The sequence below is a fragment of the Panthera onca genome, chromosome F2 (assembly GCF_046562875.1).
Source record: "Panthera onca isolate mPanOnc1 chromosome F2, mPanOnc1 haplotype 2, whole genome shotgun sequence".
Taxonomy (NCBI): domain Eukaryota; kingdom Metazoa; phylum Chordata; class Mammalia; order Carnivora; family Felidae; genus Panthera; species Panthera onca.
In genome coordinates, this window is record NC_138356.1 from 44756534 (window position 1) to 45313938 (window position 557405).

Genomic DNA, 557405 nt, shown 5'->3' on the forward strand with positions numbered 1-557405 from the left:
TCTGTGCCCCAGGGGCTGACAGCGAGGTGAGCAGACAGGTAAACAGGTAACTTTAGGGTGAGAGCTGGGAGACAAGAAAAAAGTTGTTCGCAGCTCAGCTTGGGAAGGTAAGTGGTACCTGAGAGGGTCATCTAGAAGGGGGTGATGAGTGTTCTGAATCCTGAAGGATGAGTTAGCCAGTGTAGAAGAGGGGTGGGGGTGAGCAGGGCTGACAGCAGGAACAGGCATAAACCGAGGCCAGAGGCCAGAGACAGCATAGTGTGCATATTTCCTCATTAGTCTTGGGTGAGAGGAGATCTACCCTAGAATAGGGACAGGAGGACCAGCAGGGCCAGGAAATTTAGGTTTCGTGTGCTGGGGTATCAAGGTTGGACTTGACTCCTAATGGGAGCCACTGAGTAAGTTTACAACAGGTCAGGATTGGTGCTTTAAAAGATTCCCTGCCGGAAGGGCAGGGATGGTTTAGGTGGAAAACACCAGAGACAGAGAGACAAGTTAAGAGGCTGTAATGACTCAAGTGAGGATACATGACGACGGCTGGAGAGTGGAGAGATTTCAGAAATGTTTCCAAGCAAAACCAGCACAACCTGTTGATGGGGCAGGGGAGGGAGAGAGAAGAAGGGAATGAGGGGGAGGACATGGGAAGTAGGGGGACGAGAGAGAAGAGAGAGTCTACGATGTGTTCTAGTTTGGGCTACTGGCTGCTAAGGCAGCACAACTTGCCCACACTGGGGACTAGGAAAGAGGATTCTGTTTAGGGGGAGAGGGTGAGCTCAGCTGGAGTTGAAGGCTCCTTGAATTTGAGGAGCTTGTGGAGCATCTGAGCAGAAAACGATGTGCACCATTATCCTAAGATGCAGGGGTGAGGTCTGGGGCCAGAGAGATTTGGGAGTCACCAGTGTGCAGGTGGATGAGACTGGCCAGGGAAACCACATGGCCTCCATCTTTTGGAGTAGGACCAGGCAAACTTTTTCTATAAAGGGCCAAATAGTAAATAGGTTTTGTGGACCATATGGTCTCTTACCATAACTATCCAACTCTCCCGGTGCAGTGCAGAAACAGCTACAGGCAGTATGTAAATTAATGTGCATGGCTGTGTTCCAATAAAGCTTTGTTTACAAAAAACAGGTGGCTGGCACAAACCAGAGTTTGCTGACTCCTTCCTTTTCTAGAGAGAGAGGAGCCGAGTGCAGAACACAAGGCCAACAAGGACCAGTTGAGAGGTAAGAGAAGAAACTTGCCGGTCCTCTTGGTGAGTGAGTGACAGAATCCCAAACCAAAGGGAAATTCAATAACTGATAACTAAAACCCGGGACGGCAGGGATGGAGCCGGACCACTAGATCCAGGAACTGATTTTTGGGCAAGGGCTTCATCCTCCGGCCAGCCCCACATGGTGGGGGCATGGCCAGAGCAACTCCTAATGTCCATCCTTAGAGCCTGGGTTCAGAAAGGTAAAGGGAGTGTGACAGGTTGGTTACTGTTCCTGGTTCTTCGTGCCCCACTCCCAAGCAGGGATATTTGTATTATCCACTCCCACTCCTCCCCACCTCTCTCCCCAACAATTACCAAGTGACTGCAATTCCTCCCACTTACAGGCAGCTTCTCAGTGATGCTGGGTTTGGCCACACGGTCTGCTTTGGAAATGTGGATAGTGACAATGTGACAGTTCTGGGTCAAGGTCATCCGAGGCATCCTGTGTTTCATCTTCCTGGGCTCTCTTCTGAGAAGAGTAGGCCCTAAGTAGCCACTGGTCCAGAGAGAATGAAGCCTGGGAAGCACACCTGAGGCCAATCCTGGCCACATCGGGCCTACAGACTCATGGATGAGAAAATAAATATTGGTTGTTATAAGCCACTGAGATTTTGGGGGTATTTGTTATACAGCAACACAGATCTATTAAAGGTGTGCCCCAACCAGCTTCATTTAGAAAGTCCTGGTGGAAAACTGGCCTGATTTGAGACGTGTGACCCATCTCTGGCTCAATTACTGAGGGCAGAGAGATTTGGTTTTATGCTTGGCCCACAGGGATTGTTGCTCACTCTCTTCAGGGAGGTGGGGGCAGTTACCAAGGTGAGGAGAGGGAGGCTGAGTGGACAAAGGCTACAGCCAGTGCCGTGAAGAAGTGGCATAGAGTCATGCCAGGGAGACGGGCAGGGGAGAGTAACAAAAATGAAGGTATGTTGAATTATGCCACAGGTGGCAAAGAGAAGGGCAAAACAATAAATGAAAAGTATTCATTGGCTTTGGCAATAATGACCAATAGAAGCCTGAGTGGTCTTTGCCTGGGTGGTTTCAGTGTTGGGGGTGCCAGCCAGGTTATAGTTGATGGCAATATTTCCATAAACTGTAATTCACTATACGAGTGTTAGCTATTCCTAAAAAGGACCTTAGGTAGGGAGCAGGTTAGGAGTCCGTTAAGGGAGAGTCAGGAGTTTCACTTACTAGCGCATGTCTTTGAAGCCACAGGTGGCCCCGGGGAGAAGGGAGTGTTGGGATCACCCACATGAGAGGGAGGTGATTTTCGAAGTGGAAGATATATCCCGCAAGGATGGAACCAGGATGAAGGGTGGAGCACAGTCCTGATGTGACCCTCAGGGCCGACAGCAGCAGAATTGTATCTGGGAACCAGACATGAAGGCAGGATCCAAGCGACATGGAATTGAAAACAGCAGGATTTAGTGAGAGATCACGAGGGAGGTGAGAGAGGCCAAGGGAGGAGAGAGCTGATAAGAGTATCTGGGCTCAGGCCTGGAGAAACGGTACCAGAGCCAGTCCTAACACAAGTGTCCAACTGGCAAAATATTAGTCTAGTGCCCTCCCCCTTTTGGGACTCTGACCTTCTCTTGACTTCTTTCCAGGCCTCTTTCCTTAGCCCCTGTCCTCCTTCTGCATCCTCTCTTGCCTTTACTGACATCTGACTGTGTGGGACTTCCCAAGGCTGTGTCCCACCCAAGCTGGTCCTCCCCAGCCAGTCCCCCAACATCTTTCCCTCTGCCTCGTCTGAAACTGTACTGTGTTGTGTCTCATTCCTTTGGTCTCCACTCTCAAGGTGGCATCTAGGAATGGGTGCATGCCAAGATACTAACATTAATAGGTCTTCTTCCATGGCTATTTGCATTCTAAACGGACTCTCCTGGTAACATGACATCTTAACCCAAAGGATTTTTTCTGTCAAAGGAATAAGAATTGGGCAGATGGAGGTGGGGCATGCAAAGTTGCCTCTCAGCTCTTACCATATAATAGGTTTGTCACTGATGAGGCTTGTCGTGAACTGGAGAAGACATTAAGAGAAAAATAAGAACCTTAGTTTTAGGTGACAACACAACAGATTTTAGATGTAATTGCCAAATGAAGACGCCTTGATGTGGGAAATATAGGGCTAGACAAATGGCCACAAATCCGAGGTCAAGATGTAGTTACCCATATCTTGGTATTACCCTTTTCTTCCAGTTTATATCTTCCATGCTGTGGCAGAGTCCGGACTTCTGCTGCTCAGTTAAGAAGGCCAGCTAGGTGGGCGAATTAGTGAAGGTTCTCCAGAGAGAAAGAATCAATAGGAGATGCAGATATAAATATAAAGATATGGATACAGATCTCATGTGATTATGGAGACTGAGAAGTCCCAAGATCTGCAGTGAGCAAGCTGGAGATCCAGGAGAGCTGATGGTGTCAGTTCTAGTCTAAACAGAAGGCTTGAGACCCAAGAAGAGTCAAATTTTCAGTTCAATAATGAAGGCTGGAAAAGACTGATGTTCCAGCTCATCAATCAGGCAGAAGGAGCTCCGTCTTACTCAATCTTTCTTTTTTTAATTCAGGGCTTCAACTGATTGGAGGAGGCCCACCCACATCAGGGAGGGCAATCTGTTTACCAGTCTACTGACACAAATCCTAATCTCATCCAGAAACACCCTCACATTACACCTAGAATAATGTTTGACCCAACGTCTGTGTGCCCTGTGGCCCAGTCAAGTTGACATTTAAAATTAACCATGACAGGGGCGCCTGGGTGGCGCAGTCGGTTAAGCGTCCGACTTCAGCCAGGTCACGATCTCGCGGTCCGTGAGTTCGAGCCCCGCGTCAGGCTCTGGGCTGATGGCTCGGAGCCTGGAGCCTGTTTCCGATTCTGTGTCTCCCTCTCTCTCTGCCCCTCCCCGGTTCATGCTCTGTCTCTCTCTGTCCCAAAAATAAATTAAAAAAAAAAAGTTGAAAAAAAATAAAATTAACCATGACAGTGAGCTCCTCAAGGAGGGAATAAGATGATCTTTTTTTTTTTTTTTTTTAATTTATTTTTGGGACAGAGAGAGACAGAGCATGAACGGGGGAGGGGCAGAGAGAGAGGGAGACACAGAATCGGAAACAGGCTCCAGGCTCCGAGCCATCAGCCCAGAGCCTGACGCGGGGCTCGAACTCACGGACCGCGAGATCGTGACCTGGCTGAAGTCGGACGCTTAACCGACTGCGCCACCCAGGCGCCCCGGGAATAAGATGATCTTGTGTTGTATTGAATACCAATGAAATGGCCTGTGGAACCAGGTGTGACAAATGTGGCAGGCACAGGTCTCACAGACATAAATTTGATCATTTGTACCACTTTTCTTTGGCCTGGAGCTTGGTTTCTGTAGTAATCCAATTTGTCCTGTAGGTTTTCTATGACCGTTTTACTTGAACAGGATTTACTTTCTTTCTCCGCCTCTCCTTTTCCTTCTCCTGCATCGACATTATCATCATACTGTCATCAGCAGTAGCCGAGGTTTATTGAATGCCTGCTGCTCTCATAGCTCTGTGCCAGGAAGAAATCTGGGATTCATGGGGGAACTAGATCTTTCCCTTGCTTTGAGTGGCTTCATTACAGTTCAGGAGACAGACCATACACGTAAAGAGATAGGTAAATGCAAACCAACTATGAACTCGTTAACTAGGTGCTAAGTGCAGTGGGACCTTCGACTTAAGACTGCAGAAAAGGAGTGATTAGCAGCTGAAAGTGGTCTGGAAAAGCTTCAAGACATTTCTGACCTTTGAGCAGGGCCTGAGGGAAGAGTGCGTCCAAAATAAGTGTCAGGAAGGAGAGAGACGGCAGGAAGGGAGAACGCCCTGGACAAAAGTGAAAAGTGTCAGTGTGTTCAGGGACAGACAGCAAGTCCAGGTTTGGTGGGCTCCTGAGCCATCGAACAGCTTGATGCCTGGAGAGTAGCATCCAGGAACAGCTTTAGGTCCAGGTTGCTAATTAAAATTTTTTCACTGTGTGTGAAATTTTCCAGGATCAGCACGGAGAGTCATCTGCGTCTCATGGAGGCGTCTTCTCCCCAACACAACTTCCTAAACCTGTCCAGCCAGTCAAGAATCACTGCTGCTCTACCCAGTGACACACACTCCCTCTGAAAAAGCCTGGAATTGCACATGATTAAAAGAAAAAAAAAAAAAAAAAGCAACAAAAGAAAAAGCCTCTGTTTTCACGTGCACAGTTAATGCTGTTTTTCTATGGTTTGTCCTGTTTGCCTGTCACAGCAATGGTGTGCTGTGGATTTTAAAGCAAGCGTGGACTGGTCTAGTGGTTCTCCCGCAGGACCCCGCTCAGTGCTGTGCTCAATTTGCTTTGGGGACGGCATAGAAACTGTGCGTGCGACGAGACAGTGTTAGCTTGGCTTCCTGTCAGCCAATAGGGCAGCTCACTTCCTCCCTCCAATTTCCCCAGACCTCCTCGGTCCTCGGGAGGCTGTGTAGGTTATGGAGAGAGTCAAACACTGTGAGAAACTACACATGCTCCAGTCCTGCTCTGCTACAAACCAGTTGTGTGGCCTCAGGCAAGTCCCTTTATCTCTCATTTGCTCATCTGTGAAATGAGAGGTTTGGACTGATGACCATGCAGAATGTTTCCAACTCTGAAGGATGAGTTTAGGAGGATTTGTACCTTCTTTGAATTGCATCAGACTGTTTTTCTCCTCTGGCTGCTTAAGGGAGGAGAGAGTAGCTCTGGAAGGTCCTCATTCCTCTCTCTAAAATGGCTTGAGATATTAGTCCCTAATCAAAGAGAGTTGGCTTTTACCTACCAAACACATTTTTTTAATGCTTATTTATTTTTGAGAGAGAGAGAGAGAGAGAGAGAGAGAGCGTACGCATGAGTGGGGGAGGAGCAGAGAGAGGGAGACACAGAGTTGGAAGCAGGCTCCAGGCTCTGAGCTGCCAGCACAGAGCCCCAAGCGGGGTTCGAACTGGAGAACAATGAGATCATGCCCTGAGCCAAAGTCAGACACTTAACCGACTGAGCCACCCACGCACCCCCTACCAGATACATTAAAAAAATATCTTTTATGGGTATTTTCAAAAGATGGAACATTTAGAGAACTCTAAATGTAGGAGGACTAACATTCAAATAATGCCACAATTTAGTAGCTGGATGATCTTGAACCTGTTCCTTCAATTTCTGGGACTCAGTTTCCTCATTTGTATAATAATAATAACAATGACAAGAACCACAGTCCTGAAGGGAATTGTGAGGATTAACTATGTAAGCATCAAGCCCTTAGGACAGTGCCTACACTGAGTAAATATCCATGAACTGGAGCCATTAGTATGAGTGTCGCCGGTGTATTGGGGAGGAAATGAAGTGTAGGGTTATAGCAGTTGCCAGCGGGAACGGGATTAAGGCAGATCTGAGTTTCAATCTGGGCTTTGTCTCCAACCAGCTGTGTGGCTTGGGCAAGTCATTTTACTTCTTCATGCCTCAGTTTCTTGCCCTTTATGGGAATAATAATAATTCCTGCTTTGTAGAATTATGAACGAACTTTCAGTGAGACAAGGCATCCCCTGAGCCTGAAGAAGACAGAGCAAGCATTCCACAAATTTCATCACAATTGCAAACAAACAAAAGTAATAACAAGTGCTGTGCTTCCTTCCCCCACTGGCTTTCCTCCAAGGGTGGCAGTAGTGAAAGGAAAATGTCCTGAGGAGAGGGATTGAATCACGCTTCGTAAGGGCAAGACCATCTCCACTTGGTTTATCCTATAGCTTCAGTATCTTCCAGGGTGCCCAGCACATGCGGAAAGCCCTTACTGATAGTGGAAACGAGAAAGAGACGCTCAGAAGTCATTCTTCTTTGACAAGACCTGGCTTAGTTTTCAGGCTTTCAGGCTTATGTCGTCTTCTGCCTAAACAATTCCACCCAGGAGGACATTCAGAGATGTCGAGACCCCCGCTTTACTCCAGACTAGTCCTGTCCAAAAGAAATATGATGTGAGCCACATATGGAATTTTATTTTTATTTTTAAGTTTATTTATTTATCTCTTTAGGGAGGGGAGAGGAGCAGAGGGGGAGAGAGAGACAGATTCTTAAGCAGGTTCCATGCTCAGCGTGAAGCCCAATGTGGGGCTCAATCTCATGATTGCGAGATCATGACCTGAGCCAAAATCCGGAGTAAGACATTTAGCTAACTGAGCCACCCAGGCACCCCCCACATATGGAATTTCAAAACTCTTAGTAGCTTTGGTAAAGTAAACAAAAATAAGTGAAATTCATTTTAATAATGTACTTTATTTAACCCGCTATATCCAAAATATTATCATTTCAACAAATAATCAAAATTAAAATCAAAATCAAAATTATTTAATATTTTTTGTATTAAGTTTGAAATCTGGTATGTATTGAATTTGCTGCAGATCTCAATTCAGGCAGCATATTTCTTTAAAAAAAATTTTTTTAATGTTTATTTTTGAGAGGCAGAGAGACAGAGAGACAGAGCAAGAGCAGTGGAGGGACAGAGAGAAAGAGAGAGAGAGAGAGAGAGAGAGAGAGAGAGAGAGACACAGAATCCAAAGCAGGCCCTGGGCTCTGAGCTGTCAGAACAGAGCCGGATGCGGGGCTGGAACTCACAAGCTGTGAGATTGTGATGTGAGCCGAAGTCAGCCGCTTATCCCACTGAGCCACCCAGGCTCCCCGAAAGAGCATATTTCACGTGCTCAACAGCTTCATGTGTCTAGTGGCCCCTATATTGGAAGGCATAGCTACAGACTAAGAAAGCAAGATCAAGCCTCTTCTTCCATGCACCCTCAAACCCACCATTCAGTTTCACTTCCTGTCTGAGGACCCACTTATTTCCCAGGTGGCCGCCCTAGAGAAAGGCTTCAGGCTTCTTAGAAGATACACCCACCACCCACATGGCTGTGCTCTGCCCTTACATGTCTCCCTAGAAAAACCATACGAGAACACAACACCGTAGCCTCAACGCCCATTCCACAGGATATACACGTACAACAGGGAATTAATTTTTCAAGGCATTTCCAAGCTTGCTACTTGAAATATCAATGATCTAATAGTGTCAACTACCATCCTCTTTTTTCAGTCATGCCTTTGGAGATCTTTTCCCACTGTGATCTGGCCTTTATTCAACCCTTTCTGGTAATTCACTTATTGAGGGCCTGCTATGTGCAGCGGAGTTAGGAGCATGGTAACGAGCAGGAAGAATGCAGTCAGTGCCTGCCCTTGGGAATGTTAAACTTGGGTTGGACAGGAGGATGAGTAAGCAGGATCCTTTTTTTTTTTTTTTTTTAATGTTTATTTATTTTTGAGAGGGGGACGGGAGGGGCAGAGAGAGAGGTGAGACACAGAATCCGGAACAGACTCCAGGCTCTGAGCTGCCAGCACAGGGCCCAACCTGGGGCTTGAACTGACAGGCCATGAAATCATGACCTGAGCCGAAGTCAGATGCTTAACCGACTGAGCCACCCAGGTGCCCCAGCAGCTTATAACATGGTATAATGGGGGGAATAAATACTAAGTACTCTGGAAACTCATAGGAAGGCAACTAACCTAACACAGGAGTGTGTGTGTGTACGTGTGTGTGTGTGGGGGGGGGGGGGGGTAAGGGGGCAATCAGGGAAGCAGCATCTAAAGTAAAACCTGAAGTTTGAGTTAAAATTGGAGTGTGGGGTTGTTGGGTGTGGGGCTGGAGAAAGAAAGAGAACATTCCAGGTGAGAAGAGAACAATCACATGTTCCAGAGGGTTCAAAGTAGGGGGTCTGCAAATCATCCCATCCAGCTGGAGTCTGGGAAGGCTAAATTTGTGACTTGGGTAGGCATAGAGGAGGCAAGGAATAACTGTGGTTAATAGGTAGGGTCTTATTTAAATTCCATTGTAAAGATCCTAGGAACTCCAGCTCTGGTTCTGATTTCTTGCCTGCTGTTTACAGGGTATCTCCATGTTTCACTTACATTCAGCATGTTCCAAATCACTCATCACCTTCACTCCTCTGCTAAATATTCCATACCGGTTCTCTATCCTAATTTCTCTGTCTCTCATAATGAGATCAGCATAATTTCAGTCCCCCCTGCAGCTAAGACATCTTTCATCTCTTTTATATCTTCACCCCTGTACCCAAGCCATCACTAAATCTCACTGATTTTTTGACTGAGTATCTGAAGGCTTTGGTTCAAGCACTTTCTGGCTTCCTTGAAGATAATTCATCACTCATTTTTCTATAATAGCTTTAAATTTTCACCAAGGCTATCCAAACTCCGAGTGGTATAACTTGTACTCCTTTGAGATATCATTTTGGAACAAACCAGCAGTTTTAAAAATCACATCAGATTATAAAGTAGGAAAATAATTCCAGCAGTCCAGAAAAGCCCCAAGTAATTTTTGTTGGAAAAACATTTTATTTATTTTTTGATTCTAATGTCTTCTTATGTCTTAAAAAAAACATCTACCTTCCTCTTGAAATTGTAAGGTCATATTACCAACATAGAGAATCCATAAATAGGGATTTTTATTTGTCTAATTGTGCCCCTCCCTTTCTACACAAGCCCTTTCCTGGATGTATTACCTGCATGTTTACTCACTCTAAAAAAATGTTCAGCACTGTTTAAACTTGCCCTTGATTACCAAGTATCTTACTTCACATTGGCTCGGCAATTCATTATAACCACACCCTGTACTGGACATGGAAAATTTAAAACATAAGAACCAGACTGCATTTTGTGTCTCATGAATAAATGAGAGGAGAAACGATGATCTCCTCTGGTTGTATTTTGTCAAATTGTAAGCAAAATGTCCATGGGCTGAAATTTCCATTTTAATCAGCAAGTATTTAGTGAGATTTAAGGACTGTGTTCAGCATGAAACTACTTGTTAGAGGTATGGTAACCACGTTTTCTACAAATTAAAAATGAGGACACATGGTGTGACAAGTACTGAAATCAGTACTACCCTGGAGAATTTGGGTTAAACTATTTGATTGCTTTAGGAAATGCAAGATAAATATTGTCCCTCAAGTTTATAATTTTATTGGAAACACAAGTCCAACACACATTTATTTACTCGGCCACCGAAGAGTGAACACTTAGTATAGGAGGTACTTTGTTAGCTGGTAAAGTTACAAAGATGGAAAATGTAGACGGTTGCCTTAAATGCTTTCTGAAACAAGGTAGGACCTTGTGAGGCTAATTTCATGTGTCAACCTGGCGAGGCTACGGTGCCCAGTTGTTTGGTCAAAACTACCCTCGATGTTGCCGTGAAGGTATGCATGTTTTAGTTGCAATTCACATTTACGTTGGTAGACTTTGTACATCTACATCAGTAGACATCCACAATGTGAATGGTCCTCATCCAAACAGTTGAAGACCTTACGAGCAAAGATTGAAATTCCCTTCAAGATGGGAAAATTCTGCCTTTAGACTCAAGACAATATCGACTCTCGCTAGAATTTTCAGCCTATCCGCCTACCCTGCAGATTTTGAATGTACTGCTTTCCACAGTCGTGTGAGCCAATTCCTTAAATAAATCTATCTCTCCTCTCTGTACACACGCACACACACGCACGTGTGCGCACACACACATACATCCTGTTGGTTCTGTTTTGTTGGGGAACCCTAATATAGTTCTCATAAGAACTGTTATTTATTTCCCATTCCTGAGATAATCTATGCATTTTTAGGCAGAATTGTATAATACCCTCCCCCCCGCCCACAAATGGTAACATCCCACTTCACAATATGTCTTCTAGCAATGTTTTTAAACATATGGCATTCACTTTCAAGGCCCAACTTGCTGCTAAAGAGAAAATTTAGAAGCCGAAGTGGAATTATCAGAACAAAGTTGCCTAGTTTCAAGTGGGATGAGAAGTGAAAGAATTATGCAGAGAGCTTGAGGAACTCCCAAAAGTGTTCAAGTCAAGGAGGCGACAGAAACGAAAGCACAGAGAAGGCAGCTTTGGCCTTCTGCTGACAAAATTTGGAGGAAAGTAAGTGCACGGCAATTGGGTCTGTGTCTGTGAGTATCTTTACAGTGGAAAAAGATAGTGTGGGAAGAAAGGACAATAGAGCAAAACTGGTCAGAGAAATTGGGATAATGATCAAAATTGCCCTGGGGGAAAGAAAGGAGCAAAGAATTATCATTTAAGATCTAGAACTGTGAGTTCAGCACTAGATTAATGTTTGGGGGTAGGGGGGGCGTTGGGGTCTCTATGAACTGTTCCATTGGAAAATGGTACAGGATGATCTGTTCTAAAAGGAAATGTGGGCACTCTGTAGCAAGAGAATTCTGGATGGAATAAGTGATAGTTGATTTCCACATCTGATTTAAGCACGTAGCAGGCCTGTTTCTCTGAACTGGCAATAAAAAACACTTGGAAGGGAGAAATCTTATGAATAATTAGACATAATTAGGTTGTCAGCTCATATATCATTATGCCTTGCCTCTCAGGGATGTTTTGCAGATTAATTAGTTAATGTTTGTAAAATAAGCTCCAAGTGCCATGTATCATTGGCACAGAATTTGATTTTCAGTATGATGAATGTAATTAAGTCATGTTGATTTCATACAAACTTTCATTGCAGGCTAACGTCTTTTCTGGAGTGTTCTGGAGACATTGGGGCATGGGTTCTTGTACTGACATTTCATCAAGAAAAGCTCTTGATGTGGGGAACACTGTGACAGGCATTTTGCATCGCGTGTGATGCACAGCTAGGGTGAGATGAAGAATTTAAAGTGTCAGATTAGAATTGTGACTTCTACTGATCAATAGAGGTTATGTTTTACATGATCCCCAGCTTGACAATATAGTAATTAAAAGCAAACACTTTAAAAATCAAGATCAGCAGGAGAGAGAATATTAAGGGTTTTATATGGGCCCCTATGTGAACTTTACCTGTTATATGATGTGTACATTAAACATTCTTCAGTTAGGAAATTTATTTTAAAAAAATTTTAATGTTTATTTATTCTTGAGAGAGAAAGACAGAGCACGAGCAGGAGAGGGACAGAGAGAGGGAGACACAGAATCCGAAGCAGGCTCCAGGCTTTGAGCTGTCAGCGTGGAGCCTGATTGTGGGGCTGCTCGAACTCACGAACCGCAAGATCATGACCTGAGCCAAAGTCGGACCCTCAACCGACTGAGTCACCCAGGCGCCCCGGGAAATTTATTTTTTAAATCTAGAAATGGCCTTAAATATCCCCAATTCATACCTGTTAGCAAGCTTGTCTTAAACAGTACAGTTGATTGGTGGCTCGGAAGCTCAAATATACATTCCTATTTTTGGATGTGGTGATTTTTAAAAGAAGAATCAAATAAGATCCAGGACAGTGGTTTTCAAATATTTTGGTCTCAGGGTCATTTCTACTCTTAAAAATAAATCATTGAGGACTCCAGAGAGCCTTGTTTACGCGTGTTTTATTTACCAGTGCTTATTGTATTAGAAATTAGAGCCGTGAAAAAAAAATTAATTTATTTTATCCGTTAAAAATAATAAGCCCGTTACATAATAACATAAATAAGGGGCCTTAAATGAGAAAAAGTGAGAAGAGTGGCATTGTTTTACATTTTTATAAGTCTCTTTAATGTCTAGCTTAATAGAAAACAGCTGTAGTCCCAGATCAGCTTCTGCGTCCGATCTCACGCGATGCATCATTTGGGTTGAAGTGGGTGAAGAAAAGTTGGCCTTGTGCAAATATGTAGCTGGAAGAGGGAGAAGTATTTTAAGAACCCTTCTAGATAACTGGATGTTCCCTTGTGACGTGACACCAGAACTCAGCAAGTGCTAGTGTCTTAAAGGTTGGTTTCTGAAAACTTGGTGGATTCTGAAACCGTGTCAGTGACTTTTTGTACCCCATCCCTGCAAAACCCAACGGTCTATCTTGTACTAGTACCGTGCAGTGGTCGTTCGGAAAGTATTGGTTCGCTGAGTTATGCAGATCTTCCAAATGTTCCAAACGTTTCATTCCACAGTATCGAACAGTCACTTCTGTCAATATCACCACTGATTTCACCCTACGGTTCGTTAAGTGTTGCCACACTGTCAAGTTTTCTAAAATATTCATCTTTCTGTAAAGCTGAAATTTTATTTTTGGCAATAAATACTTTCAGTTGTTCTCCTTGAAGTGATGGTCTCACTTTGTTCATTTTAGAGACGATGTCTGCCAAATACCAACATCTGAATAAGCATAGCTTCTTCAAGTAAAAATGCTCTTTCACTGAAAAGCGGCTAGCTCGCTCACCACACAAAGGATTCTCCTTAAGACACGACCATCACAACTGGGATGCGTCCAGGTCCTTATGACAACTTCTTACTTCCTGACACGGAATATTAGAACGATATGTGCTCAAGGGTAAACATTTAATAAAACTAATACTTTTTTAAATGTTCTATTTCATTTTTGAGACAGAGAGAGAGACAGAACACGAGTGGGGGAGGTGCAGAGAGAGAGGGAGACACAGAATCCCAAGCAGGCTCCAGGCTCCGAGCTGTCAGCACAGAACCCCACACGGGGCTCCATCACATGAACCGGGAGATCATGACCTGAGCCAAAGTTGGACGCTTAGCCGACTGAGCCACCCAGGCGCCCCAATAAAAGTAATACTTCTTACTGCTGCATCAGGGTCACTGTTAAGCGAAATTGGCATTTTAAGAAAAATCCGCGAATGTATGCGTGGCAATGCCACACACACTGACTGCTACGATTTGGTGCCACTGCCTCGGCTGGTGCTTGGGGCCCCAGAAGTTTTAGCTGTTGTGTTGTGCCTTTGTTCCACCAATGCAAATAGAAGCACACTGAAAATGCAAATAATGTCCTGGTGTCACAACGAAGTATTTTCGAACTTGCAGACTCTCGGAAAGGGTCTCAGGGACCTGCACGGTTTCGTGGACAGCACTTTGAGAATCACAGGCATAAGAATGCACTGAAGGTACTGCTGAGGAGAGAGGAAGGGTGTCTTTTTAATGCAGCTTCTCTAGAAAGAGCTAGGATAATGGAAGGCAGTATAATCTGATGGAATTTGCTGCTGTTATTTTTTTTCGAAGCAGCAGGAAGCATATTATACTGCCCTAAATTTTTCAAACTTTTTTGACCACAACACACAAGAAGATATATCTTTTACGGTGTAGTGCACACATATACACAAATATACTTACTGAAATAAAAAGTTTCCTGAAATAATAGTCTTACAATTTTTGATGCATTCTAACAATTTTGTTTTATTGTATTTCATGGTTTTAAAAAAATGTTGATCAAGCCCCACTAAATTGTTCTCACAACTCACTAATGGGTTGGAAACCACAGTTGGCAAAAATCTGTTCTAAATAAAGATGCATGTGAATTTTATAACTCTATAAACCCTCCTCAGGGCTGATTACCTTTGGTTGGAGCCTAAATGTACCCAGGAGTTTTTAATGGTTAGTTATTCTGTCCTGTCTTGATTCAGTTGCAAATGGTAAAGTGTGGTCAAATGAGAAACACTTCGTTTCAAGGATGCAATGTGTTTGATTCTGTTTTTTTGTTTTTTGTTTTTTCTGTTAAGTCTAAATGTTTACCTGGGGTAAACCTAACACTTTTTCTTCAGCATTGGTGGATACATGTATACAATACAACCTTATAAAGGAGATTGTGTTGAGACTGATACAGCAGAAATAATTGCTCCCACAAAAAGAACACTTTGGCACACTCCCAGGATCTAGGTTTATATCTTGTTTAATACTGCTCTGACTTCCTACTTGACAAATCTTTTGAGACTCATTAATCTGACAGGTGCAATTAATTGTAAAAACTAAAATGAACTGGCCATCAATTTTTTATTTTGCTTTAATGTAAATATGATTTCTTGTTGGTGATATGATAAGAAAATAGATGTAAGGAAGTAGAATGCATCAGAGATAAAGAAATATCTTTGACCTCTTTGGTATTTGGCTCTTCCCTACTTGGCTATCATGATACCCCTTCAGGGTGTCTCTCTCTCCCTCTCTCTTTCTCTTTCCACCTATATTTTCCAATAGTTTAAAAATATTGATGTATTGATTTATCCCGCCTTGATCTTTAAATCTTGGTTTTCCATCTATTTAGGGTCAAGGTACTTGCCTAGACTTGCCTCCTCTGCTTTGGCATCATTTATTCCCTGGCTTCAAGTGACGTGTAGGAAGGGCTGGAGCAGGGAGATAGGAAGTGAGAAAAAGAGGTAACTATTGTACTTGTTCATGAAGCAGGATGAAGAGGCCCTGAATTAAGGAGATGCCACTAGGAATGGAAAAGAAGGACAGACTTCTACGATTTGCTTAGCATTTGGAGTGAGGATGCAGGAGAAAGAAATGATAACTTTGCAATTCTCTCTGGGGAGAACTTGGTAGGGTACGAGAAAGAGCTGATACAGGAAAACTGGTGAAATCATTACACACACACACACACACACACACACACACACACACACACACTCTGCAGGTGTTAAACAGATACCAGAAAATATAATAGTGGAACTTGAGAGACTATAGGGCTAGAGACTTGAGCTAAGTAATCTACACTTGAGCAGTCTCTGAACTCATGGGTATAAATGAAGTCACCGATGTAGAGAACACAAAAGGAGAAGGTGACTGAAGATAAACTTTGGGGAACTTCAAAACTGCAAAGAGTGATAAGAGGATGAGGAACCCCTGAAGGACCGAGGGAGAAATCCAAGGAGTAGAGAACCAGTTGGAAGAATGTAACTTCGGGAGACAAAGTAGCTGGAAAGCACATGAAATACTAAGTTATAGTCCTTTGGGGAAAGAAAAACCTTTTCCTTCTTCTGAGTAAAGAGTGACAGACAGCAGTGCTCAAGGAGATTCATCAATTCATGATGTGGAGAGGAAGATTCTAGAACTTGGTGTGGCAGCCATGGTGTTTCATTTCTTCATAGGAGCTTACTGGTTATGTGACTTGGGCAAGCCCCAAAGCACAGGTATGAAATCACGAAGGCTAGTCTATGGCCACTATACCGTCAGAAACAGATTAAATCAGAATGAGTATAGTTGCCTGGTTGCAGCAGGTTAGAGGACACTACTGAGGGTGTAGAACTTGGGTCAAGTGTCAGAATGAACAGGATTTCAGCCGATACAATAGTGGAGGGAGAATACTTGACTTCAAAAATGGTGGATCATCATCTAGAGAAGAGAGAATTGAAGACACAAATTTCCCCAGAAGAGTATCTTTGTGTTGGCTTTTTCTTGTTTGGGAACTGTGGAGCCTTATTTATTTGAGATGTTGATATAGTACAGTTGGATACTTGATAGAAGAAGAAAAAGAAGGGAAAAAGTATATATCTGTAAGCAAAGTCTTCCTTTAGTATGGATGAGTCATTCTTTATTTTTCTTTATCCACTTTGCTTTTAGAAATATACCCTAAAAGTTTTCAACAAAATGTTCCTTATGTTGTTCTTAAGGAGGCTAGTAGCACGTTATGTAGAAAGTTAAGAAACCACTCAAAGATCTCTCACTTTACAAGTAGGAAGTGTGAGTAAGCAAATCACTGTTTAACTTCAAGATCAAAAGTGAAAGTCATACAGTGGAGGTCTGGGAGATGTATATTAGATGTGATACGAATATACATCTTCTTGGATCACAATATGAGAGAAGTACAGGGGTTGATTTCAAATTGAAGAGAGAGACAGGAGGAATACAATCCAGAGGAATAAATTAAGAGTATTGTGACTTTAAGATAAAATATCATTTTGGTAGTAAACCAACATTCTTGGGCCATGATGCTGGTTCTTTGGGGGAAAATTAAATCAAGCAAACATAAAGACATTTTATTTCACTATCTTGGGGAAAATACAGTTACAAGTTTGACCTCTAAGAATCAGTTCCAGAATACTATGGGTTTTATTGACCATCCACTGGAAAAGGATCAGCATGTGTGGTGTGTGGGCAGACAATCGTTCATTGCTGAGAGCCGTTTGTTAGGCATTACCAGAGGCTTCAGAAAGGGTTTCAGTGTGGTTCACCTTGCTTTGAACGAAACCAATGAGATCACCAGTGTTCGCTTTAGTGAGGACAAGCTGAGGATTAGCAGCTTTTCAAAATAAAAACCAGAGAGTACTAAATGTGTCATCATTGGGAGGGGGTGCTTTGGGTTTAAGAGGATTTGGACACATACAGAGATCATTACTATGTTACTAAGCATTTATAAGTTAGTTTATATTTGCCAAATGCAAATATAAAAATCATTTCTTAATTATACAGGCATTAAAGTCTTGCATCATTAACCACATATTTGAAACAGCTTTGTATCACTTAATAAAAACAACTTCAAATATCAGATTATTGAACTTCCTCTGTTCTAATACCCAACTGCCTTACAGCAAGATTAACCTGTTTATTGTCTTAGTAAATACATTAAAAAGTGTAATTTCCTCATTTATCAAAATTGCAGTGCAAGGAAATGAGGCAATTTGTGCATATATGTTCATCGATCCGGTGTTAAAATTCGAGAATTGAACTCTGATGTTTTTTTTTTTTAAACCCTGCCAGTATTTGTACAGTATGTCAGGAGGGCAGCATACTGTAAAGAAAAAAAGAAGGAAAATAGTAAGATAATAAAAATTATTCATTTTGGGTTGAATAACAAAAGAGCGCCAAATGGAAACTCATCCACTCGCCAAGAAGGGCTCTCGTTCACTCCCCCATCCATCACCACCAGCTGGCAGATGGGCTCAAGGCAAACTTCCACAGATGCCAAGTTTTCTGCTTACTCAGTAGTCTTTGTCGTTGCCATTCTGGGAGGGAGGACAGGGAGTGGCCAGAGCCTACAGTTCCACGTAGCCGTTCATCCCACTGTGAAGGAAACTCTTGGGCTTAGCCAACAAAAATGGAATTCAAATTTGGAACCAGACCTCACCTGATATATTTTAATTGATTGTCATGTGATTGGCCATCTGTTTATAATTTGAGTGTCTTTTCTTTGTATGAGAAATGCTTTTGCACAGGGTGGGACCCATGCTCCTCTCAATTTCTATATGGAAAAAAATATTTTCTATCTTTTCATTGCTTTGCTGAGTAGCTTTCAACAAGCTTTTGGAAAAAGTCTGGATCCAGATTTATAAAGTATCAACTGATGCTATGCTAAAACAATGGGGATATTTTATGGGCTGTAAAGCTCTTATTATTAAATAATTTTTGGGCTGCGATAATTTTAATAATAGTAGTAGTAAACTATTTTAGAGGCTGGAAGGCTGATGAACCTTTTAAAATCAGTTGAAATTCTTTAAATTCAATTTACACCCTAAGGACTACATCCAAAATATTATTTGGCTATGGCTATAGTTCTATAACTTATTTGAATGCCACAATTTAGATGATTTATGAAAACTGATGCTAGCTAGAATTACGGGTCGAAATTATTGGTCCCTAAAACTTCTAGAAATGTAGAAGTTGTTCTATTTTTTCAATTTAAAATGTGTTAATTGTCAGAGGGCCAACTTTGATTCTCTTGTCTAAACCTCCCTTCTATGAGTCCCTTATGAGTCTCTTATCAAAATTTTGGTAGATAACATTTTAGAGCTGCATTTCTTAAGGAGAAAGAGCAGAGGTTCCCAAACTCTGGTATATCAGAATAACCTTGGGACCCCGAGCCTCAGCCTGAATCCATGGAATCAGAATCTGGGGTCTCGGCATCTTTTCTGGTCACAAGTCACTCAGGTCATCCTGGTGCACGTGGAAATTTGAGAACAAATTAATCAGACCACCTCAAAGGCCAAACCTGCCCACTGCCCACTCTTGTAAATAACACATTATTAGAATACAGCCACACCCACCATTTTTGTATTGGCCATGGCTGCTTTCACGCTACAATGGCAGAACTGAGTAGTTGTGACAAAGACCACGAGGCCCACAAACCTGAAAATATTTTTTTAATATGAAATTTATTGTCAAATTGGCTTCCATACAACACCCAGTGCTCATCCCAACAGGTGCCCTCCTCAGTGCCCATCACCCACTTTGCCCTCCTTCCCATCCCCCATCAACTCTCATTTTATTCGCAGTTTTTAAGAGTCTCTTATGGTTTGGCTCCCTCCCTAACTTTTTTGCTTTTTCTTCCCCTCCCCCATGGTCTTCTGTTAAGTTTCTCAGGATCCACATAAGAGTAAACCTAAAAATATTTACTGACTGGCCCGTTATGGGAAACATTTGCTAAAGGAACTGAAGTGATACATAAATAAACATATTTTTCTAGATCTAATTATTTCAACTCATTCATTCATTCATTCATTCATTCATTCATGCATTCATTCACCTAGTCATTTACCTAGACAGGTAAGAACTAAAAATCACAGAAACACACAAAAGGAGTTAGTTAAAAAGGACTTTAGAGATTGTCCTTTAATTTTCTTCAAACCTCTCAGTTGTTTCAAACAAAGAAAGGAAAATCTAAGTTGGATAATATGCTTTTTAAAATTAGCTGTATTTGATATCTTGGAAACTTAATACTTTTCTAATTTGTTGCTGAAAAATGACTCATCCCTAAGTTAAACTCTGTTATATCATAAATTTTAGTAGTGATTAAAGTGATATTCAAATGCAAGAAAGAGTAAACCTATTCCTCCCCAAAGGTGGGTAATATTAAAAAAGATTTAGGAGCTTAGAAGTGTGTTTGGATTTAGCAAGGCAGAGAAATGGGGAAAAGAGCTAATGATCTTTAGAGCTGCCTAGCCAGAGACAGCACATCATAAAACAAGGATGCTTTTTGGTGATACAGATACAAGAATGCTCTGTACACAGTCTGAGGCATCTTGAAATGTGAATAAATTGGATGACGTTCCAAATACAATAGATATGCTCAAGTGAACAGGAAGGCTCAGGGGCAGCAAGGCCTTTGATTTACATGGCATGATTGTTTCAAGGCGTGCACAGCCCTTCCCAAGAGCTGGGCTGGATTTCCCTCCCAGCACCTGCAGGAGATGTTGAATAGACATCACAGAAAATTGTCAGCAGAGAAGAGAGACTGATTGCCCGGCTGTAGGAGGGACTTGAAGAAGGAATTAGGTTCCTCACATCTTGTTTGTCATGTCACTCATCCCCTTCTTCAAAGATGTCCGATGGCTTCTTATTACTTAAAGGATTAGAGTCAAGCCCGGCTGGCATTTCAGGCATTCTCTAATCTGTCCCTTATGCTGGTATCACCAAGCATTCTCATGTGTATTACCTCATTTGCTCTTTACAAGTACCCTTCACGTGTGTCAGAGGAGGAAGCAGTATTCCCAGTTTTCAGAGAAATAGGCGCAGGGACAGCTGGCTTCATAGACGGGCTGAAGGTGACCCAGCAGTGAGGGGCTGAGTTAGGGCTGGAACCTGGGGCTCCTGCCCCATGAGGTATATTTTTGATTCCTTTCCTCTAAGTTAGACTTGTTCCCGGAAGCATGCCCTGTGCTTGCCTACCTCATCTTTGCTCCTGGCTCATGGAACGCCTCCCCCTTCTCCACGTGGAATGCTGCCTTTGAGTTCGAGCTCCTTTTCTGTCTCTGCTAGCAAACCTTTCCAGAGCTCTGGGATTTCGTGTTCTGTTTCTCCTCCTTCAAACCCACACACATTTTTGCTGATACCATTCCTTTTCCTCAGAACCCTACCAGGCTTTGTGGCACCTCTCGCCTTATTAGATATTTTCATTGGATAGGGAGATTCTTGAAGAGCTCTTTAACTCTGCACAAGTGAGTGCCCCATGTCTCCAGCGGTGCTACACGTTTTTTGAGGGGGCATCTACGCAGCGTGTATTTTTTTGTTCCTCTGCTTACCATAGTGTGTAAAGAAGGCAGGGGCCCAGTAGATATTTGCTGGACAAACAAATGACTTCATTCTCATGCTATCTCTGAATATGATTAAGAGAAAGGAGATGAAACTAAAAAAAGAAGACTGGGTCGAATATCGCAAATATGTTTTTAATAGCAAATTCTTTTCTATCGAATGAAAGTATTCCAAGGACAGCCACCGATGCTACATGTTTAGCCGAGCCCAGAGTTATCAGGGCTGACTGATCTTAAACTGGGCATAACATAAACCAGCCCATAGGGAATTAAGACTTGGAATATACACGGATAAGACAACCCTTTTGTACCTTTTACTTCCTTGGGCCAGCAACTCACAGGCAGTTGGCGTAATAGGAAGAAAGAGAAAGACGGTATTTTCCTCCCCAGATGCTGACCTTGCCATATCTCTACCTTCCTGAGGCCAAGCTCTCCAGTTTCCTGGCCTGGGCCCCGGGATGCAGCTGCAACAAAGCAAACCTTCCTTGGAGCTTTGCCAGAGTCTTCTCAGGTCTCCGTGGTTGTTGGACTAAGAACTAATCATCGTTGTCTTTTGGTAAGCTGATAAATGGGAAATACAATTCATGAAAGTATCACCTCGCCAGTTTGTGAGGCTTGACTAAGCCTTCATGATGCCCACTCTCTGCCATCCTCACTCATAGGCGGTGCTCCTTCCTCGTGTGTCTGTGTTGTGTGTTTCCTGCCTAGCTGCACTGGCCGCCCACCTCCCCCTACCCGCCTCCCCACCCCAGAATCAGTGCACAAAATGATCTCCCGTCCTGTGATCCGCTTTCTCTGGGTTCAGAGCCCCGGCGAGCTAGGTAGGGCTGTGTGGTCTAGGCCACGTCTCCCCTGTTTCTGGATGAGTACACTGACCAAGTAAAACTAAATGTGACGTTATACCTATTTACACTGATGACTTCCTCTCAATTTACCAGGTCCTTCTATCACAGAAAGTGATTAATCTGAGTGCTACCTGGGAAGTTGAAAACTTATGTGGTTTTTATTACTTCTGCAAGAGTCTCTAAATTATATTCTACACACATATTTCTTCACTTAAGAGTAAAACAGAGCTGTGTAAAGTGAGCAGCGTGTTTACAGTAGATCCCTATGGCTTGCTATCAAATTAGTGGCGAATCAGTATTCTAGTAAACAGAGGTCAAAGATCAAACCCACGATTTCACATAAAATTCAAAACACGAGACACAAAATACAAAATAGAAGGCTCATGTCATGAGACCATCAACTACTCTTAAAAAATAATCAAAACCAGGAAAAGATGAGAGGAAACACAATTTAAACATGATTTGAGTCCAGAATCTGATGCAAAAGCCAGACCTCACAGAGCTCTTTTAAAAACCATGACAACCGACTATAGGTCACTCATCCTAAACGGAAACACACGTCGAAAGGTGGCAAGAAGCAAGACTTAGCAACTCCCGGATTCTATTCATGGACTTGTCACTGACTTTGGACAAGTCAAAATCTGTCTTCAGTTTTTACTCTGAAAAGCAGGGTGGAAACTATTGTTTTACTTCTTTTGATGGACAACTCTGGAGAGAGTCATGCTAATAAGAAGACAGTGGTAATTCTCTCCTAGATTTGATTAGATGTATTTTTGAAAGGTCAAATGATTTAGGAGCATGAAATTGTACACACCACACCCCAGTTTTACTGTGGGCAGCTCTCCATTCTTGGCTTCTAAGGAGGAAACTAGAGGGATCACATTTATTCCATGTTAAAGTATTCCTTCAAGCCAAATAACCCCATAAAAATTGATTACAGTTTAGATCTCATTATTAAAATTGAAGTCCTAAATTAGTCAACAGTTCACACTTATCATTATTAATCTAGGGTTAATTAACCTTGAGTTAAAACATAACTTTTTACTGAAGGCTTCAATGAATGGACTAGGCCAGATGATAAATGGCATAGGAGGAAAAGAAAAGCCTTTGAAAACAGTGTTTGGAAAAGCTCCGAAGGAGTTCTGAGTATTTAAAAGCAATTTGGTCAATAATTTTAATCACAGCCCTCCTTCTTAATTCATAAGTATTTGCTTAATCGATGCCACCAGATGTCAGTATATCCTGTACGATTACCACTGGGTTCTCAAAACCATCCAGAGTTTTCATTCCAGTTAATGAAAGTGAGGTAGTGGCCAAATAATTAAGGCTCTCTAGAGGATTATAAATCCTACTCCTCAACATTAGTTATGTTATGGTAGAGGCCCTTCAGTTTAGATGCAAATTCCCAAGCTCCCAATAAATCTCAGCACTGCAGATCTTAAAAGTAGAAATGCCCTCCTCTGAAAGTGTTGTGTGGTCAGAGAGTTCTTCATGTTGAAGTACAGCTTCAGACAGTCCAGCCCTGGACCTCTACTGAGGTTTTCCTAGCCTATTTGACCTAACTTTTCCATTAAGGAAATGTCTTATTGACATTTATGTTTACACTAAAGTCGTCATCAGTGAGATAAAAGGAATTTTTATTAATGGAGAAGATAACTAATTTTTACTGTAGATAAGTGCTAGGACTTTTACCTGTATTACCTTATAGAAACATTAGGAAGTTGGAAAGACAGTTAAAAATGGTCTGTAAGTTTCACATGCATGTCTTTTTTTTGACACTATGAAGAACCTAAACTGAGTTCTCGAGGCTTTCAGAGATTTTGTTTCAGTTGACAAACGTGATGTCATGGTCAAAAATGTAAAGGTTCAGTAAACTGGCAAAAATTTTAATTTTCTGGTTATTATTCAATATCAACTGGCCTGTTCTTTAACAGGATACATCTGGGAGGATTTTTGATAAGCAGTAAGGATAACATTTGAAATGATATTTAACAGGATATCTTTAATTGTGAAATACATGTGCAGTTTGATAACTGTAAGCTCTAGAAATCTTTGAAGTCCTTGGCACTTTGCTATGTTTTCAGGAAAGACTGAACTTTGTATAAAGGAGATCCTTGTTGAAACTTCACATTATAAAGTGTCACTGTGGGATCATCCAGGGCATAATCCCTGGGGACAGCATTGCAAGACAGCTGCAGGCTTCCTGCTGCATAATGAAGAATACACGTTTTATCTTAGGAATGAAAGTACCCTCCTTTATCCTAGAAGTTGATATTGCTGTAGGCTTTGCCCTTGGAAAGAAATCCTTTGAAATATGAATGTTCAGTGCGAGAGAAATTATTATAGTCTTGTTTATGACAGGAGGAAGGAAAGTCTGACAAAAATTTTTGGACTCCACTTATAAAAGCATTAATACACCTGTAATTTTGTTTGTGAAAAGATAACTGAATTTTTTCAGAGCTTATCTCCTCTGATGTTAAAATGTGAAATTCACTACAAACAAAGCTCCCTCCCCCCCCACCCCAGGCACATGCACATGCACATGTATTATTTCCTGGTTCATGGAAATTACTGAAACAAATAGCTAAGGACTCTCTATTGGATTACGTAAAATAGGGAATTTTAACTTGGCAAAATATGTTTCATGGATCAAAGCACCAAATGCATTGCATTTGAATACCTGCCTTCATGTACCATCATAAAGCCTGAGAAATCAGAAAATTTTATCTAATCACAGAAAGAAGATGCCACAAAAGTCACTCTTAGACAAACCCTTACTTGTCCTTGAATGTTTTCCTATGGAAATACATTTTACAAACTGCAAGGTTATTCATTGACTGAATCAAAGATCGTGATACCTGGGGAGGATTTTAGTGTTCATCCAAGGACAGTACAATCTGCTGCTCCACCCAGAACAACTTTGCTCCGGGGGGACACTGACAGCTCAGAGGAGTAACTTGCCTAGGGGCTCATTGGCCAGAATTGGTTTGTGAATCCCACCCACTCCTGAGGCCCCTGGGCAATTACACTACCTAATTCTTAATAATAATGGTTTTATTGTAAACTAATTTATTTTACTCATTAAAATTGTTTTCTAGGCATTAATTAATTTTAACTGATTCTCCAAAAAAAAAAAAAAATCATTAGAGAAATAGGTACAGGTAAAATTCATCTTTTAAAGCTGGAAAAAAAAAAAAAAAAACAACCCAAGAGGAAGTGAAAGTTATCTTACACACATATTTCATTTATTCTTCATAAAACATAAAATAGTGTGAGGTAAGGATCACCCTCTCCATCTGACTGATGAGGAAAGTGGCTCGGAGAACTTAATTAATGTGCCCAAGATCACTAATTATTTAAGTAGCAGAGCCAGGATTTAAACCCAGATCTGTCTGATTCCAGAAACCATGTCCTGTCCAGTTCAAGACATTTCTCTTTAAGTTACTTATCCAAAATTACATGATGAGGGCTAATAGAATTGAACACAAATCTTAGTGCCAGTGCCCTGGGTTATGTTTGAAAAGAATCCTCGCAATAAAGTCCAACAGTACAACTCCTAGCACTAACCAAGAATGTCCTAACTTTTCTCTCTCTTTTAATCCTGATTGTTTTACGTACTCAATATCTTAACTAAGTTACAGGTTTCCTTTCTCTTGAAACCTGTAAACCACTCTGAAAAGGTCGGCCCATAAATTATCAAGGAAATAGGGGAGCCTGGGCGGCTCAGTCAGTTAAGCATCTGACTCTTGATTTCAGCTGAGGCCATGATCTCATGGTTTGTGAGATAAAGCCCTGCGTCAGGCTCCAGGCTGACAGCTCTCTCTTTCGCTCTCTCAAAATAAATAACTAAACTTTTAAAAAATGTATCAAGGAAATAAAATATATTAAGAACTCTCAGCAAGGACTACCATTGAAAGTGGTTTAAGCCCAGTTACCTACCACAGGTATGGTCAGCAGGCTTCTGTGTGCTCCTGAGTTAGTTTGAATCGTGCATGAAGAATCCTCGTACTGGCTGAGTTCTCCAAATGTCCTGTTCTCACTCTGTAGCTCATCTTACCCCCATTTCTCCTCTCTAATTTAAAACAGGATTTCAAAAACAGAAGAGAAAGAGAAGGAAAACAAGAGTGCCTATCTTGATGATTTTACTATCAAGATATATGAGGCTGATATTGCATCGACAAGTTTAGGCTAAAAAAATTTATGTATTTTAAAATTCCAGGGGTGCCCGGGTGGCTCAGTTGGTTGAGAGTCCGACTTCGGCTCAGGTCATGATCTCGCGGTGTGTGAGTTCGAGCCCCGTGTCGGGCTCTGTGCTGACAGCTCGGAGCCTGGAGCCCGCTTCAGATTCTGTGTCTCCCTCTCTCTCTGCCCCTCCCCTGCCCATGCTCTGTCTCTCTCTGTCTCAAAAATAAATAAAAACATTAAAAATAAAATTAAAAATAAATAAATAAATAAATAAAATTCTGTCTTGTTTATTCAACATGTGTCTTAACAGACTTAGGTGGTACCAAGTTCTTAAACAGACCTCCATACAGAGGGAGCAATGGGAAATAAACCACTTTTCTGACCAGATAGCTCTGTTTTTAAGTAGATGATTCTACTCTGATGTCTAAACGATGATCCCTATCATTACTTTGGAAAACTAATAAGATCCTTTGTGGGGCCAGTTTGGAGCCAGCCCTCAAAAGATCAAATAGAGTGTTGGGCCAGAGATGTTCCTGAGAACACCAGCACTTGCTGAGTAAACACGAATGAACTAATGGCCACCATTTTTTCTTGGGTGCCTGGAGAACGTGTGTAAGCAGGAGGAGCTGAAGGAAAATAATTTCACAGGATTGCACAAGTATTACTTATTCCTTCCCACTGGGGAGGTTCATAGAGTTTAGAGTACCATCTTGGGCAGCATTCACTCACCAATTGGTCCTGTGAGGAATATTTAATACTTCATCCAGACATAACCTCACGAGGCATCTCCTAAAAATTCCTGCTGTCCTGACACAATGGAAGAGAAACTCTAATTCTTTCGTGTTTGCACATGCTGTTCAAGAAATGCGACTTTATTCTGGCGCATCCTGCTACAGGTCCTTTGGTTATGAATGACCCAAAGCCCAGGTCACACTCCTAGTGTGGTCCTAGACTTCCATTGCAAGGAGGCTGCTCCCAACATTGGCCACAGAGCTGCTGTCAGAGGGCACCCTGAGCAGAGCCGGAAATGTCAAATACTACACATCTTCTGCTTGGTTTTCTTTTTAGGGTAAACTCACTTCTGTGTACAGGTAAAGGAAAAAATAACCAATTGACATTTCACTGACCCAAAAAGGGCAAACTCTGAAATCTCCATGTAACAGAAATGACTGACTAGAAAGAAATGACTAACTGTTGCAAAGATCTGCACTGACAATATAGCCTACATATGAAAAAAACAAAAAAATTGAGAATACTCAATATAGGAATTTGAAGAGTTTGAAATCTATCAAAGCATTCTCACCATATGCCTGTTTCTTCTTAATAATATAATATTTCAAAGTAAATGGCTGGCTTTCTTACCTCCAACTATTCAGATACAATGAAAAAAGAACATTTCTTTCTCTCTTTTATTTTTGGAAAGTGTTGTTTTTTTTTTTTTTTTTTTTTTTTAATCAAAGTGTATATTCAGCATGACATTGGTGACATGATTCCCTCCTCTGGCTCTCTGCTGTCACAGCCCTAGTTCATGCTTTCCACATTAATAATGAAATAACAAAACTAACAGTAATAGCTATTATTTCTTTATGAATTTGTATGGACCATTGCTTTGCTGAGAATTTTATACACATTATTTAATTTAATCTTTACAACAGTATGTAAGCAAATAGGTTAACACAAGTGCTTACTATGAACGATGGTCAATTTTATGTGTCAACTTGACTGGGCCATGGGAGGTGACTTCTAGGTGTATCTGTAAGAGTTTCTGGAAGAGATTAACATTTGAATTGGTGGACAGAGTAAAGCAGATGGCCCTCCCCGGTGTAGGTGAGCATCTTTCAATTCTTTGAGGGCCTGAATAGAACAAAGAGAGGAAAGTCGAATTTGCCAAAGTCAGTCATTTCTTTTGGGCCTAGATTCTTTTTGTTACATGCAACTTTCAAACTCCTCAAACTCCTAAATTTTGCATCTGGACTATTAACTTCCAAGGTGGTGACAGTTTTTTCTCTTGCCAATCCATCCTTCAGAGATGTTAGAGTTATAATCTTCTTTTCCTTCAATCCTTCAATGGTTTACTGCTGCCTGTAGAGTGAATTCCAAACTTAGCATGGCATTGGAGGTCCCCCAACATTTGTGTGGCCTCAATTCCCGTCAATTTCTACCACTCACTCTAGGCTATAACTACCTTATGGGCGTCTCTCAGCTCCACTGTGTTCTCTGGTGCCTACAGGCATGTGCATGTGCTATTTGGGTCACTTCTTTTCATCCCTACCTGCCATTAGCACTCATTTCTAGGCTTCTAGCCCTCATTTGAATTACTGCAGCCACCTTCCAACTGTTTTTCTTGCTTCGATCTCTTTCTCCCATCCAATTCATTTTCTACTTGGTACCCAGAGTAATCTTTCTAAAATTCAGAGCTGAGCATGGCATGCCCCTGCTTAAGGCCTCTGAATAATTTCCCATTGCCAAAGGAATCAAGTCCAAATTCCTTCAAAGGGCCCTTCATGACCTTGTCCCAGCTTACCTCTCCAGTCTTTATCTCTCACTAACCTCCTCAACAGGCCATGTCACCCCTAGGCCTTTGCACAGAAAGGCCTCTTTGCCCAGAATATTCTGCCTCAGTCCTCACTTGGCTAATGCCTTCTTAACCTTCAGGTCTCAGCTGGGATGTCATCTCCTCTTGAACGTTATCCTAGACCCTTGTCCCTACCAATATCTTCCAGGCTTGGAAGCATATTGTGCCATCCAATGTGCCCTAGGACAATGTGCTAATTACTCCCTTTGTCTTTATCCCACTGTCAGGTCACAGCCTGGTTCTTGTCAGCTTGTAGCACTGGCCTTTGCATACCCTGACTGGCAAGTTTCTCCTCTTATTCACTATTGTTCCCCAATGCGTGTCACATAATAGGGATTCAGTAAATATCCAGCAAAGGAAGTGAAAAAATAAACAAATGAATGAATATCTGGAATGCCTTCCCTGTCTTCACTTCTTGATGAAATCTCTGCTTTGCTTCAAATATTGGCTCCAGCTTCAGCTCTCCTCTAATGCTGAGCTTGCCCTGTCCCCTCTGTGAAATTAGCACACCCTTCTCTGGGCTCTCCTGGAAATGTGCTCTAATACACATAATATATTTAGCAAGACTACAAATATGGCCTTGCTAAATTGTAAGCTCCCTGGGGGTAGGGATGATATTTTTGCCCCCCAATGGGGCCTGATACTTAGTCCATTCACATCAGTTGAGAATTTTCATCAGGAGCGCATCATCACAAATAGGGAAAAAATAGAAAATACAAAAAAAAAAAATTAAGGAAAGATGTAGCCTTGTGATGAAACAATGTGCCCCCAGCTCCCCAAATAAAACCCCAGTGCTCTGCCCCTGGAGCTTTTTTACTTCCTCCACCCCGGGCATCTGGAGCAAGAGGGCATCTGGGTCATCTTCCTTCCCTCACTTCTCTTTACTGACCCCTCCACAATAGACCTGCACGCAGCCCAGCACATGGTTAGCCATTTAGAAACCAAATTGTGTTTTTTTTCCACCATGTTAGCATTCATGCCAAGCAGAAACTATACACAAGCAGGTGGCAAGTGCTCAGAGGGCTGAACTTCGACGTCACGTGACCCATCACTCTGGGGCTCAACCATTCAAGAAGGTGTCTCCTGAAAAGGAGCCGGGTCACCTCTTCACTTTGACTCTGTGTCCAGTCCAGTCTACACCTTCCATACAGCTTGAAATCCTCTTTCCTTGGCCATCCAAAAGCCAGTGTGGATTCTATCCCACCCTAGGGGTCGCCTTCCACTTATTTATCAAACCACTCTGCTTGGAAAATTCCCCTCAATCAATGCATTTTTTTTATTGCTACTTCTGGAAGCTATTAAATCACCATTAATTCATCTGTTCTTTCCTCACAACTCAGTTTCTTTCAGTCACTTCCTTTTCCACTTCCTTTCTGTACTCACTGATCCAGCCTTCTAGGCCTTCTGCAGGTGGTCCTTCAGGCCTTGTAGACTGTTCACTCCAACAAACATTTACAGGGGGTCCAGCATTTAGTAGGCACTGGGGATAAGATAAATAACAGAGTTCTTGCCCTTGAAGGAATTGTGCAAGACATACAGAGAGAAAGAAATATAATACAGACCAGTTACACAACAGAAGTTTGTACGGGACTATCTTAGTTTGCTTCTCCAAGAAGTAGACTTTGTGAGGTGCTTGGGTGGCTCAATCGGTTAAGCATCCAACTTTGGCTTGGGTCATGATCGGGTATGTGAGTTCGAGCCCTGCTTCAGGCTCTAGACTGACAGTTCAGAGCCTGGAGCCTGCTTCAGATTCTGTGTTTCCCTCTCTCTCTACCCCTCCCCTGCTTATGCTCTGTCTCTGTCTCTGTCTCTGTCTCTCTCTCTCTCTCTCTCTCTCAAAAATAAACATTAAAAAAAAAAAAGCAGAGCTTGTGATAAAGATTTGAGTGCCATGCATTACTTTGAGAGGTGATCCAAGGAAGCACAATGAGAGAATAAGAGAGTGAAACAGAGAAGGAGAAAAAAACCAATCAAGAGTATATTAAAAAGTAGGTCAAGACTGGGGGCAATAAGGGCTTGGATCTCCTAGGAACCCTCTGAGACATGGTGGAGAGCACCCTTCAGAATGTGCTGTTGTAAAGTGAGGAAGCTGGGGTGTTTATCCGTGAATTCTTGCCTCTCAGTGGTTAAGGGTTGCTTCTGGGACATTAACTTCCTGGCACTTTTGCCTACTCCATGCGGGGATGGTGAGCTCCTGTGGTCAGAGAAAGCCCTCAAGTCAAGAGAAACAGATGCTTGAGAAACAAGACCATAGACACATACAGGAATTATCTGCGGAATCTCCAAGGGCTTCTAGGGTAGTCCCAGGAGATATGAGTGAGGCACCCACAACACCTGCTACCTGGACACAGAAATATGAGTGTGGGGAGAGAATATTGTAGATCAGCAAAATTTCCACAGAGGTGCCATCTTAGCAAGGTTTGAAGGGGAAAAGTTCTCCAGGTGGACAAGTAGGGAAAGTGTTTCAGACCAAGAAGATATTACACACCAGGGCTTGTAGATGTGAATTAGCATGCTAATGTGGGACACCTGGGTCCAGATGAGGTAGGGGGTGGTGCTGAGGCAACCAGGGGCAAGGTGAGATTGGAGGGATTTGATAAGCATTTGCATCACATCTTTTCAATGCCAAGAGACAAAAACCTACAACAAAATGGTGAAATTTTTTTGTTAGCGTTGGCCATATGACATTGTTGTATATTGTGGGGATAATTGGGTGGACGGCAAAGAGGTCCAACCATAGATCTAGGCTATCTTCCAGATCTATGGAACATATTTTAAAAACTTTACCCATTTTAGCTTCTGGCATCCTGTTTTCCTTTGGTTTGTTTACTCACTTTGATGGAGGGAGAGATTTCCTTTTCCTGAACTTCTCAATTTTACCCTAGTCATTAGCAAAGTCATGTGGAATAAAGATCTCAAGGAAAATGTGACATTTTCATCTCTTACGAGGAAGTGTAATTTGGGGCTCAAGGAGATCCAAGCTTGTGTTATTGACAGAGGAAATATGACCCTTGCAGGGGAAAACAGAACAATATGGATTGAGATATTCTTACTTCAAACATATACCACAGTGTTTAAATAAATAAATAACCCAGAAATATCTACCATGGGCAAAGCACAATTAACAAATTATGACGATCATATTCCACCTATGCATTTCATCTCCGTTTGAGGTGTTTGCCTCTCTGAGCAGTTCACATAAGCAAGGCTTTTGCTGTGCTCTGTGAGCTACCACTAAGCCCTAGCAGAAGCCTTTGATGATATTCTTTCTCCGTTATATTGTGTTTTACTTCATCAGCAAGGAAAAAAGAGAAAAAGCCAGTGACATAAACAGCGGGTATTTTGGGGGTTGTTCTTGTTTATTTAATTTCCTTTTTTTAAAAAAAGGCAGCTGGGGGCAGGGAAAGGAAAGGAGGACGAGAGTGTTTAAAAACTAATTACGGCATAAAAATAATCCAAGAGCTCTGCTTTGGCCTGTCAAAGTCCCGGCTTTACCCTTATGCATGAGTCAGAGACACCCAGGGGTCAAGCTTGTGACTACCAAGGGCCATTACTACATTTGGTTGTTTTCTGTGGAATTTTGGAATGCAGTTAGTGTTAATCCCACCCTATAACATAGGGCAGGGTTTCTCAATCTCAGTACTATTGACATTTTGGGCCGGATCATTCTTCATTATGGGTTTTGGATTATAGGATGTTTATCAACATCCCTGGCCTTCATCCAACACACAGATGCTAGTACACTACCCCTACCCGAAGATGTGACAACCAAAAAATGTACGAAGACATTGCCAAATGTCCCCTGGGGTGCAACACTGCCCCTGTTTGAGAACCACTGACCTAGGGCCACAGGATCATTGTTATGGAACAAAACTATTCCAAAAAATCTCTCTAAGTGGGTCGTTCTGATTTTTTTTTCCCAAAAGAAAAAGAAACAGGTCTTCACCTTTTCTCCTTTTAGTCTTTAGTTGCTTTTCTAACATCCAGAGTCTTTTTATTGCCCGAAAATACACATTCCCCTATAATAGTTTATTTGATTTTCCCAGTCCTCTCGGGCAGACCAGGGCTGCCAAACAAAAGCCCTGTGGCTTGGGAACGTTAGGGGAACTGATAATCAAACATTTTCAGACACTGAAAGGGAAAAGAGAATTTTTAAGTGTCCTTTGTATTAAAAATATTCCGTCATAAACGATGTTATTTTTAATTTCCAGAAAAACCATCTCCTTGAAGGCAGGGACTGTGTTTTGTTCCTTTGAGTATGGTTGTATAATTGTCCACAAAACCTGGCACACAGCACATGCTCAATAAATCTGTAATTAACTGCTTAATTAATTAAGATTGATCATCTACTAGCTAGACTTCTGGCAGCCTTAGTCCTAGTTAGCCCAGAAGCAAGTGAACAGAACTCTAGGTAGGTATCTATATTTGAGTGAGTCACTAGTGCAGAAATAAGTATCACAAAAACCCACATACTCTTCTCAGTTCGGATCTGTTCAGCGAACAATTATTGAGTGCTCAGTGCAGTGGGGCTGGGACACAGAGGTGAAAAAGATGCAGTCCCTACTTTAGAGGTACTTCAAGTCACTTAAAGGCCCAGCAGTGGATCATTTCAATGCAATGTGATACATTCTAAGATAAAGGGACTTTACCAGTCCTGTGCGAGGCCAGCAGAGGGCCACCAACCTGGCCTTTGCTAGGAGATAGAAGCAAGGTTGGAAGGTATGATACCTGGACTGGGTGCAAAGGGACAACCAGATGTGAAGGGGGGTGGGCAGTGAAGGGGTAGGAGGATAGCAGCGGTCGTCCAGACAGAGGAGCGGCATAAACCGAGCTACAGAAGCAAGTTCTGGCAAGATGTGGGAGAGGAATTACATATGATATGATGCTGCTGGGGCTGGGATGGATCAGAGGTGAGTCTGGGGAGATGGAAAGGTCAGGTCATGGAGGGCCTGGCGCCCTGACCAAGGAGTGGGAGACCTCTTCTGCATGGAAAGTGTAATGTCTCAAGCACGGGGGTAAGACAACCTGATTTTTGTCTTGTTGGAGCATCAAGCATGGATTTAAAGAACAGAGGCCATTTCATAATGGGTAAAAATATTGAATCTCTATGATGTACACCTGAACTAACAGGATACTGTATGTCTGTTATACTTCAATTAAAAAAAAATAAAATTAGGAATATTTTTAAAAAAAGAACAGAGGCCAGATGAGAGACTAACATGATGCAAGGAAGAGGTGCTCTAGGTGATGAAAGGAGGGAAGTACAGAGTCAAGAAATGGAACAGGATGTCCCAGAAGACACTGAACTACAGGTAGCAACCTTCTGAGCCAGGGAGAGCCCATGGATGTCTGGGTGCCCTTTGAGAGATGTGTCTGATCTGTTGAGATGTGAAAAGTATTTCTCTCTCACCTCTGTGCTGCTCTCTCTCTCAGAGTTTTGTGGGTTTATTTTATTTTTTTGGTAGAGAAGATAATCTGCCTTGTAAATATTCCTTATAGAGGACTTTGTGTTTTAAAAATTCTCTAGGCTCATCAAAGAAATAAAATTGGATATCAAAGAAGGAACAGCAAAGGGTAGAACTACAGGAATGGTAAGGAAAGGGAATCCAGATTTTGAAAGGAATGGAGGACTGAGTTTTCTAGGTTCAGTGCCTCTAAGGCGGCAGAGGCTAGGAGGGGAATAGCCTGAGTCAGCAAATTACATTTGGTGTGCTTTAGTACCAGCAACTTTGGGAGTACTCATGAAGTTCAGGGCAATGCTAAGATCTGAAGTGCAGATGAAGGTGCTTGGAGTTGAGGGAGCCAAGAACCCAAAAAACTAGAACTGTCTTAGATGGGCCATCCACAAAGCCATTGGAAAGTCTTAGAATCAAGCAGGGATGGAGTTCACCCCTAAGATTTGTGCAGATTCAGCAGGAGTACAAACTCAGGTGCCACTCTTTTTTCTCAACCCCAGCCCTGTTCCATTCCAAGTTGGGTGGGGGCTTACCCTTAAACCTGTACAACCTCAGCTTGCACATCCAAGTTCACCTCTTCAATCACAAGTGACTTGGCTAACCCTAAGAGTGCACATGTAACACTGTCTACCCTCTAGAGGACAGATAAATGAAAGAGGCCCTAAAAGAGGGCAAAGGGTCATTTGGGCAAGGACACCCATGGTCCTTGGTACCCAGAACATGGCTCTGAAAGAGGAGGCATATGCTCCCTATGGGACTCTAGCTTTGGCTCCTGGGACTCCTTGTTCCTTGCTGGAGCATCTTGCTGGAGCATCAAGCATGCTATCCCATAGCAGGGTCCTCTAAAAGATGGGCCAGATGAGAGACTGAAAGAGCTAGGCCTAAAGGCAGTAATGGCAGGGATTGGGATGAGTCAGGGCCTTTATGATCAATGATGTGTGTATGTGTGTGTGTGTGTGTGTGTGTGTGTTCTGTATGTTTTAGGCAGGTGGGTGGCAGTGATGATATATAGAGGGTGAAGAAGAAGAACTACCCTTAACACAACTCTATTGCCTTAGAATCAAATGAAATTGATGGATATTGCTCTACCATATTGATCTTCTTGTTTTCCCTGGTAACCTTCTCTTTCTGCAGAGTTCAAAGACAAGCAAGTAGAGTGGGACATGTTGGGAGATGACACACTGAGAAGTGGTAGCTGGCAGCAAAAAAGAGACAAGAGACTCCAAATAGAAAAACACATTAGTTGGGGGTCATTTAGTGCCAGGGCAAATAGCCCTACATGCCTCAAAAGCTCCTTGGGACACAACTCCATTACAGCATGGAACAATGATGAATGTGCTTTTAGAAGTTTCCATTTTTGGGAAAAAGTATTTGCTTTCAGTTTGTCTAAAAAATGCATTAATTTGAGTTCCTTCTTCTCCAGCAATTTGGGATAATTCGGGTATTGCTGCAGTTCCCATTTAATCTGAGACTTTTTGTTGCCTCTCCTCTGGCACAGAGCGGCCTGATCAAGTTTTGTTGTTGTCCCTCCTCTTCTTCTCCATCCTGGAGAATTCTGCCTGTCCCTGCACAGAGCTGCATCGCAGGGCTCATTTACTGGTCAGACAGCATAAAGTCAGCTCAACTAAACTAAGTCCAAAAATGAAATGACAATTCTGCTGCTATGCCCTAATTCACAGCCACATCATTAAATTGTTCATCATGGCCTTATATGGGACTTTTAATTCTTTTACAACAGCTGGCACATGGCAGGAACAGATGTGCCCACTCACTGGAGCTACTTCAGCAGGAGCAGGAGAGATGAATGAGGATAATGAATAATAGCAAAGGTCCATCATCCCCCTTCTCCCTAGCTCTCAAACCTGGAACATCTGGGCTGCCATTCTAGGGGGATTGGGGCAACCCCTGGGTCATAGCACGGCTCTAAGAGGAACATGAATCTCTGGGAGAGGCTTCATGTGGCTCTTATGAGCTCATCTCATCTCAAGTGGATTCCCACTACTTCTCTGCTGTCAAGTCCTCTCCTTTGAAGGTCAGCCCTCAAAGGTGAGTGAATGTGGTGGCCTCACCTTATGCTGTCTCAATGCTTTGCTTCTGTCTCATGAACAAAAAGGCAGGGGTGGGCTAGCCTGGAAACCCAACCATTGTTTACGGTATAGCTTTTACAGACAGGGGTTCTAAGTGGCAAACAACTGATTTACAAACAAGCTTGAGTAAGTTGGGGCCATCTTATTTGTGTGTGTGCATCTTGTGCCTACATCTTCCCAACACTCATCTGCAGAATCAGCAGCCCAGGCTCAGGGGCCAGTCCAGTTCTGAATGGGTGGGTAAGATACAGTGATGGTGGTGATGATGGTGGTGGTAGGAGGAGAAGAAGAGCTAACATGTTTTATAACCCTACTCGGTAGTACCAGTGTTTGACAGTGATTGTGCCATACAATGTCTATGACTATTCTGTGAGGTAGGAATTACTACCCCCCTTTTAGAGATAGGAAACTGGGCTGGCATTTAACTTTCCAAGGTCACAAAAATGGGAGGTCACAGAACCAGGATTCTAACCCAACTCATGCTCTTGATGGATATCGGGCAGCATGTCTTACATGGCACTTGGTACTTACTTACACTTTGTACTTTGGGGGGCTCAGACTCACTAAGTTTTCCTAGGACTCCTCTCTGATATTTTCTCTGAATTCTAAAACCTAGGTTCTGCCTTACTCCCTGTGACCAGTCTCCTTGTTGTAGGCCTATTTCTGGTCACTGCCTCCTTATCGAATTCTCCTGCATTGAGTACCTGTCATACCCAGGATCTCTACTTTCCCAGGACAAAAATATTTGCCTTGATCTTTCTAGCACTGCCAATGAGTCTGAGCCTTGGGTTCCCCAATACCTTCTAGATTTATAGATAATTGTTACTTTCTTGTTGCTCCTGATGGACCATCCTGTTGCTAACCACCTGCTTAATTGAGCCACATCACCTCTCTCTGACTTCCAAATGTTCCTATATTTTAGGCCCACTTGTAAGCTTTTGATCACCCTTGGTCACTGCATAACACCTCCTCAACTTTTGCCGTCTATTCCCCACGTTTAAACCACCCCCAGGTAACATTGAAGCATTTGTAAGAGGACTATAAGCAAACCTGAATTTTCCCAAAGGGGTGTTAGGGAGCCTGGACCATACACTCAGCTTCTGCAATAACACTCATTCCCCAATATTTCCTCAGAGGTCTGTCTTTTGGAAGCTCTGCTCACCCACTGGGTTGGCTAGTAATAATTTTGTCCAGCCTCTTAGGCCCCTTCTCACCACTGACCACAGGGGCTCATATGGAAGCTTTATCAAATATATTTTCCGCTATTGATTAAATATATAAGGGGGGTATTTACCCATTAATAATTCTCTCCTGGTATTACTTTGCAAAAAAGCAGAGCAAGCAAGGAATATAATTCCCAGTGATCCTGCCAGCTTCCCTCTGTGGGCAGCAAAAGAAGACCAAGGAATATGGAGCTGGAGGCTCTCCTGCCTTTTCTGGAGCAGCCTGGTGGGTATAATAATCCCTGTGGCAACTTCTGGTGAGGCCTCAGGGCAGAGAATAATGATAGTGAAAAGCATCATGTATTAAGACCCTTTGGATGAATGTCAGGGACAGTTTTGGAGAACATTGTGAGTTAGATGCTGCAGAGTATCTCTGAAGTGAAAGAACTGGAGGTAAGTGAAAAATTGATCGGACATTGTGTTGTCTAGGATTAGAAACTGGATCCCCATCTTAGAGATGTACAGTAAATACTAGTGTGCCTCAAAAATTGCTTTTAGTTTCTGAAGTGCATTTTCTTTGAATCTGATTTTGAAAAGATACTGACCTCTGTGGGACGCTAGAACCATGAACAACCTGTTTGGACATTGTTCCAAACCACTGAAGAAAATACAGTCATTTTGCAAATCATCTGACATCTTAGAAAGGCACGGTTTCCATCTGGAGATGAAGTTTACCCTAATTCCACCTTGTTCTCCAATGTCATAGTTCTTCATATCTGGGAATCCATCCCATTTTCTTCCTTGGCTTCCTATATCTCTGGTTCAAATGAAACATGGAACAGTTACCTATAGCAAATATTCTGAGCATCTCCACGAAGTCAGATTGCCAGGCAAGTCCAACAGCTCAAAAGGAGAAAAATAGGGAAATATGCTCAGTATAATTTAGGCATACTGATTGCCTAGTGCCTTTTTGTCCCCTTGACAAATGACCTGAGTTTATTTTCAAGAGTGGGATAGACAAACTCAGTTGGGAATGCAACATGGCTAAAGCAGGAAAGCATGAGTAGGAAGTCTGGGACCCTTACCAATTTCTCACCCTGCGATGCTAATTCCATCACCAATATTAGTGAAATATAGGGCAGCTGAAATTGCTCTATCCGTAATTGGAATACTGAATTGCATCTCCAAAGGTCAGTAAAAGAGCCATACATAAAATATCTGTGAAATATTTTGAGATCCTTAGAAGCACAGAATGTTAGAGCTGAAAGTCATAGGTATCAGCAAGAATGTGGAAATAGACCATTTTCATTAAAAAACAAAAGACAAAGTACTACAAGTTACTGAGCCTGAAGCAGTTTGAGCTCTATGAATACTAGATCAAACAATGCATGCCCAAACTATCACAGGTCCTCTTGACTCTCACAGTGAAAAAATTAGCTCATACTTACTCAGTAGAAGTAAACAAAGCAGCTTTCTAAATACCAACACCATCCCTTTACACTCAGCACCTAAACTGAAGGCTTCGGATAACCATTTAATGCTTTTCTCTGTTTTCTCTTAGTAGGAAACCTATCTCTCACTTCCCTTCCCTGGTTTTGGTCTGTCTAGGGCTTTGCCAATGAGCAAGAAGCTAGCTCTTTCAAAATACTGGACACTAATACAGAATTTTCAAAAATGGGTGATGATGGCAGCAGAGTTTTCAATCTGTCTGAATCCCCTCATGAAAACAGACAATGAAACTGGATAGTGGAACTGAAAAACCCATGCATAACATTTAAACAAAACTAGGTAACAAGGTATCCTCACCAACCCCCAAATACAAACAGATGAAGACAAGGCGTTCATAGCCACAAATCTGCATGGTAGCAGTATCAGTATGGGACAAAGGAGAGAGAAGCAAGTGTACAGGGTTTGGTAAACCTGAGAACAAACAGACAACAGGTACACACTGGAAAGCAGAGTGGGCCAATTGGAGAAGGGCAGTTGAAACTGGGAGGATGCTGATGTTTCCAAACCCAGGTGAATAACACGGCCCATGACAAAAATGACTGAAGAGGCTGGATCCGTCTAGCTCTTTGAATTCTCAACCCCAACCCAGAGCTCTCTTGCACGACAGAGTCCCACAGTTAGGAGAAACTTATGGGAATGGAATAAAAATTGATCAGGACATAGCGGATAAAAAGATGGGGAAAAAAGTCCAGTCCAATATCAAGGGAAAGAACAGAGTCCCAAAGTGTCAGAAAACAGGCTCATGTATTTATTAACACTGCACAACAACAGATGAGGGAGCTCAGAGTGGTTAGAAAAGCTTTCCTGGACCTCATTTCCTGCCTCAATCTAAATGCTTAGGAAAACTAATGTCACATAAAAATAAGCAACACTCAAAGCCCATACAAAGTTACTATTTAAAAACAAGACAATGAGAATACTATCCCTACAAATAATAAAAACATTGGAAAGATGCATCTGCAAAACAGATCAAAATTGTAACTTATTACCTCAAATAAAGCAAAAGACATTAAGGAAGTAATTGACAACTTGAAAGAACAACACAGGTCAGAAATAGGAAAAATCCCGGGGCACCTGGCTGACTCAGTCAAGATATGTGACTCATTGGATATGTGACTCTTGATCTTGGGGGGTTGTGAGTTCAAGCCCCATGTTGGTGTAGAGATTGCTTAAAAACAAAATCTTAAAAAAAATAAAGAAATATGAAAAACTCAGAAATGAGCTGACAGAACTCAGGAAAGATGTAAAAATAAAAGAAAAAATATTTCAAAAACAAAGACTGAACTATAAGGAACAGTGAGAGCAAAATGCACAATAATTAATGCCTTAAAGTAAAAGTTTAAAATAAAAAAATGAAGAATGAGTTAAAAGAAATTGAGAAAAAAAGAATAAATATTGAAGATAGGCAAAGAAAGTCCAATATACAGATAATAGAAATCACTGAAGGTGAAAATTAAAGAGAATAGAAAAAAATTACTAACATATATAATTCAAGAAAACATTCCTGAAAAAAGATTGAAATCATAATATTGAAAAGGCACATTGCTCATCTACTCAGGCCAAAATGGAGTAACAGGGACTGGATTTACTCTCCAATATGAAACAACTCAAAAAAACTGGACAAAATATATGAAACAATTGGTTTCAAGACACTGCTCATCAAGGAATGAAGGACAGTGATTCCCAAGATATGGGAAACAGTTGAGGTAAGCCCCATGATTATCCCAACTTGCTGCCTTGTGAGCGTTTCCAAGGTGTGGTACAGGCGGAGAAATCCAGCAGGAACTTGGCGGATTCTTCAAGTTGAGGAGACGAAGTTATGAGGCCAGTTAAGACCAAAAGGAGAGAGAGTCATCAGGAAAGAATACTGAGAAAGAACTCCAGAGATCTGATCAGAGTCATATAGGGCATTCAGTCAAGTATTGATCAGTACTATCCAAAGCTGGGAAAGAACCATGTGAGAAGATTGGAAGAAACATACCTGACACTCTATACAGCCCTAAAAATAATGCCTGCAAAGAGGCAGGAAAACATAACCACAAGAGAAGAATGATCAGTCAGTAGAAATCAATCCAGAATTGACACAGATGTTAGAATTAACAGACAAGGACATTAAAACAATTTTTATAACTGTGTTCTATATGTTCAAAAATTTAATAGAAACATGGAAAATATGAGAGATCCAAGTTGAACTTCTAGAGATTAAAAACTACAATGTCTAAGATTGAGAATACACTGGATGAGATGACTGGCATTGCAGAAAAAAGAAGAATAGTTGAACTTGAAGATGTAACTATAGAAACTATCTAAAATGAAAAAGAGAGAAGAAACCAATTTTTTAAAAGTTGGCAGAGCATCAGCGAGCTCTGGGACAACTTCAGTAGCCTAATAGACATGTAATTGGAGTCCCTGAAGGAGAGGAAGGAGACAGGAGCTGAAAAGTTATTGAAGAAATAATGTTCAAAATGTTTCCAAACTTGATGAAAACTAGAATTCAAAGATTCAAGAAGCTTAATGAATCCCAAGTACAAGAAACATGAAGAAAACTATATGAAAGCACATCACAATCAAATTGCTCAATACCACAGATAAAGAGAAAATCAAAATCATCCAGAGATAAAAGACATTTAACATACAAAGGAACAAGATAATGAGGACAAATTTCTTTTTGGGAGCAATGCAAGTAAGAAGGTCACATCAATCTAGACTTCTATATCCACCAAAAATATCTTTTAAAAAAAAGTGTGAAATAAAGACTTTTTCAAATATAAAAAGCTGAGAGAATTCATCACTAGCAGACCTGCATTGTTAGAAATGTTGCACTACATCCTAGGCAGAAGAAAAATGATACTAGATAGAAGTATGGTTCTACACAAAGGAACGAAGAACACCAAAAATGGTAAGTACATGTGTATAATGTATATTTTTTTTATTATTTGAATTTCTTTAAAAAATAATTATCTGTTTAGAAAAAAATAATAGCAGTGTATTTTAGGATTTATAGTGTATGTAAAAGTAAATGTATGTCAACAATAGCAGAAAGTCCAGAAAGGGAGAGATGGAAGTAAAGCTTTTATAATATGCATTAAATGCTATAATGTTATTTGAAGGTAGACTATGATATGTTAAAGATGTAAATTATAAACCCTAAAAGCAATGACTAAATAATAGTTATAGCTAATAAACCAACAAAGGAGATAAAATAAAATCATAGAAAATATTCAATTAATCCAAAAACAAGGCAGAAATAGAGAAGAATGCAACAAAATTCAGATGAGATGAATAGAAAAAAATAAAATGATAGATTTAAACCTACTCATATCCATAATCACAATAAATTTAAATGGTCTTAACACCCTCAATTAAAAGGCAGAGGTTATTGGAATGGATTACAAAGGCAAATAGATTAAAGTAAAAGAATGAAAGAAGATAAAACATACTCATAGCAATCGTAAGAAAACTTTACTTCTGTGCATCAAAGAACACAACCAACAGAGTAAAAAGGAAACCTACATAATAGGAGAAAATATTTGTAATCATATATCTGATAAGGGGTTAGTGTACAGAATACATAAAGACCTCCTATAACTGAACAACAACAAAACATGATTAAAAATGAGGGAAGAACTTGAGTAGACATTTCTCCAGAGAACATATATGAAATGGCCAATAAACACATGAAAAGATGTTCAACATCACTAATCATTAGTGAAGTGTAAATCAAAATCACAATGAGATAGTAACTTACACCCATTAGGATGGCTAATATCAAACAAACAAAAACCCAGGGAAATAATAAGTTTTAGTGAAGATGTAGAGAAATTGGAATCCTTCCTCGTACACCGCTGGTGCAAATGTAAAATGGGACAGCTACTATGGAAAACAGAATAGTGGTTTCTCAAAAAATTAAACATAAAATAATCATATGACCCAACAGCTCCACTTAATAGCTCTCAAAGAGGTATTTGTACACCCATGTTGAGAGCAGCATTATTGACAATAGCCAAAAGATGGAAGCAACCCACGTGCCCATTGACAGATGATTGTATTAACAAAATATCATACCTATAAAGATGACTGGGCATACAAATCTATATACATACAATGGAATATTAGCCTTAAAAAGTAAGGACATTATGACACATGCTATGACATGGATGAACCTTGAAGACATTATGATAGGTGAAATAAGCCAGTCACAAAAAGACAATTACTGTATGATTTCTCTTACATGAGGTACCTAGAGCAATCGAATTAAGAGAGAGTAGAAAGGTAATTGGCCAGGTGCTAGGGGGAAGGGAGAATGGGGAGTTTGTTTAACAGGAATGAAGTTTCAGTTTTGCAAGATGAAGAGTTTTGGAGATTAGTTGCACAACAATGTGCATGTACTTAACAATACTGAACTATATACTTTAAAATAGTATGTTAAATTTCATACTATGTATATTTTATCACAATTAAAAATAATAAAAAGGAAGGGAGAGTTGGTATATTAATAGTACACAAAATGGATTTCAGAGCAAATAATATTACCAGAAAGAAACAAGGCTATCTTACAACATCAAAGTGGTCAATTCATAAGAAGGAAAAAGCACACCATGTTCCTGGAAATACTAGCTTGAATGACCAATTCCATGATATATTTTAATAAAAATCACAGGACTTTAATGAACAAGAAAAAATATTTGGGGCAATAGAAGTAAAAAATAGAAAAAGAACATGTGGCATAAAATAGAAAAAAATAATCATCAGACGTTGACAGTACTACTTTATGTCAGAAGAAAATGGAGTGACATGTGCAAGACAATGAAGAACAGAAAATGTGAGCCAAGATTTTGCATTCAGCAAACCTGCCTCTCAATTGCAAAGGGTACAGACTATCAACATGTGACAATTTAGGAAAACTGGTCTCACAGACCTCCCTGAAAAAGTCTACTAGAGAACCAACAATGAACAAAGCAACCAGAGAGATATTTGTGGGGAGCGTTACATATATACATTAAATATATACCCCCCTTATCCATGGGGGATATGTTCCAAAACCCCCAGTGATGCCTGAAACTGGATGGTACCAAACCCTCATGTGCTATGTATTTTCCCATACATACCTATGATAAAATTTTATTTATAAATAAGGCAAAGTAGAAGATTAACAACCAGAATAATAAAATAGAACAATGATAACAATATACTAGAATAAAAGTTATGTGAATATGATCTCTGTCTCAAAATATCTTATTGTACCGTTCTCACCCTTCTTCTTGTGATGTGAGGTGATAAAATGTCTACGTGATGAGATGAAGTGAGGTGAAAGATGTAGGCACTGTGACTATAGTGTTGAGTTACTACTGACTTTCTGACAATATATTCATCAGGAGGAGGATTGTCTGCTTCCAGATGGAGGTTAACCACAGGTAACCGAAACTGTGGAAAGCAAAACTGTGGATAAAAGGGGATTACTGTAGGGGCACCTGCGTGGCTCGGTCAGTGAAGCGTCCAATTCTTGATTTTGGCTTAGGTCATGATCTCTTGGTTCATGGGATCAAGCCCTGCATTGGGCTCCATGCTGACAGCACAGAGCCTGCTTGGGATTCTCTCTCTCCCTCTCTGTATGCCCCTCTCCCTCTTGCTCTGTCTCTAAATAAACAAATAAATAAACAAACGAACAAAAAATTTTTTTGAAAAGGGGGCTACTGTAATTACTTGTCACACTAAGACTACATGAAGGCTTAGAGGGAGAGTAAAGTATCTAATAGCTCTATGCTCTGACAATGTAGATACAGTACAACTATTTCTTAATGGTGGGGGGAATGGAGAGATCATATAGAAAACATTTAAAAGTGGTTTTGGTCATCATAATGATGGCAGGATTGGTATTGTTATTCTGAGACTGCTGTGTACGAAATATGGGATAAAATAAATGAGTAATTGTGGAATATTCTCATCTATCATTCCCTGTGTCCTTGAGAACCAGGGCACTTGGCATGAAAGAGAAGAAATACAGATTTAAGAGGTTAATAAAAGCTCTATAATCCAATGTTCTCTCTCTCTCTTTCCTCTCCTCCCCCATATATTTGATAATTGTATATATATATATATATATGTAATTATATATATAATTATATAATTATATATATATAATTGATAATTGTGTATATATAATTATACATATATAATTATATAATTATATATATAATTATATATATAATTATATATATATATATACATAAATATAAATATATGTTTGGATCCTGACATGAATATAATATATATATCTTTTTGACTAATCCTGGGCTCTTTTCCCTAAGGACATCACCAAATGGCTACCTAACTCACTAAATGTATCCACCATAAAGTAGCTATGACTGGTAATGATGTCAAGTGTTATTTTGTCCAAGACTGTCAGTATTTTAACAGGAATGATTCAGATACTCAGTGCCCTTGATCTAAGTAATCTCCTTCTGTGGTGGGTATTCGTATTGTCCTGTACATCATTCACACTTCCTTGTCAACCAGGTGCTGATTTTATGCTAGACTCAAGTGGCTATATGCCCGGCACACAAGCTATAATTCTCCCTCCCTTACCCTCTATTCTGGCTCTCACACACTCTCTCTCTCTTCATGGGCTTTCTTGTGTTCACTTCTTCCTGTATGTCTGAATTGTTCTTTTTGTTCTGCAGTTTAATTTCGTTAGTTTTTTTCCATGCATATGGCAGAAAATGCCTTACCAGAGCTCCCAAATTTACATGTGCCATACAGACTAGCTGTTTCTTAAAGCCTTTTTTTTTTTTTTTTTAATTTGAGAGACACACAGAGAGAGAGAATATTAAGTAGACTCTACACTCAGCCTGGAGCCCAGTGTGGAGCTTGATTCCATGACCCTGGGATCATGATCTGAGCCGAAATCAAATGTCAGACACCCAACCGACTAAACCACCCAGGGGCCCCAGACTAGCTGTTTCTGAACTACAATTCTAAATTTCTGGGACAGAGAATCCTAGTGGCTCAGTTTTGGTTAGGGGCATTCTTCTGATCTAATCAGCTGTGTCTAGGGAGGGCTGTGTAGTACCAACATGACAGCAACTCTAAGAGCCACCCCTCTGAGTAGATAGGCTGGATGTAGCAGTCAGAGGTGTACATGGGTAAGGCAGACACCCCAAGAGGGTATTCACTACAAGCCTGACTATAGTTGACCCATTCTGGATTCCCACAGCTATACTCCCAGGGCTATGATCTTCTTAAAATTTTTTTAATGTTTATTCATTTTTGAGAGATAGAGACAGGGTGTTAGCAAGGGAGGGGTAGACAGAGAGGGAGATACAGAAACTGAAGCAGGCTCCACGCTCTGAGCTATCAACACAGAGCTCGATGTGGAGCTTGAACTCATGAACCGCGAGATCATGAGTCAGATGCTTAACCAGCTGAGCCACCCATGCGCCCCCCTCCCCAGAGCTATGATCTTCTTAAGGCCAGGGCCTTAAAGTGTTGCTGACTAATATAGATATCACAGAAGGACCTCCACATTTAGGTGGACGTGTTGGATATAATATCTGTCAGTGCCACATTCCAAGTCTTTCCAGCTGTCTGTCTTCTGGGCAGGTAGGATTTTATATTCTGGCATACCCTGAGGTTGGATCACACCATGTGATCAGTTCTGGCCAATAGGCTGTGAGCATTTAATGACTTATGAAAGGCCTTCCAAGATGGCCTTTTCCCTTTGCCATGAACATTGACAGTGTTTCAGACAGTGGATGTTTGGATCCTGACATGAATATTACAGTGCAATGGCCCTGCAATGGGCATGTAATATAAGTAGAAATAAGTCACTGAGATTCAGGGCTGTTTGTTAGCCTACCTTATTGACTGATACCATGTAAACAGGATTGGGATCAGCATCATCTCTGGAAAAAAGTCACTTAAAGTCTAATTCGTAGTACTAAGTCGGTCACACAGACTCCTCTCCCCTCCTCTGTTCTGAGCCTCCCATGAATTTTTTATCCTTACCTCAGAAAGAAAAGTGCTATTTCTTAGTAGTGATACCACCAAGAAATAATGGAGTTGAGAGCTTCTTTCTTGCTTGGATGGGGCTGGTGCCTAGTGGGGTGCATACATGGACCTTTTGGTTAAGGGTGTTTGGTGTTCAATCCAGCTCAAAAAGAGCTGTCCTTTGTTGAGACTCAGCCTGGTTTTTAGAAGGACAGGGCCTCAGGCAGGGAATGCAGCTTAACCAGATAAGGCTCCTGAAGCTGTCCCTCTTCCTGCAAAAGTCATAGAAGAGAGGTTTAGGAGTCTGGAAAGCCAAGCTGAAAGCATGGGTGCTCCAGCCCACATGCAGATCCCAAATGTGGGAATGTGATGTGATGATTTTATGAAATATAAAAGTCAAATGAATTTTTCATGAAGAAGTTATCTTCCCAAGATGCAATAATGGAAAATTCCTTTCAAGAACTGGTGTTTAGACCTCACAAAAATGCGCAGCAAATTGCATTGTGATTTATTTGTCAATGTTTTTATAGGTTAGGCGTTACTTTCTACCCCACAGCTGGAGTCAATTTTTAATATTTAAAAGTGGAAAGAAAGCAAAACCTAAACACGTCCAGAGCTGTCTGTTTTAGATTGAGCTTTTCCCAAACAGTGCTGTTTAGAACTGAACCCTGAGCATGGTCGGTCAGCGGCCAGCTGGCACTTACCTCCCTGCAACATAGAATTAAAATATCTGGGACTGGGCAGATTACATAGAAGACCTCCTAAATTGTAGTTGGTGGGCCTGGTGTTTATAACCACTTTCGAATGCATGTAGCCTGTCTGCCCTCCTGACTGAGGAAGGAAAGAGTCTTTGTGCTTTTTATTCTGGGTTTCCTTCTTGCTCAGAGCTCAAGGTGCTGTGAACGTAATTTTCAAGTTCAGTGGTTTCTGGCCCCCTTTGATGGCTGGGTTAGCAGGGATCCCACAAGACAGTCTCCTTCGTGATTTCCAGGACACCAATCAACTACAGAGAAGCAGCTTGTCCTCTCTAGACTTTTGACTTCCACGGGGTCTACTCTGGGAACTACTCAGGGCCTATCTTCCTGGGCCTGCAGATAAAATCATGAGGCCAGCCTTGAAGGTGGGTTCTTACAGAAAGGATTCAAATCACAAGAGAACAAGCCATCAGGCCGTAAAGCTTAACCCCATTACACATTCCCTTGGGCCCCGTCTCCAGGCTCAAACAGGGGCCTCATTATAACTGGTGATAAAGAATTCACAAAGCAAAACTGGGTCTGTGCTTTTGGGAACAGCACAGAATGGTGTCCCTAGAGCACAGCATTCATACCCCAGTGCATGGCACATCACACTTTGTGCTCAATTGCAGCCCCCATTGTTGAGGCCTCCAGGCTGGCACTGGCTGCTGCTAAGGCTGCCATGTGTGTGCCTACCAAAAAAGGATTCTGTAACATACAACATCTGGAAGGAGGAAAAACAGCCCTAATTGTGACAGGCACAATCCCTTTGGGTAGGAGTTGATACCCTTCTGATGGAGGGGGTGTTTCTCTTTGCCCTCTCTCTTTCTGCTCCCTCCTGATCATTCTATAGCCAAGGCCCACAGGAGGAGTTGACCCATTTCCAAATGTGTGCTTTGGTCCAGCTAAATCAGCCAGTGGAGGACTTTTGGGGCTGCTGACAACATCCCCCAGTCAGGCTTTGAGAAGCACCAACAATCCATAGAAACAAGCTTTGGGTTACAAGGAGCCTCAGCAAACCATGGAAATGTAATATGTGCCAGCATTTTAGGCTCAGCTTCAACTACCATGGCCTTTTCCCAGGAACCATGCTCAAGGTCTTCAACAGGAACACCAGCATCAAGAGAACCCCTTCAATAAATCCCCCAATTCATAGCATCAACAAATGAAGGGCTGGGGAAGAGCAATGATTATTCCCCATCACAAAAGGATTTCTTGACTCACAAAAGGATTTACCATGGATTTCCTTTTAAAAGTGCACACTCCAAGAGCACCTGTCACATGATTCAACTTAATGCACAAATCTCCAAGAACACACGCCATGCAGAGTAGAGTATATGGGCAATTGGAGCTAATGTGCAACAGAGCTGCCCGCCAGCAGGGGGAGCTCTTCCCCTGGTTCACAGATTACCCAATAGAAACTCCCTAAGGCTTAAAGAGCAGGGAGTCACTGTCCAAAAGAACACAGATACCCAGTGGATTGGTCATTTTTCCTGAGGGCAGTGGGGAGCCACTGAAGGATTCACGGACATCTATGGAATCGTACTGGGTCATCCTGCCTCTTTTGCTCAATATCTCTGACATCTTTGGGGAACACGTTTGCAAAAATGGTGTTCCCTCCATTTTCAACGTAAATGCATTAAAATGCATTACAGTGATGACCCGTGAATCTTTTTTAGGGACCAAGGGTAGGTTCTGGTTTAGGGGTGTTTCTCAGGAAGTGTAAAGCTTTGTTTTATTTTGTTGGGGGCGAGGAGAAAGATGGGCAAGAATGGGAGGGAGATGGAGGCAGAAATGCTATTGTTTTATGCTCCAGTGGTGCTCCAAACCTTGCAGCAGGCAGTTTGGCACTGAAAATGGTGCTGTTTGAAAGTTAATGGGCAAGACATTCTGAGAAATGGGTTGTGGAGATAAGCATCAGGAGGAAACTGCACTGTTTGAAGTTTGCCTGCATCCAGGAAACCAAGAAAAGCAGAGCCACCCATTAGCTGGATTGCAACTCACACACGCACACACTCATGGAATCCAAACACTGTCCAAAGACAAACATCTCCCAGAAGCAAATGAAGAATGACTTTCCCCCCACCCCTAAAAAGAGCTGGGGAAATGGTATTTCCTTCCTGTGCTGGGGAAAAAAGTCACGATATTCTCGGAGAGAGATGTGAGTGAGCTCCGGAGGGCGAGAACTGGGCACCGTCCCTTTATTCCTGCTGAATGTTGATAATAAAAACAAATGTCTTGACTTCAGAGAGTTCCGAAAAGCATAGGAACCCAAGGGGAAGTGATGAAAATAAGAAATGAGTGTTGTCTTGAATACTTTATGCCAGGATTAGGCCACTGTGATCTCCCTCCAGAGTGACTGCAATGGCTTTCCCACCTCTGGTCTTGATTACCTCCCCAATTTACCCTCCATAGTGCTGCCAGGAGGATCTTTCCCAATCAGAATCTGCTTAGAATCCTTCAGTGGTTCCCCACTGCTTACAGGATAAAGGCCCACCTCAGGCATAAGTGATGAGGCCCTCCATACTCCCCTCTCTGAGGTTACCTCTGAATCTCATGTCTTGCCCTTTCAGGAGGTCTTGTAGCTCCCTGAATGGACCGTGTTTTCAGTGGCATAGGAAAGGTAAACATTTCTGGGGGCATTGAAATGTACCCTGGGTCCTTTCTCCTTACATAGGCTAGAATTTGTCCAGATTCCCGTCTCTGCGGGATCCCCACAGACTGGGCACGTGTTCTCTTCTGCTCCCCTTTGCTCTGCCCCCTATAGTTTCCACACTCACTCTGGATCTTTGCACACACCCAAGGCTCTCTTTTCACATCCCTGCTTCTGTTCTACCCTTCGGACATTGAATTAGACATTATTTCATCAAGGAAGGCTTTTCTGACTACCCAAGACTCATAGGGACACCCCCGATATCGCCTTCCTTTGTCACCCTGTGCGTATCCCTACTGTACCTTTTGCATGCTGTGCATAATTACCTGATGATCTGTCCCTTGTCCCCTCTAGACTGCCAGCTCCACAGAAATGCAACTTTTCCCCTGCTATGTCCCCATTCCCAGTCTGTCATACTCTAGGAGCTCAATATTTTCTCAGTGAAAATATTCCTTTCCCCCAGACTATCAAAAGACTGCCTTGGCTTTTGGGGATAACTTTTTCTGGTCCAATAAAATATACTATTAATGATGCCACAGTTTGGCCTGTGCGTGGTGCATCCGTTGACAGATGGATCTGACTGCTTTATTTTGCTATAAGGAATATCCCTCCTTCTTCAAGAGCTCTCTCTCACAGGCACTTCCATTACCTTAATATTTTATTATGCAGCCATTTTTCAGGGTGTAAGGGCATTGTCTCTGTTAATCAAATGTCAGAGTAGAGTAGTCAAGGCTAGTGATTCACCTGGGATTCCAGGAATTAGAAAGCTTTGTTAACAGGTCATTTGAGCTGAGGCTATGTGATTACAGGTATTCAGTTCTACTTTTACGCAAAAGACTGTAAACAAATAGAGATCAGGGATTGCTAAAACATTTTCCAGGGGTGTCAGAGGGTCACAAAATTGAACATTCCGTTCACTTTCTTACATCCTATACATCTATAGGACCTAAGCTCTGCAGAATATTGAATCACCAGGTCAACGTTTGATCTCATCAGTCTGATAATTTACTACTGTCCAACTCCTGTAGATAGAGAAGCCTGCAGGATGCATACAAGCAGAGTATTAGATTACATCAAATACCCCATCCCCAACCACAGCGGACGCCAGAGAGATTATATGTTTGGCTCTAATGAATGCTCAGGGATGGACAAGGCCCTTGGAAGCTGAAGAGCTGCTTACTGGGAGTTTAAGGCCCACACGTCCTGCAGCCTGTCTACACATACAATGTGGCTGCCTGCCACTTACTGACTTTGTGGACCTTGGGAAAGTTACTTAAGCTCTCCATGCTCCATTTTCCTTACTTGTTCAAAGGGGGCAGTGACAATACCTATCTATCTCTCAGAGTTGTTGAGAGGATTAAATTAGCTGATGAGTTGCATAGAACGGTGCCTGACACTAGGTAAGCATCACAATAGATGTGAGCTATAGTTGTGACCATAACAAGAAGGGTAAACAGACTTTATCTCTGTTTGAGTTAACCCTGCTGTGGCGACCACGATAAACAACAGAGCAACATATCTTGTGTAAATGGTGTATATTTCATCAGGACATTGGCTGTTTGACCCCCTGGTTTGCTGGCTTTAGAAAGGATCTAGAAATGAAGGGGTTTCACCGGTCTGATCAGGCCAGAGTGAGCTGCGGGAACAGGCTTTCAGAATGTGGCCCTGTGGTTTCAGGACAAGGGAGCCACAGGCGAGTTCTTTTGCTTCTCAGATCAAGCAGTAGAGCATTCTGAACTCCAGCCAGTCCCAAGGGCTTCGTGATCTCAGCTCAGTCCTTGCTGCCAGCTTGAGTCCTCTGCAAACTGGAGCTGGCGTTGCAGATGCCACACAAGCTCCTTAGTGGAGCCAGTGAGACTGGATTCTGGGTGGCAAAGATTCCCTCTGGGGAGACTTGTGCAAAAGTATTTCTTCCCACAGGGTGTTTGAAGGCAGGTTGGCCCAGGAAGAGATGTAGTTAGAGAGAGCAAAGGAGGATGGTTGGGGAGGAATTCAAAGCCCCCCTCACACCAAAATGAGCTCAGATGAAGATAGCTCAGTGGGAAGATGGGAGGAGACACACAGGTTTGGGAATTAGCACTGACAGGACTTGTGATGGATTCGATGGGGTAAGGGAGAGAGTGAGAATGGCTCTAAGGCTTTTTCTTGGAGCATCTGGATGGCTGCACACCCCCTTTCCAGTCTGAGTAAGCTAGGGTGTCTGTGACAGCCCCATTGGACCCTCCACCATCACCCTGCTCATCAAACTCCCCTTCCCTCAGGACTGTCCCACTGTGCTTTAGAGGAACCAGGGTGACAGACACTTTGGGGTACCTTTCCTAGATGAAGTCTACTTCCATCCAGCAAAATCTCTAGCTGACTCCCCAGGGGAAGGTGCTGGAATGACGTCCATCCCTTCCCAGATGTAGGGTAGATGCCTACAGGAGAGGGGGCATCAGCTCCTTCTGCCTCCCACAGAGCGTCCTGCAGTGCAGTTTTAGAAACTAGGGTAAAGAAGACAAAGAGTGTGTTGCTTCTGCCTGAACAGCTATCACAGAATTGTGGCTTAGCCCAGGCTATGCAAGAGAGGCTGCTCCCTTCACTTAGCCACATCTCTTCCCTGTGTCTGCTCCCTCAGCCAGCACAACATCAGCAAACCAAAAAGGATAGTCTGAAGGTCTAATCTGCAGAAAATCCTTTCAGATCTGGAAGGAGTTAGTTATGTTTCTAGAAAGCTTCTACATAATCATCTTTCTCTTTCTCCCCCCACCCATACACACACACGCGCACACACACACACACACACACACACACACACACATTTTATTTACAGTCCAGGAAAGACCCATACATTCTGAATATATACTCCACCCTCCCCACAAATTACTGTAAAATTCTAAAAAACCTACACATGCTTGTAAATAGATCACCCTTAAATGGAGCAAGGATCTCTGAATATCCCATGAGTCATGCAGCTAAAATGTCCCCCGGGAGCCCGAGTCGGCAGCACACATTTTCCCATAAAAAATTGAGTTCAGAGCTTTGCATGGCACCCAGCTCTATGCCAGGAAGAGCCCATCTGTGCGTAGTGGGGAAGCCATCAGTCAGGAAACCTGTGAGACCAGATGCTACGCCCTTCACCTGGTGGAAAGTCTCCCCCAGGAAGTCACTTAGGACAGCGAGGAGAGTCACGCTGCCAGAGTAGAAAGAGCAAACAGTCAAGGAATGCAGGCTCAGGTTCTAGTATAGGCTTTGTCCTGTGTTCCCCCAGGAAATATGCCTCCCTTCACTGGGCCTTTGTCACCTTATCTCTGAAGGGATGGGGCTAGACCAGATGAAATTCAACAGTGCCTGAGCTGCATATGTGCTGTACAAATGAAAAATATTTTTTAAAGCCCAGATTCAGCTCCGTTCCTCAAAGAGCATGCAGTCTTGTGCATGGATAACTATGGCACTTCATAGTTAGGGCCTGGGGCCCCCACGAAGACTGAGAGCCACCCTTTCACATTTAAGAGGCTGAGATGCTGTGTCTTCCTGACTACAGCAGCCTCAGGTTGGGGTGAGTGGAAGTCATAACACCACAGAAATGTCACAGCCAAGGGAGGGACCTGTGGGCTCTTCTCCTTTCACTATTGGCCATTGCTAAACTGTGGAGCTTCTAAATTCACACACGCCACCAGACACTGGGAACGTCCTGATGGGCATAGAAGAGGAGTACAAAAACACTCAGATGTGGCCCTGGCCTGAGCTGTCCCCCGCTGCTCTTCTCTCTGTGTCTCAGTCAAGCCAAGCAGACCTCAGCAGGGGAGCAAGAAGCTGAGAGAAATCTCCTTAATGAGTTGGTGAGTGTCAGTCTGTCTGCTGAAGGGGTACTGGGGGTTCCCGAAGGAATCTCTAGCCCTCCTGGAGCCTGGTTAGTGGGATAATTGCTGTTTTCTATGGGGCCCCGGGCAGCCTCAGGCTGAAGGGTGGTCTGGGTGGTTCCTACCTGCAGGTGCTAGGTCTCACACAAGGCCCTTTTTCCTCCTACTCACCTGCTTTCCATCAGCTGCCTGCATCTTCCACATCCGTGCACTCAGCAATCATGGCTATCTACTAATTCCCACTTGGAGGAAACAGATGGGGCTTTATAGCCACTGCCTGCCAGCTCCTTCTGGTCCCACCTTAAAGCCTCTGCACCCCTCCTCCCGTCCCTCACTCTGGGCCTCATGAGGTCTGCCAGCCTCTTTTCCCAGAGGTGCAGCAAGAGCCCAAATCCCAAGCCGTATTCCTTTCTCCTCTCTGGTTTCCACTTCCTTAACTGACCTTTCTCCAAAGGCAGCTGGCCTGAGTCTCTTTTTTTCTTGTTCTTCCAAACTAAAATGTGTGATTATCACTCACTAACTCCATGACTGAGATTTTTCTAGCTCTTAGGCTGGTTAGCCACCAGGTGCTCGCACCCCCAAACCAGCTCACCCCTACTCTGAGCCCCCGGGGACTGACCTCCTGTGGACTACATCTCCCAGAATCCCCTGTAACTCGTTCCAATCGGGTTCAGTCATTGGGAGGCACCTGGAAGGGGGTGGGGGCTGGGAGGAAAGATAACTCAGGGTACTTCTCACCTATTCCATACCCTCTTTCTGCTTTGGGGGCATCTGGGGCTTTTGTTGAGGCCCTCCATGACTCTGGCTTCCACTAGGCAGTGTCTCCTCCGTAGTTTCACTTTTCTCTGGAGCAAAGTCACACCGTGACTTCTCCTCCTCCCTTTAGCCCTAGGGTGGTAATGACTCCCCACGTTGCTGATCTCTGCGTGCTCCACCGCCTGTTCCCATAACCCTGCCCACGCTTCTGTAATAGTCTCAGAGCCCTCTGGGGGCGAATCCTGTTTCCTGTTGTGACCATACGGATGCAATAGTCCTCCACTTTTAATTTCAGAGTTTGACTCACTGCCCTTTTAAAATTATATGATTTTTCCACTAAGATCACAAGAATGGATGCTTTGGTGTCCATATTATGCCCACTAGAAGTTCTAGAGGAACTCAAGAGAAGCTAAATTCCTTGATAAAGCTGGGCATCATGGGAAGAAAGGACACTCTCTGAGAGACAAGATGAGAAGGTCTGCCAACAAGTTTCTCCCGTGATTGGCGGGAGACCCTGACTCCCTGATGAAAAGAAGTGAGGGAGAGCCCAGCCTTGGAAGAAGAGAGTGAGGCACAGTGATCCCAGATCTGTTTATTTTTAAGGAAACAAGACAAAATAAAACAAAACCCCTGAAAGAATCTATGTGCCTGCCACCCAAAATGAACAAATGCTTACATTTTTAAATTTACTTCAGATCTTTTTAAAAAAGAAACAAAACATTACAGAGTTAAAATACCCTATGTCCTCACACCAGAGACCTGCTCCCTTTCCTTCCTTCCCAAAGTCACCACTGTGATGAATTCTACGTGTTCCCAGTCCTTCTGTTTACAACTTCACTGTACATCCCTGTATTGATAAACAGTATATAACAATGTTCCATGCTTTGAAACTTGTGTGAAACATGGTATCATTTTCTACATATATTCTGCACCTTGCTTTTATTACTCAGCATTGTGTTGTCTGCATCAGGCTTCTTTGCTACATAGAGATTGGATCCATGCTTTCTGGTTGCTGTGTAATATTCCATCATATGGACGCTCCATAACTTACTCGTTTTACCCAAATTCCCACTGGTGGGCATTTTGTGGTTTCAGGCTTTTTTGGTTTCTGGAAGCAGTGTTTCTAAAACAAATACACAAGTTTCCCTAAGAAGGGAAGTGTTTCCCAGAAATGGAATGTTCAGTTCAGTTGGATATGTGTATTTGCAGTTTTATTAGAGTTTGCCAAAATTATTCTCCAAAATGATTTTACCTACCTGGTGAATTCCCATTCCCCTGCATTTGTATCAATACTTGGTATTGTCATAAGTTTTCATTTTTACCAAGCTAAAAACACGAAATTGAATTGTACTGTTTAAATGGAATATTCCCATTTACTGGTGAGGCTCAGACATCTTTTCACAACTTTCACATGTATGTTTGATGCTCAGGGTTCTTCTGTAAATTGTTGGTTTAAAGTCTTTAATCATTTTTTTGTTGTTGTTGGGCTTTTTGTCCTTTTTAGAAATTGACTTAAAGAATTCTTTATATATTTCTAATATTAATCCTTTATGACCTGACTTTTACCTTTTTTTCAGAAGTTTTAAAATTTGACATTTTCCTTTTTGATTTCTGATTCTCGTGTCTTATAAAATAAACCCTTCCCTACCTCCCTGTCATAAAAACATTCTCACAAGTGTTTAGGTCTTTAAGCCATCTGGAATTTATTTTTGGGTGTGGTGTGAGGTAGGAATCTAATGTAATTTTTTTCCACATAGGAATCCAGTTGTCTTAACATATTTATTGAATGGCTCATAATTTCCCCACTAATTTATAATGCCTCCTCTCTCATACACCAAAGTCCAATTTATGTTGGACCTATTTCTGGGTTTTCTATTCTGTTTTATTGATAGATTTGTCCATCCCTGTTCCATACCCTCCCACTCACTTTGTTAAACACATTAGACAAAACCCATAGCCTTTTATCTCCAATCCCCATTTCCACATTTCCCTCCTTAATTTTGTCCTGCACTCATCTATGAGCCCTATCTTCCCAAGAATCATCATCACCTAATTTATTTTATGCCTACTGTGTGCTAGACAGTGCTAACTACACACATATTATGTAGTTATTCCTCACGGCCCTGTAAGGTGATCTATGTTTGCCAATCAAGACACTGAGGCTCAGAGGTTGAGAAACTTGCCAATGTCATACAGCCAGTAAAAGACAAAGCTACAACTGGAACCCAGGTTTGTTTGATGGCACCCCATTTCCACTTTCTAGCCCTTCAAGACTTCCATAATCTGGTCCTCACCTGATCTCAGAATCTTTATGTCTTTAAAATGGGTATAATAATCCTTCCTTGCAGAGTTGTTACAAGGATTATGTGAAATTATAGTTGTGAAAGCACTTAACACAGTGCCTACCACATAATGGGTACTCAATAAATGCCAGTTAAAGTTGAATAAAAAGTAGACAATAATTGCCAAAGTTAAAAAAAGAAAGAAAGAAAGAAAGAAAGAAAGAAAGAAAGAAAGAAAGTTTACCCCAGCCCATTATCCCTGCTTTAGAATCCCAGGGAAGGAGGAGGGCTGGGCAAGAGTGGGTGGAGTGAGTAGGGGTAGAAGTCTTTGGATAGTTCCACCTTCCACTCTGCTTCCTCTGGTTAGGGTCTCCCGGGAGCAACTGGAAGACTGGTGAGGGGAAGCTGACAAGGAAGGTAAACCCTCAGAAATCTTATTTCTTCCTGCTGAACCTCAGGGCTGAGGATCAACAGCTGCTCTGTAGCTCTGGACCTACACAGCAAGCTTGGCTATTGAGTGGCTGTCATGAGGTTTCAGCCTTCCAGGCATTCAGAGCTGGAGCGGACATCTTCCCTCTCTGGGCTGCCTGAGGAAGGACTGGGGCCAGTCATCCCTTAGTGATTCCCATGGCAACAAGGCAACTGTAGGCCTCCCTCAGAGGAAGCAGGTGAAACAAGACAGCCCTTCCGGGCAGCTCTCTGACTAATGGGAACCACATTGACAAAGGAAGCTGATTGACTTGAGAAATCCAGCACAGCGCGCGGGCTCCCTTTAATGCTGGAGGATTATGGTCACTTGCAATTTTCTTGCTAATTGAAGTTTTTGTAGGAAAAGCAAACACACATATACACATGTACGCATGTATTTCCACGCTGATTCTATTTCAGAAGCAGTGGGTTGTACACATCGGTTACAGGCTTTCTTTGACTCCACCCCTCACATCTGCACCGTATCAATGACAGCTCCAGCTATGGCCCCAGGACACTCCACAGGGGTCAGAATAACAGGAAAACAGGAGTGGAGAGGACAGTGCCCTCTCTCCCTTGTTTAACTTGGAAACCCTGCCCGAGTCTTAAGAGAGGCAATATGTTGGGTCCTAAAAGAGGTGAAAATTACACCCAGTTACTCAGAGAGAAACCCAAAAGGGCTACAGCCGATTTTCCTTTGCTGGTGGTCTGGCTTGGGGTGTTGGGGCAGCAGCTTAGGGCCATGGATTCCTCTGCATACGACAATTTGGAAAGAGCAGGACTTTTTCCTTAAGCCATCCCACCTTGCTCCCCTAAATTAAGTGAGGACCCTGAGTCCCCATAACCTTTTTTATACGGGAGTAAAGAAGAACACTCAATCTGTGTTTAAAATTAGAGGTTTCAAGGAGAAGCTGTTCCTTAGAGGGGGACAAAGGGCCCCCCTTCCTTGATATGTTGACATGGCGGCATGCATGGTGGCACTCTGTATCTGCTGTCACCCACACTCCCAAACACACGGCAGTGTTTATATGCACACCACACTTCCATGGACATGACCAGGGCTAGGCCAATTCTGGGGTGCGGCCATCCCATTTCTTCTGCGTTCGTGTAAGTGCCATCAGAATACAAGTGCCAGTTATGTATTAGGAAAGGACTCCACGCACAAGGACCATTCTTGATTGTTTGTAACAGATTAATTGTGATGCATTTCAATACTGATGGTGCCATTTTAGAGGCAGGAGATCTGATTTCTAGCTCTAGTATTCGACCCTTAGTGTCCTTGGATAGAGCACTTCTCTGAATGCTGGTTTCCTCATCTGTGAAAGTGTGAGGTCAGACTGGTGGCCTCTAGGGCCAGTGTTAGTGGCAGCACTAACACTCTTGAGGCCAAACTTCTTTTGTACTTTGTGTCTCTAGGCACGTCTAAGATCCCTGGAAATCAGGACTTACCAGAATTTCCAGGACTCTGACCATTCTTGCTGGGCCCTGTAACCTTTCCCCCATGGAAGTTTCTGTTTAGTTCCTGCCCCCTTGGATTAACAAGCAAGCGCTTGGTCTCCATCCCTACAATTCTGCCCTCAGGAAAGGACATGATAATAGTGTGTACACTAAGGGGGGAGAAGGAGTTGCCTTTGGAAAGAAGTATGATGCTTGGAACCAAAGGAGTGAAACCCTAATTGTGAAATTTTTAGCTGGAGAGTTGAAGGAGAAGATGTTTGAGATTGAGGATCCTAACTACACAGAGGCTTACCCTGTTGTCGATGCCTAAAATTTCATCATCAGCAAGTGAGTCCTTTGCTGAAACTATTGAGGGTCGCCTCCCACAAAAGAAACGTATTTAAGTTCAGAAGTCATTCAGGCCTTGGTGGGAAGGAGTTATTCAGATCCTTTTTTCAGTGCCTTTTTAAATAAAGAAATGGAGGTGAGGCAGAAAGCTAAGGGACTTAGCAGCTAGGGATGTGAGAGGAATGTCCTCAAAGGAAAACATGACAGGGCAGGCTTGGGACCCCAGAAAATAAACTGCAAGTCCCACACAGTTTTGGTGAAGGCCTGTCCTATACTGGGAACTCCCTGTAGGGAGGAGGAGGGGCCCAGTGAAGGAATCAGAAGTAATTCCAGACCAGCACAGGCCTTAGAGATAAAACAAAAGAGGCTCCATTGAGTCATGCGATAGAGACAGGATGTACCCTTACCCAAAACTTGGTTCAGATGTTGAGACTGATGACACCATACACGCACCAAGGGGGTTATTAAAAAGATTATTACTCACATAAAGAAGCTTTCTAGATAGAGCAGGCCAGGCTCCCAAGGAGATCTGAAAAGGCTTGGGATTTCATGGTGGTTAGGGAGTGGGGCTGGAATGAGGGCTCCTGTCCCCAAGGGCTCATGTAGCTTGAACTTCCCACTGGTGCTAAAGGAACAGGCACCTGTGCACCTGGCCATTCTCAAGAACTTGCACCAACACAGAACAGAAAAGAGGGTGATGGGGCTTGAAAGCTGTCAACAGTCAAAAATCAAAAATGGGATTCTGATTTTTTTACAGGCCAGGGAGAAGCAATAGATTCTGTTTGTTTCCATGGCCTATCAAGGCGGTCCCTATTACCACTAGCTCCCAGGAACCCCAAGTCTCCCAGGTCTTCAGTGTTGGGCAAGACCAGAGTCACTTCAGCATTTTCATGTTATTAGACCAGGAACTTTTGTTCTTCCAGGAAGTAGGGAAGCCTGTTAAAATATATTCTGAGACCACAGACCTCCTGGCCTACAGTGTGTGTGTGTGTGTGTGTGTGTGTGTGTGTGTGTGACTTTAAAGAACACTGGCTTTATCACTGACCCCAAGTTTCAGAGTCTTATACAATGAAATGGAACTCAGAACTAGTTTCTTTTGTGCCTGAGAAATTGAAATATGCTAAAGAGAACAGGATGGCAGCTTACTATATTTGTACTTGGTTGTGTGCTCCTAAGAGTTGATATTATTTGTTGTAGAACATGACCCAGCACAAAGCCAGATATATAGTAGGTGCTCAATAAACATTTATTGAACTAGTGAAGTGGTAACTGATATATCCATTCTTCTGATCCCATCTACTAAGGACAGGGTTGGGAAGGAAACGAACACTCCCCTAAACACTTACTACAGACACTTCTCATGCGTTATGCCATTTCATTGTCACTACAATTCCGAGTAAGCATTGAAGTTCCCATTCTGACAGATGAGGAAAAGAGAGGCCCCAGGAGGTGAAATAAGTCTAAATAACTAGTGCGTGATGGGACCAGGCTTTCCCTTGAAGGCCAGCAGACCATGGTGCGGTCGGAGGCAGGGTAAGAGCAGTGCCTCAGAAGGGAGCCACCAGGCAGGAATGTCATTCTGTTCTTTTCTTCAGATGTTCAACTCTCCTCAACAAAAAACACTTCCCAGATGTTTCCAGGACCTGGCAAGTCTTCAGTCACAAAGTGAGGGATGATCTCACACCTGCAGGAGAACGGAACTATATAGCCTGACCTCTCTGGATTATGCTTTTCAAGTTGTTCAAGGGCCACCTGGAATAACCCTTGTCTCAGCTGCGCTGAAGGCTCACAGGCAGTACTTATTGTGAGGCAATATGTTTACCCCACCCAAGTCATAGGTCATGGCAAATGTGATGGGTTGAATTGTGTCCCCCCCCCCCCCAAAAGACTCGCTGAAGTCCTAATGCCCAGTACCTATGAATGTGACCTTATTTGGAACAAGCGTCTCGTGTTAAGATGAGGGTGTATTGAGTGAGTGTAGGCCCTTAATCCAATGTGACTGGTGTCCTTATAGGAGGAGGGCAGTTTGGACACAGACACCAACAAAGGGTAGAACACCGTGTGAAGTCAGAGCAGAGCAGACTGGAAAGATACAGCTGCAAGCCAAGGAACAGCAAGGATTGCCAGCTGCCATCAGAAGCTAGGAAGCAGCAAGGAATGATTCTACCCCATCTCAGTGAGAGCATGGCCCTACTGACTCCTTGACTTCAGACTTCTGCCTGGAGGAATCATTAAGAGAATAAATTCCTGATGTTTTAAACCCAGTCTTTACTCCTTTGTTAAGGCAGTCCTAGGAAACTAATGTAGAAAGTTCTTATGGGCAGCCTCCAAGCTCCTGATCCTGGCATCTTGGCCATCAGCTGGGTAGGCTCACAGAGTCCATCATCGGGATGCCAGAGCCCCGGAGCCCTTCCCCAATCCTATGAGACAAGACAGACCTCATCTCATGGGGCCCACATCTCCCAGGTGGGCATTTCATTCAACTCTTAGCTTAGAACATCCTTCACAAATCTGAGAAATACAACTTCCTGTTAATGTAAGCACCAATATCCTTGCTGTATTTATGCACTCCCCCAGTGTAGGTGGAGGGTCTAGGACATTTGCTCTGCTCTAGGTCTGGAGAACATTGGCTCTTGAGACTTTGAATGGTGCATGGGGAAGAGGAAGAGTAGGAAAATGAAAAGAAAGATTTCAGATTCAGAGTCCAAATTCTAGCTCTGCTCCCCACCAGCTACATGACTTTGGGAAAGTCACTTGGTCTGAAAGCCTTGGTGTCCTCATCTACAATATGAGAAAGAGAATATCTGCACCATGAAGTTATTATGAGGACTAAATGAGATAATATACCTGAAGTGCCTGACATAGAAACAAACCAATAAATATTATTACTATTACTTTTACATCATTGTTGTTATTATTTCTCTTTATGTCCCTGAAATGGAACAGCCCACACCATGAATTACAGCATTATATGAGGGGAGAGACTGTCAGAAATGAGTTGTCTGCCAAGCTCATGTTCCAATTTCATGAGCATGGGCCCTCCCACTTGAGTTGGAGCTCCATAAATGGCAGGAGTTATTATTACCTTTTTATTATTGCTGTTTGAAGTCATGTGTCTGAACCAGATCAGGGCCATTAATAGCCAGGGTCAAAGTCCCAGACACCTGTGGTCAATTGCTCCCAATCTTTCCTCCCTGTATTCGGATTATATATCTACACCCTTTTCTGTGCAAGGTGCACTTCCTCCCACTGTGAGCAGAGTATGCCTTCTGCATGGCTTGTTTTGGCCAGTAGGTGGTTGGCAGATATGACATCAACAGAGGCTCCTGGTCTGGCTCATTCTCTTGCATTCTTGATAGTATCTATTAAACACTTTGTATGCGTTGGGCACTACTCTTCATTATCTTACTGAATTGTCACACCTCTGGAAAGTGCGTACTATTTTCATGTTGATTTTCACAGATAAGAAAACTGAGACCAAGAAAGATTAAGTGTCTTGCTCAAATGTACACCATTATGGACTCACAGTGAACCCAGGCAGTCTGGCATGCTTGACCATTACACTCCACCATACCACCTCATAGCCTGAAGAACTTGGTAGAAATTCCTCTGTCTAAAGACACAAAAAATGGGGCACCTGGGTGGCTCAGTCATTTAAGTGTCTGACTTCGATTCAGGTCATGATCTCATGGTTTGTGGGTTTGAGCCCCACACTGGGCTCTGTGCAGATGGTTCAGAGCCTGGAGCCTGCTTCAGATTCTGTCTCTCTCTTTCTCTCTCTGCTCCTCCCCCACTCATGTGTGCGCGCGCTCTCTCTCTCTCTCAAAAATAAATAAACGTAAAAAAAAATTTAAAGACACAAAAAGCTAATATCTACATTTTTTTTTTTTGGAACACCTGCAATGTGCCAGGTATCACTCCATGTGTTCTATATATCTTGTCCCTCCAGCCCTATAACCACCTCTTGGGTTTTACAGATGAGGAAGGAAACTGAATCTCAGAAAACCTAAGTGGCTTGTCACAGTCACACAGTTAGAAAGTACAAGAGCTAGCATTTGACCTCAGATCTTAACTATCTGACCCTGAAACCTATAGTCTTTCCACCTTCTCACTCTGCTACACTGTGTCCTCTCTAAGCATATACTAAATTATGGGGGCCTCTGTTTTTCTCTGTCTAAAACAAAAAATAAATCAGTCTAGAATTGATTTAATAATTTAATAAATTTTTAATGTTTATTTTTCAGTGAGAGAGAGAGAGAGAGAGAGAGAGACAGAACATGAGCAGGGGAGGGGCAGAGAGAGAGGGAGACACAGAATCTGAAGCAGGCTCCAGGCTCTGAACTGTCAGCACAGAGCCTGACATGGAGCGGAGTTCAAACTCATGAGCTGTGAGATCATGACCTGAGCTAAAGTAGGATGTTTAACCAACTGAGCCACCCAGGTGCCCTGAGAATTAAGAATTTAGAGCCTTCGCCCACATTGGAGGAGTGTGCTGAGAAGAGTAGTGATCGGGTCTAGGTTTGATCAAGAGTTCATGTTAACCAAAAACCTGTCTTAGTTTTCAAATATCTGGTAACTTTCTGAGAAGTGTGATGAGAGAAATGTATTACAAGCCCTAGCAAGAGAAGGTTGAGAATCAGTGAAGGTCAAACACTGGGATTAAAAAGCATCCTGGGAGAAGTATGTTGGGGAGATGTGGGTCATCTGGTATGACTGACTGTGGGGCAAATGTTAGGGGGCCCAGGTAGGCTGACCATGGGAATTGTCAATTTGTCTGAGTTGGTGTTCCAGGCACCAGCCTCAGAGTAGAAGATTCCCCTTCCTCAGAGTTTTGAGTCTCTTGGGTTCTGGTAGATTGCTATTGGCCGCTGCCAACAGATTGCAGGGTGTGTGGGGACATAAGAGAAGAGAAATGAGAGAAAATACACTGGGATATTTCCATCCTCTCTGGAGCATTAGAAGTTCCTTTGCCCAGTTCTTGAGCAGGAGCTACAGGGCTTCTCCTGAGGTGCTCTCTGCTCAGCTTCTGGGTTTCTGGATGCTTTGAGTTCATGTCATAAGCTACCAGTGGGAAAAAATGTGGTAAACTTGGCACTGGTGAGATTCTGTGGTATTCTGAATTCTGGTGTTCTTCCTCCATCTGCCTGCTGCTATTTAATTTTCTCAGACTTCAAATCATCCTCCATGCAGTCTATTCAGGCTTTATAGCTGCAGTCAGTGGGGGAGAAAGAGTGAAGCATACTTACTCTATCTCACATGGAACCCAACATGTATATATACCATATGTTATGGTATGGTATATACACACCATATGTATTACCTATTCGAAGTTTAAATCTTAAAAAAATGCTCAAATCATTTTAAAAAGAAAAATTACTTTCTACACAATTTATGTTTGCCATTATATCAGCAGGCACTGTGAGCCCTGGAAAAAGGTGATTTGTGGCACCTGCCTCATGTGGGCCAAGAGCTTAAAGGCCTACAGTCAACCCTACTGTCCTGAGACAGCTTCGTCTTCCTTTCACAAATGGAAAGAAGTTCCAGGGGCGCCTGGGTGGCTCTGTCGTTTAAGCATACGACTTCAGCTCAGGTCATGATCTCACAGTTCTTGAGTTTAAGCCCCGTGTCGGGCTCTGGGCTGACCACTCAGAACCTGGAGCCTGCTTTGGATTCTGTGTCTCCCTTTCTCTATGCCCCTCCCCACCACTCACACTCTGTCTCTGTGTCTCTCTCTCTCTCAAAAATAAATAGACATTGAAATTTTTTTTTTAAAAGAAAGAAGTTCCAGTCTCTTGACTATGAGTAATCAGTCAGTAGGGACATTGGTTAGGTTTGGGCCTCAGGATACTCGTAGCCTCTGCCACATCACCCCAGTTGAGTCTTGGCAGAATGTAGACGATGCAGGTCTCAGGGAGGGAAATGTGTTTCTTGAAGCATCTGATAAGATTCAAGTTGCACCGATTCTCTCGTAGCCTCCAGTGGGGACGTTGTTCAGGGATATAGGTGTCAAGCCAGTGAACACATCTGCCAGGTGCCCAGCTTACTTCCTAAGGGGAATCTTCCATAGCAGGGCTGCCTAAAGTCACACAGTCCTTCAGATCCAGAGGGAAGGTGGGGAGAAGAAGTAGGACTACTCCAGAGAAGCCACAGATTCAAGAATGAGCTGCGCTTCACTGATTGAAGGTAGTCCAGAAAATGAAAAGGAATGTGGTAGGACTGATGAGCCAACTTCCCAACCCTTAATCACATCCAGCCGTGACATCCATCCTTTGGCTTGTAAAAGGGCTCACCTTTTTCTTCAGTCAGGAGCTAAATGAAGATCTCCATCACTTGGCTTCCTGAAGAGTTACTTGGTCGTGTGTGTGTGTGTGTGTGTGTGTGTGAAAAAGATAGAGAAAAATGAGAGACAGAGAGCAAGAGCATTTGGCTTGTCCACGTGTAGTGGTGAGTAACACACAGAGAGTCGGTACACTGAGGTTTTTTCTTTCCAGGAAGCAGCTTTTTTCATGTCAGCTTGGGCTCGGGGTGCTAAGACCCAAAAGGCTGAACCCTGACAGCAGCGGGGGGTGGGGGTGCCTTTTGTACCATTTTGCTCCTTTGTCTCCCATATATGGTAACATACAATCTGAATGGGTGGTCTATGTTACAGAGTCGTGAGGAAGGTCATATATGTGCACATAGCCAGGTTGCCTTCCCTTGTCTTGAGGTTTCGCCACATTCCCCCCCCCTTTGATGCTCAGACCCCCTATTTTGGGTCATAGAGCATCATCTTGGTTTAGGGGTTTATATTTCCATAGCATCATCACATGCATGGCCATTTTCCTTTCGACCATTACCTCAATGAGGTTGGAGACAGACTGCACGACCAGGGGAGCTAGGCAAGGTAGGATCAAGCCAGCTCCCCAAATCAAGAGGATAATACCTATGAGGGTTTTGAATCCTCCAAGAGTTGAAAACCGTCCTCCAAATAACTCCCCAGGATTCTAACCTTCTCAGGTCTGGACTGGGACATGAGCAACCTTTTTCATTTGATGATCTCCTCTATGACTTTTCCTTCATCACCGATCTGTAGGCAGCAGCTGCTCAGTTTAAACTTTCCACAAGCTCCTCCTTCAGAAACAAGCAAGTAACCTAAGGCCAAGTGATTTTGATAGATAGCATTGTGCATTTTGGTTTGCGGCTTGACTAGTAAGTTAAGAGCTCTAGCAGTTTGATTATAATTATAATTGATTATAATTTCTACAACTGCTTGCAGTCTGATTATGCGGTTTAGCATGTAAATGGGAGTGCGGTAGCCCCAGGGCCCATCTTCTGCTCAGGTGGCAGGGCCATAATATTGGACTATATGCTCAGGAGGCCATTCATCATCTTTCCAATTGTCAATTTGTAGGGCATATCATTTCCTTTGAGTCTCCCTGTCTATACACTTGGACTCCCAAAGGTTCCCTTCTGGCAAGTGGGAGCAGGAAGAAAGATGGACGAATAGTCCCTAGCACACGTGACCCTGAGCAGGCTGGGGAAAGTACTGTATAGGCTGTCCTTCGACACATCCAGTATAGTCCACCTGGGCCCGCCATTCAATGGCTGCATCGACATTGTCCCAGGCCTCTCAGAGATGAAAGAAGTTAGACAAGGGGTGGGGATTGGCTCAAGGTGATCTGGGGATCTCCACCGTTGGGTTTCCCAGGTGGTTGAGTTATAAAATCTTTGGCCTAGGCACGTTAAACTTCCAGCGGCAATGCTGAACTTTCTTCCCCATCGGGCAAGGCAGTTTTTCCAAATACTTGAGGTTTTGAAGAGCCACACCCGAGTAGTAGGACTGGGGTATTCTGTTACATTATAAGGTTCTTGGGGATCTAATTCTCTAGCCTCCCATGGCCTTTGATCTCCCCGTTTTGGTTCCCCCGCATACACAGCAGGAAGAAATCTTCAGAGTCTGGCTATAGTCTCTGCTAGAGCTAGAAACAAGTTCCTTGCTGTGACTGAAATAGAGGGGGGGCTACTTCTCATTTCTTCGTAGGAGTGGAAGACTTGATGGGATATGGTTGGATGGGCAGTAGTGACTCTCTTGAAATATAGCACAGTCCCTGGGTCTCTGCCTCGCTTATGGATCCGGAGCCAATTCAGGTGCCCCATTGTCATTTAGAATCTCCTGGGTTAATTAACAGGGTTACAGGCCTTTGATGGACAACTTGATATAGCAGCCCCCTTATGAAGGAGCGCTGCTGTGTTTTCTTTTTCCCAAGTAGTCCATGAAACACAGCTCCAACTGGGGCATAAAACTTAGGTGTATAGGCACATAAACTGTTTTCCTCACACATGTATTTGTCATTGAGTCAGTATTCCTGCTCCCAATCTAAGCCTCCCCATGGCATATCAAGAGTCCTTGGGCCCTCTATGACAAGTACCCACTTTTTTCTTCTGACAGATGCTTCTGGACCAATACTTATAACCTCATATACGTCAAACAGCATTGACACCGGTCGTTTGGGGTTAGTACTTTGTGTCCGGCTGACAAAGCTCCCCCACCCACATTCTCGGTAGGATTGGACTTCTAACCAATTTTCACTGGGGAGTATTATGGGTCAAAACGAGTGTATTGATTCTCCCATTGGCAGATAGAGTAGGTGATCTTATTGTGTGCAGGTCCCCAGGATTGTCCTTGGCACGAGAAGTGGGTATGGTATAGTAAGGTCCAAGTGACTCCCTGGCCTGACCTGGCTATGTGAATACATTGGTCACATGATGAGGAATCTAGGTCTACGGAAAAGGTCCAGATTAGAAGCAACCGATACCAACAAAGCATCCTATCCATAAAAGGAAGGTAAGTGCTAACAGAAATCTCTCACCACACTCCCAGCCAGCTGGGGAGTCCTCTGCCAATCCTATGGTGAAAAGTAGAACAAGAAACACAATAACAGCGAGACACAGGGGGTGGCAGTGCATCACAGTAAGGAAAACAGGTCTAGAAAATAAGGACAGGTTATTTGTTCCACAGGACCGTCGACTTCTCAAGCTTCTGCCGTGTGTAGATTACTCAGCTTCTGGAGCGACTAAAGGAGGGCTGTGGTCTCCCACAGCCTCTGGAGTCGCAGATTGCTTCTTTTGTATGGTCACTTGGCAGGGCATTGATGGATCAGTCTGCTGTGGTGAATCCAGGGACCCACCTCGGCTACGTTTTCTGCAGTAGGTGTGGACAATATGACAGTGAATGGGCCCCTCCGGAGGGGGTATAGGGTTTGGACATTCCATTCCTTCACCCATACAGCATCTCCTTGTTTAAAGGGGTGAGCATCTGTGGTCAGACTCACAGGTAACCAGTCCCTAACCCAGTGGTATAAGGTGGTCAGGTGAGAGCCAAGGGTCTCATCTGTTACCTTAGGGTTAGATTGCCTATCTCATTTAGATCCCGTCTTATGCCCTTGATAACAGGGGGAGGGTGCCCATAAAGGATTTCATAAGGGGAGAACCCCGTCTGCTTAGTGGGGCTATACCTGATTCTTACAAGGTGATCGGCAATACCTGGTCCCAGTGTAGGTGGGTTTCCTGACACAGTTTGCTTAACAGGAGTATCAGGGTTAGTTTTTTCCACCTTCCGGGAGCTCTGGGGTCTGTATGCCGTGTGCAACTTCCAGGCGATCTTTAACCCCTTCGCCACCAGCCGCACCACCTCAGCCACGAATGCAGGACTGTTATCTGATCCAATAGTGATAAGGATCCCAAATTGAGGAACGATTTATTTTAGAAGAAGTTGGGCCAGTTCATGTGTCTTTTCTGTGAGAGTAGGGAAGGCTTCCACCCAGCCCGAGAAAGTGCACACAAGGACCAACAGATATTTACAGCTTCAGACCCAGGGAAGCTCAGTGAAGTCCACAATCACATTTTCAAACGGGGGTCCCCTGACACTCTGCACCCCAGGGGTGGCCTTGGGTCCCTGACGTGGGTTACTCCCAGCACACGTTTCACATTGCTTGCATATTCCCCGGGCTGTGCTGGAGAGTCGAGGGATGTAGAAATAAATGTTGGCTCAACATAGTCTCAAGAGCTCTCCGGCCAGTATGGGTTTCCTGATGGAACTGTTTGACAAAAGCTGGAGCCAGGGCCTCAGGAATTGCTACTTGCAAATCTCTACCATCCACCTGGGAGGTAGCTTCCATTTTCAGTCTTAAATCAGGTACTCTCATGTTGTGAGTAATTGGGGTGCCATTCTCCAGTGGACTAGGGAACAGTGCGGCCCTTAAAGCTGCTGATTCCACTATTTCTTCAGAAGCCACAAGCTTTGCCTCTCAGTCTGCCTTATGGTTTCCTGTCCAGTCCTGGTGTCTCCCCTTTGATGTCCCCGACATGCATGACTGCCACTCTTTTAGGGGCCCTGCTGAGAATTTCCCAGCCACAGAGGGCACTCATTTTCCCAGTGGCCCTCCTGACAACAGTGAGAACATGGTTCCATCCTAACTTTCGTCCTGGGTGGGATGATCCTCCTTGTTGTTCCCCTTTTTGGCCTCAGCCCTACCCCTGCGGGACACATTTCCAGGAACGTTCCAACCATTCCATCAAGGCGGCAGCTAACAAGTCTGCGCTTTTCTGCATCTTCCGGTGTTCCCGCCATGCTGCCTGGTCACGGTTGACAAACACCTTAGTTGCTACTTCCAGCAACTGACTGGCATTCAGACCAGCAAAACCCTCTAGCCTTTGCAGCTTGTGACAGATGTCCCCTTGGACCTGACCCACGAAAGCCACATTGGCCGTCCACTGGTTAACCGGTGGATCAAAAGGGGTGTAGAGATGAAATGTCCCACATAGCCTCTCCTAGAACTGGCTTGGGCTTTCGGGAGCACGTCTGATGTTTTACTCATATTTATGGCCTTTTTCTCCCCTTCCTTCATGCCATTTAGGAGAGCTTCTTGATACCTTTCAGTCCTTCTGAGCCCTCCATCTACACTTGAGTTGTTTGGTTCCTAATTGGGGTCCTCCCCAGGGAAGTGAGCCTGCGCATAAGCCTGGGTGTCTAGCATCCCAGCCGGGGCATTCTCCTCTAACCATTTTAGGGCCACCTGGGTAATTCGGTGATGTTCTTCCGTGTTGAAGAGGGTCAGGAGGAGTTGGCGGCAGTCCATCCAAGTAGGTTAAGGGGTTTGAATTATGGACTGCATTAGTTCAATCATAGCCTGGGTCTTCTCCATATAGAGGGGGTATGGTGCTTCCAATTTAGGTCTGTAGTGCAAAGAGTTGGTACACAAAACATGCTGGCCTCCTCAGATCTGGCCTTCCTGCTCATAATAGATGGGTCTCCTAGTTTCCCCCAGTGGCATCTGTAGGGCTCTGCAGTGTGGGTGCAGAGAGGGACTGTCTCCGCTGGCCTGATCTTCTAGTCACCTTCCAGGAGGGGTGTATGGGGTTTGGACCGGTGGTCCAAGTGAGCTGGTCATGTCCGGAGAGGCCGGTGGTGAGGCCTTCGGACTAGGGGCAGGCTCAGGTGGGGTTTCAGCAGCCGAGGCAGCTGGAGGCACAGGTGGCAGTGAGGGGTACAGTGGGGCATATGGCAGTAGGGTCCCCTCAGTCTCTCCTGACAGTATGGGTTTTTCAATTTTTGGCCGGCATATGGAGGTCACTGTGACATAAGCCATCATAACTTTACAGCTTTCTTCAATACAGACTATCAGCCAAAGCAGCCAGGATAGGACCAGGTCTTGCCAACAGTCAATAGAGGGAAATTGGTTGGGGTGGCCTGGATCCCCCATGCTGACCCTGAACACTCGGCCAACTAGTTCCTCATCAAGTGAGCCCTCAGAGGGCCAGCCCACCCTGAACGATGGCCAATCAATTTCACAGAATGTCCAGAGCTTTCCAGGAGTTAATTTCACACCATAATTTTCTGAATATCCCTTCTTGAAATTCCTCAACATACACTATAGGGGAGTCGGTTTACTCTGCTTTCCACCCATTTCTGCCCCCCTCAATGTATAACTTTCATACACAAGAGAGGAAACAGGGAGAAGGGAGGGACTAATTTGGAGAAGATGCACACTCACTTCTTCCATTTCTGGCCGCTGTCCCTTGGAGATATTTCAGGCGCGTTTTAACGTTGGTGGGTTTGGTATCAAGCCTTGATCCAGATCAGACTCCTGAGGAAGTCTAAGGCTGCCCTAAGCCATATGAGGTTGCCACAGAACTGTAGATCGGGACTCAACACTCATTTCTGCCCATTGGTCAGTTCGGAACCTTTCCACTGTACATCTCATTCACACAAAGTCACGCAGGGACCCCAACCCACTGCCCAGTACCCAGTGCCTTAGAGTTGTGGTTTCATCTCTTATGGAACTACTCAGGCAACCTCGGGAGGTGATCAGGCTCCCCTTCTGCCTCTTAGAGGCAGGTCTACCAAGACGAACCCAGGTTCTCACCAGTCTGATGGGCAGAGCTCCCTGAGCTGGTTCCTAGGCCATACCAGGTTCCTTTGTGCATCCAGGGCCCTTGCCTCAGTACACCAGGAGGGGCTAGTCTCCTACAGATCAAGCAGTCTGCTAGCACCAGGTGAGATCGCCTCTCCTGGTACACTGAGGTTTGAACCCCAGTGACAAGGGAAGTGAAACACCGTCTCCACATCCCGGACAAGCTCCCATGTAATGTAATGGTGAGTCAGACATAGAGAGTCAGGACACTGAGGCTTTTCTTTCCAAGAAGCAGCTTTATTCTTGCGGCACAGGCTCAGCGGGCTAAGACGCAAAAGCACAGTGGGGGGTTGCCTTTTGTACAATTTTTGCTCCTTTGTTTCCCATATATGGTAACATACAGTCTGAATGGGTGGTCTATGTTACAGAGTCGTGAGGAAAGTCACGCAGGTGCACATAGCCAGGTTGCCTTCCCTTGTCTTGAAGTTCTCACCACATTCCTTAGGGAGGGACTCTACCACACCCTCTTCCCTACTGGTTTTTTCCTGCATGTTTAAGATCAATACCATGGATAGTTAAGAGCTTGGATCCTGAGTTAGACAGATCTGGATCCATATTTTAACTCTACCATTTACTAGCTGTGCCTCAGGCAAGTTTTTTACATGTCTTAAACTTTGGTTCCCTCATCCCTAAGGTGGACACAAGAATAGTGCTCAGATTGCGAGAATAATATGAGGTAATATGTATAAGGCCCCTAACCTACTGCCTGACACATAGTGTGAGTTTATGCTCAATGAGTGATAGTTATCTTTATCAACATCCTCCTCCTCCTCATCATGAATCATCATGATCATGATTATGATAATGATCAGGAAGGCTCTACTTCCTTCTCTGGCCTATTTAGTATTGGGAGGGCCAAGGTTGGAAAACACACTAACTGAGCATCACCAGCCAACAGGTAGCCTGCCCTCAAAATCGGGAGGATGGGATATCTCTTAATCAGGTGGGCTTTGGCCTCCTCGACTACATTGGTCTTTTGCAATCCTGTCAGAGCTCAGATATTGGCATGAAAACCCCACTGAGAGCCCTGTGGAGTTTTGGGGTGAGGTAGACATGAAGAAGAAGCTGGGGCATAACCACATCTAGAGAGGCTCCAAGCCCTGGCTTCTGGAGACATCACTGAGCCCAGGTTTGTGGGTTTACTGGGTATTAGTCTCTGCTGGTCTGCTCTTCACCTCGCTCCGGTATGGGTATTATAGGGGAAATCATGGTTTAAGTAAGTCAAAGTAGCTCAGGGGTTAATATCTGAGAGGCCTCCAGAACAATTAGAGTCTGGATTCCCAGCTGCTAAAAAAATTCCTACAAGGAAAAATGGCCTTCATAAATATGTTAAACTTTGATATTCCCCCAGCAATGGGCTGATCTGTTGGCATAACTTCGCTAAATGCAGCCACTGAGATACATAAGCACTATTTGACCATTAGGGAATAATTAGCTTAGAATGGTTTTTAGCAGGTTTCCTCTCAGGCCCTGGAGTATTAGACAATGCCATTATTCTACTCAAAAACTTTGTTCTTTGCTAGTTTCACTTCAAGTGGAGCAAATGCTGCAGAAACCTGCATCAGGCCTCCTGAATTCCTCCCACACTGTTCTGGCCACCTTGGTTAGCAATGACCTGGGGTTCAGCTGGGAATTTGCCTCCACCCTCATTCCTCCGTCAAGCGCCCCGGGACTGGAGAACTGGACACAACAGCTCCAAAAGTCACAGGTGCAGGGTCACCCACACCACACTCTCCTACCCCTCAGTATAATCAGATTTTCAATTTCTTTCATTCTTAAGACAAAATTATTATACAAGGTAACACATGTTTACTACAGAAAACTTTTAAATATACAGAAAAGCAAAAAGCAGAAAATACAACTCATAATCTTATCTCCCAGTGATAACCACCACTAATATTTCGATATCATCTGCCCATCTTTCTATATATTTAAAAAATAATAATAATCCCCTATTGTTAAACACAGGTTATTTTCAGTGTCCTGCTAAACAATTCCTGCTACCATTTTTGTTCACATCTACTATTATTACCTCGGGATGGACGTTATTTCAAGGAGCGTCATTACTGAGTTTGCACAGTTTTAAAGCTTTTTATTCAAGCTGACCTCCAGAAAAATCATATCTATATACTCTCATTTCAGCAATGTATGAGATTGCTTGTTTCCTCCAACTCTTCCAAGTACCAGGAATTGTAATTTTTTTTTTCAAAAGTTGTAGTTTGATACGTGAAAATGTTGCATTCCTTTGATTATTGGTTAAGTTGAACGTGCTTTCATGGGATTCTTGGTCCCTTGAATTTCTTCATCATGAGTGGCCTATCAATATCTGTTATTCATTTTCCCACTGGGTTTTCTTCATCTTTTTCTTGTAAATTTGTAAAAGCACACATATAACAAGGAAATCAATCTTCTGTCTATCATGAGAGTTGGAAATTCTTCCCTCAGATTGTTGTATGTATTTTTAATTTTACTATTTGGGGGGAGGGCCCACATTTCTACTCCAGGGGCCCTGAAAAGTGTATTCTGGCCTCTGAACTCCTGCCACTTCTCCCCAGTCCCACCTACTTTACTGATTACTTCATTAATAGTTTTGAATATATTTGCTTTCCATACTCAATCTGGGTATTCAACAAACATATTTGGCTCCTCTGCTGCGTGCAGACACTTGGACTGGGTGCTCAAGTGAATTGCTACCAGTTTATAATGTCTCCGGAAAAACCTGATGGGCAACTATGAGGGTGAGAGCCAGTATTTAGTTATTACCTCCTGTGTGCCAGTTCTGTGCTGGGCATTGTGTACTCCTCCCGATTTAACCCTTAGAACAACTTTTGAGGTAGGTATTTGGGACAGGGAATTTGATACGTCAACTTGACTTGGCTAGGGGATGCCCATATATTTGGTTAAACATTATTTCTTGTGTGTTTGTGAGGATGTTTCTGGATAAGAGTAACATTTGAGTCAGTAGACTGAGTGAAGCACATTGCTTTCCCCAATGTGGATGGGCTTTATTGAACGTGTTGAAGGTCTGAATAAAATAAAAGGCTGAGTAAGAAAGAATTATCTCTCTGCTGAACTGTCTTGGAGATGGGACATTGATCTCCTGCCTTCAGACTTGGATTCAGACTGAAACTTATACCATTGTCTTTCCTGGTTCTCAGACCTTTGGATTTTGATGGGAACTATATACCATTGGCTCTCCTGGGTCTGGACGGCTCAGCCTCCATAGTCACATAAAGCAATTCCTTATCATAAACATCTTTAGTTATATGTACATATATGTATGTTTATACTTGGAAAGTTTTATATATATAAAATTTATATATGTGAAATCTACACTTACATGACATAAATCATATATACATAAACGTCTATAAATTGTATTATATATACATGTACAGATATATATTTACATGTGTGAAAATTTGAATATATGAAGACATATCTATAATTATATAGCGTATAATATACCCCCATACACATCCTGTTGTTTCTGTTTCTCTGGAGAACACTAATTGCCCCCATTTAAAAAAACTTTTTAAGTTTATTTATTTATTTTGAGAGAGAAAGTATGTGAACAAGAGAGGAGTAGAGAGAGAGAGAGAGAGAGAGAGAGAATCCCAAGCAGGCTCCACACTTTCAGCATGGAGTCCAATACGGGCTTGAACTGATGAACCATGAGATCACGACCTGAGCCGAAACCAAGAGTCGGATGTTTAACCAACTGAGCCACCCAGGCATCCCTAATCGCCCCCATTTTAAAGATGAGGATATGGAGGCCCAAAGAGTTTCAGTCACTTAGCCTAAAGTCACCCAGCTGGTAAACAGCAGAATGGAATACTTGTCTGGTGCCAAAGCCCATGCTTCTTGTGTTCCACATGGGTTCTGGGGACGATGTACTTTAGCGGGGCTGGGACCAGAGGAGGCAAATTAGGTGGGTTATGCAAGTGCAGAGTCAGATCTTGCCTTTACTTAGAAATTTGATGATTTTTGCAACATGGATTTTTTTGACATTAATTTTTATTTAATAAATATATTGCATTAGGGGCACCTGGGTGGCTCCGTTGGTTAAGCAGCTCACTCTTGATTTCAGCTCAGGTCATGAGCTCATGAGAGACTCTCAGGTTGTGAGACTGAGCCCTGTGTCAGGCTCTGTGCTGAGTGTGGAGCCTGCTTAAGATTCTCTCCCTCTTCTTCTGCCCCTCCCCTGCTCAGGTGTATTCTCTGTCTTTCTCTCTCCTTCTCTCTCTCTTTCTCAAAAATACACACACACACACACATTGCATTAAAATATAATTTATCATCAGTGTTAAATTTTTTGCCCCTCCCCTTTAAATTTTGTGCTCAAGTGAGTATCTCGCTGACCTCACCCTAAAGGGAAAGAACATCCATCCTTTTCAAAGAAATTAAAGTGTGTACTGGGGGAGAGGGAGGTTGGTCAGCTGAGTGCAGAACGGGGCAGGAGGCCTGGGATCACACCCAGTTCCCACAGTGACTCTTGTGTATGGCTCTGAGCAGCATGTTGGCCTTCCTGTGCCTCTTGCCCTGTCAGTAGCAGATCTGCTTCCTCCTGCCTCAGAAACAGGCCTGGAAAACGAACACGGTGCTCAGTATGCCCCTTGTACATAAGAAAGATGTTCCACATAAATGCACACGATTTTGACATTTGGTGATGAGCAGCCTTCTGAACTACCACAGTCTGTATGTCATTTTGTTTAAAAGGCACAGCCCCTTCCCAGCCCAGGCCCCCAGAAGGCAGGGGAGGCAGGAGGCAGGGGAGGCAGGGGAGGCAAGAACTTCCCAAGCACAGGATGATGGGAGAAGAAGCCTCAGGATCCAGGCTGCCTCCTCCAGCCCAGAAACAGGCCTTCCCAGGAGGGTCTGTGTTTCTAGGATGGGTGAGAGAGGGGTCTGGCTTGGGGACCCAAGGGGAGGCCACTTTTCAGCACTCTGACCTGTGAGACCTGCTCAGGCAGCTCACTGAGGTGGGGTCTGCCCAGTTTCTCTCAGGGCTCCCACATTCCCCATCCACATTCTAACCCTGCTCCAATCTGAGCCACATTCCCACTCCCCCTGCCTGGAAGGCAGCCTGATAGCTAATCGCATTCCCTCCCACTTTGTCCACTCCAGCGGCCACATGACTGAGGGGAAATGGCAAGAAACAACTCCTGAAACGGGGCCCAACTGATAGGGCCCAGTTCCTGGAATCACAGCAGAGAGCCGGCCTGCTAGGGTGGGGGCCAGCCTTCCCCGGGTTTGGGCTCTGTCCTGCATGGCGGGGTTTCAAAGTCCATGCAGGCCCCAGCTGGGCTGCCTGCCTCCCACAGAAGACAAAGAAATCCAGGCCCCAAAGCCTCCTCCTCACCCAGGAAGCCTTCCCTATACCACAGACTGAGGCTCTCTGCCGGCTCCCGACCTCCCCAGCACAGACCCTCTCCTCCCTCAAGGCACATTCTGCCTTTTTTAAAAAAAATCAGACAATTTATAAAATCTGTTCATATTTCACCTTTTAAAAGTCAGAACACAACAAATTTCACTTTCTGGAAAGTCATCTTATTGGAAATACACGAAGTGCACTTCATACAAGGAAATGGGTATCTTGGTACCACCAGTGAGAGGGACACACCCTCACCAGTGCCCTCAAATGAAGCCTTTGTGAAATTTCCCTTCAAACTTAGACCTCTCAATTCAGGGAGGTCTGAGTGAACTTTTCTTTCTTTCTCTTTTTTTCTTTCTTTCTTTTTTTTTATATATAGAGAGAAAGAGAGTGTGAGTGGAGAGAGGGCAGAGAGAGAGGGAGACAGAGGATCCGAAGCAGGTTCTGTGCTGACAGCAGTAAGCCCAGAGCTGGGCTTGGACCCACAAACTGTGAGATCATGACCTGAGCTAAAGTCCAGATGCGTCACCAAATGAGCCACCCAGGCTCCCCTGAGTGAGCTTTTTCCAGAAATTACAATGAAGACGCTGGCCTTAACATTTGGGCCCTCCTAAGCAGCATAACCTTAGAAAAAATTGTATGGCTGCCAAAGGGCCCTGTCTTTGCTGGTTCCCAGATATCTGCAGCCCCTACTGGCAGGTAGGGGGAGGCCCACACCTGCCGTGCACACAGGCCCAAAGCTCTCTGTCACTTACAACCTCAGCCACTGGGCAGAAAAACTTTCCACGTTCAGAGAAGAGAGGTCTGACGTGAAAAAATGAACCTAAATCCACATGCCTTTCAGTCAATCAGAGGTTCTGTTCCTACAGATTAGACTGACAGCTCTTAGCCTTGTATTTATTAATATTCGCGAAACATGGTGAACGTCAAGATTCTGACCAGGCAGAATATGGTCAGCAGGGAATTTGTCTCAGCCATCTCTCATGGTGATAGCGGCCACTTGCTAAGCAATTTCTGCATATGCATTATTTTATTTGCTTGAGCCCTGGGAGGTAGGCACTATTAACATTACCGTTCTGAAGAAGGGGAGACTGATTCTTCGGGGAGTAAAGTAACTTGCCCAAGGTCACTGGTATGTGGCTGAAGTAAGACTAGAGCGTATGTCAGTTGATGAGCAAACCCCATGGGTTGAAGCAACAAGCCAGAAGTGTCAGACGCCAAGGACCACAGGAATTAGGCCAGAAGTCTAAATGAGAAAGGATGAACAGGTAGGATCTATGGTGAGTAGGAGAGGTATGTCTGTCTGAGAGAGCTGGCACCCCACCCCTCTCGCTGATTTTGCCGGGTGGGAATGCAGGCCCACAGCTGTCAAATAGATTTTTTAGAAGAGCTTGAAACTCACATTTTTAGGTAAAAATGCCTTGGGGCGCCTGGGTGGCTCAGTCGGTTAAGCGTCCAACTTCTGCTCGGGTCATGATCTCACGGTCCGTGAGTTCGAGCCCTGCGTCGGGCTCTGTGCTGACCGCTCAGAGCCTGCAGCCTGTTTCAGATTCTGTGTCTCCCTCTCTCTCTAACCCCCTCCCTGTTCATGCTCTGTCTCTCTCTGTCTCAAAAATAAATAAACGTTAAAAAAAATGCCTTGATATCTATAGTTTGGCAGCTAGTTAAAAATAAAAGGAAAACAAACAAACAACAGCATTATGCATGCTAAACAACAGAAGTCTTCTCTTTGGGTCAGATATAGCCTGTGAGCTAGCAGTTTGCAACTCCTTTTCCATGCGGTTGCATGACACTGTGCTCTGTGTATGTTAGGTACACATTGAATGTTTGTTACATTAACTAGAAAGTAAACCCCAGCCCTACTTCTAGGGACAGTTGTATCTGCGGGGGGCGGGGGGGGGGGGGAGGTACGATTTCATATATTCTTCAGGATGTACAATGGTAAATGACATGGCTCCGGTTGCCCGTTGGGACAGCAGATGGACAGTCAGATACTCATATAGACCAGGCTGGTATATTTATCAGATGCTCTGAAATGAATCCTCCTGTCAAGTGTCAGGGTGAGATCATGTGCTGGGATGAAAGGCATGTTTACATGATGCTTGGCCCCACAAAGACTTGGCCTCTCTGAGCTGTACTCATAATGTCCTCACCCCTTACCTGTGGAAAGCAGCCCAAGACTCAGTCCTGGACCTTGGCAACTCTCTCTCTCTCTCTGTCTTGTCCTCCAGAAAGCATGGATCTCAACCCCTCTCTTGGATTTAAATGTCACCTCTACATCTCACCCAAGTCTGAAGGCAAGTTCACTATCCTTCTCCCAGAATCAGTGTGCCCACCCTCCAGCTGGCCTCATTTCAGTCACTTGCACTATCACTCTTCTGTGCAGGCAGCTCCAAATCCCAGCCTCATTCTTGAATCTTTCTCCTTCCCTCCATCAATCAGCCCCCAAACTCCAGCCAATATCTCATTCCACCTCTCAACACGTCATACCTGGCCGTTGCTATATGCTCTTAACTGATGTAACTGGGATAATATTTGGAGATATTAACTGAGGCTCCCCCCACCCATTCCTTTCTTTTCCCCCCTGTGGCCCTCTACCATTCAAACAAGATTGTGAGGCATCCACCCATTGTTTCAAGAAAGCAATGTTTCAAGAAAGCATTGTTAGAACTTAATGGAACTGTCAAATTCTTGGCTTTTGAATTGCAAAAGCCAGTCATCAGTCTCGAGGATGGGGTGGGGGTGGGGGCTCACTCAGAGGTAGTTCCCCATCACACCCTCTTCTCTCCCAGAAGATAGAATCCTATGCTGGTCCTTGGGGAAGGCTCAGAAGAGGAGAAACTGGAAGGTTTCTGAGAAAATTTGTGCCTTTATCCCACACCCAAGCTGAGCCCTAGAGAGATTTGGGAGGCATTTTAGAGGAGACAAATATATGTCTCATTTTCCAGGAGGGGGCCCAGCATAGCCCAGGTGCTGAGTAGAAATTGCTACATAGGGTCTCTGGAAGATAAGACCTCAGTTGTCCTCCCAGTATCTTGTGAACCCCAAGATGGAAGAACAGCCAGATTTCCTTAGGTTCCCAAAAGAGGGATGAAAGAGCTAGACGCCAACGAAAAAAAGGCCCTCTGGATGAAAGTGCAAGAGGCTATACACAGCTGCAACCTCCTTGGTTCCTTGACTGGGGACTTGCCAGGAGGAGGGGTGGGGGTGCATCTCAGCCAGTGGTCAGATGGCATATGACCACCAAGAACCTGATTCTCCTTCTCAACTCTCCTTCCCCCTTCCTCCCCCAGTTCCCTATTGTAGCACTGACATAAGACCCTAGAATTCAGACATAATCTTGGGGGTGTGGGAATAGGCAAAATCTGAATTGATAGAGATTATTAAATCAATGCTCTCACCCCCCAAGAAGACAAAATGTAATATGGGCATTGTAGAAAAGTAAAGTTGTATTTCTTAACTTGATCTTGTGTCCTGAAATTTATGATCGCTCCTTGCCTCTGTTCTCTCCATATTCTAAACTATTCTGTATTCTGCAGCTAGATCAGTCTTCCTAAAATACCACTTTATACTTTTATGGATTCAAAGAATAATTATTGAACAGCTACTATGAGCCAGGAGCTGTGTTAGGGGATTAAAAACCTTAAATGGAGTGTCATAAGAAAGATGTAAAATACAATTAAATCAAGATGCCATTTTTCAAGCAAAAATCCAAAAATTTAACAACATACCGTTAGGGAGTCTATGAAGATAGAAGCGCTCAATACATTGCTATTAGACATGCAAAATGGTACAACCCTATGGAAGCAAATTTGGCGATATCTAGCAAAATTACATATGCACTTGCCCTTTGAAAAACCTATCCCTCTTGTAAGAATCTATACCAAAGAAACTTTGCAAAAGTAGAAGGGATGTGTACACAAGACTATTAATTGCAACACTATTTATATTAACAAAGAACTGGAAGCCACTCAAATGCCTGTCAATAGGAGACTGGTTAAGTAAATTACAGAGTTTATCATTATTAAAATATACAATAGATGACCATGTAGGTATGAAAAGGAATGAGAAATATTTTCTAAATTCTACTGTGGAGTGATCTGCAAAGCATATTATTGATGGAGAAAAAAGGTGCAGAATACTATGTATAGAATGTTACATTTTCTTTGAGAAAGGGGAGTTTATTTGATTATTTGTATATATTCCTTACATATTTTTAAATGCAAGATAACAAAAATTAATAATGGTTTCTTATAGATGACAGAGGAAATAAAATGGAGAAGAAAGGACTAAAGCAAGACTTCTCTGAAAATATCTTATCTTATAGATTTTTTACCTTGGAACAATGGAAATGCTTTACATAATTATTAAAAAATTAATCAAATAGAAAAATGTAATCCTTAAGAATTGAAAGTAAATACAACAGTTAAGCCTGTGTATAAATTTGGTGGCTTATCACATAGGGAATAATTATTTCTAATGACCTTAAAACACAGTAATTTGATTAATAACTCTAGTGAAATATAGCATTAGCATTTCAAAAACACCAAACTTTAAATAGAAAGGTTAAACTGTTTTTGCAGTAATTACATTGTTAATTCTGAAATATACACATAACAGGATAAAGCAAATAAGTAATTCACTTTAGGATTCAAGATTTTCAGAACAAGAGAAATGAGATTTTTAACTATAAAATTAAAATTAAGTAAACAAACATGTGGTTTTAATTTGAATTGTAAATCTCAGCATGAATACATGATGTATTTTCTCTTCAAAAAAGCAAACAAACAAAAAAAACCACTTCTTTCCCTTCTCTGTCTGTTTAAAAGACCTATATACAATGACCTACCTAGGAATAATGAGCACCCCTAGGGCACAGATTGTTGCCTCTAAATACCACTTGCCATGAAAAGAAATTAGAGCTCTTTGTGGAATGGCTGATTTCAGATCTGGACCAGGAAATGTACAAGATGAGACTGGAAAGTAAGGAAAATATCAAAGATTTTTGAAATCATACATAAAGGACCCAGGAGCCAAGTTGAAAGGGCTCCCATTGACCAAAGATGAGACAATCTGAGCATCAAAATGAATAGTAATTGCAAGGGATTTAACATCAAAAATATTAAAATCCATGAGTTCATAATAATAATAAACTAATCAGTCATCTTTGGAGTATGCTAGGGAACTAACTCATTATTCTGAAAATGTATAAATAAAGAGAAAAAAATTAAACATTTATTCTTCCTTTTTAGGTAGTCAAAAAGTTGATGGAGAAAAGGTCTTTATAGAATAATTATAACCTATAACTGAAGAAGGAATTATAGAATCATACTATCACCATTTTATGGTTCCCAGTGTTACCATGGGATAGGCAATACCATTGGCTGCTATACCAACATGCTATATCAATGGCTGCTAAAATCATTAGATGAAAAACTGAGGGATGCTTCTTAATGACTCATACTGATAATTCCTAAACCCAATGATCAAACTTAAGATGACAAAAAGAGAAATGATCAAACATTGCATGCCACCTGATATGACACATTTAGAAGCATACACTACTGATGGAACATTCCTCAAAAAACAAACTAGACTCTAATCAAGATTCAAGTTCTAACCAGTTTCCAGGGTAAAAAGGAACAAAGGAACATGTCAACTGACACCGATAGGACGAAGTCTGCCAAATCTAGAATGTTACAAATAAATTGCAAGGAAAACACTGAGAAGGAAACCTATAAATTTTAAGAGACTTACAAGACCTATCACTAAATTCAATTTGGGAACCTTGTTTGGATTTTGATTCAGACACATCAAAAGATTTTGAAAAGACAACTGAGAAAATTTATTACTTAACAATATAGGAAATTGTTAAATATTAGGTGATGTCTTTTGCCATTATGACAAAAATTCACTCTGACCTGGTATTATTAAGTGCCTTACACTTGAATCAAAAGATTTGGCCTAAGTTCTCGATGTGCCACATACTAGGCGATACATCCTTAAGGAAATCATTGAATGGCTCAGAACCACCTTACTGGATTCTTGTGAAATTATGACATAATGAATGTGAGAGCACTTTACAAACCATTTAAGCCATTTTTCCATAACTAACCTACAGGATTCCTTCAAGCATACCGGAGCCTTTGCCTTTGTTCATGTAATTTGCCCCTATCCAGAGTATTGTCTTCCATCTTGTGTGTTAATGGATGTTTCACCTTCCCTTCTATGCCCTAGCCCAAGTTTCACCTTTTCCATAAAACCTTTTCTCACCACTTCAGCTCACAGTGGTTTTTCCCTTCTCATGGACCTTATTGTGTGTAATGCTCACTTGGCACTTTGAAATGGCATTTTGTGGTATGACTGTCTTCCCATTTAGACTGAAGGACTCTTGACAACATGGACTCTGTCTCATTTATCCATTCTTCCCTCCACCACAGACCCTAGAACATATTTACATACAATAATGTATTTGCTGCTAATGATAGTTGCAGCTTCAAATAAACTGTATTGTTCAGAACTCTTTTTGCAGTGACAGAAACCCAACTCAATGTAGCTTGAGCAAAAACAAATTAACTGGCTCACACAGCCAGATTTCAGGAAGGGCATGGGTGGCATGGGCCTGAAGAATGACTACTACCAGGGACTGGATGGGTAGGACTCACTGTTTCTCATTCTCTACTACTGCACACAGTCTTTTCCACGTGACAGAGACACAGCTTCCTCCCCGATGTCTTCCTGCCTAATTCTGATTCAAGAGTCTGGGAAAGGACTCTGATTGGTCTGGCTTGGTCTATACCCACACCCACAGCCAGGGAGTGTGATGGAACTCATGTTGGACCAAATATTAGCGATGGGGACAGGAAAGTTGTCCCTCAAAATGGGCCAACTACCATCAGAAGGAAAAAGAAGAGCTGAACATATAAACCATGAAACGTCCACTATATGTGTCAATAATACGTTCACTCTGTGAGCCACTTGAAACCATAGATTGTAAACTTTTGTTAAGTCAAAGGGAACTGACATTGAATCTATCTTCCATGTGCTAGGCCCTGTGCCAGGCATAAAGCAGTAAATAGAAAGACAAAAAAACCCTATCTTCATCAAAGTGGGACATGAGAGACAATAAATAAATAAATAAATAAATACATACATACATACATACATAAATACATAAATAAATAAACAAATAAGAAATTAGATGGTATGATAATGTTGATAGGTGCTATGGAGAAAGACAAAATAGGAAATAAAGTAACAGAACAGCAGGGTAGATAGAGGAGTTTTCAGTTTTTAATAGAATAGTCAGGGAAATTTGAGCAAAGACCTGAAGGAGATGGCAGAGCCAGCCATGCAGACATCTGAGGAAAAAAGATCCAGACAGAGGAAGCAACAAGTGCAAAGGCCCTGAGGTAGAAACAAGAGATCCAGTTTGTCTGCAGAGGAGCATGAGAGTGGGGAAACAGTAGGAGAAGACATCAAAGAGGTAATGAGGGGCCACATCACACAGGGCCTGTGTGTTAGAGTAAGGACTGGGACATATTCTGAGATGACACACTACTGAACTAAGGAGTGACATGATTTGACATGATCTGATATTCTGCATGACCTCCACTTCCCCCACAGCATTGATTTTTAGAACTGCAGGTTAATGCATGCCCTTGGAGTACCCTCAGGGTTGATGTCAGAAATAGCCAAAATTGGAACACCTCTGCACTTTCAGTAAAACTGTTTTTGGTTACTTACCATTTCTTTTGCTCTCTCTTCACTCTTGATGTTCTGAGTTCCCATCTGGTATCACTTTTCATCCGCTTGGAGAACTTCCTTAGCAATTCTCTTTGAGCAAGTCCATTGGCAACCAGTTCTTTTAGTTTTGCTTACTCTGAGAATGTCTTTATTTCACTTTCATTCCTGAAACATATTTTCACTAGATATAGAAATTCTGGGATGACACTTCTTTTCTTTCGGCACTCCAAAAATGTCATGCCACCTCCTTCTGGCCTGCATGATTTCTGATAAGAAGTCCTCAGTCATTTGAACTGTAGTTCTACTGAAAGCACTGTGTTGTCTTCCCCTGAATTTGAGACTTTCTCTCGTCTTTAGTTTTTAGTAGTTTGATCGTGGAGTGGCTGAGCATAGATTTCTCTGGGTTTGTCCTGTTTCGGGGTCACTCGGCTTCTTGAATATATAGGTTTACGTCTCTCACCAAATTTTGGAAGTTTTCAGACATTTTTTTTAAATGTTCTTATTTCTTTATTTTGAGAGAGGGAGAGTGAGAGTGAGCACAAGCTGGGGATGGGCAGAAAGAGAGGGAGAGATAATCCCAAGCAGGCTCCACACTGTGGGTGCAGAGGTTGAATTGGGGGCTTCATCTCGCAAACTGTGAGCTGAAATCAAGAGTTGGATGCTTAGCTGACTGAGCCACCTGGCACCCCTTTTTAGGAATTTTTTCAGCACTGCACTACTTCCCCTCTCCTTCTGGGACTTTCATGACATAAATATTGGACTTTTTGCTATTGTCTGACAGATTCCTGATCTCTGTTCACTTTCCCAACATTTTTTATTTCTGTTGTTCAGATTACATAATTTCTGTTAATCTGTCTTTTAAGTTCACTCACTCTTTCCTCTATCACCCTCATTCTGCTGTTGAGCTCATCCAGTGAGTTTTTATTTCAGTTAATATTATATTTTTCAGTTTTAAAATTTCCATTTGGTTCTTCTTCGTATCTTCTATTTCCCTGCTGAGGCCTTCTACTTTTCCATTCCTGGCAAGAGAAATTGCCCCTCTACTTTAAAAGTTTAACATAATGCCAGCGGACAAAAGAAAAAAATATTTATATCCCATATCCATTATCACAGAGGAGGAAAAAAGAGTGAATCTGGAGCTGAGAGGCAAGAAACTGATAAGCTAGCAAAGGCGTGTTTAGCAGGCATGTTTTCTGGTTTCCTATAGTCCATGAATCATCACAGCCCCTATGTCAACAATAACTGTGTAAATTACATGTCCACCATCAGCTTTCTTCAGAAATGCAAAGTCAGTGCTTAATTATTCATTTTTGAATGAATATTGAACCTTCATTTGAACCTTCGATGTTTAGGCTGATGCTAATACTTTTTAATTAAAAATTATGACTAAATAATAAAATAAATTAAATATTATTGTAGTAAGAACAAAAGAGTGAGGGAGAGAAAGGGAAAGGGAGAGAGAGACAGAGAATTTGTCCTTACTTTTGGATCAGTTTTATAATAACTGCTCTAAAGTCTTTGTTAGTAATTCCAACATCTGTGCCATCTAAACATTGACCTCCATGGGTTGTCTTTTCCTATGCAAATTGACATTTGTCTGGTTCTTTATGTGCCAAAGAACTCTTAACTGTATCCTGGACATTTTGATAATTATGTTATGAGACTTTGGGTCTTGTTTAAATCCTATGAGGAATGTTGCTATTTTTGTCATAGGAGGTGATGAACCTGATTAACTCAGGCCTTAAGTTCCAACCTGTCTTCATGTGGGCTGCGACTACAATGTCAGTTCAGTTGTCAAATTCTTTGTAGTGTTGTCAGACCTATCCATATATAGGTACCCTCTACCTGCTACTCTGGGATGCAGGCAGTGGTCTGGCTGGCAGGTTGGGATCAGATCCACACATGTGAAGCTTGGCACGAGCCCTTCAGGTCACAAACACCTTTATGTGGTCACTTTCTCTACTATCTTTCTGGTACTTTCCAATTCTCTGGGGTTCCCGTTTTCAGTTCCTTGGTCAGAAATCTGGGGCTTTGCTTACCCCACCTTGTTGTGTACCTCCCACATAGACACTCATCTTTAAGTCTAAGCTGTGAGGGGATTGGAGGGGAAAAGTGGTAAAGTCATTGACAGCTTGATGGTTCATCAAATTCTGGTCTTCTTCCCCAGTTTGCCTACTACCATTTGCTTTTGACTCCTCAAATAGTGTCCCATGAATTCTCTCCAGATTTCATAACCGCATTTCCCTGGGGGAGATAAGGTGGCATGTGTTTACTCCGTCTTACCTGGAGCCTGAACACAATACACTCATTTAGAAGATGTTCTGCCATATGTTCCTTGATGTGTCTTATACAAAGACTCATCTCAGAACTCAAGCTCAGAAAAAAGCAAGTGATAAATTTATGTAGATTTCTTTTCTTCCACTGTTAATTCCTTTCTTTTACCCTGGTTACTGAAGAGCTCAGAAAAAAATTATTTGGCTCATGCAATTGAACTGCAGTGTCTGGCACACAGGAGGTGCTTAGTAAACATTAGTGATCTCTATATTTATCTGTCTATCCTGTTATCCTTCAAGAGCTAAATTTTATGCTCATTTGAAGAAACCTTTCTTGGTGTGGTTTTCGGATATAATTTTCCTTATTCCCATTCCTTTTATCACTTGGCTTTTCTCATGGTTCTGTGATGGTAGTTTGGGGACCTATTTTCACCATATTAATCCTGGGAACTGTCTCAATCCCGTTTGAAAAGAGTCAAGCCGTAAATGAACAAATACATGAAAAAAATGTATTGATAGAATGTCTCATATTTCTAAAGCTGCTTTCACACCTGTTTCCATATTTAACCCTAAAAAATATCCCAGATGACTGAAAGAGAAAAGGTAGCATGAGCCTCTTCTACAGAAGATGAAGCTGGCACCCAGCCAAAACAGGCCATCTCGAAGATTCTTTGGGTACCCCTCCCCCTCAGCAGCGATGAACCATTTTTGTCTTCTGTTGAATGTTGCACCAAGGCTACAAGCCATTTGGAAACCATCCTAGAGAGTTCTGGGTGTCCTCTGGGACCCCACACTCTAAGAACCCCAAGCCTAAGACCACCCCCACCAAGTCTTCTTTTCTCAGACTGCCTTGTGATTGGTTTAATTATCCCCCTGGGATCCAGGGACCCCTAGAGATGCTAAGGTTTGATGTCTCTTGAAGGGGCACAATAAAATTTCTACCCCTTCCAATCTTAGACTAGGAACTCATCCCAGAACAGAGTAGGCCTGTCTACTCAGTGGGTTCTCCACTCCTATTCCTGTCCATGAAACCAAGTATCTCCTCCTGGGTTGGCACTGAGAGGTGAGACAAAGAATTGTCCTGCAGGCATATGCGAAGGATGACTGTCACAACTCTTTCCTATTATTACTCTACACCCTGAAACTTCCCTTGTTAGTTCAAAAGGAGGGGCAGAATGTGGCCTTGATCACAGAAAAGCCAGTCTGAACCCAGCATGTAGATTAGCCTCTCTCATTCCTTCTCTCCCTCCCTTAGTCACACTGAGGGGGCACAGATTGCAGCCACCTTCCTCTGAGGTGTCCACCCAAGAGTTACTTGCTGACTTTGGCTTTCCTAGGGAAGTGATATCAGCAAGCAGGAGGCCAAAAAAGAGAGAGCTACTCAGGAGACTTCTTGAACAGTCCCTTCCCCCAGTTCTTGGTAAGCTTTAGCAGCCAGAGCCAGACCCCTGTCACACTCCTTGGGCTGAGTTTGAACTTAGGTTGTGCCTACTACCATGGTATCGACATGTGTGAACATGGTCAAAGTCAAAAGATCAACAGTGGGAGCAGGGGTTATTCTGAGTGAGTCTGGGCTCACATAATACAGCAGCTGGGCTGAGAACATATTCATATATTCTCTAGCCCAAACCCCATGGACTCCCACCTTACTTCTAAGGGGAGGATGTTAGGTGTTATATGGCAGCCGCCTTTTATTCCTCCCTGTACCCACAGCCCTTGTGATGTAACCTTGTAGCTCTCCCATCAAGAGGTGGAGTCTATTTCCCATTTCCTTGATTCTGGGCTGATCCTTTGGCCAACAGAATCTGCTAGAGGAGACATTTTCCAGTTCTGAGTCTAGGCTTTAAGAGGTCTTCCACACTTCTTTCCCTTCCCTTGGGACTCCTCCTCATCCATGTGAGCTAGCCCATCGGAGAATAAGAGGCCATGTGAACCAGAGTTAGTCAGCCCAGTTATTCTAACAGAGACCCCAGACATGTGGAAGAGTCCAGTCAAGATCAGCACAGACACAAGAGGAAGCCCAGCTAAGACCAGAGGAGTTGTCAATTTAATGCCAGCCTAAACTTTCAACCTATAGAATCAGAAGCTAAAAAAAACCAAAAAAAAAAAAAAACAAAACAAAAAAACGGTTGTTGTTTTATAGGCCACTGTATTTGGAGGTAGTTTATTGTATAGCTCTAGCTAACCAATGCAGAGGCTGAGCACTAAAAGAGCTATTTCTTTACCATTTCTTAAAATATTGGGAGCACAAGGTTTTCATAATACCAGTCAGCCAATAGACCGAGACAGAAAGTATGTGTATAGTGGTTGGTAGCAGTGAGGGTTGTGTCTTTGAGGACGTTGATACAGTTTTAGCATTTAGCTAAATGCTAATATGGCTAAATGCTAAGCCATATTAGCATTATGGAGTAATGCCAGAGCAGGAAGTAGCCAGAGCAGGAAGTAGCCAGAGTAGCCAGAGCAGGAGTAGCCAGAGCAGGAAGAAAATGAAATATGAACAGAAGCCCACAGGATCAGCTGGAGAAGCACCCTTAAAACTATATCCAGGGGCTCCCAGAAATCTTTAGAAGATCTATAAAGGGGCTGGAGGACTTACAGAGTGGATGTAGTTAAAGACAGGGAGACCACATAATTTGCATATTATGGATGAGGATACACTTGTTGAACTTTTTTTTTAACCTCAAATAAAAACTTTAACTTCCCAAAAGACATTAGAAATAGGAAGTTTTCATAAACTTCTTAGGCATGAGTTCTTCCAAAAGTCCCTAATCATGGCTACTTTATTCTTCCTCAAAGGATTCTATATTTTTCTCTACATTGCTAATTCTTTGGGGATAGTTAAAAACAAAATACGAGGAATGGGTGCAAAGGCTGGCAGCATTTATCACATATTCTTTGTAAAAATGAACGAAATAAAGTGCTCGTGAACGCATGTTAAGATACTGTGGCACAAAAGTCAGATGCTTACTCCTATTTGGTTCTCTTCTCCTCCCAGGCAAGTGTGAGGATTTCACATCTCTGCTCCCCTGGCAGTCAGGAGAGCCTCCATGACCAGGTCTGGCCAATGGGTAGTGAACAGTCGTGATCCTGTGATTTCCAAACTGAAGCGTTTGATTGTTGGTCTCAGATCCTCCATCATCCTCGCCTGCCATACTGACCGAGGAGGCCACACGTTCCAGTGGAAAGCATAAGGGTGGTGGCATCTCTGTCCACCTGGATCACTGGGTCGCCCCACAGGAAGGCACCTGTCCTAGAAGCCACTCTGTCCTGCAGTGGGTATTGCACGAACGTGAATCAACCTTGGTTGTGTCAAGCCATGAAGTCTTGGTGTTGCCTGCTCCCAAAGCATTCCTTGACCTAGTCCGACGAATAGTATTGGAAAGCTGAAATTTAAAAAATCTGATTAAAAGAAAAAACTATCAATGCTGCAAATAAATTACAAAAGTGAGGAAGAAAAATTTGTGCTGTTGTCAAATGCAGATTATACATGGTTTAATTTTTGGCAGGCAAGGTCTAGTGTGCCGAGGAGCATCCAAGAAACTTTATGAGCATGAACATGATAATGGGAATTTTATCCATTTGGCAGAAGTCAGAGCAAAAATTTGATAATATTATGGCAGAGCATTTATGCATAATATAAATATTTACACCAAATAATATTGCACCTATTTAGGGGATGAAATACAAAACTAAAGAATTAAAATTGTAGCAGATGCAATGAATAAAACCGGTCTGAATAAGGTAAGAAGAGTTAAATATTATTCATTATTTTGGCTACAAACTTTGATGTTGTATTTGAGACACAACCCCTGATGAATATACTATAGATTGCAATTTTTGTTAGACTGTGGATTCCCAAGATGCAAATATTTCTATATGTAAACACGGTTTGGGATTTTTTTTTTCCAGTAGATGACACAACTGGAAAAGGATTATAAGCAGTGTTGGTAGAGGAACTACAAAAACAATCAAGAATAAGATAATTTGAGGGGCCATGGCTATCACAATACTGCAGATATTCATGGAAAACATGACAGATTGAAATAGATGATTCAAAAAAAAAATGATTCTATGGAATTTTCTGTTCCTTGACTGGATATTTTCATCTCGGTAGTGAATGGTGCAGCAAAAATCTCTCCTGACACCACTGAATTTTATTTAAACCATCCATGATCTATACAACTGCCTTTTGGCTTCAATACACAATGTTTCCTTGAAGCCGAAAGGCAGTTAGTTGTATAGGTTTGTGTATTAAAAACACATTTACCAAACTTAAATTTGAAACATTGTCAAATGCATGATGGGAAAGTTGAGTTTATGCCATTATGGCACTAAAAACTCAATTAGATACTCTAGGCTATTCTTTTTTAGAAAATGGTGTATTAATGAAGACAAAGATTGTAGAATTCAAGCCAAAGGTAGGCTTTCAAAAACATCCACTACTAAATTTATTTGCTCAGGGCTAATTTGGCAAAATGTTTTAAGTAAAATTAGTGCTATATCCAAAATAATACAGGAGCTGAAATGCAACATATTGCCCTAAGAAGCGTCCAGAGAGGGTTGTGTGTCTGCAGAGGCTTGTTGCATGGACTGGGAGTTGGGGTGAAAGCACACGAGCTTCCTCCTGCTGGAGTCTGGACTCTGTGAGAAGGTGTTGTCAAATCATCCTCTGAGAGGAGGCAAGCCTGCCCTGCAGGGTGGGAGGTCAGAGATCGACCAGGAGGGATTCCTGGGGAAGGGCCTTTGCCATTGACATCGCGGAATTTTTATGTCTGCCAGCCTGTGGTCAATGATCTTTTCTGCAGTTGAGGTCCCTGTTCAAAGCAAGAAGCTCAGCCTGTCCACCCCAGCCTGGGAGGCAGTGACCAGGCAGCAAGAGAGAATGGGGGATGCGGTGAGAACAGCCAGCAGAGGTGAAAAGCCACCATGGGTCCTAAGTACAGAGCTTTCACTGGTGTGCAATTCTGACGACAGCTGAGACAACTTCGTATACCACCATACAAGGTGACTGAGTATGTTTGACTCAGCCATCTCATTCCGGGTCCATAGATTTTTTTTTTTTTTTTCGAGCAATTACTATGTGCTAGGCCCCATTCTAAATTCTTTGTATGTATTAATTTAATCCTCACAGCCACTGTATCAGTGTGCCCATTTTATAGATTAGAAAACTGAGGTCCAGAGAGGTTATATTACTTGCCCGAGGTCAAATTAAATGGCAGCCAGGACCTTAACCCAAGTGGTGTGGCTCCAGTGAGGCTCTACACTGTTAATCAGGGTATTATAGGATTTCAGTGTACAATTCCAGAGGTACCCTTATAACCAAAAGGCCCACCATAGTGGTCTGAGTTTTCAGCCCTAAAATGGAAAACAAAAAACAAAAAAACAAAAAAACAAAACAACCATATTTCTTCCCCAAGACATAAATCCAAACCTGCTGCCAGGTTGAAACTGCTTCAGCCCATCAGGGTTTCAGCAATGTTGACATCCACCCTCAGAATCTGCCACTTCAGCAGGGTCACACCCTCTTCCTAATGACAGCTGCTTCTGCTCATCTGCCTCCCCACACAGACTGTGGACTTTTCCGTCTTTTAAGGTAGGTTCAGAGATTGTCAATGCCCCACCATAGGCAGGAAAGCCTGCCGCGGCCTCCCAGCAGAGGGAAAAGGCAACCTAATACCTGGAAACTAGGCAGGACTCGACTTTACATTTTCATCCTTTAAAGCCATGGGGGATCTGTCTTTCTAGAGCCTGAGGCCCTATAGCAGCTGCTTGGGAAGGAAAAATACCCTTCTATCCCAACCGAAGCCTGGCTTCATCTTAAGGCCTGACTTCCAAAGTCAAAAGACATCAAAGTTAGGGTGACCAACTTGTCCCAGTTTGCCCAGAACTTTCTTTGTACTGAAAGTCCCACATCCTGGAAATCCCCTCGGTCTCCAGCAAACCCAACAGTTGGTACCCCTATCAAAGTAGAAATTAAGGAAACTCTTACCATTGTAGCCTCAAGCCTAGAAGGCTCAGACCCCACATTTCTCCTGATCCATGGAAGCCAGGATCTCCCCAAACTGTCACAATCAGGCTATAGATCAGTCCTCACTGCTCTCCATACAAAGGGATAGGACATCCCCTTGGAGCATGGAGAAAAAAGCATTAAGGACACAGGGCCCAAATTCCGTCCACATGTTCCCATCTCCCCGGAGGCTTAAAAAAATTGGACACCAGGAGATGGAGATGCTTGATGGCTGGAGTCACTCCCAGCCTCGGGCAAATTTTCCAGACTTTTACATCTTTGGATGCGATGGCAATATTCCCCCTTCTTTCCAGATCCACATGGCTCGGGGTCAGAGGCATGGGGAATTGGCCAACATGGCTTTCTCTATGATAAAGAGAGCACAGAGTTAAATCCTGTGAGTTAACGTACAGGTGACAAAACATCTGGCGTGACTGGGCCAGGACTGACAAGAAGCCATGACCACTTCCAAGGCGCTTGCCGTCCCTAGTGGATTCCCCAGAGAGGTCTTAGTCCTCAGCCCGGCTACAGATATTCACTGTATATAATCCAGACCCCATCTAATGATATAAGTAAATAAACTCTGGACATTCAGAGAAAACAAATCACCAGTCCATCAAAATCCTTGGGGTAAATTAGTTCAGCAGACTGGACTAGAGACTTACTCTGTGAGTCACCCTCACCCAGAGTAAATAAGGGAAGATTAAGCACAACTTGATTGAATCATGCTGAAGCTTGGCATCGCTCAACAAACAGATCAGCCTGAAATCTCACATTAGGAACACATAATCTCATAAAATTTATGACTGTTATTGCTCACCACATATGTTTCTGGGTTACTATGTGCTGGGCCGAGCAAGCTGCATTGCTGGGGTCTTGAGGGGCCTGCCTGCTGATCCACGATGTATTCCAAGAAAGAAGACACGTTCCTGGTTGACACTCTTTGGCATGGTCTTCGGCATTGCCTGGCCACCGCAAGGAAGGAAATGGAGAGGGATATTGGCAGTGGGGAAGGAGGCTTGCACCATGCCTTAAGAGGGCCCTTTGCAAGCTCTTGTTGGGATGTTGGTGGGGAGGTGGGCAAGAAAATCTTCTTTCTCCTCTCTAGGCCTCAGTTTCCTCACTTGTAAAAGAAGGCCATAGAACTAGATGATCTCCAGGGTCTTTTCAACACTTACTAAGGTCTATGAAGAAGATCAAAGAGACAGCTTATTTGAAGAGGAATCAGAACCAGGGTGCCCGGGTGGCTCAGTCAGTTAAGTGTCGGACTTCAGCTCAGGTCATGATCTCACAGTTCGTGAGTTCAAGCCCCGCGTGGGGCTCTGTGCTGACAGCGTGGACCCTGCTTCAGATTCTGTGTCTCCATGTCTCTCTGCCCCTCCCCTGTTCACACTCTGTCTCTGTCTCTCTCAAAAATAAATAAACATTTTTAAAAAACTTAAAAAAAAAAGAGGAATCAGAATAAAAATGTGATCGACTGAGGTCAGCAGAGAATAGGGTACAGAAAGTGTGGGTGTGGCCTAAGAAGGTAGGGGTGGGTACAGGAGGCTATGGAAGGCTAGCCCTGAAAATATGGGAGGAACATTTAGATGGTCAACTGCTTTGAGAAGTATGTTGCTGCCCAACACTGAAACAATCTGGAGCTGTTTTCAGAACACTTTCTGCTGACCATTCATGTAGGCCTTCTTCTCCTCTGAGTGCAAATGCAACCTCAGAATCCTTTTCAACACAAAAGCCGATGCTCACCCATCAGATCTGAAGGTGAGAGAGAGCTGCTCTCCAACCCAAATGACCTTGAGGCTCCTCCAGGGCCAGGATCAGATATTCCAGGTCTGACTATGGGCGCTCAGAACACAGAGTCAGCGGGAAGCAGAGCAGGACAGAGAGAATGATGTCCCTGCCGTGAAGGGCCCCCACTTACAGGAGATGGTCACTGAGGTGGGAGTCTGGGGACACCAGCAATGAACAGAGGCAAACTCCATAAGCCCTTGATTCACCTGCAGGAGTCCAAAATGGAACAGGAGATCCTGGGCCTCCAAGGCCATGCCCCCCCCCAAGTGTCCCCACCAAGGGGGTGCATGTGTAGAAGCAGGTGCCTGTTGTGCTCACGTTGGTGTCCCTCAACTCCCTCCTCCACGTACCCACCACAGGCTCTGTCCCGAACATTTCATCTCAGTAATCTGTCACTCATCCATGAAATCCTGCTAACAGCCAAGATCTGACCCTCCTGACCCTCAGGCCCTCTCAGGATGTTCCTGTTCCATTTTCCAGCACACTAGCTCCATCCAGAAAGAGTTTTGAACAAGAGAGTAACATTTTCTCTTTCTGGCTCGTTCATTTTCATGATGATTTTCACAGCCAATTCCAGCAAATCTGCTACACTCAAAGTCCCTATTCATCATCCATGTTCTTTTAAATAATCTCAGATTGGAGTGGAAGTCTACTTTGTTAATATTTGGTCTTTAAAAAGAAAGAAAGAAAGAAAGAAAGAAAGAAAGAAAGAAAGAAAGAAAGAAAGAAAGAAAAGAGTTTTATTTTTCCCTGATTGTAACTCAGATATTAGCTGGGGACTGCCATGCCCCCTCAAAATCTATCAAATGTCTTGTGGCAGATTGTGTTTTCCAAAAATGGCCACAACAATATTGTCTTTAAAAAAAATTTTTTTTTAATGTTTATTTATTTTTGAAGAAGAGAGAGACAGAGTTGGGGGGGGGGTGCGGCAGAGAGAGAGGGAGACACAGAATCTGAAGCAGGCTCCAGGTTCTGAGCTGTCAGCACAGAGCCCGATGTGGGGCTCAAACCCACAAACCGCGAGATGATGACCTGAACTGAAGTCAGGCACTCAACCGACTGAGCCACCCAGACACCCTTCACAACAATATTTTCAATCCCACATGCTCACTCCAAAACCTTGTGATTCCTCCATCAAGAAATGGGGTCTGTGTCATCTCCCCTTGAGCCTGGGTGGGCCTTTTGAATGCTTTGACCGATAGAAGGCAGTAGAAGTGACTGTGTGAGTCCCAAAGCTGGATCAGAAAGGCAGTACAGCTTCTACCTCGTTCCCTCTTTCTCAGTACATGTGCCTTTGGAGCCACGAACGGCCATGTAAGAAGTCCAGGCCCGGTGAAGATGCCCAGCTGGAGACACCATGTGGAGACATCACATGGGGACAGAAAGAAATCCTTGAGGAGCTCCAGCTGCGCTGGCCCCAGCAGCGTGAGCCTATCTAGCCCAGGCGCCATACACACGAGTGCGGAAGACTTTCGCACGCCTCCATCTGCAATGCCATCTGAATACAACCACAGGAGGGACTCCACCTTGCTGAGCTCACTCAATCCCCAGAACTATGTGAGAGAATAATAAATGACTGTCAGTGCTTTAAGCCACCAAGTGTGGGATGGTTTGTTATGCAGCAACAGAGAACCAGGACAACTGGGTTCAAGCTTGAGCAAGTCTATGCTCCAGGGAGCTCAAGAGGCCTCCCAAGATTACTGCTGATTCTGGAGGAATCAAATGGGTTGTTCACTGTGAGTCATGTGTCCTCGGATGCTGCCTCTGTCCTACCCCACGTTAACTCTTATGTGAAGTTGGGCCCCAATTTTAGTGCCCCCCGGTGAAAATTACTCATGCCAACCATCTGAGTGTGTGGAAAATTTAGATACATGCTGCTGACCACATGGGCTCCTGTTAACTAGCTGCCTCTTTCCCCCCCATCCTCTTACACTCTCCCTTGGGCTTCAGGTTGTTCTGGGAGCCCAAATCCTTCTCCTGCTATGAAGAGTAATACAACTTCCCCCACGCTCCTAATCCAGAACTTTCACATTCAAGTGCATCAAGAATCCAACCTTTACTGGAACCCATTGAGGTTATAGATGGGCAATTTTTCTTATGTGGACATGCATTATAAAGATATTCAAGGGACACACAGATAAATAAAAGAAAGTAAAAATGGCCCCTAAATCCCGTTGCCCAGAGATAATTACTATTCATGGCTTGATAAACCTCCTGTCAGTATAACACAACTTCACACAAATAGATCACACTCTCCTTCCTGTCCTGTTTTCCCCTAGGCATCATTAACGATATTAACAGTATTAACGATAGCTTTACCATTTATTCAGCACCTAGTATGTATTTAGCAGCTGCATAAATGTGACATCCACAACCCTGAGGTGCAGGCTCATTACCATCATCTTCTTTTTCCTAAGGGATCTTGGTGAGAGGCAGAGCTGGGATGTGAGCCCAGGCCCACCTAACCCTAAAGCCTGTGTTCTTTCCGCTGAATCATAGGCTCCTGACTCCTTTTCCCAAGCCTGTAAAGGGACTATTGTGGCTCTGCATAACTCAAGCCAGACCTAGTGCCCCGACCAACTCCTGTCCCCTCTTTCAGAAAGCCAAAGGATTCAGAGCTCCGTGGGGTCTGGCTCATTTACCTAATGGGACTGAGTCTCTGAGAGGAGGAGAAGGTCTGTGCCCAGTGGGAGGGGCAGGGCAGAGCCACACAGGAGACCCTCTACCTCTGTGTCTGCTGGATCAAGAGGGCCCTGCTATCCTAAGTCTGGGGGTGGCCTCTACTGAGTTCAGCATGTGTCATCTGCTTCCCCCGGTCCAGAGTCGTGATGGCTGTATCTGTGCAGGGCCAGCTGGGTGAGAAGGACATGCCCGGGAGGCAGTTTGTGACTGTTCCTTCAGCCCTAGAAGAGACACTGCCAGGAGGGATTTGCTCTTCCCAGGGAAGGAACATGCAGCTCGTTCTCTGTAAACCTTCCCTGATGAGCACATTTTCCAAGCAGAGCCCCAGGAGGCCAGCATCTGCTGTTTCCCCTCCAGAGGGACCCTGGGTGGGAGGCTGAAGGAGGAGACCTCACGCATGCATTGTAGCCCCAGAAAAGGAGGAAAGCCTCCAGGGAGGTCCTGACCTTTCTTTGACAGCTTTCATGGCCTTGAGCTAATTGCGAAGGAGAATTCAAAACTGAGTGATCAGCCTGTCCCCCAGCTGTTGCCACAGCTGCTGACACTTGGGGGAAGCCAAGGGCAGCCAAATGCTTCCCCAGCTCCACCCACACTCACAGTCCCCCCCCCCCTCCCCCCCCCCCCCGCCCCAAGGTAGGCCCTGTCTGGCTACAGTTCCCCCTTGACACCAGGGGCCTTCAGACACTCACAGTTCAGGATAGGAGTTAAGAAGTCAGCCTTTGAATCTGTACGTTCTGGATCTGAATCCTGGATACCTACTTATTGGCAACCCTGGACAATCTGCTTAAGTTCCCTGATCGTGGGGTTCCCCATCACCTTAGTTTGGTTTCCCCTGCAAAAGCAGACCCTGAGAGGATGATTCTAGTGCAAGTAGTTTAATTGGGAGACAGGAGGCCAGTGCCAGGAAGGAAAGGGAGGCAAGGAGAGATGTAATATTAAGCAAAACTGAAGCTTAATCCCCCTCTGGGCACTCTTGGAGACAGTGCAGAATAAAGACGTTTTAGAATCACCACCCCCATGGGGGCAAAGGAGCTGGGGTATTGACCTGCCAGTACCTACCAGTTATCGATTGGCTGACAGCTGCCCCTAGGGAGAGGGTCAGGGCCGGTCAGGTGTCCCCTTGACCTGTTCCGTGCTCAGGCGAGCAGGCTCCGACAGACAGAGAAGCCTTCTGGCAGACTCACAGCATAGGCCAATGAGATTAAGGAGAAGTTTGTTACTAATGTCCCGTCCTCTTTCCTTCTTCCTGGCTGATATGTGGACACATGCTGGGAGGTACAACCATCTTCTTGAGGCCCTCAGGTAACAGCATAAGGAAGAGACAAAAACGATCACTCAGAAGCCAGCGCCGGTGAACAGCGAACTGGGGCCTCCAGACAGCTTCCTGCAGGTTGTTTGTGAAAATGGCTCCAGCTGAGTCTTCTGTTACTTGCACCTGAATGTGGTTCCTCACTGAAACCAGGTGGGGGAACTCTGACCCCCGAAGAGGTAAGTAAGGCATGGTGTATATAGTTGTCCTGCCACAAATGAATGCAAACGCCTCCCGCGTAGCTGAGGTCCAGAATTCAGTGTAGAACTCCCCTTCCGTAAAAGAAGGGGTTGGACCACTGATAGCAAAGTTTGGTTCCAGCCCTGGAGTCCGGCATGGAAGAGGAGGCCACACATTTGCACGTGTATGTGTGCGTGCATGCTGTGTGGTATGATTGCTAGCCCCTTAGCCTCCAGGCTGGTAGAAAGGTAAATTTTATGCCCTCACATCTCAGCCCTGGTGGATGCAGGACCTCCAGACGGCAATCCCCGCAATCCCTTGGAGGTGGAAGGAGAACGGGGGCAACCAACTACTCACCTATGTCAGGCCCCACACACCCATCACCCACAGTGAGCCTGCAAGGCTCAAACCCCTTAACGGGGTTTGATGATCAAACCCCTTAACGGACTTTGAAGACAGGACTCGAAGAGACCCGAGCTCAGCACTGGCCGAGCCACTCACGCTGGGTTCTCTTCCTGCTTCCACAGTTTCTATCCTTGTGGCCGTGGGCAAGTCACCTAACCATTAAGAACTTCACTGTACCATCTGGAAGAGAGGAGCAGTTTGGAGCTGGAGGTGCATTTGATAAGTCCTACTCTGCTTACTCCTCCGTGTTAGAGGATGGAATTAAGTAACATTTGTGAATATTTTTTTAAATTGTCAAGTGCCTTGACAATTAACGGATTATAATTATTTTCCACAACAATAATAATGAGCTAGATTTGATTCTGGCATAAAAATGCAAATAGCTGAAATTCAGTGATGTAGAACAGATCAATTTAGGGAAAACGATACTCCATCTGCATTTCGCAGAGATAGAAGAAATGCACATCGCCGCAGCCATGAAAAGGACCAGAAGAAGAGAAGGGTCCATTAATTCAGTAAGTCTGCCCAATTCCTGTTGACTCAAAGGCACAACAATTTATTCATGAATAACTTTGCTGGGCTTAGGGGCAGATTCAATGATTAAAATATATTCTTAAAGCCTTTAAGAGAGTTTGAGCAATCATTTGTATTCTAAATAGGTCTCACTGACACAACCCTTTTCAAAAGTTAGATCACACACACACACACACACACACACACACGCATCTAGAGCCAGAGGCTGGCTGGCAATGCTACTTCTGGTTTTATAAAGTTGACCGTGGGTTCCCTTTCTGCTGAAACAATAGTCTGGATAAATAAGCGCATGTAACCAGAGGTTAGGGATATAATCAAATGAAACCCTCAATCAAGTCAATCTGATACTGCTTTGGCAATTTTTCCAGACCAGTCCCAAATTCAGATTCTTTATCTTATTATCCAACTATGTCTCCCACTATATGACCCAATATTGAGTTCGAAAGAAAATGTCCCCTGGTCTGTGGTCTTCAACTTTTTTCTATAATGTTAGCAGCTTTCTTTAAGCCTCATAATCAGTGACCTAGAATCCCTCCACTCGCCTTGTCTTCTCTCTCAGGACCTCTCATCCCTAAATTGTCTATGAAGCCTCATGTTTTCATTCACTCACCTGAAGCTTTCTGGGAATCCACTGCTAATGGTGCCCCTGGGAAAATCTTATTTTGGGTGAGAGGGAGGCACCATCTCTTGGGGCATCTAGAATCACCATCCCGCAAGATGCAAGGGCAGTGCTGGGCTCCATGCACGTGAGAAAAACAGCGTCTCTCATGTTTTGTGAGTGAGCCCCAAAGCAGTTTGGTTTGTACCCAGACTGTCCTCAACTTCCTCATGAAAACAGCCCCTCTGGCTTTCTTTCTAAGCCCCCTGTCTGCATGTTCTATGACACTCTGCCATTCCTTCCAACCAGTCTCTCCCTCTCCCTTCTGAAGGCAATGGCCACCCTTCCCGCCATGCTCTCCAGCCAACAAAGGCCCTGTGCATGTCACTTCATGTAAGCAGATGCCGGGGGTTTGACATACGGATCATCAGGTCAACCTACGGCAAACCTCCCAATCCCACTTTGGACTCAGTAATACCACCCTGCAATGTGAATTTTCTAATTCCAGATTTTCTGTCCTATTGTAACTCATGTGTCAAACCATGTGTTTCAATTTTAAGGCTTGAAAAATATGGTCAACATGGCTCTGGGGCCTTGTACTGACCTGAAGTCCCTTCTGACTCATTCACAGCTGTCTTCAAGCTCAGGACAATCCCCTACACCTTCTCTGCCAAATGCCTTCTAGGCTGGGCTGGGTGATGGAGGGAAAGCCTGTGTCTCTCAAACACCCTCAGTGGTCCCTTCCTTGGCCAGAGAGTGCCACACATCCAGAAGGAAAGAACTGACCCAAGTCAGAGGCCCAAGAATCAGATTTTGTTGGGATAGAAGGCCACTGAATCAGCCTCATTATCTCTGCACTTGTGTTTCCTAAGTTTTTCCACATTATTTCTGATCTGGGCTGTTAGAAAAGGGGGGAAATTAAAAACCACTGATTTAGAGAATAATGGAATATCTCAGTGGTTATTGCATTAAAACCCGGCTGGCAAAAATGGCTTTGGAAGATCTTAGAAGGCCATCTCTGACTCAAGCTCTGTATAAGTCAGAGCTGGGAGTGAGCACAGGCCAAGGAGTGGCTGAAATCCCAAGGATCTGTCTCCCTTCCCTGTGAAAACACATGTGGAGACATGTGAGCTGTGTCCTCTCACTTCTCCCTCCTTCTAGAAATAATGGGACAGAGGGATAGGGATTGCCTTTTGGATCAGGAATTCCCCAGGTGTCCCTAACATGTGGACCTCATCTACAATGTGGTCTTATTGCCCTTGACTCCTTTACTCATCTGTCTTGCTCAGGAGTCTTAATGAGTATTTGTTGAATAAATGAAGGAAAGAGAACTGGGATAGGACATATTTTGGCTACTCTGAATGCCTTTCTTTCTTCCTTCCTTCCTTCCTTTCTTTCTTTCTTTCTTTCTCTCTTTTGAGAATTAGGTATGCAGGTGTGAACGAGTGGATAGATAAATAATCAAATTGTTGCTCATTGAATGATGTGGTTGATGTAAACACCTGCACCATTTATATTTCTCTCTCTGCTGACAGTGTATAACTTAATTAGTAATCTTAAATGTGTCCATATGATCCCACGGTGTTCTTTTCTACCAGCCCTCTGATAAGTTCTTTCTCCATATACACAACATATTCACATGTTTACTAAGACAAAGCCATTCATAAATGGTACAGGCACTAGGAGGAAGTAAAAAGGTAGGGAGCAGATTCTAAGTGCTTCTTCTCATGTAATCATTTACCCTTAGATCAATCAGAGCTTTGGTACATCTGAAGGTCCTATGACAGAAAACATAATGTCCAGGGGCACCTGGGTGGCTCAGTTGGTTAAGCATCTGACTTTGGCTCAGGTCATGATCTCATGGCTTGTGAGATGGAGCCCCACATCGGGCTCTGCGCTGATAGCTCAGACCCTGGAGCCTGCTTCAGATTCTATTCTCCCTCTCTCTCTGCCCCTGCCCCACTTATTCTCTCTCTCTCTCAAAAATAAATAAACATTGGGGCACCTGGGTGGCTCAGTCGGTTAAGTGGCCGACTTTGGCTCAGGTCATGATCTCGCGGTCCATGAGTTCGAGCCCCGCGTCAGGCTCTGTGCTGACAGCTCAGAGCCTGGAGCCCGTTTCAGATTCTGTGTCTCCCTCTCTCTGACCCTCCCCTATTCATGCTCTCTCTCTCTCTGTCTCAAAATAAATAGACATTAAAAAATTTTTAAAAAATAAAAATAAAAATAAATAAACATTAAAAAAAAAAAAAAAGAAAACCTAATATCCAGTGGTATACTCTTTACAACGGCAATTCATTATTACAATGAATTATGTACCAACAAATATCCACCACCACCCTCCCCAAAAGTTTGGCCAATTGGTGTTAATACTTAGATGAGGCTTATTTTCAATCAGTCACATTCATTTTTATGTGCCTTTTTAAGTATTACCCACATAAATTTAAGGGTCCTCATGGCCTTTTCAGGTCTTTCACGGTCAAAAGAAACAGACATTCAACTCTTAAATCTTTGAGGAATAATGGAGATTTGGGGACGGGTTTTCTAAATAAGGTGGCACAAGGATTTTGCATTACTCTAGCTGCTCTTTGTATGAGAAGCCACCAACCTATGCTCCACTCCCTCTCAAGGCCATGAAATAAAATCCTCCAACTTTTCCAGAACCAACAAACCAATTGCATAACTCCCTTCCAGAAGTACACAGTCACAGTCAAAATGTCATATTAACTTGTGACCAGTGAGTGCTCTCTCCATGTTCAACATATCCCCTCATTCAATCTAGATTCTCTTTTCTTCTCTTTCCGCAGGCAGTGTGGAGACACAGAGATGCAAGGTGGTGGGCTTGTCACCCCTGCAGCATGCCTCCACTGCTTCCTGTTGCACCATTAACATCTGAACCCACCCAGCCTTTTCCACCAGAGTCCCTGCCCCTTGGCAATCCCCACCGACCATGTTTCCTCGGAGTTACAAGCTGCGATGTTGTTCCTTGCTGCAAATAAAATGCACATGTCACTTATTCAGATGTTCAGGGCAGCCTAAGGGTGACACTGTCTCACTCATTCTGGGGCCTGAGAAATGGCTTCTATGTGACCAACGTTACCCCTCTGGGAGCACAGTCAGGGATACTGTCTTCAACTTAAGTCCTGGGCTGGATCTGGGTGTCTCTTGAGTGGGACTAGGGAAGCTGCTCTCCCGTCCATCTTGCTTCTCAAATTGAGGCACACTGGTCCCCCAAATTATCCCGACCGCCCCAGTTAGAATTCCATTATTTCATCTTGCTCCCAGAGAGCGCCATATTGCCTTTCTTTGTTCCTCAGGCTCAATTAGGCATCTCAAACAGAGGGAATTCAGGAAGTCTCTCCAAGTTTAAGACCAGATCTCAAATTGCTCAGCCACTTTTTACTAAAAGTTGCTGATCGTTCTCCCACAAGGATTGATCCAAGTGCTTCTCATTATCCAAGCCAGCTTCCACAGCTCCCCTGGGGATGCAGCATCGGAAACATTTGCACTGCTGGTAGGTTCCTAATTATGAACTCAACATATAAATCCTAGCTTCCCTCCACTCTACCCTTGACTTGCATTGGGGCAGTGAGGTGGTCGGCCACTAAATCAGACGCCTGGTGGCTGGAGAGCTGCGAACAATCTCTGCTGTTTCGTACTTCGTCTAACAGTGTCTTCTCTCTGCCTTCAGTGCTTGCCGTCCTTGAAACCTTCCGAGAAGCACTAACACAGCTCAAGGCCCTTTTCTCTGGTTCCTTGCACAGAACATTTTGCAAACTTCTTATGTTGCTAGTAGCAGTCAGCTTGTATAAACAGTTCAAAGCCAACTTGACTGCAAGCCTCGTGGTAGCAGTCGTGCTCCAGGGGAGCTGACCCCAGCTAGAGCAGGGCAACAACTTTGAACTAGTCTAACTGTGTTTAGCATTAACTTCTCCACTCCTTATGCAAGAGTCTCTTATGTCTTAAGACACTTGGAAGTCTATGAGGGTTGGATTAAACGCTGATGTCCAACTTGCAATTGGCAGAGAGAGCTCTCGTAGGCATCCTCCATTTAACCAATTGCCAGGGCCCTGCATTCATTTAATTCTTGAAAATGGCAATTTTAATGTCAGAGTATGTGCCACCATTTCTTTCAGGCTTTCCTGCGTTGTCACTGCTTGTATCTGACTCACCTACACTTGTGTATTCAAATTTCAACAATTTGGGAATCCCAGAAGGTATATCTGTGGCTCAGGTCTATGACTATTATTTTAATCTAAGAAGCAGAATATTGTCCTTTAGGGCCTGCTTAGGGCCCCCAAGTGGAACCTGCACACAGTTTGGTCCATTTACGGTTCTTTGTACATAGAATTGCATTCTCGAAGCATACTCAAATCCAACTTTGAAAGAATTAAGATCTTTTGTGACATAAACCAGTCAAGTCTTCATAAGCCTGATTCCTCTTCCTCCAGGCTGCACAGCTAGAGAATATTTCCCAGCCTCCTTTGCGATGAGGAGGGGTCACGTGACTGGGTTCTGACCAACGAAACACCAGTGGCTATGATGTGCACCACCTCTAGGTCTAGGCTGTAAAAACATCCCACATTCATCCTCACCCTCCTCCTTTGCCTTGTGGCTGAATGCAGATGAGCTCTGCACCATTGGAAGGTGGTGTTGACTATGGGAAGGTGCCCAGTTCCCCGACTCACCACTTGGAGGGCAACGATCCACCAATTAGAACAAGTGTTTTGGGCTTTATGTAAGAATTAAACTTCTATCACACTTGAGACATAATACATGTATTTATTATACTTGTTGGCATTACCTTCACTAATATAGCTTAACAGGGGTTTTCTTGGTCGGGCAGCACATCACGGAAAAACTTCTTAAAATTCTTCTTCAGACATCTTCTCAGGACTTCTCAACCACTCAGTTACTGTTCCCTTCTATAAGTCAATGTTTTCACTCATGGACCTGCCCGCACGCATAATTCTCTGAGAAATGAATATGCCTCCCATTCTGACTACTTTTATTCTGAGGGACTGCTTTTAACCTTACCCTGGACTTTTGGTAAATTTGAAAGCCTCCTGTTGACACATACGTTTTATTTAAATAAACTAAATATGTTCTCCAGCAATCTTATTCAGATCTGGCAAAAGTAAACTTTAGCCCAGACTATGGGCTATTCCAGACTATGTAGGACCAACGATTTTTTAAGTTCCAAAATAGTCTCATATAAAATAATTAAAATAATGGGGTGCTATTGTACAATGATTATTAGAAAAAAAATGTATTAATCAGGATGGAAGAGATTCTGCTGTGGGAAACAGCCAACTCTCCTCAAAGCTCAGGAATATAGCCCAACTAAAATGTATCCCCCAAACACACAAGAGTCTGCTTCAAATCCAGGAGCATCCAGGGCGGCTGTGCTCTATGTAGGTGCTCAAGGATCCAGGCTGCTTTGATCTTGAGGCATCGTCATCACAATATGTACTTTCACAGCAAGGGAAGAAATAGCTGCAGCCTCTCACACCGGCAGTCAAGTGCTCTGGCCCACATAGGACGCAATACCTCCAGACACAGCTCATTGGCCAGAACAAGTCACGTGGTTCCTTCAAACTTGGAGAGGATGGGGAAATGCCATCTTTCTATATGCCCAAGAGAGAGGAACACTGGATGTGGGTGAGCAGTATGCACTAGAAGACTCTACCTTAGAAACTTTTGGTTTCTTCATATTTATGCCATCAACTTCAGAAAAGTCCAAACGTTTTCTCAAAAATAACTCTGTAATTTATAAACTTTTTCCCCCCAAATCATTTGGATTTTTCTACTCCAGTTAGTTAGAAAGAGCGTGGTGTAAAGAAACTAGTTTCTGTTTAAAACAAAAAAAAAAAAGAGCAAAGGAAACCAGAATTTCAAGAAGACTGCACCTTTTCTCAGGAGCTGTGCTTAATGGGGTGGGCCTGGAAGGTCAGTCCGGGATGGGAGACGGGCAAGGGAGGTGTTTCCAGCATCATGTTCCCCACCTCTTCCCAATCACATTGCTTCCTACCATGATAAAAATATCCAGACCCTCTGTCATCTTAGCAAGATTTAATTAAAACTGCCCTAAATTAAGAAAATCTAGTCATTGTTTGCATTCTTAGATGCCTATGTTTAGTTGAGTTGCACGTAAGCAGAGAAGTGAAAAATTAGCTTAATTTTTTGGCTGCAGGAAAGAGTGTGAATTGGTTTTTTGTCACTCGTGGGGAACATCTTGTGTCTTCCCTCAGCTGGGTTTCTCTGATGGGATTGCATCTTCCCATCCTCCTGAAGGCCTCTGAGGACAAGCTGCCACTTGGCTATGACCTGAGGAAATCTCTAGAGCCCACAGACAGACAAGCTGAGGGTGGGGAGGGTCAGAGAGTTCCTCATGAGAACAGCTGTGGCCCACCCAGTCTTCTGAGCAATGGAAAACTGCTGTCGAGTGGGTCTAGGGTGGAAAGTGGGGGTGGGGAGTTCTTGCATATGGGCATTCGTTGCCCTCAGAGCAGAGCTGAGTAGTGGGGAGGTGTTCGAAACCTACTTCCTATCTTGAAAAAAAATGAATCAGGGAAGCTTCCAGAATCCAGGAGTAGGAAGGAAAGGCCATAGAGAAGTCATGAATGCAGTGTGTAAGAAGAAATCTCTAGAGTCAGACTGTCTTGCTCCAAATCGCAGCTCTGTTGCCGGTTAGCTCTATAACCTTGAACATGCTACTCAATATTTCTGTGCCTGTTTCCTCTCAGATAATGATAATACGTGCCCCACAGAGTCGTTGTGAGAATTGACCTAGTTCATGGACGTGAAATCCTTAGAACAGTGCCTGGCTTATAGTAAGTGCCCAGTAAATGTTAGCTTTTGTTACTATCGCAAAGGGGCCCTACCTATCTCTGGGAACTTCCACTTGTTTTCCTGTGGCAGCCTCCCAGACATTGTATTTCCAGATCACCTCTCTGTTCAAATACTAGAAAGCTGTTATTTTAAATCTAGGAAGCTGATCACCCTGATGGACCGATGTGCAAGCAGTGTGTGATCCACAGGTAGGCAGAGCTGTAAGAAGCAGGACAACCTACCAGCAATCAAGGGTTTGAGTCTGGCAGTAAGGCTGCTTTGGGAACAGTCTAGAAAGGAGAATCTTTCAGCAAACCCAAAGCAAACTAAGGCCCTGGAGTAACCATAGAAACAGGAGCCCACAGAGGCATCCAGGGTGTGGGATGGGAAGTGGGTGGATGGATGGATCAATCGATGGGTGATAGATGGATAGTTGGGTGGCTGTCACTTTCACGGAAGAGGGAGGGCCTGAGAGCAGCAGCTCTGATCACCTCTGAGCTGAGGGAGGTGTGGGAAGCGGGGAATGTGTCCCAGGGTAGATGGGTGGGCATGATAAATGAAAATCAGGCCAGGGCAGAAAGGGACTCTTTCCCTGAGTAATTTCTCCCAAGTTCCCAGCCTAGGGAAGGAGTGAAGATCAAAGCAGGAGGAAGGGGGTGGGGTTTTAGCCTCTGCAGCTTCCAAGTCTCATTTCTCTCCTAGAAGTTTGTGACCTCCTTTATTACACACTTTTTCTGCCTAATTATCTGCTGATTCCAACCAAGAACTGGGACTGACACCTTTCTTCAAATATGTGGTGTGGAAAAGTTCTGAAAAAAGGGGAATAAGGCCTTATCTGAGACAAAACCATTGCTCAGTGCCGGCTCAGGACTCCTAGAGAGACAGGGCATCCTGGGCCTGCGTCCTGGAGGAAAGCCCTTCCAGCTGGGACACCTTCAGCCACCTCATGGTAAACAGCCAGGGGGCATCTTCCTGTGTTCTCTCTTCCTATCTCCGGAGAATGGCTTCTACACATGCATTGGCAACAGAGAATGCTAATTTCTCTTCTACAACCTCCTCTCCCCCTCTCTCCAGTTACATGGGGCCATGTGATTAAGTCCTATCAAAGGAATATGGGCAGAAACGCAGTCGGCCACTTCCAGACCTGGCCCTGGAAACATTTCGTGCCATCCTCCACGTTCTCTTCGCTCGTGTGCCATCTTGATGCAGAGGATCCCAAGGAAGGGGCCCAAAGTCCTGGAAGCTGCTCTAGGGAGGAGACTGGGATCACTTAAGTCCTGGAAGGCTGCTCCCTAACACCCAGTTGGAGTATAACCGAAGCAAGAAATGGTCCTTTTATCATGTTAAACTATTGGCATCTGGGGGGTATTCATTATAGCAATTAGCCTACCCTGACTAATTCTGCACCTACCTGAGATGGTTAAGAGGGCATATCTGGGACCAGAAAGCCATGTTTGAGTCTAAACCCCCCACTTAACACAAGGCAGATCACATCACAAGCGCTCAGCCATCAGTACTGGTCACGGTTCACATTTGAAGCACTCGCTATGTGCCGGCCGTGCTATAGCTCTTTAATGCTCCTTTTCTTCTCTAGATAACTTTGTGAGTTTGGGACTGTCACAGGTTTTCAAGATGAAGACCTCAAAGCATGGAGGGGGCAAATGTTTCGCCAGGCATATGGAGAAAGAAGAGCTGGACTGGGACACAAGCAGCCTGCCTCCAGGGCACATCCCCCAGCCGCCAGGCTTCCCTCTGCTGCTGCCCTCATTGTCTTCACCCTCAGCCTCATTTTCTCTGCCATCTTATCTTCATCAGCCACCTGCCGGGCTGAGATGCCACTCCCACAAGTGAGGGCCTTAAGGCAGATTGTCCTGATCTAGTGTCTTGATAGGCCCAGAGATTAGGGCCAGGCTGAGAACTGGAGGCTTCAGTCCAGCTGACAGTCACCCAGAGAAGGGTCAGTAGAGGAGGGACAACAGAAATGACATGTCTGAGGCAGAGAGAGGGGGATCTCCTGGGTCTCTGTGGCTCAAACTCCACACCGTGAGCTTTCAGGAAGGCCTGGGGTAGGGAAGAGACAGAGCCCAAGAGGCAGGTGAAGGTGAGACTGGGAGGGCTGCTACCTGGGTGACATGTTGTCCTCTGAGTAATTTCCCTTGCGGTGACCTTAAGTCTGCATTTAATCAGTTTTATCTTAATTATTTCAGCCTCTTCCCAGGATATTCTGGGAGATCCATGGAAGGGCCCGCATGGAGCAGTAGCCAGCAGGGCTCCTAGGGAGGGCCTCCCAAGGAGAAGACTCTCAGAGAGAGACACTAGAGTCAGGACCTTGAGGCCCCAACTCCTATGCCTGCCAGCTGTGGGACCTCTGGACATCTCTTTTTACTAAGGAACTCAAAGAGGAGCCCTTCAGAAACAACCTTCCCTCCCTTGTCGACTTCCAAGGGGTGCCTAGGGATGGAGGGCTGTAGGAGGAGGGGAGGGTGGTCTCTGGGGATAAAAGCAAACAGCCTAGGCAAGGACCCACCTATAATATATTCAGTCCTGCAACCAAAAACAATACAAAAGTGATAGAAATATTTACTGTTGCCTCTTGAGAAAACACTTAATGAGGAATTGCATTCATAATGCAGCAAAACTTAAAACCTTTGTCCCCCATTTTGTCTCTTAATCTCCCACACATCTCGTCTCATTCCTTCCCTCCCCAGTGCCCTCCTTCCCAAGGCTCAGGCCGATTGCCCAGCTCAGGACCTGCCCCCTCCCCCTCCTGCTTCCCTCTTCTCTTTGGTCTGCCTCCACCCCTAGCCACTTCTCAGTGCCCTTTCTACCCTAAATCCACCTAGACAGGCTTGCTGGCTCCCTGGTTCCCCGTCCCCATCACCGCTGTTCACATAATAAAGGCTCACTCACGAATGCATCCTCTTCCGAGGTAGGGAAGAAACCTTGACTATTCCTAATCACAAATTATCATTAAAGTAAGTGATTCTGAGAGGCACACCTATACCAGCATTTATGGTACCCACTGGGGCAGGCACAACTTAACAGTTGGGGTGGGTGTGAGTGTTTACTAAGCTGAGCAAGATACAGCCCCTGCCTTTGGTGCTGACCATTGAGCTGCGTGTAGGCATACAGTTCTGTGTTCACGCTGTGTTTACATTCATAAAGACATGCAGCTCAAGCTTTCAATCTTGGCTCCATATTGCGATCACTTAGGCTCTTTAAGGAAACACTGATTCCCTGGCCCTACATCAGGGATTCTGATTTAATTGGTCTAGGGTGAGACCCCAGGCTTCCAGGGGCATTGACTATTTCAAAAGCTCCTGAGTGATTCTAATGTGCAGCCAGGGATGAGACCCATTAGTCTAACCAATTACTTGGGAGAGCACCCCAGAGTCTGGGGTCCCCAAGCCATAGCCCCAGGCACAGCAACTCCTCATCTTCCAACTGCCTTCTTGAGGAAGAGGAAGGTGGGGTCAAGGCTCAGGCTAGCACAGAGCGACATTAGCATAGGAGTTGGAGCCCCATTCGCTCATCATTCAATCACATGTTCAATAACTACTATAAGTTCTGTATGAGAAATAATAGAAACTGCGGGATCCAGTTTAAAATTTATTTTGATGTTTATTTTTGAGAAGAGAGAGAGACAGAGTGTGAGCAGGGGCGGGGGAGGGGCAGAGAGAGAAGGAGATACAGAACCCTAAACGGCTCCAGGCTCTGCGTTGTTAGCACAGAGCTTGACTCAGAGCTCGAACTTTATGTACCGCAAGATCATGACCTGAGCCGAAGTCGGAAGCTTAACCAACTGAACGATCCAGGTGCCCCATGCGGGATCCAGTTTAAATTGAGCAGTTGGGCCCCTTTGAGGAGGTGACATTTAACGCAAGACCTGAGCTACAAGAAACCTGCCTTGTCGAGCTGCCATGATGAGCAGAGAATAGTACGTGCAAAGGCCCTGTGGATGGAGCAAAGGGGCATGTAGCTAGAGCATAATTGGCAGAGAAGAGACAGGTGGGATGAACTCTGTGAGCTGGGCAGGGGTGCATCGTGGAGGGTCTTGGAACTGTAATAAGGAAGTGGCTTTTGTTTTCAGTTTGTTAGGGAGCCTCTGGAAGGTTTTCAGAAAAGAAAGACATGACCTGGTTTGTGTCTTTAAGAGACACTGGGAAAGGTGGCTGGCAGGGGGCAGGATGGACACAGGTGAATAGTCCACTCCAGTGGGATGGCAGGCATGAGCGCTCAGCTCTCTGCAGTGGGGAATGTAGGTCAGGCAGCCCAGCCCCCTCAGCCAAGCCGCCAGAGCAGCCCCCTCGCCTGTCAGAGAAAAAAGCCGACTCTGAGATGTGTGGGCTCACTGAGAGATCAGTGCTGCTGGCAGGGGAGGCAGCGATAATAGTCACCCAGGTGCAGGGATCTGGGCCACTGCCTGGGGGTGCCTTTGTCCCCCTTCCCAGGGTGCCTTTCCCACCCTCCCCCACCCCACCCCTTCAGGATCTCCCTGGCAGGGCCAGCAGGGGGGGGGGGGGGCGGGGGGGAGGGGGGGGTGTAGGCCTTGATGTGTGCCTGGAGCAGGCGGCTGTATTTTAAGATCAGGGCTCAGACCTCTAAATAAACCATAAACACAGCCAGCTTCCCCGGTACAGAAGGAGTGAGATGGCTCCATTTCTCTTCAGCACAGTGACTGGGAAATAAACAAGTGGCTCTGCCTGTCACATACACTTAACCCTCTGCAAAGGCATCTGTCACACACAGAGCTTCTGCCTCAGCCTTTCCAAGAAATAACTGAGATGCCCCAAACTTGGGCTTCTCTTTGCAGCCCTTAAGTTCATTTTCCCTTCAAGGAAAGGTGGGCGGGGGGGCTTGTCCTTGACTCCAGGCAAAGCTTACAAAGGGCAAGTAGGAACGGTGGGCTGCCAAGTAACTGGGGCATGTTGGCATAGCTCCGTGGGCTGCGGAAGTGGACAAGGGAGTGGCAGAGAGGGAGGAAGGGAAGGTGAATGGAAAAGAGGAAGGAGGAGGGGGGCTGGCGGGAGCAGGGTGCAGAGCTGAGATGGGTGAGAGCCCAGTGGGCCTGAGCAGAGCACAGGCCGGGTGGTCGCGGGTGTGGGAGAAACAAAGAGAAACAGAAGGCAGAGGGGGCTCTGTCTTTATGGGCCCGTGGAGCAAAATCTCCCACGACCATAAAGGAAGAAGGAATGAGCAAGAACAAAAACAGACAGGAACAGAAGGAGGCAGGCAGATACACAAAGCAGGGGAGGGAGGAGAACCCCAGAGTTATCAAACCCAAGCATTTTTTTGGTGGGGGGAGGGGGCCCTCCAAATTCTGCAGGAGAAGGTGATTTATACACTGAGCCAAACCAGAAGAGTCAGGAGCGAGGCCAAGGGAATGGGAGTGGCTGGGGATGGTGGCCATGCAGCAGAAGCCATACAGACATGTGCTGGTGAAGCAGAAGGGGGGCTGAAAGCTTTGGGGCAGCCAGCAGCCAGGCAGCACACGGCGACGATGACAGCGAAGGGCAAGACAGAAAGTCACTGGGCCCACAAAGCCAGCCCCACAGGTGCTGCTGCAAAGGGCACCTGCAGCAGGGAGATCTCACAGCCGCCACCCCCAAGGTGTGGGAGGGGGTTGAAGAAGAGTGAAAGAGGCAGCAACACAGCGATTACGCCTGTCCTTACAGACACACACACACCCTCAGCAAGGGCTGGCACACTCTCAGCAGCACTCCCATGGGGATAAAGGACACCCAGGGGCCTCCAGACTGCAACCCAGCCAGGTGCGGAGGGAGCCACAGACTTCAAATGGTGGATCCAACAGAACTAGGTAGGAGATGAAGTGCACGTACTCCAAATGCAGACCTGACAGAAACAGGGACGGAGACAAAGACGACAAATGCCAGATTCCGTCACCTCTCTCTCTCTCTCTCACACACACACACGCACACACACACACACACCCCTCTCTAAAAACATCAGACACAAGAGAAGGGATGCTCATGTGGCCCTCGCCACCCTGTTCATCCCCCTCCCACACGTGCCTGCTTCCCTGGAATCCCCTGCACTTGCAGGTGCTTGCAGTGACATGGGGGTGGGGGTGGAGCCCTCTCAGCAGACAACACACCTGCACACACCCACCTCCCCACATATCCTGAGGCAAATGGCTGGCACAGGCATGATCTCCTCTAAGTGAAGCCAGGCTTGGATCCAAGAACCCCCGCACAGAGCCAGTTCAAGGGTCTTTCCCAGGCCCTCCAGGGAGCCCCAAAGCACTGGAGCTCCACAGAGCACCTGTCTAACTGGGACAGCATTGCCAGACCCACAGAAAGAAGGGATGTGCTTTCCACTGTGGCTGTGCTGGCTGCCCCGTGAGTCCAGAGCCACACCGCAGGGGCTTTCCCCAGGACTTCGGACCAAGACCTGTAGCCCGCTAGCTCCCTGCTAAGCTCACAAGGTGCTCCAGTCTTTGCAAATGGGGACTATGAAAGGGCTGAAAGACCAAGGGGTGGGGGCTCCCCAGAGATTGTGGGTCTATTTCTCAACTCAGGCCCAACAGGCGATGACTTAAGGAACAATCTTGGGAGACCGAGAGCTCAGATTTGGGCCACAAGTCTCCTGGGGAATGGGGACAGAGACACTGAGCACATCTGCACTGGACTCACAGACCTGCACAGTCCCCACTGAGCCCGTAGGCACACAGTTCTTATTTTATTACACACAGACCCTGTCACAGTCGCATTGAATACTACACTGTGTACAGCACACAGTACACAGAGCTAACAGTCACCCGTTGTGACACGCTACACTGACATGCCCTAGGTTCCCCTGTTCTGGCATACTGTGCACATCTCCTCACCCTTCAGAGGTTCCATTTTTATCAACACTGCACACACAGATACTGAAAAGTCGTACTGTCCTCAGACTACACACACACACACACACACACACACACACACACAAACACAGAGCTCCTTACTCTCCTATAAAGCCTGCACACCCCGCTGGCACTGGCCTGTACACACATGGCACCCACACAGAATTCCCCCAAAGAACCCCTTGACTCCCTCCCAAGAGGTGGGGCCTGCGCTCCCACCCCTGGCAAGCTAAGGTGAGCTGACCTCAGGCTTCCCTGCCCCTTTTCTTCCCTCCTGTTGCCTTTCGCTAACCCCCACCCCCAGCTTCAGGAAACTTTTCATCAGGTCCCTAAAAGGGGAAACCTGGGGTCCCTGGAGCCCTGCCCTTCCCCCAGACTCGCGCAAGCCACCCCTCCTTCCTCGGCCGGGCTCTTGCCCAGCACCCAGTGGGGAAAGGTCACCGTAGGCAGTCCCCTGCCTGCGCCCTGGGAGGAGGGATCGTGGCAGTAATAGCTGTCATCAAGGGATAGGAAAGGTGTCGGCCCTGCGTCGAGCCGCGGGCTCAAAAGGGTCGCGGTGACGCGCCGGAGGAGAGCCGAGAAGCTCAGGCGGCGGCGGCAGCTCCATCTCCGGAGTCTGGGGCGGCGGCCGCGCCCCGGAGTGGGGCGCGTGGAGCTGTCCGTTCAGCACCACCGCTCTGCGCCCCAGCGCAGGGCCAAGCCGAGGCGCACCGGCTCCGCTCCCGCTCCCGCTCCCGCCGGCGCCTGCGGCGCGGGCTGCTGTCTCTCTCGGGCGCTGAGGGGCATGCGGATCGAGAGAGGGGGGCTCTGCAAGCGTCGGGGCCACGCAGCCACCTGTGAGCCTCCCGCAACTGCGGGCGGCGGCAGCATCTCCAGCCGGAGACAGGAGGAGACGCTTGGCGGACCCCGCCCGCCGGCCCGCCGGGCGCACACACAGGCGCACACACACTCGCACCCGCGCGCACACGCACAGCCAGCCGGCAGCGGCGGCCGCAGAGATGCTAACAAGCAGGTCGGGGAAGTTTCCCGCCGGCCTCGGCCGCGGGCCCCGGTGCTTGCAGGTAAGCGCTTCCAGAACGCGCAGGGCGAGCCTGGGCAGCTCCGCTGGGTAAGGCGCGGCGCACGCGGCTCCCGGGCACCGCGCCAGGCGGGCGGGGAGGCCCGGGGCGGGGGGCTAGGGGGCTCCAGTCGTGAGGGCTGGACGCAGGGGACGCCAGGCTGGCCCCCTACCCACAGCCCGGGTTTACAGACTCGAGCGGTGAATTTCTCCGCCCCCCTGCCGAAGCTGCGCGTCCCCCACCCTCGGCCCAGCCCTGCCCGTGCGCATCCCAGGTACAGTCCCGCCTGTCTGCGGCGAGCGGGCGGGGGTGTCTCCTCGGCCTGCCCACGGGCAAGGTCAGCTTTCAGCCCCCCTGGGCTCTCTGAGCCGCGGGGGCGCGACCCCCACAAGCGTAAAGCGACCGACAGGACCCCCGGGGTGAGGATGGAGGCGCAGCCATGCTACTGAAAACATACCTTCTCCTCCCAAACCTTTCCTTGGGAGGGGGCCAAACCCCACGGAACCTTCCCCCTATCCCAGTGCCCTTCAGCCCCCAGAGGCCCGCCTGGGGAGGACTGGGCTCGCCAGAGAGGGGTGGGGAGAAAGGAGAGGGGAGCCGTGGTCTTGGGCACCCCGCGCTCACAGGACGCCGTTTCCTCCGCCTTCAGGTGTAGCGCCCCCGCGTGGCACGGGCGGCCGGGCGTCTCCAGAATGACCCGCCGGAGCCTGTGGGACGTGTCGGAGGCCAACGTCGAAGATGGAGAGATCCGCATCAACGTAGGAGGCTTCAAGAGGCGGCTGCGCTCGCACACCCTGCTGCGCTTTCCTGAGACGCGTCTGGGCCGCCTGCTGCTCTGCCACTCGCGCGAGGCCATTCTGGAGCTCTGTGATGACTACGACGATGTCCAGCGTGAGTTCTACTTTGACCGCAACCCCGAGCTCTTCCCCTATGTGCTGCATTTCTACCACACTGGCAAGCTTCACGTCATGGCCGAGCTGTGCGTCTTCTCCTTCAGCCAGGAGATAGAGTACTGGGGCATTAACGAGTTCTTCATCGATTCCTGCTGCAGCTACAGCTACCATGGCCGCAAAGTGGAGCCCGAACAGGAGAAGTGGGATGAGCAGAGCGACCAGGAGAGCACCACATCCTCCTTCGATGAGATCCTGGCCTTCTACAACGATGCCTCCAAGTTTGATGGGCAGCCCCTGGGCAACTTCCGCAGGCAGCTGTGGCTGGCGCTGGACAACCCTGGCTACTCGGTCTTGAGCAGGGTCTTCAGCATCTTGTCCATCCTGGTGGTGTTGGGGTCCATCATCACCATGTGCCTGAATAGCCTGCCGGACTTCCAAATACCTGACAGCCAGGGCAACCCTGGAGAGGACCCCAGGTTCGAAATTGTGGAGCACTTTGGTATCGCCTGGTTCACGTTTGAGCTGGTGGCCAGGTTTGCTGTGGCCCCTGACTTCCTCAAATTTTTCAAGAATGCCCTAAACCTTATTGACCTCATGTCCATTGTACCCTTTTACATCACTCTGGTGGTGAATCTGGTGGTAGAGAGCACACCTACCCTGGCCAACTTGGGCAGGGTGGCCCAGGTCCTGAGGCTGATGCGGATTTTCCGCATCTTAAAGCTGGCTAGACACTCCACTGGCCTCCGCTCCCTGGGCGCCACCCTGAAATACAGCTACAAAGAAGTAGGGCTGCTTTTGCTCTATCTCTCTGTGGGGATTTCCATCTTCTCTGTAGTGGCCTACACCATTGAAAAGGAGGAGAATGAGGGCCTGACCACCATCCCTGCCTGCTGGTGGTGGGCCACCGTCAGTATGACCACTGTGGGGTACGGGGATGTGGTCCCGGGAACCACCGCAGGGAAGCTGACCGCCTCTGCCTGCATCTTGGCGGGTATCCTGGTGGTGGTACTGCCCATCACCTTGATCTTCAACAAGTTCTCCCACTTTTATCGGCGCCAAAAGCAACTTGAGAGTGCCATGCGCAGCTGTGACTTCGGAGATGGAATGAAGGAGGTTCCCTCTGTCAATTTAAGGGACTACTATGCACATAAAGTTAAATCCCTCATGGCAAGCCTGACGAACATGAGCAGGAGCTCACCAAGTGAACTAAGTTTAAATGATTCCCTACATTAGCCGAGAGGACTTGTCATCCTCAAACCTACGTTGCTGAGCTGCCTCTGGTGCCTCTGGCACAGTCCAGGCACCTTAGAGTTATGGCGTAAGGAGTATGCCCAGCCCCAAAGGGGAGAGATGCATGGGTTGTGCACCCCAGGTTGCTTTTACAGTATTTAGAATCCTTTTTAGAGGGTGTTGTGTCAGACACCATGCCTTTGCACCCTTCAGTGAAATGACACTCACTGGTCTTTGCATCGTGGGCGTAAAATGTTCACCTTTCTGCCAGATGAGTACCACCCAGAATGCTAATTTTTTCTGTTTATTGTGTACTCTCTTCTAGTGCTCGTGGCCCAGTACTGTCTGTGAGTTGTTTGTGCTCTTGTTTCTGAGGTTGTCATGTGAGTTCTGTACAAAAAGCCCCCACAACTCTGTCCCGTGGAAACACATTGGTGAGGTCAGCAAGGATGTGATGAGATTTTGCCCAGTCAGCTGAAAACAAAATCTCAGTTCTCTATCCATTGCTTTCATTTAGTTTTGATACCAAAACAAAGAACGTGAAGTTAAGCGCATACGACCGATGCAAGGCTGTGAGTTGTTTTTACAAACCATCTGTAACTCTGTGGCTTGCATGGGTACACTGGTCACCTTTAGAATGACGTACACTGATGTTCATCTCGTAAATGTCACTTTTAGAGAATGTTACTTAGTTAAACATGTAGTGAAGGTTGAATATTTTTTTCCCAAAAGAGAAGCATTAGGGACAGGGCTTCAGCTAAATGGAGGCTAAATTGCGGGATACCTGAAGACCTTCAAAATCAGGCCTTCATTTTCCTATGGTGGCCGTGGAGACATTTATTTCTGGCTGAGGTTCCTGGTCTAGGCCATTGACCAAACTTTGCCGTGTCTTAGATCAAAGCATGTTTTTGAAATATTTATTTTTTAAGATGTTTAGAAATAAGGTCGTGTTGTCTTTCTCAACTAAAAAGAGGTTTACTGTTGTATTATCTCCCTGAGGCAAACATTATTGGGTTGCTAGCAAGGGCAGTAGCTTAGAAACTTTGTTGCCTGCTCTGGTAGCTCATAAAATGAGAGCCCTTTTATTTCCAAGCAGAACTTAGGTAATTTTGCTTCCAGGATACAGTATGTTATATAGGATTCTCTAATTGCCCTGGAGTTCCTGGTTTGACATGGAAACCGGGCGGTGTGCAAGTGTGTACTCAGAATATAGCCATGCATGAATGAAGGCTGTGTGGCTTACCCAGGATGGAAATACTGTAGTGATTATTTCCATTTCAACAGCCTTTGGACGGGAGAGGGTGGGGAGGGGCCAGGAGCAAGGAAAGAGCTGTAAAACAAAACATTGTTACTTCATAAAATGTCACATATAATGGCAAACTTCTTGCAAAGCTTGCTGCTACTTAAAAGACCTTTAAATTTCTCCGCTTGTGCTGAAGGTTGAGAACGCTTTCCTTCTCCACAATGCCCTCTCTCCTCTTCTTCAGTCAACTAGCACACAACATGGTGAAGGGAATCTGGGCCTCTTTGTAATGTAGTTCTCTGTTATCTTCCAGGTAGTCAGGTGGTTCGTCGGTTGGTTTTTGTTACTGTTCGGTCTTTGAAAAGGCTGCCGAATCCCGGGGTCTCAGCGAGGAGAAAGGCTGGCTTTTTATGCAAGTTTGGGGCCTTCTGCTGGTTGAAGAAAACACGTACCTCAGGATCTTGTCAGAAGGCTTTGCTACTTAGAGTTGCCATGGCTTCTACAGAGTGAGCAATCTGTTGGATGAATGCACCAGTCCCTTACACCCCTGAGTTCCAAGTTCAAATCCTTCCATCGTACTGGAGCCTCATGGGGGAAGGGCGAGGAGGTGGCCACTTCCTAATGCCAGCCAATTTACTGTCTTCGTCTCTTGGTCAGAAGTATCAGGAGAGATGCGATGACTTAGGGGCAACTGGCCACCAGGTCAGAAGAGCAGGTTGTTTTTTAGCATTTGCACTAGGCTCATGTTTCCAGCACTGGATGGCAGAGAATTTATGAAACGATTCCCAGCTGCACTGAGGGCAGGGGAGGGTACAAATCTGTCAGGACCATTCAGTTTGGCAAGGATGATGGTACCAGGTCACTGAGCATGGTGTCCGTGGTCACGGGCCACAAAGGTCATGAAAAAGTTGAAACAAGGAAGGAGGCAGAATAACTCAGTCACTCTCGTGAGTATTTTTCTCAACAGGCAGGTTTTACCACCAAAAAAGAGATATCCCTAGTGGTTGCTCTTCGCAGATGCGAACGCTAGAAAACTTGACTTTTCATTTTAGTAATGACTTGCATTTTTTTGGTGCCTTTCATTGGGGGAATCCCAAAGTGCTTTAGAGACTGTCTTTTTAACATCTCTTGTATATATTTATACACTTGTATAAAATATTGTTGTGCCCATCCCGGAACGGCAGTCACTTCTGAGCATGAGAGTGTCCTAATAGCATCGACTTCTCCAAGTGGTGGTTTCAGATAAGAGGGAGAGAGAACAACCCAGCTGGCTTGAACCCTGGAGTTAATTCCCACAAAGGATGGCACCTGACTGTGGCCCAGGAGAAAGAGCCTTCCTCTCCTCCAGAGTACCACCGAGGGACAGAGTTCACAAGTGCTCTCAATTGGGCTCTGACGGATACTAGATAACATCTTTATGTAGCAGTTTCTTCTGGCCTCTGAAACTAATCAGGGAGGATCAGGTTAATTTTGTGCTCTGTTTCTGGAGTTAAGACTATAATTATGAGGTGATGTCTTCGGCCACCAAGCTGTCAGACTGACCCATATACCTCCTCTAGGGGGACCCGATAGAAGCTTCAGGTTGCTTATTTCCAGCTGTGGCTCAAGAGCAGCTCCCTCTCAGCATTTCCAATGCCGTTGGGACAAATATATGGACCAGGCTCTTCTCACTACGTATGTGAAGAGCACTTCAAAAGTGCCAGTTGGGAAGCGACACTGTGTCTTGACCGCATGGATATTGGTTATAGGTTTTTGTTTTCTGCCAAAGGCCCTCATTTCCTGGGTTTGCTCCCGAGGAGGGACATGTTGCAATGCCGAGCCGATTTGTAGCTCCTAAGGTAGTAATTGGTGTTTAATATTCGGATTTGTTATTTCTACTTCTCTTAGTACTCGAATAACTGAACTACCTGCTAATTCTTGCCTCATTTCAAAGGAAATGATTTGTTCTGCACTTTGGGATAGCAGTGATCTGTACAGGCTGCGTGTTGTCTACTTGAAGGCTTAACTGGTATTTCCTGTATGTTTTAACAGCATGACTTGTTACAGAGTTGTAATTTTCAAAATTGAGAACGCTGTATTTGCGATGTCAGTTTTAACACTCATTAACACACTACTGTGCAAGCATTAACACAGGCCCTGCTGAACCATTATGTCTGGTGGCTGCACTCGAGTCTCCGTGCCTGGACTCGGGAGTGAGGAGGGACGCTGACGCACTCAGGACTCCAGCCCCGAAGATTAAATAGAAAAAGATTATTTACGCTTCCTTAAGGCACTTCAGTTATGTATGGAGTGGCAAACCCCGCAAGGGTGTTCGGCACGGGAGACCAGGTTTCCTAGGAAAGGCTAGGCTTTTTGAGCATTTGTTGGGAAGGAAGAGTTGTTACTTCTTCTTTGTAGGCATATAGAGGTGGTACCCTTGTCACCAGGATCTGGAGCCTCCAGACTGCTTTGTGGAAGGGATGGTCATTTATTCTTGGAGCCCTCATGAAACAGACAGCTCTCGCAGGATGATCCCCTTCTACGCTGTCTTGCTCAGCACCACTGTTGGGGGGCCTGCCCATGCCAACCCTCTGCCCCCCGGGTGCCATTGTCTCTGCTGCTGCAGTACCTCCCCGACAGTAACTTGGGTCCTGGGTAACCTGAGTGCCCTGGCTGGTTTGGTGTGAGTATTGCTGGGCGATACATAGAACCAGCCCTCAGCACCCATTTACCCTGGTAGTGCCTTAGACCACGAGCTATCGCAAAGGCCACTGCGAGTCTGTGGGAAGGTCCCTGAGCTTTACTCCCAGTTTTGCCTTCAATTCTGTGATCTTACACACATCATTTGGCCTGAGCCTTACACCCCACTGCTGCAAAGTGAGAGGGTTGGATTAGATCATCCTTAAAGCTCTGGCCAATTCTCCATCACAATAGAGAAACAATTTCTACAGGCCCCTCTACGTCCACATAGTAACAGTGAGCCGGTCCTGATATCCTAAACTTATTTCTAACCAGAGCAGAGGGACTGTTCATGAACCTGTTTTCTCTCATTTCTCTCTTCAGTAGCCAGCCACGATAGATGGCAGTTTCAGGGATCGTGATACCAGAGGAATGTTGGGACTGGGGTCTCTGCCAGGTGAATAGAGTTTTAACATAACCTACAGGTGTCGCCTTTGGGCTTTATACTATTTACACCTAATCTAATTCCTGCTATTAAATCAAAGGACAGAGAAGAAAATCACATTGATCCCATGTGGCTTCGGGGCTCTTTGCCATTTATGTTTGTTCCCTTTGTAAAGCAGGGTGGATCGCCCACCCTGTTTCTAAGAGGTCCCGGGGCCCCTGAGTGGAGCCAGAGCAGACGGATCACCCCCCACCGCACTTAATTCTCAGGAGCGGTGGTGCCTGCACGTGTCTTCTGCATAATGGGTGCAAGGGCATGCCACAGGCTGTGTCAGCCTGCCTCCAGGCTCACAGCAATGGCCGAGGAAGGGTGCTGAGGGACCCACACGCGGCACTGAGAAGGCACTTGCGATCGCCACAGAAGGGCATAGTGGTAGAAAATGGATGTTCAGGAATATTCTGAGGCCAGGATGCCTTGTGTCTTAAAAGGAAAACGAACACCTCTGTGGGGAAGAACTTACATACTGTGCTCGCATGGTTATTATCTCCTCTTATTTTTAGGAGAACTTCTAACTAGCATCTCTGCCCAAGGACCTTATCTGGGCGTTATACCCAGTTGATACTGTAGGTCTGAAAATCTGCAACATTTTCCTCATTCTGTGACCTCATTTGTCAATCTTATCATCCTTCTGGCTAAATTCTCCAAAGCAAATGATTGTGTCTGCAAGTGACAAGCGGATGCTTTTAGTAGAAGGTAGATACAAATGAGGCCTCAAAGACATGGTGAAGGGGAAAGAGATACAACAGGGAAAAGGGGGCAGGCGTGCCTAGGAGCTGGTGCAAGCTCCCACAGAAGGAAGAAGGGATAGAAAGAAGCCAGGGAAAAGAGGAAACTCACAAGAGGGGACAGAGGAGAGGGTGAAGGAAAGAAAAGGCATAGGAGACTGAAGGGAAAGAGCAGACGGAAAATTAGGGAGAATAGGAAAGGCTAAGTTTGACGCGGTCACTTTAGGCCTGAATTCATTTTATTCCCAGTCAGCGTCGCCTGCTCGGAGTCCACCAGTGGCCTCCTGGGAGGTGACCGGTTCTGGAGTCCACTGCCACCATCTACCTGGCGCCTCCATTGCCCACCTCCACCAAAGGGGTGCGCGGTCCGGCAGAATAGACGTGGAAGCTACAAAACGCGTTTTGGATGAAGAGGGCAGTGAGGACGCAAGGAAAGGAGCAGCAAACGTTTCCTTCTGAAGATGGGACTTCTGGGGTACAGATAGAAATAGCCAGGTGTTGGCCAGACACAGGTGGCCGAGGGAGTCTGAAATGGGGACACAGGGGGGAAGGGAAGGGAAGAAACCTCCGTGAACAGGGACCTACACAAGCACAGACAAGGAGGCCCACACAGGCCAGCGCGTGGGAGTCAGAGCAGCTGAGAAGAAGCACGGTGCAAACCAGTCCAGAGAAAAGGCTGAAGGGGCTCGAGCTTCATTCTTTGGTCACTGGGGTGGGACATCTGACCAAGTCAGTGCTGTCAGAACTCGACTCTGGCAGCAGCGGGGAGGTGTGCAGGGGCCAGAAGACCTATTTGAGGTCAGATGCGAAGGGAGTGGGCTGGACAGGAAGGGGCAGAGCGGGTTGCCAGGGTGGTTGGCTCTACAGGATTCAGTCAATGACTGGATGTGGAGAGGGAGGCTGGGATGGCTGGAGGTCTGGCTTGGTTGGTGATGGGGTAGATGGTGGTGCCACCAAGAGAGACAGGGAATCCCTGGACCTGTCCCTGAGGTTCGGTGGTGTTGCCTGAGTGCCTGGGAGCGTGCGGATGGAGGTGTGCAGCGGGGAGACTGGGACAGGACCCCTCACCTGCGAGGTGGACGTTGAGGCCACGGGTGAGATAGCCCAGGAAGGGTACAGAGAGGAACAGAAGAAAGGAAGGTCTCTGAAGCAGGCCACCACATCTGACAGACAGCCACAGGGATGAGCGAGGCCCAGGGCTTTGTCTTCCTCTGCTGGCCCCTGATAGCTGTCATCTTATCTCCTTCTTTTCCCCTGAGAAACTCCGGGTGGGTGATCTCTACTGGCAGCCTCAGCTGTCCTCTTCATCCATTTCCTTGTTTTATCTCTGCAATTGGCGTCTGTTCCTCCCACTCTCTTCCAACTGCTCTTTTGAAGATCACCAGTGCTTTTCTGATAGCTAAATTTGGTGCCCCTTCCTCGGTTCTCAGGCTCCCCAAAATTTCACCCACTTAGGCCAACCTCTAAGTTCTTTGCACTCCCTCCTCTCTTACTTTTTGGACACTGCACATTGCTGGTTCTCCCGAGGGCTCTGCTTCTCTCTTTCACATTCCTATTGGGTCTTTGTCCTCCTTCTGACCCTCTTGATCATGCATTTCCCCCCAACTTTTGTCTGTAGCAGCCTGCAATGCACTTTACCCAAGCAGCAGCCTCAACTAGTGTGCACACGACTTGCATGTCTCCTTGCCTGACCCCACGTCACTTCTGAGCCCCATGCTCATGTATGTTGCCCATGCGTTCGAGGGTCACCATATCTAAAACTGGACTTTTCACCTTTAGCGCAAGCCTGCTCTTCCTCCTGCCTTCTCCCCCACTTCTGGCAATGGAAACACAGTGCTCTCAGCCACCCAGGAATTTTAGTCATCCTTGAATCCTCTCCATTTAGTTAGACATCTACTCACCACAGCAATCATTTCTTGACAGCTAATTGCCAAGCACCATATTGATGTAAGGGAAGCAAATGTAAAGGGTATTGCTCATAGCCCTTAAGCAGTATAGGCTTTAAGCCATTTTATTGTGCATTGAAATCATCTGGGGAGCTTTCAACAAAGTAGATTTCTGGGCATCACTCCATCTACAAAATCAGACCCTTGGGAGTAGGTCTCCGGGAATCTGTATTCTTAAAATGCTGCTGGGTGATTTTGATGCAAGTGGTGTTCAAACCCTTCACGGAGAAATAGTGGCTCAGGGATCCCCCTTACAGAACTCACCCTCTCCTTCAATTCCCCTGCCCAGTGGACACCAGGTTTTATCACTCCTCTCTTGACTGCATCTTGCACGTAAGCACCATGGACATGAAGGGTCACAGCTAAGGAAGTGAAAAATCGGCATACAGGCTCAAGGACAGAGAAAAGTTGCCATTACGTGGGGCAATGAGGGGCAGGTGATGGGGACATAGAGATTGGTAACAAGGGACACAAAAGTTGGCAGCATGGAGGGATTGAATGTTGGATGACCAGGCTCACCACCTGTCCGGGATGGCCAATCCTGACTCCTAGGCTCATGGTCTCTCAAAGAGTGTGTGGGTCTGTCCAGCACTGAGTCATTCCTGGACACCCAGTGATGTGGTATGAGGCAGGCAGACTGGGGGATATGGTAGAAACAGAGTTGGGGTTCTCCAGGAGGTGTTTTTCCACTCAAAACTCTTTCCGTCGCCTACATCTCCAGACATTTAAAGAATTCTGAGCTATTTTCAGACCTACTATGAAAAGAACTGAGGTGTTATCAGTCAGACACCCATCTAACCATTTCCTAAGAGGCGAGCTGGCATGACTCACTTTTGATCTGTCAGCTTCGTATTGATTTTTCTGGCAAACTTTGTGGGTCTGCCAGGGCTGACTCTACTGGGAGCAGCTGAATTGTGACCCACCGTGCTCAGGGGCAGTTATTACAAAGGCCACCATCACAGGGTTGTAGCCTGTGTTTCTTTGGTGGAACACGCGGGAGGAGAGGTGGGAAACCGCAGTGCACAAAACCAAGGATGTCCCTGGGCTTTCCCACCGTTCGCTAAAAGAGAAGCCAGACAGCTTTCCTTATGCCTCTCCCAGATTCGAGATTTGAGTGCTGTTTGTGGATGAGGTGCTGGCAGGAACTGATGGGGCCCCCGAAGTAATTCTGGGCTCTTTCTCATGGCAGGTGAAGTCACTAGCTTCCACTGTGCTGTGAAGCTGGGCAGCCAACGACTGGAGGCGTTTAAGTATACTACTATGTAATCTGCCAATTTTAAAACATGAGATCACTGATTATTCAGTAGTCTCGTTTTTTTAAAAAGCCCTCTCATGTTAAAAAGTAAACGATAAAAATCCCAGTCAAGTCGAAATGTCCTAGTGACCTTCACATTTACCTGAACCCTCCCCCACCCACCATGGGAATATGTAAATGGGTGTCAAAGCGTCAGAATTAACAGACGCTCCGAGTCCTGATGTTAAAGGACTCATCTGAGCTGATGTTTCAGGGACGAGCTGATGCCTGGAAACTGGAATGTGCAGATGTCACATATTCAGAGAGACTGGAGTGCTGGCCTCAGCAAATGATGCCAAGAGAGGAACCGAGAAGCAGAGTTAAATCAACCAAGAGCCATCATCTGGCGGAGTGCTAAGCCATTTGCCAAGCAGTGCTGAGTGAAATGGAAACAGCTTCTTCACGTGCCCTCAGTCCCGAATACTTTCATATGTGTGACATTGGGTGAAAAGACGCCTCACATGGCCTTTCAGGAGCAGCTCTGACATGTCACACAGGGATGTGCACCTGTGTATGCCCTGCGTATATGTGTGTGCATGTGTCTGTGTGTGTGTGCGGGTCTCTCTGTGAATCTGTGTGTGTGCGGGTCTCTCTGTGAATCTGTGTCTATGTGACTGTGTGTATGTATGTGGGTGTGTTTGTGCCACTGTGTGTCTGTGAATGTGGGGGTGAAATGAGAGGGGAAAGCAGTGGAGATAGCCGCTCTCCAGGACTCTCATCGACACTATCTTCATAGAGAGGCTTTCCCTGCATTCCCCCCAATTTAATTGAAGTTCTTCAGCCACGGATGCCTCTGTTTTATGTCTCAAAGCAGCCAGTACCTTTTCATCTTAGCTCCCATTGCAATTTGTCATTTTGTTTATTGGGTGGGGTCTGTCACCTCTGCTAATTGGAAGCTCCGTGAGTGCAGGGTTATTTATCTCCAGTGCTCAACACGGTGCCTGGCACAGAGTAAATGCTGACAAATGATAAATAAGCCAAGGCCAGAGGGGCCGGCATGAAGTGTAGAGTTCAGGTCTCTTACTGGGGGGCGGGGGGCCGGTAGACAAATCACAGGTTGCCAGGGAGTCCGTCTGACCTGCCGCGTGACTGAAGCAGGGTTGGGAGGCCTCATAAAGGGTTTTCATTGAATGAACATCCCTTACCAAAGCCTCCCAGGCTGGACACGTGTGACATGTTGGTCAGTGCCACCAGTAAGACTGGAAGGGACAGACTCCCTGTGATGCACGTTTCTGAATGAGCTCCAGGACCGAGGAAGGGCTGCCGGGACATTCCTACTGGCTAATGACTAATGCCTGAGCCAGTGTGCTGGTGAGTAATGTCAAAATGGATCAATGTATAAGCACCCCATCCCTCTGGGGCAGGGTCCAACAGAGATCACCACACCGTCAGGCTTTGGAGCAGAGGGCGTTAGATGTCCCCTCTATGGAATGGCAGGCATCGCTTTGTACTGGTCAGAGGGGCAGTCTTGACATTAATATTTCATTGCTGATCTTCTAGCGAAAACCCAAACCCAAAAACTCTATCTGAGCCCTTCAATGACATGCGTCTTCATCGTGGCTAGCTAAGCACATCGCAGTCTGCATACTGAGTGGCCTCTGCGGGTCACTGGCTGGCACACTCACGAAGCCGGTGGGGCCTGTGCCCCTGTGAACGGGTCGCCTGCCGTGCGCTGGCTGAGGTGTTGGGCACAACGCGGCACCTCTGCTGCCTTCAGCAAACAGGTGACATCTGCGCTAGGCCTTACTGTGAGGAGGGGCATCGGAGAGAAAAGCAGGTCCCCAGGTTCCTGGAGGCAGGATCTGGGAGGAAGAGCTGCGGCTACCATACAACCTGCTCCTCTGGACCAGGACAGAACCAAGAGGGCTGAGCAGAGGGATGGGAGCTGCTCTGGGGATCTACACAGACATGGATGCTGGGCGAGGAGTTAGGAGGAATTCAGATCAGGTGTGGGGAAGGCCATGGCCGGAGGCTCTGAGAGCCCCAAGCATATGAAGGGCCTTTATATCTCCTAGGCTGGCAATCTTAAGGCAAATTTATTCTATACTTAGCTTTATTTATTTATTTATTTATTTATTTATTTATTTATTTATTTTCTATCTATCTCTATTATCTCTCTCTGTCTCTCTATTATCTCTATCTATCTATCCATCCATCTTTCTATCTCTGTTATCTATCATCTATGTATCTATCTATCTCTTTATCTGTCTCTATCTCTCTCTATTATCTCTATCTATCTATCTATCTATCCATCCATCTTTCTATCTCTATTATCTATCATCTATGTATCTATCTATCTCTTTATCTGTCTCTATCTCTCTCTCTATTATCTCTATCTATCTATCTATCTATCCATCCATCTATCTATTTCCCAACACCCTATAAAACAGGTTCTGTTATTATTCTCATTTTGTAGATGAGGATGCTAAAGCAGAGGGGGGTTAAATAACTAAGTAGCCCAAGGCCACACAAAGCATCTACCTTCTAGAATATGTCGTGTAAAGAAAGTGCCAGGCAGAGTCAGTGCTCAGAAATATTGTTTCCTGTTGCCTTTTCCAGTACAGTGAATATAGTCTGTGTAACAAGAGCTTCTTTGTGCCAGGAAACAAATTTTATAGTCATTGTCTCGTTGAAGTCTTCACTACAACACTGGAGGGTGAATAATTTTTAAATGTATTTTTCAAGTGAATCAATTTGTAATTATACAGGCAATAGCCAAATACGTCTGTCATACAAAATATTAAACTTTATAGGAAGCACTCAAACCCACATGACCCTCCAACCTCAGTCCCAGCCCCCAGAGTCACTGCTATTTTTGTATTGGTGTATATCCTCCAGAACTTCCTATTGATGTATATAGACAGATCGTTATACCTGGCGTATTGAAGAGTGGTTTTGTAAACTGCTCATTCTGAAAATGCCTCAGTTTCACTCGGGGAATTTTTTCCATGTCAGTTCATAAAAACCAACTCTATTCTTGTTATCTGCTCCTAGCAGCCGTTGTCCCAGAGTTTATTTAGTCATCCCCCTCTGATACTCAATTAATGAGGTGAGTAATATTATCTTCATTTGAGGGCTGAGTACCTTGTCCAAGGCCATCCAACTGGAAAGTGGCAGAGCTGGGCTCCAGCCCACTTCCATTTGGTTCTAAAGCCAACAGTCGTAACCACTAGAGTATGAATGAACACAAACATAAATTTTGTTTTAAAGTCAAATGAGGGGCACCTTGTGGCTCAGTTGGTTGAGCGTCTGACTCTTGGTTTTGACTCAGGTCATGATCTTATGGGTTCTTGAGTTCAAGTGCAGTGTCGAACTCTGCTCTGCAAGAGCCTGCTTGGGATTTCTCTCTCTCTCTCTCTCTGTCTCTCTCTCTGTCTGTCTGTCTCTCTCTCCCCCTCTCCCCCCACTCATGTGGGTGGACTCTCTTCCCCCCCCAAATACATAAATAAACATTAAAAAAATAAAGTCAAATGGAAACTCAGTAGTTACCATATTTATTTGTTCAATACACGTTTATTGAATGTCTACTATGTGTCACAACAAGTGGTGAGGAATCTCTTCCCTGAAGTTTCTCCTCTCTTGACTTCCAGCTCTCCCTCATACCTCCTTGCCTACTATAAAAATCCGTTGGCTCTTCTTCTTGTCCTGCCAATCCCCCCAGGGCTTTATCCTTTGTCATTTCCCCTTTTCCTTCACTTGGCTCAGTCTCCAATTGTTCTTTCTGTCCACTCTTCTACTTGACAACAAAAGTCTTCATTTCCAGCACTACTCCCTCACCCAGCTCCAGATTCATGCTTCCACCTGCCTCCAGGATGCCTGCTGGGGGGTATCTCATAGGCATGTAAAATCAACATGTCTAAATCTTAACTCATTATCCTACCCCTCAAATCCACTCCTATTCTGATTAACAGTATCATAGTTTAGGGTGGCCCAAGTTGGGGTCCTCAGTGCTATCCTTGACCTCTTACTCTTTTGTAGCCCCCAATCCCACTTAGTCGACCGACCCCACTGGTTCAATCTCCCAAATAGTCCTTGGATTTGCCCTCTCCTCCCTGTCACCAGTCCCCTGTCATAATTCAAGCCTTCAGTGACTTCTCCTGGACTAGGTCAAACACCTCTCCTCCCCAGTTCGTCAAGCTCCCAAAAGCACAAGACCTGTTCTTCTGTTAGCCCTCAACTGAGCTCTGGGATTTCGGGTGTGTTTCTAGTGGAGGCATGTTCCAATCACCTGAATGTCTGGTGTCTAAATGCCTAGAGCTCATTTAGTTTCCCGAAGCACTTTTTTGCTAGCTCCTGTGCATGAATGTGTCATTAAGCTGAGAATTTCTTACCATTAAACTAATTTCTCAGCTTTGTGCTTTAGAAGCATTACAAATACTATCTTTTTCACTACCTTTTGTGTGGTGATGATTGCAGGTCTGTCATCAGTGCTTGGATCTTTCATATTAATCACACAGTTAGCAAATGTATAGACTAAGAACTAGAACTGGTAGTAAAATATATAGCCTTTCTCTAACTGTACTGCACGCAAGGACATTTTTATTTCCTTACCACATCAACTGAATGTTTCATTTTATAAAGCACTTTTTAATGCTGTGGTTGGTGCCTCATGATGCAGGAAGCCCTGAGACTGTTCTGAGAAACATGGATACCCTTCACTCTTCGTACAGAATCATAGAAACAAAAATTACACTGTCTCAGAGGTAAATAAAAGAAAGATTCTGCTCCCCTTTTCGTATTTCTGTGACACATCAGTCTGTTTTGTATGAATCAAAGGGTCTAGAACTCCAGAGATGTGACCATTTTCAGTACATAATGGCACTAAAGCAGTTCACGTCTTCCCTTTTAGAACCTGGGGTATATTCATTCAGGCCTTAGAATATAGCTGGATGCAAAAATACAGCGATATTTGTCACATGAATTTTCACATTCAATCAAATAATTATTTGCTCAAGGGAAAAATAAATGCTTCCCGAGGCTCCAAAGTGTTAGATACTGAGTAATCTTGGTTTGGGAGATGACAGAGATATAATTTTGTGAACGTCAGCCCTATTCTCATGAAAGCCATTTGTTTTCAGTTCACCTCTCTGCCTGTACCTTTGTTCATTCGTTGATTTATCTTCCTATCCACATGTTCAGCAAATACCAAATGACACTGGAGACACAGTGTGTTCTAATGGGAACAGATAAGGGTAGTTAGTACGTCAAAGTTGGGTTTCTAAGATTTCTTGGCTGTTTGCATAGACCCAAAATTTAAATCATACTTCTTTTATCTGTGATCATCCCTTATTCAACAAGCAGTTATTAAACATTGCTATGTCAGGGCCTGTGCTGGTGTTACAGAGATTAGGAACACATGGGCACAGTGCTGGCTCTTGGGCAGCTTAGGTGATAGGAAAGAAAGAAGAATGAGTAGATACTATAATAATGCAATATGGAAAGCTCAGTGATGGTGATCCATGTCTGGGCTCACAGAGGAGGCATCCCTAAGTTGAGTTGACAGGATGAGTTGCAACTGGCCACTTCAGGTTCAGGAGGGGTGGGCAGCAGAAGACATAGGCCATTTGAAGGAGTGTTCGGAGCTGAGAAGAGAGAGGGGGACAGGGCCCTGGTCTTAGAGAGCCATATTTGCTTTAATGAACTTTATCCTGCAGGTGATAAGAATCCATTGTGCTCTGGATTGATGTGGCAGCAAATGATGGAGGGGACGACTTGAAGGGAACAACTGGAGCGGAGACCAGTTAAGGGGCTGCTGCATTCTTCCAGGACGCAGATGATGAACGCTTGAGGGGCAGTGGAGAGAGGATGGAGATGAGAACACAGATTCGAGAACTACTGGAAAGCCTGAATCGGCAGAGGGAGGGTGTGGGTGGAAAGACAATGAAAATGCAAGGAATCCCAGGTTTCTGGCATTGGTGAAGGGACGGTAGATGGTAGCACCAACTGGGTAGAAAATACAGGGGGGATGGTGTTTGGTCACGTTGAACGTGAAGTATGCGTGTGACATTAAGAATGCCTGGGTATGGAGTTTTAAGGGGAAGACCTGGGCTGAAGGCAGGAATTTGAGTGCCGTTAGCATGCAGGTGTTTGCCAAACAGAGTATGACGCCACTGACAAAAATTGAAAACACCATGCAAGACCGATCTGCAAAAGTCATCCCTGTGTCTGCTCTGAGAATATTGGTAATGAATATTGATGTTAAATTAAATAGGGATGGTATGCTTTCCAATGGGTGCCCTTAGAGAGATACATCTTAACCCGGTGCTAAGAAGAGTCGAGTTTCTTCTGAGCAAGCGAGTATGCTTTTATTCCACACCGTACCCCCACCCCCGACCCGATAAAGTTCAATAGCTTCTGTTTTATTACTATAACATAGCTAAGTACATTGTATTCATTTTTTTAAAACAAAATTTTTTATTTATTTATTTTTTTAACGTTTATTTATTTTTGAGACAGAGAGAGACAGAGCACGAACGGGGGAGGGTCAGAGAGAGAGGGAGACACAGAATCTGAAACAGGCTCCAGGCTCTGAGCAGTCAGCACAGAGCCCGACGCGGGGCTTGAACTCACATACCGCGAGATCGTGACCTGAGCTGAAGTCGGACGCCCAACCGACTGAGCCACCCAGGCGCCCCCATTGTATTCATATTTTAAGGTTTACAGTTCAGTGGTTTGTAATATATTCAGAGTTATGCCGCCTTTACCACAATTTTGAAACATGGCTATCACCCCCAAAAGAAACCCTGTACCCATTATTTCATTCTTTTTGATTGTTGAACCATCTTCCCTGGCATGAATATACCACACTTTATCCATTCATCAGTTGATGAATGCTTTTATCTTATAGACCAGCACTGTCTAATAGATTCACGATGAGAACCACAAACGTGAGCTGTAAATTTAAATTTTCTAGTAGTTGTATTTTTTTAAAAGAGGAATAGATAAAACTAATTTTATTAAGATATTTTAACCCAATATATCTAAAATACTATTTCAACATGTAATCAACATTAAAAAGTACGAATGATATATTCTACATTTTCTTTTATACTAAGTTTATACTAAGTTTATGTATGTAAGTTTAAACTTAGTTTATGTTTTTATACTAAGTTTATACTAAGTTTAAGTTTTCTTTTATACTAAGTTTATACTAAGTTTATCTTTGAAATATGATGTGTATCTTTCTACCCAGGATTCATCTCAACTTGGACTAGCTTCTTTTCCAGTGCTAGTGGCTGCCATATTGAACAGCTGAGTTCGATGGTATCTAAACTGTGTCTGGTTTCCTTCTTCACTTGGGCTCCTTAGGAAGCTTTGAACCAAATTCATGGTAAGCAGTTTTTTGTTAATGTGATTCATGGCTCCAGACTGCTGCTCTACGATCGTCTCCCTTTTGTTTTATCTTGTTACATTTGTTTTTAATTTATGCTACTTTGTTAGCCTTTATGTTCCTGCCCTCTCCTTTGGTAATTGCCTTGATGGGAGGTGGAAAATGCTGAAGGTCTTGAGAGGAAAACCACTGACAAAAAGGAGATCAATGTTTCAGTCGAGGCAAACAGCCAGTGAAGCGATTTGAGGAACTGAGCATAAGCCTATTCCTTTAGATGTGGCTGCTGACCCTCTCTCCACCTTTCTCTGGCTCCTTTGCCCCAACAGTCAACCTCAGCGAGCCACCACAGACAACATTTCTTCCATATACTATCAAAGAATGGAAATGAGTGCAGCTGAGTGTGACTGGTAGACATGGGCACCAGGAAATAGGCCAGATATTACTTGGAATTAATTGATTTCGAAAACATTCAGTGACTTGGCAATACAAAACAAAACAAAACAAAACAAAACAAAACAAAACAAAACCCCAAACGGGCCACCTCCTAAATTGCAGGGTAGAGAGAGCAAGCAAAGCAAATGATCCTTGATGCTTTTCCACTATACACATTATTATGCAATAAACTTTCTTAGACACTGAAAGATATACCGTATATTCTTTCTCATCTCTCTGCCTTCCTATCTGTTCTTCCTATATGTTCTGCCCTCCCCATAGTGCCCTTCTCCCTCTCTTGCCTTCCCAAGCTTCAAAACCCGGTTCAAATATCGCTTCAGTGAAGACTTCCTCAATTCCTGCGGCCACAGGGATTTGTGGTATCCTTTTTACTACACTCACCACACTCGTGTATCTATGCCCTGCACCCGGCGATATGCACCGGCTCTTGGGCAGACAGGAACCATGTCGCCTTCATTTCTGTGTTCCCACACTTAGCTGGGAAGCTGGCATGTAGTTGGTGCTCAATGGATGTTTGTTGGTGAGTAAAGAGAGCAAGTCACTGGAGCCTTCTAGGTGCTGGGCAGCGTGCTCTCCGTGTGTGTCTCATCCACCTTTCACAACCCCGAAGCTCTTCTCTGATAAAGAAGGTGGGACTTATGCAAGGTCAAACAACTCACCTAAGGTCATGCAGCAAGTTAGTGGCAGAGCTTCAAAAACACCTACTTTTGAGGGGTACCAATCTGTAAGAGACAAGCTTTTTTGTCGTTTCATAATGGCCTCAAGGACTAAAGCACTGAATTTGTTTCAAATTGGACACAGTAGGGCCCCTTTCTACCAGAAGAAGCTATTGCTTCCTTTCAGCCAAGCTAGAAATGGTTACTATAGACAAATAGCATATATATCTCTATACACGATACATATATGGGGTCATTGCTTTGAACACATGTCAGGGTACTCGGCAAGACAATAGAAGTCACTGACCTAAAAACACTAGCAACTCATTATATTTGTGTGAAATTGAAATAATTTTGCATTAAGAACTTTAAAAACATTGTGTTTGAATTTCTGTGATTGCCTGCCACACTCAGATTCTGGAATCATATCCCGAATTACAACTTGCTTGTTAAAGCAATTAATTTACTTTCAAAATTGAAATCCTTGCTGAAACTTGTTAAGGCCCAGGTCCATTAGTCTATTGATATCAGAAATAATTTCCAAAGTCCACATTCTAAGCACATTAACTGATGTACAGTCATCAGCTGGTAAACCTTTAAAAAAACTATATACTTTGTGAAAGGTCAACAGAAAATGAATTCATGAATCCACAAAATTATTCCTTAATGAGGGAACAGTTCTATGTTTCAGATTTTTCCAAGCATCTTGTTTCTTAACATCAAAGACTTTAGTTTCAAGTGCTATTATGCCTTCTCATTGGAATATTTTTGCTAAGAATTTTCTTTTTAAATAGGAAAGCAAGCTGTCATGGAATAAATGGGGAGGCTGAATAAATGCACAGCTGGAGGCCTGCCCCCATCTCTCATGCTCTGTACACACTGGAACATTAGGAGAAGTATGTACAGGAGCCTGGCTGGCTCAATGGGTTCGACGTCCTACTCTTGATTTTGGCTCAGGTAAGGATCTCATGGTTCGTGAGATCGAGCCCCACGTCATCCTCAGGCTCTGTGCTGACATTGCGGAGACTGCTTGGGATTCTCTCTCCCTCTCTCTCTGCCCCTCCCCACTTGCACACACCCTTTCTCTCCCTCTCTCTCAAAACAAATGAAACTTGAAAGAAAAAAGAAAATATGTAAAAACTGAGAGCTTTAGTATCAGGTGCTGTTTAACTTCCACTCAACCAATTATAGTTCGCCTTGGAAAATTCTTTATATATGTAATTTATTGTCAGGTTAGCTAACATACAGTGTATACGGTGTGCTCTTGGTTTTGGAGGTAGATCCCCATGATTCATCGCTTACATACAACATCTAGTGCTCATCCCAACAAGTGCCCTCCTCAATGCCCATCACCCATTTCCCCCCTGCCCTACCCCTCTCCCCTTGGAAAATTCTATAAAAATGTAAAAGACAAAACTGGTTGTCTGGTTTCAACATGGACAGGCACTGAGTTTTCTCCTAGAAAAATTTTAGAACATGTTAGCTTTGAGTGCTTTCCACTGAAATGGAATAGACTTGTTTCTCTATCAAAGAAATGTGGGGTATGACACTACTTGTAACTTGGGGCTACAACTGTCATTTTAATATCAGGCAAAATCTATTTCCCTTTGCTTTCCTCTATTTTTTGGTTCATATCCTTCTCTTTTCGTTGTGAATATGAAGTGGCATATGAATAGAGGAATAGGAATGGAAAAATCCTGAGAAGTAGATAAGCTTCTTTAGCAATTCTGATCTGTTGGCTGACCCGGGGCTGGAAGCTAGGGTGCTTGCCTGGTCATCCTGAATCAGGTTTTGTGTAAATGTGATTTGAACAGGTTGCCAAGGGCACAGGTGCAGGAGCCAAGGGCATTATGGTGTTCTCTAGCTTGTCTTCTTTCCAAAGAGGAAGGATAGGGGTTATCTCAGTATCTAGGAGTCTCATACCCCTTTGGGCGGTAAGACTCACATGTAGAAGATTCCAGCTGAGTTCTAGGTGCAGGACCTCAAGAACAAACCCCCTCGACACTCATTACCATATCTGACACCCACAAGAACTCTGTCAGAAGACATAAAAATTACATGTAATAGGGAACCAGATCCTTCTAAGTATAGCAGAAGGACCAAAACCTCCACAGATATTTTCTTTTTCTTTTAAAAAATATTTTCAGGTTTTATAAGTATAGGATCATGGAAATGGAAGTATGCAGATCATAGAATACCATAGGCTTTTAACTGTCAGTTTGATTTTGAGCTTCCTGGGATCAAAGCAAGTTGGGAAACCATCAGTTGCATGACTCATATTTTTAAGGACCAAGAATGCTAAAACTTCAGTGAAACAAAACTTTAAGGGCATAAACTTGAAATTTCCAGATGGGTCTTCATAAATGTTGGTCCTAACAATATCCCTAAAATAGAAAGGAGAGTCTTAGGCAGGGGTGAGGGGAATGTTTAGCTTACTATTTACTTTGTTTTAGATAGAAAAGAAAACACTCTTAAAAATTGAATATGCTTTTCCTCAGTGCAAATCACTACCTGAGAGTAGGCCAGGCCCTTAATGGAACACACATCTGGGTTCTAGGAGACTCTAATGCACTTTAGAAGTTATAATAAATTTGCTCATCAATGGAGAACAGAGCCATTTTCTTCATTCTTTTTTTTTTTTTTTTTTTTTAATGCTTATTTATTTTGAGAGAGGGGGCAGAGGGGGCAGAAAGAGAGGGAGAAAAGAGGATCCCAAGCAGGCTCCATGCTTAGCATGGAGATTGATTCAGGGCTTGATCCCAAGACCCTGGGATCATGAGCTGAGTCGAAATCAAGAGTTGGATGCTTAACCAACTGAGCCACCCAGGCACCCCTAAAAGTTTATTTTTTAATCTATGTCTATGTGCCATATGCCAAGAACTTTGTTAAATATTTTACATGTACTAGAACATTTGATCTTCACAATTGCTTCATTATGACAGATGAAGAAATGGAAACACAGATTAGCTGAATGGTTGTTCTTGCCCAGGGCAATAAAAGTGTAAAGGAAGAGCTGGGATTTGAACCCAGGTAATTTAGCTTCTGAGGCCATGTATGTTGCACGTACATGTACTAACTTTCCATGTCCATGTCCCTGTACTAACCATGCTGGTTAGTGTTTCTCTAAAGTACTCATTAACCAAGGCAGGCTTTTGTAAGGGAGTGAAATGGACACATTTCAGTTTACAAAATACATAGATTTTCAAGGCATAAGAACTCCAAATATACCCTAATAACGAAGTAAAAAAAAAATCTTTGTGTAAGTCATCTTGGAAACTTAATGCATTCTGCTTTTTTTCTTTCCCCCACATGTAGGAAGGATGCCATTTCAGAAAATGTAGGTCCCATTTGAAATGGAGAACAGGATCACATCAGCTAACAATGGTCCTCTTCTAAGTTTTAACTGAAAAGCTTCTCTTTCTAAGATCAGCAAGCAGGCTTAGCAATCCCGTCCAACATTCTAAAGCCAGACCTCCTGTGTTTATTAGGCAATGTGGTCTAGTGGAAAAAGCAAAGATTTTGGAGACAGACGCTGGCATTGACTAGCTTTGTGACCTCATTTAATCTCTCCAATCCTTTCTTTTCTGAGAAAAAGACTGTATCTTGTTATGAAGGTTTGAGATAATAAATCGAAAGTGCATGGCTTAGGAGGTGCTCAAAACCTGGTTGAAGCTAGTATTATTGTTGTCAACGTGATTACCTGGGTGAAAGGAGAGAGATTAGCCTTTATAATTAGTGATGACAATTTTGTTGTTTGGTCTAATACTATTCAATGAAACTTTATTTGCTACCGATTTCATTTAACATCCGAGAAAGCATTGTGGGGAAACAAGATGGATAAACACCAAGTCTCTGCTCCCAGGAACCTTATAATCCAATAATAAATCACATCATTATAATAGAGTTTGAAAGCAGTTCGGTTTGGTGGAAGAAAGGGCTCAAATAAAGCAATTATGTAAGATGAGGTCATGTCCATTGGGGCATGATGCAGGTCTTGAGTGCCAGGAGGCAGAGTTCATTCGTAATTTGGTAGGCAAAGTCTTGTGGGCAGAAGAGTAACCCCTAAAATCAGCACTTTAATTTAAAGAGCTTAATCAAGTGAAAAAAATGGTGGCAGGGAGTCTGACTACTGATATGATCCAGTGCGAGAAGAGCACGTCCTTGAATCTGGTTTTCCAAGATTGGTGGAAGAACGGAACTGGTCACTTGCTTTCTCTTCTGGGGTCTTTTCATGGCTCAGGGAAGTGTTTGGCTGAGGTTCAGGTATTTCGTGTGGACATGGAACAGGGAGAAACTGACTGACTTCCTGGAGGATAAGTCACCATTCGGTGGCACCAAACTACCCAGCTAAGGTATATGCACCCTTGAGTCCACATCTCATCAGATTGCTCAAAAAGCAAAGTAGTTCTCTCTTTAGACCCCCAATTCTTAAGCTTTGGGACCAAATGTCTAGGATTCCAAAATAACATTTTGATGAAACACCTAATTAAGTGCCTATGCCTGGTAACAGTTTACTAATGCAATGTAACTCCAATTTTTTTTAAATGATTTTTTTTTAAACATTTATTTATTTTTGAGACAGAGAGAGAGAGCATAGATTTGTATGACCCTCAGGGGAGGGTCAGAGAAAGAGGGAGACACAGAATCTGAAACAGGCTCCAGGCTCTGAGCTGTCAGCACAGGGCCCAACACGGGGCTTGAACCCACGGATCATGAGATCATGACCTGAGCTGAAGTCGGACGCCCAACCGACTGGGCCACCCAGGTGCCCCTAAAAAATGATGTTCTATTTAGAGTGTTGTATCATTAGTATTTTCAGGATTTATTTTAATCATTAATCTTTGACACAGAATAGGAAACAAAAATAGCATTCCTATTGAATGCTAATGTGTCAGTAATTTGAAAAGATTTCCTGTGACTAAGTTAAAAACATTTTTTTGATGTATTGTAGAATTTCCGCTAGAGAAGCTAAATATCCTGCAGTGAGTAGAGAGTGATTTTAAACCTTGGGGATGTGATTCAATAAATAAGCAGAGGAAAGAAACACAAAAGCACGTAAGTCATGTATGTAAGGTTGTTTAGCATAGTGTCTGACAAATATTAAATGTCCCAAATAATAGATGGTATTATTTTGAAATCCATTTAAATAAAAACATTTTCTTCCCCAATTTTTTTTTTTTTAATTTTTTTTTAACGTTTTATTTATTTTTGAGACAGGGAGAGACAGAGCATGAACAGGGGAGGGTCATAGAGAGGAAGACACAGAATCTGAAACAGGCTCCAGGCTCCGAGCTGTCAGCACAGAGCCCGATGCGGGGCTCGAACTCACGGACCGCGAGATCATGACCTGAGCCGAAGTCGGCCGCTTAACCGACTGAGCCACCCAGGCACCCCTCTTCCCCAATTTATATTGACCAAATTAGCTCATATTATGAACATAAAACTATTACTGCTAAAATAAGCTAAGTGTATTGTAAGTCTGTAGAAATGAGTCATCTAGGATCAGAAAAAACCTTCTCATCTACAGAACAACATATACAATGATGCTGGATTTTAGGCAAGACAAAATCCTCACTCATTAGCTACAATCACACTTACAATTCTGCGTTTATGAAAGGACGGGGGTGTGCAGAAAGTACACTTACCTATTTTTGGAATGTTCTCAGAAGCCAAGGTTAAGATAATAAGAGGCTTCTTCTTAAACTCATTAAAATAACCAGAAAACTCTTGCCTCAGCATCACGATTAATCAAGGCTTACCTAGACTTGAAGCTTTCTTTCATGGCTTTTGGTTCTTCAAAACTTATCATAAGTTCCTTTTTTTGATTGGTGGGGGGCAGAGACTGAGAAGATTGGAAGAATTTTAAAAGATTATCCTAAAATATTCTAGAGCTTCCTAAGTCTCTAAAATAAAAATATGCTCACTGCTCTTAATTCTCTTGTGTGTGTGTATGTGTGTGTGTATAAAGAATAAAAATAACAACAGGATATAAAACCTATTTATATACAAATTACAATGTGATTGGAACATTCAATGTTTACTATTAAAAGGAGGATTCTTGTTGAGACTGAATTAGAAAGAGTGGTTAACAGGCCTCATCGAATTAATTTGCATACATTTTCTAATTTAGCAAACTGGAGAGAAATCCTCTTCATAGGTTTCTTGACATTTCATGTGGGCGGTTTTACTTGGATGGTAGCAAGTCAGTCATTTGATTCCACCCAATTAGGCAGGGTATTAGGTTACTGAAAAGAAAAACAATTAAGGAAGGGGTAAAAAAGGCAGGGTGCTTGAGGGGACTGACTCATCTGACTGTCCCAAGTAGACTCCGTAAGTATGCAGCTGAAGCATATATTGTAGATTTAGTCTTCATTCTGAATTACCTTTAGAAATTTTTCAATACTTCCCACTATTTTAACAATCTTGTAATTCCTATGTGACTTATAACGACTCAACAGAGCAGAGATAAATGTTACTTCAAGGCACTACCCGGGACGCATCTGCCATATTTATTTATTTATTATTATTATTTTTTTTAACGTTTATTTTTGAGACACAGAGAGACACAGAATGAACGGGGGAGGGGCAGAGAGAGAGGGAGACACAGAATCGGAAGCAAGCTTCAGGCTCTGAGCCATCAGCCCAGAGCCCGACGCGGGGCTCAAACTCGCGGACCGCGAGATCGTGACCTGAGCTGAAGTCGGACGCTTAACCGACTGAGCCACCCAGGCGCCCCATGCATCTGCCATTTTAAAATGGAATAAAAGCTCTCTGGAGATGATATACCTTCTCTGGTGGTCATCAGTGAACCTGCCGGCATCTCCCTTCTCTCCCCTCCAGGCACATGGTAAGGTTGCATCTCCTTGCTCCCTTGAAATGAGGAGTGGCCACGTGACTGGTTCTGAACACAGGGTGTGGCCAACCTGACACGTGTCACAGTGGAGCTTGTGTGACTTGTCAGTGCTCCTTCCCTTGCCAGGGTGACCACTAATGTTACAGAGGGTGAAGGCACCATCGGTGGGGCCCCTGGGTGAGAGCGACAGGAGCAGGGTATCTTGCCAAGCGGGGGTGGGCACGGAGCATCAGAAAGAAATGAGCTGTGTTACTACGCTGAGCCACTGAGGTTTCACGGTTGTTATCCCTCATCCAGCCCGTCCTCACTAATATACCTGCCTCGCCAGGAAAAGATAGAATCCAGGTGGTGAGTTTTTTGCAAAGACAGAGAGACGCAATACGCTGGGTGGCACAGTAAAATTTATTTGTCTTTATGATTTACACACAGTAATTAAACACACAAAAGACCAAACACGGTCAAGATGGCCATATGTAGCTTCGGAAATGACTGGTCCCAGATCAATCACGCAAACCTTCATTCAGCTTAGAAATGAGTTTCTTTTTAATGGTTTTAATCTTTTTATTCAGTCCCCAAGGCTGGTACAGTTCAGTACAAATGTTTCTGCTATTTTGTTATCGTCAGGCACATGATGTTTACCAATTCCCAGGAAATAAGTGAAATCAACAAAAAAGTCCTGTGACAATTGAGCATGTTTTCACAGGAATAAATTTGATGAGCTTATTACAGTTTGATACAGTTTAGCTATCAGACCTACATATGAAACATGAAACAAACTGCATTTGTTTTAAGGATTTATTTCTTTTAAAATATTTACCACACTTTTTTGTGCAAGAGTTCCATTGATTTCTTTGGTTTTAAACATTATAGCTCCGTGTGATCTAAATATAGTTTTATTTGTACCAAACATCAGGAATAAAAACATTAAACAAAATTTCAGAAGGTAAAAATGGAATTATTGCTTCAGTATAAAAAAATGTCTGGCCCATTTGGGTACTATTTCTATTATTGCTTTGCTTCTATTGGAAAACTATCCTGGAAATCAAGGAATGTACCCCCATAGCTCCCTGCTGAAAGTACAATTTGGTTGTACGTTATCATCTATTATTAATGCGCCCTACCTTCACCAAAGCTATCCTGATCTCGTCCTTAAAAACAAAACAAAGTGAAACAGCATAAATAAATAAGCTTACGTAGGGGATACAATAAATAAGCTACCAGAAATAAGAATAAAGAATATTGTAACATAAAGCCCTATGGTGCTGTACAATTAAACAATGGCTTCAGATTTTCAAGGTCTCTAAACACAGCTTTTGTTTTATAACACAGTTTTAGTGCTGGTATGCAGCTGACAGATCTAGAGAAGAATACCTTTCTGTTGTTTTCATTACCTAAGAATGAAAACATAGTGGCTATAGTTGTAAATTCTGCCCTGTGGAAATTTACTAGATAGGTACCATTGTCAATTTTGGACTGTTGCCTAGTTGTAGAGCACAAATCTTAGGGATGAAAAAAAACCCAATAATAATATTTCTTCAATTCTTAGTGGTTTCTTGGTCTCCAGAATAGTTATAGAAACAAACAGGGAAGAAATCAGACTCAAAAGTTTTGCTGCCTTCTTTTCTTCGCATCCATTGCATCCAGAATGGGTTGTCTTTTCGCCGTGTATCGTTGACGAAGCTCTTCTATTTCTCGTTCCATCATAGGGTCCAGTGCTTTTAACCGCATCTGTAGTTCTTCTAGACTTAGATTTTTTAACTAGAAACAGAAAAAAGTGAAGATATCAATACAGGATAAAATTATCTACAATAGGTTAAAATCTAATGGGGTTTAGCATGAATATTTCAGCGAACTCTCTACAACGTCTTTGAAATATGGTTCAATAACTAAAACAGGAATTCCTTCACTAAAGAACCAAAAAGTCACGCCTTATAAGAATCTTAATTCTGCAACAAAAGCAATAAAAAAAAACCTCTGCTTTTAGGAAAGAACAAATGAGAAAAATAAGCAGATGAAAAGTATTAGTTTTTTAAAGAAGGGCAGAAAAACAAATCCACCATTGCCAACACACGGACTTTCAGGATATGCTCCGGATATATTCACTCTAACCTCTCACATCCTTGCCAGCTCTGGAGCACTGTCATAATTGTGAACACTTGAAGAGATCACCCAAGAATGTGACAAGATTGAATGCAGGTTAAATTACCCATTCTATCCTGCATTTTACCAATTGCTTCAATTTTAAGTACTTGTTTAATCAAAAAATTAAATTACCTAGAATACTTCTATCCCAAACATTTTGATACAATAAGGTTTTTAATTTATGCCTCAAAATATCCCAAGCCTGATATATTAGTGCCGAGTAAATTCTGACCTGCTGGTCAATTTGAGAATAAACTATCAGCTTTTCACCACATACATTATAGTTTGACAATAATGATGTGATTTGACTAAATGATCTAGTTTGACCACAGTGATTCAGTTCAATTACTCTGGCTTCCAGAGACAACACTAGCAATCCTTTACTGGTTTTCTGTATAACAGGAGGTGAGAGGCCTCAGGTCAGGGGGATGAAATCCATTCTACATAACAGGATCTGTGGCATGCTGAGCTTTACTGTAATTATTTATATGTGAAAAAAGCAGGGCCCCTGGATGGCCCAGTTGGTTAAGGGTCCAACCTTGGCTCTCAGGTCATAATATTGCGGTTTGTGGGTTTGAGCCCTGTGTCAGGCTCTGTCCTGATAGCTCAGAGCTCGGAGCCTGCTTTGGATTCTGTGTCTCGTTCTCTCTCTGACCCACCCCACTCATGCTCTGTCTCTCTTTCAAAAATAAATACACATTAAAATTTTTTTTGTATGTGAAAACAGCAAGATATGGATTATCTCCTGAGAAACATATTTTAAGATGCCCTGAAATATATAACCTAACACTTGGGCTTTATCTTACTAACATTTAAAAAAAGTCTAAAACTTTGTCTCATTCCGAAACTATTAAAGCAATGGTGGCAGGTAAGTGGTTTTAAAAAATCTGTTAAACCACAGTGATTTACAGAATGCTATTACATATTCAGCATCTTGGTAGGTACTGTAAGGAAAGCAAAGAAGCACTGAACTATTTCCTTGCCTTAAGAAACTTGCAAATTGGGGCACCTGGGTGGCTCAGTCTGTTAAGCGTCTGACTTTGGCTCAGATCATGATTTCATGGTTCATGGGTTGGGGCCCACATCAGGCTCTCCGCTGGTGGTGCAGAGCCTGCTTGGGATTCTCTCTCTCTCTCTCTCTCTCTCTCTCTCTCTCTCTTTCTCTCTCTCTCTCCCTCTGTCTCCCTCCCTCCCTCCCTGCCCCTCCCCTACTTGCACTCTCTCCCTCTCTCCCTCTCTCTTAAAAAAAATAAATAAAGGAAACCTGCATATTAGTCAGAAGGGTGAGATCAGCAACTAGAAATATGTGGGACTGACACAAGACCCTACTGCATATAGTACAGATTGACTGCAGTGAGAGGTTCTTAAGTCCATGAATAAGCTTCTCATGTACCCAATTTCGCAGGTTCAGTGTACATTTTCCTGGGGACAACATCTATTGCTTCTTGGTCTTTTTTTTTTTTTTTTTTTTTAAACAGATTCCCAACAAAAAGAGAGAAGCGTCACTAAGCTGATCCCTTTTAGGGGAGCAGGGACCATGCTGGTCCTTGAAAAGGGGGTTGTCTCAGAGATGAGCAGGGCCCTGAGGAGGAAGCTCCACCATGTTGAGGAAGGACTATGGTTGCTGCAGAACCAGGGGCTGGTGGGGTCCCAAGCTAGGCAAAGCAGGGTTTGGACTTTAGGGAATCATGATCTGCTCCACAGCAGGAGAATTCCATGAGAGTAATTCAGACTTGGTCTTAATATGATAACACTTGCAGCAATTTTTTGTTTTAATAAGAGAACTGTCTTCGGTTATTTTATGAGCCAAATCAGAAAGTGCTCTCAGTACTTTATAGTCAACATGTCAATTTTAACCAAAAATAGCATTTTTCAGCTTGATCCTTCCACTTTCCTCACCTTACCTGGCCCTAAATTACTCTTGGTTCTAAAAAATCCATTCTCACTGAAAAAGGTTTGTCACCACTGAGGATACTGAAAAGAATGAGTCACAGACTCTGAAGTAAATTCAAAAGAGGCGTTCCAAAAATATAGGCATGACAGTGTTACGGGAAAGAGTATGTGGGCTCCCAGGATGATGATTCTGAAGGTGAGTACCACTTGCCTTGGTGTATGAAAAGTTCTGGTGTATACATATATATAATAATATATATATACAATATGCCCTGTCATAAAAAGAAGCTACTTTACTATATCACACCATTATAGGCATTTATATTATCATGCATTGTATTTTATCATATTCTTCACTAATTTTTAACCCAAGTACTAATCATGCCACTATTAATATGGCTAAATATGTTCAAATCTCTGGGAGGATAAAGAATAAGCCAATAGGGGACTTCAGAACTTTCTGAACTGGACGAACAGGTGATGGCGGGGGGGGGGGGGGAGGGGATGAAGAACCAATTAGACACCACATAGGGCCTTGTTTCCCTGAGAAAGACGGGGCACTTGGGTGGCTCAGTCGGTTGAGCGTCCGACTTCAGCTCAAGTCATGATCTCGCGGTTTGTGAGTTCGAGTGCCGTGTCAGGCCCTGTGCTGACAGCTCAGAGCCTGGAGCCTGCTTCAGATTCTGTGTCTCCCTCTCTCTCTGCCCCTCCCCTGCACGCGCGCTCTCTGTCTCTGTCTCTGTCTCTCAGAAATAAATAAATGTAAAAAAAAAAAAAAAAAAATGAAAGAAAGACACGTCCGGGTGCTGTCTACATGCGATCCCATTTCACTTTTGTCTCTTTTTCAGTCCACACTAATCTTCCCATCTTTGAATTTCAATATAACATTCATAATTTAAACAACACAATTTAGTATTTGATTCTAAATTTATTTATTATTATTTTGTAATTGACTTTTATGAATGAGTTTCAGGTCCCCCTGTCAGATATTCTAAAAAATACTTAAACTTTAGATACTGTAAACATGGTTAGAAACGATCAAACTGTACTGCTAAATACCATGGCATGAGGATGGGTAAATAGAAATACAGAAAAAAATGATTCAAAGGAATGGGTTACTCTAAGATTAGGAGAAATAGCATCAAAGCAAAGGAAAACAATTTTTGCATTAACATATTCCTGTAAATATTTTATACTACCTTACTGGGGCAAATTACCAACAGTTTATAAATATTATATTACAGTAATGGATGAAATTCAGAGAAAGAAGCTACTTAGAAGAAAGTTTTCCCCCTCTAATAGACTTGTATATTTTCAATATGTAAAATGTGTGACGAACAGGTCTGTGATGTTGGAGAATCATCCAGGACTGTTAGGGAATTAGATGTTCCATATAAGAAAATTTATGAAGTACCTAAATCTTAGTTTTTTAGGTGGTAAAAACTTTGTTTCAACCGTTTTGAAGAGAAAAATCTTTATGAAGTACTTTACAGAATATGCCGGCTTCTAAAGGAGAGGACACAGGACCTAAAGCAATCTTTCCTTAATGATGAATCCCCATTATTAATTTCTACTACTAATCTATGCCATGTATTAATTTCCTCTCTCCTTTTTGGCTTTTTATCTTCATTTGAGAGAAAGCTATCAGCTCCTTTTCATGACATAAAGAGAGAAAGATATCATTCTCTCTTTACATAGTTTGTTCATCTATTGGGAACCAGAAAAGTGATTGAACGGTCCTAGAAAGCATTACACTAAATAAAAATAAATACGTTAATGAAGGCCTGAGGCTGTTTTAGGAAAGACAGAGCATGGTTTTAGTGCTGAAGCTTGTACCACCTGTTTCTAGTGTTTTTGTTTTTTAAAAAATTTGATTTCAGATTTGTGGCTCTGTAAGGTTGAAGTTACAGGAAATCTGACATCTATGTAAGAAACATACATAGTTACATTTTCAGGTGAGCTGTCAGAGAACTCCAGAGTACTCGTTTATTAAAATATTTATTGGTAATTTCTATGGACCAAGCACGTGGATACAGAGATGAATAGAACACTCTACCTCCCACAGAGAACTTGCAATCTAGCTGGCAAGACAGGTCCACACACAGCTAATTGACTGAAGGATGGGTAAGCTGAGAAGATGGCAAATAGGACAGGGCAGAAGGGAAGCAGCATGAATAGAAATGTATAAGGTACCCAAATGCTCCATACTTTTGGAGACCTCAGCTGGCTGCTGGGATGTGGGGCGGATCCATGGGGGGAGGGGTCAGGAGAGGAGACAGAAGGAGACAGGAGACCTTTAAGCATGTTGCTACAAACTTTCTGTAGCGAAGAAGGAAATGCTAGATAATTGTGAACATAACTGGTGACATGTTCATATATGAGATAGAAAAATGTACCTACTAGCAGGTATAGAAAATGGAATACCATGGGTGAAAATGGAGGCAGGAAGGCCTGTCAGCAGGTTACTGCACAGTCTGGTGAGAGGATGAGGCTTGGACTAGGAAAAAGGAAGTGGAGACTCAGAAGAAGGGAGGGATCTGAGAGACTTGGAAGTAGAACTGATAGGGCTTTCTTTGTTGACTGGTTGATTACGAAGGGTCAGGAAGAAGGAAGGGCTAGGATGATTCTGGCTTCAAGCTAGGGTAATGGGGTAGAGTTATCATTAATAAGGTACGGGAGTAGATCACATGACATTTTAGTCCTGCTGAGTTTGAGATATGAACAAGGCATCAAGGTGGAGACATTAGATATGGATTATAATTTGGAGTTTTGGAGTTCAGCAGAGAAATTAAAGCTACCGATTTAGGGAATCATCAGCATTTAGGCTATAACCGAAGCTCCTGATGAGGATCAGATTATCCAGGACAAGGTCTTCTCCTTGATCTTACGATCTATGGTATCCAACAAAAAATAATCCCCAAACTGTAGCCTTTGTTGCCAGAGGCTCTTCTCGTTTTGTTAATAGAAGAGAAATATCAGTAGATTTCTAAATAACTGGATCATGGTGTCATCTAGACAAAAAAAATGTGAATCTAACTGGTAGAAGTTTTCACTTTTTATACAGTGGGTATGATTTTAGACATGCACTTCTGGCTGAGTTCTGACTTATGATAAATCCTAATAACATATATTTAGCATTCTGCATTTCTGTAGCTACCAAGCCTCACAGGCATGAAAATGATTGCGGGGTTGGGAGAAATGGGGCAGGAGCAGCTTTTCCAAGCTCTTGGAAAGCACTACTGCTCAACGGCTTAGTAGTAAATAGGGTCACAAACCAGATAAAATTTTATGGAGACTCATAATGACAAACATGGTCCTGTAATATTAAACAATTCCACTATCATCCTTTTAAAATGCTAATCCAAATGAAAACAATTTTGGGGGCTAATGAGGATAATACAAGAAGGAAAAGTTGAGCTTCCTGAATTAGTATCAATATTACTGTGACAGAAGTTTCAGTCACTAAAATTAGCTTTCTTGAAAATCTTCACAAAAAGGAAAGGAAATCACTTCAGAATTCTTATGTTTATGGATCAACAGAGCTTGTGGTAAATTGACTTGAATTTATATATTTTTAAATATAGCAAAGAAATGTTACTTATGAACCATCTTTCTACAATACAAGGAACACAAAGTAGCTATATTACCATAGCCATCTGCCAGATGACTAATTCCAAAATAAATGCAGAGTAAACCATAGTTGTCAGTTTAGAGTTCTGTAAGTGAAGTCAGTGAAGAGAATTTTAGGTTATGCGTACATTGTGGTTATGGCTGTATGTGAACAAATGTATAAAAATGAATAACTCATCTCGAGATGGCTTTTATATGTTGTAGGCTAATTCTACTTAATAACATTTGATTTTGAATTTAATGGTAACACAGAACTTGCGCAATGAACGATGATTCTTAGATTTTCAGATCTTAACATTCTGAGAGAAAACTGTAGTTTGACAACTGTGACGAACATCAAGGATATATAACTTCATTAAGTGACTAAATGAGTGGACGTGCGGTAACAGGAAGGTCTTATCAGCAAAGACAGAACTTCTTCAAATTCACAGCCACAGAAAAGGAGATGAGTTTCAGGACAATACAGTTTTATTACCCGAGGCATGTTTTTCTATTCACAAGAATGTTTGCTTCTCTTGAACATTTGAAATGACAAGTATCAGGGGGCAAGACATATTAAGGACAGAGAAGAAAATCAATTGCCATAAAAAGAGTTTAAACTGAGGTCAGGTAAATTGAATCATATGAGCCTCAGAGAAACACTTTGTGAATCTGGGATTATTAAACACCACTGCATATGAACAAACCATTGTTTAACAGGAGCATAAACTATAAGGTTGGGTTATGAGTTAAACCTCACACAATCTTACTGCAAATGAAAACCTCAGAAATGATCTATTTTAGCTTCCTTATTTTGAGTGAGAAAATGGGAGCCAGCTTGCTCAAAGTTACAATGTTGGTTGATGGCAGAGATACAATCTGACCTCGAGGCCAATGCATTTTTTCATTATAACAACTTTGATGCATATGTTTTTTAACGTTTACTTATTTTTGAGAGAGAGAGAGAGGTAGGGAGGGAGAGAGCGTATGAGTTGGGGAGGGGCAGAGAGAGAGGGAGACACAGAATCCGAAGCAGACTCCAGGCTCTGAGCTGTCAGCATGGAGTCCGATGCAGAGTTCGAACTCACGAGCTGTGACATCATGACCTGAGCCGAAATCGGTTGCTTAACCGACTGAGCCACCCAGGCGCCCCAAGTTCGATACTTTTAGTTAGCACTGCCAGAGTGTTCAAAATGTTACGACACCATGAATGGGAAGGGTGTGGTGCCAAGAAATTTCCAGGGTCTTCAACCTGAGCTGAAAGGGAAAATAGCTGAAAGGGAAAATATTCAACTAGGAAGATCACAGTGAAGAGAAAACATTGCATACGATATTTTTATAAAGCAGTTTTTTTTTTTACAATGAAATAAACTGCAGAAAGTCAGCACAAGGTAGAAATACCATTTTCTTTAAGTTTCAGGACACTCGGTAGACTAGGACTTCCCACCTCTTATAGAAAGGCTGTTTAAAACAAGTGAAAGAGTTTAAATATAAACACTAACTTTTAAACAATAATTAGAAGAGTAGATGGATTGCTTGTAAGTTAAAAAAGTCAAAACCACTTTTCAATAGAGGTCAGCATTTGTTTGAAAATTGGTATAGTTTGGGACATAAGTGACAGCTTGACCACACAGCCCATTTTGTTAATAACTGTCCTGGATTGTCACATCCAGGAGGTTGGGAGGATTACAGATCACTACCCAGCAAAACCATATTTCTTAGTAGCCCTTAAAAAAGAAAAAGCAAGTCCAAATAAATGATATGCAAATGAACAGCTCCCTTACTTACTAGCTCTTGCCTGACGCAGGGGCACAGACAACACAGTGGTGTGAGAAGATAGAAGGTAAGATTAAATCTTAAAACTGATCGTTTTGATAGCTCACTCTTTTAATCATTAGAATTACTTCTGAACTCTACGAGAACCAGAAAAGCTTCTAGTTACTGACCAAGAAGAGTTGTCAGTAATGTCAGAACTTTCTGCAAGTTTATGTATCCAACCTACTATAAAAACCTAATGGGGGCGCCGGGGTGGCTCAGTCAGTTGAGCGTCCGACTTCGGCTCAGGTCATGATCTCGCAGTTCGTGGGTTCGAGCCCCGTGTCGGGCTCTGTGCTGACAGCTCAGAACCTGGAGCCTGCTTCGGATTCTGTGTCTCCTTCTCTCTCTGTTCCTCCCCTGCTCACGCTCTGTCTCTCTCTCTCTCAAAAATAAATAAAGATTAAACAAAAAATTAAAAAAAAATGTAAAAACCTAATGTATTGTATTCAAGTGATAAGAGTGAATTACTTCCTAAAATAGTATCTTAAGAGCTCTCTGAGGAAAACACTTAGATTTTTATATTATTTTGTCAAAAACAGTCCCAATTACATGAGAGGTTTTTTTCAAAAGTCTTACTCTCTAAAAACAGCAGAAATAAGATTATGAAGTTTTAAAATGCATAAATGTGATAACATTCAAGACTCAACGGGTCCATGAGTTGCTGGTATAATCAGTCTGTCAAAATAAACACGACACCATCACAATGAAGCAAATGGTCTTATATGTTAATGTTAACACATTTAGTCAAATAGTCAATCAAGAAAATCCTGTACAAGGTTTGCTGTGTTTACTGGGAAAACAAACTCTTCCTAGCAACTGTTTAAATCTCACAGATGCTACAGACCTTATTAGTGGCTTGTGATTAAAAAAATATGGATTGTTAATACCGTATCCTGACTCATCTATTCTCCCATCTGCTAGCAATTCTAACAATATGAACTATCAACAGAATGGCTAACAACAATAATTTTCTATGGCAATTTTGATGCTGAATTGCCTATAGCATTTTGTAAGATTTACCAGTGCATGCCTCAGACTGTTTTGAGTTGTTTGTGGCCTGGAGCAGTATACTCCTTTTCCCCCTAATATTCCATTGTAGCTCAAATTTTTACTGTGTTGAATGGAATCTGGTTCGGTTTTACAAAACACTGTTCATAGAGGCTGCCACACTCATTTTGCTAACAGTGAGAGTGGGAAATGCACCAAAATACTAGCAAAAATCCAGTCAAATCTGCCAATTAGTTTAGATATATATAAACAGGTAAGGGGCCTTCTTCCCTAAGACTGAACAACAGAGATCATGGGTATGACACTTGTTCAAAAACCATTGAAATACCAATGTATTAAGGCATTTCCTGATTTCATTTCCAGACTGAGAAGAATACACAAACTCTCAAGTCAATCCAAACTAGTATGAAGCCTGCTAAAGAAAGACATACAGATACATTTAAAATATGGAGTAATAAGGAGTTATAAAAATAACGAAGACTGTGATAATTTCACACTTGACACACTAAAGAGTAAAAATGGAATTCTTCACTGTAAAACATGCCCTTAAAAGCTACATTCACATTAATCTACTAGCAGAACCTTCTTCCCAAAACAGACACTATTTGGAGAGAGAATTACATGCAACCTTGTTTGAGCTGAGTGGCCCCTGTCTACAGCTGACTGACTAAATGACTATAAATATTTCAGGACTCTAAAGAGAAACTGCCATGAAGCATTTGTTTAACCTCAGGGCATCTAAAGTAAATTTAAGACACTGGGATTTTATTTTCATTCCCAAAGAAAAGGGAGAAAACCACTTCTTGTGGATATCAGTGGAGGAGAAGAGAAAAGTGCTGACTACTAATCATTTACAATGTGTTAGACACTGTCCTACGCTCTGGGCATGAAGTCATTTAATCCTACCAATTACCTTATGGGGTAGATATTATCAGCCCTATTTTAGAGGTCAGGACACCAGGAGAGCCCAAGTGACCCACCACAGGTCTCCCAGCTAGACGTGTTCATGCAGGCACTCACAGCCCACATCAAACCCACTAATAGAAGTTGGGATTGGAGTCTACTAAGAGCTGTTTCCTAGGTCTCCCAAGATCTACAAGCACTTCAAAATCCAGATATCACATAAAACAGTTCCTGACAGATTGTTCAGAGATTAAAAGTAGGGAAGCACTGCTTTTAAAAATCCCAGCTTTCCTCTCAATGGAGTATTTTATTTATAAGTTATTGTTGTATTTTAGCTATAATCGGCCTTATGAAGTCAGTGATATGTTTAAGCATTTTTAATTTTATCAGCTCTCTAGCAAAATAAATACATTCCTACATAGTGATTTGGGATAGACACCATCATTTATCAATAAGAGAAATGCCAAGACAAAACCAACAAGACATGTCCCCTTGATACAGAAGCAAGACTTGGCTTGTGCCCATTCGGACTGTCCGCTCGCTGCTTTGGTGTTGTGTTCAGCTGGGATCTCCCCATGAGCTGCAAGCTGGTAAGCATCCCTATCATCACCCTGATCTGGAGAAACTTGAGCCACCCATGTGAAAAAGGAATGATGACATTTCAGTTGCATTCCTTAATGGCAGCTGAATACCCATTCCTTCTATGCTTTTCAGTTTCTAGTAGTTTTGTCTGCTAAAAATATCAGGGAGGAGTTCATTCCCGTACAGCCCTGTTATACTGTAAGCTGCTCTAAAATTCTAGGCCCAATACAACAAAATCTGAGTAACTTAAAACCAAATTACTAATTAAATCTTTCCAGATCTATTAAGGGCCAGATGAAGAAGTTCTATTAGCTTTGATGCCTTCTCTTAGCGATTCCGATGAATACTTTGAATATCTTAAAACACTGATTAAGCCATAAATGAGATTAACAAATTGAGTGATTAACTTTGCTTATATATTTTATTTCTTTAAAAATTAACTTTATGACTAGTATGGAAGATAATAAACATTTCCAAAAACAGTCCTTGGGGAGGCTGGGTGGTGCAGTCAGTTAAGCGGCTGACTCTTCATCTGGGCTTGGGTCATGGTCTCGCGGTTCATGGGGTCGAGCCCCACGTCGGGCTCTGCGCTGATGGCACGGGGCCTGCTTGGGATTCTGTCTCTCTTTCTCTCTGCCCCTCCCCAACTTGTGCTCTCTCTCTTTCTCTCAAAAATAAATAAACATAAAAATCTTATTTTAAATTACAATTTTTTTTACAAAGTCCTTAAAATATATCTGTAACTAGTTTATTGGGCAGTCAAATCTTTGTGTAACCATTATATAAACTTAAAAGAGTTTCATTTTTCTCCACTCATACTTTTTCAGCTGTGCTAGGCCAAATTTCCCTGACACATCCCTTAAGGAATCTTGGACAGATCTCACTGATTTCTGGTCACTTTTAGTTATTAAAAGTCCAGACTAATTATAAACTTCAATGTCATATTAATGATAAACTTTGTTCCTTCCCTCAGTATGGGCTTGCACAGACCAAGAGGCTTACAGTGGAAAGAGAGGCTGCCTGCATCTAGAACCTTCTTCCCATCTCTTTTCAAGGTCTAGCTCCTCTGGTGCTGGGAGCTGGGAAGAAAACCGGGATCCTGTGATGGGAATGGTTACTTGTTGGTGGAAGGAGGTTTCAGTCCTGCTCTGGTTTGGTTGATTACTGGTGGTTTGTGACTAAGGAGTGTGTGTGGATTTCCTGACAGGGTGGGCAGTACTATCATGGTGCTCACCCCTCTTGAGAGCAGCTCTCTGGGTGAGGTATTGTCTCCTCTGGGCTGGAAGCCCCCTTGGCAGCATTATGATGTCTGACCTCCGTGTTTAGAGCCACAGAGATTGCAGAGGTTGTTCTCCATACTTTCCAGGGGCCACCAGGACCCAAGGAAAGGGAGAGGTACCCTAGTCTCTTCTTTCCTAGAATACGCCAACATGACCCCGGTTACCCTGCAGGCCTTGGCTCCACCTACAGAAGTCTGCTACCTACAGAACTCTTTGCGAGAGACATGGACATCGCTCTCTTATTCCAGGCATCTTTTCCTTATGTCTATGTTAATATGCCCCCCAGACTCCCAGAACTTCCCCACTGAGTTCTGCTCTAGTGGCACGTCAGTGGGTTTCCTGGTTCAACCAGCTTAGCGAGCAGCTGGCTGCCAGTCTCCCTTTCCTGCAGGCACCACCAATTTGTGACTGGCTCTCTGGAAGACATCCCTCCACCCCTGACTTTAATCGAAGCAAGAAGAGAGCTACTTTCTTCTTCTACTAGACCACTGGATTGTGAATTCCATAAGGGTAGAACTTTCTCAATGGCTGCACCCCCAGTGCCTAGAACACTACCTGGAACAGGTACCTAATAAATATTTACTGAATGAAAGAAGGATGGTAGGGCTTTTAGTAAACCCTGGAGAGAGATGTCTGGCCTCAATTGTTGGTGGCTCTCCTCAAAATATGGGGTACTGCAGTCTTCAGCTACGGTCTCTAGTGCTAATGTGTGGCAACAGGAAAAGTCCCCTTCAACACTATGGCACATATCTGTTAACTCCAAAAAAGTAAAATAAAATAAAAAAGTGTGTGTGTGTGTGTGTGTGTGTGTGTGTGTGTGTGCGCGCGCGCGCGCATGCGCTCACGCTATCAAGTAGGAGCACTTACAACTTAAGTAAAGGAAAAGGAGTATCTGGGAAAATCAGGGTATTATCCAGCATATTTTGTTTATTCCACTACAGGATGGTCTCATGCTCCATTACATGTTTATTCTGCAAGCCGGATAATACATTTATTTTGATTCCGACTCATTCTTTTCCAGAAAAATGGCTTCTGTAAAAAAAATTCTTCAAAATGATAATAAACACCACAGTTTACTCTTTTGACAAACATGCATTGAATGAAGTGCCCTGGGAGGATAGAGTTCTTACCAATATCACCAAGAACAACCATTTGTAGCTTTCTACTGCAGCAGTTTCACAAAACTTACTCTGACAATTTAAATTCCTATCTTAAAGATGCAAAATTTACTTCGACAAATCTCTAAAAAGTTTAAAAATAGAGGTCAGCTGAAAACCACAAATCATGAAACTCAGATTGCAATGATTTTTTTAAGTAGTGAAACAACACCTACAAATAAGCAGGTACCTCTGACTCTAGTTTTGAGGCATCAATCTACCACAGAAGAGGAATCACGGTCTGACGCAAATATGGCAAAATATTTTTTTAAAACTTAGCAAAGACAAATTTTGATCAAAGTTATTCATCCTTACTTGCCACATGGGCCTCAGAAAATAAAATTTACCAAAAATATAACATTTAACATAAATATTACTTTTAGATTGGCATGATTGGTGGCTGAAACAGTATTTTAAATTTCCCAGATATTAACATACAAATTCACGAATTCAGTCAAAACTCCGGGAAGATATTCAAGGATTTAAAAGAATACACATCAGAGAGCTCCTACGAAACGTTAAAAGAAAAAAAAAATTCCTGCCTACTTTAATAACAATCAGTCTTATGCAAACTTCAAAGCAAAACCACTAACTGAGTAAAACTGAAGATGACAGCTTCTGCCCTTGTCCTTTCGTTAATAACTTTTAAGATATGTTCATAAATGTTATTAATCTAAGATAAAACAGAAAATGAGACTAAGTGAACATAAAACTGGCTAAATTAAATGTGTCTTACGGGGGGGGCATCAACTTGCAAACGTAATGTTTCAAACTTTCGACTTTCTGGTTTAGGGAGAGGACAGTAGTGTTTATGAGGTATGTCGTCATCTTAGACTCACAACTATTATGCATAAGTCACTGAAAATTAAGATGACAGTAATATGCCAGTGTCATTTGCAAGCAAAATAGCTTAAGGGTAAAAATTTATAGCAAACTAAAATTTTTACACTTAGGGGACTACAGTAAAATGAATTTTTCATGAAGGCTTTTTTTTTTTTTTTTTTTTTTTTTGGTCTGAGAATGGCACTAAATTAGATTTTTAAAAATTGTTTTTGGTACCAACTAATTTAATAGAGAACATGGCATCAAACTCGTATTTGTAATACCACCTTGTAAAATGAGCACATTCCCAACGTTCCCAGAACTTTCCAGCGTGGGCTTGGAACAAGCTATCGCTATCACCTCTCACAGAGGCAAGCACTTTTGGTGAGATCTTCCCTTGAATCAAACACCTGCTTGCTGAGTGCGCCACCACCAATGCGGACACGGGAGCGGAAGCAAGAACTGGACATTGAGGGATTCACCTTAACTGGCCAATCTCACTTTGCATCTCCTGGGAAGCCAGGAGGTTGTGGTCTCTTGTGGAAACTTGGGGATCAGAATGTGAGCTCTGGCTTGAATACTATACATTAATATGAAGTAGTTTTGCTAGCAAATCTTAACATTTTATTTTTCAGGATGAAATTTCACCTCAGCCTTAAATGGTCCAATTTTAATAAGGATAAAAAGAAAAATGCATCTTTAATTACTTATCAAATGAAAGACATACTATTGGTTTACCTCCTGTGGAAAAGTAACAAAAAAGCATATGGCTGTTAAATTCAATGTGCTCTTGAGGAACTTTCCGTAAAATGTTTTTAGCAAGTGACTGGCACATGCTGTTATTCAGAGGAGCTAATCCACTGGATGATTATCCTGAAATTATTTTGTATTAGTATACAATATCACGTAACTTCCAATCCTTAAGAAATGACCCAACAGACCTAGTACCAACAAATGTCAGAATTCTCCAAAGCATTCTTAGACAAAAATATTGTGAGAGAAATTTCCTTTGCCTCATTAGATTCAGAGCAGGAGGAAGTCATTTTGAAAGATACTGCATGCAGAGGAATTACCTTCAAACTGACTTAAATATTGCAAATATTGTAATCTGGTCTACACAACACTGTCCGTTTTTCGGTTCCCATGACACCCACCCCATTTTTAGTTAGGAAGATCCAGGTGAATGAACCTCTTCCTGCTCTAAATTCTTTTAACCAAAATGCATAATCTTCTGTCAGGCAGGCCCACTCCAGTCCTGGGGTCACCAATCCACACATCTCTCCTGCTCACCCAGAGGGAAGAAACAGGCACTGGCCCCTCCTCAGAGATAAGCTCAAGGCCTCCTCTCAACCCTACTCATTCCAGAGTCTTCTACGTAGACCACCCTCACTCTCTTAGCCCATCTGACAGAAAAGCTGACTGTGCTCGACCATGCTGTCCAAGGAAGGAGAGAGGACTCTAAAATACTGAGGCAGTGGCAGATTTTGTCAGCTATCTCCTAGTTTTCTATAGTTTTTCAATCACTAGAAATTTTGTTTTTTATTGACCTTTAATGAATGTCATCCTGAATTATACCAACTAAAAATGAAGAGGGCAGATTTCCTACTAGGTAGTTTTGCTAGGTCAACAGCAGTGGAAGTTTCCCCATCCCCTGCCAAATCTCTGCTCTGAGTATAAAAATGAAGGCACTGTTTATTGATTTTTAAGTAGTGGGTTTTTAACTTTGCAGAATGATGAAGTACTGAATAATTGGTAACTATTTTGTAAAATCTCTTAAATCTCATTAAGAAATTAACTTATAGGATAACTGAGAGCAGCAAAAGTGGAAGCAGTAGGATAGAATACAATTAAATCCTCCTAAATCAACTGAATTGTGACCACCGTGATTTCTGAATGGGTGAGCCTCTTTGAAAAGGGCAGGGGTAACATGAAAAGCTCAATTGGCTCAGCGTTAACAGGTTTACAAAGGAGGGGAATAGGTTTCCAGCTCAATCCCTGGTCCCTGAGAAGGCAGATGGGCCAATATCAGATCAATGGTGATTGGAACCGAGAAAGCATGACACCACTGAGTTCTACAGATCATGATTAGTGGCAGTTCCTGAACCCCTCTCACAAGGGCAAGCTCTCAGTCTCTAAGGAAGGGCTAGGTCGCTGGCTATCGGCACCCTCTAGTGGCCAGATTTGGCACCACATGTTGTCTGCCTTCTCAGAGCAGAGACCTGCTTCCATTTTTTTTTTTTTTTTTTTTTTTAAAGCATAGTATACAGTATTTCAGAATCTTTTTTGGTTAGAGAAAGAATCACCACTACCATTTCTGGGCTACAGGTATGTGGCCAACTACTTACTAGGTGTAAATCTGGAACCCCCAAAAGTAAGCTATTGTAATGATTCAAAGAGAGAAAATGTTCTTCCAAAGGTATTTAAAATCTCGTGGGTGAAGCTACTTAAATGAAAAGATCTGGTCAGAACTTGGCTATTTATAATTTAATCTTCTGAAGGTACTTATTTTATAAGCAATATTATTTTATATATTGATTCATATCACTATAAATTTCATACACATCACAGCTCACATCTATTGAGCACATGGCACTGGCAGACACTATGCTGTTAAATGACTCTGCTGTCATCTGAAGGGCAACTGTTCTGTGAAACAGTACTGTTAACACCACCATTTTTCTGAGTTAAAATTGTCAGGGGCACCAAGAATTTAAACTTACCCAAGACACTTAGCTGCTAAAAGGCATGGCCAGGATTCGAATCCAAGGCAGCCTAATTTCAGAGCTGGCACTTTGAAACATTACCCTATACAGAGATACATAGTTTATCAGCTGCAGTAATTTTCCCCCCAAAAGAGATGGTTTCTTAGAGATTTTTAAATTAGATGTAGATTAGCACAGAAACTTACGAGTCAGTGATGCTTAAGTGGTAAGTGAAAGCCCTGTGCTAGCTGTGTTCATTTCTTATCACGCTTATTCAAGTGTGCTTTCGAGTCAAAGGGGAGCTTGTAATTGGCCAGGAGAGCCTGGGGTCTAATATTTTTCACATCATAATACATTTTAAAATATTTTACACTTTACATGTTTACAGACATATCAGATGGACCTCATAGTAATTCTGTGAAATGGGACAGGTAACTTGGAAATAGGCATTATTCTGACTTTATAGATAAGATTAATGAGGTTTAGGGGCGCCTGGGTGGCTCAGTCGGTTGGGCCTCCGACTTCGGCTCAGGTTATGATCTCACGGTCTGTGAGTTTGAGCCCCGTGTTGGGCTCTGTGCCAACAGCTCAGAGCCTGGAGCCTGCTTCAGATTCTCTGTCTCTGTCTCTCTCTGACCCTCCCCCGTTCATGCTCTGTCTCTCTCTGTCTCAAAAATAAACATTAAAAAAAAAAATTAATGAGGTATAGAATGATTTAGTGGCTTCCTTAAATAACACAATTTCCTCAAAATCTAAGATCTCAAATGACTGAATGTACAAGGTATTATGCTAAGTCTACAATCTTTATCTTCTGTTACACGGAAGATAAAAATGAGAATTTTCACAGTAAACCGAAAGATGTTTTATTTATGCCAAAAATCTGGTTTCATATTATTTCTGATTTGTTTACAAGAAATAATTTAATACTAATTACTATACCTGAACTAGCAAAAATCCACAGAAGAAGGTAAATGAAAATCAGTAGGTAAAAAGCAATAGAAAAAAAAAATAACAGCTCTGGATCATAAAATCCATACTAAATTGGGAGCAAAATGGCCCCCAAATTATGAGGTTAAGATGAATGATTATGCAAGCACTTAGCATTTTAAAATTCTTTAATTTTGTAAAGTACCTTCAAAAATGTGTTACTTTTTGATAACCCCTGAGAGATCATTAGGAGGCATAATAGCCTTTATTTATATGGCAGATAAAGAACAGATCAAAAGTACTATGAAAGGAAGCTATTACTTTTGATTAAAAGAAAGTAGCTTGTGATTCTCATAACAAGACAAAGCTCCAAGTTCTTTCTGAATAGAAAGCAATGCAGTGTAGAAACATTCCTGCCCATCCATCTTCCATACACTCTGCTTTAAGGGAGGATTCATACCTCCCCTCTGATCCAAGGCCAGATTGCCAGGGGTGGTCTTAGAAACCTAACTATATGGTTCTCTTTCTTTGTGCACCATCAAACTCTTTACGCATCAAAACTGAGATACTTTCCAAATACATCCTGTCTTAAACACAGCAAACCACCCCTCTAGTTGCCATACTTCTCTTTTCTCCTCTTGAAAGTCAAACGTCTCAGATGTGTGGAGAAAAAGTGTCTACTTTCTAAAATGGTAACCACACTTCAACTCACCTCACACTGTTTCTGCCCCCTCATGTTCTCCACACCACTCTTCTTAAGTCACTAAAATCAAATGAATTTTTATAGTTTTTATCTTGTTTGACCCCCCCCCCCCCCCCCACACACACACACCGCCCGCCAAGCTGCACTTTACACTACTGTTCACTCCCTCCTTCTCCTCCTTCAGGTCCTAACCTAGCAATTAGCAGGTGCCTAATAAATTCTTGTTCAATAAGCTAAAAGAACTAAGCATAAATATATCCCCATAGTCCAAGAGTTTTCCTAGTCTTGTAAATATCTTTTCAGGGTCTGCAGTTTCTCTTGATTCTGTTGAATTTTGAGGTGGAATTTTGCCTTGACCAGACACTGAAAAGCTTGAATTCTTACTAATCAATGTGTAATTTGTCTAAAGAGCGGCCTATCACAGACAAAAGAGTAGATGCTACTATTTTAGTAATATCTGCTAATAGTAGATAGTAACAAGGGATGATGCATCATCACCCTGGCTGTGACTCATAAATAATACATTAATAATGAGTGCCATTTTACATTTCAAAAACCACTGTGGAAGATTCTGTGTATCAATTTATCAATGTTTATCATCACTATGGCACATTTAAAGGTATGCGGAACAATTCAATATTAATCATTAAAGATGTTACTGTGATGGTGTTTCGTGAAATCAGAATTCATCCGTATACCCACATTCAACAAACTAAAATGTCTTGATCAATATATTACCACAATTTTCATATTAGGAGCCTCAATTCAAATCGTTGACATCTTACTGTTGGGTAGAGGCCAGAGGTTGGTAGACTCTCAGGTTCGAGTGCCTGAAAGGCTTCTGCTTAACATGTGAATATCAACTTGGTCAGAGAGACCAAGAACAGTGGCCAGAAGAGGAGGCAGAATGTAGAATACCTATCTACATAAAAAATAATGAGGGAAAAGACCATGATGACAGAGATGGTTTCCCTTAGCTTACCTCAAAAGCCTTTCATTTCTCAAGCCCAATGAAGCAGTGTTAGAGTTGACTGCAATAGGTTTTTTACTAGATTGTTCTGAAGGCTGCTATGTTTTGGAAAGTAAAAAATCATAGTATCAGAAACATTAATCCATAATAAGATTAAATACTGTCTGAAGAAACTACCTCCAGGTCATATAACAAAAATGAGGTCTGAGCAGAAAAAGCATGCATCTGAAATATTTAAAAATAAAGACAAATCTTTTTTTTAAGTTTTTTTTTTTTAATGTTTATTTCTTTTTGAGAGACAGAATGTGAGCAGGGGAGGAGCAGAGAGAGAGGGAGACACAGAATCCAAAGCAGGCTCCATCCAGGCTCTGAGCTGTCAGCACAGAGCCTGATGTGGGGCTTGAACTCATGAACTGTGAGATCATGACCTGAGCCAAGTCAGACGCTGCCCAAGACAATTAAATCTTTTAAGGGCTTTTAAAGCAACATCTGACAGCTATACTGTAATAAAACTAAACATCAAGCTTAAAGAAGTGAAACAAAACACTGCCACCATGTCCCTGTGGGCTAAAACTTTGAGAATCTTGTAAACAGCAGGTTTAACAATAATAATTTCCCCCCAAATTTGGAACAATGCTCCCCTAGAATTTCTTGTTCTATGTGTCAATGACCTTTTTTTTTAATTTTAAAAAAAATTTTTGAATACTTATTTTTGAGAGAGAGAGAGAGAGAGACAGAGTATGAGCGGGGAAGGGGCAGAGAGAGAGGGAGACACAGAACTGGAAGCAGGCTCCGGGCTCTGAGCCATGAGCACAGAGCCCGATGCGGGGCTCAAACTCATGACCGGTGAGATCATGACCTGAGCCAAAGTCGGACGGACGCTCAACCGACTGGACCACCCAGGCGCCCCTCAGTGACCTTTCTTAGCTTACTCCCAAGTGGGACCATTTGAGCTGCTGATTAAATTCTTATTTAATCCTAACAGCTAATCATGACATACTGGTCATGACATAATCATGACAGTTGGTCATGACTAAGTATAGGAGACAGAGTAGCGTGATGTTCAAATTTATTTTAAAGTTAGGGGCGCCTGGGTGACTTAGTCAGTTAAGTGTCCAACTTCGGCTTAGGTCATGATCTCGTGGTTCATGAGTTTGAACCCTGCCATCGGGCTCCCTGCTGTCAGCTCGGAGCCTGGAGCCTGCTTGGGATTCTGTGTCTCCCTCTCTCTCTGCCCCTCCCCTGCTCATGCTGGGTCTCTCTCTCTCTCTCTCAAAAATAAATAAAAACATTAAAAAATTTTTTTAAAAAGAAAGTGAACTATGTAGCACCATAAGTACTATCTATACCTCAGATACACTTCAAGGCAAAGGTAGATACATTTCAAGGCAAAGGTAGATACATTGGGCAGAGAAAACGTCAACATTTGACACTTGACATTTAATCCAATGCACTTAATGTAAGTTACAAGTTTTTATTCAAACTCTTGGGGGAGAAAAGTTTCATGTTCTAAGTGTATGCAACGTAATAATGTCCTCTGTTTTCTCCAGATAATTTGTCAAAACCAAAGGTGTAGAGGGAAGGTGAGAGTCATGCAGTGATTTTCTTGCAGATGTGAAGACTTGGGAGCACCTCTGTCTAGTGCTCAGAGCTTTACTGCCCCACAAACTCTAACACGGGGCAGAGACTTGGGAGAGGTGATGAAAGGTCCAAAATAATTACTGGGACTAATCAGAATTGCAAAGGACACTGACATGAGGTCACTGTAACAGAGTTATACTTTATACTTATCAGCAGTCTTAAATGGCTATGGGTAAATGTTCTGGTTGTGTGGGCCCCTTGTAACTAGGATATTCATTCCAACAGAAAAGGGGGAAAATTGATTCCAGGTGAGAACAATGTCTCTTTCTCTCTCTCTCTCTCTTTTTTAAGTTGAGAACTGACAATCTTGTTACTGGCAAATGAAAAAGGCAAATACAGGAACAGATTTTAGAGGTGCAATAAAACACAGCTTACCAAAAAAAATCAACGTGGTACTTCTAATGACATAAATAATAGATACTGAGCAAGTGACAATTATTCATAATTTATTTCATTTCAAAAATAACCATAGCCAAAACCATTTTTAGATTCAACCCCCAAATTTTTCAAGTTCTCTAAGATTTATAAATTATATCACTGTTGATGATTTCCTCTCCCATCACATACATGTCCATTGAAAGACAAGTCCTAACTCCAGCTCCATAGCAGCCAAGATACATCCACGATGGCCATGGCTGAGGACTGATGGTTCCTGTACTACTCTTATCCACAAATCCCACTCATGGGTTCTTTCCCAAGAGTCCCTTAGCAGTTCATTCCGTAACTTCCCATTCCACCAGATGCCTTCCACCAGAAATGGTCACCCCTGCAGCTCTGACTGCTGGACAGGCATGGAAAAGCTTCAGTGATGAGGTATAAAGTTGCAATGCTGGCCTAGCATAATATTAGACCAGGAGGAATGGCCCTAATGAAGGAAAGGGACAAGGAAAGAAAAGGACACAGAGAAAGGCTCTAGAAGTCTGTTGCAGGGTTTCTCAACCTGGACAATATTGACATTTTGGGTTGCCCAGCTCTTTGTTTTGGAGGGCTATCCTGTGCACCGTAGAGGGTTTAGCAGCAACCCTGGCTTCTACTAACTAGATGCTCCTAGCATTCCCCCCAGATATCTCCAGACTACGAAACGGTCCTGGAGTACAAAATCATCCATAGTTAGAACCAGTGAACTTCTCTGAGCATCCTAGACACAGAGAGGTGTAGGAAAAAAACTGAAGAGAGAGAGGGACCTGAATTCAGACTCTTGAGCTATGTGTGGAAGAAGGTAATGCCTCTTGGAATGTGCTTTTCTCTCTGAACATTACTCAATGGAATGGAAATTTTAGAGTGAGCACAAGGACAAGGGCACTAGAGGTCAGAGAAGTGAGAGAAATCTGTAAATAAGAATTTCAACTTCAAGTAATCTGCCTCTGACAAAGTGATCCCTGTGTATCTTCCTAAGAGTACTGAAACTCTTTTTGTTAAGGATCTGGCTTATTACAAAGCCCATCAAGAAGCACACTGAGACAGATCTGAGCGTGGGGTGGGGAAAGGGAAGGGTTGTTGAGAAGTGGGGAAGGGCTTACCATAGCTAAACTAAACTTAAGGCAGATCAAGTTTGCCTTCTGAGCAGAGAGTAAAGACCTGAAACATAGAAGAGGGTCACAGTGCAGCTTCTTAGCCAACTTTTCGAGGTCAGATGCCTGGGCTTCTCACTGAGGAAGGTGGCAGAACCTAGAAAGACCCTTCCCATTCCCCAGGGTTTCCAGAGGGACTTCATATGAGTAAAACCAACCTTAGGAAAGCAAAATGACATTTTATTTTCTGCCTCCTCATTTATTAAGTTGTGTGACTTGAAGAAAATCATGTGAGTTCTTTCAGTTTCTGAGCCTCTCAAATAAAATACAAATACTATAACTCATTTCACAGGGTTGTTCTGAAGATTACATGAAACCACACGGTAAAGGCCAAGCACAAGTGTGGGCACAGCTGGCTCCTGGCCCTTCTGTCTCCCCTTCTTTTTAAAATCTCTTTCCCTTTCAGGGACGCCTGGGTGGCTCAGTCGGTTGAGCGACCGACTTTGGCTCAGGTCATGATCTCACGGTTTGTGAGTTCGAGCCCCGTGTCGGGCTCTGTGCTGACAGCTCAGAGCCTGGAGCCTGCTTCCGATTCTGTGTCTCCCTGTCTCTCTGCCCCTCTTCCACTCATGCTCTGTCTCAGAAATAAATAAACATAAAAAAAAAAAAATAAAAAATAAACTCTCTTTCCCTTTCAGCTCACGTATACATGCCCACATCCATGCCAGCCTGTACTGACAGAGCTTTCTGCCATCCACTCTTATATACTACATTTCCTGGCTTCTGTCATCACCTTGTTCTGGGATTTTCCTGTCTCCCCACACCCCTGATGGGGCAGTGGTACCTGTTGCTAGGTACATCAAAATTCTTTCACCTCTGGTGACGAAAGTGTGTGTGTCAGGGTGGCAAGGAGGAGGATGCAAGAAACAAGAATGTTAGTTGTGAGAACGATAAACTTTATCTTTATGACTGTATTACCCTTGGCAGTCCTGATCGACTCCACCTGATGGAGACATAAAGAATCTGTCTGTGTGATGGTGTGGGCATGTAGTTTAGCAGGAAGCCTGAGAGGCAGTTAAAGGGTCAGAAAGCATGTAAGGAGTTCAGTTTTTGGTATGTTTGGTATGTCAGAGTAAGCTCCTAGTAGACTAACTCTTTCACAGATAACAACCTTCAATTGTGGACAAAATACAAAAAGCAACTACTAATCTGGGCAGTTAACAAAAACACTTTCCCTTCCACAACAAAACATCTACCATGTTTGGGATATAACCCAAAATCACTTGACATTTCAACGTCAGGAAAATATGATCCACTCTCAAAGGAAAAGATAATCAACAGAGATCTACCTTGACATGACCCTCATAGAGAAACTGACAGGACTTTAAAGCAGCTATAATTAAACTCAGTAAGGGAAAATATGCTCATAATGAATGAAGAAATGGGAAACCTCAGCAGAGAAATAGGAAACATAACAAAGACCCACATGGAAATTTTAGAGAAACGAAACACTGAATATGTATCTGGAATGAAAGTTTACTGGATATGCTTAATAGCAGGATGGAGATGACAAAAGATCTGCTGGAAAAAGATCAATAGAAATTATCCAATTTGAAGAAGAGGGAGAAGAGACTGAAAGAGAAAAAAAGAGTTCAGGGACTTCTGGGATAATGTCAAGAGATTTAACAGATACACTGGAGTCCCAGAGGTTAGATAATGAGTGAATGGGGTGGGGGTGGGGGGATATATATACATAAAATAAAATAAAATAAAATAAAATAAAATAAAATAAAATAAAATAAAATAAAATAAAATAATAATAATAAATAAAATAAAATAAAAATAAATCTGAAGAAATAATAACCAAATACATTCTCTGAAGTTTTAGCAACAGATGCAAATTTTACAGATTTAGGAAGTTCATCAACTGTAAAGAGGATTGAAAACAACAGCAATGACAAATATTTATGCCTAGGTTTGCTGAAAAACAAAACAAAAAAATCTTAAAAGAATTTTTTTTTAACATTTATTTATTTTTGACAGAGGGAGACAGAGTGTAAGTGGGGGAGGAGCAAAGAGAGGGAAACACAGAATCTGAAGCAGGCTCCAGGCTCCGATCTGTCAGCACAGAGCCCGATGCGGGACTCGAACTCACGAAACGTGAGATCATGACCTGAGGCAAAGTCGGATGCTTAACTGACTAAGCCACCCAGGCACCCAAGAAAAAAATCTTGAAAGTAGACAGAGAAAAGTGACATGTACAGGTGATGTATTAATCCCTTGTATATAACAATTTAAATCATCATAAACTTCTCTTTGAAAATATGGAGACCAGAAGACAAGTGGAACATTTTAAACATTCTGGGGGAAAAACATACTTCACTTTAAATATAAAGGCACAGATAGGTTAAAGTTAATGGACATAAATGGGGCACCTGGATGGCTCAGTCAGTTGAACATCTGACTTCAGCTCAGGTCATGATCTTACAGTTCATGGATTCAAGCCCTGCATCGAGCCTTGTGCTGACAGCTCAGAGCCTGGAGCCTGCTTCAGATTCTGTGTTTCCCTCTCTCTCTGCCCCTTCCCTGCTTGCTCTCTCTCTCTCTCTCTCTCTCTCTCTCTCTCTCAAAATAAATAAACATTAAAAATTAAAAAAAAAAAGAAAAAAGTTAATGGACATAAAAAGAAATAGCATGCAAACAGGAAACACAACAAGGCTGGAGTGATTGTGTTAATATTAGGAAAAAACTGTATCACCTGCCTAGCTGATACAATGTAATTAAAAAAAAAAAAAAAGAAAATTCAACAGGGAACAAAAAAAGCCTCTCCAAATGTACCATGGCAATGAATTCAGCCTGTATCAGACAATTCAGATGACAATGTCTCTCTATTACCATCTTGACCGGCATATATCATAATTACTACAGAGGCCGCCCAGGCATATCCAACCTTAGTATGCTTCTCACTACTGTCTCTCCACCTGGACAATGAAACTCAACAGAAATAATTATAACCACTGAGTCAGAGATTTTCCATTTGGGGGAAAGATTCAGGGTATGCTCTTGTGTCACAACTTGCTGGGGAACACAAACACATACACACACATACATAATAAAGCAAATATGGAGAATATCTGTTGAAATCTAGGTGGCTAATGTGTGTTCACTGTATTTCAGCTTTAAAAAAAAGTTCGACAATAAGAAAATATTGAAGGAAAATTACTTTCAAGAACTTTACTCAAGATACATTCTCCTGTCTTTCCTTCATATTTTGATATATTGTTTTTGGGGAGAGGGGGAAGTCAGGGTACTGGCTATATATTGTGGAAAAAAAAAACAAAAAACCATCACATGAATTTGGTATACTTCAACCATGGCTAGAAAATCCACATGGATAAGTACTGTCAGAATTTATGTTAAAAGTTTTCGGGACTCCTGGGTGGCTCAGTCGGTTAAGTGTCCGACTTCGGCTCAGGTCATGATCTCACGGTCCGTGAGTTTGAGCCCCGCGTCGGGCTCTGTGCTGACAGCTCAGAGCCTGGAGCCTGCTTCAGATTCTGTGTCTCCCTCTCTCTCTGCCCCTCCCCTGCTCATGCTCTCTCTCTGTCTCAAAAATAAATAAAAAACATTAAAAAAAAATTAAAAAAAAATTTCTGTCTCAAGGTTATAAAGTCTAAGAGTCTTACACCAAGTTCTTAAACATCCAAGATAGTTATCAGGCATTCATTAAACAAATATTCCTTGAAACCTACTATGTGATAGATCAAGGAAGAGACAATAACCAAACATATGTAAGATGTTGCTGGGTAGTGTTAAGTGCCAATAGGGTAAGGGAACAGAAAGACTGGAAAAGTGACCTAAATGAAGTGAGAGAATATCAGTGAGAAGAAGAGTACTCCAGGCAGCATCAGCCAAAGCACAGGCCTCAGAGAAGTACACTTGACTTTACTTGAAGTTCAGCAAGAAGACCAGCACAGATGAAGCAAAGTGAGCAAAAAGAGTGGGCGGAAATGAGGCCAGAGAAGTGGCTGGGTGCCAGAACATGAATGGAACCAATAGGCCATAATAAAGACCTCATATTTTACTCTGTGATGGAGAGGTTCTGGTGTGTTTTAAGCGAAAGGGTGACATAATTTAATCTATATTTAAAATGAATCAATCTGGTTCCAGAATGAAGGACAAAATGTGGGGAGTTAGGAATGGAAGCAGAGAGAAAAATCCGGAGATCAATTGGCTGTTGCCAAATATAACCCACAATGAGTGAAAAATGCATAAAGAATTTCTCTTAACTAACCCCTCCTTCAAAGGCAGGAAAATACATAAGGGCAGGGAGTAAATATTGTATACTTATCAATTACTAACTAAGGCTCAATTACCAGTCTGTATTGGTTTGACTAAGGAAGGGGGAACCATCTGGGAGAATTATTGGCCAGAATACATTTGATATTTTTTAAACAATGGAATGAAGATTTGAAAATCAGTCTTCTCCTGTATTTGTCAGCTAGTCCTTCCATACTAAAAAATTAAAAAGTCACTGAAGTATAATATTTATTCAACTGAAGCCACACATTTCTCATACCTCCCTTGAGCTAGCATCAAAGATTATCTTAAAAGGTCATGAAGGAATTCGAATTCAAGGTTTTTCCTGCCTGCCCCATCCCAACACTTTAAATAAATGTAAACCTATCCTAACATCCCTTCATCTATAGCATTCATCTTCTCAAGGAGCTCTAAAACAAAACACTCTGCAGGTGGATTTCTGACATGCAAATCTTACAGATAATATATACAGCATTCTTTCACATCAGTTATGTACTTTTAAAACATTATTTTTCTCCCTGAACAGAAATAAAACAAAGGGTTTTATTTATTTTTATTTATTTATTTTAACATTTATTTATTTTTGAGACAGAGAGAGACAGAGCATGAATGGGGGAGGGTCAGAGAGAGGGAGACACAGAATCTGAAACAGGCTCCAGGCTCTGAGCTGTCAGCACAGTGCCCGACGCGGGGCTTGAACTCACGGACTGCGAGATCATGACCTGAGCTGAAGCCGGCCGCTTAACCGACTGAGCCACCCAGGCGCCCCAAAACAAAGGGTTTTAAATCCTAACAGCAATTAAGGTCAAATCTAAATGTTTTCAAGACAATTTTACATTGCTTTTTAAAAATGTTCTTCATTTAAATTTTATTTTTATTAAAAACTTTTTTTTTTTTTTTTTAATTTGAGAGAAAGCGACTGTGCACGTACATGGGAGGGGCAGAGGAAGAGAGAGAATTTCAAGCTCCACACTCAGTGCAGAGCCCGACTTGCAGCTCATTCCCACAACTCTGGGATCATGACCTGAGCTGAAATCAAGAGTGGGACGCTCAACCAACTGAGCCACCCAGGGGCCCCTCTTCATTTAAAATTTAAATCAGGGGGATCCTGGGTGGCTCAGTGGGTTAAGCATCCGACTTCGGCTCAGATCATGATCTCATGGCTCATGAGTTCCAGCCCCGCGTCGGGCTCTGTGCTGACAGCTCAGAGCCTGGAGCCTGCTTCAGATTCTGTGTCTCCCTCTTTCTCTGCCCCTCCCCTGCTTGCACTCTCTATCTCAAAAAATAAATAAAAACATTTAAAAACTTAAAAAAAAAATTTAAATCAGAATGCCAAATAAGAGACAGTTCAGATGTTTTCATAAATGCTGTGAGGAAATTATATAAAGATCAAGGTGAAATATATAATAAAATGTAACAATCTGTAGTTGAGGGCAGTTGACTGCCAATGCCTAGAATGGGTAGATCACTGCATCCCCTTATGAGATGGCTCTCAGGAGTTAAGTCTCAACATTTGCTGAGCAGTGATTCAAGAACCAATACTCAAACAGCACCGCCTTAGATTATTCTGTGCGTGACCTCTCTCTAACTGCTTAGTGCCTAACTCTCCACACATGCCAAACAGAGAAGAATAATTGTTAGCCACCTCTCAGCAATTCTAAAAGATTTAACGAGACAAGGGAGCCAGACCTCCGTGGTGAGTCAATTATTCCCTGGGTGGAAGTCATGTTATTTGTGAGGTGCTGTAACTCTACGGATAATAGACTGTTGTACAAGCATTACAAATAGCTATTCTTGATTCCCAAGTGTTTACATTAAAGCTTTCAGATTAATGCACTCACCAAGTAACAAATGGTCCAATGTTTTATAAAAAAGTTGAGTTTGACGGAATGAAATCATCAAAAAGATTTTATAATGTTGTTTCTCTTCTGACTCTTAATAAGAGAGAGTACACCAATCTTTTAGGACAAATGGGTTTAAAGGAATAGACAGATAAGGAGGAATGGAAGGTTTCTAACTGAATCCAGACCTGTTAAAATAGCCTGGTACCATGAACTACAGTATTTAATTGAGCCAAGTCCGGAGTCCACTAATTTCAGCTTGCCCAAGGCAAGGTTAGGGTACTGCTCTGGAAAGAAAAGATGTGGGTCTGCTAACAACATATGCTTCGACTCTTAAAAAGAAATGTGGCCCAATATTAATTGACAGTGATTAATACAACACACATAAATAAAGGCAATAACAAACACTTAAATTTGGATTAGAGAAGTCACAGGCTCTTTAAATAGTTCACACAGGATGGTCATGCTCTCATAAGTTAAAATGGATAAAATTGATTTTTTACACCAGATTAGCCACACAATATTAATCATATGAAATATTTCCCTGAAAGTCTTGGCACGAAAATGGGCCAATGTGTTCTGTTGTGCATATTTTTTCCAAAGTAAATTTAGATGGGGGAAAAACTTTAGAAAGTAATCACAAATTTCAAAATCAATAAATTCAAATTGTTTTTAAGGCGGTGAATGCACTGGCCTGCCAAATGCTGCAGGAAATTGATGTACAATCTGTCTGGCAACTGGACCATGTGAAAAAATTTTAGGAACGACCTTAAAATAACCAAGCCTCTGAAGCCTCAACAAAACTTGTTTTAGTAAGACCATTTTCCTGGTTCATAAAAAAGATAAGGAAGCAAGGGGTGGGATAACCAATTTAATTTAGGGTGTGGTGAATTATCTTATCTTTAATTGGTACTTTCAATTTGGGCCTGGGCTCAGAAGAAAGGTTTACCATTGTCATTAAGACCAGCTACTCCGTGGCATGAAAATTAAATTATCCATTAGAACCCAGGAGTGTGTTTGAAAATAAAGGCCAAGGAAGCTCCAAAAAAATGAAGATTGCTATCTCTGTTCAGTGAAAATTAGTTAGTTTCTTACTACCTTTTAAAACTGCCTCTACTGTTCTGGCCTTGAGTGGTTCAGACTGAATGGGAAGAGTTAGTTTCCCAACACAGGAGCCACTATGCCTTAAATATTTAATGCAGCCCACTTTATCCTAAGTCCTACAAGTTTTCAAAAGCACCAGGAAATACTTATTGAAAGAAAATAATTTCCTTCTACAAAAACTGGGAGGGAATGTCAAATTTTCTCTTTAAAAACAGTTTCAGTTTGATACGAAAAGTATCATTTAATACTATGAGCAGAGCCACTAACATTTTACTTTACCGTTCACTCAAAAATTACAAAGACAGTACAAATTTAATGAAAATATTCAAATAATACCAATGCAAAATGCACTAAACAGTGAAAGTCCACTTCTCACGCTCCACTCTCAACCTCTTAACTCATAACGAAAGCTGATGTATTGTATAACTTCCAGACCTTTTCCCAACATACACACACAAATATTTTTACAAAAGCAGAATCATTTTTCTGTCCTACAACTTGTTTTTATTGCACTAGAGAGTGTACCATGAACAGTCTTCTGTATCTGTACACATAAATCTGCCACTTTGCTTTTAGTGGAGGTAGACACATACACACGCGCACACGCATTTATTGCGAAGTTCTTACAACTGTTCATTTGTTCACTCTACAAACCTTTACTGAATGCCTAACCATGCTTCAGGCACGGTGCTATGCTGGGCATGATAACTACTGGGGGCGGGGGGAAAGCAACTGCAGGTGCTACTAATATAAATTGGGGTGCGGGGGGGCTCTCTTAGAGGAAGTACACCTAAGATTGGTTTGAAAGAGTAGATAACAGCTAGGTAAAGAAGTGAACAGTCCACATTAAATTAGAACCAAAAAAATGTAACTTCATGGACTTTTTACACCAATATATGTACTTCCATGTGAATCAACTATTTCACCATACTTTAGTGTCTCTTTCAAAGTAAATATAAAGAAAATAACACTGAAACTAGATTTTCAATAGCGCAATTAATGATTTATTTAAATGATTTATTTAAAATATATTATGGAAAATATAAGCTTTAAAAATTTAAGACCCTGTTTTTATATACACGTGTAATATATACATACATATGCACACACACACATACACAAACTATAATTATAGCATACTAAATACTGAAGAATAAAATAAATTTGATTTTTTTTTCATTCTTAACAAAAGCAAACCTAGTCATTTTATTTACCTGGAAGAATTTTATTTATAAATCCAATACTTTAGTGTTAGGTCAAGAAACAATCCATATTCAATTAGTCAATTTGAATTTTACATAGAACCATTATTATTGCCCTGGAAGTCAGACTCATTTTAGCCACCCAAGATTTTATGGAGTGTATTTTATGGACAAATTATTGTATGAAACTGTGGAATATAGTCAACTGAAGTTATAGTCCTTACTCTCGAAGGGCTTCTAATGCATTATTGGGGACATACATAGTCACAAATAAGTATAATACAAAGGCAGCACACACTGAGATTAATTCCAACTAGGAGAACTGTATAAAGTTTAATGGAAGGCATAGGTTTAAGATGGGTGGAATTTCAACTAGCAAAACAGGGATGAAAAGGGTGTTCCTTAATTGCACAGACGAGCACAGGTAAAGACAAAGAAGCTGGATGTTGCCACGTGCATGGTCGGGGATAGTGAGGTTGTGGGGGAGGCTGGAATTTAGGAGCACAGAGGAAGCAGGAGTGGGAAATAAAGCTGGAGAGGTAATGGGGGCAGATCATGGAGCAGATTCATGACATATCAACAAGTTCGGCCTTTATCTTATAGGAAGTGAGGAGCCATCACAGGTATCTCAAAGGAAATGATACGATCAAAAGAATGCTGCATAAGCAGGAATGGGAAAGAAGACACAAATGGGGAGACAAAATAGGGGACCAGAGCAAAGCTCTAAGGAAGAGGTAATGAAGAGCTAAGGATGGCAGTGGTGGAAAGTGGAAGAAAGGAACACAGTGAAAGACACATTTTGGAAGCAAGGAGAAAAAGGCGAAGAACTGGGGCTCCAGGAAGCCCTAGATTTGAATGTGGGCTCCTCAAGTTACTTGCTTTCTGGCGTTAGGCAAGTCGGATTCTTAAGTCATAGTTTCCTCATCTATAAAATAGGAATAATGTGCCTGCCTGTGTGAAAAAACTCTCAGAAAACCACAGGAAATTGTCTGGATAAATCACGCCCACACACTTATTTTTTCAACACCATATAATAACAAAGAATGAAATGTAGCCCATATCTGGTTGGGGAAACATATGTAAACACAGAGGAGAGGGACTGTGTAAAGGCATTAAAGACCGGGTAAAAAAGGTGAAGGGATTCAAGGAAGTTCTCATAGAGGGACATCTGAGGCAGGCTAGTCACAACTTTGAGGTGTTTTATTTTTCCTATGAATTACGAGGTTCCCCCACTTTCCCACCTGGTTCTCCGCCTCACCGTATATACTATAGTTCAACCCCCTGGGTTTTATTTGAATTTTAAAGAGTGAAAGAAAGGCAAGCCAGGAGAAAGGAGCAGAAAAAAAGGTGGAGCTAGGGGCGGAAGGGGAAAGGGAGAAAGATTAGAGGAATATGAATGAATCTTAGGCAAATATCTTCTCAGGAAACAACACTTGAAAGAAGGCCAAACAATATTCAGATTCCCAGTGTGATACAATGTCAAGGCAGCAAAACGCAAATGAAAATATCTAACGAGTTCCAGGTGGCAGTTTAGTAGGTTTTTTTTTTTTTCTTTTCAGTACGTGACACTGGGTTGAGGTGGCTGTCAGTGTCAGTGTCCTATCTCAGCAAGTTTTAAGTTCACTTCAAACAGCAAATATACAGACTTCTCTTCAGACTGTTGGCATGCATTTGTCTACTGCTGATAAAAGCCTAAATGACTTTTTCTCAAGAAAGTAAGAGAAAAACATGGTTGCAAAGCTGCTGTCCTTAATTCTTTCATGTCTCAGGTAAATATTTACCAATGCCTACTCTGTGTAAGGAACAGGGATACAGGAGTGGGTATGATACTGATCTTGCCACTAACAGTCTCACAAAGAAATTCACTACAAAGTAGAAAGTGATAAACTTAATGAGAGGTACAGATAAACAAAATCCCAGCATAAAGGAGGGAGAGAGCACTCTGAGCTGAGAAGATCAAGGATGTGGCATTGGCAGTGGGAGAGGAGACGATGCTGTGACACTCACTTGACAAACATTTAATGAGCACACATAACATGTAAGCCACTCACTTAAAAGGCAATGGGAATGTGAGGTGATTTAGTCTAGCTCCTTCCCTGAATGCACTAGGAAATGAAAGTTTGGAGACCCAAACAGACAATTCAATTCAAACACATCATAAACACGGGTAAAATCAGAATTGATGTTTCCAGGCTGCAAGTCCAGTACTTTCTACTACTTTACTCTGTCTCCTTCAAAACCCTAAGTATTTTGTGATGGACAGTGGTTACTTCAAAAAATATCCCCATTCCATTTCTGCATTAAGCCTAATTTGTTGTAAAATGCCTCTTCTAACACATAGTTAAAATTTACCTTCATTTCTAACCCGTGGCCCCCTCTGAAACTACATAGAACATACACAGTTCCATGGCCATATGACCACCACTCACATATGTGAAGACATATGTGAAGAATTCAGCTGATAATTATCATGGATTCAGTATATCACTACGTCTGAGAAGCAGGCATTGAAATTAGGAAGATCAGGATATGTAATCCAGCTTCAACATTTACTAGATGTATGATCATGAGCAAAGTTACTTAACTTTTATAATCTGTGTCCTCACGTGCAAAATAGGATGTCTACTGTCCTTCATGTCTCCCACAGAATTTAATAGCTAATAGCTATGATACAGAATTGGTACAACTTTGGGTGTAACTAAGAACACTAGAGTTTCTCTATATACATTAAGCTAGCACAGAATCATCTGAGGTGAAAAGTTACAAAACTAAGAAAAGATGGCAGTGTTCCCCTCTCTCTGTCTCCCCTCCCTGTCTCCCTCTCTCCCCCTCTCCCATTTCTCTCCTCTCTGACACAGGCCAGTTAACGAGTAACAGCTCTGAAATACTAAAGAAAAGCTAGGTAACAGTCATGGCTTCACCATAGGATGTATGCAAATAGAGTTGCTGGCAAGAGAGAAGTTTTGTTGAGATAAAATATTGAAAAATATTTCCCTATCATTTAAGGCACAAATATGCTTCTTTCCTGTTTAAATCAGAAAGAAAGATCATCAAGGGTTGGGATTCAGATACAAACATACACAGTATCTCCGATGTATCAAAGGACAGAAAACGGTACAAGGATTGCTCCCTCTATATTCATAACTTCCAAACAATGCAGTGCAAAGCTGACCGTGTTTCCTGGTTACTTACGTAGGGTATGGAGGGAGTAGAAAGGAAGAACAGGAGATTTAGAGTTGGTTCTTTTCCTACATCCAAATGTTATAAACCAGCTGGTAATGTTTCATAGCAATAACCTCACGTGCTAGGCACTGCAAGTAATTCCCCATATTTGGATAGGAAGAATGCATCAAGTCTCAAGGAATAACATACTGCTGGGGAATTTAGTGATAGACCCCAAAGAGAGACATGCAGCTCCCAGATAGGAGAAAGGAGTCAAGGACTCACCTAGATGATCTGCAGACTAGACATATAGTTTGGGTCCTCAAAATAGGGCTAAGCTAAGAAATGGAAGACGAAAATGCAGAGGAGAGGTAGCTGTCCCTCAATATCTGTTCTTTCTTCCGCAGAATAACATTTTTAGCTGAACCCATGGCCATTCCAAATAAAGACAACATTTTCCAGTCTCTCTTGCAGCTATGTACATGTGGCCCTAAGACTTAATACTGGCTAGTATTACAGGGCATCTTCCGGGTACCTTCCTCGAAAGATGGTGGGGCATGCCCTTTTTCATCCTTTTCTCCATTCTGCTGCCTGGAATGGAGATGCCTCGACCTTCGACCATGAAAATGAGAGCAGCACCCTAGAAATGGCGAGTGGTGACTTTCAAGAAGTGGGTCTCTAGACATATACATTGATTTCAATTTTTATTAAGCAATGCTGTCAAAATCCCCTTAAAACTATCTTTTACACATCTCAATTTCATCAGATTACACTCCTAGAAGTGGGTAAAAGGATATAACAACATTCTAAAGTTTTTGATACATATAGCCATACTGCTTTTCTGAAAGTTTAAGTTTACATGTGCTTCCCTCCTTTCCAGCACAATGAGTTAATCTTTTTATGATAATCTTTTCATATTAAGTTATGGGCACCATATTATAAATGCTTGTTTCTAACTTACTTGACTTTCAGTTAGTTGGTTGTTATTGTACAGAAACTTTAAATCTTCATGTAGTCAAATAAAGCCCTTTTTTAAAAGTGGTTTCTGCCTTTACTATGATACATTTAAAAAGCCTTTCCCACATCAAGATTACATACATATTCACCTACATTTCCCTATTATTTACTTTCACTGAATCTTTAATCCATATGGAATTTACTTTTTCCACAAATTTAGATAATTGTACCAACACCAGATTCAACACACTGAATAATTAATATTAGTGTATCTCTCCTCCTAATAATGAAAATTTCCACTTTTATTACATTCTGATTTTTTAAATTAGTACTAGATTATTTTAATTATTCATGTAAGTACTCACTTTTTTTTTTTTTTTCTCCAGAAGTCTGTTTGGTTTATTCTTCAGGTAAACATTAGAAATACATTGTCAGGTTTGGCCAAACAAAAACAAATAAACAAAAAACCCTGAAATTTTAATTGGAATTGTATTAAATGACAGAGAAATTTGGAGCGGGTGAGGAGAATATATAAATTTATTTATTTTTAAAAAATATTTATTTTTATTTATTTTTGATAAAGAGCAGGGAGGGGCAGCAAGGGGGGGGTAGTGAGGGTGGGGAGGGAGGGAGGGAGAGGGAGAGGGAGAAGGAGAGAGAGAGAGGGAGAGAGAGAGAGGGAGAGAGAGAGAGGGAGAGAGCAAGCGAATGAATGAATATATCCCAAGCAGGCTCCACGCTGTCAGTGCAGAACCCAGCATGGGGCTCAAACTCATGAACTGTGAGATCATGATCTGAGCTGAAACCAAGACACTTAACTGACTGAGTCACCCAGGAACCCCGAGAATATATAACTTTAAAACATTAATTCTTCCCATTCACAAATATGAAATATTTCTCCACTTATTAAATTGTTCTCAGGTCCTGTAGGTTCTATAGTTTGGATAGTTCTATATTTACTTAAGTTCTAGAGTTTACTTCATTATACAAATTTCTAAGTATGATTGTAGATTTTTCTGCATATTGTTACAAGTAGGATCTTTGAAAACATGCTTCTTTGTGCTGGTTTGGAAGAAACCATTTTTAAAATTTATTTGGTAACTGACCTTCTTACTGATCAGTTCTCAGCTTTTATTTATTTATTTATTTTTAAATTTTTATTTATTTTTGAGACAGAAAAAGACAGAGCATAAACAGGGGAGGGTCAGAGAGAGGGAGACACAGAATCTGAAGCAGGCTCCAGGCTCCGAGCTGTCAGCACAGAGCCTGATGCGGGGCTCAAACTCACGGAGTGTGAGATCATGACCTGAGCTGAAGTCGGACGCTCAACCGACTAAGCCACCCAGGTGCCCCATCTCAGCTTTTAATAATGCTCATAAATGTTAGTTGATTATCTAGTTTTCTAGTTAGGCAAGAATATTTTCCATTTCCTAAAGATGGGATTTCTCACTTCCTTTGCAATATTTATACCTCACTTCATTATCTTGTCTTACGGTATTAGAACTTTCAAAACAATATTAATAGAGTTAATAAAGGTAATAGCTGACACTCTTACCTTTTTTCCCCGACTTTACATTTTTTTAAAAAAAATTTTAAATGTTTATTTATAAGAGACAGAGACAGTGCAAATGGGGAAGGGGCAGAGAGAGAGAGAGATAGAGAATCTGAAGCAGGCTCCACGCTCTGAGCTGTCAGCACAGAGCCCGACGCGGGGCTCAAACCCACCAGCCATGATGAGATCATGACCTGAGCCGAAGTTGGACAATATACTGACTGAGCCACCCAGGTGCCCCCCACCAACTTTACATCATAGGGCACTTTGCTCTTTTGAGAAATACATATAGTTGCTATGTATTAGTTTTTCCCACCCCTTTTTACACTGTTCCCAATGCCGAACTATACTGTAAATTCCTTGAAGACAAAAACTGTTTTAGTAATCTTTACAATAATTGTAGCATCCAGTACAGTGTCTTGCACAGAGAAGATAAATCATTAAATCAGCGGTTCTCAAACCTAATGGATCACTGGAATCACATGGGAGCTTTACAAAAAACTTAAAGTTCCATAAACCATTTATAGACTACAAATTCTTTGTTCTCTGTCAATGGCAGAGGAAATCTAGATGTTTTAAAAGGTGGTTCTGATGATCTACCAGGTTTGAGAACCAATAGTCTAATACTTTTATCACCCCTGGAGATTCTGTTTCAGAGTCAGGGATCTGATTTTTAACAAATCTTCCTAGATCCATATAGAGGCAGGATTAGAAATTACTTAGAGAGTAATTCAGAGAAGGGATCAGAGTTGGTTTTTTTTCTCTTTATGCTTTCTACATTTTATATATATATATTTTTAAATTTTTTTTTAACGTTTATTTATTTTTGAGACAGAGAGAGACAGAGAATGAACGGGGAAGGGGCAAAGAGAGAGGGAGACACAGAATCGGAGGCAGGCTCCAGGCTCCGAGCCATCAGCCCAGAGCCCGACATGGGGCTCAAACTCATGGACCGTGAGACTGTGACCTGAGTTGAAGTCGGACGCTTAACCGACTGAGCCACCCAGGCACCCCCTGCATTTTATATTTAATACACTAAAGTAGAAAAAGGAGAAAGACCTATAGAGAAAAAGATAATCTCCCATCTCTACATCCTTGAAACAACCACTTACAAAACTGCCAGTGGTATCCTTCCACATCTATTTCCTCGCATATATAAGATAAACACAAAAATGTTTGTGTGTGTGTATGTGTGTGCCTAGTATTCTTTTTATTTGTTTTTACCCTAACAAAATAATAGTAAGCCCATCACTTTGTAATTTGATATAGTATATTTAAAATATGTTACTGCAAATATATGACAATGAATGGTCTCAAGACCATTTGGCATACTTACATGAAAACAAATATCTGTTTTCTCAACCGACTACAGGCTTAAAAGTAGCAATTAGTACAAAAATATTTTAATCTCATTTTTAACTCTTTTAAAAAATTTTTAATTCTTTAGCAAGTATGGAAAATTTTAGAAAATTCAGCTAGGCAGTTCAAAAATAAAAACTAAAGTTAATATACCAAAAGATACGGGTTCATAAATCAAAATAGCATCTTAAAACCATGAGGATAGTATTGACACAGGAAGGCTAAAAATGGCATATTAAGCTTTCTTTTCTACACAGATAATAAAATAATTAAAAAACACAAAAAACAAATCCTGTTACAGATGTTATTTATACTTAGTTACTACTCACCCTTTAGACAAAGGCTATTTTTTTAAATGTTTATTTATTTATTTTGAGAGAGAGAGAATGTGAGCAGGAGAGGAGCAGAGAGAAAATCCCAAGCAGGCTCTGCAGTGTCAGCTTAGAGCCTGACATGGGGCTTGATCCCATGAACCGTGAAATCATGACCTGAGCCGAAATCAAGAGTTGGACGCTTAACTGACTGAACCACTCAGGTGCCCCAACAAAGGCTATTTTTTAAAAATTTTATTATTTTTTAAAATTTACATCCACATTAGTTAGCATATAGTGCAACAATGATTCCAGAAGTAGATTCCTTAATCCCCCTTACCCATTTAGCCCATCCCCCCTCCCACACCCCCTCTAGTAACCCTCTGTTTGTTCTCCATATTTATGAGTCTCTTATGTTTTGATCCCCTCCTTGTTTTTATATTACTTTTGTTTCCCTTCCCTTATGTTTATCTACTTTGTCTCTTAAAGTCCTCATATGAGTGAAGTCAGATGATAAAGGCTATTTTTAATATGCAAGCAAAATTCAGCCTCAAACTGACCTCTACTTAATATGCTTTTAACAAAACATAAAAGGTAACATTCAAATGTATGCCTGAAATAAAATTTTCTAAAATAGAACTGCTAATAAGAGGAAAGAATATAAATTACTGGCTAAGACAAAAAGATCATATTCTAAAAGACTAAGTCATGACTTTGGTGAAATCACTGCATTATTCATTTGTTATTACTAAATTTTCATAAAGTTTCTTCTCCAAGAAGCTCAATGAAATGCCTTAATGATTATTAAATGATGCAAATGAGTATCCCTAAATTCTCCAATACTGAAAATTAGAAGACAGGGTGGCAGTGGTAGAGAAGAAGAGAGATAAAAGTAAAATAAAAGCAACAAGCAAAAGACCTTAGATATCTTCCTCTATCAAAAGTGAACTAAACTGCAACTTCTGGTTCTTTCCACAAGGATCTTTCTGTAAGAGCAGAATTTAAAGACATGATGTCTTCCTGACTCTCAGGACTTTGTTAGAAGTCTATTTGATTGTTAACTTGGAATTTGGAATGGGAGAAAGAAACGGTACCAAATTAATCTAGAAGAGGCATGAAGTTGGAGAAAGACCTAAAACTCAAGTGCCAATATGTTGAGAATAAAGACAGTTTACAAAGGAAATAGTTTTGAGAAAGGGAACAACATTCAGTGTGGTGGTTGAAGGAAGTGATCCTAAAAATGGTGTTTTGCTTTTTGGCAGGAATGAAATGGATTTTGTGGGTAGGGAAATCAGAGAAACCCACAATGGTAGTTCAAGTTTGAAATTACAAGATATTTGATAGGAGAATTGATAAAGGAAAGGGGACTAAATGGTTAGGTGGCATCTCCAACTGCTACTCCCATCCTCGTCCCCAAGCCAGCGCCCACCCTTTCTCCCTGATTGCTCTGACCCAGAGTAACACCTCTCTCTTCCCATCAGATGTGGTTTCTCTACCAATGCTCTGGGCCCCTTCCTCTCTTTCCTTAGGGGCTTCACTCCATTGATTATCTTCAGTCAATCCTCAAACTCTTGCCATTAGCTCTTCTCTTTCAGCATATAAAAATCCTCAAGCTTTTCATATCTAAACCCAAACCAAAAGTTTCTTTAAACCTATGTACTCTTTTTTTTAATGTTTATTTATTTATTTTGAGAGAGAGAGGAGAGAGAGAGAGAGAGAGAGAGAGAGACGAGACAGATAAAGAGTGAGCCGGGAGGGGTAAGAGAGAGAGGGAGACAGAGAATCCCAAACAGGCTCCGTGCCGTCAGCACAGAGCCCAATGTGGGGCCGGAACACATGGACCATGAGATCATGACCTGAGCCAAAACCAGGAGTCAGAGGCTTAACCAACTCAGTCACCCAGGCACCCCAACCCTATGTATTCTTTCAAGATCATCTGATCTCTCTTCACAAGCCACTCCTAGAAAGACATATACTTCCTGATTCACTCTTCACCCTGAAGCAATCCAGCTTTAGGTTTTACTATCCCACTGAGGCTGTTCCACATAAAAGCAACACTGACCTTCTAAGTATCAAATCTAATCTCTAGTTTTTGGCCCTCATATAAATGAATCCTACTGAAACTTTTTACACATTCACCTTCTCTTTCTTGAAAAGGTCTCCTCCCTCAGTATCTAAGATATCATATTCCTTCTGTGAATGCTCCACAGGGACTCATCTCATTCTGCCTATTATTACTCTCCCTCCATATTCATGACCTCAACGATGCCAGTTCAAAAATTACGTGGAATTCTGAATCTCTAGCCCAGATAGATATCTCTGTGGAGCTCTGATACTGAAAGTTGGACACTACTATGTCCAAAACGGATTCATCATGTTCCTCCTTTAAAAAGTCACTTGTTACTTCTTAACTTAGTTGAACGGAGCCATCACTCACCCAATTGTTCAAGTAAAACATCTGGGAATCATCTGAGATTCTTCCCCCTTCCTAACTTCCCAGGTCAAATCACTATGGACTACAGATTCTCTCAAACCTGTTCCTTTGCATTTATTCCATTGCCTTTGTTTGTTTCTCATTTGGACCATGTTGCATTCCAACAGTCTCCTTAGTGATTTCTCTATCTCTAATTTCAATCCTTGCAACCTAGTTTCTAGAGGAAACGTGTTCTAATTGTTCAGTGGCTCTCTGTTATCTATAAGCTACCTTCTCAACTTTGTATGGCATAAATGTACCTGCCCACTCTCCTTCCTCATTCTTACCACTTCCAGCTCAACTTTATGGTCCAGCAACACTGAACATGCTTTCCTGTGCCCAGTTCCTCTGTACGTGCTGTGGCACCATTTCCCCACTTGTCTGCCTGGTATATTTTTACCTATTTTTAGCTACTTGTTTAAATGCTAATTTCTCTATCAGGTAGACTTTGGTGTTCTTTATACATTCTCAACTGCAGTTTTGAAGATTCTTCCATTAAACAATGACTTTACTGCATTGTAATTGTTTGCATGGGCATCTTAAGTACTTAACTGGCTTACATTAGGGTATTAAAATAGATCTTGTATCCTAAAACAGTAGTTATCAAACTATTCCCCTAACTTAAAAAGCTTTATAACAAATGCCCAGAAAGGTCTTTTAATTTTAAGCTATTGAGATTAAGGAATAAGAGACCACTTATTTTCGTTTTACCAGTACAGTATCTAACACAGTGTAGTAAAGATCTGCAGTATTTACCCAATGAGTAGTTCATTGCACAAACATTGTTTGAGCAACTAGTAGTAGTCAGAAACCATTCTTGGTGCTGGGATACGGTGCTGAGTCTAACAATCATGATCTCTATCCTAGGAGAATTTAAAACGCCAAGGGGAAGACAGATCTTCAGTATTTCCGGGGCGCCTAGGTGGCCCAGTCGGTTGGGCATTCGACTTCAGCTCAGGTCATGATCTCATGGTTTGTGAGTTCGAGCCCCACGTCAGGCTCTGTGCTGACAGCTCGGAACCTGGAGCCTACTTCGGATTCTGTGTCTCCCTCTTTCTCTCTGCCTCTTCCCCACTCACACTCTGTCTGTGTCTCAAAAATAAGTAAATGTTAAAAAAAATTAAAAAGTAATTCCTAAAGTATATAATGAGAGCTTGACAAGAGACTACAGAAACATTTACTGGGAGACCTAACCGATCTTTTTTCCTGAGTAAATCAACTTTAAACAGTGCCTAAAAAGACAGGCAAAAGACATGTAGGTAAAGTCAGAGGTGATGATGCTCGAGAAGTCTGGGCAAACTGAAGCACAAATACTACAGAGGAGAAAACAGCAAGGAAAAGCCGAGAGGCACGGGGAGTCGAACGGTGAAGGCATTTCTAAGAGAAGTTTAAGCTGTGTACTTCCAGTAACGAATTCTTATTTCTCCATGAATCAAATCACTAAATTAAACACCTGTTTTCTAAAAGCATCACATTCTTGAACCATAAAAAGAAAAAAATATTGCAAATAAAATCCTTCCCGTGGCATCCTGTGTGATGAAGCACTGAGGAAAGAGATTAAACCTGAGGTGTTTTACTTGCACATCTCCAGGGTCTGCGAACACGAAAGCAACTGAGACTCAGAACTCTCCAAAGTTATCAGAGCTCTAACCATGAGCTCCATGTGCCAACATACTAAATGTTCACTTTTGAAATAGGAAAAGTATGTTTTACCTCTTTAATTTGGGATGGAAAATGAGATTCTAATCTTTTTTGATTTTCCATTCAGTTGAACACAGTAACTGGGATCATCCTTCTATAATACAGGTACATTTTTCTAGGAAAGTCTGTGAATACTTTAATTTAAAAGCCATGGACAGCAACCTAGAGGAGCTCTGACCATGCAAAATGTTTTATAAATAGTTCCATGTGCACTGTTCATCTGGAGTCTCACTAGAGATGGATAATGACCTTGTATTTTGTACTCATTTACTCTGAATTAGCCAAACCTCTGTTTTTAATTACGTACTTAATTCACCTAGCATGGTCTAATTACAGAAAACAAAACATCATTTAAACAAAAGGTGGCCTTGAACTTAATCTATCAAAACACCAGTTAGTTTTAAAAGTTTTCAGTTCTTAATAAACTGCCAAGACATGCAATAGCAATTTTCCAAATGTGATCATATGCTTTTATAGCAACAGATTTACTACATAATCAAACATCTGTATATACTTTGAAAACTTGATGTGTTGTCTCACTATTAATGCAAATCTGCTTAAATTTTGATAGACCTAAACAATCTTAAAGCTGAAGTACTACAGAATAATTCTTACATACTCAAGGTCATTTTGGCCTTGAAATGACAAGTTATAATCATGGCTACTTATTTGTGAAATGGTCCAGAACTCGATATAAACTCATTTGTGGAATTTTCCCTAACTCCCCCAGTGTAATAGACCTTCTCCTCAGTGCTACCACGGCACCTTATGTATCTCTCAACCACAGTGTTTACGATGCTGAATTGCGGTTACTGGTGGGTACTGTTGCCTAAATTAAGATCGCAAACTTCATGAAAGCAGAGTTCATGCCTTTTATCTCTATGCTTCCAACACGGCGCACAGTGCCTGACACCAGAGAAAGTCCTCAATACATGTTTGTTGAATTAATGTATTTAAACACAATACTATAAAACTATCTCAATTTGCGGATGACATGATCTTGTATATAGAAAATCCTAAGGAATCCACCAAAAAACTATTAGAACCCATAAATGAGTTCTGCAAGGTTGCAGGATACAAGATCAATATATAAAAATCAACTGTATTTCTATACAATAGCAATGAGCAAACCCAAAATAAACTTAAGAAAAAACAATTCTGTTGAGAAGCATAAATATTTAGGAATAAATTTAACAAAAGAAGTGCAAAACTTATACTATGAAAAAACATTGCTGAAAGAAATTAATAAAGACAAGTAAATGAAAAGACATCCCATGTTCACCGGCTAGAAGACTTATAGTTGTTTGAGGGAAATACTCCCCAAATCAATCTACAGAACCGAGAGATTCCAAACAGTACTTCTCAAATCTCAGCTGGCTTTTGTGTAGAGACTGACAAGCAAAACCTAAAATTCAGAAATTCAAGGTATTTAAAATAGCCAAAGCATATATGGAATACTATTCAGTCTTAGAAAGAAAGGAAATCCTACCATGCTATAACACGGGGTGAACCTTGGGGACCTCATGCTAGTGAAATAAGCCAGTCACTAAAAGGCAAATGCTGTATGAGTCCACTTATACAAGGTATCTAAAATAGTCAAATTCATAAAAACACAGAGTAAAATAGTGGTTACCAGGGGCTAGGGGAGGGGGAAATAGGGAGACAGTTAAATGGGTACAGTTTCACTTTTGCAAGATGAAAAGCATTCTGGAGATGGACTGCACAACAATATGTATGAATGTACTTAACGATACTGAACTGTACAATTAAAAATAGTTGAGATGATAACTTTTATGTTGTGTTTTTTACCAAAAATTTTTTTACAACAGCCAAAACAATCTTTGAAAAGAACAACAAAGTTGGAGAAAACACATTTCCTGGTTTCAAAACTGACTACAGAGCTACAATGATCAAGACAGTGTGGAACTGGCAGGACACACATATAGCAAAGGAATAGAACTCAGAGTCCAAAACTAGATCCTCACATTTATGGCCAATTGATTTCCTATAAGAGTTCCAAGATAATTCAATGGGGGAAAAAATAGTCTTTTCAACATATGGTGCTGGGACAACTGGAGAGCAACATGTAATAGAATGAAATTGGACTCCTACCTCACACCATATACAAAAACTAACTCAAAATGGATCAGAAACCTAAATGTAAGAGCTGAAACTATAAGACTCTTAGAATAAAATCTAAGTGTAAATCTTTACGACCTTGGATTAGGCAAAAGTTTCTTAAGATATGACACCAAAGCACAAGCAAAAAACCAACCAACCAACCAAGTGGACTTCACCAATATTAAAAACTTTTGTGCTTCAGAGGACTCCATCACGACAGTAAAAAGACAACTCACAGAATGGGAGAAAATGACTGCAAATCATAAATCTAATAAACAACTTGATGTGGAATACATAAAGAACTCTTACAACTCAATAATAAAATACTAACCCAATTAAAAATGGGCAAAGGATTTGAATAGACATTTCTCCAAAGAACATATGCAAATGGAAAATAAGCATATGAAAAGATACTAATAACATCATTAGCCATTAGGGAAAAGCAAATCAAAACCACAATAAGATGCCACTTGATAACCACAAGGATGGTCATAATCAAAATATAGGTAATAACAAGTGTTGGCAAGGATGTGAAAAAACTGGAACTTATGTAAACTGCTGGTGGGAATGGAAAATGGTGCAGCCTAGAAAACAGTCTGGCAGTTCCTCAAACAGATAAAACCTGACACTATCATATGATTTGCAATTCCATTCCTAGATATATATGCAAGAGAAATGAAAAATCCACACAAAAGTCCACACAAAAACTTGTGCAATATTGTTCATAACAGCATTATTTGTAATAACTAAAAGGTGGAAACAATCTAAATGCCCATCAATTCTTAAGCGGATAAACAAAATGTGGTATATTCATACAATGAAACAGTATTCAGCCATAAACAGGAATGAAATGCTGATATATGGTATAACATGGTTCAACCTTGAAAACATTATGCTAAGGGAAAGAAACCAGACACAAAAGTCTCATATTACATGATTACATCTTGATAAAATGTCTAGAATAGCCAAATGTCCAGGCTGAGATGGAAAGTAAATTAGTGATTGCCTAGGGCTGTGGGTGGAGGAGGGTGGGGGTGATGGCTGGGAGTGCTGGTTTCTTTTTGGGATAATGAAAATGTTCTAAAATTGAATGAGGTGACGGATGCCCAACTCTGTGAATATACTGAATATCACTGAGTTGTATACTTTAAATGAGTGAATTGTGAATTATATATCAATAAAGCTGTTATACACACAGTGCTTACAATATTAACGACTGAAGTAGGTTTCTGGAAAAGCAGCAAACGATGATGTGAAAGTACAGGGTTGCAAATGAGTGAAGCAACATCTTTTACCTAAACTTCTCCTGATTCCTGACAGAAGTATTACTAGAAATACAAGCAATTTATTTACACTTTAGGTCTATTACAACATGGACACCTAAATGCTGTCCTTCCCAGAAAAGAATGTAGGGTTAGCACAGTGATAATTAATAACCTAGTTAGGGAAGCAGTGGTTAAAATTCCAGAGTAAATTTTTCTAAGAAAGCAATTAGGCAAAATCAGAAGGTCAAAAAGTCACAACACAGTATTGGAAATTTCATATAGAAAATGGTAGCAGCAACCAAGAAAAACAGTTGTTGATTAAGAGAAGCCACAAGACTGTCATGAAAGGTGAAGGGGTTTTAAACCAGGTGAAATGAAAAGTTGGATGTGGATCCAGTACAGTGAGGGCTGGGAAACTAAGAGAATCACAAAAGAGTGAGCCTAGAAGTATGCAAAAGATGGGAAGGAACAGTAATTCAAGCTAAGGCTCTAACAGAACAGGAAGGGAGAGCTGTGGCTTAGAATGGAATTTTTAAAATACATGAAAAAAAAAAATCCCCCAAACCTTTCTGTTTTTAAATCCACATGTGAAGGTGTTGACTGACTGAAGGGTAGAGAAAATGCCTATTATCAAGTTCTTCCAGCAGTGCTGGGGCAGGAGGGGAGGGAGCTCTAAGAAAGCTGCTGATGAAAAGAGGTCCCAGGGGTTCCAGAAACTAGTTCCTGTGCTCCATTCTGGAGCAACGTGGGTCTCTCCACTGTGCGTGACAGAACAGGAGAGGTGGAAACTCTCATTGTGGTGGATACTACACAAAGCAGGGCATGGCCCTGCCCTTCAAGACACTTTGTTCATAAAATAAATCATTATTTCACCTTACTGTAATAATTTTTCTTTGTCCTGATCTGGAGCCTTAGGGAGCACCTTTTACACTGAAAGAATTTATGAACCCAAACTGGTCATCAAGATCACCAATGACCTTGTTGCTAACTACCCAAGAGTAAATTATCAGTCCCCATGTTTCTTGAGCTTAAGTAGAATGTGAACTATTTGAGAGCACTCTCCTTTTAGAACACTGTCCTCACATGATTGCCAGGATGCCACACTTTCCTGGCTATCTTTCTACCTCCATGACTGTCCCTTGTTAGTCTTTTTTGCTGGTTCCCCCTCCTCTTCATCTTTTCAGAAACAACATAAAGTCACACTTTCATCTACACATTTTTTTTATAATACATAGTGTTTATATTTTCTTAGCAAAAATTTAACATTTAAAAACTCAATGTAAAAACTACTTTGGAAAATGATTAACTTTTTACTTAAAAGAGAAGCTAGAAAAGGGGACACCTGGGTGGCTCAGTCGGTTAAGCGTCTGACTTCAGCTCAGGTCATGATCTCGTGGCTCCTGGGTTTGAGCCCTGCATCGGGCTCTGTGCTGACAGCTCAGAGCCTGGAGCCTGCTTGGGATTCTGTGTCTCCCTCTCTCTCTGCCCCTCCCCACTCTCACTCTGTCTCTCTCTCTCTCTCAAAAATAAATCAACATTTAAAAAAATTTTTAAAAGAAAAAACTCCAAATAAAGTGATATACTATGTGTATGAAATGGAAGATTCAAAACTCATAAATATGTCAATCCTCCCTAAATTGACCTAAAGGTTTAATAGAGTCCAATCAAAATCTCACAGGAGTTTTTGTGCAACTTGATTTCCTGATTCTAAAATTTACATGGGAGTGCAATGGGTCAAGAATAAGCAAGCACTCCGGAAGTAATTGATCATGGTGGGGGAACTTGCCCTACCACAAAGCAAGACTTCTAATAAAGCTGTAAAATTTAACACAGTATGGTATTTGTTTAATTAAACAAATAGACTGAAAACACAACACAGAGCCTCAAACAGAATCTTTCATATATAGACACTTAACCTGTGACAGAGATAGAACCTCATAAAGTGAAGAAAGGATGGATTTTTCAATTCTTTCAGTATATGATACTGGGACTGGTTAGGCAATTGGACGGACCCCTTTCTGACTGAAAAACCGAAATGATTGAAACTTATCTCCACACAAAAATGTGCACATATTTATAGCAGCTTTATTCATATTTCCCCAAACTGGAAACAACCAAGATAACCTCCAAGACGTAAATGAATAAACAAACTGTGGTGCATCCATACAGTGGAATATTATCCAGCAATAAACATAAATGAGCTATCGAGCCATGAAAAGACACTGAGGAACCTACGTGCATAATGCTAAGTAAAAGAAGCCATCGGTAAAGGCTATACAGTGCACATGATTCCAATTATGTGATATTTTGGAAAATAAAAACTACAGAGACAGTATAAAAGATCAATGACTGCCAGGGGTTTGAGGGAAGAGCTGGAGGAATGAATAGGTGGAGTGCAGCGGAGTTTTTTAGGGCAGTGAAGCGATTCTGTATGAAACTTAATGGTGGATACATGGCATTATGTATCTGTCAAAATCCATAGAATAGTACAACACAAAGAGTAAACACTAATGTAAACTGTAGACTTTAGTTAATGATGATGTACCACTATTGGCTTATCAATTGTAACAAATATAACACACTAACACGACTTATTAATAAGAGAAACGGGGGGGTGTGTGCTCATGGAAGACAGGGAGAGGGAATATTTGGAAACTGTACTTCCTGCTCAGTTTTTCTGTAAACCTAAAACTTCTCTAAAAAATAAAGTCTATTAATTAAAACAAAACAACGTGGAAGGTAAAACTATAACATTTGAGGAGTCAGCAAATAACATATATTTATGTTCTCTTAAATATGATGCAGAAAGTGTATACCTTAACAAAGACTAATGAATTCAATTATATCAAAACTAATAAATTCTGTCATTAAAAAACACTACAGAGAGTGAAAAGACAAGCCATATAATGGGAGACTACATATGTAGCACATATAACTGAAAAAAAAAATCCAGAATGTATGAATAGCTCCTACAATCAATGAGAAGAGACAACCCTAATGGAAAACGAAAAGACTTGAACAGGCATTTCACAGAAAAGGAAATTAGAATGGCCAACCCCATGAGAAACACATAAAATTATATTCAATCCTGTTAGTGATTAAGGGAAACATGAACTGTAACTGTAACAGAAGGCCATTTGATAGCCACTACATTGGTAAAAATTCAAAAATCTGGCAATAGCAAGGGTTAGTACTAAGCAATGGGAAACATACAAAAATTTTCATAGCAGCACTGTTTGTGACGGCAAAAAAAATGATATATGCTTCACATATTAGTCAACAGAGAATGGATACATAAAAATATGGAATAATCGTCTAATGGAATATTATATAACTTGGAAAATGTATGAACTAGAGTTTCATGCATCAACATGGATGATCCTCAAAAATATACTGTTTAAGAATCCATACCTGGTTGGTAAAACTACAAAGAAAAGAACAGAAATAATTACCACAAAGCAAGGACAGTGGATACCTCTATGGGGTAGGGGAGGAGGATACACAAGGGCTTCTAAGGAACTTGAATTTCTATCACTTGACCTACGTGGTGGATATTTGGGCAGATGTATAATTATTGTTTAACCTGTAAATACAATGTTTGGTGCACAAAATTTAAGTGATACAAATTTAAGTATTACAAAAAGGCAAAGGTAGAAACAAATACAAATAAAAGCATCTTTAGAAATATAATTTATGTATGTTGTCTTGGGTCAAATATTTTAAAATGCTATATACCTGGGGCACCTGGGTGGCTCAGTTGGCTAAGTGTCCAACTCTTGGTTTCGGCTCAGGTCACAATCTCACGGTTTGTGGGTTTGAACCCCATGTCAGGCTCCACACTGGCAACCCAGAGCCTGCTTGGGATTCTTTCTCTCTCCCTCTCTCTTTGCCCCTCCCCTGCTCTCTCTCTCTCCATCTCTCTCATAATAAATAAATAAACTTAAAAAAATGCTATATACCTTGACAAAAGGAGCACACATTTACAGAAAAGGAAAGGGAGTGTATGTATTTTCCCTTAATCCCTTATGGATTTCAAATATCCCCAGAAAAATTAAAATAATAGTACAATGAACACACTCATATACCCTCTGTTTTGCTTCAACAATTGTTAACATTTTACTATATTTGCTTGCTTGCTTTACACACACACCCACACACTTTTATTTTGAACCACTGGAAAGTATATGCAGAACATCCTGGTATTCTGCACCTAAATACTTCAGCACACATCTTCTGAGAATAAGTACATTTTCCTACATTACTACTTATTACAACTGTGTCCAAGAAAATGGTTGTAAGTCTATAAAATCACCTAATCTTCAGGGACTACATATCATTTTAAAGACCAGAAAGCTTGGGAAACATATATAATAATAAAGCTAATTGAAAGGTTACCCACAAGAAGTTCACTGAATATTCTGAGGGAATATTTATTTTAAAAACCATTGAATTTATTACCTATGAATTAAGTTTAACTAGGCCAAAATGGGCGGAGCTAAATTTCCCAACAATGTATACAGGTATCAAATTTTTGAAAGAAAAAATCACAACATGTGGTTTGACACTGGAATGGAATATGTGAAATTAGAAACTGTCCAGGAAAACCCAAGCTGTGTGGTCACTGCAAACAGGCTACAAAGAGATCAGGGCAGTTCTGTTGCAACATAGGTTACCAGAGACTATATAAGGAAGTTATCAACCTAAGCCAGACCCACGGGAAAAAAAACTGTGTGAAAATCAAAACTCCCATGCAGGACGAGCTAGGCTCTTGGGGCATAACTATGTATGCATTACAACTGATGCGCAATATAGAGAAAATAAATTTCACTACTCTAGTATTTAAGGTCCTGAGAGTCCACTTAAAAATATTTTATTTGACTTCAGGTTACATCTATGCTACTTTAAGAAATACTTTATATCATATATTATTATTCTAATAGTTGGCAAATTCCTAAGTAAAAAAGATATTCTAGTTATCCTATTATAATCTCCTATCTAGTAAACAGGAAGAAAAAATAGTCATGGCTCATTCTGTATGATTCCATTTATGTGAAACGTCAAGAAAGGCAAATCCAAAGAGATAGAAAGGAGATTATGGTTGCCTAGGACTAGGGGGAGAAGGATGTTGGGGGGGGAGGGAAATGAGTGGCTGCTAATGGGTAGAGGGTTACTTTGGGGGGCAATGAAAATGTTCTAAAATTAATTGTGGTGATAGCTACACAACTGTGTATATATACTACCTCCCCCCCCCATTGAATTGTGTACCTTAAATGAGAATTATATGACATATGAATTATTTTTCAATAAAGTTGTTGTAAAAAATTTTTTAAAATAGTTATGGCTGATGATTAATTCAAAACACGACATAATTTAAGAAAACATTACAGGAAAATCTTAACAACTGGGGACTAAGAATTACTATCACAATCTGACAGATATTAATGTAGACAAAATTATTGGTGCACATATTCTAAAAAGCTTTCCAGTAAATATTTTAAACATATGGTCTTGATCTTTTTTAAGATGCAAAAGAATTAGGAAAGGTCAAGTTAAAAACTAATGATGTATTCTTACATCCCTTATAAAATGAGTAAACAAAAGCTCAGGGAAATTGGTCTAAAAAAAATAAAAAGCTTTCTAAAACTCATCCCAAATTTGCCCAATCAAGTCTTTTCCTAATCATCTACCTTTGAATTTTTTTAATCTAAGAAGTTTGTCTAATGATCTAACCTGATAGAGATTCAGCATATGATGAAAGAGAATTTGCAGAAAGTAAAATAATTATAGGAAAAAAATACCTTTCCTTCTCTTCACTTGGACAAAATATGTTTAGACAGGATTAAATAGCAATTTCTTAGGGTGGTTCTCTAAGGTTCTGCTAAACACTCTTATGGTTGGCCCGTCAATATAAATTTTATTTTACTTTCAAACCTCTTAAAAATTGCACATGTAATTCATGCTCATAACAATTTCGAACAGAGGGCTGCGTGTATATGTATGTGTGTGTAAAATGTATTCGTCGTTTAAAAATCTAGATTCATAGCATTAAAATACTTAGGCCGTTTTATACAAGCTACCCTGTGAACCTTGTGTTCAGTTAGATGACCATTATGCAGATTATTAATAGGTTGGTGAATTTAGTGAAAATATCTTAAGAGAATTATTTCATTAAGGAAAAATGACATACTTTAAATTTTGATTTGATTTGATTACCCTTACCTAGTAATCAAACAGCTCTTTTAGCAACAATGGCATAAAATAAACAATCTCATAAACCTAAGCCTAGAGTTTATTATAGATTAAAACTTTCAAACTTTCAACTGACCATAAATCAAAGTATATAGTGGGGAATAAAACAAACATAAAATGAGAACAGTCAGACTAACAAATGTCTTTTAGAAAGACTGTAAGTAAACCTAAAATGTATCAATATTAAATAATTCGTCTATATATTAAAATTTGTATCTCATATTCTATCAAAAATTCTATTTTTCTACTCATAGAAGTTACTTACAGAATAGAATTCAATAAGAAAAATGTATTTGTAAACTAATCTAATATTTTCTAACACTAGCTAAGATTTTACTTGAAATATATCTATTCCTCATTAACATTTATTCAAGTCACTTATTTAATAAAAATAAGTTCTCTACTTTGAAATTTTATAGGGTTCAATATCAAGGTATTTTATTAAATGGTAACCTAGAATAAATTCAAAAGAAGAATTTAAAAGAGAAAAGCACTAGGCTTTAAAATGAATACTATCAATATTGGTGTCCAGATTGCACACAAATATAAAAAGAAAAATTAGAGAAAAAGCTGGCATAATGAAAGAATAATTTCAAAACTTACCATTTTAATACATAATAAATTTCCATAATGAAGAAAGGATTACTAGTGACACCAGACACGATTTCTTATGCTGCTAGTAAGTATTATCTAACAGTCAAATTCAATTTAATGCCTAATCCAGAGCCACACCACAAATGTGCAAGCCCTATTTTTGTCTGTCAAAAGACAGTTATGGATGCTAGGTTTCTCCTCGCAATTTCTTAGTTTTGCAAACAATTATAAAATTTTTACCAGGCCAAATGGCCCCATGTTCCCTAACCCCACCCACAGATTTTCCTTCTTTTTTAGCCCCTGTAACATCAGAAGAACTTTTTTTTTAACTGTAAATAAATCCTAGTAACTAGTTATAAGATTTATTCATAGATGCTCTCAATGATACTATGAACTAGTATCCTCATGAACTGTTAATTTATGGAAGACATCTAAATCCAGTTTTTTACAGCCAGAATTCACATTTGAACAAGTAAGAAAACACCAGACTGAAGGTAAATCTAAAGATGTACAATTAGTTTTACAAGTAACTAATCCTTTAAGTTTAATAAAGTCTTTGGCAGTTGTTGTTTGCTTCAATTCTGTGAGCATATGATGCGCCGGGGGGGGGGTGGTTAGGATCTAAAATTTAACGGCTACACAAAGTAGGATGCCCTCTATTCTGAGTAGGAAGAACAGATCACAATACAGGGATATTTTGCAAGTGGTTCCTTTGACTGAGTTAGTTTCTAAACGGAAATAAAAAGGCACAGAGAGGGTGCTTACAATATTTTTGCTGAATAAACTAAACATTGAAAACTAAAAAGGGGGTTTAATTGTTGGTAGGTTACTCTAAAAATAATAACTAACCTATGTTACTCTAAAAATGTTAACTAAAAAGTAGACCATTATATATTAACTTATATTTAAACCAAGTAATCCCAACCAAGTAAGTCTCAAAAAATATTAACAATAACATGTTCTAACAATAATATGTTAACCTTATTAATATTTTCCCATGGTCTGGAAACACTAATTAAAAAACTGGGTCCTATTAAATAAATGAATAAAATCTAGTGAGACAAGTGCTTATTCACATATGTTGAATTTGAATCACTTCAAAAATTTTTTTAATGTGTATTTATTTTTGAGAGACAGAGAGAGACAGAGTGTGAGCAGGGGAGGGGCAGAGAGAGAGGGAGACACAGAATCTGAAGCAGGCTTCAGGCTCTGAGCTGTCAGCACAAAGCCTGACGCAGGGCTCGAACTCACAGACTGCGAGTTCATGACCTGAGCCAAAGTTGGACGCTTAACCGATGAGCCACCTAGGCACCCCTTGAATCACTTCAGATACAATATATAGTAATTTAATATTTATGTATCTAACAAAATTTAAAATATGACAATGTAAGAAACTTAATTTAAAAATATGAAGTAGCTACCTGTGATATACCTGTATATAATACTTGTGATTATTTTTAATAGAGATACAAAAAATTAAACGAAATTTCTTTCTGTTAAAAATCAAAGAGAATGTATAGTCACACTTAAGTATTTTAAAACATTTTCCCTAAAAAAAGCTAACTTATGCTACCCTAAATATAAGAAGCCAAATATACTGTTAAGTACATTAATATGAAATTGAGTAAACATATGAACTGTTACGTTTCTCGAATGCCTATTCTTATACTGTTATCATTTCCTTTTAGAATTTATCATGAATTTAAATAATAGCTTTCTAACAGTGATTCAGGGAAGCATATGGGCACATAAATATAATCCATTTTCCCCTGAAAATATATTATGTATTTGAATAGAACACAAAGCCTGAATAGAAAAGTTCCAATGTTTTAGAAGTACTTCCTCTGCCATTAGAAGCTGGTTTTATTTTTTGATATTAATTTTTTTTAATGTTTATTTATTTTTGAGACAGAGAGAGACAGAGCAATAGCATGGGAGGGGCAGAGAGAGAGGGAGACACAGAATCTGAAGCAGGCTCCCCGCTCCGAGCTGTTAGCACAGAGCCCAATGTGGGGCTCGAACTCACCAACCGCGAGATCATGACCTGAGCCGAAGTCGGACACTTAATCAACTGCGCCACCCAGGTGCCCCTACATGATACTGTTTTTTAATGTTTTAGTTATGAAAAAGAAACTGGGATGAAAAATTTCACATATGTATCACATTTAAAAATAGCCTTTGCTTTTAAATGGATGTGATTTTCTTTTAATCTTTCAAAATAATAATGTAAATGAAGATAATGATGTTTGGCCTGAATTTGTCTAAGCTCCTTTGCACAAATTCTGTTTATTTTCAGTTAAACTCTCAGACTCAACTTTTATAGGGTAAACAAATTATAAAACATTGCCTTGGAGATACAAAATGAATATAATTTTTTAAGTCTTATTATAGAATCCTAGATGACACAAATATGTGACACATGTGTGCAAGTACCCACTTAATATTAGCATGAAGCTAAAAATTTCTTAGCAAAAAGCAGGTAAAAAGAGACATAATCTTATTATCTTATTTAAATTTAAAGAAATGCAAAGCTAAATCTTTTATTTTTTAATGTTTATTTTTGAAAGAAAGAGAGAAAGATGCAGAGTGCAAGCAGGGGAGGAGAAGCAGGCTCCAGGCTCTGAGCTGTCAGCACAGAGCCTGACACGGGGCTTGAACTCACTGGAACCATGAGCTCATGACCTGAGCTGAAGTCGGATGCTTAACCGACTGAGCCACTCAGGGGTCCCAAAGCTAAATCTTTAAATAAATAATCTAGAAGAATTATCAGTCTGGTTCATGTGATTGCATGGTCTTATGTATCCAAGGACACCAGAATTTCTGTAATCTTACACAGCATCAATTCTGAATGTCAAATATTAATGTTCAGTCAAAAATAATTTCAATTACAATTTTGCACGTTTTCACCTTTTTCAGTTTTTGAGCCTACTGATTCCACTACAATCATATTTTTCAGATTAGGGGGTCTGGCCAAATTATCTATGGGTGAAATTAAATGCTTAGATATCTAGTCCCATCAGTGGCCTGGGGGCTTCTCCTGGGCAGCAACGTGTTCGAATTATGAGTCTATAGAGTTTTGCATTGAAGTAAGGACTAAAAAATGTTCACTGGATAATTGATGCATGAAGGGACAAACTAAAATATTTCTATAGAGATAGAAACATGAAATACTCCGAAATGTATTTATCAAGTCAGCAATGTTTATTCTTCTAAAAGAATATGGAGTGAGAGTTTCTGGCTCTCCCTGATGACTAAAGCTCAGAGCAAAGAGGAAGATGGGGCACAAGTATTACCGATCTTGAAGAGAGCCACTGAATAAATGTATTTTTGTTTTTTGTATAAATTCTTTACATATTTTGGATATTAAGACCTTATCGAATATATCATTTGCAAATATCTTCTCCCGTTTAGTAGGCTGCCTTGTTGTTTTGCTGAGGGCTTCCTTTGCTGTGAAAACACTTCTTATTTTAATTTTGCTTTTGTTTCCCTTGCCGAAGGAGACATATCTAGAAAAATGTTTCTATAACCAATGTCAGAGAAATTACTGCCTACAATTTCTTCTAGTTTTATAGCTTCAGGTCTCACATTTAGGTCTTTAAACCATTTTGAGTTTATTTTTTCACATGGTGTAAGAAAGTGATCCAATTGCATTCCTGTGCATGTGAGCGTCCAGTCTTCTCAGCACCATTTATTGAAGAGATTGCCTTTTCCCTATTGCATATTCTTGCCTCCTTTGTTGTAGATTAATTGATCACATAAGCGTGGGTTTATTTCTAGGCTTTCTATTCTGTTCCATTGATCTATGTTGTCTATACTGTGCCGGTATCACACTGTTTTGATTACTACAACTTTGTAGCATATCTTGAAATCTGGATATGTGATATTTCTAGCTTTGTTCTTTCTCAAGATTGGTTTGGTTATTCAGGGTTTTGGGTGGTTCTATACACATGTGTACGGAACCATAAAAAACAAATTTAATCAGAATTACTTTCCTGACATCAATCTGTACTGGCTCTCCACTGCTCATAGGTTTAAGGTTAAATACATGTTAGAAGCTTCAGCTTGCCATTAAGGTCTTTATAACCTAGGTCACTCCTGCATCGTATCCAAAATTACTCTGTATAGTAGGCATTATCTCCACTAAGACCTGTTTTCTGGCCCAGCTGAAGTGTATAGAAATCCTTCTGTTTGGTTAGCAGAGCCAACTCATTCTGGGCCCTGCACCTCTGCCCGCCCGACGTCCGAACACCTACTTTATTGTAATGGTCTTTAGTTGTGCTTCTACCTAGTTTGGGTTTGGTGCCATGATTAACCTATCTTCTCCTTTCCTTGATTAATGACTTTCTCTTATGACTCAAGCTAACCTCTTCATAAAGGCTTAGTAATACTATAATTGTTAAGTAGTACAGGGAAAACTCTAAAGTCCTATTTCGCGGCTTCAAATTTTGGCTCCGCCATCTAGAAGCTATGTGACTTTGGCCACTGAACACGTAAATATGTCCCTTTGTTTCCTCAATTGTAAAAAAAAAAAAAAAAAAAAAAAAAGGTATGGAGGGGATAACAACAATACCTTCTGCAAAGGATTAGTGTCAAGAAAGTACTTTGAAATGTACTCAGCACACAGTTAAACTCTCAACATATACTGGTTATTATTTTTACTAATACCTAGTTTATTACCTAGAAGCAATAGGACAGAAAAATTCTAAGCAGTTAAATTATACATGCAAACAAGCTGCACACACTACTCTGAACTTAAATAACTTGTAGTTAGAAAAACAATGTCACATGCTGAAGTTTAATGCAGCTTCCTATCATGAGTTACAGCAAAAATGTGGCATAGTACCCAAATGAATGGAAGCTTGATAGTTTTAATGTGGAGTCAAGAGAAAAAAAGCATAAATTACTCTAAGCAAGGAAGAAATGCTCACAGATGAGGGCAACTCATAAAATACAGAAGGGAGCTCACAGGTTGACTAAGTTTGGAAAATGTTTTTAAAAAATGACAACAAAAGACAGGGATATCCACTCTCACCACCATTATTTAACATAGTACTGAAAGTCGTAGCCACAGCAATCAGACCACAAAAGAAATAAAACACATCCAAGTTGGCAGGGAGGAAGTAAAACTTTCACTATTTGCAGATGCCATGATACTACATACAGAAAACCCGAAAGACTCCACCAAAAGAATTGTTAGAACTGGTAAACAAATTCAGTCAAGTCACAAGATACAAAATCAATCTACAGAAGTCCATTGCATTTCTATACACCAATAATGAAGTGCAGAAAGCAAAATTTAAAAACTCAATCCCATTGACGATTGCACCCAAAACAATCAGATACCTAGGAATAAGCTTAATCAAAGAGGTAAAGACCTGAAAACTATAAAACTCTCATGAAGGAAACTGAAGATGACACAAAGAAATTTAAAGACATTCTATGCTCCCAGACTGGAAGAACAGATATTGTTAAAATGTCTATACTACCCCAAGAATCTGCATGTTTAATGCAATCTCTATCAAAATACCAATAACATTTTCCACAAAGGTAGAACAAACAATTGTATAATTTGTATGGAACCACAAAAGACCATAAATCGCCAGAGCAATCTTGAAAAAAAAAAAAAAAAGCAAAGCTGGAGACATCACAATTCTGGACTTCAAGTTACATTACAAAGTTATATCACAAAACAGTATGGTTCTGGCACAAAAACAGACATATAGATCAACAGCACAGAAAACCCAGAATGAACTCACAACTATATGGTCAATTAATCTTCAACAAAGCAAGAAAGAATATCCAATGGGAAAAAGACAATCTCTTCAACAAATGGTGTTGGGGAAACTGGACAGCAACATGCAAAAGAATGAAACTGGACCACTTTCTTACACCATACATAAAAACAAATTCAAAATGGACGAAACACCATTGGCCAGAAGATGGCCATAGCAACTTCTCTCTAGATAGGTCTCCAGAGGCCAGGAAAACAAAGCAAAAATAAACTGCTAGGGCTTCATCAAAATAGAAAACTTCTGCACAGTGAAGGAGACAACCAAAAAAACTAAAAAGCAACCTACAGAATGGGAGAAGATGTTTGCGAATGACATATCTGATAAAGGATTAATATCCAAAATATATAAAGAACTTATAAAACTCAACACCTAGAAAACAAATAATCCAATTTAAAAATGGGCAGAAGAGATGAATAGACATTTTTCCAAAGAAAACATACAGATGGCCAACATACACATGAAAAGATGCTCGACATCATTCATCATCAGGGAAACGGAAATCAAAACTACAATGAGGTATCACCTCATACCGGTCAGAATGGCTAAAATCAACACCACAAGAAACAACAAGTGTTGGCAGGGATGTGGAGAAAGGAGAACCCTTTTGCACTGTTGGTGGGAATGCAAACTGGTGCAGCCACTGCAGAAAACAGTATGGAGTTTCCTCAAAAAGTTAGAAAGAGAACTACCCTATGATCCAGCAATTGCTCTACTAAGTATTCACCCAAAGAATATAAAAATACCAATTCAAAGGGATACAGTGCACCCCAATGTTTATAGCAGTGTCATCTACAATTGTCAAGTTATGGAAACACCCCAGTGTCTGTTGACTGATGAATGGATAAAGATGTGGTATACAGACACAACGGAATATTACTCAGAAAAAAAAGAATGAAACCTTGCCATTTGCAACAATATGGTTGGAGCTAGAAGGTTTAATGCTCAGCGAAATAAGTCAGTCACAGAAAGACAAATACCATATGTGGAACTTAAGAAACAAAAGAAATGAGCAAAGGGGAAAGAGAGAGGCAAACTAAGACATAGACTCGTAACTATGGAGAACAAACTGACGGTTACCAAAGGGGAGGTGGCAGGGCTGGGGGTGGGGGGACAGGTGAAATAGGTGATGGGGGTTAAGGAGTGCTTCTGTGTTGTATGGAAGTGCTGAATCACTATACTGTACACCTGAAATTAGTATTACACTGTATGTTAACTAATGGGAATTTACATAAAAACTTTTAAAAAACGACAACAAAAAGGTAACCTGGTAGCATATCTAAACAGCCGCTGTTAAATGCTGACTGCTAGACTGCTAAGGGTTGCACAATGACTTAATTTCCTTAACTCAGTTGTTTAAAGAATATTTTTCTATAAGGCTATACCTATAAGATTATCATAAAGGAAAATGGCAAAATAGAATTTGCTTGCAGATACTAGCTGTAATTAACTAATTTCTGCAATTCAAGGTGGGGACTTAACTGCATCTTGTTTCTATTGTACTTTATATAGATACACTAAGGGAAAGCTTTCAGTGTTCAGAGTCAGGGCAAGAATCATTAAATGTTTCAGATCAAAAGTAAGGCAATTCCAGGAATTTTGTACCATTACTGAAGTTCTAATGAATTAAAGACAGTACATTTCTTTTCATCAAAGTATACAATCACTAAAATGACTAGCTTTTTTAGGTCTTTCTTCCATTAGCAACAATAATTCACAACTGACTATTCATTTGACTAGTTACTAAAAGAGCATGGTTGATTATTAGCTTTTTATATATTTATAAATTTGTAACTCTATCATATAACTTCATTGCATTCTCAGATTAATATAGAAAGTTAAAAACTGACTACTGAAGGCCTGTAGAATTACAACTGGATATTCTAAGCCAGGTTACTGAGGCTTCCGTAAGATACTTTACTAATTAACACCAGCTTTAATTATACTTTATACTGCATATCAAGCTAAACACACACTACTACTTAATTCATACAGAAAAATCAGTTCCTTTATTAAGAACCATGAAAAATATACCTTTTGAAATTAAGATATTTGTTTTCTACAATCCTTTTATCTGTTACTATATACTACTTTGATACCCTCTTTCATTTATCTCCTTAAGATCTGTCTATATTTATGGGAAGAAGATTTTTCCACTACTGACAGACAAAATTATGAACCCAAACTAGTTTGGTTTTGAACCAAGACAACTACATTTTGAGTTTACAAAAAAAAGGTTATTTACTGGAAAGCCTCCCAATACGATGAATCCAACCTAATGAAACTATTTTATTGAGTGAGAAGTTCTGTGGGACAAAGTTGCCAACCTAATGTCAGGATGGGAGAGAATGTGGAGTCACTATTAGGTTGACCAGGCTAACAAATCTAACAGTCCCAAAAAGAACAATATACTTCTAACTGTAAAAGATGTATATCGGGGAGTATGATGGAAGCTTCTTATGTAAAGGGTTTTGACACTAAACTACCACGTATATCCTGAAAATCTGAATTAAGTATGAAAGTACAAAAATAATTTCAGACTTAAAGAAATTTCATTTATGACAGTTAAAGTAAAACACAACTCTTTTATTACCAACACAACCTGATATATGTATTACTAGTAACCTCAGTTGATCCTAACAACTTATTTTGAAATCTAATGGATTATTTAAGAAGTAAGCACTGCGGGGCATCAGTCTTATATTAAAAGGTGATAAATTATATTGTCCACTCTTTGATCCTAAATGCCACAATTGGTTCCTAACATCTCTTTTGATGTAATTATCCCAACAGTCCCCACTGCTTATTAGCCAAACATTCAAAATGAGGTTATGAACAGAAAGCCCACACAGTCAAAATAACTTCCTCAGACATCAACATCAGCCATAACATATGCTTGGAGTATAATACCTTTGTTTTAAAATGTAAAGTAGCCAATTTTTCATCACAATCTTCTAAATAAATGACATTTTGAAAAGAACAAGTTACTACGAGGAAAGTTTATGCTTGTTAGAACTCTTCTTGGTAAGCCATTTTTCTTTTTGCCATGTGCTTTAAACATCTTAATAAATTCCACCATGATGACAAGAAACCACACAGTGCACCTGTGCTCTCTGTCTTAATGAATCCAATAAGTACAGGCCTGCTCACTTTAATTTGTAAAGGAAACGATGATACAGTCAGTTTTAACTTAAGGTATTAATTATCCAAATAAGCAGAATTAGCTTAATGTTCCAGTAGACCTTGCCCAGATACAACCACTAAGTAACATTTTCTGAAATTAGGGCAGTTTTAAAAACAGCAAGTTTGGAGGAATAAGGAAGCAGAATGCTCCATCCAAATGGATTAAATTATACTGAGGAACCGATGTAGCAGTTCAGAGACACTCAAGTTTTTGTTGACTTTAACTACTACAGAATCAATTAAATGCAGTTTAAATGCCCAGTGGGTAATTAACCGTCGCCGTTTTATGCCTACCTGTATATAAACACATTATCTTTCAAGAAGGCCACTCTCCTTTCAAAACAAAGGTTATAACTGTCCTAAACACTGCAGCATACCGATGGTCAAAATCTTATAGAAACTCCACATGGACCCAGACAATCACATGATATAACTGTGCACATGCCACACGCCATCTGTTGGATATGACAGCCAGCGCAGATTTCGTGAGCTGGCAAAGGACTGAAATAGTCAAGAATTCTGCAAGTATTTCAAAGTGCAGGCTTCTCATTAATTTTAATTTCCTGTTGGCTCTACAAGGAAGGAGTGCGTAGCGAAAGCACAATGTGCCACATACACTCAAGTTCATGCCACATGTACACCTGTAATCATAAACTCTTATCCAGGGCTATCCACTAAAAACACTTGAGATTCTGTGTTTATTTCTTCTTTACCCCAGAAGAAATAAATCTGCCATATCTACATTATCTTTTCATACTTTGTTAATACTTTTGCAAACATCTGGAAATACTTGACAATAATCACTTAATGCAAAGCTAATCGATGACAATATGCTTAAATACTTCACTCGACTGAAGTGGTTTCCTCGGTCCACACAACTAGGGAATGACGAGAACAAGAAGCGCTTTGACAAAGGAGTACACTACAAGGGAAACTCTTAGCCAACATCTCTTTAAAAGATGAAGCAGATGATACCGTACTGCTACTCTGCTAAAAACTGGTAGATGCTGCTGGCTTTGGTTTGCCCCTCCGGGCTCTCCACAGGGCCTGTGTCACGGACGGCTTTCCAAAGGGCTGGCATTGCTACAAGCGTCTGCATGGGCTCTTGTATTCCATCACTGTCTCCACAACATTACCCTCCAGAACTGCTGGCCGCCGTAGGACAGCGAAAAGATCCTGAGAAAGAAATATTTCTCCAGAACGAGGGACGATTCCTAAGATGCGCACGGTGGCTCCAGGAGCACTTTCTCTGGGCTTGCTGCTTGCTGTGTTTTGTGGCAGTGAGGTGTCAGTTTGCTCATCTGTTTGTTTCCCTAGAACCATACAGACTTGCCAATCCAGGAATCAGAAGTAGACGGGAAAACCACTTAGGAAAGTCGGAGGCAAATTTGCACTTGGAGGGGAGGACTTTATATTTCCTCTGCTACCATTATTGAAACTTTTTTCTCCAGTGCTGCTCTGGAGGAGTCTTGTGCCCATTAGCTCAAAAGGCAATGCAAATTGAATAAATATTTTAAAATCATAGCAATCAAGAAAGGTTAACTTACATTTCAGTTTGAGTCAAAGACAAAAACATGGCTGATTTACCTAATCCCTCTCATACTAGTAATTATTGTCAATCCAATTTTTTTTTTTTATTTTTTAAAGATTGGAACCAATATAGCAGGTTAACAGATGGCTTTTAAAGTTTTTGTTCTTGTTCCAAAATCTTTACGTTACCCAAAATATATCTATTTAAGTATAATACTGTAATTTCTGCAAAACATGATCTACAAGCTCTCTATTTAACGCTAAACAATCTGGATGCTAGGGCTGTTTGGAAATAATTCTAACAAAAACTGAAACATTAGTCTAGTGCTATAATAAACAGATTTGCCTTTTATATTTGTTTTTAGGAATCTTCATAGGCACACCCTAAACAGAACATGTTTTGTGGAGTTAAAATAACCGGTTCAATTAGCCCAAATATATTTTATGCTATCTTTATTTTACCCCCAAATTGGTGAAATCATAAATTAATACTCCTCTCATCTCATTACAACCAGGAACATTAGCATAAAACAACAGTTCACAGAAAATCCAAAAGACAAATGCTAAAAGAAAATACACAAATTATGTTGCATACAGGCTTTTGGGTAAAGAACGCTTCCTACTCTGCACATCTGTCTAGCAAGTGCCTCTCTGAATGTTTTGTCCTTTAGGAATCTGCTCTGAATACCACAAAAGACAATTAAGTCTTTCACTTTTCTTGAAATCTATTTTCCTCAATGCAAAAGGATAAGCCTTCTATGCATTGGAAATATGGTCAAAACAACTTTGGGTTGTTTTAAGGAACTTCTACATAATAGACGTAGGAATCACGTAAAAATCTAGTTCTTTTGGAAGGTAGCCTTAAGACACGTCATAAAGACAGAAGATAAACACATAAACCTTAACATACTTTATATTTTGATGAGTCACTTTTTTTTTTTTTAACATTCTATGTATCTAATGTATGATGGGATTAATAAGACCAGATTTCCCTTATCATTACCAGCTGGTGTTTTATGTGGAAATCTGTCTTTGCTTTTAGTCCATTTCCTTACTTTGCAAGCAAAGTATCCCATCAAACCCCTTCCACTCTGTCGCACCCATACTGCCTCTTTTCCTACTCCTTTAGCCCCTCTCGCACTCTCCTTTTTTTTTTTTTTTTTACCATACTCACCAGACTCTTGGCAATTCTTTATTCATCCCCTGCTAATCCTTCCTTTATCCATCTCCTCTTTATTCTCATTTACATTCCCCTCAGTGGCTATTACAACATTTTCCACTTTCCTCAAAGTGATGAGAGGGTTGAGCAGTAGTTCCAGCTGACAGGTGTGAAAATGTTGGGGTAGAAAGAACTCTGGTAACTCTGTACCACCGCCCCCCCCCCATACCTTTTTAAGGCTACATGCCTTGTATACATCAAAAAAGAAATTATTCTGAAAAAACTGGATCCAGTCATGACCTCTTAAAGCCTCTTTCTTAACTGTGAGGACATTTTCCCTTCCTTTTTTTTTTTTAAATTACTTTCACTTTCACTACCTAAGGTTCGTCACCTTAACCAAAATTATATTCCTTTAAGTTTATTTATTTATTTATTTATTTATTTATTTATTTATTTAGAGACAGAGAGGGAGAGAAAGGGAGGGGGAGGGAGAGAGAGAGAGAGAGAGGGAGGGAGAGAGGGAGGGAGGGAGAGAGAGAGGGAGGGAGAGAGAAAGAGAGAGAGGGAGGGAGGGAGAGGGGCAGAGAGAGAGGGAGAGAGAGAATCCCAAGCAGGCTCCACGCTGTCAGTGTAGAGCCCAATGTGGGGCTCAATCCCACAAACTGTGAGATCATGACCTGAGCTGAAACCAAGAGTCGGACGCTCCACCCCCAAAACTGTATTCTTTAATCTAGTAAGTCAGCTATTTCAGTGTTTTTAATCTTTTCTAATGTCTCCTATACTTACTTCTGTTTTTGTTGCTTCTTTTCTACTTTATTACTATATTATTTCAAGCCCGTTTCACATAACTGATATCCCTTACCTCTAGTCTTTTCCTTTCAATCAACACTGCATACTACCATCGAGATTAATATTCTAGGGGCACCTGGGTGGCTCAGTCGGTTAAGATTCTTGATTTCAGCTCAGGTCATGATCTCACAGTTTGTGAGCTCTAGCCCTGCATCGGGCTTTGCACTGACAGTGTGGAGCCTGCTTGGGATTCTGTCCCCAGCCTGCGCTCGCTCTCTCTCTCTCAAAAAAAAAAGATTAATATTCTAAAACACTTTCATCATGTCATTCTCCAACTTAAAAACCTTCAATGGTTTTCTACTGTCCAGGAAATAAGAATTCAGACTTTGCAATCTTTCATTCAAGTCTTCGACCATCTGAGCCAGACCTACCTTTCCACTATCATATTGTTCCAAATGAACTTGAAAGTCTCTACTTCATTTTCATCCAATACACCTCGTGGTTTCCTACCTCTAAGATTTTTACTACACACATCATCCTGTGGTGCCTGCCTTCCCTCCTTCTGTTATCCATCTTTCAAAGCTAAGATAAAGTCCCCCTCCACAGTATAATTTCACAAACTACTCCAGCCTTTGCTCAGTCCCTGCTTATGCAAAACCACATGACGTTTGCATTATTGCTCTAGCTTAGAATTTAATTAATTTATATCTTGTCTTAATTTTATAAACTTATTTCTCTATAGAGCTGAGCACAATCCAAGCAGAGAGTAGAGCATTTGTTAAATTAGTTTAATGGTTTATAACAAATTTTGTAATTTCCAGATAGAAGGACTCCAAAATACATGATAGGCTGACAATTTTACCAGAGGTTTAGAGGAGCCGGCCACTGGAAATTCAATGCTTTAATTTACAAAACTAGAAGGAGCCTAAAAGGGACAGTGGAAAGCTACATGTCAAAAGTTGTGTGTGAAAATTTAAAAAGCAGGGTACTGAAACGACCCTTACCAAAATCACAAATGACCTCCAATTTCCTAAATTCAAGATTCTAATTTTAGTTGAATTTTAATTATGACAATTTCTAGTGGAACATTTGCAAAGATGATCACAACAAATCCTTTCATTTTGCAGAGCTCTCTGCAATGGGACTCTGCTCTTTTCCCCATCATGAGATAAAATCAATTTCTAAATCCCTTGAATCTGGACTGGCCTTGTGACATATTTAAACTTAACAGAATATGGTAGAAATGACACTGTGAGAATTCTCCCCTCCTCTTATTTATTTATTTTTATTGTGGTAAAAAATACAGAACGTCAAATTTAGCCTTTTGATGATTTTTAAGTTTACAGTTCAGTGTATGAGATACATTCACACCGTTATGCAAACATCACCATTATCCAACCCCAGAACTTTTTTCAACTTGCAAAACTGAAACTCTGTGCCCATTAAACAAGAACTCTCTCCTTTCCCCTCTCCCCACAGCCCCTGGCAGCCACCATTCAACTTTCTCCCTCTGTAAATCTGACTATTCTGGGTGTCTCATATAAGTGAAATCACACAGTATTTGTTCTTCCGTGATTGACTATTTCACTTAGCATGATATCTTCAAAGTTTATTCATGTTATAGTGAGGTTACAGCATGTGTCAGAATTTCCTTCCTTTGTAGGCTGAAAAATATTCTCTTGAATGTATATACCACATTTTGTTTATCTATTCATCTATCAATGGACACTTGGCTTGCTTCCACCTTTTGCCTATCATGAATAATGTCACTTGTATATCTTCTTTGGAAAAATATTTATTTGAGTCCCTCACTCATTTTTTAACCGGGTTGTTTGTTTTTTTTGCTGTTGAGTTGTAGTTCTTTATATATCCTAGATGTTAACCCCTTATCAGATATGTGATTTGCAAATGTTTTCTCCCATTCCATGGGGTGCCTTTTCACTCTATTGACAGTGTCCTTAGATGCACAAAAAAATTGATTTTAATGTACCCTAATTTATCTATTTTTTGTTGTTCCCTGTGTTTTTGGTGTCATATCTAAGAAATCATTGCCAAATCCAATATTAGGAAGATTCTCTTATGTTTTCTTCTAAGAGTTTTATAGTTTTAGTTCTTATGTTTAGATCTTTCATTTTGAGTTAATTTTTGTACATAGTGTAGAGTAAGGGCCCAACCTCATTCTTTTGCACATGGCTGTCCAATTTCCCCAGTATCATTTGTTGACAAGACTGTTCTTTCCCCATTGAATGGTCTCAGTATCTCTGCCAAAAATCACCTGATTATATATGGGACGGTTTATTTCTGGTGTCTTTATTCTACTCAACTGGTCTATATGTCTGTCTTGTTTTGATTACTAAAGCTTTGTATGAGTTCTGAAATTGGTTAAGATGAGATCTCCAACTTCATTTCTCTTTTTCAAGACTGTTTTGACTATTTGAGTCCTTTCAAATTCCATATGAATTTTAGGATGGATTTTTGTATTTCTGCAACAAAAATGTCATTGGGATTTTGACAGAGATCACACTGAATCTACAGATTGCTTTGGCCCATACTGACATCTTAACAACAGTAAATCTTATAACCCATGAACAAGAAATATCTTTCTTTATATTGGTATCTTTAATTTTTTTCAGCAACGCTTTATAGTTTTCAGTGTATAGGTCTTTCACCTCCTTTAAGATTATTCCTAAGGATTCATTCTTTTCGATGCTATTATAAATGGACACTGTGCAGATTCTAGGCGTAGGTCTGAAGAGGCCTTACAACTTCTCTGTCACCCTCTTGGTAGGCTGCTACAACCACATAAAAATGCCAGGCTTGCCTGATAGCATCATATGACCTAGGCTACTGTGGGCACCACTGCCACACACACGAGTGAGGTAATTTTAGGGGTGCCTGGGTGGCTTAGTCGGTTAAGCGTCCAACTCAGCTCAGGTCATGATCTCACAGTTCATGAATTTGAGCCCGGCATCAGGCTCTCTGCTGTCAGCACAGAGCCTGCTTTGGATCCTCTGTCCCCTTTTCTTTCTGCCACTCCCCTGCTTGCCTTCTGTCTCTCTCGCCCTCTCTCAATAATTAACTTTTTTTTTTAAGAGTGAGGTAATTTTAGAGAGATCATTCAGATCCCGTCAAGCTGCCAGATGATTACAGCCACTTGACAGACCCCAGGTAAGACCAGGAGAAGAACCACTCCACCGAACCTAGTCAAAATGCTTACCAACAAAATTGTGAACAAATAAAATAGTTGTTATTTTAAGCCATTAAGTTGGGGGGGGGGGTATAGCAAAGACTAACTGAAACAGAAATAGAATTAAATCATTTTATTTGCTATTTCTTAACCATGATAATTTATTCATTACTTTGTAGCTCATTTCAAACTGTTTCTCAGAGGCTATTAAGATTTATTCCAACTGAGACAAGACAAAGTTCTTTGATGCTAAATACTCTACATAATTCATCATGTTCATGAATGATTTAAAGCTTGAATGTCAGCATTCTAAATAATTTATGATTTTTTAAAAAGTAGACAGCTTAAAATGAAATCTTCCCAGAACTACTATAGAAATATAGATTTTATTTTTGAATATCTAACTTCAAAATTGAAAAGACAAAAATAAGTAGATATTACAATTAATGTTTTCAGTCAAACTTGCGCCCTTGCTGAAATTTGCTAGCTATCTGTACTAACTATATTGGGAATAGATTTTGAAACTTTAGTATCTGATTATTTCAAAACACAATCACAATATTTAGGAGAAAAGTACTAAACATTAAAAATACTTATAATCCCAAAGCATTTAGAGGCATGTTGACTAAGCAAAATGGCTATTATTTAAAAACATTAAAGATATACATATACCTAAAATTCTATTTACTTATAAAAAAATGCATTTATTTATATTTATAGCTGTAACTATAACTATAGGATTATAGTTATTTTATGTGGAAAAAAATCTTACAGAACAATATGCAAAACTAACATATTATTTAAAACATGCTAAAGCAAAAATTTACTCCATAAAAATTTCTACTCCATTAAAGAACTCATTTTGAGAATTTACTTCAAGATGTGGAAATAGTTGCTTTAGAATTGTTCACCTATATTATACGCAGTCTTTAAAAGAAATGAATAACAAGGAGCAGGGCAGAAGAAATAAAGAGAAAATATAACAAAGAAGCAATGAGGCACAGTTTTATACTGAAATTTATATGCTAACTAGATATACAACAGGACTATTATTTCTGACAAACCAAGTGGAATTAACACTTACCAAGTAGAAACTAATTCAATTAACTATCAAAGTTGAGGCAAATTTCTCAAAGTCTATGTCATAAATACCTTTGTACCATTTACTTTGGAAAGTAAAGTATTACTGTCTTATAATACTTATAAGACAGTTATAAGTTATAAGACAGTTATAAGATATTACTTATAAGATATACTTATAAGACAGTTATAAGATATTACTGTCAGAAATATCTGGTATTTGCACTATTAAAAAATGTTTTTAAGTTTATTTACTTTGAGAGAAAGCACACACAAGCAGGGGTTAGGACGGGTGGGGGGAGGGAGGGAGAGAGAGGGGAAGAGAGAGAGAGAGAAAGAGAGAGAGAGAGAATCATAAGCAGATCCCGTGCTGTCAGCACGGAGTCTGACACAGGGCTCAATCCCATGAACTGTGAGACCATGACCTGAGCTGAAATCAAGAGTCAGACGCTTAACCAACTGAGGCACCCAGGCGTCCCTAAAAACATTTTTTGACATAGTTGTTATTTTAGTTTTAAAGAGTCCTAAACATTTCTCTAAATTTGGTCTCTGATTTATTTAGCTATAAGCAATTATTTACATTTCTCTGCAAATACCTGTCTACAAGCAAACAATAATTTTACCACTCTCTTATCTACATATATAGCTATACACTGAATATTAATACACTCATTGTCTAAGTTTTATACACACGCACACACACACACACACACACACAAACTGTGCTTCTCAATGTGATGATAAAATGAAGAAGGATAAAACATAAATGGAAGAATTAAAATGTACTTACAAAGTCAAAGTCTCCATCCTGAGGAACTTTCCAGTTGTCAGGAAAAACATTTTTGGACATAGGAAAGGGTTCATGCATGTTCTGATTACAGTTTTCATGACTTTTATTCTTGAAGTCCTGTTTATCAAAGTAGTCCATAAAAGACGGTCTTTGTACTTGTGGTGAAGTTGCGTTTCCTTAGGTAAACAAAGAACACAGAAACGGCATAAGTTCTTACATTTAAAGAAGTGTGGTTTTTATCGAAGTACGATTTTTTTATTGAGCAAATAATAAATTTGCACTGGTCAGATTCAAGGCCAACATTGTCAATTTAATGAAGAACAAAGTAAAATGAAACAATGAAAAAACAAAAATATCCAGGCCACATAAAAATTTGACTAATGATTAGGCAAAGACCCACAATATTCTTAGATTGTAGAAAACATTTGAGAATTTTGGCAAGAATCTTTATTATAGTTTACTAAAAATCGTTTCAAGTATATTGAAGTCTGTCAAATGAAGTAAAATTTTAAAACACACTTATTTTTAAACACCTAAGCCTCCATTGTTATTGTCATTGCACACCACAAGCTAAAGAAGTTATAAGGACTTACCCAGGTTTCTCTTATGTCTTTGTTTCCTTACAGTCTTTCTAGCTGATTCCACCTCATCCTGGACTCCCATAGTTTCGCCTATCATATTTATATGTGACTCCTAACTGTCACTTCACCAGCCTAGATCTTGCTTCTGAGTTCTATTTCTAAAACTTTGCCATATTTAAGTCAGAAAACCAATTTTTTATTTCTAAAGCTCACTTCTAAGTTCTATATCTTGACTTTCCTACTGCTTACTTTTGGACTACTCCATCTGAGGTGAGTCAGAGTTACCTCAAACTTACCAGTTCTAAAACTAAAGCTAACTTCTAAAGTTTAATGTCCTTAAGGTTCATCCATGTATTAGCATGTGTCAGAATTCCCTTCCTTTTTAAGCTAAATAATATTCCATTGTATGTATAACTCACATTTTGTTTACCCATTCATCTGTCAATAAACACTTTTGACTATTTTCAATAATGTTGCAATGAACATGGATGTACAAATATTTCGAGGCCCTGCCGACTATATGTTTTTAAGTCTTTTTAAGCTAACCAAGTTTTTCTCTATACATCTGCAGGTCTTTATTTACAAGTAATTTTATTTTTTAATAGCTACATAGAGGCCTTTTTCATTTTCTTATGGGTGCTTTAATGGTTGTACCTAATCCCTGATCAAGTGAGTCATTATGATACAATGTAAGCAAACACGAATAATTATTAGTAAAAGTAATGTTTATTTTTTATTTTCAGTCTATGAATTATGTCTTTTATATGTGTTTCTGAGTTTGTCTTTTCGTTAGACTATAAGTTCCCTAATGCAGGAACCCAAATAATTTCACAAATAAGAGAACTATGATCATCAAGGAGTGTTTTTGATTATTCACCCAGATGTTCAACATCAATGGCATGAGGAAGAGCTAATGAGATGGTATTTGGCATTTCAACATCATTACTTTTGAATTAGTAAGAGGCTGCTAGTATTTCAGTACTAGCAACTGTGAATTGGCAATAATAAATTTGAGAAATTATTGTGACTACTACAGTTTTTAGAATGATCTGTCCCAGTGAAGTCAGAAGGAATCTGATATTCAGAATATGCATGTATTAGTGGAAAAATAGGGGAAAAAACTGTTTATATCTAAAGACTCATCATCTAATCAGAACTGCTCAGGCTTTAGAAGGCTTGAAAATAAGGGTGAGAAGACATCTGGGACCCAAATGGTACCCCCTGAAAAGATACTAGACATTCCATCAAAATTAGGATAGTATAAAATATCAATATTCATAGTAAACTTTCAGAACTTACAACACTCTCATATCCTACATACAAAATCCATGAAAAAAGAACTCCTCAGGGACAATGTATCAAGATAACAGCCAAAGCTGTCTTTATATTCCCTGTCAGAACAGACTTTACTGGTATGTTAAAAATGAACAAAATATAGGAGGAAAGGTACAATATCTCAATAATCAATAAACATAATATAAAGATATTATCAATTTTCTTCCCTAAATAAATTATCAATTTATTATCAATTTTCTTCCCTAAAATCTCCTATTGTTAAAAAAATAAATTGTTTAATCTGATGAGGTTAAATTACTGACATTTGGATGGGACATACATTCCAATAACATTTTCAACAGATTTTAAGAACTCCTGATTCACCTCTGGGCCTCATTATTTTTTTTTCATTTTTTTTTCTTTTTCTATTATTATTATTATTATTATTATTATTATTATTATTATTATCATTTAATTTACACCCAAGGTTAGTTAGCATACAGTGCAACAATGATTTCAGGAGTAGATTCCTTAATGTCCCTTATCCATTTAGCCCATCTCCCCTCCCACAACCCCTCCAGTAACCCTCTGTTTGTTCTCCATATTTAAGAGTCTCTTATGTTTTTTTCCCTTCCCTGTTTTTATATTATTTTTGCTTCCCTTCCCTTAAATTCATCTGTTTTGTCTCTTAAAGTCCTCATATGAGTGAAGTCATATGATATTTGTCTTTCTCTAATTTCGCTTAGCATAATACCCTCTAGTTCCATCACGTAGTTGCAAATGGCAAAACTTCATTCTTTTTGACTGCTGAGTAATACTCCATTGTATATATATACACCACATCTTTTTTATTCATTCATCCATCTATGGACATTTGGACTCTTCCCATAATTTGGCTATTGTCAATAGTGCTGCTATAAACACTGGGGTGCATGTGCCCCTCTGAAACAGCATACCTGTATCCCTTGGATAAATACCTAGTAGTTCTGGGCCTCATTATTACAAGACATCTTTATCTCCAGAATTAAAATTTGGCTCCTATGGAAACCTTTTATTAAAAAATAAAGCCAGGAATTTAACCTCAATTTTTCTCTACCTCTTCTTTTTTTTTTTTTTTTTTTTTTTTTTTTTTAATTTTTTTTTTCAACGTTTTTTATTTATTTTGGGACAGAGAGAGACAGAGCATGAACGGGGGAGGGTCAGAGAGAGAGGGAGACACAGAATCGGAAACAGGCTCCAGGCTCCGAGCCATCAGCCCAGAGCCTGACGCGGGGCTCGAACTCACGGACCGCGAGATTGTGACCTGGCTGAAGTCGGAGGCTTAACCGACTGCGCCACCCAGGCGCCCCATCTACCTCTTCCTTTTTTATGAGAATAAATAATAAAATATTACAAGTGTTGCTCAATGAATTTTCTATAAAATGAGTAAGTCAAATGATGGAGGGGATAAAGATAATCCCTCAAATGAAAACTTTCTCTGCTTGATATTCTTTTCTTGTTTAAGAGTAATTTTGTAATAGGATTAGTTATTTGTAAGTTCTTATTTTAACCAGCTAGTCTTAAGATGGGTTACACACATAGAGATCTCAAAAATTTGGCACTTGGTACGAGAAAGGGTTATCAATATTTATATAGTAAAATCAGAATCAAAAGAGTAACAGTGGCTTCGTTGGCAACTCATTCCTGGAAAAGTAAGACACCATGGAGATCACAATTACTAACTGCATTTGACAAACACAGATTTTCACTGCAGCAAATTTCTAAACAGCACTCTTCTAAAAATGAATTTTGTATATTAGGTGCTTTGGAAAAATAAAACAAAACAAAAACATATTATGACATCATTAATCCACTGACGCCAACAGCACTCCCTGACCAATGCCCCTCCCGCTTCCCACACCAAGCCAGGCTCACATTGCTCTTAGCAGTTGTCCCTCTAGTCAATACTGGCTTCACCAGAGACTCTAGTTAGTCTTCCTTGTCTGCTTCTCAATTAGGAGACATGAAATTCTTCATCCTAGAATCTTCACCAATGTCCTGGTGTTGTACTGAAATTGTCACGGTCTTGTGATATACTAGTGACTCTTAGTACAGACCTTTGTATCTCAGTAAATACAAGAGTAATATTTTCTTATTGGAAACTAATATTTATAGAGCAGTTATTCGAATATGGCCTACATTTTAACAGCAGCAACGTGCACAGGAAAGGAGAGGAGAAAAATAAAGTCTTAAAAGTTGCTTTTCTGGGGTGCCTGCGTGGCTCAGTTGGTTAAAGAGTCCACCTCTTGATCTCAGGTCATGATCTCACAGTTGTGAGACTGAGCTTGGCATAGGGCTCCAAGCAGGGAGCGTGCGCTCGCTCTCTCTCTCTCTCTCTCAAAAAAAAAAAAAAAAAAAAAAAAAGATGGAAGATTGCAATAAAAGAATAATTTTTAAAAAGTTGCTTTTCCAATACAGAGAATAATAAAGTAGAGGAAAACTTTTAATCTTTTATAACAACCTTCACAACAAAAAGTAATTTGGGCTGGGAGGTACTTCCTTTAGAGATGTAGAGAGTAAGGAAGAAGGATAAAGCCAAGCAGTATTCTTGTCTGCCATGAGTCAGAAGAGTAAAAGCAGAAATAAGGAGTGGCAATAGAAAGGGAAGAGACAGACCAATCCCTGGAGCTGACTAAAAGAAAAAAGAAAATGACTAAGGAATTTCTTTCTGGGAATCTATGTTTACATCCCAACAATCCTGTGCTGGTCCTAACCCTATCTTAATCGGGAGCTCCTATCCCAAGTCACATGTGCTAGCAATAGTGTTCCAGTGTCTTAAAGTGAAAATTTTGCCTACCCTAATATCAATAGATCCTCCCTTCCTTGAGGTGCCAAGGTGTCTCTCCTGTGGAGAGGAATGGCCACGTAACACAATTCTGGCCAACGACACAAAAGATGAGGGTTTCTAGGAAAGTTCAATTTTCTTGGTGTAGGTAATACCCCCAGTTTCTTCTTGCTCTTTCTTCCTGCCTGGAACGCAGACTTGATGGCTGAAGATCTAGCAGTTATTCCGTAAGCAGGAGGACAAGAGAAGGTATCTTTGATACCTCAAAGATAGTGTCACAGAAAGGATCACTAAGGACCGCATGAAATCAGTCTACCAATGCAGGATGCTCTGCTTCTCGATCTCTTGTTAAATGAGAAAAGAAATTAATCTTACTTTGTTAAAACCACTATTATTTGGGTTTTCTGGTACACAGAGCCAAATTCAGTCCCCAACTGATACATTTCTGTTCCCAAGTGGAGCATGTAGGAAGAGGTAAGAGCAGCAATCTTCAGTTTTACTGTAGGAATACCCCAATTTGAAACTTGAAATCTGCTATTATTCATAGTGGTTTAATTTTCATTGCATTTTAGATACACCATCATATTAAGTGTCTTTTACAGGCTGGCCTAAATACCCACGGTAAAATGCCTGTTGGGCTCCACACTCAAAATCTGGAAAAATAACCCATTCCTAAATTAGAAAGAAACATTCTCACAGAGAGTTAACAAAAGTCTAAAAATCAACTTAAATAAAAGACGGAAGTCTATTCCATTAGATTTTTCTTTTCAGATAACTTTATAACAAGATCTGCTGACACATAATTTTTAATTCAAATTATGTGCTTGCAGTTCCAAATATTTTCCATTGTTTAATTTAAAACATTTAACTTTAAACGTATTAACACTTAGAATATATCTTGGTTATACATAAAGAACATGTTAAAAACAACTTTTTAAAATGTCTAAGGACAAAAATAGGTCAGGGTTGTTTTAAAAGTTATGAAGGGGGGCAGCTGTAATTGCCTAGGAACGTGTAACCACACAACGTCAAACACATGCCCAGGGCGTGCAGTGGGGCCTCCAAGGAGACACATGCTCACAGAAATATGGGACAGAGAGGGTGATGTTTCTGACCTACAATTAATTTTTGAAAAGAGGAAAAAAGAAATAGTAGGCCCTTCAACAGAAGAATGAGGTGGAAAAATCTCACAGTGGTAAGCTCTGTCTTATGTGATTGTGGTTGCTATGGCAAATACTCTTTTTAAACACAGAAAGAACAATCACATTAAACTGACATCAATTTCTCCAGTTGCAGCTGAATTCTGACCCTAGCTTATATAAAAATATTTTTATTTTATTAATAAATTTAATGTTCCAAATTACCTTGTCCTCAATTTTGGCCCCAATTCCTTCAACTACCTGCTGTGCAACTAAGAATTCTTTAGCAATAAAGACTAAAATAATCACCACTCAATCCCTTTGTGCATTTGAAAGTTTAAAGAAAAAAAAAATTGTTTTGCTTCTCCTTCACACATTCCCCAGAACATGTACAAGGAAACTAAACTGTGTGAATATAATACCTTTAGCAAATATGCCAGTCATTAACTTTCTTAATTTGTACATGTCTTCTAAGCAGGTGAAATGTCTTCATGGGAATTTAAATATATAAAGGAATTTCAAAAATACTTTAACAAAATGTAATGTGTTTAATTTTTAATTTCTTAACATGATGATGACAAAGACACTTAAGTGTAGGGAATGAAATAACAATTAATCACAACTTTAGCCTAAGATATTTTCACATCAAAGGAATTTATGAATATTACCTAATTTGATCTTCTAAAAATATTTTAAGATGTGGGTGTTCCACCTGATTAATGATCTTGGAAATCTGTTCTTTAATTTGCTGCCAGGAATACAGTGAATATACATAAAAGCCAGGATGTTAGTACAGAAGCTACTGACATCAGCTTTTTCTTAACTTCATCGGACTATTTTAAAACAAAGGAGGATACAGACAACATGGAGAAGATCCAGAGGCTATTCATAAAAAAGATTAAAAGCTTAGAAAATAATACCTGCACAAAGGTTAAAGGGACTGAAATTGTTCAGCCAGAAAAAGTCTGAGGACACCATTTAATAAGCATCCAAGTATACAAGAAGGGTTCTTCCCCAGAAAATAGTGACCAGCTGTTTTCCATCTCCAATGAGGGCAGAATAAAGGAAAACAGACAAATTGAAGCCCAAGGATTTTAGTTAAATAAAAGGGATGATTTCCTGTCTGAGTAATGAGCATTGTAATGGCCACTGTGTGTCTATGGAAACCTTCCTTCAGAGGCCTTTACAAGAAAGACAGATTTCCATTTGTGCAAGGAAGACTCCTATTTCACAGGCTTGTCTGTGCTTTTGCTAGTAAAAGAGGTATCCTATGACCAAAATACCTACACTAACAGACTCAAGCTGGGTCACACATCATTGAACATTCCACGGACCAAGAGCACACAGAAGAGCAGACCATATTCAGTACCGCCAGGTAACTCAAAACCACTGTAGCCACACATTTGCTGGACATTTTGTATTTCTGTAAAGAGAAATCAAGGGCTGCTGACTGCCCATATCATTACGGGTATGTGCACCCAGCTGCAGGCGGGAGCGGTAGTTTACTGTTGTCACTTTTATTGCTATGTCACGGGCAAGATCAATCTTACCAATTAAAGATGCATACAAAAGTTTTTCATGAAAGAATGGTAAGATCTCTGATCTCCCCTACCCTGGTTAATGGTTTCTTGGCATCTCAAATTCCATCCTTAGTGATTTACTCCTTTGGTTCAAAACTCTGGAATTTTGGAGGAAAAGACTCATGAACATAAAACATTATTAATCATTTTATACCTACATGTCTGATGCTTTCCTAAAACAGGTTTTGGAAGAAAGTGAGAAGGAATGGAACTGAACCAGAGCTGCGAGAGAAGATGTTATTTAGCAAAGAAGGGGCCAGGGAGGCTGTTGCTCCGAGCAAATGGTCTCTCATTTACAATTTTGTTCAAGGACATCAGATGAATGAGGGAGCAGGAATACACAGGGGTCAGTGTCCCCTTCTTGGTATCTCTCCTAAACCCTTTTAAAATCAATCTAGGATCTATTTCTAGGATACACTCCTAAAAATCTAAAGCAGAACCTAACTGGCTTTCTCTTAGTAATTAAGTGAAATTACATAAATGTGCTGCCCAAAATGAAACAATAAAACTGTGAAATATTTTTAAAATCACTATGTGTTATAAATATATGAAAAGAAAACATTTATAAAATACATACTCAATTATAATAACTTAACCCAACATTTCATCATTGACAAACAGGTTATGAAGGTTAATATAAATAATATAAAAGATAAAAACGACTGGTAATTTCTCTACCCATTCTTAATACAACATGGCCTCCACTAACTTTACCATCTGGGTCACTCACTCTCTACTGAATATGCTCCACTGTGTCTCCACCCCTCCTATATACTCCAGATAAGTTCTAGGCATTGAGAGCAGAGTGAAGCTGCTTATTTCCTTGCTCTAAAATGTGGTTATTAGTCCTAGCTGCACCTCAGAAGTACCTGTACAGTTTTACTGTTTTGATTTTTTGATTTACTTTTTAAATTGAGATGCCCAGGCCCTACTCTGGCCTGCAGAACCAGTATCTCTGCGGGGCTCCTACTATGATATACACTTCTGAGGTTAGCTACATGGACCCAGGAGCAGGGTTTATCTTGTAAATCAAGCCCACTGCTCCAGTGTGTGGAGATCTCTTAAGATCCTAATCGCGTCTTAGAATGTTATTTATATTTTGCTCCACTTCACGTCATTTGCAATTCCAACAGACTTTCACTGTACAGCTTCATCCAAGTTTCCGTAAAAAATGTTAAGCTCAGCCAGCGCTGAGGCCTAGGCCCTATAGCATACAATGAGAAATCTTCTCCTTGACAGTTTAAGACTGAACACTACGGCTGACTGAAATTTAGCAACCACTGCCACTGCCTCTGGTAAGCCTTCTTATTGTACAGGTGGGAAAGCTAAACACTGCATTTCCTAGAACTCCCTGCACCTTATCCTGGATAAGTGCACTTTTTCATGATTGGAAAAGAAGGCAGGCGGAAGCCATGAGCCTCTGACAAGCACAGTACTGAAGAGGTAAGGGTTTCTTAGAGCAGCATGCCAGCGTCCAGTCAACAGCCTCACAGGTTGCAGTAGCCCTGGTAGCATTCTAATCCCTGAAGGGCAACAGGGCTTGAGCTCAGTCTGTATCACTGAACTCCAGAGGCCAATGGCAACCTCTGGATTCACTGCCTTCCTGACTGCAGCAGCCATATATTCCATCCAGGGCCACTCCTGTGAGGTAGAGGCATTCCTGGAGGCCTAGTCTACACAGCCCTCTTTTCCAACGTTTCCACAGATTTTGTTAATAGTCACATCTCTGACTTAAATCTCTTTATGTTTAAAATGCCCAGAGCAGTTTCTGTTTCCTCCAATAAACGCTGACTGATACAAGCCCATGTAGCTGTAACCATTCAACCCTCATAACAGAACCATCAGCCAGTTCATACTACATAGTGGCTACCAGGATAGCATCAGAAACCTTGTCAAATACTTTTCCAAAATCCTAAAACACAATATCCAAACCCACAATTTCCTCTGACCTATATAAGCTTAGCCATGCTGTCGAAAAAAGGAAATTCCATTATCTTGGTATGATTCGTTCCCAGCGAACTATGCAAAGTTGTACTAATCTCAGTCTCCTTTCCTAAAGCATTTATAGATATTCTACACTCCTGCCCGAAAGGGATGCCAAGCTCACCAGCCCCTGAGTAGTGATGTTGATCTGGGGGCCAAACCAAGATCTGTATATTGGTTCCACTGCTTACTTGCTGTAAGACCTTGGACAAGTCACTTCACATTCCCAAGTCTCAGTTTCCTCAGGGGCAAATGGTAGTAATGATGCTACTCTACAGGGTCCTTGTGAGGGGTCAGTAAGATCATATATGCAGAGTCCTGAGCACAACAATGGCCTATGCCAGACCCTCCACTAATGACAGCTATAATTTGAGAAATCCACCCTTTTTTCTCTTTTCTGAAAATAAAATTTACAGTAAAATTTAAATTTACTCTTTCGTGTCTCGTGACGCTTTCATGCATTTTTCATTTTTCTCAAAGAGACATCAAATTTCACGAACAGTGGAACATAGTTCTCTCACTTGAAAGTTATCTCAACACACATTATCGATCATACCTCTACTTGCAGATCCTCAGATCAACTGCGTGATCCCTTCCCATCTCCTCATCTTGCCATTCAAATTGTTCATATTTATGTCTGTGCTACCCTGTTCATTTTGGGGGTCATTATTCCCCATAGCACCCCTTCTGGCTATCTTACTGAATAACTAGAAATGGAGCGAGGTCTTAGAGGAAGGAGGGGAGAGTGGGAGCAAGAGTTTGCCCTGGGAAGGAAAAGGACTGGCTCACTGCTCACTGGCTCAACATGTGCAGTCCCGGGAAGCCCAGGCCTCCCTCACCGTGCAGGAAGCAGGGGTCCAGTTTCCCAAGCTGCTGGAAGGCCAAACTGACAGAGGAACAGATGGAGATTATTTCTTATTGGTGACCTACTCTGCTAGGTGCTTGATATATCTACCTAAGTTAATCTGCACTCACACACAAACACATATCCACAAAAGACCAGAAAAACAAATATACATCACTGAAGCTCAGAAAAGATGAACACAGTTAAACGTGGTCTGACTTTAAGTCCCATGGTCTTCTCAGTACACCACATCATTTGGTCAGAAAAGATTTGATGAATTTCTACTATTGTGCTGGATACTGCCTTAAGCACTGGGAATACAGTGGAGTAAAGAGATAATCACACAGAAACAAGCAATTACAATATGGTGTGACAGATGCTATTCCGAGGAACAGCATGAAGTGAGCTGGCAGCCTATGGGAGGGGCACCATCCCCCAGCTGGGTCAGTGAGGGAAGCAGCCCCTTGACTGAGCCTGAGAGGATGAATATGGAGTAGCCAAGGAATCAGCAGTCCAAACAGAGGGGCTGTGCAGTGCAAAAGCCCAAAGGTATGAAAGAGCATTCTAAAAGCTGAGGAGCTGGAAGAAGGCTGGACAGGGAATAATGAGCCACGAAATAGAAAGGTGAGCAGACACCAGAGTGTCTACTGCCCTTTAATCCATGTTGGGCTTTAAGTGAGAGCAATGGGGAGTTGCTGGAGAGCCATAAGCAGAAGAGAGGGATGCTGGATCGGTGAGGAGGGGGGGTGCTAAGGATGGAGGCAGGGGATCAATTAGGAAGCCTTTCATGTGAGACACTATGAGGATCTACACTAGGGAAATGCCAGCAGAGATGGTGGGAAGAGGGCAGAGAGATTCAGGAGGCAGAACTCGAGATGATGTGAATTCAGAGAGGGGTGAGAAAGAGAGAGAAGTTAAGGACGACTCTAAATTTTCTATCTTATTCCAAAGTCTATGCTTAAAACATCTGTATAGTCCTTCTATATTCTTAAATGATAACGTTTAATTTTTCTTTTCTATGAAGCAGAAAGCAAGGTCACCTATTGAAACCGAGAGGAGAGGTGGCAGGAAGAGACTTAGTGAAGGTCTAAAATAGCTACTTTGCAGGAGAAAGAGCTGAGGCAGAGAAACACGGGCTCCAGGAAAGTTCTGGAGGCCCTGAACTGGTGATCCATCTACATAGATCTGAGATTGCTTCCATCAGCACTCAGCAGCCATGGTGAAGATGCCCAGAATATGGACAAAGACACTGATCCACAGTCACATTTTGTCAGGAGGGGCAGAAGAGAAAGAGAATAGGGCAAAAAAGTTAAGGATATGAATAAGCAAGTAGCTAAAGCTATAAAACATAATCTCTAAACTGACTGGAAAATGTGGCTCTTCCTCAGATACCTACAGAGACAGTTTCCTCTCTGGGCAACTAAAGCTACCAATCCAGCCCCAGCTCTGTGAGACCAGAAAGTTCCACCACAGAAACTGAGCTGTATAGATCTAAGCTGAACATAGTAAAAGGCCCCAGTCTTTCTCTTTCCTGAAACAATCACTCTCCCACAATCACTCCCAAGGATATAATCTCTAGTATCTCATAAATTTGATGACAACGGATTCTTGACCTGGTCCTAATCTACTACTTCAGGATGGAAAGTGACAAATGTTTATTCCCTTAATGACAACCAACCTGCTTTGCACCTACTGTCAAACATTCATAAGTCCAACTGGATAAAGTACAATATATGAAGAAGGAGAGACCCAGGGATAAATACTGGCTGGTGCCAGATTGTGAAAGACCTTGGTTACCAAGCTGAAGCCTGGACATCCTGTGGGTTATGAGGAGGCCCCAGGGAGATGTGAGTGGGAGTGATGGGAGAGGGAGGGTGAGAGGAATGCCATCATCACTGAAAACGGGTTTGGAGAGTTCTTCTGGGAACATGCCCTTATGCTTATTTTATTATTTTTTTAAAGTTCATGTATTTATTTTGAGACAGACAGAGAGTCAGCAGAGGGAGGGGCAGAGAGAGGGAGAGGGGGAATCCCAAGCAGGCTCTGCACCGTCAACGCAGAGTCCGACGTGGGGCTTGAACCCATGAACCATGAGATCATGACCTGAGCTGAAAGTCTAACACTTAACCAACTGAGCCACCCAGGTGCCCCATGCCCATTTAAAAACAGATCAAATTTTAAATATTTTTTGTCACTATTCTCTACTTACTTTCAAGAGATCTTTTAATAATTTTGCTTCTATAGTCATACCACCACATCTTTCAGAAGTAAGGAAAACAAATCCATAAATTCTAGCTTCATGAATAAAGGTATAAAAGAATATGCAAACATAATTTAAGCTGACAAGAATATGGCAACTCATTTGAAACTCCAACAGGAAAGATTATGGAAATCAGGATCTTCAGCACACAATATAACATTCTAGACATCTTAGAAAATTAAAAATAATATATTGCTATAATGTGTTTGGGGAACAAAAATGCTGAAGACACATTAGCAAATGGGGCTTTGACATGACATAACCTGAGAGCTCAAACCAACTAATCTAAGACATTTTAAAGAAGATTTAGATCATTAAAAAAAAAAAAAACAACAACCCAAAACTAATTATGTGGTTTCAGGAAAAGTAAGTTCTGCCTCAATAACTTCTTTATATTCTTTATTGCTATACTACAGGATGACAAACCCTGCGGGTTACACCAACATCACTTGATTAGACTTTTGGGAACACGTAAGTCCCACATTCTAGAATGATGTCTAAATTGCAGAAACTTAAATTACATGGAAAGTTGGCTCATGGGATTTAAGATTTGCTAAAGCACATAAACAACTGCAAGTATATAAGCTGCTATCTGCTCAACTTAAAAATGAGCTTTCAGTAAAACGTCTATGGCCTAACAAAATCATACTTAGGACATAAAATTATATACTGAGTGGTTTCTGTGGCTGTCAAAGCTAAAACTCGCTACAAAAAGTATGTGGAAATCTGCACTGATAATTTAATGCATGCCGTCTGATAAATCATCATCACAGAGCCCTTCCTTGAAATATAATCCAACATGAATTAGATGCTATAAAAACTCATTTTTAATAACCACTGCTTAAATACTCATGTTCAACTCTGTGACTGCACAGAAAAAGTTGTTTATGCAGTTTTGTAGGGAGCTCAGTAGCTCTCCAGAAGATGCAGCGAAGCACTCAATGATCACCTAACTGGTCTGCTAAGGATTATACAGTTTTACTAAAAGAAATTTTACCAGCTGTGGAAAAGCCATACTACATGCTGAGGGGTAATATGTTGTAAACTGTCTTATCATAGGGTCTTTTTAATCTGCAAGGCACTTAACTTGTACCCTACCACTTTGGAGGCTACAAGACCATCCGACACAGTTGGGTAAGCATGGTATGGATGCAGAAGGCCTCCTGCAGTCAGAAGCCTAGCCACGAATACAATTTGTAGGCTGCTTTCCAGGGCAAAGGCTCAGGAGACTCACCAGTTGTGGGAGATTTAAAAAAAATTCATATCCCTTTCCCAACTCCCACCCAGGATTAACTATGTGGCAATCTGCTTGCATTTTGTGCTTCATGACCCTCCCTTTCAAAGAATACAACCATAATGTGCTATATGTACCAGGAAATGTGAAGAAAGCAAGAGCAGTGAACAAATGGCTTGAAGCCATGAGGTAATAAGACTCACCAAGCAGCCTCACCGGGGGAGTAGCAAAAAGAAAGGGGTATGCAAAAAGAAAACAGACATGTCACAGAGAAAAATGCTGCCTATTTCCACGTTACAATAGTAGCAAATCACTTGAATATTTATAACTTTCTAGGCTCCATAATGCAAGAAATCATGTATTACTGCTTTTGTGCCATTCAGAAGCAGTGCTGTGCAGTGGAAAACAGCCTAGTGCTTAGATTTTGACATTGACCACACATGACCAGGGTAGGAGGGGGAAGAGGAGGGTCAGTAGGTATCAAGAGGTAATTAATCTGCTTTTGCCTATAACTGTGAAATCACAATGTCCTACCCTGTTAACTGCAATCTTAAAAGGTACAAAAAGAAATGCTAGTCTGCAAAAGTATCTCTGTCTTCATCACTCTGTAAGCAATGGAGATCAGAGAGAATGTCTTAATCGTCATTTTAGCCCCTGCAGCATGCCTGGCACTGTGCCTCACACATGACAAGCAGCAGTAAATATGCACTGAACTGAATTTTCGGCATGAGTAAGCCCGTCTCTTGATCCTTCTTTCCAATGTTTCTTCTTTTCCCAACCAAGACCTTGTTTCTTCTCTTACCTTGCATCCTCTGTCATCTGTGGCTTAACTGATAATTCAGACAACATGAAATAATATTATGTTGTATTTATTGGAACAGAATTTTACGTTCACTTTTTTACTGAGAAGGTAAATGTTAGGAACGTTATCCTTTTTTTTTTTTTTAATGTTTATTTATTTCTGAGAGAGAGAGACAGAAACAGAGCATGAGCAGGGAAGGGGCAGAGACAAACGGAGGCACAGAAGCCAAAACAGGCTCCAGGCTCTGAGCTGTCAGCACAAAGCCTGATGCGGGGCTTGAACTCACGAGCCACGAGATCATGACCTGAGCTGAAGTCAGAGGCTCAACCGACCGAGCCACTGAGGTGCCCCAGGAACGCTATATTTTTATCTCTAAAATACTTTACAAATTAAATTAAGCTATGGGTTAGTATCTTTTAACAGAAAAAGTTCCATAACCCTAAGTTAAAGATGTGCTGATTTCTGCCATATTAAATTTTTTAAAATTTACTTATGCCATACTCTCCTTACCGCTAAATTATGCCCGGAAACAAAATTTTCCACAACTGGCTATAAAAAGACAAAATGTATCCTAGTTTCAATAGGAAGTCTACTTCTATAGAAGATAGAAAATTAATATTCATTGGGAAAAAGCCACATACTTTTCATAGTCCCATCTTCTTCTTCTTCGTCTTCACTGTTTATAACCATGGTCCCCAGGTCAGATTCTAACATGGTGCTGTTATGTTCAATCATGGTCTGGGCCCCTTCACTCATCGTGCTCGTGGCCTTCATCGTGCCCACACTTTCTGAACTAGTCTTCACCATGGTGTGGGAGTCCAGCTCATCTTCATCCTGCAAGCAAAATACTGCAGTGAAGGAAGACTTTTCTAAAACGGCCAGATTTCTTAATTCTTCACAATATGACAAGCATATGATATTTTTTAATTGAAGTATAGTTGATACACAATGTTACATTAGTTTCAAGTGCACAACATAGGGATCTAACATCTCTATTATGCTATGCTCACCACAAGTGTAGCTGCTGTCTGTCACCACACAGCACTATCACCCTACCGTTGGCTATATTCTCTATGCCACACCTTTCATCTCCATGACTTATTTACTCCATAACTGGAAACCTGTAGCTCCCACTCCCTTTCACCCATTTTGCCCATCTCCCTCTTAATGTTATTACTATATTTCAAAATAATTTAATATAACGTTAATTTAATGTAATATTAATATCTGATATATTTAATAATATTAATTTATCATACATTATAGTAATATAATTTGATATATTTAATATGATATCAATATCACTTTAAATAATGAAAATACTAATATAGCTAATTTTAATATACAGACATACATACAAATGTTATCATAAGAGCCCAAGTTATCCAAAATAATCTACAGTTTTAGGTAATTAAAGCTCAAGCAACAGAATTTCTATTTGATGAAATAGAAGGCTGCTAGCTATTTTTTTTTTAATTTTTTAAAAATGTTTATTTATTTTTGACAGAGAGACAGAGCACGCAGAGAGAGAGGGAGACACAGAATCCGAAACAGGCTCCAGGCTCGGAGCTGTCAGCACAGAGCCCGACGCGGGGCTGAACTCACAGACCGCGAGATCATGACCTGAGCCGAAGTTAGATGCTCAACCGACTGACTCACCCAGGCGCCCCTAGCTATTTTTAAAATAAGGATTAAGATAGGTAAATTACCAACACATGCAAAACAAAGAATACAGTGACCAAAAAAATATGAGACAGCACATTAAAGACAGAACATGTTGGCACTATTCTAACAGTCATGTTTACAAAACTTCGTACAAAGGCCATTAGCTTTTTTCTTGTTAAAATTGTGATAAATAGACATAAAATTTAACATGTTAATAACTTTCAGTGCATATTTCTGAGGCATTAAGTACATTCACAGTATTATGCAATCATCACTAATAGCCATTTGCAGAACTTTTTCATTATCCCAAACAGAAACCCTGTGCCCATTAAAAAATAACTCCTCATTCTCCCCTTTTCCCAATCTCCAGTAACCTCTCTTCTCCTCTCTGTTACTATGAATTTGTCTATTCTAGGTACCTCATATAACAGAATCAAACAATATATGGCCTTTTGTGTCTGGCTTATTTCACTTGGCATGTTTTCAAGGTTCATCCATGTGGTAGCATGTGTCAGAATTTCATTCCTTTTCAAGACTGAATGATATTCCATTTATATATATATATACACACCACATTTGTTTATCCATTCATTTGTTGATGAACATTAGGCTATTTACACCTTTTGGTTATTATAAATAATGCTGCAATGAACACTGGTGTACAAGTATCTATTTGAGTCCCTGCTGTCAATTATTTTGGGTATAAACCTAGAAGTGCAATTCTACATCATATGGTAATTCTTTTTTTAATTTTTGAGAAACCACCAAATTGTTTCTCCCAGTTGTTACACCATTTTACGTTCTCACCAACAGTGCACAAAGTTCCATTTTCTCCACATTCTCACCAAGACTTGTTATTTTCTAGTTTTTTTGATAACAGCCATCCTAGTGGATATGTGGTATCTCACTGTAGTTTGATTTGCATTTCCCTAATGATGCTGAGCATCTTTTCATGTGCTTACTGACCATTCATATATCTTCTCTAGAGAAATGTCTATTTAAGTCCTTTGCCCATTTTTGATATAGGTTGTTTTTTGTTGTTGAGTTGCAGGAGATCATTGTATATTCTAGATATTAACCCCTTAGCAGATACATGATTTCCAAGTATTTCTCCCCATTTTGTAGGTTGCCTTTTCACTTTCTCGATGGTTCCTTTGATGCACACATTTTTAATTTTGATAAAGTCAAAGTTATCTGTTTTCTTTTGCTGCCTGTGTTTTCATTGTTCTATCATAGCCATTAGTTTTTAAATGCAAATTCACAGAAAGATCAAATCAGTAATATAAATATGAACCAAAAACTGCTCTTTAGAATGTTCGTCAAAAGATAAACTGAAATTGGGCCATAAAAATAAACTAACAAATTCTGTTTGAGAAACCAGACAAAATGCTACTTGGAAAAACTTGATACATACTGTGAAATTCATTTACATACATTCCACTTTAGGTAGAAACAAGCAAAACCTAATTCTGACAGAGGTCAAATGCGAATACAGAGAATAGGAACATCTGTATAGTTCTCAGCTGTTTGATGGCCCTTCCTCTTCCTGAACCTGCATGATAAATTCAGCATATCTCTCAAAGTCTTTTGTGCTTCTTTCACAAGGTTCTCATTTATTTATTTATTTATTTATTTATTTATTTATTTATTTATTTATTTATTATTTAATATGAAATTTATTGTCAAATCGGTTTCCATACAACACCCAGTGCTCATCCCAACAGGTGCCCTCCTCAGTGCCCATCACCCACTTTCCCTTCCCTACCACCCCCCATCAACCCTCAGTTTATTCTCAGCTTCTCTTTTAGATGACTTCGTCATTCTTATGCTTCGACTATCTAACATGTTGAAGATTCCCAAATCCCGAAATCTTCCTGAACTTATTACTTAAATGCTTAACGATGTTTAAAACTCGACAATCCCAAATCAGATATCATCTTATCTACCTCTTTAGTCTCTCCTGTCTGCCTCCATCCCCAACAACGACCACTACAAAGCACAATAATCTGCATTAGCTACCCAAGAGTAAAAAATCAACAGGTCTTCTTAGGTTCATTCTGTCTTTGATTCTCTATATCAACAGAGTTCTGTATATCAACTGTTACTGAGTAAATTCCTGATTGCCTCATACTTGGGTGAATGCAAGAAAAGCTCCCTGACTAAACAGTCTCTCCCACCCTGACCTTCTAGAATCAGACAGATTCCTGGCTTGAATCACTTAAGAGACATAAGACCTCTAGGTAAACAATTTAAACTCTCTAAACTTTAGTTTCTTTCATTGGAGTTATGATGATTAAATGAGAAAAAACATGCAAAATGCCTACATATTACTAGAACAAAGTAGTTTCACACTTTCTTCAAAGCCCATATACCATACGAATCTTTCTTAAAAACAATTGTACCATAATATCCTACTGAAATCAATCTCTAATGGCCATAGTTCTTGCCTGCCTTAAAAGCTAAACACTTCTGCCTCATTTTAATGTCTTCTATGTTATCCTATTTTATCTGGCCAATCCTATTTTCCCATTGTCCAAATATCCTCCATTTTACTCAGGCTAACCTTAACTGAGTCTCCAGCTGCTATAAACCCATGTCACGCTATGCTCATTAAGACCTGTTCTTTCTTTGTTCACGTCTTCTTCTCCACTCAGAATGCTCTTTCCTCTCTGTCCATTCTAACTAAATCCTATAGTCCCAGATCAAGTATCTACTACCTTCATGGCTAATTTAGTCCTTATTAATTATCCTCTTTTCTAAACTTCTATAGAATTTATAAGCTGCATCACACACTTTTGCATTTAAATTTATGATCTCATATTGTGAATAACTGCTTTGTAAAATCCTTTAGAAATATAAGTATCTTACAGATAAGAATACCTTACAGTACCTCCGAATCTACTCCAGTGTTTCATTTGGTATTCCATATACAGTAAGCATTCATTACATATTTACTTTACACAGAACTATAAAATCATGAGCCTTTAACAATTCAACCCCTCATTTTATTTATGAAAAAAATGAGATTCATAGAAAGCAAGAGACATCCCTAAGGACACATATCTATTTAAAAGCAAAGTGGGAGTAAGAAGCTAGATCTTATATTTCTTAGTCTATTACTCCACTAAATGCATGTATCTTACTTACATTTAAATTTTGATCCACTTGAATGCTTAAGTTAGAGGTACAGGCTTACAAATTTAACAGCTTATGTCACCAGCGCCTATTCCCAAAGAGTCCACACAAATTATTTGGTCCATTCTCGTGAAACCCACCATCTTGTCTTATTTGTACTATTAAAAACAGTACAATTATACTGTATGATTTAAAAATTATAAACTATACATGTAAACTATATATATAAACTGTTAAAAATTATAAGCTGTTAAAAACCATTAAAAAATGGCCTCTGCATAGTTTTCTCTGTTCCCACTCTTGCCCACTTTAGTCTCTCAAAGGCAGATTGATCCTTTCAAAAGATAAATCAATCATTTCATGTTACTCTCCTGCTCAAAACCCTGCTCTTGGCCTCCTATCACACTTAGAATAAAATCCAGAATCTTTATCAGCCAAATGTGATCTGGTTCAGTAATATCTGCCAATCCTATCTCCTATCACATTCCTTCTCACTCACCAAGTTCCATCCTTGGCTGTTTCTTGAGCATTCTAAGCATGTTCCTCCTCGAGCCTTTAAATTGGCTGATCTTTCAACCTGGAATGCTCTTCCACAAGACAGCTTTATTCTTTACTTAACTCAAGTCTCTACTTAGATGTCACCACCTTAGTGAGGCTTTTTCTGACCACCAAGCTGAAAGCAACATCTCCATCAATCTTTTATCCTTCTGTATTCTTCATAGCCTCTACTTGGCTTCTCTACCACTAGAATGTAGGTTTGATGAAGGCAGAGGCTTCTTTTTCATCGATGAATCTCCAATGCTTAGAACACCTATCACACAATAGGCACTTAATAAGAACTTATTTAATAAATGGATCAATTTATATTTTCACTTGTTAATTCATTCAGCAAGGATTTATTGTAAATTTGTAATATATCAAGGAGTAGACCAGGCATTGGAGATACAAAGATAAATAAGAAAAATTCTGCTCCATTTTGGTTTTTTAAGGAGTCTGATGTCTAAGAGAAACTGACTGACGTGTGAGGGATAAATTACCAGGCGATTTGTTAAGTACCAATGAGAAAAGTGACCTCTACCTCTGCCTCTAACAAATGAAAGCCTCGCAGAGGAGGCTGCCCTTAAATTAGGTCAAAAGGATACATACTATGTATGTAACAAATACATACAAATTTGGGTGACTGCTTTATATTACAGCTTCTTTTTATAGCAAAGCCACACTCAGACATCCCTTCTCAGCTCAGACACCCCAAGACTGAATTAAGTGCCATATTCTGTACTGTCAGAGCATCTTATGCTTATGCCACTCATATGCTTATTACGCAATACTGTAATTATCTATATACTTGACTTGTCCAAATCTCCCATTAGATTCTAAAACCTGTAAGTACAGTAACCAAATCTTGTTAACAGTTCTATTCCTGGCATCCAGCACAAAGCCTGTTCTTACCATATAATCTATTAAGCTAATGTTAAAGCCCTTATTATGAGGTAGTGCCAAAGCACAGAACTGAGGACAATGTTATACAAGGTTCTACGGGAGAATTTTATTTAACTTACTATTTTAAAGTACAGAATGGCTGGGGCGCCTGGGTGGCTCAGTCAGTTGAGCATCCGACTTTGGCTCAGGTCATGATCTTGCAGTTCGTGAGTTCGAGCCCCATGTCAGGCTCTGTGCTGACAGCTCCGAGCCTGGAGCCTGCTTCGGATTCTGTCTCCCTCTCTCTGCCCCTTCCCTGCTCATGCTCTGTCTCTGTCTCTTAAAAATGAATAAATGTTAAAAAAATATTTTTAAATAAAATATAGAATGGCAACTGAAGAAACTGAGAGGGAAAATAATGCTATTAACTAGAATTATTAGTTGATCATTTTTTAAATAGTCATAAAAATAGTTACCAATGAGTAGCAGAACTTACGCTAAAAACTTTTTGTAGGCTATTCCCATTTAATCCTCTTATTCATTCTGTGAGATATTATTAACCCCACTTTGCAAACAATGAACCTGAAATTCAAGTGAGTTTAATAATTTGCCTAAGGTCATACAACAAATAAGTAGAGGAATAAGGATTCTAACTAGGTCATTCTGATTCTGAAGCCCAAGATCTGACTTTCAATTTTATAAAGCTTTACAATTATTTACAGCATTTCTCAGGTCTAGCTGAATTTAATAGTGGTTAGCGGGAGCATGTCTCATTTTTGCTAAAAGATAAAGAAACTGACATACACATAAATAAACTGATTTGTACTTGGTCCAAAAGTTAATAAAAAAAACCTGGAATTACTCTTTCTAGTAGACCCGACTAAGGAAGAAAGGAAACAACTGATTTTCTATCAGTTCTTTTAAAAAATCAACTGCTAGTTTAGTACCTTATTTTATCATGTTTGCAACCAGTTTAATTCCCAAAACACTGCATCTATTTTTATATGTGTGAGTCATTTGTCTCTCATCCTTGTAAGGTTCAGTGCTGTGACAATTAACATAACATTTGGGTGACGGGCAACAATACTCTTAGTCTTCCTATATCCATATTAGATTTGAATCTACAATAATGAGGGCTGCACTTCTGGATTCACACAACTGGCCCAGACAATCTATACAATTATAAAAACAATAAATCAAGTTTGGAAGCGGTTGCTCTTATAGCATATTATCTTCACTGACATAGTCACATTGCTAAAGGATGCTAATCTAATTTACAAATTGACAGTAAATAAAATAGCAATGCAAAAAAAAAGAATGAGGACCCAATTCACTAATGGGAGGGTGGCACCCAAACAGTAATTAATAAAGTACAGATGGAATGAGAACCAGTTTCTATGAAATTTGAAGACTCGAACACTAATAATGTGGTGATGGTGGTAAAAACTTTTCGGCAATACTTTTTACTTTTAAAAAATCATTAACTCTGAAATTATTCCTGGTATTTTAGATTATTATTAAAATTCCATTTGGTGCTTTTAACATTTTTACAATAAAACAGTTAAAATGTTTTTCCAAAGTCACACTTCATTTATATATATTTTGTTATTCCTCACAAAAGAAAAGCAGAAGAAAAACATGTTGATACTTTATAGAAAAAGGTCTGTGGAACAGATGCTTCTCCACTGTAGAAAGCAGCCAATTCCAGTAAGGAATACAATAGCATTTCAATCAGTGGTCATCATGTGCCAGGAATGCAAAACAGAGTACTGATGATAATCCAGGTTATGAATCATAAAATCCACATGGAATACAAATATTTGAAAACATTATTAGGAAATCCTACTCCATTGTTAAGATAGATTTATGCTGTAACAGTCTGAGAAATAATCAGATTTTGCGTTAGGTATCCCGACATATGCAAGATCTACTACTTTAAAGGATTTTCTAAATATTCAGCTACTCTTTGATATTAAAGATGTTCACATAAACACATTAGAAAGCATTTGCCATTTGTAACATTGATGAGATAGACTATTCCTTAAATACGTGTTTTTCTAATTGGAAATACTCTATTTTATTTCCCTTCTTGAAATATTAAATACATCTTTACTGCTAGTACAATTACATAACACCACATTATCAGCATACAGCAGTGATCTTAATGGTTTTGATTCAACTAGAGAATTCCACTGAGGATACATTCTGCTACAGCATACAAAATTTACTTTTATTTTTTTTCCAAACTATTTTTTAGGAAAAAAGTGAACGTGTAAAATATATAAATGAGCCAATTATATAAACAGTTGCAATATTATAGTGGTCTGGATATCTTTCAAACCTCTTAGAGGTGCTAATCAGGGATGACACTAAAACAGCAAATAATAAATGTAACAAACATACTATAAATGCATAACTGAACTCTTGAGACACTAAAGGAAATCCCCAAGGGCCCCAAACAGAGCTGGGAAACAGTGAGAATAATCTAAATCTGACCTCAGGGGCTGCCTTAGGGGCATAAGATGATGGGGGTGGGGTGGTAATAGGGTATCCATTTTAGTGGATAAAGGAAACAAGCGACAAGTCTTTGGGTTCTCTCCACAGTAGAACTGAAACCCCTGCATAAAGGTGGGGATCTTGAAAGTCTACATCCTCAGTGAAAGGGTGAACAAGAAAAAATGTACTCAAAGGCAGAGAAGACATGCAAACTAGTTTGTCTCACTTCGGCTTTATGCAAAGATGGGAAGTGGGTGGTGGTGGGGCTTTCTTTTAGAAGGTATAGTTATGGGTTTTGGCTTTCTAACGTTACCCACAAGGTGTGGGGAACTTCATGCTGAGAAATTAGCCTAATGTAGTCCCACTATGGAAGTACCTGGGGTGCCCGATGGAAACAAACAAAAATATCCACCCTGGACAGGGACTCAAACTCAATCATCAACCCAGAAATAATCATTCTCAGAAATAAAACCCAGCTAGAGTTGAGCTCACAATCCAAAAGATAAGTAATGAATGAACAAGCTATCGAGAATGGGTAGAAACAACAAACACCAGAAGTAAGACTCCCTTCTCCCTTAAAATTAAATTAGTCAACTTAGAAAGCTGCATCTTTCTAAGACAAAAATTTCTAGGATAAAAATTAGTAAAGAGTATACAGTGGCATTTTAGACTGGAAAAAACAAGCACAAAAGTAGAAATAATTCTGTCTAGAAGGGAAGGCATTAAGTCATTCTGACTGCATTAACAAATGACCTACAGTTTACAGAGTGCTCTCAACACTGAGAAATGGAATAGGTTGGTCGGCAGAGGACTGACCGGAACCTTGAAGACTCAAGATTGAATGGAGGACAAGACTGGAGAAAGAGAACCTGGGGTCAGAAGGTTATTACTGAAATCCAGATTTGAGGTAATCACAGCCTATACTAAAAGGTTTACAGAAACAGGAATCACAAGTCGAATCTGAAAGAAATCCTGAAAGAATCAATAGATTATGTAAACTTTCTGGTCAAATTATCAAAATAACTCCAATACTCTGAACCTAAAGAGATGAAACTGACTCGAGAAAAGTGTGAAAGGTTCTAATTTGAAAAGATGGAGAAGATAAAACAAATAATGCCAATTATTTATAACCAAAAAATGACTTAATGGAATTTGCCACTTTCTCACATGATGAAGGCATTGAAATCTAATAATCAATTTGTGGTAAAAGGGTCAAATAAGAAATCAACAAGGCATGTAAGGTGCAACTTCAAGGGAATGGACATAAAACTGGGGAAAACTATGGCAGGAATCTTTCACTTTTCTCCCTGTGCATAACAAAATCCGAGGTTGTTGGTTACACTGCTAACCTGTGTCAATGATAAATTTGACTTATTACTTGAATTAGTAAAAGCAAAAATGAAAGGGTACTACTGCACATTTGCTTTTATGTCTCACATCCAAAAAGAGGGCTTTGTACCACTTAACTAAAAACACCTCTCTGCTACAGCAAGATGAACTTACTGAAGTGACACGGGAACATTATCTTCAAATTCCACTTCCAAATACAGTAAAGAAGAGCACTTACCCCATTGCCCCTTTACCCACAAACCTTGTTTCTTTGTTACCAGTGAGATGGCTCACAGCAGAAGCAGCTGGTTAACTCTGGTCTCATTAGCTCCACATTCAACCCAACTGAGCTAAGAACTACTGAAAAAACATCAAAAATGCTCTCTTTCAAACAGCTTCCCTTAAGCACCGCTTCAATGTCTGACAGGCCGAAAAAGGTAATAAATTGGTATTTACCAACAAAAGCTATTAAGATCTACAGTATCTGAGAATCTGTCCAACGAATGAACTTTCTCATTGGTATAAGTAGGTGGTCCTTCTGTTTCACTGCAAGGCCAGCATACGAGCTTATTCAGCTGCTGTCTTTGACATACCTGTCTTTAACAAACAGAAACTTCTGCCTTCATGGATCCTAACTTTTTGCATGTTCACAGGCATGTTTTAGAGTTACATCAAAGCATTCAAGATCTCCAAAAGTCATAAAAGACTTGTTCATCAGTACAAGCCTAAATGGTGAGAAGGCGTGTGGGCAGGACTTCAGAGGCTCCATGATGCAAGACTGCACAAGTTCTTGGCATTATATTAAAAGTTTCCAAACAAAAGATTATCTTACATCCCCTGTGCATAATACTGATATACAATACAGTAAATTAAAAAGTAAAAGCAACCTTAACCATGGTTTTTCTTTTTTCCCTTAGAGCCAAAATGATGTCAAAAGACTAACAAAATATAAAAATTAAAAAATCAACTATTTTAAAATAAAAATAACACCTTTAAAAATTGTTGTTACAAGCAGTTTATAAAAAATCCACAAGAGGGCACCAAAGACAAAACACTAGAACAAATTCCATTAATTGGAGATTTACAGATAATACAGATTCATAAAACAGGTTATTATGTTTACTAACATACTATCAATACCTTTCAGAAAGAGGCTAGTGGCTCCCTGTCTTAAGCTGATATATTTTAAAATATAAGTATAGCCAAGTTATATTTTTAAATAAGCAATATTTGTTTCTTAAAGGACAGGTTGCCTACACTCAGTAATCTTCCCAGTGACTTCCACACAATAGCAGGAGCTCAATGAATAGTTGCTGATTCCACAAAATTGACAGAAACATACAACAGGAAATATCAAACATTCATATTACTTTATCATTGCATTCTAAATTGTTTTATATTAAAAGATTTACGATTGTAGGGATGCCTGAGTGGCTCAGTCAGTTAAGCATCCGACTTTAGCTCAGGTCATGATCTCATGGCTTATGAGTTTGAGCCCTGCATCAGGCTCTGTGCTGACAGCTCAAAAATAAATAAATGTTAAAAAATTTTAATAAAAAAAGATTTACAATTGTATATCTTATGTTTGTAGAACCAGGGCTAATTTGTCTTTGAAAAGAATTTTTTCTTTCCTGCATCCTTTCTTTTCTGTCCCCTTTCTATTCCATTATGATAGTGTTTAATAGCAAATAAAAATTTTAATACACACTTAACAGAAGAAACATCACTTATGTAAAGTTAGAAATGTAATATAAAATAATTTTGAGAAATCACTCTCCAAAGCATACAATTCAGAAGAAGACTACTAGCAATATTCATTTTAATGTGATTTATGTAATACAAATGAAATTCTGGAGCAGAGGAGTTATCAGGGAAGCAAAAAACAAGCAATCTTCCTCTACACCCCCAACCAAATATTTATGACATTTGGCTTAAGAATTGCTGAAGGAAAATACTTCAGTACCAGTATGCACCTTAAATGCAAATACATTCTGTCCTGATGATAATTGTGCGGCACTATGCTAAATAATAAGGGGTAAAAGTCAGGTAGAATCTACTATAAAGGTTGTATTATAAAGATAAGTAAATATATATAGCTGATGAATCAAAAATTACATATTTATGTAATAAATTCTGTGTGCCATGCAGTGTACTAAAATATAGTCTTTGTCCTTGAGAAACGTACAGTTAAAAAAAATTTTTAATGTTTATTTATTTTTGGCGGAGAGAGAGACAGAGCATGAGTAGGGGAGGGGCAGAGAGAGAGGGAGACACAGAATCCAAAGCAGGCTCCAGGCTCCAGCACAGAGCCTGACGCGGGGCTCGAACTCACAGACCAAGAGATCGTGACCTGAGCCAAAGTCGGACGCTCAACCGGCTGAGCCACCCAGGTGCCCCAGAGAAACATACAGTTTAGTGGACAGAGGTAGAAAGTAGACAAAGTGAGATAAATATTCTCATTGAGGTAAACACAGGGTACATTTAGGAACCATATAGAAGCACTTGTTCAGCTGAAGCTTAAAAGAGCATCATGAAAGGTTCCCCTTTTCCAGAGGAATCATGGCCAAGATGACTCCTGAAAGATAAGGAGTTAGGCAAATGAGGGTGAAGAAATGAGTCTAAGGAAAAGCAGCAACTTATAATTTGCTTTAAACGCTTTTTGAGCAATCCTATTTTTGCTAATGGTTTTGCTACCAACTGGAAAAAGCCTGCTGATTCCTAATTACTTGCTCTCTCCCTGAGGCTTCAAACCTGCATATCCAACTGCCTGCTACACAAAATGACTTGGATGAGCCAGGGACACCTCAAATTAAAGCAAGTGCTAAAGCCATCTCATCTTACCCAGAAAGTCGCCTTGGAGAGAGTGCTGCTGGGAGAATATTTCGCCACAGTCTAAGGGGGTAGAGAGAAAATGTGGGCGAGCGAAGAAACAAAGGCTCTGACTACTCTATCATGAGGTTTGTTAGTGAATCAGTTATTGTTGATTTCTTCCCTGATTTTTTTTTTTAATGGTGAAAACAACTACATTTGTAGTTTGAGGAGAAAGGCCCTAGAAAGAAGAGATACTATGACTGACAGAAAAGAAAAGGCAAGTAGAGAAGATACCCTTAAAGGAGGTAGGGGCGCCTGGGTGGCTCATTCAGTTGTGTCCAACTTCGGTTCAGGTCATGATCTCAGTGTTCGTGAGCTCGGGCCCCATATTGGGCTCTGTGCTGACAGCTCAGAGCCTGGAGCCCACTTCGGATTCATGTGTCCTTCTTTCTCTGCCCCTCTCCTGCTTGCGTGCACGTACATGAGTGTGTGTTCTCTCTTGCTCTCTCTCAAAAAAATAAACATAAAAAAAATTTACAAAGGGAGGTAGAAGGAAAATCAAAGGGCAATAAAATAACAATGACAGTTCTTTGTGCAGAGCTCTATCACAGTACTTTCATATTGTATTGTGATGAGTCATCAGTTCACTTGGCGTCTCACCCACCACACTACAATCTTCTTGTAGGCAAAAACCACATTTTAGTTTTATTCTATATGAATTTTTATGAGTGAAAAAAGATATATCATCTGAAACAGGGAGACAGAGAAAACTAGTGAGGATGCAGAAACATTAGAGTTAAAAGAAAACTGAGGTCTAGTTAGTTGTGGTAAGACAAAAAATATATACAAAAGTTATAAAGATTTATTTCTAAGTAAAAGGATTATTTATGCAGAAAATTTCAAAGAATCTACAAAAAACTCCTAGAACTGATAACCAAGTACAACAAGGTCATAGGATATAAGCACAATATAAAAAATCATTTGCTTCCTATATATATATACCAGCAATAAAAAGGTGGAATTTGGAATCAAAATAATTTTTTTTAAATCTCAAATGCCAACTCAAATTCCTTAGTTTTCTCAATGAAGCAACTCAGAATTTAGGCCAACTGATTGTAAGTCTGTAGTGTCATACTTTTGTTAAGGTGATTTGTATCTTGCTGTGTTCAGATGGAACAATGGCAGACCTTCGGTACTCAGTGGAGTTGAGTGTAGTTGGTTTCCTTCTTTCTTCCTTTTTAAAATTTTTTACTCTATTTATTTTAAAAAGTTTTTTGAACGTTTTTTCATTTTTGAGAGACAGAGAGAGTGCAAGCGGGATGGGGCAGGGAGAGAGGGAGACACAGAATCCAAAGCAGGCTCCACAGAGCCCGATGTGGGACTTGAACTCACAAGCCGTGAGATCATGACCTGAGCCAAGGTCGGAGGCTTAACCAACTGAGCCACCCAGGCACCCTTCAATTTATTTAAACAAAACAAAAAATTTTTAAGAAAGGTTCATCCATTTCTCTCACTCCCTCACCCCCTGCCTCCTGTAGCAACTAATCTGTTCTCTGTATCTATGAATGGGGTTTTTTATTTTTCTGTTCTTGTTTTTATTTATTAGATTCCACTTGTAAGAGAGATCATATGGTATTTGTCTTTCTCTGACATTTCACTTAGCATAAGTTCTATCCATGCTATCACATATGGCAAGATTCCTCTTTTTTTTAGAATATTCCATTATATACATAATACAATTCACCCACTGATGGACCATTCACCCACTGATGGACACTTAGGTTGGTTACATATCTTGGCTATTATAAATAATGCTGCAATGAACATGGGGAATGCACATATCTTTTCGAATTGTTTTTGTTTTCTTTGGGTAAATATCAAAGAAGTACAATTTTTGGATCATATGGTAGTTCTATTTTTAATTCTTTGAGGAACCCCCATGCTGCTTTCCAGAGTGGTTGCACCAATTTAATTTCCCACTAACAGTGCACCAGTGTTCCCTTGTCTCTACATCTGTGCCAGCACTTGCTATTTCTTGTCTTCTTGATAATAGGCATTCTAACAGGTGTGAGGTGATACATCATTGTGGTTTTGATTTGCATTCCCCTAATGATTAATGATGTTGAGCATCTTTCATGTACTTGGTGGCCATCCATATGTCTTCTTTGAAATAAAGTCTATTCAGATCTTCTGCCCATTTTTAATCGGATTATTTGTGAGGCTTTTCGCTATTAAGTAGTAGGAGTTCTGTATATATTTTGGTGATTAGCCTCTTATCAGTTATATGATTTTAAATTATTTTCTAACATTCAATAGGTTGTCTTTTCATTTTGTTGATGGTTTCCTTTGCTGTGCAGAAGCTTTTTAGCTTGACATAGTCCCATTCATTTATCTTTTCTTCTGTTGCCTCTGCTTTTTGGTATCAGATCCAAAGGTCATTGCCAAAACCAGTATCAAAGAGTTGTCTATATTTTTTTCTAGGAGTTTTATGGTTTCAGGTCTTTTAATCTGTTTCAAGTTGGTTTTTGTGTATGGTGTAAGATATGGATACTGTTTCATTCTTTTGTGTGTAGCAGTCCAGTTTTCCCAACACTATTTATTGAAGAAACTGTCCTTTCCCCATTGTATGTTGTTAGCAGCTCATTTGTTGTAAATTAATTGACCATATAAGGGTGGGCTTAATTCTGGGATCTCTATTCTGTTCCATTGATGTATGTGTCTGTTTTTAATGACAATATGATATGCTTTTGATTACTATAGCTTTGTAATATAGTTTGAAATCAGAGATTGTGGTGCCTCTGGCTTTGTTCTTTCTCAAGATTGCTTTGGCTATTCAGGGTCTGTTGTGGTTACATACAAATTTTTGGCTGATTTGTTTTCTTTCTGTGAAAATGCCACTGGAATTTTGATAAGGGTTGCACTGAATCTGCAGATTGCTTTGGGTCCTATGGACATTTTATAATATAAAGTCTTCTAATCCATAAACATGGAATATCTTTCCATTTATTTGTGTCTTCTTTAATTTCTTTCATTAATGTCTTGTGGTTTTCAATATACAGGTCTTTCATCTCCTTTGTAAATTCATTCATAGATACTTTACTCTTTCTTATGCAATTATAAATTGGATTGTTTCCTTAATTTCTCTCTTTGATAGTTCATTATTAGTGTAAAGAAATGCAACAGATTTTTATATACTGATATTGTATACTGCAACTTTCCAGAATTCAGTTTATTAGTTCTAAATAGGTTTCAGATGGAATCTTTAGGGTTTTCTTTATATAGTATCATGTCATCTACAAATAGTGACAGTTTTACTTCTTCCTCTCTGATCTGGACACCTTTTATTTCTATTTCTTGCCTAAGTGCTCTGGCTAGGATACTCTGTTGAATAAAAGTGGTGAGAATAGACATCCTTGTCTTATTTCTGATCTTAGAAAGCTGAAAGCTTTTCACAGTTAAATATGACATTAGTTGTGGGCTTGTCATATATGGCTTTTATTATGTTGAGGTACACTCCCTCTATACCTGCCTTGTTGAGAGTTTTTGTCATAAATGGATGTTGAATTTTGTCAAATTCTATTTCTGCAGCGATTGAGATGATCATATAATTTTTACCCTCCACTTGATTAATGTGTTGAACCACATTGACTGATTTGTGGATGTTGAACCACAAATGTATGAAACTAGAAGTTAATGACAAAAAGAAAACTTGAAAATTTATAAGTATGTGGAGATTAAACAACATACTACTGAACAACCAATGGGTCAAAGAAGAAATCAAGGGAGAAATAAAAAAAACACCTTGAGATAAACAAAAATGGAAAAGTAACATACCAAAATTTATGGGATGCAGCAAAAGCAATTCTGAGAGGGAAGTTCGTAGCATTAAATACCTACCTCAAGAAAGAAGAGAAGGCTCAAATAAACAACCTAACTTTATACCTCAAGAAACTAGAAAAATAACAAATGAAGCCCAAAGTTAGCAGAAGGAAATAGTAAAGATTAGAGCAGAAATATATGAAATAGAGACTAAAAAGATAATATAAAAGATCAATGAGATTAAGAGCTGGTTCTCTGAAAAGATAAACAAAATTGAAAAGCCTTTAGCTAGACCCCCCAGAAAAAGTGAGAGGACTCAAATAAGATTAGAAATGAAAAAGGAGATGTTACAATTGATGACACAGACATAGATTATAAGAAACTACTATGAACAATTATACACCAACAAATTGAAAAACCTAGAAAAAATGGATAAATCCTTAGAAACATACATGATGAAAGAAAAAAAGAAAATCTAAATAGATCAATTACTACCAAAGAGGCTGATTCAATAATAATCAAAAACCAACAAACAAAATGTCGGGACCAGAGGCTTCACTGGTAAATTCTACAAAACATTCAAAGAAGAACTGAAAACAATTCTTCTCAAACTCTTCCAAAAAAATATTACCTTGATACCAAAAACAAATAAACAAAAGAAATTATAGGGCAGTATCCCTGATGAACAAAGATGCAAAAATCCTCAACAAATCATTAGCACACCAAATTTAGCAATTCATGACAAGGATCATATGCTACAAGCAAGCAGGATTTATTCCAGGGATAAAAAAAACCCAAACTTTATTTATTTACTTTTTTTTTTGAGAGAGAGAGAGAGAGAGAGAGAGAGAGAAAGAAACTGAGGCTCCCCCCAAGCAGGGCTCAAGCTCACCCTAGGTGGGGCTCATGCTCATCCAGTGTGGGACTTGAACTCACGAACCATGAGATAATGACCTGAGCCAAAGTCAGGTGTGTTTTATTTATTTATGTATTTATTTATTTATTTATTTATTTATTTATTTATTTATTTATATTTACTTATTTATTTAAATATTATGAAATTTATTCTCAAATTGGTTTCCATACAACACCCAGTGCTCATCCCAAAAGGTGCCCTCCTCAATACCCATCACCCACCCTGCCCTCCCTCCCACCCCCCATCAACCCTCAGTTTGTTCTCAGTTTTTAAGAGTCTCTTATGCTTTGGCTCTCTCCCACTCTAACCTCTTTTTTTTTTTTTTCCTTCCCCTCTCCCATCGGTTTCTGTTAAGTTTCTCAGGATCCACATAAGAGTGAAAACATATGGTATCTGTCTTTCTCTGTATGGCTTATTTCACTTAGTATAACACTCTCCAGTTCCATCCACGTTGCTACAAAGGGCCATATTTCATTCTTTCTCATTGCCACAAAGTACTCCATTGTGTCTATAAACCACAATTTCTTTCTCCGTTCATCAGTTGATGGACATTTAGGCTCTTTCCATAATTTGGCTATTGTTGAGAGTGCTGCTATAAACATTGGGATACAAGTGCCCCTATGTATCAGTACTCCTGTATCCCTTGGGTAAATTCCTAGCAGTGCTATTGCTGGGTCATAGGGTAGATCTATTTTTAATTTTTTCAGGAACCTCCACACTGTTTTCCAGAGTGGCTGTACCAGTTTGCATTCCCACCAACAGTGAAAGAGGGTTCCCGTTTCTCCACATCCTCTCCAGCATCTATAGTCTCCTGATTTGTTCATTTTGGCCACTCTGACTGGCGTGAGGTGATAGCTGAGTGTGGTTTTGATTTGTATTTCCCTGATGAGGAGCGACGTTGAGCATCTTTTCATGTGCTTGTTGGCCATCTGGATGTCTTCTTTAGAGTAGTGTCTATTCATGTCTTCTGCCCATTTCATCACTGGGTTATTTGTTTTTTGGGTGTGGAGTTGGGTGAGCTCTTTATAGATTTTGGATACTAGCCCTTTGTCCGATATGTCATTTGCAAATATCTTTCCCATTCCGTTGGTTGCCTTTTAGTTTTGTTGGTTGTTTCCTTTGCAGTGCAGAAGCTTTTTATCTTCATGAGGTCCCAATAGTTCATTTTTGCTTTTAATTCCCTTGCCTTTGGGGATGTGTCAAGTAAAAAATTGCTACGGCTGAGGTCAGAGAGGTCTTTCCTGCTTTCTCCTCTAGGGTTTTGATGGTTTCCTGTCTCACCTTCAGGACCTTTATCCATTTTGAGTTTAGATTTGTGAATGGTGTGAGAAAGTAGTCTAGTTTCAATCTTCTGCATGTTGCTGTCCAGTTCTCCCAGCACCATTTGTTAAAGAGACTGTCTTTTTTCCATTGGATGTTCTTTTCTGCTTTGTCAAAGATTAGTTGGCCGTACATTTGTGGGTCTAGTTCTGGGGTTTCTATTCTATTCCATTGGTCTATGTGTCTGTTTTTGTGCCAATACCATGCTGTCTTGATGATTACAGCTTTGTACTAGAGGCTAAAGTCTGGGATTGTGATGCTTCCTGCTTTGGTCTTCTTCTTCAAAATTACTTTGGCTATTCGGGGCCTTTTGTAGTTCCATATGAATTTTAGGATTGCTTGTTCTAGTTTTGAGAAGAATGCTGGTGCAATTTTGATTGGGATTGCATTGAATGTGTAGATAGCTTTGGATAGTATTGACATTTTGACAATATTTATTCTTCCAAACCATGAACACGGAATGTTTTTCCATTTCTTTATATCTTCTTCAATTTCCTTCATAAGCTTTCTATAGTTTCCAGCATACAGATCTTGTACATCTTTGGTTAGATTTATTCCTAGGTATTTTATGCTTCTTGGTGCAATTGTGAATGGGATCAGTTTCTTTATTGGTCTTTCTGTTGCTTCATTGTTAGTGTATAAGAATGCAACTGATTTCTGTACATTGATTTTGTATCCTGCAACTTTGCTGAATTCATGTATCAGTTCTAGCAGACTTTTGGTGGAATCTATCGGATTTTCCATGTATAGTATCATGTCATCTGCAAAAAGCGAAAGCTTGACTTCATCTTTGCCAATTTGATGCCTTTGATTTCCTTTTGTTGTCTGATTGCTGATGCTAGAACTTCCAACACTATGTTAAACAACAGCGGTGAGAGTGGACATCCCTGTTGTGTTCCTGATCTCAGGGAAAAAGCTCTCAGTTTTTCCCCGTTGAGGATAATGTTAGCTGTGGGCTTTTCATAAATGGCTTTTATGATGTTTAAGTATGTTCCTTCTATCCCGACTTTCTCGAGGGTTTTTATTAAGAAAGGTTGCTAAATTTTGTCAAATGCCTTTTCTGCATCAATTGACACGATCATATGGTTCTTATCTTTTCTTTTATTGATGTGATGTATCACGTTGATTGATTTGCGAATGTTGAACCAGCCCTGCATCCCAGGAATGAATCCCACTTGATCATGGTGAATAATTCTTTTTATATGCTGTTGAATTCGATTTGCTAGAATCTTATTGAGAATTTTTGCATCCATATTCATCAGGGATATTGGCCTGTAGTTCTCTTTTTTTTTGCTGGGTCTCTGTCTGGTTTAGGAATCAAAGTAATACTGGCTTCATACAATGAGTCTGGAAGTTTTCCTTCCCTTTCTATTTTTTGGAAGAGCTTGAGAAGGATAGGTAGTATCTCTGCTTTAAATGTCTGGTAGAACTCCCCTGGGAAGCCATCTGGTCCTGGACTCTTATTTGTTGGGAGATTTTTGATGACTGATTCAATTTCTTCCCTGGTTATGGGTCTGTTCAAGCTTTCTATTTCCTCCTGATTTTTGGAAGCGTGTGGGTGTTTAGGAATTTGTCCATTTCTTCCAGGTTGTCCAGTTTGTTGGCATATAATTTTTCATAGTATTCCCTGATAATTGCTTGTATCTCTGAGGGATTGGTTGTAATAATTCCATTTTCATTCATGATTTTATCTATTTGGGTCATCTCCCTTTTCTTTTTGAGAAGCCTGGCTAGAGGTTCATCAATTTTGTTTATTTTTTCAAAAAACCAACTCTTGGTTTCGTTGATCTGCTCTACAGTTTTTTTAGATTCTATATTCTTTATTTCTGCTCTGATCTTTATGATTTCCTTCTTCTGCTGGGTTTAGGCTGTCTTTGCTGTTCTGCTTCTATTTCCTTTAGGTGTGCTGTTAGATTTTGTATTTGGGATTTTTCTTGTTTTTGAGATAGGCCTGGATTGCAATGTATTTTCCTTTCAGGACTGCCTTCGCTGCATCCCAAAGCGTTTGGATTGTTGTATTTTCATTTTCGTTTGTTTCCATATATTTTTTAATTTCTTCTCTAATTGCCTGGTTGACCCATTCATTCTTTAGTAGGGTGTTCTTTAACCTCCATGCTTTTGGAGGTTTTCCAGACTTTTTCCTGTGGTTGATTTCAAGCTGCATAGCACTGTGGTCTGAAAGTATGCATGGTATGATTTCACTTCTTGGATACTTATGAAGCGCTGTTTTGTGACCCAGTATGTGATCTATGTTGGAGAATGTTCCATGTGCACTCGAGAAGAAAGTATATTCTGTTGCTTTGGGATGCAGAGTTCTAAATATATCTGCCAAGTCCATCTGATCCAATGTATCATTCAGAGCCCTTGTTTCTTTATTGACCGTGTGTCTAGATGATCTATCCATTTCTGCAAGTGGAGTGTTAAAGTCCCCTGCAATTACCACATTCTTATCAATAAGGTTGCTTATGTTTGTCAGTAATCGTTTTATATATTTGGGGGCTCCTGTATTCGGCACATAGACATTTATAATTGTTAGCTCTTCCTGATGGATAGACCCTGTGATTATTATATAATGCCCTTCTTCATCTCTTGTTACAGCCTTTAATTTAAAGTCTAGTTTGTCTGATATAAGTATGGCTACTCCAGCTTTCTTTTGGCTTCCAGTAGCATGATAAATAGTTCTCCATCCCCTCACTCTCAATCTAAAGGTGTCCTCAGGTCTAAAATGAGTCTCTTGTAGACAGCAAATAGATGGGTCTTGTTTTTTTTATCCATTCTGATACCCTATGTCTTTTAGTTGGCGCATTTAGTCCATTTACATTCAGTGTTATTATAGAAAGACATGGGTTTAGAGTCATTGTGATGTCCGTAGGTTTCATGCTTGTGGTGATGTCTCTGGTACTTTGTCTCACAGGATCCCCCTTAGGATCTCTTGTAGGGCTGGTTTAGTGGTGATGAATTCCTTCAGTTTTTGTTTGGGAAGACCTTTATCTCTCCTTCTATTCTAGATGACAGACTTGCTGGATAAAGGATTCTCGGCTGCATATTTTTTCTGTTCATCACATTGAAGATCTCCTGCCATTCCTTTCTGGCCTGCCAACTTTCAGAAGAGAGATCGGTCACGAGTCTTATAGGTCTCCCTTTATATGTTAGAGCACGTTTATCCCTAGCTGCTTTCAGAATTTTCTCTTTATCCTTGTATTTTGCCAGTTTCACTATGATATGTCGTGCAGAAGATCAATTCAAGTTACATCTGAAGGGAGTTCTCTGTGCCTTTTGGATTTCAATGCCTTTTTCCTTCCCCAGATCAGGGAAGTTCTCAGCTATTATTTCTTCAAGTACACCTTCAGCACCTTTCCCTCTCTGTTCCTCCTCTGGAATCCCAATTATGCGTAGATTATTTCTCTTTAGTGCATCACTTAGTTCTCTAATTTTCCCCTCGTACTCCTGGATTTTTTTATCTTTTTCTCAGCTTCTTCTTTTTCCATAATTTTATCTTCTAGTTCACCTATTCTCTCCTCTGCCTCTTCAATCCGAGCCGTGGTTGTCTCCATTTTATTTTGCAGATCATTAATAGCATTTTTTAGCTCCTCCTGGCTGCTCCTTAGTCCCTTGATCTCTGTAGCAATAGATTCTCTGCTGTCCTTTATACTGTTTTCAAGCCCAGCGATTAATTTTATGACTATTATTCTAAATTCACTTGCTGTTATATTGTTTAAATTGTTTTTGATCAGTTCATTAGCTGTTGTTATTTCCGGGATGTTTTCTTGAGGGAAATTCTTCCGTTTCGTCATTTTGGATAGTCTCTGGAGTGCTGCAGAACTGCAGGGCGCTTCCCCTGTGCTGTCTTGAATAACTTGCGTTGGTGGGCGGAGCCACAGTCAGACCTGATGTCTGCCCCCAGCCCACCGCTGGGGCCACAGTCAGACTGGCGTGTGCCTTGTCTTCCCCTCTCCTAGGGGCGGGATTCACTGTGGGGTGGCGTGGCCCGTCTGGGCTACTTGCACACTGCCAGGCTTGTGGTGCTGGGATCTGGCGTATTAGCCGGGGTGGATGGGCAAGGTGCACAGGGGCAGGAGGGGCAGGCTCAGCTTGCTTTTCCTTGGGAGATCCACTTCGGGAGGGGCCCTGAGGCACCGGGAGTGAGTCAGAACCGCCAGAGGGATGGATCCGCAGAAACAGTGTTGGGTGTTTGCGCAGTGCAAGCAAGTTCCCTGTCGGGAACTGGTTCCCTTTGGGATTTTGGCTGGGGGATGGGCGAGGGAGATGGCGCTGGCGAGCGCCTTTGTTCCCCGCCAGGCTGAGCCGTGTCCTCTGGGGCTCAACAACTCTCCCTCCCTGTCCTCTAGCCCTCCCGCTCTAGGAGCAGAGCTGTCGACTTATAACATTCCAGATGTTAAGTTCCGCTGGCTGTCAGGACTCACTCTGTCCGGCCCCTCCGCTTTTGCAAGCCAGACTCAGGGGCTCTGCTTTGCCGGGGAGTCGCCCCTCTGCCCCGGCTCCCTCCTGCCAGTCCGTGTAGCGTGCACCACCTCTCCGCCCTTCCTACCCTCTTCCGTGGGCTTCTCGTCTACGCTTGCCTCCAGAGAATCCGTTCTGCTAGTCTTCTGGCGATTTTCTGGGTTATTTAGGCAGGTGTGGGTGGAATCTAAGTGATCCACAGGACGCCGTGAGCTCAGCGTCCTCCTACGCCATCTTCCCAGAAGCCCCTAAAGTCAGGTGTTTAGGCTGAGCCATCCAGGCACCCAAAAATCAAACATTTTTAATAGTACCCCCCCCCCCCCAAAAACAACCCCACTTAGGTCTAACAAAATATGTACAGAATCTTGTGTTCTTGTGTGCAATGACAAAAGAAATCAAAGTTCTAAATAAGCTGAAAGACATTCCATGTTTGTGAATTGAAGACTCCACACTGTTAAGATGTCATTTCTTCCTAACTTAGTGTAGACAGTCAATTAAATCCCAATAAAAATTCCAGCAAGCTAATTTGTAAATGTTGCCAAAATGATTCTAAAGTTTATATGGAAAGGCAAAGACCTAAAACAACCAACACACTACTAAATAAGAAAAATAAAGTTGGAAGGTTCACAGTATCCAATTTTAAGACTTCTACAGAACTACTATAATCAAGACAGTATAATGTTTTAAATGTTTATTTGAGAGAGAGTGCAAGTGGGGGTGGGGCAGAGAGAGGAAAAGGGAGAGAGAGAATCCCAAGCAGGCTCACCTCTGTACGCTCTATCTGCAGAGCCCTAAGTGGGGCTGGATCTCACAAATTGTGAGATCATGACCTGAACCCAAACCAGGAGTCAGACACGTAAACAAATGAGCTACCCAGGTGCCCCAAGACAGTATAATTTTGATAACAAATAGACATATATACCATGGATATATCAGTGCAACAGAATAAAGAGCCCTGAAACAAACCCACAAAAATACTGTCAACTGATGTGTGAAAAGACACAAAGGCAATTCAGTGGAGAAAGGATAATCTTTTAAACAAAAGGTACTAGAACAACTCGACAACCACATGTCAAAAAAAGGACCTAGATACAGACCTTATGGCTTTCACAAAAATTAACTCAAAAAAGATCATAGACCTTAATATAATACGCAAACCTAGAAAACTTCTGGAAGAAAACATAGGAGAAAGTTTATGTGACCTGGAGTTTGGTGGGGAGTTTATAGATAAAACACTAAAAGGAAGATCCATGAAAAAAAACTGATAGGGGATATTAAAACTAAAAAGTTCTCTTCTGTGAAAGACACTGTTAAGAGAATACAAAGACAAACTATAGACTGGGAAAAAATATTTTCAAAACACATATTTTTAAATAAGACTTGTGTCTAAAATACACAAAGAACTCTTAAAAATTAACAATAAGAGAACAAAAAAAAAAAAAGAGAAGAAAATAATAGCCTATTTTGGGGAGCCTGGGTGGCTCAGTTGGTTGAACATACAACTTGTGCTCAAGTCATGATCTCACAGTTTGTTAGTTCAAGCCCAACATTGGGCTCACTTCTAACAGAGCCCACTTCAGACCCTCTGTCCCCCTCTGTCTACCCCTCTCCCACTTGTGCTCACTCAAAACTGAATACTTTTTAAAAATTTTTTTAAAAAACAATAAGAGAACAAATGACACAAAACAATTTTAAAAGTGGGGGAAAGTACTGAACAGACACTTTATCAAAGAAGATATATAATTGGCAAATAAACATATAAAAAATGCCCAACATCTCCATCATTAGGAATTGCAAACTAGCACTGAAACAGCACTAAACACTTATTAGAATGGCTAAAATGCAAAAACACTAACTACTATGAAATGCTGGTGAACATGCATAGCAATGTAAACTCGCATTCATTGTTGGTGAGAATACAAAATGGACAGTTTGGCAACTTCTAGAAAATTAAATGTATCATAAGATTCAGCAATTATGGTCCTAGGTATTTACCCACTGATTTGGAAAACTTACATCCACATAAAAGCCAGCATGCAAATGTATGTAGCAGCTTTATCCATAATTGCCAAAAACTAGAAGTAATCCAGATGTCCTTGAGGAGGTGAATGGATAAACAAACTGATAAATCTACACAATGGAATACTATTCAGTGAAAACATGAACTAGGTAGCCACAAAGAGACATGGATGAATCTTAAATGCATTTTGTTAAGTGAAAGAAACCCATCTGAAAAGGCTATATGCTGTATGATTCCAATTATATGTCGTTATGGAAAAGGCAAAAAACTATAGATAGTTAACTGCAGATGAGTGACTGCAAAGGGTTTGGGGATAGAGGAAGAGTTGAATATGTGAAGCATGGGGATTTTTTAGGGTGGTGAAACTATTCTGTATGACACTGCAATGGTGGATATGTACCACCACGCATCTGTCAAAACCCATAGAAATTTATACCATAAGGAGTTAGTGTTAACGTACACAAATTTTAAAAAATCACTTAAGAGGTCAAGAGATCCCAGAATGGAATGCAGAATGTGGCACATACACACAATCTAACTGTATTACAAATGTATAAAAGAACTTCACTGAAGGAGGTAGGTAGAAAAGGTACTAACCTAAGTAAACACAGAAGTGAGTAAAGTCTGTAGGACTAAAAACAAAAAGAATTTTACATAAGTACTGTGCTCTAATTGATAAAGTTGTTCGCCATGAGGCTATGGGTTAACAATTCTGAAACCACTATATATATTTACAGGAATTGAAACATTTAGCAAAGGAGTGGTAGATGATGTGAGCCAGGTTTCTCACCATGGCAGTAGGTGGTTATAAACAAGCAAGGGGAGGGGTGCCTGGGTGGCTCGGTTGGTTAAGTGTCTGACTTCGGCTCAGGTCATGATCTCACAGTTCATGGGTTTGAGCCCCACATTGGGTGCTGAAAGCTCAGAACCTAGATGGAGCCTGCTTTGGAGTCTGTGTCTCCCACTCTCTCTGTTTCTCCCCCATTTTTTTTCCTCTCTCTCTCAAAAAAAAGTTAAAATTAAAAAAAAGTAATAATAATAAATAAGCAACGAGAGACAAAGAGAATGATCCATGCAGTAATGGACTAGAGTCAGAGGGATCAGTATGAATTCATGTTTAGCTTACTATTGATACAGATGGAGATATATACATAGCTACAGATATATACACACATACATATAGAGATGTATAGTTTATAGGTATGTGTGTAGAGACAAGTTAGTGAATACATTTGCTTTGTCAGCTGAGAGGATCTATAACACCCCACAGTGGCAATAAGCACACCAAGTCCAGGTCTTGGGTTTGACTACCATTCTCTAATTGAAGGAATGAGGATCCTAAGATTCTAGGACTGTGGCAGGAAACATACAAGATGAACCTGGCATATCTTATAGTATCAGAGAGTAACAAAATACTTAAAGAACAAAAACAGGGGCAGCTGGGTAGCTCAGTTGGGTGAGCATCCTGACTCTTGATTTCAACTCAAGTCATGATCCCAGGGCTGTGGGATCTAGCCCCACCTCAGGCTTTGTGCTGAGCATGGAGTCTGCTTGGGAATCTTTCTCTCTCCCTCTGCCCCTGTCCTCCCTCCCTCTCTCTCTCTGTCTCTCTCAAAAACAAACAAAAAACCAAAAACACCTTAAAAATCCACAATAATGGGGGTATGTCAAAGAGACCAAGGTACCTACTAGAAGAGGCTCTCAATAGCCAAAGCTGGAACACTTTGAGCAACAAAATAAATAAAGCAAAATGAATAAATATTCAAAGGCAAAGTGTAAATTAAATAATCATGAATCAATACTGATGTAAACTACTGAATAAATGGGAAGAATAGACAAATCTCCTGTGTAGAAGAATTCCATTTAATTTATGTAGACATTATGCCCTCAAAAAGGAAGGGCATAACTCTCTACTCCTTAAGTGTGGGCTGTATAGTGTGATTTCGTTCCAAAGTGTGAAATATGGAAAGGGGAAAAGAATAATATTGTGAGGAAACCTGATAAACACTACTTCAGCCAGGTAGTCATGTTGACAGAATGTATTTGTGATATTGCGATATAACAAGAAATATGTATTTAGCAAACTTCAACATGTACATTCTGTTTAAAAAAAAAAAAAGAACGCATACAGGCCTGTCCTATTTTAAAAATGGCATCCTTTACTGGATTTTTCAATTCTTATATGACAGAAATAATCCACATATTTCTGACTATACTCTACCATTCATGTTCTTTGGTGACAACAAAATACTATATTTTTAAAGTTCTACTGATTAGAAAGAACAACTCTATTAGCAGACACTCTTTAAAAAGTGGACACTCTATAGGCAATTTCAGTATTTACACTAAATGTGAACAAATATAGTTATGTTATTTAATCAACTCACACTACAGATTTAGAAATATATTCCAATAACATCTAAAAAACAAATTCTTTTTCATTATGTTATACAGTTGACCCATCTCAGCACCAAATTTATATCACATGCTCATAAATGCCAAAAAAAAAAAAAATCTTTGTCATGCTTAGCAATGCTTAAACTAACACAAAAATCTTGATATTGGGATTAACCTGCTGCAGAAATCTCTGTTTGCAATTTGTTTAATTTTTAAAATCTGTACAATTACCTCAACACCTATCAAAACATGTCAATTTGTCAGGATGTATTCTCATCAGACTAGCTTTTTCTATAATAGGTATAAAAATCAACTTCATAAGGCACTATTTCCAATCGTGTCCCATACATTTCTTGAATAAAAAAAATGTTTAAAGAGGTTGTTTATAATAGTTACCCAGGACACAGGTGTACAGAACTAAAATTTTTAAAAACAACATATCTTGAAATGGTTATCATAAACTGTTTCCCCTTCAAAAGTCACATTGAGGGTTGATGGAAATACCTATTTAATTTTAGGCCACAAATTTTTCTCCATCTGTAGTAAGCTGAACTGTGTAGAAGAAAATTAAATTTGGAAAAATTATAAGTTGATATTGGTATAACTCATAAATTCTTGGGAAATTGCACTCACTGAGAATGGAAAAAGCAGGATCCACAATGAGTTCAAGTATTAATACTGAATATCAAATGTAAATGACTCTTATACCGTAGCAACTCAGTATGGTGAATTTCACAGATCTAGATTTTTAAAATTAGGAAAAGAATTCAATCTACAGTATTTCAAAATTTAGCTTTATAAAATTTTCCAATGGTCTAGGGCCAACATGGCTCTGTGTTATATTAGCCCAGTCACTGGATAAGGACCAATCCAGGGTCAGGGCTAAAGATAGCTACTATAAAGGCTGTCACAAAATACAGGCTTCCAAGATAAAAATAAATGCAGAGGGGCGTCTGGGTGGTTCAGTAAGTTAAGCGTCCAGCTCTTGGTTTCAGCTCAGGTCATGATCTCATGGTTCATGAGTTCGGGCTTCACATCGGGCTCTGCTCTGATAGTGTGGAGCCTGCGCGGGATACTCTCTCTCTCTCAAAATAAATAAACTTAAAAAAAATTTTTTTTAAGATAAAATAAATGCAGAAATAAAACTTGGCAGTACAGATCTCCCACCATGCTGAAAAGACCATTCATCTTTGAAATAATCACAAAGAAGGAAAAAAGAGTGGGGAAAACTTCAATGAAAATTAAAACAGCTAGGATATCAAAATATCCACCCAAAACCTCCTGGCATACCCTAAAAGGTAACCAGTCCAGAACTATAACTAGCAGGTATTAGCCAAAATGAATCTCCTAAATTGGAGCAAATTAAAAAAAAAAAAATGGCCACAGGTAACTAAGGTAAGTTATAAGTGAAAATTAGAAGAGGTTATAAAGCAACAACCTCAACTTCACAGATATAAATGTTAAGACAAACATAGCAGCAATCACATAATGGTTCATTAGTCTACAATTATTGTCAAACGCTGGGAGCTAAAGAAAACCTTTAGTCTATCATCTAAAGAAAACCGGGTGTAAAAGACACAGTGGTTCAAAAAAAGACAAATACCCATTTACTTCCATTCTTATCAACTACTAACTTGCCTTAAATTACCCTGATTTTGTGTAATGTTACCTTTTAGAAGTTTCCCTTCCCTTCTTGGATCACTTTGATTCACAAACTATCCAGAATAAGCCAGAATTGAACAGACCATAATTTTTTTTTTGAATCATGCTAATTTATGAGTACTCAAGGAATTTATAATCATTATAACATATGAAGTGTTTTATATATTAATATATATTAAATATCATATTAAAAACTCAGTATTTCAAATTAAGAATTCAGAACACCCAAGAAATGACAAGTTGTAAGAGTTTCCATTAAAATGGATGATTGAACACATGGGTTTATGCCCATCCCTCCCAAAACTCTTCCAAAATTACAATAAAGGCACAGAAAAGGATAAACTCATAAAGATCAAGGGAAAGGCGAAAGCAGCAAACAGGACATGTCCCCAAATTTGGAAGCTAGAAAGCAGATAAATATATAAGTAATAGCTAATTCAGCAGACCAAAGAAATCTAAAACTTAATAGAAGTCACAAAAAGCAAGCAAATTCAGGCCCCAGAACAATGGTTCCTAACATCTTTTACAGTAAGGTTCACTCTTACACACTGAGTTTCCAGTAGGCAATTTTAGTGCTTATATCAAATATAATCACTAGACCTTTGAAGAAAGTCCATAAAATGAAAAGTCACAGATCAAAACAAAGGAAACATAGACAAGGTAGGAAGCAAAAGAAAATTCAAAGTGATAATACAATAACAACGAAGAAGAGGAGATTATCTTAGAAATTAAATATTTGACATGGGGAAAAAACAGGTTTAGAAGATAAACTTGAGGAGACCTCTAAGAAAAAACAAAAAGAGAAAAAAAAAGAACAGAAAAGATCACTGAATGGTAAGTCTAAGAAGTCCAATAAACAAACAAAAGCAGTTCCAGAGTGAGAAAATGCACAAGAACAGAGAGAAGTAATGAGGTAAAAGTATCGTGAAAAAGCAAAAATAAAATTACACAGCACTTAAGAGTATTTCCAAATTAAAAGGGCCAAAAGACACTCCACACAATGAATGAAAAAATATCTACAAGGCACAGCACCATGGAAGTTTTAAAGAAAAGGGAAAAGTGAACATCTAAAAATCTTCCATAAAACACCTAAAAGATCAGGTATTGGACTGTCATTTGTCTTCCGCTGAGTTAGAAAACAGAACAAAGCCTTCAAAATTTTAAGGGAACGTTATTTCCAATCCAGAATTTTATACTCAATCTCTCATGGGTAAAGGTAGAATAAAGACATGGTCAGATATACAAGGTATGAAAAACAAAACAAAACAACTGCAAATGTCTGGAAGCTCCTGGGAGATAGGGCCCATCAAAATGAGGAAATAAAATAAGACAGACAAGATCCAGGGAACAGAGGATCCATTACAGAACAGAGCAAAAGGAAATTCCCAGGATGATGTTGCAGGGAGGTCTTAGTGTGACAGCTGCTCCAGACTCTAGAAAGCAGTCATACAGATTACAGGAGGAGAGAGGGCCAGGAAAGAAGGAGTTGAAAAAAGTACAAAATTAATGAATGATCTATGTTTGAACATAGAGTCTATGGCTCCTACACAGAGCATAGGAATGTAACATTTGAAAAAAAATTAGATAGGTACATAGAAAAACAACAACAACTATAAATGACAGTAACAAAAACTGAGACAATTATTAGTTCCAGAAATCACAAAAAGAAAGAGCACATAACCAAAATATATTATGACGTTTCTCCGCAAACAGTATTTATATAGTCATACCTCTGTAAACACTGTGTAGGGGTTTTTTAGAACTGTGATTTAATTGTATGGCGAAAATGAGAAGTAACAAGTGATTAATTCTTTTAAAGAATTTTAATTTTGATCAATAATTTAATCTCAAGTTATTCCTTACTAAGTCTAATTTACTTCTCAGGAGCAAAGGAATGACAATAAATAAATTTATTTACTGGTTTTCTTCAAATAGATTTTTTATAAGCTTAAAGTAGTTTTACAAAAATCTCCCCCAATTCTTCCAAACAGATCTGGCCACTTAAAATTTATCTTACAATACTTAAAAAGAAATTGTGAATATAAATATTGGTTCAAATCTGATCAGTGACATTATCTTGGTGGCCCTTTGAGGAGCAAAACCAGCAGCAGCAACAACTACCACCAAAGAAACCAAAACTGAACAAACCAAACAATAACAAAAAAAAAAAAAAAAAAAAAACATGGCTAAAATATTATAATTAATAAGCATTATTGCTGGGGCAACTAGTAGCATTAGTAAAGATGAAAGCTAAACTTTATTGGGCATACTACGCATAACACACTGTCCTAAGTGCTTATATGTATTTTTAAAAATCACATCCCCACAGGAACTCTATGAGTTATGTGTGGTCTATCACTAATTCCCCTTACACAGATGGTGAAAGTGGAGAGGTTAGTAACTTGCCCAAAGACACAGAGTTATATGCGAACAGAATCAGGACTTAACTCCAAGCCGAATGTCCTCTTACTCTTAGATAAATTCTATCTCCCACCCCCACCCCGTTTAACCAACTAGGTACATTATAGGCTTCTGGACTGACTGAAGTGGATGCTGCTGTTCTATTCTTTTTTTTTTTTTTTTAATGTTTATTTATTTTTGAGAGAGACAGATACAGAATGCAAGTGGGTTGGGGCGGAGAGAGAGGGAGGCACAGAATTTGAAGCAGCCACCAGGCTCTGAGCTGCCAGCACAGAGCCTGACGCGGGGTTCAAACTCACAAGCTGTGAGATCATGACCTGAGCCGAAGTCAGACGCTCAACCAACTGAGCCACCCAGTTCTTTACCTAGTTCAAAAGGTTCTCAAGAAGTAGACTGATTTGAAGTTCCCTTATTAAACAGGGGCAGGGAGAGGGAGGAAGCTTCTGAGAAATGCTCAGGTGGAGGCTGTATCATCATCTGTAGGGGAGTGAATTTTCCAAAGCACCCCTGCATTTCTCCCCACACCCATGCTGAGAATTACTGCTTCAGTGAATTGTTTAAAGGGGATATGCCACTCTAAGACATTAAGGACCACAGCCTGACAAGCTTAGAGTTCGAACCATAAGGAAATCACCAGAAAGTCCCCATTTCTTTTCCAAAAACAGAACCTCTAGGATATAGTCTCAGGCCAATTAATAGGCAAAATCTGTTTCTTTGAGTCATTACAAACTAACATGAAATACAACAACACTTTCTTTAGGCACTTTCTTTAGATGGAAGTGAAAATAAAGGGCCTGATACGTGCATACAATATATACACACATGTAACATCAAGAAGTATCCCATTTTTTACTCAACATTTCACTTAATGTAACATTCTTCTACATCTGTTCAACTCCTTGTATTTTACTTAACACTGTGATCTACATGAGAAATGCCTAAACTCCAGTGACAAAGCAACTCTTGTAAACTCCTTATCAATCTTGTAATCTACTTTAAAAATAACTGCTTGTCAACGGTGCCTTCTGGACCTTATCTCACAAATTCTATTGTTAACACCATCCATTCCATTTTTAAGTCATCATCCAACATATCATGCGTGGAGTGTTTACCTTGTTCTCTTACTTAAAAACAGTAAGCACCAACTCTTTTACTGTATAAATATTTAAACATTCATTCAAGTGCCTGTATAATATTTCAGTAAACCATACCAGCTAACTTAAAACCAGCTTTTTAAAAATCATTGGTTAATTAGAGATTAAGAACTACATGGAATGTACACTGTTTGTTGTATAATTAATAAACTGCCAAAGTGCATGCTTACATCTTGAATGCTATAGATAAGTTAGTATAACCTGAATAAGAAAAGTCTTATATGCCTGCAATTTATATAGATAACCTATATCAAACTTTGGGTTGACTTTGTCAGAAATGAATGCAAATTTTGTAAATATATTCCACTTTTATGAAAAATACAGTATTGCTTTAAGGATGTAATTTGGCCTTGAACATCAAGAGACAGTAGTTCTATGAGTATTCAGCTGTCTTATTTTAAAACTGTATATGTAATCCAATTTTAAGCCAATCTGCAAGAGAATCCCAAAAGAATGTACAGTATAAAGACAAACTATGAAAGATTTTGAGCCTTTAATGTGGATGTTTCTGAGAGAAAATGACTACCGATTTAAAAATTTACTAAAAATGTTGGCAATGTAGAGATACACTTTTACCTGTGTAGGAGGAATTCAGATCCATTATCACTGCTCTTGTGCGCATGTGTGTATACTGTATTAGGGGGGAAACTGACAAATGATCTCAAGATGGAAGCGACTGCCTGAGAACATAATCGAAAGCAAAGCACGTGAATACTGTTCAAACTAGGACTCTGCTAAGACTTTAAATTTTTTCTTATGATTCCAATTAAAAACAACAAAAAAGAATGTAATAGTTTTACTCAGAAATGCTAGGTCGGTTCCAAAGAATTAAGGATTATTTGAAAACAAAAAAACAAAAAAACAACAACCAAAAACCTGATGTGATTTTTAATTTGTCCACAATACTTTGGGAGTACTCCCCTCGAAAGGTGGAACCTAATTCCCCTCACCCTGACTGTGGACAGGACTCAGTAACATATACCTAAATCGATGGGATGGCTTTGGAGCAGCACAGCGAGTAGAAGCTGGAAGCACTTTGAAGAGACTATTAGAACCAGCCCACAGAGCCATGAAAGGCTGTTAGAAGACTGATCATTAAGGAGGAAGGGAAGATAAATGTCTGGAAGCTTGAAGAAAAGATATTCTTATTACACTGTGGCAGAAAATTTAGGACACTGTCATCTACAGTAACCAGGAGGTAAAAAATGTACCTGTTAAACTGGGTATATCATCTAGCTAAGGAGATTTCTAGGTAGAGTGTTAAGGTGATGCCTGGTTTCTTTTTACTGCTTATAACAAAATGCACAAGGAGAGAGAAAAGCTTAAGAAAGAGTAACTAAAAAAGGAATCAGAACTCGTTGGTTTAGTAAGTCCCTAGCCTCAACAGACAGGAAACAATGCTACAATTATGAAAAAGCTTCCAAGCAAACATCAAATCCAAGGTACCTTCAGAAAAAATTGTCTAAAAATCAAGCTGCACTGGTGACCTTAAAATCCTTTACTAAGACTTCAGAAAGAGCTAAATACGTAATAGGGCTTTTATGAAGCTTAAAGGCATTGTCCCGTAGCATCCTTAGGAGAGAACATGGTAAAGAAGCAATTATTTCAACAAAATGTAGGGGTGTCGCCTGGTCTAATGGAGTGAACCACAATAGGATTTATAGGGTGCCCACACAATTGTTTTTTGGCAGAAACACCACCAGCATGGTCTCACTAGGACAAAGCACAAAATGAAAAGAGGATTCTGGAGTCTCAAACTTCTACAGGCAGGAAGGGGCTGAGAAAATAATTTAGTTCAAAACATAGGCTGTCTTCCTATGAAAAAGGAAGAAAGACACAGAGAACAGAAGCAAGAACTCAGAGGGCACAGCAAAGAGTCATTGAGAAACAGGGCTGGAATAGAACTGAAATACTCAAATAGAACTTCTAACACTTTCTTGGCTGGATTCCAAAATTGCCATGGACTGCTAATTATTGTGCCTCCTGTCCTCACTCTTTGAAAACAACCGTCTATAGTGATAGTCTTATGCCTGACCCAGCACTGTATTTTGGGTATGTGGGGGGCAGATAACTAACCTTTAGTTTGCCAGTCTTCAAACTGAGATAAGCTAGACTGAAGGATTCTCATCTCTTTCCAAATGTGATCTAGAAGACAAAACACTGAACTGGGAGCTGATAATGTAAAGGGATAATACTCAGAGTGAAGAAGAGACAGTTAAGAAGTAGTAAGTATATTCCATATGGGCAAAGAATGTAAATAATTCGTAGCCAAAGGACACTTTGTATTAGTTTTAAAACATGCCCATAAATTCCCTGAAATTCTCCCTGAAAAGGTAGGGTCTACTTCTCTGCTTAAGTGTGGGGCAGACTAAGTGACTTGTTTTTATTTTTTAATTGAGGTGAACTTCAAGTAACATAAAAATATTTTAAAGTGTACAATCAGTGACATTTAGTGCATTCACAAGGTTGTTCAACCATTATCTTGATCAGGTATCAAAATATTTTCATCACCCCCCCCACCCCAAAAAAACACTTCACTCATCAAGCAATCATTCCCCATCTCCCCTACTTCCCTGCCCCCTCCCCCACCCCCTGGCCAGTCTCTGGCAAGCACTAATCTGATTTTTGTCTCTAAAGATTTACCTGTTTCAGATCGTTCATATGATACAACATGACTTTTTATGTGTGGCTTCTTTCACTTGGTATAAGGTTTCCATGCTGTAGCATGTATCCCTATTTTATTTCTTTTTATGGCTAAATAATACTCCATTGTGTGTATATACCACAATTAACCTGCTTTTGTCTACTGTGAATGGTATTGGGAACATTCATGTACAAGTATTTATTTGAGTATCTGTTTTCAATTCTTAGAATATTTCCACAGCAGCTGTACCATTTCACATTTCCATCAGCAATGTATGAGGGTTCCAATTTCTCCATATCCTTATGAACAGTGGTTATTTTCCTGGCTTTTGTTTAATCACAGCACACCTAGTGAGTGTGAAGCAACATCTCATGGTGAATTTGACTTGCATTTCCCTAATGACTAATGTTGCTGAGCCTCATTTCATGTGCTTGTTGGCCATCTGTGTATTTTTGGAGAAATGCCTACTTACATTCTTTCCTTAGTTTTCAATTAGGTCTTTTTGTTGTTGAGGTGCCACGGTTCTTTATATATTTTCAATGCTAGACCCTTACCAGATATATAATTTATAAATATTTTCTCCCATTCCATAGCATGTCTTTTCATATCTTGATGATATCCTTTGATATATAGAGTTTTAAATTTTGATAAATTTCAATTTTTCTATTTTTTTTCTTTATTACTCGTGATTTGGTTTTCTAAGAATCCACTGCCAAATCCAAAGTCAGGTAGATTACTTGTTTTCTCCTAAGCGTTTTAACATTTTAGCTCTTATATTTGGTTTGCTGATCCATCCAATTAGATCTTACATTAAAAGGCCTTTGTATATGATGAAAGGTAGGGGTCCAAGTTCACTTTTTTACATGGCTATCCAGTTGTCCCACTACCATTTGTTAAAGAGATGGTTCTCTTTCCACCAAAGAGTCTCCACACCTTTGTTGAAAATCAACTGGCCATGGACATATGGGCTTTTCTGGACTCTCAATTCTAATCCATTGGTCTATATGTCTATCCTTATGCCAGTATCACATTTGATTACTACAGCATTATGCTAAGTTTTGAAATTGGGAAGTGAGTACTCCAACTTTGTTCTTCTTTTTCAATACTGTTTTAGTTATTTGGGGTCCCTTTGATCCATCTGAATTTGAGGATAGGTTTTCGCATTTTGCAAAAAGGACCACTGATATCTTGATAGGGACTGGATTAATCTGTGAATCACTTTGGGAAATACTGTTATCTGAACAATAGTAAGTCCTCCAACCCATTTACACGGGATATCCTTCCATTGATTTAGGTACTCTTTAATTTCTTTCAGCAATGTTTTGTACTTTTCACTGTACAAGTTTTTTACCTCCTTGCTTAAATTTATTCTCAGGTGGGGCACCTGGGTGTCTCAGTCAGTTTAAGGATCCGACTTTGGCTCAAATCATGATCTCGCAGTCTGTGAGTTCGAGCCCTACACTGGACTCTGTGCTGACAGCTCGGAGCCTGGAGCCTGCTTCAGATTCTGTGTCTCCCTCTCTTTCTGCCCCTCCCTTGCTCATGCTCTCTCTCTCTCTCTCTCTCTCTCTCAAAATAAACATTAAAATTTTTTTTAATATATTCTCAAATATTTCATTCTTTTGGATACTATGGTAAATAGAACTGTTTATTTAATTTCCTTTTTCCGTCACTTATTGCTGGTACATAAAAACATAACTGATTTTTGTATGTTGATTTTATACCCTCCAACTGTGCTGAACTTGTTTATTAGCTCTACTAAATTTAGCTGTTTTTTACAGACACCATCCAGAAAGCTGCTCTAGTTCAACAGAGCCAAAACAAAGGCAAGTCTCTGTGCTGGTCCCTCAGGGAACCACCAGACAGGTCAAAATGCAAAGCCACAATTTTTTGAGCATAAGCTTCTTATTGCTCTCCCCTACCATCTCTCTCCACTGCTGTTCCCACGGCTGCTGCTGAGCTACATATGGGGGCTGTGGGGGGGGGGGGTGGTGGTGGTGGTGGTGCTGGGTGGCTCCGTTGGTTAAGCGTCGGACTTCGGCTCAGGTCATGATCTCGCGGTCTGCAAGTTCGAGCCCCGTGTCGGGCTCTGTGCTAACACCTCAGAGCCTGGAGCCTGCTTCAGATCTGTGTCTCCCTCTCTCTCTGCCCAGCCCCCACTCACACTCTGTCTCTCAACAAAACTTAACATTAAAAAGAAAATTTTTTTAAGAAAAAGAAATAGAAAATGGGGGATGGCAGGCATGTAGACCAAAATGCCACAACACTATCTTACCAAAATTTAGCAGCCTCCTTCTTCAGTAAGCACTGTCCTGGTTGCTGTAAGTTTTTTTATTCGATTTCAGTGTTTTGAAAAAGTTGATTTGTCAGTTATTTTTCCAACTTAATGGCTGTTTCTGCGGAGGCACAGATTCTTAGAGCTCCCTACTCCACCATTTCTACGACCAGTAACTTCTCTTAACAAACACAATGTGGCAGAAGTGCCAGTATGTAACTCCCAAGAGTAGGTCATAAAAAGCATTGAGATTTCCTCCCTGTTCTTTCTCTTGGATCACTTCCTCTGAGAGAAGCCAGTTTCCATGCTGTGAAGACTCTCAAGTAGCCCTAGAGAGAGTCCACACAGCGAGGGACTGAAGCAGCCCCAGGACAGCCACATGAGTGAGCTACCTTAGAACTCCAGTTCTTGTCAAGCCCTCAGTTGACTGCAGTTCTCACTAACACTTAGCCTGCAACCTCATGAGAAACCCTGAAAATTATCTAACTAAGCCACTTATGAAATAACTGATCTACAGATACCATGAAATAATGAATGTGTATTGTGGTAGGCTGCTAAGTTTTGGGACACACGATATTTAAAGCTGAGCCTCAAAAGGTGAGAAGAACCAAGTGACTTGAGTTCTTGGGAAGAAGAATGTTTCAAGCAGAGGGAGGAAAGGTTTCTGGCACATTAAAAATAAAAAATTTGAAAGAAGATCAATGTGGCTGGAGCTCAGTGGAGAAGAAGAAAATAAAGAAAAAGAGATCACTCAAGTGGCAGAAAGTAACCTAAGTGACTAGCGTAAGGTCTTAAAACCAGTAAAAACTGGTAAGCCCTGGAGTAATCAATGTTTCCCTATCCATCAAAAGTGGAAACTGGTCTACAGTTAAGTACAGGAAGACAGAACAAAGCAAAACAATCACTTGTCCATTGACAGATAATTGGAGGCAGTCCACCAGCCCAGCACCCATAAGAAAACTGCACAAGGTGACAGAAAGGCAGATGGGTACCACCACAGAAGGGCAAAAAACAGACATTTTTGTGAATATAAACTTCTCAGAAATTTTACAACTTTGATAATCCAATGTTGCTTATTTTTGAAGTAATAAACATTTGATTAAAAAGTGAGCATAAAGTATTAGTGAATGAACATGGGAGCATACAAGTACAAGACCTAGTTTTATTCTTGGTTCCTCATTAGCTTTATGAACTTTGGTAAATCACTTCTCTCCTAACCCAATCTCCCTCATCTGCAAAATGGGATAATAACATATATAGTACATGACCAATCTTCCTTTTTTTAAAGATCAAATGAAATAATATATGACAAAAGTACTTTTAAAACTAAAAAAAAAAAAATCTAGAAAAAAATTAACATTTACAAATGTTAACTGGAGAAAAATCAGTAACTATATCTATTATCACACAGGAACCCAGGGTGGGAGCTATAAAGCCCTTTGAAAGCAAGAACCAAGGTCTTTACCTCATTCCATATTACTTAACTTTAATAGAGTGGATACACAATCCCAAAGGAACAAAACACAAAACAAAACAAAACAAACAAACAAAAACTTGGGGCACTGGGTAGCTAAATCAGTTAAGTGTCTGACTCTTGATTTTGGCTCAGGTCATGATCTCATGGTTCTTGAGTTCAAGCCCCGCCTTGGGTTCTGCACAGTGTGGAGCCTGCTTGAGATTGTCCCTCTTCCTCTCTCTCTGTCCTTCCCCTACTCATGCTCGCTCTCTCTCTCTCTCTCTCTCAAAGTAAATAAATAAAAAAAACAAAAACCTTTAAAAAGATGTTATTTACAATTCTGAATGGCAAATTGATTAGTAAAAATCTTACATCTGGAATATAAGCTCAAAACATCTGTCTCACAAGGCAGTCCACAGTCACTGCCAAATGAATAACCGATGTAGTTGCAAATCTAAAAAATATGATCGTAAATCAGCTCTGCAAAGATGCATATTTGTCCTTGTCCTCAGCTACCACATGATACAAGTTTTAATAACTGGTGAAACGGGTAAAAGAATTTCAAAAGAAATCCCAATTGGATAACCAGTCTCTGAAACTAAAACTAAATGTAATTAGCAAAATAATACTATTTGTAGACGATTAAAACTATAAGATTAAAAAAGTCTATGGGAAAATACAGATATTATCAATGACATTTCAATCAGTAAAAAAATAAAATGATATTTGTGCTTTCAGATTTTACAATTATCTGAGTACCATGAGGTATTCATCTCTGGATCTTAAACCAGAAAAAAATTTATAATTTGAAATAAGAAAAACATCATTAGTGAAGAACATAAGCATTAAACATTATAAAATGAGAGACATAATTATTTTGGTATTAAGATGCACTGATGCATGAATATAAAGTAAATGGGATAAACGGGTAGGTTCTTATATGGCCTCCCGCTTTCTCTAGCAACCCATCTTCTACTGTGGTACCCTTTATTTACAGCATAATTGATAGCTAGTTGAAAGAAAGTTCTAGAAGATATGACACAAAATTGACCAAATATGACACTGAGTGTCATCTAGATACTAGATACTATACTCTAATTCTTAAGACATCAGGAAAGGATAGCAAACATTTGATGCAAACAAAATACATTTTGAAATTTAATAAACAAACACATCTCCTTGCATAATAAAATAAGTGCTATTGACATATTTAAAGAAAAAAAACCCAAATTTATAGAAAAATGACTTGGAAGGAAAAAAATCAACTTTTTGAGGGTAATTACAAACCGAATTTTCTTCTTCCTCTTCCAGTTCTCGCTGTTGCTCTTCATGTCTTTTAGCTTTGATCTCCATAGCTTCTGTGATCAGGTCTCTTAAAATTGATACAGGCTTTGCATTCTTGATAAAAGGGTGCTGGAAAAGTAAAATTCAACGGTATAAATTCCAAACATTTCTCTGAATTATATCTAAAATATGTTAAAACAACACATAAATGCTAATCAGGATCACAGGCTTCAATTGTTCTTTCAACTAAAATTAAATGTATATATTAAGAAAAGAGAATATTCCAGCTGCTTTAGAAACAAAGATTTTGTTTTTGGGTTTACTTGCTTTTGGAAAACCATTAAGGCACACACAAAACATGCAATCCTGTTAATAAAACTACATTACATTACCCTTAAAAATATAATTGTCCAGGGGCTCCTGCGTGGCTCAGTTGGTTAAGCATCTGACTTTGGCTCGGGTCATGATCTCACGGTTCAGAAGTTTGAGTCATGAGTGAGGCTCTGTGCTGACAGCTCAGAGCCTGCAGCCTGTTTCAGACTCCTCTCTCTCTGCCTCTCCCCACTCATGCTCTTTCTCTCTCTCTCTCTCTCTCAAAAATAAATAAACATTAAAAAAAATTTAAAAATATAACTGTCCAGGGGTGCCTGGGTGGCTCAGTCGGTTAAGCAACAGACTTCGGCTCAGGTCATGATCTCACAGTTCGTGGTTTCGAGCCCCGCGTCGGGCTCTGTGCTGACAGCTCAGAGCCTGGAGCCTGCTTCCGATTCTGTGTCTTCCTCTCTCTCTGCTCCTCCCCCTGCTTGCAGCCTGCCTCCCTCTCTCTCTCAAAAATAAACATTAAAAAAAAAATTAAAAAAAATATGTATGTATAATTGTCCAAAGGAAGTGTAGATTAGATAGTGAAAAAGATAAAGAATTTTTTAACAGGTTGGTGATGATCAGTTACTAGAGGGGAAGTGGGTGGGGGGCAATGGCTTAACAGGTGATGGGGATTAAGGAGTGCACTTGTAATGAGCTCTGGGTGTTATACAAAAATGCTGAATCACTATATTTTACATCTGAAACGAATTATTACGCTGTATGTTAACTAACTGTAATTTAAACAAAAACTTAAAAATTTTTTTAATTAATTAAAAATTCTCATAAAAAATAAGAGATTGGTGATTATATTACATATGAAAATAAAATTATTTTGGTAATACATACAAATTTTAATTAATCTTCATAAACTGACAGCCACAATCAGTGGCCCAAAGGAGGCAACTATTCTGTTACTTCTTTTACATATTTTTTACTTTATTATGTTTTGAATAATATAATCATCTCCAATGGAGAAACAGTAATAAAGGAAATATTTTTCAGAAAATAAATACTGTCTCACTTCTATGCTATGTATAAAACACCTTTTAACTTCTTTTTTTATAGCATCTTGATCTAGTGAAAATATCTGAGTTTGCTATATTTCTGGTAAATAGAAGGGAAACCACCAGGATAGACCTGGGTTTTCAATGACTTTTTTATTGGGGAAAGGGAGAAGGAGTGTGAGAGAAAGTAGGGGACAGGTTACAAATACAATTTGAGATAAATAACCTTATTTTGAGGCAGCAACACAGTTTCAAAATGTTAATTTTCATATTACATATCCATAGATAGTTATTTTAATAAAGATCAACAGAACATAAAAATATTCTTAAAGACAAAAAAATAATGCTAAAGAAGAAATTATACACATTTAGAATAGAATTTAAAAAAAATAAAATGGTGAACATATCATTTGGGAAAACTATATGGAAGAATTTTGCCAGATTACAGAAATACTAGAATTGATGGCAAAGAACCAATAAATTCTTCTATAACAGTTACAAACTAATCGCCAGATTAATTAAGAGCTAGTAACATAACTGCAGTGCAGATTCCCAGTCATCCACTAAAACAGAGTTGGGATTGGATGTATGGCAACCCAGCTAGATCCTACATTTCTCAGTCTCCCCCTTTCAGTTGGTTGTGACTGTGTGACTAAGCTCTCATGAATGGGTTGTGAGTACAAGTGGTGTGTTCCACTCTCAGATCTGATCCTTATGCACTCTTCCGTGAGTTCGTCTCTTTCTACGAAGCTGGAAAACAGAAAATACAGTGTCTCAGAGGATGGTGGAGCTGTGAGCAGGAAGGAACCCCAGTTCGACTCTAAAAATTTTGAGAACACTTGTGGAAAGGTCTCAAAAAGTAATAATTGAAGATATGTTCTTTGCTCTTAAGCAACTTATCATCTAGAATAAGAAATAAAAGATACATATAGAAAATTACAATGTGACATACAAGTTACATTCATGATGGCTTGATGCAGACTATATGATTTATGATTAAGAAATGTAAGAGCAGAAGAAAAGGTAATGTGACAATCTCAGATACCTCACACAGAAGAAACAGACCATTTTAGGGAGGAGGACAAGTATGAACAATATGAACAAACACACAAAGATAAGAGATGTATGCCAGAACACAGTAGGAAGATCCACCTAGCCAAAACAGAAACACTATTTAGAGAAATGGGGTTCCGGGAATTTAGATCCAGAAAACAGTGGAACAAGAAGGATAAATGCTAAAAATGAGATGCCTGGATTCTGTCTGAGAGCCACTTCAATTACATAAGCAAGAAAATAATGTAAGGAAAAGAATGTCTTTGACAGCATAATCTTGCAGTAGAGTTTAGACATGAAATAGAGTGGGAAGAGACTATAATAACACAAGTGTAAATTATTAAGAACATGGGTGAAAAAAATAGCTCACACAAGTGAGGGGAAATAGTGACTCTCACAGAAGAACTCTTAAAAAGGATTTAGTTACCAATATTAACAGAAGTGGAAGAAGACCAACAGTACAAAAAACTGAGAACTAGAATTATTCTTCTTTATTTTTTTTTAATGTTTATTTATTTAGAGACAGAGAGCACACAAGTGGGGAGGGGCAGAGAGAGAGGGAGACATGGAATTCGAAGCGGGTTCCAGGCTCTGAGCTGTCAGCACAGAGCCCAATGAACCCAGGAACCGTGAGATCATGACCTGAGCCAAAGTCGGACACCCAACTGACTGAGCCACCCAGGCGCCCCAGAATTGTTCTTCTTTAAAAAGGCACAGATGAGACACCTGAGTGGCTCAGTCGGTTAAGCATTCGACTTCAGCCCAAGTCATGAACTCACAGTTTGTGAGTTCGAGCCCTGTGTCAGGCTCGTGCTATAGCTCAGAGCCTGGAGCCTGCTTCAGATTCTGTGTCTCCCTCTCTCTGCCCCTATGCCACTCAGGCTCTGTTTCTGTCTCTCAAAAGAAAAAATAAATAAATAAAAATAAATGTTAAAAAAATTTTTTTAAAGGCACAGAAATTTCAAATTGTATTATACTTTATCTTCTCAGGGAAAATTATTAGCCAATCCTGCAAGCCACAGTTTTATCTTTAAAAAATACCAAAGTACATATATGATTCATCCAATCTACTTCAATTTTATTTTCATGAAGTTTATTCAGTATTATGTTACTATTAGTCTATAGGGCTCAACATTCTTAATCTCAAAATCTCAGCATATCTGATTTCACTTGCACTCATGTCTTCTCTACATAACTGCTACAGGTATAATTTGACCAACAAAGAGGAACTGGCTAAAAAAGTTAAAAGGGTACTTGAGGAACAAGGCCATATTATTTGAGGATTCTTGACAGTCAGAAGAGAAATTTTATCAAACACTGGCTGATTTAAGTTTACTTATTATTCTGAGAGACAGAGCACAAGCAGGGAAGGGCAGAGAGGGAGGGAGGGAAGGAGAGAGAGAGAGAGAAAGAGAGAGGGAGAGAGACAGAATAGCAAGCAGACTCAACACTGTCAGTGCAGACCCCAATGTGGGGCTCGAACTCACAAACCATGAGATCATGACCTGAGCCAAAGTCAGACGCTCAACCAACTAAGCCACATAGGTGCCCCTGGCTGATTTTTAAAGACTGTTTTTCAAGGCTTTTTTAAAGTAGCAGGTAGTGGGGTGCCTGGATGGCTCAGTCTGTTGAGCATCCAACTGTTGATTTTGGCTCAGGTCATGATCCTAGGGAAGTGGGTCAAGCTCCACATCAGGCTCCATGCTGAGTGTGGCCTGCTTAAGATTCTCTCTCTTTGTCCCACGGCCTCCTCCCCCTCTCTAAAAAATAAAATAAAAATAAAGTAGCAGATGGTAAAATTAAAAATGCAAAGCAACATAATAACTACAAATACCAGAGAAAACAAGTTGACAAAAGTAAAACATGACAACTGTGATTTAAATTTTATTAAGATACACCAATGTAAATAAATGGGTTGAATTTCCATTTATTAAATAGTATTGTAGTTAAGCACTAAAAGACACTTAGATTACAAGATAAATTCAACTACATACTTTCTAAATAAGATATATTTATAATAAGTCTAACTCATGTTTCTATAAGAGGCATACTAAGAAAAACTTGGGTTAAAAGTCAAAGATAGGCAATGAAATAGTAGTCAAACACAAAAATTTATCAAGAATAAAATGGTCCAAATAAAATAAAAGTGAAGGCTCAAACAGTACATGATGAAACAGTCATTTAATGTTTATAAGGGACGTAATATAAAGAAACATAGTTATAAACTTAATACAACATTATGATTCAAAACAATTTTAGAGAATTAAGTTCTAAATAAGTAAGACATAGGAAATAGTGGGGCTTTCTTGCTCACTGAGAAAATAGGCAAAAAAAAATTTAAAAACTATCTGAATATTATAATCAGATTGAATCAACAGAAAAATTAGTAAAAAGAAGCTACATCTTTTTGTTAAATGCCTAGAGAAGCATGTGGTACTACTCTAAGAATAGGAAGAGCAATGAAACAAAATATAATGTCCCCAGAAATAGAATATAATACACAAAATAAACAGTCATACTATGAAGATAGCATTTTCAATCACTGAGGAAAAATAACTTTAAACTGGTGCTGAGATAATGCCTGTCTTTTGTGGGAAAATTTAAACTAGATCTTTATCACAGAAACACGAAAATAAATTCCAGATAGATGAAAGGAGGTGAAAGTTAAAAAAATAGAAACACAGAGAACAAGAGGGTAATATATGAGAATATTTATATGTTCAATCCAATGCTATAAAACAAAAGAAAAAGATGATTTGGATACATATAACTTAAAAATGCATAAATGACAAAAAATATGAATTAAAAAGTTTATTTGTAACATTTATATCAGACAAGAAGGTGATCACAAGAGTTTTTAAAAGAATCAGTAAGAAAAAGATAAGCACACCAAATTCTAAAAGGCTATTTCTAAATGCATCTAAAGGAAAATCAAAACTAAAAAAGGGTGAGGGGCACCTGGTTGGCTCATTTGGTTAAGCATCCGACTTTGGCTCAGGTCATGACTTCATGGCTCCTGAGTTCGAGTCCCACATCAGGCTCTGTGCTAATAGCTCAGAGCCTGGAGCTTGCTTTAGTTTTTGTGTCTCTGTCTCTCTGCCCCTCCCCTGCTCACACTCTGTCTGTCTCTCTCTCAAAAATAAATAAACATTAAAAAAAATGTTTTTTAACTAAAAAAGGGTGAGAATTCATAAAACACCTGAACTAATGTTGTAGTGACAGGAAATACCCCAAATCAACCTACCACATTCTTGATCATGTATCTTTAAAATAAGGCTGCCTGAAAATTACCTCTTTTAAAATCTGAGATAGTGCCTCTTAAATTTTGTTCATGTTCTGAATTACCAATTTCTGAACTGACAGAATTCAAATTAGTGATTTATTCAAAAAAACTTCATAGCAAACAAGAATTTAAAGTGAATTGAAGAAGAGACTTCTGCTTCTGGACAAAATGAATAGACATACTTTTCCCTGTAACTCTCCATTAAAGCACAATTAAAACCCTGGACAAAACATAGGAAGATTCTGAAAGATGGAGAGAAGGTGGCAAAATGGGTAGGGACTCTGGAATTTGGGGTAGAACACAGCTTTGAGGTCCATGGTTTTCTGTTTTACCTCACTTATCCCAGATCAGGTACTAGAGAAGCCAGCACAACTAAGAAATACCAATGGACACAAGTGAAAAAAACAAAAACAAAAACCCTACAAAAGCCTACTCTCTCAAGCCAAGAGATCAGGAAAGGACAGCTAACAAGACAAAAGTTTTAGGTAACAACCAATCTAGTCCAGCCAAACACTACACAGAAAACACTGACCCCTCCCCCACCAGCAAAGGCTGAATGAGGAACCCAGACTTCCAACCTCTGGAGGCTGTCCAATCCTTCTACTGAGGTGGTATCAGAGAAGACCAAGTATCAGGCTAGGGCTTTCACTTCTATCAGGCCGTATAACAAATTGTCAGCCACCCTGCTGGTGTGAAGTGTCTGCAGAGACTGTGTTGCAGGCTGGACTTATACCCCTACCAGGCAATAATGAAACAAACAAACAAACAAACAAACAAACAAACAAAAAAACCCACCCCCTCCCTGCTGGAGTGGAATCAGACAGAGGCCCACTGGAGAGTCAGAACTTTCATCACCAGCAAGCTATAATGAGGCCCTGCAGTTCTAGGAGAGGCCACTAGATGCGCCCCAGCCCTCACCCCTGTTCAGTAAGTAATAAGGGACCCCAGCACACACATGTCAAAGGAGACCAAGTGGGGGTATCAGACTTCTACTGCTACCTGGCAGAAATGAGATGGGGCCCCTTTCCCTCACTGAAGCAGCATCAGAGGACACCTGTTAGAAAATTTAAATAAGATCTACACTCTCACCATAATACCCAAAATGTCCCAGTTCCAAATGAAAAACACTCACCATACCAACAAGCAGGAAAATCTCAACTAAAATGGGAAAAGACAGTCAACAGACAGCAACATCAAGATGACATGGCTGTTAGAATTACGTAACAAGGGGGCGCCTGGGTGGCTCAGTCGGTTAAGTGGCCGACTTCGGCTCAGGTCATGATCTCGCGGTCCGTGAGTTCGAGCCCCGCGTCGGGCTCTGTGCTGACAGCTCAGAGCCTGGAGCCTGTTTCAGATTCTGTGTCTCCCTCTCTCTGACCCTCCCCTGTTCATGCTCTGTCTCTCTCTGTCTCAAAAATAAAAAAATAAACGTTAAAAAAAAAAATTAAAAAAAAAAAAAAGAATTACATAACAAGGATTTTAAGGCAGTCATCACAAAAATGCTTCGACAAGTAATTACAAACATGCTTGTAAACAAATGAAAAATTGGAAAGTCTCCAGAAAGAAATAGAAGATATAAAAGAGAAACAAATGAAAAAGTTAGAATTGAAAAATACAGTAATGACAATAAACTCAATGAATGGGCTCATCAGCAGATGAGGACAGAGGGATGAATCAGTGAATTGTAATATAAAACAGTAGAAAGTACACAATGTGAACAACAGAAAGAAAATAGACTAGCATAAAAATGAACAGAATCTCAGGGATCTGTAAGACTAAAACAAAATGTCTAACATTTGTATCAATGGAGTCATAATAAAGAGAAGAGAAAGAGGGTAGGACTGAAAAAACATTAGAAAAAATAATGACCAAAAACTTTCCTAAACTAGTAAGAGATAAAAACCTACAGATTTAAGAAGGTAAACAAACTCCCAACAGGATAAATCAAAAGAAATTCATACCTAGACACATAATTAGACCTGTGAAAATTAGGACAAAGAAAAAAAATCTTGAAAACAGCAAGGGGTAAAACAATCCAACAAAGAGACAGTAGAGTGCTCATAAGAAACTGTGATATCAGAGGAAGTGGCACAATATTTTTCAAGTGCTGAAAGGAAAAAAAAAAACCTGTCAACCAAGAATTCTATAGCTAGTGAAAATATCCTGCAGGAAAGAAAAGGAAATCCATATATTCTCATATGAAGGAAAACTAAGAGAATTTCTTACTGCAGACCTACCTTAAAAGAATGGCTTACAGGAAGTCCTCTAGACACAAAGGAAGTAATAAAAGAAGGGACTGTGAAACATTAGGAGAAAGAACAATGGAAAGAGCAAAAATAGGGTAAATACAACAGATTACCCTTATTGAGTTTTCTCAATTGTTTAAAGGTTAAAGCAAATATTTTACCACTGTTTGACACAGATCTCTATGTATGAATAGAAAATATTTTGACTACTATAAATGGGAGGGATAGCAAGGTAGATAAAGTTCTACTCCTCAGTTGAACTGGTGAAATGGAAGAATAAGTCACGTTCCATGGGAGTTCACAGAGTAACCCATGACATCATCTGTTCTAGTCAAGCTCAGGGGTCAATTCAAATAATGGCAGATCTCAGTCAACCTCACAGTCTCACAGAAATACATCCTGGGGCAGGAGCTGACTTCAGGTTCTAGGCTGCCCACCAGCAGATACAAGGACCATCTTGAGATCTGGAACTTTAGCGCCACTAGGCTGAATTTGAACCCTGTCCTTTAATATCTTTGGGGTTTCAATCTCCTCATCTTTTAAAAACTACTAGGAGTTCACTAATAATTTCAAAGGATCCTTTCAGTCTATGATTCTTTTAAGCTTACACAATTATTTATATTGTGCCCTGGAGAAAAAAACACTATAAAAAATTCAGCATGAATTTCTTAAAAACTGTTTATCAGGGTCTAGAAATCAACATGGTATAATCTGTACATGTAGGCTATAGATGTGTCCACTAAAACTTGGTAATAAGACTGTCCTCTGAGAGTTATAATTCAACTCATAATATGTAAGACATACGCAAAACTCCTTTAAGAGACAGAATGGATTCCAGGCATCTAGCAAATAAGACTCAAATGAGACTAATGAGACTCACGATAATTATTCTATCTGATATACATGTATTAAGTACTGGATACCAGTAAATGATATGCACTTTTGGGAACACTGAGGAATGACAACTAGCCTTAACAAGGATGAGAGAGGAAGGCTTCCCAGAGGAGTACCTAATTTGAATTAGAAATAATTAAAGAAGAGTAAGAAGGAAACTGTTGGTGAAGGGGGTTTTTAACTAGGAGGGTTGGGGGAAACAGTGTGAAAAAAGGTACAGAGGATTGAAAGAGCATGGTCTGTATAATAAACTACAAGTCCATTATTTCAAAATTTATAGAGAAGAAAAAGAGAAGTAGCAAAGAGCAGTTACGAGGCTAGACAAGCAAGGGCACATTATAACAAAGGGCCTTGAATGGTTAACAATAGCACAATAGGAAGAAAAAAAAATCAAGAAAGCAAATATTGGCTCATATGCACTATACAGTTCTTGTTATAAAGAAGGATGGTTAAGCCAAACCCAACTAGAGGCTAAAGGGTAACAGAGCTTGTTAATGTAGCCCATCTAGGCCAACTTTTTGGGCAGAAAAGAGTGGAAAAAGAGTGGAGCTGGGGGACAAATGGAATAAACCCACAAGAGTCACTTTTACTGTGTGATCTTCAGTGAGTCATTTAACCTTTTGGGGCTTCAAGACCTTCATCCACAAAATAAGGGAATTATACTAGAGTATTTCTCAACTGCTTTTCTATCCTAAATACTCAAAGTGGGAAAAAACAAAACAAAAACCAGAGTATCTTTTCTTAAGATTAGAAAAGATTATGGAAGAAAGACTACAAAGAAATACTGGTTACATTATCCAAAATATCAGTTACCAGATATATTTGGATTTATTTTAACCATCATTTTTTGTGCTATCTGTCCCACTTTTTGTTTTGCTTCCCCCCTCCTTCTTTCTGGTCTTCCTTGGGGATGAATAATTTGGATACTCAACATGATAACAATACCAACTGGCCCTTGATTTATGTGCTCAAAATTCCTCTGTAATGCTGACAATATCTCAAAATAAAAGTTTTAATTAATTAATTCTTGAAAGGCAATATTTGCATATAACACAGAACTCAAAAGGCTCAAAAAGAGCATTCAGCAAAATGTATGTCTCTATCCCACTCCTGCTTCTTAGCCATACTGTTATCTACTCTGGAGGTCAGTTTCTTGATTATTTTTCCAGATCTACTCCACTGCAAGCATTGGTGCATGCACGCGCGCGCACACACACACGATTTATAAATGAAAGACATTATAATTAAACATATGATTATTATATGATATTACTGATTATATATTAATAGGACATATCAGTGGGTATATAGGATTGAATATTATAATGAATATAATAATATAATAAATTATGATGATATATACATATATGTATGTGTAGGTGTGTATACTCTGCCAATTACTCCTCTCAGTGGACCTTAGATTGCTTCCAACTGTTGGCAGATATTTATGTTGTTTCTGATCTTCTGTCATTACAATGTACTATGAATACTTCGACACATAAGTTATGTCAGCAATGGTTAACATTTTCTGTAGAACAAATTTCTAGAAGTGTAACTGCTGGGTCAAAAAAGAATTCCTTTCCAAATATCAAGAATTATTTTCCAAATATCAATTGATTATTAGCTTAGAGGTCTAAGCCAATTCTGTTGGGAAAATAAAGACACAGATGTTTATCAAAAGTATTAAATTATTTCTAATCGCAATAAATGCCAACGTAGATAAAAAATAAAACCTCCTGACACTCTGGATAAAGAGTCTGCTTGTAGTTGGGGGTGGGTACTGAAAGTATTTAGGTAATCATGTAATCAATATATATACACAACATAAGGTCTTTTCAAGGAGCTCAGGGATCTTGTATTTATATACCTTATGGTATATCAAAAAGTGAAAAAAGAAATGCTGGTCCAAGGACTAATACAGCAGGGGAAAAAAGCACAAAAAATACGAACAGTGGAGAAAATAACTCATTTCTGCACTGAGAACCTTTTAGAAGTTTTGTTTTAAACAACTTTGGAGGGAAGAATTGACAACAACAAATATAGAAAAAAGGGAAAAGACAGAAGACTGAATTTGGAAAACAGAAAAGGAAAATCGAGACACAGAGAACAGGTAGGCGAAGAATGGTGTGTGTGTCTTTGTCAATCCATATTTCCTCAGAGGTTTACATCTTGAGAAATTGGTTAATAAAAGCCACAGCAATTCTGGTCAATGTGAGAAAGCTACAAGGTATGAAGAAAATATCTTTCCCTTTCAGGCATAAGCACTGACCTGTAACAGTTGTGTGGCAGTAGCTCTCTGCTCAGGATTCTTCACGAGGCACTTTTTAACAAAATCGGTGAAATCATCAGACCAAAGTTCTGGCTTCCTGAATGTTGGTGGTGGATTTGTGGGAATCATAAAAATAGCCTAGCAAAAATGAAATAGCCAAAAGAAATTAAGTAAGAATCACAACAGCACACCAAAAAAACAAATCTCTCTATCTTTCTATCAGACCCTAAATCTGAAAAACAAATTTAAGCTGTTCTAGGATTTCCAGTAAGATTGCAATTCAGGAAGCAAGTCCATCTGCTACTAATGTAATCATTTCCCATTAAATTTCCTCTATTTGAATTGCAGCTCATTGAGCACATCATTCTTTATTTTATCTATTATTTTTAATCAGTCTCCAAAAAAGACTGCAATTCTAACCCTTTTACCAAATTAGGAACATTCTCTAATTAAACAGATATATTCCCTAATTTTGCTATTGCATGCCAGATTTACTTCCCATTTCAGTTTCATATAAGTATTCCTGCTCAAAATGGATAGCAGCAGTCCAATTTGTTTCTGCAATCCAGAATATATAAGTATAAATAAAATTACTACCGTGATTAGAAATAATACTAATAGAGCCAAGGAAACTTTTGTTTCCTTTTCTAACTACATGAATCAGGATTCCAAATTAAAAGTATTAAAGGTAATATACCACTTAAATTTGTTATTAATGATATAATTTAGTATTAATAACTTAGAACTAATTAAATACATTCAGAAAGTTCAAAATTCAAAAGTTTTAAAAAGCCTTCCTGCCATCCTTGTCCTCCTAGCTGTCCAGTCATCCTTTCTCAACCAAGAGAATTATTTCTTAATGTTCTTAGGAAATCACTGTATGTAATGAAATTACTTCTCTCTTGGGGCATCTATAATAGTTCCTGATAAAATACTATCACTAAAACATCATTTTCTTTGAAAAGATATAAAAATGAAAATACAATAAAGTTAAAACAAATGTATCGAGCACTCAATAAACACTATTACCATTTTCTTTTAATTTTTTTTTTACATTATTTATTTTTGAGAGACAGAGAGAGACGGAGCACAAGTTGGGGAGAGGCAGAGAGAGAATGAGACACAAAATCCAAAGCAGGATTCAGGCTCTGAGCTGTCAGCATAGAGTCCAATGCGGGGCTCAAACCCACAAACCATGAGATCATGACCTGAGCCGAAGTTGGACATTTAACTGACTGAGCCACCTAAGAGCCCCTGCTATTACCATTTTCATTTTCACATAATGTTATTAATAAACAAGAGGCAAACACAGCCAGGACAAAAATTTTACAAAGTAAAATGAATTCAACCATAACTAATTGTAGTTTAACAAGTAAATTTATATAATTATACAGTCAACACAACAGGTGAGATGAGGAAAAAATGGCTTTTGGCAATCTTAATATATGCATATGCAACATACAAACATGTGCCCCTCAAAGATGTAGTTAGGGTGAAACATCCAAAAAACTCCCTTCTGGGCTGCAGAATTCTTGGACTTTCTAGAAGGGAGGTGTTTGTCTCTGTTCTGTTCTCAGTTTTTTGCCTGGCTTTGGTGGTCTTCTCTCTTCATGTATAAACAAATTTCCTTACTGCATAAAGAAAATAAAAATGGCAATACTACAAACCACAGCAATACTCAGAAACCAGTTTTTTTTTTACCACTGAAAGTAATCATAATTATGTTTAAAACTTCTGTTCATATATGGAGAAAACACCACAGCTGTAGAAAAAGTAACAAAGATAATATATTCTTGGGGATACCAATTTTAATGTATTTTGTTGCTATAATAAAACTGTTCCACTCTCCAATGGAGTTTATGAACTGTTCAAAGTCATTCACAAGTATCTTAAAATCATAGAATTTCCATAATAAAAGATATATGACACATCATTTAGCTTAACCATTTAACAGAAAAGGAATCAAAAGGCCAGAGAGGCTAAGTGACTTAAAACCAAAATTTTAGACCCACAAAAGGCCTTTATTTAAAAGATTAGCAAAGTATTCTAATGCTTCTACTATATTTCAAGAAGCAGAAGGTGAAGTACAAAGCAAAGAGGGTTACTGAATCTAAACAAGCAGCTAGTAAGAGAACAGAGAAATGACAATTGATGATGTTTTCAACGTATTTGTCTTCATAGGCCCTCCTCTTCCAAGCAGAGAAGAAAGCATAAGCAAGTTTTAAGCCTTTATGGTAAGGCAGTGACAGAAATGACCTTAAAACTTACTACAATCACAAAGGTGACCATCGATAAAGGTGAAGGTCATTCAATGAAAAATGAATGAGGGAAAGACCATTAAGTGGAGAAAATACAGTCTTTTCAACAAATGGTGCAACAAAAATGAATTTGGATTCTTATGTTGTACCATATACAAAAATTAACTGAAAATGGACCAGTGACCATAACAATAAGAGTTAAAACTATAAAACTTAGAGGAAAATGTTGGGGGAAAGCTTCAAAACATTGGATTTGGCAATAATGTCTTGGGTGTGACCCCCAAAATCTAGGCAACAAAAGAAAAAAAAATAGGTAATTGGACTTAATCAAAATTTAAAATTTGTGCATCAAAGGACACTATCAATAAGATGAAAAGGCAACCGAAATGGGAGAAAATATTTGCAAATCCTATGTGTGGTAGAGGTTTAATATCTAGGATGTATAAAGAACTACAACTCAACAACCAACAACCCAACTCAAAAGATGGAGAAAGAACTCGAATAGGTATTTCTTCAAAGAACATACAAATGGCCAATAAGTACATGAAAAGGTATGCAACATAACTAATCATTACAGAAATGTAAATCAAAACCACAATGAGATATGTCTCACATTCATTAGCATGGCTTTTATTAAAGAAAAAAAATCAGAAAATAACAAGTGGTGGCAAGGATGTGGAGCAGTTGGAATCCTCATGCACTGCTGGTAGAGATGTAAAATGGTGCAGCTGCTTGAAAAACAGTATGGCGATTCCTTGAAAAATCGAACACAAAATTACCATATGATGCCCTAATTCTACTTCTGGGTATGTACCCAAAAGAAGTAAAGGCATGGAAGATATATTTGTATACCCATATTCATAGACTCATTATTCACTGTGGCCAAAAGATGGAAGTGACCCAAGTGTGCACTGACAGATGAACGGATAAAGAAAACATAGTGTTTACACTGTATACACACATACAATGGAATATTATTTAACCTTGAAAAGAAAATTTTGGGGGTGCCTGAGTGGCTCAGTTGGCTGAGGATCTGACTTTGGCTTAGGTCATGATCTCACGACTCATGGTTTCGAGCCCCATGTCAGGCTCTGCGCTGACAGCTCCGAGCCTGGAGCCTGCTTCGGATTCTGTGTTTCCCTCACTCTTTCTGCCCCTCCCCTGCTTGTACTCACTCTCTCTCTCTCTCTCTCTCTCTCAAAAATAAATAAACATTAAAAAAATTTTTTTCTAAATGGTTAATTTTATGCTGTGTATATTTTACCACAAAGAAAAAATATGGATGAAGGAAAACATTAAGTAATAATCAAGTTCAGAAATATTTAAGTGCCTACTGCAGATGAAGCACGGTGTTAAGCATTAAATGGAGCTCAAAGAAGCAGCAGGAAATACCCTACCCTTAAGTCACTACCCTTAAGAAGCTTCTAACCTAGTCTGTCAATGAAAGCACAAACAATAAAAGAATTAAATAACAGTATAATCATAAAATAAATGATAACAAGGCATTTGGAACAGAGGTCATTCCCCTTAGTAGAAACAGTGTAAGGATAAGCAGGAGAGTAGAAACAGGCCATCGGGAGGAGCAGAGAACAACTGACTGCTTGGTAAGGTATAGGAAATAAGAAGATTAGAAGGGAAATGGAGAATATGGAGTTTGGTCAGCAAGAAAGTACACAACTGAAAAGAAATGTGTGTGTGTGTGTGTGTGTGTGTGTGTGTGTGTGTATTTGTTCTTGATTAGGTTGTTTATGACCCAAGAAGTAGATTAAACAAGAACAAAACCCCTGGAGACACTCTAAATATGGAATAGAAAAGGCAGTTAGGGGCTAGTACAGATAGCCCAACACGAGTAATAAAGAGTTCAAACGAGGGTGGTTTCTACGGAAATGAAATGGAAGAAATGAGGTAGAGGAGATACTACAAAAGAGGAACCAAGAATATATCTTGCCAACATTGTGTGGGAGGGGTGGAAAAAAAGGAAGAATGAAAGATTACTCTAGAATTCAAGAAATTTTAAAAAACAATACCTTAATTGCAAGGCACTCAGGTATTCTAACAATTCACTACATCATTTTTTTGAAAGCCCTTAGAATATGCAGCAAGTTGCTACAGTGTGTTATCACTGGTTTCTAACTCGGAAAGTGATCCAAAGGACTTTCCATGGACAAAGCAGTGAAGATTCAATATCCAAGTCTGTTGATTCTAGGGTAAGAGTTAATCTCTTTTATTAGTCTATTCATCTTCTTTCAAAAGGGGAAAATCCTTTCATAGAAGAGAACATTCTTACACATCTTACATCATATCACACGTATTTACATCTAACATGGTCCTTTCAAAAGCAGTACAGCCAGTTTTATGACACAATAAGCACGTCAAATGACATTTATCAAGTACTTTCTGTGTGTTCAAAACTCCGTTCTAAATGAAGTTGCAGACTGATAGGCCAAAGGCCAAATAACATTAGTGGGCATATTTTGTTCAGTCACTATCAAGTTCACACTCCCAAAAGGTAAGAATCTGCTGGAATTAGGCTGATTTCACCCAGGATGTACGTTCTCCCTTGTACATGGGCCCCATTTAGTCTGGCTCGATTATCTACTTTACCTGATGGTTCTTTCAAGTATTCAACTTTGTGAGCCCTGCTATTAACAGATTTTAAAATAAAACATATATCTCAAAGCCACAGAGCTCACAGTCAGCTTGTAAGGGGGGGGGGGGGGAATTAACACGTCAAACAAACAGCAAACAATGAAATGCTGGAAAATAAAGTTCTTCTGTAAATAACCTAATTCATCCTAGCTCCATAGCTGAAACAGAACCTAATCTGGCTTCAAGGATGGGCAAGATGGGGTTAATATCAGCTGCTGGAAAGGGTACACAAAACCACCTGCTACTTCAATTAAAGAATAAAAATAAATTTGAACTCTCATCTCTGCAAAACAGTTCAAAGCACCCACATAAGCCCTTATATACTGACCTCAAACTGCAGGTAAATGATACTAGATTGTCTAGATAAATGTTGTTCATCTGCACTTGTTACAAACTGATGGATAACAACTCAGTGATTTATGTTCTTGTAGCTAATGCTCTCCTTTGAACTTTGAGTCAATAAGTTGCAGTCTTATCTTCTGATAATCTTAACATATAAGGCTCACCTCAGCAGTAGCTATTAGAAACTCAAGGATAAAAAAACTGAACCCTAACTCTTATTTACCCAGTACTATCATAAAGCAATCCTAAAAGGTTCACATTCTAGTCTCAAACAAGCACTGAACTGCATATAGTTCAAACAAGTAAGTCTCATTATATGGTCTACCAAAAGCAGAGACTCCGAAAGGCTCCAGGAAAACCACTATACCTTTTATTTCTATTTTTTTAGGTTAGATAATCAATAACAAATGGGCAGATTTTCTCACAGGCTTAACTTTGTTCAACTAATTTAACCTAATCATGAATCATAAAGGATCTTCTTAAGAATCCCTAGGTTTTGTATGAGCTAATTAGGTAATAGGCCCCTGCTGTAGAAAGTTTTAGCAATCAGTGGCTAGCCTTAGACTAACAATTCACTCCCTCCCTTGCCACCAACCAAATCGCATGGACACACTTTACAGCCATATAATTTATCTTATCTCTAACACCATTTTGATTGAAGAATGTTAGTACAATAAACAGTATGATTTTCCTTGTATTTGTTGCTACACAGTGTGTTGCTTAACTATATATTGAACCTCTGGTTGAGTTTTTTTTTAATTTATTTTTAACGTTTATTCATTTTTGAGACAGCCAGAAGGCACGAGCATGGGAGGGGCAGACAGAGAGGGAGATACAGAATCCTCAGCAGGCTCCAAGCTCTGAGTTCTCAGCGCAGAGCCTGATACGGGGCTAGAACCTACGAACTGTGAGATCATGACCTGAGCCAAACTCGGACGCTCAACCAACTGAGCCACCCAGGTGCCCCTGAACCTCTGATTATGTTTTAAAAAGAACTTCCCTGATCACAAATAGTCTAAAGAAGCCAAAAAATGTAAGTGCCTCAAAACAAATAATTCACTCCATGCTTGGAATTTCATGCCTTAGACTCCAGGAGCACCCACATGTGGAAAGAGCTGGAGCTGAGCAAGCACAATGCCTGCACTCTGCAATCTCATTGGAGTGAGTCAACACATATGCCTGAAGCTAAGGTAGCTGGGTTTGTGAATATACAGAAGCAAGGAAATGTCGGAATAACAAAGGAATCTGTGCCACTATTCAAGAACCTCAGGTATATGAGCAAAAGGTTATCTTCATAACAAATAAATGAGATAAGGAATGAGAAAGCATTTTATAAAACTTCAAAGAACTAAATAAACACAGCTGTTTATTTTTCTTGCTGGCAAACATAATCCATAGGCAGGAAGCTACTAAGTCAAATAAAAATATATAGCTTCTAAAAATGATACATAGGAATAATAATTTTTAAAAGACTACACAAATAAGATGGCAAACAACACAACAAAATGAAGCCAACACTGGATCTGGGTCAGAAAAACAGGCTTGAGCTCTCAATCGTCCTCTGGCTGATCATGCAGCTTCAGTTTTTTCATTTAAGTGATGACATTGGACTACATGTTTTTCAGGGTCCTTTTTGGGTCTAAAAGACTCTAGCACTCTAACTGCCTAGCAATCAAGGAGTTAAATCCTCACTAGCCAAGTAGTATTAAGAAAGGAGATGCAAGGGGGGGGGGGGGGGAAGGAGAAGGATAACAAAATGGTTATTAGATGTGAACACAAAAGTACAAATCTACATTTTTATTACCACTCCCTCAAATGCAATTTTGAAGCAGACAGAATACTAAAACCCAGAGTGAACCTTGTTATCAGGGTGCAGTTTCTACAGTAAGCACAGGGTTAAAGTATTGTGAGCCTGACCTAACAATTCACTCCAACTCCAACTGCAGGAACTTCAATACTCATTAATCTGTCCAATAAGGGCCATTTTGCCTGCCGAGGTACCAAATTAAGGGAAGGGATGCAGCTGATGTCCTGGCAGTACAGAGTGAATAAGAGAACTGGCTCTAGAAGTCTGAGCCAGCCCTAGATAGCACTGGGTCCAACAGCACTGCCACCATAAGCAGCTACATGACCTATTTTACTTCTCTATGCCTATTTTCACATATTAAAAATGGGAATAATCATACCTACCTTACAGAGCCGGTCTGAAGCTTGCATGGGTTAATACACGTAAAATACATGCAGCAGCACCGACCACATTGCAAATGCACAAAAATTAACCCCACTTTACCAAGGGGACCCGCAGTAAACTACCTTATTCAAGGTCACACAGCTAGTCAACACTGGAACTCAGGTGTACCAGGCTCCTTGGCTACTTCACACCACCTCTAGATTTCTATTAAATTTCTGCCACAGATAATTCTATCATAAGATACGAGCCCCCTAATGTATATTCAGTCTCCAAAAAAGAAGATGGAAAGCTATTTGTATAAAGATGGTTAGAATTCACTTTCTGTAACAGTGGAAAACTGCAAACAAAAAATACCAAACAATTAAGAAATGGATAAGTAAACTGCTATGTATCAACAAAATGGAGAAACTTATTACTATAAAGATAACAAATGGTGAATCACAAAATCACAACGAAATATTTTGTTTTGTTTTTTAAGTGAAAATGAGAAAATAAAGCAACAGTCTGTTGTTCTGAATGATTACCTTCAGTAATGACATGTGGCAATGTCACTAAAATGTAGCAATAAAGACTGAAAGATGGTACAGAATCTCAAAAATTCAAAATATCAATTCACAATAGCAACTGTCTACAAGATTGCAAAAGACTCTTTTTACATTTTTTATTCTCAAGGCTACTCACTGTATATATTAAACTTGTAAAAACTGTATTTGAGGGGCACCTGGGTGCTCACTCGGTTAAGCGTACAACTTAGGGTCAGGTCATGATCTTATGGTCTGTGAGTTCCAGCTCCGTGTTGGGCTCTGTGCTGACAGCACGGAGCCTGCGGCCTGCTTCAGATTCTGTGTCTCCCTCTCTCTGTCCCTCCCCAACTCATGCTCTGTCTCTCTCCCTCTCAAAAAGGAATAAACATGAAAAAAATAATTAAAAAAAAACCCCACTTGTACTTGCAATTGATCCAAGGCTTCATTTAGAACCACTGCTGAATTTATAGCCAACTGCAATCCGCTTCTATAACCACCTCACACAAACATAATTTAAATTCCAACACCTTTCATGGCTTCCATCTCTTCAGGTTGAAATATCACGTCCCTTTAATACAATGCAAAAGTATTCATAAAATATGGCTAAAGAAGAAATCAGAAGTGAATAAGAGCCAAAGTTAAGCAACTTTCTCAGCCTACTCTCTTTCCAATCTCCCAAATTAGAATTCCTATGTGTGACCAGTTCAACCAACTGCTTTGAGCACATAAAATGTATCCATACCTGCAATATAAGGATTTCTTAAAAAAAAAAAAAAAAAAAAAAAAGGAATTTCTTCAAGAAGCTTAGAATTTAATGGGATAGAGAATGCACACCAGATCATTTCAATAAAATAGTGTAAGTACAAATATATATGTGAACACTGGGCATTATGACTTGGTCCAAACTGAGGTTAAAAAAAAAAAAATTAAGACTTAACCTGAATGCTAAAGAATGAGTTAATGAGTCATAGAAAAGAGAACAGTGTGTTCAGGATGTGGGGTCTGAAGTGTCACCATGGGGTCTGTGAGGGAAAGTAACCTGTTTTGTGCATGGGGCAGGGAAATTACAAGGTGAGCCTGAAACATCTTACTGGCCCTTAGAGAAAGGAACCAACGACCAACTGAGTCATGTCAAAAGAAGTTCAGAACATTGAGAGCTTAGCTCCACCCATAAAAGATTCAAATTTACTTGACCTGAAGTCAGTCGATTCAAATCTACTTGACCTGAAGATTGCTTGGTCTCCCAAGCAATTCTAACGTGTAGTCAACACTGAGAACACCGTTCTAGGACATATAATGTAAGGCAAGTATTATCACTGTATGTGCCTCCATTTCAGTACCTCCCATATTTTAACCAGTACTTTGGTTAGTTATAAACTCATTCTAAATGCCCTGGACAACATGGAAACTACTTAAAAGCATAGATACAGTGCCTCAAGTTTTGTATCCCCGCAGTATCAGGCATAGTCACTTCTGCAAAGTAAAACCGAAATTTATATTGGAAGTGTTGATATAAAGACTTCCAGTTAAATATGGTTCTTTGAACATACTGATTTACCTCAACTCCATCCCAAAGGAAAGTCCTTACTGAAGGACACTAAGAACTAAAAAAAAAAAAAAAAAAAAAAAAAAGTTTTGAAAAACAACAGTAGCAGTTCTACCCCTGAATGGCTATATGGCTTAGGCTCAAACCTTAGGTCTTCACCATAAAATAGAAGTAACAGCAGTGCCATTTTATTATTTTTAAAACCCATCCAACTTAATTCACTAGTTATTATATAACAGCTTAACTGAGACACAATTCACATATGTGATCTATGTGATCTGGTCCTCTGCCACCTCTCTGACCTCATCTCCTACTTCTCTCCCTTTCCTGGCCAATTCCAGACACATAAACCTCCACCTCGTTCCTTAAACACCAAACATACTGCCACATCAATTTCCTCTGGCTAGAACACTCTCACCATAAATCTGCATGTCCCATTTACTAACCTCCTTTAGGTCTCTACTAAAGGTCACTTTATCAGCCCTATCTTGACCATCATATATATAGTATCACAAACACCCCTGTCATTCTGTATCCCTCTTATCTTGTTTTATTCTTCTTGTAGAGCAGCACCTGTATATGACTATATGTCACAGTTTTTGAGAAGAATTTGTCTCTGTCCACTACAACATAAACACTTGAAAAGCTGGAACTTTGTTTCATTCACTGCTATATTCCAATGCCTAAAACAGTGTCAGAGCAGGCAGTCAATAAATGAGATGAATTAATATGTAACAAACTCAGTCTCTCTCAGCTTCACTGAGATTTTTTTATTTCCAAAAAGCAGGATTTAGACGTAATGACCCCTAAGACACCTGCACAGCTTTAAAGTCTACAAATCTAGCAAAGAGACAGAACTAGAGAGCTAATGGTAATGTATAAAAATGTAAGCTGGCCTTCTAAGAAGGAAGACTTGACAATAAATGATTAACTACCAAAAGAATAAAGTATATATGAGAGGTACCTCCAAATAAACATGTGAAAGACTTTATAATAAAACTATATAATTAAGCACAGAGAACAAGACTATCTTGCCAAGATTTGCTATCATTGGCAAAAATCCATATTAAACTCAGCTTCCCCAATTCCAGATACAAATGGAATTGTGAATTTGGCAACTCACTGAAGAGAAAGACTGAAGTACAATCTGGGTTCACATTAAAGTTACCTCATTCTTCTCAACTTAGATCTGACCCAGAGGAAAATTTTTAACAGATTGTGTTGGACTAGTGCCATACTATACTCAGTAAAGTTCAAAATTAGCATTTTAGATACTAACCTAAAGGATTTGTATTTTGTTTCCCCAAAACTAAATTCGGCTAAAAATGTAATATGATGAATTATGAATATAAATGGATTATTTAAAGAAACACGTTGTCAAAGAAAAAGCAAATTATAACACCAGTCCCTCCCTCTTTTGATTTCATTCATGCAGTGCCTCACCCAGGTCTGAACACATGGTAGCACTCAAGCTGATAAGAGAGAGATAATTCTCTTCTTTCCTCTCAAAGTTTATTCAGATTTAGTGATCTACAATATATACATGTCCACCTCAAACTTCCTAGTTATCAAAAAATGCAAATAAAAATTATGTACTTCCACTTTTTATATACATACATTAACCATTTATTTTATTACCTGCTATGTCACAAAGCATGTATTCTAGGTAGACAACGAAGTCACAAGATAAAAGTTACCCATGCTGCTCTCAATAAATTTAGAATCTGGTGAAAAAGTCAGACAAAATACAATAGAGTGTGATAAATTCTATGATTTGAGGGTATACAGGGTGCAAAGGAAGGAAGCTCAGAGGAAGGGTTCCCAGGTTAGACTGTAGAAGAGAAATGGGAGAAAATACAGGTAAAGAGAAGTAACACTGAGTAGAGAGCAGCAGTAAGAATTTAAAATATCTGAAAATAATAGTATGGCTAAAGGAAAGTAGATATCACGTAAATAAAGATGTAGGCAGAGCCCAAGACTTTGCATAACACCCTTAGGAGTTCAGCTCCTAACCTAGAGTCAAATGAAAGAAACTGCTTTTTAATGGGAGAATTTTAAGTAAGGGAGTAATATGATCTGTGTTTCATTTGGGAATGATCAATCTAGCAGTATCACAAAGAACACTTTGAAAAGGGGGGGTGAAACCAAACACTAGGAGACTATAATAGAAATCCAGAAGAAAAATTATGAGGTCTGAAATGAAAAAAATAGAGATGGAAAGAAGGGGATATATTCAAGACATATTAAGGAAGTAATATGGGCGGAAATTGGTGAATAATGAGAACCTGAATTAGCTTCATGGCTAATAGGAGGAGCTAAATAGTAAGGAAAGGAATCACAGAAAAATTAGAAGGCAGCATCAACAGGCCTTGGTGATTGACCAATGGTGGGAGACTGGACAGATGAAGTACACTCTCCAGATTTTCAACATGGCAACTGGTTTGATGGGAGTGCCATTAACCAAGATAGAAAATACAATGCTAAAATCAGGCTGATGAGAAAACAGTAAAAAGAGATTTGGAGATATTGGATTTGAAGCATCTCTTGACCGTATAGAAAAGATTATCTAAGTAGGTTTTTAGAAATGAGTCTAGAGCTCGAGACGGGGAAAAAAGAGCCAGGAGATGGAGATACTCTAGAAATCAAAAGAGGAAAGAGATTTAAGGAAGAGAAAATGGCTACCAATGCCAAATAGAAGTAAAAGTTTGTGAACAAGTTTAGTAGAATTGTGGGGGAAAAACAGCCAAAGTCTGTTCAGGGGTAAATGGCAGGGAAGTGAGGAAACTGAGGCAGCATGGGTTTTCATATGTGGCTCTGATAGGAAGGAGTGAGACAGAGCAGCAAACTGAGAATAGTATGAGTCCAAAGAAATTTGTTTCTTCCTTAAAATGAGAAGAACCTGAGCCTGTAAAGTTCTGTAACAGAAAGGAGATAAGTGATGGGTGAAAGAGGGAAGCCAAGAGTGGAAGGAGCATGCCCTTCTACTAAAACCAGGAAAGACAGAAACAAGCCCTTAACAGTTCAGGCACTTAAATGACCACTTAAGCAAATTAATTTTTTTAATAATGAATATCCTGCAAGCTTAGGCTATCTTAGCACTATTTTTTAAACAATTCTGTTGGGTAAATTTTGATACATTTACATATTATATATAGTACTACTTACTGTTGTTAATATTATATCTACTCTATATAGACAGTGTGCATGGCAATGTACTAAGTGGCTTTATAAAAATTATTTCTCTTAGTCCTCACCAAAACTCAATGAAGGATTATTATTCCATTTCATACATCAGAAAACTGAGGCATAGGGAGGTTAAATAACTTGCCCTTGAATACTCAGCAAATAAAGGACAGCACTGGAAAATGAACCCAGACACTGTAGCCCAAAGCCAATGTTCTTGACCAACAAGTTATACTGCCTCTACAAACAAATACTTTTGGTTCATGAAATTAATCTGAAGGCAACATATTTTCCATCAGGAAATATTTCTGATTTTAGAATAGAAGAAAACTGGGTTTACTGATCAAAAACTTGCTAAACTGCACTTAATATATTAAATTTTAAAAACCTAGAGAAATAACAGTATATTATTAAAAACATCACAAAATACAGTTTTCTCTTATGTATGTATGTATATATGGATATGTGTGTGTGTGTGTGTGTGTGTATCAGTGGTTCTTAAATTTGACCATGCATCAGAATTCCTTGGAGGGCTTATTAAAATGCAGACTGCTGAACCCTACCAAAAGAGTTCCAGATTCAATACGCCTGATAAAGGACCCAAGAATCTGTATTTCTAACAAATGTTCAGAAGATATTAATGCTATTGCTCTAGGGACCACACTTTGAGAATGACTACCTTATTATAGCAACTCTATATAAAAGTTAAGTAACATGAATGTAAAAACACCTGGCAGATGGCAGACAATAAGTAGTATCTGCAATTATTATTAATAATAGCAAATATGATGACCATTACTATTATCTGCATAGTTACTTAGACTTTTAATCAATTTTTATTCAAAGAAATACAAAATTAACATATCCTTTTATGATCACAATACTCTGACTGCCAACTTTATGTACCTCTGGTGTCTTTCCTGCATACTGCTAGCAAAACAGCCTTTCTAAAATGTAAATCTGCACATCAACTCATACTTCAAACCAATCTTTCCCTATTACTTGCAAAACAAACTACAATCTTCTTGGCATGGCTAAGAGATAGATCTCTTTGCCCATGAGCTATCATGTAATTACTCATCTTTCAATGTGATTATGGAACATTTCCTATTCTTTGAAAGGTTCCCTAATATGACTCTCTCAATAAAGCCATACATTCCTTTCATGATTCCAAAGTACCTCTAAAATAATAAGAGAACAACAATGATATTATCAATCAACATTGTGGGGTATCTCCCAAGGGTTTTACATGAACTATTTTACTTAATCCTCATAACAACTCAGGATAATGACTATAATTATCCTCATTTATAGATGGAAAAAAATGAGATATGGAGAAAACAAATTTGCCCTAGGTGATAAAACTAGCAAGGAGAAAAGTCAGGATTCTACCACTGCAATTAAGCTATACCAACAACTGTCAGATTTCTTAGTACTTGAGTATTGTTTATAGATTTTTGTAAATATTAATCTCAGTAATTTCCTTATTCATTTTTACATTATTTAACTAATATTTACTACCTTTTATATGCCAGGCATTGTGTTAGGCAATGAGAAACATGATATTAAAAAAAGGAAAACCTAGTGCCGGTTCCCTGAGACATGCAATATAGTGGAAGCCATACATTAAAGGAAAAAAAAATCACATAAATATTTCCATAAATAAACGTTAAAGACAAAAAGGACAAGGTTCTCTTCGATTAAAATAGGAAGATCTAACCTATAGATAGCTATTGTCCCTTACCTTCACAGTGTCCTAATACAAGGGTATAAGTTATGCAAAATATAACTCTCAGAATGCCAAATAACTACATTTTAAAATGACACTTTCAAAATCAAATTAAGTGATTTAATTATAAGATCAAAGTCATGTAGTTAAAATTTTAAACATATTATTAAAAATGACATTTAAATTCTTCGGCTCTTTGTTCTTTTGGCAAATGTAGCTATTGCCTCTCTGAAACAGAATGTAATAAATATAAAAACCTATAAAAAACTAGTAAACTGGCATTTGAAGGGGCCTTGCAAATATTAGTCATGATAAAGGTAAAATAACATGCCAAGTTCCTGACAATCGTAGTTGTGCAAAAAAAGAACTTCCGTTTTGGACAATGCTAACTTTCTTAAGATTAAAGAGGAGTTAGATCCATGACTTAATATACTTCCATTTGTAAGATTTAAAAAAAAAATCAAAATAATTTCCTTCATAGTAAGTTTCAAAGGGAAAACCAGTATTCTTTTATAGGAGGAAAATGCCTAAAAGTCCAAATACTGATCTTACAAAAAGACATGAAAGGTAAAATCAAGTATGAACCAGGTCTGGATCCCCATATCTTCAGTTTCTATTTATCAAACAGAAAAATCTTTCCAACTTTCTCCTTTCCTGTATAAGACCAAAACTATGCGATATTCTGTTTGTATTACAATTACACTAATTCAATGCAGGTCACTTGCTTTTTACTGAGTCCAGATGACATTCAGTAAACTAAACATGGGCCAATTAGTTTTAAAAAAGAGAAAAAAAGAAAAGAAGAAAGAAAGAAAGAAAGAAGTGCATTCTGATTGCCTTTGGGTAGGTCATACAGTGGCTACAGAACATCATGGCCTGAACTTCATTTTGGCTAACACCAACCATACGCTAACATTAAGGACTAGCATTTTTCATTCCTTTCAGATTTCTCACATTTGGAAATTCTAATTTAAATGCATACTCCGGTGGAAGTGAGGACAGCAGTGCAGCACAATACTGGTTCTCCCTTCCTGAAACTCAAATGTCTTGTTTTGGAGCTACTAAGGGGGAATGTGCATATTGTCTAAAAACATCTGATTCCTTTATTTCAATTGTTTTTTTTTTTTTACTTATCACAGTTATAAATGAGTAAATAACACTGCTGAGTTAGCTGACACACACAAAAAAAGACGCTCTATGGCTATGAACTTTCAACATCAGTATTGTAGTCTATAATCAACCTACACCACCATGTAATTAGACACATGACAAACTGGGTAACGGGAACAAATATTCGTAACTAAAGAAACAATAATTTTCTTAATACCTCATCAGGAGCTGGCACTCAACATTTTTTTATAGTCTATTGTGTAAAGAAAGATGGTTTACCATTCCTTGTAAACTCTGCTCACTAATGTATACCTTGCTTAAAAAATAAAAAAATCTTTCAAAGGTTGTAATATAAGTTAAACTTCACATAAAATCATAATTTGAAATCAGAATGAGCTCCTACAAAAAACTACATTAATTCTTTACTACATTTGCCCTTTATTAATTGCCTGAATTTTAAGTTAAAAACCACTCATCATTATCACAAAAATATCAATCTCCAAATGTTTAAATTAGCCTGATTTTTTTTAAAACTTTGTTATTTATTTTTAGGTGTTTTTTAACTTGTATAAATTTAACTGGAGAATATTATGTTCCTGCAAGTGTTCATGAATAGAAAGATACAGTAATGGAGATGGAAATTATTTACTCTGAAAATCCTGACTGCATGACTGTTAAATCACTTACATACGGCCAAATGATCTACAAGGAAGCAGGGAGGTCCTGAAATTGTGTACTCATATCCATTTTCAACTACTGCACAGGTGACACAATCAATCAAGTCATTACTGAAATAGAATGGGAATAGAAGGCACTTGGTGAGTAAAGGTGACTTCTTTAAACAATAGGTAAAATGAAAAAAAGAGACTATCACTATCTCACATTAAAAAGTAGCCATCAAGTATAGATTAAAGAGTATATTCCATCTCTGTGATGTTCAGTAATGTATGTCCAACTTTGGACACTATCTATATTATATTCAATATCTACACTAGTACAGAAAAAAATATGCATAAAATAATTCAGTAATGACAAATCCCCTGATAATAAAGTTTCTCTTAACAAAGTCGATATTCTCTGCAGAGAATCAGCAGAGGCCATAACCTGCAGAGGTTAGCTGGTGATTGAGGAAGGAACAATGGCACCATTTCTAGCACAGAACTCAAAAGGCAACCAAGGGACCAAGCCCACCCCAAGGGAAGAGCTGAGCCGAGTGATGCATGCTTAGTTGGTAGAGAAGAAATGTGTGGCCCCATGTATGGGTTAGTGGAGTGGGGCCCATCCAGTCCAACTGAAGAAGATCCAAAAGCCCAATCTAACCTACTTAGAAAAGCATGAGAAAGGAAGGACAATAAAAAAGAAATTTATATCCCACAACCTATCTGTGAAGTTTCTATCTTGTTACCACCCTTGACAACAGAATATACACTATCAGAAATTTCCTCAACATAAGTGCTTCCTATTCTAAAGAAATCCAATTTTAAGTGACCTGGAGCATAAAGATGAAAACAAAATAGGCCAAAATGTTTACTCATTCACTTTGTATCCGTTAAGTCAACTCTGTATTGTTATCCACACACCCCAAAATACAATATATCTATGAGCAACCCTAGATCACATAAACTTTTCTAATGTGGAATTCACCATGAACCAAATTCCTAAATGCTTTTTATATCCACTGTGTTAATCTGTGTCTCCAACCAGGGCAGACCTCCCTGCCTATTCTCATTCATTGGTGAGGGTGGGAGAATATTCAAATTTAACATACATTTAATTTCATCTTCTTGGACTCAACCTACTGCTTGATCCTGCAAGATTTTTCTATATCGTGACTGTGCCATTTGATAAAACTATCCCTCTATCCCTCCTTTCTTCTTTACACCTACAAGTATGAAAAACATGCTTTATTTAAAAAAAAAAATTTATTCATTTTGAGAGAGACAGAGAGCAGGGAAAGAGCAGAGAGAGAGGGAGACAGAGAATCCCAAGTAGGATCCAAGCTGTCAGCACAGAGCTGGATGCGAGGCTTGAACCTCATGACCAGAACTGAAATTGAGTCAGACGCTTAACTGACTGACCCACCCAGGTGTCCTTAAGTCATTTACAGAAGAATGCTTAACATCTCAGAGAAACACTTCACGTATCTGCTTACAACATCTGACAGAAAGATTTCATAAAAAGGGAAATTATAAACTAAACTAGGAAAACCAGGTATATTCTGGCACTGGGGCAAGAGAATAGTGGTTCTTTTTTTTTTTAATTTTTTTTTTTAATGTTTATTTATTTTTGAGACAGAGAGAGACAGAGCATGAACGGGGGAGGGGCAGAGAGAGAGGGAGACACAGAATCGGAAGCAGGCTCCAGGCTCTGACCCATCAGCCCAGAGCCTGACGCGGGGCTCGAACTCACGAACCGCGAGATCGTGACCTGAGCCGAAGTCGGACGCTCAACCAACTGAGCCACCCAGGCGCCCCGAGAATAGTGGTTCTCACAGGAGTAGCAGCAGGCATCCATGATGGCTGTTCATACTAAGAAGATAATCAAGAGACAAGGAATGGAGGAGAATAACACCAGCAAAGAGAGAGGCAGTAATGAGTTTAGAATGTGAGAACAGTCCAATTTAAGTATTTCTAAATAGAAAACCAGAATGGATAAGCTGGGCAAGACACACTTATATTATCAAACTAAGCATTTTAAACTTTATCAAATAGCCAAAAGAGTTGAACACAGAGCACAGAAGACATAGGAGAAACTGTCAGTTTCACTCAAATATTTATAGAACAGTCCTTGCTCATCATTAAATCAATAAGCACTAGTCCCCAAAACTTAAAAATAACATACAATGAAATGCTGGTTATGTAAAAATCTTATTTAAAATGGTAATTATATTTTTAGAAAAGAGCAAGTGTTTTAAATATTAAAAAACTAACAATAGATTAAAGATTTATGGTCTAAAATCTATCGCTTATTATGAGAAAGGGTTACTGTATAAAAATCTATGCATAGAGCTATAAAAATGCAATAGTTATACTAGTCTACAGAAACAATGTTCTAAAAATCACAATGGAGTTATTAATCCTCCTAAAATCAATTTTTATTTAAATTCTAGTCGGTTAACATTTACTATAATATTAGTTCCAGGAGTAGAATTTAGCGATTCATCACTTACATATAACACCCAGTACTCAACCCAACAAGTACCCTGCTTAATGCCCATCAGCCATTTAGCCTACCCCCCACCCCGCCCACCACCCCTCCAGCAACTCTCAGTTTGTTCTCTATAGTTAAGAGTTTTTATTTGCTTCTTTCTTTTCCCTTCTTGTATGTTCACCCGTTTCATTTCTCAAATTCCACATATGAGTGAAATCATATAGTATTTGTCTTTCTCCTTATTTCACTGAGCATAATATACCCTAGCCTCATCCACATCATTGCAAATGGCAAGATTTCATTCTTTTTGATGGCTGAGTAATATTCCATTATATATGTAATATTACAAATTATATATTCCATTATATATGCAATATATACATGTATCACAGCTTCTTTATGTGTGTGTGTGTGTGTGTGTGTGTGTGTGTACACACCTCACATCTTCTTTATCCATTCATTAGTCAATGGACATTTGGGCTCTTTCCATAATTTGGCTATTGTTGATAATGCTGCTATAAACATCAGATGCATGTGTCCCTTTGAATCAGTATATTTGTATCCTTTGGGGAAATACCTAATATTGCAATTCTAGGTCATAGGATAGTTCTATTTTTAAGTTTTTGAGAACCCTCCATACTGTCTTCCACAATGGTTGCACCAGTTTTCATTCCCACCAACAGTGCAAAAGGGTTCCCCTTTCTTTGCATCCTTGCCAATATCTGTTCTTTCCTGTATTGTTAATTTTAGACATTCTGACAGGTGGTACCTCATTATGGTTTTGATTTGTATTTCCCTAATGATGAGTGATGTTGAGCATCTTTTCGTGTGTCTGTTAGCCATCTGGATGTCTTCTTTGGAAAAATATCTACTCATGTCTTCTACCCAGATCTTAACTGGGTTATCTGGTTTTGGGTGTTGAGTTTGGTAAGTTCTTTATAGATTTTGGACACTAACCCTTTATCAGATATGTCATTTGCAAATATCTTCTCCCATTCCATAGGTTGCCTTTTAGTTTGATTGTTTCCTTAACTGTGCAGAAGCTTTTTATCTTGATGAAGTCTTAATAGTTCATTTTTGCTTGTTTCTCTTGCTTCTGGAGACATGTCTAGTAAGAAGTTGCTATGGCAGAGGTCAAAAGATTGTTGCTTGTGTTCTCCTCTAGGATTCTGATGGTTTCCTGTCTCACACTTAGGTCTTTCATCCATTATTTATTTTTGGGTATGGTATAAGAAAGTGGTCCAGTTTTCATTCTTCTACATGTTTCTGTACAGTTAAAAAAATTTTTTTTAGTGTTTATTTTTGAGAGAGAGAGAGAGAGAGAGAGAGAGAGAGAGAGAGAGAGAAAGCATGAGCAGGGGAGGGCAGAAAGAGAGGGAGATACAGAATCTGAAGTAAGCTCCAGGCTCTGAGCTGTCCACACAGAGCCCGACACAGGGCTCGAACTCACAAACCATGAGATCATGACCTGAGCTGAAGTTGGTCACTCAACCAACTTAGCCACCCAGGCACCCCTGTTGCTGTCCAGTTTTAGATGGGTTTTAAAATATAATACTTTAATTGCCTCAGTTTCGAAGTTAAAATTTGCTTTTCCTAAATTTAAACATAGAAAATCTTAACTCCTACATAATAAACTTCCATGTTTACTACTTTCAATCAGCTGCATGACTGCTGATGTTTGGAGGGGGAAATCTGCTTTTGTGCTCCTTCATTTGCTTTTCAAAACCAAATGGTATATAACGGTTCTTTATGCTTTTTTTTTTTTTTTTTTTTTTTAAATTTTTTTTTTCAACGTTTATTTTTTTATTTTTGGGACAGAGAGAGACAGAGCATGAACGGGGGAGGGACAGAGAGAGAGGGAGACACAGAATCGGAAACAGGCTCCAGGCTCCGAGCCATCAGCCCAGAGCCCGACGCGGGGCTCGAACTCACGGACCGTGAGATCGTGACCTGGCTGAAGTCGGACGCTTAACCGACTGCGCCACCCAGGCGCCCCTCTTTATGCTTTTATAACTAGGTTTGATCTAAGGTCACTGGTATCTTTGAGATTTTTTTAAGCACTTTTCCATGTTAACTAAAGCTTTATCAACTTTCCATAGCAAGAGATAAAGTAAGATTTGTATTTCTTGAATTTCCAAACTTTGATTTCTGATTTTAGAAGAGAAAAAATGCTCCCAGCTGATGGTTTTTAAGCTTCAAAAATTCTTAACAATTTTCCCTCTTTCAAATTTTCCTATGTTTTATATATTCCTTTTATTCAAAACTGCGGCAAGGTTTCAAGGAAGGTATTTATCTATAATCTAGTTCTATAATCTAGTGAAAAAAATGTGTTATAAAAAATGTAATATTTAATGATGTACTAATTGAAGCTCCTAGTATTAATTTCAACAAATTTGGAATTATTCCCAACCTATTTTATAATACTATGTTTTGTATAAAATATTATCTTTGACATTTTTATTATTGTCAATAAAGAACATTGTAATTAACAACTTATTATTAAAGTGTCAAATAAAAAACCCAAAAGCACCTCCTTGAAAGGAATATTCTGATGTAATTTACTTCAGATAATTATTCTTGGTTAACTGCTCACATTTCCCTCAATAAATACAGTATACCTAACAAATTCCTATATATAGTATTAAATACTATCAAGTTTTTAAATATTTTTATTGTCAGAAAGAAAACACATGTATTCAAGTAAAGTTTATAAAATCTATTTTTGAGCTCATTGTATAAACATGAAACAGAAAGGATAATCAGACTACTGACCAATCTTAAATATTTAAGAGCAACACGATAAATTCAGTTATATGACTTTCCTAATACATTTCCTAATTTCCTTCACTTACTACTTTAACTTTGTAGTTTACAAGTCATAAATTTCGCAGCACTATACTTTCTCACAGGAGGATTTCCCTTATACAAATTGACACAAAATGTTTAATTATTACTTCACAATAGACTGGTTATTGAATTTATAAAATATTTAGGTCATGTATTTTCATTTTTCTCTCCCACTAATTGACTTTTGACCACTTCACTGTTTATTAAGCTAAAGATCCAAATTTGACTAAGTTTTTGCCTTTTAAACCAAGAGCTAAGGTGTCAGCTGACTGCAAGTTCTGTTGGAGCTTACTGACGAGTTTAATCATCAGTTCTACACCACTTTGTCAAAACTGACCCAGTCTAATACCAGGAGAATATTCTTATATATGAAAAGTTCTACCTTTGGTACAGAAGATTTATTCATTCAACAAGAATCTATGAAGTACCTACTATGTGTCAAGCACTGTTCTGGTGCTTAACATACAGTAATGAATGAAAGAAATAAAAAATTCCTGCTCCCATGGAGCTTTCATTAGGTGGCAACAGACAGTACTGATTTATCGTCTCTGGGCTTCACACCAAGAATACAAAGATGAAAACCCTGCCCCTTCCTTAAAGAAGATTTAATCTAATTATGGCAGCAACAACAAATCCTCAATACAACTGATCACATACACAAACTAAAACGGTAAAACACACAAACATAAATGGTAGCAAAAGCATCACCAAGTGCCATAGGAATAGAGAGGAAAGCACCCCTGGGCAGATGTTACTAGGTACATTACCACAAAGACGGCAATTCTCTCTGCTTATGTTAACCAAATATAAGCATTCCATCTTGAGAATAGGAATCCCTAGGACAAAAATAAAATTTTACATCTAACTCTATGATATCTCTTCTAGTGGTTAATCAAGGTGTTACCTTATCTGACCTTCACAATCTGTGGCCCATTAGCATCTTCAGTGGTAAATGACAAGGGTGGAAAATTCAAATATCTCTATTTTGCCAACTGTTAGCAGCCTCTTGTCTCTCAGGAGGACAACTGAAACAATTCTGTAAAATTTCTAGATTAACTGGGCCTCAATAACCCATACATCATCCTTATCTCTTATTCATATGAAGACATTAGCTATCACTTACTAAGTGCCTCTACTGGGAGAGGAACTGTGTACACCTGTAGATCTTTTACATATATTATTTCTAAGGTCTACCTCTTTGGAGGGTAGGTATTTATATTCCCCTATTTTGTACATAAGAAAACTGAGGGTCAGAGAGATTGTGTAATTTTCCCAAGATGGTACACAATTGGGCTGGAATATAAACCAAATCTACCTGAACACAAGGTTTTGAACAGGGTATCAGAGATCTGATATGAAATCTATTTCATAGCCTTTCACTATATTTCATAGTCTCTCATTCCCATGGAGAATCATTCTTCTCTTATGGTTATATTAATAATCCTATATATAGATACATATGTGAACTGACCTAAAACAGATCATGTCCTCATTGAAAATAGGACAGAGAGGGGTATGAAGAACAAAATCTCGGGTATAATGTTATCTAAAATTGCTTAAATCTATTCTGCAGTATTCTTATCAGCCTCCAGTGGCAAGTACATGAACTATCTGACAATATTTCAAAAAGCACAATTAAAGAAAAAATAAGCATACCTTGAGATCTTCATAACAACTTTATTACCTCAATTACTTCATTTCCTATTACTGTCCCCCTGGCTCACTTCAGCCACACTGGCCTCTAAGTTAAGCCTCTAAGAGCCAGGCATATTCCCATCTCCTAGACTTTGTACTCTCTGTTCCCTCTAACCAAAGTGGTCTTACCCCAGATATACAGATGGCTCACTCCTTTGTGTCCTTCAGACCTTTGCTTAAACGTCCCCTTCTTACAAGACCTCCCCTATCATATTTAAAAGTACAACCAAACCTTGACATCCCTCATTAGCACTTCCCAAAGTGCTAATCACCATCCAACACTATAGTGAACTGTACTTATTTGTTTCATTTATTATCTGTCTAATCCAACTGGAATGTAAACACTATGAAGACAGGAATTTTCATTTTATTAAGGGCTATATCTCCTGCCCATAGAACAGTGCCTGGCACTCAATAAATATTTATTGACTGAATAAATAAACTTTATTATTCAGAATGTAAAGAGAATCTGAGTTAGATTTTATCACTGCTGAAGAATTCAATTAATGTTTCTTCAAAAGTATAGTCCCATAGGGGTGCCTGGGAGGCTCCATTGGTTAAGCGTTTGACTTCGGCTCAGGTCATGGTCACGCGGCTTGTGTGTTGGGGCCCCGCATCAGGCTCTGCGCTGACAGCTCTCTGCCCTCCCCCCGCTTGTGCTCTGTCTCTCTCTCTCTCTCTCAAATATAAACAAACATTAAAAAAAAGTATAGTCCCATATTATTTAATATAAGTTAAACCTCCCCATCATGTAAAATATTTACTTCCTTACTGTGGTCAACAATTGTCTTTTCATTGCTTTTTAGAGATTAATAAAGAGAAATTAAAAATTGATTTTAAAAGTCAAAGTTTGAATAAAACTAAAAATGTGTATAGACACATCTATTAGCTCTCACTTCCATAAACTGTTATAGTAAACATATTTTTTGAGACAGAAATTCATAGATTAAGAAATAAAGTTAAGATTTTGATGTTTTATGTCATCCTTCAATATTAACTGGGCATCAACATCCATTATAATGTATGTGTTTAATATTTCTAAGTCATTTGAAAATCTGAGAAAAACTGACCTCCTTGTGTTGTACAGAAACATGCTGTCACCAAATATTATAAGACATTCACATGGATAAAGCATCCCAAATGCCACAGAAATTACAATACCACAATCATACTTAAGCTTTAAACTATCCATGTCTTTCATTCTTTCATGTTTAGCAAAGAATCTCTTATCCAAAATTATTTAAAAATCTTTTTTTCAACAATAGCCTTTGTCTCCTAAGATAAACAAAGGCCTGTGACACCCCTCCATTATATAACTTTTTATTACTTCAATTAAATAATTAGCTGATACCAGCATCTCTTAATACAACCCCTACACATTTGGAAAAAGTAAATAACCCAGAGATCAAAATACACAGTAAAACCATAGGAACAGCAGTTTTTCATTGCCAGCTCTCTCTATGTAAACACAGAATGCAATTCTATGGCAGTATGGCTCCACATATTAAGATGAGGAATATGTCTGTTTACATGTGTCTCTTTCCTGCTCTCTATTATACTGGAACCTGTGTGTGCCTCTGTGGTTAAGATTTACTGCATGTTCACATTAAAGTCCCATTTCCAACATTTAAACACACAGCCACAAAGACCAATTACAACAGTTATTAGTACAACCCTTGGTGTACCAAAGATTTGGGAGTTCATAAAATTGGAATTGATTGTTTATGGACAATTACAGGTACTGAGATTATTTATAACATTTCAATTTTTGTTTTGCTCTACTGAACCAGAGAGTCTCATTTAAACACCAGTACCAGATGCAGAGATTTAAATATCAACTTCTAATCAAAAATCACCACTAATGTCTTAGCAGGGTGGCCATCCTTTTGCTCATTAAAGAGTCCTTTTTAAAGGTGCAGGGATTCTGGAAGAATGTGGCATTAGGGTCAAAATATTTTTAGATTAAACAAAAATATGTTGATAAACAAAAAATATTTTCCTTAGCAAAAGTATGTTAAACTTGGACTTTCAGCTTAAAGGAACATGGAAGGTCTGAGAAATAATTGCCTATGTTAGATACTATGGCGGAAATAAGTACATTTTTCAAGTGTATGAAGCTGTGATAGGCTAAATAATATACATACAGTATACTAGAAGCATTTTCTTGCTAAATACTAAATTACATATTAAACTGTAGCAAAGATACAGGAAATCTATTAAAAAACTTCAAATGAATATTTGCAAGTACCCACATAATGTCATACTTACAAATTGTGTGCTACTTTAAGCCCAAGAGTGTGTCTGATTCATTCATCTTTGAATTACCAGCACCTGAATAAAGAGCTGATATTCAGTAAATACTGACTTAAGGAAGGAAGATGGCACAATAATGTTGAAAAACAAAATGTGTGCCACCACCATCTCTCACCTGGATTATTGCAATAGCCTCCTGACCTTTGCCCCACCTCTCACCATAGTCTATTCTCAACAAAACCAGAGTCATCCTTTCAAAACATTAAGTCAGATCAAGGGCCTAAAAATGTCTACAAACACTACTCCTGATCTGAACTACGATCAGCCATCACCTCCCTCACTTCTCTTCTCAGATCTCATCTCCTGCTTCTCTCTCTTTCCACACTCTGCTCCAGCCTCAGTGGCCTCCTTGCTATTCCCCAAACACAACATGTTTTCCACTGGCTATTCCTTCTGCCTGGAAAGGTCTCCCCGGGTATATGTATGGTTCACTCCCACACCACCTTCAAAGTGAATATAGGTATATTCTGATATCCTTTCCTAGTGCCTTCGGCCTAATACATTGTTAATAACCCTTAGTAAACTATGAAAAGGTATATTACATACTTAAAAAGGGTATATTGTAATTCCAAACCTTTGTGTGTATCTCATAAACTCAGTATGTATCAGGAAGTCTACTTTTTGCCTCAAGCCTTTTTATTACTGCCCTGGTGGTATTCTAATTGAGCCCTTGTTCGAAGATGAGCCCGGAACTACATGAGTCTTCTTTCTCCCCAGCTCCTACTTTTCCATGTTTGAATCTTTCCCCTACCCTGCCCCCCAACTCCAGGTGTACTGCTCCACACCTTGTTCTCCATCCTTGTATAAGCACAACCAAACATACACATTGGGTCGAGGATTTTGTTTTATTTCTTGGAGATAAGGTTGTCTCCATATGCAATTCTCTACATTGTATTTTCCTCATTTCATAGCAGACAACGGAATGCAACCACATCAGCTAACTCCTTTCTTTAAAAAAATTTTTTCTTAATGTATATTCATTTTTGAGAGACAGAGCATGAGTGTGGGAGAGGGGCAGAGAGAGAAGGAGACACAGAATCTGAAGCAGGCTCCAGGGCAAGATGTCAGCACAGAGCCCGACGTGGGGCTCAAACTCACGAAACACGAGATCATGACCTGAGCCCAGGTCAGACATTTAACCAACAAAGTTACCCAGGCACCCAGAACTCCTTTCTTTTTAATGGCTGCATAATGTTACGTGACTGAAATGTATCAAAAGTATTCAACTTTCCCCCCCTTGTTTCCAGTTTTTTACCACTACTAACAATACTGCAAAAGACCCTTACATAAAAATATATATATATCCTTACATATCGGTGCTTTTATTTCTATGATAGAGATTCTCAGGAGTGAAAGTACCAAATTGCTTTTTCTTTTCTTTTCTTTTTACTATTTTTTTCTTTGAGAGAGAGAAAGAGAGAGAACATGCCAGTGGGGGTGAGGCAGAGAGAGAGAGAGAGAGAGAGAGAAAGAGAGAGAGAGAGAATCCCAAGTAGGCTCCACCCTTAGCATGGAGCCTGTCTTGGGGCTTGATCTCACAATCCTGGCTGGGATCATGACCTGAGCCAAAATCAAGAGTCTGACACTCAACAGACCTAACCACCCAGGCACCCTTTTTTTTTTTTTTTTTAAGTTGTAAACTTCACATTTTTCTACCAATGCCCATTCTTCTAATTTCCCACCAGCACTGAATGTCATAAGTCTTTTTAACTTTGGGTACAACATGCCATCTTGTTGTTACTTTAATCTGCATTTCCCTAACAACTATTGATCATGTGTTTTTTGGCTATTTGGATTTGCTCTTCTGTGAACTATTCAATCTGTTACCTATTTTTTACACTAGATTATATTTTTGTTATTAGTTTGCAAATTTTACTATATCTGAAATATCAACCATTTATCTGTCATTTGAGGTGTAAATATTCTTTCCCAACCTAATATTTGCTTTTTGATTTTGTTTATGGGATTCCACACAAACCTTCTAATTATTGTAACTAGACTTTTCTTTCATACCTCTGGTTTTCCTATGTTGGTCAAAAATTCTCTCTCCAACTTCTAAATTATACATACAATATAAAATTTTTATTTTTTCATTTAAGTCTTTAGTACATCTAGACATTATTTAGGTATTCTAACAGACCAAAGATTCCATTTTCTCTTGTATACCTATGTCCTGACGGTATGATTATCATTTTCCCAGCGGTTTAAGATTCTTACCTTTACAGTTAAATTCCCATTTATACTACAATCTATTTCAGATCTCTATATTCATAAGATATATTTCAGTGCCATACTATTGTAACTATAGTGACTTTAGAGTATCTTTCCACATTCCATTTTTTCTTAGTTTTTTTGTTCAACAAACATTAACATCATTTTACTCAATTTCTACATAAACTGACGGAATTTCTATCAGAAGTACAATAAATGTTTTTCTATTAACTTTAGATAAAAAGAATTTATGACACAGTTCTTAGATGGCAACACACTACCATAAGAATTGGGAATGTATTTTATAAAACCAGCAAGCTTTTCTTATTTCAGTTATAAATTAAAACCATACAGAGATATCATTACTCACATGTTAGGGTGGCAAAAATTAAAAAGATAATACATGTGACAGCAAAGATAAGACTTTCAATGAGATTTTATAGCTTTCTTCATATACAACTGTACTTCTCTTATTAATAAATTCATTCTTAAGTATTTCCTAGTTTCTAAAACTACCCTAAATTGATTATCTTCTCCAATTTTTCTTTATGATTATCAGTACTGACAAAACTATTAATTCCTGTGTATTTTATATAGTATTTTATAACCTCTTAATTCTGTTAATCTTTTACTGATATCTTTTGGATTCTTCTAGGCATACAATTGTGCCAATACAGCAAAATACACTTTTTCTCTTGTTTTTCTCATTTATACTGATTAGCCAATTATTTTGTCTTACTGACCATGCTAGAACATACAAAACACTGGATGATAATAATAGAGGGCAGAACTGTTATCAGAGATAGCTTTAGCATTTCACTAAATGTTAAAATAATGTTTGCTTTTTTCTTTGTTTTTTTATACACTTTATTACATTTACACACTTTGGAAAAGCTGTTGAATCTGTCAAACATTTCTTCAGCATCTACTGATATTAACAAACTTTCTTTTTCAATTTGATGAATCTTCTATGCATTGTTCTTTTCACTCATTCACAGTTAATTATTTAAAAGTTATTAATTAGTATGTCCTTTGCATTCCAAGAATTCTTATTTAGCATACTTCCAGTCACTTTACCTTTGACTTTTGATTAGAGTCATTTGGATTTGGTAATATATATTAAAATTTTTTTTGACATGTATTCATTTTTTGAGAGACAAAGAGAGACAGAGCGCTAGCAGGGTAGGGGCAGATAGAGAGGGAGACACAGAATACGAAGCAGGCTCCAGGCTCTGAGCTGTCAGCACAGAGCCTGATGTGGGGCTCAAACTCACAAGCTGTGAAATCACGACCTGAGCCAAAGTCAGCTACTTAATAACCAACCGAGCCACCCAGGTACCCCTGGATTTAATTTTATATTTTATATATATTTAAAGGTTCATTGCATATAACTGTTTCCTCTTCTCTTTATAATATTCTTTTGAGGCCTCAGTTCTGATTCATTTGCTCTTTGGTATAACTTCCTTAAGTATTTTCTTCAAATGGGAGTAGGAGCGATATGTTCTGTGAATCTTTGAAATATCGTTCATTCTGAGAAGTGAATGGGATATCTGTTGAGTCAGTTATTCATTCATTTGTCAAAAACGTATACTATGGAACATGCTTTGTTGTCGGTATCAGAGATAAACCATGGTAAACACAGAGTCTTTGTCTTTAAAGAATGCATATTACCAAAAAAAAAAGGGGAAGGCACCTGAGTGGCTCAGTCATTAAGGGGACATTAAGTGTCCCCCTGCTTGGGATTCTCTCTCCCTCTCTCTCTCTGCCCCTCCCCTGCCTACATGTTTGCATGCTCTAAGTAAATAAACAAAACAAAAAAGAATGCATAATACAGTTAAGGGAGACAGAAAATAGGCACATAAGTTAATAAATAAAATAGAAAGTAGTTATTAAGAGCTAACAAAAAACAACAAGGCAGGGAAAGGAAAATGATGGTGGAGTAGAAGAAATGTTATTTCATAAATATACACACAGATACACACATGATAGATAGATAGATAGGCAGGCAGATAGATAATAGTCAGGAAGGACCTCTCCAATGATGATGGTAATAAATGATGATGATGACAGCAGTTAATCCACATATAATACTTCCTAAGTGCCAGGTACTATGCTAACTAATGAATTTAAATCAACTCATCTAATCCTAAACAACTCTTTCAGACTGTTATTATTAAAGCCAAAATTATAGGGGCACCTGGTGGCTCAGTCACTTAAGTGTCTGACTCTTGATTTCAGCTCAGGTCATAATCTCATGGTTCATGAGTTTGAGCTCCACATCAGGCTCTGCACCTGCTTGGAATTCTCTCTCTGTCCTTCCCCCGCTCCCTTTCTCAAAAATAAATAAACATAAATAGAATAGAATAGAATAGAATAGAATAGAATAAAAATTGTATTATATCCTTAGATTCAACATTAGAATATGTGACTGAAACAATTCCACACATCTTTAGAACAGTGTTTTAATTAAAATTTTAAGAATTGATCAATTTAAGTGTTCAGAATTAAAATGCTAAAAAAAGCTATGAGAATATGTTAATGTGATTTTTAAAAGACTTCCTTTTTTAAAAAACTAAACACCAGAATTATACAAAATGAAGACACATTCTCAATAATAACAGAAAAAAGACTAAAATGTCTGCATACCACCCCATTGTATCAACATCTTACTGGCTCCTTTTACACACAATCTCTCACTGAATTCTTCCAGTAAGCATGTGATTCCAATAAGACTACTACGTCCATTTTATATGTGAAGAAAGTGAAGTTTAAGAGAATATCTTACCTAAAGTTACGACAGGAAAAAAGGGAAAGAAAAACATGAAATTTGTATAAATGGCATGGTCATAAACTGGTATAGCCACTAACATCAACTTACTACAGGTAATATGTGGGTTCAGCAGAGTTGTAGGATATAAGATAAATCCAGAAAAGTGCTTTCCTATTGAAGTTGGACTGTGCAGTGGAAAGAAAATGCTCTTTGGAGCCAAATACGCTTGATTCACATCAAGCAGACTAACCTAAGGAGTTAACTGAAAAGCACGTATTGCTGAGATCAGTGCCCACAGGGTTACATTTACGATAACCCTAGTGGACACAGCAGTGACAAAGTTGCTCAGCAACAATAGCAATCTAAAGCAATCCTAAAATACCTGCTCAAACAGTTATTCCTGGTTCTGAGATCAAAGGCAACCATCTCAAATATGTAAGAAGCTGAGAACCCTAACTCTTTCTAGGCTCCCATTCTCTTCTCCTTTCTCAACAGAAACTACCTTCACGCTGTTAACCATCTCACACTCCTTTCTTCCCCATTTGACTCTTTTTCTTTCTGATTATTCTCTAATACTTCTTTTTTCCATCACTTTAATCAAGCATCTCCTTTTGAACTGCCTTCTTTTCCTTCTCCAGAGTTTGGGTTCAAGAATATTCATCTCTATTACCTCCAAATAAATTTGATCTCAAAGGCCATATTATCTCTTCTGCCAATACCAGCAACTTAAGGAAGATTTAAGCAACTCAGCATACGTTACAGAGTGAAAATGGATGAAAACACTGACCTATATATGTTAAAATATGATGTGGTTTTAGAAAAAAGTATGTCCTAAATAAAACACTGTATTAAAAATTCTTTCATACACTTGTTAATTATTTTCAAAATTCAAGGAATAAAATATAGCCTATTTAACAAGTAATCTAAGACAATTAGTGTCAGAAAGAAACTCAGTTATTGCTTTAGTGTCCCTCAGCACTACAATTCTTTTCCATTTAGACTTAATAACACTTCACCTATGTAAATGATTTACAAAGGAAGGACAAGTCATTGACAGTTTACTATCGTGGGAATCAGACACCAGTTATCACACAATGCTTTTAATTCTTATCATATTACTAAAATTTTATCAGAAACAGATGTCAGCAGCACATTTTGATGGAATTAGTTAACTTTTCTTTCACTTTCATAACAAATTAAGCATTGCTCAGTTGAAAAGTTATAATGTCACAAGCCTTGAGGCAATGTTAGGTACTATAATCTAAACCGTTAAGTGCAGTTTATATGCTATTGGAAAATAATTTATGGCCTCATTATTGGTAATTATTTAACTAGTAAGGTGCCAGGTTCTCTTAAAACTTCCAATCAGTTAAATATCCAAAAAAAAAAAAAAACGAATAAAATAACTCAAAGGTCTATAAATGTATGATTAATATAGCAATATATTAATTAGTGATATAGGGGCACCTGGGTGGCTCAGTCAGTTGGACATCTGTATGACTTTGGCTCAGGTCATGAACTCACTTTCATGACTTTGAGCCTTGCATTGAGCTCTGTGCTGACAGCTCAGAGCCTGGAGCCTGCTTTGGATTCTGTGACTTCCTCTCTCTCTGTCCCTCCCCTGCTCATTCTCCCTCTCTCTCTCTCTCTCAAAAATAAATAAAGATTAAAAATAAATTAAAAAAATAAATTAGCAATATAGCAGCCAAACAGATGTAAAATATAACCATTAATTTGATTTCCAAAGAACAAATCAGACAAGTGCTTTATATCTCTAAATAAGCTAAAACCCTAGAGACAAGGCAACTTAGTGGGTGAGAAGGAAAGACATTTATCCAAAGATGACATACAGAGGGCCAAGAGACACAAGAAAAGATGCTCAACCTCACTAATCATCAGGGAAATGCAAGTCAAAACTACAGAGATATTATGCTTCCACTAGTCAAAACAGCTAGTGTCAAAAAGATAAAAAAGAACAAGTGTTGGCAAGGATGTGGAAAAGAACCCTCATGCACTGTTGACGGGAATGTAAATTGGTGCAACCACTATGGAAAACAGTATTTCTAAAAATGATCCAGTGATTCCACTACTGGGTATTTACCCGAAGAAAACGAAAACACTAAAGCAAAAAGATGTATGTACCCCTGTGTTTATTGTGGCATTATTTATAATAGCCAAGATATGGAAGCAACCCAAGTATCTATTAATACACAAATGGATAAAGACAGTGTGTTATATATATTCAATGAAATATTGCTCAGCCAAAAAAAAGAAAGTTTGCCACTTGAGGCAACATGGATGGACCTAAGAGTATTATGCTAAGTGAAATAATTCAGGCAGAGAAAGACAAATAACATATGATTCACTCACATGTGGAATCTAAAAAATAACAAAATAAAATAAGCAGACTCTTAAATACAGAGAACTAGAGGTTGCCAGAAAAGAAGTGGATAGAAGGATGGGTGAAATAGATAAAGGGGATTAAGAGGTACAAACTTGCAGTTATAAAATAAATAAGTCATGGAAATGAAAAATACAGCATAGGGAATTACAGTCAATAATACTGTAATAACGTTGTATGGTGACAGATGATGACTACATTTATCATGGTGAGCACTGGGTAATGTACAGAACTGTCAAATCACCGTGATGTTATACACCTGAAACTAATATAACATTGTTAATTATACTTATATTTTTTAAAAAGTGGGTTTTCAGTTTCACTTCTAAAATGGAGACGATGAAGAGATAAAGAAAATATAATAACGGCATCTTTGAAAATGCTTCAAAACATGCGGTGGACGAACTAGTATGTGTCACGTGTCACATGTCACAGACCAGTTATAAGTTATAATTTGGCAGTCTGGCTCAATGTGGTTTTAAAACACTAACCTTATCTTGTTAATTTTACAACTCTTGAGTCCCTTCCTCTTTATTATCACAGCTAACACCTTAATCTAGGTTGTTACCACTTCTCACCTTGATTATCAGGAGCTTCCTAATTGGTCTTCCTAAATCTAGTCCTACTTCACCCCAATCCATTTCCTACACTGTTGCCATTAGCAATGTAACAACAACAACAACAACAACAAAATCAGATTCCATCATTCTGCTTTAAATTTTTCCAATGGCTCCTCATAATATTCAGGAAAAAGGAATTAAAATTCCAGAACAAAATGCAATTCCCAGGACAAAATTCATGACATGATCACTATTTTTCTCTCCAGCATTAGCACTACCACATATATAAAGGTGATCTATACCCACACTCTATGCTATAGCCCTTGGGAGCTATTCAGGACCCCAGAATGTCCTACGTCTCCTTTTATATACGCTACTTTCTCTGATTAGAAAAACTTTATATTATACTACCTCCTCATCTCTACTCTAACAAAGACTTCCTTTTCTCCAGGGCTCAACATCTATACCTATAAACGCCCCTGCCTCCAATAATGCTGTGTTTATATTTATGTAGATGTAAGTACCATAGCACTTATCAAAATGTACTATAAACACTTGCTTGCCAGTGTATCTTTCCCATAACTTGTAAGCTATTTAAACATAAGGATTTATTTTATTCTTATTTTTTATCCCTCTATTTACACATAGTGCCTGGCACAGAGTAGGTAGGCAGCGGTTAATAAATGTAATAATGAACGAAATAAATGTTCATAAATGAAAAATGCATCAAAGGATGAAACACATTGTATATTACCAGACTATGGAGAATCTGATCAAATTTTATTTTCTATAACCAAATCAAATATCTGAATTAATAATCTAATAAAACTGAAACACCAACATTAATCTTTAGTAAAAATAAGTCAAATAACAATATAATGTAGTTCTTAATTTTTGTAGCTCATTTTAAAAAATATTTTCTTCTATTACAATAAAGCAGGACCCAGTGAAAATATGGAAACTGGTCCCAAAATTTTTACAATCAAAAAATGAGTTTCTTTCAAATTCTGACCCAGAATCCCCAAGTGACGTTGCAGTAAATTAAACAAGACCTATGATTCATACGTAGAACTCTACTCCATATGTAGAAAAGAGAGATATGCTAAACTTGTACAAATTAACATCATTCAAGGGACTTTTTTAAGCTATGGATTAAAAAGTGAAAACTTGAATTTTTTAAACTGGAAAAGGAAAGCTGAGATAACACTCAATTATCAATAGCCTGCAAATGTGTTAAAAAGGCTTTGAGGGGCGCCTGGATAGCTCAGTTGGTTGTGTCCGACTCTTGATTTCAGCTCAGGGCATGATCTCATGGGGTTCGTGAGATCGAGCCCTGTTAGATCGCTGTCAGTGCAGAGCCTACTTGGGATTCTCTCTCTCTGCCCCTCCCCAACTCGCTGTCTCTCAAAATAAATAAATAAACCATTGAAAAAAAAAAGCCTCTGAAACCACAAATTTTCCAACAGACCCAAAAATGTATACTGTGCATGTCCCCAGCTGTATTTCTAAGGTCAGAGAAAGGTCCCACAGACTGTAGTACTTTCTCCTTTATATCCAATTTTCCAGGACATACAAAATAGAGCTAACAATACTACCTCCCCCTCAGAAGATTTTTGGAAGGACTAGAATTCATGTACCACACTAAGAACTCATGTTTCACACTAGTAAAAACTCTGTCTAGTGACTATTATTACTATAATTACTATGAAACTCGATTATTTCCATGGCCATATAGAACCTATTTAAAAAAAAAAAAAAAAAAAAAAAAGGCAAAGTTAAATGAAACAAAGATTCCCTGGTCTGTACACCCAATTCTTTCAAAGTGAACCAAAATTTTTCCATATGAATTTTCCTTTGGAAAATATAGAAATAAATCCTACTTGACCAAGGAAACTGCCAAAAGACATTAGATTAACATGTTAACCTAACATAACTGGTTAGTTTGCCTATTACTCAGCCACTTATTTTACTGCATGTAAGTCTCCATTATCCACAATTAAAACAGATGTAATAATGGCATTTCATGATGTCCCAAATACATAAATTAATGACACATACAGCAGGAAAAAAAAAAAGATGCAGACCCCATTAGAAAAGGTAACATTTGTGTCAGCATTAGCTGTCTCCCACAGGAGTCTCAATAATACAAATCTTAATTCACATACCTTAACTCCTCAGAACTTACCAGAAAAAAAAGATCATGCTGCCTTAAAAAAAAAAAAAAAACCAACTATCAGTAAAAAGTGAAAGGAGGAATAGCTTTCCAAGATGATTTTCTAAGTCCAGATAACTTCTTTTCTTGTTGCTGTCAGGTACTTCTCTAATTTCTAATTCTAATTCTAATACAAATTTTAGCGTAACTAAGAAAGACAAACTAAAATTACTCAGGGATTTTTATGCAAAACTTCCAATTGTGTGTCCTAAACTCTTTTACTCCAAAGTGAGTTCACAAACTCTGACAGATGTTTTATAACTCTGTTTAAATATTTAGTCAGTAAAAAGATGAAATAAAAAAAAAAAACTCAGAATGATTTCATTCTTCTCAAAAACCAGGGTGGTCTATAGGCAATTTTGGTACCAGTGGTGTTGCCGGGGGAACAAAATGAAAACAGGTGCCATCAAATTCAAATTAAAGATTTAGTTCTATTTTAAACCACCTTAAACAATGTTTCCATAAACTTTCTAACTGATACTACTATAAATTTGACAATATTTTATAACAAGAAAAGGATTATAAATTGTCTGTAGACCATCAAATTTTAACTGTAACAAATTTGGACTGATTGGCAACACTTCCTTTTAAAAAACTTGCTTTCATTAAATATGCAGCATCATTTAAAAAATGGAATAAATATATAATAAAAGGCAAGTCAAAATAAGGAAACAGAGTAAGTATAAACTTTGATAGTCTTTTTTGAAAGATTTTACCTTGAATCTATTCAGTTTTAAAAACTAAAAATCGAGCACAAAAAAATTCAAATTTATTACATGTAAAAATAGTTTTGTAATTAATAAAATTATGAAAAGCCTACCTTTTCCTGATAAACCTAACTGTGGTATATATAAGCTTTATTGTTAAGAATTGCAGTTTTCTCTGCAAAAAAAATCCGGTAACTTTCATTTTATTTTAAAGAATGTAAGTACATGGTTTCTGCCATTAAATAATACTTTTCACTCCTAAAAGAGATATGAAATGAAATATATGAAAGTTAATTGATGTTTTAAAAGATACATTACAGTATTAAATGTTTTCTTACTTGTTTCATAGTTATTAGTGACGACATTAGTGACAAGCCATTTTATTTTCTTAAAATGGCTTATAAGAAAGTTTTAGATAGGTGATATTGCACATAGGTTGATGTTCTTGAAAAGACTCTCTAAGGCTTTCAGAAAGAGTTAAATGTCTCGTTCTCAAGGATGATTCTAGATATACAGGTAAGATGAGATACACATTCTGCAGTATTATTAAACAGAAAATAATTTATCTTTATATCAGTCTTGACAACTTGAAAACTTTTTAAACTTGCAGGGGCATTTCATCGTGCATGGATCAGTATTCTTATATTCTGATTACAAATAAATCAGATTCCATTGTCATTTCAAATCTTTCAGACAGTAGAAAGTTTAATTTTTAGCAGTGCTGTGCGGAAACACAAGTTGGTTCATTAGTGTTTAAGCACGGCTTACGGTGAGCTCCGTTACTTGGATGCTTTCCAGAATTTAAACACATTGAGTGTTCTATCAGCTAGTTTTCTGAAAAACTTAGTTTTCAGTATTAATAGTTAAATGTGTTTGAAACTAGTATTTCTAGTTTAAAATTCTCCCCCATGAAATTACATGCAAAAATAAAAGAAAGAATTTTTTTCAGATTAGCACTTGTAAGTATTTGAATCATAAAAGAAAAATACACAGTATTATATAAAGTTGACCAATGTAAAACTTCCTTTACAGTTATGTTAGCTAAAGTTTCAAATAATCTCACTTGCGTATAATTATAAAATTACTGTACTGGTCTACTGCTTACTTTGAAAGTGATTAATCAAAGTCAGAGAAAGCCAACCATCAACTGAAGTGTGTTTCAAATTTCCTTCTCATAGAAATGTCAAAAAAAGATGAGCCAATTTTACTTTAATTAAAACCTCATTTAGAAATACGAAATAAATGTTTTCTATTTAATTCCAATTATATTTCAATTGTGTCCAGCTTTCAAACTGCTTCTGCTACTTGATTACACGTGCTAAATTAATCTTTTCTTATGATTCATATAAAAAAGACTTAAAATCAAGACTTGGATTACTTAATTATTTAGTAGGTACACAGTATTTTACATCTTATTCTAAATCAAATAGCTCATTAGCAAAAAAATTAACCATAAACAAATTAGCCTCAATTCATTAATGGCTTATTTATCTCTTAAGCAATGCATTACCTAAGATAGTTACTTAAACTTTACTCTTCAGATTTTAGAAATCTAATTTTTTTAATTCTTTTTTTCTTACATTCTCCACTATCTCATAAAAGCCCAACAAATCTACTGGTCTAGATTTCTAATTTTGAAGTGCTTTCCCAAAAGAGTTAGAAGTAACTTTTCCTGCTAGAACCATGGTATGTTAGAGCAACTCAATCATAAAGTACCCTGAAGTTCTGTGACCCAGGAAAAGACTCCTCTAATACCAAAGGACCATAACATCAAACGCACAAAATACCTTATAGCTAAGTTTCAGATGGTGTATTTGGCTGGGTCAAATGCAGGAAGACTTGTCCTTTGTATAACCTAACATTCCTTGTACATCCTTTCAGAGAGTAAGAAGGTAAAGGAAATAAATTCAACTAAAATATTTGTTCTGCTAAAAAGCAGTCTTCCAAAAACTGAAAGTAGAAATTTTAGAACACATCTAGAACTCTTTATCATGTCTTCTTCAGGTGCTTCACACAGATAATCAAGTGGAACTACCCTAAAAATCAATGAATAAGGGAATACAGACCCTACAACAAATCAAGCAGCACGCTTGCACAACTGAAAGTTAACTCAGCACCACTTACTACCTGTAGCACGTGAGGCAAACAAGTCTCCCCCTCCTCTCTTTCCTTCGCTTACCTCCTTTCTCATACACCGTTCTTTTTATGGCTTAGCCCTTCAAAGGCATCTGAAGGCAGGAAAGATTCAGGATGCCTTTCACATAAGAGAAAAACAACTCTGTGATGAACTAGAGAGATACTCAGAAAAGGCTCTAGCTGCCAGCACCCTTCAACTGTAAGGCCTTCCATCCTTCTCTCTCTACTTACAGAAAACTCTTCAACCCTTTTAAAGGTTCTCATGTTGACAAATATTTGAAAAGTAGTACTTACTGTAATGTATAAAAAATGAATGAAAAAGGAAAAACAGTACTGACTCATGGTAAGAAGTAACAGTCCAGATGCATATAGAAATCATTCAATTTAATGTCAAATCCTCAGCCTCACTTAGCTTACTAAATCTAAGCCACTCAACATTGTGTTTAAATGTGAAAAAAAGTCAATATTAAAGAATATGTACAAAATGCTAAAATATATCATTGACAAGGCAAATGAAATTAGGGAATGTATAATAAAGTTCTCTGGAATGAGAACCATTCCTTAAAACATTTCTGTCAACTGTCTGACTTTTAGAAACATTCCCTAAGAAATGAGAGAGCAGTCTGTATGAAGAGAAGGGCTACCTCTTTACATGGACACTTTGCACCTAGAACTACTGTCTAAATCTACCTGGGGGGGGGGGGGGGGAGCTAATTAGTTAGACAATGTCACCATCTCTCCCAGAGTCTCTAGCAGATTTAGAAAAGAAAAAGGTCTGAGTTGTGTTTTGTTTTCTTGTACTCAAAGTTCAGCTAAGAGTAAAGGCCTATAAAAGAATTCTTATTTCCCCAAAGGTTTCAAAGAAATTGCTTCAGTAAATCAAAAGAATGCTTTCTCTATTGGCCAAACCCTATAATTCAAGAGTAAAGGGTTATTTAAGATGATTAAACTTTTCTCAAACAAAGAAGTGGAAAGCTAAGTAGTAACAAGGTTAGTGATCAGAATTCCAGGAAACTGCTAAATTCTGGCACATTCTGATCATCCAACTATTACTGTTGCAGGGGGCACAGGGGACGACATTCCTGGAGAACTTTTGATGCAGGCTTAAATTTTACATAGACAGAAGCCATATAATTGCTGTGAAATGCTTCAAAGCTCCAAGAAGCAGCTACTACACTTTGCCATGTTTCTTAAAAAGAAAACCCACATACACAAAAACCACACATTATGGACTTTGGGTGCTATTTAGCTCCAAAAATACCAAAGAATCAAAAAGATAATATCCATAATTAAAGTTCGATCTCACATACATACATACATACACACACACCCCTTTTTTGTGTTTGTTTGTTTGTTTGTTTGTTTGTTTTAAGCAGGCTTGACGCCCAGTGTGGAGCCCAACATGGGGCCTAAACTCACAACCCTGAGATCAAAACCTGAGCCAAGACCAAGAGTTGGTCGCTTAACTGACTGAGCCACCCAGCCACCCAGACCCAAGGTCTTACATATTTTGTGTGGCCTCTAAACTTTCTCATTGCCCACGTATTTAGTTATGCCACTGACATTTTTCCAGTTGTCACAGAATCCCCTTTTCAATTTGGTTCTGTAAATACTTAGGATCTACTTCATACAAGGATGAATACAGCATTATCTTACCTCTAGGTTAAGGACCTGAAGTCCACTGCCTGGATTCTAATCCTAGTTCTTCCAATTACTCGGTATTTAATCTGTGCCTTAAAGTTAGCATCTATAAACTAGATAATCTTAGTAACACTTACTTCATAGGGGTATTGTGAGGATAAATGTTAGCGCATACAGAATACACAGAACACAACCATAAAAAGAAATGTAGCACTGACACCTGTTACAACAGGGATGAACCTTGAAAATATTACACTAAGTGAAAGAAGCCAGGCACAAAAGACCAAATACAGTGCAAAGTTCTGTTCACATGCAACGTCCAGAAGAGGTAAGTCCATAGAGACAGAATGCAGACTGCTGGTTGCCAAGGTCTGCAGGAAGGGTTATATGAGGATACAATACTTAAGGAGTACTGAGTGATGAAAATATTTTAGAAGAACACAGAAGTGGTAGTTGCACAACACTGTGAATGTACTAAACACCACGACTGTTCACTTTAGAATGGTTAATTTTTTGTTACATGAATTTCACCTCAATAAATTTATATTTAAAAAAACAAACTATTCATTGACATCTTTAAGAAATATTTAAAACAATGAGAGACATAGAGAAGAAATTCCATAAATGTCAGCTATAACAATTATTATCTATGCCACAAAAACTAGTAAATACATAGGATACAATCCTATATTCCAAAAATTCAAAAAATATAGAGTTTTATGTTTATTTTTAAGTACTCATTGTGACAATTTATTTCTTTTAAATTCAGCATGAAATTATGTAATTCATCTACCAGGAACTCATTTCTCCCCAAAAAGATATTCATATAGAAAATATATATATAAGATGAAAACTAAAAAAAAATTACCGTGTATACTATCACATGTTACCCAAGTACAGTACTTATGTGTTTAACTATCTGGAAAAAAAGCAGCTAAATAATTGAGAAAATAGAAACAAAATAACAACTAAAAAACTGTTCTGTAAATTTAACCCCACAAATTAAAAATATATTGTTATACTCACGATGTTAAAATATTAATATGTAAACTACCACTAAAGGACTCATGCATATATTTACAAACTCAATGGAATGATCAATTTGTGATAAATCAGAAAAATTCTTCATAATGGAAGACAAAATGGGAATTAAAAATTTAGATCAGCCCAGGGAAAGCAAATTTAAAAAGGACATTAAATCATAAAGGTTGTATTGTGTAGCTATCAGAGACCACTAACTCATTTTCTTGTTTTAAGGCAAAAAAGAAAAAAGAAAAAGAAGATTGGAGTAGAAAAAAGCTTTCTGTATTCCAAACTTGAACCAATCATCCTATAGTTCAGGGAGAACATGTAAATAAAGGAAGAGATTACAGTCAGCTCCCAAACTATCAATTATAGCAGCAAGAGACCAAGTCTGAAAAACCTTTCATCTCAAATAAAAAAGCTACCAGAAAAAACTAAGATGCACTTTCTACTATTATCTCTAAAGAAAAACCATGAAATATTCCAGAAGCAAGAGAACAGTTCACATTTTCCATTTCTTTGCCTCATATGTTTTTACTATTAGAAGGATGTCTTTTTGTTTTCTTTGTCATTGCTAATGTTTACCTTATAAATTTCCATTAAATATGTTACAAAGGGTTCCTATTGCGAATAACAGGAATATATATATATTTCAAATATACATTTATAAAAAAATGAAAACTGCCATTAATAATTTTAATATCAATTTAAATTACTGGAATAAATTTTCAGATATTGTATGTTGAGATCAGTCAAAGAGTTGGGGCATGACACATGTAATCTTTACTGGTTCAAAAGCAAGATTTTTAGGTCAAGCTTTTTTTTAAATAGCCAAATGATTAACAATTAAAGAAAAATATGTATTACGTGTTTTATGAATAAAAAATAGTTCAAATGAACAAGGTTTGTGGGAAATAATGCATTCTACATCACACATCAACATTGTTAACATTACACTGCATGTGCTATGAGAAAGAACTTTACAACTATAAAGATTACCATTTTTGAAATGTTACCTTTTTCTCTTATAATTTTTAAGAAAATAAGTCAGCTAACATCCTGGAATTATTTAAATGTGAGTTACCCCAAACAAAGAGATGTAATTTTCTTACATTTCATGAGTTCCATAAAATTTGAACAGAAACAATATATGTTCGGGGCACATGGGTGGCTCAGTCAGTTAAGTGTCCAACTCTTGACTTCAGCTCAGGTCATGATCTCACAGTTCATGGAATCAAGCCCCACATCAGGCTCTGCACTGACAGCACAGTGCCTGCTTCTCTTTCTCCCAGTCTCTTTGCCCCTCCCCTGCTCATGCTCTTATGCCCTCTCCCTCAAAATAAATAAATAAATAAACAAACATTTTTTAAAAAATTAGACGTTCTGTATGCCTTCCAAACTTTATGTCTAATATCATGTGGAAACAGTATGGTGGCTCCTCAAAAAATTAAATTCAGAATTAATTCCCCTATGGTCTAGCCATGACACTTCTAGGTGTATACCTAGAAGAATTAAAAGCAGGAAGTCATATATTTGTATATGAAGCATGTACACAGTTCATAGCACCACTACTTATAACAACCAAATGGTAGAATCACACCAAATGTCCATAAACAGATGAATAAACAAAATGTAGTATATACACACAATGAAATATTATTCAGCCTTTAAAAAAAGAATGAAATGTTGACACATGCTTACAACTTTGATGAACCTTGAAGACATTCTGCTAAGTGAAAGAAGCCATATAGAAAATGGCACTATTGTATCATTCCACTTATATGAGGTATTTAGAATGGTCAAATTCATAGAAACAAAAAGTAGAAGGGTGGTTACTTGGGGCTGGTGAGAGAAAGTAATACAAGGTTATAGTTTCATGGGTACACAGTTTCAGTTTGGGATGATGAAAAGTTCTTGAGGTAAACAGAGGTGAATTACAGAATAATATGAATGTATTTAATGCCATTTAGAAATGGTTAAAATGGTAAATTTCACCACAATATTAAAAAAGAAACAAACATTATTATTTTTTTAATGTTTATTTATTTTTGAGAGAGACAGAGTGCAAGTGGGGGAGGGGCAGAGAGAGAGGGAGACACAGAATCTGAAGCAGGCTCCAGGCTCCCAGCTGTCAGTGCAGAGCCAGACACGGGGCTCAAACTCACAAACCGCGAGATCATGACCTGAGCTAAAGTTAGACACTTAGCTGACTGAGCCACCCAGGTGCCCCATAAAAGGAAACAAACTTTAAAATAAAGTTCTAGAGGTGCCGGCACCTGGCTGTTTCAGTCAGCTGAGCGTTCAACTCTTGATTTTGACTCAGGTCTTGATTCCACGATCAGGGGATCAAGCACTGCATCGGGCTCTGTGCTGAGCATGGAGCCTGCTTAAGACTCTCGCTCTCCCTCTGCCCCCTACCCTGTTCGTGCTCACTTGCTCACTCTCTCTCTGTCTCTAAAAAATAACTAACTAAATAAATAAGTAAAAAGAAAATACTGAAAAATTAAATAAGTTCTGGAAATGGATGGTGGTAATGGTTGTACAACAAGGTGAATATATATGTCATTGAACTGAACACTAATGGATGGTTAAAATGGTAAATTTTGTTATTTACATTGTCTAATAATTGTCTTTTAAAAAGTTGGGAGAAGTCCTTCAATCATTAGTTTCACTTGGAACTACTTCTACAGCGGGTCAGAATATAGTGGCCAAGAGGTTTCTGAATATTCTATAAGCAGCTAACCCACTACCACAGCTAACCGACACTCCTAAACCAAGCATGCTCAGCAAAATTATTACTGCCCTTCAACCTACTGGCCTTGCCTCAGTCTGGCAACCTTACAAAATGCTTACACTGCTTCTGCAGCAGTAAGTGATGCACTGTTAAAAATACAGCACCTGATGGTCAAGGCTTGACTGTGTTTCAAAGAATACACTTCAAATGCATTTTTTCCCATGGCTAATGGCTGCATTTCACCCTCAGTCACATTCTCTTCTACCTAACTAGGGTCTTGTTTCACTGTTTATCATCCTTGGCCCTGCTCCTTATGTCTTTAACCCTCTCCCTGGATCCTCCATCTCATTCCAAAAGCAGCCTATCAAAACCTTCTCCAACTATGAGACCTTCAAACGTTTTCCCTAAACTCCCTCTTCTTCTTTGCTCCCAAATACCTCAGACAGTCTACTGCTGTTGCTTCCATTTCTGTACTTCTCATTCATTCTTTGATCTCTCAGAAACTGGCTTCTGCCCCACCAGACTGAGCTACATTACTGAAAGCTAGCCATGACCTCCAATCTAATAACCTCTGCATGCTACCCAACCTACTGGCAAAAAGAAGACAAAAATTTGTTAAAAGGTCATCAATCACCTCCTTCTTAAAACTCTTCTCTCTTACCTAAAATACCATAAACTCCTAATTCTCTTATCCTCTGGCTTCTCTTTTACCTTCCTCCCCCAAGTCCCCCAGTATTGGTACTTGTTATTCCGTCCTTCATCTTTTTTACCCTCTCTCCTAGGAACTTTTCAAAACTTTTCTTCTTGAAACTTTGCAAAATATTTCATAAATTCAGAACATCATCAACACAACAGACACCAGAAAGAGTCAGGTAGTTGGAGAACAATTCCACTTACCCCAAGAACTAATTAGCTGGCAACAGAGTATGCTTCCCTACTGCACATGCATAGACCAGTGCTCAAGGTTAAGAAAACCACATTTGTATGTTTTGGCAGGTAATATACTTTTCAAACGAAAAAGCATTTAGAATGTTTTCTTTTTTAAATGATGGTATTGCTACAAGGAAGTATCTAACAATCTGTTCATTATTAATTGCATGTTTTCTGATATTGTTAATTATTTAGGCTTGATGCAATCACTCAGTTAATTAAGACTGCTTACTGATATGAAAGAGAATATTAAAATTATATTTTATTTTAAAAATTATAAATTTATATTTATATAAATTGCAATGTAAATTACAAATTGCAATGTAAATATCAGCTTCTAAAACTCAAAAAAATAATTTCCTCTGAAAGAGTTTCTAAAATTCTATATAGAAATCTTATAGAAAAGAAACAGGAAAACAAAATTCATGGAGAACTGATAGGTTATACCTTGACTTAAAAGTTGCCATAATACTTACATTCTTTAAAAGTATAATTTATGATACTTAATGGATAATTCATTAGTATGAAAATTTTAAACCAAGGGCATTTTCACCTACTTTAGGATTGTTGACAGGCAATGGCTTCTTTATCTAAGTTATTCCCTCTTGCCTTAAGCAAAGAAATCACTCATTTTAAACCTTTATCATAAAAGCAGAATGTATATGAAATCATTTCATTTAAGTAATTTTTAAAACATTTTAAGGTTCAAAAAACTTAAAGATATGGGGAAGTTATCAAGATACAGCACTAAATGGAAAATGAAAATTACAAAACAATATGATCTCATGATTTCAATTTTAGTTAAAAAACAGTATGTTCTCATGGGCGCATATATATGTATATATGCAAATCAAACAGGAATACCATATATCAAAATGTTAACTGTAAACCTCTACGTACAACAAGGGCAAGTGATTTTTACTTTCTTCTTTTTACTTTCCTTCCTACAACAAACATGCATTACATTTGTAGCTGGGGTTCCTGGAAGAAAAATCTCTATATTCCATTCAATTTTCTGCCTTATATTTTGACAGAGTAGAAAAGCAGCATTTTCAAAAGCTGTATAGAGTGGCTTTTTAGCATTGTCAATGTTCTCATGAACCTGATCCATTAACAAATCCTCTTAATCCACTTTCAAAATATACCAGAAACCAACTACTTCTGTCTTCACTCTTTCTGCCATCTTCATCATAGTCACCATCATTTTTTGGTTGGTTTATACAAGCCTAGTAAACTAGTTTATGTGATTCCACCCTTATAACTCTTCAGGCTATCCTTATGTCCCTCCCCTACACAGAAATCCTTAGTGACCACTCATCTCATTCAGGATAAAACCTAAGTATTTACTATAACTTCCAAGTCTCTATGATCTGTACCATGAGTTACCTGGCACACTCCCACTTCAGGACCAGTGACTTTGCAGTTAGTTGCCTCTACCTGGTATATTCTGCACCCAGATATCCTCATTTCCTTCTAGTTTTATTCAAGTGTCATTTTCTCAATGAAGAAACCTAATATAATACATCAACCACTTCACCCCACCCCTGAGATTTCCTATCTCACTTCCTTGCTTTATTTTTTCTCCTGTAGAACTTCTTACTATCTAACATAATAGATGTTCGTATTTATTTCTCTTTTTTTTTAGTTTTATTATTTTTTCGGAGTTCATAATTTATTTACTTAAATTCTACACTGTAATGCTCTTCTTTATTACCTCTCTTCCTCATTAGAATGTAAGCTCAATAAAGAGACATTTTCACCTTTTTTTACTGCTACAACCTCGGCACCTAGAACAGTCACTAGTACAGAGTAGGTGCTCAGGAAACATTTGAGGAATGAATGAAATGCACTCCTGTAAAAAGCAAAGCTTCCCAGTCACAGTAATAGTTGGCTTGACAAATGTCATGAATGACAGCAACTCATTTATTCATACTCTGAAAATAAATACCAAGCATGACTTTACAGAGGGCTAGAGAGCTGAAGAACAGCTACAGTAAATAATAATGTAGTCATATTTTCTCAAGCCTAAAAGGAGACATCTATGTTCTTCCCTTCAAAATTTAGGAATAAAGTTATGATCTGATTTAATACATTAAAGAGACTCTAGGAGATTACATTGCTGTTATTGCTGATGCTAAATAAGTAAGCAATATTGTCTAAAATCATACTGTTACTCTTCTAAGTTTTCCACTAGAATATTCAATTCCAATCTATGAGGGTGGATATAAAACTTTCCTTATGTTTAAACAAAAAACAAGCTGAATACGGTACTACTATGCACCTGAGGATCTATTATCTAAAAGATCTTCGGATATTTTATAAACATCAATCAATGCTGTGCAAAGAAAGCTAAGAGGGAATAGGCAATTAGATACTGTGAAGAAATGGAGGCAATCAGAAGAAATACAGTGGTGGCAGTGACACAAGCTAAGCAGGAGGTATGGATAATCTGGGTAAGTGCCATGGAAAAATAAATATCATGATTGGACTTGAGGCAAATGGAAACAGTTCAAATTGGCTTCGTACAGTACGCTGTGGAACATATGATGTCCATATGTCCATTACCAACAAACTGAAACATGGAAAATAACAAAAGCCAATGTTGTGATGGCTACAAGAACACACCCAGTGCCAGTCTCCACCACACCACAGCAGCATAACTTACTACAGCTGCCAGGTAAGCTGGCTAAGGAGTCAGAAGCAATAAGAAAAAGGGAAAGACCAAACTATAAACTGTTCTTTCCCTACAGAAAAAAAGCTGGGATCTACACTAAAATGTAGAATGTGGCCACAATAAACGCCGAAAAGTGCAATTTTTTAAATTATTTTTTTTTGCCATAGACAGTTTCCAAAAGTATAAAATACTTTAGAATTAAAGAGGTCAGCATTTTATCCGAAACTATAAATGATTTAAAATCCAAGAAACTAAATAAGAGTGAATCAGTACGTTAAAAAAATAATAGGAGAGAATAACAAGTTTAAAGAATTGTAAATGTGACCTTTCAAGTTTGAAATACAGACTAGAGAACTAAAATGGACCAAAAGATGTGCAGGAATCCATTGTTTTATGTGAGTGCTAAGAAGTCTCCCAAATTTTCTTTCTATATTCTCTAATGCCCAAAGTGATTCATCTTCAGGACACAACCAGAGTTGAAATAAAAGAAGTAGTGCTTACGCAAATGTCATGAAGGACCAATTTACACAGCAAAGCCAAACCTATAAAAAACTTAAAAAAAAGCAATATTAACATGTCAGAGCCTATCTGGTGGTCCCGATCTTTTCAACCAATCAAAGCCAGACATTCCCAGCCAGGTGAACTACATAAAAATAATCTCAGCTCTAATTCAGAAATATATTGGTTGCCACTCACTGAAACTACATAGTAATAAAACCCAGCAGTTAAAAATACATAACTATTTTATAGTAAATATCAATGTCATTCCTGTTTCAACCTGACTTCCCATTCTACCCCCAAACCCCCAAACTTGAAACCAAGTACAATTTCTTGAGTAGCTGGAGTGTGGTTAAAGAAAGGAAGCTATGCTTGTTTGCATGGAATCTGCCATTTCCTCCCTGCCAAAACACTTGTTTAAAAAGTCATGTAATATTTCTATTAAATTGTAAATGCAGCCGACAAGGAAATGGCCTACTGGCAGTGTATTACCTTTGTGGCAGTGCCAACGGGCCTACAGCAAAATAGTGCACATGATAATTTCAACATGCATTCCCAAGTAACAAAATTGTGCTTTACATAAATACCACAGAACCTGAGCAAGATCCAGAAAAAGCAATGAAAATTTGCCCAAGCTTTCATGCTTGCCTATATCAATTGTGTGTCATAACTAAAGCAAAATAGAAAAGCATCTACATATGTCCAGGAAGCTTGTGAAGTTAGATCATATAACCCTGGGAAAACGATTGCAACTTAAATCTGTGTATTTCTTGTTAACCACTGTAACAACTCACTAATAAAAATTAAGAAAAACTGTGGGTATCAAATGAACCAAAATGTACTAACTACATACAAGTCCTTAAAGACCATAATGCAACTTATTAACAGGAACATATGTTCAGTGTAAGCCGCAATTGTTATGTTAAATTACTTCTTCCTTTGATATCATTCATTTGATTACAGAACTTAAGAGATTCACAAACCTTCCAATTAAAATGGTGACCTTTAGTTTATAAGTCACTTACTGCAATGCTTATAAAGTCACCTCTGATCATTTATCCCTTACCTTTCATTATATAACAAAACTACATGTAATTGTGCTATGTAAATGATCCCAGATGTAATGAAGATGATTCTACTTATGTAAAAGTTATACTGAAAACAAAGTTAGTATAAAAAATAATTAATTTGTAATCAATACAGTCCTCTAGAACAGCTGAAGAATTCTATTCTTCAGGAATTTAACTAAAATACATATATTTTAAGTCAGTTATATCTTACTCATTTTTTAAAATATGCCTGTTCAACCATAATTTCAAAAGTCAAATTTGTTACAGATAGCACTTCCTCCAAAAATTTTATAAATTTTTAGTTATTACACACTTGAATTACAGAGTCAATACCTGCCCTCAAATACTTTCCAGCCTCCTAACACACACACACACACACACACACACACACACACACCCCCTTACATATTTATGTCTTCTAAAATTAATGCTAGCTTAGGTCTCTAACCTAAACAGTTTCTCTGACTGGTTCCAAAATAAAACAAAACTTACTGTGACCAGTATAGTAGGCCTATACAATTGCTTTTAAGACATTAAGGCTTGGCAATTATATTCCCATTAGCAAACCAAAGCTACTGTCCAGAGGCCAATGCTAAGGGTGCTCACTAAGTCTTTCTGATCTTCAACAAAGGAACAGGATCTAAAGTATAAAAAAATTATATCAATTTAAAATTTAAATGTCAAATAAATAAACTATGCTTACTAAAAGTTTAAAAGGCAAGCTATAAGTAACGACAAGCCTTTCAAGTTGTATTTGATTAACATTTACTTACTTTCATTTTTTAATTTATTTTACTGACTCTTATTCTAAGTTATAAGTACAGCATTTATTATTGTAAGAAAGAAGAATCTGAGCCTGCCAGATTTCAGTATTTATACCAAAGAACTATCTTTGAGATAGGAAATGGAATTGAGCACATATTAACAAAAATCTTTAACGGATGCTCTTATGTATAAGTCATTCTGCCAGGTTCATTTACACACACAAAGAAGAAACATACCTGCACTTAAAACTGAGATCTGGTAGGGGAAATAAGACATTTACATAACTATGATAATACACAGTAAATTAAAAAGTACCATAAGAAAGTCATAAGAAAAGTGATATGAGAATTCAGAGAAATAAAAGATTTTTTTAGTCAGTGATAAGGATATTTGGACAGTAACTAGACATACCTAAAACTAACCTTTCTAGAAATAAAACAGTGTGGTGGGGGAGGAATCATATACAGATGCCGTATACATATATACTCATTCCAGATTAAAATACAGAACAATGATACATTGTGATAAATAGTAAACAAAATCATATCCTAAATCTACAATATATTAAGAAACTCATTTGTGGAGCATTGGTATTATTACTGAGAGCCACAGTTCTGAACCTTTTTGGGTCACTTGAAAATTATGAACTCATAGCAGAAAAATGTACATCTGCACAAACACCAATATTAAAATACAACTTCAGGGGTCCACTGATGCTATGAATTCTCTGCCCCAGAAAAGTTCTAATCTCTTGTGAATCATGGTTTCCATAACTGAGCTAGTATATAGTGAAAATGAAGTAGAAAACATCAGTCTACCCTGAGGTTAGAAAAGAGAGTCCATGGGGCACTTGGGTGGCTCAGTCAATTGACTCAAGACTGTTGATTTTTGGGGCGTCTGGGTGGCTCAGTCGGTTGAGCGTCTGACTTCAGCTCAGGTCACGATCTCGCGATCTTGCGGTCCGTGAGTTCGAACCCCGCATCGGGCTCTGGGCTGATGGCTCAGAGCCTGGAGCCTGCTTCCGATTCTGTGTCTCCCTCTCTCTCTGCTCCTCCCCCGTTCATGCTCTGTCTCTCTCTCTATCTCAAAAATAAATAAACGTTAAAAAAAAAAAAATTAAAAAAAAAAAAAAAGACTTGATTTTGGCTCAGGTCATGATCTCATGGTTGTGAGATCAAATCCTGTGTGGGGCTCTGTGATGACAGAACAAAGCCTGCTTGAGATTCCCCCCCTCCTCAAATAAATAAACATTAAAAAAGAAAATATAAACACTGAAAAGAAAGAAGAGAAAGAAAAGAAAAGGAAAAGAAAAGAAAAGAAAGGGAAAGAAAAGAAAAGAAAGGGAAAGAAAAGAAAAAAAAGGAAAGGAAAGTCATGTATTTCTGCCTTAATGGACTCGTTCTATCTTGCTTTATAAATACAAGTTACAATCCAATTCTGGGTCACAAAATCAATTCGGATTACCTTTTTTGTTTAATGAAAGTATGAAGTAGAAGATTCACACACCTGAAACAAATTGTACATAAAACAGTACTTATCTATACATGTGCAAAATGGGTCACAACACAAAACATATTTTATGGTATGGACCACAGTCAAAAAAAAAGTGTCAAATGTCAATGCCACCTTTTAATTATTAATAAATCAATGTAAATTGTGTACTGTAAACGTTCCTAAATACAGAGAAATACTGCCTTTGCCGATATCCTACATTAAAATCCTGAAAAGATGGATTCTAGCATAATTCTTTCAATAATTCTCAATAATTCTTTAAAGCATGATTCTTTCTTAATGATTCCTTCTCTAGGTAATACTTAATGTAAACATGACTTCAAAACGACAATTCATATTCATGTAATTTGTATGTCAGTAGGAAGATGAGGACTGCTTCCTCAACAGTGACCAAACTATTCATGTTTACAAAGCATGTGGCAACACAACACCAACAGCAAGGTTTGAATCTAAGTCAACAGTGGGAATTGGTCTTTCCTGTGAAACCCTCAAGGGTGACCCTAAACAAGAGAAGAGCAGGCCTAAACAAGAGAAGAGATCTATTTATTCTGTTCTCTTTGCTTGTTCGTCTCTTCAAGAATAATAACTCTGACTGGACAGAAATATGTTGAAAGTGTCACTGTAATAAACCTTAATCCCCAATTTAGGGGCTGGAATGCCTGATACTCCCACATGTACAGGACCACAGGGCAGAAGAACTCTAACTTTCAAATAGAGTGAAAAACCATATGCCCTGGAAGTAGTATTGAAATCCTCCAATGATCCAATTTGTCCCACTCCTCCAGATCCTTGGCTATATCTGATCTAAAAGTAATGGTTAACAGAATAAAGTATCACTTACTTAATCAGGCAGAAAAATGTAGGGAACAGACAAGGGGTAAGAAAGTCAATATTAAAAGAAAAGAAAAGCACAGGGAAAGCAAAGCAAATGTGGGGAGAGGACCATGTGAGCATTCATGTGCGTGCACTGTCTGGGGACAGGGAACAAAGTAAAGGCAACAGTGAGAGAGAAAAAAAAAGGAAGATGAGGATAAGTTCAAAGGAGAAAAATAAGTGAGGTATGTAATGACAAAATAATAAAACTCATATTTATAGTCTTATGATCCTATATAATTTGTAATATACATACATATAATTGAAGTTTTTACAGTGTATGGTCTCATACTCTAGACAACTGGATATATTTATCTACGCCGCTCTCCCCACAACAGAAAGCTAAATAATTTTAACATTAGAATGCCAGTTCCACCGGACTGGAAGTTCCAAGGGAATAGGACGCACGCCTGCTCTGCTTACCACTACATCCTCAAAGTCCGATCAGCAAATGATAAATGTGCACTAAACATGTATAGAAGGAGATAAAGGAAAGAGGAACGTACAGGAAGAAAATTCCAGGGTACTTTCTTCAAAAATCACACACCCATACTTAAATGACATTTAGTTTCTCTGACACAAAATAAGCAATGTAGTAAGTATAACAGATCTACACTCCAAGTAGTCTAAAAGTCAAATTCCCTGTCTCCACATTAGAACATGCATTTCTTATATTTTAACATTAATACCAAATCAAAAATATTTTAATATTATGGATTAAATTTATATTACTACTAAAATGAGTATGTCCCACCATAAAAATATACACAATTACAAGGTAGATAAGTTTGAAAAGTGTTATTCTCATTACTAAAGGAGTCATTAAAATTTTTTTTCCAATATATGAAATTTATTGTCAAATTGGTTTCCATACAACACCCAGTGCTCATCCCAAAAGGTGCCCTCCTCAATACCCATCACCCACCCTCCCCTCCCTCCCACCTCCCATCAACCCTCAGTTTGTTCTCAGTTTTTAAGAGTCTCTTATGCTTTGGCTCTCTCCCACTCTAACCTCTTTTTTTTTTAATTATTTAAAAAATAATAATTTAAAATGTTTGCACCTATTAAATATTTACACACCTTCATCAGAACACACCTACTGCCCAAATAAAGTAATATCTATAAATACAAATAAGCAACCCTCTATTTGTAGACCAGTAAGTCATTTGCATGTAAACAGGAAGTAAAAACCATTTGACTCAAAGATCTCCCAATAGACTGATTATGAAGGAAGAATTACAAAGGGACTTAGAGTATTAGACTTGGGGTGCAAAGAATAATAGGGGACAGCTGGAAAGATAATAAAAGCAGTAAAAAGTCAAATGACTCAGAGATCTCAGCCAGCAAATAGAAATAAAGCAGATTAATACCAGAGAAAAGTCAATAAAAATGAGAACAGAAACTTAACAACAAAAAACAACCAACCCAATTTTCTTCACATAAGATATACCAATGGAAAGATACTCAACATCACTGGTTATTTGGGAAAAACAAATCAAAACCGAGATACCTGTTCACACTCACTAGGATGACTGTTACCAAAAAGACAGAAAGTAAATGTCAGAAAGAATGTGGAAAAACTGGAACCACTGGAAATAACTGCTGGTGAGAATGTAAAATGGTACAGCTACTGTGAAAAAACTACGGAAGTTCCCCCCAAAATTATATATAATATAATCCAGCAATCCCCATTCTGGGTATACACCATAAGAATCAAAAGCAGTCTCAAAGAAATACTTGTATACCCGTGTTCACAGTAGCATTATATACAACAGCCAAAATGGGAAAGCAACCCAAGTGTCAGTCAGTGGACGAATAGATAAACAAAGTGTGGTATATACATACAAGAGAATATTATTCAGCTTTAAAAAGGAAGGAAATGCTGACACACGGTACAACATGAATGAACCTTTAAAACATTATGCCGAGTGAAATAATTCAGACACAAAAGGACAGATATTGCATGATTCCACTTCTATTAGGTGCTCAGAACAGTCAAACTCATAGAGACCAAAAGTGGAATGGTGGTGACAAAATGCTGTGGGGAGGAGATAATGAAGAGCTACTGTTTAATGGGTACAGAGTTTCAGTTTGGGATGATAAAATTTTCTGGAAATGGATAGTGTGATTGTTACACAACAGCATGAGTGTACTTAATGCTGCTGAATTGTATACTTAAAAGTGATTAAAATGATAAATGTTATGTTCTGTATATTTTACCACAATAAAAAAATTGAGAACAGAAAGACTAGGAGATATTGGTCCTAATATTAGTCACTATTAATCTTAAACTGTATATAATTTAAAAGGAGAGAAAAAATTATAGAAGGTGTAGTGGTTGAAAGGTAGCCCCCAAAAGATGTGTCCTTGTCATGATCCCCAGAACTTCTGAATGTGGCCTCATTTGGAAAAGAAAGGTAGTTGCAGATGTAATGTCAAGGAACTGAAAGGAGGTTATCACCCTGGATTATCCATGTAGTCCCTAAAAACAATGACAAGTGTCCTTTTAAGAGACAGACAGAGGGAAATTTGAGGAGAAGGTAATGTGAAGATGTAGGCAGAGATGGAACAATGCAGTTACAATTCAAGGAACGCCAAGGATTGCCAGCAGCCACCAAAAGCTAGAAGAGCAAAGAATGGATTCTCTCTTAGAGCCTCTGGAAGGAGAGCAATGCTGTGAACACCCTGATTGTGAAAGAATACATTTCTGTTGTTTAAAGCTACCAGATTTCTGGTAATTTATTGAGACGGCCCTAAGAATCTATTGTGGGGGTAAAAAGATAAAATAAAAAGTAAGAAAGGGAGCCTTGTAAGCATAGAACAAGTCATTCAAGCCAAAATTTAGCTATGAAAGCCAAGAGGAAAAGAGGGTACCTGGGCTTCACCATTAAGCCACGTGACATCCGTGAACATGAGTGCTGACGGCAAACTGCTGAGGCCAGCCTCCCATCCTGGGCAGGGCAGGAGTGAGGTTTGCCTGTAGGCTCCTGGCCAGGCGCATGGGGAATCTGGAGCAGCACATCCACAGGGTCAGACCCCAGAGAACGGCTGCACCCTGCTATCTCAGGCTTTAAGACGGAGGCTTTCAGCCAGGATGTTTCTGTGAATTAACAGTCCCATATTCCTCCATCCACTCCCAAATAAAATGAAGATACCTGTCTTTTGCTCGTCATGTTAAATGCCTATAGGGAATCTTCCAAGAGGCAGTGCCTGCACCCCACACTAAGACGGGCCAGCTATCTACTGAGCCATATACAGTAGGGACTGGGAGAGGGCAGATGTGTAAATATGCCAGGTGGGGCACTACTCAACTACAACCTCTCCTCAAGCCTAGTCTTCTAGAGTTCAGCCAAATTTGATCATTAATTAGACAGGAAGGAGGTCATTGATTCATTTTTATTTCTAAAAAATGGATAACTCAGTTTCACTCCTTTGATGGAGATTTAATATCTTTTTTTTTTTTTTTTTTTTTAAGAAATCTTGTTGGATCAGGAGTATACCTGGAGTATACTTGTAAAAGTAGTAGTGCCATGTGATTTGAGATAGGGGCAAGCTACTGTGTGTTTTGTTTTTTAATATGCAGTATAGAGGGTGATTTTTTTCCTAATGTCTGTGTTTACTTTGCATGTACTGGATCATTTATTTCACATATTAAAACGCACTATTTCCCCAAAAGGGGTAGGAGTAAAGAGGCAAGTTGTAAAAAACAGCAAGGTTAAGGAAAGAAAGATAACATCATTTTCAAAAACATTCATCAAAAGTACCTTTTCCGTGTTGAAATTATCTACAGGGTTCTTTTCTTCATAAGTAAGTGATGTAAGGATATAGGGAGACAGACGGAGAGACAAAGAGAGATCTTTTTTTAGTCTAAAGTAATTCCTAATTTACTCTTAAACAGATTGTCAAGCTGTATATAAGTTGAATTTCCTGAAAACTGCCATTTAAATGCCTCCAATTGTCTCAAGTCACATTTGACAAGTCTTCCTAAAATATACAATATATGTCTATATTTTATCTTTAAAAGGTAATAAACATTCATATTGTGTTGTGTAGCAGTACAATTCTTAGTTTGATTTTTATCTTCTTTCCTTCAGTTGATGCCAAGCTATCTTCAGTCACAGTACTTGCTCTCTCAAACAGTTCTTAGTCTGACTCAAACACTTCTGTCCTTACCCCTTTCTCTATGCCAAGCAATGGGTAATCAAACTCAAAAGACTGTAAAACAAAAGAAATCAACACCAAAACTGTATTTAAAAGAATCAACAGGGTCTTAGTGATGTCTGTGAAACAAAGTGCCTGGGTTTAGTAGTGGGGTACAGGGACAGACATTTAAAAAATAATACTATTCACTCATTTCCTGATTATTTGGTAATTATATTTCCTAGAGAGCTGAGAAAGAGGTAGATCTCCAAAGAAGTATGTGGTTAACCAAATTCAAAATTAAAATTTTAAATCCCTTTGTTTATTTGACCAAAATTGATTCAGTTTCTTTATATTTAACTTTTTAAAATAAACTGGATTTTGATAAAACTTGTTTCATTTAACATTTTGAGTTTTACTTCCATCTGTTGTTATTCCTTAATCTGTCATTACTGCTTAATTTTAATCTATTTGCTGGATGTAAATTTATAACCACATTTTCATCCTTTTCCTATTTACAAAGCTTTCCATGTTTTAATGTGATTTCATCATTGCCTTTTACTAGACAGGTAATTATTACTCTTACCACAGCAAAGATATAATCTGTACACACTACAAGTTTCTCTTTTAAAAAGAGAGAGAAAGCAAGCTGTATAAAAACTAACAAATTAGTATCCCTTGCCATCAAACAAATCCAGTGTTTTTAGTAGCTCTTTTTATTAGGAAATTCCTCCATGAATATCTATATCCCCAATACTTCTTATTCTCCCTGAGGAATGATTAAAGATAAGCACCAATCTTTGACCAATGATAAACCAAAGTGTATAAAACAAATGACCTCAGCCTTAACACCTTCAAAAGACCCATTTTCAATTCACTATCAAGTTCCAATTTGATCACTTTCACTTTCTAATTTAGTGCCATCTTTAAGTTCTTCATATCCCTCAGGCTATGACACTCAAAACATATGTCCTACAAAAAGCTTAATCAGTGAAAGCCACAATATTAATTTGTGGCTATTTAGGCAGGAGCAACTCCATTCTAAATTATCAAAAATGGATGCATCTCTTCTTGACCCGAATTTTTGCTGGCCGAAGCAAGCACGACCTGGGTCTCAAGCAGGCCGCCTGGAGCCTGGGCATACTAGAAGGACGGTATGTCTGAGAATAAGACTAGGAAACCAACACCCGGTTCACCCAGTCAGCCTCCTTGTTCCTATGACATACCTCTAGAGGGTAGGCATAGTGGGAAGGGCTATCATCTTGTAACAAAAGCCAAAGGGAATTGCAGAAGGACTAGGATGTGGAGGCTAGGGAAGCTGGCCTACCACATCCTAACTAGCGTCCTGTTCCAGATAGCCAACTAAATGCAGTAAATTATATACTATCCTTTACTTATCTTAAAAGAACTAGCATTCTTTGCCTCCATCTGTTGTAGTGGTCTTTCCATCACTCACATCCTCATTCCACTGTGACAACTTTATAAACTATTGGTAATCTCATAAGCCAACATTGCTACAAAAAAAAAAAAAAAAATGGCAGGGAACATGAAAAATTTGCCCGTATTTCTTCCCACTCTGAAAAATTTAGAAGGTTCCTATTTTAAAATAATAATTATAATTATGAAATTAAAATGTTTGCTGATTTTTATTTTTGCTAGCCACTCCTTCATCTGCATAGAGTTGACATATAAACACAAAAGATATTTCTTTTTTGTCAAGGCAAGAAATGGACTAGCATGAATTCATCTCTCAGTTCTGCCATTTATAAGCTGTATCATCTTAACAAAAAACGTAATTCTTTAAGTATCCATTTCACCCAATCCACTCATTAAAATGGAGATTAAAATACGTATTTTGGGGCTCCTGGGTGGCTCAGTCAGTGGGCATTGACTTGGGCTCAGGTCATGATCTCACATTCTGTGGGATTAAGCCCCATGTCAGGCTTTGAGCAGACAGCATGGAACCTGCTTGGAATTCTCTCTCACTCTCTCCCTGCCCTTCCCCCACTTGCACTTTCTCTCTCTCAAAATAAATAAACTTAAAAAACATAATTATTTCACAGAGTGGTTAAAGTGAGAAAATTGTTTAATTAAAAACAGAAAACTTCAGGGATGCCTGGGTGGCTCTGTCAATTGAGCGTCTGACTCTTGATTTCAGTTCAGGTCGTGATCCCAGGGTCATGGTACCAAGCCCCAAGTCGGGCTCTACACTCAGCTTGAGATTTTTTCTCTCTCTCCCTCCCCCTGCCACTCCCCCACTCACAAGCACTCACATGCTCTCTCTCTAAAAAAAAGGAAACTTCACTATTTTACTCCCTAATCTGAGTTTCATATACAGCCAATTCTCTTATACCTTAACTACAGCTTTACTGGCTCTCTAACCTCACTGAAAATAACACCGAGATTCTGAAATAATCGGTTTGGGTCAGGGCCCAGGCATCAGTATTTTTTCAAAGCTCTCCAGGTAACGGCTATGTAGGAAGTGTGAAAAACACTGTCTAGCTCCCTGATCCGTTCATTTCCTATACCCTCTCCTCTCTCTTCAGGTTATACCCCATTGTAACCACCAGAACAACTCTCTCAACAGCATCCTTCAATGCCCTGGAGCCCCATCGTTCCGAGACACTCATTCATTTCACCTCAAACCTGAGCTCAAGGCCATAATGTGCTGTGCTCCACTGCTGAGCACTGCTAGAGCAAGGCTAGAGCAAAGAACTGTATTGGTGACAATACAATTCTCACTTTCCAACTTTGGCTGTATCCTCAACAATCCTTTTTTCTCTCTTGGACAGCTCTTTCTTTTTTCCTCCCACCCAACCTCCCACCAAACTAAACTTTGATGAGCAGTAAATACTATTAATTTTATCAAAATTCTACCCTTGAATACATACCTTTTTAATATTCTTTATGACAAAATGAGAAATGCACACAAAGCACTTGCCTCGCATACAGAAGAACGGTGATTATCTAGAGGAAAAGCACTTGTGTGACAGAACTGCAAGCCAAACAAGCTGCAACTTGTTACTAAGGAACAACTGACAGACAAGCGATGGCAATTCAGACTTGGACACAGGACTGACATTTTCTCAAAAATGAACCGTGTGAATCTGTCATTTCAAGGAAACTATCGTATTTGCCGCCAATGATAAAATGCAAGCTTTGGAAAACTTGTACCCACCACGTGACCTTAACAGCTTCTCAGTACTTGCAGTTCATACTCTCATTTGTACAAAGCAGTTCACAAACATGAGAAAAGTTAAATAATGATAACATAATTTAAGTAGCAACTTAAAACCATACTGTTTGGAAATGCACAAGGTGACACTTGATAAATTGTCCAAAGAACTTGCAGAGCCCAGAATTGCCTATATACAAATTATGAGGAAAACAAGAAATTTACTTAGGTGGTGGCTACCAAGGAAGGCTCTATATAGAAATAATATCTGAGCTGAGACTTGAATGAGTAGGATTTAGACTGGTAGGAAAAAAGTGAGATAGACCGATGATTGATAGACAGAATTTTAAAGAGAAATACTGTCTTCAAGTATATTTTTGCTATTTCACATGTGTTAATTCAAACTGCCAAATGATACTTTAAGATCCTAGAAGTCAGGAACCACATATTACAATTATTTATTATCAGACAGACTACTTCAGGGTCAAATTTAATATGTTAATCTTTGTGGTTAGAAAAATAAGATCTACACAAGGAGGAAACAGAACAGTAATAATCTAAGTCATAGGTTAAATCTCAGCTCTGGCACCTGGCTAGGTTGCCTTGGGTAATTCAGTTAACCTCATTAACTCAAATTCAAATACACCTAGTTTGAGGATCACCCTAAAAACATCATAACTAAAAGTACTAAAGATAACTAATAATCAGAAAAGAAATGAGAATCTGTGTTGCTGGTTTTATGCTGACCTTGTCATTTTTTATTATTTTGCAAACGAACAATTCATGTCATTTTTATTTTTCATCTTAGAAGAAATTAATATACACCAGGAAGATGATACATATTATATATAATTTTATTACTCGAAGAATTCTCTTTAAAGTGGGAGACAGGGGCGCCTGGGTGGCGCAGTCGGTTAAGCATCCGACTTCAGCCAGGTCACGATCTCGCGGTCTGTGAGTTCGAGCCCCGCGTCAGGCTCTGGGCTGATGCCTCGGAGCCTGGAGCCTGTTTCCGATTCTGTGTCTCTCTCTCTGCCCCTCCCCCGTTCATGCTCTGTCTCTCTCTGTCCCAAAAATAAATAAAAAACGTTGAAAAAAAAAAAAAAAAAAAAAAAAAAATAAAGTGGGAGACAGACTTTTAAATATTTTCAGCACAGTACACTATTACTTATATTATTGAAATTCAATCCACAATACTGTATATCAGAAATTAATTCCAATTTATTCTTCTTCAGATGTTCCAAAATACTACATTCTCTTTCCTCCCATCTATTTACTTCACACATTTCTCCAGTCAGCCTGACGCCATCTTTTCTTCTCTATACACACACACTCACTCTCTCTCTCTCTCTCTTTCTCTCTCTCTCTTCATTCTTCTATCTTTTCTTCTTGAGGTGATTCCAGCCACTAGAGGGCAATAAGTTCACAAACACAGATGTACTTATCAATAATGAATTGAGATTCACATATGAAAAACCCTAAGAACCAGGGCCCTGATGATTTGTATCATCACAAATCCTGAAGCACAGGCAATTAGACTTGAATATGTAAGGAACATACTTCAAACTCAAAAAAATCATCCTGGAAAAGGGAGTTCACAGAAGTGTATAATAATGTTCAAAAAAGGAATTCCAGTTTCTCACTAAGACAACTAAAGAAATAAGGTTAATATGCTTACAGGTACATAGCAATACTAGAAATCATGATTTTTAAATATTAATTTCAGATGAGAGAAGAAAAAAAGGAAAACCAAAAACACAGAAAGGTAGAATCCACAGGGTGGGTAGAAAAGTGAGAAATGATTTTTCCAAGGCCTCTACTGCTGCACTGAGAAAACAATGGATGGATTAAAGAATATAGTGGATTTACCAACCCTTTCTTCTACTGAAAAGCAAGGGAATATTTTACACATATAGTTTGGGGGGAGGAAAATGGTGACTGTAGAGGGACATATAGCCTTCACTTCTTTTCTCACAATTAAGGATGTGGGGGGAGAAAAGTTAATATTGCTAACCTTTAACAGATAATTTTACTGTTTTTTGCACAGAACCTAAATCCAAATCAACTTATTTAATTTGTATTTATTTATTTACACTCACATTACAAAAATGCAAAATTTATATAACATCAACATTTTTAGCAAACCATCATTTTCTTACCCTCATTGGATGTATATCAGCATAAGGTGGTTTTCCTTCAGCCATTTCTATAGAAGTAATGCCAAGGGACCAGATGTCAGCCACACAGTTATAGCCTATTTCTTGAATAACCTCAGGAGCCATCCAAAACGGAGTTCCTATCACAGTGTTGCGTTTTGCCATTGTATCCTGCAAAAACATTACACAGATATAAATACTACTACAAAAACACAAAGGAAATCTGCCAACATATTCTTTAAACTGTATAGTGAAACTCTCAATTACTACAGATTGTATCTGAAATTGACTATTTTCTTAGAATTTCAACTAGAGCTCTGACAGGACATTCTTAAGAATTTTGAATTCTGTAATAACAAAGAATCCACAAGAAACTTATCTCCACCTTCATTAAAGATAGTCATAAAACAGTACTGTAACAGTAACAGCTATAGAAATGGATCAATATAGCTTTCCTTTTTAAACGTTTAAGCATTTCAATTACATTTTTTCATATTCATTCAACATCTCTTAAGTTGTAAATAAAAGTAATAAATAATACTTAAATTATGGATCCTTCTCCCCAAGAACAATGTAGTTACATATTTCTTCCCGTTAACCCCTCTAAAAAGTTATCAACATTTAGTCGCAATCAAACCTGGACATATAAGCCGAAAGAGTGTCCAAAATTACTGCACTTACGGTTAACTGACCAGCCACTCCAAAATCAGCCAATTTTGCATGTCCTTCTGTATTGAGGAGAATATTTCCAGCTTTTATATCTCTGTGTATTTTTCTCATGAAGTGCAAATATTCTAGTCCTTTCAAAGTAGATTTAAGAATAGTTGCAATTTCATCTTCTGTTAACTGGAAACAAATATTTATAAAACTAGAATGAAAAACCATGCTAGATAAACTCTTACAAAAGACCACTGGTAACTAATCCTTCTTTCTAATGACCACTAAACCTCTAGGAAAAGGCTAAAAGATAAAGAACTGGGGGAGATTCCTGGGTGGCTCAGTCAGTTGAGTATCCGACTCTTGGTTTCAGCTCAGGTCATGACCTCACGGTTCGTGTGTTTGAGCCCCACATTAGACTGCACTGACAGCATAGAGCTTCTTGGGATTCTGTCTCTCCCTTTCTCTTCCCCTCCCCTGTTCACGTACTCTCTCTCTCTCTCTCTCTCTCTCTCTCTCAAAATAAATAAATTGAAAAAATTGAAAAAAAAACTGGGAACTTCTTTTTCCTCACAAATATTCTTTGTCACTCTTACTACATGTTTTATTGATGAAAAATTTTTTCAATATTAAATTTGCCCTTTCCTTAAAATTAGTGATGTCCATAATTTGGCTATTGTTGAGCCTAAATGTCCATCAACTGATGAATGGATAAAGAAATTGTGGTTTATATACACAATGGAATACTACGTGGCAATGAGAAAGAATGAAATATGGCCTTTTGTAGCAACGTGGATGGAACTGGAGAGTGTGATGCTAAGTGAAATAAGCCATACAGAGAAAGACAGATACCATATGTTTTCACTCTTATGTGGATCCTGAGAAACTTAACAGAAACCCATGGGGAGGGGAAGGAAAAAAAAAAAAGAGGTTAGAGTGGGAGAGAGCCAAAGCATAAGAGACTATTAAAAACTGAGAACAAACTGAGGGTTGATGCGGGGTGGGAGGGAGGGGAGGGTGGGGGATGGGTATTGAGGAGGGCACCTTTTGGGATGAGCACTGGGTGTTGTATGGAAACCAATTTGACAATAAATTTCATATATTGGAAAAAAAAATTAGTGATGTCATTCCTAAAGCACATAGCCTCTCCCAAAATCATTGTGACCCTAAGAAATCACTATTTCCCACATCTTCTGACACTGAGGTAGCAGTATCACAGCTACTTGTCCTGAAAGTAAATTCAGACATTCTTCTCTGTGATGTTGCTAATTCTTGATGAAAAAGAAAATCAACAGTTTTACACAAAGGAAAGGAAACAAAGGTGGCTTGCCAAGAGTCTCCTGCATGAAGTGATTATGCCCATACCACTCCTCCTCTTCTAACCGAGTCATGTCTAAACCCACCCAAATCCTGGATTTCTGGCCATAAGAATGAGAACTCAAAAATGAAAATACCAGAGAAAGACTAGGAAAATGGAAACACAAACTAAGGTTATCAGGGAGAGGATAAGAGGGGAGAAGGGAGAAAAGGTGGCCAAGGAAAGAAGTGGGAAAGGAAACATTCTCAGTAGCTATGGCAATAGAGCCAGATCTCTACCAGCCTTTATGCTAATCATTTTCCATGCATTATCTTATTTATCCTTACGACAACTCTCCAAGATATATACTATTTTTACCAGCAATTGACAAATGAGGAAATTATTGCATTGAGGTTCAGTAAATTCCTTCTCCTCACATACAAGATGGAACTAAGATTTGAGCCCTTGTCTGATCATAACCTATGCCTCTCTTGACAAGCCTTGCTCAAGTGCCACTTATGAAAGCCTCTATTTTAAATATACCCACATAATAATAAAAGTTCATGACAATAAAATCTACTTCTCCCTAAAAGTACAACCAGCAAATATAACCTGAACATAAGCTGATGGAAGATGGGAGGAGGGGAGTTCCAATTTATACAAAGATAGAGGACACTATTCTATTTGAAAAAGAAGAAAAGAAGGAAAATTCAAATACCCAACAATGGGATAAAAGGAAGACACAGTACAAATTAAAATTATAAAAATATTATACTACAAAGCTGTAGTAATCAGAATAGTATGGTACTGGCACAAAAAGACATATATATCAATGGAATAGAATAGAAATCCCAGCAATAAAGCTACATGTTTGTGGTCAATTAATCTACATCAAAGGACTCATGAATATACAATGGGAAAGAGACAGTCTTTTCAACAAATGTTACTAGGAAAACTGGACAGATAAATGCAAAAGAATGAAACTGGGCCACTTTCTTACACTATAAACAAAAATAAACTCAAAATGGATTAAAGACCTAAATGTGAGCCCTGAAACCATAAGATTCCTAGAAGAAAACAGTACATAATTTCTTTCACATCACCATAGAAACCTCTTCCTGGATATGTCTCCTCTGGCAAAGGAAACAAAAGCAAAATTCAACTATTGGGGCTACATCAAAAGAAAAAGCTTTTGCAGAGAAAAGGAACCATCAACAAAACAAAAAGGCAACCTACTGAATGAAAGAAGATATTTGCAAAAGATATATCCAATAAGGGGTTAATATCCAAGATATATAAAGAACTTATATAACCCAACACACGTGCACATGCACACACATACACACAAACACACACACACACACACACACACACACACACATGCACACAAAACAAATAATCCAATTAAATATAGGCAGAGGAGCTGAACAGACAGCATTCCAAAGAAGAAATACAGATTGCCAGCAGACACATGAAAAGATACTCAACATCACTAATCATCAGGGAAATGCAAATTAAAACCACAATAAGACATCACTTTATACCCGTCAGAGTGACTAAAATAAAAAACACAAGAAATAACAATACTGGTGATGATGTAGAGTAAAAGGAACCCTCATACACTGTTAGTGGGAATGCAAATAGGTACAGCCACTGTAGAAAACAGTATGGAGTTCCTTTAAAAAAATTAAAAATAGAATTACTATATGATCCAGTAATACCACTAATGGGTACTTACCCAAGGAAAATGAAAACACTAATTAAAAAAAATATACGCAACCCTATGTTTATTGTAGCATTAAGTGTCCATTCATATCTCTTTCTCTCTCTCTTTCACACACACACACACACACACACACACACACACACACGAATACTACTCAGCCATAAAAAAGAATGAAATATTGCCAACTGCAACAATAATATACATGGACCTAAAGTATATAATGCTAAATGAAAATAAGTCAGAGAAAGACAAACACCATATGATTTTACTCATGTGTGGAATTTAAGAAACAAAACAAATGAACAAGCAAAGAAAAAAGAAACCAAAAAAGCCAGACTCTTAAATACAGAGAACAAACTGGTGGTTGTCAGAGGGGAGGTGGCAGTGGGGAATCAGGAAATGTGTAGAATTGTTGAATCATTATATTGTACAACTGAAACTAATATAATACTGTATGTTAGTCATACTTGAATAATTATTCATATATATTTATACACACACACATATATAAAGACTATGTAGAATGTGAAAATAACTATTGGAAGAAGTTTCAACTGCCACCAATGGCACAGTGGCTCATGTCTCATTAAGAAACAACCTGGGGACAACTGGATATTCACAAGCAAAAAAATGAAGTTGGACCCCTACCTCACACCATATATAAGAGTTTACTCAAAATAGATCAACAACTTAACTATGAGTTAAAACCATAAAACATAGGGGTAAATCTTCATGGCTATTGGTTTGTCAATGGATCATTAGGTGTGATATCAAAAGTACAAGCAGCAAGAGGAAAAATTATAAATTAGACTTCATCAGAATCAAAAATTTTGTGCATTAAAGGCTATTATTAAGAAAGTGAAATGACAACCTACAAAATGGGAGAAAATATTTGCAAATCATACATCTGATAAGGGTCTAGTATCCAGAATATAAATAACTCTTTCAACTCAACAAATGACTCAATTTAAACATGACAAAGGACTTAGACATTTCCCCCACAAAAGATATACAAATGGCCATATATGAAAAGACAGATGTTCAACATCATCATCATTAGTCATTAAGAAATGCAAATCAAAGCCACAATGAGGTACCATTTCACACCCACTAGTGTGGCTATAATAAAAAAATAGAAAACAGTGTTGGCAGGGATATAAAGAAACTGGAGCTCTTGGACACTGGTGGTGAGAATGTAAAATGGTGCAGCTTCCATGTAAAACAATGTACAGTTCCTCAAAAAGTTAAAAATAATTAAACACAGAATTACCATGTGACCCAGCAATTCCATTCCTAGGTATATATTCAAAATAATTGAAAACTGGTACTCAAACAATGTATGTACAGGAATGTTCATAACAGTACTATTCACAATGGCTGAAGGTTAAAACAATACAAATGTCTATCAACAGATGAATGGATAAACAAATTATGGTATATACATGCAATAGAATATTACTCAGCCATAAAAAAAAGAATAAAGTCCTGATACATGCTACATTGTGGATGGACTTCAAAAACATTATGCTAAGTAAAAGGAGTCAGAACAAAAGGGCACATATATGACTCCATGTATATGAAATATTCACAACAGGTGAATCCTCAGAGAAAGAAAGCAGATTGGTGGTTGCCAGGGGCTGAGGCAGGATAGGAAAAACAAGGAACAATGACTTACTGAGTTTGAGGTGATGAAAATAGTTTGAAACTAGACAGAGGTGGTGATTATACAACATTGCGAATACACTCATACCACTCATTAAAATGGCTAATTTTATGCTATGTCAGTTTCACCTCCATTACACAAAACCCTGACATGAAAATTCCTAAACAAATTGGGAGACAGTTTACATATAACATTAATATATAACATCATAAATGTATTGTACATGTCTATTTATAGTACTTGAACAATGTGCTGGCTTTGGATAAATTAATTTTATCAAAACAAACAAACAAACAAACAACTTGGACCTCCTTCCCCTAACCTCTGAGGTCCCAACTTGCCCTAATCCTTTCCAAATTAAAACACTCTTAAGACTACCCTAAACCAACTCTCAATCCTACACTCTTCAGTGGTAATGTAAGAATGTGACTTACTTGATAAATCCACTCTAGTACAAGATACCTGATCCAGAATGCCCTTTATTCATTCAATAAATACTTATCAAACACCAATAGCATACCAGGAATTACACTAGTTGCTGGGGATACAACAGTGAATAAACCAAGCAGCGTCCTTTCTCTCATGGAACTTATATTCTATGTGGAAGGGATAATTTGATGATAATATGATAGAAAATAGGATAGTGCAAGAAAATATCAGTGATGATTACTATCAGGACAATAAAATACAATGCTATTGACAGAGAATGACTGAGAAAGGCTCTTTAGCGTAGACATCAAAGAAAGCCTGAGAGACATTTCTGAAGTCTTAAATGACATAAGAGAGCTAAACATGTGATTGGCTATCTGGGAATATGACATTCCACACAAAGGAAACAAGAAACACCATGATTCAGGAAAAAAGTCTCCTACATTTGAGCTCAAGAAAAAAGGCCGAAGTTTAGTGAGTCAGAAGAACAGTAGTTCTAGATGAGATCTGGGAGACATGTAAAAGCACAAGGCTTCATAGGCCATGGATATGGAGTCTGGGTTATTTGAAAATTCTAGTACTACCAGGAACTTATTCTCTATCTTAGACCAGACAGTCTGACTTGGTGGTCAAGCACTATGCTCTAGAAAGCAAGCACTATGCTCTAAAGTTGCACTATCCAATACAGTAGCTCCCAACGTGTGAAACATAGCTACCCTAACTAAGATGTGCTATAAATGTACAATATACACCAAAGTTCAAAGTTTAGTACTAAAAGGACAAGGTAAAGAATCTTATTCATAATTTTTAAATTGATTAGGAGCACCTGGGTGGCTCAGTCAGTTAAGCATCTGACTCTTGATTTCAGCTCAGGTCATGATCTCATGGTTTGTGTGATCAAGCCCCATGTCGGGCTCTGCACTGTCAGTGCAGATTGGGATTCTTTCTCTCTCCTCCTCTTTCTTCCCCTCTCTGGCTTGCGCATGCACACACACACACACTCTCTCTCTTTCAAAATAAATAAGCTTTAAAAGAAAAAATTTTTAGTTGATTACACTTATAAATGATATTTATATATTAATATCATAAACTTATTAATGTTTAGCATAAGTCATTAATATTAAGATACTGTTATGTTATATTATTTAATATTATAATATTGGTGCTATATATTAATATATTTGATATATTACTAAAGTTAACCTTACCTATTAATTTTTTTTAATGTGATTACTAGGAAATGTTAAATTACATTTGTGGCTCATTTTATGTTTCTATTGGACAACACCACACTGAGAAAGGGTCGTCAAGGGCAGGGATCTTTGTTCTTTTCACTGATGATGTATCCACAATGCATAGAACCATGCCTATCATATAGTTAGCACTCCATAAATAATAAATGAATGGATACAGACTCGTAGTCACAAAAAGAAAGGAGATACAACACATCTGACATTTCCAATCTTTCTAAGTTAGCAGTTAACAGCCAAGGTGGGAGAGTGGGAAGTAGGAGTGTTCTTTAGGGCCACCACAGTGACCAAGGTGTACAAGGTGGTGGTGCTGTCCTATGTGCCTGGGTTTTCTCCCCTCTCACCACTCCTGGTATAAAAATGAAAGAGCTTGGGGGTACTACAAAACAGTCCATAAAACTGTGTCATGTTTAATCATTTCAATGTTGACATTTTCAGCTACATAGACTTTAATTTTTATCCTCTTAACATTCCATTATTTCCAACCATTCCATTATTTCACTAACCCTTCATTAACTCTGATTTGTTATCTCTGCTTCTGAACCCTATATTTCAGAGCTATACGAGAAAAAAGTTCAGGAGTAAGATCTGCTACATACTTTGAGGTCTCAAGAGCTGCCTGATTTCAGTGCTGTAAAGCATTTGCTACTAGACAAATCCACAGCAAGACTAAAGATTTGCCAAAGATATTATACTGATTCAAGAACTGTCTAACTTTACTAAATGATTTCAAAGGTTCATTCCAACTCCATGATTCTATAATATATTTACAAAATATCTTCATACTCTTAACAGATGAATAAATTCACACTAATCCGGACATCCATTTTTTAAATTCTTTTGACAAATATCTACTTCACTGGCTCTCTCATACAGACTCTGTTAAAGGTGCTAGGTGTTGAAGGTGAGAACATGGACAGTCTCAGTCCTTATAAAGCTTATACAATTACCTTAGAGCATAGCCTGTATTTGGCCCAGAATTGTCAAAGGTGGAGAGGGCAGACCTCAAGCAATGTATAAATGTTATAAAGTCCTTCTTCCATTATGCTTTTCTCTCTTTGTAATAAACTCCTCCCCCTTACCTCAGGGGGTCACTTCATATGCTGCCCTAATCAAAAAATGACACAGTATTCAATCATTCATACTAGTACACGGATACATCTTAATTTAAAGTCATTTGTAGTACAGTATTATTTAAACAATCCATTTGAATATTAAAGCTCAAATGAGGTAACTACACATTAAGCCTTTTAACTTCAATTATGAAAATGAAGGGTTTCTATCCCTCAATAAAATCATTTAAACAACAGCGGTGCCTGGGTGGCTCAGTAGGTTAGGCGTCTGACATTGGCTCAGGTCATGATCTCATGGTTGGTGAGTTGGAGCCCCATATCGGTCGGGCTCTGTGCTGACAGCTCAGAGCCTGGATCCTACTTCGGATTCTGTGTCTCCCTCTCTCTCTGCCCTTCCCTCATTCACGCTCTGTCTCTCTGTGTCTCTCAAAAATGAATAAACATTAAAAAAATTTTTTTAATCATTTAAACAATAAATAGTAACATTTTCTAGAACACAAAGATATAATGTCTTAATTTTTTACATTACTTTATAGTTATAAGGAGTATTTTATGAGTCTCATGACAACGCAATTAAGTAAAGAGAAACACATCATCCCCTTTTTAGATGAAACAAATTCAGAGAAATAAAGTGGTCAAGTATCATACAACTACAAAGAGGCAAAGCCCACATGTCTTCTGGCTCTATTGCCTATACTCTTTCTATCACACCACAGACAGATGTCACAAACATCATTATGTATGAAAGGGTCGCAATATAAGAAAACAGAGAGCTGCACTCAATGGGGAAAAACTGAGAGCTTACCCCCCGAGATCAGGAACACGACAGGGATGTCCACTCTCACCACTGCTGTTTAACATAGTGTTGGAAGTCCTACCATCAGCAATCAGACAACAAAATGAAATAAAAGGAATCCAAATTGGCAAAGAAGAAGTCAAACTTTCACTTTTCACAGATGACATGATACTCTACATGGAAAACCTGAAAGACTCCACCAAAAAGCTGCTAGAACTCATACATGAATTCAGCAAAGTCGCTGGATATAAAATCAATGTACACAAACTGGCTGCATTTCTATACACCAATAATGAAGCAACAGAAAGAGATATCAAGGAATCAATCCCATTTACAATTGTACCAAGAACCATAAAATACCTAGGAATAAGCCTAACCAAAAAGGTAAAAGATAATATATGCTGAAAACTATAGAAAGCTTATGAAATAAATTGGAGAAGACACAAAGAAATGGAAAAACAGTCCATGTTCATGGACTAGAAGAACAAATATTGTTAAAATGTCAATACTACCCCAAGCAATCTACACATTCAATGCAATCCCAATCAAAATTGTTCTCAGAGGGAGAACAAACAATCTTAAAATTTGTATGGAACTACAAAGTCCCCGAACAGCCAAAGTAATGTTGAAAAAGAAAACCAAAGCGGGAGGCATCACAATCCCGGATTTTAGCCTATACTACAAAGTTGTAATTACCAAGACAGTATGGTATTGGCACACTGAAAAAAGACACATAGACTAATGGAATAGAATAGAAAAGTCAGAATCGGACCCACAAATATATGGCCAACTAATCTTCGACAAAACAGGAAAGAATATCCAACAGAAAATAGACAGTCTCTTTAGCAAATGGTGCTGGGAGAACTGGACAACAATATACAGAAGAATGAAACTGGACCACTTTCTTATACCATACACAAGAATAAGTTCAAAATGGATGAAAGACCTAAATGTGAGACAGGAAACCATCAAAATCCTAGAAGAGAAAAGAGGCAACAACCTTTTTGACCTTCACCACACCAACTTACTTGACATGTCTGTGAAGGCAAGGGAAACAAAAGCAAAAATGAACTATTAGGACCTCATCAAGATAAAAAGCTTTGGCAAAGCAAAGGATACAATCAACAAAACTAAAAGGCAACTAATGGAATGGGAGAAGATATTTGCAAATGACACATCAGGTAAAAGGTTAGTATACAAAATCTATACACAACTTACCAAACTCAACACCCGAAAAACAAATGATCCAATGTAGAAATGGGCAGAAGACATGAATAGACACTTTTCCAAAGAAGACATCCAGATGGCCAACAGACACACGAAAAGATGCTCAACATTACTCATCATCAGGGAAATACAAATCAAAACTACATTGAGATACCACCTCACACCGTTCAGAGTGGCTAAAATGAACAACTCAGGAAACAACAGATGTTGGCAAGGATGTGGAGAAAGGGGAACTCTCTTGCCCTGTTGGTGGGAATGCAAACTGGTACAGTCACTCTGGAAAACAGTGTGGAGTTTCCTCAAAAAAGTAAAGATAGATTTACCCTATGACCCAGCAATAGCACTACTAGGAATTTATCCAAAGGATACAGAGGTGCCAATTCATAGGGGTACATGTACTCCAATGTTTATGGCAGCACTATCAACAATAGCTAAAATATGGAAAGAGCCCAAATGTCCATCAACTGATGAACAGATAAAGAAGATGTGGTATATAGATACAATGAAATACTACTCAGCAATGAAAAAGAATGAAATCTTGCCATTTGCAATAGTGTGGATGGAACTGGAGGATATTATGCTAAGTGAAATAAGTCGGTCAAAGACAGATACATGTTTTCACTCATATGTGGAATTTGAAAAACTTAACAGAAGACCATGGGGGAAGGGAAAGAAAGAAAAAAAAAATAGTTACCAATAGAGAGGGCGACAAGCCATAAGAGACTTAAATACAGAGAACAAACTGAGGTTGGAAGGGGATGGGGGGTGCGGGGAAAATGGGTGATGGGCATTGCGGAGGGTACTTGCTGGGATAAGCACTGGGTTTATGTAAGCAATTAAATATTGGAATCTACTCTCAAAGCCAAGAGCACACTGTATACACTGTATGTTAGGTAACTTGACAATAAATTATATATATATACCCCAAAAAAGAAAAAAACAGAATTGCAAAACTTGCTCCAAAGATGATATTGAAAATATTTTGACAATCAGCTAAAGCAATGTCTAATTAGAACGGTTGCCAGCCATAGTACAAGTGGTTAACAAACTAAGGACAGATACCAGCCATACACAAGCAGTAAAACCGAGTATCAGCCCAGAGTATCAAGACAAAATGCAGGCCTCATCCGAGCATTCTAATGTAAATTATTTTAAATGCTGTGCCTGCCAAACAAAACAAGTATACCTGTTAATAAATTCTGCGAGTAAGTGGATCCCCTGGCCTGAAAAGTAACCTTAACTGAGGACATTATAGGTGGCTTAATAAGTACTTTATGGAAAACAGATGCTTAATACCACTAAAACAAACATATAGATCAACGATTGAAACAATTTTAAGCTATTTAAATAAAAATAGAAGACATTCAAAGTATCAAATCAGTAGGCAGAAAGAATGCTTTCTAATCGAAAAAGCAAACAAAAATTATGAGAATTTATTAGCTTTGTTTACATAAATACTATAAGCTTAGAAAGCTTAGAAAAATATTCACAGAAAATATACTAAGATATTTAGTGTACAGAATTATTTAGAATATAAAGAGCTCACATAAATCTTTCAGAAAAATAATAAAACCCAACAAATAAGTAGGTAAATAAATGAATATACACAACTCACAAATATGCAAAAATTAAAAATAGAGCTGGTTAACATACACAGAAAATAACAAACTTCACTAATTATCAAAAAAAAAAGCAAATTAAAACAATGAAGTATCAGTTATAAAATCGATCACAATGTTGCCAAGGATAAGAGCACATGTATGGCAGACAGGAAGAATATAAAGCATGCATAAAAGTGATCTAAGAATGCAGAAGTATTTTCCAAAAACCCTAGATAACATTCATTCACTGAAAAAAAAAAAAAAACATTTATTGAGCATCTACTCTGCACTGAATTTAAAAAATCTTTAACCTTGGGGCACTTGGGTGGCTCAGTGGATTGTGGATTAAGTGTTGGACTTTGGCTCGGTCATGATCTTACTGTTTCTGAATTCAACAGCTAGGAGCCTGGAGCCCGCTTTGGATTCTGTCTCCCTCTCTCTCTGCCCCTCCCCAGCTCACTCTCTCTCAAAAATAAATAAACAGAGGCGCCTGGATGGCTCAGTCAGTTAAGTGTCCAACTTTGGCTCAGGTCATGATCTCGCGGTTCGTGAGTTCGAGCTCCGCATCAGGCTCTGTGCTGACAGCTCAGAGCCTGGAGCCTGCTTCAGATTCTGTGTCTCCTCTCTCGATCTGCCGCTCCCCCACTCATTCTCTGTCTCTCTTTCTCTCTCTTAAGAATAAATAAACATGAAAAAAAAATTAATAAAATAAATAAACTTAAAAATTTTTAATATTTAAAAAAATAAATGAAATAAAAAATCTTTAACCTAACCTCATATGGTTCCAATCTAGCATGGAAGACAGACTTAGAAACTCAGAAACTATTAAAACACTTTCAAAGTGAAATGGGACCAGAGTGGAGAGCAATTAATTAGGGAAGAAAGAGAAGTGGCATTAAAATTAGGCTTTGAATAAAAAAGAAGTTCACCATCGAGAAAAAGGAAAATTTTCAATAGAATAATTCAAATAATTAACTGAAGAATAATATAATAGTTATGAAATGGCACTCAGAAATCAAGTAAGGCCCATTCTTCCCCCTTTCATTAAGATGGGAAAAATGGCAAAAAAGTGATGGGCCAAATTTCAGCCTTCTAAGTGCCAAAATGCAGGTAAATCTTAGCATATTTGAAAGAATAAACGTTTACCTGGTCTCTTTTAAATGTCAATGGTATTAAACGAACTGTGGATAAAAGCAGTATCTGTATCAACATTTTACAAGCATTTTCTGGCCCTAATAGAGAAGAATGAGATAGGAACTTGTGTTTATTTAATGGACACTATACAGTAGACTTTAAACAAGATGTTTATTTCGTATCCTTAGAAAAACTATTTTGTTATAAAGACAGGAAAGAAGGCAGGCAGGCAGATAGATGACAGTCATTTTCCGAAAAAGTTTTGTTTTTAAACAACATTTAAATATGTTAAGAAATTTCATTTTATACAAACTTAACCAGTTACCAAAGTGACTAGAATTCTATTTGGCAACAGAGGTAACTACTTATTCCCATCATTAAATAAAATTTAAAGTGCTATCATTTTCATTTCTGTAATAAAGACTTTTTAACAGTTCAGACAGACCATACCCATCAATTTCAAAATGGTCAGGTTTACACTAAAAACACTCAGAAACACACACACAGACACACACACACGCACACACACACACACGCACACACACACACACACACACACACACACACACACACACACACAGGAGAGAAGATCTTAACTTATACAAAATGAGCTAACTAATGTCAGATTTCAGTTCTAAGATAGAAAACTCTTAGATCCACTCTCAAACCACGGCTGACACTTCATTTAGTGGTATCTGTCAAAATCCTCTCCAATGAAAAATCTTATCAACAGAGTACTCCATTTATGGATTTAATTATGTTACCTTTAATACAATGCAGGTTTAATTTGATTTTCACCACTATATAAATGGGGCAATGTCATTTTTAAATCACTTGAATATTTTATAGGTCTATTTAAAAAAATAAATAAAAGTGGGAGAGATATAATAAACCATGAATGAAATAAATACTCAGTAATCAGGGATCAAAATAAGACTTTTATAGCTGAGCTAATACATTAAAAGACGGAAGTCCACATCTGGTTTCAATACTGGTATGAATTCACTGGCAAATTTAAAAAGAATCTCATTGTACAAAAACAAAAAGATGGTTTTGATAGGCTTTAGTCCTCTGGTTACTTTTGTTTCTAGAGTCATATGATTAGTATAATAATATGATACATTTAATATGTCACTGTGTATATGGTTTTGATAAAAATGCACCCAGCAAATTGTCTCAAGGGCACATGCCCAAGCTGTTTTAAAATATACATACTGCCTTAATGTTTTTGTGTCAGTAAAAACAAATTCAAGTGAGCTTTTGTAAGTTCATACAAAATTAAGAATTTTAATTTTCTAAAAATGACTCGACAATCCTACCTAAACCCCACCTTTTTGACATACTTACTTATATAAAATAATACATTAATTCCATATTTAGTACCTATTATCTATTAAGGAAATGAAAAAAAAAGTGACATAGTTTCATCTTTCAAGTGCCATAGACAGCTAACTATATATTATTATAAAATTTTAAGTTTCAATTTTCACAGTGACTTTTCACAAAGTCTTGAAAACCATTTGATGAAAACCCACCTATGTAATCTTTACACAGTCTTTTAAGTCCTGGATCAAATCTCACCTCTTTCAAGAAATCACCCTATATTCCCCAAGTCAGGATTTACCTATCCACAGATGAGGGGGTAACATCAAAAACAGCTTACACTTAACTGAGATTTAACTATGCCAGCTACATTAAAGATACTTAAACACAACTGGAGGAGGTAGGCACTAACAAGAACTTACTAAGAGCCTGTTACATAGCCCTTGCCTTCATGGTGCTCATAATTGAGTGGAAACGGAAGGGCACAGGAACAAAGAATTACAATATTAAGGAATACCTGGAACAACAGGATTAGCTATAGGAGCACTCCAGGACAGCAGTTCCCAAAGCTGATGATGCATCACAAACAGTACTCTTAAAATCCAAACCATATAATTTAACCCTCAAGGCCTTGAATGATACAGTTCCCACCAGCCTTGATAATCTCACCACACCATTCTCCCTACTCCAGTAAGGCTTCACAGAGGAGGTGACTTCTGAGTTGCCTCTTGAAGAAAGAACAAAGTTTGTCTGGTGACCAAAGAGGGAAAGAAATACTAGGTAGGTGTAAAGGCAATGGGCATAAAAATATATGAAGTTCAATACTAGTGAATGGCTCTTTGTGTTTGAGTAATGTGTATGGGAAAACAGTGCAAAATGCAAGGGTAGATTAGGGCCAAACTCTGCTTTACATATCTACAAATTTTTAAGTGAAACAATGATACAAACATCTGAACTTTCAGGAAAAACAACTCTGATAGTAAACTCTCCGCCTACTGGTGTGGAAAGCTAATGTGGGGATAATAATGAAATCATTTATGGTAGTAGCAGCAGCAGCAGCTATAGTAGCTAACAGGTATGCAACTCGCTTAAAATCCCAATGGAGATTTCTGTGGTAGAATTAATAATGAATACCTTATGCAAAATTAGACAAAAGTAGGGAAGATGAAGAAGTATCACAGCATGCAGTGAACCAGGAAGGCACCGAAAGCAAAACCCATACTTCTTCATAATTCAAACTGAAATTGCCTCAGCGCTAAGAAGTTATATATGGCTTAGGCAGCAGTCTCTCAACCAAAAAAAAAAAAATTTGTTATTAAAAATGAACTTAGGGGGTGGGGCGCCTAGGTGGCTCAGGCAGTTAAGCATCCCACTTCAGCTCAGGTCATGATCTCATAGTTTATGGGTTCAGGCCCCACATCAGGCTCCACACGGACAGCATGGAGCCTGCTTGGGATTCTCTCTCGCTCTCTCTCTGCCCCTCCGTCACTTGCACTCTCACTCTCAAAATCATAAATAAATAAACTTAAAAAAAAATGAACTTGTGGCACCTGGGTGGCTCAGTTGGTTAAGTGTCCAACTTCAGCTCAGGTCATGATCTCACAGTTCATGGGTTCGAGCCCTCTGTCGGGCTCCATGCTGACAGCTCAGAGCCTGAAGCCTGCTTCGGATTCTATGTCTCCCTCTCTCTCTGCCGCTCCCCTGCTCACGCTCTCTTTCTCTCTCAAAACTAAATTAAAAAAAAAATTAAAAAACAAAAAATGAACTTGCCCTCTAACCCAGTAATGCCATGTTTCAGGATGTATCCAATGGACATAACAACATAAGTATGCCAATACACAAATACAAGAGTTCTTGCCACTCTGACTATAACAAAAACTGAAAAGTTGGAACTCATCTTCTCCAAAATAGTGAAAAAAATATTTTTTTAAGTTTATTTATTTTGAGAGAAAGAATATGCAGATGCATGAGTGGGGGAGGGGCAGAGAGAGAAGAGACAAAGAATCCCAAGCAGGCTCTGAGCTCTCAGCCCAGAGCCCGATGCAGGGGCTCAATCCCACAAACCATGAGATCATGACCTGAGCCGAAACCAATAGTCAGACACGTAACCGACAGCCACTCAAGTTGCCTCCCAAAATACATTTCGTTACATACACACAGACCTTTGCTACATACACACATGTACCAGTATGGGAAGATCTCTAAGATATATCAGAAGTTAAAGAAAAAAAAAAGACAAGGTATAGAACACCACATCTATAGTATGAATCCCTCAAGTAAAATAAGGTATGCATACATATGTGCTAGCAAGACCCACAAGAAACTATTAGCTGACATTACCTCAAGGAAGTAAAACTGAGGGATGAGTAAGGAGACACTGAGTTCCTCTTCCATACTTTTTAAAATTTTTACAATCTACTCATATTACTTGCATTTTTTCCTTAATTTATATCATTAAAGGGGGGAGGAGCTCACACATTCTCGTTAAAAGTACAGACAACAGTGCTATAAAATTTTAAAGGCTCTTCATCTAAAATCGTTAAAATTAGTGATTTTCTACCTAAGGAGCTAAATTCCAATTTTCTATTAGATTAACTTATGTACATCTCTTGATTTACTAAAATTAACCAAAACTTTACTGGATAAGACACAATAATTTTTTAGTATATTTTTCTAACGTTAGAGAATATTCACTATTTCAACAAATATCATAAAATTCTTAAATCATTAGTTAATTAAAAAATATATGCCATTTTTAAAGTTTTTGCCTTGATAACAGTAAATTAAGTTTGTATAGAATTTTCCAGGTTACAAAATGCTCTGACACTCATCATCTTTGTTCCTCACAAAACACTGAGGTAGGTAAGGAATGTAATATGATATTAGGTCCATTTTAGGCTTAGGCATCTTGGGTTTAGAGTAGTTACACAATGTGCCCAGGGTCACAGAGCTACCAAGTAACAACGCAGGAATGAACCCTTGGTCTTCCGGTTCCACCTCCAGGAATGCTTCCACCAAACCATACCACTTCAAATGACCATTGTCATGGTGTGCTAAGGGTCAGGTTTAAGACAGGGAGGGAGGGCTAACCACAGATCTGGCAGTGACAGGCAGTCCACTCAGGCAAGGAATAAGGAATGTACAATATAAAAATAAAGTGTATGAAGGTGGGCCTGACTGATGAAAAGAAAACAGAACTGGGAGAAATGCCAAGAAGAACAGCAACTAAGGTGACATTTGGGCAGTTTACCAATAAGGGCAGCCAAGGAAATACCTTTGTAAGGTTAATTTACTTAGTTAAGGTAGGAGAGAAAGTCTATTGGAGGAACTATATAGTAATGTGGAAAAATCATAAAGGAAAGTGTTTATAATCCAATCAAAAGATTTAGAAAAAATGTAATGGAGTGTAATGTGTATGATGTGTTTAATCAGAGATTAAGGCCTGGCACATGATTGCTATGAAAAATTCTAAAAGTCTAATCCTACAGTGCATGGTCATCTTAATGCTGTGGCTTGGAACGTTAAGAGGCATGTGTGAAATATACTTAGAACTCACTTTCACTCTATGGTATATACCAAAAAAGGAGCAAGAATCACTTTCCATACAAAAGAACTAATTCTCCTAAAATTCTTGTGCAGCTGTAGACAGTTATTACCTGCTCAGGGTGAGAAAATCCTTGTAAGAAAAGGGGCCGTGGACACCAGAACTACTAACAGGATCAGTCCACCCTGGCCTAATAAGGAACTATGAGTCTTTAATCCTGATAAGTAGAGTTTCCGGGAGAAGTCTTACAGCAAACATTCACTCCTGACAGAGCAGAAACAGGCTCCTGGAAAATATCAATCTTTCCATCCTTTACTGTGACAGAAGGAGAAAGGGATGAAGACCCAACAGTTTGACCCAAATGTCACCAAAAACGTCTTCTAACCTTTAATCTACATTTTGGGAGTTATTTAGAGGTGGGTTGTTTTTGTTTCAATTTTTTTATTGTGTGTGGGGTTGTTTTTTTCTTTTTTCTTTAAAGTACCTTCACACCCAGCACGAAGCCCAATGTGGGGCCTGAACTCACTACCTGAGATCAAGACCTGAGCCGAGATCAAGAATTAGATGCTTAACTGACTAAGCCAACCAGGTGCCCCTTTTTTCTTGTGTTTTATTCCTGACATAGTTTGTTTTGTTTTGATTTTAGTTTTAGTAAATATATAAAAATATCTATTACATATAGCCATTCTAATACACATTCACCCTTCTCCTGCTAACAAATTTCAGGGGAAATCACTACTTCCCCATCCTCAGAATATGTATTTCTAATAGTCAGCTCCAACCTAGCTCCAGGTTAGACACAAACCTAGGTCTAAGCCAATTACCACATCACAATGATGTGTGCAGAGAAAGACACATGACCTATTCAGAAGCAGTGAAGCACAAGACTGCTTGCTGGATTTCAGCTAGAAAGTATAACCCAGTAGCTGCTGGCAGCCCTCTTGCGACAATAAGGTAAAAATTTGTGTGAGACTAGACTCCATACAGAGGTATCAGAATAAAAAGGTGAATTCAAGTAATTCCTTTAATCCAGAATCTGCCATGCATAAAACTAGCTCTGCAAAGATTTTTGGTAATATGAGCAAATAAATTCCCCTTGTGACGTAAGCCAATTTAGGCTGGGCTTTCTATATAACTTATAACCAAGAGTTGAAAATGATACAATAAACTTGAAGTTGATACCAAAAAGTGGGGAAGTTCCTGGAAAAAAAGGTTTGTATAAAGCACAAACCACTGATCAACTTTAAAAATGCTAAAGGTTATTCCAGATATTTAACAACATGAGATCTCTGAGGCTGGTTTCTATATTCTGCCCCCAAACAAAGGGAATTCGGTAATTGTGGGGGCAGGGAAAGTAGAATCAGCATGTTTTTTAAACGGAGCATAAAGGCTTTTCTTAAGTCTCCTTTTTTGCCTTCATTTCGTAGTACTGCTTCCCTCAGCTAATAAATATTTACTCCAAACTGTATTAACATTACATTCAGACTTCTCATTTTACAGGACTCCTTGAATGTTTCAGTGTCCATTAGTTTTTATGGCATACATGATATAATCACATACAATGGTGACCAAACACCTTGCTAAAAATCAGTGGTTTAGAGAAAGTTGAGGAATTAAGTAGCAATCTCTGAAATACCTAAATCTCAAAGGTAATACTCAAGCTTACATGTAAGACTTTATCCAAACATCCATCAAGCCTCAGATTCCAACTTCTTTACAATCAAAATTTCTTCCCCTCTTACTCCTTCTCTCTTGGGAAAAGAATACATACATTTAATGGGGCTCTTAGGTATCCAACATGAAAAAAACACTGGGGAAAAACAGCAGAACAACTCAGTAACTCCCTCCCACCCCTCACCATGCTATCTCATCCCACCCAAAAAAAGGAGGGTTGAGGGTATAAAATAGCCAAAGTCTTAAACAATAAAAAATTTATGGGATTCTTCCAGAAAAACACAAATCTGCTCAACACAAAGTACATACATTAGAAAACATAACTAGAATATTTTAGCCATTATTACAGGGCAGAGAGAGGCTGTCTTTCATGAAATCTGGATTGCAGATGTTTGGCAAAAAAAAAAAAAAAAAAAAAGATTAATAATCTATCACAAAGTCCCACAACTAGTGATTCAAAATGAAAGCTTTCACTACTTACACCATATGTAAATATACATATATACACGCTGCTTATAATCCCTTGATCTGAAGAGAAAGAGAACTGATACTCTACTGTGAAAATGGTCAGTGGGCAGACATTTTAAAATCCTTTCCCACATGAAAAGATTCCTGAAAAAGAGATCAGAAGACAACAGAAAAGCACTCAATATATATGGAGTTGTAAATCCTGTATGAACTAGTATCTATTACACAAAGGGGGAACATGCAACAAAGTGATTAGGGAAGTCAAACATGAATTAGTCCAATAACAAAGAGCCAAATACACATGCCCAAAAAGCACTTTATGGAACAGAAATCCAAACAAATAAAAAAGATGTCTGTTATTAACAATAAAATAATAATTAAACTTTGAAATTCCAAAGAAATCAATAAGAAACTGGTATGCATTCACCAAGAAAAAACAAAGCTGTCTGAAGTGACACAAAATACACATCAAGGCAGAACATATATTTTTAAAACACATTAAATCAAGCATTTACTAAAAAGACCATTACGTACGAGGCATTAATTCAAAGGGCACTAAGATAACATGTCCTAGTATGTTGTGAATAGCCACTGTCTGATTCTATTAAAGAAACTTTCACTGCACCTAAAAATGTACCTCTCTTATTAAGTGTATACCTCCTTCATTAAAAAAGATAATTCAAAGTACAAACAGTGAATGTTCAGACTCTGTTCTTGGTTCCATAGTCCTCTGCATATTCTGTTCAAACACATCTGATTGCAAAGACATTCCCACCTATACAAGTGAGAATGACAGGATGATGACAGTACCAACAGCAAATAGATACAGGGTTTTTATGTGCTAAGTGCTATTCCTTGCACTTTATATATTTAATCTTCGGAACAACTCAATGAAGTAGGGTGGTCTTCTTATCCCATTTAGCAGATGAAGAAAATGAGTAACAGAGAAGTTAAGAAACAGCCGAGTTCACACAGCTAGTATGTAGGACTCAAACCCAGATCCTCTGCCTCCAGAGTCTGTGCTCTTAACTATAGCAGTTAGCTGTCATGTCAACCCTTTCTTTCCCTCTAAACTGCTTTACCACTCTGTAATTCAGTTTCCTATCTACAAAATGGCTCAGTAATAGTTCTTATGTCATACAGTTGTTTAATTCTTATATGAGGATTAAATGCAAAAACATATGCAATGTGTTTAGAATAATGCCTGACACATACCAATACTAAATAAATAGCTGCTCATAAAATATCTATCAGGACACCTGGTTGGCTCAGTCAGAAAAGCATGTGACTCTTGATCTCAGGGTTGTGGGTTTGAGGCCCACATTGGGTGTAGAGATTACTAAAAAATAAATAAACTTAAAAGAGCATATGCTATAAATAAAATAAAAGTAATTAATTAAATATCTATCAAAAGTCTGACACCAGAGTTGAGAATCACTATTATAAAACTAACAATCAGTGAGAATTTACCAAGCAGAATGGTCTTAATGTGTCCTTCACACTTCTAAAGAAGTGATGTCTAAATAAAACTTGGCTTTCCCAATTATTTCCATTATAAAATAATAAGCCCACCACCAGCTCGGAGGAAAACGCATATACATAACTTAGAAGCAGCCTTCTTCAGTCTGGAACTTCCTCTCCGTTATTTTTTGTTCCCTCAATGCCCAGTTCTCCCCAATATCACAGAAATATATCTCATCCCGGTAAAGGTAAATACTAAAAATTTCTCTTGTATTCCAAGATAAATGTTTATATACATTTTAAGACACAAAATCTATTTGGCATTTTAATGTCATTCTCATCTGTACAGCTGGCTACTGGGTATTCTGAATGGTTTCAGCCAGAATTCTATCCTCAGTTTGCCTTTCCTAAAGAGCTACGGAGTTATGGAGATGGAAAGAACAGTAGCAATCCTCTAGTCCAGGGTCTAGAGCTGATCCAGATTTAAATTTGCTTCTAATTTTCTGTTGTGACAACATTCTTACCTATGTGTCACTGTACAACTTGTGCTAGGGTTCCTCCAGGTGCAGATGAAAGAGGAGAATTAATTGCTGGATGGATCTCAGATTGTATATGTATTCAACCTTGAAAGAAATTATCAAACTACTCCTCAAAGTAGTTGTACTACACACCTAAGAATATGAAAGTTTTAAAAAATATATACATAAGATGAGGGGGGAATATCACTGATTCAGATTCAAAAGCCAACCTAAATTTGTAATAATTTGTTTAGTTATTTGCATCTCCTCCTCCTGAAACCTCATTAAGCTGATAGAGACTTTTTTAAATAAATAATCAATAACAAAAGAATTATCACAGGAGAGTATAATCAATTTGGAAGCATTCTATGGAAAGAGCCACAGCCAAGAGCAGGCAAAGAAGGGGTCTGCAACAAAAGGAGTGATTGCCACGTCAACTCCAGGGGGCTCCAAATTAGCAACACTGGGCAGGGAAGGCAGGAATAAGAAGGGGGACAGAAACAGTGGCTAGCTTCTCCATGGAAGCTGAAAAGAAGAAAATGGAATAAGAAAACAAAATGGAATCCCTACTCTACCCCTACCCCCATCCCTGTATAAGCAGATTACATGCATTCTGGCACTTACCCCCAGACTGGGGGGCAGGGGTGGGAGGAATGACTCCTCTCTCAAGAAACTGAACAAATTGCCTCTGTAGGCCCTTCCCCTAAAAGCCAGCTCCTAGCCCATTCACCCTAATAACACCTGCCAGTCAAAAAGCACTGCCCAATGCTTCCAGTGAGAGCTAGTCAGCCTTTCTGTTGGCCAGCCTTACCATAGGCTAGACCAGAACAAAGAAAGCAAGTAAAACAACAATCGCAGAGAAGTAGAGATGATTCAGGAAACAGAAAATAAGTGATTAGAAAAACTTCCACATCCATGTCTCAGCATCAAGATGTTACAAAAAAGAAATAATCAAAAATGAAAGAGTTCTTGTAAATTGAAACCTAACTCCTGAAATAAAAAGTTCAGTTAAAAGAATTGGAAAATAAAGTAGAAGAAACCACCTCCTACCCACTCCCCAGAAAAGACAAAAAAATCTAGGAGGAAAAAAAAAAGAATAAAATTCAGGAGATTCACCATCCAATAAAGAAAACAGAAGAAGATTATCAGAGAAATGTTCCAAAGCTGAAGGCACAAGGGTTTATTTGAAAAGCACAGAGTGCTGAGCATAACTAATAAAAAGGACTCATACCTAGACACATCCTTCTGAAACATCTTGTTCCTTGTACAGTATCAGAACTATCAGAATAAAAAGAAAAGTCTAGGGCACCTGGGTGGCTCAGTCGGTTAAGCGTCCAACCAGCTCAGGTCATGATCTCGCGGCTCCCCGCATTGGGCTCTATCAGAGCCTGGAGCCTGCTCGGTATTCTGTGTCTCCCTCTCTCTCTGCCCCTCCCCTGCCTGAGTGTTCTCTCTCTCTCTCTCTCTCTCTCTCTCTCTCTCTCTCTCTCAAAAATAAGTTAAACATTTAAAATAGGAAAAATTAAAACAAACAAACAAAAAAAGAAGTCGAAAAAGCTCCAGATTTGGGAGGGAGTGGTAAAAAACCTACAAATAAATAAGACTCTGAGAGGCATTAGCTATAACATTAGCAACCCTGGATGCTAGAAGGTAATACACAAAAGCTCTCAAAGTTCTGAGAAAAACTTATTTTCAACATAAATTTCTACATAAGCCAACAATCAACTGTGAAAGCAAAATAAAAACATTTTCAGACATGCAAGAACTCAAATAGTCGATCGCTTATTCTTGTATCATGAAGAAGATAGTTTAAGGAAGAAAACAAAACAAGAGTGAAAACTAACGAAAGAGGAAGTATACAAGAAAATGATGGCACTAACCCAAAAGTCCAGTGAAAAGAAATTCCAAGGACACAGCTGTACAGCAGACCTAAAAAGCAATGAGTCCACATTAGAACAAGAAATCAGGAAGCTCCAAAGAATGTCTTCTCAAAGAAGAATCACATAAATTCCAGGAAACAGATCAAATGAGTAAGAAAGAAGACATTAGCAAAATGATAAAGAAGGCTTATGCTGCTTCTCTAAACATAAGGGGGGGAAAAGGAAACAACTCCAGAAAAAAAAACAAAAAATTATACAGCAACATCATGATCCTAACATAGATCCATCAAACTACAATGTGGCAATGATTCTGAGCAATTAAGTGTGAGAAAAGTAAATCCGTTTTTAAACCAGATGCTGGGAACTTTCTCCAGGTGACCTAGAAGTATGACCCTGAACTTTTAGAGAGGGAAGTATAAATTCAGCACATCATTATTTCTTCTTCCAAGATGTCCTTTACCCTCTCTTCTCTGATTCATTCATTCATTCATTCATTCATTCATCCATGCATGCAAGAAATATTTCCTGAGCATTCTACATGCCAGGCACTGTGCTAGGAACAGAGATAAAGCCTTAAACAAAGAAGATAGGAGCCAGCATTCTAATGATAAAGACTCCTCCTCTTCCAAGAATCTGCTAAGGGGTTATATCTCCTACCAAGCTTTCTCTGAACTTCCATGTTAGGCTAAATACTTCTCTTTTACTGCTCTGAAAGAAGTCTAATTCTTCACAGAGTTGAACTAGCTTTTTATATAGGTATTATCTCAACAATGCAACAATGGCAAAATTTATTAGAGTTATTTGGACCTCTACTGCGCAGCACTGCACCTAGATCAATAAATGTTTTGAACCTTTCCATTCAACTGAAATGTAAATAAAATTGCCAAATAAAATGTAAAGCATTGCAGATGTTAATTATTATTTAACAGACGAGGAAGCTAAAGTCCCTGCCAGTTATATGACGTGCTCAGATCTTGAAACTAGTTTGTGAAAGAGCCAAAACTAAAATCCATAGTACTAGGTTAAGTTAAAGTAAGTGGTCAAATCAAAAAATGGGTCAAAATGGGAGAGAATAACCTTAGGCATTTTCTTAGAACTTTTCCGAGTACACAACAAATAAATACATTAAAACTTCTGTCCCTGAGTGGCTTATAGCAGGAGAAAGCAACTACAACTATTCTTTTCCTAAACACTAAAGGCTGACTAATTAAATGTGATTTCTAAGTATGGGATACCATAGCAGGGTGATCTACATGTAAGTTTCAGCAAACTTAAACCATGGTTCAAAACAATGTAATTACTTTGAAAAATAGTCAATTACTAAAATATATACTAGGACTTGACCTGTGTTTGTGAGTCTGAGCACAGAAATCAAGAATTTAACTCACACATATTTATAGATCCCCAATACTTAGAAGCTGAAAGATTCAATGAATACTAACTAAATAGTGACTTTTACTCATAATGCAACCAGGAGACTCAGAGAAACTTTTATCACCCATTGGAATATAGAAGTGTTTCACCTTCATCCTATCTCAAGTACTACTACCATTAATTACTACAGTTGTCATTTATTATCAGCTCAAATGCCAACTCTGTGATCTGCCCCATGTTAAGCAGCAACATTTAAATAGATACAATGCCAACCCCTTGCTGCTCAGCCTCAGTCCCAATCACTGGAACATAATTAACTCCTAAACTTAATTCTATGCCTTTATCTTTTCCTAGATATTTCCCAAAGAAAAAGAATAGGTGAGGGTATGAAACCTCTGAAAGAGATATTCTGAAGCTTCTTCTTCTTTAAGATCTATTCTGACAATAAAATAATTGGTTTTCTGACTTTTTAAAATATGTAAAGTGCTGGGGGCACCTGGGTGGCTCAGTCAGTTAAGCATCCAACTTCAGCTCAGGTCATGATCTCGTGGTTCGTGAGTTCGAGCCCTGTGTCAGGCTCTGTGCTGACAACTTAGAGCCTGGAGCCTGCTTCGGATTCTTAGTGTCCCTCTCTCTCTGCCCCTTCCCCACTCGTGCTCTCTCAAAACCAAATAAAAATTTAAAAAAATTTTTTTGATATGTGAAGTGCTCATATAACTATTAGCAAACTGCCAGGCAATCCCGAAAACTGGTAAGAAAAATGCCAACCATAATGACAAAACAGCACAAAAAGGAAATAAAAGAGCCAATACACATATAAAAAGGTGCAAAGTCTACCTACCTGTCAAAATATGAAAAAAGTAATAATAATAGTAAAGATTATAATAATAATGGCAGCTAGAATTTATCATGCTCTTTATGTGTGAATGTATAGTAAACACCTAATTAATTAATTAGATAAGAAACTACTCAGAAAACAGGAAAAGTTTCAAAGAGGAGGTGATCTCTGAGCTGGTGCCTCATGGACGCAAATTCAGTAGACAAAGCCTGGGGATAAGAGAAGCACTCAAAGGTGGAGGAGAGGATGAGGTAATAACATTTACAAAAACACCAAATATGAATCCAGTTTTTATTCTTGGAACCATTTATATTCTAAAGTGCATAATAGAAGTGACAAGTTATGAAGCTGTACAGAGAAGAGGGAGGTTAAGTAAACAGTGTTTACTTCAAGCTAAACAGATTAAACTTAAAAGTTTTTTATTTTATTATTTTTTAGTGTTTATTTTTGAGAGAGAGACAGAGAGAGACAGAGAGAGACAGAGACAGAGCACGAGCAGGAGAGGGGCAGAGAAAGAGGGACAGAATCCGAAGCAGGCCCCAGGCTCTGAGCTGTCAGCACAGAGCCCAATGCGGGGCTCGAACTCATGGATGGTGACATCATGACCTGAGCCAAAGTCGAATGCTTAACCAACTGAGCCACCCAGGCATCCCTAAATGTTTTTTAAAGGGCATATAACTTAAACAGATTTGTTTTTCCCTGTGCCTTTAATTTTCAAGGAAACTTTTGATCAAAACCAGATAGCAATCCATAACTAACAATCAGCAATACTTCATCCCTAATGAGATATCTTTAACTTAGGTGGTCTTCCTTTTAAATCAAAAACTAAAAGAAACTTCCAACCTAGAATTCTTTTTAAACTTTTTTTTTTTTTACATTTATTTATTTTTGAGAGACAGAGAGAGACAGAGCACAAGTTGGGGAGGGGCAGAGATAGAAGGAGACACAGAATCAGAAGCAGGCTCCAGGCTCCGAGCTGTCAGCACAGAGCCTGATGCGGGGCTCGAACTCATGAACCATGAGATCATGACCTGAGCCGAAGTCGGACGCTTAACCAACTGAGCCACCCAGGTGCCCCTCAACCTAGAATTCTTTACCCAGCAATTATACCATATAAAAAATGAAGTGAAATAACATTTTCACTTATCGCCATCATACTCACATAAAAGACCATACTAAAGGACAAGTTATTCAGGCAACTGAGAAATGCAGAAAAGAATAAAGAACAATAAAAACTATAAATATAAATGGGGTAAAGTCTTTCCTTTGATAACTGATGAAGGAATTCCCGAAGATTATGATTCATCCATACACATACTTTAGCACTATATATAGTATATACCTTCCCAGTTTGTAATTATTGGCAACAAGATATTGGCAACAAGAAAGACTGGCAACTTGAATAAAATATTTCCTATCCATGCACTATGGTAACATTAACATTTAAAATCAAGAAAACAGATTTTCCATTTCACACATTTTTACTTTATATTTCTAATTCTTGGTAATTTTAAATACCAGAAGTACTGGGTTTAACCCTGAAATGATCTTAAAACACTTCTCTAACTGGCGTATAATTATTTTCCATTAAACCATTGTTCTGTGACTCAAGAGTCATCTGATTTACATAAGTACTAGTTAAGTACCATAGAAATTCTAAAATATATAATTAGAATGTCACAAAGCACTTAATCCATCCTGTCAAAACAGAGATTATTTTAATTTCTATTTTACTTTTAAAAGAAATCCTATTTATTTTCTCTAATAGAAAAAAAAATTAGTAGGATAAACTTACAATGTACTTCCCCAATCAAACTTTAAAATGATTCTGGTCAACCACAAATCGACTCAAGTAATTGACTCAAGTAATTAAGCATTTTTCTGAATGTTAGTGAAATATGTCTGACAACATACAATAATGTCATATAATAATTAGGTTACCGTTCTACAGAATTACAAATTATTTCACTGATTATTATTCTTACTCATGCACAGATAAGCAGGTATAAATTCCGTCCTTATAAATTATTCAAGTAGACTAGATGCATTTCTAGCATAAACAATTTTGTTAACAGCTTTTTCACGTAGGGTTAAAACATAACCATAAAAAGCTATTATTAAGTAACATATTCCACTAACCTGAATTCTCACTCACACACACACACACAAACACAAAATTATGAGCTAGCTTTATCATTTTCAAACATCCTGACACTATTTCAAAAAATAAAGACAAAAATCGTCTTTCAATTATTTTTTAAAATTTAGAAACATAAAACTTCAATTGTTTACCAGCCATAGATTATAATACAGAAAACTTAAGATAAATACCATGAATATTATGAAGTTCAAATAAAATTCTAGCCTTAATTTATTGAAACATATTAATAAAGAATATATACACTGATTCCAAATGAAGAAGTGGAGTACTATGGTAGATTTTCTCAGTGACCTACCCAAAATTTCCTAACAAATAAATTAAACAATCATATGACTCTTAAATCTGCCATACAGAGATATATAGCTGGTTCTCACAACTCATACTAGATCTTTTTACACTGTAAAGTCTTTCTTTTTTCACACTGATATTTTCTTTGTAACAAAATACTACCTAGTCAGATCCTAAAGTATGAATCTTTAGAAATGAGATTAGCAAAACAGTTTAAAAATACTTACTGTCTTGTTTCGTAATCTAATTATGTCTGAGACAGAGCCAGCGCCACAGTACTCCATAACAATCCAGAGGTCTGTGTTCTTAAAATAACTGCCATAGTACTTTACAACATATGGGCTAAAGAAAAATATATAGACCATTAAACTTAGTTAATTCCCAAAGAAAATTATTTCTTAATCCCAATACAAAGTATTTTCAACATTTCATAATGTTCCAATAAGTAAACTTAATGAGTAAACATCTATAGTACATCAAATTGTCTATATGTAGGGTTTACCAACTGTGCATAATTAGGCTTTAACTCATGGATGAAATTTAATAGGATTACAAATCAGAGGAGGCCCAAATGCTCTGAGTGATTCCCAACAAAACAAGGCTTTGTTTTGGCAAAGGACTTAGTGTATAACATAAGGAACAAATGAAAATATTTAACTAAAGCATTTTAAATATAAATCTTTAAGGGAGTTCACATTCAGTCAAATATTTTTTTAATGAATAAATGGGTTTTTTTTCAGTCTAATTTTGTGTGTTTTTTATATGAAGTTTATTGTCAAATTGGTTTCCATACAACACCCAAGTGCTCATCCCAACAGATGCCCTCCTCAATGCCCATCACCCACTTTCCACTCCCTCCCACCCACCATCAACCCTCAATTTATTCTCAGTTTTTAAGAGTCTCTTATGGTTTGGCTCCCTCCCTCTCTAACTTCAGTCAAATATTAATACTCAACTTTAAAATACTCTATAATTCAACAAGGCCAAAAAAAATTATTTTTAATTCTCTTTTATTTGGGTCTTTAAAATCCAGAGATAAGTAATCACAACTATTTTTGCTTTAAATGCAGATAATTAAAATTAACAATTTAAAATATTTTTAAACTGAAGTTTTATACCTTTCAGAGCAGAATAAACTATGTTTATAACCTAACTGTTTTTAGAAGACTTAGAAAGAGACAAGTAGTCATTTATTTCTTTAATATTTACCTAATATTTATTAAGGGCAAGCTATATACACTGATACGTAAAACATCTTGTCCAAGTCAAAGAGGCAGAGTATCCATATTCACAGAATACATAAAACGATGAAAAATACAAGGTAGTATAAACTAAATCATATACAGCTTACATGCTACAAGAGCTAAAATAAGCAACTGATCATGGTAGAGCCAGCAAAAAAAAACTTGTACAAAGGGTGGTATTTGAACTATGAGAGGATAAAACCTCAAATTATGGGTAGAGGAGAGATAAGAACATTCTAGAAAAAAGAAAGGCCATGTGTGAAGACACAAAATAGAAAAATCAAGAATGGCATGTTTAGGGCACAACTTGTTCAATAGATATTTCTATCTAGTAGCAGCTATCATGAAAAGTGGCAGAAATGGAAGATAAGACACATGAATCAAATTAGCAAAAAATAAAAATAAATGGAAAGTACTATAAAAGACGACATAAAGAGACCACCAAAACAAGAGGTCAGGAGAAGACTGTCAGGGAAGACTTCTCAGTAAAGCCTTTACAATTTCAGCTAAGTCTTCAAATCAAGAGTAGAGCAGATTGGTTGGAGCTTAAGGGCTTAAATTAAAAAGGTAGCTACAAAGCTAGAATTCATTCCTGGGGTTTATCCTTCTGCTTGTCATGACCTCTTGCACAGATTTGCTTCCTAACTGGTCTCCTTGTCATAGTTTTCTCCCCCATTCTAATCTTTGTTCCATATAGTTAACAAGGTTACCTTCCTTTAAAACAAAGGTAAAATAAACTGATCATACTGCTCTCCCATTTAAAAAAAAAAAAAACAAAAAACTTCCAATCAATAGCTCTCCATTACTGAAAAGGTCTTAACTACTTCATATCACATGCAAGACATTTCAACATCTACCTTTCTACCCATGTCTCTCATTATTTCCCATCTCACACCTTAAATTTGCAGACATACTCAACTTTGGTAGGCATTGGGAATGGAAAGTAAGTATCAGGAGTTCCTAAGTGTTCAATGAACCACTGAAGAAACATGCTTGTTTACAAACAAATGAAACTAATCTATAGACCCAGAACTTCAATTTACGGGAAACATTAAAAAGCCTTCTCTACATACACTTCTTTGGGGTATGAGTGTCTGTGTAGAAACCTTTACAGGGAGTATTGCTCTTACACCTGGCTGTGCCTCAGAAACACTTGTGGCCCAGGTCCCATGCACCTTAGGGGTTCTAATTCAGCAGGTCTTTTAAAAGCTCAATAGGTGACTCTGATATAGATTCAGAGTTGAACTTCACTCCAAAAGAATATCCTTCAAAGAACTTCTTTAAACATTAATTTTCTCATTCAGAATTTTGGATGTATTAAGTGGTAACGAATTCAAGACTATGTTCACTGAAAGACACATAGAAAATGTATGTTTTATCTTGCCATGCACTAAGTAATTAGCAGTTCTAAGGATAGGACTGACAGCCCTTACAAAAATTAGGGACTCTAACCTGGGCAGCTACCTGAAAAAGCAACTCTGTCTTTAGTGATAAGTCAAGAAAATGGCTTTGGGGAAAGGTAAAATGCTCCTCAAAAAATACTTTGTGGTCCATTCTAATACATAATCAAGTAGGTGGATCAAGGTCCAACAGTTCTATGCCATAAAACATGGCCTCAATAATTTTAACCTAAAAAAGTATTCAAGCAGACAGAGCTAAACAGTCACATTAAGGACACATACCCGAATATAGTTTCTAACATTCATTCAACATTCATTCAACATTCATTCAACATTCATTCATTGACCCTCTGCTTAAGCCGGATATTCAATACACAGTGGTGAACCACACAGACTCAACCCTGACTCTCAGAGAGCACACACCAGCATGAAAATACACTGGTATTAGAGAAGTCAGCCCACAAATAAATGTAATTAGTAACTGTGGTTAAAAAAATAAAATAAGAGGGCTGCCATGAGATAAACTGGCTGAGACTATATTTTGCATTCATCATCTCTCCAAATAAAACTTTCTAGGGGCACCTGGGTGGCTCAGTCAGTTAAGCGTCCGACTTCGGCTTAGATCATGATCTCATGGTTTGTGAGTTTGAGCCCCGCATCGGGCCCTGTGCTGACAGCTCAGAGCCTGGAGCCTGGTTTGGATTCTGTGTCTCCCTCTCTCTCTGCCCCCTCCACCACTCACAATCTGTCTCTGTCTCTCAAAAATGAATAAACGTTAAAAAAAAAAAATTAAAAAAAAAAAAACTGTTCTAGCTCATATGAAAGAATGGCACAGAACCCATATACCACGGTAGTCCCTTAACTTGGGACTTTTACCTGCCTCCCCCAGAAAAAAAGAAGCTCTATGAGGTTAGGTGCCAATCTGGCTTGCTCTCCATTCTATCCTCAATATCTCTCTTCTTACAGGTACAAACATACAAATACAAACAAAAGCACTGAATAAGTGAATAAATGAATAATCACAGAAAAGCTAACAGAAGGGACCTAATGTAGGCCTCCCCAAAAGAATAACATTTAAGGGATGATTCAAAGGTTGACTGTAAGTTAACCAGATAAAGAACATCCAGGCACCAAGAACTGTCTGTGCAAAGGCCTCAGGAGAAAAAGAGCAAATCATTCTCAGGGAATCAAAAGATCAGTGTACCTAGAATAGAATGAAGAATAAGATTTAACACAATGTAGTTGCAGATGGAGAAAGAAGCCTCATAATGAAGAGGCTCAAAACCAAGATAAGGGCTTTATTAGATATGCAAGAGATCTAAGAAGAATTTTAAGCACAGCAATAACATGATCTAATTTATATTTTGTAAGATTTCTCTGGCTTCTGCATGAAAGCTAGATTATAGGAAAGCAAATACAGACACAGGTAGACCAATTAGAAGATTATGTTAATCTATGTATGCATGAGATCATAATGAGCATATCTTCTTATTTTCTGTATTTGTGATCCTTTGACATGGACCTGCTGACAAAGCCTCCACTGTCCCTCTTAGTGTTAGCTAATTCCTAGAAATAGCACCTGTGAGCATACCTTTCCTATGCAATCAAACCAATCTGGAGTCCATAACCTCAACCACCGCCAGGGTCACTATTCCCCTAACTTCATCAACCCAGAGTCATGTACCAAACAAGTAGGGACTGCCCTACACCCAGTGAAATCACTACTCATTGAAATCATTCAAACCAACCAATCCTAGACCTCTTTACCCCACCTCATCCATTCCTTCCCATAGAATCACAATAAAGGCTATTGCCCATGTTTTCCATGCTCTCCTTCTGCCTCCTATCTGACCCTGGTGCTTCCCTGTATAAGCTTCCTCTCCCCTTCTCACCCACTCTTGCACGGCAGGCTCCCTCCTCTTGGGGTCTGTAACAATTTATCTCCTGATCCATTGGTCTCACCACACCTAAACAATAATAAAACCTACATTTTTAAAAAGAGATGTTGGTGAACTGAAGGGAGAGTAAAAGAAAAAGCAAAGAAAACAAATTCATGAGATATTGTCAAGGTACACTCAACACAATTTGATAATGACATAGACTGGCAAGCTAAGAGACTGTAAGCCGGTTTTCTTCTATGTTGTGCACACTGAACATAAGCTTAAGACTGACAAATTAAGATTAAAATTTAGGTGGCTCAGTGTGGTGAGCATCTGATTTGGCTCAGGTCATGATCTCAGAGTTTGTGAGTTCGAGCCCTGAGATGGGCTTTGCACTGACAGCGCAGGGCCTACTTTGGATTCTCTGTCTCCCCCTCTCTCTGCCCCTCCCCTGCTCACACTCTCTCAAAAATAAACAGTAAAAAAAAATTTTAATACAATTATTTTTAAAAGATTATAATTTAATGCTGTGATTTTAAAAAATTATATACACAGGTACTAATATGGTCAAAGAGTTCAAGACTTGTGACTTCTAACTCAGTCTGTTTCCACTGACATAGACATCATTCATTTAAATTCATTCATCATTCATTCATGTATCATTTTATTATTTTTTTAAGTTTATTCATTTATTTTTGAGAGAGAGAGAGAGAGAGAGAGAGAGAGAGTGTGCAAGGGAGGGTTGGAGAAGAAAGAGAAGGAGACACAGAATCTGAAGCAGGCTCCAGCCTCTGAGCTGTCAGCACAGAGCCCGATTCAGGGCTTGAACTTACGAACCATGAGATCATGACCTGAGCTGAAGTCCAACACTTAACCAACTGATCCACCCAGGCACCCCTATGTATCATTTTAAAATAATCAATGTTTACTAAACAATATAGATGGCCTAATGGCAGGAGCTAGGGAGACAAACGAGTAAACTTCAGTGACTAAAAAAGGCAGTCAAGGCAATGGAGAACTCCTGAAGAAGTTTATGCAAGAATTTAAAGAGGATTACATTGTGCAGGACTGTCAGGGGTCAAAGGGGTCACTGTTCATTTCAGCCAGCAAGGTAACAAACTATACAGTTATTTAGATTTCTTAACATGTTTTTTAACCACACATTGATTCTTAAACGCTAGAGGAGGCAGAGTTTCCTTCAAAACACTAGCTCTACGCTATTTAATTTTAAGCAACACACAAAATTTTAATTCAGCCATAATTCCTAAGAACCTTGACTAAGGATGCTGCATGGGTTTATAGGACTTATGAGAATCCAGTAACTCTGTGTAGTCTTGCCACTGCTAAATAGTTAAATATGCCTTTAAAAATTCTATTGGGTGGAGGGTCAAGGAAGACGCAAGTCAAATTACTGCATACACCAGGAAGCAAGGTGAAACACGATGCCTTGATTACTGGGGTGACAATCATAAGCCATATTCTACTCCTCTCTCCCATGCCACCTCCTCACTGCTTCACTCTCCTGTCCTGTTCATGTATGTCCCTTCCCCTATTTAACACCTTCAGCCCAATGAAACTATGTACCATCTTCCCCAACTTTTTTTTTTTTTTTTGGCACATCCCATGCCTAATGACCATATTCTTTCCATTCCTGTCTCCTTTTCAGAGTAGTTTCACTACCCTAAAAATCCTCTGTGTTCCATCTATTCACCCTTCCTACCCTGCTAACCCTTAGCAACCACTGATCTTTTTATTGCCTCCTTAGTTTTGTCTTTTCTAGAATGTCATAAAGTGAGAATCATACAGTATGTAGCCTTTTCAAATTGGCTTCTTTCACTTAGTAATATGCATTTAAGTTTTCTCTATGTCTTTTCATAGTTTAGTAAATCACTTCCTTTTAGTGCTGAAAAATATTCCATTGCCTGGATGTAACACAGTTTATTTATGCATTCACCTACTGAAGGACATCTTGGTTGCTTCCAAGTGTTTGCTAATTATAAATAAAGCTGCAATAAACATCCGTGTGCAGGTTTTTATGTGAACGTAAGTTTCCAACTCCTTTGGATAAATATTAAGGAGTATGATTGCTGGATCATATAGCTAAAAGTATGCTTAGTTTTGTAAGAAAATGGCCAAACTGACTTCTAAACTGGCTATACCATTTTGCATTGCTACCATCAATGAATGGAAGTTCCTTTTGCTCCACATCCTCACCACTATTTGGTGTTGTCAGTGTTCCAGATTTGGGTCATTTTAATAGGTGTGTAGTAGTATCTCATTTTAATTTGCATTTCTCTAATGACATATGATGGGAAACACCTTTCCATATGCTTATTTGCCATCTGCATATCTTTCCTGGTAAGGTATCTATGAAGGCCTTTTGCCCATTTTTTACTTGGGTTGTTCATATTTTTGTTACGTTTTAGGGATTCTTTGTACCTTTTTGATAACACACCTTAACAGATAAGTCTTTTGCAAATATTTTCTAAAGTCCTCCCATTATGAGCATGTAAAAATTAAAATACTAAGAAATGGCTATTTTTCATTACAGAAGTTTCACTAACATCCTTCTACCATCTTAACAGTGCTCTAAACCTAATAGGGGTAACACAGTGTTTTTACAAAGGCTATGTGAATACTCTCCTATGAAAACTGAGCTGTTTCCAATATAAATCTAAATCACAGCAATTTATTTCTGGGCCCACCCAAAAATGAATATACATATACATGAACTAATACAAATTGCCAAAATTCATCACAAATCCTTCAGTATGGTGATTTTCAAACTTTTTTTTTGTGGGGGGGGGGGGAAGGCCCTCACTAACAGTGCTTTAATGGAATTTTACCCAGAAACATCAGCAAATAGAACAGGCAGGAGAGGGACTACTCTGGTAGAAGCCTCTAAGCAGACCAGCTAAAAATGTGCTATTCCCAACACATGGATTGCCTCTCCTCTTTGCCCCCCAAATCTAAGTAATTCTAAATCACTTAGTTTGGGTATGACCTCCCTGGAGTAGCCTTCCCTGAATCTCCAATGGTGAGGTGTTGGATATGTATTCCGACCTACATAGTTTCCATAATTAGCCCAACCCAGCTCTTATCACACTGTATAAAACAGTCCATCCATTCATCTGCCTCTCCCATCTAACTGAAAGTCCCTCTAAAGTCTAAGACTCCTTCATTGTTGTATCTCCTGTGAGCAATGCATAAAGGCTCCCCTTACCAGTATGTACTCAATATATATTAGTTGAGTGCATAAATAAGTGAATAATTGTGTGCCTTGATGCATGTGGTAACAACACATTTCTCCTGGTTTACACAGGAGAAGTTCCATGAGTAGTGTAAGGACAAGAAATATAGGGGCCAAAAAAAAAAAAAGAGGTTAGAGTGGGAGAGAGCCAAAGCATTAGAGACTGTTAAAAACTGAGAACAAACTGAGGGTTGATGGGGGGTGGGAGGGAGGGCAGGGTGGGTGATGGGTATTGAGGAGGGCACCTTTTGGGATGAGCACTGGGTGTTGTATGGAAACCAATTTGACAGTAAATTTCATATATTAAAAAATAAAAAATAAATAAATAAAAAAATTAAAAAATTTAAAAAAAAAAAAAAAAAAAAAAAAGAAATATAGGGGCCATATCAACTGTGGTTCCCTTGTCTCCAAATTACCTAGCACACAGTATTCCTAACTATTACTGACCAGCTCCTGCCTCCACCGCTAGCAATGCCTTGAGAGTGCTTCAGTCTGAAGTGCTGGAATCTTTCTGTAGACCCTGCTTTCTTCAGCACAGGCTAGCGTAGCAAATGTGTGTTCTTATGGCATCCCAGTCACTAACTAGCTGTGTGATTTGGGACAATTCATGTAAAATCTCTAGGTCCCATTTTCTGTATATGTAAAATTTTTTAAGTTCTAAAATATGCTTTAGCACGAAGAGTCTTTTCCTCAAATAAAATTTTAGAATGAGCCCCAGTATAGAAAAAAGATAAAAGCAATGGCTGAAGTTTCTCATTCTGCTCAATCCTTCACTGTTGGAGGAAAATACCCGCACCTCCTTAGAGCAGAATACATTTGCAAAACTCTAAATTAATAGACCCTACAGAGATCTAGCCTAACATTAACATTCTATGATTTATATATTCAACAAATATTTATTAAACGTCTACTCTGTGCCAAGCACTGGACTAGACACAAAAGATTCTGTAATAAACAATGTAGATGGGCTCCCTCAAATATTTATGCCAAAATGCAGTATTAAACACATGTTTAATATTTACTAAAATGAACAAAAAAATTTAAACACCCTCTGGTCTCTTTTTATAGACAATTTGCCAAATGTTCATATAGCTGAATAGACCTTATTTTAATTTCAAAAATGCAAATCTCATTTTCTCTAAGTGGGAATTTTTCAATTTGTACTGTTCTCTTACAAATCATTTATATGTTAGTTTCCTGATACCACATCTAAATTAACACTAGTAATTAGTAGCTAAAATGTAATGCTTGCCCTGTCATTTCCTGGTTTATTTTTTTACTTGTCCTATCTTTTAGTATTTTTAGGATCTTTTAACCTACTAATTTTTCTGATTCTTCACTATTTCATGTGAATAGTGAATCTGAAAGTAAAATCCAAAAGGCATGAACTATTTTTTACCAGTAATTGTTCCACCATATTTCAGTCAACAAATATTTGAGACATCCCTACCATGTACAAGACATTCTGCTATAAAGTGGTACAAAATTTCTAGAACTTTATTCACATTTCTTTCCCCTTTTATTCTTTACTCTTCTTTCTCCTGAGTAGTTGAAAATATATAATGACAAAGGACCAGATTTCCCTAGGGTTCCCTCAACCTACAACACTCTTCCATATTCCTTATTCATACCATATCCATTCACATTCACTCAACAAAAAGTACAGTAGTGCTAGGCATTGTAACGTGTGGTAATATGAGTCCCTCTCAGGAAATGAAGAGAAGGATAAAGATAGTGAAGACATTTCAGAAGGAGAATCTATAAGATAGCGCCCTCAGAAGTATCAGAAAAAGAAACAAAGATGACTCTCAATTTTGTTGTTGGGAGACTAAGTAGGTGATGATGCCATTAACAGAACAGGAACTGCAGAGGCTTCTCTGCAATAATTAAAAATTTGGTCTAAGAATGTTAAATGCGAAGTTCCTTCTGGGTATTCCCCAGTTGAGTCGCCCGGACTAGAATCAGTAATTCCCATATTTGAGTAACCACTGTGTGGCAAAATCCAGGGTACTTACTAAGACATACTCCCAAAATCACAGAATTTAAGAGTCAGGTGACAGAGAATGCAAGTAAAAGTGTGCTTAAAAGAGAAACTCAGGTAAGACAGAAGACTGGAAGCACAGGCACAATTATAAAGGACTTTATATGCCATGCTTAGGAGGTTGGATCTATCCAGGCAATGGGAAAGCATTTAAGGTTTTAAACAAGGAATGGCTTAATTAGATCTGCATTTTAGAAAGATCACTCCAGTTTTAGGGTAGAAAATGGGTTGGAAGAGTGAAAACTGAAAGCAAAAGAAACAAACAGGTAGCTGAGAAAGAAATGTGAGCAAGAGCAGATTGGTCCTAAGATGCACAAAGATTAGAGGAAGATGTGTATGATAGGTAATATTTGCAACCCTGCCTTTCCCAGAGCACACTCAAGTTAAAACCTCTAAAGGACAACAGCAGTCCCTAAACTATACTTAATCATAAGAATAAAGTAGTAATAGCAACATGCAAGTATTAAGCCCCTGATGGGCCCAACACTATTCTATGCTCAATCTTTCTTTTCTACAACAAACTGTGGTAACCATATCCTTATCAAATTACCAGATTAATAGTAAGGTGTGGGAAAACTTTGAATTACATATTTTGATCTGGGAGCCGAGGAATGTATTTTTTTCTATAACCACTTGAATTTCCAGTTATACAGCCTTTATTGAAAATATATAATCTAAATATGTAGTACACAATAAAGAAAAGCAAAACTGAACAGACTCAAGCAACAAAGTTCTTCTATGATTATTCAGTCACCTCATTAGCCAAAGGGCTTATAATATATGGACCTTATACACTTTTGGAAGAGAAAGTTTTTCATAGACCTCTTACTAATATATTGGGCCCTGATCGGATTAGAGGTGACAATGTGTCCAGATTCCCCTGAGTCATCAGCTGTAATATACCATGTGGCTCAATCAATTTTGATGATTAAAACGTAAGTTGAGGGTTTCTGGGAAAGCTCTTTCCTGCCTTTTCCCTTTTTTCTTCTACTGGAACATAAACATAAGGCTGGAGCAAGAGCAGCCCTCTTCGAACCACAAGATAATAAACATGAGGACACAAGCCACGTAATAAGGATAGCACAGCATAAGAAAAAAAGTCTGAGTCTGAGACTGTGGTTACTTTATGCTGCTATACCAACCCTACCTGGAGACCACTGTAAAGGGAGAGTAATGAAATCCCTCTTTAACTAAGTAACTATAGGCTAAACATAGTCCTAATTCATAAACTCTGCGTTTCTGACCAAACTACTTAACAGGGCACATAAGACACTTCACGGTCAGCTCCATTTCCCTATCCCATTTCATACCAATCTCTGTCTCATGCCTTCCACTCCGGTAATTCTAAACCTTGTCGGAACAGCACATACCAGTGAGCTGATTTTCACCTGTCTACCTATAATTCTCTTCACTCTCTCTCATCCCTCCATTTCTCCACAATTTTAATTAACTCTTCCTCAGCATGCCAGACTTCATAACTGCTGGCTGGGAGTTAAGGTACCCTGCCTCCTTGCTCTCACATCACCCCATGCACCAGGGAGTACAGGGACTGTGCTGTATTATATAGCTATTTATGTAAGTATCTGTCTTCCCAACTAGATCACTAGCCCCTCAAGAAGAAAAGCAATAGTTTAGTTCTTTTGGTATTCCTGGACTCTGGCATAGTAGCAGCTGGCCCACCAGCAATGCTCAGTAAATGTTTGTTGAATGAATTAGAGTTACATAAAACATGGCTGTTTTTAATTACTAAAAACAATTATATAAAAAAAGACTGTTAAATGATCCCCCTTCACATTAAAAAATAATTTTCACCCATAATTTGCCCTGAAAATAAGAAAATGGCTTAAGTATTTTCTGCCACCATATGTTGCTTTATAAGATTATTTCCCCCAATTAGAACTGTAAGTCCTAAAGACAACACCACAAAACTATCCTTATCTTCCTTGAAGGATTAGTCTCACTTCAGATGGAAAGTCAGAAAGCTAACCAGATGTCCAAAGAATACATTTTCTTACATATTATTAGCAAAACTCATCAGAATGAAGGTAAATAAAGAAATAAGATCTCTTCATACCTGTCACATTGTTGCATTATGGAAATTTCTTTGATTATTTCCTGAAGATCCGACTCAACAGGTACTTGTTTAATTGCCACAACTTGACCAGATTCCTTATGTATTGCTTTAAATACACTTCCGTAAGACCTAAAAGAAACCAAGACATTTATTTTTTTCCTTTCAAATATCATAGGTATTAAAGAAAAAGTCTACTATGAGTGAGTTTTTGCATATAGTTTTTTCTGGTTTAAAACACTATTTAATGGTGATAACTCAAAGTAAACAAATAAGAAAAGTGAATTATACCTTAGCTTTAATGCTTCAATTATATAGTTAAAATCTACTAAAATCATCAAGTTCATATATAAAGATTTGCTTTTTTCCTTATGAATGAAAGAAGTAGACTTACGATTTGTCAACTCAAACACATGCAGCATTAAGAAGATATAAATGAAAATTAAAAGAATGAAATATAGAACAAAAACAGCCAAAGTCTCAAGTTAGGGGAAAAGGCCTATCTCACCTTAAGCATAATCATCCCCAAAATATCAAAGCCCCATGCCTGTTGAGACCGAATAAAAGCAAAATGAAACCCTCAGCTGAGGACTACATTATTACCAAAGTTAGAGAAGCAAGGAATCTGGTTTTCCCTTTGTCATACATCCAAGGTCTCCTCAAATGCTCCTCCTCCTCCTCAAGAGCAAGACCACACACTTACAGGTAAATCAAAGGAGTAATAGGATCTAATGGCCCCCTGCCCAAAAATCATCTCTGCTACAACCCTTGAAACTTTGCCAATTAAATATTTATGTGTTTTAAAGCGCAAAACAACGAGAGAGGGAAGCCATGTGTACTCTGGTATGAATTAGAAGACAAAGTAAACATTGCTACCACTTTCTTTTCTTACAGTAAGCCAGGTACTAGGATTAGTGTTTTACATGAATTATCGAATTCAACCCTCTCAACTGTGAGGTAAAATACTACCACCAACATTTTATAAATGAGGGAACAGAGACTCAGATACTGAATTTAAACATATAATTTAACAAAGAATTTAAACATATAATGATTCCAAAGACCATACTCTTCCCACTGAATCATTTCTGCAGAGGAGAAAGAAGAGCAAGTCATTGAAAGACATGGCACGTTTCCTAGTATTAGAAAGCTATGCAGAATCACTTTCAAATTTATAATCTTTTAAAATAAGTGAAAAATAAGTGATAAACCAGCTACCCTAATAAAATGAATTTTATCCTAGCCTCTGTTTCTTTAAGCTTTCCGAAGTAATTTCTTTAATTTGATACTCAAAGACACCTTTTTGTGTATGTAGTCCTAATTTATGCACGTAAAAATACACACACACACACACACATATATACCTCCCCTCTTAAACATCATATATGTATGTATACATATATATGTATATAAACATGCATGTGTGCATGTATATATATATATATATATATATATATATATATATATATATTCCCTCAAAAGCCAATACAGAATTCAGTGATGGGTTATCTACTGCGAATGAACACCATCACTCTCTTCTAAAGTCTCATTACTGCAAAAGAGAAGCTGGGAACCACATTTCCCAGAATTCCTTTCCTTGAATGGAACCTAGTTAACAGTCTGACAACGAGAAGAATATGCACGAAATCTGAACGGCAAAAAGTTGAGGAGAAACCATCATTCTCCAGATGTAGTTGGAGCAGATGCACTGACAAATATGACATATACGGTGGCTTCCTGCTGAGTTTTTGATGACCAATACATGTTGCTACAGAATAAGAGAGTTGGCGGGAGCTTCTCAAAGATTCTTAAGGATTCCAGTAGATTCCCAGTGAGCTTTTAAGAAACACTCATTTCAGTGTTTCAGGCAGAGATGTTTAGTGTTGGCTTCTCTGACCTTCATTAGCAGATTTGATGACCTCTGTATCTGCGGCCCTTCAACAAGTCATTTGAGCTCCTAATTTTATAATAAACTCTCTATAACCAGAGTACAACAAGGAGCTTTTCTTTTCCTGATCAAACCCTGCTACCAATAGTTTTTGGCATAGGAAGTGGTTCCAAGGGAAAGATCTTAAAGATAAGAAGCTTGAATTAGTTCTTTCTTAGATCTGAAGACAGTAATGACTTCAATGCAAGTACAAATAGAATATTGACAGTCTATGGAATTCAGTGGCAAAACAATTATTTAAATTATTACCCTTAGTTGCCTAAAGAGTAAGTAAAGCTTTAGAAGACCAAGTACCTGTATCATTAGAACGTTACAATGAAAATAAGAGTACAAATACTATAGAACAGGCCTACATTGGAAAAGTTACATAACAAATATGACAAGCTCAGAGCTTAAATTTCCAGCTCAAGACTGAGAACCAGAAAACTTCTGAATGCCCCAAAAGAATTTTTTAATTATTATAGGCACAGGGCTGAGACTTCTGAAAATAAACTCAAGGTCCAATCTATGCTAGCTGAATTACATTGCAAACTAAATTCACAACATCACCAGGTCTATTCTGTTAAAGTTAGACTTTTAACTATAAAGAGAGGTATCCAGTGAGTTGGTAATGAGACATTTAAGTAGACATTTATTAATCTGAGTACCTTGAACCCCCCAAACCTACCAAGCCTCCCTTACCAACAAAAGCAACCCTATTCCCCAGTGGGAGAAGGTGAGCCTCACAATGCCTAAAGACTCCATAATGACCTCACCTGAGGCAGTCACTTTTCAGGGGAATGTAGATCCTCCTCCATCACCTCTCATTGCTTCCAGTCCTATAACTACACTCAAATCCCCAGACACCAGAGGGATGAATATAAAATCTGATGCAATAGCACCTTGCTTTTTCATACCAAAAAAGTTTAAGATTATTGTCAGTTTTTATCAGAATTCTAAAGAATATGTGTGGGAATAGATTCCAAGATTTCTAGGGAGAAAGGAATTCACAGATATGGATACAAGACCAGAAATTCCAGACCCAGTGTGTTATCTCAAGCAGTTAGGAGTATGCTCCCAACAGTATGCCCAGCTAGTTAACTGAAACTTGGACTCTAAAGTGGCCTACAGAGAAATGCCAGAGATCCTCAGTATACATTAGAGAAAGGAGACCAAAGGTTCAAGTAGATAAGATACTGGAATGGATATATTTGACTTGTTCACCAAACTCCTACTATGCTCACTGAGAGGGTCCAGAAGATACTCCCCTTACTAGCATCCTTGGAAGCTCTATAGTGCAGGTCAGCGATAACAGAGATGCCAACAGTGAAATGGGCTCCCTAATTTTAATGAGAGATAGGATCCATAAAGAAGTGAAAAGAACTAGCAAAATCTTTCTACCAGAGACAAAGCAGGCATGAAAATCATAATGGGTAGCAAAGTAAGGCTGAATTTTCTTTTTTTTTATACATTTAAGTTTGGATATTAAAATTATGCTGGCTTCATAAAAATAACTACAGTTATGTGCCCTTTAAAGACTTAGCTTTTTTTTTTTTTTTAGTAAAATGCATATAACATAAAATACACCATTTTCAACACTTTTAAGTGTACGATTCAGTGGCATTTAGTGCATTCTCAATGTTGTATCATCATTACTTCTGTCTAGCACCAAATCATTTGGAATCTCCTTTCTGGTCTCTGGACTTATCTATTCTGGATTCTTCATATAAATGGAATCATGTAATATATGGCTTTTGTATCTGGCTTCTTTCACTAAATAGAATATTTTCAAGGTTCATCCTACTGTAGCATGTATCAGTACGTCATTCCTTTTAATGGCTAAATAATATTCCATTGTACAGATATATCACATTTTATCCATTCACCAGTTGATAAGCATTTCCACATTTGCCTCTTGTGAATACCAGTGCTATGAGCTGGTATCTTTTTTAATTAACAGAGATCTATCTTTCCATCTTTTCCATGGTAAATGATCTATTTAAGTTTTAACTTTTTTGAGGATCAATTTATATTATTATATATTTATATTTTATTATGAAATTTATAGAATTTACATTATGAAAACATCTACTTTTGGATTTTCAAATGAGTTGTCATTAGAGCAACATATAGTGGCCTCTTAATTCTTCAAACTGTTTCTCTATCTTTGGTTGTAACTTCTTTCTTATTCCAAATTTTTTATCATTTTGCTCTTCTTTCTTTAGTCAAAGTCAGAAGAGGTTTAACTATTTTATTGATCTGCTCTAAGAAATAATTTTTCTATTAATCATTTCTAAATTTTATTTTCTATTTCATTAATTTCAGCTTTTTCTTTTATGAATTCTCTCTTCCTAATTTTTTGGGTACATTTTATTATTTTTCTAAGTTCACTGTGTAAGCACTAAGTTCTTTTCTTTTGGTATTTCTTTGTTAGTAATGAAGGAATTTAAAACTAAATGTTTTCCCCTACTTACAGCTTCTCTGGATTCCACAGATATTGGTATGATTTGTTCTCTTTTTCATTTTCTAAATAATTCATAGTTTCCTCTTTAATCTATAGGTTACCTCAGACTTTGTGTACTAAATTCCAACAAGTATGGGTTTTATCATATTGTAATTATTTTTAATTTTAACAAACTATAATCAATAGTGAGACATACAAAATCTTTTTTTACAATGTGTTAGTTTTTTAATCAATGCTTTATGAACATACCAAAAAAAGGAGGAATGCCAAAATATATGTTGTAATACAAGCACAGATATACACTGTATATTTATAAATATAATCAAGTTCATTGATTACAATATTTAGATCCTCTATGTCTTTTTTTCTACTACTCTTGTCCAATTCTTAAAGAGATTTATGAAAATCTCCCATCTGAATATACTTTTATGAGACTCCCCTGACATTTCTAACAGCTTTCCTTCACAAATTTAACTGTCATAGTGACTGACACATATACGTTTCATATAAATTGTCTTATATGCCACTACCTTAAGTCCCTCATTATTCTTTATTTGGATATTAACCCCTCTTTATTCACTTGAGATCTTTTAACTTTAATTAATTTACCTGATAAAAATATTGCCACTCCTATTTCTTTTTATTTTTATTTGTAGGATTATCTCTTTCTTATCGGCATCTCTAATAGGAACTATCCCTATATTTCTACCCTACAGGCCTCTTATAAATAGCATATTCCTAGATTTTTGCATTTTAATTGACCCTACTAGTTTGTCTTTTAATGGATAACTGACATTTAGTGAAAAATATATTTCATTTTATTCCTTCCAACTTACATTTAGCTTATTATTTTACATTTTTGTTTCCTCTATTTCCTTTTCCTCGCTCTCACTGGTTTACACCATTTTAATTGTTTTATGCCTTTCATCATTTTGAAAGTTCTTTTATACTCTGCCATTTCATTAAATGTCCCTATGTGCTAAAATTGAAACATTTCTCTACTATTATTTTAAATCATATTAAGTATTCCTCTGTCTCACTGAGACACTCTATTTACAATCTATTACTCATTTTTCCCCAAGTAAAATGAGTCCCAACATCCTGAAAGATGGTCTTATGTTCACTTGCCTAACAAAGTCAAAATCTTTCAAGCTTATTAATAAGAATACCAGACAGAACAAATTAACAAACCTTGTGAGTCACTTTATGGCACATTTCTTGCCTTTCTTATGTGTGTGTATATATATATATATATATATATACACACACACATACACACACACACATATATATGTATGTGTGTGTATACATGTGTGTGTGTGTGTGTATCCTACTTCTCTGAAAAACACAATTACTAGATTTAGCACAATCCAGTATTTTCAAATTCATATTGACTGTTGCAAAGTATATTAATTTTAATACTACTACTATTTTTTTCCTTTCCACTTTTATTGAGATATATCTGACATATATAATATTGTAGTAGTTTAAGGTGTACAACATAATGATTTAATGTATGTATATACTACAAAATGATTACAAGTTTAGTGGACACCTAACAGCTCACAGAGTCAGAAAAAAGTTTTTTCTTATGATGAGAACTTTTAAGATCTACTCTCTTAGCAACACTGAAATCTTTAATATAGCATTGTTAACTAATCACCATGCTATATATGTACATCCTTGAAACTTATTTATCTTATAACTAGAAGTTTGTACCTTTTGACCCCCTTCACCCATTTCTCCCACTCCCCGTTATCCTCTCTCTGGAAACCACCGATTTGTTCTCTGTTTCTATGAGCTTGGCTTTTTAGATTCCACATATAAGTGAGATCATACAGTATTTCTCTCTCTGACTTATTTCACTTAGCATAATGTCCTCTTTATGACCGAATAATATTCCATTATATATATGAATCTTCCTTGACTTATACGGAAGCTATGTCCTGATAAATCCATAGTAAGTTCAAAATATCTTAAGACGAAAATGCATTTAATATGTTTAACCTACCAGACATCACAGCTTAGCCTAACCTATCCTAAATGTGCTCAGAACACTTACGTTAACCTACAGTTGGGCAAAATCATCTAACACAAAGCTCGTTTTGTAATAAAGTGTTGAATATCTCATGTAATTTGTTGAATACTACGCTGTAAGTAAAAAACAGAATGGTGGTATGAGTACAAAATGGTTGTAAGTGTATTAATTACCTTCATGACTGCATGGCTGAATAAGAATTGTGGCTTACTTCTGCCGCCTACCAACATAAGAAAGGTTATGATACTACATATCATTAGCCCAGGAAAAGATCAAAATTCAAAATTTGATATATGGTTTCTACTGAATGCATATCACTTTTGCACCATCATAAGTCAAACCAGGTAAATTGGGGACCATCCATATATACCACATTTTCTTTACCCATCTGTATATACCATATTTTCTTTACCCATACAACCATCAATGGGACACTTACATTGTTTCTATGTCTTGGCTGTTGTAAATAATGGTGCATTGAACATGAAGATGCAGGTATCTCTTCAAGATGATGACTTTGCTTCCTTCACATATATATACCCAGAAGAGAGACTGCTGGATCATATGGTAGTTCTATTTTTAATATTTTGAAGAACCTCTATATTGTTTTCTATAGTGGCTGCACCAATGTTCATTCCCACCAACAGGGCACAGCAGTTCCCTGTTCCCCACATTCTCACCAATACTTGTTATTTCTTGTCTTTTTGGTAATAGCCATTTTAACAAGTGTGAGGTGATAGCTCATTGTGGTTATGATTTACATTTCCCTGATGATTCATGATGCTGAGCATCTTTTCTTGCACGTGCTGACCATCTGGATGTCTTCTTTGGAAAAACATCTATTCAGATCCTCTATCCATTTTTTAATTAAAATGTTCAGGTTTTTTGCTATTGAGATGTATGAGTTCTTTACATGTTTTGGATATTAACCCCTTATCAGATATATTACTTGCAAATATTTTCTCCTATTCTACAGGTTGCTTTTTCATTTTATCAATGGTTTCCTTCCACTGCAGACATTTTTTAGTTTGACATAGTCCCACTTACTTGTTTCATTTTTGCCTCTGTTACCTTTTCTTTGGGTGTCAAATCCAAAATGTCATGTCAAGACCAACGTCAAGGAGTTTACTGCCCATGTTTTCTTCTAGGAGTTTAAGTTTCAGGTTTTACATTCAAGTCTTTAATCCATTTTGAGTTGATTTTTGAGTATAAGACAGAAGCCCAGTTTCATTCTTTTGCATGTGAGTGTCCAGTTTTCCAACATCATTTATTAAAGAAATTCTCCTTTCCCCATTGTATATTCTTGGCTCCTTTGTCATAAATTAACTGATTATATATGCATGGGTTTGTTTCTGAGTTCTCTATATTGCTTCATTAAACTGTTTTTATACCAATACCATAATATTTTTATTACTACAGGTTTTTTTTTAATGTTTATTTACTTTTGAGAGAGACAGAGCATGTGAGCAGGGGAGAGGCAGAGAGAGGGGCACAGAGGATCCAAAGCAAGCTCTGTGCTGACAGCAGACAGCCTGATGCAGGGCTCAAACTCACAATCCATGAGATCACGGCCTGAGCCGAAGTTGGACACTTAAACAACAGAGCCACCAAGGCACCCCTGATTACAACAGTTTTGTAATATTGTTTGAAATCAGGGAGCATGATGCCTCCAGATTAATTCTTTATTCTCATAATTGCTTTAGCTATTCAGGGTTTTCTGTAGTTCCAAACAAATTGTACAACAGTTTGTTCTATTTCTGTGAAAAATACCGTTGGTATTTTGTTAGGGACTGCAATGAATCTGTGGATTGCTTTGGGTAGTATGAACATTTTAACAATATGAATTCTCCCGGTCTATGAGCACAAAATATCTTTTTGTCTTCAATTTCTTGCATCAATGTATTACAGCTTTCAATAAACAGATCTTTCACCTCCTTGGTTAAATTTTTCCTAGGCGTTTCCTTCTTTCTGATATAATTATAATTCATTTATAATTATTTTATTAATTCTAACAAATTTTGGGTGGACTCTGAGTTCTTCTATATAATATCATGTCATGTGCAAATAGAAACAATTTTATCTCTTCCTATTTCATTTGGATATTTTCATTTCTTTTTCTTTCCTAATTGCTCTCGCTAGAACTTCCTGTTCTGTGTTAAATAAAAGTGGTGAGAGTGTTCATCCATGTCTTGTACCTGATCTTAGAAGAAAAGCTTTTAGTTTTTCACCACTGAGTATGATGTATGCCATGGGCGTGTCATGGCCTTTATTATGTTGAAGTGTATTCTCTCTATACTACTTCTATTCAGTAAAACGTACTCTAGTGAAAGATTAATATTATATAGTAATTTATAATTTTCTGTCATTACCTAATGCTACTTTCATATTTTTTGTACTTACCCTTCTCCAAGTTTCTCTAATACATCAAAAACTTCTTCAGGCTGCTTAGTCAGACTGTCTTCACTCAGCTTTTTTAGCTTACTGATGAAAAAAAGAGAGAGAGAAATATTTTAAGACTTTTTATAAAAATTTTAATTTCATTTTTAAGAGGTAATCTATTCAGATAGTTCAAAAATAAAACAATATAAAAAACATGAGGCAAATAGTCTCGTTTCAATCCCTATTCCTAATCTTCCCAGAACACCTCAAATGACTACTTTTATTAGCTTCTTATGAAATCTTTATACAAATATGAACATATATTTTTACTTCTCACCCTTTTTAACACATAAGATAGCATTTTATACACACTCTTTCTACCCACACTGTTATAACTTTGCTGTTTTCATTTAACAACATGTAGCCTATATTGGAGAATCTACAACACAAGTACATAGAAAGCATCCCCATTCATTCTTTTTTACATTTACATCCTACACTATTGCAAAGATGTAGCATCTCTTACAAATCACTTTTTTATGAATATCTAGGTTTCCTTTTGCTATTATAAACAACACTGCACTGGATAAATGTATACATAAGTCAGTTCACACATGTTCCACTGCATCTGTAGGATAAATTCCCAGAAGTGAAACTGCAAGATCCAGAGAATACATATACACATACATACACACACAAAAAAATATAGAAGCATATGTATTGAACAAGTATATGTACTATAAGCATAATCATATTTGATAACAAATAATACAATATAATCACTATAGTAACAACTACATAGCAATTATTAAGGTTATTGATTACATTTTACGTTTCATCTACTATAACTATATGTTATATAAATATATACGTATAGTGATAGATACTAGCAAACTGCCCTCCAGGGAGCTTGCACCAATTTATTATCCTACCAGTAATATATGAGAGAGACTCTTCCCCCACAATTTCACCAACAAAGTATTTAACTATATATCTGGGTTTCAGTCAATATGTTAGCTGAAAACGTGTCACTCAGAATAGATTTAATTTGTATTTCTCTTATTTTGAGTGAAACTGAGTATCTTTTAACATCATTATGAAACTAGGCCATCTATTCATTTCCTTTGTTCATTTCTCTTCAAGTTTTTTGGTCTTTTTCTTATCTATATACAAGGTAAACTTGCCTTTGTTTAGGTTTCAAATATTTTCAATTGTATTTTGACTTCACTTATGAGGTTTTAGTTTTCTACTCTATCTGACTGCCACATTGCCATAATGAAATGTGTTCTTGTTTTGTTTTGCCTTCTTTAAAAATCATCTATATATACGGCATATGCAGATATCTGGAAACAAGAGGTGAGAAGGATTATGCATGGCGAATTTGATGGAACAAGGTTAATTCAGTATGAATGAAATGTCATGTATGAAGAACTAAAATAATTCAGTATGAATAAAGAAAAAGTGAACAGGATGTAGAGGTAAGCAAAGTCAAATTTTAAAAAAGCTTTGTAAACCATGTTAAGGAACTCTTTTTTAAAAACTATCACTTCCCATATAGAAAATCTGAACAGACCAATTAGTAGTAACAATATTGAAATGGTAATCAAAACATTATCAAAGGATAATAAGAATCAGGCTCAGGTCACAATCTCACAGTTCGAGTCCCACATCAGGCTCTGTGCCTGCTTCAGATCCCTTCCTCCATTTTAGGACACACAAAGTGCTCACTATGAAAAAGAAAGCAAGCTTTCACCTGAATGTGACCATTCTGGCACCTTGATCTTGGACTTCCAAGTTTCCAGAACTATGAGAAACAAATCTGTTGTTTATAAGCTACCTGGTCTGTGGTATTTGTAGCAGCCTAAACAGACCAAGACAAAAACCCAAAGTTTGTTTTTTGAAAAGACCAACAAAATTAATAAACCCTAGACAAACAAAGCTAGACTTAAAAGAGAGAGAGAGAAAGAGAGAGAGAGAGGGATAGGGAGAGAGAGAGAAGACTCAAACAACCAAAATTAGAAATGAAAGAGGGGACATCAAAACTCATGCTCCCAGAAATAAAAACAATTATAGGAAAATACTACGAATAATTATACACCAACAAATCAGATAATGTAGAAGAAATGGTTAAATTCTTAGAAATACACCATCTATCAAGACTGAATCCTGAAAAAATAAATATTCTCAGTGGACGTGTAAATACTAAGGAGATTGAAGGAGTAATAAAAAATCTCTCAACAAAGAAAAGCCCAGGACTAAAGGGCTTCACTGGAGAATTCTATCAAACATCTAAGGAAGAATTAACACCAACACTCCTCAAACTCTTCCAAAAAACTAAAAAGTAAAGAACACTTCCAAATTTATTCTGAAAGGCCAGCATTACTATGAACCAAAACCACATAAAGATACAGCATGAAAACTACAGACCAATATCCTTAAATACTGATACAAAAATCCTCAACAAAATACTAGCAAACCAAATTCACAGCACATTAAAAGAATTATACACCATGAACAAGTGGAATTTACACCTGTAATGTAATAATGGTTCAACAAATGAAATGCAATCATTTGTTTAAAATTAAGTGCAAAAATCACATGATCATCTCCAGTGATGCAGAGAAAGTATTTAGCAAAATTCAATATCCTTTCATGATAAAAACACTCAAACTAAAACTATTAAAAATAACATAAAATAACAATAATGAGGATGTGAAGAAATTGGAACTCTTGTGCACTGTTGGTGGGAATGTAAAGTGGTGCAGCCATTATGGAAAACAATATGAAGATTCCTCAAAAAATTAAAAATAGAACTACAATATAATCCGTTGATCCCACTTCTGGGTACATATACAAAAGAACTCAAAGCAGCATCTTAAAGAAGTATCTGTGTACCCCATGCTTACAGCATTATTCTAAATAGCCAAGAGGTGGAAACAACCAAATGTCCATCAACAGATGAAAAGACAACCAAAGTATGGTATAGGCATACAATGGAATAGTATGCAACTTTCAAAGAATGAAAACTGTCCTGGGGCACCTGGATGGCTCAGTCAGTTAAGTGTTGGACTCTTGATTTCAGCTCAGGTCATGATCTCACAGTTCAGTTCATGAGTCTGAGCCCCACGTTGGGCTCCACACTAATAGTGCACAGCCTGCTTGGGATTCTCTCTCTCTCTGCCCCTCCCCCACTTGCTCTCTCTTTCTCTCTCTCTCCCCCCCCCTCTCTCTCTCTCAAAATAAATAAACATTAAGAAAAAAAAAAAGAATGAAACCTACAACATGGATGAACCTTGAGGACATCACATTAAGTGAAATAAGCCAGTCACAAAAGGACAAATACTGCATAATTCCACTCACATGACATATCAGTCAAAATTATAAAAACAAAAGTGGAAAGGTGGTTGCCAAGAGCTGGGGGTAAAGAGGAAGTAGAATTCATGTTTAGTGGGTACAGAGTCGCAGTATTGCAAGGTAGCAAAGTTCCAGATATCTGTTGAACAACATTATGAATATACTTAATACTACCGAACTTAAAAATTTCTTAAGATAATAAATTTAATGTTTTGGGTGTTTGTTTGTTTGTTTGTTTGTTTGTTTGTTTTACCACAGCTTTAAAAAAGAGGTCTTATGGGGCACTTGAGTGGTTCAATTGGTTGAGCATCACACTCTCAGTTTCAGCTCAGGTCATGATCTCATGGTTCGTGAGTGCAAGCCCCACATCAGGCTCTATGCTGACAGAAGGGAGTCTACTTGGGATTCTGTCTCTTTCTGTGTTCCTCCCCTACATGCATGTGCATGCTCTCTCCCTCAAAATAAACATCCAAACTAAATAAACAAAAAATAAACACAAGGTCTTAGTGACTTAGAAAAACAGAAAAAAAGAAAAACTTCTCCATTTTTTCATTTATTTAAAACATAACTGTTTAAACCAAAAATAACAACTAACATGGGGTTAAATAACATATGTACAAGTAAAATATAGTACAAAGCAGCACAAAGGAAGAGAGATGAAAAAGAAATGTACTCTTACAAGGGCCTCACATGATGTGTGAAGTGGTATAAAAGTATTTGAAGAAAGGAGTGCCTGGGTGGCTCAGTCGGTTAAGCGTCTGACTTCAGCTCAGGTCATGATCTTGCTCTTCGTGAGTTCGAGCCCTGCACCGGGCTCTCTGTGCTGACAGCTCAGAGCCTGGAGCCTACTTAGGATTCTGTCTCTCCTCTCTCTGTCCTTCCCCCACTCGTGCTCTGTTTCTGTCTCTTAAATAAACATTTAAAAAAAATTTTTTTAAGTATTTGAAGAAAGATTTTTGATAAGTTAAAGATTCATATTGTAAACCTTCAAGGAATCACTAAGAATAGAAAGCAACGAGGGGCGCCTGGGTGGCTCAGTCAGTTAGGCGTCAGACTTCAGCTTAGGTCGTGATCTCACAGTTCGTGAGTTCGGGCCCCACATAGGGCTCTGTGCTGACAGCTCAGAGCCTGGAGCCTGTTTCAGATTCTGTGTCTCCCTCTCTCTCTGACCCTCCCCTGTTCATGCTCTGTCTCTGTCTCTCAAAAATAAACATTAAAAAATTAAAAAAAAAAAAAAAAAAAAAAAAAAGGAAAGCAATGAGGTACCACTAATTCATCAATAGTGGAGATAAAATGGAATAAAAATTACTCTATCCAAAAAGGCATGAGTTGGGGACAGGGCGGGGGAGGGGGGGGGTAGGGAAGGAAAAAAGAACAGATCGTGACAAACAGAGAAAAATGGAAAGACTGTAGATTTAAACTAAAATATATCAGGAAATCCCCCTACTTTTGGATATGATAGTGTGAAGAGGCTGACATATGCTCCTCAAACAAAAACACTGAACAAGTTGTCAAAATCAACCAGTTTATGACTTGAAAAATTGAAACAAAAGCAGCCAACATATTGAAAAGCATTTATTCTTAAAACCTTGCAATGGCTTTGAGTAACAACAGAAAGACTGTGTGGCCTTCCAGCCTAGGGCTGTTACCATCACCTGTCCCCCAATTCCATCAGTAGCAAGAACTATAGTTTTACTAGGACAAGGTTGACTATGAAAAGTAGCAAATTTGCTGCCAGAAAAAAATGGGCTCAATTTGGGACATGAATCAAAAACTGGCAGTTTTGTCAACTAAAGATGGTAAGCCTAATAATAAACAAATTGTCAAACCCACAGCTTTGACATTCAAGCTTGGGTAAACAACAAACTAGCCAGAAATTTAACAGGAAGAATCTGAAAATGAAAGGGTGAGATGAGTTCTCCATATATCATGGCTGACTAGAAAAATATGCACACAAGCATAGGAGACCCAACAAAAACCCATGAAAAGTAAAAGCCAAAAAAGACTTGAAAACTAGCTACAGCTTTGAATGCCCTCCCCCAATACATACACAGCTATATCAGCAGAGAGTAGAAGGCATAAAGGTTCAAGGTGTTTAAGCACAACCTCTGCCCAAATCACTGGCTGATCACTAAGTTATGTAGAAAAGAGGCAATTTCAAATAATCCTGGCTAGAAAATTAAAAATTAAAAAATGAGCAGAGGCATTAATAGCCAAATACTGCAAGAAGATAAATGCCACAGTTTAACTCCAAGGTGGTATAAAAAGAAAAAAAAAAAAAAACTGGAGGAAAAAGGAGATAAACTAGAGTGTCTACAGTGTATTATTTTAAAAGTCTAGTTTTAAACAAAACAACAACAACAACAAAAAGATTATGAAACATACAAAGAAACAGGAAAGCATATTCAGGAAGCAGTCAATAAAGAGCAATCAGCAGAAAAGAAAACAGTCATAGAAAATGATTTACAGGGGTGCCTGGGTGGCTCAGTCAGTTGAGCGTCAGACTTCAGATCAAGTAGTGATCAAACAGTTCATGAGTTCGGGCCCCACTTCGGGCTCTGTGGTGACAGATCAGAGCCTGGAGCCTGCTTCAGATTCCGTGTCTCCCTCTCTCTCTGCCTCTCCTCTACTTACACTCTGTCTCTCTCTCAAAAATAAATAAAATTTTTAAAATTTTTAAAAAAGAAGAAAAATGATTTACAGTGGACCTAGATATTGAATATATACGAAAAAGGTTTCAAATTGGTTATTTTAGATATGCTTAAAAAGATGAATCTGTGTTCAAGAAATTAAAGAAAAATATCTTGAAAATGACTCAACAGAGAATCTCAATAGACAAATAGAAACTAATACAAATGTCAAATTTAGACTTGAAAAATAAATCTCTCATAAAAATATACTAGAAGAACTCAACAGCATATCTGAGATAAAAGATGAAAGAATCAAAAAAAAAGATGAAAGAATCAATAGACTTTCAGATAGCTGAATAAAAGAGAGAGAGAGAGAAGATGAAGACATAGAGTCTCAGAGACTGGTGATACATACAACATAGCAATACACATGTAATGGGAGTCTCAGGAGAAAAGAGAGACTAAGGGGCAGAAACAATTATTTGAAAAAACAGTAGCTGAAAACTTCCCAAATTTGAAAAATTAAGGTTTAAAAAGCATTAATGTACACATCCAAGAGGTAAACAAACCCCAAGTAGGATAAACACAAAAAGATCCACAGCTAGACACACCGTAGTCAAACTGCCAAAAGACAACTGAAAATGACTCATCATGAACAGCAGAAGAAGAATATGAGTAACAGCTGACTTCTCATCAGAAACCATGCCAGTCAGAATACAGTGAAAGGAAACACTCAGAGTGCTGAAAAAATTCTAAATCCAACAAATTCCTCTTCCAAAAATGAAGGGGAAATAAGGACATCCCCAGATAAACAAAAACTGAAAGAATCTCTTGCTAGGAGAGCTTCTCTACAAGAAATAATAAAAGAACTTCTGGATTAAAGGAAATGGCAAATATTTGCATAAACATAAAAGATCAATTTATCTTAAAAAACAAAAGACTGTTTGAATCAATAATTATAGTATTGTATCACTGAAGTAACATTCTGAGGTATTACACACACACACACACACACACACACACACACACTACACATAATAAAACAAAGGGAAAAGAAATGGAGCTGTATTGAAGAAAACTTGCTATATTTTACCAGAATTAAGTCAACCCAAAATTGGTTATAATAAAGACACATACTATAATCCCTTGAGCAAGTATTAAGAAAAAAAACTGGAGAAAAATGCAGTTAACAAAATTCTATTGGTTAGTTACATTAAATATATATGGAGTCAAATCACTCAATTAAAAGAGAGATTGTGAGACTGGATTAAAAAGGCAAGATCCAACTACATCCTATCTACAAAAAAACTCATACAAAGACATTAAATAAAAGGAGGGAAAATACATACCATGAGAAACTAATCAAAACAAAGCTAAAGTGGCTGTATTAATATCAGGCAAAGAAGACTGCAGAGAAATTAATGCCACCAGAGATAAAGAAGGATATTTCATAATGACAAAAGGATCAATTTATCAAGAAGACAGAACCCTACACATGTAAGCACCCTAAAACATAGCTATAAAACCATGGAACAAAAACTGAAAGAATTGAAAGGAGAAAAGTACAAATCCAAAATAATAATCACTGGAGATTTTGACACTCCTCTCTCAGTAATTTACACAATAAGTTTACAAAATATCAGTAAGGATATACAAGACAAACAATACTACCAACCAATTTAAGTTCTTTATTTCGTGTCTTTTATTTCTCGTATCTTTATTTACCTTTTTTTCCCCAATAATTTCCATTGCTCTGGTGAATTCTCCTGACTCTTCACTGGTGTTGTCCACCTTTCACCAGATACTTTTAACATAGCAATCACTGTAATTTCAAAGTCCCTGTATGACAGTTCCAACATCTGGATCATCTCTGATTTTGGTTTGGCTGACTATTTCATCTTTTGACGAAGGGTCGCTTTCCTTGCTTTTGGGGGTGATGTACTACTTTCACTTGAATCCAAGACACAAACACACACATGCAAACACTGATATAAAATTACCTAGTAGAAGTGGCTCTGGGGGAAAAAAAATGTGATACAGGAATTGTACTCTAATATATAAAGAATTTTTATCAATAGTACAACAAAAACCCAAAGATAAAAATGGCAAAAAATACGTGCAAACATTTCACAAAAAATATACAAATGGCTAATAAGCACATTGCGTCATGAGGGAAATGAAAAATAAAACTACAATAAAATAATACCACCCACAAAAAGGGCTAAAATTATAAAGACAATAACAAGTATTAATAAGGATATGGAACAAGAGGATCTCTCTCATACATTGATATTGGAAATGAAAAATTAGTCAATTCAAAAAACAGGTTAGCAGTTGTTATAAACTTTTAGGCACACACTTATACAAACCAGCAATTCTATTCCTAGGTATTTAAGAACCTATGTCCACCAAAGACGTACACAAAAACTCATAGCGGCCTTATTCAAAATCAAAAACTGGAAGAAAAAAAATTCCAGAGGTCCCTGAGTGGCTCAGTCGGTTAAGTGTCCTAACTCTTGATCTCAGCTCAGGTCTTGATCTCAGGGTCGTGAGTTCAAGCCCCACACTGGGCTCCAAGCAGGGCATAAAACCCACTTTAAAAAAAATTCCAAATGTCCATCAATTAGCAGATGAATAAACAAACTATGGTAAATCCATACACTGGAATAATACTCATAATAATAATAATAATAATAATAATAAAACCTAACAAACTACTACATTCAAGATCTTGAACAAATCTCAAAATGACTATTGCTGAACCAAAAAAAAAGCCAAACTAAAAGAGTGAACCTTATTCTATGCAAATTATATCTCTATAACATTCACCCAAAAAAGCTGTAAGGAAATTATTGGTGATTACAGCAAGAGCAATTTAGTGGAGTGGTAAAGGCAGAAACCAAATTGCAATGTCTTGAGACAACAGAATAAAGTGAAGAGGTAGAGACAACAATTATGGATCGCAGTCCACTTGGAAGTTTCTGGAAAGGATAAGTGACTGGAGACATGAGTTTGAGAAGGAACATAAAGCCAAACAAACAAACAAAAACCATTAGAAATGCTTGAAAAAGGGTAAATGATATTTTGAATGAATTAGTAAAATAAAGGAAAATTGAAAATACAAGTGAGAACAAGACATAACTACTAAAGCACGTCCCTGAAAAGGGTGGAAGAATGAGACGGAAAGCACATGTGGACGGGACTGCTTTAACCTCAAAGGGCTGCAGACACCTCTCTCATAATAGGAGGATATGATAGGCAGACTTAAACAGTAGAAAGTTAAAGGAGCTCTCATATACTGACTTCTATTTGCTTTAGGAAGTCAGAGGGATATTCATCTGCTGTGAGTGAGGAAGTTAAAGTCTGAGATTTGAGAATATAAAACTATATTTGAAATAGCCAGAGTGGAGAACCAAAACAAAACAAAAAAATCTCATGAAGTTTAATAGGATTACTAGATAGCACTAAAGGCCTTGTTGAGGCCTTGCTGAGGCCTTGTTAGAGACCATCAATTTAAAATGGCAATCTTCGAAGTTTCATATTTTCTTCAGCACTGCTCACAAGTCTTTTTTTTTTTTTTTTTTTTTTTTGAGAGAGAGAGAGAGAGAGAGTGTGCGTGAGCAGGGGAGGGGCAGAGAGAGAGAGACAGGATCCAAAGCGAGCTCTGTACTGACAGCAGACAGCCTGATGTGGGGTTCGAACTCACGAACTGTGAGATCATGACCTGAGCCAAAGTCGGACACTTAACCAACTGAGCCACCCAGACGCCCCATTGCTCACAGGTCTTAAAGCAGGCAAGGAGAAAGCAAACAGCGAAATCTGACATTGTGCCAGACACATGCCACATAAGAACAATGAGACAAAGGAGTTAAAGATAGGGGCAAAAGAACAGCTGAAGATATGGACCAGGTAAGAAACAAAGAAAAATAGGAAGGGGCTAATGAGCAGGGGAAAAGAGCAAAGTAGATACCATGAACCAAAGACTATATCCCTACCAGAAAGAGAAGTCAGTCTCTTAAATTTTCAAAATATTCACTATTATACCTCAGAAAGCAAGGGTGCTTCGTGTCCTTCATGGCTAAGCAAGCATCAGTAGCTCAAGTGAGCCATGCACATGATATAGTGAGGGAGACAGCCTTATACTAACAAATCTCTTTAATACTAAACCAAAAGGTAATCTAACCACTACATACTTCTTCAGAAGTTATGAAAGTTTTCTTCAAAGCAGGCTCATAATCTGGCTCACTTTAAACAAACAAGTCATAGGTCCTCTAAAACGTATCCAGTAATTTGATTAACTCAATGAGAATTTTCTATTAGTCCACAGGTCTCATTTTCTCAACATGTTGAATAAGTGAAATGTCACTAATGTAACTTAAGCAAAAAGATGGTCTCTAGGGTGTCTGTCAAGTGAAAACACATGATTTATTTTCATAAACAATTCCTGGTTTATGTCGTTTGTCTTCATTTCCTCTTTCCCTTTCTGGTGTTTTAAATGAAAACGAATCATTTCAATTATGGTTTAATTTTAAATAACTTTTATATTGTCTGCTTTGAAAACCCTTACAGCTTAAAAAACTCATACTGAGGGTCGGCTGGGTTGCTCAGTCACCCAGGGTCATGAGTTCAAGCCTCACACCTAGGGTGAAGCCTACTTTAAAAAAACTCATAATTAAAAGCCAATTTAAAATATATATACACATTGGGGTGCCTGGGTGGCCCAGTTGGTTGAGCATCCAACTTTGGCTCAGGTCATGATCTCACAGTTTGTGGGTTCGAGCCCCACGTCAGGCTCTGTGCTAACGACACGGAGCCTGGAGCCTGCTTCAGATTCTCTATCTCCCTCTCTCTCTGCCCCTCCCCTGCTCAAGCTCTGTCTCTCTGTCTCTCAAAAATAAACATTAAAAAAAAAATTAAAATATATATACACACACACACATAAACACATTTTCCTATTTTATTGCCTCGGTAAACACAACGTCATGAGTGTAATTTCCTCTATACTTGACATGTAGTTTTTAACACCTCAGAATTTCATTATAATTACATGTATTTAATCAGATATCCAAAAAAATTCTTAATGAGTGTCTTTAGAACATACGCCCTCCCAGGTGCTAGGGAATTCTGTGAAGAACAAATCACCCACAAGATATTTCTCTCATGGAACATGATACATAGGGTTTATTGCACACTTAAGCAGACATATCCCAGAATTGTCTTTTTAAAACAAGTAAGTGGCAGTCCTTTCCAGGTGGTGTGGGACGGAGCGGCCACCAGGCTGCAAAGTAACAGACCTAAGTTTTATTGTGACCGCTGCAACACATACCTCACCCACAAATCTCCATCTGAGAAAAAGACGCACCGCAGCAGTAAGAAACACAAAGAGAATGTGAGAAACTGCTATCAGGAATGGATAGAAGAGCAGGTTCAGAACCTGATCGAGAAAACAACCATGTATTTCAACAAGGGAGGATAGCTCCTACTCCATTCTCTGTTCCTCCTCCTGCAGGGGCAGTGATCCCACAGTCTCCTGGGCCCTCCTCACCCCACATGGGGGCCCTCCCATGATGCCAATGATGGGCCCTCTTCCTCCTGGGACAATGCCAGCGGGACCTCCTGGAATGAGGCGGCACACCAGAGGCCACGTGCCAGTGACGCCTGGGCCCCCGCTGATGACTTCCCACCATCCCATCATGGTGCCCACTCAGCCAGGAATGACTCAAGCAGACAGGTAAGGAGAGACAGGAACCTCTTTATACCCATCTTATATCACTTGTTCTACTTCACCAAGAGATCATGGTGCTGTGATTCTGGGTGTTTTCTAGCAGCATGACAGGGAAGGCTTGCTCTCCCTTCCTATCAAAGAGAGAATAGTTTTCATAGGGGAGCAGAGGGACCAAAAAAAAAAAAAAAGCAATTTTCATTTGTATTATGAAATGTGAAAATAAAATTGTCAAGTGTTTTAGTTTAAAAAAACAAAAAGCAAGTAAGTGGCTAATATAATCTGGCTTTCCTGCCACTTGACTTTCCATCTCATAAAGCAAGAGAAAACATCATCTATTATACTGACATTGCTAATACCATGAAGAAAAAGAGTCTTCTCTCACAGTGTTTTCAAACATTAGAATTCCTCTTTTTTTTTAGCTATAACCAATTTCTCCAGTAACCGAGTATTTATATGCCCATTTCAACCTTGCCCCCATCCATAAGCTTATTTATCTCACTTTTGTGTTTCCTGTTCAATGTAAGAATTTCTGTTAATATTTTTTCCAAGATCCCAATACAAAGTTTTCTACACCTTCAATGGGAGGGTGGGGGAATCATTCTAGATAGACTAGTCTCAGTTTTCTACAAATTCCCCTCAATATTTTATCATTTCAAGAATAAGGTACAATTAAAATTACACCTCAGATAATGGTATTATGGTGATATATTGTTTAATATTCTTATCTTTTAGAGATGCATAGTGAAATAGTTAAGAATGCTATGATATGATACCTGAGATTATTTCAAATTATTAAAGGGTAGGGTGTGTGTACGGAAATATAAATTATGCAAGATTGGCCAGATGTTAAAAAATGTTCAAACTGAGTGACGGGAACACAGAGGTTTACTCTCTCTTCTGTACAAAACTATGTTTCAAGAGTAAATGGTAAGAAGTAAATCAACTGCGATTGATCTTAGATAAATGGAAACAAAAAGTGTGTATTTGTTGTAAATTATGCCAAAATTTAGAAGTAAATTAAATGTCTCAACCTATATTAATTAAGGAATATCTCTTCATGAGATTATCAAGTAGCCACTAAATATCACGCTGTAGAAAACTCACTGACATGAAACAAGTGAGCAATATTGCTAAAAGAAAAAAGGGCAGAACACAACCTAATGCGCACATAATTAAATCATTTTCAGGTTTTCTTTTAAATGCAGATGTACCTTGGGGCGCCTGGGTGGCTCAGTCGGGTTAAGCGGGCGATTTTGGCTCAGGACATGATCTCGCGGGTCCGTGAGTTCCAGCTCCGCGTCAGGCTCTGTGCTGACCGCTCAGAGCCTGGAGCCTGTTTTGGATTCTGTGTCTCCCTCTCTCTCTGACCCTCCCCCGTTCATGCTCTCTCTCTCTGTCTCAAAAATAAATAAACGTTAAAAAAAAATAATAATAAATGCAGATGTACCTGCATATGTGCAGACACACACACATACTGGCACCAAACTACCAGCAGACTCTGTTCTGTTCACGGCTATATCCCCAGCACTAAAAACTGCCTAGGACATAATAGGAATTCAAATATTTGCATGTAAATATTTTAGGATTCCAAGCAACAAGGTTTGATTTTGGGAAGTGGCTCTCCTCTATGCTTTTGTTTCATAAGGTTTCTAAAATAAACATTCATTTTTTTTTTTTTTTTACGTAATTGGGAGAAACCTTAAAAAATTGTATCTTGTAAAAAAACTAAAATTTTTCCACATGACTCACTGTTTCATGAAATGCATTTCATAAAGTCATTTTATACACTGAAAAGAAAGGCCTCTTCTATAGGCTGAATTAATAAACTGACCTAGACAATAAGAACTACTAAAAACAATATCTGTTAATCAGTCTTATTCTTGTGAGTGAATTTTGCAACCGCTTAGGAAATACAATCTTTACAAGAACTAAATGTTCTAAAATGAATCTTCAACCTGGGTACAAAAAACAGATAAAACTAGATTTAAAAAATCCATCCATTTATATTCACTTAATATACACTTACTGAATTTGTAGACAATAAACTACATGCTGGGATAATACAAAGAAAATTAAGATAAAGCCTTTGACAACTCAGAGCTCCTAAGATAGTATGAAAGACAGATACATAAGAGCTAAATGAAAGAGAATAATACAGGTAGTTAACATTTATTAGGGTTTTTATTGGCCCTGTGCTGAGTGCTTAACAAGCATTTTCTCATTTAATCTCTGTAACAATCTCTATGGTAGTTACTAAAATATTCTCAGTTTATAAGTAAGAAAACTAGGTGTTAAGTAACCTCCCCAGTTACTAGGTTAATAAACAGCAAAACAAAATCAGACCAATGTCTGTCCACAATACAGCACAGAGCCTCTTCCCATTAGGAAGCTAGCAAATACCAAAGCATGCTCGTTAATTTCCATCTATTACTACATCAAGTACCATATATCAATCTCATTTTTTAAAGGGGATATTCTTTTGTAAGTGTTCCCAGGAATTTCTCACCTTCAAATCAACTTGTCATTTCTACTCTAAGACGCACTAGTACAGCCACTAAACTATGATCTGCTAGAAAGGATTTAGCAGTTTGTTTCTCCCAATGCTATATACTACGCACTCAAGAGATTAAACAGATAAACTTTTAGCTTGTTTTGTGCTTCTTAGATTCCAAATCACCATATCATATTATATGAGATGATAGATGATCTAGGTAAATAGCAATTTAAATTACGGTTTAGGAAATTTGGTACAGAGGAGCCAAAGAGATGAAATTCTGAAGTACATTATGGTGATTATGGCCACGGTGGAATACTGCTAATTGTGTAAGATAAACAACATAGTCTTCTTCCAGAGATTTCTTCCCATTCTTCTAAATGTCCTACAAGCCAAATTCCATAATGGAGAAAAGAACTAAAAAAGCTTTAAAACTAAGGGATGGTTTTGTTTCTTGCAATACAGAAGTGTGGTGACAAGGATCTGGGCTTAAAAGTTAACAGTGGAAATGACAGGACAGAACAAATTCAAGAGAAATTCAGATACTGTATAGTTATTTGTACATGATGCAGGATATAAAGGTCATACCCTTCCTATGTCCATTCTCTCTTACGTGATCTTCCCCCTTTTCTCTGCCTGTCAGTTAACCACTTTGTTAAAGATATACTCAAAAGTCTTCTCTGGGAAGTTTGCAGAGATAGCAAACTCCTCTACCACCATCCTTACCCACCGAAACACAGAGAACTAATCCCACTGGTAACTATGGTCCCAGAGCACTTAGTACACTGAGTCATTATTCCCTTTACTATTTATTTATTGTATGAGCTTATTACTAAAGAGCTAAAATGGGAACTCCATGAAGATAGGGATCATGTCTCATCTAGCTTCATATCTCCAGTAAGTCCTTAAAACAGAATCTCACATCCTACTGTTTAATAAACTTTGGTTCAATAAATAAATGAATAGGAGTGCCTGAGTGGCTCAGCTGGTTAAGCAACCACTTTGGCTCAGGTCATGATCTCACAGTTTGGGAGTCTGAGCCCTGTGTCGGGCTCTGTGCTGTCAGCTCAGAGCCTGAAGCCTGCTTTGGATTCTGTGTCTCCCTCTCTCTCTGCCCCTCCCCTGCTCACCCTCTATGTCTCTCTCTCAAAATTCAAGAAGCATTAAAAAAAAATTTTTTTTAATAAAAATAAATAAATAAATAAACCCAAAATCTGCTACTATAAACCTTACAGAACTTCAAAACGCCTGTCACTCACACAGCACGCTTATAGAGAAAAACCTACGTTCCTGTATCAATTGTTATGGTTCAACACATGCTACTTCAAATCAAATCAGCTTTACTATGTGCTCACTTCAGCAGCATGTAAAGTAAATCATCTTTACTATCCCAGCAATAAAAAGTACATACTGAGCCTGGGTGGCTCAGTCAGTTAAGCGACTGACTCTTGATTTCTGCTCAGGTCACCATCTCGTGGTTCGGGAGTTCAAGCCTCACGTTGGTGGGCTGTCAGTAAGCACTGTCAGTGTGGAGCCCGCTTGGGATTCTCTCTCTCATCCTCTCTCTCTCTCTCTCTCTCTCTCTCTCTCTCTCTCTTTTTCTCTCTCTCTGCCCCTCTGTTGCTTCTGTGCGCCCACTCACTCTCACTCTCTCTCTCTCAAAATAAATAAATAAACTTAAAAAAAAAAAGTACATATATCTAGAAGTTGATCCAGAAGCCAAAGCAACCATACAAGGGCTGAAATTCAGGCCGTTAGGGACGTTCCAAATTTCATGGTTGCAAGATGGCCCAATTAAACCTTAGATTACAGAAAGTGTAAATGTTACATGAACAAAGATGACAAAGGTCACAGGAACTCATTTCATTCTTCCAAGAGACTCTAAGCTGCTATTCCCTTTATTAATAGAGCCTATTCCACAAGCCAGTATTAGAGATACTGAAGATCACATGGAAAAGCAGCTGACTAGGCAGCTTCCCATGCCACACCGTGCACATTTCCTGAGTATGTTTGCAATAAAATTCTATTACTGAAGATAATCTGTGTATCTCTCTTCCTTGTGGTCTTAAAGGACCTAAGTAACAAAGTAACTAATGTAGGAAACCAAGCAGAAAGAAGACACACACACCAAATGCAAAGTGGCAAAAGAGTCACATCACTAATCAACAGAGGTTAGATAGAAGACAGGACTTTGTTTTAGACATACTGCTTTTCAGGAGACAGCAGAGTAGTCCAATGTTATGTAATAGACTGAAAAGACTGAATAAGACTGAGCACAAAAGTCTGAGTCTCAAAAGTGTGTATTTGTGGATCATTTTGATCAAAGTTGAAGCCACAAAAGTGGATAAACTCACCAAGGAAATAACTACATAAAAAAAAAAAAGAGGAGGAAGATAGAAAACAGAATATGCAAGGTCTATGTCAATTATGAACTTGAAAGAAGAACACATAAAACAGAGAAAAAGAAGCAACAGGAAAAGCAGAAAGTTGGAGAAAGAGAAAGCTTTAAGAAACAGATATGAGAGGGATACGAACAGGGGAAAAAAAGTGGTTTCCGATCCAACCAAGCAATGTCTGAAAACCTGTAACCTTAAAGAAGTTTTATTAGATAGACAAGGCCTAAGCATGTTTCAAGTGAATGAAGCCTTACAAATAGAGATTTTTAAAGATTCTAGAATTGGGGAACAAAAACATGATTATAAGAGTAAAGTTATAAAAGTGTAAGAAGGGACATGTTCGAAGGTTAGATGAAAGAGGGGAAGAGAAGAAACTGCCCTTCTGTAACAGGAGCAAAAATTATGTAAGAACAACAATCAAATGAAATTAAGATGAAAATACCTAAGGTGGTTCTTCTTCCTTCTTCCTGCCAGTCACAGAATCCCAACCTTATCTACAAAGTAGATGAAATCATCTGCATAAAATTATGTGAAAATATGAGGGTAGGACAGAAACAGTGTAAATTTAGGACACTGAGGCTCGGAAGCCAGTCAGAAGTTACAGCTTTTTCTGAAAAGTCTTTTAACACTAAACTCACTTCATGCAAGAAACAGGCCCATCATAAAAGGCTCAAAGCAGGGGGAAAAAAAACCCAAAACGACTATATTTAATCCTCTTCCTTTCTTTTCTCTGCTTCCAGCTTTGCAGCAGCAGTTTACAAGTTTGTACACAGGTGGTAACTTCTGCTAAGGACGTCTCTTTGGCTTTGAAGAGACTTAAATAAACTTCAGAAGAGAGAAGGCACAGCCAGCTGCTTATGATTAGCTAAAGGTTTTTTGTTTTGTCTTGTTTTTTAGTTGTGGTAAAATATACATAACATAAAATTTACGATTTTAACTATTTTTAAGTGTACAATTAGGTGGCAATGAGTACATTCACACTGTTGTGCAACCATCACCACTATCCATCGCCGGGACTTTTCATTATCCCAAACTAAAACTCTTCATCCATTCAACAACTTCCCATATTCCCCTCCTTTAGTCCCTAGCAACCACCATATTACTTCCTGTCTCTATGAATTTGACTACTCTAAATACCTCATATGTAAGTGGAATCGTATGGCACATGTCCTGTGTCTGGCTTCTCTCACTCATCATGTTTTTAAGATTCACCCATGTTGTATGCAGCATGTATTATAATTTCATTCCTTTTAAGGCTGAAAAATATACCAGAATGTATATACCACGTTTTGCTTATCCACTCATCTATTACTGGACATTTGGGCTGCTTCTACCTATTAGCTATCGTGAATAACACCGAAAATAAACTCTGCTGTACAGGTATCTCTGAGTCCCTGCCTTCAATTCTTTTGGATACCTACCTAGAAGTGGAATTGCTGAATCATATGGTAATTGTATGTTTAATTTATTAAGAAACCATCATACTGTTTTCCACAGTGACTGTACTATTTTACATTCCAATGTACAAGGAGTCCAATTGCTACACATCCTAGACAACATTTATTTTCTGGCTTTAAATGAAAAGAAGCTGAGACAACACTATATTCTGGATATGGATATATATACATATATATGTACATACATGTATGTGTATATATGTTGTATGTATAAATCTGGAAATTTATATACGTATAAAATAGTCATCCTAAACAGTCTGAAGTTATTTCATTGTAGTTTTGATTTGCATTTCCCTAATTAGTGATGTTGAGGTTTTTTCACAGGTTTATCGTCCATTTGTATATCTTCTTTGGAAAAATGTCCGTTCAAGTCCTTTCTCCAGTTTTTACTTGGAATGTTGGTTTTGGCCAAAGACCTTTTTTTTTTTTTTTTTTTTTTTTTTTTTTTTTTTTGGTCCTGAGTGGGGGGAGGGGCAGAGAGGAAGGAGACCAACGATCCCAAACAGGCTCCAGGCCCAGCACAGAACCCGATGTGAAGCTCGATCTCACAACCATGAGATCATGACCTGAACTGAAATCAAGAGTCAGATGCTCAACTGATTGAGTCACCCAGGCACTCCTGGCCAAAGACCTTTAAAAAGAGACAAAAAGGAAGACTTTCCACATTGCTAGATCTAGCTCCCTAGTCAAGAATAATTAGAATATGCCTTCTAGATCTCTTGGGAAACTAATCATGAAGAGGAGGATCTGGCCAGAGCGCAAATCCAGCAGAAGAAAAGAACTTTCAACTCTCCAAGAACAGAGATTCCTTCCTCTTAAAGGACCTTCTACCTCATTTCAGCTCTGTAGTTTTCAATGCGTTTTTCTTTTATGGCAAATTTCCCTATGTTTTAGTGATCACACTACTGGTAGCTTTATTACTAATGACAGTAGCTATTTAATAAGTTATAACTTTTATTAACAGTCATACTGTTATTATTGCGATATGCTAAGCACCATGCTGCATCTTACATGTGATATCTCATTTAAAATTAAGTTCTCAGGGCGCCTGGATGGCTCAGTCAGTTGGGCATCTGACTTCAGCTCAGGTCACGATCTCATGGGTTTGAGCCCTCAGTTGGGCTCTTTGCTGGCATTGTGGAGCGTGCTTGGGATTCTCTCTCTCTGCCCCTTCCCCACTTGTGTTCTCTCTCAAAATAAATAAATAAACTTAAAAAATAAAATTAAGTTCTCTGCTTCAGCCCTAGCAGTTTCATCTTGACTGCTGTTATAAAAGTAAAACATCTTTAGCACACATGAAAGGTTTTCATCCTTTAGTCCTTCAACATTCCATTATCAAGCAATGTCAAAGAGTCTCAACATTAGCCTTAAATAATATTTTCTAGGTTACACAACGACTCTGTCTTGAATCTACAAAATCAAAAATCTTTTTTACTTCAAGCCCAGGAAGTACATTTTACCTCAACCTAATAAAATTCAAGGATCTTTTTTTTTCTGCTCTCTTTTGCTTTTTAAAGGCCAGACATCTTGTAAATACTTAGATAGCTCGAAAGTAACACAACTGATTTTTTTTTTAACTCAACTAGAACATATGTATCCAAGTTAAAGTCGTCCTTTTATCCTTTGGAAAGCTATGTGTTTCCTCAAAAGACGTTGACAGTGATAGATACATTTTTGATACACTTTAGAAAATGGCTTAAGAGACAAATGCTTTACAATTACTAATCATTTAATCTTCACAAAACCCACAGAAAAGGTACTATTACCACCTCCATTTTACAAGTGAGTATACGGAGACCTAGAAAAGTTAACTAACTTGCCCGCCACAGCACTGAGTAAGTGGCAGAACTAAGACGAGAACCAAGGTCTATCTGACTCTAAAGCTCTGGCTTTTTATTGTTTTGCCATGAGTACCACTGTTTTAATAGTGAAATAGATGTGATTTTATGATCTCATATAGTATTTGCTTAAATTTATGAGGGTTTACTTAATTATTGGCACTAGAATGAGATGAAATCCACCTAAGAAAACAGATGCTCTACAATGGATAGAAGACTTTTCAAAATTAAAGTCTTATTTTTCAGCTCTATCATACCATTTCCTCTCAGGTTGGGCTCTTCGCCCAAAAATACTCTGAAATTATAATTTCCTGGCAAAGAGCTTTAAAGGAAAAGAAGCTCAGATTTTTTTTCCCCTTCTTTCACCCTGCAGAGTCTTTTTTATTTTCTAAGAACGTTTCACTTACCCTCAACTGGAAAGCGTTAGGATTCCTTTTAATTTCTTGTAACAAACCTATTGGAAGAAATGCTGCAATACACTCCCTAGCTTTAAAGACACAGTACTGCAGATTTATTAACAATAAGTTTAAAAAAAAAAAAAAAAACCAAAGCCACAAAAGGCAGACAACACAAAACAGCACATCTGAAAATGTTCTGACATATTCGTGTCCTGTTAAAATAAAAATTAAAAATAATCTCATAAGAAATATGCAGAACTGTAAATCTCATAACTTTAACCCAGGTCCTTATAAAGATTTTTAAATACTCAATAACCATACCTAAATTTGAGAACTAAAAAAGGGAAGAGAATCTTTCATTGATTAAGAATAAAAGAGGAACTTCCATATGAAACTTGCCAAGGGCAATCCATGTACCTGCTATACAGAAAAATCTTCTATGATTTGTGCCAAAGATACTACCTACACTTTAAAACTGGATTTACTCATATATTTTGTCCCTATTTATTTCCTGCACTTCAAATTTTGAAGGTAATATATAAGGATTTAGTCCTCATACACTGACAACTCCTCACTCCCATCCCTAGAATACTGAAATTAACTAAAATTTTAAAAAATTAACTGAAATTAACATAAATACATTACAGGTATACCTACATTAATAAAAGTGTAATTTCAAGGAAAGTTTAAACTATGACAGTATTAACATGCGTATCATTCAGGGAGTTGTGTACTCTGCTTTCTGTTTAATGTTTACAGACTTTCATAAATAGAGACGAGAACTGTGAAGACAGTGGCTCAGTTCTGCTATTTGTGCAGATGGACACTATCTTGCTTGATTTCTCAGCACAGTTTGATTACACAGTAACAGTACATATGAAGCCATTTCTCAGTATTTCTCTGTGGTTCTTTGTAAACAAATTAAGAGGATTACGATCCTTTATGAAAACAATTTTTGCTTTTTTTTTAATGTTTATTTATTTTCAAGAGAGAGACAGAGACAGGGCACGAGCAAGGAAGGGGCAGAGAGAGAGGGAGAAACAGAATCTGAAGGAGGCTCCAGGCCTCAGCTGTCAGCACAGGGCCAGACACAGGGCTGAAACTCACAAACCGAGAGATCATGACCTGAGCTGAAGTGGGACACCTAACTGACTGAGCCACCCAGGTGCTTCAGTAATTTTTGCTTTTCTAAATTGGGGTTATTTTTACCTGTTTGGTTTTGTTTTTTTAGAAATAAAAATAAAATTTTAAAATCCCAAGGATATCTAATAGAAAAAAATTTTGATTATAAGAAAGATAAATAGCCTAAATACTTTGCCCATAGAAATTAAAAATAAACAATTCTAAGTGTAATGCTACAGTATTTGCATGAGTATAAATACCCTCTGAAATTCCAATGCACTTTTGTAATAATATCATGAGTTACCAAAATCTAAGTAATGTTCTAAAATGACAGAAATATTTTTTAGCTGAATTCTGTGGGCTTAAGGTAATAACCTGTTCCCTTTTGGATGAAAAATTTGGTTATTTTCATATTAAAACTTAAGAACTTAGGGAAGTTTGGAATAATTTTTTCTCCCCTTCACTGCATATAATGTTCCTCCTCTTGGTCAAAAGATAATTTCAAGATGTGCTATGAACCCAGAAGAGAAAAAGACCTCTAATAAGCAAAAACGGACACAACATGCATGTATTTTACTTTCAGAAAGGGAGAGCAGCTGTCAGGTCAGGTCATTATTTCTGAGATAAGTAGCAGTTTAAAGAAGGACATAGTAATGAAAATGACAGATAACAGTAAAAGACAAGACTAAGTTTAGGGGAAAACCAGTTACATACAGCAACAAAGCTTCAAACACACCAAAAGAGCACACTTGACTGTTTCTATGAACTAAAATTATGAACGGTTCTATGAACTGCCTCTATGACTTTTTATGAACAAGAAAAGCAAGAAGATGATTTGCTTTCTTGAAGTTTCAGAAGACTGAGCCAAGTGCCTTCATTTTGGTATGATTTCAGTCAAAACTGGCTATACAAAAGTGTTTGTAAAATACTTGAAATATATTGCTTAAAGTGGTTTACTTCATTTATTTGAAAAACCCATTACGTGGTACACCATACTTCACAATGATGCTAACTATAGTTAAAATTATAACCATATCACTATTTTGACAGGCTCTTTGAAATCACAAGGATTTATGAATATTAATTAAAGCTATCTAATCAAGTGCTGAGAGTCTATATAAAAGGCAGAGAGGGGAATCCCACTGTCTTATCATTAGCCTAGTACCTGAATTCTCTTCTATTAGAAAAACAAAAACAAAAAGCCTTGGAAGTATACAATAAGAATCTAGTTCATGGAAGAAAAATTCCTTCTGCAGGGAAAGAAAATCATCAAAACACTTTCTTCTCCAGAGTTAATTAGTACATACATTTTTAATTTCCACTGGAATTTTATGCCATTCCATCATTTATTTTTTTTTTTATTTTTTTTAACGTTTTTTATTTATTTTTGCGACAGGGAGAGGCAGAGCATGAACAGGGGAGGGTCAGAGAGAGGGAGACACAGAATCTGAAACAGGCTCCAGGCTCTGAGCTGTCAGCACAGAGCCCGATGCGGGGCTCAAACTCACGGACCGCGAGATCATGACCTGAGCCGAAGTCGGCCGCTCAACCGACTGAGCCACCCAGGCGCCCCAGCCATTCCATCATTTAATTTGACATTTATTTCTTATAATTCTTAGAAATTACATAAACTATAAATTTTTTTCATGGCAATCATTTCTCTATGATCCAAATATCTATGATCCAAATTTCACTGATTACTAAAAATGTTTGAATGGATAATCATTGGAAAATAATTACTGGTTGCTGTTTAACTGCAAGACAATAGATCAACTTATAGGTTCAACGTATCAATTTATAGATCCAACCTAATGTCTTTTAATACAGTAAGTGATTACACCAAAACTAACTCTTTCTAAAGTTATGTAACACAGCATCAAATGCAAATTACCCACCACATCACTGAGACAAATACCCTGTATTATCTAATCAAAAGCACAATAAAACTTAACTAAAGGGGTTGATATCAAAACTAAAAAGGAATAACATATGGCATTTCATATCTGGATATACTTCATTTTGCAATTCATCATACTGTAGTCAGTTAGAATCGGATTTATACAGCAGCCTCAAAAGGTGCCCTTGAATTTTGTTTGTGCACAGACAGATATACTTTTATGTATGCAAGACAAAGCAAGCTAAAAGGTCTACCTTAAAAAATAAGGCCTGAAATCTAATCTTATCACTAGCGGTGGTTTTTGTCTTGGATTCTTTTATTTTCTTATCTTTTTTGTTTAAGAAAAGAAGAAACTAGGTCACCTAAAACCCTAAGGAGGTGAGAAAGAAGTAAGGCTGGATATTAGGATAATAGTGGGTCAAAGGGTAACCAAAGTAAGAGAAGGGAGAACATGAAGGTAAAAGTCCACTCAAAATAGTCTCTACCACAGAATTTGTCTACACATGCCCAATTTCTGGCTTAAAACTTAGAAAAATAAAGGTATGGCAGAGATTATCCAGAGGAAGAAGCTCAAAACTTCCAGTGCTATCAGATTTTTTGACACAGCATCCCACAGTTGGAAAGAATGAGTCAGTTCTCCTATTTGTGAAAAAAACACTATTTAAAATTAAAGTGGCACTAACCACACTAGTGCCAGGGTTAAGGTCCTGAAATACCATTTCTCACTAAAAGAAAGTAGTGCTTCTTGGACAAATGGTTGATTCCGGATCCAGGACAGGAAATGGACATAATGAGCCCTGAATATCTTATCACTGCAGACAACGAGGAAGCTACAGGTCACGTTGTCCCTGAAGGGACTTCCACTGACAAAAGACGGGGGGACACTTTGAATTTCAGCAACAGTAACTGCAATGGATTAAAATCCATCAAATATGGGGTGCCTGGTGGCTCAGCTGGTTAAGTGTCCAACTCTTGGTTTCAGCTCAGGTCATGATGTCATGATTTGTGAGTTCAAGCCCCACATCGGGCTCTGCACCGACGGTGTAGAGCCTGCTTGGGATTCTCTCTCTTCCTGTCTCTCTCTGTCCCTCCCACGTGTGCTCTCTCTAAAAAATAAATGAATAAACTTTAAAAAATAAAATAAAACCCATCAAATATGCTTAAATCCATTAGCTCCTAATGGCACTTAAAAAAAAAAAGAATTGCTTCCCTTTGGAGAAAAATAGGGAACTAATTCATTCTCTTGAAAATGTGTAAATAAAGGGGAAGAATCCAGCATTTATCCTGTTTTATTTTATAAAGTGTACCACTGGGTAATCAAACAAAAGATGAGGGAGGTGATTCTCTATAAAAACATTCCAACTAATAAATGAAAACAAAATGATGTATTTAGAAATTCACCATTTTGCAACATCCAATGAATTAACAGAAATAAGCACTAACCATCAGCAGCTGCTAATATCAGAAAAAAGAGACACAACTAGACACGAAGTGACTAATACAGTCTTGCCAAACACCACCTATAACAATTCCTATGGGATCAAAACTGAGCCCATCAGTCTCTGGATCCAGTTACCCGTTTGCAGAAAATATGGAGGGCAAAAGAATATCTAGAATTGCACCTTGTGTAAGCTGTCAGCAAAATCCAGGCTGTGAAAAACTATAAACAGCTTGAGTTCTTCAACAGGAAAAAGGAAAGAAAAGGGATAGAGAAACTAATGTAAAGATTAAAAATGACAACTCCTTGGGCACCTGGGTGGCTCAGTCAGTTGAACGTCTGACTTTGGCTCAGGTCATGATCTCATGGTTCATGAGTTCAAGCCCATCAGGCTCACTGCCGTCAGTGCAGAGCCTGCTTTGGATCCTATGTCCTCCTCTCTCTCTCCCCTTCTCCCACTTGTGCTCCCTCAAAAATAAATAAACATTAAAAATAATAATAAAAGTAACAACTCCTATAAAAACTATTTTTTTTAATTGGCAAGACTAACCCTAGAGTGTTTAGCAATGCACATTTAAGTTATTACTATAAAAGTCAGGATAAGGGTTACTTATGGGGAAAGGCAGCTGTGACTGGGATGGAACACTAGGAAGGGAGTGTGGCAGAGTTCTTTTTCTTAACCTGACTGGTGATTACAAAGGTGTCTGCCTTAAGCCATACACCTGTTTTTTACTGATGCTTTTTTTTTTGCAGTAAAAACATTTTTTTTAATTTTTTTTTGACGTTTTTATTTATTTCTGAGACAGAGAGAGACAGAGCATGAGCAGAGGAGGGGCAGAGAGAGAGGAAGACACAGAATCTGAAGCAGGCTCCAGGTTCTAAGCTGCCAGCACAGAGCCCGACACGGGGCTCGAACTCACGGACTGTGAGATCATGACCTGAGCTGAAGTCGGACACCCAACCGACTGAGCCACCCAGGTGCCCCTAGTAAAAACATTTTTTAATAGCCGGTCACCAGGACACCTGAATGTTGCAAACACCTAACAAAGGTTTGGTATGTTCCCCATTCTCTAGACTCATACAGTGAAAAAAGAGGTTAAAAAAGAAGTTAGTGTCCATTATTTCCTCCCAATCCACTTCCTCTCCTAAGGGAACCACCTAATACCACATTTCAAGCCCAACACATTCACTTTTCTGGGAGTTGGAAATTCTAAGAAATAGACTATAAGGTACCCAAACCTGTTCCTCTCCAGGTCTTCTCCACTCCCAATTTGCTCAAACACAAAACCTAAGGGCCAGAATTGACAATCTCTTCCTCAATCCCCACATCTAGTGTATCAGTAAGTCCTTCATTTCCAACTCCAAAATATAATTTAAATCTATCCACACTTCTCTCCATCTCCACTGACTCCACCACCTAACCATGAACTATTCCAATAGATTCCTAACTTGTTTCCCTGCTTTTATTCTTAACCCTCTACAATCTATTCTACCCAAACCAACCAGAATGATTGCTTTTAAAAGCATAAACTGCTTAAAATTCTGCTTAAAACCCTTTAATGACAGCCCACTGCACTCTTACATCCAAATTCCTTTCCATGGCCTGCATCATTGACTCTCTGCCCATTTCTCTGACCTCATCTCCAACCACTTTCTCCCATTTTACAATCCAGCCACAGTGGCCTCATTTCAATTCCTCCCACACACTAAACTCTTTGCCACCTCCAGGCCTTCTCACAGCTTTCCCTCTGCCTGGAATACTCTTTCCAGCTACTCACAAGGATAACTTCTCACAACCCCATGTCACAGCTTTAGTATTACCTTCTCAGAGAAGCCCTGTCCAACCATCCTATAAAACAGGTTCCACCATTCTTCTCTATCAATACGAGCTATTTCTCTCCTTCACAGCTCAAACTCCAACTGGAGTGTATGTTCTTCTATGAGGTCAAAGATTTCAACTGCTACATTTAACAATGCACCCAATATGTAGCATTTGAAAGGCAGTTAATTAATAATTACTAATATATGAATAAATGAGCAATTGAATGAACTCAAGGCTGACAGCCAATTTCTGTCATGAGCAATGATCAATGAGTAAAGAAAGCCAGTTTTAGAAAGAAATAGGAGAATGGGGCAACTCAGCAGACTCAGGAGAGATCACCTAGCTCCAGAGCGAAAGAGTCAGGGAAATTAAATGTGTATTACCTTTAACTTATGCTTTCCTCAAATATGTAAAAGGTCTACCTAAATTACAAAAAATAATTTTAACTTGCATTCTCCAACTACAGGACTCTAGGTCCAATGGTCTCACAAAATCAAAAATCCTGAAAATGAAAAATGATCTGGACAGACAGTAGTAACATTCTGTATTCTGAATATAGAAACTATCTCATCTTTGGAATCACATATGCTCAACAATTTCCCATTTTCTAAGTGTGAGAGTGTGTGTGTGTATACCAAGATACTAATATTTATATCAAGATATCCACAACTATCTGAAAATGTTACTCTATTTGACCTCTTTACTAAGGTGTCTGGTATCATGTAAAATTTATAAACTAATTCAGAACCCACTATACTATCACATCTCTACCTATATTAATTATCAGCAATATTAACTGTTTTCTACAATTCTCACTTTGCTATGAAGTCATTTTGTAAGTTATGTCCTTTAAGATACTTTTAAGAAGTTCAAGGTAATCTGTACCTTATTATTCGTGGCATGCAAACAATGAACTTATTTTTAATATTTATACATATCTATTTACATACTTATTTGTATCTATTCAACTTTAGATTCTGTGGAAAAACCAGTTGTAATGAGACATTTCAAATATAGAATCTGTTCTAGGATTCTAAGAATTGAAGAGCTAAGAATTGAAATTAGAATAATCCTAAAATATGAGGCAATTCAAATAAGATCTCAACAAAAAAGAGACTTGGATCAAATAAACAAGAAAGTTTCTATGAGATAGTATAAATTTTTCCTTCGCAGAAAAACTAAAGACCTTTGTTATTTAGGAAGGGGAGAACTAGTAGGAAGTCAGAAATTGAGGCAATCATAATTATAGCTTTGCACGGGGTCATTCTACACCAGGAGGCAAATGAGCCTTTGCCTGATAGCAACCTTTATGTATTACGTATTCTTTTGTGAACTCTGTCAGACATCATAGACCACAGTTTTCCATTTTCCCATACTTCAATTGGGACCTATATAAAATGTTCAAAATACTGTGACTTTTAAATTACAGCTTCCTTTCTCCCTATCACCACTACCCTTTTTAGATTCTTAAAGAATATCTCTATTGTGTATACAGGTAGTTACCCCAGTCTGGATTCCTCTGGCAATGCCATCATAGAGCTTTTAAGTATGAGGATGGAGTCTAAAATGAGATAAGTTTCTTGACTGTCACTACAACATAAGCCAGCAATGTTTTTTCAAACTGCAGATCACAACCCATTAGAAGGTCATGAAAATAATTTGGTGGACCATGACCAGCAGTTTTTCAATGAAACAGAACAGAAAGTAGAAAAATACCAAAAACATCCTACATAGTACGTTGTATGAAACTTGTTTTAATTTGATATGTATGTGGGCCTGTCCTGGGTTTCACCATCAATTTTTTTTTTTTTAATTTTTTGAGAGCCACTAATATATGATGGCCTGAAGTGACGGTACCTTTAGTTGAACACAGACTTCTTTGAAACCAGAAAAATTAAATTCAAAGCACTTCCCCCCACCTCTACAATCCAGAATCTAGAAGTACTCAATTTAAACCTTTTATGATTTTTTTTAATTAATGTATTTATTTTGAGAGAGAAAGAGAGATATAACACGTAAGCTGGGGAGGGGCAGAGAGAGAGAAAGAGAGAATTCCAAGCAGGCTCTGCACTATCAGCGCAAAGCGGATGTAGGGTTCAAACTCCCAAACCATGAGAACCTGAGCTGAAACCAAGAGTCGGACGCTTAACCGACTGAGCCACCCAGGTACCCCTAAGCCTTTTGTTGTTAAACCTCTACTGATACACACTTCTAGAATGAGCATTTAGATGACTTAAGAAAAACAAATTTCAACCCAGCTATGTTTAATATATGTTTACCTTTTTCTTTACATTTCTAACTAATTCTTCGGTTCTAATATATGCTATCTCTCAGCCCCTTAAAGAACAAAGGATAAATTAATCTTTGCCTCAGGTTGGCCAAAGACTGAGTTTATCTCCTGTCTTATGGTGCAACTGAAGTTTGCTCACCAGGACCAGCTCCAGATGTTACCGTTCCCTCTTTAGGAAGGAAGAGCCAGTTGACTGGTCCCATCTACAGGACTTAAGTCAATTACAAAGGAGATGGTGCCATCCCCAATTAACTGAGAAAAGCCAAAGGGAGGACAGATACGCTTAGGGACCCTGTCATTAAAGAGATGCTCCTGTTTCTTTTCTTTCCCTCTGAACTACTCAGAACCTCCTCCCCTAGCTTGCCTCTAAAGTTGGGAGCTCCCCGCAGGGCCTACTTGAGGCTATTGGCCTTTGTTTTTTGTTTTTTTTTCTTAGAGGTCATCTTCTCAAAGAGAACTCTAGCTCCCCCCTTAGTGAATCTCTACTATAATAAGCACAGAAGAATTTTACTTTGTAACATTCCAAGGGCGCATGAATCAGTAATACAGACATAAAATGAAGCCCATAACTCTTGTCATTGCAATGTCTTCATGATTTTTGTCATACCCTAGTACCTACTTAACTGATTTGTTGCTTTGTCCCACACAATTCAATTCCAAGAGTTGACAGTTCCTGCTGTCTGTTTATCTGCATTCCCAATTTCTGGTCTAAGGTCAGGGCTACTGATGCTACAGGCTGATTGATATTGGCTTCTCATGCTGAGGAATCTATGAATACCTTATACTTTACCCTCCTGTATCATCATCCTTTTTTTTTTTTTAATGTTCATTTATATTTGAGAAAGCACAAGCAGGGAGGGACAGAGAGAAGGGGACAGAGGATCCGAAGTGGGCTCCACACTGACAGCAGCTAGCCCACATGGGGCTTGAACTCACGAACCCACAAGATCATGACCTGAGCTAAAGTCAGACGGTCAACTCACTGAGCCACCCAGGTGCTCCACCATCCTTTTACTTTCACTTTTTCATTCCCTACTAATTTATCTTCTGACTGATATTCCATTTATTCATAGCAACACTTTCCCTTATGAAATAATGGTTTCCTTACCTTCACTTTTCATTGAATGCACTGTATAACCCTAATATTTTACCTTGAGTCTTCAACTTTACTTCCCCCAACTACCTTTACACACTATAAAAAAAAAAAGAAAGAAAAAAAAAACTGCCAAAGAATCCAACCATAGCTTAAATCAAAGAACTCTCCTTATCCATCTTGAAAGTAAATTTCAGTGGCTTACTCTCTTCTTATCCTTCCAGTGTTTTCACTGTCCCACACCAACTTTTCCTCCAAATATACCTTAACCAATGCATTTTACGTTTTAAATAACTACTAATTCTATCATCTAACTGAGGAACAAGGCCTGTCTGATACAGTATATCTCTCCAGCAATGAATTCTGTCCGCTCTTTAACAACTATATAGGCGGTATATATGACTACCTATCCTCAAGCAACCAGAGTTTTCATGCTACCCACCACCTGTCTTTCATAGAGGCCGACCTCCCCTTTTATGAACGTTCTACTTGGTGAAGAGCCCATGTTCTGATCATTTCCTTTCCTATCTATCAAAACTTATCTAATGTGTGGTCATTTTTCTTTCATCTAGCAGTTCCCCTACAGAGAAATCTGAGAAACTCAACTTACCAAAGGGCTAATAATTAATAACCATTTGATGGACTTCCTTCCCAGAGGAACTTCATTTTAATAAGGACTTACAAAGACCTCGGTGACAGACCTTTTAAGGAAACCTGGGGAATCTAAAAGCTATTCTGATACCTTAAGTCAGGGACCATAGGTGACCACATCTATTGCCTATATTTAACACAGCCTGGTTGGTGAGACCAAATCAATGAAATGAGGTAAGAGGGGCCTTCCAGATCCTCTGGTCATGATTCTCAGATCTGGCTGCACAGTGGAATCTCCAATTCCCAGAGGAAAAGGATGATACCAAAGAGCAAAGGCAGGCCTAACACCCAGGCCTAATACCAGGTCAGATACATATTAACAACACGCTAAAAATATAAAGACATGTATGGGAATAACAAATACCCAATTCAGGACAGTGACTACCCTTTGGGGGAGAGGGAGGGAATGCAACTGAGAAGAGACATACTTAGGGAGCTTCAACTATATTTGTAATATTTTACTTCTAAAGCTGTGATACAAAAGTACTTATTAAATTAGCTTTTGAATATCTAAAATTTTGTAATTGAAAAAAGAACAATATGAAGATGGCACACACTCAAAGGGATATAATATTAGGAATACAGAGAAATACTCCAGGCTAGAAAGCACTCAAGTAAGATACTTTATGAAGCAGGCCTTGAAGGAAGAATAAAACATAGATTACTGGCAAAAACTAACATAAACTTCTCTAAAGGAAAAGCATGAACAAAGGCAAAGTTGGGAGTACCCATAGCCTACAACCTAAATAAAAAACAAAAGGGAAACTTTAGAACAGATTCATTTTGGAGAAGAGTAACAAAGCCTGGGGATTAAGTCTGAGACCAAGGGATAGGAGTCTTGAGTACTAAGTAGACTAATGTGCCCCAATCCAAAAAAAAAAAAAAAAGGAAAAGCATGGGGGAAGTGATGTTTTAACAAAACAAATCAGAAGCCATGTGCAGGATGAACTAAAGTAAACAGACTCCTATGGGTCATTAGGAGGTTCTGTAGGGCAGCAAAAGGGGAAGAGAAGGTGGTAAAGCACTGAGAACCAGGTCCTAGTGCCCTATCTCTACTCCCAACAGAGCCTTTCTACTGCTAAAAATTTTTGAAAACTATTGCACTAAAGTACCTAGTTGGAAGGCACTGCTGTAAATCACGTATGACTGTCATAAAACCCAGGAATGGGGTAGGAATATCAAAAATGAAAAAGGGAAAAGAAGATGAATCCAGACTTTTGGTGGAGAATTCAACAGGACCTAGGGACAAACTAGATGGAATAACGAAAGAGTGGATCTGCATGAAAAAATCAAAAATACCAACCAAATAGCAGCTGTTGGTCATCCAGACTTGAACACCAGCAATATACATGTGAGCATGTCAAAGTGTTTGAGCTACCCAAGGGAGAAAAGCAAAGTGACATTCCTACAGAGATCAGGAAAAGAACAAGCCAAGGACCCACAAGAGTGCACCCAGAAATGACCACCACATCATGGAAGGCTAAGCAAGCAAGCGAGTTTTAAGAAAGAGGTATCACTATACACAGTGAGAGGATGTGCAGCCCCGTACAGCCAATCAGACTCAGCGTTCTGGCATTCCTCCCCCTGACCAGATTATTTGACCTGACTTTCGATTAATAAGGAAAAAATAAACTAACAACATTTAACATCATCAAACACATTGCGAAGCACTGGGCTAAGTAAGTACTTTACACACGCCCTCATTTAATCCTCACAACACACTTTACAGATGAAGAAATTAAACATAGAACAAGCATAGTAAATTACAGAGCCAAGATCTCTGTTTCTTAGGACAATAAAATAAAGGAATGTGTATATAAAGTTCCTGGCAAATAAAAGGACCTTAATGGCAGCTATATTTTATTATTAGAAGGTAATGATCAACAGGGAGGAAAAAACTCACTGTCAGTAATCCCTGTCACGGCCTTCCGTGTGGCAAACTCTTTTGGTGTCCTCAGCTATAAAACAGGATCAATGCCTGTAATCCAAACTATTTAATAGGGTTGCAATGATGATATTGTGAAAATGCAAATGCTATGAAAAAATTTTAAGCCATATTCGAATATATGGGATTAATGTCACATATCTTGCTCTTCAGAAATGCCTTCCTGGATCAACACAAGTCTCTCTGAAGAGAGCTAAAAATAAGCCTGTTAGATGTGCAAGCACCACTTTGCAAAGTATAAATGACCATGGAATGGTTACATACACCACCACTGTCTCCCCCTGACCCCTCTAGGTTTTCTAATGCCCCTACAAGGCCAGGGGTTCCCTTACACCTATAATGAAACTTTGAGCACTCAGAGCTAATGAATAGAGAGAACCTCTACTTCAATTTGGACTTAAGTTGGCCCTCGGGCATTATGTCACAGGTGCCCCCCTTCCCATTTTTTTTCTATGGTATTAAAACTGGGTGTCTAGTCAACACTAGAATTCAATACTTTACAAAATGCCAGATAAGAATCTATGAAGGGCTCTGTGTGATAGCAGGTCTCTTTTGGAAACCCCTCCACAACCCCCCTTTCTTCACCTGAACAGATGGTTTCCAGGCCTTAAGGCTCACATGTCTAGTTACCCAATTCACAACAGCTCACAAAGTTCCTACCTTTTCAATTATTCCATGTTCCTGAATATATCACCTTTCATCTAAAGATCGCTAAGTATCAAAACCCAAGAACTCCTTAATCTTCACAACAGCACTATCTGGGAGAGAGATTAGTACATTTTATAAATTAAAAATGAAAGACCTAGGTTAAATGTTTTAAACAACATCAGTTAATTGACACTGATTCATCCTTGGGGGGAAAAATACCCACTATGAACTTATATCAATGGACAGCCTTGATTTAGCTAGATCATTTCAAATATTAGTTTAAAAGTATCTACTGTGTACTCTTACTCTTCCAATACATTAAACATGAAATATAAACTAACAGTAAATACCAAAGCATCACTATTTTTATATGCTAGAAGAAATACAAAAAAACTATAGGAGGGAGGGGTTCTAATTTAAGATTCTCACTGCCTTGCATCCATAAATACTTTTGAACTTGACGGCGATAGGGAGAAGAACACCTGTCAGGGCAGTATATCCACAAGTTTTACAGACTGTGTAGCTATTAATATTGAATTCCTTAAACTGTAAATAAATAACCCGCCTTCTCAAATAAAAGGCAGTATTATGAAAAACATTTGACAAGAACGCCTACATAGCTGTAAGCTGCCTAATTAATTTCCTAGTTTCACGTCTCGGGGCTTCGTGAACTTGCCGGGAGGGAAAAGTCCTCCCGGCCCAGGAGTCCGGCCACGGGGAGCCCGGCGCTGCCCAGCGACTTTCCACGCCGCCAGGCCCCGCGGCCGCGGGACAGGCGAGGCTCGGCCTCCCCTCGGGCCCCGTCGGCGTGTGGACAGACGCGGCCCGGCACTCGGACGTGCCTCCGACTCCCGACGGGCCTGGTCTGGGCCCCGCAGTGGCGAAGGGGGTCGCGGTCCGGCCTGGCCTAGCCGCCCCCGCCCGCGGCCGCCGCCTCCCTCCTTCTCCCGGTTCCCCACGTTCGTTACCTCTTGGGCGCTGGCGGCTGCTCCATGGCGGCGGGGGACAGAAGGAGGGATCTGGTGGGCGGTGAAGGACGGAGGGAGGCGAGGAGCCGGGGCACCGGCCGGCCGAGCCCCGGGAAACACAGGGGAAACTCCAGGAACTCGGACCAACTTTCCCGTAACTCCTCGGCGGATCCCCCTCCCGCTCGCGAGTGCGGCTCCTCCCGGCGCGCCCCGCCCCTCGGCCGCCGGCCGCGGTCCTGGGAGAGTGGGTGGAGCCAGACGCGGCCCAGGCATGGTGGGCGGAGCCAGGCCCTGGTCGGGCGAGCGGAGTCAGGGGCGGAGGGACGCGCGGGCCACATGGCTGGGAGGGGGGGAAAAAGCGCGGGGACTGGAAGAGCTAGAGGCTAAGGCCTGGTAGCGACTCAGAACCCGTCTTTTCTGGCCATGGGCACGTTCCTTTGAGCCGGCCAAGAGCTGCCGCTGCACACTTGCCTTCATTGCGTTTGCCCCAAACCGATTTGACTCATTTATCTGGATTTCTCAGGGACACATCCCAAGCATCTTGTGCAGCCTTTTGAAGTGTTACTAACTGCCCACGCTTCCTTCTAGTTGTTTATAATTATTGGCTATGTTTTCCCGCAGCCATATGACATTTGTAGCTACAGCAGTAGGGATTCTTTCTGGAAATTCTTGTTTGATGTTGATTGTAGACAAGCTCCTTGCTACATTTCACTATAATTATGTCTAATTACAAAGAAAATAATTACTGTAGTGAGATCTCTCAGTGCACCAATTTCAGTGTGCTGTGGTCTTGCCAGCTATTCACTTGGGTAACCTGGAAAACCTATCACAAATTATGGTGCATAGAAAAGTACTCAAGAAACGTTTGTTTTCTTCCTTCTTGTCATGGGCCCTCTCCCCTACCTGTTCCCAAGGCCCTTACCTCATCATAATTTGATCCCTTCATTCATTGTTTGTATACCATTTAATCTTGAATTCCATATGTAAATATCTTTCTTAGGACCATATCCAGGTGCTATGTAACGAGTTTCCTTGCTTTCCTTAGAAATTATCAAGATTTAGAGTCATAGAGTCTTTTTGAAGATTAGAATGAAGTCTATGAAGAGAATGTTAAATAAAGGAATTTGATGAACATTAATCCAAATTAAACATGTCTATTTGCAGTTTTCCTCTTTTTTGCATTAAGTTTTGATATGTAACAAACTTACATGATTTATTTTCAAACCATTATATTCCCCCCTAAATTTAGTTATGTTCAACTTTAGACTATTCATTGTTCACACCTAAAGTCAAATTCTGCAAACAAGAGAGATCACAAAATTTTATACTCATTTGCATTATTAAAGATCTATAGTCTAATACAGAAGTAACAAGACAACAAAATCGAAATTGTTACAATGTAAAATCTAGGAAGAACCTTTGAAATTATTTCATTCTATCCCTCGTTCTGATCCTCACTTCCATGCCCTAGTCACATCTTCTTATATTTCATCAGAAATATCTCTTTCAGAGAATGTCATGTCATCCTCTTAAAAAAATTGTCGTATTTTGAAATGGGATCAGTTGTCATACTTTCAAATGGACTCTGAATTGTTACCAATCTTAATCTCCAGAAAGCCTTTCCCAGTCAAATCACCAGCACCACCACTCCTCCCACTCTCTCTGACATTTATGTTGTGAAAGAGATGTCTCTCTTGTATGTGCCCATAACACACCGCGCTGGCTCTTGTATGATGCTTATTGCACTGAATTGAAGTTGTTTATTTGACTATCATCCCAACCAAGTGAGTCTGCTGAGAATCACACTATGTCTTTACTCTATCCTTTGCATAGCAAGTACCTTGGATATAGTAAGGTTGGATAGCCAGATTCACTCCATTCTTTTCCATTCCTTTCCATACAGGTTCACCTGTATGGCTGGTATCATTGGACTCTAGGCTCTCTGGCTTACAATTGGGTCTGATGATCGGGAGATGCAGCAGGAGATTATCTGAGGGAGAAAGGAGAAAGGCTATTTATTCTCCTGGTTCCCTTCCTGTAAGGTCACCTGGGGCCCAGCTCTCCTTTTTCCCTTCATCCCCTTTGGGCCTACAGGTAGTGATTGCTCTGCTATTCCCTGGGTTTCTCCTCTATTCCCTATGTTCCCTTAGACCTCAACCCTTCTCAAATGTTCTTAATTTGAGTTCCTGTTAGAACCCTGACTGAGATACCCATAAAAAAGTTTTGTGGAAGGAAGAGGAATAATATCTGAAAATAAATCTCTGAGGCCTTCCCTCAATCTGAAAAGGGCTAAAAGTTGTTGTGTGACTCTAACAGGATCAGACACTTGGCCTACAATATCTCATTACACCCTTAAAACTACCTTGTTAGATAGTTATACCCACGTTAAAAGGGAAGAAACTGAGGCTCAAAGGGGTGAAGGGAGCTACCCCAGGCCAAATAGAAAGTCTGCATTCTAACCCAGGCCTTCCTAACTCCAAAGCCAAGCTTTAACCCACTTTAAGTCAGTCAACAAATATTTACTGAGCCCTTATGTATATCAGACACTGATCTAGGAGCTGGGGATTCCTCAACGACAAAAGTAAACAGACAATAATTCCTGTCCTCATGAGGTTTATATTCTGATTGGGGAAACATAATAAAATAAATCAATACTATTAGGCGTTGAAAATTGGTAAGGAAGAAAAGTAAAATGGGAAAGGGGGATATAACATGGAGGGGAAGTGACAAAATTTAGATTGATTGGCTGGGGAAGGCCTCAGCAAAAGGGTGAGTGAGGAAGTCAGGGGAGCATCGTGCAGACTGCAAAGGGAAGAGAACCAGGAAGCCCAGGAAGCAGTAAGTGGTAAGGCCTGGGAGGCCAGCCTGCCTGATGTGTTGTGTTACTAAGTAAAAAGAATTGTTTTTCTCCTGAATTACTCAGAAAACAAAACAAAACAAAACAAAACAAAAAAAAATGCCCCAAGTTTCCATTTTAATTTGTCTGTGGAAAGCCAATCTGAAGATTCCAAGAAGGAAAGCATAAAAATTATCATTCAACCTGCAAATAAAAGGCAGCAGCCTTTATGAACAATGGAAAGCCTTAGAAAAATTTGAGATCTTAGATAAGGGCCAGAAGTAGGGTAAAATGTTTCTGCTTCCAACCATTCTAGTTGGAATGGAGATTAAGTGCACACTCTACTTATACTAGCAAATACCTTACCAGAATTTTTAACTGGGTGTCCTAAGAGAAATGTAAGAGAAATCTGCAATTTGAGACCCAGTTCCTTTTAATAACAAAACTGTATTTGTTGTCACTGAACATGTACACCACAATGTTTTGTGGGTAGAAAAATATTAACATAAAGATTCCTTGCTATATTTGCTGCTGCTTTTTATTGCAACTGTGTATATATGACTGTTTCTATCATTTTTATGTTTCTTTGAAAAATAATACTAATTAACAACTGTTAATCTTTCCTACCATTATGGGGAAGTGTTTGGGCAGAGAGAAAGTTCTGATCAAATATATTACATTATGTAACTTTTTATTTGCAGGGAAACTTGGAAGTATTTCCTTTCAAGAAGCAACTTAAAACATTTTCCTTTGATATGTTTCTCTTTTCTAACTTAATTTTATAGTGAGCTTAGAACTAGCATGTTGCATTTGACTTCAACTACCATCTTCTTTTATCAGAGCAATCTTAAACTTTTATTTCACTTATTTGTTTCTCTGGCCAAACTGTAAACCTTTTGGGAATGAGAACAAATCTTATTCACATATGTCATCTCAAAAGTCTGGCATATCAGTTAACTACAAGAAACATCTTAAGATGATTTTTAAAACCAGGAGCCTAGGGGTAGGTGTTCCTAGGCTTGATCAATTCTTTCATTTACTTCCATTTCCTGCTCTGCAGTGCACAGCAGACTATCACCCTCCCCTCAAATGATGGCTGCCATCGCGTGGAGACATGACAATGCCCAGCAACAGAAGAGGGTTATTTCTTTCTGAATACCACTTTTCAAAATAGTGGAAAAAGCTATTCTAGAAGCCTCTTTGTAGATTTCCCTTCATGTCTTAATGGCCAGAATTGTGTCACAGACACGTTGTTGGCAAAGGAAATAGGATCATGAAAACCTGTTTAGAACAATTGTGATTCACCCCATGGAGCTGGTTTTACAGTTGAGACTGGCACTGGCCTTTCCTCAAGCTTATGGCCAAGAGAAACATGAGAGAAGAACAAAATTGGGATCTATTATTGAGAAAAAAAATGGAAGAATTGTTAATAGACAATAGCCTACAATTTCTGCTTATGTTTATAAGTACCTAGAACATTATTGTCACTAAGTAAATGCTTATTGAAAGAATGAATGGATTTCTACACACCGAGAGCATCAGGAATTTTAACAGACATAGGTAAACTATATATTAAGTGAAAGTAAATATGCCGTTTGTCATTTTATTTCCTCTCAGTTCCAAATTCATCTTTTTTCCAGTTTTTTATCTGAATTCTAGTTAGTTAACATATAGTATAATATTGGTTTCATGAGTAGAACTCAGTGATTCATGACTTACATATAACACTCAGTGCTCAACACAAGTGCCCTCCTTAATGCCCCTCGCACATTTACCCCATCCCCCACCACCTCCCTGCTATCAATCCTCAGTTTGTTCTCTGTAGTTAACAGTCTCTTACGCTTTGCCTCCCTCTTTGTTTTTATCATTTTATTTTTCCTTTCTTTCCCCCTTTGTTCATTTGTTTTGTTTCTTAATTTCCACATATGAGTGAAATCATATAGTATTTGTCTTTCTCGGACTGACTTATTTCACTTAGCATAATACACTCTAGTTCCATGAACACTGTTGCAAATGACAAGATTTCATTCTTTTGACAGCTGAGTAATATCCCATTGTGTATATATACCACTTCTTCTTTATCCATTCATCAGTTGATGGACATTTGGGCACTTTCCATAATTTGGCTATTGTTGATAATGCTGCTATAAACCTTAGAGCGCATGTACCCCTTCATATCAGTAATTTTGGATCCTTTGGGTAAAAACCTAGTAGTGCAATTACTGGGTGGCTGGGTAGTTGTATTTTTAATTTTTTAGGAACCTCCATACTGTTTTCCATAGCAGCTGCACCAATTTGCATTCCTACCAATAGTGTAAGAGGGTTCCCCTTTCTTCACATCCTGGCCAACAACAAACACATGTTGTTTCCTGTGTTGTTAGTTTTAGACATTCTGACAGGTGGGAGGTGGTATCTCATCCTGGCTTTGATTTGTATTTCCCTGATGATAAGTGATGTTGAGCATCTTTTCATATGTCCATTAGCCATCTGGATATATTCTTTGGAAAAGTGTCTATTCATGTCTTATGCCCATTCTTAACTGGGCTGTTTGGTTTTTGGGTGTTGAGTTTGATAAGTTCTTTATAGGTTTTGGTTACTAACCCTTTATCAAATATGTCATTTGCAAATATCTCCTCCCATTCTGTAGGCTGCCTTTTAGTTTTTTTGATTGTTTCCTTCACTGTGCAGAAGCTTTTTATCTTGATAAAGTCCCAATAGTTTTGTTTTTGGTTTTGGTTTTGGTTTTGGTTTAGGTTTTTTTTTGCTTTTATTTCTCTTGCCTCCAGAGATATGTCTAGTAAGGAGTTGCTATGGCCAAGGTCAAAGAGATTGCTGTACATGTTCTCCTCTAGGATTTTGTTAGTTTCCTGTCTCACATTTAGGTCTTTCATCCGTTTTGAATATTTTTGTGTATGGTGTAAGAAAGTGGTCCAGTTTCATTCTTTTGCATGTTGCTGTCCAGTTTTCCCAACACCATTTGTCGAAGAGACTGTTTTTTTCCCCTCCATTGGATACTCTTTCCTGCTTTGTCCAAGATTAGTTGACGATATAGCTGTGGGACCATTTCTGTGTGTTCTATTCTCTTCAACTGATCTATGTGTCTGTTTTTGTGCCAGTACCATACTGTCTTACATTACAGCTTTGTAATATAGCTTGAAGTCCAGAATTGTGATGTGTCCAGGTTTGTTTTTCTTTTTCAAGATTGATTTGGCTATTTGGGGTCTTTTAGGATTGTTTGTTCTACCTCTGTGAAAAATGGTGGTATTTTTTTTTAAGTTTATTTATCTTGAGACAGAGCATGTGTAAGCAAGACTGGGGCAGAGAGAGGGGATCTTAAGCAGGCTCCATACTGTCAGCACAGGGCCTGATGTGGGGCTCTAACTCAAGAACCATGAGATCATAACCTGAGCCAAAATCAAGCGTCAGACACCTAACCAACTGAGCCACCCAGATGCCCCACTAGTGGTATTTTTATAGGGATTGCATTAAATGTGTAGATTACTTTATGTAATGTAGACATTTTACTATAGACATATTTGTTCTTCCAATCCATGAGCATGGAATGTTTTTCCATTTGTTTGTGTCATCTTCTATTTCTTTCATAAATGCTCTATAGTTTTCAGAGTACAGATCTTTTACCACTTTGGTTAGGTTTATTCCTAGGTATCTTATGGGTTTCGGTGCAATTGTAAATGGGATCGATTCCTCGATTTCTTTTTTCTGCTGCTTCATTATTGATGTATAGAAATGCAAAAGATTTCCGTTGATTTTATATCGTGCGACTTTGCTTAATTCATGTATCAATTCTAGCAATTTTGGGGTGGAATCTTCTGAGGTTTCTACATAAAGTACCTTGTTTTCTGCAGAGTGAAAGTTTGACTTCTTCCTTGCTAATTTGGATGCCTTTTATTTCTTTTTGTTTTCTGATTGCTGAGGCTAGGACTTCCAGTACTATGTTAAATAAGAATGGTAAGAGTGGACATCCCTGTTTTGTTCCTGACCTTAGAGGAAAAGCTCTCCGTTTTTCCCCATTGAGGATATTAGCTGTGGGTCTTTTGTAATATGGTTTTATGATGTTGAGGTATGTTCGCTCTATCCCTACTTTTTTTTTAATTTTTTTTACTGTTTATTTATTATTGAGAGACAGAGAGAGACAGAGCATGAGCATGGGAGGGGCAGAGAGAAGGGGAGACACAGAATCCGAAGCGGGCTCCAGGCTCCGAGCCGTCAGCACAGAGCCGGACGCGGGGCTGGAACTCACAAACCATGAGATCATGACCTGAGCCAAAGTTGGACGCTTAACTGACTGAGCCACCCAGGTGCCCCTTCTATCCCTACTTTGTTGGGGGGCTTTATAAACAATGGATGCTGTATTTTGTCAAATGCTTTCTCTGCATCTACTGAGAGGGTTGTGTGGTTCTTATTTTATTAATTTGATGCAGCACATTGATTGATTTGTGAATATTGAACCACCCCTGCAGCCCAGGAATAAATGTCACTTGATCATGCTGAATAATTATATTAATGTACTGTTGGGTTCAATTTGCTATTATCTTGTTAAGAATTTTTGCACCAGGGATGTCCATCAGGGATATTGGCCTGTAATTCTCCTTTTTAGTGGGGTCTTTGTCTGGTTTTGGAATCAAGGTAATGCTGGCCTTGTAGAATGAGTGTGGAAATTTTCCTTCTATTTCTATTTTTTGGAATAGTTTGAGAAGAATAGGTGTTAACTCTTCTTTAAATGTCTGGTAAAATTCTGCTGAGAACCCATCTTGCCCCAGACTTTTGTTTGTTAGGAGATTTTTTATTACTGATTCAATTTCTTTGCTGGTTACGGGTGTGTTCAAATTTTGTATTTCTTCCTGTTTCAGTTTTGGTAGTTTGTATGTTTCTAGAAATTTGTCCATTTCTTCCAGATTGCCCAATTTATTAGCATATAATTTTTCATAGTATTCTCTTATAATTTTTTGTATTTCTGTGGTATTGGTTGTGATCTCACCTCTTTCATTTGTGATTATATTTATTTGGGTCCTTTCTCTTTTCTTCTTGGTAAGTCTGGTTAGGAGTTTATCAATTTTATTATTTCAAAAAATCAGCTCTTAGTTTTGATGATCTATTCTACTGGGTATTTTGTTTTGTTTTGTTTCTATATCATTTATTTCTGTTCTAATATTTATTATTTCCCTTCTTCTGCTGGCCTTAAGCTTTATTTGCTATTCCTTTTCTAGTTGCTTTAGTTGTAAGGTTAGGTTGTGTATTTGAGACTTTTCTTGCTTCTTAGGTGGGCTGTGTTGCTATATACTTACCTCTGATGACTACCTTTGCTGCATCCCAAAGTTTCTGGACTGTCATGTTTTCATTTTCATTTACTTTGTTTTTATTTCTTCTTTAATTTCCTGGTTCTTCATTCTTTAGTAGGATATTCTTTAATTTCTACATATTTGTGGTCTTTCCAAATTTTTTCTTGTAGGTGACTTCAAGTTTCATAGCACTGCGGTCTGAAAATATGCATGGTAAGATCTTGATCTTTTTGTACTTGTTGAGGCCTGATTTGTGACCTAGTATGTGATCTATTCTGGGGAATGTTCCCTGGGCACTCGAGAATATGTATTCTGCTTTAGGATTAAATATTCTGAATATATCTGCTAAGCCCATCTGGTCCAGTGTGTCATTCAAAGCCATTGTTTCCTTGGTGATTTTCTGCTTAGATAATCTGTGCATTGCTGTAAGTGGGGTGTTAAAGTCCCCTACTATTATTGTATTGTTATCAATAATTTCTTTATTTTTTTAATTAATTGATTTATATATTTTGGGTACTTCCAAATTGGGGGCAAAAATATTTATAATTGGGGTCTTGTTGGATAGACCCCTTTATGATTATATAGTGCCCTTCTTCATCTCTTGTTACAGTCTTTGGTTTAAAGTCTAGTTAGTCTGATACGAGTATGGCTACTCTGGCTTATTTTTGACATCCATTAGCACAGTAGGTGGTCCTCCATCCCCTCACTTTCAATCTGGAGGTGTCTTTAGGGCTCAAAGGAGTCTCTTACAGGCAGCATATAGACAGGTCTTGTTTTTTGTTTTTGTTTTTGTTTTTGTTTTTTATCAATTCTGATACCTATGTCTTTTGACTGGAGCATTTAGTCCATTTACATTCAGATTGATTATTGATAGATATGAATTTAGTGCCATTGTATTACCTGTAAAGTCATTTTTTCTGGAGATTTTTTTTTCTCTGTTCCTTTCTAGTCTTTGTCTTTCTCACTTAAGGAGTCCCCTTTAGTATTTCTTGCAGGACTGGTTTAGTGGTCACAGACTCCTTTACTTTTGTTTGTCTGGGAAACTGTTTATCTCTCCTTCTATTCTGAATGACAGCCTTGCTGGATAACCTACTCTTGGCTGCATATTTCTCCCATTCAGTATGTTGAATGTATCATGCCACTCCCTTCTGGCCTGCCAGGTTTCTGTGGAAAAATCTGTTGCTAACCTGATTTGTCTTCCTTTGTAGATTAGTGATTTCTTTTCCCTTGCTGCTTTTGGGGCCCTTTCCTTATCTTTGTATTTTGCAAATTTTACTGTGATATGTCTTAGTGTTGGAAAGCTTTTATTGATTTTGATGGGAGTTCTGTAACTCCTGGATTTGGATGTCTGTTTCTTTCTCCAGATTAGGTAACTTTTCAGCTATAATTTGCTCAAATAAACCTTCTACCCCTTTTCCCTCTTTTCTTCTGGGAGTCCTATGATATGGAGTTGCTGAGTTCCCTAAGTCTACAATTTGTGATCCAATATTTTTCTTTTCCTCTTCTTTTCATCTTCATTATTTTCCATAATTTGATCTTCTATATCATTTTGTCATTCCTTTGATTCTTCCATCCTTGTGGTCATTAAGCGCAGTCATTTTTGCGTCTCAATTATAGCATTTTTTTATTTCACCCTGACTAGTTTTTAGGTCTTTTATCTCTGTGGTATGGGTCCCTCTGGTTTCTTCTATACTTTTCTCAAGCCCAGCTAGTATCCATATGATTGTTGTTTTAAACTCTGGTTAGGCATATTACTTATATATATTTTTGTTAGCTCCCTGGCCATGACCTCTTGTTCTTTCTTTTGAAATGAATTCCTCCATCTTGGCATTTTGTCTAAGTCTCTGTCTTTTGTGTTTTAGGAAAGCCTGTGCCTGGTCCTTTCCACTAGAGCTGAAGCTTTCAACACTCTATGATCAGTAGGCCTGGTGTGTGTTGGGAGAGGGGGGAGGGGAAGGAGGGTTGTGCTGGTTTTCTGGGGGAGGGATCTACTGCTTCTCTGGCTTTCAATCACATTTGCGCTATTAAAAAGACACCTGCAGAGGCACCTGGGTGGCTCAGTCAGTTAGCGTCTGACTTCAGCTCTGGTCATGATCTCACAGTTCACCAGTTCGAGCCCCACATCGGGCTCTGTGCTGACAGCTTATAGCCTGGAGTCTGCTTCAGTTCTGTCTCCCTCTCTCTCTGCTCCTCCCCTGCTCACATTCTGCGCCTCTCTCTCTCTCGAAAATAAATAAAAATTACAAAGGCACCTGTGGTGGCACCTGGGTGGTTCAGTCAGTTAAGCAGCCAACTCTTGATTTCAGCTGAGGTCATGATCTCATGGTTGTGAGATTGAGCCCCGTGTCAGGCTTGGTGTGGAGTGCAGAGCCTGCTTGGGATTCTCTCTCTCTCCCTCTGTCTGCCCCTCCCCTGTTTGTGCTCTCTCTCTCTCTCTCAAAATAAATAAATAAACTTAAAAAAAAAATAAAGGCACCTGCAGAGTACAGGTGACCAGGCAGCTCAAGTCTCTACTGTGTGTGCTGCAACGCTCACTGAAGTCCATCTATGTTGATAGTAGTGGTAAAAAAAATTGGCATTGGCCTGCTCTCTTCCCTGGAGAGGGGAGTTTGCACCCCCTGCTATTTAGGAAGCCCTCACAGAAGAGCGAACAATTTCCCCTCTTGTGTCCCAGGCTTCTGCCAGATTCCTGCCTTCACCCTGTCTGTACTCACACCATCCACCTGCCTGATGGTGACACAGTCTCCTGTGTTTTATCTCAGGCCTGCTGCTGAATTTCAAACTCCAAATTTTAGGAATCCAGTGTGGCATGGACCACACCGATCCTCTGGGGGAGGGTCTCACAACACTGTGGCTGTTACTGGTTTGTCCCAAAAAGCAGTTGCATGACTGCACAGGGGCTTAGATTTTATGGTAAAGCATAGCAAGAATCAGGCATCCAGGTTAACTGCCCTCAGCAGGTGTCTCTGCTTGTATGCTAATGAATGGGACAGCTCAATGGTGCCTGGCAGCTCTTTTGTCCCCTGAGAGGCAGTTCCACCTCTCTCAAGTGCTCTCCAGGAAGGGGAACTATCTCTCCCAGAACAACCCAGGGGATCCTCAGATCACACTGCCCACTCCTGGGCCTCTGCTCTCCTCCACACAGAAGCACCACTATACCCACCAGGTTCAACGTGGCAATGGTGTGGACTTCTAAAATTTCAGACTTTCAGCTCTGCTGACTGTAAAATCTTTCACTAATCATTCCCTTTTGTTTTCCTAGTCAATAGTTTTGGGGAAGTGTTTTTCTTGTGCAATCCACTTTGTGATGCCTTATCTCTTTCTCTCTCTTTCCCTCTTTCTCTCTCTTCTCTCTGTGATCAGGGCTCTTCTCCCTTTGCAGCATCTGAGATTCATTTCTCCCCTAAATCACAACTCCACACTTCCTTCCTTCCACAATTTGGCCTCTTTTCTCCCTCTATTTGTGCCGTTTATTCTCTCAGTACTCAGATTGATTTCCTGGGTGTTCAGAATGATTTGATCATTTTCTAGCTGTGTTTGAGGGACAAGGCAAGCGTAAGGTCCTCCTACTAATCCTCATCTTAACTCCCCCCCACCCACCCCCAGAGTCATCCTTCACTGCCTGCGCTGTTAAAATGGAGCCAGGTCTTTTCAGTTTTTTCCTTTATCAGGTAGACTGATGTTACGCTTTGTCAATAGAGAGCCATGAACAGACATTGCAAAAGAGCTTTCTTCCCCGGTTTGTACGTTTTCCACTGGTAGACTTCACCACTGGAGACTGCTTCTCTGGATCCTGCAAGATGCGCTTCTTTGCCAATACTTGGCTCCTGCAGTGCAAGGCAGCAACAGCACTCAGTGGTCAGCAGTCTCTCTCCCCACCACAACTTGCTTGTCCCTTGAGCAGTTTCGAGGCAGAGTGTCTCCACTAAGAAAGCTCACCATGAACAGTTTTCCCCAGCAAACTGAAAGAAAGATTTCCAGAAAGTTCCAGAGGGCAGATTTCCAGCAAGTTCCATCACCGTGGCACCACAGCAACTTTTCTGCCATTCGGTGAGACGTAATTGTGCCCTCTCTAACGAAGTCTATGTCTCAACCCTGGGAGACCTCTGAGGGAGTACTCCTGATTTCTGCTATTCTATATTCTTTAGAGTTCTTTTTGCCTCTTACTAGCCTATCTCTTGTTATTCCAACCCTCTGTTATAGTTAATAACTCTTTCTATTAAACTTTCTCCATTCTCTGTCTCTTGTGGTTTCTGTATCAGATTGGACCTTGACCCAAACAGAGAATAATAGCAAAGAATTTCAGGCCCAACCGTAAATTCAGGGGAAGGAATGATAAAATCAGATTGATTCCATTTTTAGTTCAATACATAATTGTCTACACCAGCAGTTCTCAAACTTTTTGGTCTCAGGACCTCTTTACACTCAGAAACTATAGATAACCTTAAAGAGCTTTTGTTCATGTGGGTTGAACATCTATCTATATTAAGAAATTAAAACATCAATTTTTAAAACACAAGAGTACACAAGTGCACGTTCCAATAGCCATCAGAGGAATGACATTATCACATGTCATGTAGCATCTGTAAAATTCTACCATAAACTCATGAAAGAATAAAAATGAAAGGGCAAATAAAATTTTAATATTGTTTTTTAAATAGTTTGATTTTGTGAACCCCCTGAAGTAAACTTGGGTACCCCCAGAAGTACCTAGATCACTCTTTGAGAGCCACTGAATTTATTGTAACTTTATGTAAACACACATGGTGGAAAAGATATAGAAGATATGGTCCTTGCTATCTAAAAATATAGTTTACTTGAAAATATAAAATTTATATTCATGTAAGGGTAAAATGATGATTTAAGCCTTATGTAGTAAACTATCAATAAATTTTGTCATTCAGAAAAGTGCTATGGTTCAAATTGATATGGTCTAGAACTCAGCCAAACAAAAATGCCTTCCATTTTACAAAATCTACTCTGCTTATTACATCACTTTTGGGGGCGGGGGGGAAGAAGTTTCCATTATATACAAAGATAAGTTCCAGAACGAGCTGAAGATATCTCAAATACTCACAACAATGAATTAAGTTAAGACACTGAACATGGGGACAGAACTAAGGAAAAAAAAAAGAACCAATGCTAAGAACCTGGCAAGCTCCATCAGTCAAAGCCTTTCCATGGCTGGCCTTTGTTGCATTTTTTTTTTTTAATTTTTTTTTTTTTAACGTTTATTTATTTTTGAGACAGAGAGAGACACAGCATGAACGGGGGAGGGGCAGAGAGAGAGGGAGACACAGAATCAGAAGCAGGCTCCAGGCTCGGAGCCATCAGCCCAGAGCCCGACACGGGGCTCGAACTCACGGACTGTGAGATCGTGACCTGAGCTGAAGTCGGACGCTTAACCGACTGAGCCACCCAGGCACCCCAAGGCCTTTGTTGCATTAATATAAGTAACTAGAAATAAATCTGTTCCATGTGTTCATTATTTCTCTTTTTATATTTTTGTTTTTTAAGTTTCTTTTTATACCTGCCTATGGTCTCTGAATAATCTCTAAGTTGGCTTTTTTTTTTAATGTTTATTTATTTTTGAGAGAGACAGAGTATGAGCAGGGGAGGGGCAGAGAGAGAGGGAGACACAGAATCTGAAGCAGGCTCCAGGCTCTGAGCTGTCAGCACAGAGCCCGACGCGGGGCTCGAACTCACAAACCAAGAGACCATGACCTGAGCCCAAGTCGGCCAGTTAACTGACTGAGCCACCCAGGCACCCCGTGTAAGTTGGTTTTGACTGACCTAAGCATAAAGAAGATGTGTTTACTTCCAGGCCGGGAAAGCTAAGGAAATAAGAATATCCCTAGACATGTAGTAGTGACAGCAGTTAACATTGCTGGAAAACTGGACAATGAGACCTAGGGCAATAGGATAAAAAGGGGAGACAGACATTTAATAGATAGACAGAAGCTGAAATAAAGTGGAGCCATCCTTAAGCCAGCCTTAGCACGTGATGCAACCAAATCAAACATAAATCCAACTTCAAGAAGTTTGGAGAGATGTAGGTCTTTACTAACAATCTCACGAAAATGCTGAGGAAGGGAATACTTGGCATATTAACACAGCACAACTTACTAAAAATCTTTACCCATCTTTCTCCCTTAAGTTTTCATGACAATCATCCATATGCTTCTCCCTTGCTCACCAAACTCCTACAGCGCTTCTCTCCTGCTGTTGACCTCCCTTTGCTGTTATTTCAGGCCTTTTTCTACTGAGAATAATCTGACCTCCTTCTCTTCAATTCTGTGGCTCTTCTAGCTTTACTTATCTTTGTCAGCACAACACAGTTCTAGGAGACAAGAAATGAAGGATTCCTCCTTAAAAGGTCAGGGGAAACAAGAGAGAAAAAGACTGTGAATACTCAGATGTTAATATTTTTGTCCCTGTCAAACATTCTTTCAATCAGCATTTTTTAATTGGGTTGCCAGACACAGGCAATGAGGTATGACCTCTACCCTGAACTTATGGGGTTTTCTTATTACAAGATTTCCCATGCTCCTTCTTTTCGATGCTTTTCCAAAGCGAGTGATTACTTTACAAAAGGTAATTTTTTGCTTAATGAAGTGATTACTTTACAAAAATTACCCATGGAAAACCTTTACATGGTTAATTTCCCTCAAGCATTTAAACTATGATTTCAATTTCAGTGTTCACTGAGAAAGAGGGTTAAGATGATTGTGGTTTCTATAATTTCTTTTAAAAGAAATAGTCAAAAGCATTAGACAAAGTTGTCTTAAGGCCACCTTCTTAATAAATCACCATTGACAAAGGACTGTTAGATCACCACTTTATATTTAGCCACAAATGAAGGGGAGGGAGAGTAACAGAGAAGCTTCTAGACACCACGGGTTTATGCCAACTGAACTAAATTTTTAAAAATTGTAAATCAAGAGTGAGAGCATTGAAAACATAGATAAACATAACATTAATTTTTATCCATATTAGTTATCTATTGCTGCATAACAAATTGCCCCCAAAATTGCCAACTTAAAACAACACACATTTATTATCCCCTAGTTTCTGTAAGTCAGCAATTTGGGTGCAGCTTAGTAGGGCCCGCTGCTCAGGGTCTCTCATAAGCCTGTAGTCAAGGTGTTGGCCAGGGCTACAGTCATTTACGGGTTTAATCTGTAAATTTAATATAATCCTAACTTTTTAAAAATTAAAAAAAAACACTTTTAACGGGATTTAAAAGGCAAACTGTCAATTTCAAATAAAAGAGAAATTACATGAAAAATGCCCATAAGTGTTTGAAAGGAAGAATAATGATGAGAGATTTGCCCTGTCAAAATGGCAAAACATACAATAGAATTATGGTAATTAGGTACATGAAAAGATATTCAACATGACTTATCAATCATTAGTAAAATTCAAGTCAAAAACCACAATGAGATGTCACCTCACACCAGTTAGAATGGCTGTTATCAAATGGCCGTTATCAAGAAATAGCAAGTGTTGGTGAGGATGTGGAGAAAAAGGAACATCCTTGCACTGTTGGTGAGCAGGTAAACTGGTGCAGCCACTATGGAAAATAATATGGAGGTTCCTCAAAATATTAAAAATAGAACTATCATATGATCCAGCAATGCTACTTCTGAATATTTAACTAAAGAAAATGAAAACAGTAACTAGAAAAGATATAGATGCACCCTCCTGTTCATTGCAACATTATTTATCATAGCCCAGATGTAAGTGTCCACATGGATGAATGGATAAAGAAAAATACAGTATAACTACAATAGAATATTATTCAGCCATAAAAAAGAATGAAATCTTGCCATTTTCAACAACATGAATGGGCCTTGAGGGTGTTATGCTAAGTGAAATAAGTCAGACAGAGAAAGACAAATACCATATCATGTGACTTCACTTACATGTGGAGTCCAAAACAAAATAAAACAAATAAAAACCAAGCTCACAGATGCAGAGAACAGACTGGTAGTTGCCAGAGGTGGGGGGAGGGGGGAGGGGATCAGAATATACAAACTTTCAGTTATAAAATAAATAAGACTTCAGGACATAATATACAGCATGGTGACTGTAGTTGATAATACTGAATTGCATATTCAAAAGGTGCTAAGAAAAATCTTCAAAGTTCTCATCACAAGAAAAAACATTTTGTAATTATGTGTGTGCCAGATAAACTAGACTTACTGTGGTAATCATTTCACAATACATACAAATATTGAATCATTATGCCATACACCTGAAACTAATATGTCAATTATACCTCAATAAAAATTTTTGGTAATTAAAACAATGTGGTATTAATTCTAAATTAGATAAATTAATGTATGTAGTGAATAATGAGCCCACAACAGAACCATTTTCATGTGGAAGTGTTGTTTATGATAAAATGACATTTTCTATCATGGGGGAAAGAATGAGCCACTCAATAAACTGTATTGAGACAACTGACTATTTGAAATAAAAAAAAAGGAAATAAACACAATACATATAATACATACATACATATCATTAGATCTCTGTTTATATACCTCTCTATCAGGATTTTTATTTGCAAGCAATTGCAGACCCAGCCCAAACTGCTTTATACAACAAAGGACTCCTTTCACTAGAAGACCCAGAGATGGAGCAGACTGTAGGGTTGCTTGATTTAGTGGCTTGATACTGACATGAAAGACACTGAGGGTTTTTGTTTATTTGCTTTTCTTTTCTTTTCTTTCCTTTTTTTTTTTTTTTTTTTTTTTTTCCCGTTTCTGGGTTCTGACTTCTGTAATGTTAGCTTCATCCTAACTCTAAATCACTGCCGAAGTTCCCAGCTTCAAATCTGCACACCAGGCTGCTCAAGAGGCCAAAAAGCACTATTCTGATAGCTCCCATAAATGAAGGAGAAACCTCCTCTCCCAGAATGCTTCCACAGCTTCCCCTCTTGTCACATTGTCTCAACCTGTCAGCTTGACCATTCCCTAACAAGCAATGGTTTGGCTTCTGCTTAAACAAATGATTGGTCTATCTTACTACATCAGTGTGGAAAATTGGATGGAAATACAATTTTGTTTGGTCTAAAATAGCAGGGCCCTCTCTCAGAGCTAGAAGTGGTGTCAATTTCCACTATAACTCCCCCAAACAGAAGAAATGCCAATTGCACAAAAGAGGGAAGAAAGAAATAGCCTCAATGTCCACTATGATGATACATCAGAATAAATTGCAGATACATTAGAGATCCAAATGGTTAAAAATAGACAAACAGGATTCTCCACCCTCAATGAAGTAGAGCAGAACTCCTTATACCTTAAGTGTGGTCTGTACATAGTGGCTTCCTTCCAAAGAGTACTGTATGAAAAGGTGGGTAAAACAAGTTACTTTTCAGGTAGAGAAACAGAACCTCAGCTGAGTGATCAAAGTCAACATCAAGAGCGATAAGTCATATTGGGTATACATACCCTCGATCTGATGTGATGTGAAGGATACTTTACCTCTGTGGTCTTTCTTCCCAAGTCACAAAACTCAGTCTCACTATGAGACAAACATCAGACAAATCTCAACTACGGGATATTCTACAAAATATCTGGCCAGTACTTGTCAAAACTGTTCACATAATCATCAAAAACAATTAAAGTCTGAGAAAACGTCACAGACCAGATGAGGCTAAGGAGACATAAAGGCTAAATGTAATGAGGTATCCTAAATATGTATTTCCTAGAACATAAAAAGGACATTAAATAAAAACTTAAGGGTATCTGAAAAAGGGATAAACTGCAATTAACAATAACATCAATATTGGCTCATTAATTGTGACAAATGTGCCATGCTAATGTAAGATGTTAATAATAGAAGCGATTGGGTTTGGGGTATATGGGAACTGTGCTACTTTCACAACTGTTTTGTAAATCTAAAATTACTCTAAAATCTAAAGTTTATTTCAAAAACCTTTTAAAACACATTAAAGACCTCCAAGACATGTTTTAGAAGAGCACATAAGAGAATATTTTTATAATCATGAGATAGAAAATCTAATAAGAAAAATGCAATGCTCAGCAAGCAGAAAGGCAAAGCTGACTAGATTTGACTACATAAGAATTCATAAGAAGAAAGGTAATAACCAAAGTGAGCAGATGCCTAACAGAATGAAACAAAAGTATCTGCACACATATTCATTTCAGGAAACTGAAAATAAAGCAAGAGCAGTGTTTGTAAGTCATCAGTTTGGGAAAGGAAGGGGAGGGGAAGGGGAAGGAAAAGGTGGAAAGGTGGAAAGGAGGACGGCAGCAGAGAGAGTATATGATTGACATTGAGAGCAACTTCACTTTATCAAAAGTATAAGATTAAAACATGCATAAGAGACTGTTAAAAACTGAGAACAAACTGAGGGTTGATGGGGAGTGGGAGGGAGGGGAGGGTGGGTGATGGGTATTGAGGAGGGCACCTTTTGGGATGAGCACTGGGTGTTGTATGGAAACCAATTTGACAATAAATTTCATATATTAAAAAAAATTAAAATAAATAAAAATAAATAAAAAATAAATAAAAAAAAACAGGCATAGCTGCTTCAAGGCTTTAGGAAGCCTATGAAAGACCAACTGTAAACTGTGTTGCAAAGCTTAATATAGAATTCAGTGAGGTAGAATGAAAACAATCACTCCCTTTGTTTAGGGAAATATCTTGATAAGCTTCTTTGGGTTGGAAAGGGGACACTGAAAGGCTTGCTCTATATAAGAGGCAATATGTAAACAAAGAGAGCTGGAATCGGATTTGGAAATGTATATAAGTTCCGAATGTCTCTGGACTCCAGGAAAAGACTTAGTGAAGCGCTAAAATAGAAACAGAATTAGGTTTGACTGCCACACTATTGAAGTGTATTCAGGGAGACATTGGCCTTAAGGTTAGACACATTTTAAAGGCTTGTGTTAAATTTCATCTTCCCTTAAAATTTAAGTGCCAGTAATTAGTAGCTAGTTAATATCTATTCTAAGTTTGGGAAGTGACTATTTTTGCAGGAAAAATATAGTTGTGGAAAAGTTTCAGCTGTAAGCCTTAGACGTTCCCAGCTGGAGGAAGCCTAGCTTTTGGAAAGCAGCCATGTCCAAGCTCAACCACTTACCTGGGGCACCAAATTCTAGGCATGGTGCCTAGAAGGAAATAAATAACTTCATATGTTTTAATTTATAAAGCCATGGCAAGCATCAAATATACGGATAAGGTTAATTTAAATTTATTCCACAAATATAAGAATATTAGCAAGAGAGGAACCCCTTCAAGCTTCAAGAGGCAGTATTAATATTACTAAAAGAAAGTGCTAATGTTTTAGAATAGGAATTCACTAATTCATGCAATCATATAGGTTGAGAATATAAATAGATTTAAGAAAGATTTGAGTATCGTTATGATTATAGTTATCTCTCGTAGTATCACAGACTATGGATACATCATAAACTTTTTTCTTTAAAGAGAAAGAAATTTTAGGCATACTCCAAATATTTTGAAACTGCCATAATGGAAAATAATCACTTTTTCCCACAAAGTCCCGTTTTATTCTTGAAGACTTCTCCATGGTCAGTCGGTACCATCACCATTATCTCTGCCACCACCATCAGCAACACAGACTGAACACTTTCTTTACGCTAAAAGGTCTACATGAATTTTCTTATTTTTAAGTGTCAGATCTTATAAAAATGCAAACACCTCTGGATGCTATTACTAGTTAGCACAGTAGCAGTGATCAGAAAGCAAGATTCTTTGGGAATAGAATACAGAATATAAACTCTGGGACTTAACAGGAATGTGGCACGAAAGGTGGAAAACAAACACTAATTTTCCTTCCTTCTTAATTTTGCTTAGGATGAGAAGTATATGCACACATAAAGCCAGGACAAGTCCAAGATGCTTGTTATGTTGTGTTTTTAACTGGCTCCTTTTTATAAAATGCTTCAGGGATAGTCATCAGAGAACCTATAGAAAACCAACAGGTGCAGAGCACTTTCCTAAGTGTTATGATTAAATATTTTTTACTTAGAAAAACAAAGTCTCTAGTCAAGAAAGCCTGGGAATAAATGGTAGTAAGGTAGGTTTAAAAAAAAAAAAGCAGTGTCAATAGGTATACATCTGGGGTGCCTGAGTGGTTCAGTTGGTTAAGCATCCGAATTCCGCTCAGGTCATGATCTCACAGTTGGTGGGTTTAAGCCCCATGCCGGGCTCTGTGCTGACAGCTCAGAGCCTGGAAACTGCTTCAGATTCTGTATCTCCCTCTCTCTGCCCCTCCCCCATTGTGTTCCCTCTCTCTCCTCTCAAAAATAGATAAACACTTTAAAAAATAGGTATACATCCAAAACACAACTGTTTCAAATATTTTAATTACATTTTTAATTAAATTTGGCAATTTTTGAATAACATTGTACCATGAGCATTTTCTGTTAACTAAACAGTCTTTGTAATTATCATGTAATTGCTGTACAGAATTTTATAATAATTTACATGGTCTATTTTTAAAATTTAGATTGTATCCACATTTTCACTATTATATACAATGGTACAATGCACATATTTGTATGGAATTTATTCTGTGTTTTAGTACTATCTTCTGAGATAATGTCCACAAACAAAGTTAATGGGACAAGAAACACGAGCAATTTAAGGCTTTTGGCATATTGCTATCAAAAAAATTGCTTTCCAAAAGACATTTTCATATGCTCATTTGGAAACATAAATTATTAAAGACTTTTTGGAGTGTAATTTTATAGTATCTTTCAAAATAAAAATGCATGTAGGCTTTGAAGCATCAATCCCACTTCTAGGAATCTTTCCAACAAAAATAGTTACACATATATTCAAATACGGATGTACAAGGGTTTCATTTTAGCATTGTTTAAATTAGGAGGAAAATGGGAAATAACCTAAAACAAAAGGCCAAATAAATTGTGTTATGGCTATATTATGGTGAGTAGAAAGCTGTTAAGAATTAAGTGATTTGGCATGCCTGGGTGGCTCAGTAGGTTGAGCATCTAACTCTTGATTTCGGCCCAGGCCTTGGGATTGGGTCCCTCATCTGGCTCTGCACTGTGTGGAGCCTGCTTGATATTCTCTTTGCCTCTCTGTCTCTCTGTCTCTCTCTCTCCCTCTGCCCCCTCCCCCTCTTGCACTCTATCTCCTTAAAATAAAAAATAAAGATAATAATAATTTTTTAAAAATGAATTTTAAAGAAGGAATTAAGTGATTCTACAATTCTCGACATGGAAAGCTCTCTTAGAGAGTTAAGTAGAGAACAAAAGCTGATAGATAAATAATCAGGTAGAATGATTTCATTTATAAAAAATAAGTAATTTTTTTTTTTTAATTTTTTTTTTTTCCAACGTTTTTTATTTATTTTTGGGACAGAGAGAGACAGAGCATGAAAGGGGGAGGGGCAGAGAGAGAGGGAGACACAGAATCGGAAACAGGCTCCAGGCTCCGAGCCATCAGCCCAGAGCCCGACGCGGGGCTCGAACTCACGGACCGCGAGATCGTGACCTGGCTGAAGTCGGAGGCTTAACCGACTGCGCCACCCAGGCGCCCCAAAAATAAGTAATTAAATGTTTGAAGATTCATTCAAAAATCAATAGGGATTGATGGTGGTATGACATTATGAATGTATATAATACCACTCAATTATACATTTAAAATGGTTAAGATGGTAAATTTTGTTATGTATGTTTTGCCACAATTTAAAAAAAATCAGGAAGGATCATATACCTGTGGCTGAGACTGTTAGCTGTCCCACCAAATCCATTCTCCTCTTCTTATACAGTAATAGATTATCAAATTTAGCTAGATACATTTCGCAGCCTCCCTTGCAGTTAGAATTGGCCACGTGGCTAACTTCTGGCCAATAAGGGATAAGTAGAAGTATTTATGACACTTTCTGAGAATCTTCCTTAAGAAACCACTAATATATTTTGTTGGCTAATTCTCAATAGCTTAAAACAGCAATTATCTATTTTCATGGATCTGTAGGGCAGCGGGGCAACTGTGCCCCACATTCATTTAACCTGGGCCTGGGATGAAGGGACAGTCGGTCACTGAGGGAAGACCTTCCCCTATGGGCAGCAGGGGTACAGTAGGGCCAGCAGAGCAGTGAAGGTGTAAGAAGCCTGGGCTTGAAACTAAAACACTGTGACTTCCACCTGCAGCCATTGACCAAGTCTTATGGCCAAGCCAAAAGCCAAGAGGAAAGGAAGTATGCCCTGTCTATGACGAGGGCAAGAGAGGATGTAAATGAGGGGGTGGGGTGGAGGAATAGGAGAGTTAGGGTCTATACCACATATTTTGCTTGAAGATATTAACTTAATTGCCTAGGATTACATATCTAGAATGTGTCATAGCCAGGCATTCAAACCTAAGTTTACTGGATCCAAAGCCTATCTTTTCATCTCACCACTGTGCATTTTTGTATATTTTTACTCTATTTTAATTCTGATAGGATAAATTATCCCTCATTACTCAACTTTTTCATTTTGTCTTTGCTATTGCAATGTGTTCATCATTCCAAATGAATTTTAAAATCACTTTGTCAAATCCCAGAAATCAAACAAATAAGAAAACAGACTGGAAATGAACCTATATGGTAACTTTGGGAAATGCTGACATTGCTAACTTTCCTAAAAGGGATATTGGTGTGTTCATTGTTATCAATTTTATTCATGTGGGTCTATCTATCTTATTAACATTACCCACAATCCTTTTGGGTTTCCTAGGTATCCAATTATTTTATCTACAAATATTAATAATGTTGTCACTTTCTAACATTTACAGTTCCTATTTCTTTTCTGCCTTTTTATGTTAGACAAAATTTCCAGAAGGTTATTGGGCTTTATTGACCAAAAAATATATGATGATAGTTTAAAAGATTGTTTTTAAATCACAGTAAAGAAGTGTCTTTCTATATGGGGCGCCTGGGTGGCTCAGTCGGTTGGGCGTCCGACTTCGGCTCAGGTCATGATCTCACGGTCCGTGAGTTTGGGCTCCACGTCGGGCTCTGTGCTGACAGCTCGGAGCCTGGAGCCTGCTTCGGATTCTGTGTCTCCCTCTCTCTCTGACCCTCCCCTGTTCATGCTCTGTCTCTCTCTGTCTCAAAAATAAATAAAAAACATTAAAAAAATTTAAAAAAAGAAGTGTCCTTCTATACTTTTTAAAGAGGTTTTTTTACTTAAAGAAATTAGTATTTAAATTGGCAGAAGACATGAATAGACATTTCCCCAAAGACAGATATCTGGCCAACAGACACATGAAAAGATGCTCATCATCACTTATTATCAGGGAAATGCAAATCAAAACTATAATGAGATATCACTTCACACCTGTCAGACTGGCTAAAATCAACAACACAGGAAACAACAGGTATTGGCAAGGAGGGGAAGAAAGGGGAACCTTCTTACACTGTTGGTGGAAATGCAAACTCGTGCAGCCACTCTGGAAAACAGTATGGCATTTCCTCAAAAAGTTAAAAATAGAACTACCCTACGATCCAACAATTGCACTACTAGATATTTATCCAAAGGACATAAAAATACTGATTTGAAGGGGCACATGCACCCCCATGTTTATAGAAGCATTATATACAATAGCCCAGATATTTAAACAGCCCAAATGTTCATCAGCTGATGAATGGATAAAGAATGGAGTAATGGAATTAATTAATTCTATCAATGAACAATGGAATATTACTCAGCTGTAAAAAAGAATGTCTTACCATTTGCGACAACATGGATGGAGTTAAAAAGAATATTATGCTAAGTGAGATAAGTCAGTCAGAGAAAGACAAATACCGTATGATTTCACTCATATGTGGAATTTAAGAAACAAAACAAATTATCAGGGGCACCTGGGGTGACTTAGCCCGTTAAGCATACGACTCTTGATTTCAACTCAGGTCATGATCTCACAGTTCATGAGTTTGAGACCCACATCAGGGTCACACTGAGAGTGTGGAGTCTGCTTGGGATCCTCTCTATCTCTCTGTCTCTGCCCCTCTCCCACTCTTGGGAGCACATTCTCTCTCTCTCAAAACAAAACAAGACACCTGGCCTTCCAAAGTATACTGAATGAAAAAGTAAAACAAAATAAAAATAAACAGATGATCACAGGAGGGAGAAAGAGAGGCAAACCAAGAAACATACTATTAACTATAGAGAACAAACTGATGGTTACCAGAGGGGAGGAGGGTGGGAGATGAGTGAAATAGGTGATGGGGATTAACGAGGGCACTTGTCATGATGGGCACTGGGTATTGCATGTAAGTGTTGAATTACTAAATTCTACACCTGAAACTAATATTATACTGTATATTAACTAACTGGAATTTAAATTAAAACTTATTTTACAAAGAAGAAATTTGTATTTAATTTATCAGATGCTATTCAACTATCACTACGTGATCATTAAATGATCTTATTTCCTTATTATCCTTAACATAGCTTAATGATTTTCCTAATATTGAAACACTTAGTTTCCTGGGTGGATTATTATTTTAGTATGCAGTTAGAACTGATCTACTAACATTTATTTAGGATTTTCAGATCTAGGCTTTAAAATCCAGAAAATATTGTTTCAAATGCACACTACATGGTTTTCTGGGAGTAAAATCTGCTTATAATTTTGACAGGTTCCCAAGAAGGTTTACATTCTCATGGTCTCCTCAAACTTCAAGTTCCTGCTTTTGTTCAACTGGATCAGCTGATGGATGGGCCTGGCATGTTGTTTCTTACTCCTTCTGTTTCAGAGAGTTAACCCAAATGTGGAATTCAACCCATTTCTTAGATTTCCATCAAAAACACACTCATACATAGCATGTATATATAATATACTTAGGTAAAATGAAAACAATATAAAATCCCAAGCTAGACATGCCTGGCCTAAAAGCCCTTTAACAATTTTTGGATCTCTTGTCTCCTGCTTCATTGCTTAGACCTCTGCTTTCTCCACTTTATTTCCCTGGCCAATTCCCCCTCTACCAGATAGAACAAAACTTTTCTACTTTCTTATACAAAGAAATTTAGTTCTGTCTAGTTTATACCCCTAAACTCAAGCTTTGGTGTCACTTTAAATATCTAATCAAACCCATCAAGGTGCTCGCCACCCCCTCCAAAAAAAGAAAGAAAAACTCATTTCGTGTATGTTAGTCAGATTTACTGCAGTAACAAACAACTCAAAATCTCTATAGCTTCCAAGAACAAGCATTTATATACTGCTCGTGGTTTCTGCCAGTGGCTGCAACTCTGTTTTGTGTGTCTTCTTATTTACAAACCAGCCTAAAGGAGCAACCTCTATTAAGAACATGTCATTCTTGGGGCACCTAGGTGGCTCAGTTGGTTGAGCATCCGACTTCGGCTCAGGTCATGATCTCACGACTCGTGGATTAGAGCCCTGCATCAGGCTCTGCACTGACAGCTCAGAGCCTGGAGACTGCTTCCAATTCTGTGTCTCCCTCTCTGCCCCTCCACCACTCAGGCTCTGTCTCTCTCTGTCTCTCAAAAATAAATAAACGTTAAAAAATAAAGAGAGAAGAACATGCCATTCTTAAGGTATGAAGAAAGGCAAATGAGTTGGCAGAAACACAAATTGCCTTTTAAAGTTTCTGCTTAGAGCTAAAACATTATCACTTCCTCTCATCTTCCATTGACCCAAGTCACATGGCTAACTTAGAAAATGTGGTGAGAAAGTATACTTCATCTATTCTCTTACAGAGAAGAGAATAGCTAGAAACATTAACATAATTTATCACAATGTAAGAAGAGTCACCCTCCTTATAATTAATTGTAAACAGCAACTTTCTCCTTTTCCTTATACCATATTCATGATTAAGATGGGTGTAGTAGTGGTTCTGGGAATCATGAGTTGTGAGCATCGGAGGGTGCCTATCAGAAAATCTAGAGAGCTTTTCTAATATGCGTGACCTCCCTACCCCGACCTTCACCACCATTCTGATTCATCCTTGGAGGTAGAAACAGATATGGGCATTTCAAAGGATCCTCAAGTGATTTTAACACTTCCTATTCTCAAGTCTTTTGAGCACCACTGGAAATGGGTTTTGGGGGAATGCTCTTATATTGTGTCCACACCATTCCTGACACTTTAAATACAACGAGTCCTCCACTTTCTAACACTGTGACACAAAAATAAACTCAAAATTGATTAAAGACCTGAATATGAGACCTGAAACCATATAAAATCCTAGAAGAGAGCATAGGCAGTAATTTCTTTGACATTGGCCATAGCAACATTTTTCTAAATATGTCTCCTCCGGCAAGGAAACAAAATTTTAAAATAGTATTGGGACTACATCAAAATAAAAGGCTTTTATATAGCAAAGGAAACCATCAACAAAACAAAAAGGTCAACCTACTAAATGGGAAGAGATATTTGCAAATGATGTATCTGACAAGGAAATAATACCCAAAATATATAAAGAACTTATACAACAAACTCAGCTCAACTCAACACCAAAACAAACAAACAAAAAAGAAACAAATAGTCCAATTTTAAAAATGGGCAGAGGACCTCAATAGACATTTCCAAAGGAAACATACAGATGGTCAACAGACATATGAAAAGATGTTCAACATCACTAATTATCATGGAAATGAAAATCAAAACCACAGTGAGATATCACTTTACACCTGTCAGAATGGCTAAAATCAAAAAGATAAGAAATAAGCGTTGGTGAGGATGTGGAGAAAAAGGAAATTTCACACACTGTTGACAGGAATGTAAATTTGTACAGCCACTGTGGAAGACGGTATGAAGGTTCCTTAAAAAATTAAAAATAGAGATACCATATGATCCAGTAATTCCACTATCCACTACTGGGTATTTACCAAAGAAAACAAAAACATTAATTCAAAAAGATATATGCAGCCCTATGCTTATTGCAGCATTGTTTAGAATAGCCAATATATGGAAACAACCAACATATCCATCAATAAATGAATGAATAAGGAGTATATGGTATATATATTTGTGATACATATAATATACACACACATGAGATATATATATGAGATATGTATATAATAGAATATTAATAAAAATGGAAGCATAATAAAGGGATGGAATATTCATATTGATATAAATGGCATATTAATAAAAAGGGATGAGATTATGCCATTTGTGACAACATGGATAGACCTAGAGGGTATAATGCCAAGTGAAATAATTCAGACTAATAAAGACAAATAGCATATGATTTCACTCATGTATGGAATCTAAAAAATCCAGCTAACTAACTAAATAAATAAACAAACAAAAAGCAGAATCAGACCTGCAAATACAGAGAACAGACTGATGGTTGCCAGAGGAAAGGGGAGTTGGGAGATGAGCAAAGTAGGTGAAGAAGAGTGGGAGATATAAGCTTCCAGGTATGGAATGAGTAAGTCATGGGAATAAAAGGCACAGCCTAGGGAAAACAGTCAATGATATTATATTGTATGGTGCCAGGTGGTGACTACACTAGTGGTGAACGTAGCATAACATACAGAGATGTTGGATCACTATGTTGTATATGTGAAATTGATGTAATATTATGTGTCAACTATACTCAAATGTTTAAAATTTTTAAATAATAAATACAATAAGTCCTTCAATGAACATCGCAGTAAGCACATAGAAGACATGAATAGGCAATAATACCTGCCTCATATATTTGTCCAGGACTCTCCTTTTGCCAAGAGAAGGTTTTTACCTAGCAAGGACTGCAGACATTTGCTACTTTTTTTTTTAATGTATATTTATTTTTGAGAGTGTGAGCTGGGGAGGGGCAATGAGAAGGGGGCGGAGGATCTGAAGCAGGCTCTGCACTGTCAGCGTGCCTGATGCGGGGCTTGAACTAACGAACACAGGTTGGGCTTGAACTCACAAACCGCAAGACCATGACCTGAGCCAAAGTCGGATGCTCAACCGACTGAGCCACCCAGGTGCCCTGAGATTTGCTACTTTAAAAAAAGAAACTACTGTTGAAATTTTTGCAAGAATATATTTTTAAAGCACTCAACCAAGAAGAGTGAAATATAATTTTAGATTGGACTGAATTTGTCAATGTGGGTGCACTTATCAGAAGTGCTGCTTCCAGAGTGCTGGCTCAAGGAGTTGGGTGTCTAACTGGGTTGGATAAAGCAAATCAGGCTCCACAACGCGCCTCATTAAAAAAAGTGGAGATGCCAAAAATCCCTTGGCATAGGTACAGGAAGGAAATTAACGACTCCTTGAGATAGGAATGCTGGAATAGATCCTGCTTATATACCCACAACTATTGCCCCAAGAAGGACTGGAATGACTATCCCTTCCCCAAGACCTTAAGACCTGCACTGCTGAAGGAAATTCCAGTATCTTTTTCTTATGCTTCACTATTTTCTGAATGTTGGAAATTGCTAGTGAGAAATGTTGCAATTGAAATGTGTTGCCTAGTTTCATTTGGGAAAGGAGAATCTTGAAATTGCAGAAGTGAGATAGCCTCCATCAACAATCAGAGGCAATTTGTGCATGATTACAATAGGCAGAAAGATCAGCTGTGTAATCAGAATGATTTCACTTTCATAGATCTCTGGCTATGCCTATTTGAGCAAAGAGTTGTCACTAAAGTCTTGATTTGTATGACCAAAATACCCTAGGTAACTTAAATAAGGCCTGATTTGAGCCAAGACAATAGTCATGACTCCTCATCCAATTTCCAGAGCTGAATCCACAGATCCACAGGCATCTTGCTTGAAGGGGAGACTAGGTAACATAATAGCAAAAGTAGATTCTTTGACTATTACCCCTAGGTATTCCTAACGGCCACTTAAAAGTATAACTATGTCCTTGGATGAGAGAAATAATTAAGACTTCTCAGGAACTTTTAGATACTTGCTCTAAGCTGATAGTAATTTCTGGCACAGAGAAATTCACTGAGACCCACCTATCAGAATAAGGACATACCTGGGTCAGGTAAAATAAATGAAGTTTGACACAGTCAGACTCTAAACACATTCATTCTGTCATTTTATTCCAGTTCCTGTGTTGAATAAAATATTCTCAACAACTGGCAAAAAGTCCCAGATATTTTCCCTACGATGGTAGGAAGAACAAAATGGAAGATACTAGAGTTCCCTCTCCCTATTAAAATAGCAAATCAAAGGCAATGCTATATCCCTGAGGGAATTTCAGATATTAATGCCACCGTTTGTGGCTAACCCAACAGCTGTTTTTACTTGCTCAACACAATGCCTTTTTTATTTTAAAGTTATAAGACAACCATGTGCCTCCAGGAGACTGAACTCCTCTCTAGGACCAGGGGGTGAATTTTAATTAGACTAAACCCAAACCTAAATAATTCCATTCTCCTTGCATTCATTGGTTTAGGAATGGGAATATGATGCCATTCTGGCCAATGAGATGTGAGGGAAAGCCCGCTAGGAGGCCGAAAGTATCCCCACAGTCTTGAAGAATGACAATGGCTGGCATGATCAGACAGTTGGGACAAAATGGTACAGTCTCAGGCCCTAGAACACAGTGACAGAACTAGGAAATGCTCTTTTCTACATTCTAAGTAATCAGAGCATCTCAGTTGCAATGATTTCGGATTGTCTATTAGTTTCTTCTGGATCCCTGGACTTGCTCTGTTTCCTATCCTTTCTGAGACCTGATGATTCAGTATTTTGTGTTTTGATTCTGTGGCTACCCCACAGCCCTCTGATAAATTCCTGTATTTGCTCAGAGTTCATTTCTACTGCTTATAAAGAGCTCTAATAGATGTACCTTCCTATGTATTTTTTTTAAAAACTCACATATTTTCTTTATAATTGTTTTTGTTTTGCACTCACTTTTATATTTATGAATGTTATTTTTATATGTTTCCTTGGTTTTGTTGTGTGTCAGCAGCTTTTTTTCTGCTGCAAATTCTCAATTTTTTTATTCTTTAGTTTTGACAAATTTCTCAGTGCAAGAGCGTCCATCATGAGAAATTTTTGAGATAGGACATACAAATGGTCTGACTCTGAGATCTTTTATATCTGAGAATGCCATTTATTTGAGATTATACATAAATGACAGCATTCCCTCCCTCAAGTTTCTATGGATATTGTTTTATTGTTTTGTGGTATTTGGTATGGGCACAGAGGTCTGAAGCTAGTCTGATATGTTTTCCATTGAAAATATCATTTCCCTTGTTTCTATACTTGAAAGTTTCCTCATAGTTTAATTATTTCTGCTCCTTTGTTGGTTTTGCCTTCAGAATTTCTACAAAGTTTTTCTGGATTCTTGCAGTTGCTACTGACAGAAAATCAAATTTATGTGTAGTGGTCTGAATTTCCTTGCAGAAAAGAGTTGACACTAGCCAGTTTAAGAAGGGAGATACCTACTAAAGTCTATTCCCTTACTAAGGAATGACGAAAAGGGTTGTAGTAGCAGGCTGGACTTCCAGAACAACCCCGGAAGCCACATCTAACATCTACCTCAGTGAAGTTGCTGGTCTGGCTGCTATATCCCTGCTAATTTAAATGAAAACTATGCTACCTCTGTCATGGTCATGAAAGCTGCCAGACCAGGAAATTGCTGCCACCCTTGCCGATCACGCAGAGCTAGGGACGGACTAGACATCGGGGCTTCCGTCACAGCTGCTGCAAAAGTACCCAAATGCCTCTGGTGACAGAGTGCTGCCAGTATAGCCACTCTATGATACTCATAACCCCCTTTCAAATCTCATTCAGATGTATCTACTTAGTGGATACACATCACATGCAGAAATCCTCAGTGCAAAGGCATCTGAGTAATGTAGACTTTAGTTTTCCAGCTTGTGGTGTCCACAAAGTCATGCTAGTATGGGCTTGGAGTCTTGTTGAGTGAGCCAGTTTTCAATATCTGCCACATTAACTTAAAAAATAAAGGGAATTTTTATTGGCCGATGTACTTGGGAAGTCCAAGGAGTACAGTTGGCTCTAAACAACTGGAACCAGAAGTTCAAACCATGTTACCAGCATTCTCTCTCTCTCTTCCTATTTTTCAGTTCTGATTTTATTCATTCAACAAACATTTACTGAGTACTATGTGCCAGACATTGTTATTAGTGCTGGGGATGCCATAAAAAACAAAACACATATTGATCTCTGCCTTCTTGCTTTTCTTCTCTAGTAGTTCTGTTCTCTGGCTGATTTTCTGAAAATGGCAGCAAAATTAGCTCCCAGTAGCTTTAAGCTTTTGGGTTACTTCAGATATCACAAGAAGAAAGGACTTTTCTCCCACAGAAAGCATATAAATTCTACCCTCCCCAAAGAAGATTCTAATTGGTTTCCTTCTCTCTCTCTCTGCACCTCTCCCACTCACAAGTGCGCGCTCTCTCTCCCTCTCAAAAATAAACATTAAAAAAAACCCTTATAAAAAATATGTGATACACCTATGACCAATCAGAGTATGGAGGGGCACACATCATATGCCCACCAGATGTTGGTCAGGCTGTTCCGAAACAGAAAGGGCATGCTCCATCCCTAAACTACCCAGCACACTACACACACACACACACACACACACACAGAGCACACAACCTTATTTCTGTACATTCATTTTAAAAAGTGTTCCTCCTTATGACAACACAAGTTCCTCTTCCACAAAAGAATACACACTCTCTTCCTCCCCAAAAGAAGAAATTTCAAAATTCACCCAGTTACCATATAATGTTCTAAAGTCCAGGATTTCAGGCCCAGATGACTCATCATTTAGCAACTTATGGATAAATGAGAAGTATAACTACCCCCGACATATTCAGTATTTCAATTCATGAGGTACAACAGAAAGCTACAACAAAAACCCTTATTTGAAAATGGGAAACCAGCTTCTGGCCACCACTCTATGGCATATACCTATACTTCTGGCCGAAAGACCAGAGCCCCTGCTCTGGCAGCAGACTAGTTTAAAAAAAATTTTTTTTAACGTTTATTCACTTTTTTTGAGAGACAGGGCGTGAGTGGGGGAGGGGCAGAGAGAGAGGGACACACAGAATTGGAAGCAGGCTCCAGGCTCTGAGCTGTCAGCACAGAGCTGGATGTGGGGCTCGAACTCACAGACCGTGAGATCATGACCTGAGCCAAAGTCGGATGCCTAACCAACTGAGCCACCTAGGCACCCCTGGCAGCAGACTAGTTTTGCATCATCAACCCAATGGACTAGTAACCAAAACCAGAGATTGGGCAGGATTGTGATTCTTGAACCTAAACCCCTAGCCCAGTGGCTTTTTCTCTTTGCCACAGACTGTGAATGTCTGCCATCCCCCTATCCTTGTTTTAACTGTACTCCTCCCGGCCTCTGTCCCTCAGTGTGACCCAGCACTCCAAAACCCATAATCTTTCTCTGGATTACATCCAGTGGTTGTATCTTAGCAGTGGAATTACTCTTGCTTTTGTGGGGCAGAGAAGTAACAGCAGGAAGCGTCTGGGTAAGGCCCAGGGGCCAGCCTTCTACCCTTGCCAGTCTTCTCGTGCACCACACTCCTCACCTTCCTGTTTTTACTCCCACTATCTTTAGCTTCAGCCTCAAGTCAAGAATACTGCTGTTAGACTCCTTCAAATGTATATGAGTTGCTGACTCTTAAGGATCCGAGATTGCTGGTTACAGGCAAGAAAGAGACTCTCAGCAAAGTCATATGGATGGTATTGCTTTTCTGCTTGCTGTTGAGACCAGAGTGAGATTTTTCAAAAGAACTTCACTGAGATAAAATTTCCATGCATGTAATTCACCCATTTCAAGTGTACACATTAACAGCTTTTAGTGTATTGACAGAGTTGTACATCCATTACCATAATCAATTTTAGAACGCTTTCTTCTTTTTAATGTTTATTTACTTATTTTGAGAGAGAAAGTGTGTGCTCATGAGCGCATGAGCAGGGGAGGGGGAGAGAGAGAGAGAGAGAGAGAGAGAGAGAGAATCCCAAGCAAACTCCTCACCGTTGGCACAGAGACTAACCTGGGGCTCAATCTCATGAAACTTGAAGTTAGCCTTAGCTGAAATCAGGAGTTAGAAGCTCAACAAACTGAACCATCCAGGCATCCAATTTTAGAACACTTTCTTTACCCCAGAGAGAAACCCCACTTCCTCACTTCTTTTTTATTTAATAGCTTATTTATTTTTCAATTTACACCCAAGTTAGTTAGCATGTAGTGCAACAAGGATTTCAGGAGTAGATTCCTTAGTGCCCTTACCCATTTAGCTCATCCCCCCTCCCACAACCCCTCCAGCAACCCTCTGTTTGTACTTCATATTTGAGCCTCTTATGTTTTGTCCACCTCCCCATTTTTATATTATTTTTGCTCCCCTTTCCTATGTTCATCTGTTTTGTATCTTAAAGTCTTCATATGAGTGAAGTCATGTATTTGTCTTTCTCTGACTAATTTCGCTTAGCATAATACCCTCTAGTTCCGCCCACATAGTTGCAAATGGCACGATTTCATGCTTTTTGATTGCCGAGTGATACTCCATTGTATATATATACACCACATCTTTTTTATCCGTTCATCCATCGATAGACATTTGGGCTCTTTTTTTTTTTAATGTTTATTTATTTTTGAGAGAGAGACAGAGACAGAGCACAAGGGGGGAGAGGCAGAGAGACCCAGAATCTGAAGCAGGTTCCAGGGTCTGAGCTGTCAGCACAGAGCCTGACATGGGGCTAGAACTCACGAACCTCAAGATCATGACCTGAGCTAAAGTCAGACGATTAACTGACTGAGCCACCCAGGTGCCCCTTTGAATATGCCCCTTTGAAACAGCACACCGTGCTGTTTCGAAAGGACACATGCACCCCCATGTTTATAGCAGCACTATCAACAATAGCCAAAGGATGGAAAGAGCCCAAATGTCCTCTTTCTCTGCATCCTCGCCAACATCTGTTGTTGTTGCCTGAGTTGTTAATGTTAGCCATTCTGAAAGGTGTAAGGTGGTATCTCATTGTGGTTTTGATTTGTATTTCCCTGATGATGAGTGATGTTGAGCATTTTTTCATGTATCGGTTGGCCACCTGGTTGTCTTCTTTGGAGAAGTGTCTGTTCATGTCTTTTGTCCATTTCTTCACTGGATTATTTGTTTTTCAGGTGCTGAGTTTGTTAAGTTCTTTATAGATTTTGGATACTAACCCTTTATCTGATAAGTCATTTGCAAATACCTTCTCCCATTCTGTCGGTTGCCTTTTAGTCTTGCTGATTGTTTCCTTCGCTGTGAAGAGGCTTTTTATTTCAATGAGGTCCCAATAGTTCATTTTTGCTTTTGTTTCCCTTGCCTCCAGAGAAGTGTTGAGTAAGAAGTTGCTGCGGCTGAGGTCAAAGAGGTTTTAGCCTGCTTTCTCCTAGGGGATTTTGATGGCTTCCTGTCTTACGTTGAGGTCTTTCATCCATTTTGAGTTTATTTTTGTGTATGGTGTAAGAAAGTGGTCCAGGTTCATTTTCTGCATGTCTCTGTGCAGTTTTCCCAGCACCACTTGCTGAAGAGACTGTCTTTATTCCATTGGATATTCTTTCCTGCTTTGTCAAAGATTAGTAGGCCATACATTTGTGGGTCCATTTCTGGGTTCTCTCTTCTGTACTATTGATCTGGGTGTCTGTTTTTGTGCCACCACTTCCTCACCTCAATCCTCCCATCCTCCCAGCCCTTAAAACTGCTAATCTGCTTTCTGCCTCTACAGATTACCTTGTTGTAGACATTTCATATAAATGGAATCATACACTCTGTGGTCCTCTGTGATGGACTTCTTTCACTTAGCATAATAGTCTCAAGGTTCATCCATGTTGTAGCGTGCATTAGCACTTCACTTCTTTTATTGCTGAATAATATTCACTGTATGCATATACATTTTGATTATCCACTCATCAGTCAATGAACATTTGGGTTGTTCCGTCTACCCTTTGGCTATTATGAATAATATTGTTATAAATGTTCATGTACAGGTTTTATGTGAACGTATTTTCATTTCTTTTGGAGTATCTATGAATGGGATTGCTGGAGCATATCCTAACTCTGTTTAACTGTTTGATGAAAACTATTTTTTTTATGTTATTAAAAGTATCAAAAAGTCACTAACTTACTCCAATATCTTGACATTTTCTGCAAGCCACTAAAACACTAGCCACAGGGGGCATGTGATCAGATTTCCAAATACAACAGGTGACAGTCTAATTTGTGTCTACCCTATAACCCAGATGTTCAGTACTCAGGTGGGAACAGAAGAATTCTCATTACCGCTTATACCTCAGCTCAGAAATTCTATATTTTAGAGCCTGACACTTGGACTATATTTCACTTCCAGTTACCAATCTTTGTCTTATGATTACAAATGAATAAAAAGTTAGGTCTTACAGGGATGCCTTGATGGTTCAGTCAGTTAAGTGTCTAACTCTTGATTTTGGCTCAGGTCATGATCTCACAGTTCATGAGTTCAAGCCCTGCTTTGGGCTCCAGGCTGATAGCATGGAGCCTGCTTGGGTTTCTCTCTCTCCCTCTTCTTTCTGCTCTTCCTCCACTTGTGCTCTCTCTCTCTATCTCTATCTCAAAATAAATAAATAATCTTTTTCAAAAAAGTTAGGTCTCACATTATTGGGAGTTTGATTGTGAAATCTGATTTCAGATACATCTGGATACAGCAGTTCAAAACTGTAAAGCAAATGCCATCTCTCTACTTTTCAACAATCTTTTTTCTATTTTGGCTTAATTTTCAGGTGGGCTTGCTTTACTTGACTGCAAAAGTGCCCCCCTTGCAGCTCATGATTCGAGATTCCAAAAGGGACCCGTATTGGTCCCTTCATAAAAATGCTAATTGACCCTAGTGAGGGCAAGAGATCTGGGGGGCACAGGGGAAGCTGTTCTTATTCTGGGTCACCTTCCATTTCCAGATCCAAGGGAATCGGATGGTCAGCCCGAGTTCCATGCTCATTCTCACGGCAGAGATGGTGGGGTCAAATGATTGACAGCCAGGTATGGCATGAGAGATTTCCAAAAGGAAAAATATACCTGGAAGTCAAGAAACAACTGTCCCATATACTTTCCATATCTATTATACTCAATTTCATCATTTTCATTTTTATGTCTTTATCAATTTTCTGTGTCCTATGAAATATTTTTCAAATTTGCCCCATACATTATTCATTCAGTTTTCTGAAAGATTGAGTCTGTAATTACCCTCCTGTGCTTTGGGTTTCTGTGTAGTTTTTAGAATATCAATGATGTTTTAAAATATTTATTATGGGGGCTCCTGGGTGGCTCAGTCAGTTAAGCATCGGATTTCAACTCAAGTCATCATCTCACAGTTCTTGAGTTCAAGCCCCACATCGGGCTCTCTGCTGTCAGCACAGAGCCCACTTCAGATCCTGTCTCCCTCCCTCTCTGCCCCTCCCCCACTTGTGCTCTGTCTCTCTCAAAATAAATAAACTTTAAAACATAAAATAAAAGAAAATATTTATTATGGATCCATTCTTCCCAGGATATTATGCTAGGACAAGGACCCTGTCTTCAGAGAGATTACTGTTTGCTGGAGGAGGACACCAATGAACAGATAATTACAGTAAAGTGGTGTACCTAAAGTAAGCTCAGCGTGCTTGGATGTGCCTAGCACAGGCACCCAACCCAGCCTGGGAGGATTCATAAGTTTTCCAAAGGAGACAGTCTTTAAAGAATGAGTGTTCACTGCATAGGGAGTGGGGACCAAAAAATGAAGGGAATTTCAGGTCAAGGCACGGTGTGTGCAAAGGCATGAAGATGTAAAAGCGCATGTCAAGAGAGAGGAACACTGATTACTTCAGTGAGATCAGTACATGCAGTGCAAGGGGAGCAACAAGAACAAGGCCAGTGAGGTGCCTAGGGACCACGTCATAAATAACACTGCAGCTGTGTTCCTGGGGGGTTGGGTTTTTGTCCTGCGAGTAATGGAAGGGTTCAGACAGGGATGTGTCATGATCAGAATTGCATTCTAGAAAGGCAATTCTAATGACAAGGTGGAGGATGTCCTGCAGATACAAACTGTTCAAGAGGTTACTGCAGCCACACTAGTGAGAGATGGTAAGGATCTCAATTATGAGTGTGTGGCAGGTATGTGACCTTCACAAAAGAAAAGGAAGTCAGAGCCAAGAAATGGAAGGAGCAATAAAATGATGGGTAGCCTCCAGTTCCATATCATCCCTTAGACTTTGCAACTAAATGAACCAACAAGCTACCTTTGGAGCTAAGCTCATTTGTGTCGGTTTTCCGACACAACTTTAAACTTTAAACTAAGAGAGTCCTGACTAACTCAATAACAAATCAAATAATCAATCCATCCCTACCTCTATCAATTAATATGGTGCTTTCTTCAAGGAGATGGTTTACAAATTCACTTGTCTGATTCTTCTCTTTATCTCTTTCTACTCTCCTCAGAGTTCTCGTCTTTTCCTTCAGATGTGAGAAGAGCTGGAGGGTGGAAAAAACTCCGTAGGGGTGATTCTCACAGTTTATTTTTGTTGTGTTTCTCTCAAATCTCCTTACATGTTTATGTTAGATACTACTGTGGGTCTCATGTTATCCACAGAATCTTAAAAGGGATTATTAGCATAGCTGTGGCTTTCTTTCTTTAAAATAGACCCCATCTTACTTGGAATTTGTATTCCTCAAGGGATAGTCTTTTTCCAGATACACAATACTAAATATTTTAATCAAATATGTGATCAGAAATATTTTCCATTTTACTTCTTTTATTTATTTAATGGACTCATGTTACCCATGCTTTTTGGAAGAGAATTATTTGGGATAAAGGCTCAGATTTTATATTCCAAAATATGAGAAAATGATTTCTTGTTTCTGGGACATATAAAATGTCAGTCTAATTGTGCATTGTTTGGTATAGTCATGTATGGTTTGAGAATGGATTTTAAATTATATATACTAATATTAAATTAAGTTAATTTTTTTTGGTAGTTCTCTGTCATAGTTAAGGGGTTGGGTTCTAGAACATGTCTTGAAAAGGTTATATAGATCATTTCAGAATTCTCCCATTATTTCAGTTCTCCTCTTCCCTCATTCCCCAATGTGGTTAGATAGTCCCACACATCTGCATCCTTGAATCCCAAGACACCAAACTTAGGGAGTAGTTTCTGCCTTCACCACATGCTCAGAAAAACTCCTGGATTAGTTTCTATTCTTACTGCTGGGCTCTGATCTTTCTGCCTAAACCTTAGTCTGCCTTTTATTTTATTGCTTTTTTTTCCCTTCCCAGATTTGCATACTTCATGGTTCTTATCCTTCCCCTGGGGTCTGGTGTCCTACTGGCTCTGATTCATGGCTGGTCTTGACTTCCCTACTAATGCACATTCTGGCTTCTATTGATTCACAGGTTGCTGATCCCTGACTGATTTTTTTCCCCTTCCAAGTCTTGCAGCCAGCCACACTCATTGTGGTTCATAATCCTGGTGTAGATTTATCACATCTGCCTCCAATGCTTACAGGCAATCAAGTGGAAAAGCTCAGACAGAGAATCAGGAACCAAGAAAGACACATACTACTGAAACTGACTCAAAAAGAAATAGAAAATTGGAATAGAACTATGGCAACTGAAGGGACAAATAAGTAACCGCCCCCTCCCCAAAATGCCCACAAAGTAGAACGTAGGCCCTGATGTCTTCACCATTGAATTCTACCAAACATTCAATGAAGAATAAATCCAAATTCTTCACCAACTCTTCCAAAAAATAGAAGAGGAGGGAACACTTTCCAAATCATTCCATGAGGTCAATGTTACCCTGAAATCAAAAGCAAGCAAACACATGGAAAGAAAACTATAGAACAATATCTCTTGTGAATATGGAGGAAACTAGGCAAGAAAAAGAAATATAAGGCATCCAGATTGGAGAAGAAGAAATAAAACAGAATTCACAGGTGACATACTCTTCATACACTAAAAAATTATTGGAACTAATGAATAAGTTCCTGAAGGTTGCAAGATACAAGATCAACATGTAAAAATCAATTGGGGTGCCTGGGTGACTCAGTTGGTTGAGCGTCCGACTTCAGCTCAGGTCATGATCTCCCGGCTTTGAATTCGAGGACTGCATCAGGCTCTGTGCTGACAGCTCAGAGTCTGGAGCCTGCTTCAGATACTGTGTCTCCCTCTCTCTCTCTGCCCCTCTCTCACTTGCTCTGTTTCTTTCTCAAAAATAAATAAAGACATTAAAAATTTTTTTTTAATTTTTTTTTTAATGTTTTATTTATTTTTGAGACAGAGAGAGACAGAGCATGAATGGGGGAGGGTCAGAACGAGAGGGAGACACAGAATCTGAAGCAGGCTCCAGGCTCTGAGCTGTCAGCACATAGCCTGATGCGGGGCTCGAACTCACGGACCGCGAGATCGTGACCTGAGCCGAAGTTGGATGCTTAACCGACTGAGCCACCCAGGCGCCCCTAAAAATTTTTAATAAAACATGTAAAAATCAATTGTATTTCTACACTTGTAATGATCAACCTAAAAATGAAAATAAGAAAACAACCCTTTTATGAGAACATCTAAAAGAATAACATGATTAGGAATACATTTAACAAAGAAGTGTAAAACTAATACTCTGAAAACTAAAAATAGTCTTGAAAGAAATTAAATAAAAGCTAAATAAATGAGAAAACAGTCCCATGTTCACAGATTAGAAAACTTAACATCGTTAAAATGTAAATAATCCCCAAACTGATCTATAGATTCAATACAATTCCTAACAGAATTACAGATGACTTCTTTTTGCAAACTGACAAGCTGATTATAAAATTTGAATGGAATTGCAAGGGACCCAGAATAGCCACAACAATTCTGAAAAGGAAAAATAAAGTAGAATTTACATTTCAATTTCAAGACTTAATACAAAGCAACAGTAATCAGGATAACGTGGTATGGTCAAAGGTAGACATAAATCAATGGAACAGAATTAAGAGTCCAGAAATAAATTCATACATCTATTTTCAGCAAGGTTGCCAAGACCATTCAGTGGAGAAAGAATAGTCTTTTAAACAAATGGTGTTGGGGACAACTGGATAGCCACATGCAAAAGAATGAAGTTGGACCCTTACTTTATGTCATATACAAAAATGATCTCAAGACGCATCAAAGATAAATGTAAGAGCAAAAACGACTCATACTATAAAAAAAACTGCCACATACTATATGACTCTACTTATATGAAAGCCTAGAGTACAGAAACCTATAAAAACAAAAAGTAGATTAGTGGTTGCTTATGGCAGGATATGGCATAAAAAGTGAATTATATGGTATATGAATTATATCTCAATATAACTGTTAAAGAAAAACAAACAAACAATAACCAAATCCACTCAAAGACTTATTAAATGACTTTTCAAAACATTAAAAAGCTTTGAAAATCTACTACAGATTCCTGAAGGTTTAGCTTCACAGATTTGTTTATTTTGCAATTAATGAAGGTTAAGAGAGCATTCTCTAAAATTGTCACTTGGAAGCTTAGAGTTTCTAGTTGTGACTCTAAGCACAAGTACACAACCATCATGTCTTTTAAAAGAGAATTTATTTACCTTATTAACAAATCAAGAGTACTGAGTTTCTATCAAAGAGAACAGAATAAAGGGAAAAGATTAAATGTTTTATTTGCTTAGATTGTTTAAAGAAGTATGCTAGAGAATAATAGATGGGTTTAAACTTCTTTTAGAGTTACTAGCATTTCAAGTTCTTAAAAAACGAATAATGCACTAAAGTCCACTTAAAACTTGTAAGAGTGACATCAATGACCATAAAGTAGAGGCTAAATGAGTATTTTAAGGTAAAATTCATCACTATCAACTACTGGCTATAAGTAGTGAAACTAAATACAGAGTTAGTGAGCTAGGGATGAAAGGGGAAAATACACATACAGCCTAGGGAAGGAGCCATAACAATATTTGGATGAGAGGATAATGACAAAATTATTTAGGAGGCAAAACTAGAGAAAAGAGAAAAGGAAAAGGAAAAGAAACCCTGTGGGAAATATTTCAATAAGTTCTGGAAAACATAGTGATTTTGATCAGATCGTTTTTCACTCATTTTGCCACATGTTTACCAATAGCTTGAATGTGCAAGTGGACAGCAGTTTTTGTGATACAGTAAAATAATTTTTAAAAATAATAAGGTAGGCCTGGTGATTTTTTTAATGTTCTCTTGTACCTGCTCCCTATGTTAGCAAGAAAGGCTGAAAATTGAGGTATAGACTTAATCATTATTTGCCCAGTCTAAAGGAATATGGGAGGGGATTCAGGCCTCTAAAAGGGAGATAGCCACACATTAATGGAAACATGAATGAAAAATAGGATTACCAAATATTTGTCAATTAGAGGAAAAAATCAGTTCAGTTTCTGTAAGAATAAATCATGCTTGACTAACCTGCAAAATTCAGAAGGAAAATAAATGTGTAGAGAAAGGGGGAAACATGGATGTATTTTATTCTTGGGAAAATCTCTGAAACTTTTTCACACCAATATTTGTTTCTTAATTGAGTTACCTAGGATTCAGCAGAAGGTTTTATCGTGGTAAAGAATAAAATAAAGTTAATAGGGAAGGAACATTATTGAATGGAGTAATGCACACTGTGTATTTCCCACAGAATCAATCCTAGGCCAATCTGATTTAAAGATTTATTATGTTTTGGAAAAGACAGTGCACGGTAAAATCTCTAAATTTGAAAATGATACTGAATTTTTATAGGGAGTGATATGCCAAAATGAGAGGGATAAAGTATGCAAAGTAAAAATGGCAGATGAATTTTGGCCTAAGCGCAACTTAACAAACACATTAGTGGGAAAATTACCCAAGCTCTAGTTATAGATGGATTTGATTGCTAAGTTACAGCAGAGCACAGGGTTCAAGGCATCACTGGGGCTATTCTTTAAAGATACCCTGATGTGTTATTGAGGTTCAAAATGTCAATACAAGATTATTGGAGACAAGATAATTAACATTGTCGATTATTCTATCTATGAGAAAATTACTGTCATGATTGATCTCGGCATGTTTCTAAGACCCAGAAGGGTGACTAGAAGGAGGTGGCCGTGCAGGACACCTTTTCTTCTACCTTGTGCAATGATTACCACATGGCATGAACCTACTTATCCATAAGGACAGAATACCAGCTTGGCTGCAAATGTCCTGAGACATTTTCTGAGAAACTACAGTGTGAAAGGCACTCTACTAGGTGCTAGGGAAGATACACAGATACATTTATTTATTTCAGCTCCTAGACTACCCGGAGAAAAAAGACAACTGCAATACAGAGGGGACAATAATTTTGCTCTATGAAAGGTGTGGATGTGCGTGTCCAGAGGAAAGAGAAATCAAACTCCATCTTACTTTTTATTCATTCATTCAGCTCACATTTATTGAATATGACTCTTCATTCATGCATTACATCAGAACTTAGTTACTGCTTACTAAGTGCTAGCCACTGTTCTAGGTGGTAGGTAATAACAGTGAACAAGACAAGGTCCCTGATCTCTACAATTATGATAGATTTTTTTAAGATACCCAAATAAACCTGATAACATCAGATAGATAAGTAGCATGAAAAAAAAAAAAAGCAAATGAGTTTGATGGAGAGGCTGGAGGTTGGTGGCTTCTTTACGTGGGATACAGAAAAATTCTTTCAGAGAGGTGACATCTGACTTGGGACATATTGATGAGAAGGAGCCTATCATGTGTAGAGCTTTCTAGGCAGAGGGAGCAGCAGGTGCAAAGATTCTGATGTGGGAAGAAGCATGGTGTGTTTGAGAAGCAGAAAAAAGAGCAGCAATAGCTCAGTGCGCCTGGAGAAGTTAGACAAAGCTGGAGGAAGATCTGGTTTTCCCCTTGGAAGATTCCCTCAAGCCCACGGGAATAAAGAGAACATGTCAGCAACTAAGTGATAATATAAAGAGTATGCAGATATACAGTCTTATTTTAAATGTGACGCAGGAATTAAAGATGATTGGTTATGAATTCTATTTTCAGAAAGAGCCAGGAACATAAAGCTGAGGAAGAGGAACTATGGATAAGGATACTACAAACACACAAAAGTCCAGACCTTGAGCTAAGATTGAGCTACACTGTAGGGGTAGAAGCAGCAGCAAGGGTGGGCGATGGAGGTACTGTCCAGGGCTGGGAGGCTAAGCTTCTGACATAGTTGGATTTGAGTGACCCCTGAAAGGTTAATCAAGCCCACCCACCCCCTTTTCCCCTGAAAACCTCTCAGGACTCACTGAGGTCTCCGGAGCTTCATTCACTTGACTTAAACTTTGGTCCAAATAAGATACAAAGAGCCCCAGGAGGAGAAATGCATTATACTTAATTACCCTGCAGTGTATTATTAGTGCTTCATTTCTTTGGGTACTTAATCTTCAAGAGATCTCTGTTAAGAGGGGATGACAGCACCTCGGTATGAATTTGTGTAGATAATTATAGCTCTTCCATCTTTATAATGAGGTGGGAGAGAGTAATAAGGCACTTGCCTCTTTTGGATCAGAACAAATTGGGAGTTTGGGGGAGGCACAGAGAAGGCCGTATGAAACCAGGTTCAAAGTCCAGGGTCCGGCTTCACCTGTGGGACCTGGGAAAAATTATTTAGTTATTTGGAGTCCTAGTTGCCTTATCTGAAGGAATGCCAGACGAAGAGATTTGTTGTGGAGATTTAATTGGATAATTTAAGTGAAAGTGCCTGCCAGACTCGTAAATGTTTAATGGTCTTTCTTTCCCACTCAAGCCTGTGGCCCAAATTCATGGGCATGGCTGGGTGTTCAGGGAGGCCAGTCCGAGTGGGGCTCCCCTGAGGAGCAAGGGAGAACAAGTCAGGGTCATGAGGAGAATTTGGTACTTCTTTCTAGGCAACACAGAGAAGATATGTGAAAAATGAAATTTTGCTTAATGCCCAAAAGAATCCTGAGTGGAAAAACTACAGAACCTCTGGAGTAATGAATTTTCTTCCTTCTTAATGTGTTCTTCTAACACAGACATTGGTTTCAAAGGTGTTAAAATATAATAGGACTAAAATAATTTACTGCCAGGATTTTGATAACAAAATCCAAACATAAGAACCACCAACTCTACTTGCCAGAATTTAAACCACGTTAACCTCAAATCAATACACAGTACATCCGAAGAGGGAAAACATTTACATTGCCTGACCTGGGATTCTAGCAAACAAACTCTAGCTATGTCAATTCTTAGGCCTCTTTAATACCTCGTTAGTCTAGGTTCACATCAATCGTTTCTTGCCAAGAAAATGGGTTTTTAAATGGGTTTCCATTTGGAGATGGCTCAATGCCAGCCTGAACAGGGCTTTTTAGAGGCATTGGAACACTCAAATGTCACCAGTTAAAGTCAGTACAATTTCTACTCGTACAATTTTATTTAATGCAATTACTTAAAGAAACAAAAAGGCAGACATAAGGATACTGGTATCAGAGGGAATGCAAAATCCATTGAAATGGCATCTACTGAAGGAGTCAGGTGACCTGTGTTAGGCTCTTAGTTCTATTAATAAGCTAAATATAGGACTTAATTGGATAAAGTGACAGATGTCTAATATTTTTCATTCTTATGTACACGGAACAGGTTCAAACCAGCCTCGCATAGATTCAGGCACTCACCCTGTGGATTGGCCAATTTAGTTTGAGGCAAGGAGGCACTCCCAAACATACCAGACTCCTTGGAAATATGTTAAGTGGTATTGATGATGGCCAGAGCTGCCAAGGGTGTCAAATGCATTTAAAAGTAAGCAGAGCCCAGGCCCGCTGCTCCCTGGGCAGGGACACAATTGATTTCAGGAGGGCATGGTTCCTTTTCAGTGGCGTGGGCAGGAGGCTCCCAGCCAAGGATCTCACCTGATGTAGAGCACATCAAGATATTATGAAAGATGCTAGAGTTGTAGCTCTCGTATTTGTGGCAGTAGTAAGAATGGTAGCATCATCTTTAGCAACATTTGGCTTCTCTTTTTATTCTTTGTTTGATCTCCTTTTAGGAGGGGCAATACAACACTAAGGTGAAGGACAGACTCGGGTGGATTCCCTAGGTTTGAACACCAGCGCTAACACTTGCTAAACGGATGGTGCTGGGCAAGTCACTTAACCTCCGTGTGCCTCAGTTTCCTGATATATATTGTGAGAACAGTAATACGTACCTCAAAGAATCACTTTGAGGAATTCGTAAAATACAGACTGTTTAGGCAGACCCGGCATGTGGTAGATAAGCAATAAAGTTAGTTATTGTCATATTTCTGTGGGGGGGGGATTAGAACAATAACACATATTTAATATTTATCCATAAATACTTATTTATAAATAAATACTTATATACACACTATAAATACTTACTTATAAATAAATATTTATGTATAAATATTAAATATCTAATTTAATAAAACAATTAGTACACAAAAAATTTTTTTAAACAAAAAACACCCATTTCCATCTACATCCTCACTGTCCACAGACTATCTAAATATTTTAGCAAGGAAGTTACCAGGTTATTATAATTATTTGCCTATACAATATATATTCTTCCCTTCTTCCTTAGTAACTATACCCTGATTTTGTTGTGGCTAGCAAACTGTTTTTCCTACCTTCTTTGCAAATAAGATTCACCATGTGACTAATTTACAGCCATTGAGATGAAAATGCTCCTTAACAGTAGAATGGATAAATAAGATGTGGAATGGAAAACTACACAGTGATGAGAATGGACAAACTGTAACTAACTCAACAACATGAAAGAATCTCACAAACACACTGTTGAGTAAAAGAAAATAGGCACTACTGAGTACACCCTGGATTATCCCATTTATATAAAGAACAAAACCCTGGCAAAATAATCCCTGCTTTTAGAAATCAGGATAATGGTTACTTTTGGATGGGTAATAATATGGGGTGAGAGACACGGGAGGGGCTTCTAGGATGCTGGTAATTTTCTGTTTCTTAATTTGAGTGATGGCTACATGAGCATGTTCAGTTTGAGGAAACTCACTGAACAAATATACTTATATATACATATCTGCATTTATATTATATTTCAATAAATCTAAAAACCATGCAAAGCTCCGATGATAAAATTCCACACATCATCTACCAGGTGAAGATGGACTGGTGAAACACAAGTTACACAGTGTTTGGAAGTTGCTGCTTCACCTAGGGGTGAGGTCGGGTCTGTACATTGCACAGCTGAAGCGAGTTCATTCAGTCAGCAGTCTTGAGGAAAAGCTTTGCTAAACAAATGTGCTTCAGAAGGTAACCAGGAGGGGTGGCTGGGTGACTCAGTCGGTTAAGCGTATGGCTCTTGATTTCAGCTCAGGTCGTGATCTCACAGTTTGTGGGATCAATCCTTGCATCAGGCTCTGTGCTGACAGTGTGGAGCCTGCTTAGGATTCTCTCTCTCCCTCTCTTTTTCTGCCCCTCCCCCAAGCACACACATACTTTCTCTCTCTCTCTCTCTCTCTCTCTCAAAATAAGTAAACTTAAAAGAAAAGAAGATAACCAAGAATTCAAGATGATAGTGATATCTTCCCCAAAGTAAGAAAAATCTATTTTGATGTCAAGAAGCCACATAAATCCAATAGGGTGTCACTGCATCCAATGTAGTGTAGTGAGCACTTTATGAACTCTGAAGAGGGAATTTTATGCGTTATCTCCTTGAATCCTCACAAAATCTTTCAGAAGTAGATATTATTCCTTTCATTTTAGAGATGAGGAAACAAGACTCCAACACATAAAAGCCTCCTTGGGAAATGAAAAATATTATTAATGCCAGTCCCCTAACTTATTATCAACTCCTGTATTATTCAGGACTCTGTTAGTTGCAAGTAATGATAACCCAATTCAAACTAACTTAAGAAAAATTGGAAATGTTTTTGGTTCCCGTGCCTGGGAAGTGTAGGGATATAGCTAATTTCTAGCATAGCTGGGTACAGGGTATCATGTTCTTTTAAGTTTAGGTCTTACCACTTCTTCAATAGGTCTATCCATGTGTGTGATGTCCTCCCCCATCCCCAGCTTTACATCCTACCAATTTGTCAGTCTAGCAAAAAGCAACAGCCTTCCCAATAACTCTGGAAGAAGAGTCTGGAGAAGGCTCTGATTGACCCAGGCAGGGTCATGTGTTCATCCTGGGACCACTTGATGTGGCCAGGGAGAAGGACGATTACGTGGCTAGAGGAGATAATGGCATTGCCACGCAAATCACATGAAATGACTTTGCTGCAGGGAAGATGGGTTCTGTCACCCAAAGAACAGACAAAAACAACAGGCTTCCACTACAATGCCCAAGGAAGATTTCCCAGGCATCTATTTATTGCTGACCTGTGACTATCTAAATATCACTATTTCCATGCAGTATATGAACACCTTTCATTTGGGTAGTGTTTCACATCAAAGAGCTTTGAAATGAATATTCTCATTTAAGTCTTACAGTAAATACTGGGAAGAAAAATTGTTCTCATTTCACAGATGAAGGAACAGGCTCATGAGGTAAAGAACAAATAAGGTTATACAGCTGGTAAGTGGACCCCAGTTTGAAACCATACCTCTCAGCCTCCCAACATAAGCAGTACTAAGTGGACTTCCTATACCACATTAGTTTAAGTTATTTTTCTTAGTTATTTTGAAAGCATAAGAATAGGCCACTGCTCAGGGATACTCCCCAACAAAAGAACATCACAGTGCCTTTAAAACAGTAGTAGGCTAGTGCCACTGGCTTTAGAGCATGTTTCCAGAAACCAAAGGTCATCTTCATATCACCTGGCAATACAGTGGAGAATCCAGACTTACTGCAGCCTTGTCACAGCCCCTCAGTGACCATTAGATGGAACAGCCCACTCACTTCTGTGTGAAGCCCAGAGCCTTCCCCAGGACAATGTACAGGGCTGCCTCAAGCTGCTTCTCCCTCTGGCCACACAGTCCCCAGCCTGGGGTGGTCAGAGGCCCCGCAAGCAGTGTTCCCAGGGTGCAGGACCATGTGCCTGCTAGCCATGTGTTGCTGCTGTTCCCTGCTCTGTCTGGACCCTGTAGCTTTTAGGCCACGGGGCTTAGATTTCTCAGGCATGCTGCTGATGGTGCAGAAATTCCAAATGCTGTGAAGTTCTCAAAGCACTTACTGTTGAAAAGAGTGTCTGCGTCTAGTTTGTGAATTCCATCTATTTGGAATTCTGAAAACTGAAGGTCCATTCTTCAGGGTCAGTAGAGGCCTTACATCATCAACAACAAACATTCACTGTAAGCCTTTTTATGTCTGGGGCTGTGGGCAGCTACCGACATGGTATAACTGGGTCTCCTCTAGAATCAGGCTCACCCTCTGACCACTTAAGGCGCCTAGGAGTTTACACGCACCCTCCATCCAAGTGAAAAGAGATACCGATCCACGACTAACCAGCTTTTACAAGATGCTCCCCCGTGTCATTGAGACATGGGATTGCTAAATTTTCATGAGACAGAGGTAGTCAGAGGCACAATAAATTCTCAGGTGGTGAGGCATTGCTGTACGACTCACGTGAGGTGAGTAGGAACCCAGGAAATAATTTACTGACTGTGCACCGTGTGTCAGACATTGTACAAACATTAGCTGTTGTGGGGCAGGTTCCCCAGGAAAGAGACTCTGGGGTGAAGGTTCACTAGGAAGTGATCTTAGCACCAACACCTGAGAGGGATGAGCATGCAAGATTGGGCAGAAGAAGAAGTAGGGTGGTGATGGGGGGGCACTGGAGCCTCAGGAGGAGGGATGGACCCTCAGAGTGGTCCTAAATTGAGACGGAGTGGTGGCGAGCCTTTGTGCCCTTCCCACACACACAACTGAGAAGTCATGGGATGCCAGATGGCCCTGGAGAGGGAGCATAATCTGATCTGAGTAAGACAGGCTCTGGAAGAGCCTCAGCTGTGAACAGTCAGCAGCAAGGGAGGGAGGGTCCTGAAAGGGTGGCCTGGGCAGAATAGCGAAGTTGCCACTGCACTGTATTTTTTAAATCCATTCAACTGTCCTAGAAAGTAGTTCTTATTATCATCATTTTCAAGTGAGGCAACTGCACCCTGGAGAAGTTAGCCTGTCTAGGTTCACATACCCGGGATTTGAACACAGGTCAGACTGCATACAAAACCTGTAATCTATCTACCACACTATCCTGCCTCGGACAGGAAGTGAAAGGAAAGGCACAGAGAGGGTGGAAGAACGCTGGAGGCAACCACCTAACTCACAGTTTTGTGAGAAACAGATCAGGAGATGCAGATACAGTGACTAAGAACACAGTCTCCAGAACCATCCTGGCTGGCTTTTTTTTTTTTTAATTTTTTTTTTTAATGTTCATTCATTTTTGAGACAGAGAGAGACAGAGCATGAATGGGGCAAGGTCAGAGAGAGATGGAGATACAGAATCCGAAACAGGTTCCAGGCTCTGAGCTGTCAGCACAGAGCCCGACGCGGGGCTCGAACTCATGGACCGCGAGATCATGACCTGACTAAAGTCGGCTGCTTAAGCAACTGAGCCACCCAGGCGCCCCATCCTGGCTGGCTTTGAATACCAGCTGTACTGCTTACCCTTTAACGTCTCTTATAAAATGGAGATAATATTAGTACATGCCTCAAGGGTTTTAATAAAGTTTAAATAAAATAATAAATTCAGTCCATGCCAAGGGCCTAGCACTGTGGCAGGCCTATAGTAAGCACCTAGTAAACATTAACTACTCTTATAATTTTCCCACTTATGGTAACTTTTGATAGTGCAGGAAATGTTCTCTTTAGGATTCTGCCGAGTCCTTGCCTACTATTTCCAAAGAATGATCCATCTCTCTGGGTACCGTATACATGGCCTCATTACCAGTCAAGGCTCTAGATTCTTCCATGGACCTGGGTATTTTAAGAATCTAGTTTTTAGACGGTCAGGGTAATTCCAGAAATCTGAAAAGGAGCCAAGTGCCAACCATACCTACCCCTTAAATACATAATTCTGGAGGCAGAATAAATAAAAGAGAACTGTGAAAATAGCTCTTTCTTGTCTGCCAAACAAAATACCTTTTATTGAAGTCAGCTTTTTAGAAACCTTGGACAGTGAAGGAGTGGAGGGTGTTCTACTCGCAAAGAAGCCTCAGCTGAGTTTTGTAATCCAAATCCCACAGCCTGGGAGAGAGAGATTGTTAACCTCGTTGCTGTGATTTCACCACTACTTCCTCTGGAGAGCACAGCACAGGGAGCTAAACCCTCAGTGCATGTTTCCTAGGTGTGTGGCCAGTATTTTATTACTGCATACTCCCCAGGAACCACTCAATGACTCAGCGAATTCTGCCTTCAGCTCAGTCTGCCCACCATGTAGCCAAATAAAAAAGGACCCAGAAAGTTAAGTCAACGACTCCTTTTTAAAAGTAATTTTTAAGGAGAAAATCATTCATCCAAGTGTAGTGAGGTAAATGGTCCCCCTTCAACACGCCCCCCCCCCCCCCCCCCCCCCCCCCGCCACCGCCCATGCTATGTTCACCTGGAACCTGTAAATGGGACTTTATGTGGAAAAGGGGTCTTTGCAGCTATAATTAAGTTAAAGATATCAAAATGAGATCATTCTGAATTATCTGTGTGGACCTCATAAAGGCAGGCATCCTTATAAAGAATGACAGAGAAGGGCGCCTGGCTGGCTCAGTCGATTGACCATCCAACTCTGGATTTCAGCTCAGGTCATGATTCCAGGGTCGTGGGATCAAGCCCCACATTAGGTTCCACACTGAGTGTGGAGCCTGCTTAAGATTCTCTCTCTCTCCCTCTGCCTCTCTCCCCCATTCACGCACACTCTCTCAAAAAAAAAAAAAAAAAAAAAAAAGAAGAAGAAAAAAGAAAGAAAGAAAGAAAGAAAGAAAGAGAGGTTGAGGGAGATTTGGGGCACAGAGAAGGCCAGAGAAGACAGAGGTAGAGGTTGGAGTGATGCCCCAACAGCTAAGGAATCCTATAGCCAGCAGAAGCTGGAAGAGGCAAGGGAGGATTCTCCCCCTGAGCCTTCAGAGTGAGTGTAGCCCTGCCAATACCTTGATTTTGGACTTCTGGCCTCCAGAACCATAAAAGAATAAACTTCTGTTGTTTTAAGCCACCTAGTTGGTACTAATTTGTTACAGCAGCCAGAGGAAACTAATACACCAATTGTTTCCTATATAACCTAGAAGTATATCTGTGCTACCGATCAATATGTTTATGATTCTTTTATACATTCAATAAATAGAAAATGCCAATTTAAACAATATGACCAAATTTTTGTTATAAAACAACACATAGAAACTATTCATTGCCCAATGAATACACTTCATAGTTCTCAGAATAAAGACTTTAGAAGGCTAGATAGATAGATAGATAGATAGATAGATAGACAGACCCCCATATCCTGTTCTCTTGTCCAGATTTGAGGAAGTCACTTCTGGGATTGGACCAGTCTCCCTCAAGGATCTAGAAATATCCAGTTCTTTTCCCTTCAATAGGCCCAGACCAGAGATCAAAAATTCAAATGTTCATAGGAGCCAGGCAGGTATATTTTTCAATGAGTTGGGCCTCATAAAAAATATTTAGGCATATGGGGGACTGTGACACACTGGAAAGAGCATACTTGTCACAAACAGGAACTCCAACTCAGCTCAATGATTATTGTCACAAAGGAGACAGGCTGGCTGTTACCAAATCTTATTTTTCAAAAGATACTGGATTCAAATGTTTCTTTTTTTTTTTTTAAACATTTATAGTTTCTTTTTTATTTTTTAACATTTATTTATTTTTGAGACAGATAGAGACAGAGCATGAACGGGGGAGGGTCAGAGAGAGAGGGAGACACAGAATCCGAAACAGGCTTCAGGCTCTGAGCTGTCAGCACAGAGCCTGATGCAGGGCTTGAACTCACAGACCGCAAGATCATGACCTGAGCTGAAGTCAGACGCTTAACTGACTGAGCCACCCAGGCGCCCCCAAATGTTTCTGTATGAAACCTGTTTTTTAAATGTGGACATCTAATTCAAATTCTCTTAAAACGTTTTTCACAGGGCACCTGGATGGCTCAGTCAGTTAAGCGACCGGTTCTTGGTTTCTGCTCAGGTCATGATCTCACAGTTTGTGAGTTCAAGCCCCCCATCAGGCTCTGTGCTGACAGCATGGAGCCTGCTTGGGTTTCTTTCTCTGTCTCTCTCTCTCCCCTGTTCGATTTCTCTCTGTCTCTCAAAATAAATAAATAAACTAAAAAAAAATTATGAACAATTACATTAAAAATGTATTAAAAAAAAACATTTTTCAGGTCACACAGAAGCTCAGACCTTTAGGTTCCCACTTGTGATTTAGACCTTTATAAATAAGGTCATTTGACTCTTCCCAGAGGGTAAAAGAAATGTAGGCTTTAGAACACAATGCCTGGGCTCCTTTGTTGGGAGAGATATGGAAAAATTCCTCTCATTCTTTGCTGATAAGCTTACAGCCTTGAACACAAGACATAGTTAATTTTGTAATCAAGTTATTCTGCCACATGAAAATTTTCATAAATTGCCCTGCGAAGTAAGCATTGTGTCAAGGCACACAGTAAATGCTCAGTGAATGGTAGCTATCACCTCTGCTCTGATGGGTATGAATTTTGTCCTCCTCCTTTGGATAGTCCGACAATAGGGATGGAGTAGAATAAGTGATGCCCAGAAACTGATGAAAGAGCCCCTATTACTCATTAACCAAGCCCGCAGGGCCTGTTCAAAGGCAAGTGGCCTTATTCCCTCCATTCCCTTCAATGCCAAGCAGAGCCATAGAAAGCTTCTACTGTGGCACCAAAGTCAACAGCTCTTGGTGTTCACTCTGGTCCCGGCACTGCTTCTCCCTATTCCTATCAAAAGTACAGTCCTCTGTGGGACACAACATGGGAGCAGCTGGTACACTTAGCCTCCTTCAACCCTTAGAGTCCCTCCGTCTCTTGGATAACTTAGCCCCAACACCACTAGGAGCCTGGGGTTTGGGGGGTTGGGTGAAGAAAAGGCTTTCAATTCCCCTAGGGAACGAAAGCACCACCAGCACCCAGGCTGCTTGGAAGAGTAGATTAAGGACCAAGAGAAAAATTTATTTCTTTTTCCTTACTGCAGAAACATAAACTAATCTCAGTGGAGATTATCACATTATCATATTAGGGAGAAATACTCCTAAAATCCAGACTTGGGAGTCTGTGCAGGAATGCCATTAGCAAAGTAGTGCCCAAGAATGTCAACAATAGACCAAAAGCATAGGCAAGAGAGACAAGGAGGCATTTTTATTGGGAAGAACTATGGGAACACTCTCGCCGCACTGAGCTCCTTAAAGTTTTGGTTTCCCGCGTCTAGGGAAAAGTCTCTTGGGCCAGGATATATAGCTTCTGGACCTGGGACAATGACTACTCCCAGGAGGACTCAGTCAAGGTCATTGCTAGATGGTCTCTAAGAAGCTGTGTGAATGAGGGAAGGCCTTGATCTATCTGTTTCAGCGTCTTCTCTAAAATGTGACTAAAATTAGCACATCTATTGTGTGGACCAAGAGAAAAATACGTGTACTATTTTTTTTTTAATTCAAGTTAGTTATCATACAGTGTAGTATTGGTTTCCAGAGTAGAACCCAGTGATTCATCACTTACATATGACATCCAGTGTTCATCCCAACAAGTGCCCTCCTAAATGCCCATCCCCCATTTAGCCCATCCCCCACCCACCTCCCCGCTAGCGACCCTGTTTGTTCTCTGCATTTAAGAGTCTCTTAGGGTTTGCCCCTCTCTCTGCTTTTATCTTATTTTCCCTTCCCTTCCTCTGTGTTCCTCTGCATGTACTTTTAAATGTAGGCAACATGCTTGAAAATTTGCATTTTGAAAAGTAAGAAATGCCCTTGAGTAAACTGCCAACTCCTCACAGAACAGATAGAGGAACTTTTATTCTGCCTAGAACAAAAAGTTCCTGGCTACTCTGTTAAAACTCTAACATAGCCTTGTAGTGTTATCTAAGAATTTGTTACGTATTTCATAAACTTGGTTAGCGAGGACGACTCTGATTAGAGACACAACTGATTTAGGATTATGACATTTATTCTAAACAGTTTTTGAAACAACATGCATTACCATATAACTAGAGGTTCAAAATAAATAGTTCTTTTAAAGTTTATATAGGCTCTGTAATGACCATGCTGCCCATAGCTAAATACAAAAGGGCATTTTGATAACAAAGCAGTATCAGGTCAGCACTTAGAGTGCAATTATAATTCTATCAACTGTGGGTCTGGAATTTAAAATAACACCCCAACTGAAACCATCCGTACTGCCTCTATTATACTTCAGGAGACTGACTGTACAGTCTACTTTTCAAATTTCAGAATTTAAGATGTTAGAACAATGCTTTCAACTGACCTTTTAGGCTTTCTATTCTAGGTTCATTTTTTAAAATTTAGCAATAATACTAGGTTAAATTCAGTCATTCCATGTTTTATGGAAAAAACAACTTGAAAAGACATTGGAATAATTACTACGTACTATTATTTAAGTGTTTTCCAGAACTTTTAAAGACACAGTAATAAAACAAAAAATTATAGAATTTGAAGGAATCTCAAAGAACTAGTAGATTCTTTGATTTTACAGATGAAGAAACTGGGACCGGAGATCTCGGTGACCTGACCTGCCTAAATTGGTGTAACTAAATCATAGCTAAAGGTATTGCAAAAAAGTCTATTGATAGAGAATTCTTTCAGAAAGATGGGTATTATAAATTAGTGTATTTGTGCAACCATGCCTGTCCTCTTACTGTAGATGGGTTGTCATGAGATCAATATAATATTATTATGAAATTGATACGTTTTGAAGTTATAAAGGAAAACTTGAAGATCTGCTCCCTGAGGGTATAAAGTGAAACAAAGAGAACCTAATTAGAATGGGTCATCATGGAATATCCCAGAAATGGCCAGTTTATGGTCATCCATATAGGAATTACCTACAACAGAGGCACTTGGGTGGCTCAGCCAGTTGAGCAACTGACTCTTGGTTTCCCCTCAGGTCATGATCTCACAGTTCATGAGATCAAGCCCTGCATCAGGCCCTGTGCTGTCACTGTGGAGCCTGGTTAGAATTCTCACTCTCTCTCTCTCTCTCTCTCTTTCTCTGCTCACTGGCCCTCCTCAAAATAAATAAACTTTAAAAAAAAATAGAACTAATTGCAACAGCGGTGTTCAAGGTTTGCCAGTCTGTCTTTCATTCAGAAGACCTTAAAAGAATTTTTTATAAGTTTATGTAGTTGAATAGTTGAAACATGTAATTTCTGACATATTTTAAATATAGACATTCTAAAATAAAATGCTTATATCAAATTTAAATGTATCTAAAATAATATAAATAGGAACACCTGACTGGCTCAGTCAGTAGAGCATGTGACTCTTAATTTCGGAGTTGTGAGTTCAAGCCCCACATTGGGTGTAGAGATTACTTAAATAAATACATCTTATAAATAAATAAATAAATAAATAAATAAATAAAATACCATAATGGTTGGTTGCCATCACACATCATGTATTAAAAAAAGAACAAAAGCCTTAACAATCCCTTCTTTAACTGCTGAAAATTCTACATATTTCATTTCCTCCTAATTCTTACACAGAATTTCATCCTATTGTGATTTTTTTAATTTCCTGTTTAAAATCTTTTATCAATTTCCCTATCATGTATCTCTGTAACAAAAATATTAATACAAATTGAATTTGTAAATTTTTATCTTGTTTTCTGTGACAATTCTCTAAGTGTTAAAATCATTCTTCTGATTTGATTCATTGTTATAATTCCTAATAATATACAATAATATAATGCAATATTTGATTAAAAATCACTAAAACATAAAAACTAATTTATAACAGAACTGTGACTGTCTTAATGAGATTAATAGGGCTTTCTTTTTTCAATTAGTTCATGATCCCATGATCCATTGATTGATGTGACTCATTGCTAGAATAAAGTAAGGTTTTCTATCACTTAACATTTCTTTCTCTTTTTTTAAGTTTCTATTTATTTATTTTGAGAGAGAGAGAGAGACAGAGCAAGTGGGGGAGGAGCAGAAAGAGAGGGGGAGAGAGAGAATCTCAAGCAGGCTCCGTGCTGTCAGTGCAGAACTCCATGTGGGGCTCACACCCACAAACCCATGAGAAACCAAGAGTCTCACACTTAACCAACTGAGCCACCCAGGTGCCCCATGTTCCTTGTGGTGTTGTTGCTTTTTTTTTTAATAAATGTAAATGCTATTGTTGAAAGTGCTCCTATAAACATTGGGGTACATGTGCTGCTATGAATCAGCACTCCTGTATCCTTTAGAAAAATTCCTAGTAGTGCTATTTCTGGGTTGTAGGGTAATTCTATTTTTGAGGAACCTCCACACTGTTTTCCAGAGTGGCAACACCAGTTTGCATTCCCACCAAGAGTGCAAGAGGGTTCCCCTTTTTCCACATCCTTGCCAACATTTGTTGTTTCTTGAGTCGTTAATTTTAGCCACTTTGACCAGTGTGAGGTGGTATCTCAGTGTAGTTTTAATTTGTATTTCCCTGATGATGAGTGATGTTGAGCATCTTTTCATGTGTCTGTTAGCCACCTGGATGTCTTCTTTGGAAAAGTGTCTATTCATGTCTTCTGCCCATTTCTTCACTGGATTATTTGTTTTTCAGGTGCTGAGTTTGGTACGTTCTTTATAGATTTTGGATACTAACTCTTTATCCGGTATGTCATTTGCAAGTATCTTCCCATTCCATTGGTTACCTTTTAGTTTTGTTGATTATTTCTTTTGCAGTGCAGAAGCTTTTTATCTTGATGAGGTTCCAATAGCTCATTTTTGCCTTTAATTCCCTTGCCTTTGGAGATGTGTCGAACAAGAAATTGCTGCAGCCAAGGTCAAAGAGGTTGCCGTCTGTTTTCTCCTCTAGGGTTTTGATGGTTTCCTGTCTCACATTTAGGTCTTTTATCCACTTTGAGTTTATTTCTGTGTATGGTGTAAGAAAGTGGTCTAATTTTATTATTCTGCATGTTGCTGTCCAGTTCTCCCAGCACCATTTGCTAAAGAGACTCTTTTTTTCCATTGGATACTCTTTCCTGCTTTGTCAAAGATCAGTTGGCCATACGTTTGTGGGTCAATTTCTGGGTTCTCTCTTCTGTTCCTTGATCTGGGTGTCTGTTTTTGTGCCAATACCATACTGTCTTAATCATTACAGCTTTGTAGTAGAGGCTAAAGTCTGAGATTGTGATGCCTCCTGCTTTGGTTTTCTTTTTCAACATTAATGTGGCTATTCGGGGTCTTTTGTGGTTCCATACAAATTTTAGGATTGTTTGTTCTCTCTTTGAGAAGAATGCTGGTTCAATTTTGATTGGGATTGCACTGAATGTGTAGATTGCTTTGGGTAGAATTGACATTTTAACAATATTTATTCTTCTAATCCATGAGCATGGGATATTTTTTCATTTCTTTGTGTCTTCTTCAATTTCTTCCATAAGTTTTCTATACTTTTCAGTATATAGATCTTTTACATCTTTGGTTAGGTTTATTCCTAGGTATTTAATGGTTGTTGGTGCAGTTGTAAATGGGATCAATTTCTTGATTTCTCTTTCTGTTGCTTCATTATTGACGTATAGAAATGCAACCAATTTCTGAACATTGATTTTGTATCCTGCGACTTTGATGAAAGAGCCTAAATGTCCATCAGCTGATGAATGAATAAAGAAGTTGTGGTTTATATATACAATGGAATACTACTTAGCAATGAGAAAGAATGAAATCCTGCCATTTGCAGCAATGTGAATGGAACTGGAGGGTATTATGCTAAGTGAAATAAGTCAGTCAGAGAAAGACATATCATGTTTTTACTCATATGTGGAAACTGAGAAAGTTAAAACAGAAGACCATGGGAGAAGGGAAGGGGGAAAAATAGTTACAAACAGAGAGGGAGGGAGGCAAACCATAATAGACTTTTAAATACAGAGAACAAACTGAGGGTTGATGGACAGGGGCAGGGGAGAGGGGGAAATGGGTGATGGGAATTGAGGAGTGCACTTGTTGGGATGGGCACTGGGTGCTGTATGTAAGTGATGAATCATGGGAATCTGCCCCAAAACCAAGAGCACACTGTATACACTGTATGTTAGACAACATGACACTAAATTATATTCAATAAATAAATAAATAAATAAATAAATAAATAAATAAATAAAAGTAAATGCTGAGAAATCTTGTCACATTTTAAAAGTTGGCAATAACGGAAGGAATTTTGTTATTGCAATGCTGATGAGGTTCTGGTTTCCTTCTAAGTTAAATTTCAAAAATCATAAAATGATACATCATCAGAACTGTTGTGTAATGACCTATCAGCTGGACTAGATTCTCCTTTAAACTGGTGAAAGCATTGAATTGGAAACCTCCTACTTTACAAAGGAGTCTGTCACTCAATCACTAGAGTCACTAGCTTTCTCTGTTTCTGGAAAATCTAACAAAAAGACTTTACCCAGACTCATTAAATAACCATTCATTATACTTGTTACTCTTTCACTTAGAGGCATCATGTTTAATCCTTTAGAATTGCAGTTAGGAAAACCCGTATCAATCTTAATTTCGTTGTATTTTAAATTTTTTTTTAATGTTTATTTATTTTTGAGACAGAGAGCATGAACGGGGGAGGGTCAGAGAGAGAGGGAGACACAGAATCCGAAGCAGGCTCCAGGCTCTGAGCTGTCGGCACAGAGCCTGATGCGGGGCTCGAACCCACGAACCGTGAGATCATGACCTGAGCCGAAGTCGGATGCCCAACCGACTGAGCCACCCAGGCACCCCAATTTCGTTGTATTTTAGCCAACTCAACTTTTTTTAGTAGTGTTCTTAATCAACACATGCTTTACATATATTTTTTCAAGACTTGGAGCTGCCGATATGTCATGTTTGAGTTATGGAAAATATCTACCAAATAACCTACAGAGCTAGTCCTCTTTGTCAACTCAGTCAGTCTTTTTTATTTTCAGAAAAATCCTGCTTTCATGTTTTAATCCAAATGAATATGTTAATTCATGTTTCAAAAACATTGTAAAAACCACTGAAAAATATCTTCAGGAAAGTACCATCTATGAATACTTAGAAAGATTAAATTGATATAATTATAATTCAACTAATGTATGCATTTTTTTAAGTTTATCTTTTATTTATTTTGAGAGAGAGAGAGCACACAGGAGGGACAGAGAGAGAAGGAGAGAGAGAGAACCCCAAGCAGGCTCCACACTGTCAGCACAGAGCCTAATGCGGGGCTCAAACTCACAAATTGTGAGATCATGCCCTGGGTCAAAATCAAGAGTTGGATGCTTGACCAACTGAGCCTCCCAGGGGCTCCTAATGTACCCATTTAATAACATGTTATTAAATCATGATAAGCAAGATAAGTGAAGTTGCTGCTTCTCATCACTTGATTTGTAAAAATGTAACATTACATGTGACTACATTTTTAAGTTACTTGTGAGGTGAGTGGTATCATAAAAGGCATAGTATTCCTCTGGAAAATCTATCTGTATTAAACTCTCATGAAAACAACTATGGACAGTCAAAACAAGGATTGACCATTACTAGAATGGAGCCAGCCTTTCACAGAAGGCTAACTTCTTCTGCTCCTAACAAATTTCAGGGCAACCCTAGTGGAATTGGTGAAATAGTCATTTTTAAAGTTGAATGATTTGATACTCCAATAGTTCACAGAGTAATCAAAGTTCAAGAAAAAGATAATGAAGACATCAGGTTTCTAACTAAAGGAGATAATAATGAAGTTGATGATAGAGGGGCTTACGCAAACAAGGCCACAACTAGCTTGAAAAGAAAGATGGGGTGGGGGAGGAGTTACAGGGTCTTTACCATATGTTAGTATGGCCACCGTAATAATGAATGACTATCCAAACTTCAGGTATGTTCCTTTGGCTCTAATGAGTACCTATGTGTTACTAAAACATGAATCCTAAAATGAGAAGCAGCTCCTGGGACCAGATTGAATTGAATCCTGTTGAAAAAGACAAAAACTAATATACTTAAAATATTCCACTTCTGTATAAAAGGAAACAATGCAGAGATATATTTGTCTTGTTCAAATAAATGATTTATCAGTAAAAAAAAAAAACAACAAAAAGACGCTTTTCCCTTTCTATCATTCCTTCTGTAGTTATTAATTGTAATTCTACTACATAAAAGAGCTTTCTCTTCTCCCTATTAATTAATTAATTAATTAATTAATGTCAGTACAGAATAATGAATTCTTATCCTATTCTATGAATGATAATCCATGTTCATCTTTATTTTAGTGCTCAAATTGTCCCAGATTTGGCCATTGGGTATCCCTTCAGTTTCCTTTGGACACACCCCTACCATTTGTAAGGGCTTGCTTGCTTTCTGTCATTACAGATGTTCTAGACTCAGGTGTACAACATATTGATTTGACAATTCTAGGCTTACTCAATGCTCACTATGACAAGTGTAGTCGCCATCTGTCACCATGCAACATTATTACAGTATTATTGACTATATTCCTTATGCTTTACTGTTCATCCCTGTGACTTATTTTATAACTGGAAATTTGTACCTCTTAATCCCTTTTCTATATTTCACCCATCCCCCCACCCACCTCACCTCTGGCAACCACAAATTTATTCTTGTATTTAAGAGTCTGTTTTTCTGTTTGTTCATTTGTTTTGTTTTTTTGGATTTCATGTATAAGTGAAATCATATGGTACTTGTCTTCCTCTGTCTGACTTATTTCACTTAGAATCATACCCTCTAGGTCCATCTAACTTGGCCTGGTCTTGGTTCAGTTAATTAGCCAGTGATTTTATACTCTTGGCAAGAACAGGCTCTGGTATATTAAAAAAAGTTTGTTAAAGTTCCTAAGGCCATTCCCCATAATGATGTGGTCAGTTACAACTGTGTTATAGGTGATTTGTTCAACACATTTCTCATCGTTAATGGGGTAGTTCAATTGTTTGAGATTTATTTAATCTCCTTTACAAGGCCATGCACACAGGGAACTTGGTAGATGGTATTGCAGTATTCTCTGTGGTTTTCAGCAAAAACAATTCTTTTAACAATGGTTCCCAGCACCACAGAACTTTTTGAAAGGATTCAGTCATTCTTGAGGTCATAGTACATATAGACAGTATTTTAGGTCCTAAGAAAATAATAGTGACCCCCTCAGAGAAAGACATGGTTACAACCATGAAGCTTATGTCCTACAATGTCAGAGACAAGTTAATCACGCAGTCACAGATAAATATGAGGTTAAAACTGGACAAGTTCTAACTTGGGGGAGGTACACAGTGCTACAAAACTGTATAAAGAGAGATCTGATCTAGTTGCTATTTTTTGTGGAAAGAGAATGAGAGGTCAGGGAAGGCTTCCCCGTGAAAGTAAAAGTTGAGCTGAGGTTCAAACAACAAATGGGTATTTTATCAGTCAGGGTTCAGATACGAAAACAAAGCCCATATGAGGCAGTTCACTAAGGAAGTTTAATTTAGGAGATGAGCTATGAATTACTAGGGTATGGAGAACAAACAGGAGAGTGAGGTAACAGCTGGAAGCTGGAGCTACCTCAGGGCTTGGAGTGACATAGTAAAGTACCCAGGAACCAGGGCTAGTAGTGACAGATGGCAACACAGAGGAAGGGACTCTCTGCAGATTCTGGAACCATAGAGGTGATTATAGCCACTGCTGAGAGATGCTTCACAAGTTGGGGATGTTGGGGTTACCTGGCTTTCTACCTTCCTTCTGCCCTCTAATTTTCTGCCAATGATTTCCATTGACCAAATACAGCTAGAAACCAATTGGAAAGGAAGCATAGAAAATGGAGTTTGCAAGGGTCAGCCCTCTACTATAGAGCGGAAGTGAGGGAGGAAATAGATCTGAACAAATATCTGGGACAAAGCCAGTGGGGGAAAACACCGGAGGAAACAGGCAGGGGATAGCATGCTAGGCAGAGAGGTGACACATGACAGAGGCAGAGAGCAAGATGAAGCTGAGAGGAAGTAGGGCCAGACCGGGCAGGTGCAGCAGGCCATCTTAAATTGTGGACTTTAATGGAAAAGCAATGAAATGCCAATAGTGTTTTTTTTTTAATTAGAAATTTTTAATGTCTATTATCTTTCAGAGAGAGAGAGAGAGAGAGAGAGCACGCAAGTGGGAGAGGGGCAGAGAGAGAGGGAGACACAGAATCTGAAGCAGGCTCCAGGTTCAGAGCTGTCAGCACAGAGCCCAATGTAGAGTTCGAACTCACAACCCACAAGATCCTGACCTGAGCTGAAGTCAAACACTCAACCAACTGAGCCACCCAGGCGCCCCATGCCAGTAGTGTTTTAAGCTAGGGATCATTGTAACTGACTAATGTACTTGAAATGAAAAAACAATTATCAGTTATTCTGCAGAGCTGAGTCTCTATGTCATCAGAAGGGAAATGTTTTGAATACTAAGGACTGGTAAGATAAAACAAAACTCCAGTGAGCCCACTGATCACCATAGTGGGAAACCAGATCTATCTGGCATATAGACAGAGTTGGGACCACAAACCACGATTCTCCATGTCTAACTGAAGGCCTCTGCAACAGTAGATATAGCACTTTTGAGCACCTAGTATGTGCTGTGAAAGGGGCCCAAGGAAGAGAGAAGAAAATAAATATTTTTCTAATGCTCCCATATGCTAAGTGATAGTGGGATACACACACACACACACACACACACACACACACACACACACACATTCTTATTTAATTTTTATAACAATCCTATGAGATGGGTATCATCATCCCTAAATTACAGATGAGCAATCAGAGGCTCAGGAATATTCTAGGTCACCAGCTAGGAAGTGATGGAATCAGGATAAGAACTCAAGTCTTCTTGATTTAAAAGTCTAACTTTTGGCTGTGAATGATAAACTCAGACCCTCCTCAGACTCAGTTTCTCAGGCCCTCCACTGGCGGCTCTGAGGAACCATCTTTAATGCCATCTAGGTTGAAGCAATAAAATATGGCTTCCTACTCTGAAGCAATGCTTTCTGCTGTGCTATTTCCCTGGGCCAGGCATGGTGAGCAATAACAAACAAAAGCAGGACACCCAAGCGGTTGCCATTTCCTTACTTAAAGTGGGACAAGTACAAAACTGATGGGAGTGAAGCATTCTAAGGACCCAATGAATCAATTCTGGTGGAAGGCTGGCAAGTGGCTTCTCTAAAGATGTACTAGTAGAGATGAATCCAGGGCAAGGAGCAGCCAGCAGGGGTGACTCCATTCTGGACGAGGGCACTAAGAAGAACACCGTATTATTTAGGCCTGGACAAATTACCACAAAGCCAATACTAGGAAGAATCTATGGCTCAAGAGGCCTCCATGTCTTTGAGGCAGGTGCTTGACAAGCTGACTGCATGTCAGATGGTTGGAGACCAGAGTGAGATGGGGCAGGGGAAGCCTTTCACAGGGTGAGAGAATCAAGTATTCATATGGGGGGAAGGACCAGAGAGAGTGATGGCTGAATCTGGAGGTAGAGGTGGGTTTGAGGTCTGAGCTGGTAGGCAAAAGCAAGTGGAGATGACAAAAGATGGTCCCCCAGTGCTCCAGTGTTTAAGCCTTGTTTTGTGGGACAGCAGGTGGACTGACTTGATTTATAGGGCAAGGGTTGGGCTAGACATTTCTAGTCTAAACCAGTGGTTTTGAAATTTTTCAAAGCAGGGAAACATTTTCTCCAAAGGAAATCTTAAGTGGAAGTGTAAATAACCAAGACAAATAAAATGGAATTGCTCTGGTGGAAGCCAGTGGTGGGGACCCCAGGTCCTGCCACGTTAGACCTGCTTCTCCCTTCCCAGGCCCCCTGATGGTCCCACACCCAGATGTTGAAGCCAAGAGGATTCATAAATGCAGTCATAATCTTCTCGACTGAGAAGTTAAATGAATCCAATTCTTAAGTATGTAAATTAACTAGAATATCTTAGGCCTCTGTTGGATGGAATCCAAAAAGGAAAACTGAATCAGCACACCAATAATCATTTTCAGCCTGCTCTCTCGCCAGGCCCCGTGGCCCCTGTAATTTAGCTGGTTAAACCTTTTCCTTGGGGCCAAACAGCTAACCTTGAACCAGGTGGGCTTACGTGCATGAACCAATTCAGAGTTTACTGTCCAAAGATGAAAGAGAAAAGCCGGCCAGCACCTTCTGCTCATCCACCTAAGGTTCCCAAGAGCAGAACTCAGCCCTCCTCCCTTCCCACTACAAATACACAGAGTGGAGGCCAGCCCAACAGAACTTCAAACAGTGTGACCTTGCAGCCCTCTCAGACAGATTACATGAAAACAAGCCAAAGCGAACACAACTGTCTTTACCAGTTTCATAAAGGAACCGCCTGGGAACCATTCCTTTTCAGACCTAATTATAAAGTCAGTTTTAAATTACAGCGCAAGATGGTATGAAAGCCAGTGTTCAACAAGCAGAACAAACAAACACGCAAAGATAAAATGCAGCGGGCTTTCACCCGAGGGCTGCTGCCAGTGACAGCAGGAATGGCTCTCTTTCACCAAGTCTGGGGTGCCCTGGAAAACTTCATACCCTGCCAGGAGACAGTTCTCAAAGCCCCCCTTTACAAAGCACTCTTGTAATAAATAAATAAACTACATTTCCCAGAAATCTCTTTGCTCTGGCCCGGGGCTATATTTTCAACCACTCTGTAATTGTCCAAGAAAAATAAGTAGAAACGTTTCATGACAACCTTTTGACATAGAGTTGACTCAGCTCATTTCAGATCTCGTTTTATCACCAGATCCCTTGGGCAAGTTTTTAAAGATAAAAATACCAAACTATTAGACTATGCCAGGATCAGCAGCAGCAGCACTTAACAGAGCAACAGTCCCGTGCTTTTTACACTCAATGTATACATCACGCTTCATTCAAACATTAGCATGCATCAGAATCTCCTGAAGGGCTTGCTAAAACGCAGGTTGTTGGACCCCAAACCCGCAACCTCTGATTCAGTGGGTCTGCAGGGGGGTCCCAAGAATGGGCATCTCTATCAGATTCCCAAGTGATGCCAATGCTGACGGTTCCCAGTCACATTTTAAGAACCACTGATTTAGATGATCTATGTGGCCTATGCCAAAACTGTGCGGGAAGCAGACACCGTTACTGATTTCTACTTATTCTGATTTCTACCCTTTTCGAACTAGCAGTACCTGTGGAAATGAAGACCCTAGCCTTCCCTAGCAGTGATAGAAAGGGTAAAAAGCAAAGCAACTAGTTCGGGAAGATCCAGAAACTGACACTGTCTGGCCCAACACTTTTCATTTTCCCATTAAGGAAATTCAGTCTCAGAGAGAATCCATTTGTGTAAAGTCTCCTGGTGAGTCTGTGGTTGTGCTGGGACAAAGAGCCCCATGTCTTGTGGGGCTTCCTCTCCAGTGCTTTTGCCAGCTCTGGAGTAAAAAGAGACGAAAGGACCAGGCAAAGAACAGGGAAGCCATTGTGATTCTGATTCATACCAACTTCTCCACTCACCCCTACCTGGTCATTGTCTTTGCCCTGGCAGAGGTATGGTTGCTCTGCTCAGATCCCCAACCCAAGAATTCCTACCCTCCCTTCCTTCTTCATTTAGCTCCTTTATAGCCTAAGATGGGCAATCAAAGTTGGGCAGCCAAATAACCACAACAGCCTTTAGTTACGCTACTGAGGGTGGGGGTGGGGAGGAGGGTGAATTAATGAATGTAGAGCCATTTATTTACTTTACTATCTACCTTGTCTATGTGACAGCAAGCAAGGCTAGAATCTTTGGAAACACCGACCATACTCAATGCATCAATCTGCTACCCTTGCTATTATAAAGGAACTAACTTTTAAGAAAAATTGTTCAGGTGGGGCATCCGGGTGGTTCAGTTTGTTGAACGTCCGACTTCAGCTCAGATCATGATCTCATGGCTCATGAGCTCGAGCCCCACGTCTGACTCACTGCTATCAGCACAAAGGCCACTTCAGATCATCTGTCCCCGTCTCTCTCTGCCCCCTCCTCTGCTCGTGCTCTAAATAAATAAATAAGAACAAAACAACTCCTCCCAGCTTCCTCCTTCTTCTCCATAAAATGAAGTTCCTTCCTTTTGTTTGTAAGACTTGCCTATGATTTAAAAGAAGAAGGAGGACGAGGAGGCGGAGGAGGAGGAGAAGAAGGAGAATTGCTCAGACGCACCAATCACTCCCATCAGCCACCAGGGGTCACATAAATAGAAGTTTTCACTAGACCTTTCTAATTCACAAGCCTACCCTCTTCCTCCACGGTCCTTGGTTACAACACATAATTCAGCAACTAGAATCCCTTGAAGAAGAAAAGAAAACATCTATAAAACTAGTCTTTTTCTAATTCCAGAGACATGAAACCATTTAGGAGTTTAGGCCAGGGTTCACAACAATCCATTATCTGAAACACAGATATTCAGATAAACCATTACTTTGGTAAAGATAAACACCAGTCAGCTAGGCGTTGTTTGTCCTTGAATTGAAGTACGATCTCATTTTATTGTCTTAGCCTTGAGTGTGGTTATCAATGCCAGTAACCGAGAGGCTTCATTGAAAGATGACCATGCTGTCCAGCTTGCAAATACCTTTGTCAGTTAACAGGGTCTGCTGAAAGCACATGGGCTTATACACTGTTGCACAAGTGAAAAACTTCTCAATGCTTCTTAAAGGTACCAGCTAAGAGACTCTGGTCAGTCTGCCCAGGCCAGGGTTGCAAAGACAGCGGCTCGGCACCGTGTGGTGCAGCTGTTGTATTGGCCAGAAAAAGTGCTGGCAGCCCCAGGAAAAACAGACTAATTCACTTACAGGAACTTTCCTGAAAGAGTCTTTTAAAAAGGATTTAAGGCAGACCAGGTGTCTTTTTTCTTAAATCTCATTTCTATGTCAGGTATTCTCATTTATGGTGGTAATACTGTTAATGTGCCACATTAAATATTCTTTGTTTGCAACATAAATTATAATAAAAACTTATAAAACATATTTAATGCTAATTAATGGTTCCTAGGTAGATTCCTTTAGAAGTGTAACATCTAAATACCTGCGCCACAGTACTCTGTAGACATACACACACACACACACACACACACACACACACACACACACACCATGGATTGCTATTTAGGTTGCCTGGAATTTTGTTAAAGATTTTGTAAGGCACACATACTTTTTAAAAAAATTTTTTTAACATTTATTTATTTTTTGAGAGACATAGAGAGACAGAGCACAACTGGTGAGGGGCAGAGAGAGAAGGAGACACAGAATCGGAAGCAGGCTCCAGGCTCCGAGCTGTCAGCACAGAGCCCGATGCAGGGCTCGAACTCACAAACCATGAGATCATGACTTGAGCTGGAGTCGGATGCTTAACCGACTGAGCCACCCAGGTGCCCCCATACTTTTTTTTAATAAAGCCATTTCTGTATGTGTGTGTGAGATATAAACAGTAGTAATTGATTCGTAATTGAACAGTAGTAACTGCTTCAATTCAGCAATGTCATTGCTGTTAAAAGAGTTCCAGCTGTCAACTGCTCCCATTATAAAGAGGAGGTGGGAAGATTGTGATCCAGAGGGAAAAGAAATTGCATAAATGTGGAACTTCGTAACGTGAGAGGCAGGAGTTGGGACTCACGTCATCATTTAGGTGAAAATTGCCAATAATCTGAATAATTCTAGGAAATACTCTGGCCCTTCACCAGACTTTGAAAGCACTCAGGTCACAAACACCACAGTCCTCGCATGACAAAAGACCTCCTTGTGTCAGTAAATAAAAATGAATGCCAGAGCCATCCTTAAAGGTGAATATATTGGGAGTAGGCAGCTGTTTGCATAATGTGATTTTAAGTGTGACAAGCACGCACCCCACCCAAAAAATAGCTATGCTACAGACCAACCCAGGTCATGGATGCCTGCAATTCTGCCACTAAGAGTATTTCCATCCCAGTCAAAACTTAGGAATCAACCTTGACTCCTCTCTCTCGTTCTCTGACCCCATTCAATCAATCACAAATTCCTCCTACACAGCTCTTGACTCTGCCCCTTTATCTTCATTCTCTCTGACAGTGTGATAGCTCAGGTCAACTCCTGCCAGTGTGACTGCATTGCCTCCTGACTTGCCTCTTCCTTCATTCTGGTCTCCACACTGCAACTAATGTGATCTTTTAAGATGCAAATCTGATTATGACAATCCCCAGCTTAAAAGCATTAGCTGGCTCCCCATAGTCCTAAAGATGAAGTCCAGGTTCCTTAACAGGGTTTACAAGGCCCATAGGGTCTGGTGCTTGCTCCTGCTCCAGCCTCAACTCCTGCCCATCAGCACAGTCACACCTTTCTGGTCCCTCCTTCTTGTCTCCAGGGCTTTGTAAACATCATCCTTTTTGCTTAGAACACTCCCTCCCACTTTCTAGTCTTCTTCCCAAAGACTACATAACCCTAAATTTATCCCTATTTTAACATTTCCTTCCTATGTAAGCTTTACCCATTTGACTGATTTTTTCACAGTTAGAGTGTGTATTTCATGAACGCCAGAACTGTTACTTACTACTGTATTTCCAGGAGTTGGCACAATGCTTGTCACATAATAGTCACTCAATAAGTATTTGTTAAATAGATGAACAAGTGAATTCTATTAAAGATCTTATGTTCTATTAACATACTGATTGGGGGAATTTACATTCGTATGGTTTTCCTTATGACAGCTCTCTGAAGATATGTTTGAGATATGTAATGAAATAAAGGCAGAACCGGCTCTGAAAAATCAGAGGACAGTCAAAAGATAATACTAACCGGGGCGCCTGGGTGGCTCAGTCGGTTGAGTGTCCGACTTCGGGTCAGGTCATGATCTTGCGGTCTGTGAGTTCGAGCCCTGCATCAGGCTCTGTGCTGACAGCTCAGAGCCTGGAGCCTGCTTTGGATTCTGTGTCTCCCTCTCTCTTTGCCCCTCCCCCACTCATGCTCTATCTCTCTCTCAGTCAAAACTAAATAAAACATTAAAAAAAAAATTTAAAGAAAAAAAAGACAATACTAGCCCAAAGAAAAAGTCACCGGCAAGGAAAGAAAGGACAGGTACTATTGGAGAGATTAGAGTGGCCCTTCATGGGTATAAAGAAAATAGCAACCAAAACCTGAGTTTCACCCTTGATTTCATCCCTAAGGCCCCCACTAATGAAAGGTTGGTTCCACGGGGTGGGTTCAACATCAAGATACCTGCATTTGGCCCAGTGACTTTACCTGGGGCTAACCCCATAGCTATGCCCTATTACCAGGCCTATACCATGGAGAAGCTATGAGGGCAAGGCATCGAGGACTGGACAGACTTATTTCACCTTGACCAGTTTGACTGAACTCATCTAGGTAGACTTGGCTACTTTTTGCTTATCACAGCCTTTCAAAGAAGTATACAAATTTCACCAGCCCATACTTTATATATTTCCATACCCAACTACACTCTTTTACCTATGATCAGTGTAGAAGAGGATAATATATAAAATTAATAAGTTTATTTTCCTATTGACCTGCATCAATCACTCAGTATGTTTCTGGCAAAAGGGAAAGAATATCTTCTTCCCTCCACCCATTATTAGGAGCATTCCTGAGCCCTCAGCCATGAGTTCCTGATTTTTTCTCTCTGGATTCTTTCCTTGGTAGATTAGTTCCTTATCATGACTCTCACTTTTGGATTTAGGTACCATTCTAATGATTCCTCCATTTGAAATATCCACCCTGACCTTATAAGCAGACTTCAGGCCCACATTTGTCATTGTCTATAGGACTTTTTTTTTTTTACTATCTCAACACGAGCCACAAGTTAACATGTCCATAATCTTGCCCTCTCAAAAAAAATTGACCCACAGCTGCAGTGTTCTTATTTTCACCAGTGGTATCACCATTCTCCCAGTGACATTCTCCCAGTCAGAATGCTCTACTCCTCCCACTAGAACATAAACTGCCTCCTAAAGAAGTCCCACCTTGACTACTCCATTTAAAATTGCAACTCTACAGCCCCATCATTCTTGACTTGCCCCCTCACCTGTTCCATTTTTTTATAGCACTTATCACTGTCCACCACACTACATAATTTTTTTACTTACAATTTATCAGTCTTTCCCCAATATTAAGTGGAATGTAAGCACCACTGAAGATAGGGATCATGTCTGTTTTTATTCACTGATGTCATCCCAGTACCTAGAACAATACCTAACACTTAGTAGTGCTCAATAAATGTTTGTTGAATTAATTCACAAGCGTATAGAACAAAGTATATATTATAAAATATCTCTCCTATAACTAGAACTTAAGTTCCATGAAGTAGGGACTTTGTTTTGTTCATTGTTGTATCTTCAAAATCTAGATAGTGCCAGGTATCACAGGTATTCAATAAAAGTCTGTTGAATAAATGAATGAATGAGTAGGAACTCATTGAGTTCCGAGTATGAAGTTAGGTGCTTAGAGATTCAAAGATAATTTAAACAACTATGATAATTTAAACATCATACCCTGGGAGGAAGATATGTGATAGAAGTAGAAACAAAATGCCATGGAAGCTGAGGAGTAACAGCACTGAAGTTAATTCTTCACTCCTGGGTCTTGAAGACTTAGCTATTCACCTGCCCAAATGGCAGGAAAAGCCCTAGAAGGGATTAAAGCATTTGGTATGGGGTAATGCTTCTCAAATGTTACTTGCATATGAATCACCTGGGGAATCTTGCTTAAATGTAGATTCCAGTTCAGTGGACTTGAGGTGAGCCCTAAGATTTTACATTTCTTTTTTTTTTTTTAAGTTTATTTATTTATTTTGAGAGAGAGAAAGAGAAAGCATGAGTAGGGCAGGGGCAGAGAGAGGGAGAGAGAAAGAATCCCAAGCATGCTCTGCACTATCAGCATAGAGCCCGATGTGGGGCTTGAACCCATGAATCATAAGACCATGCCTTGAGCTGAACTCAGGCGCTTAACTGACTGAGCCACCCAGGTGCCCCAGATTGTAGAGTTCTGACAAGGTCCCAGGTGATGCTGGGGCTGCTGGTTCTCAACTTCATGTTGAATAACAGGTGTACTCAACTCAGGACCCATTCTCCTTTATTTCTTTTTAGTGGACTCCAGTGTTGTTCATGTATCTGACCATCTCTCCCCCAGAACTCAGAGGAAGTGATCCTCATGCTACTCCAGGGTTAGACTAGGATTGAGCTCAAAGCTTCTTTAAGCTGATAAGTGGGTGAGTGAGAATAAGGATAGGAACTAAGGATTTACAGTCTATGTTTGGGGGAAAGGTTTCTCTTTCCCTTCTGCTGTCCTTAAATAAGGAAACATGTGGCTTGACCATTATAGGCAACTATGCTACATGAACAACATCACCTTATGATGAAGCCAATGTCAAGAGCGCTGAGTGGAGAGAAGGAGAGAAGTAGGGTCCTTAAGGATATCACTTAGCTGCCGACTGCATGAGTCTGGAAGTTACTCTACCTGTGATCTGATCTAATAAATTTCCTTATAGTTTAAGTCAATTTGAGGTCAAGACTTCTCTTATTTCCAGCAGAAATCATCCTAATGGTTACATATGACCTTTTTTTAAGGGAATAAATATTTATTGAACACCTACTATGTCCCAGGCACCAACCTAAGGAAACAAGACAGATATCTGTATCTTCATAAAGTTTATAGTCTAGAATTTAAGTTAATTTGATAGAGTCCAGGTTGATGAGATTAGAAAAATTTCATTTTATATAGTATTTATTTCCTTGGCTGCAGACTATTTCTTCTTCGCTGGCTCTGCCTCTGAAATTGTTCTTATTAACCATTTTTTGCCCTGAAAAACCGACCTAATCCTAAGTCAGAGCTTTGTCTCCTCACACTTGAAAATTGCAACAATACCCTAATACCACCTCAGATCTAACACACAAACTAGTACCCCATCAATCTTCCTACATCATCAAACTCACAGGACAAAAATCTCCAGAGACACATGTTGCTTATAGCAGAGATTTTCAAACTCATTTTTGTTAAAGCTAAAAATGATTTCTTCAAAGGCAAAGAAAGTTTCTTCCATAAAGTCTCAATGCATAAAATGAAAAAAACAGTGTTGTGCTGTGGAAGCAGGGAAGGGTGAGGGGCAGCCACAGCCTCCCCACTCCAACCACCCTCCATGCACCACCTAACATACCCAGTCCCCTGAAGAGTCATGGAGTTCAACTGGAGCCTTCATTTCACATGGTTTCACAAACACTGGTCTTGTGGTAGGGTGAAATCGAATGCTTCCACTTGTCATCCTATTATCTGCTTCTATTATCTGCCCCCATTCTTGATTCACTTAGGTCAGTCTTCCCACAACATTTCAAGCACACACACTCATTCTCAATCTTTGCTCAGGTTATTTCTTGCCTCGGGAACAGTGTATGTCCACCTCGATGTAAAACTGATCCACCTTCACAAGAAACCTGACGCCACAGAACATGCACTCCCAGGGTCCAGACAGCAGGCATTACTAATAAATCCCTATCCATCAGGAATTCTTTCCTTGGAGTCTGGTAGCATTGCAGTCCTTTTCCTTGCATCGTAATTGTCAACCACTATAAACCCAAAAACAGCAAAAAAGCCAAAAAAAATTTTTTTAATTAAAAAGAAGAATTTTTTTTTAATTTTTTTTTTAACGTTTATTTATTTTTGAGACAGAGAGAGACCGAGCATGAATGGGGGAGGGTCAGAGAGAGGGAGACACAGAATCTGAAACAGGCTCCAGGCTCCGAGCTGTCAGCACAGAGCCCGACGCGGGGCCCGAACTCATGGACCGTGAGATCATGACCTGAGCTGAAGTCGGCCGCTTAACCGACTGAGCCACCCAGCCGCCCCAAAAAGAAGAATTTTTTTAATTAAAAATTTTTTAAAAAGAAATGTCCCTCCCCCGTTGTAAATGCAGCTCTCATTCTATCATTTTATAGATTCAGATTATCACTTAACTATAAAATCACTTAACTGTGTAGTTCCTCAGCTAGGTTATAAATGGCTGGAGGGTAAGGACTATTTTTTCTTTCTTTCCTTTGAATTCCTATCCCTGTTCTAGCCTCCTAGTAGATATTAAATGAGTACACACTTAGTAAATGAATATTAAAGTAAATATTTGTTTCTTCTAAAGCATCCTTACATGATCACCACGGAGTGTCAAAACATGAGGCAGCACTAGACCTTGAAAAACTACTTTAGGAATCAGGAAACATGAGCTCTTCTCCCATGAGCACAACAAGGTAACTGTGTGCCATACTGTGTTCCGGGCCTCAGTTTCCCTCATCTATAGGAATGGGTCTGATTCAATTATTCTGAGGAATGATGTTAGGGATGGTGTTCAAGTTTGCTGGGAGAAGAAGCACTCAGGTTACCAGGTTGCCATTTGGAAGTGGAGTCCACAATAGGCAAAGAAGATTGTACAATCCACAAAGAAGGATATATACAGGGCATTCTCCATTTCCCTGGCTGTATTCTGGGTCCCTAGACTTCCAAGCCATGGCCATACACCAGGCCTCATGGAGAACTGGAACAACAGCTCCTGACACGGAGTGTGACTGACTACCCTTCTTTGTGTCAACTCATCATCAGTTTATCCTGACCCAACAGACTCTGCCACATCTCACAGCAAACGCTGTCAAAGGCAGTTAACCTCCCACATATCCAGCTTACACATGATTGTCTTTGGATTGGACACCAGTCCCTGGTGCAATCAGTTGGGGCCAAGGTCTCAGGGTTGGTTTCACTCAGAGAATACTCTGGCAATATTATGTAGGAAAAAACTGGTTGGGGCCACTGTTTTCAGAAAAGGGGGCTGCAGGTATGGCACAAACCTTGTGCTCTTTTCTCTCCTTTTTCAAGATGTTTTATGTTATTTGACCAAATACTGCCAGCCCTCATAAAAAGCATTAAGAAATATGCATTATGGGGTGCCTGGGTGGCTCAGTCAGTTAAGCGTCCGACTTCGGCTCAGTTCATGATCTCACGGTTTGTGAGTTGGAGCCCCGTGTTGAGCTCAGTCTGTACTGACAGCTCAGAGCCTGGAGCCTGCTTCGGATTCTGTGCCTCCCTCTCTCTGCCCTCCTCCACTCATGCTCTCTCTCTCTCTCTCTCTCTCTCAAAAATAAATAAACATTAAAAAAATTTTTTTAAAGAAATATGCATTATAAATAAAAGATCAGCAGGACGAAATGTAGCAGTAACTTAATCTTTCTGCTCAGTAGGAAAGTATATGAAATGGAAGTAGAACTAGAGAAGAGGGAAACTATACAAATGCAAAAAATCAACTCCCTTAAAGACCTTCTGGGATCCAAGGACCTTAAACATAATACAATATTGCTTCAGTATTCAAAAAATTACATTTTATGTCCATCAACTGACGAATGGATAAAGAAGATGTGGTTTATATATACAATGGAATACTACTTGGCAATGAGAAAGAATGAAATCTGGCCATTTGTAGCAATGTGGATGGAACTGGAGAGTGTTATGCTAAGTGAAATAACTCAGGCAGAGAAAGACAGATACCATATGTCTTCACTCATAGGTGGATCCTGAGAAAATTAACAGAAGACCAGCGGGGGAGGGGAAGGGGGAAAAAAGTTACAGAGAGGGAAGGAGGAAAACCATAAGAGACTCTTAAAAACTGAGAACAAACTGAGGGTTGATGGGGGGTGGGGGAGAGGGGAAAGTGGGTGATGCATATTGAGGAGGGCACTTGTTGGCATGAGCACTGGGTGTTGTATGGAAACCAATCTGACAATACATTGTATATGTTAAAAAATTACATTTTAGGGGCGCCTGGGTGGCTTAACCGAAGTCGGTTAAGCGTCCGACTTCGGCTCAGGTCATGATCTCGCGGTTCGTGAGTGCGAGCCCCGCGTCGGGCTCTGTGCTGACAGCTCAGAGCCTGGAGCCTGTTTCAGATTCTGTGTCTCCCTCTCTCTGACCCTCCCCCATTCATGCTCTGTCTCTCTCTGTCTCAAAAATAAATAAAACGTTAAAAAAATTTTTTTAAAAAAAGAAATATTTAAAAAAAAGAAAAGAAAAAAAATTACATTTTAAAGAGGACACAGAGTATGAAAGTGTTTTATAACTTTCTTTTTTTTTTTAATTTTTTTTTTTAACATTTATTTATTTTTGAGACAGAGAGAGACAGAGCATGAACAGGTGAGGAGCAGAGAGAGAGGGAGACACAGAATCTGAAACAGGCTCCAGGCTCTGAGCCGTCAGCACAGAGCCCGACGCGGGGCTCGAACTCGCGGACCGTGAGATCATGACCTGAGCCGAAGTCGGACGCTTAACCGACCAAGCCACCCAGGCGCCCCGAAAGTGTTTTATAACTTTCTAATGCGTAGCTGATTCAAACACAGCCCGAAATGCATGCTAATTACAAATAGATGGGACATTTTTCTCCCCACCTCCTTGTCACCAAGGGGGTATAGCATGGTGATGAAAAGTTTGGACCCTTGTCAGAGAGAAACCTAGAATAGAACCCTCAGCGCCACCATTTTATCACCATGTGACGTTAGGAAACTTTCGTAACTCTCTAAGCCTCTGTTTATTTATTTGTAAAATGGGGATAACGATTCCTGCATCATAGGATTATTGCAAGGATTAAGTGAGATAAAAAATAAATGAAGCCCCTATGCTTTTATTATTCACTATAAGCTTTTATTACCAACTATAACTGTTCTTAACTCTCAGCTTCCTCTCCCTCCCCATTCACATTTTCAGTTAATCAATGGCTTTACAGAAATATGCTTAGGGATTACATAGGTTTAAGAGAGAGCAGAGAGAAAGGGGAGAGGAGAGAGGAGAGACCGTGGTCGCAGGGAGGCCCTGCACATGGTGCCTGCCTCAGCCTCTCCTGCCCGCTCGGCAGGAGCAGCAGGGGCTCCCAGGCTGAAATTCCATTCCCAGGTAGCTCACAGGGCAGATCTGGTCACTGCTGCTGGGACGTGTGGGCTGTGCCCACCTGCTGCCTCACGGCAGCCTCATTCCACGCTGGCTCCCTCGGGATGACCGAAGCCGCTGTGGCCTGGGATGGAGGCAGCTGGGGAGGGCAGGGAAGCTTTATACGTTCTGTGAGAGCTTCTCAGTTGTCTGAAATCCTCCGCTTTTCAAAGTAGGGCTGATCCCGCACAGAAATGTGAAACTGCTGTGCGTCAAATAAATCATTAATAGGCAAGCTGGGAAAGAATGGGCAGTAAAGAGGACAAAGGGTCAGCCCTAGGCCTTCTCAGAAGGATTGACTTCACATGTGCTCTCCGCCTCCTCATGCCATTCACCAGTCAACTCGCAAGATGATTTTCGCTCTTCCGAGGAGGCGCCTGGGGCCGTGCCAGGAAAACTCCAGGAGCATTCCACCCAGTTGAGCACTCCCTGCTTCTTGAAACTCTGTTCTCTCGGCTTCCACGACGTCATCGTCTCCTGGGCTTTCTCCTCCTTCTCCAGCTCACCCTCCTTTGTCAGCCACTTCTCCTCTACTTGACCTCTAAACATCACAGTTCCTTAGGACCTGGCGGTAAGCCCTGTCCTCTTTCTGAGCCTTCCTTCTCTCTGGGTGACCTCACCCATTTTCGATCCTGGTGACTCCCAAATCTTTATCTCCAGCTCCGACCTCTCTTGTGACCTCTACATCTGTAGATCCAGTACATACAAATCTCCACTTGTCTTCCATGACTTAACGGGTCCAAACGTAACTCCTCCAAATGGCCCCCTCATTCAGTGTTCCTTTCTCAGTAAGTCTGAGTCACACCCGTATCTGCCCGGTCGTACATGTGTACCCACACCTGGGAGTCATCCTTGACACCCTCCTCCCACACCACCCCCATCCAATTCATCACAGATCCCTCTCAATTCCTCCTCGAAAATATTTCCTGCACCCTCCCACTGTCACCATCCTGGACCAAGCCTTCTCTTCTAATAACCTGCCAGCTAATCTCCCTGAGCCCTCCATGTGGCAACCAAGCATCACCTAGAAACATAACAGATGGGATTGTGTCACCATCCTCACAAAACACTTCAACAGCTGCCCATTGCACTTAGTGGTAAGCAGTGTGTCAGACGCTGTGCAAAGAACCCTGCGTGCATCACCTCAGTTACTCCTCACAACCCGCACTTACCATCCTATTTTACAGATTAGGAAACTGAGGCCTTGAGAGATGAAGTAGTTTTCCCAAAATAGGCAATTGGAACGAGTTAGGATTTGAATTCAGTTGATCTGACCACAGAACCTAGGCTCTTTGATTACTGCTATCCTGCCTTTCACTTAACCCAACCCTCTAACAGCCTAAAAGGTGCCATATGATCAGGTTTCTACCCACCTCTCCATTGCTCTTTGTGTTATGTTACAGTCATATCATTCTTCCTTCAGTGACTCTAATACCCTAAGCTCTTTCCTGCCTCAGGGCCTTTGCATATGTAGTACCCTCCGTAACATTTTTCCCCATATGACCTAACTCCTCCTCATCCTTCAGGACTCAGCTTTACAGTCACTTTCTCACCAAGAGAACTTTTCCTAATTCCTTATTATTTTCTTATGTTATGCTTTCTTATTGCATTCTGCATTTTTATTTCAGAGCACTTACCAAAGTATGTACATAATATGTAATTGTACAATATATAATATATGCACAGTATATGGTTGTTTAATGTTTATCTCTCCCATAAACATTAGCTCCATGAGAGCAGAGACTATGATCACTTTTTCATCCTGTATCCCCTGAGCTTAGCATAGTAGTAGATGCTTCATTAATATTAGTTAAATAATTAAACTTATTTATCTTTAAGGGATAAACAATTTATGTCCATCAGTAAGAAAAACACTACATTCCCCAGAAGATAAATAGGTAAATGATGCAATTGACAATTAACAACTTTGGAATAAAACAAATAAACAGGGTGATGTTCTACCTTATTGAGTAATTAGATAACCTGAAACAGAAATGAGATCTAATGTTTTCATCTATTTCAATAGCTAAAATGAAAAAAAATAAATATAACTTCTTAATACTGATGGTGAAATTGGCCTGTTAATGTTTTTTTAAAATGTTTATTTATTTATTTTGAGAGAGAGAGAAAGAAAGAGAGAGAGCGGGGGAGGGACAGAGAGAGAGGTAGAGAGAGAATCCCAAGCAGGCTCCATGCTGTCAGCACAGAGCCTGATGTGGGGCTCGATCCCATGAACCATGAGATCATGACCTAGCTGAAATCAAGAGTCGGGTGCTTAACCAACTGAACCACCCAGGCACCCAGGCCCATTAATGTTTTGATGGTGAAAGTGTTAATTGATTTCAAAAAAGAAAAAGAAAGAAAAGAGAATCATACCAAAAAGCAATTTGACAAGCATTAAGAATCTTAAAATATTTATATCCTTTTTCCCATCATTCTACTTAGAAGCTTCTATTGTAAGAAAATAATATTAAGACAGAAATTGTTTCATACAAAGATATTTTACCTCAGCATTATTTATAATAGTGAAAAACAAGGTACAATCAAATGTCTAATAATAAAGTCTAGCATACCACTGTATTTTGCAGTCATTAAATTTACGTTTATCACAACTTCATAAAGCCATGGGGAAATGGCAAAGCTTCAACAATGAATGTATCAAGTGAAAATGCACAATTGCTTATATTAAGACTGAATATAAGGCAACTATGAATACTACATTATCGTAATGAAAATTCAAAAATTTTTAATGTTTATTTTTTAGAGAGAGGGAGAGAGAGAGAGAGAGAGAGAACGAGAGAGAGAGAGAGACAGGTGTGAGCGGGGGAGGGGCAGACAGAGAGGGAGACAGAATTTGAAGCAGGCTCCAGGCTTTGAGCTGTCAGCACAGAGCCCAACACAGGGCTTGAACTCACAGACCACGAGATCATGACCTAAGCCTAAGTCGGATGCTTAACTGACTGAGCCACCCAGGTGCCCCAGAAAAATTTAAAACAATTGAGTTTTAGGGGCAGAAAACTGGAATATGTAAATTTTTAGCAATGAAAATGAAATAGTTAGATATCTCCTTATAATATTTATTAATTTAATTTGAAATATATAGCCCAAATCACATGTATAGAAAATATACTGATAAAAAAAATTTTCCACCCTCATATTTGATGAAAACATTTTATCCTAACTCTTCAGAGTTATATTTGATAGCAGTGTCTTCATCATCTGTAAAGAGATTATCTATCATTTTTTTAAAGATTTACTTATAAATATAACCAACACTTACAATTGTGTAGTCATGACCTCAGTGTACTAGTCAGGCTTCTCCAGAGAAACAGAACCAATAGGATATAAGAGGAGATTTATCTTAAGGAATTGGCTCACCTGATTATGGAGGCTGAAAAATTTTCCTATCTGCCTTGATGCTGCAAGCTGGAGACCCAGAAAAACCAGTGATGTAATATGGAACACAAAGGCCTGAGACCCTGGGGAGCTAGTGGTGTAAATCCCAATCTGGGGGCAGGAGAAGATGAGATGAGATGGCCCAGCCCAAGGAGAAAGGCAGGAAAAAAAGTGACAAATTCTTCCTCCACCTTTTGTCTTATTCAGGCCCTCAGTGGATTGGATGATGCCCATCTACACCAGGGAGAGCACTTTACCGGGAGTAACTTTACTGAGTCTACATTTCAAATGCTTTTTACAGGGCACTTTACAGGGAGACTTTACTGAGTCTACATTTCAAATGTTAATCTTATCCAGAAGCACCCTCACGGACACACCTGGAAACAATGCTTAATCTGGGCACCCCATGGCCAGTCAAGTCAACACATAGAATTAACCATCACACTAAGGAATGAATTACTAACTTTGTATTAAATTCTTTTTTAACTTAAAGATTTCAGCAGATAACTTCAATAAATGCAGAAAACTATCATTGACTGACTTTTTTTTAGTTGTTTTCTAAAGTTTATTTATTTATTTTGAGAGAGAGAGAGAGCAGGGAGGGGCAGAGAGAGGAGAGAGAAAATCCCAAGCAGGCCCCACACTGTCAGCACAGAGCCTGACTCTGAGCTCCAACTCACCAACTGTGAGATCATGACCCGAGCCAAAATCAAGAGTTGAACGCTTAACCAACTGAGCCACCCAGGTGCCCTTGAAGTTGTTTTTTTTTTTTTTTTTTAAGTTAACATGTCTTCCCCCAAATAGTATGTTGTTATTTAAAACAAAATAATTGAGAGAGCTACCTGTGATAGATTTTGTAAAGACTTGAACATAGAATGACTCTCTTTTCTGAGGAATGCTTTTCAGGAAACCCTGTCTGTTATTGGATATACATAGTGCATAATTTACAATTGAGTTTTTAAATAAAGCCTTATCCCTATACAACCTGCATTACTGGATGATTAATCATTAGTCCCTCTCAGTTGTTGCTGGGTAGTAAGAGACTGCAATGTTAAATGATACTGCACAGGAAGTGTTCCTGAAGTCTATGTCCTGCCTGGGAGGGTATCCTTCTTCAGCTCAAACTCTAGAGGAAATTAGTCTTTCCACCAAAAGTCATTTAAGGTGTCCTTCCCATTATTATGGTGCTCAAGAGAAATCCAACTGGACAGAGAGAATGCAGCCGCAAGGACAGCCTGAGTGCATAGCCCACCAGAAAGAGCTTAGTGGTCAACCAGCACACTTAGCAAGGGAAACAGAGAGCAGACGCATCACAGGGATCCTGGTGATGCCCATACCCAGCAAGGCAACCGGCAGCCAGCAATTTTTGCAGACTGCTGGAAGGAGCACTCTGGAAAAGATTGTCACTCATTCTTCGAAAGAAAGAACTAGGGACCAGAGTTAGAGGATGCTGTTCATCTTTTTATAGATTGCTGCATATAATCCAGTAGGTAAACTCTAGTTCCCTCTCTTTCTTAAGTTTTTTATTTTCATTCTAGTGTAGTTGATGTACAGTGCTATATTAGTTTCAGGTGTACAATATAGTGATTCAACAATTCTATACATTGTTCAGTGCTCATCATTAAGTGCACTCTTTAATTTTTTTAAATGTTTTACTTATTTTTGAGACAGAGAGAGACAGAGCATGAGCAAGGGAGGGGCAGAGAGAGAGAGAGAGCGAGACATAGACTCCGAAGCAGGCTCCAGGCTCTGAGCTGTCAGCACAGAGCCTGACGCGGAGCTCGAACTCACGAACCGCGAGATCATGACCTGAGCCGAAGTCGGACGCTTAACTGACTGAGCCACCCAGGCACCCCATAAGTATACTCTTTAATCTTTATTTCTCTTTACAAAGAGTGAGTTTGGTTATTCTCGGTAATTTATTTTGTTGATTTCCTGAAGCTCTAAGTTAAAGGAGCTCTCTTGGTATAGACAAATTAGGTGGACCACAACTAATTGTTAAGTCAAGATTCTGCCCTTGGAGTGATCAGTAATATACCAGCAGCCTCCTTTACAAAGTGACAAAGACAGCTACAAGGGTGTGTGTTACTCATAGAAAATATTCTTAGAGCACCTGGGTAGCTCAGCCAGTTAAGCGGCTGACTTCGGCTCAGGTTATGATCTCATAGTTTGTGAGTTCAAGTCCTGCATCGGGCTCTGTACTGACAGCTCAGAGCCTGAAGCCTGCTTCAGATTCTGTATCTCCCTCTCTCTCTGCCCCTCCCCAGCTTGCTCTCTCTCTCTCTCTCTCTCTCTCTCTAAAATAAATAAACATTAAAAAAACTTTAAAACCTTTATAAAAATATATATATTCTTAAGGAAATATTCCAAAACATTGGTTTCAGTACATTTTGAGTGGCAGTCTTATAGGAGTAATTATCCTCGTTTTTTTTTCTATTTTCCAAATTATATTACTAGGAGTGTACTTTTTAATGAAAACTAATGAAATGAAAAATTTTAAAAAGAACAAAGTTTAATCCTAGATTATTCATATTTGTTACAACGGATACCAGTGTTATCTAGCCTTGAAATATCGATAAAAAATTCTTCTTAGTTATAGAAAAAAATTAAGAGTTTGCCTACATACAATCAAAAAGAATGAAATCTTACTATCTGCAACAACGTGAATGGAACTAGAGTGTACTAGGCTAAGCTAAATAAGTCAGTCAGAGAAAGACAAATATCATATGATTTCTCTCATTTGAGAAACAAACCAGATGAACATAGAGGAAAGGAAGGAAAAATAATATGAAAACACGGAGGGAGGCAAACCATAAGAAACTTGTAATTTTAGAGAACAAACTGAGGGATGCTGGAGGGGAGGCGGGAGGTGGAATGGGTTAAATGGGGGATGGGCATTAAGGAGGACACTTGTTGGGATGAGCACTGGGCGTCATGTGTAAGTGATGAATCACTGGGCTCTACTCCTGAAATCAATACTGCACTGTGTGATAACTAACTTAAATTTAAATGAATAAATAAATAAAGAGTTTGCTGATACGACACCATATCTGTCAAGGTTTTAGAGAGCTAAGACCCTTTTTTCACCTCCTGAGTTTAAAACCAACTGAGAGATAAAAACAAGAATAAGATAGTTAAAGATCAAAACTTTTATCTCCAAGAGTGGATTGGAGGATGTGACTTTAGGTCTGTCACCAGATTGGCCTTACTCACACTGCGCTTGCAAATTATTCTCTGCCTGGTCACAAGGAAGAGCTGGAGAACCGAAGGCTTTCCTGATGAGGAGGGAACATGCCTTGCTAACAGTCCTACATGGAGAGCGGACCAGAGAACGTTTTTTCTGTAGGCAGCTGAGCCACAAGGAAAGTGAAGTTCAAAAGGCTGAGCCATACCTCCCCGGTTCTAAGGTCCAAACATAAACCAGAGATAGAGGAGAAGAGGGAGCTTGGGAATATTACTTTAAGGAAAGTCTTCTATGTGGAACTATGAGACCAGAGGAAGAGAAGAATCCTAACCCACCTGCAGCATACTGAATGGGAAAAATTTCATTCAGATAACTAAGACTATGTGATCCTAAGGAACAGTTCTGACTATGCTTAAAACTAAATGAAGAAAGGACACCTGGGTGGCTCAGTCGGTTAACCATCCGACTTCAGATCAGGTCATGATCTCACGATTTGTGAGTTCAAGCCCCACAGCGGGCTCTCTGCTGTCATTGCAGAGCCTGCTTTGGATCCTTTGTCTGCCTCTCTCTCTCTCTCAAAAGTAAACAACAACAAAAAAAACTAAATTAAGAAAAACTTTGGTGTTAGGTAAATGCAAAAAAAAAAAGTCATTAAACAGAAGGATCTCTTGTATTTTGAAAAACAAATATGAGTTTTCCTTAAAATGTGCAACGATATACTTATTTGATTTATGCTTCATTCATATTCCACAAATTGAAAGTATCTTGACAATTAAATCTAAAATTAGAAAAACATTGTTGTGCCCAATAGAATTCTCTCTCTCTTCTCTAAACACTACCTAGCCAGAAACAAAGGAATGAGAACCTCTGGAAAAGAGAGTAGAGAAACTGTTATTTGTTTTTAAAAAGTCAATCCAGAGTATAAAGCTGGAAAGGAGAGCCCATCCTCTTAGCCTGAGTTGCATAATCTTCAAAGAAGAGTCCCTGGAGAGTCACAACCAGGTATGTTGTTTCAGCACCCACACTTGCTGGGCAAGACTCTGGCCTTCATCCAGGCTCCTTGGGACAAGATGTCCACATGTGTCTCCATGCCTCCAAGGAGATTCCAGGTAAGATTTTCACATAGATATTGCAGTGTTCAAGCCTCTTGCACCACATTTATGCACTCAGGCATTAGACTAACTCCCTTTCTGCAACACAATGTGACTGAACCAGAGGAAAAGAATCTTCCACATCAGGTACAAATGAATATCTCTGCTTAGAAGGAAACAGGAGTCCAGGAAGGGGAACAGAGTCTCCATGGCAATTGCCGTTGGCAGCCAGGGCCTGTTATCTGGGGCATCTCTTGACTGAGAGACCTTGAGACTCTTAGCTTCTATTCCCTTAACTCAAAAGTACCAAGGTGGGATTTATCAGGCTGGAACTGCATTAAAATTCTGATTTTTCAGCTTCTTTCTATCCAGATATTCTTATGATTAATATAATAAACTAAGGTAAAAGTTATTTTGGTGATTGTTCTCAGTTAATGACAATTTTTTTTAAAAAGTCTGTAAGGTAGGCTTGTGAGCATACACACACACACACACACACACACACACACGCCACTCACAAAGTAAGAAGCTTGAACTATTTCAATTGTTTGTTCACACAGGCCCAAATTACTCAACCTTGCACTTCATGTTGCTGCTATTGACATGTTAATTGTGCCAGGTTGTTTTTAGTACTTTCAAACTGTCCTCATCTCTCTTTAAGTGGAATAGATTTCTAAACATGGGTCCTCAAAGCAGGATGGTTGAGCCAGCACCATATGCTCGGGGACATGTAAGAGCTAAATGTACTGATACACTGAACACGTTCTTGAAAGATGGATCTATCACACAAGGACAGTAAAAGTGGTTGATTGAAGGAAAACGTCCTGAAAAATGGAAGATGAACACATCTTTCATTATATGGAATCACATTTTATGTGTTGTGGGACAATTCCATATTTAGGACTACATTTTTAAAAGAACACTGAATTTAGGTCCAAATTTATTTATTTCTGCCACTTACCGTGTAACTTTAGGCAAGGTCCTTAAACCCTCTCTGAGCTTTAGTTTCCCCTCGAATGGTTCCCCTCGAATGGTTCCCCTCGAACCATCTCAAATGATGGTTGTGAAAATTGAGTAAGAGACTGCAAAAATGCCTGACAAAGCACCTGATAGATTCAAAAGTTATTTGGATATTAAAATACTTATTTTACCATTTGAGAAATCCTTTTGAAATGCAAATAATAATCAGCAATGATTCTGTGTGTGTGTATGATTTTTAAAACAGAGTCTTATTTACAAATGTGCTCAGGTAAGAAGTATTTGTTATTTTGTAAAAGCCACACCATAAGGAATATAGTCAATGATATTGAAATAGCCATATATGGGGGTCAGATGGTAGCTATGCTTGTGGTGAACATAGAATAATAACTTGTCAAATCACTAGGTTGTATGTCTGCAGCTAAGGTAACATTGTGTCAACTATACTCAAATTAAAAAAAAAAAGTATCTGTTATTTGGGGCTTCTGGGTAGCTCAGTCGCTAAGTGTCTGACTTTGGCTCAGGTCATGATCTCACGGTTCGTGAGTTTGAGCCCTGCATCAGCGCAGAGCCCACTTTGGATCCTCTGTCTCCCTCTCTCTGCCTTTCCCCGACCCTCTCTCTCAAAAATAAACAATTAAAAAGTATTTGGCATTCTGTCACATGGAGTACCCACCACTCAGACAACATCCACCATCCTCCTGAGCACATCCAATCCTTCTGCAAGGAGCAATTCCCTCCCTCCCTCCACTGCCTCTACTTCCATTCCTTTATCCTTCAGCACCCCTCACGGGTGCCAACATGGTATCTCATACCTCTTTACTAGTGACAGAAACTGAGCATTAAAGCATCGTTTTACCCTCCTTCTACTTTAGGATAGCTTTTCTAGAAACCATTAAAGGCAAAAGAAAATTCTTCCTGTTTCAGAGACTTACAAAAAGAAGCAGCAGACTCAACACCTCCTGCTGGAAGCTCTGAAAAGAGTCTTCCTTTTACTGTTTCAAATGTATTTCTTTTTCCCCGCTGTGGCATGAGCCTGTACAAGCTCCAGAGGACAAGTTTCCTCGAGATAAATGGTGTGTTAGCTTCCAGCCTAGTGCTGAACACAGAGGGAAGGACGCAAAAATTTTTTTACAGGCAAATAGGGAATAAGCATCAGGACTAGAGTCAGTCTTCACAACTTACACCCAAGTTTCATTTTCTCTGACATAAGTATAATTACCCTCCCTATCTCCCCTGGTTATTGGGAGGACCACATGACTATGTGTGGCTGCAAAGCATTATCCAAATAGAAGGCATTATTATTAACCATAACACATGCAACAAATATTAACTGATGTCACTGTTCTAGGCTCCAAGGATACGGCATTAAATTAGCAGATCATGGTCTCTGTTCCTTGTACAGCTTAGTAATTGTAAGATAATTTCTGTCAGGGATTAGTACTAAGTGGGAAATAAACAGAACTATGTAATTTTTAAAAATCAGAGGGGAGATGGGAGTGGTTCTAGGTTAGTTAGCCCTCTTTGAGGTCAGGGACTTTGTTGATGAGACCTGAGCAGTGGGGAAGAGCCAGCCATGAGAAGATCTGGAGGAGGAGCATTCCAGACTGAGAGAGCATCTACACAGGTCCTGAAATGGACATAAGCTTGATGTGTCAATGGAATAGGAAGACGGCCAGTGTAGCTGGAGCATGGTGAGCAAATACGAGACAGACAGAAGGTGAAATCAGAAAATAAATGGTAACCAGGGCATCTAGGTCATGGTGAGGATTATTTCAGAGACCTGCTGAAATGCACACATTTCTGAGAACCTGTTTAACTGCCACAACACATAGTAGGCAATTAATAAATATTTAGATTAATTGATTTCCTATGGATAAGCTTTGGATAAATCTGTGATTAATAGCCATCCAACTGACCAGGACTCTTGGACAACTGGGAGATGTACCAGCATAGCTTTTTCAAAGAGGACAGCAATGCAGATTGCATTCCAGGAAGCAGAATCCAGAGACGGGCTTTTCATCCATCTTGGCAGAAACCGTTCCTATCCTGATGTAGATTCCAGATCCCAGCAACCCCTTGCCAAATACTAGGAACTGAACCCAACTTTAGGGCCATGTCTTTTGGGTCTGAAGACTGTTCCTGTCAGTAAGGTAGGGGAAAGACCATGAGCTCAAGACCCTTCCTTTGCTTCTTACTAGCTATGCAACCTTGAGTAAGTTACCTAATAATAACAGAAGCAAATGTTTATGTAGTGCTTTCTGTGGGCCAGGCACTGTTCTAGGGACCTTGCTTGTATTAATTCATTTAACCTTCAGTTGCACCATCTGTAAAGAGGGGATGATAATAATAATGCTTACTTGGTAGGCTGGGATATCAAGTATAAAATTGACATATAATAAATGTTTCCTTGCCTTCCCCTTTTCTTTTAAAGACTCAAGTGACTGCCTTCAAAAGCACTAGTAGAGATAAGGTATGTTAAGTGCTTGGCCCATAGTTGGTGCCCAATATATCACAGCTATAATGGCAGAGATGTTCTCAAGTCTTCCCCAGTAAAGGTAAGTCCTGGTTTCTCTGAAGGGTCAAAGTCCTGCTGAGTGACTTATACAGACCAGCTATTTGGTGTACATCTTACCGCTAACTTATCCTAAAAGCTGATTGAGTACCTGGCACATAATAGGTGCTCAATAAATATTCTTTCCTCTCTATTGAGGCACAGATTTACTGTCAAACCAGGAACTACTTTGAAAGGTAGCTGTCTTACCTCAGAGAACACTGTCATCAATCGACTGTATCAACAGTATTATCAACTGTAGAGAAAAAACAAATCTAAATCTTCATTTTAGGTGGTGATCTCCAATGTTCAAACTCTTACCTCAGCAGAGAGGTTGGCAACTGGGACATGAGGAGGGGGCCTGGTGCCTTTGCCAGCCAGGTCAGGACTGGCCTCACAGTAAGGCAGAGCACAGTAGCAGTGTTACAGCCAAGCAGAAGAAAGGGTCAGGGGAGCTTGGGTCAGGCAGATGGGCCCAAAGCAGTGAAAACAAACCCTGCTAATGATGGAAGTAGAGAGAGTTCACAAGCAAAGATTTCTCAAGCAAGATGCAGCTGTGTATCAGTGTACAAATCCTATATCCTACCCTGGTTATCACCATACACACAAGGTCCTAGGGGCTAAGAGTTGAGGGGTCCCCCCCTATATCTCCTCCACCCTAGCTGGCCATGAGACCTCACCTTGGAAGAGGGACCCTTTGGATCTAATGTCTATATCTCCATGGACCTTTGTGAAATGCCAAGATTTGACTTGAAAGGGTAACACATCCATCTATTAGCACCTACCCATAGATGAGAGTGTATTGTTTCAGCAGATAAGCTGACTCTTGTCTTAGGAAACTGAGAGTAGAGTTCAGAGATAGGACACAGGTCAGAAAAATCTTTGTCGGTTAGAAAACAGGCCAAAAAAACACACGTTAAAAAAAAAACGCTGAGGTTTAAAAAAAAAAAAAAAAATCAGAACAATGGTTGCCTGGGGGGATTGACCAGGAAGGTGCATGAGCGAACTTCCTGGGAACATGGAAATTCTATATTTTGATGCAGTGTAAATTACATGAGTGGTGTATCCATTTTTCAAACTTGTACAGCTAAGAGCTGTGATTTCAATGTACGTGAATTTTGCCTTAAAAAGCTGTGAGAAAAATAAGAATGGGGTAGGGAGGGAAAGTCGAGGTAGAGATGATACAGAAACGGCAGCAGGTGATGGATACATTGGAGTTTATCATACTATTTGATTTTTTTTTTGTATATATTTAGAACTTTCTATAATCAAAAAAAAAAGTCTTTGTCAGGAGCAAAGGAAGGGTGACCAGAGGCCAGGAAGGGGCTCTGCAGGATGAGGGCCCACACAGTCAAAGGGCAGCATGGGAAATGGCGTAAGTGCCCGGGGAGAGAGATTTTTGTCTCCTGTACATTGCTTGTCCAGTTTAACTCTACATGTTACTTTTTTTGTGTGGGGGGGAGAAGGAGGGCCTTATTAATCTGATCCTTCTCCGTTGACTTTTCTAACTGTATGAGAGAAAGCTAATACTTTTGTGTATTTGTACAGCCACTGTTTCAATAGTTACAAGCACACTAAAGGGAGGGGAAGTAGAAGGTAAACCTGGTTTAAATGTGTCCTAGGACAGTCCTGCTCATTTCCACTGAGAGACTGCAGAAAAGAGGGACCCACAAGCCCAAACTCAAGCTGTGTAAGAAACTTCCACATGAAGATTGTTGTTTTCCCAGAAATGACTCTCCTCAAACAAAAACCCGGGGGTGGGGATAGGGTAGTGAATAGCCTTCATGTGTAGATGGATCGCTCCACCAGAGATGCAAACTCATGGAAATTAGCAGTAATGAGACATAAACAGTCAAACCTCAAAATAACATCTTTGGCCTTTAGAATCAACACAGCTCTCCTGTCAGCCTGCACCTGGCCTGTCCGGCTGGGTCCGGGAGCCAGTGGGGTTTTAGGCCCCTTTTAACAGCTGCCAAGAGCACATTACTCATGGCCGGGATGTCGGCCTTTTATGTTGCCACAAGTGGCCCAGCCGTTGTTGGGGCCTGGCGAAGTCCATTGACGGTTTTTCCCAGGGCCGGGGCTTTGCTGTCTGATTTTTCCAGCAGCTCCAATTTGTCCAAATGTTACCAATGTACACTGAATAAGCCCCCCAGGCTCCTGTGCTGGCTTGCAGCCACGCTTGCGTCCAGGCCCACATCCTCTGGTCCCCGGAGAGACAGGGCGGGAGGCTGAAGTCAGAACAGCAAAGGGCTACAACCTCACCAGACAAACTGTTCGACCTACCTTGTCAATGCCTGGATTCCTCCCACAATGTGAATAGTTAGGAGGTGCCAGTTAAATATAGAAAGTCTACCAAGAACATAACTGTGAAACTGCAAAATAAATAAATAATTAAATAAAGCCTAATAGTAATACTTGTGTTTGAAATACATCCTTGAAATGGGTTGGTCCGTGGCATGGGTGGGTGGGTGTAGCAAGTGAAGAGTCCCATCTACATCAAATTCGTAAGGGCCCTCCTGGAACAGTGGGGCCTGGTGAGATTGGATTTGGGGTTAAATCCTAATGGGGTCATTAGTATCTGATGATATAAACTCATTCTGTTTACTGCAGTTATTCATTTACCATCTATTTTTCCTTCTAGACTTTAAGTTCTTCGAGGACAAGGAGTAGTGTCTTTTATTCACTGCTATATCATCATGGTCTGGCCCAGAGAAAATCACAGAGAAAAAGAAAATCTACTGAATGAAGGAATATGTTGAATACTGAATCTCCAAGTTGCTACCACATATGAGGGCCTGGAGGCATTTCCTTCTGCACTAGGTTCCTTGTTAGCAGACATTGTTAGCTGGATACTGGGCAGCCATGCCCAAACCCTTCATCCCTTTGTCTCTCCCACTGTGGAGATTGGAAAGCCTCCCCTATAGCTTTGGGTCTAGCCCATAAGGCATAAGAGGGACTCTGCTGAGGTACATCTGGGATAGATTTTGCTTCCTCATCAAAAAAAAAAATCAGACAAAAGAAGAGAAGTTGCTGGTGTTGCCCTTCATCTCTTGTTTCTGCTCTGAATGTACACTGTAAAGCCTACACTGTGACAGTCATTGTGCAACCAATAGTGACAAGCATGGGGAGGAAAATGCAACATATAAGGATTATCGAGCAGAAACACAAAAATAACCTGGGTCCTTGGGCTTCCCTGAGTCACCGAATCATCCCTGGAACCACCTGCCTCTTGCCTTCTTGTTAAGTGAGATAATTCAAACATTTATTCTGTTTGAGCCACAATTAGTCCCATTTGTTTTCTATAGGCTACATTCAAATACTTCATAGCTGGTAATTTTTCTAACCTCCACCTTAGAGAGAGAGGACAAACACTGTTTTATTCAACTTGTTATTCCCAAGTACATAGTTCAGAACATTGTAATAGTAAGGGCTCAATAATTATTGAATAAATGAATGAATGAATGAAGTGAGTGAACTAACAAATCAGGAAATGAATAAAAAGTGATTCAAGAATTCATTTATTGAGCTTCTACTATATAAGGCTTTGCTGGTTGCTGAATGAGAGCTGTTAGATTTTATTATTTAGTTGAGTATTTTAGAACTCTAGTATTTATAAGGTATTGGTTACAAACTATTGTGATTCTTGGTTCTTACTCTGATTTATATAAATTATGGATTGTTAAAGTGCACATTGTTTGTTTATTTTCTTTGTTTTTGTTTTGTTTTTGTTTTTTTTAACATTTATTCGTTTTTGAGAGACAGAGTCAGAGCATGAGCCAGGGAGGGGCAGAGAGGGAAGGAGACACAGAATCCGAAGCAGGCTCCAGGCTCTGAGTTGTCAGCACAGAGCCCAAGACAGGGCTGGAACCCACGAACTGCAAGATAATGACCTGAGCCAAAGTCAGACACTTAACTGACTGAGCCACCTAGGTGCCCCTATTTTCTTTTTTGTTTTTAAGATTTTATTTTTAAGTAATCGCTACACCTGGTGTGGGACTCCAACTCACAACCCCAAGATCAAGAGTTGCATGCTCTACGAACTGATCTATCCAGGCGCCCCTGTTTGATCATTTCCTTAATGCATACATACTCATTTGTTCTCAAAGACTGAAGAAAAATAACTATTCCTCTATAATGCTTATTAATGGAACCCTGTCTATAAAATATGGAAACTATTTTTCTTTTTTGAAATTAGCTACAATTGGTTCCACTGAGGATTGACAAAATCTGGCTGTCTGCTAACATCATTTCATTTAGAACATTAGGATGTGTGCTATCCATGGTTTTTCAAAATGTTTGATGTTTGGAGCTTCTAATTAAAAAAAAATGTGGAGCCTTGATCAAATGGAAAGGTTTTAAACATATCTGTTGCAAATTGTAATGAAGCAAAATTTATACTAGTTGACAACCAACGACCCATATTAGAAGAAGTTCTAGGGGCGCCTGGGTGGCGCAGTCGGTTAAGCGTCCGACTTCAGCCAGGTCACGATCTCGCGGTCCGTGAGTTCGAGCCCCGCGTCGGGCTCTGGGCTGATGGCTCGGAGCCTGGAGCCTGTTTCCGGTTCTGTGTCTCCCTCTCTCTCTGCCCCTCCCCCGTTCATGCTCTGTCTCTCTCTGTCCCAAAAATAAATAAATAAAAAAAAAAAAAAAAAAAAAAACGTTGAGAAGAAGTTCTAAAATAACAAAAAGAACAGAAAAAATGTATTATGTTAATAAGTCTGGGGATTCAGTCTGTGGGCATTATAATAAAATTTCACTTTTCCTTTCATACTATTCTCTAGCAAGGCCCAAGTAAAACAAGTGTAATAAATTTTCCATCAACAGGTGACAACACTTGTTTGTTGTTTTTTTTTTTAAGGTGGGCCTTAATTTCATCTCAGAACAAATGCATCGATAGCTGGTGAAGATAAATATATATTTTTTGAAGCAACTGCATCCAGAAACAACATCCTCATGCAAACAAAATAAGAACTATGGCAGAAGAAGTCATAAAACAACAAACAAACAAGCCTGGAGCCTAGCACTACTTGTAAAAATGGCCTGCGAAACCCCAGGGACATTTCCTCAAAGATGGATCCTCCCTGGGCTGAAATTACCTAGAGTCTCACAGTAGAAGGATAAATGGTCATGCAGCCTGAGGCTGACGAACAAAATGGAATACTCTGCAGTTATTAAAAAATCTTACGTCTAGGGGCGCCTGGGTGGCCCAGTCAGTTAAGCATCTGACTTAGGCTCAGGTCATGATCTCACGGTTTGTGAGTTCAAGCCCTGCATCAGGTTCTGTGCTGACAGCTCAGAGCCTGGAGCCTGCTTCGGATTCTGTGTCTCCTTCTCTCTCTGCCCCTCCCCAACTTGTGCTCTGTCTCTCTCTGTCTCTCAAAAAATAAATAAATGTAAAAAGAAAAAAATTAAAAAAAAAATCTTACATCTACAATACCAGCCAAGACATGGAAATGTATAGGTGGAATAAAATGAAAAAAGCAGAGCATAAAACTATGTACACGCAGATCACTGCTTTGCAAAAACATGTGTGTTTGTGTTGACAATGACGGGAGAGAATTTGGAGGTGTGTCAGTGGTTTTATGCCAAGCCAGCCAGTTCTTTAGTTTTTTTTTTTTTTCTCTTTTTCTTTTCCTTTGGAAGTTGTTTAGATTCACAATATAAGAAAAAAGGAAAGCCCTAGCGCTAAAACTTTCCATGGTTCCCTGAAAGAGTTGTCAGGCCTTCTTAAGTGGCTCATGGAGGTTTGAGGGCCCAGAGAGTTCATGTCAGGAAAGTAAGGAGCACGAACACAAGGACACCATTGTTGCCCCCAAAAACTTCGAGCAGGGTGCAATGGAAGAAGCAGGCCCACCTCTTGTTTCTTCCAACTGCAGTTTGAATGGTAGGGAGAAGACTTGTCTGTTGAGTAAGTTTGTGAACAAAGGCTGATTGCTTCCCTTGTCAATAAACAAACATTATCTGCTTCTGTTTCTCTGTTAAATTGAATTTCTGCCTACCCTGATTGGTTATATAAAGACTTTATGTACATGGGAAAAAGAAATGACAAGGATGTATAAGCAGGCAGCCCTGGGTAGAGTTGTGAAGTCTGTACAGTTTTTTTTCTTGGGGATCCTTGCTTCTCTTTTATGCATACTTTTCCTTCTTTCAAACCTTCAGATAGCTCACAAAGCCACTATTTCCATCGTGCATCAACCTATTAAGTGACCAATGGATTCTTTCCATTCAGAATTCTTTAAATAATTTTTCTTTAAAAAAGACCATGACAAAGGGTGCAGACAAAGGGATGAATCACTATAGACTGAATTTTGGGCATGGAGGTAGGGTTTATATGGGCATGGAGGTAGGTTTGGGATTGAGAGCCTTAAATCATACTGCCTCGGCAACAGTCTTTATGAAAGCCTGAACTGAGGGACAAAGAGTCTAATTTACTGACTCAAGGTCCACCAACTAAAAAGAGGGAAAGTCAGGAGTGGAAGTCAGGTCTTCAGAAAGTGGTAGGTATAATGAGAAGCTGTGAGAGTTCCCAGGAATGCAGATGGACCCAGCTTTCTTTTCTCATAGGGGAGTGGAATCGGGGACAACCCTCCCCCCACACCAAGTTTGGGTCCTACGGCCATAAAATGCATTGGGATTATTGCTGGTTTGTGATACAAGAAGTAGGATGCCGATTAGAAGGAAGAAGACAAAATCCTCTTTTTTTTTTGATATGGTGGGAAATGACAAGGGAGGAGACCAGGAGAGAAACTGCTCCTATTAATTATTCAAAGCTAGATTCCCCTTGGAAGGTTGTTCTGTGACGAGAACAGTGTCACCAAAGTCCAAACCCTCTCCAGGGTCACCACTAGAAGGCCAGACTGTCTGATCAGAGTGGGTGCTCTCCAAAGTCATCCCCAGATTTTGACTGTCCCCTCTCTCTCTACATCAGGCTGCCAGAACTCTCCTGACAACCCCTAAGACAAAGTTAGCATCCAGTTTCAGGCTCAGTCATCTTAATTTTTCTGGTAGCCTTAGGGATAGTAGCAATTTTTCTTTCAATTTAAAATTATAAAATAAGGTATCAGAATTGCAGTATCAGAAGGGATGAAAAGACACTCATTGAAAGTTTAAAGAGAGATACACAGAGGCACCTGCTTGGTTCAGTTAGTTAAGCGTCCAATTTTGGCTCAGGTCACGATCTCATGTTTGTGGGTTTGAGCCCCACGTCGGGCTCTCTGCTGTCAGCACAGAGCCTGCTTGGGATCCTGTGTCTCCCTCTCTCTCTCTGCCCGCCCCCCAACTCTCACGCATTCCCTCTCCCCCCTCTTTTTCTCTCAAAATGAATAAATTGGGGCACCTGGGTGGCTCAGTGAGTTAAGTGTCTGACTTTGGCTCATGTCAAGATCTCGCGGTTCGTGCGTTCAAGCCCCGCATCAGGCTCTGTGCTGACAGCATAAGAGCCTGGAGCTTGCTTCAGATTCTCTCTCTCTCTCTCTCTCTCTCTCTCTCTCTCTCTCTCTCTCAAAAATAAATAAACATTTTAAAAAATTTCAATGGATAAATAACATTTAAAAAATAATAAAGTAAGGAGAGATATACAAATATTCTGCAAAAACAATCATTAGCTCTTTCAAGGTCATAGAGCAGATTGGCAGGAGAACTGGAAAGGAGACTTGTTTTCTGTACTGTACGTTTCACTCACACATTTATCCAAGGGACCAGGATTTTGAGGAAATAGTGATACAAAAACCTTCGCATTTTATGGTATAGAAGGCAGCTTCATGTCAAAACTCTAAATTCATTCAAACGCCTGTAATTTTCATTTTTTTCAGTCCCTCTTTCCATCTGCAATCTGTATTGTTTTTGGCTCAGGCACCATTTTTTGATTGTCCTTGCTGCTTGCTGAGAATGCGATCTCTAAAGCACTCTGTTTAATCTTTGAATCAGCTCAGGAAGATGGAATTACCATCTCTGGAAAACTGCAGTTTCGTGTCAAGGAACTCACTGCAGCTGCAACAATAAGATGGAAATGTGGCTGGCTTGGAGGAGGCGAGGATAAAGGTATGGACAGGATTAAGAAAGCCTTGCTCGCCCCAGTGAGTAGAATGATCACATAAATCACAGGCTAACCTTGGCTCCACTCAGCTCATATTAAAGTATGTGGTGTCGCAGCCTCCCCTTAATTAGGAAATGTCATCTTGAGCATCAGGATGGAAGACACAGGTGCCAAAGAGGGGCCAGAGAGAGAACAGAGGATGAGGAGGAAGTGAATAATTTGGGGGACAGTGACTACTATTTTGATAGGAACCAGAACGTCTGCAATATTTCAAGAACTATGTATAAGGGCAAGAGCTCTTGGAAAAGTGCCTTCCAACTTCAAAATGTGCCTGACCATAAGAACGCTGATAAGCATGGGGGGAGAGCAGATGGAACGCTCTGGGCTGCTTGTGTTTCCTCTCTGGATAGTTATTCCGAGATCACATTTGCAGCTGCTTTCATCTGCTCTTCAGAAGTTCTTGTATTTGGGGAATCGTTAATTTTGAAATAAATACCTACTCACTGACATGGAAATGTAATTTATTAGCCAGCTACAGAACTAGTTATTACATTTTTAGAGAATCTGGAACTTTCCACCCTACTCAAGATGCCATTTGTGGACACTCAAGGTTTTCACACCTCATGTAGCCTCCATACTAGTGTCCTGAGCTAAGACATTAAAAATAATGCTCTCTTCAAGAAAAACATTTAAAAATTATGTTACCCAGGGGCACCTGAGTGGCTCAGTTGGTTAAGCTACTGACTTTGGCTCAGGTCATGATCTCACAGTTTGTGGGTTTGAGCCCTGCATCGGGTTCTGTGCTGACAGCTCAGAGCCTGGAGCCCGCTTCAGATTCTGTGTCTCCCTCTCTCTCTGCCCCCCCCCCCCCCACCTCCGCGCACGCTCTCTCCCTCTCTCAAAAATAAATAAAACATTAAAAACTTTTGAAAAATTGTGTTACCCAATAATATGGATGGGGACATGGAAAAAGGTTTTTGAGTAAGAGAAAGAGCCTTGAAAGAATGACCAGCAGAGAAGAGACAGTGTAAAATGTAGTTGTAAACGCAAGTCTATTGAGAAACAATGCAGAGCCTCATCTTGTTAAAATGGGACCGATACATGTCGGGATTTGGGGCAACACAAGAAGAAGTTAGGGTAGGGCAGAGGTGACACCATGAGGAAACTGACCCCAGGATATCTAAGGCACAGTGTCTTCATATACAACAAGCTTAGGCATGGTCAGTATCAGCTGGTCCAAACCAGTAAGTAAGGTCAGGTCCCGAGAGGTTTGCAGCAGCAGCAGTGGGTAGTAGTGTGGGAGTCAGTTAGAACCACAGGGGTCATGGGATCAGAATCCAGACCAGGCTGTATAAGGGCCATGGCCAAGCAAAATGAAGTTCACAGTGTGTCCCAGTTCTATACAAGGTCAGGCTTTCGAGGCTGGGTAACCAAGCAGCTATGGAGCTGGAATCAAAACATCCAGATGGGCCCAGTCCTGAGAGTGAGGAAGATGGTGCTTCCATTTTAGGGCTACATTAAGCCCAGGGTTCAGCCTCCGAATGTGAAATCATGCTGCAATCCAACTTTATTCCAGATCATACTAGGGGGCAGGGCTGAGGCTACCTGTCTCATTCCTGTCCTGCTCAATTCCTGTCCTGCAGGATTGTACCAGGTGTTGGCCCTGTAGTAGGCATATGTTATTTGTCTGTCCAACTGCCCTTCTTTTCGGAATGATGCCTCTATGATTCAATGTGATTTGAGTATACTGCCCTCCCAGTACGCAAAGGGGGGAATGTGACTCAAGTCTGGCCAATCAGATTACTTCATCCCCCCTCCCACAGTGATTTATCTAGAGATAGGCACATGCACAGGCTGAGCCAAATCTTCTATTCTTCTCCTACTACCAGCATTTACTGAGTGCTTACCAAGTGCCAGGGACTACTCTAAATGCTTCATTCAGATGCATTATCTTATTTGACCCTCCTATCAATTCAATAAGGTAATGCTATGATTACCTCCCCCTTACAGATAAAGGAACTGAAACAAAGATAGGGTACTTTGTCTAAGATCAGACAGCTAGGTGGTAGAGACAGACTGTGTAACTAGGCAGTTTTGTTCCAAGGCTCGGGCTATTAATGTGTAAGGAGACATACTCACTTCCTCAGGGATTGTAAACTATAAGGATTATGTAGACCAGAGATACAAACCACCATCTCCCCTGGCCTCAGTGTGGGAGTTGTCTTCAGTAGAGGAGAGTGAGGCCATGTAATGTGAAAAGCAAAGGGAGAGAGAGAGAGAGAGAGAGAGAGAGAGAGAGACTCATAATATGACTTGAATTCCTAAATCCAGGGGTGCCTGAAGCCATTCAATCCATGGACTTGTCAGCTACATGGATCAGTAAACTCCTTTTATGGCTTAAACTAGTCAGAGTTGGGTTTTTGTCATTTGCAAAGGGTCCTGGCTAATATAGGCTTGTCTATAAGATATGTCAGTATCCACGGGAGAGCGGGGATTGGGGAAGGTCAGAGCAGAGGAAATGAGTCAGGATGTTAAAAACATGCCGGCATCCTATGACATGCCTACAATTGGGGCATTTCACAGCTCCAGTTGTCCTAACATTACCAGTGTGCCCTGCTCCCATCTACTCAGTGATGCTCTGTAGACATACTGACTGTCCCTCTGCAGACAGAGCCATGGCCCCTGGAAAGAAATCTAAAGATAAAGCAATGCAGGGCTATCACCTCACTAGGAGAAAATGTTTGATCTGTCTTATCAGTACCTGGGATTAGAGCACACTGCAAATAACCTGTAGAATGATGGCTGAAACACACACACACACACACACACACACACACACACACACACACAGAGACACACACACCCTTGGAAGTTGCGAAAAGCAAGATAATCGCAATGCTTGTGCTTTGAAATACACCTTTAAAAGACTGGGGGAATGAGGGATTGGTTGGTTTGTTGGTCAGTCCCTTAGGAATAACTAGATAGAGTTAACATCTGTTCCAACTTCAACTAATTAAAAGTAGCCTTCCTAGGCTCCTGGACTTACAGAGCAGAGCAGTTTGGTGTGGTTTGGTGTTGGGCTAATAATACAAGTGAAGTTCTTAGCACAGTGTCTGCCATGTAATAAGTACTTGTTACCCAAACACCATTGTTTTTTTTTCCCCTCTTCTATGGCTTTCCAAAGATTTTTCAATAACTGGTATTATTTTTCTAATTAACAAATTCTATGGTGGAATGAGTGGGAAGGGCTTAATAACTGAATGGGCTATTGGAAAAAGAATCTCTAATCAACATTCCTGCACATGGACAAGGGTTAGAGCCAGAAAAGATTTTTAATTCAAACACCAAAACTGGAGAAACTGAGGTTAAGTAAATACCCAGGGTCACACAGTCTATGAGTAACAGCACTGCAATTAAAAGTTCAGGTTGGTACAAATTGTGCAGCCTCAGTCTGCATAGATGATGACACTAATCAAATCTTTATGCTTTTTGAGTGTATTATAATCTGAGTTTTTAAAAAAAAATTTAATGTTTATTTATTTTTGGAAGAGAGAGAGAGAGACAGAGTGTGAACGGGGGAGGGGCAGAGAGGGAGACACAGAATCCAAAGCAGGCTCCAGGCTCTGAGCTGTCAGCATAGAGCCCAATGAGGAGCTGGAACCCACGAACCGCCAGATCATGTCCCGAGCCGAGGTCGGATGCTTAACCGACTGAGCCGCCCGGGCGCCCCAATATAATCTGAGTTTTAAAGTCTGGATTACGGGCGCCTGGGTGGCTCAGTCGGATGAGCGTCCGACTTCGGCTAAGGTCATGATCTTGTGGTTCATGGCTTCAAGCCCCACATCAGGCTTGCTGCTGTCAGCCTGTCCGCACAGAGCCCACTTCGGACCCTGTGCCCCCCTCTATCTCTGTCCCTTTCCTACTGACACACTCTCTCAAAAAAGAAATAATAAAGAAACATTTAAAGTCTGAATTATCACAATTTTCTCTGTCATCAAATGAACTAGCTTAAAAAGTAGAAATTGCTTTGCTTACTCAACAGAAACTTTTAGAACTTTGTAGCGAAATGAACCTTAGAAATCAAATAGAGGTGGGGAAGACCACATTAAACAGATATCTTTAACTGTAGGACAGACGTCTCAGAGTTTGGGTTGTGCCGACACCAGTTTTGACTCTTCACTAGGAAATCTAGTATACAACTTCTCTCAAGATTTTTTTTAATGTTTATTTATTTATTTTGAGAGAGAGAGAAATAGAGAGCAAGTGGGGGAGGGGCAGAGAGAGAGGGAGAGAGAGAATCCCAAGCAGGCTCCATACTGTCAGCGCAGAGCCTGATTCGGGGTTCGACCCCACAAACCGTGAGATGATGACCTGAGTCAAAACCAAGAGTTGGATGCTTAACTGACTGAGCCACCCAAGCTTACATGATACCAGAATCTTTTTTCCTCAGCAAAATTATTAAAATCTTGAGGCATCCTGAACACCAGCTAGGAAATAGTGGAGTAAACGTCTGGAGTTCCTGCATAGGTGCACATTTTCTTCTATAAATCCTAATTATTTTCCTGCTAGCTGAGGCCCAGAGTGACAGACCCTTCATTTTTCTGCTCAGTGCACCTCAACTCCCCTCACTACGGAGCTCCTGTTGGGGTCTCCAGGTTCCTGTTCTCTTGTGCCCTCAGCCCCGGAGCGTGTGAGAGGGAAGCCAGAAACTGCAGCTGCCGGCCCAGGCCTCCAAACTCCGCTCCCCACGCTGCAGTTCTGAATTCCCCCTGCGTGTAATTATAAAGTATGTGTTCAGCTATTTACTTTCCCTGTTCCATGCAGTGTGTAACTGAATAATACAGCTCACAAGTAAGCCCAGCTTTTCTGCTGCAAGGTCTGAATTAAAAAGATTACAACTCTATCATTCTAGCTTAAAAAGAAACCACTACTTACGTAGCTTTAAAAAAAAAAAAATGGAAACAATGATTCTCTGTCTTCTCAGAGATGCAAGCAAAATGGTAGAATTAAGACGTTTACATGGGTTTTGTTGTTTCTGATGGCCCTAAACTGCCTCATTTAGAAAGGTAGAAGATAAAAAATGCCTGTGTTTCTTGAATTTCCAGGAACCGGGTCTGGCAGCTGATTCCCTGTTGTCTTTTAGAGTTTGGAGCAAGAAAAATTACAACCAAAGTGGTGTCAATTTGCTCTATTTATCTTGGGAATTAACTTTAAAGCTTAATTGTCAGAGACAGTGACCTCTAGACTCATGAAAATCCCCAGGGAATCACAAAAGTGGACTACTTGAGTGGAATGTAAATGTCACTCTGGGGTGACCTGGCCTACACAGCGCCTGAAGGAAAATGCTCAGCCCTAGAACGAAGGAGCTGACCCCACAAGTTTTTGTCCTTCATTTCTCAACATCCAGATCTGGTTCCTAATGCACTGCTTCTGTCTGACCCATGTTCCTGCTGCCCAGCTGGTTACAGAATTGCCTGTGGATGTGCCTTGTCACGGAAAGACTGGGTATCCTGAAACGACCTGAGTCAGCACCCAACTATTGACCCCAATCAGCTCCTGAATGCCCCTGAAGAGATGGTGCAGTGGGTTGAAGAAGTTCTGCTTGCTTAAGAAGAGGGTTCCTGGGCAGAGGGGCGCCTGGGTGACTCAGTTGGTTAGGCATCGGCTTCGGCTCAGGCCATGATCTCATGATTTGTGAGTTCGAGCCCCGCACTGGGCTCTGTGCTGATGGCTCAGAGCCTGGAGCCTACTCCGGATTCAGTGTCTCCCTCTCTCTCCCTGCTCTTCCTCCACTCATGCTGTGTCTCTCTCTCTCTGTCAAAAAAAAAATAAATAAATATTTTTTTTAAAAATTTTAATAAATAAATAAAAAAAGAAGAAGAGGGTTCTTGGGCAGGATTTTGTCTGGAAACTTCCCTTTGCTCTGGCAGAATTTGGAACAAATGTTTGGCTGAAACCATATACTATCAAATTAATAGAACAATTGCAGGATAGAGAGCAATAATGCAAACAGAAATGCAACCATACAGCTCATAAAGTCTACTTTATGGAAGTAGCACAATGCTGAAAAAGTACACGTTGTACTCAGTGGAATAACCACCCCCACCCCAACCCTGCCCCAGCGTGATCCATCTTGCACACATTCAACTTAAAAAAAGAGAGAGGAGGAGGAGGAGGAGAAAATCATTTGAGCAAATAATGGCCAGGCCTCGGCTGTGGTCAGTGGTAAGCCCAGATACTCAGCAGATAACATCACCATTGTAATGAGGTAACAGTGGACAGCCAGGAGAGAAACTGGGTTTGCTAACAGTCTTTTCTAAGTACAAAAAATTCTGTCGACTGGCCCTGCCCTAAATCATTGCCTTGTAAGAGAAGAGCACTCGTGGGGCGCTTGGGTGTCAGTCAGTTAAGCATCAGACTCTTGGTTTCGGCTCAGGTCATGATCTCACAATGTGTGGGTTTGGGTCCGCGCTGACAGCACAGAGCCTGCTTGGGATTCCCTCTCTCTCTCTGCCCCTCCCTCCACCTCTCTCTCAAAATAAATAAATCTTACAAAAAAAAAAAAAAAAACCCAACCAAGGACACTGAAATAGATTACCCTCTAGTGTATACAACAATACCCTGTTTTGGAATCTGTTAGCATAAGTTCAGAGCTGGGAACCATGGTTAAGAGCTTTCTTTAAAATTTGGAGCTCATTGATTGATTTAACCTCGATTCACTCAGAGAATGTTGTTCTTTTTGACCAAAGCACAACATCAGAAGGGACTTTAATGGAATGATGGGAATGGTGGGATAGGTGCACTTAGCAAACCAGATGAGCCAAATCAATCCTGGTGATCACTGGAATATCAGATAAAGCAGCCAGATGAACCAATGACTGGATCTCAGAATGGTTTAAATAGGCCTTCAGGAGTGTTCACTCCTATTAGTAATAATTAACAAGGAAGTGGAAAAGGAAATTTGGGAATCAAGCATAGTTTATCTTTTCTAATTGGGAGAAAGTGAAAAGTCAATGAAAGAGAAAGATATGAAAAAATATAATCAGAAGGAAAATAATTTTTGTGATTTGGCATCTAAGGAAAACAAGGTAGCATGGAGAAGTGCTTGTTGGTTTCCAAGGTTTTCCTGTTCTAAGTTATACCAAAGCAACATTTTGGATCAATATTTTTCAAACAACCGATTTAGGGACCCAGGAAAGCTAGTTACCTGGGGAGATCTTCAAATACCTAGATTCCCAAATCCATCTATAGAGAAAGTCTCTTGCATGAGGAGGGAAACTGTACTTATCAAGTTTAATACGTACATTGAGACTGGACATTTAAAACATTCGCATAGAAACAGATAAGCAATAGGAGACCATCATAGGTTCTTGATGGATCAGAGGAAAGTGATCAAACAGATCTTTAGGGAAACAGTCTGGCAGTAGATACGGTTATGGAGCAGTTCTTCCCAAATTTAATCTACAGGGAAATCACCCAGGGATCTTGTTAAAATTCTCATTCAGTGGGTCTGGCTGCATTTCTAACCAGCCCCAGGTGAGGCCAACGCTGCTGGTCTTCCACCCACACTTGGGAAAGCTAAGTCTGGAGGGTGGCTGAGGCTGGAGTCGAGTACTCACAGGCTCACGATGTGGCACAGCAGACTACTGGGGTCAAGTCAACACCTTTTCCTTGGAGAGAAATTGTAGCTGCAATCTAGATGAGACTGCGAAGTATAACAGAAAGAGGCCCTTCTGGAACCAGGAGGTCCAGCTGTGGGCCATTGAAAGTCAACTGGCTTGAGAAACTTTCTGTCCTCCTGGGCCTCTGTGACCACACAGGCAAAATGATGGAATTGAATTATGTTGTCTCTAAAATAATTTCTCATCCCATGGTCCTAAATCCTCTAAACCCAACACAGACAATAGGGTCAAACCAACTTAGGTGGCCTTGTCTAAATCTGCAGGTTATTAGTAACTGTATTTTAAAGAATCAACATGAGTATCTTGCAACCTTTTGGTATGTTTGCTGTAAAACATGCATGTCCTTCCTATACATCAATTGTGTACGTTACTATTTAGACACGTAATTACACCCTAAAAAGGGGGAAATACATTTGCATGTGGGGGGTTGATAAACGAAAATTCTATTGTATACAGACTGAAAAACATTATACTTTATTTTTAAAATATTGTAAGGGCTGGTATAAACAACTCATCGCTTACAGATGTGTGTAAAAGCTGCACGAATTGTGCACATTTACTATTTGGAGGGGGGAAAAAACCTTGGTTTTAAAAATTGTTTGGACTGTATGTTCTTTTCCTTTTTAGCAGGGTGGGGAGCCAAAGGAATAGAATTACAGGGTAGAATATAAAATACCTCCTTTAAGGAAATAAATGTGTAATAGGAACTATCTAGCCAGTTCTCTCAGGCATGGGAATCCCCTGAGGCTCGTGTAAATGTGTATAACTATGTCCTCCGTGTCACTCCAGATGTTTCTGAAGGGAAAGAATCTTTCTCCCCGCACACTGGCATTAATGCTCTGCATGTGACCTCCATGCTCAGACTTGCCCCAAGCCAAGCAGCATCCTGCAGAGGTACCCCAGGTGAGACTGGGGATCCACAGGCCCTTGCCACTCCCCGCCCTCTATACCTGGAAATTCATGTGTGTTGATAAGTATTCTCCTAGGCTTGGAGGGGAGAATCAAGCCTGTAAATATTAACATGGGGTAAGGCTCAGAAGAAAAGTTTACCAGGCAGAGAGTTCAGGCCAGGACAATTTAAAATGGTAATTAAGTCCTGAGGCGCCTGGGTGGCTCAGTCATTAAGCGTCCTACTCTTGGTTTCGGCTCAGGTCATGATCTCACAGTGAGTGCGAGCCCAGCGTAGAGCTCTGTGCTGAGAGCTCAGAGCCTAGAGCCTGCTTGGGATCCTCAGTCTCCCTCTCTCTCTCTGCCCCTCCCCCTCCTCCCCCCACACACATGCTCTCTCTCTCTCTCTCTCTCTCTCTCTCTCAAAATAAATAAACTTAAAAAAAATCTTTAAAATGGTGATTAAGTCTCTCCTCACTTTTCTTTGGAAATCGTCCTTGGGCTGCAGCCAAGGGGTGGGGGGATTATCCTTGAGCTGTGCTGTGTGTGGGGTCCAATTGTAGTTTTCACTCTGCCCCTCGGGGCAACTGAGCTGAACATTTTCGCAGCAGCCTCGGCTGCCCCCGGTGTAAAGAGTCAGATCCCGGCTTCTGCAGCTGCCCCCCCAACCTGCTTTACATGGTGACAGGACCACAAAGGATCTAAGGCTTCCACTTCCCCTCTAGGATTCTGTCTCATTTCTCACCCCATATTCCAAGAATAAAAGTGAAGTATTCCTGCAGAAGACCCACTCACATGGCCCTCCTGACACCTCAGGACCTATCCCACAAAGGAATGTTGCCACGCGGTACCGGTTGTATTCCTCACAACCCACAACAAGGTCATCTCCAGGCAAGTCCTGACACCTCTTGTCTCCAAAACCTCACCCACCTTCTTTGTTCACACCTCCCCACTCTAGGCAGAAAGTCACACACCAGTAGCCACAATTAAGTAGTGACAACACGCTGAGGGATTCCAAAACAGAATCCTGGCCACTCAGTATAGGGCTTAAAACCATAAAAGCAGCAAAGGGGACAGTGAACACTATCTGGAACCAATGACAGTATTATGGTACAAACACATATACGTATATAAAGAGTCAAATACCAGTCCTAGACATCCTTGGCAGAGACTGTTGGCATCAACCAATATCCATTCTCTTCTTCTTCTTTAGTAATAGAAGCCTGAATTTTAGCTGAGCATATAGCCACCCAAAGACTACATTTGCCCACCTCCCATGCAGCTGGGTGTAGCTGTGCGTCGAGGTTCTGATTTCTGTAGAATCTCCTTAAAGAAGGGGTGCTTGACCTTTATGTCTTCCTCCTTGCTATTGGCTGGAATGCAGTGATTTTGGACTATAAGGTGAAAATCATTTCTTGACGTTGTGGAACAACAAGATAGGAGGAGTCCAAGTACCTGATAATCAAGGAGCTGGCCACCATATTGATTCTGGCTTGCCTATGTTTGTGTGAGAGATAAATAAACTTCTCTGTTGATAGGGTGCCTGGCTGGCTCAGTTGGTAACGCATGGGACTCTTGACTTTGGGGTTGTGAGTTCGAGTCCCATATTAGGTATAGAGATTACTTAAAAATAAAATCTTAAAAAAAATTAACTTCTCAGTTGTTTAAACCCCTGTGATTTTGGATTTTCTAATACTCATAGCTCAATTGTCTTCTAACGGATACAATTTCCCTCCTCTTAAGATTTCATATGTCAATGGCATCCCATTTTTTTTAAGCGGGGGGGGTACACCTGGGTGGCTCAGTCCATTAAGTGTCCGGCTTTGGCTCAGGTCATGATCTCACAGTTTGTGAGTTTGAGCCCGACATTGGGCTATGGGCTGACAGCTCAGAGCCTGGAGCCTGCTTCAGATTCTGTGTCTCCCTCTCTCTCTACCCCTCCCCCACACATGCTCTGTTTTTTTTCTCAAAAATGAAAAATAAAACATTAAAAAAAAACGCAGATAGATTTCTTTAAAAAAAAAGGTAACATCCCAAAATTAATTGTATCATTGTTTCATTAGAGAAAATATCCAAAATGATAGCTTTGAAGCTTAAAAATCTATTCCTTGGGGCGCTTGAGTGGCTCAGTCGGTTAAGTGTCCAACTTTTGGCTCAGGTCATGATCTCACAGTCCATGAGTTCAAGTCCCATGTTGGGCTCTATGCTGACAGCTCAGAGCCTGGAGCTGCTTTGGATTCTGTGTCTCCCTCTCTCTCTGCCCCTCCCACTCCCTCTTTCTCTCTCTCTCTCTCTCTCAAAAATAAATAAACATTAGGGGCACCTGGGTGGCTCAGTTGGTTAAGCACCTGACTTTGGCTCAGGTCATGATCTCACAGTTTGTGAGTTCAAGCCCCACGTTGGGCTCTGTGCTGACAGTTCAGAGCCTGGAGCCTGCTTCAGATTCTGTGTTTTCCTCTCTCTCTCTCTGCCCCTCCCCACTCGTACTATGGCTCTCTCTCTCAAAAATAAATAAAACATTTTTAAAAATTAAAATAAATAAATAAATAAACATTTAAAAAATCTAGTCTTCATAAATTTACTCCATGTATTCTCTAATTGCAATAAGACAAAATAACAGAGTACAACAGAATGTAATTAATATACAACATAGTATAGTGTTCCTACTTTTCAGTAAACAGTGAAAATTTCCCTTGATATCTTACTGTCAAGGCAGATGACATTTTTCTCTAGAAATACTTGCTGCAGTGACTTAATTTTTGTACTCTTGACCACTAGATACTAGGCACTGGGTCAAATTTCTTCCCCTTGATCTCCTTCCCAAGTCCTTGGAGGAGTGTGAAAAATAATTGGGGACCGATGAGGTCAGTTCATGTTAATGGATAAGAAAGAATTGTAACTACTTATAACATTGATATACATGTCATTTAACCCTCAGAGTATTTTTTATCAGCAGATTCAGAAACTAAGGCTCCAATAAGTGGCATAACTTCTTCAAGATAATAGACTTTGGGGTGCCTGCGTGGCTCAGTCGGTTAAGTATCCAACTTCGGCTCAGGTCATGATCTCATGGTTTGTGGGTTCAAGCCCCACATCAGGTTCTGCTGGGACAGCTTGGAGCCTGAAACCTGCTTTGGATTCTGTACCTCCCCCCGCCCCCTTCCCCACTCCCAACCCGCCCCCCCCCCCCCCCCCGCTTGTGCTCTCTCTGAAAAACAAATAAATAAACATACATAAAAAAAGATAATAGACTATTAACTAGGGACCTTGGATCCAGGTTTTCTTATTCCTACTGTATCATAATTACCTGTTTATTTGTCTGTCTCTCCACTAGACCATAGCTCCTTATTCATTGTCTCCCCAGCACCTACCACAAGACCTACTATACTAAACATCACCAATAAATAAAATACGTTAAATGAATTAACAAGTCTAAAATCCCACTCTGTCATTGCTCCCTTGCTCTGCGAGGGTTCTACAAGCCAATGCTCCTAATATATTCCAGGTCACTCCCAGGCCATATGGCCTGTCAAAAGAATGTGGTCAAGGCTGAGATGGAGGGGAGCAGAACTGGTGAACACACCCATATGACACACTCGTGTTCTCCTCCACGCTCTCCTGGGCCTGGGCGGGCCCACCACGTAGGGCATTTGGATGTGTGCCTCATGGCCTGGGAGACAACTTGCACTTTGTGTACTTTTCCAGGGAAAGGAAAAGGCAACCGTGGTCTAACACATGTTAGAAACGCTGCTGCCTGGTGTCCTGACATCAGAGCATCCACCCAGACTGATTCCTGGAGGCAGGCCCATTTGCCAGGCATGGGCTGGGGAGGGTAGAGAGAGAGGGGACATGAGAAGAGGGGTCAGGCACTGTGACATGGAGTATGTGGTTAAGATAGGCAGTGTGACCAGCCATTGTGACACAGTACACGAGGTAAGAATAGAATGGAGCCTCTCCGCTTCTTGTATCTGTGTGTCCCGATTCCCGGAAGTTGTCTAAGTTTTGAACTTAGAGGCAAAGATAATGGAGCTCATCTTTCATTGCAAGACCTGGATTCTCTGAAGCCAGCTGGATCTGAGCTGGTCCTGCTTTAAGTTCTCCCAAGGAACAATGAGTATGGGGCCAGCCTAGCTGTCTGCTACTTCCTTTACCCCTGCCTCCAGCAAGGGTGTCAGAGGAAGAAGTGTGGTGGTTTGTTTGTTTTTTCCCCCCTGTGTCTTCCTGCAGAGTCAGGACATGAAAACAGGCTTGAAGTGAGCCAGTGGTCACCAATCATAAGGAATCTACAGCTAAATTATCACCTGGCATGATGGAAATAACATTATTCTAAAATGTTGTCATGATACTAAGGTCTTCCAGTTGGAAAACCAAAAGTTAAGGCTGTGCTGGCATTCATTTTCCAATAAATGAGCTGGCTTAAATACTGCCTTTCTCTCCTCAACTTGTAAAAATGATCTAAAAATGTAAGAGAGAGAGTTCAATAAACGTTTTAAAGACTGCTATTAAGGAGAAATACTTTAACAATTTAACAAAACCAGAGGAAACCAGCCTTAAAAAACCTACCTTTCTTGTCCTTGCCCCACTCCCAAGTCAGGATGAAATTCAGGGTCTCAATAACACAAGTGCCTAGAACCTGGCACAAAGTAGACACTCAAAAATATTTGGTGACAAAGAATTCTATGTGCCTTATGAGTTGGCACCTCACAGACACTTTTAGAGTTTGCTGACTTGGCTTTGATTCAAAAATAGTGTATTAATCCTCTGGGGAATATTCACAGGGAAACAGCTACAGGGATATACATTTTTCTTTGTTAAAACTTGTATCTGTATTCAAATATTGGCCTTGGTATTTCCTAACTAAGTGCTGGCGGCTTTGAATGTTACTGTGTCAAACCATCTGCACTGGAAAGCAAAATCCTGTTAAGAAATATGATCACAGGTTGTAAAGAGATTATCATGTTCTTGACCATCATACATTTCATATTTTCAAAATCCCCAAAAGAAAACGACATATTAAAATAGCAACCTTTGTCACAATGGAGCAGAGTACTCTTATACAATTTGTGATTATGGTCAATATGAAAATTCATTTTTTTGTGCCTTTTCAGTGGCTTCCCTGCACTGGCTCACTAAAATGCAATCTTTTTTTTTTTTTTTTCCTGAATCTAAAAATAGACAAGAGGCTTCCAATAGACAAGAGATCCTGTTTTTTAAGGACCTGCCACTGCTTGTGAGTCAGGGTCTCCTATTGTTCTCACTGCCCATAAACAGAAAATCTTGAGGAAAGCAAGTGGTCCAGCGGGGGTGGCTCTTTGCCTGGCTAAGAACAGAAGTTCAAGTCAGGGTTCTGAAGAGAAAGTGCAAGGTGAAAGTTTGAGGTTGATCTGGCATTAAGAAAATTACCAAGTTGGAGTTTCATTCAAAGTTTTACATACTGGGGGGGGGGGGGAATAAATGAGTCTTATACTCCCATGCAAAGGGTAATGGGATTTGACCCAGTCTTAAGGTGACAAATCTGCAGGTGGAGGATCTCTACATCAACACCCAGGTGTACCTGACCTCAGGAAGCTGGGAAGTCAAGGACCCCAAGATGCAAGAAGGCAGCAAGTGGGAATCAGTGAGTGCAGAGTCTGTGAGCAGACCATGCATGTCAGTTTCAGCTGCCCTAAGAGCGTCCTGTGCAGCCTCAGGGAAACCCAAAGGCACAGAAGCTTCCAGCCCAGGTCCAGACAGGATCCGCAGGTTGTGACACTCGCTCCTCTCAGCTGGTGTCAGGCACTCTGACCCAGTGCAGGGAGGACAGGGAGAGTGTGGGCAGTGTGTGTCAAGATGTGTGAGAAGTGTATGCAGCAGACTCACAGAACCACTAGGATGTGATGGAAAATGGGGGGGGGGGGGAATACTATCATGAGAATACTGGGCAAGGGAAAGAGTGGAGAGTCCCAAAAGGTCTGAAACTAAAATGAAGTGCGATGACATGTGTGGTCCCTAATAGGGACATTTCCTGAAATTATACCAGTTCCTGTATTAGATAATAATAATAACAACAACAACAAACTGGCCGTGAAATGAGAAGGCACCCATACTGCTTTCTCTCCCTCCCTCTTGCCCACACATCCCGACCTGCCTCCATGAAGGGAGGGTTCGCGCCTAGATCCCTTGACAATCCTCTGCAAATCTCCAAGGACTTGGAAGGTACCTCTGGAAATCAGGTGAATGAATAAATGAATGAACTAATGAATGAGCGAATGAATGAATGAAATAGCTGCCCCAGGCCAGACGTTTACGTCTGCAGTCTGTGGTGGAAAGAGAAATGAAGGCAAGGAGGGAGAAAGGAATAGAGGGAAAAATAATTCCGCATACCCGCGATGGCCCTCAATGTCAATATGATCGAGGTCAGTGGTTCCCAGACTTTGGTGTGCATCAGACTCACCTGGAGGTCTTGTTCAAACACAGTTCTCGGGGCCGCACTCCCAGAATTTCTGAGTCAGTAAGTGGGGCCAGAGAATCTGCATTTCTAACAAGTTCCAGACATTGCTGATGCTATTGGACCGCACTTTAAGACGGATCCCAGCGTCCCAGGGGAATGACCTCTGCAGCGAGTACTGGAAACTCCAAGGTAATCTAATACATTTAAAAAACAGACTGCAGAGAACCGACAGCACAACTGCTCCGATCCAGCTAGCTCACCGCGGTATAGCGATGGGAACCCATTGGAAATCAAGATTTTTCGTTTGAATTTTCCCAGTGTTAAAGCGTTGGCAAGTAACTTTGTTTGTCTGTTTGTATTTTAAGTGAAAGCGTAACAAAAATAGGCTTGCAGATTCTGTCCTAGTCTTTGCTGAGTATCTTTTCGGAGTGCGAGGGCTGGGACAGTCCCACGTTGGGCGAGTGAAGGTGCCCCAGCACCAGCCACAGGGCCGTCCCTCCTGGGAAGCTCCTGGGTCTTGTCCTCTGATGCTTAGGTCTTCTTAGTCACGAACACCAACGAGCTCCGTTAGAAAAGCACCTTGAATTCGAAGCTGTCCTTTGGCTCGGGAGCGTAGGCTTTGACCAGGCTCTCTCGAGGCAAACTTCAGGAGATCCGCTTCCCTGGGGGCACTGACGCTGAGCGCGCGCCCTGTCCCGGCACACTGGCCCAAGCCCATGCCCTTGGCTACAGGCGCCTGCCTCCCGGCCTCTGTTCTCCGCCCGCGCCCAGCACGTGCCGAGCCAGCCCACGCTGCTACCTGTTCCTGCCCCCCAGCGGGACCTCTCCAGACTCCGCGCAGCACGAAGGCGCGGAGCCGTTCTCAAGCGCCAGGGCCTTCGCAACACCACGCGACTCCAGAAAGGCTGTCGGATCGCGGGGCGGCCTGGATTCGGCGCTGGTCCTCGCTGCTTCGGCATCGGAGAAAGCCAAACACCGATGGGACCCAGGCTTACAAGAGGGTCTCCCCCTAAGCTCGCCCACCCCTGCAACGGCCACGTAGATCCGACCCGATCTAAGGCCTACGCAGACAGCTCCCCCTTCCCGGTGACTCGGTGCCACGCAAACCGGCGGCTGGAGGGGCGCCAGCTTCGGCCTCCAGCGGAGTGAAGCTGAGCGAGGGCACAGACGCAGGGAGAGCGCTGCCTGAGGCTGACCGGCCTGGCCCCATTCAGGAGGTGGCTGGGCCCAGGGATTGGATGGCTGGAAGCGGCGAGTGGCCCTCAGCACCCACACCCCTCCGCTACGTCCTGCTCCGGGAAGCCTCCCGGGGCGATCTGGGAGCCTCGCCACGCGCCTCTTCCCGCTCTCGGCCTTAAGGAGAGCATGGTCGGTCCAGGAGACCCATTCCCAACAGGGCGCCAAATGATGGGGTAGGAGGAAGCGTAAGTCGTGGGAGTGGGTCAGCCTTTCCTAATACGGTCCCCAGAGAAACTCTCTTGCCTCTCCCACAGGGACAATGTCTGAGGCCTTGGAATCGGCTGGAATCTGAGCTGATCAGAACAGGACCGCCCACGAACTCCTTGCATTGGGGTCAGACCTGGGGTCTTGCCCTGCCCTGCGAAAGTCAGAGCCTCCCAGAGCGGCGCCGTGAGTCCGAAAACTTGTCTTAGAAATTCTCTCCAGGCAAAAAGTCGAGAAGGGGGGGGGGGGGGCGCGGCGGGAGGAGGAACCGCGCGGGGCGTTCACCAAGGCCCCAGCGTTAGGGCCTGACAGCAGGCCAAGGCCTTCTCCCCAGAAACCCTGCGGCGCACAGGACTCTTCCTCCACAGCAAAGGGGCCCAGGTCGAGGTGAAAGGAATCCAGCGGCCAGCGGGGTCTCTGGCGGCTCCGCACTCTCACCGGGTGGCCGCCCCCGGCGCCCGCGACAGGTAGTGCTCGGCAATTGCCTCCAGGGGGCGCTGCGGCCCTTCCCGCGGGCCGCGGAGCTCTACCCGCGACTGCACTTTCCCAGCCCATCCCAGTGTAGAGCGCCGACTCGAACATACTTTTCTAAAAGATAAAATTCTTAGTCTTTTGGTCCCTGTTCCACACCCTCAGTTCTGAGCCCAATGCCCGCGATCCTCCTTTAGGTTTTCGCAGACCTCCTCACAGCGCCCAAGCCCAGAGGATACCTGGGCTTCCCGCTCCTCGGGGCTGGAGGTGGGAGGGAAAGCTGCTAACAGTGCGCGAAGTTCAAATGCAAAAGGTCTCCGCCCTAAAGAGGCTGAGGAAGTCTGGGGAGAAGGGAGGCCAGTCCACAGAGGTAATGGCAGCTGGGATCCCTGGAGAAAAAAGATGGGGTTACCATAATTTGTATCTTAAGGGGTAAACACGTTTAGGATGTCCGCAGCGCGCGGTCAGAGTGGGAGAGGCTCGGAGTCAACTGCAAGGAAACCTGTTGTCTGACACCTGCTCGCTGCTTTACTGGCAGAGCCTCCTGGGTGGGCCGAGGAGGGGGAGAGGGGACTACTCTGCGGGCCCCCTCCTCCTCCAACTCTGCGTTTCCTCTCTCCGGCCTTCGCCGAGTCCTCCGGGGGCGTAAACTTTCAGCAGTTCGGGGTTGAACACAACTGCTCACGCGCTCCTCGTCGGTCTGTTAGCCATTGCCCTGGAAGCGTCCTTGGTGTCGAAAACCCAGAACCCAGAGCGAGGACAGCAGATGACCGAGTTGGCGGAAATGTCAGAGTGAACCGGCGGCGCAGGTCCGGGAGGGCGCAGGGAGAATGAGACGGCTGCGCAGAGACTCAGACCCCCTGAGTAGCTGCGCCGCTGTAGGCTCCAGGACTTCCCTCTCGGCACACACGGACCCCACAACTCGCCGAGGGCCGGGTGGCCTATCTTCCCAGCGGGGCGTTGTCGTCTGGGGAGTCCGGCCGGCGAGGCTGCTCCTGGGTGGGCCTCCACAAAACGTGCGCTCTAGACGCTGGCGTGGGCGAGGGGCTCGCCTGGGCTGAGCCTGGAGAAACTCAAGGTCCCCCACCGGGGTGGGCGCAGAGATGGCCGGGGAGAGCCCTGCGTGCAGGGCAGCGCGGCGCTCAGCCCCCCGCTTGCTGTCGGCCTGGGGCGCGCACCTGCCCAGTGCAGCGGCCCGGCCTAGAGGCTCCCGAGGCGCTGCCCCATGAAGCGTCTTCCAGCAAAGCCCGGAACTCGTCGACTCCTCCCTACCGTTCAAGCAACAGCAGCCCTCGGGCCGGCGTAGCCCAGACAACACTGTGGAACTTCAGAGGCTGGGGTGGGCGAGGTAAACACGTTTATGAAAAACCTGGGCCCAGGAGGTTTGAGGAAAGAGGGCGATGCTCGTAGGAAGTTGGAATTTCTGTCTACCCGGCAGGAAAAGCAGGCGGCTCCTTGCACACACTCATACAGGGTGGGAAGGTGTGAAGCCGACCGCTGGGGAGTTGCCTCCACTTTGGAAGAGGAAATACGAAGCGTAGGAACACTCTTCAGGTCACCACCCGGGAGTGTGTGTCCTGGGGGTCTGAAAGAAGAGAAAGTTCCCTCCAAATCTTCCAAATTGAGAAAAGCTGCGGAAGGAATGAGGTGGTTAGAGAGAGGGGACCGCAGGCATCCCGGTAGTTGGAACTCAGGACTGAGCGCTGAAATGAAAGGACCCCTAAAGAACCCTCTAGGGAAAACTTGTTGTTTAAAAAAAAAAAACAACAACAACAAAAAAAAAAACACCTAAACTCCTACGCGTTCTACCTCCATGCTGTTTGTCAAATCTACTTTAAGCAGTTAAATGCTGAAGGATATTAAACACTTGGCTCGCTATTCCAAACTCACTTTTTAACCTTGGAGAATTTGAAATTGGAAAGAAAGGAAAAAAAAGATCTACTATCCCTGAATTATGTTTTATCAGAAGAACGAAAAATTCCATCCATCTGGACATAAATAAAATAGAAGGAATTGTATCTTATTAATATAATATCTCGTAGCTTCTGCCTGGCTCACCAATTACTGGTTAACCTTTTGACAAATTTTAGGCTTCTGCTTATATTTACCCACTTCCCCACACGATGAGATTATTGTAATTGTCCTTTGGGGCGGCACATCCAACACCATCTTTTGACGGAACACTTTTGAATTGTACACAGCATTTGGGCTGGAAGATTGGCGCCCCTCAAAGCGCGAACTTGCCGGGGGCTAACGCAAATCCCCTCTGGCGACTCGTCTGGGACGAAAGGCGTTTTCTTCAGTGTTGCTCACACAGATCTCATCTGGAAAGAGGCTGTTTAAAATGAGTGTGTCATTCCCTTTCTGTCACTAGGTCACCCTACTTACGGCTTAGCTGAAGTGCGTTCTGCAATTACGCTTACCCAGGACCAAACCTTTAGAAGAACCTGAAAATTTTATCACTACACTTCAAATTCGATTAAGTTTTCCTGGAGACTGAAAAGTGAACTGCATTTTTTTTTTTTTTTTTTTTTTGCTGGAAATGAAGATGTACATGTTTTGAGAAGCTACAATAGTATTTTCCTAAAAATTTAAAGTGATTGTTCTTCACCCATTCCAGATGGATTCTTTATTGTTTGCCAATGGGTTGCAGATGCCCACCCCTTTAACCAAGTTGGTTAACTGCTTATAAAATGTACACTGGCTGATTAAACCTTGAATACTGGAAGAAATTTCTTCTGGGACATTCCACATGTCTTTGCAGTAATTACGAAATTAGTCAATTGTCACCTCTAAAAACAAACTTCGTTTTGAAAACAGCAAGCAAGAGCAGACTACAGATATAGTCATAATTTACAAAAAGTATGTACAAAGCAGCATTTAAAATTGAAGGAAGGGTGATATATGCTGGAATATACAATCTAGAACTGATTGACTTTACCCTACGGAGAAGATAGTTATATTAAACGTGTTAAGATGTGGAAATTAATCCGGCGAGAGCGCCAAGTAAAACTACAAAAAGCCCTTTGGGTTTCTCTGCAGGGTCTTCAGGACGCAGAGAACCAGTTGTTTGGTTTCTAACAGTGTAAGGAAAAGTGGCACGGAGAAGGAAGGGGGTGGGCTTTGCTTGTGTGTGAATTTTGAACTGAGTCACCTTCGGTTCATCTCTGTAACAGGGGAACCTCCAGCAAACCTGTGCCTTTAAGACTCAGTTGCTATCCAAACACAAGTAAACAGAGTGGACCATTAGCGGGCGCCGGGCTCGGAGGCGGAGCCAGGCTCCACGGGCCCCGCGCTGCTGCAGGACGCCCGCCCGAAGGGGAGGCGGGGCTGCTACTAAAGCCCGGGACTCCGGGCCGCGAGCAGCCTGGGGAGGGACGCGGGCGGGGACGGAGCTCGGAGCGCGCGCTGCTGGAGGGTGATGGCCCTGCGAGGCTGCAGACTCCGACCTTACCCGGAGTCCGCGGCAAGAGGCTCGCGGAGACGCGGGGTTCCGGACGAGCGCTGAGCCCCGGCTTAACCACCCCCCGGGCTTTACAAACTCCACGTCCACAGTCCCCCACGAAGGCGAGGATCCGCTCTCGTTTTTGCTGCTCGTCGTCCTCCAGATCATGTCCGCGGCTCCCGGGATTCCGCTCGGAAAAAGAAGTTTGCCCAGCGAGGACCCAATGACCTTTCCGAGCCGTGCGCCTCACTACCTGGGCCGGGTCTGAGCGAAGGTGCCCAGGCGGACCTTTCCGAGGGAGGTGAGTGTCCGCCTTGGGAAGGGGCTGCAGCCGCCAGAAGGAAGGAAGGGAGGATGGGTGTCGGGGGTGTGGGGGACACTCAGATTCTCGGTCCCGCGTGCCCCAAGTTCAGAACTGTGAAAAGAAATCATATGGATGCAATCTTGGGGCACTGTGTTTCTCACTTAATCGGATTCCAGGCACACCACTCCCAGCTAACACCCAACGGCACACACTTGTACGCGCTGTTTTAGTTCTGTTTTGCGACATTTAATCTAAGTGTTCGGCAAGGCTTCTTAGAAAAGCTGCTCAACATACGCTCAGATAAAACCCCATAATCCCATGTGCTTCTGATGGTGCCGCAGTATTCCTGGTCCACCCGTCCCGGGGCAGCCGCAGCAGCTCGGGGCAGCCGCAGCAGCGCAGCGCGGACGCGCGGGGACTCACAGTGCCTGCCTAGCCAGCGCGTTGCAAGAGGGAAGTTACAGTTCAGTCCTAGGTAATCCTCCAACCTTGTGCTGGGCTTTTGATTTTCCTCCCAGCCTCCAGTCCTGGAGAGGGGGCAGAAGGCAAATTCCCTTAGGGTTTAAACGCTCGCCTCCTCGTGTAAGAGCAACAGAGAAAGGAGTAGTGGCGGTTGCAGGAAGGAAGGAGAAAAAAGGTGTTTGCGGAGGGAGCGGGGGGGATCCGTCTCCCTACCTGTTAGAACCTAGAGAACAAAAGAGGGCTGGCATTTCCCGAAGCGAAACGGCGCAGACAGCTACTTTCTCAGCTAAACAAACTGCAGTCCTGAGCAAAACAAGAAAATTACTCACGCAGGGAGAGCGAGGGAGCAGAGAGAAACAGAACCCAGATTATGCGGAAGGCATCTTAATTTAATTAACTCCTTGGAAAGGCAGAGGCGCGGCAAAGGGGCAGGAACTTCGCGGCCCTTTTCCTCTGTTCACCTGATCCAGTCTGGCCATCGTTAGTACTTTTTAAATGATCTCCTTATATCTACTGGGACTATAGCTCTGATTTATGTAAAATTCCATTGTGGCTTGGGTTGAAATTCAGCGAGCCTATGGATCCATCAGTCGTTTCTCTCACACTAGCACACAGGTTTTAGCAGATGACCCCTGACTGTGTCTTATTTTTAGATAACCGAATGTAATCACAGCATTACCAAAGAGCAAGACTCTATCAGATTACCACGTACCTTTTTTCTCCCATGTTTTGAAAGCTTCGGTGAAATGAAATTAGTAGGTACACATCTCACTTGTTGACAGCCAGTGAATTAAATTTTACAAAACTTCTGTTCATGCCTGGAAATCCCTGTGAAGAAGACTGATAAAAGAAAATTAGTCTCAGCTTCACCAAAATATTTGTTTTTCACTGGCTCTTTCCTTGTAAAATTAAAAGTAACTAGTGGTCCGAAAAGGGGTAGTGGAGAAATGACAGCAGAGGATGATGACCTCTGTTACTGCCTGAAGCTCAGTGTGGGAACTACATGCTCCACTCCAGACAAAATGAAAGTACTTCAGCTCTCTTCGTTGACTTAAAACATCTTTTGACATATATTTCCAGCAACTCAGTGGGAGAGTGGAAATCTAAAGTCCCTGATTATTTATGGCAAAAGTGTTTGGTGGATATTTAGAGTTGTTCTGCTTGTAAAAGGGTTGAAGTCACCACTGGTTTGTTCTTCTTCTATGGAGAAACTATCTGTCCTGCAAATTAAAATGAAAACTTACTATGAAATAGCACGTTTATGCTGCTTTGGAGCTGAATTGTAATGGAGTTGCTAATTTTTGTGTTACAAACCATTTGAAGAAAATGGCAGGAAGATGGCACTCAACTTTTTGCTGGCAGAATTAATGCATAATGTTTATGGCAGATTTCACTTTGTGCATTTGAAGTGGAAATTACAGGTGGTGATATTTCTTCAGTTGACAACCCCCCCCCCCCATAACAGTGGTGGGAGTTATACTTTGCCTCCTGTATTTATTTCTAAGAAATCTAGTCTGGGAATACACCCAAATAATAATTTCGGTTTCCTCTCTATGGGGGAAACCGCTTTTTAACACTAGGGGAAAAATAATATTTTGAATCTCTGGAAAATCCTCATTACACAAAAAGAAGGAAATAAACGTGTAATTTATTATTTTTAATGGAAAATGAGATAATCAGATAGATTACTAGGAATGTTAGTAGACTCCTTTTTCCCTGCCTTTCTAGGAGGGCTTGAGGGTTGCCACTGAACAAAAATGAATCGTGATTTGTGGTGGGAAAGTTTATTACTAATGGAGGTTTACAGTTTCGGTTGAATGGTCTGACTGAGACCCTCTGACTCTTCCACACCTCTCATTAACCCCCGGTCTGAACTCCCAGGCCTAATACGACCAGGCAGAAGCGGTTCATTAATAAATCCCTGTCTCTGAGCATTCCAGAGGAGGAGAGAGAGAAGGTGTGGGCCTCACGGCAGCGACCAAATTCTGCCTTGTCAGAGCGCTGTGTCATTATCGCAGTCTCCCAAGTCTGCCCTCAGACCCGCGGGCAACACTTCACAGCACACTAGAATAGATTCAGGCGTGTAAAGGGATGGATGGTGAAGGAACACTGGACAAACTTTCCCACCTTCCGGCTGGGTTCAAAAGCCAGGCTTAAAAGGTTGAATGGCTCCAATCGATCCGCGGGCCCCTCGCAAGCACTTAGCTGGGAGTCCCGCACCTGGGGAGCCTCCCTCAAAGGCAAGGCCCAGGTCTGAGGAGCTGGCAGAACCGCTGCTAAAAGGCGGCTGGCGGTGGGAAAAGGTGGGCCTTTCCCTGAAATGCAGGTAGGGTGTCCTGGGGAACCGGGGTCTGAAATCAGACCTCTGTATTGCCATTGGGGGAGCAGGAAGAGGGGAGTGAGTGCTCCCTGCTTAGGCCCAGGCCGCACACATCTCCCAGCAGATAAACGACCTTCCTCCAGGCTGGCAAAGCCGCACTGTAACCGGCCCTCCGTGGCTCCCCTGCTGCCCCTTCCCCAGGGAGTCCACTCTCCTCTCCACTCCTCTCTTCTCACCTCCTGAGGCCTCCCTGGTGTAGGAGCGGCTCCCGGTGCCAGGCCGGGAAGCCGCTCCCGCCTCCCGAGAGCTTGGCGCTCAGTCTGGGAGAAGGGGTTCCGGCCTCAGGGAGGTTCTCCGCCCACCCACCCGTATCCCCTACCACCGCACCCCACCCCCGAGAGCCTGAACCATCTGGAAGGGATCTTGGTCGGGGGGTGGGAGGGGACGGCTCCTGGGAAAGAGGAGGGGGCGATTCCAGGCTGAACCGGCTCCAGAGGTGTCACTTTTCTTTCCTGCGGCCCGTCACCGCTGATAAATGGGACTGAGGCAGAGGAAGGAAAAAGAAAACCTCCGAGGTCAACGCGGGGCGAGACCGGCCCCTCCGAGGGCCCTCCGGCCCTGGAGCGCGAAGCGCACCCCGGCTGCGCTCCCGCACCCGCGGCGTGGCCGGGGTAAGCGCGGGAAAGGCGACCACGCGGCGGAACGGCCTGCGGGGGGCGCAGCGCGGGGAGCAGCAGCACCCGGGCTCCGCCGGGCCGTCCGCGTCGTTGCCCGGAGAGCTCGGAGGCGCCGCGGCGACAGAGGCTCGGCCCTGGGCCTGCGGGTGCTGGCGTCGCGGGCCGTCGCGGTTGCCCGACCTTCGCCGGACAGGGTGGGCTGGATGGGCTGAACTGGGTGCTTCCTCCGCTGAAGCACCGCCTTCCCCCAGCCCGCCTTTCTTTCTCCCGGGGCCTGGGTCTTCCGCTCAGTGCGTGCCCGCCAACCCCACCTTCCTCTGGGCGCCCACAGAAGGGCCGCCGGGGCGCCCGGCTCGCCGGAAAGCCACTTCCCGCCCTGCCTGACACCCTGGCCTCGGGTCTGAGCATGGTTCGGACCCGCACGGCAGGCGCTGTGGGGATCCCTCACCACTCCTTCTGGGGGCCCTGGAGTAGAGTGGGAAGGAGGACTTTGAAGGAAGGTGTGGTAACCCGCGCCGGCGCCAAAGGGCAGGCCGAGCCTGCTAGGATAATAGTCACAACTCTCCCCCTCTCTTCTCCTGCCATTTTTAGGGTTTTCTCTGCGTGCCTTTGTCTCTCTGGGTTCTCGCCGGAGCCCCACGCCCACCTGCCTCTGAGTCCTGGAAGACAGGGGCGGCTCCCTCCGCCCCCCAGCACCAGGGAAAATGGGGAGCAAGGCCCTGCCGGCGCCCATCCCGCTACACCCGTCGCTGCAGCTCACCAATTACTCCTTCCTGCAGGCCGTGAACACCTTCCCCGCCGCGGTGGACCACCTGCAGGGCTTGTACGGTCTCAGCGCCGTGCAGACCATGCACATGAACCACTGGACGCTGGGGTACCCCAACGTGCACGAGATCACCCGCTCCACCATCACCGAGATGGCGGCGGCGCAGGGCCTCGTGGACGCACGCTTCCCCTTCCCGGCTCTGCCCTTTACCACCCACCTCTTCCACCCCAAGCAGGGAGCCATTGCCCATGTCCTCCCAGCCCTGCACAAAGACCGGCCCCGTTTTGACTTTGCCAACTTGGCCGTGGCCGCCACGCAAGAGGACCCCCCTAAGATGGGAGACCTGACCAAGCTGAGCCCGGGGCTAGGCAGCCCCATTTCGGGGCTCAGTAAATTGACTCCGGACAGAAAGCCCTCCAGAGGGAGGTTGCCCTCCAAAACGAAAAAAGAGTTTATCTGCAAGTTTTGCGGCAGACACTTTACCAAATCCTACAACTTGCTTATCCACGAGAGGACCCACACGGACGAGAGGCCATATACGTGTGACATCTGCCACAAGGCCTTCCGGAGGCAAGATCATCTGCGGGATCACAGGTGAGGTTGGAAAAGAGGTTGGCCTGGGTAGGGAAGTCGACTTTGTTCAGAGTACCGAGTCCTGATAGACAGTCTAAGTGTCACCAAAATCCCCTCTAAACCAGAATATATTCCCAAATATATTTGGAATATATATATTCCTGGCCAGCTACAGCTAACCCCCAACTGTTACCTTTTTCCTCCTCTGTCTCTGGCTGCGTCCTGGTTTGGGATGCGGAAGGGCCTTTCCTCATTCTTAGGCAGTTACAATCTGGTGGGTTGGTCTTTGTATGAGTTTCCCAGTTTCCTCCGGGTCGCCAATGGGGGGTGGGGCCAATAAAGCCGAGGGACCCCAAAGACCTTCCCACCGTGGGTACCAGTTCTAGCTGCTGTCAGACCATTTCTAGAAATCTACTCGGGCCACCTCTACTGGGTACCCTCCTTTCCCTATCTCCCTACCCCCAGGTGTGCCCCAGAGCCTGCCAAGGCGACTTTTCTTTTATTTTACTTATGGGGGTCTTGAGATCACTGAATTTAGAAACGGGTCCCCACCCCGCAACACCCTACGACCTTAAACTCTGCATTAATAAATGGCAATTGAAGAAATACTGTAACGTAAGTGTTTTCATCGGGTAGAAGCTTCCAAGGAGTGGGGGTGGGGTATCTTTTCTTGGACTCTTGCTTGTAGTTCTACAGCACTGGGACTCCTGTTGGGATCCTCCGCGGCTGTTTAGGGATTGGGTAAAATCGGTTCCCCTAGAGTCGGCCTTGCCTAACATCCTGATTTGGCCAGTTTAAATACCAGAGAAAACCGAAGAGACCAAGAAGGACTCATTCGGCACGATTTTGAGCTCCAGAATACACCAGAGAGGGCGATCAAGTGTAGATAAAGCCGGCGTCCGGTGAATGTTTTGAAGAATCTGTTAGTTGAGGTTAACCATAAACAGAATTACACAGAGAAAAAAAAATACAATCTATAAACATAAATAATGGGAATCCCGTTTCTTCTGCCCTTTCACGACTTGGTTTTGAGTAACTGTCAAAAGAAACTCCTCACCGTGGTGTAAAACCATTTCAATGAAACCTTATATTGATTTTCAGGTATATCCATTCCAAAGAAAAACCTTTCAAATGTCAGGAGTGTGGGAAAGGATTTTGTCAGTCTAGAACTCTAGCGGTTCACAAAACTTTACATATGCAGGTAAGTTTGTTTTCTTGTTTTAAAACAATGGCTGGTTTCGTTTTATCATCTTTGCTCACAAAGGTGTTCAATGGCAAGCTCTTTCTCTTAAAAGGCTCTGTTTAGATTTAGTTTTCGAGGTGGGGAAAAGCAGCACTCAGCATTTTTTATGCAAAAAATTACTCTTACCTACCATAAAGCATTATTATATTTTTCTTAAAGAAAAGGCCATTCTCTTTATTCTAAGTCCTAACTTTAGATTTTTTTTTTTTTCCATCTGATCTGCCCTGCATTTAAAGCTTTCGTGTTTGGGAGGAAATAAAGGTAATTTTGATAATGGAGGCATAGTGAAATCCCATATGCTCTCTCTCCCAGGGGCCTCATAATTTGTAGTTTTCAGAACATTGAGGAATAGTTTAATTTTCCAGCAAAGAGGAGCCTTATTACCCGGGAGAATGTCGTTCCTTAAGAGTGGATTAGAGTTTTTTCCTTCCTCCTTTTCCTGCCTGTGACACGGTGATGAAATGTAAAGAGCTGGAAATCACAAAGCCCACCGCGGTGGCCACCGGCACTTATCAGTGTAATCGGGCCTCTGTGTGTGCCTGCGCGAGTGCGTTCTTGATTGGAGGATTAGGAGCCAGATTTGTTCGTGCAAGTCCCCTCTTTTGTTGTCGTGCGCGTGTTATGTTAACGCTTGTGATACCGATAAACAGAAACTATTGAGAAGGGTGCGGTGGTGGTGTGAAGGATTAATCCTTTGCTTGCTTCACATCTGAACAGGAATCTCCACACAAATGTCCCACATGTGGAAGAACCTTTAATCAGAGAAGTAATCTGAAAACTCACCTTCTCACCCATACAGACATCAAGCCCTACAGCTGCGAGCGGTGCGGCAAAGTGTTCAGGCGAAACTGTGATCTGCGGCGGCACAGCCTGACTCACACCCCGCGGCAGGACTTCTAGAGAAGCCCAGGATGTGTCCCGTGCCGCCGCTGCTCCCCTCCCCAGACACTTCTCCACGCCTCCCACCCAAGGGTCGCACCCCCAACCCCTCACTGACCCCAGCTCTTCCCTTGCTGTAGCCGCACCTGCAGCTCCAGGGAGTTAACTCTTCTTCTCGAGGACTGAGGACTGTAGAAAGCCACACAAGTACATCCCTTCACAAAGAGTATATGCTAGTTTCTTGTAGATATTCACAGCTCATTTTAGAGCTCTGTACATAATGTCATGGGTCTTCGTTTTGTTGTTTTGTTTTGTTTGTTTTTGTATCTTGTTGGATGCACCTAGATATGGAAAATGGAAGCCAAATTTATCTTTAAAGAGTGTATTTTCAAAATAAAACCTTTTCTTGTTTGTTTCAACACTTCTGCAAAAGTGTCTTGCTATTTAACTTCTGTTCTTCCGCTGGGCTCTGGGAGAGTAGGATGCCTCCAAAATACTCAACATTGAGGGTTTTCTTTATCCCTAGGTTTTTAAAATAAGACTTCTCACAATTCTCTTACTGAGACTTCAGCTCTTCCCTTTCTGTGTTATGGTATTTTTGAATTGGACAATTTAGATTTGGAATTTTTGGTTTTCACAGATATTAAAATTGATACCCTCGAGGTTTTATCCTCTTTTGTTTATTCTAATTCTTTGTGTGTTATTCCTTCTGATAAAAAGCAATATAATGATTGTTAATAGCATGCAACTCCATGACTGACCTATCTGAAAGCACAAGATGGAAAAGTCCTTGACCTAATGTCAAAGTTTATGATGGACTTCTCTTACCATTAGACTTTGAACACTATGATTTAGCACTGTAGACAGAGACTTTACCCTGGTTTCAGGAGAGAAGTCTAATAATCCTCCTATAGAAGAGTGCAGGAAGATACAACCTTCAGAAGATGGGGGACCAGAGGAGAAAGGAGAAACTAGCTGTGAAAATATTGCTTTCCTAGGGTGGAGATGTTTTCTTCTAGAAGGTTCAGATTTCTCTGCAAAGCAAACTTGAGTTAGGTCACTTGCAAAGGTTTCATCACTGGTTGGTCTTTTGTCCCTGGGAAAATGCCAGAAGTATAGGTACTCTGTGTGGAGCTCATGGGAAGCATGTCATAATCTTCTGAGGCATTTCAACCTTTCCCAGATGATTCCTGGGGAATGTGACACTGGCATCATGACAACGTGTATAGGATTTGGGTGGAAGACTTTGGATACAGATAAACTGTAGTACTATGCAGAAGTACTGGAAGGGATATAACTGAACTTAAGGAGGGAACATCAGAGGAACCCATGGCCCAGTAGCCCAGAAGGTACTCACAGACTTTAACACTGAACAATAGGGTAAATTAGGTATTCCCAGATTTTTCATTTTTATATTTGTATTAGATGGCATGTTTCATCTTTAGGGACTAGGCATCACATCCTGTGTTTGTACTTTAGAATCCTCCAGAAGGGTACATAGGGACTTGAGGACTTGATTCCAAATTTTTTGCCAGTGCCTTGTTCAACACAATTTACAAAGAGGTTTCAAACGTGTTCCAGATTCAATGCTTACTCTGTTCTCAAGGGAACTGGCTGGAAGTCACTGACGCTTCTCATGAGAGATGAATTCTATCCAACAAAGTGTCCACTCACCAAGCCTGTGTGTCTAATGCTCACACAAATGCATTTCCCAACATGGGATGGGCCCAAGCCTTCACTGAGGAGAGGGGGCAGGGAAGAGTGTGAGGGTGCATGTGTGTGTGGTATTTAGAAGACTGAAACTCTTGTTTGTTTTCTTGTGTTTGTATAGAATTAACTCAGTGACCTCCCTACCTCTACTCTCTCAAGATCCTGCCCACCTTGGCACAGAAGATTTGAATACTTTAGGGCAGGGTTACACATTGACTGTCCCTAGAGCTCCCCTAATCCCGCAGGCATTTCCATGTCCTCAGTCTCGCTTCCCCACCCAACCCAACCAACTATAAGTGTCAGAATTCCATTGCACAGGGTTCAGTCCAATTATCAAAGAATGACCCTTGCTCACTATCAAGCTCAGGCATATCCTTGAAGTCAGTGTCACAAGGATATTTAGATAGGAATACGGTTCCTCTGCATTTATTTTAGTTTAAAAAAATGGGAATCAGAAGGGAATGAGGAAAAAATAGAGGAAGTGGAGAAAGCAGTTACTCTTCCCAGATACACACTATTTCAAAAATTAATGTTGATTTGTTTATATAGTTATTAATTTAACAAGTGCACATTTTGGGATCTTGACTACTTAGTAATTTGAAAACCTGTACTAGGGTTTAATTTAATAGCTCCCTTCCTTCAGTCTGCACTCCTGAAGCCAGCATCCATCTAGACTCAGAAAGAGATCTAGCCTCATTGCTCTCTCTTTCCACACCTCATGATCTCAGGGGAACTTTTGAACAGTGGGTTCTTTCCTCTCCAAATGCAGAGTTTTGTTTTCTTCTTTATAATGTTCAAGTATGCAGGAAATGAATCTTATGTGAGAAAAACTTATAAGACATCATAAGGAAAATGATATCTTGTAGCTTATGAAATTAATCTACTGAGTTTTGGTGTGTGTGGTTTTTTTTTTTTTTTTTTTTTTTTTTTTTTTTTTTTTTTGGTTTAGGGAAGAGTCATTATTTGAGTTTTAGATTAGCCTGTGTTTTCCTTACACCCTCTACCATAGTCAACTCATGAATCAATACTCCTGGCCAGAGACCAGGAATGGGAAATATCACGAGTCATAACCACAGTGCTGAAGAACTTCATGTACAACAGTTAAGTATTCAGCTGTGACTTTAATCTTATTTTGCAATCCATGTGTGGGATTTTAAAAATAATATCTAAAATTAATTACATTGTAACCAATTATTAATGTAAAATTATGAATGTGTGTTAGGTGCATGTATTAAGGCTAATATTGAAATGAAGGTCATTGTAGTACTAGCGCTTTATAATTGCAGTAATTAAAATTGCTATTTTACCCAGGCACATCCTCTTTTACGTGAGGAAACTTACAAACGTTTAACTCTAAGACTACTGAATATTTAAAAAGCAAACAAATCTAAAATTTCAAATTATAAATAAGCCTAATTACTACTAATGATGAAATCAGAAGCATATACTGGGAGTTTCTTCTACTGTTCATTTGTCAGATGTTAGCATAGACGTTTGAACCTCTTCACTTAAATCATGTTCAGTCAGGTACCCTTGCCCTACTTTTGTTTCTAGAGGAGCAGCCTACCCCTGGAAGGTACTTGGGAAACATTAGTTCTTGAAAATTGCCAACATGACAGACTACATGCATTTGGATTGAACACGGAATAGAATCTACAGCAAATTTTGCTACAAGAAGGGTATTACCATGGCATAATGGGCTACCTTCCTACTCCCAAAGTAACATTAATATTATTACGATAATAAAGAAAGAGGAAACGTTGATGAAACCATATAACACATTGTAAACAGGAATAACTTTTGATTTTTGAGGATTATTTGTTTTCACATTTATCAGTGTATTATATTGAGACCGTATTTCCCAATTTTTCCTTCTGAAATGTAACTTTCCACTGATAACCACCTCTGCTGAAAGCACCTAGCAATAAAGGGAGTGGAGATTCAGAATGATTCAGCTTTGATGACCTGAGATATTTCAAGTTCATTCCTGTTTATTGCTTGTTTTCCCCCTCCAACACAAATTACATTATCATAAGCTATGTAACTTTTTCTATATAATCATCCAAGGCAAAAAATGACAGTGAAAAACTATAAGTAACCCAAACAGCCTTTAAGAGGAAATGGTTGGGTAAATTATAATGCTATATCTCTTATGTATGGCATTATACTAGGTATATATTATACTATTAGGTATAGCTTTCTACTGCAAACAGAAAACCTGACCAAAAGGGGCTTGAACAACAGGGGATTTATTTTCTGACATAACAAGAGGTCTAAAGGTAGGATCCAGAGAGGTATAATTAATTGGACTGACAAGATTATTCAGAGCCCAGTTCTTCTTACTTTTCTTTTGTTCCGTCTTTAGTGTGTAGACTGGCTCCCTTCATGGCCACAAGATGGTTGCAACAGCTCCAACCACCAGTTCTAGTGCTTCCTTTTCACACATATGTCACAGGTAGGAAAAGGATTTATTTCTTTTTTGTATCACTTTTTAAGAATTAACAATTTCTGCATAAATCCAACCTGTAGACTTGCCCATATATCTTATTGGTCAGAATTAGGTCAACCTGCTCATTCCTCAGCCAATCGCTGACAAGGAGAATACAATTAGCCTGCAATGGACTAAATAAAACTCATCTTATAAGCATAGAAATGGAGCTAGCCTTCCCTGAAGCCTCTGATTGCCCGAAAAAAACCCTGATTTCTGTTAGCAAGGAAGAAAGGAAAACTGAGTGTTGTGAATATAAAGCAGATATTAAAGATGAAGTTTCTGTTCATAACCTTATGTTAGGAGATGCTTATGTTGTAACACAGCAAGATACTCAATGGCATGTACAATATTACCCAAACTATATAAACAAACAAAATCTTGAAAAAACTAAGCAGAAATAAAGACTAGCAGAAAATACACCGAAATGTTAATAGCAGTTATTCATGAGTAGCAAGCTAAAGGTGTGTTTTTCTTCTCCTTTTCTTTTTTCAAAATTTCTATTTGAAAAAAATTTTATGTTTATTTTTGAGAGAGAGAGAGAGGGAGACAGAGAGAGAGAGAGAGGCAGACAGAGATGGAGACAGAATCGGAAGCAGGCTCCAGGCTCTGAGCTGTCATCACAGAGCCTGTTGAGGGGCTCAAATTCACAAACCATGAGATCATGACCTGAGCCAAAGTCTCATGAGCCAAAGTTGATGCTTAACTGACTGAATCACCCAGCGCCCCTCTTCTCCCTTTCTTATTTTCAACTTTCCCACAATAAGCATGTGTTAGTTTTATAAAGGAAAAAATAATAAACATTATTTTTAAAATTCAAGATAAAGCCTTAGTTTACTCAATATATTTTTTTCATATGGCTTTATTGTCTCTGACCAGCCTTTGCTTTGTCTCTTGTCCACACAAACCCACGTATACACTCTTGCTTCTTCTAAACCACTTCTTTAATTTCATTACATCTTTCTAGTTTCTTTCCATTCTTCCTTGATTTCTATTCACATTTCTTTTTCCTATCTTTTCTCTTCTCTAGGTTTCTGTATACTGGTTCTTTGTTTTCTTCCTTGTAAGACCTTCAGTAATTCTAGCTCAGTGTTCCTCCAGGTATGATCATCAGACTTACCCAGGGTACCTATTTCTGGGCTCTCCCTAATCCAGTGTGTGACTTGGGATTCCTGGTGATAAAGACTCAGAACTCTGTATTTTAAACAAACACTTCAGGTAGTTCTTATGTGTATTACAGACTGAGAATGTCTGCATTAGCCTTTGACACCATCATTCCCTTTATCTTATCCATCAGCCATTTACTATGTGCCTACCATAATAAACATAAAATAAATTTCAACCCGCTTTTCTTTACTTATTTACTCATGTCCTTGACGTGGTGAAAATTTCCTCTGCCTTTATTCTTATTACTCTTCTATGGTCTCTCTATGTACTTTTCTTTTCTATTGTTGCTGTCTCCAAATTAGATTTATCTTTTTTGCACTAATAGACATCTTTGGCTTTGATATTTTATTTCTTTGTTCTTTTTTGTTCTCTTAATCCATTTTCTAATTTAAAGAGGCAGGAGAATAGAGAGAATAATTGATTAAGATGAGAAAATCACAGAGAAGTAAAAGTAATTCTCTTTTGGATTTGTATATTGAAATATTGTCACCAAATGACTTGTTACTTTGGCTTCTGTATAAAGAACATTAAGTTGCTATGAGTAATGCTTTATGTATTGAGCTGTGTGTGTGTGCACAACCTAAAATTTGTTTATTAGATTATTTTATTATTACACTAAAATTTCAGAGTAGGTGGCTATATGTTGTGATGGAAAAAGCCATGGACATGAAGTCAGAAGATGGATTTAAGGGCACCTGGGTGGCTCAGTCAGTTAAGTGTTCCACTCTCAATATTGGCTCAGGTTGTGATTTCATGGTTCTGGGATTAGCCCTGTGTCGGGCTCTGTGCTAAGCATGGAGCCTGCTTGGGATTCTTTCTCTCCTCTCTCTGTTCCTACCCCACTCATGTGCTCTCTCTCTCTTTCCTCTCTCTTCTCTCTCTCAAAATAAACAAACACTAAAAGAAAAGATGGATTTAATTTTTTAAGCTCTGGAATTGTTTATAGACAAAACATTTAACCTTTTTGAGGCTCAGTTTCTCATCTGTAAAATGTGAATTTGTCCTACATAATAAGGTCTTCTCCACCTTGTAAGAGTTATGGTTCTCATTTAGGTAAGCATGAATGTATTATTAGATGAGCATTGTTCACTTCACAAAAACTAGAAAATACCAAGAAATCATATCACTTCTCTCTCATAAAATATGTCATTAACTCAGTAAAAATAAATGTAGGCTTACAAATTAATTTCTACTTGAAACTGTCATATCATGTTTTTCTAAAACTTCTGAAATATTAGAGGCTCTTTGGATGACTGTTGATTAAAAGTAAAGTTTTTAAATTGAAAAGAAATTGTACTTCTTTATCATTTTCAGCTGATAAAAACAATCATGCTTATTGTAAAAAAAAAAATTCAAACCATATAGAAGTCTATAAGTAGAAGTCTCTTATTTCCTCACCCCCACTAATGACCCTATTAGTTTCATTCCCCAGAGGTAGCTACTGTTAACATTTTTGGTCTGTCTTTCTGGACATTTTGCTGTGGATATTCAAAGGTAAGCATATACTTAACATCACACACACACAAATAGGATCATAGAATAATAGTATTTTGCAACTTCTACACACACACACACACACACACACACACACACACACACACACACTTAACAAAACAATATATCTATTGGGTCTTTTGTTTTTCCACATCGGCGTAAATAGATATTCCTCTGAGGTGATGGAAAAAAAAAAAGTCTAAAGACTTCTAAACCTGAGGATTGAATCTCTTCATTAGAATTTAACATGAGAAATAGGAAAATCATTGTTACTGAAATTATTTACAGAACACTATCCTTAACTGACAACCTTTAGTCCCCTATCTTCATGACAGCAGCTGAGAGAGTGCCTGAGGGTTTCGAAGATTCTTCAAGGTGTGTCATATTATGGTTCACATCAGTGCACACTGAGATACCTCTCTGGCAAGAACTGAAAGATACAGTTCTTAAATCCCCTGGTGACCCATTATCCATGGATCATTGACAAGATAGAATGTAATAGCTCCTGTCTTTTTACCAAGGTAAACTTCCCAGTGAAACTGTACTGTTCTTGCCCTATGTCTCTTATCTAAACAAAAAATTAATCTAGGAAAAAGAAACTACATTAAGTAGATAATGCAAATACTCTCATATTATTTATTGTATTTTAATATTTATTGAATGAGGAAATATTTATTGAAATATGGTAGCTGTTTAATAGTAAAGACTGACCCTGACAAGTTGTTCCCACAACTCAACTTTCCAAACAGATCATGTGAAATTCAAGGCTAAGCAAATTGCACAAGATCCAGCATTTGGAACATAAAGTTCTAAGTAAAGAACTAATAGAACATAAAGAACTAATAGATATTTTGTTTATTTAAGGCCAGCATTAAAACAATAGGTCAGCTGGTACTATGGGCCAGAATTGAACATTTCCTATTATTTTTCTATGGTCTAAAGAGTCAGTATTTCTCTATCCTAAAAATTATTTCACTTGTGCACTGGTCCATAGTCATAAACTCAGTGGGACCCACTCTTAGTCCTCTGCAATGTTTACCATGAGGCACCATGTTTTTGCAACATCATTTATTGGCAGTGCTGTGTTATAAATATTATAATGTGATGACAGGACATGGCCATGTTTTTATTTGGTTCTGATCTAGATTCATCTGAAAGTTCCTTATTTTATGTTAATCTTTTTTACTTCTATAAGGATTCTTCCTCCATTTCTATGGGTTTAGAGATAGAAATGGTTAGAAATAGAAAGATGATGCTCTTATCAACTTGATTAACACTTTATTTCCTGCCCAGGTCGAAAGAAAAAAGGAAAAAAGAAAAAAGGCAGTAACTTAACCAAAAAAGCAGGTTGCAGAATGACAAGTATGTATCATTCATGTAAATTTTGAAGGCATGATATATAGTTTGTATAAATATAGTAAAAATATAAAATGTTCTTGGAAATAATAAACACTAAATTCTGGATATTGGTTACCTTTGGGGAGAAAGACAAAAGAAATTAAGGATGCTACACACTGAAGGGGGACTTCAATTGTGTTTATATTTTATTGCCTAAAAACATCTGAAGCAAATACTTAAACAGTTAAGACTTCACAAAACTGAGTGATATGTGTACGAGATTGTTACGTTAGTCTCCATACTTTTCGATATGCTTGGAAATTTTCATAACAAGCCTTTCTTTTCCCCAAAGAATCTGATTTTAGGGGTGCCTGGCTGGCTCAGTCAGTAGAGTATTTGACTCTTGATCTTTGGGTGGTGAGTTTGAGCCTCACGTTGGGTGTACAGATTACTTAAAAATTAAATTAAAATAAGTTAAATTAAGTTTAAAAAAATCTGATTTTAGAGCTGAAAAGAACTTTAGGAACTATCTAATATTGGTATTTAATGAGCAGCTACTCTCTGTGCCAGAGAGGCACATTCTCTACACCCTTGGAGCTTGCATTCTACAGGAAAGAGGCCACATTTTTTAAAAAATGTGAATACACAAAAACATATCAATAAGGACTACATTTGAGGATGGGGCCATCGAGGTGAAGAAAAGTGAAGTGATTTTCCTGAGTTTCAATCCAGTTCTAGAGTCTTGCATTCCCTCTCTGCCTTCCCAAATACTTATATTTCCCCCTGGTTTCTCCCTAACTTAATCTAATTATTGATGATGTTAGGCATAAACACACGGACAATGTCTCACTTGTTTTGTAGCCATCTCTACTTTAAGATATAAGATATGAGATAAAAAGTTATAAATTTATCAAATGCTAAAATTTAACTGAATGAGTTTTAAATTATTGGAATATTTTGAATACAACATGAAATTTACACAACTTTCTTATTAGGTAGGTCAGCATTATCTTCATTTCATGGGTGAAGAAAGAGATGTATGGGGGAGTAGTCTTGGAGTGAAGTAAATTGCCTAAGGCTCTATAGGAAATAAAAGTGACAGGTTCTGGATCAGAATTCACAAGCCTGACTAATCTAATACAAAATCTTGAGTACCTTTCTTTCTGATCTTTCCTTTCAGGTTACTGTGCCTTACTTCCACACATTCCTGTAAAGCCAGCAGTATTCTTTTGAAAATTTTAAGAAAAGAGCCCATAACACTAATATCTTGTGAGACAAATTGAGTATTTTCTCACCTTCAAAGTTGCAAATTCATTGATAAAAATGTTTAATGTAAGCTTTCGTGTCCATCTTAGTGTGCAAACCCTTCTCTCCAGATGGTCTCAAAGAATGTTCCAGAAAATAATTTCCCAGACTGCAGCTATCCTATTCAGAGCTTTGAAGACAAATTGCAGGTGAGCTCTTATCCACTGTTGGCAAACAAAGGGAGTAGAAGAACAGAATAATTATGGTGACCTAATCTACCTACATGGTGTGATGACATCCATTCTACTTATAAAATCCTATCATTTATAAAATTTGTCTTCATTGCTATTAAAAAATTGTTTTAATATTATGATAGGTAAAAAGGATTGTTTCAGCTTCTTTCTCTATTCAATTTTTAAAAAGCTGTCACTTGTAGAAATAAAGTCTTTGTGGGAAAATTATTCTGAGCAGAATTTAAATATTCAATATCAGAAGCTACTATGGTCTAAGACTATTGCTACCCAGGAATCTATCAACAGACTTTACCTCTGTGCACTACATGCTTCCCTACAAAGCTGATTATAGGTTTATGTTGTAAGTGCATGATACTGACTGGTACAGGAATACTCCAGAATTACTTATTATCTTCATTTTCCAATGAATTCTTCCTTCCCTTGGCTGATGTGTGAAGCTAGGCTTCTAAGGACTTCTTCAGTGTCCTTATTAAGAACATCTGTAAAGAGCATCAGAATGAAGTGTTGAATTTCACCCATTTGGATTTCATTAAAGTGTCTATAGTTGTCAAGCATTTAGAAAGTCAAGACACTAAGAGTTTGGGGTTTGACCCAAAGGAAATTGGTCCTCATTTTAAGGCTAAACAGGAGGGATAACTGAGCCAAAGTTTTTTAGGGAGTTTTTTTTTTTTTTTTTTTTTTTTTTTTTAATCATTCCTTTCAGATACATGCCCCTAAAGAATGAACACTTAAACAGTCATACTTTCTAATGGTAAGTTTTCCATCTTGCCAAAGCAAAGTGTGGGTTTATTGCAGAGGTTCTTAACCCAGGGTTCATGGACTTCTGGTGGGTCCATAGGAAGACCTCAGAGAGTCCATAAACTTTGTGAAATT

At 39.7% G+C, this 557405-nt stretch overlaps 4 protein-coding genes and 2 long non-coding RNA genes across 11 annotated transcripts; 4 read left to right on the top strand and 2 right to left on the bottom strand.

Annotated features, from left to right (window-relative positions):
* Positions 1-114983: 114983 nt before the first annotated feature.
* KCNS2 (potassium voltage-gated channel modifier subfamily S member 2) lies at positions 114984-118198 on the top strand. The gene is made up of 2 exons (XM_060611010.2): positions 114984-115459; positions 116106-118198. The coding sequence occupies exon 2, from the start codon at positions 116149-116151 to the stop codon at positions 117580-117582; it is 1434 nt and encodes a 477-aa protein (XP_060466993.1). The 5' UTR covers positions 114984-115459; positions 116106-116148; the 3' UTR covers positions 117583-118198.
* Positions 118199-130878: 12680 nt separating this feature from the next.
* Positions 130879-141404, bottom strand: LOC144615113 (uncharacterized). 3 transcript variants are annotated; one of them, XM_078441878.1, is made up of 3 exons: positions 141176-141404; positions 134393-134455; positions 130879-131123 (listed from the first exon to the last, which is right to left on the bottom strand). In XM_078441878.1, the coding sequence occupies exons 1-3, from the start codon at positions 141402-141404 to the stop codon at positions 131086-131088; spliced, it is 330 nt and encodes a 109-aa protein (XP_078298004.1). In that variant the 3' UTR covers positions 130879-131085. The 3 variants fall into 3 exon arrangements, with proteins under 3 accessions (XP_078298004.1, XP_078298003.1, XP_078298002.1); XM_078441877.1 differs by lacking the exon at positions 130879-131123 and adding an exon at positions 131162-131532; XM_078441876.1 differs by lacking the exon at positions 130879-131123 and adding an exon at positions 131539-131733.
* LOC144615114 (uncharacterized) lies at positions 141389-174956 on the top strand. 3 transcript variants are annotated; one of them, XR_013553573.2, is made up of 5 exons: positions 141495-141590; positions 153117-153205; positions 154171-154252; positions 154617-155041; positions 173981-174956. It is a non-coding gene; the product is annotated as an uncharacterized LOC144615114 (long non-coding RNA). The 3 variants fall into 3 exon arrangements; XR_013553574.2 differs by lacking the exon at positions 173981-174956 and adding an exon at positions 155419-155483; XR_013553572.2 differs by lacking the exon at positions 173981-174956 and having other exon boundaries at positions 141389-141590; positions 154617-155483.
* Positions 141626-424186, bottom strand: STK3 (serine/threonine kinase 3). Its single transcript, XM_078441875.2, is given in 12 exon segments — positions 141626-143000; positions 212629-212804; positions 227792-227984; positions 267838-267963; positions 278947-279084; positions 340675-340842; positions 341353-341517; positions 369281-369395; positions 380943-381071; positions 389769-389849; positions 423914-423951; positions 423953-424186. Coding segments are annotated over 12 exon segments (1722 nt in total). The 3' UTR covers positions 141626-142841.
* On the top strand, positions 359090-407996 carry LOC144615115 (uncharacterized). The gene is made up of 4 exons (XR_013553575.2): positions 359090-359345; positions 391087-391225; positions 401241-401462; positions 407087-407996. It is a non-coding gene; the product is annotated as an uncharacterized LOC144615115 (long non-coding RNA).
* Positions 424187-538728: 114542 nt separating the features above from the next.
* Positions 538729-547255, top strand: OSR2 (odd-skipped related transciption factor 2). Of its 2 annotated transcripts, none has more exons than XM_060611011.3 (4): positions 538729-539913; positions 543967-544735; positions 545816-545915; positions 546675-547255. In XM_060611011.3, the coding sequence occupies exons 2-4, from the start codon at positions 544080-544082 to the stop codon at positions 546855-546857; spliced, it is 939 nt and encodes a 312-aa protein (XP_060466994.1). In that variant the 5' UTR covers positions 538729-539913; positions 543967-544079; the 3' UTR covers positions 546858-547255. The 2 variants fall into 2 exon arrangements, with proteins under 2 accessions (XP_060466994.1, XP_060466996.1); XM_060611013.3 differs by having other exon boundaries at positions 538735-539913; positions 546757-547255.
* The last annotated feature ends 10150 nt before the right edge of the window (positions 547256-557405 follow it).

Excerpts from the sequence above, each read along its gene's own strand:
- OSR2 (XM_060611011.3), top strand. The coding sequence starts at position 544,080 with ATGGGGAGCAAGGCCCTGCCGGCGCCCATCCCGCTACACCCGTCGCTG. Across the intron at positions 544,736-545,815 it reads GATCATCTGCGGGATCACAG|GTATATCCATTCCAAAGAAA; the intron begins GTGAGGTTGGAA and ends ATTGATTTTCAG. Across the intron at positions 545,916-546,674 it reads ACAAAACTTTACATATGCAG|GAATCTCCACACAAATGTCC; the intron begins GTAAGTTTGTTT and ends ACATCTGAACAG.
- LOC144615113 (XM_078441876.1), bottom strand. The coding sequence starts at position 141,404 with ATGGTGCCTTCACCCTCTGTAACATTAGTGGTCACCCTGGCAAGGGAA. Across the intron at positions 134,456-141,175 it reads ACTGATGACCACCAGAGAAG|ATTGGTACCCCTCAAAAGTA; the intron begins GTATATCATCTC and ends TGTCTCTTACAG. Across the intron at positions 131,734-134,392 it reads AACTTGCTGCATGACCTTAG|CGTTCATCATCTGCGTCCTG; the intron begins GTGAGTTGTTTG and ends CTGCCCCTCAAG.
- KCNS2 (XM_060611010.2), top strand. The coding sequence starts at position 116,149 with ATGACCCGCCGGAGCCTGTGGGACGTGTCGGAGGCCAACGTCGAAGAT.